We start from the raw sequence: 470,000 nt of genomic DNA, 5'->3' as shown, positions 1-470,000 counted from the left end.
TGTGCTCAGTGTGAACCTGCTTTCATCTGTGAAGAGCACAGGGCGCCAGTGGCGAATTTGCCAATCTTGGTGTTTTCTGGCAAATGCCAAACGTCCTGCACGGTGTTGGGCTGTAAGCACAACCCCCCACCTGTGGACGTCGGGCCCTCATATCACCCTCATGGAGTCTGTTTCTGACTGTTTGAACAGACACATGCACATTTGTGGCCTGCTGGAGGTCATTTTGCAGGGCTCTGGCAGTGCTCCTCCTGTTCCTCCTTGCACAAAGGCGGAGGTAGCGGTCCTGCTGCTGGGTTGTTGCCCTCCTACGGCCTCCTCCACATCTCCTGATGTACTGGCCTGTCTCCTGGTAGCGCCTCCATGCTCTGGACACTACGCTGACAGACACAGCAAACCTTCTTGCCACAGCTCGCATTGATGTGCCATCCTGGATAAGCTGCACTACCTGAGCCGCTTGTGTGGGTTGTAGACTCCGTCTCATGCTACCACTAGAGTGAAAGCACCGGCGGCATTCAAAAGTGACCAAAACATCAGCCAGGAAGCATAGGAACTGAGAAGTGGTCTGTGGTTACCACCTGCAGAATCACTCCTTTATTGGGGGTGTCTTGATAATTGCCTATAATTTCCACCTGTTGTCTATCCCATTTGCACAACAGCATGTGAAATTGATTGTCACTCAGTGTTGCTTCCTAAGTGGACAGTTTGATTTCACAGAAGTGTGATTGACTTGGAGTTACATTGTGTTGTTTAAGTGTTCCCTTTATTTTTTTTGAGCAGTGTATATATATATATATATATATATTCCAAAAAGAAAAATATATACGCATTTCACTGTTGCAGTTATTTATGGTGAAAGCATTTAGTGGCCTATTTCAATAAAAAAATGAAAAATATATATACGTACTTCACCAATAAATAAAAATTATTGTACTTTTAAAGTACAAAAATAAAAACATTCTCAGTTCACTTCTGCAGCTATATGTTGAAAGCGTTTAGTGGCCTATTTCAGTACAAAAAGAAAACTATATTCGTCGTTTTTAGGGGTGTTAAGGACGCATGACGTACCGGTACGGCATGTTTCCCGAGTCCTTAAGGACCCATGACGTACCGATACATCATGGGTTTAAAATGCGATTGCGGCGCCGCGGGGGTTAATCGGAACAGGATGCCGGCTGAAATCATTCAGCCAGCATACTGTCACAACGCCCCCCGTATCGGCCATTGCAGAAAACCGCAGGTCAATTCAGACCTGCGGTTTGCTGCGTTTCCGGTCTATTCGGGTCTCCGGTGACCCGATGAACCGGAAAAAGACTGTTATCGGTGGTATGATTACACACCACCAATCATAGTACGAACATTTGGAGAGGCGATGCTGGCCATGGTGCTGATGCCTGCTGTCCAGGGTGCTTATTGGTGCAGGGGAGAGAGGCGCGAGATTCAAACTTCCTGCGCTCCTCTCTCCCCTCCTTTTCCTGTTCAGCACCTGCACCCTGCACCACCGTCCTCACCAGGCTCCTGCGATCCCCCAATCGGCACCTATCGCCCTCCTGCACCCATCACCCTCCAGGTAGGTTAGGGTCAGTGAAGGAGAGGCACCGTTAGGCAGGGATAGAAGGGAAAAGTTAGTTAGGAAAAAAAAAAAACTTAAATCTAAACTATCCACGGTAACAGCACCACCCCCGTCTCTGTGCGAGGTACCGTGGCAACGGTCCTCAAGCCCGATTGTATCGTCAACTACAATCGGTATATGGGAGGAGTTGATCTCTCTGATCAAGTCCTCAAGCCATATAATGCCATGCGGAAAAACCCGGGCATGGTACAAAAAAGTTGCGGTCTACTTGGTACAGGTTGCCTTGTACAACTCTTTTGTACTATCCCGAAGTGCTGGCAGCATCGGGACATTCCTCCAATTCTATGAGGCAGTCCTCAAAGACCTGATTTTTTTCAGACCGGGAATGTGCAGGCCGGAGTACCTCGGGAATTGGAGGCGCCCGGATCGTCCCTGGCCAACATTTTCCAGGTGTGGTCCCCCATACTGGAAAGAAGGGACGAACCCAAAAAAGATGTAGAGTGTGTCACAAGAGGGGGATACGGAAGGACACCACCACTCAATGTGACACTTGCCCTGATCATCCGGGCCTCTGCGTTATCGATGGCTTCAGGGAGTATCACACTTCCATGGAGTACAAAATTTTTATAATCCCCAACATTCCCCTAGAGAACATAAAAAACTATGGCTCTCAGACTTTGGAGACACGGAAACAATTTTTCCCCCCCAAAAAATATTAGTTTTAGTGCAGGCATCCTCAAACTGCGGCCCTCCAGATGTTGTAAAACTATAACTCTCAGCATTCCCAGACAACCTACAGCCATCAGCAGGTCATGGTGGGAATTGTAGTTTTACAACATCTGGAGGGCCGCAGTTTGAGGATGCCTGCTTAGTGTCGCCAAAGTCTGAGAGCCATACATATTGGGCATCGCCGCGTCCGTAAAAATCTTCTCTATAAAAATTTAACCCAACCCCCCTGGATGAACAGCGTTTAAAAAAAAAAAAAAAGTGTAAAAAAAGCAATTTTTTGTCACCTAACATCACAAAAAGTGTAATAGTGAGCGATCAAAATGTCATATGCACCCCCAATTAGTGCCAATAAAACCGCCATCTCATCCCGCAAAAAATGAGCCCCTACATTAGATAGTCGCCCAACAAAAAAAACCAAAACTGTAGCTCCCAGGCTATGGAGATACTAAAATAATTTTTTTGGGTTCCTAAAATGATAATAGTGCAAAATCTAAATAAATTTTAAAATGTAGACATATTGGGTATCGCCGCATCCTTAAGAATCTACCCTATAAAAATAACATTTCACCAAACTCCTCGGATGAACAGCGTTAAAAATATAAAATAAAAACTGTGCCAAAACACCAATTTTTTGGCAAAATTTCCATTTGAATCCTTTTTTTTTCCGGTAATAAAGCAAGGGTTAACAGCCAAACAAAACTAAATATTTATTGCCCTGCCCTGATTCTGTAGTTTGCAGAAACACCCCATATGTGGTCGTAAATGGCTATATAGCCACACGGCAGGGCATAGAACGAAGGGAACGCCATATGGTTTCTGGAAGGCAGATTTTGATGGACTGTTTTTTTTTGACACCATGTCCCATTTGAAGCCCCCCCCTGATGTAGCCTAGACTAGAAACTCCAAAAAAGTGACCCCATCTAAGAAACTACACCCCTCAAGGTATTCAAAAGTAACTTTACAAACTTTGTTAACCCTTTAGGTGTTCCACAAAACTAAATAGTGAATGTAGAAACAATTTTAGAATTTAAATTTTTTGTTACCTTGCCTCAAAAAAGTGTAATATAGAGCAACCAAAAATCATATTTACCCCTAAAATAGTCCCAAAACAACAACCACCTTATCCCATAGTTTCCTAGATGGGGTCACTTTTATGGAGTTTCTACTCTAGGGGTGCATCAGGGGGCTTGAAACGGTACATGGTGTAAATACACCAGTCCAGCAAAATCTGCCTTCCAAAAACCATATTGCGTTCCCCTTCTTCTATCTCCTGCCGTTCAGCCAAATAGTAGTTTACAACCACATATGGGTAGTGATGTCGCGAACATAAAATTTTCCGTTCGCGAACGCCAAACGTGAATTTCTGCAAATGTTCGCGAACGGGCGAACCGCCATAGACGTCAATAGGCAGGCGAATTTTAAAACCCACAGGGACTCTTTCTAGCCACAGTAGTGATGGAAAAGTTGTTTCAAGGGGACTAACACCTGGACTGTGGCATGCCGGAGGGGGATCCATGGCAAAACTCCCATGGAAAATTATGTAGTTGACGCAGAGTTGGATTTTAATCCATAAAGGGCATAAATCACCTAACAATACAATTTTTTTTTTAACAATGTGGTAACATCCAGTGTGTGTATACGATCAGGTATGATGTTGTATCGATCAGGTAGTGTAAGGGTAACGCCCGCTTTACAGACATTGACAGACCAAACTCCCCTTTTAATGCACCGCAAACAACCGCAAACAGTCCATTTGCCCAACCGTAAACTCCCCATTTGTTCAAGGTTGGATACCAAGCTAGCCATGTCCCATTGATGTCATTGAAGGTTTCTTCCTCCACCCAGCCACGTACAACACCAAGGGTCCCGGAAAGGTGAATTGAATAGATTTTTCGAACGGGGAGATGGTTAAAAAAACGCTGGCTCCCTCCCCTTTGTTTGAATCCACGGTCACTGCGTCTGTGCAGTGCAATTTACTGCCCCACCCGATATGAGTGGTATTCTCATCAGTTTAATCCCGGTTACGTCCCCAATCTGGGGTCAAATTATTAAATAGATTTTTCGAACGGGGAGATGGTTAAAAAAATGCTGGCTCTCTCCCCTTTGTTTGAATCCACGCCACGGTCACTGCGTCTGCACCGTGCAATTTACTGCCCCACCGGATATGAGTGGTATTTTCTGTAGTATTATTCTCATCAGTTTAATCCCTGTTACGTCCCCAATCTGGGGTCAAATTATTAAATAGATTTTTCGAACGGGGAGATGGTTAAAAAAAATGCTGGCTCCCTGCCCTTTGTTTGAATCCACGCCACGGTCACTGCGTCTGCGCCGTGCAATTTACTGCCCCACCGGATATGAGTGGTATTTTCTGTAGTACTATTCTCATCGGTTTAATCCCTGTTACGTCCCCAATCTGGGGTCAAATTATTAAATAGATTTTTCGAACGGGGAGATGGTTAAAAAAATGCTGGCTCCCTCCCCTTTGTTTGAATCCACGCCACGGTCACTGCGTCTGCACCGTGCAATTTACTGCCCCACCGGATATGAGTGGTATTTTCTGAAGTACTATTCTCATCAGTTTAATCCCTGTTACGTCCCATATCAGGGTGGGATTGCCTTTTGTGAAAAAATTTTTTAGGCCGGGTACCTTCGACTGCCTTCACAGTGACAGACCAAACTCTGATACACCAAACTGAATTGATTTTAGGAACCGGGAGATGGAAAAAGCAGCTTGGTCGGTCCTCTTACTCAGTCCCAAGGTGGTGCACTGCGCGTGCACGGAGCAATGTGCTGTGACACCCTATATGAGTGGTGTCTTAACTAGTACTATTCCTATCAGTTTAATCCCTGTTACGTCCCCTATCCGGGGACATGTGTCGAATTGATTAACCATTGTCGAATTAACGAACCATTACGACATCCTGGAATAATTTAGTTCTGAGCTTTGTACTTGCTTTGTATTGGAATTGATGGGGATTTTTTAAATTGTCTGCATTATTTCTAATAAACTATTAAGAGACTTTATTATGATTTTTTTATTTTATGTATTAAAAACCCACCCATACAACTTAAAAAAATATATAAAAAAATTTATGTTTTTTTCTATGAAAAATTATCCAGCCGATCGCTTTTGGTCTGATCATAATGAAGCAACGGCCTTATCATCTGGGGTGTGGCAACATTGCCAACACACTCATAGAGGTGATGATCGCTTCATTGTGATATGCAAGCCCCTTCACCACAACAAGGTAACGATCACGAAGGGGAATTGACACTTGTATGTGCCTTTTTTTTTGTTTTGTTTTTGCAGCCACAGTGCAGCACCAGAGGCCAGAAAAATTAGGCATGTACACATGCCTGAAAAATAATGTTATAGTTGCAGCCGCTGTTGTAGCAGCGGCCGGAAAAATTGATGTTTTCAAGGCAGAAAGATGACTAAAACATTGCGGCTTGAACCCTAGTTGGTGGTGGAGAATTCACGAAATTCATCCGGTATGCAGACATTAAATACAGCAGCGTGGGGACCATTTTGAGGCCAAGGCATGTCATCAGGCCCTTTGTTAGTCAAACGTATCCCCCACTGTCAGTCCCTTCGGGATCCATGCCTCATTTATCTTAATGAAGGTGAGGTAATCAACACTTTTTTGACTGAGGCGACTTCTTTTGTCAGTGACAATGCCTCCTGCTGCACTGAAGGTCCTTTCTGACAGGACACTTGAAGCGGGGCAGGCCAGAATTTCTATCACAAACTGGGATAGCTCAGGCCACAGGTCAAGCCTGCACACCCAGTAGTCAAGGGGTTCATCGCTCCTCAGAGTGTCGATATCTGCAGTTAAGGCGAGGTAGTCTGCTACCTGTCGGTCGAGTCGTTCTCTAAGGCTGGATCCCGAAGGGCTGTGGCGATGTGTAGGACTGAAAAAGCTCTGCATGTCCTCCATCAACAACACATCTATAAAGCGTCCTGTCCTTGCCGCCGTGGTCGTGGTAGGAGGAGGATTACTTTCACCTCTTCCCCTGTTAGATTCCCGTTGTGCTGTGACATCCCCCTTATAAGCTGTGTAAAGCATATTTTTTAGTTTTGTTTTGAACTGCTGCATCCTTTCTGACTTTCGGTAAGTTGGTAACATTTCCGCCACTTTCTGCTTATAGCGGGGGTCTAGTAGCGTGGCTACCGAGTACAGGTCGTTCTCCTTCAGCCTTTTTATACGAGGGTCCCTCAACAGACATGACAGCATGAAAGACCCCATTTGCACAAGATTGGATGCCGAGCTACTCATTTCCCGTTCCTCGTCCTCACTGATGTCATTGACGGTCTGTTCTTCACCCCAGCCACGTATAACACCACGGGTCCCAGATAGGTGACAACAACGAGCACCCTGGGATGCCTGCTGTGGTTGGTCTTCCTCCTCCTCAAAGCCACATTCCTCCTCTGACTCCTCTTCCTCACACTCCTCTTCCAGCGTTGCCGCAGGTCCAGCAAGCGATGATGACAAGGCTGTTTCTGGTGGTGATGGTGACCACAACTCTTCCTCTTCACGCTCATCTACAGCCTGATCCAGCACTCTTCGCAGGGCACGCTCCAGGAAGAAAACAAATGGGATGAGGTCGCTGATGGTGCCTTCGGTGCGACTGACTAGGTTTGTCACCTCCTCAAAAGGACGCATGAGCCTACAGGCATTGCGCATGAGCGTCCAGTAACGTGGCCAAAAAATTCCCAGCTCCGCAGAGGCTGTCCTAGCACCCCGATCATACAAATACTCGTTGACGGCTTTTTCTTGTTGGAGCAAGCGGTCGAACATTAGGAGTGTTGAATTCCAACGTGTCGGGCTGTCGCAAATCAAGCGCCTCACTGGCATGTTGTTTCGGCACTGAATGCCTGAAAAGTGCACCATGGCCGTTTAGGAATGCCTGAAATGGCCACACACCTTCCTGGCCTGCTTGAGGACGTCCTGTAAGCCTGGGTACTTAGACAAAAAGCGTTCTACGATCAGATTCAACACGTGTGCCATGCACGGCACATGTGACAACTTACCCAAATTCAATGCTGCCAACAAATTGCTTCCATTGTCACACACCACTTTGCCGATCTCCAGTTGGTGCAGGGTCAGCCACTGATCCACCTGTACGTTCAGGGCGGACAGGAGTGCTGGTCCGGTGTGGCTCTCTGCTTTCAAGCAAGTCAACCCCAAGACAGCGTGACACTGTCGTATCCGGGATGTGGAATAGCCCCTGGGGAGCTGGGGGGATTCAGTTGATGTGCAGCCAGACGCCGCAGCAGAAGAGGACTCAGCCGAGGAGGTTATGGAAGAGGATGGAGTAGGAGGAGTAGAGGAGGTGGCAGTAGGCCTGCCTGCAAGTCGTGGCGGTGTCACCAACTCCGCTGCAGAGCCACGCATTCCATGCTTGTCAGCCATCAGCAAGTTGACCCAATGCGCAGTGTAGGTGATATACCTACCCTGACCATGCTTTGAAGACCAGGTATCAGTGGTCAGATGGACCCTTGCCCCAACACTGTATGCCAGAGATGCCATGACTTCCTTTTCAATCACTGAGTAGAGGTTTGGGATTGCCTTTTTTGAAAAAAAAATTTGTCCGGGTACCTTCCACTGTGGTGTCCCAATAGCGACAAATTTTTTGAAGGCCTCAGACTCCACCAGCTGGTATGGTAAAAGCTGGCGGGCTAAGAGTTCCGTCAAGCCAGCTGTCAGACGCCGGGCAAGGGGGTGACTCTGGGACATTGGCTTCCTACGCTCAAACATTTCCTTTACCGACACCTGACTGTGGGCAGATGAGATGGAACTAGTGAAGGTGAGAGGTGGATGGCGGGTGGTTGAGAGGGGGCAAGGAGGACAGCAGTGGTTGACGTGGCTGAAGATGCTGGACCAGGAGGAGGATGGTGGCTTTGAGGTTGTGTGCTGCTTCTACTCGTCATCATGTGTTGATCCCATAGGCGTTTGTGATGTGCGATCATGTGCCTTCGCAAAGCAGTTGTACCTAGGTGGGTGTTGGATTTCCCACGACTCAGTTTCTTTTGGCACAGGTTGCAAATGGCATCGCTGTTGTCAGAGGCAGACACACAAAAAAAATGACACACTGCTGAGCTTTGCAATGACGGCATTCTGGTGGTGGCAGCAGCATGTGTTGATTGGCGTGCTGTCTGGCTAACCCCGGGTGCCGATACATGCTGTCTGACTGTGCCACTAGCTCCTTGCGACGACCTCCCCCTGCTTCCAACTCGTCTCCTCCTTCTCTCTGTCTCCCCTTCTGAACTTTCCCCCTCTTCTTCTTCTCTTCGAGCAGGCACCCACGTGGCATCCACGGACACATCGTCATCATCAACCACTTCACTTGTATCTGACACCTCAGCAAAGGAAGCAGCAGCGGGTACAACATCATCATCATCATCATCATCATCATCATCACACTGTACGTCCATGTGTGTAATGCTGCCTGACTGAGACATATCCCTGTTATCTCCATCCTCTGGCAATAATGGTTGCGCATCACTAATTTCATCCAAATGATGTGTAAATAACTCCTCTGAGGGATCAAGTGAAGCGGCTGTGGTGGCTGTGGTGGTGGTGATGGCGGGCGGGAGAGTGGTAACTTGAGAGCAGGTGACCAAAGCTGAGCTGGAGGAGGATGGTGCGTCAAGGTTCTTAGCGGAAGCTGTTGAAGATTGGGTGTCCTGTGTAAGCCAGTCAACTATTTTCTCAGAATTTTTTGGGTTCAGGGTACGTGGCCTCTGAACACTGGGCATTATTCCAGGGCCAGTGGAAATCACAGCACCACGAACACGACGGCCCCTGCGGCATTTTTTATTAGATAAGTGTTACTATGCGTGCAAAGTACTGTGCCACCCTATATAAGTGGTGGGCAGTGGGCACAGTACAGTCTGTGTGGGCCTGACACACACTGTCTTGCAAATGGGATTAGATCACAGAAAAAAATGTAATAGAATTTATTTTTATCTGCGAGGTATTTGTGAGTAAATGACACCCTGTAACGGTATAAGTGGAGGTCTAGCCACTAGCCAGTGGCCACAATACAGTCTGTGTGGGCCTGACACACACGGGCTTGCAAATGGGTTTAGATCACAGAAAAATATTAAATCATTTTTTTTTTTATCTGCGAGGTATTTGTGAGTAAATGACACCCTGTAACGGTATAAGTGGAGGTCTAGCAACAAGCCAGCGGACACAATACAGTCTGTGTGGGCCTGACACACACGGGCTTGCAAATGGGATTAGATCGCAGAAAAAAATTAAATAGAATTTTTTTTTATCTGCAAGGTATTTGTGAGTGAGTGACACCCTGTAACAGTATAAGTGGAGGTCTAGCCACTAGCCAGTGGCCACAATACAGTCTCTGTGGGCCTGACACACGCTGGCTTGCAAATGGGATTAGATCACAGAAAAATATTAAATATAATTTTTTTTATCTGCAAGGTATTTTCTGTCACACCCTGTATGAATGGTGTGCACACAGTGCTGTCTGTGACTGAGCCTGCAGCCTCTCACACACGGGCAGGCAACTGCAATATATGTATATATAAAAAAAAAGCAGACTGATGTACCAGCCCTGAAAAGGGCTTTTTGGGGTGCTGTCAGGACGCTGTCCTTACAGCAGATGAGTCTGTGGACACAGAACACTGCCCTAGCTAACGCTTTCCCTATTGAATCAGCAGCAGCACTGTCCCTCCTCTCACACACGGGCAGGCAACTGCAATATATGTATATATAAAAAATATTAAAAAAAGCAGAGTGATGTACCAGCCATGAAAAGGGCTTTTTGGGATGCTGTCAGGATGCTGTCCTTACAGCAGATGAGTCTGTGGACACAGAACACTGCCCTAGCTAACGCTTTCCCTATTGAATCAGCAGCAGCAGCACTCTCCCTCCTCTCACTGAGAATGCAGATTCCGAATGAATCTAAAATGGATGCTGTCCGGGAGGTGGGAGGGTCTGGGAGGGAGGGTCTACTGCTTATTGGCTGGAATGTGTCTGCTGACTGTGAGGTACAGGGTCAAATTTACTCAATGATGATGTATAGGGGGCGGACCGAACATCGCATATGTTCGCCCGCCGCGGCGAACGCGAACAAACTATGTTCGCCGGGAACTATTCGCCGGCGAACTATTCGGGCCATCTCTACATATGGGATGTTTCTGCAAACTAAAGAATCAGGGCAACCCATATTGAGTTTTGTTTGGCTGTTAACCCATTTTTTCCAGTAATAAAGTAAGGGTTAAAATGGAAAATTTTCCAAAAAATAGAAATTCCAAAATTGTTTCTCCATCTGCCATTAACTCTTGTGGAACACCTAAAAGGTTAAAAAAAGTTTCTTAGATGGAGTCACTTTCTTAGATGGAGTCACTTTTTTGGAATTTCTATTCTAGAGGTGCAAGGGGGGGGGGGCTTGAAATGGGACATGGTATAAACAAAACCAGCAAAATCCATATGGCGTTCCCCTCCTTCCATGTCCTCCCGTTTGGCCAAACAGTAGTTTACGACCACATATGGGGTGTTTCTGCAAACTATAGAATCAGGGCAACCCATATTGAGTTTTGTTTGGCAGTTAACCCTTGCTTTTTTCCTGGAAAAAATTGATTATATTGGAAAATTTTCCCCAAAAATCGAAATTCTTACATTTTATGTCCATTTGCCATGAAGTCTTGTGGAAGACCTAAAGGGTTAACAAAGTTTGTAAAATCAGTTTTGAATACCTTGAGGGGTGTAGTTTCTAGAATGGGGTAATTTTTTTATGGTTTCTATTATGTAAGCCTTACAAAGTGACTTCAGACCTGAACTGGTCCATAAAAAGTGGGATTTGGAAAATTTCTGAGAAATTTTGAAATTTGCTTCTAAGCTATGTAACATCCCCAAAAAATAAAATATCATTCCCAAAATGATACAAACATGAAGTAGACATATGGGGAATGTAAAGTCATCACAATTTTTGGGGGTATTACTATGTATTACAGAAGTAGAGAAACTGAAACTTAGAAATTTGCTAATTTTTCCAAATGTTTGGTAAATTTGGTATATTTTTATGCAAAAAAATTTACTTTTTTGACCCAATTTTAGCAGTGTCATGAAGTACAATATGTGACGAAAAAACTATCTCAGAAAGGCCTGGGTAAATCAAAGCGTTTTAAAGTTATCACCACTTAAAGTGACACTGGTCAGATTTGCCTTAAGGTGAAATAGGGCTGAGTCCTTAAGGGGTTAATTTGATTTAAATTTATTTAGTTCAGCTAAAAGTATGTCAGACAGAGAAGTGCCAGGCCATGCGCAGAGGAGTGGCAGAAGCATAAATGTTTCTGGCGCAGGCAGGGGTCGCAGCAGAGCAAGGGGCGTGGCAGCAGGAGTCACAGCGAGAGGCCTGAACTCCCGGTGTCATCTAGTGGTGGTGTCTTGACCAGCAACCCAGCGATTCTTGATTGGTTAACTCTGTTATCTACTTCATCCCAAGCGACATCAGACACCCCCAGCCAACAGTCGGTGGGTTCGTCAGACACAATCCTTAGTTGGCATGGCCCGGGAGCAGGCCCTGTGCCCTCACCTGTCCTCAACATGCCTCTGTCCTTTCCTCCACTAGGCGGGCAAGTAGTGATGAGGAGAGTGGTGTGGGAGCTGGTGTTGCGAGCGGTCAGGCTCCTGACCCAGAGACGTTTGAGGAGGACATCAGTGACGTGCAGACAGTACTCGATCATGATGATGTAGTTAATAAAAACTAGTCAGCTCCAATCCGTTGTCTATGGTATGCCCCAGCGATTCCCAAAAGTGAAGTGGGCACAAGTCACAGTTCAGTACATGTGTTTTGTGGGACCGCGCGTTCCCTATCCAGAAGAATAAAACCTCTTTAAGCTTGACCCATCCAATTCTAGAGACATAAGCAATTTATCAGGTCCCACTATCACCAATCCAGGGTTCCTGTGGGATGTCAGAAAATACACCAATAGTGAAGTACTGTTTGTAACCAGCAATCGTATTCACGTAATTGTGCTCACAAGCGCAGCTTGATATACAGGCACATCACACAACCTCCGAGGCTTTCCTTCTTATCTTTAGTCTTCTTTTCAACAGCGCTAAAAAGACATTTAATCGCTCCAATAGCAAAGCACCGCTTGCAAGGTCAGCGTATAAAAGTTTTAATATACTCACAAACGTAAGGGTCGGGCAGGATTGTTGAGATTGCTCTGACTGTTTATCATCTTACGTTTGTGAGTATATTAAAACTTTTATACGCTGACCTTGCAAGCGGTGCTTTACTATTGGAGCGATTAAATGTTTTTTTAGCGCTGTTGAAAAGAAGACTAAAGATGGCTCGATGAGCAGCCGATACCGCACTTGCATCAATTTTGACATGATTCGTCTCCAGGTGGAGAGAAATTGTTTTTTGGAATGCTTTCTCCATCGCAACCATGTTCTCAAATAACCAGAAGACTGGCCGATTCTCTCCTGTCTTAGACAACACTTTATTGAGTAATCATGGAAAGTAAAAAATCTGTTGTCCACTGCCCACATAAAGGCCTTTCCGCAATGGGTCCGCAAAAAACGCGGACAGCCCACCGTGTGCTGTTTGCATCAGTATGTCCGTTCCATTGCTCCGCAAAAATAATAGTGCATGTCCTATTTTTTTTTCTAGTTTGCGGACAAAGATAGCATAATTACAATGAATCGGCAAAAAAAAACGGATCCGCAAAAAAAACAGATCCGTCATCCGTTTTTTTTGCGGATCCGCAATTTGTGGACCGCAAAACACATACGGTCGTGTGCATGTAGCCATAATGTGACCTGTAAACTGTACCACTCAATTGAAAAACAAACTGAAATCTTTTAGGTGGAGGGAAGAAAACAAAAAAAATATAATAATAATGTGGTTGCATAAGTGTGCACACCCTCTTATAACTGGTGATGTAGCTGTGTTCAGAATTAAGCAATCACATTCAAAACCATGTTAAATAGGAGTCAGCATACACCTGCCATCATTTAAAGTGCCTCTGATTAACCCCAAATAAAGTTCAGCTGCTCTAGTTGGTCTTTCCTGAAATTTTCTTAGTCGCATCCCAGAGCAAAAGCCATGGTCCACAGAGCTTCCAAAGCATCAGAGGGATCTCATTGTTAAAAGGTATCAGTCAGGAGAAGGGTACAAAAGAATTTTCAAGGCATTAGATATACCATGGAACACAGTGAAGACAGTCATCATCAAGTGGAGAAAATATGGCACAATCGCCTTCAGACCGTGTTCACACCATAGGTAGCGTAGTGGTAGGACCCTTTGCCATGCTGAGTGACCGTGACGTGGTGCAATGATGGGCTCCGATATTTTCCTGACAGGAATATATTGGCGAAAGTCTCAGCTTTTAATATCTGCATTTATGACTAGCCAGTATAGTCAGTGGCATATCCGTTTGGTGCATTTTTTCTGTGATTTATATGATTGTATTTACATCCGCACAATGCTCCGTTTTGTGTAGGATGCCCTTGTGGTGCATGTGGACCGCGCCGACATCCTCCACCGTATGCATTTTTTGCTGGGGATAGTCGTTTGCTGCGGTCCACATGCGGTGGGGCTGCTCCCCCAATGTAAAACACGCTACAGTGTTAGGGGTTGAGCCGCTCCTCCAGTATTGCCACTATATTTCTGTGTTTTTGTCTTGTTTTATATGTAGTGTATGTGCCGTTACCTGGCATTCAAACACTCTTTTGCACCTGGTGACCTCCATCACAGGGTCTGATATGGGCGTGGCTTGCAGTCTTGGCTTTGTTCACATTGCACTAGTTGTCCTGCTAGGCGTTTGTGTGGAAGCCTGGCTGCGAGCTGGATTACATCGCCTTCAGACCGTGTTCACACCATAGGTAGCGTAGTGGTAGGACCCTTTGCCATGCTGAGTGACCGTGACGTGGTGCAATGATGGGCTCCGATATTTTCCTGACAGGAATATATTGGCGAAAGTCTCAGCTTTTAATATCTGCATTTATGACTAGCCAGTATAGTCAGTGGCATATCCGTTTGGTGCATTTTTTCTGTGATTTATACAATCGTGACATTACCAAGAACTGGACGTCCCTCCAAAATTATTGAAAAGACGAAGAAAACTGGTCTGGGAGGCTACCAAGAGGACTACAGCAACATTAAAGGAGCTGCAGAAATATCTGGCAAGTACTGGCTGTCTGGTACATGTGACAACAATCTCCGTATTCTTCATATGTCTGGGCTATGGGGTAGAGTGGCAAGACAAAAGCCTTTTCTTACAAAGAAAAACATCCAAGCCAGGCTACATTTTGCAAAAACACATCTGAAGTCTCCCAAAAGCATGTGGGAAAAGGTGTTATGGTCTGATGAAACCATGGTTGAACATTTTGGCCATAATGCCAAAAGATATGTTTGGCCCAAAAACAGCACTGCACATCACCAAAATATCACCTACCCACAGTGAAGCATGGTGGTGGCAGTATCATGCTTTGGGGCTGTTTTTCTTCAGCTGGAACTGGGGCCTTAGTTAAGCTAGAGGGAATTATGAACAGTTCCAAATACTGGCACATAACCAATAAAGAAAGCTAGAAAGCTGAACATGAAGAGGAACTTCATCTTTCACCATGACAACGACCCAAAGCATACATCCAAATCAACAAAGGAATGGCTTCACCAGAAGAAGATTAAAGTTTTGGAATGGCCCAGCTAGAGCCCAGACCTGAATCTGATTGAAAATCTGTGGGGTGATCTGAAGAGGGCTGTGCACAGGAGATGCCCTCGCAATCTGACAGACTTGGAGTGTTTTTGCAAAGAGTGTTCAAATCTTGCCAAGTCAAAATGTGCCATGCTGATAGACTCATACCCAAAAAGACTGAGTGCTGTAATAAAATCAAAAGGTGCTTCAACAAAGTATTAGTTTAAGGGTGTGCACACTTATGCAACCATATTATTTTATTTTTATATTTTTTCTTCCCTCTACCTAAAAGATTTCAGTTTGTTTTTCAATTGAGATGTACAGTTTTATAGGTCACATTAAAGGTGGAAAAAGTTCTGAAATGATTTATCTTTGTCTCATTTTTTTTACAGCACAGAAACCTGACATTTTAACAGGGGTGTGTAGACTTTTTATATCCACTGTACAATCTGCCCTGGATGGCGTACCTGTCCTATCGTGATCCTCACACACCTCTGATGCCATATACTGTATTTTTCAATGTTGATTCTAAGCTTTTTCCATGATGACTGGGAACTTGTGATGTTTTCCCTGACGAAGAGAAGTGGTTATGGTTTGAATCTTGATAAACTTTGCGACTCTTCTGGGCTCCAAGCAATCTTGAAGCTTTGTCTTCTCATTGTCTGTAGCTACTAGAGGCCTATTCATGCCAGGCAGGTTCCCCCATCACAACCACTTCGTCGAATAACCAGAAGACTGGCCGATTCTCTTCTGTCTTAGGCAACACTTAATTTTTTTAAATTACATTTATTAAATATTTCATATTAAATGGAACCAAAACTTGATTAAAATTATAAGAAAGTAAACTTAAATTCGCCAATATATTATCCCAATCTTCAATGGAAATTCCCGTGCAATCAATTTGCCAAGCCTTTTGTGCCGGAGGACGTGTATTATTAAATCGTGCAGAGCCGAAGTTGACTCCTCATGCTGTTACCACCGCCACACTTCCTCATGCTGCTGCCACCTCCACAATCTCTCATCGTTGTGCTACTCTGTGGCCTCCTCATGCTGCTGCCACCTCCACACTCTGTCATTGTGCCACTCGGTGGCCTTCTCCTGATGCTGCCGCCACCTCCAGATTCTGTCAATGTGCCTCTTGGTAGCCTCCTCATACGGCTGCCACCTCCAGACTCTGTAATTGTGCCACTCGGTGGCCTCCTCATACTGCTTCCACCTCCAGACCCTGTCATTGGGCCACTCTGTGGTCTCCTCATGCTGCTTCCACCTCACCACTATGTCATAGGTCCACTCTGTGGATGTCTCATGCTGTTCCCACCCTCCCCACTTTATGACTGGCCCACTATTTTGGCTTTCAGCCTGGCTGACATCCTAATTTATTTGACCTTTCTTCTGATCTGTCAAAAGGAAAGCAAAATGAGACTCACAATGGATCCTGTCTGTGTAGCAGCTGTAAGACCTGTATGGTCCCATCAGAATTGGCTTATGATTTGGTAGCCAAAAGCAGGAGTGGGTACAAAACAAGGAAGACATGCAAATATTCCATTCACGTGCCATGTCGGTTTTAGATCCACTCCTCCTCTACAATGCTGACTGAGTGAAGGCATATGTTCCACAGACAGGATCAGTTTTTTTGTGGAAGGGCAAATTTATCAGTGACGTCAACACAAACTTACTGCTGACTCTCCACTCTGTCGGGGGGGCTCTACTTGTATAAGTGTTTAATAGAACTGGTTCTGTAGACATCTGTGTGGAATCAGCTAACGACGGTGTAAAAGGAGTGCGCTTCTTCTTGGCGCTAACATTGACCTGTAAGTCTGAGTTCATGTTTCAGTTATTTGTTCAGTTTTGGCCCCGTAACTGCCCAAATAAGTGGAGTGTGCAGTGATTTTAAGAGCGACGCCTGTCATCTGCATGTCATACGGACACACAGTATTATTTCACTACCACAGCAGACTCCCTATGCGTGTTACTACAGTGTTCTACACCACTATAAAAGCTCTCTGCAGCCAGGAAATAGCCTTTTTTTTTAAACGTAATTCGCATCAAATTTTTTGGAATCGAATTGAATTTTTCCCCAAAAATTGGGCGAACTGGCGACTTAAATTTTAGAAAAATTCGCTCATCTCTAGTTATTAACTTCAGCCAGGAAATCTGATTCAGGAAAATCTGTGCAGCAACGGTGAGGAAGTTTGACTCCGATCTAAGTAGAAGATATTGGGTCTGAAGTTAGCATACAGCGTGGTCTTGTGAGATTTGCTATGTTTTTGAGCATATGCTCCAGCAGGCCACACAAACGCTGTCAGTGTAGGTTGAACAGCATCAGCGCTAGGAAGAAACCTCCCTTTGCACCTTAGCAAAGTGGTTACTACCTCTGAGGCTATGTCACTGCCTTTGCTGTGTGCGCTGTGACACTTTTGCCACGCTTGCAGTTGCCCTGGGCCACGTGTTGCTGTTATGGCATGTGGTGGCAGTGTCTCGGCTTTTGCTGTGTGCTCCGTGACATGGTTGCCATGCATGCTGTTGCAATATTATGCAGGTGGCTTTTAAAGGGTTGTCTCATCTCAGATGTTGGTGGCATATAGCTAGAATATGCCACCAATGTCAGATAGGTGCAAGTCCCACCTCTTCAGAACAGGCCCCCACAAAGTGAAGAAGAATGAAGCGTGGCCATCCTCCATTCACTTCTATTGGAGTTCCGGAAATAGGCGGCTTGGCTATTTCTGGAAGTCCCATACAAGTGATTGGAGAGGTGGCCGCTCATGCGTTGTTCTCTTGTGCTCTCCATTCACTTCTATAGGAATTCCGAAAATAGCCAAGTGTGCTTGCTTGGCTATTATCGGAACTCCCATAGTAATGAATGGGAAGCACGCCTTGTATGCTCAGTGTGCTTTCCCTCGCTTTGGGGTTGCCGTTCTGGAGATAAGGTGGAGGGGGGGAAGGGGTCCCACATCTATCTGACATTGTCTGTCTGAGATGACACAACCCCTTTAAGATCATGACTGGTTGGTATGTACACAGTATGCACTGTGTGTATACACATGTACCAACATACATCCACAGGTTGGAGGATAGTACTTTATAGTATGGGAATACAAACCCTTAAACTAAAATGATGACCAGAATAAAGGTTATACACATTAGAGAGAAGTAAGGTGATAGTTGAACAAACGTTAAATAACAGGTTGTGTAGTGAATGATGACTCCACTGATGCATCACTACATATTTTAATCCATATTGACCTGTAGACTCCTTAAGATTGGTCATAAATGTTCATTGCCAGCAAGTGAAGAATGAACTATACTTACAGAAAGATCTCTGGTGAACTAGGGGTCTATTGGGCGAAATCTTCAACACCACCAACTTTTCTCCAGACAATGACTATCACTGGTCACTTAAACTATTGTTCGTGTAAAATTTCACCCGACGAGCCATTGTTTTGGTTGTTCTCATGGGGCTGGCCAACTTATGGCCATTTAGAGTCAGAGTTGCAGGAAACATCATCATAAAACTCATTCATATGATTGCCTGTTTGCAGACATTTTGTTCTGCAATTCTACGTTTTATAAATATTTTATATGAAACTTGTCTTCCCTCATGTAGTAAAACTAAACCCATTACGTGACCTTCCCCATACAAAAGGCAGCTAATGAGCCTAACATTTATGAATATAAATTTACTACATTTACAAGGGACATCTGTGCAAAATCGCTCAGTAACATTACAACATAATTCCAATTGTCTCCATTGTACAGGAGGTGCCTGTATTATTTACTAGATCTCTCCTTTTGTTGCACTATAAAGGATTCAGCATCTGGTTGCTGGGAGATAGGGGCCGTCTGGTAGAGCAGCAAGAGATTTATTATTGGACACAGGCAGTTTTTCTCCTGTTTTCACTCATGGTTGACTTACTGTAATGTACTCTATCCTGCTTGTATACAGTATGTCCATATGTAAGTAAATATGTGCATGTATATGCATCATTCTCCTACATAATTTATTTAGAATAATACTGGATTGCAAAGGTGTAGCAGATTTTCAAACCCTATGATACTATAAAAGTTAAAGGGTTTTTCTGAGACTACAGTCATGGCCAAAAGCTTTGAGACTTGCAGCAAATGTTGTGAAATCCAGAATTTGTGTATCAGTTTTTTGGGTGGCAATCTGCATTAACTCTAGATTGTTATGAACGGTAATCAGATGAATTGCAATTAATTGCAAAGTCATTCAGTGACCTTCTCATTGGCTCAGGAGAAAGTGTTAACAAGGACAAGACAGCTGAGATCACTCTGTCTTGCGGAATGAATTTCAAGAGCAGACTTGTTGCTTGAAATCATTGTCTTCTTCATCTGTTAACCATTACACCATTGCTTTGCATCAAAAGGGCTTCATAGGCCAGGACATTGCTGATTGGAGGATTGCACCTAAGTCAACCATTTATTGAATCATCAAGAACTTCAAGGTAAATAAGGCTTTAGGATGTCTAAGAAAGTCGGGCCAGTGCCTTAACCGTCTCTTAAAGAGGATTCAGCTATGGGATTGGGTCACCACTGGTGCAGAGTTTGCTTAGGAATGGCAGCAGGCAGGTGTGAGTTAATTTGCACACACGGTGAGGTAAAGGCTTTTCGAGGGTGGTCTGGTATCAGAAAAGGCAACAACGAAGCCACTTTTCTCCACGAAAAATATCGTGGACAGACTGATATTCTGCATGAAGTACCGGATTGGACTGCAGAGGACTGGAGTTATTTTCTCTGATGACACTCCCTTTGGATTGTTTGGGAAAATTATTGTCCGGAGAAGAGAAGGTGAGCACTACCATGAGACCATTCATGTGTGAGGTTGCTTCTCATCAAAGGAGTGGGCTTACTCACAATTTTGCCTAAGAACACTGCCATGAATAAAAATTGGTGTCAAAACATCCTCCAAGAGCAACTTCTCCCAAACATCTAGGAGAAATTTGATGATGATCAATGCTTTTTCCAGCATGATGGAGCACAGCACAAGACAAAAGTGATAATAAGTGGCTATGCAAATTTTGGCTTTACTGAAGAACCTATCGTCAATCCTTAAAAAGTGGGTGGACAAACAAAACCTCAGAAATTGTCATAAACTACTAGTGCAGTGACCAGGAACTGGTTCGCTGACGCCACTTATAGTGCAGTGGCCGGGTCAGGTGGATAATATATCCTGAATTTGTTTGTGACGCCAATTGCAGCATGCGCAGGGTACTATCCCAGGGCCCTACCAAGGTGTTACAATGCACGTCCCAGATTAGGAATGCCACAGTGGTGTAATGGCCTATAATGTCTTTATAGTGTTGTGGTAGTTATGTCACGGTGTCTCGTATCTGGGTATGGCCGGACTCCTGGCTTCTGGCTCACTTGCAATAAATTTGAGTGTAGTGAATGGGGCTTCAGTGAAAAACGCATTGCATCCGGAAGCAAGTGCGGATGCAATGTGTTTTTCACTGTTGGTTGCTAGGAGATGTTGTTTGTAAACCTTCAGTTATTATCAAGTGCGTGAAAAACGCATCAAAACGCATTGCACCTGCACGGAAAAACTGAACGCAATTGCAGACAAAACTGACTGAACTTGCTTGCAAAATGGTGTGAGTTTTACTGAACGCACCCTGAACGCATCCGGACCTAATCCGTCACACTCGTGTAAAAGAGGCCTAATATAGAGGCTAACATGCACATATACTACAGCAGACTGAAAGTGGCTGGTTACATTCTGAATGTCATTAATATAAAATAAAAAAATAAAAATCATTTTTTATAGGCACTATGAATTTTTTGCCACAATACATTCCTTGTTTCTGAACTGTAGCATAACTAAACAGGTTTTCCCTACAGAGGTCGGTGGCCATTTTTGCAGCAGAGAGCTGACTGAAAAAGTACACAAATGGAAATACCTGCAGTGTAAAATAAAACACTTTTACAGCAAAGTAGTAGGGTACAAGTGATATTATATGGACAAAGTACAGTGTTCTATATAAGAATGTATATTAGAATATAGAAACTTGAGTATATCGCATCCCTAAAGCCATTGAAAAAAGCCAACTTACATTTTCTTGCCATTATTTACTTGAAGGTCACCTTTTGAGAAGTTTATGTCAAAACCCGTCCTGGCCAGGTCTGCATAAGGGAAGCATACTTGCCTGCTTCCCACCGCTGGGTCCTGGGCTCCTTTGCCCCTCAGCGGCCTCAATTAGGTCCCCCACTGTGACACTGCTGCTCTCAATCACTGGCCGCAGTGGTGACCTGCTCCCCTTGCGTCATGTGGCCATCTGACCTGACGCAAGGGGAGCAGATCAAGACTGCAGCCAGTGGTTGTTGTAATGGAGTCCACGCGGATGTTGACAGTGGGAAATGGAGAGCGAAGAACGGGGACCCAGCAGTGTAGAGCAGGTAAGTATGGTCCCATTTGCAGGTCTGACCAGGAAGGGGGTTTAGCAAAATACTCCCAAAAAAGGTGGCCAACCTCTTTAATGCGTTGAGTCAATATGAGGATTGTTATATCTGTATATTTAGAAAACCAATATTTATATTCCCCATTTGTTCATTCCAAGTTAAAGGGGGTTTTCAGCCTTGTAGAGACTTCACAACATGAAAGAAGAGATACTCAACCTCACTGATCCCTCACTACTATTGTTCTGATGCTGATTCAGCTCCTACATCTCTCAACTTCCTATCCTGGCTTGACACGCCAGAAATACCTGGAAAGGCCCAGCCCACTGACCATAGTAGCTTCCCAACGTGGCCACTCTCTCTTCCAAACCAGAAAACCCCTTTAAGTTGCTAAATTTTGTCAATAATATATTACCTACCTACAGTTGCTGCCTGAATTCCTATTTTGCATAATATAAGTCCCTCCTTGAGAACACACTGGAATCTGGTAATCTACATAATTTTGGTCAATAGTAAGAGTAAAAGGCAGAGAACAAGGGCTGGATCATGTTTTTTTCAGGCCTCTTTGGCTAACATTGGTGCAGTCACTCTTCCTACAGAACATTACGCCTCTAAAGGTGGATACTCAATTTTGGAGAAGGAGATTGTGACCTTCTGGGCTAATTCATTACTTGTCAGCAACAACTACAAGGCAAAAAGTGCATGCCATGCAATACAACAGACACGAGGATTTACTATTGCAAATCCGTCAGTATAAGGGGCATGGCTAAGGGAAATTCTAAAATGTGCCTTATTAATGTTGTGTGCCACAAATTTGGCACAAAATACTGGACCAAGTAAGCCAAGTATAAGCATAAAGAGAAGAAAAGTTCTAATATGTCTATGTTGATGTGTGCATGTTCTGTCTCAGGGGCGTAGCTATAGGGGAAGCAGGGGCAGCATCTGCTCTGGGCTTGAACTCGGAAGGAGCCCGCCCAGGAGGACGACTAAAATATTTTATTGTCCGGGCCCTCTCAACAGTATTATACAATGACATTATATACAGGGACACTATAGGAAACGGACGGAGCAGCTGCTGGCCTCGTCTGAGACAGCAATCTTGACTAGCCTCAGGAGTAGGGGTTGCACAGGAGGAGGGGGTTGCAAAGCAGTTGCTGTGGGGCCCAGTCATTTCTATATATGCCACCAGGGGCGCAGCTAGAAATGACTGGGCCCCATAGCAAAAAATATTTATGGGGCCCCCCCTCCCGGATCTCCCACCCCCACATATCTCTCAGACCTCCCACCCATTCCAGAGCTCCCACCCAAACACCCCTCCAGGACCTCCCACCCCAACATCCCCCCACCCTTGCTAGACCTCCCACCCCCACACCCATCCTAAATCTCCCACCGCCAGTCCCCAGATATAATGGTCCAGACATCAATTGTCCTGCTCCCCCTCCTGCCTATATAATGGTCCAGACCTCCAGGTTCCTGCTTCCCCCTACTCCCCATATATAATAGTCCAGACCTCCAGGATCCTGCTTCCCCCTACTCCCAATAAATAATGGTCCAGACCTCCAGGGTCCTGCTCCCCCCTCCTCCCTAAATATAATGGTTCAGACCTCCAGTGTCCTGCTCCCCCCTCCTTCCTATATAATGGTGCAGACCTCCAGGGTCCTGCTTCCCCCTCCTCCCTAAATATAATGGTCCAGACCTCCAGGGTCCTGCTCCCCTAAATGGAATGGTCCAGACCTCCAATGTCCTGTTCCCCCCTATATAATGGTCCAGACCTCCAGGGTCCTGCTCCCCCCTTCTCCTTAAATATAATGGTCCAGACCTCCAGGGTCTTGCTCCCCCCCTCCTCCCCAGATATAATGGTCCAGACCTTGGGGATCCCACTCCCCTCTCCTCCCCAGATATAATGGTCCAGACCTCCAGTGTCTTGTTCCCCCCTATATAATGGTCCGGACCAGACCTCCAGGGTCCTGCTCCCCCCTTCTCCTTAAATGTACTGGTCCAGACCTCCAGGGTCCTGCTCCCCCCTTCTCCCCAGATATAATGCGCGTCCACACTCCAGCAGCGCTGACAGGCCCAGCAGCTTCGCTGTAAGCTCCACCTCCTCCACTTCCGGCCATTAGGACTTCCGCCCAGACTGGGAGCGGGACCACTCCCTCTCCTCACTGCAGGTATGCCTCTCTGCCTCCAGCCGCCCCCTATCGCACCGCCCACAGCCTGCAGGCCCTGCAGATAGCGCTTTCTCTGTCTGTCCTGGAGGGGCCTGCGACCCCTGTAGCTACGCCAAATGTTTTTTTTTTTTTTTTTTATAAATCCTCAGCCGGCAGCCCGTGCCCCCAGTCGCGTAGGGCCCCATAGCCATTGCTATGGCGATCCCTACGCCCATGTATGCCACTGTTCTATCTGCCTAGTTGAGTTTAGGATAGGTCATCAATAACAGATTGGTGGGAGTCTGGCTACCACTCATCAACTGTTTGAATGGGTGACTGCGCTCTGTGACAGCACAGCTCTGTACTCTGGATAGAGCCAGTGAATGGTACTGCATTGCATTCACCTAAGTTGAAGTAGCGCTGCAGTACCATTCACTTCCATTATGTTGTTTATAGAGCTGTGCTGGTTTGGAGAAAAAGGCCACCTTCATATGTCCATGTCTGTGATGACATCCATAACAAGATGGTCAGAGGTTCAACTGTCTGTCTGGTTTTCATGGAACCATAGACCATAATATGCGTGAGGGATCTGTATCATGGATAAAAATAGGGCATGCATCTGTGGCATCACCCTTGACCCACGGTCCATGGGAAAACCCCTGATGTGTGAATATAAACATTAAAGTTAATGGTTATGTGAGTGTTGTCTGTGGAGACCAGAGACAGTACATGTCCACGATTCATTGACGTGGAAAAGAGGCCTAACAGCCTGTTGAATCAGCTGATCAATGGGGCCCTTATCCAATCTGATACTGATGACCTATCCCAAGCATTCCGTGGGCCATTTGTGCCACAAAATTCTGAATGCACGCGGCCGGTATCTGTGTTTTAATGATCCGCAATTTGTTGACTGCAAAAACGTCAATGGCCGCGTGCATGAGCCCTTACAGTCCTGGAAAACTCCTTTAAGTTGTCTAAATGAATAGCAGAAGTAATAAGTCGTTCAAATTGTGCTGAAACTACGATGACTCTTAAATTGAGGTCTCTATACCATAAAGCATACCTGTATTTTGTATTAAGCAATGTTCATACTTGCTACTTTACAATCTGGTAGGGATTCAATAGGCAGTGCTACTCTTGCCATCAAAATGATGAAGGCCTTGAAATGATGGACTCCCGACAGATCTCATTACTCAGTGGAGTCTGTAGGGCGTTGTTTGGACCAGTGGCAATAAATGGAAGCCCTAATGCAAACATGAGCAGAGACTTGTATTAAATTGTCATGGCTTTGTTCATGTGTGGCTTCTGTTCTTCTATCATATGATGGATAATAATAGATTTCATTGCTGCAAGAATAGTACTGTACTGTAGCTTTGATTTGTTTTTCTCCAAGATCTTGTTCTTTGAAAGAAAAAGTAAGTAGTAAGGCTGAAATGCAGGTTATCCACCTGACCTTACTTAGTAGAAGACTGGACATTCCAGGAGAGCATTGTTCAGTTCTTCTAGAAGTATGTTTTCATTAACATTCCCTTAATTCTTTAATGTGTATTTTATTGTGAGGTTTTAGGATTTGCTCCTGGTTTTACATGTACAGTAACTTTTTTTTATATATATTTTCCCTAGTATGAGAGCACAAGGCTTTGTCTCTGCAGTTGTTGACCTCCTGGAGATTCTGTTCATCGTCTTGATGGTAAGTTGGGCATATGCAGCGTCCGGGCTGCAGGGCAACATGTGAGGTACAGTGGGCCGATTGGGGTAGTAGTTCCTTCCGGGCACCCTCTGTTGTCCAAGGATTCCCGCCAGATGGTGGTTGAGGTGCCCTTGGTGGAATAGGTTTTTAGGTGCCTTGGAGGCAGGGTCCCTGGTGTTCGTGACGCCAGCACCGTTAGGTGCAAAGGAAGGTGGTAGATAGGATGAGGACTTAATGGTTGTAAACAACGGAACTTTTACTTGATCAATTGTCTCAGGGTAGTCAGTACAGTTCATTTAGATAGCAAAAGTAATAATCCAAATTTTAGCTCGGCTGTAATCCTTGTAACAGGCTTGGCAATTGTAACTTGAGGAGTTCTCCTTCTCTCTCTATCTATCTAGACTTCGTCCACACTCTCTAGCAATCAGGTACTGGATATAATTATAATTAGCAATCCCCAGAGCGGTCTCCCTAAGGGCAGGCAAAAACCTCTGCTCCATTATTTGTAGAGGATGCTTTCCTAAACTCTGGTTAACAATGTCCATAGAGGAATGTGGTAATGGACAACTTTGCGCCTAGTCGTCCGGCTGTGTCCAGGTGCTTTTTAGGCTTCTCCCGGTCACAGGTGCTGTGGAGTCCATAAACTAATACTGCTCCTATCTCCACTAGACTTGCTTCATATCCATAAATTGACTCTCTGGTCTGTGCTAGATAGCTGTAAGAAATTTGTCCACGCTCCCTCAGCTTGATCAGGGCCAAGGGGCTAAAGTGGCAGCTACATATTGGACTTTTCCAGTTCACCTCCTCCATTAACTCCATCCCTTCTCCTCAGCTAACTTCCTTCCTTCTGTTCTCCTGTTCCTTCAACACTGCATTAGCACACCCTCAGCTATATACAGTGGATACAAAAAGTCTACACACCCCTGTTAAAATGTCAGGTTTCTGTGATAAATCATTTCAGAACTTTTTCCACCTAGTTGGTCTTTCCTGAAATTTTCTTAGTCGCATCCCACAGCAAAAGCCATGGTCCACAGAGAGCTTCCAAAGCATCAGAGGGATCTCATTGTTAAAAGGTATCAGTCAGGAGAAGGGTACAAAAGAATTTCCAAGGCATTAGATATACCATGGAACACAGTGAAGACAGTCATCATCAAGTGGAGAAAATATGGCACAACAGTGATATTACCAAGAACTGGACGTCCCTCCAAAATTGATGAAAAGACGAGAAGAAAACTGGTCTGGGAGGCTACCAAGAGGCCTACAGCAACATTAAAGGAGCTGTAGGACTATCTGGCAAGTACTGGCTGTGTGGTACAAATGGCAACAATCTCCCGTATTCTTCATATGTCTGGGCTATGGGGTAGAGTGGCAAGACGAAAGCCTTTTCTTACGAAGAAAAACATCCAAGCCAGGTTCCATTTTGCAAAAACACATCTGAAGTCTCCGAAAAGCATGTGAGAAAAGGTGTTATGGTCTGATAAAACCAAGGTTGAACTTTTTGGCCATAATTCCAAAAGATATGTTTGGCGCAAAAGCAACACTGCACAGGGGCGTAGCTATAGGGGGTGAAGAAGTAGCAGTCGCTACCGGGCCCAGGAGCCTGAGGGGGCCCAAAGACCCTTGTGGTGCATAGGAAGACACCAGTATTATAGAAAGTCCATGCTGGTCAAGTTACACCTCTGGCTCAAGGGAAGGGGGTTAAATCAAGAATTTGGCATGGGGGCAGGGGTGCCGTTTCAATTTTAGCCCCGGGCAGCACGAAGGCTATGCGCTTCCTGCCCTTGGCCACAAAGCACTGAGGGAAGAGGGCCCCAAGCTGAACTCTTGCACCAGGGCCCATGAGCCATTAGCTATGCCCCTGACACTGCACATCACCAAAAGAATACCATACCCACAGTGAAGCATGGTGGTGGTCAGCTGAGGCTGTTTTTTCTTCAGCTGGAACTGGGGCCTTAGTTAAAGGGGTTCTGCACTTTGTTTAAACTGATGATCTATCCTCTGGATAGATCATCAGTATCTGATCGGCGGGAGTCCGACACCCGGGACCCCCGCCGATCAGCTGTTTGAGAAGGCAGTGGCGCTCCAGTAGCACCGCGCCCTTATCACTGTTTACCGCTGGCCGAGTGACGTCACTACATGTATCAACTGGCCTGGGCGGGGCTAAGCTCCATTCAAGGGAACAGAGCTTAGCCGCGCCCAGGCCAGTGATACTAGTCGTGATGTCACTGGGCCTGCGATAAACAGTGAGAAGGCCGCGGCGCTGCTGGAACGCTGATGCCTTCTCAAACAGCTGATTGGCGGGGTTCCTAGGTGTCGGACCCCCGCCGATCACATGCTGATGATCTATCAGGAGGATAGATCATCAGTTTAAACAAAGTGCAGAACCCCTTTAAGCTAGAGGGGATTATGAACAGTTCTAAATACCAGTCAATATTGGCACAAAACCTTCAGGCTTTTGCTAGAAAGCTGAACATGAAGAGGAACTTCATCTTTCAGCATGACAACGACCCAAAGCATACATCCAAATCAACAAAGGAATGGCTTCACCAGAAGAATATTAACGTTTTGGAATGGCCCAGCCAGAGCCCAGACCTGAATCCGATCCGAGAGCTGTGCACAGGAGATGCCCTCGCAATCTGACAGATTTGGAGTGTTTTTGCAAAGAAGAGTGAGCAAATCTTGCCAAGTCAAAATGTGCCATGCTGCTAGACCCATACCCAAAAATATTGAGTGCTGTAATAAAATCAATAGGTGCGTCAACACAGTATTAGTTTAACCCCTTAAGGACGCAGGGCGTACCGGTACGCCCTATTTCCCGAGTCCTTAAGGACCAAGGGCGTACAGGTACGTCCTGACTTAAATTCGGAATTCCGGCGCCGCAGGGGTTAATCGGAACGGGACGCCGGCTGAAATCATTCAGCCGGCATCCCGTAACAACGCAGGGGGGGGTCATTTGACCCCCCCGTATCGGCGATCGCAGAAAACCGCAGGTCAATTCAGACCTGCGGTTTTCTGCGTTTCCGGTCCATTCGGGTGTCCTGTGACCCGATGAACCGGAAAAAGACTGCGATCGGTGGCGTAATTTTACACCACCTATCGCAGTCCGAGGATTTGGAGAGGCGGTGCTGGCCCTGGTGCTGAACGCCGCTGTCCAGGGTGCTGATTGGTGCAGGGGAGAGAGGCGCGAGATTCAAACTTCCTGCGCTCCTCTCTCCCCTCCTCTTCCTGTCCAGCACCCTGACCGTGCAGCACCGTCCAGAACGAGCTCCTGTGTCCCCCTAATCGCCATCCATCACCCTCCTGCACCCATCGCCACCCAGGTAGGTTAGGGTCAGTGAGGGAGAGGCACCGTTAGGCAGGGAAAGAAGGGAAAAGTTAGTTAGGAAAAAAAAAAAAAAAAAAACTTTTATTCCAAACTTCCATCTATCCATCTAACCCTAACCCAGACCCCCCCCCCCCCCCACCCCCCCCCCCACCCCCCCCCCCCCCACCCCCCACCAGCCCCCCTCCCCCACCCCACACCAGCCTCCCCCCTTCCTCACCACCACTTTTTTTTTTTTTTGCGTGCGCTGACTGGCCGGCACTTTTTTGCGTCCGTCCAGTGTTAGCGCATCGCCCGCCCCACCACCCCACCGACCGCTGATCAGCGTTGTACCACTGATCAGCAAGTTTTAACTTTTTTTTTTCCTAACACTTGCCCTTTTTTTTTTGCCTTTTTTAGTACGTGAACACCCGTTGCCCCCACACACACGCACATAGAATAAAGGTTTCCACACACGCACACCTACACGCACACACACCCATGGCCCGCCGGATGTTCTCGGCCGAGGAGGCATACGCCCAGATTGCCTCCGACTCTGAGAGCCCCAGTGAGGATGAGGATGACCCCACATTCCTTTTGTCATCCGCATCCTCCTCATCATCATCGGATGACGATGAGCCACCAAGGCGTCGGAGACGCCACCAGGCGGAGCCAGGGGCCCCACATGCTAGGGATCCTGTGGCCCACACTAGTACGAGCCGCCCTGGGGTTCGTACTGGTTTCCCGGCCCACCAAATAAGTCCACCGGAGCCCCCTGCCGATGAACTTAGCTGGTGTCCCCCAGTGGACTTTGAGCCTGAGATTCCGGATTTTGCTGGCAATCCTGGAATCCAGATTCCCACAGTGGGGTTTACTGAAATAGACTATTTTAGTTTTTTTTTCAGTAACCCACTGGTGAATTTGATGGTGGAGCAGACGAATCTGTACGCCCAACAGTTCGTCGCTCAAAACCCAGGCTCAGTTTTGGCTAGACCCGGTGGCTGGACGCCGGTCAGTGCAGCCGAGATGAGGACATTTTGGGGCCTCGTGCTGCATATGGGTCTAGTCCAAAAACCCAGTGTCAGGCAATACTGGAGTGGGGACGTCCTATACCAGACCCCACTGTACAGTATGGTCATGACACGTACACGGTTTGAGGCCATCCGGAAATGTCTGCATTATTCCGATAATGCAGCATGTCCACCCCGAGGTGATCCTGCCTATGACCGGCTGTACAAGATACGGCCGGTCATCGATCACTTTGGGGCCAAATTCATGGAGGCCTACGTACCTGGAAGGGAGGTCGCGGTTGATGAGTCTCTCGTTGCGTTCAAGGGGAGACTCAGTTTCCGCCAATACATTCCCACAAAGCGGGCGAGGTATGGCGTGAAGCTATACAAAATTTGTGAGAGTGCCTCAGGGTACACTTACAAATTTCGTGTGTACGAGGGGCGAGATTCCCGTATTCAACCCCCAGAATGTCCCCCCACTCTGGGTGTTAGCGGGAAACTCGTGTGGGACCTTATGTACCCACTGCTGGATAATGGTTACCACTTGTACGTGGATAACTTTTATACCAGCATTCCCTTGTTCAGGTCCCTTGCCGCCAGATCCACGTTCGCTTGTGGGACCGTGCGGAAAAATCAACGCGGCCTCCCTGCCTACCCCCTCCAGGTACCTATCCCCAGGGGTGAGACCCGTGCCCTTACCAGTGGAAACCTGTTGCTGGTCAGGTATAAGGACAAGAGGGATGTCCTTATGCTGTCCACAATCCACGGTAACGGCACCACCCCTGTCCCTGTGCGAGGTACCGCGGCAACGGTCCTCAAGCCCGATTGTATCGTCGACTACAATCGGTATATGGGAGGAGTTGATCTCTCTGATCAAGTCCTCACGCCATATAACGCCATGCGCAAAACCCGGGCATGGTACAAAAAAGTTGCGGTCTACTTGGTACAGGTTGCCATGTACAACTCTTTTGTACTATCCCGAAGCGCTGGCAGCACAGGGACATTCCTCCAGTTCTATGAGGCAGTCCTCAAAGACCTGATCTTTTCGGACCGGGAAAGAGCAGGCCGGAGTACCTCGGGAATTGGAGGCGCCCGGATCGTCCCTGGCCAACACTTTCCAGGTGTGGTCCCCCATACTGGAAAGAAGGGACGAACCCAAAAAAAGTGCAGAGTGTGTCGCAGGAGGGGGATACGGAAGGACACCACTACTCAATGTGACACTTGCCCCGATCATCCGGGCCTCTGCATTGACGGTTGCTTCAGGGAGTATCACACTTCCATGGAGTACTAAATTTTTATAATCCTCAACAGTCCACTAGAGAACATAAAACACTATGGCTCTCAGACTTTGGAGACACGGAAACAATTTTTCTTTCCCCAAAAAATATTAGTTTTAGAGCAGGCATCCTCAAACTGCGGCCCTCCAGATGTTGTAAAACTATAACTCCCAGCATGCCCAGACAACCTACAGCCATCAGCAGGGCATGGTGGGAATTGTAGTTTTACAATATCTGGAGGGCCGCAGTTTTAGGATGCCTGCTTAGTGTCTCCAAAGTCTGAGAGCCATACATATTGGGCATCGTCGCGTGCGTAAAAGTCGTCGCTATAAAAATAACTTTTGACCAAACGCCTCGGATGAACGGTGTTAAAAATATAAAATAAAAACTGTGCCAAAACACCAATTTTTGGGCAAAATTTCAATTTGAATCCATTTTGCCGGTAATAAAGCAAGGGTTAACAGCCAAACAAAACTAAATATTTATTGCCCCGATTCTGTAGTTTGCAGAAACACCCCATATGTGGTCGTAAATGGTTATATAGCCGCACGGCAGGGCATAGAACGAAGGGAACTCCATATGGTTTCTGGAAGGCATATTTTGATGGACAGTTTTTTTTTTGACACCATGTCCCATTAGAAGCCCCCCCTGATGTAGCCTAGACTAGAAACTCCAAAAAAGTGACCCCATCTAAGAAACTACACCCCTCAAGGTATTCAAAAGTTACTTTACAAACTATGTTAACCCTTTAGGTGTTCCACAAAACCAAATAGTGAATGTAGAAACAATTTTAGAATTACATTTTTTTGTTACATTGCCTCAAAAAAGAGTAATATAGAGCAACCAAAAATCAAATTTACCCCAAAAATAGTCCCAAAACAACAACCACCTTATCCCGTAGTTTCCTAGATGGGGTCACTTTTATGGAGTTTCTACTCTAGGGGTGCATCAGGGGGCTTGAAAGGGTACATGGTGTCAATAAACCAGTCCAGCAAAATCTGCCTTCCAAAAATGACGTTCCCCTTCTTCTATGTCCTGCCGTTTAGCCAAATAGTAGTTTACGACCACATATGGGGTGTTTTTGCAAACTACAGAATCAGGGCAACCCATTTTGAGTGTTGTTTGGCAGTTAACCCTTGTTTTACTCCTGGAAAAAATTGATTATATTGGAAAATTTTCCAAAAAATATAAATTTCAAAATTGTTTCTCCATCTGCCATTAACTCTTGTGGAACACCTAAAGGGTTAACAAAGTTTGTAAACCCAGTTTTGAATACCTTGAGGGGTGTACTTTCTTAGATGGAGTCACTTTTTTGAAATTTCTATTCTAGGGGTGCAACAGGGGGCTTCAAATGGGACATGGTATAAACAAAACCAGTCCTGCCAAATCTGCCTTCCAAAACCCATATGGTGTTCCCCTCCTTCTATGTGCTACCGTTCGGCCAAACAGTAGTTTACAACCACATATGGGGTGTTTATGAAAACTACAGAATCAGGGCAACCCATTTTGAGTGTTGTTTGGCAGTTAACCCTTGTTTTACTCCTGGAAAAAATTGATTATATTGGAAAATTTTCCAAAAAATATAAATTTCAAAATTGTTTCTCCATCTGCCATTAACTCTTGTGGAACACCTAAAGGGTTAACAAAGTTTGTAAACCCAGTTTTGAATACCTTGAGGGGTGTACTTTCTTAGATGGAGTCACTTTTTTGAAATTTCTATTCTAGGGGTGCAACAGGGGGCTTCAAATGGGACATGGTATAAACAAAACCAGTCCTACCAAATCTGCCTTCCAAAACCCATATGGTGTTCCCCTCCTTCTATGTGCTACCGTTCGGCCAAACAGTAGTTTACGACCACATATGGGGTGTTTTTGCAAACTACAGAATCAGGGCAACCCATTTTGAGTGTTGTTTGGCAGTTAACCCTTGTTTTACTCCTGGAAAAAATTGATTATATTGGAAAATTTTCCAAAAAATATAAATTTCAAAATTGTTTCTCCATCTGCCATTAACTCTTGTGGAACACCTAAAGGGTTAACAAAGTTTGTAAACCCAGTTTTGAATACCTTGAGGGGTGTACTTTCTTAGATGGAGTCACTTTTTTGAAATTTCTATTCTAGGGGTGCAACAGGGGGCTTCAAATGGGACATGGTATAAACAAAACCAGTCCTACCAAATCTGCCTTCCAAAACCCATATGGTGTTCCCCTCCTTCTATGTGCTACCGTTCGGCCAAACAGTAGTTTACGACCACATATGGGGTGTTTTTGCAAACTACAGAATCAGGGCAACCCATTTTGAGTGTTGTTTGGCAGTTAACCCTTGTTTTACTCCTGGAAAAAATTGATTATATTGGAAAGTTTTCCAAAAAATATAAATTTCAAAATTGTTTCTCCATCTGCCATTAACTCTTGTGGAACACCTAAAGGGTTAACAAAGTTTGTAAACCCAGTTTTGAATACCTTGAGGGGTGTACTTTCTTAGATGGAGTCACTTTTTTGAAATTTCTATTCTAGGGGTGCAACAGGGGGCTTCAAATGGGACATGGTATAAACAAAACCAGTCCTACCAAATCTGCCTTCCAAAACCCATATGGTGTTCCCCTCCTTCTATGTGCTACCGTTCGGCCAAACAGTAGTTTACGACCACATATGGGGTGTTTTTGCAAACTACAGAATCAGGGCAACCCATTTTGAGTGTTGTTTGGCAGTTAACCCTTGTTTTACTCCTGGAAAAAATTGATTATATTGGAAAGTTTTCCAAAAAATAGAAATTTCAAAATTGTTTCTCCATCTGCCATTAACTCTTGTGGAACACCTAAAGGGTTAACAAAGTTTGTAAACCCAGTTTTGAATACCTTGAGGGGTGTACTTTCTAAGATGGAGTCACTTTTTTGAAATTTCTATTCTAGGGGTGCAACAGGGGGCTTCAAATGGGACATGGTATAAACAAAACCAGTCCTGCCAAATCTGCCTTCCAAAACCCATATGGTGTTCCCCTCCTTCTATGTGCTACCGTTCGGCCAAACAGTAGTTTACGACCACATATGGGGTGTTTTTGCAAACTACAGAATCAGGGCAACCCATTTTGAGTGTTGTTTGGCAGTTAACCCTTGTTTTACTCCTGGAAAAAATTGATTATATTGGAAAATTTTCCAAAAAATATAAATTTCAAAATTGTTTCTCCATCTGCCATTAACTCTTGTGGAACACCTAAAGGGTTAACAAAGTTTGAAAAAACAGTTTTGAATACCTTGAGGGGTGTAGTTTCTAGAATGGGGTCATTTTTGGGAGGTTTCTATTATCTAAGCCTCACAATATGACTTCAAACCTGAACTGGTCCATAAAAAGTGGGATTTTGAAGATTTCTGAAAATTTCAAAATTTGCTTCTAAACTTCTAAGCCTTGTAACATCCCCAAAAAATAAAATATCATTCCCAAAACAATTCAAGCATGAAGTAGACATATGGGGAATGTAAAGTCATCACAATTTTTGGGGGTATTACTATGTATTACAGAGGTAGAGAAACTGAAAATTTGAAATTTGCAAATTTTTCAAAATTTACGGTAAAAATTGTATTTTTTTATGCAAAAAAATTAACTTTTTTGACCCAATTTTAGCAGTGTCATGAAGTACAATATGTGACGAAAAAACAATCTCAGAACGGCCTGGGTAAGTCAAAGTGTTTTAAAGTTATGAGCACTTAAAGTGACACTGGTCAGATTTGCAAAAAATGGCCTGGTCCTTAAGGTGAAAATGAGCCCGGTCCTTAAGGGGTTAAGGGTGTGCACACTTATGCAACCATATTATTTTATTCTTATATTTTTTTCTTCCCTCTACCTAAAAGATTTCAGTTTGTTTTTCAATTGAGGTGTACAGTTTATAGGTCACATTAAAGGTGGAAAAAGTTCTGAAATGATTTATCTTTGTCTCATTTTTTTTACATCACAGAAACCTGACATTTTAACAGGGGTGTGTACACTTTTTATATCCACTGTATATGTGGTACCAGCACCACCTAGGGGGGAATAGATGTAATGACCCACTCCTCTGAAACAGCCTGTTATAAGGAATTTACAGCTATATACAGAAATACATTAGGCATATACAGAAGTTTGAAGTGCCCACGACTATCACTGATTGGGACACTGCACCTACATTTATTCCAGTGGAATCAGGGGCATACAATGAAATCATTGGGCCCCATAGCAAGAATTTTAGTTGGGCCCCCATGCCCCATTTATAGCACATCTCAATACCCATTCCTGGCCTCTCCCTTTGCTCCATGAACTGTGCATGTTCCTGCATGTTATATTGCGTGCCATCAGTGCCAGACTGGGATTACAAAACAGGCCTGGCTGTTATAATAGATGCAGTGTGTACAGGTATATAGTATATACAGCAGTGTATTGATATGTGAGATATAAGGTATAATAGATGCAGTGTGTACAGGTATATAGTATATATAGCAGTGTATTGATATGTGAGGTATAATAGATGCAGTGTGTACATGTATATAGTATATATAGCAGTGTATTGATATGTAAGGTATGAGGTATAATCAGGGCTGGGACAAGGCCATTTGGTGCCCAGGGCGAAGATGGCAAACTGCGCCCCCCCCCCCCCCCCCCCCCCCCGTTTTTAAGAAAGAATCAATGTTGTTTCAAAACAAGAATATACTTAAAGCAATAGAACAAAGGACTGTGGGACTTTGAAAGTCACAGACACTATAAAGTTCCCCCCCATCATCATGTGCCAGTATAAAGTCCCCCCCATCATCATGTGCCAGTTTTGTAATAAGCCCCCCCCAATGTGCCAGTAACACTATTGTAAAAAAAAACAAAAAAAAAACACTTATACTTACCTAAGTGTCAGCGATGCGATGCAGCCTCTTCCTGTGTCCCACGCTGTAATGTAAGGCTCAGGCGGCACGATGACGTCATTGCGCCGGCCTCTGATAGGCTGCCGGCCTAGTGCCTGCAGCCAGGGGCGTACATAAAAATCACTGGGCCCCATAGCAGGAATCTAAATTGGGCCCCCATTCCCCTTTTATAGCCCCTCCCTTTGTTCCATGAACTATTCTTGCTGCTGCGTTTTATAATTTATGCCATCAGGGCCGGAATGGGATTACAAAACAGCCCTGGCACACAAAAGAGGTATAATAGATGCAGATGTATATTATATACAGCAGTGTACAGTTATGTGAGGTACGCGGTATAATAGATGCAGTGTGTACAGGTATATAGTATATTCCCTAGTGTTCTGATATGTGAGGTACAGGGTATAATAGATGCAGTGTGTACAGGTATATAGTATATACAGCAGTGTACTGATATGTGAGGTACGGGGTATAATATATGCAGTGTATACAGTATATACAGTAGTGTAATATGTGAGGTACGAGGTATAATAGATGCAGTGTGTACAGGTATATAGTAAATACAGCAGTGTATTGACACCTCGTACCTCACATATCAGTACACTGCTGTATATACTATATATCTGTACACACTGCATCTATTATACCTCGTACCTCACATATATAGTATATACAGAAGTGTACTGATATCTGTACACACAGCATCTATTATACCTCATACCTCACATATCAGTGCACTGCGGTATATACTATATATCTGTACATATTGCATGTATAATACTGTGTAATATATGCAGTGTGTGTGCATGTATGTGTGTGTGTATATATATATATATATATATATATACAGAGCAGTGTATTGATGTGACACATAGAAGGTATAATACTGTAGATGCAGTGTTTATAGAAATATGTGGTCAGTTATGCATTATAGTCACTGTGAGGTACATGAGGTAGTGGTAACTGTCTGAAGTAGTATACATGAGTGAGCAATGAGTAAAAACAGGGCATGGGGGGGGGGGGGGGTAAATGATGAAAAGTGGAGGACCTCCTCTTACCTCTCCATTCCAGTCTGTATGGATCAATACAGAGCTGCTTGTGAACTTTTAATACTTGCTGTTAGGGGTTGAAGGACCTGTGATGATGTCATCACAGGTCCTGGCAGATGTACCTTTGAAACCTAGGAACTACACCATTTTTGGTGCAGTTCCTTTGCTAGATTCTGCAGGACCTGTGATGTTGAAGATGATGTCATCACAGGTCCTGGCAGATGCACTGTTCTAACCTGGGAACTACACTTTACACTGTGCAGTTCCCTTACAGGACCTGTGATGACATCATCAAAGGTCCTTTAGCTTTAGAAAGGTAAACAGGAGTAATTAGGGGGCGGGGCCTCTCCTCTACTTCGGTGCCTGCCTGCAGCCTATCAGAGGAAAGGGAAGGGACACGCCTCTCCCTCCCCTGCACCTCCGCTGGCACAGACAGTTTACAATGGAGATGAGCGCAATGGAAGCGCTCATCTCCCTGTGCCCGGCGGCGGCTGCTCACTTGGGGGGGGGGTCATTTTAGTTGGGGGGGCACATGGGGGGGCACAGCATGATGTAGGGGGGGCCGTGGCCCCCTCTGGCCCCCCCCTGGCGACGCCACTGCTGCTGGCACTTCACCTGCGCCCCCCTCCTGTCCGCAAATGGTAGCGCCCAGGGCACCCGCTCCTTCGGCCCCTGCCTTGTACCGGCCCTGGGTATAATAGATGCAGTGTGTACAGGTATATAGTATATATAGCAGTGTATTGATATGTGAGGTATAAAAGATGCAGTGTGTACAGGTAATTTATCAAACTGGTGCAAAGTAGAACTGGCTTAGTTGCCCATAACAGCCAATCAGATTCCACCAATGCCTTTGGAAAATGAAAGGTGGAATCTGATTGGTTGCTATTGGCAACTAAGCCAGTTCTACGTTACACCAGTTTGATAAATGACCCCATATATATCTGTACAGACTGCATCCATTCTACCTTGTACCTAAAATACCAATACACTGCTTTATATACTATAGCTATATATACACTGCATCTATTATACCTCACATATCCATACACTGCTGTATATACTATATATCCGTACACACTACATCTATTCTACCTTGCGCCTCACATATCTGTACACCACTGTATATTATATATTTATGTACACACTGTGTACCTTGTACCTTGTAAAATTCAGATAAAAGTGGAGGACCTCCTCTTACCACTTCATTACAGTCTCTATGGATCATTGCAGAGCTCATTGTCAACTTCTGGTCCTTGCTTTTAGGGGTTGAAGGACCTGTGATGATGTCATCACAGGTCTTGGCAGATGCACCTTTGTAACCTGGGAATTTTATCATTCTTGGTGCAGTTCCTTTGCTAGATCCTGCAGGACCTGTGATGCTGAAGATGATTTTATCACAGGTCCTGCACTGTTCTAAACTGGGAACTATATTATATTATATACTATGTTACTATGTTACTATGTTACTCTGTGCAGTCCCCTTACAGGACCTGTGATGACATCATCAAAGGTCCTTTAGCTTTCTCCACTGACAATTGGAATTCCTGGCTGAAGCTGGACAGGAGCCAGTATTGAAGGCTATTAGGGGGCAGGGCAGGGCACTGACCCCTTCTCCAGGGGCCTCATAGCATCTGTGTGGTCTGCTGTATGGGAGGTAGGTACATCACTGTGTGGAACAGTAGACAGCATCTGCATCCAGTAAGCTATAATGACCCTTAGATATTACAACCTCTGTATAGGGTGGCCACTGGCTTCACCCCAGACCGCACTAACTACGCCCCGAACTGATAAACTACGCCCACCTCAGTGAAGCCACGCCCGCATAGCCAGCCAAGATAAAAATGGGGGGAGGAGAGGGAAGGTGAACTGGGGTCAGCCGGGGTGCTTTTCTCCCCCTCAGTCAGCCACAGGGAGCCATGTCTGCAGCTCTAGTGACTGACTGGGGGTGAGAGAAGCTTCCGTTAGTTGCTGCAGCTCACACTCAGACAGCGCAGTGCTGCTGTCTGAGCGTGAGCTACTGAAAGGGTGGACATCCCTGTGTCTGTCCAGGCCCTGCTATGGGCGGAGGACAGGAGCCAGAAAACAGGACGTCTGGCCACCCTACCTCTGTAGCAAGACTTTCCACTGTCACCTAAACATAAAGATCGTTTTCAAATGCACCCCCGATGTAGTGCTTTCATTTCCCCGATTTCCCTCGAAATAGTTGGCTGTATACTTATAGGCCTAGTTAAGAAAATAGCAGGTACAATCACACCTCCAAAACAACATGGAGGGAGAATAGCAGCGTCGTGTGCAGCACGCTGTGGCAAATTTTATAATACTAAGCCTCGCCTCTAACTCCGCCCAATGCACAAAGTTTTTCTTCCAGTTGATTCTTCGCATATTGGAAAATTTCAGCCGATTCCCATTATAGTTATTGGGGCCAGACAGTGACGTTCTAGCTTCCGGCAATACCGGCATGCAGAGACACTCAGCAGGCTTTTCCCCGCCGGAACAGCCTGCTGAATTACTCGCGCTAGTGTGAAAATAGCCTTAGGCTAGTTTCACACTAGCGGCAGGGGACTCCGGCAGGCTGTCCCGGCGGGTGAACAGCTTGTCAGATCCGTCCTGCTGCTAGTTCACGTATGCCCCCGGACTGCCGGTCCGTCCCCATTGACTATAATGGGGAGGGGGCGGAGTTGCGGCGGCAGCACAGCAGCGCACGCCTAGAGGCGGACGGACTTTAAGTCCAAATGGGTCCGCAAATCCGGAGATGTGGTGTGGAACAGAACGGAAGCACCGAATGGAACCCTACGGAAGCTTTACGGAGTGCTTCCATGGGCTTCTGTTCCGTGCTTCCGTTGCACAAAAAGATAGAACTGAAGTGAATGGGATCGCAATCGGACAGGGGGACACACATTCGTGTGAAAGAGGCCTAAGACAGCTCCTGTATTGACAGGTCGCATAGCATTATACTGATTTATAATGCTATGTAACCCTTAGAGGTCTGGAATGTATTGGATAACACTGATAGCATGATGTCAGTGTTATCCAATGCATTCCAAACATCTAAGGGCTCATGCACGCAAATGTATTTTCTTTCCTTGTCTGTTCTGGGGTTTTTTTGCGGACTGTATGCGGAACCATTCATTTCAATGGGTCCGCAAAAAAAAATGAAGGTACACCATGTGCATTCTGTTTCCGTATGTCCGTATTTCCGTTCCACAAAAAAATAGAACATGTCCTATTATTTGCCACATTATTAGGGACCAGCTGTTCCGTTCCGCAAAATACGGAATGCACAAGGAAGTCATCTATATTTTTTCCGGATCTTTTTTTGAAGACCGCATAATACATACGGTCATGTGCATGACCCCTTACATAACATCATAAATCAGTATAATGCTATGCGACCTGTTAGTACTGGGAGGTCAGGACGGGAGCTGTCTTATACTCACACAGCGAGTCAGGAGTGTGCAACTTGCTCGTCTGAAAGTGACCTTATACTTTCTCTCCATTTATGATTCTTATTCTGGCTTCAAAAACTGCATCAATATACCTGAATGTGAGAACCCAGCCTTTGGATATTTTATTCACTTCCATCCATCTCATCACAGGTGTGTGGTGTTTGCACGTGCTGGAATAAAGTTGAAGCAAACCAGACAAGTGTTGCAGGTAGGTTCTTGCTCCATTTTTCTTTCATATAGTATTAGTTTTGCATGAATTTCTCCCTGCACTCCTGGCATGCTGACTAATGAAGCAGCCGCCGGGAGCAATGCCTGTGTGAGCGGTAAGCGCTCACTACAGGCAGTGTAGGCAGTCAGGGTGAAGCTTTTATACAGTTTATAAGGACGTAACTGTCCTTAAATGTGGGTGTGGGTTTTAACAGTACGGCCACACCATTGTGTTTCTAAATGCAGTTTTGGAGGCCAAAATCAGGAATGGATCATTGCAACAGGCCCACTGGCCACGCCTGGGGTATCCCTTGCCCCTTGGGAGGTTTCTACGAAATATGTCCCTCTTATAGAGCAAGTAAACATGATGCCGGTTACAGTTAATCAATGAGGACATGGAGTCCCCTTTACAGATGGTAATGTTGGTACCCAGGGTAGGATTCCCAGAGTGGTGCAGGGATGGTCCACGGTCTATGTAGATGTTATATACCCGTGTCAGAGTGTTCCTACCTGGATATCCTTAGATCCCAGACGTGATGTGGTCCAAAGCAGTGCAAAAAGGGGTAGGTGAACTTGGATGATGAATAAGTACAATAAATGGAGTCCAGACTTGTAACGTTGAACAGTTGCTTTTACATGGCATAAATGGTGATCCAAACAGTTTCCAAAACGGCATCTTGGTCATCAGCAGGTATTGGCATAATCTGGCAGGCAATTACTTCTCTGCAACTATCTCAGCTTTGCTATGCTGCTGGAACTTAGTTTAGCTGTAGTCTGTCTCTTACTTGAATCCTAGGAACTTTTTGTCCTGGCTTTAGAGTACCTCAAGCTCACTTATGTTTAGGTGTGCACAACCTCCAGATAAGGCTGGCGTAGGACTAACAGAACCTATCCAGACAGGACTAGGCCTGCTGCCTTCCACTAGCAAAGGTTAAGTCAGACGAACTCCTCACACAACCTCTCCCCACGAGGGGGTAGGGTAGACTGACTTACTAACTAAACTCCTCCCTCTCTAGAGAGGGCTGGAATGAAACTAGAAGGTTCCTTTCCAGGGAAACTAACCTTGCCAATGTTGCCACCATCTGCTGGTAGACCAGGCAATTACATGAACATAACCAGTTTCATGAACATAAATATGCACATTATGAGAAGATGACATGAAGCACATTAGGTGATAAAAATTTGCACATAGGAGAAAGTAGCAAGGCGCCAAAAGGAATGGTAATGGCACTCTGGGACATTACATCATGAAAGAAGAAAATGTATAAAGGACTTCTCCTCTTTTTTTCATTCACTCTTGGTTTTGGGTTCCAAAACTACACCAGAAAACCTTACTATGTGGCCATAGGACTCTTTCACACGAGCAAGTTTTCTGTCAGGGTGCGACTCGTGAAGCAAACGCATCATGACCAATTCATTTCACACATCTTTTTTGCATTCAGGAAAAATCACAACATGTTCTATATTTTTATTTTACGCATACAGTTGCAAGAAAAAGTATGTGAACCCCTTGGAATGATATGGATTTCTGCACAAATTGGTCATAAAATGTGATCTGATCTTCATCGAAGTCACAACAATAGACAATCACAGTCTACTTAAACTAATAACACACAAATAATTAAATGTTACCATGTTTTTATTGAACACACCATGTAAACATTCACAGTGCAGGTGGAAAAAGTATGTGAACCCCTAGACTAATGACATCTCCAAGAGCTAATTGGAGTGAGGTGTCAGCCAACTGGAGTCCAATCAATGAGATGAGATTGGAGGTCTTGGTTACAGCTGCCCTGCCCTATAAAAAACACACACCAGTTCTGCGTTTGCTTTTCACAAGAATCATTGCCTGATGTGAATGATGCCTCGCACAAAAGAGCTCTCAGAAGACCTATGATTAAGAATTGTTGACTTGCATAAATCTGGAAAGGGTTATAAAAGTATCTCCAAAAGCCTTGCTGTTCATCAGTCCACGGTAAGACAAATTGTCTATAAATGGAGAAAGTTCAGCACTGCTGCTACTCTCCCTAGGAGTGGCCGTCCTGTAAAGATGACTGCAAAAGCACAGCACAGACTGCTCAATGAGGTGAAGAAGTATCCTAGAGTGTCAGCTAAAGACTTACAAAAGTCTCTGGCATATGCTAACATCCCTGTTAGCAAATCTACGATACATAAAACCCTAAATAAGAATGGATTTCATGGGAGGATACCACAGAGGAAGCCACTGCCGTCCAAAAAAACATTGCTGCACGTTTACAGTTTGCACAAGAGCACCTGGATGTTCCATAGCAGTACTGGCAAAATATTCAGTGGACAGATGAAATCAAAGTTGAGTTGTTTGGAAGAAACACACAACACTAGGTGTGGGGAAAAAGAGGCACAGCACACCAACATAAAAACCTCATCCCAACTGTGAAGTATGGTGGTGCGTGCATCATGGTTTGGGGCTGCTTTGCTGCATCAGGGCCTGGACGGATTGCTATCATCGAAGGAAAAATGAATTCCCAAGTTTATCAAGACATTTTGCAGGAGAACTTAAGGCCATCTGTCCACCAGCTGAAGCTCAACAGAAGATGGGTGTTGCAACAGGACAACGACCCAAAGCATAGAAGTAAATCAACAACAGAATGGCTTAAACACAAGAAAATACGCCTTCTGGAGTGGCCCAGTCAGAGTCCTGACCTCAACCCAATTGAGATGCTGTGGCATGACCTCAAGAAAGCGATTCACACCAGACATCCCAAGAATATTGCTGAACTGAAACAGTTCTGTAAAGAGGAATGGTCAAGAATTACTCCTGGCCGTTGTGCACGTCTGATCTGCAACTACAGGAAACGTTTGGTTGAAGTTATTGCTGCCAAAGGAGGTTCAACCAGTTATTAAATCCAAGGGTTCACATACTTTTTCCATCTGCACTGTGAATGTTTACATGGTGTGTTTAATAAAAACATGGTAACATTTAATTCTTTGTGTGTTATTAGTTTAAGCAGACTGTGATTGTCTATTGTTGTGACTTAGATGAAGATCAGATCACATTTTATGACCAATTTGTGCAGAAATCCATATCATTCCAAAGGGTTCACATACTTTTTCTTGCAACTGTATATATATATATATATATATATATATTCAGCATTTTTCATGCGGCTCTAGTTCCATAGAAGTGAATGGGGCTTCAGTGAAAAACAGATTGCGTGTGGATGAAATGTGTTTTTCACTGATGGTTGCTAGTAGAGGTGAGCGAATTTCATATTTTGAAATTTGTTCACGCTTCGTTTGCTGGTAAAAGCAGAATTGATTTATGGATACTGTTACCATGGACCATAACACAATTCTATGACGGAATGCCTTTAGATGCATTCCGTTATTAATTCTGTCATAATAGAAGTCTATGGCCTGCATAACGGATCCCCCCCATTTCCATTGTGCAGGAGAGGCCTCCCCTGCATAACGGAAATGGGACGGATCCGTTTTGCAGCCCATAGACTTCTATTATGATGGAATGAATAACAGAATGCCTCTAAAGGCATTCTCTTATGCATTCCGTCATAGAATTGCGTTATGGTCCGGGGTAACGGAATACATAAATCAATTCTGCTTTTACCACCAAACGAAGCGTGAACGAATTTCAAAATATGAAATTCGCTCATCTCTAGTTGCTAGGGTATGTAGATTGTTATTCTTCATTTTTTTTTCACAAGCGTGAGAAACGCATCAAAAAATTATTGCACCCATGCAGAAAAAACTGGAACACTGAACGCAATCATAGACAAAACTGACTGAACTTGTGTGCACAACCATCAGTTTTTTCCTGAACAGACCCTGAGAGAATCCATAATGCTTTTGTTAAAGAGGCCTAAAGGTGTTTTCTGGGACCCAATGGGGCACATTTTGGGAAGTAAAAAAAGACTGGTGTATTTAAAATGCCTGTCTTTAAATTGTCTCAAATTTATGATCCCTTAATAAATCAGTTTAATCGTATCTGGCTTAAGTCTGACCTTTAGTGGTTGTTTTCTTATAAGACAGGTTCATATTCACTAAGACTTGTCTCATTGGTTTGTGCATGAAAAAATTGCGCAAATGACTGGAAAAAAAGTTGCAGCTCCTATTTCAATGCAAACAAATTTAAAAAAAATCCCCCTCAAAACAGATGGGAAAAATAAGCCTGGTCAGGAGTGGAGTAGGGCTAATGCACACAAAGTATTTTCTTTTTCCGTGTCCGTTCCGGGGGGCGGGGGGTTGCAGAGTGTATGCAGAACCATTCATTTCAATGAGTCTGCCAAAAAAAACTGAAGTTACTCCATGTGCATTTTATTTCCGTGTGTCCGTATTTCCATTCTGCAAAAAAATAGAACATGTCCTATTATTGTCCTCATTACGGACAAGGATAGTATTGTTCTATTAGGGGCCAGCTGTTCCGCAAAATACAGAATGCACACAGACGTCATCTGTATTTTTTTGTGGATCCGTTTTTTGCAGACCCCAAAATATGGTCATGTGCAAGCCCTAATAAGGGAAGGGAAATAAGGCACAAAACAAAGACAACTCCAAAAATATTCTCAAGATAAAAATTAGACGAACAAGGCACAAATGCCTCCTAAACAGGTGCTAAATCAGTTGGTAAATTAGACTTTAAAAAAAAAGAAAATCTGAAACAGCTTTTTTACTCCTGAAAACAAACGCAGACACTATAGTAAATGTGCCCCAGTGGCAGGATCCTGGTAAACACCTGTTGAAGTAAGTTTGTAACATACTTAGTGGGGGTAATTTTTATGCCAGTTTTGGAAGTATTGAGGGTCTAGTGGGGCATGCCAGGGGCTAGTGTAAATGTTGGCAAAAACTGCTCCAGTCCGAATTATACGACAGCGCAGGGGGGAAATAAAGATCAGGGTAGAATGCTGGTCTCTGTAAATGACCCCAACTGTTCCAAAGTTGTGTGGATTGGCATCCTGGGAACCGTCTGAAAATTCAACTTCCACCAACATTGCGTCCTTTACCAGGCTTTTTACATGGGCTATGTACAGGACATCATTACTGCTATGGACAGGGTAAGAACTTCTCCTGAATCCACCTCATATGCGCATGCACCAGGGAGAGGTATAGTCCTAGCCCTCAACACAGCAGAAATGATGTCCTGTCCATAGCCCAGACCAGAAATGCAGTGGCCAGGAACGGGTTGTTTAAACTATTCAGTATTTGTTGTGACGCAAATTGCAGCATGCGCAGTGTACTATCACAGGGCCCTTTCAAGGTGTTTTAGCGCACGTCCCAGGTTAGGAATGCCAGAGTGGTGTGATTGCCTATAATGTCTCTGTATGGTGATGGTAAGGGTGTCAACGGTGTCTCCTATCTGGGTACGGCTGGACTCCTGGCTCATTTGCAATAAAAAGTGTAGTGATAGGAGAAGTAATAGAGGGATTTTGCAGCAGAAATTGAGATCCAGACCTTTGGTAAAGTTCAAACTTGTCTTTACTGAGAATAACTTTCATCCAAGCAAGGTACAGCTTTGGTCGTAGGTCACAGCAGGCTTTCAGCAATGGTTGGCAGGAATGAATCTTCTGCTCTATCAACCTGGAGCTTGCAGGAAAGGGTGTCTACTTCTTAGCTCTCTACTGTGGCAGGAATTTGGCTTCTGCACTACTTTATATCTTCTGCTGTATGGAGACTGACTAGCTGAGGAGGAATATGGTTTCTCCTAGGTCTCTGGACTTTGCTCACAGTTGTATTCACAGGGAATGCTTTCTTCCTGGAACTGGAGGTTGTCTGCTTGCTTCATCCAGCTGAGGCTGTAGAACTCAGGCTGGGGATTGTGATCAATGTCTCAGCACGAGACTTGGTCCTAGCTTTGTTCCCTATATCTTGGAGCTCCTAACACACACACCCTACCCCAAGCAGGGGGTGGGCTGCACTTCTCTCTAACTTCCTTCTCCACCCAGGGTGTAGGCTGTGGCAATAGTCCACATCTCCACAGAGGGGGAGCTAAGCTGGAATGAACTATTCCAGCTTAGATGTACTAAACTGTAGCTAACTCCTTAGCAACGCATTGCTGCCACCTGCTGGTGAACATGGGAAATTACAACAATAATTTACATTTAACATGGTTTACGCACATTTGTGAATGACATAATGTAAAATCATATCAGATGACAAGGTAAAGTCTCTTAACAGATTGTAGCGGTGTAGAAGAGTGTCGTAACACAACTCTGGGAAACCTGGCAAGGCTCCTTTCACATGGCTGTGTGTGGTCCGTGAAGCACAATCTATGTGATGGCCACATTTCCCAGACTGAACGTAGCTTGTGTAAGTCAAACTCACTGCATCATAGTGACCCATAATGGTGTGAGTCCCAGCCCATCCATGGATCTGTTATCCTGAACTTAAATGAGTATGGGACTGTAGACCCATGGTTTGACTGGAGCTCACAGCATCACAGATCACATGAGCCGTGGTTGTTCCAGGAAATGTGGTCATCATATGGACCGCATTTCACAGTCTGCACATGGCCATATGAATGAAGCCTCAAAAGGGTTTTCCAAGATTTTTATACTGATGGCCTATCCTCAGGACATCAGTATCTGATCAGTGGGAGTCCCGGATCAGCTGTTTTGAGAAGGCACCGGTGCTCCTGTGAGTGCTGTGGCCTTCTTGCAGCTTACCAAGCACAGGGTCATACATTGCATATGCTTGGTATCACGCTCAGCCCCTTTCACAGCTCCGGCGTCTTACTAACTTCTGATCGACAGGGGTCCCAGGTGTCAGACCCCTGCTGATATGATATTGATGACCTATCCAGAGGACAGGTCATCAATATTAATTACCGGATGACCCCTTTAAGGCTGGAGCTACACAGTGACCTTGGCCGCGAAAAGTGTCATGCGACCAAAGATGGCAGTGTAGCAGTGCAGCCTCACAAATTAACGGGGTCACAGTGCAACTCAGTACTTATAATTGTTCTTGTTATGTAATGTACCCTGTATAGTTTTGTATGGATCTGTTGAGGTTAATAATCCTGACTCAGCCCCTGCAGGAAGTTATGTGTGGGACTTAGGCTGCTCTCACATTAGCATTAGCAGGGTCATCCGTACTAACGCTAGCCCATGTGTGCCACCGGAAGTCCACTCTGGCCCCATTAACTATAATGGAGGGACGGGCGGGAGATGCAGCCGCAACACGGCAAACATGCCGAGAGGCGGCCGGACAAAAACTGCAGCATGCTCTTGAATCGGCAGAGCTAATTGCTAATCGGCAAGGGTACCAGGAGTCAGACCCCCTGCCAATCTGATATTGATGACCTATCCTGAGGGTAAGTCATCTATATGGGAAAACTGGACAACCTCTTTAAAGGGCATCTGTCTACAGATTTGTACCTATAAACTGGCTGACCTGTTGCATGTTCACTTGGCAGCTGAAGGCATTTATGTTGGTCCCATGTTCATATGTGCCTGCATTGCTGAGAAAAATAATGTTTTATGAGCCTCTAGCAGCAACAGGAGCATTGCCATTACACCTACAGGCTCTGTTCTCTCTGCAATTGCCGCTTCTGCATGTACAGGTGAAACTCCAAAAATTTGAATACCGTGCAAAGTTCATTTATTTCAGTAATGCAGCTTAAAAGGTGAAACTAACATACGAGATAGACTCATTACATGCAAAGCGAGATATTTCAGGCCTTTATTTGTTATAATTTGGATGATTATGGCTTACAGCTTATGAGACCCCAAAGTCACAATCTCAGGTCCCCTTTGCTCAGGGGGTATGGATTAATTAGCTGACTAGAGTGTGAGACTTTGAGCCTAGAATACTGAACCTTTTCACAAAATTCTAAGTTTAAGCTGCATTAATGCAATTCCTTTTAATTTGCATTACTGAAAGAAATGGTCTTTTGCACGATATTCTAATTTTTCGAGTTTCACCTGTATTTATAGAACCACATTATTGTTTAATCCCTAATATGTTACTTCATTGGGATGGGGAGAACTAAAAGGGGGTGTCCGAGGGTAGAAAAAAAGGTTGTAAGGTTCTTACGGCGTATTCACGCTTCAGTAAATCATGCATGTGTGCTGTGATGTGTTCTACATGGACAGCATATGGATCCATTCATTTTTACATGCGCATTTGGACACATGGGGTGCAGAGTTTTTCATCAAGTACAAGGCAAACTCTCTCAATGCTTTTCTTTCTAGGCTGGAAGACCCCTCAAAATTTCATTGAAACCCATCATGCGGTATATGAGTATGTCAGCAAACCACAGGTTTACGCACAAGCTGAAAAATACTGCGAGTATAAATTTGCGTCTCTGCTTTCCGAAACACAAGGGGTGCAGGACCTAAGTGGAAATTTGGTTCAGTTTCCTATTTGGCTGAAGAAAGAGAAAATTCCAGGTAAGATCTCTGCATGTGTCACATTATAGAACTATTGTTAGTATACATTGTAGAGCAAATCCTTCACATGAATGTATGGGCTCAGTTTTGCCAAAAAAACTGTCTAAGGCTACTTTCACATCTGCGTTTTCCTTTCCGGTATCGAGATCCGGCAGAGGGTCTCCAAACCGGAGGAAAACGCTTCAGTTTTGTCCCCATTCATTGTCAATGTAGACAAAACTGAACGGAACCAGAAAGCATTCCGTTCCGGTTTGTTGCATTCCCATACTGGACAGAAGACCGCTGCACGCAGCGTTTGTGTGCGGCATGGCAAACTGAACACCATGTAAGTCAACGGATCCGTTTTTTTCCCAGCATGTTCATTTTCGATATAATACAACCTGATCTGTTCTGAGTGGGTGCAGCTGGTTTATTATTTAAACAATGTGATTTGCTGTGGTTTTGAGATCCCATGCCAGGAGATTTATCGAAACTGGTGTAAAGGGAAACTGGTTTGGTAACCCATAGCAACCAATCAGATTCCACCTTTCATTTTTCAGAGATGCTTTGGAATCTGATTGGTTGCTATGGGCAACTAAGCCAGTTTTCCTTTACACTAGTTCTGATTTCCCTCGTCTGCTAGATCACATGCCTTATTCCTATAATCCTATAATCTAGTCCCTCCATTATCCAACAACTTCTTTACATTCTCTGTTAATCGTGATGTCTTTTCTGACCACATATTTAACAAGGCTTTCCCTACTTTACTGCAGTATCAAATTTGTCATTCTTGGTTTCATCATAAAAAAAATATAAAAGAAAAAAAGATTTGCAAAAATTCTAATCATAAAAAATACAAATATAAATTCAACCCAGCCACATATTTAGCAGGTCTTTCTTTACTGTTAGCGATATCAAATGTGTCATTCTTGGTTTCATGATGATAATAATAATAATAATAAAAAAATATAAATTATAAAAAGCTCTTTTTCATAGTCAGGGGGTTTTCCAAGACTTTTTAACTAATGACCTATCCTCTGGATAGGTTATCGGTATGTGGTGGAGGTCCAACAACCGGGATCCCCGCCTATCAGCTGTTTTGAGAAGGCACCGACACTCGCCGCTGCCTTCTTTGCTCATGAAGCACAACGCCGTACATTGTATAGTGGTCGTGCTTGGTATCGCAGCTCAGGCCCATTCACTTCTATGGGGCTGAGCTGCGCCTAGGCCAGGAAAAAGCTACGAGAAGGCCGCAACGCTATTGTGTGCCAGTGCCTTCTAAAACAGAGGATCATGGGGTGTCAGACCCCCACCGATCAGACACTGATTACCTATCCAGTGGATAGGTCCTCAATTAAAAATATAGGAAAACTCTTTTAAAAAAAAATTAGATAAAAAGGGGGTAGACTATGAAAAAGAGCCATTATTTTACTTTTTATTTTTAATTATGAAACCAAGAATGACACATTTGATATTGTTAGCAGTAAAGAATGCCCTCTTAAATATGTGGTTGATGGAGTTGAATTAATATTTTTGTTTTTTATACATTTAGAATTTTTGCAAATATTTTTAACGTTTTTTTTTTCTCTGTCTTGTTTGAAACTGCAATTGCTTGGTCTCTACAGTACAGTACAGTTTAATGTATATGTCAAGGTGTTCGAAGAGGTTTAATGGGTAATCAGAACCTGCCTAATGATGTATAATGGCAAATAAGCACCAAGTCCTCCTTTGTCAAAAGTTTAGAGGTGTGGGTTTACCAGCATCAGAAGGGGGCCCCATTTTCGTCCTCTATCAGTCTATGTCTTCTCTCATCGTGTCTCTTTTTCCTCATGGCTTCTTTCGATTGTCTTTCAGAGTTGCAGTCCCTCACAGTTCTAGTTTATGAGCACAGAACAGACACTAAATATGCCAAATTAATGGCAAAATTTCCATCCTTTCACGAAATTACAGTTTGTGCCCATATTCAGTGGGGCAACCCCAGTAAGGATTTTGAAACTGTCTTCTCATATGCAGCGAAGAACTTCACTAACGAGTTTCAACTCCGAGGAATGAGTGATGAGGATGGCTTTGTCCGGTTTGCCGGCATAATTCATGGCCATCATTCAAGGTATTCTTCTGTGTTCTCCAATGATGGGCAGTGGCATCACATCTGCATAACTTGGCAAAGAAGGAATGAAACCATGAGTCTGTATGCCGATGGTGAATGGAAAACCTCATCCAGGATCCCTGCCTCCGAGGATATCCTCATGGGGGGCATCTTTATCATTGGGCAAGATCAAGATTCTTATGGTGGCACATTCAAAGAAAAGGAATCATTTAGCGGTAATATCACCAGTCTTAACGTGTGGGCAAAAGTTCTCAGTCGAGACCAGATACAAAAGCTGTCACTGTGCAATAAAGTGGAACACGACATTGTATTTGTATGGAGCACCCACAAGCTGGAAATCGAGCCTACACTGAAGAAAATGGAGATGAACTCAGTCTGTTCAGGTATGAGGAGACCTAAAATTTATTTCTAGAAAACATAATAAATTCCCATGTATCTTAGATGAATTTTCCTGTTTTATCTCAATAAAATGTAATTAGTAGTTCAATAAAATTTTTATGATCTCAGCTTGCTCTCTCTGTATAGGAACTTTTTTTTTTTTTTTTTGTGGCACCTAAGAATATTTTTGCAAGTTGGATTTCTTGAGTGGATTTAGGTGGAACACCACTCTTAGATATCACACCACAAATTAACCTGGTGCATAATCTACCCATTAGTAACTTATGCACCATTTTTTTTTACACTTAGCCACAAAAATCCTGTCCTTGTCTTGACCAACAGAGATGTATGGTTCAAGCAGGGGCGGAATGGACATAGACCTGGGCTGATGCCCCAGGGGGCCACAGGTGGGCCAATGCCCCAGGGGGCCACCCAGCCCTTCTCTCTGTCGCTGACCAGGTACGTAATGAACTCCCAACAGTAATTAACGCTGTGAGAATCAGATACTTATGTACCCAGCCAGCTACCACACATGTCCTTTTGCATTCAACTGCTGTGGCCTGCACCTCACCTCCTAAGCCCCCAGCTCCATATCTTAATTAGAGAGAACTGGAGGAAGAGGGCAGAAAATGGTAGGCATTGATGGCCACCATAGGGGGCCAGCTTTTGGGGCAGTATATTGTGTTATTTGGTTTTTCTGAGATGGTATTTTGTACTATGGTATTGTTGACCCTACCTACTTGTGTTGCCCCACCTTCTGTTAATTTGGACCTGCCTATAAAATGGGGCCACCTTTTGTTTTTATTCCAGGGCAACTTTAAGTTCCCAGTCTGCCCTTGCGTTCAAGACAGAGATTTAGTATCCTCAGGATAGGTCATCAATATTAGATCGGCGGGGGTCCGACTCCCAGGAACTCAACCACTCAGCTGTTTGAAGAGAACACAGCACACTCTGTTCTCTTCACTGTTTAAAGGGGTTCTCCGGGAATAAAGAAAATGAAAATACTTAAATATTACTTTATTAGGCTACATGTGCGGCATGCCAGACCTTGCAGGGGAATTATGTGTGAGGTCACGGTGTGAGCAATAGGTGGGCCGAGGTAAATACAGTTCTGGTTACTCACGGTTACGTTGTCCCTGGGCAGGCTCGCATAAGTGAAAAGGAGAATGGCACAAGGATTCTCTGGGGCACACTCTGGTGTAAGGGACACTGGCCAGATGGTGGTTTGAGGTGCCCTTGATGGTCTGTATTAATGTGCCAGTGGCAATGTCCCTTGTAGTCGTGACGCCAGTACCTTTTGGATGGAGGTACAACCATTTACTATAGTGTTAATAGAGGAACTGAGTCTGAGGCAAACAGGGTGAAACTCCAAATGGCACGTTACTGATGATGACTCTTGATAACACTACATCCATAGGCATTAAACTCTCTTGATACAATCCGGCATTAAGCACAATCTCCCATACATATGGGGATAGGGAAATGCAAATCCTCAATGAAGTACAGGCTCTTGTAATACATAAGAAAAGACTGCTCAGACTAGGCTGGTAATAATGAAAGTATTAACACTGGTAACAGCTCCGGCCTGATTCTAGTCCTTGAATAAAAAGGTGCTTTTCTGAATCCTGAAACTTCTATTCCAATGCTGTTCTGACAGTTGGCCTGACTGTCCTCAGGATTTATACTGGGGATGTAGATGCTTAAAGCTATCTCCTACACCTACTACAAAGGTGCCTAATAAGTCCTCAGGTAATGACTATTCTGCTAATCCTTTGTCTGGCATAAACGTGATAATTCCTCAAATACTCGGCTGCATACAGTTTAGACATTGGTTATCCTGGAAGAGCGATCTATAGGAGTGGATTGCTCACCTCTAGGTAGAATACTTGCAGGCCTTAACCCTGGGCTATGGAACCGACAGGGACAGAGTAGAGAGGCTAGGAAGGGGCCTCCCTCCAGATATTCAGCTACATGATCTTGAATACAGATAAGAACTTTTGTTGAATCTCTCTCATTCAAAGAGTTTTCTTTATTTTCATGACTATGAAGGCATCAAAAGTATGAATTAACACATGTGGAATTATATACATAACAAACAAGTGTGAAACAACTGAAAATATGTCATATTCTAGGTTCTTCAAAGTAGCCACCTTTTTGCTTTGATTACTGCTGTCAGGGACAGGACTCATCTCAGGTTAATTTGCATATGTATCAAATAGGTTTTTTTACACAATAAAAGCACACAGAGCTATGGGGACTGGGTATTGTGGATGTGCTAGCGGCCATCTAGAAACCCATGTCCTCAGCTCTATACACAAAATCCAAGTGACAGGTTCCCTTTAGGCATTTTCATTTTTTTTATTCCTGGATAACCTCTTTAACTGTTTGCCTTCGACATTGCAGCGGCGAACAGTGTAATTACAGCTCCTCTGTCCCGTTCACTTGAAAGGGAAGGAGAAATTGTAGTAACACTCCTGAGGTTAAGTTATCAGTATCGGAAACCGGACAACCCCTTTAAAAGGGAATAGTCTAAAGTTATAGTAACACTCCTGAGGATAGATCATCAATATCGGAAATTGGACAACCCCTTTGAAGGGGATGAAGTGGATTTTATTTGGACTGGGAAGGTAGGTTTGATAGTGGGACCTCCACAGTCCACCGCCCATTCCAGGGCAGAATATCCCCTAGCCTGAGGGATCCCCAGGTGTAGCCAGCTGGGATCGTTAGGGGGAAATAAAAACACATCCCAGGCTGTCAGTCTGAGAGAATTATGCCTGGAAGAAGTCTAGGAAGCTGGTGGCCTTGCTGACTAGAGACGCCAGAGTCTCTGTGTGTGACCTGCGCTCAATAGGTGAGCTAGAAACTAATCTGTATTAGTTAGAGCCTAGACGGGCAGGAGTTTATTTTGTTTGGCTTTTTCTTTGTGGTGCTGGAACTTCACCGCACCTAGTGAACTAGAACTGGGTTTGGCTGTAAATTGCCGGAGTGTCATAAAATAAAGCATCAATTTGGACTTGAAACCTGTTGTCTGCAAACTAATCTGTCACTGCCGCCCTGCTTGAGAGAGAAACCCCTTACAATGTACAATATCACTATATCGAGCTACAAATGATAGCAGTCAGACATCACTAACCTGATCAATCACTGTTTTTGGTAGAAAATATATTTTTACATGGCAATTAATTTTTCTAGCATGTGTAGTAGAGTAATAGAAACCCAACAGACCCAACAGTCATGACATGCATGCTGCTGATTCTGTGTAATTCAATCACTAATTCAAAGGGGCAAGTTCAAAATAATAGCAGTATGGAGGTCATTCTTTTTTTTTTTAAACAGGTGGCATATATTGCCCTTATTTAAGGAAGGAAGGCAGCAAATGTTGTACATGCTGGTTACAGTGCATTTCTCTCTACAATTCAGAGGAAATTGGGTCGTTCCAGACATTGTTCAGAAGAACAGCGTACCTTGAGTAAAGTTGATTGGAGAGTGGAAAACATTTAAAGTGCTGAAAATGATAAGCTGCTCAGCTAAAATTATCGCAAATACTTTAAAATGGCAACCAAAACCTGAAAGACGTGGAAGAAAGCGAAAAACTACCATTCGAATGGATAGAAGAATAGCCAAAATGGCAAGGACTCAGCCAACAATCAGCTCCAGGAAGATCAAAGAAGGTCTAAAGTTACCTGTGAGTACTGTTACAATTAGAAGACGCCTATGTGATGTCAAGCTATCTGCAAGAAGCCCCCGCAAAGTCCCACTGTTGAAAAAATATGCTGAAGAGGGTAAAATTTGCCAAAGAGCACATTGACTGGCCTAAAGAGACATTTTGTGGACTGATGAAAGTAAGATTGTTCTTTTTGGGTCTAGTGGCCGGAGACCGTTTGTCAGACAACCCCCAAACACTGAATTCAAGCCACAGTACACTGTGAAGACAGTGAAGCATGGTGGCGCAAGCATCATGATATGGGGATGTTTCTCATACTACGCTGTTGGGCCTGTTCATCGCATACCAGGGATCATGGATCAGTTTGAATACATCAGAATACTTGAAGAGGTCATGCTGCCTTATGCTGAAGAGGAAATGCCCTTGAAATGGGTGTTCCAACAAGACAATGACCCCAAACACACCAGTAAACGTGCAACATCTTGGTTCCAGACCAACAAGATTGACGTTATGGAGTGGCCAGCCCAATCCCTGGATCTTAATCCAATAGAAAATTTGTGGGGTGACATCAAAAATGCAGTTTCTGAGGCAAAACCAAGAAATAGAGAACTGTGGAATGTAGTCCAATCATCCTGGGCTGGAGTACCTGTTCACAGGGGCCAGAAGTTGGTTGACTCCATGCAACACAGATGTACAGCAGTTCTCAGAAACAGTGGTTATACAACTAAATATTATAAAGTGATTCAAAGGAAAGCAAAATCTTCAAACATTTTTCAGTTTATATAGTGAATATTTGAGTTTGTAAAGAAGTATACAAACACTGCAAGGAACAACACAAATTTGATATATTTTTCTTCATGTTTTGATTTGGAATAGAATGTGTAGTGTTCCCAATGCATTTGTGTGTATGGAAATAAAAGCTATTAAAAGGATTTTGAGGTTTATTCACTTTTTTAAACACGCTGCTATTATTTTGAACACAACTGTAATTCACTTGTCAACTTTATGATATCTTCTGATTTTCCGGTTTCCATAAAAAATGTTGCCCGTCCATGATTTTTGGAATAGTTGTCCTGGAAAAAAAATCAGGTTTGCATAAATTGTTGTATACATTGTATTGATCTAATATAAATTTATATTATATATACATTATATTAGAACATGAGTGAGTGGGTATTTCATACACCCACCTTGATCATGTTGGTGTTAGAGTGAGATATGCCAAATTTATTAAAAGGCACATGCCTCCTAACCAGTTAAAAACCGCCCGCCATATTAATATATGAATGCCGCAGGGCCTTCCGAGACGATAGTCCTAGTTGCTGATTTACTACATGCCTATATTATTCTATATCTAGTATTCATTTTCTTCCAGGGTCCTTTTACGAACGGTTTTACGCAATGGAGCGCCTTGTGGTTTTCTTCTCATTATGGCTAGATTATGGCTGTGTACATTAGCTGTACATTTAGTGGCAGTGACTGGATTGGATCCCATCCTAAGAGATTAAGAAAGCTGAATTTACAGGGTTTGTCCCATGACAACAACTTATCCTTTATCCACAGGTTAGGGAATAATTAGTACTTGGTATAAAGAAAAAAGGTGGTTCCCCTCCTTGTTGAGAAGGATATGGTTCTCTTATCGTGACAATGCTCCTAGTCACTCTACCCAAATTATTTTATAAACTAGACACTCACCATCCAAAGTCTCCCAGAAATAGGCGTTTATTTACATATAATATAAAATAAAGATTAAGAATGGTTCACAATACTATTAAACAATAAAATAATTAAAAATAAACTATTAAAACTATCAGAGCAGTAACTGAGATCGCAGTATTCCCAGAGATTGAACAGTCTAAAAGGGCTCATTCAGGCCTCATGCACACGACCGTTGTTTTGGTCCGCTTCCGAGCCGCATTTTTTGCGGTTTGGATGCGGACCCATTCACTTCAATAGGGCCGCAAAAGATGCGGACAGCACTCCGTGTGCTGTCCGCATCCCTTGCTCCGTTCCGTGGTCCTCAAAAAAAATATAACCTGTCCTATTCTTGTCCGTTTTGCGGACAAGAATAGGCAGTTATATCAATGGCTGTCCGTGCGGAACACACACGGACGCCATCCGTGTTTTGCGGATCCGCAATTTGCAGACCGCAAAACACACAACGGTCGTGTGCATGAGGCCTCACACGAACGTTTTTTGCGTTCCGTATACGGTCCGTATACGGAACCATTAATTTCAATGGTTCTGCAAAAAAAAACGGAATGTACTCCGTATGCATTCCGTTTCCGTATTTCCGTTTTTCCGTTCCGTTCAAAGATAGAACATGTCCTATTATTTCCCCCAAATCACGTTCCGTGGCTCTATTCAGGTCAATGGGTCCTCAAAAAAAAGGGAACACATACTGAATGTACTCCGTATGTCTTCCTTATCCGTTCCGTTTTTGTGGAACCATCTATTGAAAATGTTATGCCCAGCCCAATTTTTTCTATGTAATTACTATATACTGTATATGCCATACAGAAAAAAACTGAACGGAAAAGCGGAACTGAACCGGAAATGCTACTGAAAAAAATTTTAGGGTGGGTTTTTTAATTGTTTATTTTTTTTATTTTTTATTGTTTAATAGTATTGTGAACCATTCTTAATCTTTTTTTATATTATATGTAAATAAACGCCTATTTCTGGGAGACTCTGGATGGTGAGTGTCTATCTAGTTTATAAAATAGGTTATGGAATAAGTAAGTGTCTGGTGGGCATAGATCTGATTGCTGGAAACCCCTACTGATCACCAGAACAGGGGACTGTGCTGCCTATTTATATGGAGTGGCAGACACGTGTGGATTTCTGCTGCTACATTCATTCTGTGGGACTTCTGGAGTACAAGCACTCAGCTACCTCTGGCAGCCCCATGTAGTTGAATTCAAATAGGAGAGCACGGACCCCCTTTCTCATGATGGACAGTGGCCCCAGAGGTTGGACCCCCACTGATCAGACACTTTATAGCATCTTTCTTTCTCTATTCTTTATTGGTCGACTAAATATAAGAGCTAAATAAATTTGTTTTATTCTCATTCCTTTTAAATGCAGTGGATTACTGTGCTTGGGAAATAGAACAACCTCCTCTGGTGCCAACCAAATGTATGTGCAGTGACCAGGTTTGGGGTGGCCCCAACGCTACACTGGGTCCCCCGGACACACTCTCTCTGTCTGTGTCTCTCTCTCTGTCGGTGTCTCTCTCTCTGTCTGTGTCTCTCTCTCTGTCGGTGTCTCTCTCTCTGTCTGTGTCTCTCTCTCTGTCTGTGTCTCTCTCTCTGTCTGTGTCTCTCTCTCTCGGGCATCCTCTATTATATGCAATTCTTGCTGGGGATTGCTGTTGGCAACAGATCACATGTGCAGGATTTGCTCCCCTGGTTAGTAATGCGATACAGCATATGGGGTTTTGAGCATTTTCTGCTTTTAAGACCTGCGTAGGATGTTTTTGTGGTCCGATGCCGACATCCTCCATTGTATGCATTTTTGCTGGGGATTGCTGTTAGCAACGGATCACATGGGGAGGATTTGCTCCCTCCGATAGAAATGCGCTACAGCATTAGGGGTTTTGTGCATCATTAGCTTTTTAGACCACTTTATTCTGTGATTTTGTCTGTATATTTATGCCTGGAGGTGGGGCAACCTCAGGTTTGAATGTGCATTAACCCTTTCAGCCCCGCAGTTTTTTTTGTTTGTTTGTTTTTTCGTTTTCGTTATGCGCTCCCTGCCTTCCCAGAGCCATAACATTTTTACTTTTCTGTTCACATAGCCATATGAGGTCTTGATTTCTGTGGAATAAGTAATACTTTCCAATGCCACCATTTAATATTGCATATGATATAGTGGGAAGTGGGTATAAAAATCCAAATCGGGTGAAATTGCAAAAAAAAAAGCAATTCCACCACAGTTTTAAGTTTTTTTTTATTTACGATGTTCGATGTACGATAAAACTGAATTTTACTTTTATTCTACAGGTCAGTGCGAATGCGGCGATACCTTATATGTATAGTTCTTGCGTTTTGATAGTGATACATTTTTTTTTTTAAAAGTGGGAAAAAATCAGTTTTATTTTCTTGTGGCCATATTTTGACCCTAATAACCTTTTTGTTATTATGTGTGCGGAGCTGTATGAGGGCAAATTTTTTGTGGGGTGATCGGAACTTTTTATTGATACAGTGGGGTGTGTATGACTTTTTGATCACTTTTTATTAAATTTTTTTGTAGAAAATTAAGCGATCAAAAATGTCGAATCGGCTATTTGGACGCTTTTTTTCGTTTTGCTGCTTGCTGTATGGGGAATATATTTTTATATTTTATATAGTGTTTTTGCACATCTCGACACCTATAATGTGCACTTTTTTTATTTCTTTTATTTTTATTTTGGGAAAAGGGGGGTGATTTGAATCGGAACAAGGTGCCTGCTCAAATCATTGATCAGACACCCGGGGACAATGTGCGGGGGGGTCAGACCTGCGGTTTGCGGCTTTTACATGTTGCGGTGGTGGGCGACGGTGCCATGGGGTCCCTGTGTGGCAGTAGGGGGGACCCGATGGCATGGAAGGCAGCGCAATGCCTTCCTTAGGCATCGGCGCTGCCTTCCTGTGACGAGCCTGTGAGATCCAGCCCCCCGGATCTCACAGGCCGGAAGCTGTATGAGTAATACACACTGTATTACTCATACAGCCAATGCATTCCAATACAGAAGTATTGGAATGCATTGTAAAGGGGATCAGACCCCAAAAGTTGAAGTCCCAAAGTGGGACAAAAAGAAAAAAGAAAAAAGAAAAAAGAAAGTTTTCCCCCAAAAAAATTAAAAGTTGACATATTAGGTATCGCCGCGTCCATATCGACCGACTCTATAAACATATCACATGACCTAACCCATCAGATGAACACAGTAAAAAATAACAAATAAAAACTGTGCTAAATAAACAATTTTTTTGTCACCTTACATCACAAAAAGTAAGCGATCAAAAAGGCATATGCCCACCAAAAGAGTACCAATCTAACCGTCACCTAATCTCTCAAAAAATGAGCCCCTACCTAAGACAATCGTCTAAAAAATAAAAAAACTATGGCTCAGAATATGGAGACACTAAAACATAATTTTTTTTGTTTTAAAAAATCTGTTATTGTGCAAAACTTAAGTAAAATTTAAAAAAAAGTATACATATTAGGTATTACCGTCATCTGATCCTGCAAAAAATTAGACCCTACCTAAGATAATCGCCCAAAAACTGAAAAAACTATGGCTCTCAGACTATGGAGACAATAAAACATGATTTTTTTAGTTTAAAAAATGAAATCATTGCGTAAAACTTACATAAATAAAAAAAGTATACATATTAGGTATTGCCGCGTCCGTAATAACATGCTCTATAAAAATACCACATGATCTAACCTGTCAGATGAATGTTGTAAATAACAAAAAAAAAAGTGCCAAAACAGCTATTTCCTGTTACCTTGCTTCACAAAAAGTGTAATATAGAGCAACCAAAAATCATATGTACCCTAAACTAGTACCAACAAAACTGCTACTCTATCCCGTAGTTTCTAAAATGGGGTCACTTTTTTGGAGTTTCTACTCTAGGGGTGCATCAGGGGGGCTTCAAATGGGACATGGTTTCAAAAAACCAGTCCAGCAAAATCTGCCTTCCAAAAACCGTATGGCATTCCTTTCCGTCTGCACCCTGCCGTGTGCCCGTACAGCAGTTTACGAACACATATGGGGTGTTTCTGTAAATGACTGAATCAGGGCCATAAATATTGAGTTTTGTTTGGCTGTTAACCCTTGCTTTGTAACTGAAAAAAAAATATTAATTGCTAAAAAAGTGACATTTTGAAATTGTATCTCTATTTTCCATTAATTCTTGTGGAACACCTAAAGGGATAACAAAGTTTGTAAAATAAGTTTTGAATACCTCGAGGGGTTTAGTTTCTAGAATTGGGTCATTTTTGGGTTGTTTCTATTATGTAAGCCTCACAAAGTGACTTCAGACCTGAACTGGTCCTTAAAAAGTGGGTTTTTAAAAATTTCAGAAAAATTTCAAGATTTGCTTCTAAACTTCTAAGCCTTGTAACATCCCAAAAAAATGAAATCTCATTCCCAAAATGATCCAAACATGAAGTAGACATATAGGGAATGTAAAGTAATAACTATTTTTGGAGGTATTACTATGTATTATAGAAGTAGAGAAATTGAAACTTGTAGAGAAAAATGAATTTCTTTGACTCCATTTTACCAGTGTTATGAAGTACAATATGTGACGAAAAAACAGTCTCAGAATGGCCTGGATAAGTCAAAGTGTTTTAAAGTTATCACCACATAAAGCGACACTGGTCAGATTTGCAAAAAAATGGCCTGGTCCTTAAGGTGAAAATGAGCCCGGTCCCTAAGGGGTTAAAAACTTTTTTTTTTTTTTTTTTTTATAGTTCCCATAGGGAATTATAACATACAATCATTCGATTGCTATTATCATAGACTCCAATGATTTTACTTCTTTCCTATAGAGCCCTATTACAGGCAAGGGCTCCATAGGAAATACAATGCAGCCGTCTCCTGTCATTCACAAAGACAGGGGCTGCTGCACACACGCTACGACTCCTCCTATGGCTGCACAGGGGAGCCGGAGCATAACCGGAAGTGCGTGCTTTCGGTTTTTAGCACTGTCAGATGCCGTGGTCAGGATTTACCACGGCATCTGAGGGGTTAAATGTCCACGATCGGCATTACTGCCGGTTGCGGACATGAGCCGCGGGTGTCTGCCATAAGAAGCAGGCGGCCACCTGCGGCTATGGCACACGCAGCATTCAGGAGCGGGTGCCAGCTTTAAAGACCCGGCCAGCGCCGTACATGTACATGCAGGTCGTTAAGGGGTTAATTTTATCTATGGGTAACATTCAGGTGCACCTGGGCAGCATGCATCACATGAGCCAGGTATAGGTGGGACTCACAGCCTCTTTCCTCCTCTTATTGTACGTGTGATTTCACACTGGAGGTAACTGGAAGCTGCTGGCTGTGTCTGAATTTATGCACCTATCATAAATTGTCCATACGGCATAGGTAGGTTAGCGTTAGGTCCCATGCCATTTTGAGAGACCTTGACGGGGTGCGAGGGCTCCGGTATGTTCTTGATATAAGAATATATTGGCAAAAGTCTTATTTTAATATCAGTATGAGGGTTTAGCCCAGTGCTTCTCAAATAGTGGGGCGCCAGGCTCCGTAAAGGGGGGCTCGTTCAGGGCCGGCCTTTGGGGTGTGCGAATTTCTTCTGTATAATGCCGGCAGGCAGGCCGGGCGGCCGGCGCGTCCCTCAGTGATGTCTCCTGCCTGCTCCGCCTGCTTTATGAATGAAGCAGGCGGCGCAGACAAGTGACGTCACTGAGGGACGCGCCGGCCGCCCGGCCCGACTGCCGGCATTATACAGAAGAAATTCGGATATACGGTACTATTAGGAGTGAGGGGGGCATGTTTAATAACTTTAAACAGCGGCGGCAGGCACACGGAATCTGTGGATGGCACAGTTAAGGGGTGGGGGTCTGTGGATGGCACTGTTATGGGCTGGGGGGGGCACTGTGGATGGCACTGTTATGGGGTGGGGATCTGTGGATGGCACATATATAACAGTGCCAGCCACAGATCCCCCTGTAACAGTGCCAGCCACAGATCCCCCCCATAAGTGTCCGTCATCCACAGATCCCCCCATAAGTGTCCGTCATCCACAGATCCCCCCATAAGTGTGTGTCCGATCCACATTTCTTTCTTTTTTATTCTCTTATACGTTAATAAGGATACAGTGTTTGCAGAGGTGTACTTATAACAATTTTATAGACAAATGATACTATTTACAGTCGCGCGGGGGGCGCGAAATGTTTTCTTCTTCCTAGGGGGGCATGACAGAAAATAATTGAGAAGCACTGGTTTAGCCATATATTGTCAATTACATTTACCATTGTAGTGCACCATTTTCAGTGATTTTCTGTTTCTTATACGCCTCATTCGCACATTTGTCTTACATGTGGTCCGTTGTGGGCATCCTCCATTGTATGCAATTTTTGCTGGGGATTGCTGTTGGCAATGGATCACATATGCATGATTTGCTTCCCCAGTTAGTAATGTGCTACAGCATATGGAGTTTTGAGCATTTTCTGCTTTTAAGACCTGCGTAGGATGTTTTTGTGGTCCATCTGGTCCGCTGCCAGCATCCTCCATTGTATGCATTTTTGCTGGGGATTGCTGTTAGCAGCGGATCACATGGGCAGGATTTGCTCCCCCGGGTAGAAATGCGCTACAGCATTAGCGATTTTGAGCATCTTTTGCCTTTTAGACCACTTTATTCTGTGATTTTGTCTCTCATAGACTTACATTAGAGCTTTAGTAATACTCAATGACAAAGCAGTTTTTCCAGACAAAAACAAGCCTTCAGACCTAATAACATAGCTACACCTGACTTTAAGAAGGTCAGCCAGTCTGGTTTTGGTGGTCAACAAGTCTGGCTTTTTCCCTCTCTTATGGTAACTGTCTCATTATTAGCTAGAAAGTCCCAAAAGTCTCTCAGTATTCATTAACCCTTTCCACAGTGCCATGCAAATAGAGTGAAAATGAACAGGATATATATGACAACAAACATAAAATGCAGTTATACAGTATTGAACAGTGTAAGTAAATGCAAGATAACCCTTAAAAGTGAAATAAAGTATAATGTTGATGCCTTTGCATAGGAAAAACAGGCAAATGTGCACAAATGTTCAGACTTCAAAGTACCCCTTCTCCAGGGAACTACATAGGAGCAACTAGGGCACAAGATGGAGTTTATGGGCATAATAGACCAGTTATAGGAACTGACCATTTGGAGCATAAATACTGTACTTCTGATGGCTGTCCTAAGGATACAGAAGTCCCACAGATTATTAGGGACCTTTATATAAATAAAATTTTCTTGACATCTGGATATATTTCTTAGGGCTCATTTACACGGCCGTAGGTGGGCCGTTCCGTGCATTGGGGACCGCACGGGCATCCTCCGTACGGTCGCCGGGATGAATCCAGATCCATTCAACTTGAATGGGTCTGCATTCGTCTATTCCGCAAAAAGATAGAACTAGTCTTTTTGCGGAACGGAAGTACGGAACAGAACCCCACGGAAGCACTCCGTAGTGTTCCGTTCCGTACAGTTCCGCATCTCCAGATTTGCGGACCCATTGAAGAGAATGGGTCCGCATCCGTGACGTGGAATGCACACGGAACGGTGCCCGTGTATTGCGGATCCGCAAATGCGGTCTGCATTAAAAGGCAGCACACGTTCATGTGCATGAGCCCTTAGTCAATGATGTGAAAACATAAAAGCTTTGTTATAGGGTTCAGTTCACACAGTGGAATTTTGGTGCAGTTGCAGATTGTTTTATTACAATTTTATGCCCAAAAAAGAGAAGCGTTCTAGAGTTTGGAATTTTGGCTGAAAGAATACAAGCAGCAGCTACACTGAAATGATTGTTTTTGACTTTCTTATTATTCATAGACCTTATCCCCCTTTTTATTTTATTTAATGCTGCATACAGGATATTCATCAAAATGTCGAATTCTGCAAAACGGTGGCGACACCAACTACACATCGTGTTCATCTGAACTACCATTTGTTTGCAACCACAATAAAGGTAAAATTCCAGATTCTGTCAATATCATTGTCTGTGCTGGCATTAATCTTGTCAGTTTGAGCTCCACAATGGAGTGAGTCACACACTGTTTAAGGACTGAGTCATATTGAATCAAATTCTATTTAACCACTTCACCGCCACTAATGTTTAGAAGAGCTCACTCACCGCACATTAAACATGAATAGGTTTCATTGATTTTTAAGTATATGTGTTCTGTATTGTTGGCATTGGATCTCCGTTTGGAGGGTTTGATTGTAAAATATTTGGGTACTCTACAGGGTACTCTACGGGGTAGGTATTGGGTCTGGACATTCATTATTATAATTTTTTTATTACAGACGTTTATAAGAAATTTCAAGCTACCAAAACAGTGAGTCGTGACCAAACCTTCGCCAACAAAGTGAATATGATTGCAAACCGCAGCGTGGTGAGTTGTGGCTTAGGCTAGTGACTATTATTCAGATTGCTCAGCATATAGCACCTAATGAGAGTTCACTGTACATACATGGAAGCTTTATACAGTACATTATGATATTGAATTATATGCACAGCGTATTTTTGCATTCAGGGGTACGGCCGCATATTTTGCTGCATTTTTATGGCAAAATACAAAGCAAATCTGCAGCAAAATCTGCATACAGTACAGACCAAAAGTTTGGACACACCTTCTCATTCAAAGAGTTTTCTTTATTTTCATGACTATGAAAATTGTAGATTCACACTGAAGGCATCAAAACTATGAATTAACACATGTGGAATTATATACATAACAAACAAGAGTGAAACAACTGAAAATATGTCATATTCTAGGTTCTTCAAAGTAGCCACCTTTTGCTTTGATTACTGCTTTGCACACTCTTGGCATTCTCTTGATGAGCTTCAAGAGGTAGTCCCCTGAAATGGTTTTTACTTCACAGGTGTGCCCTGTCAGGTTTAATAAGTGGGATTTCTTGCCTTATAAATGGGGTTTGGACCATCAGTGGCGTTGAGGAGAAGTCAGGTGGATACACAGCCGACAGTCCTACTGAATAGACTGTTAGAATTTGTATTATGGCAAGAAAAAAGCAGCTAAGTAAAGAAAAACGAGTGGCCATCATTACTTTAAGAAATGAAGGTCAGTCAGTCAGCCGAAAAATTGGGAAAACTTTGAAAGTAAGGGCTATTTGACCATGAAGGAGAGTGATGGGGTGCTGCGCCAGATGACCTGGCCTCCACAGTCACCGGACCTGAACCCAATCGAGATGGTTTGGGGTGAGCTGGACCGCAGAGTGAAGGCAAAAGGGCCAAAAAGTGCTGAGCATCTCTGGGAACTCCTTCAATACTGTTGGAAGACCATTTCAGGGGACTACCTCTTGAAGCTCATCAAGAGAATGCCAAGAGTGTGCAAAGCAGTAATCAAAGCAAAAGGTGGCTACTTTGAAGAACCTAGAATATGACATATTTTCAGTTGTTTCCCACTTGTTTGTTATGTATATAATTCCACATGTGTTAATTCGTAGTTTTGATGACTTCATAGTCATGAAAATAAAGAAAACTCTTTGAATGAGAAGGTGTGTCCAAACTTTTGGTCTGTACTGTATGTTACAGGTTTTGCTTAAAGGGGTTCTCCAGCACTTTTAACAACTAATGAACTGCTGACCTATCCAGAGTACTTGATAGGTGGGGGTCTGACACCCAGGACCCCCACCGATCAGCTGTTTGAGAAGGCACCGGCGCTCCTGTGAGCACTGCGGCCCTCTCACAGCTTACTAAGTACAGCGCCACACATTGTATAGCGCCTGCGTTTGGTATTGCAGCTCAGCCCCGTTCATTTGAATGGAAGGCCAAGGTGCTCGAAGGAGTGCCCAAACTTTCCAAAACAACTGATCAGTGAGGGTCCTGGGTGTCGGACCCCCACCAAACTGATACTGTTTACCTATCCAGAGGATGGGTCATCAGTTAAAAAGTCTCAGAAAACCCCTTTAGAAGGGTTGTCTTACTTCAGCAAATGGCATTTATTACAGGGAGTGCAGAATTATTAGGCAAATGAGTATTTTGACCACATCATCCTCTTTATGCATGTTGTCTTACTCCAAGCTGTATAGGCTCGAAAGCCTACTACCAATTAAGCATATTAGGTGATGTGCATCTCTGTAATGAGAAGGGGTGTGGTCTAATGACATCAACACCCTATATCAGGTGTGCATAATTATTAGGCAAAGCTTCTGAAGCGTGATCATCGAACAATCAACATTCAAAATAGTCAACAGGGTCGCAAGAAGCGTGTGGAAAAACCAAGGCGCAAAATAACTGCCCATGAACTGAGAAAAGTCAAGCGTGCAGCTGCCAAGATGCCACTTGCCACCAGTTTGGCCATATTTCAGAGCTGCAACATCACTGGAGTGCCCAAAAGCACAAGGTGTTCAATACTCAGAGACATGGCCAAGGTAAGAAAGGCTGAAAGACGACCACCACTGAACAAGACACACAAGCTGAAACGTCAAGACTGGGCCAAGAAATATCTCAAGACTGATTTTTCTAAGGTTTTATGGACTGATGAAATGAGTGAGTCTTGATGGGCCAGATGGATGGGCCCGTGGCTGGATTGGTAAAGGGCAGAGAGCTCCAGTCCGACTCAGACGCCAGCAAGGTGGAGGTGGAGTACTGGTTTGGGCTGGTATAATCAAAGATGAGCTTGTGGGGCCTTTTCGGGTTGAGGATGGAGTCAAGCTCAACTCCCAGTCCTACTGCAAGTTTCTGGAAGACACCTTCTTCAAGCAGATGTACAGGAAGAAGTCTGCATCCTTCAAGAAAAACATGATTTTCATGCAGGACAATGCTCCATCACAATCGTCCAAGTACTCCACAGCGTTGCTGGCAAGAAAGGGTATAAAAGAAGAAAATCTAATGACATGGCCTCCTTGTTCACCTGATCTGAACCCCATTGAGAACCTGTGGTCCATCATCAAATGTGAGATTTACAAGGAGGGAAAACAGTACACCTCTCTGAACAGTGTCTGGGAGGCTGTGGTTGCTGCTGCACGCAATGTTGATGGTGAACAGATCAAAACACTGACAGAATCCATGGATGGCAGGCTTTTGAGTGTCCTTGCAAAGAAAGGTGGCTATATTGGTCACTGATTTGTTTTTGTTTTGTTTTTGAATGTCAGAAATGTATATTTGTGAATGTTGAGATGTTATATTGGTTTCACTGGTAAAAATAAATAATTGAAATGGGTATATATTTGTTTTTTGTTAAGTTGCCTAATAATTATGCACAGTAATAGTCACCTGCACACACAGATATCCCCCTAAAATAGCTAAAACTAAAAACAAACTAAAAACTACTTCCAAAAATATTCAGCTTTGATATTAATGAGTTTTTTGGGTTCATTGAGAACATGGTTGTTGTTCAATAATAAAATTAATCCTCAAAAATACAACTTGCCTAATAATTCTGCACTCCCTGTATGTAGACAAAGTTAATACAAGGCACTTACTAATGTATTGTGAATATCCATATTGCTTCCTTTGCTGGCTGGATTCATTTTTGCATTGAAGTATACACTGCCCGTTTCCAGGGGTTACACACACACACTTACACATTTATAGGAAAAAGCACTGTAGGAGCGAGCATAGGTACGCATGCACAACAGCTCCCATCCCAGCCACCTCATATCTGTGCTTCAGTGTGGCCATAACCTCTGGATGCGAGCAGTGTATACTGTGATGGAGAAATGAATCCAGCCAGCAAAGGAAGCAATATGGACAATCACAATACATTAGTACGTGCTTTGTATTAACCTTCTCTACATGATAAATGCCATTTGCTGAAGTGACAAGCCCCTTTAAGACTTGCTGCAGATTCCACCCTGTGCATGGCAAGAGGTGAATTGCACAGCATAAACTGACATGCTGCTGATTTACAATCTGTACCTTAGGTCAATTTACTTAGAATTTTGCCCACATGCACTTCCTCTGTGGTGGATCTGCAGTGTTTCTGCCTCGTGTGCAGTTACACTAGAAATAGCTATTGTACGCTCAGAATGGGGCATTTTCTTGGGGGCTTGCACCACCTGGGGGGTTTGAGAAGACCTTTACTGTTTAAAAAGCACCCGAATAGTTACCGTTTTTTAAATAATAATGCTGCAGAAATATTGTATAGCATCCGTGCTGCGGATGTGGACCTTTTGACTTTAATGGGTCCGCGATCCGTAAAATTACAAAAGATAGGACATGTCTATGGAAGCGCTTCAGAGTGTTTCCGTGGGATTCCGATCTGTGGCTCCTTTTGCCGTATCTTGCGGATAGCAGACCCATTCAAGTCAATGAGTCCGCCTCTGCAGCACGGCGTGCACACGGCCAGTGCCCATATATTGCGGACCGCTTTTTGTGTAATTCACAGACTACCACCCTTAAATAATTAAAAAAAAAAAAAAAAAGCATGTGATAGATAATGATAGATAGGGCGAAATGTAGGCCCGGGTGTTGGCAAATTGATAATTGGAATACTATCCCTAAGTTTGGCCCTATACTTAGAACCCTGCCTACAGGATGGAATAGTCGCCCCAATAGGGGCGATCACGTTATTGGAACCTCCTGTACGCCCTTGGATGGCCCTGACAGCGGGATAGAAAGCCAACTATCGTCTGTTGGCAAACAGAATTATATAGTGCGCTAGCGTAAGTGCTGAAAATAATAAACAATCGTGCACAGAAAAAATAAAGGCGTATCAACTCCCAAAGTGAAATACCTATTACAGGATTGCCACATTAATGTTAGTACAGGATTATGTGATATTTCCTTCAATTGATGTCCCGGTGTCAACGCATTTCGCCCAATTTAGTATAAGGGCTCTTCAGGGGACATAAATGGCTTAGTAGAGCAGATAAGACCAAAAATATATATGAAGTAAACGACCGGCACTCGCAGTAAGGTATGATCTTCAATCTTTCTTTATTTCGCCATATAGAGGACTGAAAAAACAACGCGTTTCCACTCACAAGCACAATTTGTCAAGCACAATTTAAACAAAAAATATGGGATTTAAATAGTCCGCCACTGATGACGTCAATAACACGTGACAACAGGGTTGTCATGGAAACAAAATACAAACAATAAGCGGCAGACTATATATGCATGGAAAACAACATGCTGACAATATAAATGTGGATATATATATATATATATATATATATATATATACACACACACACACACACACACAGTGGACTAAGGATGTTAAATCACAAACATAAAGAAAAGAAACATAGACCTAATAAATTGTTAGTGTACATTGAATAAATGACCTGCAGTAGATTTTTCAAAAATTCAGGTTATCTGAAAAAAAAATAGAAAAAGTTATAAATACATGATAAAAATTCAAATAAACACATATATATTGGATATAAAATATCCTTGCAAAACGAATTATGTTTTATACAGTATTTGTATTTTACAAAAAGGCACTTAGTTCATATTCACGATTGAGTCCCTTTGGTTCCAGGGTCTGCAACCTGTGAATCCAAAAGGCCTCACGTTTTTTTTAGTAACTGTCCTCTATTTCCACCCCTGCGTGGTGGCAGTACCTGCTCAATCACCTGAAAGCGGAGCTGGGAGATGTTGTGGTCACATTGATCAAAATGAAAAGGAACAGGTAACAGCAAATCTTTCTTTCTGATAGTAGATTTATGTTTACCAAATCTGTCCTTCATCCTGGTCGAGGTCTCCCCAACATATACCGGCCCGCATGGACACTTCAAAAGGTATACAACAAAATTGCTGTTGTAAGTAAAAAAGCCTTTTATAGGGAATTTTGTCCTGTGTGCGGATGAGTAAAAAATTCTCCCTTTATGACGCTGGAACAATGAATATATGCTAAACAAGCTTTATTACTTGCAACAGCAATTTTGTTGTATACCTTTTTTTCCGAGCCTATGTAGTCTGCTTATTGTTTGTATTTTGTTTCCATGACAACCCTGTTGTCACGTGTTATTGACGTCATCAGTGGCGAACTATTTAAATCCCATATTTGTTGTTTAAATTGTGCTTGACAAAGACTCAGTTTGTGAGTCGAAACGCGTTGTTTTTTCAGTCCTCTATATTGCGAAATAAAGAAAGATTGAAGATCATACCTTACTGCGAGTGCCGGTCGTTTATTTCATATTGATTTATGGGACGCTGACCCTGGAAGCGAGCACCGCGAGGCTGATAATCAGAGTGCCAGCTGTTTCTGTTTCTATAAGACCAAAAATATGTCAGAACAGGCAAGGGACAAAAAATTTTTGGGGAGTTGAAGTGACTACATGATATAAGATAAGCAGAACCATGTGGTTCACAAGATGTAGATACATGTGTACACCTCAGATCAGTAGATAGGAAAAGGTTGCCCAAAAAAGGAGGTACAGGTGGATATGGGGTTCTGGTGGATGTGGCGTCCTTGATGGTGCGTCGCCACACCATCGCGGACCCTGTTCACTCTGTTCTAAAAATGAGTCGCAGCCTGTACTAGGCTTCCATTTTTTTTTCTCAATAAAATCAAAATTTTCACTGTTGGGAACACCCTGTGTATTTAGGTTTTGGTTAACCTCTATTTAAAAAAAGTTTCTGTAGGGATTTGATCTCACAACCTTCTTCATTATGGGCTAGAACCGTAACCACTGGGCTATAGAGCTCAATGCTAAGTCAGTGCTGAAAAACCTCATAGAAGTTTATCTTGTATTGTACAAGAGAAACTTCTATGAGGGTTTTTCAGCAGTAACTAAGCATTGAGCTTTATAGCGCAGTGGTTAAGGTTTTTACCTGTAATGTAGAAGGTTGTGAGTTCGAATCCCACAGAAACATTTTTAAAATACTGGTTACACAAGTTAAAAAGATTGGTGTAGGTTAACACGGGTGTTATTTGATAATATTTTACATTTTGCTCCATTTTTTTCTCAATACAATCAAATTTTTCACTGTTGGGAACACCCTGTGTATTTAAGTTTTATTTAGCCTCTATTTTTAAAAAGCTTCTATAGGGATTTGAACTCACAACCTTCTACATTAAGGCCAAGAATCTTAACCACTTAGCTATAGTGCTCAATGTTATGTCAGTGCTGAAAAACATCATAGAAGTTTCTCTTATGTTAAAAACAGCATAGAAGTTTATCTTGTATTATGCAAGAGAAACTTCTATGAGGTTTTTCAGCACTGACATGGCATTGAGCTCTATAGACCAGTGGTTAAGGTTCTTGCCCTTAATATAGAAGTCTGTGAGTTCAAATCCCCATGGAGATATTTTAAAAATAAAGGCTAAATTAGTGTTATATACACAGGGTGTCCATGTGTATAATGACCATGCTTGGGAATACCCCTTTCATGTTCATAACACTGACACCATATATGGAGTCAGAGCAGGGACTCCTAAGCTGGGAAATTCCCCACTCTGGAGTCCTAGAGGATGCCGGCACTGCCCTTAGGGATAGTATCCTAATTATCAATTTGCCAACACCCGGGCCTACATTTTGCCCTCTCTATCATCATCTATTACATGTTATTTTTGTAAAATTATTTTCTCTTTAGATTTTTTTGTTTTTTTAAACTTAACTATTAAAGGCTACGTTTTGAGGGTGGTAGTCTGTGAATTATGCTTTTGCATATATATACCACTTGTGTTTATTATACCTTCTGGCAGGTTATAGCCTTAGCTGTGACAAGAACCGCTTTTTGTAGTCAACAATATGGGCATGGAGCCCTTACATTCGCCCTAAGACATATAAACAGCACATCATCATACAATAACTGTAAGGATAAGGATAAATATACCTGGGACTGGAATTTGCTGCCATGGATAAATCTTCACCGTTATCCAGTACCAGCACTATGCACAGTCCTTAAAAATCCACCTGTCATGTGAATTTTACCACTGTGAATTACTTCCCGTATACGGCAGCCCATGCACACATACGATTTCAATCAATTGTTGAAAGAAAAGCAGAAAAGAAAAGCAGAGGACTTCAGCATTGCAAACATCATCTTCTTTTATTCTGCCATATATGCCAGTAACAATGTTCTGGCTTACAAGGAAGCCTTTGAACTGGATAATCAGGGATTCAGCTTAACCCCTTCTTGCCCTGTACATCACGGGATGTAATACTCATGAGCTGTGCATGCATTAACACTTGTGGGTGTTGGCTGTGTTAAAAAGCTGACATCTCACTTTCACTGCCAGGATCAAAGTTAGCTCTGATCTTGGCAAAGTAAAATGGTATTCTGGTAGTGAGAAGTTATCCCCTATCCACCAGCTAGGTGATAACTATTAGATTGGCGGGGTCCTACTGCTGGGACACCCCTTCGACCACAAGACCAGGGACCCCATACACCTTGGGTCAACCCTATAAACAATAGAGCGTCAGGTTGGGCACGCTCAGTGCCTTTCCATTTATCTATTTGGGAGTTCTGCATTTACAGTGACCCCCTGAGGAGCTGGTGTAGAGGATAGGAGTGGTTCTAATGAAGTGTTGTGTCATGAAGTACTGCCTCAAGCCATTTCTCCCTGGGGATCGGTGCATTGGAATTACGGAACTGATGAACGAGACCAGAGTTAAACGTAACAAAGTCTTTTTTTTACTAAGCTTAAATAGCTTAAAGTGCAATTCTTTTCTGACACCAGCAAGAATATGGAGGCAGGTTGGATGGCTGCAATTCTGCACTTAGGTGATACTGACCTCGTGGTTGTTTGGTGATTGGTGGCTTGACTGTAGTCCCACATCTATCAGCAATGTCTTCAGTGGTGATGGTAGCAGGTCATACTGCTGTGTGGAATCTAAAGCACTGCAGATTACTTCCTTTCCTCTCCTCTCTGACTCTGGACAGGAAGTCCCCCTCTTGGCAGTGAGCAGGACCATGCCATCCAGGCTGTGCTGGTAGCTATGGCCAGAAATAAACCAATAAAATAAAATCAGGGGAGCACCCAGGAATTTTGTCTAGGGGGGGTCCGAAAGGCAAAAAAATGTGGCATGTGTAGTGCGGGGGGGGGGGGGGGGGGTGGCTATAGTGTGTTGCGCTGATTCTTTTACTTGGCCATTTCTAAAAGCTCTGCAGGAATAATGCGGCGCGAACAGCCCCGCCCATTATTAAAAGCCCCTCCTACATATAATAGGCCACGCCCAACAAACACTGTACAGCTGAAATTCTATAGTTGAGGCCTGTCTCTACATATCATACGGAGAGAGGGGGAGGTCTGTCCTGGCTGCACTGCCTGCTTATACAACAAGCTACAACCAGGAAGCTCCTCCGCTCTCCTTCCTCCCCAGATCCTGCTCAAGGCCTGTGGTTCCCCCCACCATCTGTCATCCACCCGTGGCCTGCTGCCCCCTTTGGCCGTCCTCACCCAGCTCTGAATCCTCCTTCTGCAAATGGCAGGGAGAGGAGCCGCTGCATCTCCTCTCCTACATAGCGCCCCCTACCTCTTACATCCAGTGATGTCACCTTTGTTGTAGACGTTCTCTTTCTTTATCTTCTCCATTCAGACCACACCGCCATGATGATTTTTCAGCCATCTCCCGTCTCTGCAGAGATTGACAGACATTAGTTTCCCACATTTCCATCATCTTCTGAACACCCTTTCCTGCCACCCCCAATACTATACTGCAGAGAAAGTCCCCCTGGAAATACTACTACCACACAGATAGTGCCCCCTTCAACAATTATTGGCACACAGTGCTCTAAAAAATAACTGCGCCCAAACACTAATAGTATAAAGATAATGTCCCCCAAAAATTATTGTGCTAAGCTGATACTGTGGCAGGGTGCCCCCCAAAGTAACAGTGCTCCCCAAAATACCACCAATAGAAATAATTCTCTGCCAGAGCACACTTAGTAGTAATAATGCCCCTATAGTGCCCATACTAGTAATCATGTTCCTCATAGACCCCCAGTAGTAGTAAAGCTAATACCCCCTAGTAGTAATAATTCTCCCTATAATATGACAGTATATGAAATACCCCCGCTTAGTGCCCGCAGTTGAGCTAATGTCCCCATAATGTATGCCAGTATAAAATACCCCTATATAGTGCCCCAGTAAATGCCCTCATAGTGCTCCTCTCGCCCTTTCCCATAGTGTCCCCCATAATATGCCAGCAAAAAATGCCCCTTCTAAGTGCCACCATATGCCCCAATAGTGCTCCACTCCCCCATAGCGCCCCCAAATAATGCCCCATAGTGCCGCTCTCCCCTATAGTGCCAGTAAAAAATGCCCCCTTAGTGCCACCAGATGCCATAATGCCCCCCATAATGTGCCAGTAAGAAAAAAAGTCCCCTTTAGAACCCCCACTTCCCCCATAGTGCCCCCAAATAATGCCCCTATAGTGCCACCAGATGCCCCATAATGCCGTTTTCTCCTATAGTGCCTCCCATAATGTGTCAATAAAAAAAGGCCCTTTAGAGCCCCCAGATGCCCCCCATAGTGCTCCTCTCCCCCATGGTGCCCCCCCCATAATGTGCCAGTAAGAAATGCCCCCAGAGTGCCACCCCCAAAAATAATTGGGCTGTAAGAATTGTCAGATGCCCCCATAGTGCCAGCTCCCCCTAACCCCCCCCTCTCCAAAAGAAAAAAAAATAGAAAACACTGATACTTACCTCCATCAGCAGCGATGTGATGCAGGCTCTTCCGGCCTGTGTCCCTGCTGTGTGCTGCCCGGCTCAGGTGGCGCGATGATGACGTCATCGCGCCGCCTGAGCCGGCCTCTGATAGGCTGCAGGCATTAGTGCCTGCGGCCTATCAGAGGAACAGGGGAGGGACACACCTCTCCCTCCCCTGCCGCAGCACAGGATGGATATGGAGATGAGCGCTTCCACAATGGAAGCGCTCATCTCCTACTGCCCGCCCGGCCCCCCCACCGCTGCCGCAATTACATCCAGGGCCTGTGGTGATCGGCGGTGAGGCCCTGAGGGATAAAAAAAATGTCTGGTTGTTCTATGGGGGGTCCAGACCCGCTGGACCCCCCCTGTAGGTGCGCCTATAAAATACATTATGCAATACAATATAACAGTGCAAAAATTGTAGTACCCCCTGGTCTGGGGTACTACACATTCACCTGTCTCCAGAACTCCCGTAGAGATGAATGAAGCAGCAGGAGCGACAGTGTGCATGTCTGACCTGCTGCTCTGTTCGTTTCAGGACAGTTTGAGAGGTATGGGGTCCCCATGATCGTCTAAAGATTTGCCGAACAAGGGACATGGCTTATGAAATATAACAAATGGTATATAATAGCAACAAAGGCTACATTAGTGCCATATAGTCATCTTACATACACATTGGTCAGCAGGATCCAGAAAATTGCCAACTCCTTTAAGCTGCTGCTGATTGCAGCCTCTAAGTGGTTAGAGAGAAAGAGGGGGCTCCCTCTCACCCCACTGGCCCCTCTACGACACGATTGTAGGGTGTTTGTAGGGTTGCCCTGGTAACCAGGGGCCTAACAATAGCCCTTAGGCCTGCCATGTATGGATGCCTCTTAGGCTTGCTCTCAGTTTTACTGTAACTGGCATAATGCCTAGCAATACAGAAGTATTGCAGTGTATTACATATGAAGTCAGAGGATCACAGGTTCAAGCCTGCTACAGGGAATAAGAAAAAATGGAATTGAAAGAAAGTGGAAAAATAAAAAAAGCTATTTTTCTCTTTCAAACACCTTTATTTTCATAAAAATAAAAAAATAAAAATATAGACATAACTAGTATTCCTGCACCCATAACAACCTGTACAATAAAAAGAACACATTAGGCTACTTTCACACCTGCGTTCGGTGCTGATCCGTCTTGTATCTGCACAGACAGATCCGCACCGATAATGCAAACGATTGTATCCGTTCAGAACGGATCCGTTTGCATTATTCATTAAAAAAAAAGAAGTCTAAATCAAAACGGATCCGTCTTGACTTACATTGAAAGTCAGTAGGGGACGGATCCATTTACAATTGCACCATATTGTGTCAGTGAAAACGGATCCGTCCCCATTGACTTACATTGTAAGTCAGGACGGATCTGTTTGGCTCCGCATCGTCAGGTGGACATCAAAACGCTGCAAGCTGCGTTTTAGTGACCGTCTAAAAAACGCAACGGAGACCAAACACAGCCAAATTGATGCATTCTGAACGGATCCTTATCCATTCAGAATGCATTGGGGCTGAACTGATCCGTTTTGGGCCGCTTGTGAGATCCCTGAAACGGATCTCACAAGCGGACCCAGAAACGCCAGTGTGAAAGTAGCCTTATTTATCAATTACAGTGAACATTGAAAAAAAAATTAAAAATTTCAAAATAAGGGTCAAAACCTCATGTGTATGGGCAAGTAGCGTTGAGTGAATTGAAGTCCACGAATTGGAATTCGATCTGAATTTCAGGGAAAAATCTATTCTCTGCAAAGCCGAATTTCCTTGTGCTTCGTGGTTGGTAACGAATTGATTTTCCCTGAATGGCAGTAAAAAATGTAAAAAAATTATACTTACCTCATCCATTTCAGCACAAAGAACCGGCCCCCGCCATCTTGATTGAAGATCCAGCACAAAATCATTTGACTACGGGCCGTGGGAGATTTCGCGCTGGATCCTCAATCAAGATGGCGTCAGCTGGCTCTTCACGATCAAATGGATGAGGGTAAGTATGATTTTATTTTTTAATTTTTTATTTTACACTGTAATATTGATGTCAGATGCCGCGATCAGCTATGAGCGCGGCATCTAAAGGGGTACAATGACGGGGAGGGGCTCAATCACTGCTCCCTGTCATTGTACCCACTACTTACAAAGAAATGTGCTTCGTGACAAAGTAATTCGTCACAAATCAATTTTTTTTTACAATTCGGGAAAGCAGCCGAATAAAATTTTCCAATACTTCGCTCATCACTAATGGGCAGGTTAACTCATGCAGAAGTTTAAAGGGGTTGTGTGAGGAAGAAAACTCCTTAAAATATGTCTATATGGTTGTCATAGCTTGGCACAACTCCCCTTCCCTAGGTGACCAGAGCCACTAACCAGGAGCAGCTCCCACTCTGATGGATGTGGTACATGTGTCTATTACATGGATGGTCATACATATGAATGGTCACTGTGTATAATACATAACAAATTTATTGATGACTTCAACTGCCCCTGCCTATAACAGCTGATGGACGGATGCTTCAGAAGCTGGACCTGCAATGATGAGAAGACTCCCTTTAGGCTCAGTTCACACCTGAGCGTTTTACAGCGCGTTCCTACGCGCTGTAAAACGCTCAACAAGGAGAAACCAATGCTTCCCTATGGGAATGGTTCTCACCTGGGCGTTTTACAGCGCGTACGATCGCGCTGTAAAACGCCCGACGCTCACACAAGTACAGGAGCGTTTTTTTGGGCGCTTGTCGCGCGTTCCCGTACATAGACTTTCGGGAACGCGCGACACTGTGTGCACACTTGTCTCTGTATGCGCGCTTGTAAACGTCCGTACAATCGCGCATACAGAGCGCTCCTTTCAGAACGCTCAGGTGTGAACAGGCCTTAGGCTCAGTTCACACCTGAGCGTTCTGAAAGGAGCGCTCTGTATGCGCGATTGTACGGACGTTTACAAGCGCGCATACAGAGACAAGTGTGCACACAGTGTCGCGCGTTCCCGAAAGTCTATGTACGGGAACGCGCGACAAGCGCCCAAAAAAACGCTCCTGTACTTGTGTGAGCGTCGGGCGTTTTACAGCGCGATCGTACGAGCTGTAAAACGCCCAGGTGAGAACCATTCCCATAGGGAAGCATTGGTTTCTCCTTGTTGAGCGTTTTACAGCGCGTAGGAACGCGCTGTAAAACGCTCAGGTGTGAACTGAGCCTTAGGGTACAGCTACATAGAGACCCTGGTCACAGCCAGAATTGCAGAGTAGCAGCGATCATATAGAAATGTATAGGATTGCAGTATGAGTCTAAAAAAAAACAAAAAAAAAACAGCATAGCCATACCCATCATTTATAAGGGACCATTAAAACGGTCATGCTTTTTTACACTCAGTTATTAACAGAATAACGTTTCCATAGAATACTTTGCAGGTTTAACTATACGTTCTTCCTTAGATTTTTGAAAACCCTCTTACTAGCAACATTACCCAGATGAGCGCACCTGAGGCTTTGGCATGCCTTCAGGCCATCGAAAAAGGTCTGGAAATAGAAGAAAGTTCTCTGGACTCAGTGGATGTATTAGGCATCATCCAGTTTCTCAAGGAAGTCTCAGATGTGGATATGCACAGCAACAAAGAAACATTAGAAGAACTGAGTCAGCATTTTGTTCACGTCACCGGGGAGCTTCTTGAGCAAAGTGACTCAGAAATGTGGTCAGAAGTCACCCAGGTATTTTTTTAGTTTTATTTTTTTCACTGCAATCTACAGGGTGGGCCATTTATATGGATACACCTTAATAAAATGGGAATGGTTGGTGATATTAACTTCCTGTTTGTGGCACATTAGTATATGTGAGGGGGGAAACTTTTCAAGATGGGTGGTGACCATTACGGCCATTTTGAAGTCGGCCATTTTGAATCCAACTTTTGTTTTTTCAATAGGAAGAGGGTCATGTGACACATCAAACTTATTGGGAATTTCACACGAAAAACAATGGTGTGCTTGGTTTTAACATAACTTTATTCTTTCATGAGTTATTTACAAGTTTCTCTTTGTTTACAGCCATTGACATGTCGCCGAGGTTAACACATGAGGAGCGGATAGAAATTGTGTTGATGTCTGGTGAACGCAGTAACCGGGTCATTGCAGCAGATTTCAATGCAAGACACCCTACGAGACCACCCATCTCCCATGCTACAGTTAGCAAACTGCTTGCTAAGTTTCGTGAAACTGGTTCAGTGTTGGATTTGCCGAAATTTGGACGCATGAAATCTGTCTCTAATGAAGAAACATCAGTGGCTGTCCTAGCTTCATTCAGAAAGAGCCCACAGCGTAGCACTCGCCGCATGTCACTGGAGAGTGGCATTAGTCGAACATCCCTTTGGCGGATATTAGCTACTCACAAATGGCACCCTTACAAACTCCAGCTACTGCAGCATCTCAACGAGGATGACCCAGATCGGCGCACTGAATTTGCAGAATGGGCAAAACAAAAATTGTAACAGGACCCTCAGTTTACGCAGAAGATTGATCCCTCCAAGACTGTTGGAACAAAATAATTGATGGTATGGTGTGGTATATGGGGTACAAAGATAGTGGGGCCATTCTTCATCAATGGAAACCTCAAGGCCACTGGATATGCGAAATTGCTACATGATGATGTGTTTCCCTCTTTATGCACTGAAGCTGGCACGTTCCCTGAGTTTTTCCAGCAAGATGGTGCACCACCACATTATGGGTGTCAGGTCCGAGCATTCCTAGATGAACAGTTTTCTGGAAAGTGGATTGGTCGTCGTGGTCCAGTTTAATTGGCCCCCAAGGTCTCCCGATCTGACCCCCTTAGACTTTTATCTTTGGGGTCATCTGAAGGCAATTGTCTATGCTGTGAAGATACGAGATGTGCAGCACCTGAAACTACGCATTTCTCCTGCAGTGTTGCTATCAGTGTGTGAAGAGTGGGAGAAGAGGGTTGCATTGACAATCCAACACAATGGACAGCACATTGAACACATTTTATAAGTGGTCAGAAACTTGTAAATAACTCATGAAAGAATAAAGTTACGTTAAAACCAAGCACACCATTGTTTTTCTTATGAAATTCCCAATAAGTTTGATGTGTCACATGACCCTCTTCGTATTGAAAAAACAAAAGTTGGATTCAAAATGGCTGACTTCAAAATGGCCGCCATTGGTCACCACCCATCTTGAAAAGTTTCCCCCCTCACATATAATAATGTGCCACAAACAGGAAGTTAATATTACCAACCATTCCCATTTTATTAAGGTGTATCCATATAAATGGCCCACCCTGTAGATTGTGGATATTGTAAGAAAAAGTATGACCTTACTGGAAATATCTGTGGAAAACTTTTCATCGTAGGTTATCAAAGGACCTATGGAAATCATTCAGACAGTGGAGAAAATGGCCTGTAACTTTGTCCAACTTCTGTCTGTTGAGAAAAAAGAAGTCTTTATACATCACAAGAACATTGGTGAGTGGATCCGTTTAATATTTTATATGTATTGTACATTGAATCATTTATAGTTAATGTATTATGGACAACCTTTCCTTGTGGTGAGTAGCCATGATTAGATGCACCAGGCATATAGTTCCCTATGGCTCCAGGCCTCTGCACACCAAATAAGCTTTATGGGTATTAACTAGTGTTGATCGAGCACAAAGTGCTTGGGTGCTGTGGTGCTTGAGTAGAACACTTTGGGATGCTCGAGTGCTCTACAGAGCACAATGGAAGTCAGTGGGAGAACCCGAGCATTAAACCAGGCATCCCCTGCTCTGAAAAGGGGAGGTTCATAGTAAAAGTTCAGAAATTGATGGAAACACCACTGAAATGGTTCGGGAACAGCATGGGGAGGATGTCTGGATGCATCTTGGACTCCCAGGTCCCTGCTGGGAACGATGTTGTCCGAGTAGCACGCCACTTTTACAGACTGACAATAATACGCACTTAAAGGGAACCTGTCACCTGGATTTTGGGTATAGAGCTGAGGACATGGGCTGCTAGATCGTCGCTAGCACATCCGCAATATCCAGTCCCCATAGCTCTGTGTGCTTTTATTGTGTCAAAAAAATATTTTATAGATATGTAAATGAAGCAAGTAAAAGGCCCAAGGAGCTGCTACTAACGTTTCCAGAGCCCAACAATGCCCACTGTGAAGGAGCCCAGCACCACCCCGCATACCCCGAATCTCCTCCTTGCTCCCCGACATCACAAAGCTAGACCGCCATAATTTTGCAATGCACGAGCTAGCGCATGCGCAGTGTCGGCATAGTGTTCCTTCCCTGTGCTGGCATCAGCCTCAGGGAACGAACTGCGCATGCGCTAGCTCGCGCATCGTGAGATTATGGTGCTCTAGCTTGTGACATCCGGGAGTAAGGAGGAGATTCGGAGGATGCGGGGCGGTGCTGGGCTCAGAGTCAGAGAACGCTGGACTCATCTCTGAAGCATGGAGGAGACAGGACTCCTCTAAGGTTCATTTACATATCTATAAAATCGTTTTTGTTGACACAATAAAAGCACAGAGAGCTATGGGGACTGGGTATTGCGGATGTGCTAGCGGCGATCTAGCAACCCCTGCCCTCAGCTCTATACCTAAAATCTAGGTGACAGGTTCCCTTTAACCGAAGATAAAATTTATTTTAGAGGAAAAATTGATAGGAAACATTCTTTCCTGTATATTTACTTGTATATAAAGTGCAAGGGCTGCCAAAAATTACAAGGAAGAGGCACTCCGATACAACCTGTATATTACATAAAGGAATGCCTCATTCACATTGGGCTACAATTGTTCAGGTAGTGGGACTCCTACACTCATAAAGCCTATGCACTAAGTGAAAGGGCTGCAAAAAATTACAAGGAACCGGCACTACAATACACCACCCTTGAAAAATTATGATTGATGGCCTGCTGGTGACCCTCAAAAACATTAGGAGCAAGGGCCTACTGGTGACCCTCTAAAACATTAGGGGCGAAGGTCTGCTGCTGATCTGACCATCTAAAACATTAGGGGTCAGTGTCTGCTGCTAAGCTGACCCTCTAAAACATTATGGGCGAGGGCCTGCTGGTGACCCTCTAAAACATTAGGGGTGAGGGTCTGCTGCTGATCTGACCATCTAAAACATTATGGGCGAGGGCCTGCTGGTGACCCTCTAAAACATTAGGGATGAGGATCTGCTGCTGAGTTGACCCTCTAAAACATTAGGAGCGAGGACAGCCTAATAATCATGTTGATATGATGGAGGAGGAGGATAAGAAAAGGAAGATTGAACCATATAGCCTTTTTTGTGGTGGAAGGGGTGCATGGGAATACAGTGTATTCAATACACCATAAAAGCCACATTTAAAAAGTGACTTTATGTTCAGCTGCTTTCCTCTGGTGGAGTCGAGAAGTCATGGTCAATCCAGGCCTTGTTCATTTTGATAAGAGTCAACCTGTCAGCATTTTCAGTTGACAGACGGATGCACTTATCAGTTATTATGCCCCCAGCAGCACTAAATACCCGCTCTGACAAAACGCTGGCGGCAGGGCAGCCCAGCACCTCCAAGGCGTAGAGCGCCAGTTCGTGCCACATGTCCAGCTTGGACACCCAATAGTTGTAAAGCACACAGGGATCACTGAGGACGCTGACACGGTCTGCTACTTACTCCTTCACCATCTTCAAAAACTTTTCCCTCCTTGTGACACTAGGTCGTGCATCAGGGTGAGGGTGCTGGCGGGGTGTCGTTAAACTGTCCCAGGCCATGGAGAGTGCTGCCCTGCCTCTGTTGGAACTGCTGTGTGTTCTCCTCGTCTCCCCTCCTCGGTTCAGAAGGAACTACGTACTCTGTCGCCAGTGTTGTCAGCTGGAAATTTTTGGATCCATTTTTCCACAAGAACCTTCTGGTATTGCACCATTTTGCTAGTCCTCTCCACCACTGGAATAAGAGATGACAAGTTTGCTTTGTAGCCAGTAATCGGTGTTGGCCAAAATGCGTATAACGCGAGGGTCACGGGAAAGGCAGCATAACATAAAGTCAGCCATGTGTGCCAGAGTCCCAACAGACAAGACTTCGCTGTCCTCATCAGGAGGATGACTCTCAATCTCCTCATCCTCTTCCTCCTCTTCGGCCCATCCACGCTGAACAGATGGAATAAACCTGCTGTGGGTACTACCCTCTGTAGCAGAGGCAACCGTCTCCTGCTCCTCCTCCTGCGTTGCCAGACCGGCGGCAGCTGTAGAGGATTTTCGGAAATAGGCACACATGTGGCGCACCTTCACCAGTAGCTCAGGCAAATTGGGGTAGGTTTTGAGAAACCGCTGAACCACTAAGTTGAACACATGGGCTAGGCATGGGATTTGTGTGAGCTTGCCGAGCTCCAAAGCTGCCACCAAGTTACGGCCATTATCAGACACAACCATGCCTGGTTGTAGGTTGAGTGTCAAGAGCCACAGCTCAGTCTGGTCCCTTATCCCCTGCCACAGCTCTGCAGCGGTGTGCTGTTTGTCACGTAAGGCTACTTTCACACTAGCGGTAGGAGCGGGTCCGTCTGATGTTTCATCAGACGGATCCGCTCCTATAATGCAGACGTTTGCATCCGTTCAGAAATTTCTAAGTGTGAAAGTAGCCTGAATGGATCCGTCCAGACTTTACATTGAAAGTCAATGGGGGCGGATCCGTTTGAAGATTGAGCCATATAGTGTCATCTTCAAACGGATCCGTCCCCATTGACTTACATTGTAAGTCTGGACGGATCCGCTTGCAAGCAGCGTTCAGGTGTCCGCTCGCTGAGCGGAGCGGAGGCTGAATGCTGGCAGACTGATGCATTCTCAGCGGATCCGCCTCCACTGAGAATGCATTAGGGCTGGACGGCTGCGTTCGGGGCCGCTTGTGAGCCCCTTCAAGCGGAGCCCCGAACGCAGGTGTGAAAGTAGCCTAAGCAAATTAGTTTGCCGCTTCCCCACTGCAGTGCTACACTGCTTCCAGCTACCGACTGATGTCTGACTGGTGCTGCAATATGAGAATTCAGAGGTGGAAGTGGAGGAGGAGGTGAAGTAAGAGAGGTGAAGTAAGTTGCAGCCACTAATATAGGTGGTGGCAGAAATCCTGATGAAAGTAGGGCCCGCAATCCTTGGCGTCGGTAGCACCTGTGCCATCCCAGGGTACAACTTGCTCCCGGCCTCCACAATGTTTACCCAGTGTGCCGTCAGTGAAATGTAGTGTCCCTGGCCAAATGCACTTTTCCATGTGTCAGTCATTAAGTGGACCTTCCCAATAACTGTGTTGGTCAGGGCACGGGTGATGTTACGGGACACATGCTGGTGTAAGGTGGGGACGGCACACCAGGAAAAATAGTGGCGGCTGGGGACTGAGTAACGAGGTACAGCCGCCGCTGTAGAAAGCCTCAGTGTCCACAAGCCTAAATGGCAACATTTCCAGGGCCAGTAATTTGAAAAGGTGCGCATTTAGCGCTATGGTCTGTGGGTGAGTGGCTGGGTATTGGCGCTTTCCTTAAAAGCCCTGGGGTATGAACATTTGTACGCTGTTCTGGGACACAGAAGTGGATGTGCTAGCTGATGGTGCTTGCAAAGGTCCAGGTGCAGGGCGAGTGGCATCCGGGCCTGCGTCTTAGACAGGGGATTGGCCAGCACGTAACACAAGGGAAGAGGAGGCAGTGGTGTGACCTGCAGACACTAATTGTGAACCCAGGCGTTCAGCCCACCTATTAGGTTGCTTTGATGCCATGTGGTGGATCATGCTGGTGGTGGTGAGGTTGCTAGTGTTCACACCCCTACTCATTTTGGTACGGCACAGGTTGCAAATGACAACCTTCTCCCTTTTGCCACTCCACTGCCTCTTCCAGCCTGTTGCGGTGCTGTTGATCCCCCCCCCTCTCTGTACTGCTGTCCTTGCTCGGCTTGCCACCTTCCCAGGTTGGGTCAGTGATTTCATCATCCACCACCTTCTCTTCCACTTCCTCACTCTGGTCATCCTCCTGACTTGTTGACCTAACAAGAACCTCACTTATTGACAACTGTGTCTCATCCTCATCATCAACCTCTTGAGACACTAATTGCCTAGACTTATTGGCAACTGTGTCTTATCATCACCCACCTCGTGAAACACTAATTGCCGTTCCCCACTATCATCTTCTTCTGACTGTGAATGCTCAAGAGTTTGGCAATCGGTTCACAAGATCTCCTCATGTCCCTCTTCAAGTGGGCTCGGTGAGAAGCCCAAATCAAGGAATGTAATTGTGTATATATATAGGCGGGTGGCTCACACCTAATAACTACGGTGGGTGCTGCTAACTCAAAGTTGGGTGCCCGACCCCAAAGGTAGTGAAAGCTTGATTTAGAAAGGAGAGTGAGCACTCACAGCATCTATGTCATATGGAAATAATTTTACTTAGACCTAGGTTGGTCAAATATAACAATAATAACAATTATCCATTCACATAAAAATACAATAAACATAAAAATTATCTAAAATGATATGGTACCAATTTGATTTCCACAACTGTGTTCGGGGTAGAAAATTCGTGGCCGCACTCCGTGACACTTATGACAATTGTGAACACTGTCTGTAAGTATAATAGATAGAAGCGTCCTAAAAGTTCCTCATATGGGGCACTTTGACGGCTTGTCTCCAATGTGAGCAGACGCCGTATAGAGTGATTCCTCCGGGAAAGTTCACTCCAACCAGAGCGATAAAGGCAAAGTCCCAGACTTATAATTTTTCAGTTCCTACCTGATTCCTTGGTAATGTATCTCGCTGTGTGGCGTCTCCTCGAGGCGAGCGGTGCCGGCCGTTCGAGCGCCTTACGCCGCAAGTCTCAGGCGGGTGACGTCACAATATCGTGGGATCCGGCAGGTAGGGTTCTGATCAGCAATCTGCGCTGAAAGTTGTGTCTGTACTAACTTTGCTGAAGATTCATTCATGCATGGCCATGCAATCCATAGGAGGGTCCGGTATATTAGGTGGGCGCTTTGCTTTCTCTTTCACAGACGCGTTTCGGGGCGTCTACACCCCTTCCTCAGTGGTCATAGCGCCATCAATTATTCTCCACCTTTTATAGTCTCTATGGTAATCCACAAAAACAGGAATCCGGATCTTCTGGACATAATGACTACCAATGCGGTTTTAAGTGCGGTATTCGTGCGGTTTTTCAACATCCATTGCGTTTTTTATTACAAATGAATCTAACACACTATAGTATCCTGCCCGACACAGTATTTAAGATAAAATATAATAATTTAATACTTTAATATACATATTAAAATTGAAATAGGTTAAAAACAATAAATATACATACATACTAACCCTTTCTATACACACATTCATAAGCATCAGCTGATATACCTGGGGACATTATTATATAAATATATGAAATCATAAAATATAAATATATGAAGATATAAAATATATAGGGAAGGGTTTGTGGAAGAATTTCTGCCAATAAAATAAATGTAGAACCTCACTTTCTACATTTATTTTATTGGCAGAAATTCTTCCACAAACCCTTCCCTATATATTTTATATCTTCATATATTTATATTTTGCAAAAACGCAAAAACGTTATACAGGAGATGTAACGCAGGTAATGTCGCTGTCACCAGCGGCTAAGAAAATATTACACTGAATGTCACAGATATTTAGGATGTGCAAACGTTATACAGGAGATGTAACGCAGGTAATGTCGCTGTCACCAGCGGCTAAGAAAATATTACACTGAATGACACAGATATTTAGGATGTGCAAACGTTATACAGGAGATGTAGCGCAGGTAATATCGCTGTCACCACTGGCAAAAAATTACACTGAATGTCACAGATATTTAGGATGTGCAAATGTAACACAACAGATGTAGCAAAGGTTGTGTCACTGTCAGCAGCTGCCAAACAATTGCATGCAATTTAGCGCAGGTTCGCTAATAATATATATTGCAGCCAGATAAAACAATAGTCCTAAAAACCTTTCAACACTAAACCCTGCCTAAAGAAAAAAAAATATTCCTGTACCTACACTATCTGTCTACGGCATTACAGTGAGTGGCAGTACTTCCCCGCACGTTTATTGGCTGCGTAGCAGACAACAAACGTGCGGGGAGGAGACTTGAGCATCGCGCTCGAGCACACCCGGTGTTCGGCCGAACACCGCAATGTGCCGAGCATCTCGATGCTTGAGTCAAAATGGTGTTCAGCATGCTTGCCCAACACTAGTTTTAACTAGAAATGAGTGAAGTTTTTAAAATTTCAATTTGGCAACTTTGCTGAAGTTAGCCAAGAAATGTATTTGTCATGAATTGCTATAAATCAAGTTTACACCGGCCACTGTGCCTAAGGGTAAGGTCACATGGAGCGATGGGTTGCAGCCATGCTGCTGTGAAGAACTGCATGGCCAATTAGCCCCCATTTACCTTTCATTTAACAATGAAGATCGCACTGTATAGTCCTTCTTCATTGTTAATGGCTGCACTGCACCTTTAACCCATTTGCTACCAGCGATGTACATGTGCGACGCTGGAGCAAAGTGCAAACATGGCGCCCACTTGTCCCAGCAGCAGAGACCCGCGGCTAATGACCACGACTGGCAATAATGCCGATCGCAGTCATTAATGCCTTAAGATGCCATGATCAAGTGAGATCACGGCATTTAAAGGGTGAAAAACCCGGAAAATCGTGCTTCCTATCGGCATCCTCTGCGGCCAATGAGGATGCTGGTAATTTAATTCAATGCCCCGGGTCTCTCTGAAGAGACCCAAGGTATTGAAGCTGCAATTCTTATTTTGGCCAGCAGGTGACAGGCCAACATAACATAATGAGAAATTCTGTACAAATAAAAAAAAATATATGAATTTTGTAGACTCAAATACGAGCTTCAAAATCATAAAAAAAAATACATAAATAACAAAAAATATAAACATCATGGGCATCGCTACGTCCAAAAATGCCCGTACTATTAAAATATTAAAATATTTTTCCAATACGGCGTATGGTGTAATAGAAAAAAGGGTGAAAATTGCCAATTTGACATTTTTTCATCGCGTCTCTTACCCCAAAACTTTTTATAAAATGTGATCAAAAAGTCACACACACTCCAAAATGGTATCAATAAAAACTACAGATTGTCCCTCAAAAATGAGCCCCCATACTCTCAGTAGATATAACTATAAAAAAGCTATGGGGGTCAGAATATGGTGATGTAAAAATATTCTTTTTTTTCAAGTTTACATTTATTTTTACACCTAGACATGAAAAAACCTATACATATGTGGTATCGTTGTAATTGTAATGACCCAGAGAATGAAGGGCACAGGTCAGGTTTGCCACAATGGGAACACCGTAGGAACAAAACTCGTAAAACAGCGGAGGATTTGCGTTTCTTTTCCAATTCCACCCCATTTTGAATTTTTTCCCGCTTCCCACTACATTGTATGCCATATTAAATAGTGGAAAGAACAACTTGTCCCATAAAAAATAAGCCCTCATACAGCTATGTGAATGGAAAATTAAAAAAGGTATGACTCAAGGAATATAGGGAAGAAAAGTAAATACACAAAAACTAAAAAGCCTCCAGTACCCTAAGGGTTAAACAGAAGATGTTGCTGGTATGGGGTTTGGCTGGTTAGGTGGGGACACAATATGCAAATTATTGCTGTTCTGGCATGAAATCTCCTACAGGTTATTTGACACTAAACACAGAATATTAATCAGCTCTCATACCCACTTCTCCAACCCCATCGCTCTCCTGCCCTACAGGTGGGAGCCCTTCTTCTGCCATCTGCTTTGCCTCCTTTTCCACATCTTTTAATATTGATGAGAATATGTCATCAGGAACATCCAGCTCCTCCTCTCTCTGCATCTTGATGACTTTTCTAGGAGATTTGAAGGATGATTTGGAATAAGTAAAGGCAGCAAATGTTGAGGATGATCATCATTAAAGAAGACCTTTCATGCGATTTTATTAAGGGAGATATATACCTGTATTAAAAATAGAATGGGCACTCATATATCTAGTTCACAAGGTAGGCAAAGCGACTCAAGCGATATAGCAATAATATATTAATTTATTGATAACGATATATATATGCAAGTATATATTACTGCTGATTCTCCAGAGATATTTATATATTTATTTATATATTTATATATTCATATATTATATTTCACTATTTGTTTGCACACCATCTTTTATATCGATTTATTTATTTATTTAATAGATATTATATTATATTAGACACTATATGTCACTGTGTTATATCACGCAATATCACTGTTGAATTTTCACCTATTTATTCATTCATTTATTTATTTATTTATTTTCACATATTTTACCTCTGGAGATACAATTGCTGTTAGCCACTGTTGTAGACAATAGAAGACTATAACCACTGTGTTCCACCTATTAACGCTGGACCCGACCTCCGGTTTTTCATTAGCTATAACAGTGGACTGATATATGTCTATTTTATCATATATTTTTATGTGAGTTTTATCTATTTATATTTATTTAGGGGATACAGCTCTGCTTGGGTTTACAATATCTATTGCGTATTGTTGATATTTACTTGCATATATATATCGTTATCAATAAATTAATATATTATTGCTATATCGCTTGAGTCGCTTTGCCTACCTTGTGAACTAGATATATGAGTGCCCATTCTATTTTTAATACTATTGTTTTCTGGTGATTGGGTACAACATCTGTCTGGTGCACCTTGCCATCTTAAACCAGAGGTGAGCCGTCCTTTATCTCTTTTTTTACTTAGATATATACCTGTACTTGCAGGGTACCCCAGGGTACCCCCCCCCCCTCCCCCGCTGATGCTGCCACCCTGCTTGATTTTTTTTAAATATGCTCTTACACCCCACTGTGCCTCGCCGGATATCTCCCACTCAGTATGCTAATACTGAGCATCGGAACAGGGAGGAGGAGACGGCAGGGTTTCTCAATGGGCGTCTCCTTCTCCCTGGCTGTAGCGCTGTCCAATCACAAAAGAGAGAGTCACAGCCAGGGAGAAAAAACCTCCTGTAACGCTCTGCACTGCGATTGGACAGCGCTACAGCCACGGAGAAGGAGACGCCCATTTAGAAACCCTGGCGTCTCCTCCTCCCCGTTCCGATGCTCAGTATTAGCATACTGAGCGGGAGAAATCTGGCGAGCACAGCGGGGCATAGGAGGCATATTTTAAAAAAATCAAGCAGGGTGGCAGCATCTGGTACCCCCCAACTACGGGTATATAACTCCCTTAATAAAAATCGCATGAAAGGTCCTCTTTAAGACCTGGCTCCCCTAAGGGGGGCAGACTGGATGGTATTGGTTGGCAGACTGGCAGTGGAATAATAAAGGCTTCCATCTTATTGGTATTGAATTACATATCTTAGTTTATGGCTGATGTGGGAATAAATACGGTAAATGAAACTGTTGCAGAATAAGTCTCCCAGCACCCTCCCCCTGCATTCTCCCTGCACTCTCCCTGTCCAATATTCTTCTATTAATCATTTTCAGCCATACTGTCCCTAGCGCATGAGAACTTGCCACATCTCTCCCTATGATCAGCTCACAGGACAATGGGATGAGGGTTTTTTAGTGCTGTGACATATCTGCAGACTGGCTGGCTGCATGGCATTTTGGGTGATTTTGCATTTCTGGACTTCTTACTTTCATTTTGCAACACGTGCAGCTGCCACTTTAGGAAAAACGGGTTCCTTACCACGAATCACAGGGAAATTTGGGCTCGCTGCGAATCAAAGTTTTCCTGAACTTCAGACCAAATTCCGCTTCGAATGCTTCGCTCAACACTAGTATTAATGTTTTCACAGTGGGATTCTTTGGACCCACACTAAATCTATACAGAATGTGTCACATCCACTTCTACTTGCATGTAGGGCTGGAACAGTTACACAAATTAATCAATTAACTCGACACAAAAAAATCCTTGATGCAAATTATTTGCATCGATTAATCATTTGTGCCACGTGACCATAGTGTGAGTGAAGAGCTTGCTATTACTCACACTCCGTGGTCACCCGCCTACCCGCACAGTGCTGCACTGGATCCTGATGTACACACATCATCAGGACGTAGTGCACATAAGATCATCAGATCCCAGTGCAGCACGTGAAGAAGAGGATAGAAGATCTCTGGAGTGTCGGCAGCACACCTACAGTAAAGGTATTTTAGTTTACTGGTGCTGCAGCTGGGCACTAATGTCTAGGGGGGGGGGAGCTGGGGGCATAGGGGGAGGAGCTGGTGGCATTGGAGGGGGAACTGGTGGCACTGCTGGAGGAACTAAATGCATTGAAGGGGGAACGGGGGGGCAACTCATGACACTAGGGGGGGGGGAGCTGATGGCACTGGGAGGAACTAATGGTTCTGGAGGGGGAGCTGATGGCACAAGGGAGGAGGAGCGGATGGCACGGGGGGGGAGACAAATGGCGGGGGGGGGGGCTGATGAGTTTTTATAGACGTTCTTTTAATTAGTTTTTTCTTGTTAGAGTACTCGATAATCGTTGGATTAATCGGTAGAATACTTGATTACTAAAATAATCGATAGCTGCAGCTCTACTTGCATGTGATCACTGTTATCATTGTACACATAGGGCATATCATCAGTTAGGTCTAAAATAATATTTGTGAATAATTTCATAAAATATATAGTCCTTGGGCCTCAAGCACGCGACAGCACACTGAACCATTCATTTCTATGGGGCCATACAAACTTCCATGTTTTTTGCAGATCCATTTGGCTATTCAAGCTAATTATATTCTGGTTGTTCTATAGCCATGTGTATTGATGGGAGGGAGAAAAATGTGGAGTATACACGGAAGGTATCCATATTTTGTGGAAACGTGGTTTGTGGACCAAAATATGGGCATGATCCCACAAATAAAGCCTTAGTGTCAAGCCATAGCTTCAAGGTCACCTCCAAATGGTCTTTCTTTTGCTGGATTATTAGGGCCATTAATGCGTCAAGAGTTCTGGCCCACTGGGCCACTCCTGGTACCCTGGTGCAGCAGTCTGACCCTGGGTTTCAGTGAGGAAGGAGATGAAAATTGGCCCTCCATATGTCCTTAATGGTATTTTACTTAGCCACAGTTTTTTCCTTTGCCATGGGGTTTTAGTCTAATCAAGTCTATGAATATAGCTTTGAATCCCCAGACCCTATGTATTGGATCTACATTCCACAAATCTAGATAGTTTTCTTTTTTGTCATCTACTTTCTCCTTCCACATGACCTTACATAAATGCTATTGACTCTCACCTTGTATTAAGGCTAGTGTTAAAATGTTTGCCACTCTGAGGATAGCTTTAGCAGAGGATCAAATTTCCTCCTGTGAGATTTTTGCTGAGGCATCAATGGGCAATTTCTTAAAGGAGGACCTACATTCCTTATTGACCTTAAAACCATGTACCTGTAAATAGCTAGATTTGGCAACAGGGGTATAACTACTATAGCGGCAGACCATGTGACTGCTATGAGGCCCAGGGCAAGAGGGGGCCCAGTCTTAGTTGGAATTTTGCACCTCTTCTACTGGAGGTGCAAACTTAGTCAGGGCTAAGGAGTCTACCCTCTGAAGGAACAACTTTTAGCAAATAAGTCAGTGGAAAAATGGTTCAAGGGTCATTAAAAATGGTTTAGGTAGAAACCCTTCTGTCCTGTGTGGGGGACTGGTTGGATCCTTGCTATGGGACCCTTACTTCTCTATGTATGCCATTGTTTGGCACGTATTATTCTTATGATATTCATAAATGATTTGTCTTTTCTAGAAATTGCTGTGAGTCAGGTCGATCTAGGCATGGACAAACATATTTTCAAAGTACATACTACTGAAAGAGTGGATGAAATAGAAGTTGTAGGGGAGGACCTTAAGAAAATGATAGAAGGTAAGCTCCGTGTTGATCTGATTCTAAGCATAGTGGTTCCTTGTATGCAAAAGAAAATTACGTTCTGGGAAAATAAATGAAAATTAATAGTGTAGTACAGGGATGCCCAACCTGCGGCCCTCCAGCTGTTGCAAAAATACAACTCCCAGCATGCTGTGATAGATGTTGGATGTCCAGGCATGATGGAAGTTGTAGTTTTGCAGCAGTTGGAGGGCCGCATGTTGGGCATCCCTGGTGTAGTATAATGAATGAATAAACTCATTAAAGGAGTTCTCTGAGATTTAAAAAAATTACAGAAAATTCTTAAATATGACTTTATTATAAATATATTCCCAAATACCTTTCCTTAGTTATAATGGCTCATTTAATTTTGTCTAGGGAGCAATCATTAGGAGAAATAAAATGGCCACCGTCCTATTAATACACACAAAACCAGTCATAATCACACAGGAGAACAAGATACTTCAGAGCAGTGAGCTAAATTGCTGCCTCATTCTCCTCTCTGCTCTGCTTGTCAGGGATTATGATCCTGAATACAGCTGATAAGATCTTCAGATGAATCTCTGTAGGAACTGAGTTCATGAGGAGACTGCTAAAGAACAGAGAGGATAGACGAGACAGACTGTGGTCATGAGGGGCTGTGGTAATGGAGACTGCATACAAGAGCTGCTGCTCCCCCATCCTCCTCTCTCCACTTCATGTCTCCTCATGAACTCCATTCCTGCAGATATTCAGCTGAAGATCTTATAATCTGTATTCAGGATCATAATACAGGAGAAGAGGCTATGGCAGCTCTTAAAAGCTCAGTGTTGTCCTCTTGTGTGATTAGCACAGGTTTTGTGAATACTAATAGGATGGCGAAAGGTATTTGGGAATGTATTTATAAAAAGGTAATATTTAAATATTTTTAGTAATTGTATTTTATTAATTCCCAGAGAACCTCTTTAAGCAGCAGAAGCTAACATAGGACAGACAAGCCTGAAAGTGAATTTGGGTAATATGTGAAAAGATTTTTTTATATTTCTCTATAAATACCTTTTCATATCCTTAGTGTTTTCCCCATTGAACAACCCACTTTTGTATTCAAAAGTTATGTATTACATGTGGTACCCATGCTTAGATCTTAGCCACCTGGACAACAGGTGATATGCACATACATTAAAGTTGCACTCCCACAAACATTTTTATTTTCTGTCCTGTTAGAAAGATACATGATATAATTTGTAGTAAATGTAATCCTCTCAGTAGTGTGGTGAAGATTATTATTTTTTTTTTTTTTACCAGTGACTGTATTTGTGAGTTATAACCTCCCTTCTGATCCTCAGCTGTGTCATGTGTGCACTCTGATCTCCAACGGACATAGGACAGGAAGTCAGTTACTTCTTTATTCATTCCTATGAGATCGGCATCCTATAGGAATACACAGAACGTAACTGGCTTCCTGTCCATACATAAGATGCTGTGTTATTTGGAGAGTCAGAGAGCTGGTCACATGACACAGCTGAAGTTTAGAAGGGAGGGGATAACTCACAAATGCAGTCACCGTTTAAAAAAAAAAAACCTTCACTACACTTTACATCACATATCTTTCTAACAGGTGTAGGGATTTGCTCTGGTAGGCAGGGTAAGCGGACGCAACACAGAGGCAAGACCACGGTTGAAAAACAAAAGTTTCGTGTTTATTCACACCAAAACAAGCAGAAAAGGAAAAACAACACTTTACAGGGTCTTGGTGTTAATTCACACAGCAAGATTCCACAAATCACCTGGCAGTCCACAGCAGGCTGCTCTCATGCGGCTCTCAGCCTGGCAGCGTGGCGGGTCTCCTCAGCTCCCAAAACACAGAAATTCCACAGCTCCAGTATCACTTGGACAATCACACCACACCCAGCTGAGCCGCTGGCTGGGTTTTTAAACCCCAGCCCAAAACCTGGCCTGCTCTTTGGCTGCTCCCAATAAGAACTTAGTACAACAGTGTCAGCGAGCACTAGCTGCCGCTGACACACAAAATTACCGGTTCTTATCTCACCGAGGCCAGGAACCTCGGTGACACGTACCTTCCGTCAATGACGGACCCCTGCGCCTTCCTACACAGGTTATAGAATAAATATTTTGTGGGAGTGGTTCTTTAAAGTGTCCATCCAATTAAGGCTACTTTCACACTCGCATTTTGGGTGGATCCGTCATGGATCTGCAAAAGAGGATCCATTACAATAATAGAACCGCATACATCCGTCATGAACGGATCTGTTTGTTTTATTTGTAACATAGCCAAGACAGATCCGTCATGAACTCCATTGAAAGTCAATGGGATCCGTTTTCTATTGTGTCAGATTGTGTCAGTTTGGCTCAGTTTCGTCAAGTGGACAGCAAAACGGTGCAGGAGACTGATTGGAGGCAAACTGATGCATTCTGAGCGGATCCTTTTCCATTCAGAATGCATTAGGGCAAAACTGATCCGTTTTAGACCGCTCGTGAGATCCCATGACGGAGCCAAAATGGGAGTGTGAAAGTAGCCTTAGTTGGATCTCACATTGTACATGAAGAGACCTTGCCACATATTGGGTGTCTAGGCATCCTTGCAATGCTCAGAGAGTATCTTGGATTGGTTTTAATGTAATGAATGAGCAGTACTCTCCATGCAATCTGTAGATTAAGAATTGGTTGTGTTTCTTCATGTGATGTGCAGTCAGTCATGTCTTTTCCATTTTTCTATCACTTTAGGTCACACTGAGGTTGCTGTGGTAAATATGTGGTATAGTTTAAACCCCTTTCAACATTTATTTGGAGACCAGAGCTACAAATTCCTTCATGGAGATAAGTCTATTTCAGACGGAGGATACAAGTGAGTTTTTGGGTGATGGATGTTTTACATCTTTACCTTTCTTTAGCACAATATTTTCCTCTTATGCAACTCTTACAGCATTTTTAGGTCCAAATCCACCCAGAAATGCCTACAATGATATAGCTGTCTATGTGAGACGATTTTTCTGCCATGTATAGCAAACATAAAACCAAAAGCCTGTTATTTAATCTTTAGAACAATTTTGTGTTATTTTTTGGATTTTCTTGGATTAAAATGAGCAACGTTTAGCACATGCTTGTGAATAAATTTGGTGCATCTTTGGGTTGTTTTTAAGTCATAAAAATGAAATCTATGCTAAGAGCCAGGAGTAAATTTATGATGATTTTTGCTGCATTTTTTGACTTAAAGGAGTTTCCCAGGTTTTTAATTTTAATTACCTCTCTCCAGGATAGGCTATCAATATCAGATTTGACTGCAGTGCTGCGGCCTTCTTGCAGATTACCAAGTACAGTGCTGTCCATTGGATAGCGGCTGTGTTTGGTATTGCAGTTCCTAGGCCATGTGACCAATGAACATGACATCACTGGACTAGAAAGAGGCTGCGGCACTCTCCGAGTACCATTGTCTCTTCAAACAACTGATTGGTGGAGGTGCTGGGAGTTGGACCCCCACTGATCTGATATTGATGACCTTTCGTGAGGATAGGTCATCAATATCCAAGAATTTCTAGATATTGATGGCCTGTCCTTAAGTTAAGTCACCGATATCAGATCTGTGGGGTTCTGACTGGATGGAACAGATCTCTCAATGCAAATCTGCTCAAATCTGTCTGGCAGCTAGGCAGAGCAGGCAAAATGGCATCACTTCATTGCACCTGCCAGCTCCAAACCATCAATTGCAGGATGAATGGTGGAGAAATTTACTGATGTCTCCCTGTCCTGCTTGATCATTGAATTCAACTGCATCCACGTACTGATGCAGATACAGTTCAAAGTGGTGCCAGGGAGGCCCAGTGCACAAACACCATTCGCCTTATGGTTAAAGTGAACCTGTCACCTTCAAAATGGAGTGTAATCTGCAGGCAGCATGTTATAGAGCAGGAGCAGCTGAGCAGATTGATATATAGTTTTGTGGGAAAAGATTCAGTAAAACTTGTGTTTCATTCATTTAAATTCTTGCTAATTCTGGGCTTTGAAGCCCAGGAGGCGGTCCTATCAGTGATTGACAGCTGTCTCTGTATACACAATCATAGGAGGAAGGCTGTCAGTCACTGATAGGACCGTCTCCTTGACTTCAAACCATGAATGAACAGGAATTTAAATGAATAAATTACACATTTTACAGATTTTTTTCTCATAAAACTATAGATCAATCTGCTCATCTCCTCCCAGTGGCGGATCCAGGAGGGGGGGGGGGCGCTCATCTCCATAGTCATCTGTATCGCCGTCCTCAGGACAGCGATACAAATGGCTGTGCAGCAGGGCAGGGGAGGGAGAGGCGTGTCCCTTTCCCTTCCTCTGATAGGCTGCAGGCACTAGTGTTTTTTTTTATTTTTTATATATACACAATACTTTTACTGGCACATGGTGGGGGGGGGGGCGGCTGTTATTGCTGGCACATGGGGGGCTGTTATTGCTGGCACATGGGGGGCTGTTATTTCTGGCACATGGGGGGCTGTTATTGCTAGCACATGGGGGGCTGTTATTACTGGCACGAGGGAGCTGTTATTGCTGGCACAGGGGGGCTGTTATTGCTGGCACATGGGGGGCTGTTATTACTGGCACGGGGGGGCTGTTATTGCTGGAACATTACCCCATTTCGGAAAGTAGACACCCTAAGGTATTCGCTGATGGGCATAGTGAGTTCATAGAACTTTTTATTTTTTGTCACAAGTTAGTGGAAAATGATGATTTTTTTTTTTTCTTACAAAGTCTCATATTCCACTAACTTGTGACAAAAAATAAAAACTTCCATGCACTCACTATGCCCATCAGGAAATACCTTGGGGTGTCTTCTTTCCAAAATGGGGTCACTTGCGGGGTAGTTATAATGCCCTGGCATTTTAGGGGCCCTAATGCGTGAGAAGTAGTTTGAAATTCAAATGTGTAAAAAAGTCCTGTGAAATCCTAAAGGTGCTCTTTAGAATTTGGGCCCCTTTGCCCACCTAGGCTGCAAAAAAGTGTCACACATGTGGTATCGCTGTACTCAGGAGAAGTTGGGCAATGTGTTTTGGGGTGTCTTTTTACATATACTCATTCTGGGTGAGAGAAATATCTCTCTAAAAGACAACTTTTCCCATTTTTTTATACAAAGTTGTCATTTGACAGAGATATTTATCTCACCCAGCATGGGTATATGTAAAAAGACACCCCAAAACACATAGCCCTACTTCTCCTGAGTACGGCGATACCACATGTGTGACACTTTTTTGCAGCCTAGGTGGGCAAAGGGGCCCAAATAATTCTAAAGAGCACCTTTAGGATTTCACAGGGCATTTTTAACACATTTGGATTTCAAACTACTTCTCACGCATTAGGGCCCCTAAAATGCCAGGGCAGCATAAATACCCCACAAGTGACACCATTTTGGAAAGAAGACACCCCAAGGTATTCCGTGAAAGGCATGGCGAGTTCCTAGAATATATTTTTTTGGCACAAGTTAGCGGAAAATGATTATTTTTTTTTCTCTTACAAAGTCTCATATTCCACTAACTTGTGACAAAAAATAAAATTTTACATGAACTCACCATGCCCCTCAGCGAATACCTTGGGGTGTCTTCTTTCCGAAATGGGGTCACATGTGGGGTATTTATACTGCCCTGGCATTTTAGGGGCCCTAAAGCGTGAGAAGAAGTCTGTAATATAAATGTCTAAAAAATTTTACGCATTTGGATTCCATGAGGGGTATGGTGAGTTCATGTGAGATTTAATTTTTTGTCCCAAGTTAGTGGAATATGAGACTTTGTAAGAAAAAAAAAAATAAAAAAAATCAATTTCTGCTAACTTGTGAAAAAAATAAATAAATCTTCTATGAACTCGCCATGCCCATCAAAAGTGATCTTTTTATAGCGCCGCAGCGATTTTACGGTGTTTTTGCAGTGATCAGAAAAATAAAAATTTCTGTCACTGCGGTGGGGCGGACTGAACGCAAGTGTGCGCACAAGATCAGGCCTGATCGGGCGAACACTGCGTTTTTTGTAGAGCCTATAGAACATGTCCTATTCTTGTCCGCAATTGCGGACAAAAAAAGGCATTTTCTATATAGTTCTGGCAATGTGCGGATCCGCAAAATGTGGAAAGCACATTGCCGGTGTCCGTGTTTTGCGGATCCGCGGTGTCCGTGTTTTGCGGATCCGCAAAACACATACGGACGTCTGAAAGTAGCCTTACAGGGGGGTGATCAATGACAGGGGGGTGATCAGGGAGTCTATATGGGGTGATCACCCCCCTGTAAGGCTCCATTCAGACGTCCGTATGTGCTTTGCGGATCCGCAAAATACATACTGACGTCTGAATGGAGCCTTACAGGGGGGTGATCAATGACAGGGGGGTGATCACCCCCCTGTAAGGCTCCATTCAGACGCCCATATGTGCTTTGCGGATCCGCAAAACACATACTGACGTCTGAATGGAGCCTTACAGGGGGCTGATCAATGACAGGGGGGTGATCAGGGAGTCTATATGGGGTGATCACCCCCCTGTAAGGCTCCATTCAGACGTCCGTATGTGTTTTGCGGATCCGCACATCCGTGGGTCCGCGGATCCGCAAAACACATACTGACATCTGAATGGAGCCTTACAGGGGGGTGATCAATGACAGGGGGGTGATCAGGGAGTCTAATATGGGGTGATCACCCCCCTGTCATTGATCACCCCCTGTAAGACTCCATTCAGACGTCCGTATGTGTTTTGAATGGAGCCTTACAGGGGGGTGATCAATGACAGGGGGGTGATCAGGGAGTCTATATGGGGTGATCACCCCCCTGTAAGGCTCCATTCAGACGTCCGTATGTGCTTTGCGGATCCGCAAAATACATACTGACGTCTGAATGGAGCCTTACAGGGGGGTGATCAGGGAGTCTATATGGGGTGATCACCCCCCTGTAAGGCTCCATTCAGACGTCCGTATGTGTTTTGCGGATCCGTAAAACACATACTGACGTCTGAATGGAGCCTTACAGGGGGCTGATCAATGACAGTGGGGTGATCAGGGAGTCTATATGGGGTGATCACCCCCCTGTAAGGCTCCATTCAGACATCCGTATGTGTTTTGCCGATCCGCGCATCCGTGGGTCCGCGGATCCGCAAAACACATACTGACGTCTGAATGGAGCCTTACAGGGGGGTGATCAATGACAGGGGGGTGATCAGGGAGTCTAATATGGGGTGATCACCCCCCTGTCATTGATCACCCCCTGTAAGACTCCATTCAGACGTCCGTATGTGTTTTGCGGATCCGTGGGTCCGCGGATCCGCAAAACACATATTGACGTCTGAATGGAGCCTTACAGGGGGGTGATCAATGACAGGGGTGTGATCAGGGAGTCTATATGGGGTGATCAGGGGTTATTAAGGGGTTAATAAGTGACGGGGGGGTGTAGTGTAGTGGTGATTGGTGCTACTTACAGAGCTGCCTGTGTCCTCTGGTGGTATATCCAAGCAAAAGGGACCACCAGAGGACCAGGTAGCAGGTATATTAGACGCTGTTATCAAAACAGTGTCTAATATACCTTTAAGGGGTTAAAAAAATCGCATCTACAGCCTGCCATCGAACGATCGCCGCTGGCAGGCTGCAGATCCACTTGTTTACCTTCAGTTCCTGTGAACGCGCGCTCCTGTGTGCGCGCGTTCACAGGAAATCTCGCCTCTCGCGAGATGACGCACCGGCGCGTCCAGGTGGAATGAATCGACCGCCTCCGGAACGCAATCCTGCGTTAGGCGGTCCGGAGGCGGTTAAAAAAGGTTTCACATGTAAAAAAAAGAAAAAACCCAATTAAATAATTAAAAAAAGATGTTAAAAATAGAAACAAAAATAAATAAAATAGACATATTTGATATTGCCACATCTGTGACGGACAGCTCTATAAATATATCACATGATCCACCTCGTCCTATAAACACCATAAAAAATAAATAAAAAACTGTGTAAAAAAAATTCTATTTTTGTCACCTTACATCACAAAAAGTGCAACACCAAGTGATCAAAAAGGCATATGTCCCACAAAATGGCACCAATAAAACCATCACCTCATCCCGCAAAAAATGAGCCCGTAGTTAAGAAAATCGCTGAAAAAAAACCCCCAAACTATAGCTCGCAGAACATGAAGACATTAAAACATCATTTTTTGTTTACAAAATGCTATTTTTGTGTTAAAGTGAAATAAATAAAAAAAAGTATACATACGGATGGAGTAGAGTTAACACTGTTTTCTGAGATTTCTGAGTTGTGTTATCTAATCTAAGCAAACACCTTCAATTGCTTTTCAATGGCTTTTGTCTCAAAATAACGCGATGAGTTAAGAAATATGAGTTAAGAGCTGGAGTGCTAACCCTGCTACATCTGTATTAGGTATCGCCGTGTCCGTAACAACCATCTCTATAAAAATATCACATGACCTAACCCCTCCCGTGAACACCTTATTAAAAATCAAATAAAAACAGTGCCAAAAAAGCTAACATCACATAAAGTGCAACACCAAGCGATCAAAAAGGCGGATGCCCCCAAAATAGTCCCAATCAAACCATCACCTCATCCTGCAAAAAATTAGATCCTAACTAAGACAAAATAAAAAAGCTATGGCTCTCAGACTATGGAGACACTAAAACATCTTTTTTTTGTTAAAGAAAAATGCTATTGTTGTGTAAATCTTAAATACATAGGAAAAAGTATACATATTAGGTATTTCCACGTCCGTAACGATCTGCTCTATAAAAATGTCAAATGACTTAACCCCTCAGGAGAACTCTGTAAAAATAAATAAATAAAAACTATTCTGAAACAACCAATTTTTTTGTCACCTTGCCACATAAAGTGTAAAAATGAATAATCAAAAAATCATATGTACCCAAAAAAAGGTACCAGTAAAAACATCAACTCTTCCTGCAAAAAAGTAGCCCATGCACAAGACGATTGGCATAAAAATAAAAAAAATATAACGTTCAGAAAATGGAGACACAAAAACAATTTTTTTTGTAAAAAAATGCTTCATTATGTAAAACTCAAGCAAACAAAGAAAGTAGACATATTTGATATCATTGCGTCCATAACAACTTGCTCTATAAAAATAGCACATGATCTACCCTGTCAGATTAATGTTGTAAAAAATAAAAACAGTGCCAATACAGACATTTTTTGGTTTCCTTGTCTCACAAAAAACACAATATAGAGCAATTAAAAATAGTACGAATAAAACTGGAACCTTATCCCCTAGTTTGCAAAATGGTGTCAATTTTTAGGAGTTTCTACTGTAAGGGTGCATCAGGGGGGCTTCAAATGGGACATGGCATCTGAAAACCAGTTCAGCAAAATCTGCCTTCCAAAAACCATATGGCGCTCCTTTTCTTCTGCGCCCTGCCGTGTCCCCTTGCATCAGTTTATGACCACATGTGGGGTGTTTATGTAAACTGCAGAATCAGAGTAATAAATATTAAGTTTTGTTTGGCTGTTAACCCTCAATGTGTTAAAGAAAAAAAATGGATTAAAATGGAAAATCTGCCAAAATAGAGAAATTTTTAAATTTTATCTCCATTTTCTTTTAATTCTTGTAAAACACCTAAAGGGTTAACAAAGTTAGTAAAATCAGTTTTGAGTAACTTGAGGGGTGTAGTTTTTACAATGGGGTCATTTATGGGGGGTTTCCACTGTTAAAGCCCCACAAAGTGACTTCAGACCTGAACTGGTCCTTAAAAAGTGTGTTTTGAAAATGTTCTTAAAAATTTTCAGAATTGCTTCTAAAATTCTAAGCCTTCTAACGTCCTAAAAAAATTAAGTGATATTTAAAACATAAAGTAGACATATGTGGAATGTTAAGTGATAAATATTTTAAGAGGTATCATTTTTTGTTTTAAAAGCAGAGAGATTCAAATTTAGAAAACAGTGAGTTTTTTCAAATTGTCATTAACTTTTGGATTTTTTTTTATAAATAAAGGTAAAACATATTAACTCAAATTTACATGAAGTACAATGTGTCACGAGAAAACAGTCTTGGATAGGTAAAAGTGATCCAAATTTATTACCACATAAAGTGACACATGTCAGATTTGCTAAATTAGGCCTGGTCAGGAAGGGGGTAAATGGCCCAGTCTCGAAGAGGTTAAAGTGGGTTTTGGAAATTTTCTTAAAAATTTTAAAATGTGCTTTTAAACTTCTAAACCTTCTAAATTCCTAAAAAAATAAAATGACATTTACAAAATGATGCCAACATAAAGTAAACAGATGGGGAATGTAAAGTAATAACTATTTTATGAAGTAACACTATTCGTCTTAAAAAAAAAAGAAATTTTAATTTTGAAAATAGCGAATTTTACACTATTCATCTTAAAGCAAAGAAATTCAAATTTTGAAAATAGCAAATTTTTTCAAATTTTCTGAAAATGTTTTATTTTTTTATGCTTAAAGGTAAAATGTATCAACTCAAATGCACCACTATTATGAAGTACGATTTGTCACAAGAAAACAGTCTCAGAGTGGCTTGGATAAGTAAAAGTGTTCCAAAATTATTACCACTTAAAGTGACATATGTCAGATTTGAAAAATGAGGCTTCGGCATTTGGTCCAAACAGGCTGTCGCTTGAAGGGGTAAAAAAAAATATAATAATAATAATTAGTGTGTAATATGTACTCTGAACACTAGAGGGCAGTAGACCCCCACAATAAAACAGTAATAATATGATTTGCAGATGTAAGGCAATTTGATGGCTGCAAATGACAATCTTCTTTTCCATTTTTCTTTCTTATGATTCTGTGCTGTAATAAGAGCAACTGAACCATTTGCTGGATATAATGGGTATGGAGGAGGACACCGTTATGTTGACCATTTGTGTGTAGGAATGAATGATATTGTGTTTTATTGATCTGATGATCAATTCGGCACTTAAGGTGCCTTGGAGTTTCTATAGAATTGTAGCTAAAGTGTCTATCCCGGTCTTATGCTTTAAATCCTCTGCTATTGTCATCTAACATTACAGTAACAATAAGGAAAGTACATTCAGAAGTCAATGTCTGCATCTTCAGATCTGATATAGCACTTGCTCTGCTTCTTCAGGGCCTTCTGACTTTATTGAGCACACAGTCTAATTGAATTGTTCTGTCCTGCTTTAGCATTCACATTACGATTCAACACTACTAACATGGGTGGGTTTTTACCCCCTCTCCCCAGCTTCGTCTGAACTTTCTTGCCTGTCGTGATGTACCTTCATAGACATTTGCAGCACTTGGGTCTGACTTAAGTTCTAATTACCGTAATTAAAAATAGAGCAGCAGAATTAGTGAGGAGCGGTGGCATCCATCACCCCATGTATGGTGCAAGTGAACAGGTAACTGGAGCTTTCCCAGGACAAACTTATTGATGACCTATCCTTAGGTGGAGATCCAAACTCCCAGCACTCCTGCCGATCAACTGTCTTCACTAGCTGCGACACTGAAACTACACAGCTCCATACATTGTGTAGTGGCCGTGCCTGGCTACAGCAGGGCTGCTTCTATAACTAAGGAGGCATGGTGGATGAAGCTGTGTATTTCTGGTGCAAACAGCTGATTGGTGGGGGTGCCAGAAATTGGACCCCTGCTGATCCTAAGGGTATTAAGTAAGTTCTGAAAAATCCCTTTAACTTTATAGACAATAATCTCTTTCTTTACTGAAGTTGATGAATATAGATGGTTAGATGTAACTTGTATATACAGTAGTGGCCAAAAGTTTTGAGAATGACACAAATATTAGTTTTCACAAAGTTTGCTGCTAAACTGCTTTTAGATCTTTGTTTCAGTTGTTTCTGTGATGTAGTGAAATATAATTACACGCACTTCATACGTTTCAAAGGCTTTTATCGACAATTACATGACATTTATGCAGTCAGTATTTGCAGTGTTGGCCCTTCTTTTTCAGGACCTCTGCAATTCGACTGGGCATGCTCTCAATCAACTTCTGGGCCAATTCCTGACTGATAGCAACCCATTCTTTCATAATCACTTCTTGGAGTTTGTCAGAATTAGTGGGTTTTTGTTTGTCCATCCGCCTCTTGAGGATTGACCACAAGTTCTCAATGGGATTAAGATCTGGGGAGTTTCCAGGCCATGGACCCAAAATGTCAACGTTTTGGTCCCTGAGCCACTTAGTTATCACTTTTGCCTTATGGCACGGTGCTCCATCGTGCTGGAAAATGCATTGTTCTTCACCAAACTGTTGTTGGATTGTTGGAAGAAGTTGGTGTTGGAGGGTGTTTTGGTACCATTCTTTATTCATGGCTGTGTTTTTGGGCAAAATTGTGAGTGAGCCCACTCCCTTGGATGAGAAGCAACCCCACACATGAATGGTCTCAGGATGCTTTATTGTTGGCATGACACAGGACTGATGGTAGCGCTCACCTTTTCTTCTCCGGACAAGCCTTTTTCCAGATGCCCCGAACAATCGGAAAGAGGCTTCATCAGAGAATATGACTTTGCCCCAGTCCTCAGCAGTCCATTCACCATACTTTCTGCAGAAGATCAATCTGTCCCTGATGTTTTTTTTGGAGAGAAGTGGCATCTTTGCTGCCCTTCTTGACACCAGGCCATCTTCCAAAAGTCTTCGCCTCACTGTGCGTGCAGATGCGCTCACACCTGCCTGCTGCCATTCCTGAGCAAGCTCTGCACTGGTGGCACTCCGATCCCGCAGCTGAATCCTCTTTAGGAGACGATCCTGGCGCTTGCTGGACTTTCTTGGACACCCTGAAGCCTTCTTAACAAGAATTGAACCTCTTTCCTTGAAGTTCTTGATGATCCTATAAATTGTTGATTGAGGTGCAATCTTAGTAGCCACAATATCCTTCCTGTGAAGCCATTTTTATGCAACGCAATGATGGCTGCACGCGTTTCTTTGCAGGTTACCATGGTTAACAATGGAAGAACAATGATTTCAAGCATCACCCTCCTTTTACCATGTCAAGTCTGCCATTTTAACCCAATCAGCCTGACATAATGATCTCCAGCCTTGTGCTCGTCAACATTCTCACCTGAGTTAACAAGACGATTACTGAAATGATCTCAGCAGGTCCTTTAATGACAGCAATGAAATGCAGTGGAAAGGTTTTTTTGGGATTAAGTTAATTTTCATGGCAAAGAAGGACTATGCAATTCATCTGATCACTCTTCATAACATTCTGGAGTATATGCAAATTGCTATTATAAAAACTTAAGCAGCAACTTTTCCAATTTCCAATATTTATGTAATTCTCAAAACTTTTGGCCACGACTGTACACTTAGAACAGCTCTAACCCATTCCCAACCCCCTGAACGTTAAGTCCCATGTAAATAACATCTCTCCCTTCAGCCCTAACATACAGTCCCAGTTAAATAACCACAACTCCCATCATTGCTCTGCCTCTCTCTTCACTTACCTCTCTTCATGTAGCAGACATCACCAAAGCTTCTTCCCCATGACTTGTCCTCTTCACTGCACTCCTCTCCTGCACTAGTCACATGATGGTGACATCATCGCAGGTCCTCAACCACTGCCTGTTTTACTGGTCTCATGATCTGTCATGTCAAAGTGTTGCGTTTATATTTTTGTTCAGTGTATATATATTTTTGTTCAGTGTATAGATATATGTATATATATATATATATATATATATATATATATATATAGTTATATATTTTTATATAAAACGGCGTCCGTAAAAAAGGACAGGGGGGAGGGAGAGCAGCGGGAACGGACAGGGACGGAGGGCGGTTTAGGGATCTGGAACAGCTGCAAAACAGCTGAAGTTGATATATGTAAAGGGTGACAGGTTAGATGTAACTTGTATGTACATTTAGAACAGCCTTACAGATGTGTCACTTCTGCTAATGGCATTTATCATGAAAAGAAATTTAATACAAGGCACTTACTAATGTATTGTGATTGTCCATATTGCCTCCTTTGCTGGCTGGATTAATTTTTCCATCTCATTATATACTGCTTGTTTTCATGGTTACAACCACCCTACAATCCAGCACCGGTGGTTGTGCCTGCACACTATAGGCATATAGGCAGGAATAGGCGCTGGCATAACTCCAGGATACAAACTGTGTGTAATGCGAGGAAAAAAAATTAATCGGCCAAGATGGGGAAAGATCGGGGGGAATTGCAGCACCATGGCTGCTCTTACCGGCAGGCAGCCATGATGGGTAAGGGTAGCATGGTTCTACACCAACCCCCCTGCAGCTCCAAGCGCTGAGATTGGCCGATCAATGAAGACCGGCACATCGCAGCACAGGAAGCTGTCACAGGCATCGGGGCGGGTCAGGGGGAGGTGGCCGGTGCTGAACTGGTCAGCACCGGTCACCTCCAAGGTGAGGCAGGGGACACTCGTGTTTTGGGTCCCCTGCCAGCGCTGCGATTGGCTGGAACAACGCTCTAGCTAATGGCAGCGCTATAGCTGCACAGGAAAGGGCAGAACTTCCCTGCATGCAGCCATTCTAGCTGGTGACTGCATGCAGAGAGGTTCTGTGCCTTTCTGTGCTGCTTGTGGCTTGCTGGGACTTATGGTGCACACCACTGTGATTTTAACCCTTTGCTGCTGAAAGAAGAAAAGAAGAAGAACATCTGGAATTGCTGCACTGATTTTTTTTTTTTTCATTTGCAGCTGTCCCAGATCCCTAAACCACCCTCCGTCCCTGTCCCTTACCACCCCCCTCCCTCCCCCCGTCCTTTTTTTATGGACGCCATTTGGTCCGTGCGCTTTTTTCAACAAGCAGAAATTGTAGTTAGTTTTTTTTATATATATACACTACAGACCAAAAGTTTGGACACACCTTCTCATTCAAAGAGTTTTCTTTATTTTCATGACTATGAAAATTGTAGATTCACACTTAAGGCATCAAAACTATGAATTAACACATGTGGAATTATATACATAACAAACAAGTGTGAAACAACTGAAAATATGTCATATTCTAGGTTCTTCAAAGTAGCCACCTTTTGCTTTGATTACTGCTTTGCACACTCTTGGCATTATCTTGATGAGCTTCAAGAGGTAGTCCCCTGAAATGGTTTTCACTTCACAGGTGTGCCCTGTCAGGTTTAATAAGTGGGATTTCTTGCCTTATAAATGGAGTTGGGACCATCAGTTGCGTTGAGGAGAAGTCAGGTGGATACACAGCTGATAGTCCTACTGAATAGACTGTTAGAATTTGTATTATGGCAAGAAAAAAGCAGCTAAGTAAAGAAAAACGAGTGGCCATCATTACTTTAGGAAATGAAGGTCAGTCAGTCAGCCGAAAAATTGGGAAAACTTTAAAAGTAAGGGCTATTTGACCATGAAGGAGAGTGATGGGGTGCTGCGCCAGATGACCTGGCCTCCACAGTCACCGGACCTGAACCCAATCGAGATGGTTTGGGGTGAGCTGGACCGCAGAGTGAAGGCAAAAGGGCCAACAAGTGCTAAGCATCTCTGGGAACTCCTTCAAGACTGTTGGAAGACTATTTCAGGGGACTACCTCTTGAAGCTCATGAAGAGAATGCCAAGAGTGTGCAAAGCAGTAATCAAAGCAAAAGGTGGCTACTTTGAAGAACCTAGAATATGACATATTTTCAGTTGTTTCACACTTGTTTGTTATGTATATAATTCCACATGTGTTAATTCATAGTTTTGATGCCTTCATAGTCATGAAAATAAATAAAACTCTTTGAATGAGAAGGTGTGTCCAAACTTTTGGTCTGTACTGTGTATATATATATATATATATATATGTTTATTTATTTTATTGTAAACTAGCAGGCAGATACATATGGCAAATGCTTTGGTAGACTCCCAGTTGCCAGAGCAACCCGTCAGCACCCCAACCATAGGGTGACCACAGGAGCGCCTCTGCTCTCTAACGAGGTTTAAAGGGGTTGTGTCACTTCAGCAAGTGGCATTTATCATATAGAGAAAGTTAATAAAAGGCACTTACTAATGTATTGTGATTGTCCGTATTGCTTTCTTTTCTGCATAGATTCATTTTTCCATCACATTATATACTGCTTGTTTCCATGGTTATAGACCACCCTGAAATCCATCAGTGGTGGTTGTGCTTGCACATTATAGGAAAAAGCATCAGCCTCTCTGGTGGCTGGGTGTCACGGAGGGTGAGGGAAGGGAAGCAAACCAAACACAACAAAATTAAACAAAACAGCAGGCTAGGCCCCACAGCTAGGGAACAGGGAAAGGTCACCTCCTGAGAATCCCTGAGCCTTTCCCTGACTGCTACCAACGTGAACAAATCTCGATGGTAGAAGTGTTCATGCACTCGAACCTAAGCCCTGCTGTAACTGATACAAACCCTGAGCAAGGGAGCAGGCGAAAAGACAACTGGTTCCTTGCACAAGATGAAGGAACCCGCATCCACCTAAGGCCTAGCCAGTACAAACCACAGATGGGAAGGAAGGAGGACTTAACTGAAGACAAACTGGGAGCAGGAGATCCACAAAACACCAGCAGAGAACTCCTGGAGAAACTATAAATCGCAAGGGCTATAGTGAGAGGCAGGAAAAAATAGCATCACTAACAAACTAATGAGCAGAACCTGTGAGGGGGTGGGATCCTGCCCAAAGCCACAACAAAGCAATCTGTCAGATTCACGTGCAGCAAGTCTGACAGATCTTCTCAGATCACTCACAGGGCAGGGCGTGACAGTATCCCCCCCTCTACGGGTGACCTCTGGGCACCCAGGACCAACTTTATCCGGGTGTGCCCTGTCTAAGGCGTTCACAAGGCGGCTAGCATTGACATCGGTAGCCGGAAATTAAATTCTTTCCTCAGGACCGTATCCCCTCCAATGCACCAGGTACGGAAGGGAACCCAGAAGAACATGTGAGTTGAGTATTCTGGAGATGTGAAACTCCAGATTGCCATCTACCAAGACAAGAGGAGGAGGCAAAGTAGATGGTTCAGCAGGTTCAACATACTTTTTCAACAAGGACCTGTGAAACACATTATGGATTTTCCAGGCCTGCAGAAGTTCCAGACGAAACGCCACCGGATTAATAATAGTCGAGATTTTGTAAGGACCAATAAATATTGGGCCCAACTTCCAAGAGGGTACTTTCAACTTAGTGGACAACTACATCAAATCACCCACACACAGGTCTGGACCAGTCATACGTCTCTTGTCAGCCATCTGTTTATATCTTTCACCCATCTTTTTCAAATTACCCTGAATCTTATCAGATAGAAGACAAAGAAGATAATCTCTCCTCTTCAGGTATACCAGAAGATTCAGTCCCAGAAAAAGTATCAAACTGAGGGTGAAAACCATATGCGCCAAAAAATGGTGACTTATCAGTTGACTCCTGTCTATGGTTAGTCAAGGCAAACTCAGCCAAGGACAAAAACGAGGACCATTCTTCCTGATTCTCAGTGACAAAACACCTCAAATAAGTCTCCAGGTTCTAGTTAGTTAGCTCAGTTTGTCCATTCGACTGAGGATGGAAAGCCGAAGAGAAAGACAACTAAATACCCAGACGAGTACAAAACACCTTCCAAAACCTGGAAACAAATTGCGTCCCCCTATCAGACACCACATCAAAGGGGATGCCGTGTAATTTCACGATGTTATCAATAAACACCTGAGCAAGAGTTTTAGCATTGGGCAAACCTGATAATGGTACAAAGTGAGCCATCTTACTGAAGCGGTCCACCATCACCAAAATCAGTTTTCCCAGAGGAACTTGGTAAATCAGTGATGAAGTCCATGGACAAATGCTTCCAAGGACGAGATGGAATAGACAGCGGAAGAAGAGATCCTGATGGCCGAGTGTAAGCTACCTTAGCGCGTGCACAGGTCTCACAAGCTGCTACATAGCCCTCAACACATTTATGCAAACCTGGCCACCAGAATCTCCGGGAAATAAGATCCACCGTGGATCTACTCCCAGGGTGTCCCACAAGGACAATATCATGAGGTTCCTTGAACACCTTGTGTTGCAGTTCTGAAGGAACAAACAACTTCCCTGGAGGACAGGAATCAGGTGCCTCACCTTGAACCCCCAACACTTCCGCCTCCAGCTCGGGATAAAGAGCGGATACCACCACCCCATCAGCCAAAATCGGAGCAGGATCCTCTGAATCTCCCTCCCAGGAAAGCTACGTGACAAAGCATACACTTTGACATTTTTGATCCCAGGACGATAAGTGACCACAAAATTAAACCTGGCAAAGAACAATGACCATCTGGCCTGCCTAGGGTTCAGACGCTTTGCTAATTGCAGGTAAGCCAGATTCTTATAGTCAGTAATTACTGTAATCGGATGAATCGCTCCTTCTAGCCAATGACGCCATTCCTCAAAGGCCAATTTGATGGCCAACAACTCCCTATTCCCAACATCATAATTTTTTTGGGCAGCAGAGAGTTTCTTAGAGAAAAAAGCACATGGACACCATTTGCTAGGAGAGGGACCCTGCGACAAAACTGCTCCGACTCCCACTTCTGACGCGTCAACCTCCACAATAAAGGGTTGAGACACACCGAGTTGCATCAGAATGGGAGTGGAAGCAAAACATTCCTTAATTGCAGAAAAAGCCTGTAATGCCTCTTCCGTCCAGACAGAGAAGTCAGCGCCCTTCCTAGTCATATCGGTCAAAGGTTTGATAATAGTGTAATAATTCAGGATAAACTTCCTGTAGTAATTAGTAAATCCTAAAAACCGCATCAGCGCTTTCTGATTCTCCTGCCGGTCCCATTCTAGTACAGCACGGACCTTTTTGGGATCCATGCGAAAACCTGAAGCAGAAAGTAAGTAACCCAGAAACTGCAGTTCCTGAACATCAAACACGCATTTTTCCAACTTAGCATACAATTTATTCTCCCGAAGGACCAATAATACTTGTCTTGAATGATCCTGATGAGTCTCCATATCGGGGGAGTAAATCAGTATGTCATCGAGGTAAACAATGATAAACCTACCCACCAAATGATGAAAAATTTAATTGATAAAGTGCTGGAAGACTGCCGGGGCATTAGTTAAACCAAATGGCATAACCAGGTTTTCGAAGGGACCCTCAGGGGTATTGAAGGCCGTCTTTCATTCATCCCCTTCCCTGATTCTTATCAGATTATAAGCTCCTCTTAAATCCAACTTAGAAAACACCTTGGCACCAACAATCTAATCAAATAGATCCGGAATCAAGGGAATATGTGTCACGGGCGATAATGAGATTCAGTTCACGGAAATCTAGGCACGGTCTAAGGGACCTGTCTTTATTTTTACAAAAAAGAAGCCCACTGTCATAGGTGATTTAATTTTAGATGGTCTAATATGTCCTTTTGTTAAACCTTCTGCAATATACTCCCGCATAGCTACTCTTTCGGATTGGGAAAGATTATATAACCAAGATTTTGGCAATTTTGCTCCAGGAATAAGATTGATCGGACAATCATACTCTCGGTGGGGGGGCAACTCCTGATCTCCACCCTCCGAGAATACATCCGAAAAATCTAAAAGAAATGGAGGTAACACCTTAGTGGATACCCCAGAAATAGATGAGCCAAGACAGTTGTCCATACAAAAATCACTCCAATTACTGATTTGTCTAGTTTGCCAGTCAATGGTCGGATTATGTTTGGTCAACCATGGTAAACCCAGAACCAGCGGAGCAGGCAAACCTTTAAGAACAAAACAAGAAATGGATTCAACATGAGAATCACCCACCCTCAATTGAATATCCTGCACAATATGAGTTAGACTTTTTTGTGAGAGAGGAGTGGAATCTATAGCAAACACTGATATCTCTGCTAGTTCTAAGACCATGACTCTGAACAAATTGTTAATCAACAAGATTAACAAATACTTCTAATTCAATATTTTCAGAGTCTAGCACTACCATGGCAGGCAGGAGGAATCGGGTACTGCAGGTAGAATACAAATATACCTGTTCTGACTTTTCATTCACGCTACAAAGAGTAAGGGAACATATTTTTTTTTTTAAAAAGAACCCTCCTTTTTCTTTTTGTTACCACTTTGATGCTTAATAAAAGGACACACATTAACAAAATGTCCTTCTTTACCACAGAAATAACAGTCTTCTCTGTATTTTAGAGTTCCTATTACCAAGGCAAGAAGAGACCTGACCTAACTGCATAGGTTCCTCTCCAGTCCCAGGTTGAAGTGTCACTGTACACCGAGGGACAGATTCCCCAAATAACAGTGCCTCCTGCCTGAGGGGAACCTTGCACCTCTCCCTCAGATGTCTATCAATCCTTACGGCTAGAGCCATGACCGCCTCCAACGAATCGGGATTTCCATGAAACGCAAGGGCGTCTTTTAGTTTCTCAGACAGCCCCTGACAGAACTGACTAGGGAGTGCAGGGTCATTCCACTCGAGTCAGTCACCCATTTTCTAAATTCAGCATAATATGACTCAGCAGTATGTTCTCCCTGACACAAGCTACGCAGCTTAGATTCGGCCAGAGAGACCTGGTCCGGGTCATCATAAATCAGGCCCAGGGCTCTGAAAAACTCGTCCACCGATCGGAGGGACAGCAAACCGATCGGCAGAGAAAAAGCCCAGGACTGAGCATCACCTTTTAGCAGAGAAATGATAATCCCCACTTTTTGATTTTCGTCTCCAGATGAAATCGGATGTAGACGAAAATATAATTTACATGACTCTCTGAACCGAACAAAGTTATCACTTCCCCCGAAAACCTATCTGGGAGAGCGACCTTTGGTTCAAGGCTGACACAGTGCAACTGAATTACAGAGGTCTGCTACCTCCCAAGATAATTCCTGCATGCGATCAACCAGCTTCCATTTTGCACGGAGCAAGGGAAAAAAAAATTACGGTATGGGCGGTTTATAATGTCACGGAGCGTGAGAGAGGGGAAGTAAACCAAACACAACAAAATTAAACAAAACAGAAGGCTAGGCCCCACAGCTAGGGAACAGGGAAAGGTCACCTCCTGACAATCCCTGAGCCTTTCCCTGACTGCTACCAACATGAACAAATCTTGATGGTAGAAGTGTTCATGCACTCGAACCTAAGCCCTGCTGCAACTGATACAAACCCCCAGCTAGGGAGCAGGCGAAAAGACAACCGGTTCCTTGCACAAGATGAAGGAACCTGTGTCTACCTAAGGCCTAAGGAGGACTTAACTGAAGATGAACTGGGAGCAGGAGATCCACAAAACACCAGCAGAGAACTCCAGGAGAAACTATAAACCGCAAGGGCTATAGTGAGAGGCAGGAATAAATAGCATCACTAACAAACTAATAAGCAGAACCTGTGAGGGGGTGGGATCCTGCCCAAAGCCACAACAAATTAATCTGTCAGATAGATTCACGTGCAGCAAGTCTGACAGATCTTCTTAGATCACTCACAGGGCAGGGCGTGACACTGGGACTGTGGAAGCACACATAGACTGGTGTTTTTTCCTATAGTGTGCAAGCACAACCACCACTGATGGATTGCCGGGTGGTCGTAACCATGGCAACGAGCAGTGTATAATGTGATCAAAAAATGAATCAAGTCAGCAAAGGAAGCAATATGGATACTAACAATACATTTGTAAGTGCCTTGTATTAATTTTCTGTACATGATAAATGCCACTTGTTGAAGTTACACAACCCATTTAAGTGGCTGGGATCTCAGTTATTACCATTAATGGCTTTTTAGTTACAGCTGGCAGTTGCTGGTAATGATGCTCTTATTATCTCAAGAAGGTACTAAGAGGCATAGTACCTTATGGGGCAGGAAGGGGCTAAACAAGCAGTTGATGCAGAAAAATACACCTGGTGTGTCAAAGAAAAGCCAATTTTTAAATACTATATGTTATTAGGTAGGTATTTAACAGGAGGAATATCCTAGTACGATGTTATAGCTGCCATGTCGGTCATTTTGTTTTTTTTGCTCATGTGTAGGAACAGAGATAATGAATATTTTTATAATCTTAGTTTATTTAGAAAAATCTTACATTCATACTAGAAAATTTGTCCAGAAATGTTCCTTAGCATCGCTCTCTTAAATGAGCGTAACTGAGGCATGTCCGTCTTTCTAATACAGTACAGTGCAGTACTGACTAGGAAGACGCGCTGGGCCTGGAGCTGCTGCCCTCGCTGCTCCCTCACATAGTGTACAGTATATTAATAGGTATACCCTAAATATATATATTTATCTTCATTGCTATTTCTCACTGATGGCCAGTGCTGTCAGCAGTAAGTCCTTCTGCTGCATTCCCGGTGCGCTGAATAACTAACTAACCGCCGGGACATACATACGGATGGAGTAGAGTTAACACTCCTGTTTTCTGAGATTTCTGAGTTGTGTTATCTAATCTAAGCAAACACCTTCAATTGCTTTTCAATGGCTTTTGTCTCAAGATAACGCGATAAATTAAAAAATTTGAGTTAAGAACTGGAGTGCTAACCCTGCTCCATCTGTATCAGCGAGCAGTAAGTGCCCGCTATTGTCAATGCTATGAGGCAGGGGGATGCTGTTCTACAGTATATAAGGACAGTTGTATACTAAATAGTTACATGTCCATTGTCACCCCCATTCCTCCGCTATGTACCCACAAACTAGTACTGAAATACATCGAGAGGACTTCTGAGTGCACACTCAGGAGTCCTCTTTATTATATGTGCATGCTCAGAAGTCCTTACAATGTATTCCATCACCAGTTTTTGGGTGCGCAGTGGTTGAACAGGAGTGAGTATGGACATGTAACTTAGCATTCAGGACCTTCTTGATGGACAGGGTGATGTTCCTGCATAGCCAACTCGCCTGGTCCTGTCAATCAAGAAGGAGGGGCTGTCAGAGGAAACAGGAGGAGCAAGGGTGCACAGAGGGGCTTGGACCTGCCCTTGGTGCACTTATCTGCTCATTTAAATATGTATTAAATGTTCTATTACACATTATGTTATTACATTCAGCTGAACTAGGCCAACATGGCGTTGTGCCTAGTTTATCAGTGAGTTTCCTTCTGACAGATTTATTTTAAAGTCCCTGTAAGTACTGTTTAGCCAGTCATGTTACGTAGGTGACCTTACTTACATGACTACTAAATAGTTGCCCTCTGTCCTGCCTGGGACCATCTTAGATGACAGATCATTGTCAATGGCCAAGTTTAAAGAATTGTCCATCCTGTATGTATCTACAATTTTTATGATTTGTTCTCTTGTTTTGCTCTAGGCATGCGGGCACTTACCTTGGATCCTCTGTTATATCGTCAACAGTATTAGCCGGGGGCAAAGAAATAAGCACGTCTGTTCAGTACTATTTGTGGCACAATGAGATACTTGTGAGTATTAGAAGTCAAACACTTTCTGGCATACACATGTCTATAATAATGTACATACAGTGGTCCATGCACTAGATGACCCAAAGTATGTGGACACCTGACCATCACACGTGTATGGTGGAAATCCTATTACAAAATCATGCATGTTGATGTAGAGTTGTGCCCCTTTTTCGGCTATGACATTCTCTACTGTTATGAAAAAGTGTTCCACAACACTTTGCTGTGTGTCTGTGGACATTTGTGTTCAGTTTGTGGGGTCAGGTATGTATGTTAACTAAGAAGATCTGGCTCACAAAACAGAGTTCAATTTAATGAATTTGTGTAGGTAGCATTCTCTTTAAACCCAGATTCATCCATCAGACCATCAGAGAGTGAAACCTGGTTTATCATTCTAGAGGACACATTTTCACTAGTGTTGGGTGCGAATATTAGAATCGCAAATTTTAATCGTGAATATCTCCACTTCGAGAATTCGCAAAGATTTTGAATATGGTGCTATATATTCGTATTCGCGAATAAACTAGATATTTTTTCATCTGAACCCATGATCCCTCCCTGCTTCTTGCTTGTGGGCCAATGAGAAGGCTGCAATGTCTTTCAGCTTAGCAACATCCCTAGCAACCAATAGGAAAGCTGCCTACCCCTTACTATATAAGAACCTCCCCAGCAGCCATTTTCTGCAGTATTTTGCAGATCTGAGAGAGAGAGCAGTGTTATTGCTGTGCTCTCAGCTTTCCTGTGTCATTACATTAGATAGTTAGTTAGCGTATATATATAATACAGATAGTTAGTGGGGGATAGTCAGTGTAGGTTATATCCTGATATCGTGCAGCTGATAGGTTCTGCTGTCCATACATACATGCTACAGACATAGGCTCATGCACACGGCCGTTGTTCTGGTCCGCATCCGAGCCGCAGTTTTGGCGGCTCAGATGCGGACCCATTCACTTCAATGGGGCAGCAAAAGATGCGGACAGCACTCCGTGTGCTGTCCGCATCCGTTGCTCCTTTCCGTGGTCCGCCAAAAATATATAACCTGTCTTATTCTTGTTGCGTATAAGAATAGGCAGTTATATTAAAGGCTGTCTGTGCCATTCCACAAATTGCAGAACGCACACGGACGCCATCCCTGTTTTGCGGATCCGCGGTTTGCATATTACATTGCTGATTTTCGCAATCAAGAACATAATGGCAAATTCTCGAATTTATGACACATTTTCGCCCAAATATTCGCGAAATATCGCAATTTTGAATATTGCCCTTGCCGCTCATTACTAATTTTCACTACTCGAGAGTCCAGTGATGATGGGCTTTACACCATTCCAGCCATTGCTTGACATTCAGCACGGTGACCTTGTATGTGGGTACTCAACCATGGAAATCCATGTCATAAACTCCCAGGTGAAATATATATCTTGGTTCAAAGCAATTAAGTGACACATTTCTGTTGCTGTTTGGGGTGGCCTTAAAGGGTTTCTACCACCAGAAATACTGTTATGTAGCTGACTGATATAGCGATGCGCCAATGTCAGCACTACATAATAGTATGTTTCTAACATTAGTCCCTGCAGCCGTTTTTGTTAAAAAAGCACTTTTATAATATGCTAATGATCCTGTAGGTGCTATGTGGGCGTAAAATCAGCACCTAGAGGCTCCGTCCACTCACCCATTATCCCGCCCAGGTCCCCTGTTCTGCCCGCCCAGCTCCTCTTGATTGATGCCACTGTTCCCTGCATCGTTGGCGAAATCCCGCTCCTGCTCCGTTCACTTCTGTCTTTGGCACAGGTGCAGTGAGTGAAGGCCGCTCTCCTGATGCCGGCTTCCTCACTGTGACGTAGTCGGCACAGGCGCAGTGAGGAATCCGGCACCAGGATCGCATCATTCACTCACTGCGCCTGCACCGAAGACAGAAGTGAACGGCGCAGGCGCGGGATTTTGCCAACGATGCAGGGAACAATGGCATCAATCAAGAGGAGCGGGGCGGGCACAACACTGGACCTGGGCGGGATAAAGCGTGAGTAGGCGGAGCCTCTAGGTGCTGATTTTACGCCCTAATAACACCTACAGGCTCATTAGCATATTATAAAAGTGCTTTTTTTTTTTACAAAAACGGCTGCAGGGACTAATGTTAGAAACATACTGTTATGTAGTGCTGACATTGGCGCATCGCTGTATCAGTCAGCTAGATAACAGTATTTCTGGTGGTAGAAACCCTTTAAAGGGCTTTTCCAGGCACTACGGGGCTCTACACACACCTTTACTAATCATATCTTGCCTGTGGAACAAAGTTGTTAATATGCTTATGCTTACCATCTCAATGTTACGTGAGTCGGCCACTTGGGCACCTGGTTACATGACACTCCTCTTCTTAAAATCCTGTTTGTGTCTGATTGGAACTCAATAATAACACAGTATGCTTCAAAATGATAATGAATATTAAGACATTCATTACAGATCTAAATTGCCTGAGAAAAACGGAAGTATTTTTCCATGTTACCACCAGGGGTAGACACAGGTAGCAGAATGCCCCTGTGCAATTAATAGTATATTAACCTTTACTCTCTAATAGCTCATCGTAAATCAACCCTCATCGTTCTCAAAATCTATCAATAATTATGAGCCATGAAATTCATTAGTTCCATCTTTTATATGCCATCCAATACAGTAAGAAGTTGCCTTTAAGGCATTGGGCCTCTTCACCTACTGGGCCCCTGGTTGCCAAGATTTATGCAATGCATAGGCATATTGCTTCTCTATCTGTATAAATTGCATTTCCCATGACTTTTTTAAATTCAATGTTACATTGACTAATTATTGCCATGTTTAATAGGATGGAATAAAGAAGCTTGGCACCAGCCCTGTCTGTGTTTTTTGGGATTTCAGCCTTGGGTAAGTGTTTTAACTGTTACATGTTACTGCTACAATAAAAAGGGTTTATACTGTATGTGTGTGTTAATCATATTAAATTAAATAAGATTGCAAAGGTTGGTAACATTTCGTAATGCGGCCAGTAGATGGCAGAGTTTCCTCACTCCTCTTATGCTACTTTCATACTAGCGTTTTGCTGCATCTGGCAATGCTTCAGCAAAAACGCTTCCGTTACTGATAATACAACCATCTGCATCCGTTATGAACGGATCCGGTTGTATTATAATAACATAGTAACATAATAACATAGTATATAAGGCCAAAAAAAGACATTTGTCCATCCAGTTCTTGAGCCACTTATTAACCTCCCTAATCTCCCGCTGCCTTTCTTGTGTGGTTTGTGGTACCGGTAGTATTTTGGAAAACACTACCTTTTGAGGTCCTTTCCCTAAGCTTGTGACCTAAATCCCTAAAATCATTTTTAAGGACGCTCCACCTACCTCTAACTTTGTCATTGGTTCCGATATGGACCATGACCGCTGGATCTTCTCCAGCCCCTCCCAGTAATCTGTCAACCCGATCCGCGAACTTGAGCGCCAGGAAGACAACACACCGTTAGACGATCCCGGTCTTTGTGACAGATCGCCATATCTGTACCCCTAATAATTGAGTCTCCTACTACCAGCACCTGTCTGGCCTGCCCTAGTCTCCTGGTCCCCTGCTTACTGGAGCTGACATTCCCCTGACTCCCTGAATATCAAGTCACGTAATCTAAAGTCACACACTTAATACAAACACGCGAACACTCACACACTTGCATTATTTGTCTGCTTGTATAAATGCAGCTCTCAAACCAGACTGCTTTTTTTCCTCTGCCAAGACGGATCCGTCATGAACTCCATTAAAAGCAAATGGAGGACGGATAAGTTTTCTATTGTGGCAGATTGTGGCAGAGAAAACGGATCCGTCCCCATTGACAGGACGGAAAGCAAACTACAACATGTTGCGGTTTTCTCTCCGGTATGGGAACGCAACTAAACGGAACGGAATACATTTTGGTGCATTCCGTTCTGTTCAGTTCAGTTTTGTCCCCATTGACAATGAATGGGGACAAAACCGAAGCGTTTTTATCTGGTATTGATCCCCTATGACGGATCTCAATACCAGAAAACTAAAACGCTAGTGTGAAAGTAGCCTTAGTCCCCATCTACTGCACAAATAACTGCACAAATAACCAATCTGATGCTAAACAGCAATAGGTTATAGAACAGTACGCTATGTTACCAGCCTTCTTTTCAGTGTGTTTGTCAGTTTATAAATATGAGGCCTTTCAGTTTCATACACAAAACACATAGCACATAACTTTGTATAAAAGCATTAAAGTCTACATACAACTGCAGCAATCTGTCTATCTAACCACTGTACCTATCTATATTATCGATATGTGTATGTTTATGTGTTTCTGTGTACATAATAATATATTGCATAAAATATAATAGCAACAGGCACTAGGGGCAGACAGAATGGGAGATGAGCGAATTTCTATATATTTTTTTTTTTCAGAGCCAATTGTAATGAATTGGTCAGAAAGTTCGAATCTGAATGTAATCTACCCATGTTGAAAGTGATCCAATTACACTGTTATACAAGCTGTACACTGACTACTTTACATTGTATCAAAGTGTCATATCTGCAATGTTGTCCTCTGAAAAGATATAATAAAATATTTACAAAAATGTGAGAGGTGTACTAATTTTAGTGCACATGTTGGTTGGTAGGGTGGATTGGAAAGTATCAGACTACAGTATTGCTGATTCCAAAAGACACCCTGCCACTAGAACTCCTTTATATTTAGGAGTATATGATTGTAAATCCTCAATAGTTGTAAAAGGATCCTTATGACACCACACATCACAGGGCTGTAGACCCCTTGGACAATATAGTGTTAACTCCCACACGGGGATATTGGACCCCTAATCTGCTCACTATCAGAACAAACTCCTTTATATTTAGGAGCAATTAGTCAAGATGAACAAATAGTGCGGTAATCCAAAGAAATATCAATAGCACAATGCATGCAAGGCTGTAAACCCCGCAAACATGAGCTATAACGGATATCGCACTAGGAGGATTTATCTTATTAGGCTCAAGGTATAAAAGCCAAGATCAGTCAGCATATATATACACTGCGTGCAGAATTATTAGGCAAATGAGTATTTTGACCACATCATCCTCTTTATGCATGTTGTCTTACTCCAAGCTGTATAGGCTCGAAAGCCTACTACCAATTAAGCATATTAGGTGATGTGCATCTCTGTAATGAGAAGGGGTGTGGTCTAATGACATCAACACCCTATATCAGGTGTGCATAATTATTAGGCAACTTCCTTTGGCAAAATGGGTCAAAAGAAGGACTTGACAGGCTCAGAAAAGTCAAAAATAGTGAGATATCTTGCAGAGGGATGCAGCACTCTTAAAATTGCAAAGCTTCTGAAGCGTGATCATCGAACAATCAAGCGTTTCATTCAAAATAGTCAACAGGGTCGCAAGAAGCGTGTGGAAAAACCAAGGCGCAAAATAACTGCCCATGAACTGAGAAAAGTCAAGCGTGCAGCTGCCAAGATGCCACTTGCCACCAGTTTGGCCATATTTCAGAGCTGCAACATCACTGGAGTGCCCAAAAGCACAAGGTGTGCAATACTCAGAGACATGGCCAAGGTAAGAAAGGCTAAAAGACGACCACCACTGAACAAGACACACAAGCTGAAACGTCAAGACTGGGCCAAGAAATATCTCAAGACTGATTTTTCTAAGGTTTTATGGACTGATGAAATGAGAGTGAGTCTTGATGGGCCAGATGGATGGGCCCGTGGCTGGATTGGTAAAGGGCAGAGAGCTCCAGTCCGACTCAGACGCCAGCAAGGTGGAGGTGGAGTACTGGTTTGGGCTGGTATCATCAAAGATGAGCTTGTGGGGCCTTTTCGGGTTGAGGATAGAGTCAAGCTCAACTCCCAGTCCTACTGCCAGTTTCTGGAAGACACCTTCTTCAAGCAGTGGTACAGGAAGAAGTCTGCATCCTTCAAGAAAAACATGATTTTCATGCAGGACAATGCTCCATCACACGCGTCCAAGTACTCCACAGCGTGGCTGGCAAGAAAGGGTATAAAAGAAGAAAATCTAATGACATGGCCTCCTTGTTCACCTGATCTGAACCCCATTGAGAACCTGTGGTCCATCATCAAATGTGAGATTTACAAGGAGGGAAAACAGTACACCTCTCTGAACAGTGTCTGGGAGGCTGTGGTTGCTGCTGCACGCAATGTTGATGGTGAACAGATCAAAACACTGACAGAATCCATGGATGGCAGGCTTTTGAGTGTCCTTGCAAAGAAAGGTGGCTATATTGGTCACTGATTTGTTTTTGTTTTGTTTTTGAATGTCAGAAATGTATATTTGTGAATGTTGAGATGTTATATTGGTTTCACTGGTAAAAATAAATAATTGAAATGGGTATATATTTGTTTTTTGTTAAGTTGCCTAATAATTATGCACAGTAATAGTCACCTGCACACACAGATATCCCCCTAAAATAGCTAAAACTAAAAACAAACTAAAAACTACTTCCAAAAATATTCAGCTTTGATATTAATGAGTTTTTTGGGTTCATTGAGAACATGGTTGTTGTTCAATAATAAAATTAATCCTCAAAAATACAACTTGCCTAATAATTCTGCACTCCCTGTAATACGCTGCAGTGAATTGGGTTTGCTCGACGCGTTTCCCTAACCAACTGGATGTCGGTATATTCATCAGGAGCATTTGCCCAAGTCCTTCACTTGGGCAAATGCTCCTAATGAATATACCGACATCCAGTTGAATAGCCCAGACGAAAGTGATAAGTGTTGCTATTAAGAACCAAATAAAAATACAATAAAAATAGCGTACAAAAAGTGCTGGACTGTCCTGGATAAAAATCTATTGTGGTATTTTGTCCAATCAGATCTGATTGAGTATCAACTCTAAAGAAAGGAATCTTTTTTGTGTCAAGCAGCAAGAGTTTGATGTTGAAATAATAGGGACTAAGTTTTGTTCCCTTAAAGTATATAGTTGTTGTGGACTATTGTTCCATCAGAATGATCTTATAACAATTCATTTGAAAATCTTGGTAAGTGACATATTCTAATAAAGAATACTAAGGTGACATTGCAGGTATATAAGAATGCTCAATTCAATCGCTATTTAATAGTACGTTACCACTCTTCAGCAGTGGTTTGTTGTCTTGTACTAGCAATGTTTTGCAGTCCTGGCTCGGGTGGCGAATCGCGCTCCCCTCCGACATACCACGTGGCGTCCCACATGGTTCAGAGCGGAGTTGGTTATTGGTTGATGGTGTAGTACCAGTCTGTTCCTATGGAAATTGTAAATCAGATGAATTTTGGGAACAAGGAGAGTCTGGTAGTAGCAGGCAAGCTGTAGAAATAAGCAATGTTGGAATCTTTAGGCTACTTTCACACTACCGTTCAGAGCGGGTCCGTCTGATGTCTGCACAGACGGATCCGCTCCTATAATGCAGACTTGGGATCCGTTCAGAACGGATCCGTCTGCATTATAACTTAGAAAAATTTCTAAGTGTGAAAGTAGCCTGAGCGGATCCGTTCAGACTTTACATTGAAAGTCAATGGGGGACGGATCCGCTTGAAGATTGAGCCATACTGTGCCATACATTGTAAGTCTGGACGGATCCGCTCGCCTCCGCACGGCCAGGCGGACACCCGAACGCTGCAAGCAGCGTTCCGGTGTCCGCTTGCTGAGCGGAGCGGAGGCTGAACGCTGCCAGACTGATGCATTCTCAGCGGATCCGCGTCCACTCAGAATGCATTAGGGCTGGACGGTTGCGTTCGGGGCCGCTTGTGAGCCCCTTCAAACGGAGCTCACAGTGGACACCCGAACGCAGGTGTGAAAGTAGCCTTAGTTATATCTCGCCATATACGTCTTGTTGGCTATTGTATATCCCCAAACGTGTTTCCGAGCTCGTGCTCCTTCCTCAGTGGGTATCACAAGCCATTTAAGTCAGTGAATTTATATCTAGTCCTCAATTAGACAACCTGGGTGATGTTCAGTCCCGCCAAGTGTTGTCAAAAAGCCGGGCTGTATTATGGAAATGCTGGATTGTTCATAAAGCAATGTCACCAGTTGCTTAATATTATCTTGAGCATTGTTATAAGCTCTGATGTATGTTTATTTCAAAATAAGCAGAAATAAATAGAAAAATGGAGAAAAAAAGAATAAAATATATTGCTAAAAAACGCAAATGCGTTATCTATGCATTATGGTGCGTTTTATGTTAATACTGAATCTTCATATAATATATATATATCAACAAAGAGAACAGGTACCACAGAATACTATTATGTTTTTATGTCTAATAAATTTTTGATATTTTGGGTATTCTGTGGTACCTGTTCTCTTTGTTGATATATATTTAGGAGGTACACCCGTGCAAGCACCAGTGTGTGTCGATCCAGTTGATTGATATATATATATGGTTTTATATATAAATATATATATATATATTTTATAAATATAAACAGATATCATACATAAAATACTCTATCTAGTCTGATTTCCTAAATAAAGCCATGATAAAACCATAGAGAACAGTGAAAAACATAGATTGTCTACATTATATGTCACCTCTAATATATACATAATGTGTATTCTCTTATCCAGACTTGCTAAGGTAGTGGTCAGTGTGTATATTCAAAGATGGGGTGGGTGCCCTTTCGAGGATGGGACATCCACGTCCGGCTGTATACCAGCACCTCGATCTCCCCTCCTTGGAGGGCCCCCATCACTCCTTTCATCCTTTGAATATACACCCTGACCACTACCTTAGCAAGTCTGGATAAGAGAATACACATTATATATATATTAGAGGTGACATATAATGTAGACAATCTATGTTTTTCACTGTTCTCTATGGTTTTATCATGGCTTTATTTAGGAAATCAGACTAGATAGAGTATTTTATGTATGATATCTGTTTATATTTATAAAATATATATATATATATATATTTATATATAAAACCATATATATATATCAATCAACTGGATCGACACACACTGGTGCTTGCATCTAAAACATTATGGGCGAGGGCCAGCTGCCGCTTTGGTGACTCTAGATAACCTGGCATCCACAGATCCCCCATCCTATAACAGTGCCATCCACAGACCCCTCCCACCCCATAACAGTGCCATCCACAGACCCCCCCACCCCATAACAGTGCCATCCACAGACCCCCCCCACCCCATAACAGTGCCATCCACAGACCCCCCCCCACCCCATAACAGTGCCATCCACAGACCCCCCCCACCCCATAACAGTGCCATCCACAGACCCCTCCCCACCCCATAACAGTGCCATCCACAGACCCCCCCCCCACAACAGTGCCATCCACAGACCCCTCCCCACCCCATAACAGTCCCCTTCTCGGCGCGTGCGCACAGTGCAAGAAGAAGCCGATGCCAGCAGTCCGCAACGGCGCATCAGGCTGAGCCTGTGCGCACACGCAGGATCTCAAAGCGGGAGGAGGGGGAGGGAGGGAGAGGCGGCACTGATGAGTAGAAGGCGGCGCTGGGCACGAACGGCGATGCGTGCGGCCGGGCACCATGCATCCACAGACCTCCCCTGCTTGGGCACCTTAATTCAATGATTGACAGGTTAGTAAAACCTGTTTTTCCGCAGAATAAAGCCACAAATAGCTTTTATAAGGCCACCTTAGAAATCAGAATGCTGCCCTGGACATGAGCATATGTTTAGCTCACAGGGCTTATAGGTGGTGACAGAATCCCTTTAATCATATACATAAATATGACAATTTGGGGCAGGGTGATGAGCCCCGTCCTCCACACCATAGAGCAAAGTGTGCAGATACTGCATATGTTTGGAAAATGTCATAAAAAGTTTGTGAAAGAAAAAAAAAGAAACCTCCGTGAAATGAGAAGTGCATCTCCCTGAAATGAGTTTTTGCAGGTTGGGATGTCTGCTATTCACTGGCCTCAGTAGGATGTGTATGAAAATCCTTGTGAATTCATGCCACAATGTTGTCTGCTTGAGTGTGACAACACCACCTGCTGTACTAAATACCCTCTCTGACAACATACTAAAGGCTGGACAAAACTGTCCACCGATAGCAAACTAGGCCAGTTCTGTTTACTGTTCCAAGCTATCTTCCTTGAAGTCCATGGAGTCAGGGAAAATTGGCACAGTCAAAGTGCACAGTTCTGGTAGGACTGACCTTGTCCCATCTTATCAATCAAACTAAAATGGCTGGTGCTGCTGCAGCTTCTGCTATATTGTAGCAGAGAAGGCAGGAGGTCAGTGACTCAGCAGAGGGCAGAGATAGGCCTCTTGTTTAGATACGCGAATGGTAGGCATCTGCTCGGCGAATGCTATATATATATATATATATATATATATACAGTACAGACCAAAAGTTTGGACATACCTTCTCATTCAAAGAGTTTTCTTTATTTTCATGACTATGAAGGCATCAAAACTATGAATTAACACATGTGGAATTATATACATAACAAACAAGTGTGAAACAACTGAAAATATGTCATATTCTAGGTTCTTCAAAGTAGCCACCTTTTGCTTTGATTACTGCTTTGCACACTCTTGGCATTCTCTTGATGAGCTTCAAGAGGTAGTCCCCTGAAATGGTCTTCCAACAGTCTTGAAGGAGTTCCCAGAGATGCTTAGCACTTGTTGGGCCTTTTGCCTTCACTCTGCGGTCCAGCTCACCCCAAACCATCTCGATTGGGTTCAGGTCCGGTGACTGTGGAGGCCAGGTCATCTGGCGCAACACCCCATCACTCTCCTTCATGGTCAAATAGCCTTTACTTTCAAACTTTTCCCAATTTTTCGGCTGACTGACTGACCTTCATTTCTTAAAGTAATGATGGCCACTCATTTTTCTTTACTTAGCTGCTTTTTTCTTGCCATAATACAAATTCTAACAGTCTATTCAGTAGGACTATCAGCTGTGTATCCACCTGACTTCTCCTCAACGCAACTGATGGTCCCAACCCCATTTATAAGGCAAGAAATCCCACTTATTAAACCTGACAGGGCACACCTGTGAAGTGAAAACCATTTCAGGGGACTACCTCTTGAAGCTCATCAAGAGAATGCCAAGAGTGTGCAAAGCAGTAATCAAAGCAAAAGGTGGCTACTTTGAAGAACCTAGAATATGACATATTTTCAGTTGTTTCACACTTGTTTGTTATGTATATACCGGTAATTCCACATGTGTTAATTCATAGTTTTGATGCCTTCAGTGTGAATCTACAATTTTCATAGTCATGAAAATAAAGAAAACTCTTTGAATGAGAAGGTGTGTCCAAACTTTTGGTCTGTACTGTATATATATATTAAAAGAGAGAGAGAGATCTCAGTTAAACAATTCCCAGTACAATATGACAACAATATGACAGGTCAGGTGCACAACTCTGATAGATTTTTTTTTTAAAGACAATTTTCATAACTTGTCCAGTACAATCTACTTTGGGGGGGTCAGACACATGGCTCTAATATGATACATTAAGTTTTTGTAAGATAATTTACATTACAAAAAAAAAGTGGCATCGTCAGGATAGATCACCAATATCAGATCAGCGGGGGGGGGGGGGGGGGGGGGGGGGGGGTCTGACTCCCCTGGCGATCAGCTGTTTGAAGGTCACTGCCTCCTCCTTATTGTTTACCTGCTCGCAGTCAAACTGCAGCACTTCAATGGGTCGGCTCTGTAGTATTCACTTGAACTTCTACCATTCTGATATTGATGACCTATCCTGAGGATAGGTCATCAATATAAAAAAAAGCAGACAATCCCTTTAAAAAAAAAAACATATTACCATATACTGGACCAAACATATGTCAAAAGGAGAGTCTTGCCATCAGTTTGGGCAATAGTTTACGGGCATAGTGGAGACTAGTAAATAAATATTTCATATCATAAAAAGCTTATTGTTGGATCACTACAGTGTATTATAGTCTTCAATAAAGATTAGCATAATAGACATACATACATAAAATGGGGGTGGATTCTGATTCAGTGTCATAATTGATTCCATCACCAGCAGTGTCAAGGTCATCCTTCATAATAAGCCTCAATGGAATCAAGTGTAAAAATAGCATTTTCCAGCAGGTTTTCAGTCTGTTTGCATGCGTTATGAAGACTAGTTACTGCACTTATCTAGGCAGAACTTCCTTTGTCATTTATTTTTCCCTTTGGCGCTGAACACTTCTCTGTTTGAAGGTTTAAAAAAAAAGTAAAATCATACCTGGTCTATGGAATGTGAGTCTAAGGCCTCATGCACACGACCATTCCGTTTTTTGCGGTCTGCAAATTGCGGATCCGCAAAACACGGAAGCCGCCCGTGTGCCTTCCGCAATTTGCGAAATGGAACAGGTGGCCCATTGTAGAAATGCCTATTTTTGTCCACAAAACAGACAAGAATAGGACATGTTATATATTTTTTGCGTGGCCACGGAACGGAGCAACGGATGCGGACAGCACAGGGAGTGCTGTCTTTTGCGGCCCCATTGCAGTGAATGGGTTCGCCCCCGACCTGCAAAAACTGCTGTTCGGATGCGGACTAGAACAACGGTCGTGTGCATGAGGCCTTAGGTGAATATGAGAATTTCAAGCTACTGTATATCACAGGGGTATTTGCATTTGTTTGGTAATGTACTGTACTGTTATGTTTTACACTCCTATCTAATGTGACATACCCAGTATGCTTAAAGGGGTTGTCTCCCTTCAGCAAACTGCATTTATCATGTAGACAAAGTTAATACAAGCCACTTACTAATGTATTGTGATTGTCCATATCACCTCCTTGTTGGCTTGAATTATTTTTCCATCACATTATACACTGCTCATATCCAGAGGTTACGACCACCCTGCAATCCATCAGCGGGGTCGTGCTTGCACTCTATAGGAAAAGGCGTTGGACTTTTTGGTGGCCGGAACTGTGGTAGTTTGCATATGCTTGCGCTTTTTCCTATAGTGTGCAAGTACGGTCACTAGTACTTGATTGCAGGGTTGGCGTAACCACTAGATATGAACAGTGTGCAATGCAATGAAAAAATCAAGCCAGAAAAGAAGGCAATATGGACAATAACAATACACTAGTAAGTGCCTTATATTAACTTTGTCTACGGACGCAGTGCAGAAACAAAATTACCAGTTCTTAAATCAAAGTTCGTGTTTATTCACACATAAAGCAAAAACAAATTGTCAGTTTGCAGTCTTGGTGTTAGTTCACACACAATGGAAAGTCCACATAGCAAAAATCACCTTGTTGGCAGTTCTGCCTATAGCAGTCCATAGCAGGATTTTAGGGGGTCCGTTTCCCCTACAGACGGGTCTCAGCCCCCCAGCATGACACAAGCCTCAGATCCAAGCACATACACCTCCTGAACTCCACTGTCAGAAGGAGATAATCCTCCCCACCTGGCAGTACTGGCTGGTTTTTATGCCTAGCAAAACCCAGCCTGGAACACGGGGAGTAGTCACCCACCCAGCACTTTGACTACTCCCAGTAACAGCCGTCCCGGATCAGCTATACAGCCATACTAAGTATTAAGGTGTCAAACAGCAACTGCTGCTGACACATAAAAACGTCTCTTACTCCACCGAGGCCAGCAACCTCGGTGACACGTACCTACCATCCACAATAATTCCTTGTACCTTCTTACACTACATAATAAATACCATTTGCTGAAGTGAGACAACCACTTTAAGCATGAGACAAGCATGGAAAGAGTTAATAATCCTGGCCCAGCCCTCTCTGGAGCTTAGGGTGTGGGCTGGCCCCTTCCCCCTAGTTTGAGAATATTTTAGATGTGCATGGAGTAGGCTGTGTGATGAGGGGCTTTGAGGAGGATTTTCATCTTCAATGTTTCTGGAGACTAAGAGATCCCATTCCCCATGTGTTCTCCACTGCCATCAGAAAGAGAGAGAAGAATTGGAGAATTTCCATGGCTACAGCATAAGAGTCAGCAAGGTAACTAGTACAGAGCTTTTCAGGCTATGCTGCTGCATCGGGGAAACAAGTTAACACACCCTTTCCACTCTAGATTAGTGGATTAAAAGGCCACAACATTTTAATTAGCAAGGTGATCAGTGTCCAGCATTTCAGATGATGCTGCAGTGGAGGTATAGCGAGTTAAGACACCCTGCACACTTCAGGTACGATTTGGCCAGTCATAATATTGGAACCCCACACCATGCAAATTTTGGACATAGTGACAGATTATGATTGCTAGCCAGAGATCCCAGTACTAGAGACTGTAGCAAGAGAAAGAGTAATCTGAGTGTCATCGTTTCCAACTACTTGCATAGCTAACGCTTGCAGAGAATTTGCACTACGTTCAGATAGTTGCTGGATGTACTAACATCACGCGCTGACAATTGCATCATTTCCACCCCTTCCTTGCACCCATACAGACATTTACTATCAAGGTGACACCAAAATACGGCCGTCACAGCGCCGGATACGCTGTCACACATCATCGGTTGCTCTAATCTCAACACATGCACTGATTCTTATGATGAAACGCGTCGAGCCAAATTGTAAACGCTACATGTGGGAGTTCTAGCAAGTGGGGGCAGGTAGTTAGGTATTGGGTTTTGGCTTTCCCGGGTTGATCGCTAGCAACAGGTGAACATTAACCCTGGGAACACTAGTGTATTCCGTCAGTTCCCTTATAGCTGGATAAACCCCAGCTGAGGTTGTATATTGACCACCTACTTTTCCCATATCGTCTCTATACTACCTACCCAACTTTTTGTATATCCGCACAGACTAACAGATTTTTTGGTGACTGCAAACTAGTCACAATTTTGTTAGCAGGCAACACTGTATTTTTTGTGCAGTTCTTTTTACATACACTCTGGCCTCCTTAGTGACAGATGCTTTTCGGCCTGTAAGTGTTGGGTTATCTGTTTATATTGGTTGAGGATTTTTGATACAATTCCCCCGCTTTTAATCAATTATTAATAAAGTATATTAGTTTTAGCGCCTCCTTTCTATCCTTGATAGTAATAGTCAATTGAGACGTATACCTTTTCATATTGTTTTATCATCAGTGAATTTATTGACACCAAAACTACCATCAGCCAGGAGCCCTATCTATATGGAGTGCCCTAATGAAATATAGGGTGCTCCTCATTCTTTGCACCGACCTCAAGGATCGACAGTCTGAGGGATTACACCGTGACACATCATCAGGGCCACTACCACTCCTATCCTCTGCTCCGGCTCCTTAGTGGCGCACTGCAGAAGGATAGATGAAAGCTGAAGGAGTTTATCCAGGGAAGTAACAAGTCCCCTTACTCTGTCTCCATATATCCTGCATTTGAAACTTTATACGTAGTTATCCAACTGGGCAAACTGCTTATTTTTAATCTTCTGAAGTTTACTACCTTGGTACTTTTACTTAGATTGTTCAAGCAATCTTGTTTCTCACAGACAATTATAGAAGTTTCCACAAAGGAACAAGAGTACTCCCCACAGTGGGAGCCTATACTATTGCCCATCTTCTGCTCTTAGTTATCTTAATTGTACACTTGTTTTCACTGCTGAATATTTAAAAGGTTTGTCCAGCCAATTAAATGAAAACGACAACACTATAAAATAAGTCATACGTCACCACCCTCCGTGTCCACTCCTGTTCTAACTCTTAGTCATCCACCAGTATCTGCTTCCTGGTCTTGGTGGACATGCATGAAATGACTGCTCAGGCAATCACTGCCTGCAGCAGAGACCTGCCTCAGTCAGTGATTGGCCTTCTCTGATTAGACATTTCCCCAGCAGAAGCCATTACAAAAGAAGGTAGTATTACTCAATGGCCTTTCAAATGAATGGTTATCTACAGGGAGTGCAGAATTATTAGGCAAGTTGTATTTTTGAGGATTAATTTTATTATTGAACAACAACCATGTTCTCAATGAACCCAAAAAACTCATTAATATCAAAGCTGAATATTTTTGGAAGTAGTTTTTAGTTTGCTTTTAGTTTTAGCTATTTTAGGGGGATATCTGTGTGTGCAGGTGACTATTACTGTGCATAATTATTAGGCAACTTAACAAAAAACAAATATATACCCATTTCAATTATTTATTTTTACCAGTGAAACCAATATAACATCTCAACATTCACAAATATACATTTCTGACATTCAAAAACAAAACAGTGACCAATATAGCCACCTTTCTTTGCAAGGACACTCAAAAGCCTGCCATCCATGGATTCTGTCAGTGTTTTGATCTGTTCACCATCAACATTGCGTGCAGCAGCAACCACAGCCTCCCAGACACTGTTCAGAGAGGTGTACTGTTTTCCCTCCTTGTAAATCTCACATTTGATGATGGACCACAGGTTCTCAATGGGGTTCAGATCAGTTGAACAAGGAGGCCATGTCATTAGATTTTCTTCTTTTATACCCTTTCTTGCCAGCCACGCTGTGGAGTACTTGGACGCGTGTGATGGAGCATTGTCCTGCATGAAAATCATGTTTTTCTTGAAGGATGCAGACTTCTTCCTGTACCACTGCTTGAAGAAGGTGTCTTCCAGAAACTGGCAGTAGGACTGGGAGTTGAGCTTGACTCCATCCTCAACCCGAAAAAGGCCCCACAAGCTCATCTTTGATGATACCAGCCCAAACCAGTACTCCACCTCCACCTTGCTGGCGTCTGAGTCGGACTGGAGCTCTCTGCCCTTTACCAATCCAGCCACGGGCCCATCCATCTGGCCCATCAAGACTCACTCTCATTTCATCAGTCCATAAAACCTTAGAAAAATCAGTCTTGAGATATTTCTTGGCCCAGTCTTGACGTTTCAGCTTGTGTGTCTTGTTCAGTGGTGGTCATCTTTCAGCCTTTCTTACCTTGGCCATGTCTCTGAGTATTGCACACCTTGTGCTTTTGGGCACTCCAGTGATGTTGCAGCTCTGAAATATGGCCAAACTGGTGGCAAGTGGCATCTTGGCAGCTGCACGCTTGACTTTTCTCAGTTCATGGGCAGTTATTTTGCGCCTTGGTTTTTCCACACGCTTCTTGCGACCCTGTTGACTATTTTGAATGAAACGCTTGATTGTTCGATGATCACGCTTCAGAAGCTTTGCAAATTTAAGAGTGCTGCATCCCTCTGCAAGATATCTCCCTATTTTTGACTTTTCTGAGCCTGTCAAGTCCTTCTTTTGACCCATTTTGCCAAAAGAAAGGAATAATTATGCACACCTGATATAGGGTGTTGATGTCATTAGACCACACCCCTTCTCATTACAGAGATGCACATCACCTAATATGCTTAATTGGTAGTAGGCTTTCGAGCCTATACAGCTTGGAGTAAGACAACATGCATAAAGAGGATGATGTGGTCAAAATACTAATTTGCCTAATAATTCTGTACAGGGTGTACAGTATGTAATATATGGATGTTTAGAGTCTAACAGAGCTCCTCTTAAAGGGGTTGTCCGGGTTCAGAGCAATGCTTCTTGTGAAAATCAAACCCAGAACTGGTGTGTGTTTTTTATAGGGCAGGGCAGCTGTAACCAACACCTCCAATCTCATCTCATTGATTGGACTCCAGTTGGCTGACACCTCACTCCAATTAGCTCTTGGAGATGTCATTATTCTAGGGGTTCACATACTTTTTCCACCTGCACTGTGAATATTTACATGGTGTGTTCTTTGTGTGTTATTAGTTTAAGCAGACTGTGATTGTCTATTGTTATTCTACTGGAGGTGAAAACTTAATCAGGACTCTACTCTCTAAAGAAACAACTTTTAGCAAATGAGGTTTAGGCAGAAACCCTTCTGTCCTGTGTTGAGGGCCTGGTTTGATCTTTGCTATGCGGCCCTTACTTCTCTATGTACACCACTCTTTTTGAAGTACAAATATTGACCAAAATGTTCAAGGATGAAAGTGTCCATACTGATAGAGATTATTTGGAGGTGTTTGGCTAATGTTCCCCACCCATGTTCTCTTAATGCTTCTCTGTTTCAGGCCAGAAAATGAAGGTGGCTGGTCCACTGCTGGGTGTCATATCAAAAATACGTTCTCTGATGCAACCAGTTGTTTCTGTAATCATACCACCAACTTTGCTGTCTTGTTGCAAGTTTATGATGTTCAGGTAATGGGAATTGAAAATATCTAAGCTATCTTTGATGATCATGTTTGAATCTTTTATTATGTTCTTGCTAAGGCCTCTTTCACACTTGCGTTGTCCGGATCCGGCGTGTACTCCACTTGCCGGAATTACACGCCGGATCCGGAAAAACGCACGTGAACTGAAAGCAATTGAAGACGGATCCGTCTTCAAAATGCGTTCAGTGTTACTATGGCAGCCAGGACGCTATTAAAGTCCTGGTTGCCATAGTAGGAGCGGGGAGCGGGGGAGCGGTATACTTACAGTCCGTGCGGCTCCCGGGGCGCTCCAGAATGACGTCAGAGCGCCCCATGCGCATGGATGACGTGTCCATGTGATCATGTCATCCATGCGCCTGGGGCGCCCTGACGTCACTCTGAAGCGCCCCCGGGAGCCGCACGGACGGTAAGTATACTGCTCCCCCGCTCCCCACTACACTTTACCATGGCTGCCAGGACTTTAGCGTCCCAGCAGCCATGGTAACCATTCAGAAAAAGCTAAACGTCGGATCTGGCAATGCGCCGAAACGACGTTTAGCTTAAGGCCGGATCCGGATTAATGCCTTTTAATGGGCATTCATTCCGGATCCGGCCTTGCGGCAAGTGTTCAGGATTTTTGGCCGGAGCAAAAAGCGCAGCATGCTGCGGTATTTTCTCCGGCCAAAAAACGTTCCGGTCCGGAACTGAAGACATCCTGATGCATCCTGAACGGATTTCTCTCCATTCAGAATGCATTAGGATAAAACTGATCAGGATTCTTCCGGCATAGAGCCCCGACGACGGAACTCTATGCCGGAAGACAAGAACGCAGGTGTGAAAGAGCCCTAAGTAATCTGCTTCCAACGATTACTATCATGGGATGATGAAGTTCATGGTCTACAACTCACCTGTGCTCTCTTGTCAAGGTTTTATTTTGTTATATGTTAATACTGCTAGGTTGCTTACTAAAAGAATGTTGTCACTTCAATACTTTAGTGAATTAATGAAGGGCTGAGAGTTATATTTTTATCTAAGAACCTTTACATTTGCTTATCACTTAACAGAGAAGTGCAGAAGAGGAGTGGATTTTGAGAACACTGACATTTATTGGATGTGGAGTATCACTATGTGCGCTTGTAGTAACTTTCATTCTATTCCTTGTTGTTGGGTAAGCATCCACTTGATACTGCTACTGCTGTAATAAATAATGTCAGCTTCGTTTTTTACAAGTTTCAAGATATCATATTTGGATAATGTAACAAAAATATGTTTTATATCCTTTTGTACATACAACTGATACTTTCACAAACCAGCGGGTGTGAACCCACTGTGCCACGTGTCCTACCTCCTCTAAGGGCGTTGTCTAAGTGAACCCCTCAATCTTCACAGTACCCCTGATGGTGGGGATAGACTTTCCCGAGGGGAACACCAGGTTGCTACCTCTTGAGGAGGATAGGCACACAAGGCAGCTGGTCCAGGCGGACCAGGAGGTACCTGAGAAATGTACCAGAGGTACAGGCTTTGTCAGCAAGCTGAGTCGTAACCAGAAGAAACAGTGCAGGATCGAAGGATGAGGCAGAGGTGAAGTCAGACAGGCAATAGGTCAGGGCAGACGGCACAGGTTCAGGTCAGGCAATCTGCATCGGCAACAGGAGAGTCAATGCAAGCAGGCAGGGATCAAACAGGTAGCAGAGTCCAGGAATACAAGTACGAGTCAGGAACACCAGCGGATATCAGGAACCTTAGCAGGACTCAAGGACCTTGACACTGAGGCATCTGGGAAGGGGGATGAGCCATTATATATGTGCAGGAGGGCTAGGATTGGTTGGAGAGATCACATGATCCAACCCATAAAGCACAGGAAGTGACGCGCGCCGGCCCTTAAGGAAATGCTGCAGGAAACAAGCAGCAAGCATGCTGTGGCCAGGGCTAAAAGGAAATACTGACAGCAGATCACCGCTGAACATGGTGCCCGTGACCACAGCGGTAAGCAGGGGAACAGCGGAGCACAGCAGCCGCTGTTACAGATACATTGTTGAATATTTTGTTACAGTCGTAAGATTAACATATAAATAATTTTTGGTGTGTGTAAGGCCTCATGCACACGACCGTTGTGTGCATCCGTGGCCGTTGGGCCGTTTTCCGTTTTTTTTCGCGGACCCATTGACTTTCAATGGGTCCGTGGAAAAATCGGAAAATGTATCGTTTTGCAGCCGAGACCGTGATCCGTGTATCCTGTCCGTCAAAAAAAATGACCTGTCCTATTTTTTGGACGGACAGCGGTTCACGGACCCATTCAAGTCAATGTGTCCGTGAAAGAACACGGATGCACACAAGATTGGCATCCGTGTCCGTGATCCGTGGCCGTAGGTTACTTTCATACAGACGGATCCGTCTGCATAAAAGCTTTTTCAGAGCTGAGTTTTCACTTCCGTGAAAACTCAGATCCGACAGTATATTCTAACACAGAGGCGTTCCCATGGTGATAGGGATGCTTCAGGTTAGAATATACTAAAAGAACTGTGTATATGACTGCCCCCTGCTGCCTGCCCCCCCCTGTAGTTAACACATTGGTGGCCAGTGGACCCCCTCCCTCCCCTGTAGTTAACTCTTTGTTGTCCAGTGCGGCTGGCCCCCCTCCCTCCCCTGTAGTTAACTCGTTGGTGGCCAGTGGGCCCCCCTCCCTCCCCTATAGTTAACTCTTTGTTGTCCAGTGCGGCCGGCCCCCCCTCCCTCCCCTGTAGTTAACTCGTTGGTGGCCAGTGGGCCCCCCCTCCCTCCCCTATAGTTAACTCTTTGTTGTCCAGTGCGGCCGGCCCCCCCTCCCTCCCCTGTAGTTAACTTGTTGGTGGCCAGTGGGCCCTCCCCCCTCCCTCCCCCTCCTAATTAAAATCTCCCCCCCTATAATTGGTGGCAGCAGAGAGTACCGATCGGAGTCCCAGTTTAATCGCTGGGGCTCCGATCGGTAACCATGGCAACCAGGACGCTACTGCAGTCCCGGTTGCCATGGTTACTTAGCAATTTGTAGAAGCATTATACTTACCTGCGAGCTGCGATGTCTGCTTCCGGCCGGGAGCTCCTCCTACTGGTAAGTGACAGATCATTAAGCAATGCGCCGCACAGACCTGTCACTTACCAGTAGGAGGAGCTCCCGGCCGGAAGCAGACATCGCAGCTCGCAGGTAAGTATAATGCTTCTACAAATTGCTAAGTAACCATGGCAACCGGGACTGTAGTAGCATCCTGGTTGCCATGGTTACCGATCGGAGCCCCAGCGATTAAACTGTGACTCCGATTGGTACTCTCCGCTGCCACCAATGATAGGGGGGGAGATTTTAATTAGGAGGGGGAGGGAGGGGGGAGGGCCCACTGGCCACCAACGAGTTAACTACAGGGGAGGGAGGGGGGGCCGGCCGCACTGGACAACAAAGAGTTAACTACAGGGGGGGGAGGGGGGGCCGGCCGCACTGGACAACAAAGAGTTAACTACAGGGGAGGGAGGGGGGCTGGCCGCACTGGACAACAAAGAGTTAACTACAGGGGGGGAGGGGGGGCCGGCCGCACTGGACAACAAAGAGTTAACTACAGGGGAGGGAGGGGGGCTGGCCACACTGGACAACAAAGAGTTAACTACAGGGGGAAGGGGGGCCGGCCGCACTGGCCACCAATGAGCTAAAAACCGGGGGGAGGGGTCTGCCAGGCAGCAGGGGGCAGTCATGTACACAGTTCTTTTAGTATATTCTAACCTGAAGCGTCCCCATCACCATGGGAACGCCTCTGTGTTAGAATATACTGTCGGATTTGAGTTTTACGATGTAACTCATATCCGACAGTATATTCTAACATAGAGGCATTCCCATGGTGATGGGGACGCTTCAAGTTAAAATATACCATCGGATTGGAGAAAACTCCGATCCGATGGTATAAAAGGGACTCCTGACTTTACATTGAAAGTCAATGGGGGACGGATCCGTTTGCAATTGCACCATATTGTGTCAACGTCAAACGGATCCGTCCCCATTGACTTGCATTGTAATTCAGGACGGATCCGTTTGGCTCCGCACGGCCTGGCGGACACCAAAACGAAGGAAAATCAAGGAAGACCCACGGACGAAAAAACGGTCACGGATCACGGACCTACGGACCCCGTTTTTGCGGACCGTAAAAAAAAACGGTCGTGTGCATGAGGCCTTACTTGTAGACTGAACATGGCATTTTAAAGGGGTTGTCCCTCAAAAAAGTTCTACATTTTTCAAAACAGCACATGGACCTGAATATTTTTGTAATTGCTTGTATTAAAAATACAGTATAGCCACAGAAGTGTTCAATCAGATGTAGCTGTATAGCGCCACCTGCTGTTTGTTTGTTTCCTTATTTCTCTGTCCACCTTGATGAGATGGTTGTACGTGCTCAGTTCCATCATTCAACTGCCACAAGCTGGATCTACTGTTAGGATCTGTGACACTTACATCTAGCAGAGCAATTGGAGCAAAGAATGGGCAGGGAGGGAGCTAGAAGTACAGGGCTGGTTCTATGTTACTCTTGTTAGAGATCTTGTATTATGATGTTTGGTTTTTATTTTTTAAATGAATCAAGAGATAACCCCTTTAATATGGTTTTCTACAGAGTAAATTAATAACAAACAGGTCAGAAAGGGTTAAAAATAAACCATACTCCCCTTAACCAATCCCTTGCCAATGCCATTCTGGCATTAGTCTGATGCCTAATGGTCTCAATTTCCTGTCCTGGCCTGACACGCTAGTAGTGCCAGGAATGGCCTATTCTATCAATGACAGGTGTTAGTGGTGACCCACCTCAGCCAGGGATTGGTTGAGAGGACATTTTCATAATGTTGAGCCAAGACAGGCCCTAGAGACCAATGGAGAGAAGAACAGCATCGAACCAGTAGCAGCAGTGGATAGGTGGGATTAATTCTTGTGTGTTTATTTTTAACCCATTCTTAAGGCAAAGGTTTGACATGGAAATTAGAACAAGGCTTTACAAGTTGTAAGCACTGATGTGTAGTTTTAACCATGTCCTAAAGCATCAGTTTGGTTGTGTGTTTTGGACTTCTCCTATTACTACACTCTAACATTGTATTCTATCATATCAGTCTGGCTGTGTAGTCTGGACTGCCTACTATAACATATTTGAGGTGGTGTAGTCTGGCCTACCTCCTATAACCGTAATGTAACGGTGTAGTTTGGAGCACCTCCTATTAAATCAATCATTCTGTATATTCTGGACATCTGTTTCTACGTTCCTGACAGCCACCCATCAGAACTGTCTGACTGTATTCTGGACCATCTCCAATATAACCATTAAGTGCACGCTACAAGTAGATAGTTCACAGACCCAGACTTTACACCTTCGAGGTGGATTCACCTATTGAATAATCTGCACAGAAATTCCACAGCAGCGTACACTACAAATTAAATTGGCTGTTCAGTTTCAGAGGAAACTTGAGAACACTTGCATCATGCCTAAAAAATTAGACTATTACTTACTGTACCTAGAAAATCCTGTGCCGCCGCTCCACTTCTCCCTGTTGACCTGGCTGCAATGGTAACCTCACGTCAACAACATCTGACTACTGCAGCCAATCGGTGGCCTCAGAGATGCACTAGGGATGAGCGAACCAGGTTCTTTATGAACTTTGCAAAATTTCGGTTGGCAAACGAACCCGAACCTTTTCAGTTTCATTTTGGACGAATCCAGTAAAATGGAACCATCCAGTAAAATGTCTGTGGGAAAAAGCACAAGGGAGGAAGAAGGATGACGCTCACATGACCTTGAGATAAAGTTGGGGGGGCAGAGGGCTTGCCCTGACTGACTCACAGGATGACAGACAGCCTGGATGAGCAAATCAGTGCTGCAGCAGGCAGGGATGTGCCCTATGAATGAGGGTGGATGGGCCTGGCCGTGTCTGGCAGAAATACATTCTTGGGGACAGTCAAAAGTCACAATCAAGCTTCTGTTTTACTGCCAGAGACATTAAAAAGGAAAGGCTAGAATTAAAAAGAAAAATAACTGTGTAGAATAATGACAGGCAGGGAAAGCTGTCAGCCAGGGAGTGAGGAGCTGAGGCTGGGTGTGCCTGGCAGTATGTTCTAGCTGCAATTACAGGCCTATAGCACAGCAGCAGATGCAGAACATCAAATGCACTTGCAAGGACATTTCTTTTTCCCCCATTTTAACAGAAATAAAAAAAAATTTTGGGGGGGGGGGAGAGAGGGGGCAGGGGTGGAATAAGTACAAAACTGCAGAACACATGTTTTATCATCCAGACGATAGATGTAGCACTTGAAATCTCAGTGAAAATACCTTAAATACTAGTCCAAACTCCATGTCAGGGCATTTCCACATAGTTTATTATTTTTTTAAGTTTTGAAAACCAGCATATACTTGTCTTAGGGAACTTTCACACTAGCGGTAAGGAACTCCGGCAGGTGAACAGCCTGTCGGATCCGTGCTGCCGCTAGTGCACGCGTGCCCCTGGACTACCGCTCCGGCCCCATTGAATATAATGGGGGCGGGGCGGAGTTCCAGCAGCAGCACCGCAAACATACAGAGAGGCGGCCGGAATAAAACTACGACATGTCGTACTTTTATTTCGGCTGCCTCTCTGCATGTTTGCCGTGCTGCCGCCGGAACTCCTGCCTCCATTATAGTCAATGGGACCGGAGCGGTAGTCCGGGAGCACGCGTGCACTAGCGGCAGCACGGATCCGACAGGCTGCTCATCCGCCGAAACAGCCTGCCAGAGTTCTTTGCCGCTAGTGTGAAACTAGCCTTACAATACTCAGGGTGGTGGACAAAAATATCTGTGAGTGATAATGTGAAATATTAGGAATAAAGCCATGTTATTTCATCTTCACACAGGTTGAATGAAAATTTTTGGGGTTGAAGTTTTTAAAACCAGCATATACATGTCTTACAATATGCAGGGTAGTGGACAAAAATATCTGTTAGTGATAACGTGACATACTAGGTAGTGCTGATCGAGCACCAAAGTGCTCGTGTGTTCGGGTGCTCGCGGTCGAACACCTTCGGGATGCTCGGGTGCTCTACTGAGCACTCGAGCACAATGGAAGTCAATGGGAGAACCCGAGCATTAAACCAGGCACCCCCTGCTCTGAAGTGGAGAGGGTGTCTGGTTCATAGGAAAAGGTCAGAAATTGATTGAAACACCACCGAAATTGTTCGGGAACAGCATGGGGAGAATGTCTGGATGCATTTTGGACTCCCAGGTCGCTGCTGGGAACGATGTTGTCCGAGTAGTAAGCCACTTTTACAGACTGACAATAATACGCACAAAACTGAAGATAAAATCGATTTTGGAGGAAAAATTCTTAAGAAACATTCTTTCCTGTATATTTACTTTTATATAAAGTACAAGTGCTGCCAAAAATTACAAGGAAGAGGCACTCCGATACAACCTGTATATCACATAATGGAGGGCCTCTGTACCACATTGTAGTACAATTGTTCAGGTAGTTTGACTCCTACACTCATAAAGCCTATGCACTAAGTGAGAGGGCTTCCAATACCGCCACTCCAATAAACCCTTTATTACACATAAAGGAGGGCATCATACACCCTTGAAAAATGATGATTGATGGCCTGCTGGTGACCCTCAAAAACATTAGGAGCAAGGGCCTGCTGGTGACCCTCTAAAACTTTACTGGCGAGGGCCTGCTGCTGAGCTGACCATCTAAAACATTAGGGGTGAGGGTCTGCTGCAGAGCTGACTCTCTAAAACATTAGGGGCGAGTGCCTGCTGCTGATCTGAGCATCGAAAAAATTATGGGCGAGTGCCTGCTGCTTAGCTAACCATTGAAATTTTTTAAGGGGTGAGGGCCTGCTGTGAGCTGACCCTGTAAAACATTATGGTTAAGGGACTGCTGGTGAGCTGACCCTCAAAAACATTATATGCAAGGGCCTGCTGGTGAGCTGACCCTGTAAAACATTATGGTTGAGGGCCTGCTGGTGAGCTGACCCTCTAAAAGATTGTAGGTGAGGGCCTACTGGTGATCTGACCCTCTAAAACATTATATGCGAGGGCCTGCAGGTGAGATGACCCTCTAAAAGATTGTAGGTGAGGGCCTGCTGGTGAGCTGACCCTCTAAAACATTATATGCGAGGGCCTGCAGGTGAGCTGACCCTCTAAAAGATTGTAGAGCGCCAGTTTGTGTCACGTGTCCAGCTTGGACACCCAGTAGTTGTAAGGCACAGAAGTATCATTGAGGATGCTGACACGGTCTGCTACGTACTCCTTCACCGTCTTCCAAATATTTTCCCTACTTGTGACACTAGGCCACACATCAGGGTGAGGGTGCTGTCGGGGTGTTATGAAACTGTTCCAGGCTTTGGAGAGTGTTGCCCTGCCTCTGTTGGAACTGCTGTGTGTTACCCTTGTCTCCCTTTCTTGGTTGCCCAAGGAACTACGTACTCTGTCGCCAGCGTTGTCAGCTGGACATTTTTGGAACAATTTTTCGACAAGGACCTTCTGGTATTGCACCATTAGGCTAGTCCTTTAATAATGTACTTAGTTGGTTCAACAGAGAGTGGTCTGTTATCTGCCTGTGTCCTGTTTGCAAGTCATCCCGGAGGTCTGCCTAGGTCCTCCGGAACGTGACACTACTCCTCCTCTGCTCCATTGTCGGCCATCGATAACGGAATGCGTGGCCAGAAAACAACTTTACAAACCCAACAATCTGCTGGTGCACAAGCTTAATTCACCCCTGACCAAGTTGCTGGCAGTGCAGTCGCTGCTGTACCATTTAGTAAAGTCTGCTGTCTTTAGAGAGTGTGCTAAGCCTCTCTGAAAGATATCAAGCTGCTATTATTTCTCCAAAAAATCCATCCCTGCTTTGTATTCTCATGTGGCAAAGAACATGGGCCTCCCCTGATTCACGCCACGGTGGACACCTGGAGCAGCTTTTTTGGGCAGGGATAGTAGTTGTCTTTCATGGTCCACTAGGTCAATGTTTTTAGTGACAGCAGCAAAGTAGCACCCTCTTAATGAGGCCAGGTTCTTTTGACCCCCCCCCCCCCCCCACAATTATGTCAGCCTTGTTCCCACACCAGGCATTTATCTGACTCCTCCACCTCTTCCTCCATGGATACTGTGCCATTCACAACAGCAGCAGGGAACAGCCTCCTTCCTACCAGATGTGTCAAGTCAAGCGTTGCCACACAGTGTTGGAACTGATTGGAACTGGGGTGAGAGTAGCCCCACAGACAAGCAGTTGCTAAAGTACAGGTACATTAAGGAGCAAACATATGGCTGGCTGTCAACCTGTTTAATCCAACTGGGCATGGTGGTCAGGGTCAATGGGCTCAACATCAAGGCCACCGTGAACATGGGGGAAATAGCACATGCTCCCTGCATGGAACACGTTATCAACCTAGTCGTGCAATGTTTTTTTAAAAAAGTACACTGGCTTGCACAAGGTGCTGGCAATATCCATGAGACTGTCCTAACAATTCAGCCATTCTTACGTGGAGAAGAATACTGTCCTATACCTGCAGCGACGGATCGGCCTGCCTCACCACTTAATCTGCTGTGCTCCAACTTGCTGGAATTCAACTTTGCACATGCTCGACTGTGTGTACGAGCAGCGGAAATCCGTGAATGACTTTTTAATGCACCAGACTACTATTACTACTACTACCCATAGACAGCCAACCTACTGCCTATGCTGCTAATGCTGCCGCTAATATTGCAGCCACATGCCACTATATATGTACCCTTTACACATCCACACTGCACTGCTGCTGCTCCCAATTAAAAGGTAAAATTTTTATAGTTCACAATGAGCCACTTTTTCTTCTGACAATCAACACTTGTGCATGTTGTTTGGGCAGACATTCTGACCATGTCAAGGCATAATTTTTGGATGTTTGGTCCTCCAACAAGCCACTTATATATATTTTTTTTTTACCACATAACACAGTGTATGTTTAAACATGATCTGCCCCTGATAAGGGACAATTTTTAAAAGATTTAAAATATGAAAAAGCATAACACATGTGCCGGTGCAGTGTGGTTTTAAACATTCTGTTAACACCCTCAAATGTGTGTTTACCCTTAGCTATGTATGTCAGCGTCACTCAGATATGCACTATTGCACTGTTTCTGGCAACTAGAGACAAAATCCATTCCGGTCCGAACTAAACTTTATGAAAAATTCAGTGAACAAGAACTGAACTGAATCTTGACCAGTTTGCTCATCTCTAAGATGCACTTCTTCAGGTCAGTGACTGGCTGCAGTGGTCATTAGTGATGAGCAGCATGGGCAATATTCGTTTTCGCGATATTTCGTGAATTTCTGGCCTACAATTAGCAAATTCTAGAATTCGTGATTTTCAGTCATTATTTTCTTGATTGCGAAAATCGGCAATGTAATATGCGCGTATTGCGCGCGCAATAGAGACGTGGCTCACTTTTGCTACATTTTTCAAGCTGCTAGAAGTTTCCTGAGACTGGAGAAAATGCACAGTACAGTAATTCCTATCACACTACCTAACACCCTGCACTGGAATCTATCAGCTACACTATATCACTATCTAACCTAGACTGACTATCTCCCACTAACTATCTGTATTATATATATGAGATAACTAACTATCTAATGTAATTGCATAAGGATTTTCGCTGCAGTTCTCATTATCTGCAATGCATTTGTAAAATCTGAAATTTAAATTCCGCACTAAAACATATATATAGATTTCATTTAATTTTGGTATATTTTTTTGGGTCTGGACTTACAGCTTAATGATAGATTTGCAGTTTATAAATTAATAAAGATAATCTTCATCAACCTTTATATATACTTCCTTATGGCCTTAGCTGAACTGCGTACCAATTTCTTTTTTAGTCTATTTTCTGTATTGCACGCCCTGCAGTGTTTTCTTTCTATGATCTTATTTACTGAATTCCCTTCATTTTCAGAGTCCCTAAATCAGAAAGAACAACTGTTCACAAGAATCTGATATTTGCCCTGGCTGCTGCAGAAACTTTGCTTATGTTCAGCGAGATGGCCAAGAGTAATAAGGTCAGTATTGTAATATGGGTATTATAAAATTTTGTCAAAAACACTCCCTATAGTTCTGTACTAGGGGTGACTGTTGTGAATACTCCCAAGGAAACCTTGTAGTATATTTTACTAGAGAAAAAAATAATTTTTGCCTACTGATGAGCTACTTCTTCTCTTACACCCGTCAAAGCTAAAATCAATCTTGAGAGACAAGACTGATTATCAGCTTACTGTGGTATCGGGTCTATAGAGTTTGTGGAGAGGGGAAATGAAGGGGGGTATATTACAGGGAGCTATGGGGGAAGGGTTTTCTCTTCCGTGGTTATCTCCACCAACTAGCCCAGGAAAAGCTGACAATTAGAGCTTGCAGAGGGGAAAACTGGTAAAGTGCAAATTCAAGTCATAGTATATTCAAATATGGCATTTCTCTTTGTGCTTTTTGGCTTAGGCCTCATGCACACGACCGTTGTTGTGTTCCGTGTCCGTTGTTCTGTTTTCCGTGATTTTCTGCGGACCTATTGACTTTCAATGGGTCAGTTGAAAACTCGGATAATGCACCGTTTATCATCCGCGTCCGTTATCCGTGTTTCCAGTCTGTCAAAAAAATATGACCTGTCCTATTTTTTTCACGGACAACGGTTCGCGGACCCATTCAAGTCAATGGGTCCGTGAAAAAACACGGAGGCACACAAGATTGTCATCCGCGTCCGCGGATACTTCAAGGACTTTTTTTTACCCACGCTGATTGCCACCAAAATTGTGCCAATACACAGTTGGCAGCTTTGCACAATGCCAAGTCACTGTGGATGAAGAGTTGTCAAAAGAATGTCCTCACATTTTGAAATAGGTGTGGCAACAACAAGATGCAAATAAATGGCATTTTTTATAATATTAGAAAAACTGGTAGCACTTAGAGGTTTTTATGATACCCAAATAGATATTGTGTGTCTAGTCTTCTGACAGCAGATGTCAAGTTAAAATAGCATTGGCCATACTGAATATGAGTATAACAGATTCTTTGTTCCCATGGGACATATAAAGTTTTGCAGCAGCTTATTCCTATCTCCCCATTGTAATGCCTGCCTATGTATAGTGAGGAACAGAAGTATTTGAACACCCTGCAAATTTGCAAGTTCTCCCACTTAGAAATCATGATGGGGTCTGAAATTCACATTGTAGGTGCATTCCCACTCTAAAAGACAGAATAAATAAAAAAAATTCAGGAAGTCACATTGTATCATTTTTACACAATTTATTTGTCTTGCACTGCTGAACATACCGTAAGTATTTGAACACCTGAGAAAGACACAATTCTGGCTCTCAAAGACCTGTTACTGTGCCTTTAAAAAGTCCACCTCTACTCCACTCATTAATCTAACTTAGTAGCACCTGTCTGAGTTCTTTAAAGACACCTGTCCACCCCACAGTCAGTCAGATGCCAACTACTACCATGGGCAAGACCAAAGAGCTGTCAAAAGACACCAGAGACAGAATTGTGGACCTCCACAAGGCTGGAAAGGGATACGGGGCAATTGCCAAGTAGCTTGCTGAAAATAGATCAACTATTGGAGCAATTGTTAGAAAATGGAAGAGGCTAAAGGCGACTGTCAATCTCCCTCGGACTGGGGCTCCATGCAAGATCTCACATTGTGGGGTATCACTGATGATAATAAAGTTGATGAATCAGCCCAGAACTACGTACAAGGGAGGAGCTGGTCAATGACAAGAAGAGAGCTGGGACCACAGTTTCAAAGGTTACTATTGGTAGAACACTACGCCGTCATGGTTTCAAATCATGCATTGCACGGAAGCTTCCCCTGCTCAAGTCATCACATGTCCAGGCCCGTCTGAAGTTTTCCAATGATCATCTGGATGATACAGAGGAGGAATGTTAGAAAGTCATGTGGTCAGATGAGACCAAAGAAGAACTTTTTGGTCTAAAATTCACTCATCGTGTTTGGAAGAAAAAGAAGGATGAGTTGCATCCCAAGAACACCATCCCTACTGTGAAGCATGGGGTGGTAACATCATGTATTGGGGTGCTTTTCTGCGAAGGGGACAGGACGACTGCACTGTATTAATGAGAGGATGAATAGGGCCATTTATTGTGAGATTTTGAGCAACAACCTCCTTCCCTCAGTCAGAGCATTGAAGATGGGTCGTGGCTTGGTCTACCAACATGACAAAGACCCGAAGCACACAGCCAGGTAAGAAGCATATCAAGGTTCTGGAGTGACCTAGCCAGTCTCCAGACCTAAATCCAATAGAGCATCTTTGGAGGGAGCTGAAATTCTGTGTTGCTCAGCGACAGCCCCAAAACCTGACAGATCTAGAGGAGATCTGTGTGGAGGAGTGGGACAAAATCCCTATTGCTGTGTGTGCTAACCAGGTCAAGAACTACAGGAAACGTTTGACCTCTGTAATTGCAAACAAAGGCTTCTGTACCAAATATTGTGATTTCCTAATTTATTTATTTTAAATTCTGTCTCTTGCAAAATCGCAGGGTGTTCAAATATTTATGTTCCTCACTGTATATAGCTACTTTTATACAGTAGTACAAAATGATTACCTAATAATAATTTTTTTTAGATGCTGTATTATCTTCTTACTGTCCATGGATACCCCTTTTTTCTATGTGCTTTCTCTGCGGTTTCGTGGCATTCTCCAATAATTGTTTGTGTGTGGCACTCACTTCTCCTTCCACTGCTATAAGGAAGCTTCACAATGTCTGGATTCGGCAGAGGGATGTCTACTGGCTATCCACATTGTTAGACCCACTCTACTGGTCAAAAATAGGGACAAATGGGGAGTCGGTTGGTCACTGCCTATGAATACCATTGCCTGTCCTAAAGAAGTGAGAACCTCTGCGCTCACGCTCCACTGCCATGACTGGTGAGGGGGGCAGGAGCAGCACCAGTGGCATAAACAGTGAAAAGAGGCTCCCAATTACAGAGCAGGAAGGATGCAGCAGTAACAGTAACAATTGTGGCCCCATGATAGAGTGGAGAGGGTGTCAGCAGCAGTGGCAGTAAAAGTCACAGTAGTGGCACCATGACAGTGGGGAGGGTGACAGTAGCAGTGACACTAGTGGCCCCATGATAGAGGGGAGAGGGTGTCAGCAGCAGTGGCAGTAAAAATGACAGTAGTGGCCACATGACAGAGTAGGGGAAAAACAGCAGCAGTGACATACAGCACAAGCTGTTGGCAGATCATAGTACTAGCAGAACCCAACAACAGCAGTGTGATAGCGGGGGCCAGTAGTATGCATATCTTTGTAAAAATGTAACATGTACATATCAGTAGGCCAAGAAGCCCCATTGTAAGGAATGACATTAGAGGCATCAGGCAGCATCAGAATGGTGGTGTCACGGATGGTGTTGCAGAAAGCTGGAACTTATAAATAAACATCCGACTGGCTTGATCCCAAACTAAGGAGCATATGGGTGAGCCCTATAAAACCCCTAGAGCTCTCCCTGACTGCTATGCCCATGCAAAGATCTTTATGGTAGACGATTGCATGTCCACGTACCTTATACTATCTGACACCTGAAAACCGTATAATAGTGATGGGACACAACCACCGGCTCCCTGCACTTAATACGGACGGAGTCAGGGTCACCTACAATCAAGCCAGCAAGTAAACACAAATAAAGGAAACAGACTTATCTGAGGAATCAGGACAAGGAGCATCCAGAAGTGAACAACTCATCCAGGAAGAAGTATAAACCGCAAAGTGAGGCAGTATGGGAGGGAATATAAAGGGAGACAATCAGTGAAAATAGATGACAGCTGGGAGAAGGAAAGGAGATGACAAAGTGAAACCAAAACAAAGAACTTCATGCAAGAGGTAGCGAAGAACGTCTAACAGACCTTCTCACAGAGCTGGCAGTGACAGGTGGCAGCAGCATGTGGCCAGAAGTAATAGCCATAGACTTTACAGGGAAATTTCCTGGTGGGCCCATACCCATCAGGCCACCTGAGCCCTCCTCACGGCCGACCAATGGACATTTTTTGGGATGTATTTTGTGCTGTTGGTGGCAGTATTATGTAAAGGACTGTGGTATTTGGGTCTGTTGGGGTGGTATATTGTGCCACAATATGGTATTGCTGGCCCACCTACTTGTGTTGGCCCTGCCTTCTATCAATTTGGACCCGACTACAAAACAGGTCCACTTTTAGTATTTTTTCCAGGGCCACTTTAAGTTACCAGTCCGCCTCGGGTAATAGACCATTTTACACAATATTCCAGTGTGTCAGCACACTACAGGCACCGGTGTCTGGAAATCCTGGTTGATCCATGCCTAATTCATCATTATGAAGGTTAGTCTCTCAACATTTTGGGAGGAAAGGCGGGTTCTATTAGGGGTAACTATGCCTCCTGCCGCACTAAATACCTGATCTGATGCCGCACTAATGGTCAGGCAGGAAAACGTGCCCGTGGCAAATTCGGCCAGTTGTGGCCACCCTTCATGTTTGCATGCCCAGTAGTCCAGGGAATCTTGGATCTTGGGTGACAGGTGACAATGGTGCCATCACATGATGGTTGAGGCTCTGCCGAATGTCCTGCTGCTGCTGGGTGGTTTCTTCAGAAGGCGCGTGAAGAAAACTGGTCACCAGAGCCTCCAGACTTAAGTTGCTGCTTATGGAGCTGGTGCTGCTCCTGCCCCCCCAGTCATGGCAGTGGTGCGTGAGAACAAGGGGTTCCCCGAGTCAGGCCTTTATGAGGATAAGCGATGGTGCTCTTAGGCAGCGACCAACCAACTACACGGCATGTCTCTATAGTAGTCCATTTTTCCATCCCTCTCAGAAGGTCTAAAAAATGCCCCCATTTTTGACCGGTAGAGAGTGTCTAATAATGTGGATAGCCAATAGTGATCCCGCCAAATCCTGACAATGCAGCTGTCACTCCACAAACATGACAGCATGCATCTGGCCGTTTGTGCAAAGGATTCGGAGAGGGCCTCCCTGCCTCCATCTCCACTGCATACTGCCACGGTCTGTCAGGGTCATCTGCATCATCTTTGTCATCGCCCTCCAGCTCCTTATGCTTCTCCTGCTCCTCTCATGTTGCTTGGGCAGATAAAGCACCAAGTTGTGTATAAAATTCCTGGGTGTTTATGTCCTCGTCCTCCTTCTCCTCCTCTGCCAGTTCATCCTCCTCAGGGTTCAGGTAGCCATGAGATGTAGGCACCACATCTTCTGTGCCCTCACCAATCAGATTTCTCAGCATCCCCTCCATTCATCCCATAGTTCTGCCGACTCACAAATAAAGTGGCCTCCTCAAAGGGCCTGAGCAATGGCATGTGTCACACATGAGCCATCACTGGCTAACGTGGAAGTTAAACCGGGGGGGGGGGGGGGGGTTTACCTGTCCGTCTGCAGCATTAAGAAATCATTGACCGCCTTCCTCTGCTCTTACAGGTAGTCTAGCATATGGAGCGTTGAGTTCCAGGTGGAAATGTCGCATGTGGCGCGAAGTTGGGGCTTTTTGCCTTTGCAGCTCAAGGAGGGAGTGCTTAGCACAGTAAGAGTAGCTAAATTGCATGCAAAGTTTCCTGGACATTTTTAACAACTCTTGCAGTTCAGTGGAAGACTTGAGGAACCGGGTGACAACGAGATTGAAGAAATGCACCATGCAGGGTGCATGGGTCTGCCTTCCCTCAAGCAGCGCAGACAAAATGTTCTCCCCATTATCAGTAACCATAGTTCCTATCTCCAGTTGGCGAGGAGGCAGCCAGTGTTCGATTTCTTTATTGCTGACACTGAGCAGTTCCTCCCCAGTGTGGCTCCGTTCAGCCAGGCTGACGAGGTGCAGAACTTTATGACAACGCCTAGCTTTGCAAAGGTGATTTGCTGGAAGACCACTGTGAAATGTGCCTAGAGAAGAGGGTTGTGATGATGTGGCTGGAGGTACATTAGGTGGTCACTGGATAATTTTTTTTACTGTAGGCCAGTACAGGCCCCAAAAATTAGGCATTCCACCTGACAGAAAAGAACTTGTGATGATGTGGCTGGAGGTACAGTAGGCGGTCACTTGATAAAAATTTTACTGTAGGCCAGTACAGGCCCCAAAAATTAGCATTCGCCTGACAGAAAAGAACTTGTGATTATGTGACTGGAGGTACATTAGGTGGTCACTGGATAAAAATTTTACTGTAGGCCATGGGAGTACAGGCCCCAAAAATTAGGCATTCACCTGACAGAAAAGAACTTGTGATGATGTGGCTGGAGGTACATTAGGCGGTCCCTGGGTAAAAATTTTACTATAGGCCACTGGAGTACAGGTCCCAAAAATTAGGCATTCACCTGAAAGAAAAGAACTTGTGATTATCTATGTTTCTATTATGTGGCTGGAGGTACATTAGGCGGTCACTGGATAAAAAATTTACTGTAGGCCACTGGAGTACAAGTCCCAAAAATTAGGCGTTCACTTGACAGAAGAAAAAACTTGTAATTATGTGGCTGGAGGTACACTGGGCGGTCACTGGATTAAAACTTTACTGTAGGCCACTGGAGTACAGGCCCCAAAAATTTGGCATTCACCTGAAAGTAAAGGCCTTTTATGCTGCTGTATTTACATAAGACAAGGACCATTCTTTGTTCTGGGTGGTGGCGGATATGTGTGGGCTGGCATGAGGAAATTGAATTACACGTGGTCATCACAGGTGTTGAATTCCTCCGAGATCCATGCCTCATTCATTTTTAAAAATGTGAGGTAGTCCACACTGTCGTGAGCTAGGCAAGGGGTATCTCGCTTCTCAGAGCGTCCACATCGGCCGGCTTCCAGGCACAACAGCCGCAGCACAGCATGGCAACGTCTCGACTGGGATGTCGAATAGGTTCTGGGGAGCTTGGGGGGCGCAGCGGAGGAGGCGGTAGCAGTGGTAAAGGAGGAGTCAGCTGAGGAAGAGAAGGAGAAGGATAAGAAGAGGCAGGCCTGTATGCAATCCTTGGCGGTAACACCAAATCCACACGGGAGCCATGGGTTACAAGCTTGACGGCCATCAGAAGGTTCACCCAGTGGGCAGTAAAAGTTATGTACTTTCCCTGCCCGCGTTTGCTAGACCACGTGTCTGTGGTCAGATGTTTCTTGGCACCGACACTGTGTGCAAGATATATATTGACTCGCCGCTGAACGTGGCCATATAGCTCTGGGATGCCCTTCTGGGAGAAATATTTCCTTCCGGGGACCTTCCATTGCGTTGTGCCAATGGCGACAGATTTTCTAAAAGCCTCCGAGTCCACCAGTTTATATGGTAGTAGTTGGCGGGCTAACAGTTCCGACAAGCCAGCGGTCAGCGGTTGGGCAAGAGGGTATTCCAGCGTCATCAACTTTTTACGCTCGAACATTTGGGGTACAGAGGCCTGCCTTTTTCCAGATGAGCACAACGATGGCACGGTGGAAGGTGGAGTGGAGGACAAATGGGAGGAGAGAGGAGAAGGAGAAGAGGCAGGACGTTGAGCGCCGGGAGTGTGGCTTTGTAGGTTCTGACGGTGTTGCTCCAACTGGGCTCGGTGATGGGAGGCCAGGTGCCTTCTTAAGGCAGTCGTCCCTAGGTGAGTGTTGGGCTTACTTATGCGTTGACAGCACAGGCTGCAGATGGCAACAGTATTGTCAGCAGCTGACACGTTATAAAAAAAAGCCCACACTGACTGCGGAGCCATGTGCCGGCGTCCTGGGAGCACCAGAAGTGACTGTGCATGTGCATTTGCAGTCTGCTTTTTGCCTACTGTGCCCTGCCAGCTCTGCCTGCTACTCCTCCTTCTCCGCTGCTCCGTCTCTCTCTCTGAACTACCCTCCTATTTCTCTCTTGTGGGCACCCACGTGACGTCTATCGACACGTCATCATCGTCACCTTCACCACCACTGACATTTGAGATTTCGGAGTAGGCAGCAACAGCAGGAACTTCCCTCCTTGGGCTGATCTGGGTACTGTCGTCAGACCGCTGGGTGGCGGCCGTTGCTACCTCCTCTTCCTCATCCGATCTCAAGAATGGCTGCGCATTGGTAATGTTTGGGGAATGGATTGGCTATGGTGGTAGTGGTGGTGGTGGTGTATTTGTGGGTGCACACAGCAGAGAGTGAGGAAGGTGCGGATACAGGGGATGAGGAGGGTGCAGAAGCGGAAGGCTGAGTGAGCCACTCAACCAACTCTGGCGCGCCCTTTGAAGTAATTGCACGCGCGTTCTCCAACTTCCCACTTAGGCTCCGGCCTGGTGCACCTGCCGATCCCCTACCACCCCTGTGGAATGGACGGCCTCTTCCACTGCCTGTCATTTTCAAAATGACCCTGTGCCTAAGTCCCTAGAGAAGAACAGTATTTGTCGAAGCAGGTATATCGCAGGCCTCAATCAATATTTGGTGGAAGCAGGTATATCAAACCCCTTAATCAGTATTTTGTGGGAGCAGGTATATCACAGGCCTCAATCAATATTTGGTGGAAACGGGTATATCAAACCCCTTAATCAGTATTTTGTGAAAGCAGGTATATCGCACCCCTCAATCAATATTTGGTTGAAACAGGTATATCGAACCCCTTAATCAGTATTTTGTGGAAGCAGGTATATCACACCACCTTGTTTATTTGGTGCAACAGGTATATCGCAGCCCTCAATCATTTTTTTTCAATTAGTTGTTCCAATAGCGTTTGTCCCTCTATATAGCTGCGGCATCGCAGAAGAACCGCACACAACTGCTGCACAATACAAATGCACTATAATATACTTTCTATGTTAGAAAGTATATTATAAGTATATCACACCCCTCAGTATATCACACCTATTGATAGCACATTTTTGTGGCCCTATTAGCTAGCGGATGGTGTCCATAACAGTCTGTCCCTGCTCCACAAATCAACCTCTCCCTACACTGGCAAAACACAGAATGAAAAATTACTGCCAGATTGGGTTCTTTTATAGGGTGGGGATGTATCCATGTGCTGAAACATCTCAATTGGCTGTCCTGTCCCACCTGATGGATGTGTCATGGGTCAAAATTTGGCGCAGTGCAAAACAATATGGCACCGGCGGACATCGCCATATGTTCGCATGATCGGCGAATCGCAAACACGCAAAGTTTGCCGCGAAACGACTGCTGGGCGAACCACAAGGCCATCTCTAGTCACGAATGACATCTCTAGATCCTCAAGTCGTTACCACCTACATGCAACACCAAAATATCAGGTGGCCGATCAAGAAAAGCATATACGTGAAACTCCGGTAACACTCTACCCTATAAAATACCATGCAAACCAATACATCTGACTTGCAACACTTCGTGATGGAAACCTAATTGACGTCCGTTCCGTCGCACATCAGCTTGCAAGGCCCCCCAGTAAACATAGGAATGTCCAAAATTCTGTGCCAAACACAAAGTAGACCCCGAAAGAAAAAAATAAAGTTTTATATGTGTTTAAGCCTAAACCCGCTTAACCGTTAGAAAACCAGCGCACGACGCAGAAATGTGGGACAGAAATCCCAGCACAGTACAGGTACAGCGCACTGATCGGGCGGGCGCAGGAGCTGCGCCCACCTGATCAGAGGCAGGGGTCCGGCTGTCACTCATAGTCGGACCCCTGCTGGCTGTAAGCTACGGCATCAGTGAAAACACGTATAAATATGCAGTATCCTCACGGGTGCCGGTGTCCATGGGATCCCTGCGCTGCTGTGACGGGGACCCCATGGCAGGGAAAGCAGCCCGATGCCTTCTTAGGCATCGTGGCTGCCTTCCGGGAGAGCCTGTGAGATCCAGCCCCCTGGATCTCACAGGCAAGCAGGCTGTAAGCGTATTACAGTGGTAATACACTTACAGCCAATGCATTACAATACAGAAGTATTGTAATGCATTGTAAAGGGGATTAGACCCCCAAAAGTTGAAATCCCAGAGTGGGACAAAAAAAAGTGTAAAAAAAGTTTCAAGTAAAAAAAAAAATGCATCCTTTTTTTTTTAAATAGGGAAAAAAGAAAAGTAGACATATTAGGTATCGCCGCGTCCGTATCAACTGGCTCTTTAAAAATATCACCTAACCCCTCAGATGAACACCGTCAAAAAAATAAAATAAACACTGTGCTAAAAAAAACACTTTTTTTGCCACCTTACGCCAAGCGATCAAAACAGCTTATGCCCCCCAAAATAATACCAATCTAACCATCACCTCATCCCAAAAAATGAGCCCCTACCTAAGACAATCGCCCAAAATGTTTTAAAAACTATGGCTCTCAGACTATGGAGACACTAAAACATGATTTGTATTGTTACAAAAATGCAGATTAGGTATCGCTGCGTCCATAACAACATCCTATATAAAAATACTACATGACCTAACCCCTCGGGTGAACACCGTAAAAAAAAAAAAAAAAAGGTGTCAAGAAAGCCATTTTTTGTCACCTTACATCACAAAATGTGTAATACCAAGCGATCAAAAAGTCATATGCACCCCAAAATAGTGCCAATCAAACCGTCATCTCATCCGGCAAAAATTATAACCTACCTACAGTAAGACAATCGCCCAAAAACTGAAAAAACTATGGCTCTCAGTATATGGAGACACTAAAACATGATTTTTATATTTTTTTGTTTTGAAAATTAAATCATTGTGTAAAACTTACATGAATTAAAATATGCTCTATAAAAATATCACATGACCTAACCCCTCAGGTGAACCGTAAACATCGTTTAAAAAAATGCTTTATTATGTAAAACTGAAACAAACAACCCAAAAAATATTTGGTATTGTCGCGTCAGTAACAACCTGCTCTATAAAAATAGCACATGATCTAACCTGTCAGATGAACACTGTAAATTGCAAAAAATAAAAACGCTGCCAAAACAGCTATTTTTTTGTTACCTTGCAACCAAAAATCATATATACCCTAAAATAGTGCCAACAAAACTGCCACCTTATCCCGTAGTTTCCAAAATGATGTAATTTTTGGGGAGTTTCTACTCTAGGGGTGCAACAGGGGGTCTTTAAATGTTACATGGCAGCTTAAAATTATCCCAGTGAAATCTGCCCTACCTGTTTGGCTTTTAACCCTTGCTTTGTTAGTGGAAAAAAAGTATTAAAATGGAAATTCTGCCAAAAAAAGTCCATTTTCCATTAATTCTTGTGGAACACCTAAAGGGTTAAAAAAGTTTGTAAACTCAGTTTTTAATACCTTGAGGGGTGTAATTTCTTAAATTGGGGTCACTTTTTTGGAGTTTCTACTCTAGGGGTGCATCAGGGGGTCTTCAAATGTGACATGGCAGCTTAAAATTATCCCAGTGATATCTGCTTTCCGAAAACCAAATGGCGTTCCTATCCTTCTGCGCAATGCCATCTGCCTGTACAACAGTTTACTACTACATATGGGGTGTTTCTGTAAACTACAGAATCAGGACAATAAATATTAAGTTTTGTTTTGCTGTTAATCCTTGCTTTGTTAGTGGAATTTTTTTTATTAAAATGGAAAATCTGATAAAGTGAAATTCTGAAATTTTATCTCCATTTTCCATGAATTCTTGTGGAACACCTAAAGGGATAACAAAGTTTGTAAAATCAGTTTTGAATACCTTGAGGGGTGTAGTTTCTAAATTGGGGTCATTTTGGGTGGTTTCTGTTATGTAAGCCTCACAAAGTGACTTCAGACCTGAACTGGTCCTTAACCCCTTCCCGACTGCAATCCGTCTATATACGTGCTATTTGCACATACCCCGTTCAGATAGCACATGTATAGACGTCAGGCAGCTCTTGCAAAGCGCTTGGATTAAAGCTTCTGCCCCTGCCCTGCTGCTGTCACGGACAGCATACAGTTCAGTAATGCCGGCAAGTGGTCCCTTGCCGGCAATTGATCCGATTGGTTAGTCTGTGCAGACTAACCAATCGGATTGCGGCAGTGAAAAAGTGCCTGTTCCAGGCTCTAATCTGCGCTCTGCAGATCAGAGCCTGAAATCAGGTAATGTGTCCTGAAGCCCCCCGATCTGTGCCCCCTTCCTGTGCGCCTCCAACCCCCCCACCCCTCCTGTGAGCCCTGCCTCTGCCTGTCCCTGATGCGGTCCTGCCCCCCCATCCATGTATCGTGCTCCTGATGCGGTCCCCCCATGCATGCATCCTAACCCCATCTGTGCCCCCTCCATTCTGGCCGTGCCCCTCCTTTACAGCGCTGCCCCCATCTGTGCCCCCTGCGCCCGATGCAGTCCCCCTGCTTTATTTGATGTCGGCGGCTCCATTCCTGAGCCGCCGACATCAGCAGCGATCAGCAGCTGTAACCCCTTAGATGCCGCGGCAGTGGAATCCATGGGGTAATAGAGGGAGGGGGCTCCCTCTCTCAACCATAGGGGCTTCACAAATAGAGGAAAAAATGGACCCTTAGTTCGGCACTGCTACAGATGGACTCAGGACCAGATTGGTATAAGTAAAGAATATCTTTATTCTAAGTCTACGCGTTTCAGGGGCTAACAGCCCCCTTCATCAGGACATTAAAACATAAAAATATAGACCTCTATATTTTTATGTTTTAATGTCCTGATGAAGGGGGCTGTTCGCCCCTGAAACGCGTAGACTTAGAATAAAGATATTCTTTACTTATACCAATCTGGTCCTGAGCCCATCTGTAGCAGCGCCAAACTAAGGGTCCATTTTTTCCTCTATTCGTGAATTTCCTCATTCCTGAAAACCGTACCCCACGGTAAAGGGCAAAGACCCGGCAGCAGCAGACACCCCCGAACGCTGAACGGGATTATTCCAGCAAGGCGATATATAGGTGTTGTGACTCATCACAACTCTAAATGGTAAGCACGATCTGTGATAATTGTGTCAACTTTACAAATGGTACCACACATGGGGCGCTGCCTCCTTTCTTTTCTCTTTTTCTTTGTGATGTGATGGCATCAAAAGTGAAAATAATAAAAGTTAAAATAAATAAAAATGTAATTTAAAAAAATAAATTGCCTTTTCCTATAAAAAATGTAAAAGAAAAAAAACTACACACGTTGTAGCGCAGAAATAAAATTACGGCTGACAAACCCAGCACCCTCCGAAGTACAAGGAATCCTAAAATCATCCTTGAAATCAGCTAACAGCAAATTTGCCTCCTCTCTATTTGGGTACCTCTTTAAAAATAGCTCAATCTCGTCCACCCTCACCGGAGTCACCCCTCTTCTGCGAAGCCTCGTGTCCCTTCCCTTTTCCCCTCTTTAAACACTGTGACAAACTGTAGGCGCCACCGCAGCCAGAGCAGTCATGTTTGTATCGGAAATCCGAAAGGAACTTACAGTATCCTTCGTTGAATTGCCAACAACAGCCTTTCTTGCTCCCAATGCCAGATTCCGTTGCCGGGGGATCCCCGGCCGTCCTACGAAAGGGCTGCACACCCCCTCTTGGCACCGCCATTAAACGCATCGATAGGCCAATATCTTTATGGTCCCACCTAATACCAGGCCTAAACGCCTTCCTCTGCCGAAACTGCTCATCATATCTAAGCCAACCAACACCCCCATACACCCGATTAGCCTCCCCAATGCCGTCCATATAACAAAATAAAGCCGAACAATGCTCTGGCCCTTTCTCCCCTACCACACTAGCTAAAATAGCAAACGCCTGTAACCAATTCATGAACGTGCGCGTAATCAGCCAATACCGGCTCTTCTCCTCTTCCTCCTTTTTGCTCTCATCCTGCTTAACCCTATCCAAATTGAACTTATCTAACGGAAACAACGAAAATATCTTGACATATTTGTCCCTCCAAATCTTCTCCCTAACCTCAGGCTTCAAGTGAGCCCCTAACGGGCCCTCAAAGCAAACATACACTTCTCGCCTTGCCGCATCAGCAAGCCTAACCTCTTCTCCAGCTGACCCTTTACCGCCGCCACTAGCTGTCACCCCCCACTTCACTGACCGGCGCAGTCGACGCTCTTCCTGAACTAGGTAAATTAATCCGGTCCACAGCCCCTACGGACAGATTAGGGGTCCACACCGCTGCTGGTGACCCCGCTGAGCTGGATCCGAATCGCGACAGCAGTGTTAGCATCCGCATCCCCCACTTCACTGACCGGCGCAGTCGACGCTCTTCCTGAACTAGGTAAATTAACCCGGTTCACAGCCCCTACGGACAGATTAGGGGTCCACACCGCTGCTGGTGACCCCGCTGAGCTGGATCCGAATCGCGACAGCAGTGTTAGCATCCACGTTATCGATTCCTGTGCCAGGCCCTCCGCCCCATTACTACCTGTCTGCTCGCATGAAACCCCCCCCTAGAAACAACCGCCTGACTCGACGTCCTTTCACCTTGCTGTCTGTGGGAAGTACTCCCAGTAGCTGCCAACCGCCGCAAAGATCCTCCAGGCGACATCACAGCCGTTTGTTCTGTGGCTGAAGGACTGACTCCGGTCGCCTCTACATCTTCAGCCCTGTCTGTTGCACACCAAGACTCCGGGCTCAGCTCGCCTTCTTCCGCAGATCGGACCGCCAGCGACCGACCCCTAGGCTCCAAGAAGAAGCACTGGAGGTGATCTAGACGCCTGGCCATGGACTGATGGCCGCTGGTCACTGGATCCACTTCCTTTTCCAGCCAGGCTCCTCCCATGTCCTACAAACTCCCTGACCGCGCGGCCAGGAGCTGCATCGTCACCCTCCTCTGCTGAAGTTGACCGCACGGGGAGTGGTACTAAACCTGGCCCCCCTGTCGGACTCTCACTGCAAGGCTTCCGACCTCCACACAGAGGCCGCAGCGCTGATTCAAAATTCCCAGCACTATCGCCTCCGGCCACTAGAGGGGGCGCGTCTCTTTCGTGGCTCCCGACCCGGCCTGCTTCTTCAGACTTCCCTATTTTCCTTGAGCCATAACTTTTCGATATTTCCAGTCACAAAGCTGTATGAGGGCTTATTTTTTGCGGGACAAGTTGTACTTTCTAATCCCACCATTAATTATGGCATAAATTGTAGTGGGAAGCGGTAAAAAAAATCCAAATGGGGTGGAATTGGAAAAAAAAGCAATTCCTGCACTGTTTTACAGGTTTTGTTTGCGGCAAAACTAACCCATGCCCTTCATTCTCTGGGTCAGTACTATTACAACGATGAAAAAAAAATTGTGTAAAAATAAATTTAAACTTTGATACATTTTTTTATTTTTTTTTATATCACCATATTCTGACCCCATAACTTTTTTATGCTTATGTCTACTGAGCTGTTTAGGGGCTCATTTTTTGCAGGACAATCTGTAGTTTTTATTGTAGTTTTTTATTTTGGATTTTGCGTAATTTTTTAGTATGGGCGTTTTCGGTCACGATGATATCCATGATGTTTATATTTATTGTTATTTAGGCATTTATTTTTTAATTATACGAAAAGGGGGGTGATTTGAAGTTTTATATTTCTCTTATCTTTTATATATTTTTTAAAAAAAAATTGTGATGATTTTGAAGCTTATATATGAGCCTATAAATAATGTCTTTTAATTTTTTATTTTGTTCTATCAGGGATTTTTTAAATTAGATTTACGCTAGAAATTGCTCATTTCTTATCCTGACCTGCCATCTAGTGGGCAAAATAAGAATTGCAGCATGAACACTTAAAGCCTAGTCAGCGAGACTTACAGTGTTCAGCACAACTACCGATGCCCACATTGGCTGCACGGGGCATCCGTACCGAAAGCGCGAGTTTCCAGGTTTTTGCGCATTTAAATGCTGTGATCTCACTAGATCACGGAATCTAAAGCCTTTAATTAGCGCGATCGGCATTATTGCCGGTCACGGTAATTAGCCGCAGGTCTCCGCAGTTTGAAACAGCAGAGATTTGCCGGCCATGGCGCCCACTGTACGTGCGAGCGGGCGCTATGTTTACACATCGCTCCAGCGCCATACATGTACGGCGCTGGTAGCTAATGGGTTAAGGCACAGTGTAAGAGGACCTGGAATAAATAAATAGATGACATTATTGGTTAACCATTAGAGACAGTATCAGGGTGAAGGAATGGTAGTGCCTGCTTTGGGGTACTACACTGCCATGCTAACATCCCCCATGACTTAGTGAGAAATTCCCACACTGCCGAAAATTGCATTTTTCTTCCACCACTGTGTGATGCCTGCATGCTGCTGCTTTTAGAAACCCGTGCACTGCTAGTGTGTTCCTCACAGGTAGTCTCCCGAGTAGCAGATGGTGTACCCCTCCCACATTTGGCTGCAGATCTTCCAATTCTTCCTCCCTTCTTTCTCAGTCATGCTGCCACCCTCGCCCCCTGATGATGATGATGCATCCTCTTCGCCCGGCTCCCACGTGCGATCAGCAATCACTTATGTCACCCTCACCTGTCTTGCACGCCTAAAGGAGTCTGCAGCGAACCTCTCCTCCAAGTCTGGGCTGGCCTGTAACTGCTGACTGTCCTTACTAAGCTCATTGTCGCTAAAAAACGGAACAGAGCTTGATGGCTATCATTACTTGGCTAGCAGAAGGAGCAGCAAAAGCAAGGGGCAGGTTCAGGACAGGTGAGGGCATAGAAAACATTCCTGGGCCATTCCAAATAATCGTGGTGTCAAAGGAACCACTTCCTGGCTGTGTGTATCTGTTGTCAATTGAGATGATGTTGAAGTGCGAGTCAACCATTCCAGTACAACTGGATTTGTTGGTCAAAATACGACTGCTGGATGACAGTGGCAGCTCTAGCCTGTTGCTGGAGCTGCTACTCATCCCCCCCCCCCCTTCTTCTGCTGCTACTTGTGCCGGCTACAGCAACATTTTTGCCACTGCCTGTTCCTTTGGAGGGTCCAGACAACTGTCTGTTCACCATAGTGTATAACAACTGTATCGCTAACCAAAGGGATTTGCTATGATAAATTTCGCTCCACTGCACACTTATGTATAGGGCAATAAATTACACCTGTCTGTAATATGGACGCAATGTAATTCTACAGCTAACAGAGCAGTGGTGGCCATGTTTGCACACTGTAAAAACAAAACACCAGTCTATGTGCGTTCCCATGTTCCTGGCCGGTGCTTTTTCCTATAGTGTGCAAGCACAACTAACGCTGACGGATTGCACGGTGGTCATAGTGTATAATGTGATCGAATATTGAATACTGCCAGGAAAGGAGGCAATATGGACAATCACAATACATTAGTAAGTGGCTTGTATTAACTTTTTCTACATGATAAATGGCACTTGCTGAAGTGAGACAACCCCTTTAATTCTTCAGGCAATGCTCTGTGAGAAGAAATATGCAGATTACAATAGCTCATATCAGCCAAAACAAAAATACCCACCTGTAGACAGCAGAAGGGGTGGGGGTGGGGGGTGAATAAGTCGATGCAAGCCCCATATTTGTGAGATTTTTTACACTTCTCGCCAAACAGTGGGCAAGGTGCTATAACCTACACCAGAAGCTGCCGTAAATAATAGCGGAAAACTATGCCAGCAGATTTTTATTTCTGGTTTACAGATAACCAGAAGATTCTCCAGATGTAGTCTCCAGAGTCCTGTGCCTCTTTATATAAACCTACATTACATTATTGATGCACAGTCCCATTTTTATTGGTCATGTTTGGTGTCATGTCCCAAGAGCAGAGACCACTTCATTCCCCAAGTCACTTTGGTAGTTTGTTTGTTGTGTTTGGTGGGGGCATCAAGCTAGTCTGGGGTACATATGGTTAGGCTTGGCAGGAATGGGCTTTATAGCGAAGATATTGGGGGACAGTAATGTCTGTAGTGATCAACACCACCTCAGTAGGGACCTTGTCAAAGTGTTTTTGTGGGCTTTTCTATTCTGCAGGATATCAGGCTTAATAAATAAAAATGTTTTACTCTATCAATGTGTTGTTTTATTGTTGGGGAAGAATACAATCTGGCCAGACAAAGAAAGCTGATGGTTTAGTGTTTTTTAATTGGCATGAATAGGGATCAGCCACGACATTATTGGTGGTTTAGGCATAAATAGGAGTCAGCTAAGGGCATCATTGGTGGTTTTGTAGAGAAGAACCTTTTTACCTACGAAGAAAGGAAACCTTGCAACTAGGTCAGGTAATTGACAGAACATGTGAATGAAAATGTACGTCTCATTCTGTTCTCTTAGGTTTTTGTCTAAAATCATTTCTATAAAAATCTGGTATTGTACAGTGGATCGCTGGCATTTAAACCATAGCACCCTTTTGTTATACTACCTGAATGTCACGTATGTGTTAAATGCAAATGTTCCTAGTCTCTGGTCACAATAGGCAGCTCATTTCAAAATGTATTATCTGGAGTAGTCAATTATTTTACTCTTATTTTCTTTTCATTAACTGCAAAGTTCTCATCCTATACTGGTCATATTGTCAAGGTTCTTGTCATTTGTATTTACTTCATCAGTTGGGGGACGGAGGGGAGGGGTAAATTTAGCAAGTGTATTGTATGAAACCTGCTTACAGAAAGTAGCTACATATACCAGTTGGAAATTTTTGAGCAAAAAAAATAAATATAGAGTAGTAATTTCAGACCTCTTGCGCAATGCAAATTTTTACTTTTATTTTATTATATTCTTTTTCATCTCCAATGACAGGTTGCGTGTGTTACAGTTACAGCATGTCTTCATCTGTTTTTTATGGCTGCCTTTGCATGGATGTTGGTTGAAGGATTACTATTATGGAGTAAAGTTGTTGCTGTGAACATGAGTGAAGATAGAAGAATGAAATTTTACTACATTACTGGATGGGGTGAGATATTGTGTGTGTGTGTATATATATATATATATATATATATATATATATATCATTTTTTTTTTCAATTTCTTTTCAATATTACATAATTTTTATGGAGATTTAAAGAGGTTGAAGAGGTTGTCCATACGAAAATTGTAAAAACTAGAAATTGTACAGAGGTATCATGGACTGGGAGGGTAGGTAGGCTGTAGATATGCTTTATTTTATATGTATGTATACTCTCAAACCATATATATAGTACAAACTTATGTTGATGGCCACAAATTGATCAGTGACCTTTTAACACAAAGAAGTCACATAAAAGGATCTGTACTTTAATGAATAACTTCCAATCACACTACCTAAGGTACAGTCCCAACCATAGTCAGTTGCTGGGCAGAGCAAACAATGGGGGTAACATGGAAGTAGGTAAAATGAGGATTTATTTATTTTCCTTTTGATTTATAGTTTTACTGCTTACATGTTGTCACATGTATTAAAAAAGGTTTTCTGATTTGACTAAATCATTTATTCTTGACACTATACATGTTAAATGGTTAGTTGTCTACTCCAAGTGGATAAACATCTGTCCTAGTCATAAGATGGACACACATACTGCCTGGCCAAAAATAGAGAATTATTGCCCTACTCTGAGACCACCTGTGAACACCCCCAAATTGCCTCAGGACGCCCACTTTTGAGTGAGGTTTGCACAAACCACATCCTTTCTTCAGTCTGGTTCTCGGCAATGTTCCTTGGTACATACACTCACCTAAAGAATTATTAGGAACACCTGTTCTATTTCTCATTAATGCAATTATCTAGTCAACCAATCACATGGCAGTTGCTTCAATCCATTTAGGGGTGTGGTCCTGGTCAAGACAATCTCCTGAACTCCAAACTGAATGTCAGAATGGGAAAGAAAGGTGATTTAAGCAATTTTGAGCATGGCATGGTTGTTGGTGCCAGACGGCCGGTCTGAGTATTTCACAATCTGCTCAGTTACTGGGATTTTCACGCACAACCATTTCTAGGGTTTACAAAGAATGGTGTGAAAAGGGAAAAACATCCAGTATGCGGCAGTCCTGTGGGCAAAAATGCCTTGTTGATGCTAGAGGTCAGGGGAGAATGGGCCGACTGATTCAAGCTGATAGAAGAGCAACGTTGACTGAAATAACCACTTGTTACAACCGAGGTATGCAGCAAAGCATTTGTGAAGCCACAACACACACAACCTTGAGGCGGATGGGCTACAACAGCAGAAGACCCCACCGGGTACCACTCATCTCCACTACAAATAGGAAAAAGAGGCTACAATTTGCACAAGCTCACCAAAATTGGACTGTTGAAGACTGGAAAAATGTTGCCTGGTCTGATGAGTCTCGATTCCTGTTGAGACATTCAAATGGTAGAGTCCGAATTTGGCGTAAACAGAATGAGAACATTTACCCATCCTCTGATGGCTACTTCCAGCATTCAATCATTTCAAATTAGTTTCTTGAACATGACAATGAGTTCACTGTACTAAAATGGCCCCCACAGTCACCAGATCTCAACCCAATAGAGCATCTTTGGGATGTGGTGGAATGGGAGCTTCGTGCCCTGGATGTGCATCCCTCAAATCTCCATCAACTGCAAGATGCTATCCTATCAATATGGGCCAACATTTCTAAAGAATGCTATCAGCACCTTGTTGAATCAATGCCACGTAGAATTAAGGCAGTTCTGAAGGCAAAAGGGGGTCCAACACCGTATTAGTATGGTGTTCCTAATAATTCTTTAGGTGAGTGTATATGCACAGGTGCAGGACTGATTACAGTTACAACATATACATCAGAGCTGTAATGAACCATGAACCTGTAGCTATCATATGACCAAAATGCAGCTAATAGGAGGGGAGGCAAAGATGGGAGGAGTGGTATTGGCTATGATGGTGGAAGTTGTACTCACAGTTTATGGTGGCAGTCCTCACACTGGCTGTCCCCCTGGCATGTAGTGAAAGGAGAGAGCATTGATTATTCCATCAGGACACCCCGTTGGCCTCCTGAGCGTTGCTGTCTGTGATAGATGGGGTGCCCTTGATGGTGAAGAGTTGGCCCAGTGCAAGGCAGGAGGGATAGTGCAGGGGTGGCGAAAGGATGATGCAATGATCTGGCCCAGTTTAGTTGAAACAGACAACAGTCTCTTTACTGAGGATAATAGGTGTTGCAGTACAAGAGGTAGTTCAGTCACTCCAAATTACACACACAATCTTTCCAAGGCTGTACATGGGTAACCACTCTGTATGCTACCTCTCTGAATATACTTTGCAATCTTCCCAAATAATCACAGGCATGAAAATCAGGTCTCATAAACACTGCAATTCCCACCAGAAATTAGATCTGATGGGCAATCCTTCTCCAAAGTGTGTTCGGCGCTGAAGCAATATACCCTCTCCACAAGCAGCAAAGTCCAAAACCATAAACACGTGTTACCTTTATTAAGTGATTCTCGACAGTCTGCAAAATGTCTGCTCTCTTTCTTTCAGAAGCTTTAGATAGTTCTTAGCAGCTTCCAGGGATGGTGTGTCTCTTGGAGTAGGGTTCCCACTGGACGGACATGAGGCAGCATCCTTTCAGTTTGGCTGCTAACTCCAGACTCACTGGCTGATGTACTCAGAATACACAGCACTCTTGACTCAGAGGGTGCAGGGCCAACCTGCTCCTACTGAGTGAGGGCTCATGCACACGACTGTTGGTGTTTTGCAGTTCGGAAATCGCAGATCTGCAAAACACAGATACTAGCCATGTGTATTTCGTTTACTGAACATCCAGCCATTGGTAGAACTGTCCTTTCCTTGTCCGTAAAATGGACAAGAATAGGACATGTTCTATTTTTTGCTGGGACATATTTTGTGGCCCCATTGAAGTAAATGGGTCTGCATCCGACACGCAATAAGTATGGATTGGACAAAATGAGCCCTAAGGCACAATAATTAAGCCGTGTTCCTATACTCAGCTCTTAGGCCCCTTTTACACGGGCGAGTATTCCGCGCGGATGCGATGCGTGAGTTGAACGCATTGCACCCGCACTGAATCCTGACCCATTCATTTCTATGGGGCTGTGCACACGAGCTGTGATTTTCACGCATCACTTGTGCGTTGCGTGAAAATCGCAGCATGTTCTATATTCTGCGTTTTTCACGCAACGCAGGCCCCATAGAAGTGCGGATGCGGTGCGATTTTCATGCACGGTTGCTAGGTGACAATCGGGATGGGGACCCGATCATTATTATTTCCCCTTATAACATGGTTATAAGGGAAAATAATAGCATTCTGAATACAGAATGCTAAGTAAAATAGCGCTGGAGGGGTTAAAAAAATATAATAATAAATTAACTCACCTTAATCCACTTGTTCGCGCAGCTGGCATCTCTTCTGTCTTTAACTGTGAGCAATAGGACCTTTGATGACATCACTACGCTCATCACATGATCCATCACTATGGTGATGGATCATGTGATGGACCATGTGATGAACGCAGTGACATCATCAAAGGTCCTATTGCTCACAGTTAAAGACAGAAGAGATGCGGGCTGCACGAACAAGTGGATTAAGGTGAGTTAAAAAAAATTTCATATTTTTTTAACCCCTCCAGCCCTATTTTACTTAGCATTCTGTATTCAGAATGCTATTATTTTCCCTTATAACCATGTTATAAGGGAAAATAATACAATCTACAGAACACCGATCCCAAGCCCAAACTTCTGTGAAGAAGTTCGGGTTTGGGTACCAAACATGCGCGATTTTTCTCACGCGCCTTCAAAACTTCATTACAATGTTTTGCACTCGCGCAGAAAAATTGCGCATGTTCCCGCAACGCACCCGCATCTTTTCCCGCAACGCCCGTGTGAAACCAGCCTTAGAATCACATAAATGGCACAAAAAGTATAGTGACCCCAGATGGTAAAATTATAAGTGATCAAAACAACTGGATCTAATGGATCACTTCAAAGGCATGGACTTCATATATTAAAACAGACGTAAAGGCTATAGACAATTTTGCGGGCATTTTTTATTATTGCATACTTAGGCCTCATGCACACGACCATATGTATTTTGCGGTCCGCAAAAAATACGGATGACATCCACGTGCATTCCGTATTTAGCGGATCGGAACAGTTGGCCCCTAATAGAACAGTACTATACTTGTCCGTAATGCGGACAATAATAGGACATGTTCTATTTTTTTGCGGGAACGGAAATACGGACATACGGAAACAGAATGCACACAGAGTACCTTCCGTTTTTTTTGCAAACCCATTGAAATGAATGGTTCCGTACAGGGCTGTCTTTAATATTGATTGGACCGTGGGCAAGAATTTATTTGGGCCCCCTGGATACTGCCTTCGTACATCACAGATCACCGCAGCAATAAAATGCATAGAAAAGTGCAGTGTGTGAGTATCGCAAGCTCTACAGCAATATAAGTCACAGGAATGTACAGTGTGTAAGTATATCATTGCCAACCCACTGCTTTCCCATAGGGAAGCATTGAGAGGCTATTGCGCATGCGTGGCTTCATAGAGATGCTTTGAACCAATGCATTTCTATGAAGAGTGTTTAGAGTGAATGCTAGCGTTGCATGTTGTGCAATAGAGATGGCCTTGCGGTTTGCCCGGCGATCGTTTTGTGGCAAACTTTGCTCGTTCGCGATTCGCCGAACATATAAACACATGGCGATATTCGCACGCGCCATATTTTTTTGCATAGCGCTGAACTTTGACCCATGACACATCCATCAGGTGGGACAGGACAGCCAATTCGGACGTTTCAGCACATGGACATAGCCCCTACCTTATAAATAAACCCGATCTGGCTGCCATTTTACATTCAGTCTTTTGCCAGTGTAGGGAGAGGTTGCTGTGTGGGGCAGGGACAGACTGTTAGGGACACCAAACGCTAGCTAATAGGGCCACAAAAGTCCTTTTACTGCCCTGGTATAAGTGTGTTATTGATAGGTGTGACATACAGAGGGGTGTGATATACTTATAATATATTTTCTAACATAGAAAGTATATTATAGTGCATTTGTATTATGCAGCAGTTGTGTGCGGTTCTGCTGCAATACTGCAGCTATACAGAGTGACAAACACTATTGGAACAACTAAGTGCAACTGGTTTGATATACATAATCACTTGTCCTTTTCTGTATGTTGAATTAATAATTTTTGGGGCCTGTACTCCACTGGCCTGAAGTAAAATTGTTATCCAATGACCGTCTAATATACCTCTAGCTACATTATCACTTGATGTTTTCTGTACAGTGAATGCCTAATGTTTGGGGCCTGTACTCCAATGGCCTGCAGTAAAATTGATATTCAATTACCGTCTAATATACCTCCAGCCACATAAACACTTGTTCTTTTCTGTCCGGTGAATGCCTAATGTTTGGGGCCTGTACACCACTGGCCTGCAGTAAAGTTGTTATCCAATGACTGCCTAATATACCTCCAGCCACATAATCACTGGGCAGGATCCACATTTACCCAGTGGGCCGTAAAGGACATGTATTGTACTGTCCGGTGAATTAATAATTTTTGGGGCCTGTAGTCCACCGGCCTGCAGTAAAATTGATATTCAATGACCGTCTAATATACCTCCAGCCACATAAACACTTGTTCTTTTCTGTACGGTGAATGCCTAATGTTTGGGGCCTGTACACCACTGGCCTGCAGTAAAGTTGTTATCCAATGACTGCCTAATATACCTCCAGCCACATAATCACTGGGCAGGATCCACATTTACCCAGTGGGCCGTAAAGGACATGTATTGTACTGTCCGGTGAATTAATAATTTTTGGGGCCTGTAGTCCACCGGCCTGCAGTAAAATTGATATACATTGACCGTCTAATATACCTCCAGCCACATAATCACTTGATCTTTTCTGTACGGTGAATGCATAATTTTTGGGGCCTGTAATCTAACTGGCCAACAGTAAAATTGTTTTACAGCGACCGCCTAATGTACCTCCAGCCGCATTATCAATTGTTCTTTTGTGTACAGTGAATGAATAATTTTTGGGGCCTGTAGTCCACCGGCCTGCAGTGAAATTGATATCCATCGACTGTCTAATATACCTCCAGCCAAATAATCACTTGATCTTTTCTGTACGGTGAATGCATAATTTTTGGGGCCTGTAGTCCAATGGCCTGCAGTAAAATTGATATCCATCGACCGTCTAATATACCTCCAGCCACATAATAACTTGATGTTTTCTGTCTGGAGAATGCCTAATGTTTGGGGCCTGTACTCCACTGGCCTGCATTAAAATTGATATCCAATGACCGTCTAATATACCTCCAGTCACATAATCACTTGTTCGTTTCTGTATGGTGAATTAATAATTTTTGGGGCCTGTAGTCCACTGGCCTGCAATAAAATTGATATCCTATGACCGCCTAATGTACCTCCAGCTACATTATCAATTGTTCTTTTCTGTCCGGTGAATGCCTAATGTTTGGGGTCTGTACTCCCATGGTCTAAAATAAAAATAAAAATTTGCTAGGCTCCAGCAGGGCACATTTTTGACAGTTTCCCTTTAATACACATAAAAATTGCCATTGACCACCCTCTGGTATTTCACTGTCCATGTTGTGGGATGATTTGTGCACTTCTAGTAAGTATTAGGTGGCTGCAAATATGACCTGAAGGTTTTTCAGGTTCGCCTGCCATTAAGGTGAATGGGGCCTGCCGCAAACTTGCGGTTCACGAACATTTGATCGCGTTGGCGCGATCACGTTCGCGAATTGTCCTGGGCGATGTTCGTCCATTACTATTGTGCAACACTGAACTAGTAAGCACATCTAGTGGCCGTCTGATGAGTGGCCACTAGAGGTGTCCCTTGGCAGTAATGTAAATGCTGCCTTTTTTCTGAAAAGGCAGTGTTTACATTAAAAAGCTTGCAGAGACATGCTCTAGCCACCAGAACTACTTAGTTTAGCTGTTGTTCTGGTGACTATAGTGTCCCTTAATACACTGCGTGCAGAATTATTAGGCAAATGAGTATTTTGAACACATCATCCTCTTTATGCATGTTGTCTTACTCCAAGCTGTATAGGCTTGAAAGCCAACTACCAATTAAGCATATTAGGTGATGTGCATTTCTGTAATGAGAAGGGGTGTGGTCTAATGACATCAACACCCTATATTAGGTGTGCATAATTATTAGGCAACTTCCTTTCCTTTGGCAAAATGGGTCAAAAGAAGGACTTGACAGGCTCAGAAAAGTCAAAAATAGTGAGATATCTTGCAGAGGGATGCAGCACTCTTAAAATTGCAAAGCTTCTGAAGCGTGATCATCGAACAATCAAGCGTTTCATTCAAAATAGTCAACAGGGTCGCAAGAAGCGTGTGGAAAAACCAAGGCGCAAAATAACTGCCCATGAACTGAGAAAAGTCAAGCGTGCAGCTGCCAAGATGCCACTTGCCACCAGTTTGGCCATATTTCAGAGCTGCAACATCACTGGAGTGCTTAAAAGCACAAGGTGTGCAATACTCAGAGACATGGCCAAGGTAAGAAAGGCTGAAATACGACCACCACTGAACAAGACACACAAGCTGAAACGTCAAGACTGGGCCAAGAAATATCTCAAGACTGATTTTTCTAAGGTTTTATGGACTGATGAAATGAGAGTGAGTCTTGATGGGCCAGATGGATGGGCCCGTGGCTGGATTGGTAAAGGGCAGAGAGCTCCAGTCCGACTCAGACGCCAGCAAGGTGGAGGTGGAGTACTGGTTTGGGCTGGTATCATCAAAGATGAGCTTGTGGGGCCTTTTCGGGTTGAGGATGGAGTCAAGCTCAACTCCCAGTCCTACTGCCAGTTTCTGGAAGACACCTTCTTCAAGCAGTGGTACAGGAAGAAGCCTGCATCCTTCAAGAAAAACATGATTTTCATGCAGGACAATGCTCCATCACACGCGTCCAAGTACTCCACAGCGTGGCTGGCAAGAAAGGGTATAAAAGAAGAAAATCTAATGACCTGGCCTCCTTGTTCACCTGATCTGAACCCCATTGAGAACCTGTGGTCCATCATCAAATGTGAGATTTACAAGGAGGGAAAACAGTACACCTCTCTGAACAGTGTCTGGGAGGCTGTGGTTGCTGCTGCACGCAATATTGATGGTGAACAGATCAAAACACTGACAGAATCCATGGATGGCAGGCTTTTGAGTGTCCTTGCAAAGAAAGGTGGCTATATTGGTCACTGATTTGTTTTTGTTTTTGAATGTCAGAAATGTATATTTGTGAATGTTGAGATGTTATATTGGTTTCACTGGTAAAAATAAATAATTGAAATGGGTATATATTTCTTTTTTGTTAAGTTGCCTAATAATTATGCACAGTAATAGTCACCTGCACACACAGATATCCCCCTAAAATAGCTAAAACTAAAAACAAACTAAAAACTACTTCCAAAAATATTCAGCTTTGATATTAATGAGTTTTTTGGGTTCATTGAGAACATGGTTGTTGTTCAATAATAAAATTAATCCTCAAAAATACAACTTGCCTAATAATTCTGAACTCCCTGTATAGAGGGGAAAAAAGATTCAGCACAAAAGTATCAAATAAAATGGCTGTATCATTATTCTAAAAATTAAAAAACCACAACTTCTGACACAAATATATAGTATTTTGCAGATTACTTTTTTTTTTTTTTTACAATGTGCAGATAGTACAGTACTACTCCTTCCCCCTTCTCCATCCCCCCTTCTTCAACCACCCAGCACCCTTACTCACATAAAACAAGTAATATATATAATATACCGGTAGCTTTATAGCTTACAGTGAATTACTGTAAATACTTACAGTTCTGAAGACTCTAGCAGGCTTAGGATCAATGCTCTGGGCAGCTGGGCTCAGGGCTGGAAGTGGGCACCCCTCTGCAGTTCAGGAAGGAGATCGGGGCTCAGCTCAACCCAGCGCTGCAGTGCCTCAGCGTGAAGTAACAGCGCGGCGTACGTAAATGGCAGAGGAGGTTGGGAGGAGGAGCAAGCAAGTACCGTATTTTTCGCCCTATAAGACGCATCGGTCCATGAGACGCACCTAGGGGGACAATAAGAAAAAAATATTTTTCATGACACCACAGGTCAGTACACCAATCAGACCCCCAATGTTAATAAGACCCCAATAAGACCTCAGATCAGACCCCCAATCAGACCTCAGCTCAGACCCCAATGTGAATGACCTCCAATCAGACCTCAGATAAGAGCCCCATGCCTCATCAGCCCCCATATGCCTCATATCAGCCCCCATGTGCCTCATATCAGCCCCCATGTGCCTCATATCAGCCCCCATATGCCACATATCAGCCCCCATATGCCACATATCAGCCCCCATATGTCTCATATCAGCCCCCATATGCATCTCTTTAGCCCCTATATGTTTCATATCAGCCCCCATATGCCTCATATCAGCCCCCATATGCCTCATTTCAGCCCCCATATGTCTCCCTTCAGCCCCCAGTGCCTCCATCAGCCTCATAAGTAAAATAAATAAAAAAACACTTACCTTTCCTGCTCTGGACACTGCCGCTCCTCACCGCCCGCTCTCGGCCTTCCTCCTCTTCAGTCTGCTGTGCTGTGAACTGACGTGCACAGCGTGAGGTCACAGGGTGACCTCACATGTGCGCAGCCTTCACAGCCGAGAAGTATAGAGCTTCCACTGCTTCCCAGTCCTCCGGATCATAGATGTCTTTGAATTTGTGGGCTCAAGAGGCAGCTGCTTTGGGCCCCCCAGAAGCAACTGGGCCCGGGGCAGCTCCCCCTTTTGCCCCACGTTAAAGACGGCCCTGTTTCTGTATGCGGTCCACAAAAAACCCGGAACGGACACGGAATGAAAGTACATTCCTGTGCATGAGGCCTTATTGTGAGCTAAAATTCCATAATCCACACACTGACACGAAACTAGTAAAGTTCCTTGGTAAAACTACTAAACAAAAATACTGCCAGCAAGAGTTAAGGCTTGTTCTGTTTAACTAGTTTGTGATCTGGTCTGTGAAAATGGACACACTTTTATACAGACCACTCACAGGTGATGTCCGTGTCCTGTCTCTTTTTCTTGACTCACTTGCGTGAATGAATCTTGAGAGAAAATCAGAGCTGGATGGTTCACTTTGCATTGGTGGAGATGCCTTCGGACTTTTGTATTAGGTTTATATTTTCTGGCAGCTGTGTAAGGGCTCATGCAAACAAATGTATTTTTGTCCGTGTCTGTAAAAAAATTTTTTTGTTTTGCGGCCTGTATGTGGAACCATTCATTTCAATGGGGCCACAAAAAAACTGAAATTACACAGTGTATGTCCGCAAGTCCCTTCCGCAAGAAAATAGAACATGTCCTATTTGTGTCCGTTTGGTGGACAAGGACAGGCATTGTTACAATGGATCAAAAAAAAAAAAAAAAGGATGTAACACGGAAGTCATCAATTTTTTTGCGGATTCTAAGGGTGTATCTAGATAAGATGTTTTTAACCACATGGTTGCATAAAAAATTTTTTTTTCAAACCACACTTAGCTTCACCAGGTTTGCTGCTGTTTTGGGATTTCGCTATTTGCCATGCATTTTTTCCAGGTTAAAAATGTAGCATAAATGTTTTTCACTTTTATAAACTGCAATAACCACATCACAAAACCACAGCAATCACTGTAAAATCAAATGCATTACAACAATGTTTTTTACTGTATGGTCAAATTCATTTTAGGTAGCTACTGCATACCCTCAAGGCATACAGCATACGGCACAGGCGCAAGATTGTCAGTAGTCAGAAGTACAAAAAAAAACAAAAAACTGTGGTATACATTTTTACTGTATGCCTCTGCATGGCATAACATTGTCTACTATTCCGTATAGTGTCAAAAATATGATGCCAGTGGTGCCTCATGGATATGTTCGAATGTGCAATAGATGTTTTTCCATGGTAAAATGTAATGTTAACAAAGCCGCACGTAATTTCCTTTTTACTTTCTTTGCCTTTCTTATCTTCTTTCTTTTATTCTATATAATGTGTGGAATGCATTATTTGTACGGCATGCGGCAATACAAAGGCCAATAAAAGTAAGATTCTTCAACTGTAGAATGAAGTAGGCTTTTACTCACCGGCTAGATATGCTTTTAAAAAGAAAATATATATATATAAAAAAAATGGAAACATCTACTGTGCCAATCAAGTAGTGCAATAATACCTTAAAGCTACCCTCTGGAAGAAACAGAACATTTAGACGTTGTCCTCCTTTTCATGTGTTTTAGTTGCAGTTCTCGAGGTCATCTTCTATCATTCAAGATGGGTACACCAAATCTCAGACTATTTGATGACCACTAGTGTTGGTCGAGCACCAAAGTGCTCGAGTGCTCGAGTAGAACACCTCGGGATGCTCGGGTGCTCTACCGCACAATGGAAGTCAATGGGAGAACCAGAGCATTAAACCAGGCATCCCCTGCTCTGAAGAGGGGAGGGTGTCTGGTTCATAGGAAAAGGCCAGAAATTGATGGAAACGCCACTGAAATGGTTCGGGAACAGCATGGGGAGGATGTCTGGATGCATCTTGTACTCCCAGGTCGCTGCGGGGAACAATGTTGCCCGAGTAGTACGCCAATTTTACAGACTGATAATAATTTGCACAAAACAGAACATAAAATCGATTTTAGAGTTAAAATTGTTAGGAAACATTTTTTCCTGTATATTTACTTGTATATAAAAAAGCAAGTGCTGCCAAAAATTACAAGGAAGAGGCACTCTGATAAAACCTGTATATCACATAAAGGAGGGCCTCATTCACATTGTAGTACAATTGTTCAGGTAGTGGGACTCCTACACTCATAAAGCCTATGCACTAAGTGAAAGGGCTGCCAAAAAGTACAAGAAACCGGCACTACAATACACCCTTTATTACACATGAAGGAGGGCATCATACACACCCTTGAAAAATTATGATTGATGGCCTGCTGGTGACCCTCTAAAATATTAGGAGCAAGGGCCTGCTGATCTGACCATCTAAAATATTAGGGACGAGGGCCTGCTGCTGACCTGACCCTCTAAAACATTATGGGTGAGTGCCTGCTGCTGATCTGACCATCTAAAACATTAGGGGCAGTGGCGTAACTACCAGGGAAGCAGGGGAAGCGGCTGCCTTGGGGCCCGGGCTGACAAGGGGCCCGGCGTCCGGTAGCGTGTTAGTCAAGTTTCATCGTTTTTTTTTATATGCAAATTACCTTCCTAACGTGCCCAAGGGGCTGTCCCTCCGGCCGTTTGTGCCCAGCGGTGCCCATTATCGCCAAGCCCAGCGCCGTCCCGCTGTTAATTATTCACTGCTGTCCTCGTCTTTTTTTTCTAAGTGTGCCGTAGTCTTGCGCATGCACTGATGTTACTCAAGTCCGGGCCTGCGCGGTGTCCTGGCAACAGCCTCAAGTAGTGTAATCGCACATGCACTAGCTTTCTCCGCTTTCTGGTGCATGCGCAATTACATTACTTGAGGCTGCTGCCAGGACACAGGACGTGAGTAACATCGGCGCATGCGCGAGACTATGGCGCACTTAGAAAAAAAAAAAAGACGAGGACAGCAGTGAATAATTAACAGCGGATGGAGCTGGGCTTGGCGATAATGGGCGCGGCTGGGCACAAACGGCCGGAGGGACAGCCCCTTGGGCACGTTAGGAAGGTAATTTGCATACAAATAAAAACGATTTTTTTTTAATCAAAAATGAAAGGACAGGTGCTTTACAGGAGCTCAATATAGAAAATTGGGCAGGGGCCCCATACAAAAATTTGCTGTGGGGCCCAGTCACTTCTAGCTATGCCCCTGATTAGGGGCGAAGGCCTGCTGCTGATCTGACCTTCTAAAACATTAGGGGCGAGGGCCTGCTGCTAAGCTGACCCTCTAAAACATTATAGGCGAGTGCCTGCTGTGGATCTGACCATCTAAAACATTAGGGGTGAGGGCCTGCTGCTGATTTGAAACTTTAAAGCATTATAGGCGAGTGCCTGCTGCTGATCTGACCATCTAAAACATAAGGGGTAAGGGTCTCTTACTGAGCTGACCATCTAAAACATTAGGGGCGAGTGCCTGCTGCTGATCTGACCATGTAAAACATTAGTGGTGAGGTCCTGCTGCTGAGCTGACCCTCTAAAACATTAGGGGCTTGTGCCTGCTGCTGATCTGACCTTTTAAAACATTAGGGGCGAGGGCCTACTGCTGAGCTGACCCTCTAAAACATTAGGGGCAAGTCCCTGCTGCTGATGTGACCATCTAAAACATGAGGGGCGAGTGCCTGTTGCTGATCTGATCATCTATAACTTTAGGGGCGAGGGCCTGCTGCTGAGCTGACCCTCTAAAACATTAGGGGAGAGTGCCTGCTGCTGGTCTGAGCCTCTAAAACATTAGGGGCAAGGGCCTGCTGCTGAGATGACCCTTTAAAAAATTAGGGGCGAGTGCCTGCTGTTGATCTGACCCTCTAAAACATTAAGAACAAGGGCCTGCTGGTGACTCTCAAAAACATTATGGTTGAGGGCCTGCTGGTGGCCCTCAAAAACATTATGGGCGAGGGCCTGCTTGTGACCCTCTAAAACATTATGGTTGAGGGCCTGCTGGTGACCCTCAAAAACATTATTGGCGAGGGTCTGCTGGTGACCCTCTAAAACATTATGGGTGAGGACCTGCTGCTGAGCTGACCCTCTAAAACATTAGGAGCGAGGACAGGCTAATAAGCATGTTGATATGATGGAGGAGGAGGACGAGAAAAGGGAGATTGAACCATATAACCTTTTTAGTGGTGGAAGGGGTACATTGGAATACAGTGTATTCAATACACCATAAAAGCCACATTTAGAGTGCCTTTAGGTTCAGCCGCTTTCCTCTGGTGGAGTAGAGAAGTCAGGGGCAATCCAGGCCTTGTTCATTTTTATAAGAGTCAACTGCTCAACATTTTCAGTTGACAGGCGGATGTGCTTATCAGTTATTACACTGCGTGCAGAATTATTAGGCAAATGAGTATTTTGACCACATCATCCTCTTTATGCATGTTGTCTTACTACAAGCTGTATAGGCTCGAAAGCCTACTACCAATTAAGCATATTAGGTGATGTGCATCTCTGTAATGAGAAGAGGTGTGGTCTAATGACATCAACACCCTATATTAGGTGTGCATAATTATTAGGCAACTTCCTTTCCTTTGGCAAAATGGGTCAAAAGAAGGACTTGACAGGCTCAGAAAAGTCAAAAATAGTGAGATATCTTGCAGAGGGATGCAGCACTCTTAAAATTGCAAAGCTTCTGAAGCGTGATCATCGAACAATCAAGCGTTTCATTCAAAATAGTCAACAGGGTCGCAAGAAGCGTGTGGAAAAACCAAGGTGCAAAATAACTGCCCATGAACTGAGAAAAGTCAAGCGTGCAGCTGCCAAGATGCCACTTGCCACCAGTTTGGCCATATTTCAGAGCTGCAACATCACTGGAGTGCCCAAAAGCACAAGGTGTGCAATACTCAGAGACATGGCCAAGGTAAGAAAGGCTGAAAGACGACCACCACTGAACAAGACACACAAGCTGAAACGTCAAGACTGGGCCAAGAAATATCTCAAGACTGATTTTTCTAAGGTTTTATGGACTGATGAAATGAGAGTGAGTCTTGATGGGCCAGATGGATGGGCCCGTGGCTGGATTGGTAAAGGGCAGAGAGCTCCAGTCCGACTCAGACGCCAGCAAGGTGGAGGTGGAGTACTGGTTTGGGCTGGTATCATCAAAGATGAGCTTGTGGGGCCTTTTCGGGTTGAGGATGGAGTCAAGCTCAACTCCCAGTCCTACTGCCAGTTTCTGGAAGACACCTTCTTCAAGCAGTGGTACAGGAAGAAGTCTGCATCCTTCAAGAAAAGCATGATTTTCATGCAGGACAATGCTCCATCACACGCGTCCAAGTACTCCACAGCGTGGCTGGCAAGAAAGGGTATAAAAGAAGAAAATCTAATGACATGGCCTCCTTGTTCACCTGATCTGAACCCCATTGAGAACCTGTGGTCCATCATCAAATGTGAGATTTACAAGGAGGGAAAACAGTACACCTCTCTGAACAGTGTCTGGGAGGCTGTGGTTGCTGCTGCACGCAATGTTGATAGTGAACAGATCAAAACACTGACAGAATCCATGGATGGCAGGCTTTTGAGTGTCCTTGCAAAGAAAGGTGGCTATATTGGTCACTGATTTGTTTTTGTTTTGTTTTTGAATGTCAGAAATGTATATTTGTAAATGTTGAGATGTTATATTGGTTTCACTGGTAAAAATAAATAATTGAAATGGGTATATATTTGTTTTTTGTTAAGTTGCCTAATAATTATGCACAGTAATAGTCACCTGCACACACAGATATCCCCTTAAAATAGCTAAAACTAAAAACAAACTAAAAACTACTTCCAAAAATATTCAGCTTTGATATTAATGAGTTTTTTGGGTTCATTGAGAACATGGTTGTTGTTAAATAATAAAATTAATCCTCAAAAATACAACTTGCCTAATAATTCTGCACTCCCTGTATGCCCCCAGCAGCACTAAATACACGCTCTGACAAAATGCTGGCGGGGCAGACCAGCACCTCCAAGACGTAGAGCGCCAGTTCGTGCCACGTGTTCAGCTTGGACACCCAATAGTTGTTAGGCACAGAGGGATCACTGAGGATGCTGACACGGTCTGCTACGTACTCCTTCACCATCTTCCAAAACTTTTCTCTCCTTGTGACACTAGGCCGCGCATCAGGGTGAGTGAGGTTGCTGGCAGGGTGTCATGAAACTGTCCTAGACCTTGGAGAGTGTTGCCCTGCCTCTGTTGGAACTGCTGCGTTTTCCCCTCGTCTCCCCTCCTCGGTTGGCCAAGGAACTACGTACTCTGCAGCCAGCGTTGTCAGCTGAAAATTTTTGGGGCAATTGTTCCACAAGGACCTTCTGGTATTGCACCATTTTGCTAGTCCTCTCCACCACAGGAATGAGAGATGAGAAGTTCTCTTTGTAACAGCGGTCGAGAAGGGTGAACAACCAGCAATCGGTGTTGGCCAAAATGCGTACAACGCGGGGGCCACGGGAAAGGCAACCTAACATAAAGTCAGCCATGTGTGCCAGAGTCCCAACAGACAAGACTTCCCTGTGCTCATCAGGAGCATGACTCTCAATCTCATCATCCTCTTCCTCCTCTTGTAGCCATCCACGCTGAACAGATGGAATAAAACTTCCATGGGTACTACCCTCTGTAGCGGAGGAAACCGTCTCCTGCTCCTCCTCCTCATCATCATCATCCAATTTGCGCTGAGAAGACGAACTGAGGGTGGTCTGGCTATCACCCTGTGTACTGTCTTCCCCCATTTCCACCTCTTCCACATGCAAAGTGTCCGCCTTCATTGTGAGCAGCGAGCTTTTGATTAGACATAGAAGTGGGATGGCTACGCTGTTAATAGCGTTATCGCTGCTTACCATCAGTGTTAATTCCTCAGAGTTACGTAAAACCTCACAGAGGTCGGACATCAATGCCCACTCGTCGCTTGGGGTGAGTTTTGAGAAACCGCTGAACCACTAGGTTGAATACGTTGGCTAGGCATTGTATGTGTGTGAGGTTGCCGAGCTCCAAAGCCGCCACCAAGTTACGGCCATTATCAGACACAACCATGCCTGGTTGTAGGTTGAGTGGCGAGAGCCACATCTCAGTCTGGTCCCTTATCCCCTGCCACAGCTCTGCGGCGGTGTGCTGTTTGTCACCTAAGCAGATCAGTTTAAGCGCGGCCTATTGCCGCTTCCCCACTGCAGTGCTACTCTGCTTCCAGCTACTGACTGATGTCTGACTGGTGCTGCAAGATGATAATTCAGAGGTGGAAGTGGAGGAGGAGACGGAGAAGGAGAAGTGGGGTGTGGCAGGTGCAGCACTATGAAGTGCCTTTTGCGCTGTGGCATTAGAAGAATTCTGATATCTCTGACTTTTAGTCTAACCAGACTGTCTGTTACTCTGTAATTCATCTAGCGCCGTTCGATGGAAACAGTAGGTTTAAAGAGCACACCAAATGCTTGAAATAACTTCTTTATTAACTTCAACTTTTCTTCATATAACACTGCTGCCTCAGTGGAAGATAGTCCATGTACAAAACACGTGTTGAATAAAGTATCACAAAATGGCGGTATGCATAAGATGGTTGTTCAACTGTTCAATCTTGTCATTAAAAATGGGGGATATATTTCTCTCTTGAGCATCTGTACTCTCACTTTAAGTTATTTAAGCACTTTATGATCTCTCTGACAGGTATATCTGAGGTCTAACTAATATTTCACTTTCTGAATTTGGTCACAATTTGCGGTATGCAGTTAGCAGTAACTATTTGCAGATTGGTTAAGTATGATCTGGTATTATTGTATGCAATTTGGATTGCAATATGGAATTTTAATTTGGATTGTAAACTTTGTAGTTTGCAATTGGTGGAACTGTAAGTAAACACACATATAACTGGTTCAGTATACAATACTAATCACTATAGCAACAGTAGGAACATTGTATAACTGTTTTAAATACCTATTTTGGCCTCTCTGCTTCCATAAAACACAGCTTAGTGGAGTGAATGTCTGTTCAGCTTATCTCCTCTGGTGTAATGATTCTAGCAGCTTCTGCTAGGGAGATTTCCCACACAGGCTGTGTGTGATGCTGGCTGTGATTGATCAAAACTCCTGCTGTGTGTGAGGCTGGCTGTGATTGGTCAAGACTCCTGCCTAGCAACAACAGTTTAACTCTATGCTTTTTGTTGTTTCTGCTGTGTTATTGAGATTACCTTACATTATATAATGAATCTTAAAGGCATATTATCTTTTCTGCTTCTGTGAACACAGTATATATATAACTGTTATATGACATCCAAAACATGAAGTCACAGTCAATAACTCTGCTTTAGTCTTTAACACATAAACATAGGTACTGTATTAAGGTTATTGACAGGTCTAGCTGTATAAACATATAAGCCGTATTAGCAACCTAAGAGAGGTCTTAGCTGGCCAGCTACAGGGGGGTTGCAGCCACTAACGTAGGTGGTGGCAGATACCCTGATGGAAGTAGATCCCGCAATCCTTGGCGTCGGTAGCACCTGTGCCATCCCAGGGTTCAACTTGCTCCCGGCCTCCACAACGCTCACCCAGTGTGCCGTCAGGAAAATGTAGCGTCCCTGGCCAAAAGCACTTGTCCATGTGTCAGTCGTCAAGTGGACCTTTCCAATAACTGCTTTGGTCAGGGCACGGGTGATGTTACGGAACACATGCTGGTGTAAGGCTGCGACTGCACACCGTGAAAAATATTGGCGGCTGGGAACTGAGTAATGAGGGATGGCCGCCGACATCAGTCTGCGGAAAGCCTCAGTGTCCACCAGCCTAAATGGCAACATTTCCAGTGCCAGCAATTTGGAAAGGTGCGTATTTAGCGCTATGGTCTGTGGGTGGGCGGCTGGGTATTTGCGCTTTTGTTCAAAGGCCTGGGGTATAGACATCTGTACGCTGCGCTGGGACACAGAAGTGGATGTGCTAGCTGATGGTGCTTGCAAAGGTCCAGGTGCATGGCGGGAGGCATCCGGGTCTGTGTCTTGGACAGGGGATTGGCCAGCACATAACACAGGGGAAGAGGAGGCAGTGGTGTGACCCGCAGACACTGATTCTGGACCCAGGCATTCGGCCCACCTATTAGGGTGCTTTGATGCCATGTGGCAGATCATCCTGGTGGTGGTGAGGTTGCTAGTGTTCACACCTCTGCTCATTTTGGTACAGCACAGGTAGCAAATGACAATTCTTTTATCGTCCGCACTTTCCTCAAAAAAGTGCCAGACTGCGGAACACCTACCCCTTGGCAAGGGAGATTGCTAGAAGGGGGTGCTCCGGAGAACAGTTGCGGGCCTGTTTGGTGTAGCCCACCTTCTCCCTTTTGCCACTCCACTGCCTCTTTCAGCCTGTAGCGGTGATGCAACTCTGTACTGCTGTCCTCGCTCGGCTTGCCACCTTCCCAGGTTGGGTCAGTGACTTTATTGTCCAGCACCTCCTCTTCCACTTTCTCACTCTGGTCATCGTCCTGACTTGTTGACCTAACAACAACCTTAGTTATTGACAACTCAATCATGAACCTCTTGAGACACTAATTGTGGTTGACTTATTGGCAACTGTGTCTCATCATCATCATCCACCTCGTGAAGCACTAATTGCCGCCCCCCACCACCATCTTCTTCTGACTGTGGATGCTCCAGAGTTTGGGAATCAGGGCACAAGATCTCCTCATGTCCCTCTTCAAGCGGGCTTGGCGAGAGGCCCAAACTAAGGAATGGCAATGAAAACAGTTCCTCAGAATATCAGAGTGTGGGATCACTTGTTTGCCAAGAATGCTTCATGGTGGGTGGAAGGAGAATCAGGGTGAGGATTCTGTTGACCAGACTCCTGGCTACTGAGACTGGACTTTGTGGAAGACAGGGCGGTGCTTAACAGACTGGAAGCATTATCTGCTGCAATGCAACCGACCACCTGGTCGCACTGATCTGACTTCGAGAGTCAGATCAGTGGTGTCCTGCGCCGCCCTGCAAACTGGGACATGAAGCTAGGTATCGTGGATGAGTGTCTTTCTTGTGCTCTGGCAGCAGGCACAGTTTCAACGCGCCCAGGGCCACAGCCTCTGCGTGCATCATCAGCAGCACGGCTACCTCCCCATCCCTTACTGCTTGACTTGCGCATATTAAATGGTATATATGCTTGCAAGTATGTCACACGTACAGTAGCGCAGGTTTTGTAAGTGTATGCGCAAATAAAGTACACAGAATGTTACAGATATTTTTAGGATGTGCACACGTTAAACAGGAGGTTTACGCAAGTAATGTTGCTGTCACCACTGCTAATAATAAAAAATTACACTGAATAAATGCCACTGATATTTAGGATGCACAAATGTTATATAGGAGGTATAGCGCAAGTAATGTCACTGCCACCAGCGGCTAATAAAAAATTACACTGAATGTCACTGATATTTCGAATGCGCTAATGTGATACTGGAGATGTAGCGCAGGTAATGTCGCTGCCACCAGCAGCAAAAATATTTGACTGAATGTCACTGATATTTCGGATACGCAAACATTATACAGGAGATGTAGCGCAGGTAATGTAACTGTCCGCAGCGGACACCATCTACGGATAAAGTACACTGAATGTCACAGATATTTTTAGGCTGCGCACATGTTAGACAGGAGATGTAGCGCAGATAATGTCGCTGTCTGCAGCGGCCAAACAATTGCAAGCTATTTAGCGCAGGTTGCGCTAAAAATATATATTGGTGCCACACACAACAATAGTCCTTAAAAGGACTTTGGGTCTCTAACAAGTATAAAAACTAAAATATTGCTATTTCAATCCCTACACTATCTCTCCCTTCTGCTCTCCAGTCTCCAACTCTCCCTGACTAAAACTGAGCCAAACACTTGTCATCGGGTGCTATATAGCACCTGATGACGCGTTCCGGCCAGCCAATCACTGTAATGCCAGTAGCCAACATGGCTATGGCATTACAGTGAATGGCAGTACTTACCTGCACGTTTATTGGCTGCGTAGCAGCCAACAAACGTGCGGGGAGGAGATTCGAGCATCATGCTCGAACACACGCGGTATTCAGCCGAACACCGCGATGTGCTGAGCATCGCAATGCTCGAGTAAAATTAGTGTTCGGCCGAGCATGCTCACCCAACACTAATGCCTACTGTGCATGCTTAGTCAAAGACATTGTTCAGCCCAGTTCTTGGATTTACCAGTTCCGTCTAATCCAAAGGAAGCAGGAAGTATCTTGGGCTACCAAATGCGCAGTATGCATCAGATAGTCTGAGAAGAGAGGTAGTTATCTTGGATGGCAGAAGAGGAGCCCGAGAATTAGTAGATCTGCAGATGACAAGATGAAAAGAAAGGCACCATGTACTGTAAGTGTTCTGATTGTTCCCCAGTTAATGTGATTTTTTTTTTCTTGAAACAGGGGGTAGCTTTAACGCTTAGGATACCAGAGGTTTTTTTCATTTGTTCGTTTTCATTTTTCTTCCCTGTATTCCTGGAGCCATAATTTTTTTATTTTTCTGTTCACATATCCATATGAGAGTTTATTTTATGAGGGACAAGTTGTACTTTCTAATGCCAACATTTATTATGGCATACAATGTGGTGGAAAGGGGAAAAACAATTCCAAATGGGGTGGAATTGGGGGGGGGGGGGGGGGGAATGCAATTCCTCCACAGTTTTACTGGTTTTGTCCCTACGGCGTTCCCTTTGCAGCAAAACTGACCTGTGCTCTTCATTCAGTCAGTACGAATACAACGGTACCATATATGTATAGGTTTAATGTTTAAATACTGAAAAAATTAATTAAAACTTTGAAAAAATATAAAAAAATTTACATGACCATATTCTGACCCCCATAGCTTTTGTTTATAGCTGTCTACTGCTATATCATTTTGCAGTGTGTGTGACTTTTTAATCAAATTTTTATTACATTTTGTAGGTAAAAGAATTGACAACAAAATGGTGAATCGCACATGTTGATACTTTTTTCCTTTACATCATTCACTGCATTGGAAAAATATTTTTATATTTTAATTGTAAGGGCATTTTTGGACTCAGTGATGCCTATGATGTTTATATTTTTAATTTATGTATTTTTTTATTCTAAAGAAAGGGGGATTTAAATTTTTATATTTATTATATTTCTTTCCTTTTTTTAAAACTTTTTTTTCAAATTTTTGTAGCCCCTCTAGGAGGCTACAACGTCCACTACTTATTTAAAAAAATTATTAAATAGAATATTATAATACTCCCATAGGGAGTATAGTAATACATGGATTGCTGATGTTAGCCTGCCACCTGCTGGCCAACATAGAAACTGCAGCTCTAATATGCTGGGTCACTTCAGAGAGACCTAGCCTTCTGAGAATTAATAACTGACATCCCCGATCGCCACACGCCGGTCTTAACCTCAGAAGCACGTGCTTCTGTGTTTTTTTCACTCTTTTGATGCCGTGTTCACACTTGATCACGGCATCTAAAGGCTATAATGTCCGCGATTGGCATCATTGCTGGTTGCAGACATTAGCTGTTTAAAAAACGCATGTTAAAAGACTGTACCAGCGCCGTACATATATGGCGCTGGTAGCGATGACTGTCCTCTCTTGGATAATTAATCGAAGCTTCTAAATTTCTTAACTCCATTGCACTCCATGGGAAACATTTACAGCATAGGTATGTGGGTCTGAACATAAATTGTCTTGCATTTATGGCACGGTAATGGTGCGGGATCTGGAACTGAGGCGTTTCAGCAGCACATCTTTGAACAGCTATTAGGATGCCTGTCAGCATTAAGGTAACAGGCATAATACACTGCAAAAGTATTTTATTGCATTATATGAGTGATCAGAAGTCTGTATAGTCTAGTCCCCTAGTGGGACAAAAAATTGGTATTGCCACATCCATAATGATGGGTACTATAAAACTCATAAAAAACATTGGAGGTCAGTTACTATCCAGAATTACGGGTATATTAGGTGTATTTCTGGTGCAGATTGCAGAGAAAAGGTTATTTGCACTGCAATCTGTGACTTTTCCCTGCTCATGCCAAGTCTAAAGAAGTGGGTGTGAGGTGGGCAGGAAAGGGTACGGGCTTGCTGTGCATGCGCGATCGCTTCTTTTAGCTTCGGCATCTTTCCAGAGCACTAGTCATGTGCACCTTCACTCTAGTGCTCCTGCCTATCAGGACCATAAAAGATGGTGCTTTCCACTCCTTCAGTTCAGCGCTGGCATCCACATGATTGCATCCACTCACTAGGGTAAGCTCAACAAACCTTCGTTTCTCATTATCCTTTTTTTGCCTGGTACCTTATGGTTGCCGCTTTCCTCTGTTGCTCACTTTAGTCCTCTACCCTCCAGGTTTTCATTCTTTACATTGTCACTTTGATTCACCTGTAATTATGGATTTACTTACTTATTCAGCCAGTTTTCCTAGCTAGACATGTGGTTCTAGTACTTGGGGTACTTGCCAAGACCCCATACTGTTCTTTATAGTGCATATCGTGTATAGCTGCATTAATTGTGTCTATTACTAAATAATTCCGGATTATGTAAAGTCAAATTATGAATTTTTGATCATGTAGTTTTATTTTCTGTAAGAACCATGGATCATATATAATCATGTTGACCTGTAAAAATCATGGATCATATGTAATCATGTCTACCTGTAATTCATACAACCTTGATCTGTATCATAATTAAGTTTTCAATTAATTGCAAATTTTTGTTATATTTTTTTTCATAAGCCTGATGAAGGGCTACCTGTAGCTCGAAACGTTGCCTTAATGTATCGCACATCATCATGTCCGGCTGAATAAAAGTCACCGATTTTCACCTTTTATTTTGGAGAGCTGTCAATTTGTATATTTATGGATGAAAGTGTTCCTGAGGTAGAGATGGGAACAAATCTAGACGGGCACCCAGAGAAAGCCAGTTATTAGATGAGTGCTGTGATCATTCGGTTTGCATTATCAGGCCCGTCTCATTCATCATTTTCTATGCCTGTTTTAGGCGTAGAAAATTGTCTAAATGTAAGACAGCTCGGAAGCTCCAACTGCTAAACAGATATTAGGAAATTCATCAGAGCAGATTTTGCACTTAAAGTCTAAATAATGTAATAGATGGACAATCATCTAGATTCCTTTTGATACCATACATTTTTTTTTACTGAAGTTATATATCAACATACCAATCTCAATCTGTCTGGAGTCAATTTTGTATTGTCATCTATTACTCAGTAATAGTGCTTTGTCTTTTCAGCTTTTTTATTTTTATTTTTGCAAGTTTACAAACGTTGTCTTTTGTGAAAACTGGTCATATGGTTGATCGTTATTCCACAATTGTTCTGGAAATGACAGGTAGAGCAGAATAGAGACTGGTCAATGATGCTTTTTTGCAAAACAGAGAAGCTTTCATTATTCAAGGGGTTCTCCAGGAATGATTTAAGATGGCTGCCAGCAACCTGTCATAGCATGTGAGGAGGACTGGTTGCAACCACTTCCAAAATTGCCTAGGAGGGTGAGAGGGCAGGGCCTCACTGCACTGCTCTACAATAGAGGATAATAATGCAGTCCTGCTTATGATATGCCATCACGGCTGAGCAGCCCGACAGGAACCGTCACACATATGTAGTGCCAGAGCGTAGTGTGTAGTGAGTCCCTGCCCCGCACCCTCCTAGGCAGCTCTGTAAGTGGAGGCAACCAGTCCTGCTCAGATTTTAGGTTGCTGCCAGATATTTTAAAGGGAACCTGTCACATTGAACAAGGTGTCTAAGAAGAAGGTGGCATGTTATAGAGCAGATTGATATATAGTTTTATGGGAAAAGATTCAGTAACACTCATAGTTTATTCATTTATATCCGTGATTGCTTTGGGCTTTGAAGTCCAGGAGGCGGTCCTATCAGTGATAGACAGCTATACACAGTCACAGAGGGAAGGCTGTCAATCACTGATAGGACCGCCTCCTGGACTTCAAAGCCCAAAGCAATCACGGATATAAATGAATAAACTATGAGTGTTACTGAATCTTTTCCCATAAAACTATATATCAGTTTACTCAGCTCCTCCTGCTCTGAAGCATGCTGCCTGCAGATTATTTAACATTTTCGTGGTGGCAGGTTCCCTTTAAATAATTCCCAGAGAACTATTTTAACTGCCAGAGGCATAACTTTAAGCTGCTGCCCCAATGCAAAATCAGATCCCCCACCTACCATGTGCCATTTACGGGGAGGGGCAAGGGTGTCGTTCCCCTCGACAAAACTATACAGTAGGATACACAACAATGAATCTGCTGTACCTTCATTGCTGACAGATCAGCTTTAAATATCACTTCTACTGTAATTAATTATTGTTCCATTTAGCGTTGTGTTTATGGTTTTATAGGAAGAGCAAAAAAAAAAAAGATGATTCCAATTTTGAATGTTATTAATGGATCTCCCGTCTCTTTTCACAGGCTTGCCAGTCATTATTGTAAGTGTGACCTTGGCAACCTCCTTCAATAAGTATCTGGCAGATACTCACTGCTGGCTGAATGTTCATAGTGACATTATCTGGGCCTTTGTGGGACCCGTTCTCTTCATACTTACGGTATGTTTTGTGTATTCAATTAGTACACCATTTACAGTTTCAGTAATCATGTCAAAATGTACAGATTTGTAAAATAAATTACAGGAATGAACTGTGCAGAATAAAGCAAACCACTGTTCAGTATCTTCATTTATATTAATTGCTTGCTTTTATATAAAGTACCCAAATTAACGCTCATCAGAATTTACATTTGTTCTCTTTGTTCAAGCAGAACAATTTTTTTTTTTTACCTTTTTGCTAAAGAACATATGTGCTCTTGTCTTTTGTCTCATAAGATTAGAATGAAGCATTTATAATGAAAGCAGAAAGTCACTGGAAAAGTAAATATTTTTTAAAATAAGAAAGCATCTGCACGAACCATTTACCAATTCTGCGCATTTTTTGTTATTCTTTCTCTCTATTTTTCATTTTTTAATCACATATTTTGCATTCATTAAACTAACGTGAAGCTCCTGTTTCACCATCATTGGCAACAGATGCAGATAGGAGCAGGCACCACAGCAGAAGCAAAATAGGGCACCCTGCTGGCCGGGCAGTTTAAACACATTGAAGGGCCCAGTGAAGAGGTTTCATGGGTGGGCTATCATTTTCTTAAAAATTTAATTGTGTATGCTCATCTCAGCTATTCAAGTTTGAGATTGAAATATCTGCTGTAGAATACCTGGAGCCAACGAGCAGTGATGGCCAGTGCCGAACACATGCGGGCTGCCATCTTGACTCACAAGTCCGGCGAAGCACAGGTAAGCCCTTACCTGTGCCGCGAGCCGGTCTGAAACAAATGTGGTCACCGGGGGCAGGCAGTTCCGAGAATATGCCCAATGAAGGCCCCCGGCGGCTGTTCTCGGAACTGCCTGCCCCCGGTGACCGCATTTATTTCAGACCGGCTAGCGGCACAGGCACAGGTAAGGGCTTACCTGTGCTTCGCCGGACTTGTGAGTTAAGATGGCAGCCCGCATGTGTTCGCTGGCGAACACTGCGAACTGGCCCTCACTGCCAACAAGCAAAGTGAGCTGTGCTAAGGTGTTTCCATAACTCCAACCACCCCTCGCTGCTACATACAATTGGTATAAACCAGTAACCAGTAAGTCTATGGACACCTTTGGAGGCATTTTTTTGTTTTTGCATTCTACTCATTTTGGGCAAAAAAAATAAAAATTCAGCAGGTTTTTATTAAACATTTTCAACTGTTTTGTCTCTACAGCTTTCACTTTCATTGCATCTACATGCTGTTGCTTCCCCCTCTCAGTAAATGTGTTGGAATGCTACTCTAAGGGCGCGATCTGTACTCCTTATCTGTACTTTCCTGACATATCATAATCACTCGTTATAGCTAACTTCTCACTAGCTTAAATGAGTGTTTATGAGCTGTCAGCAGTTTAGAGATAAAGGCTGCAGATCCAGCCGTGAGAGCAGTTTTCTGACAGATTGTCTGAGAAGGGGAGGAAATTGTCTGCAGATTCACTGAAAGTGAAAGCTTTAAAACTGTTGAAAATGTTTAGTACAGACCACATGAAAAAAATATTTTAGCCAAATGAATTAGAATACAATAATAAAAAATGATTGCCCCAAAAGGTGTCCATAGCCTTCAACTACCCACTAAAAGTAATAGAGGTCAGCAAAATGCCACTCTGTTACTCAAATACTGCTTCTGCTTGTGAATGTTATTGCTCTGCAGATTGCTGTCTTCTTAGTCCACACTGTAGTTCATTCAGACTCCATTTTTTTCTTTTCCCGAAACAGCGAGTTAATTTTATGAATTCATAGTTGGATCTATCCTACATTCTATAGATGCATCTATGAGTTACTGTTAGGCCTCCTGCAAACGAACGTGTGTGCCCCGTGGCCGTACCGCGGACCTAATTTGCGGATCTGCAAAACACGGGCGCCGTTCCGTGGGCATTTCGCATCACGAATGCGGACCCATTCATTTTAATGGGTCCGCAAATCCGGAGATGCGGAATGGTGCTGAACGGAAGCACGGAACGGAAACCCACTGAAGCACTACAGAGTGCTTCCGTGGGGTTTTGTCCCGTACTTCTGTTCCGCAAAAAGATAGAACATGTCCTATCTTTTTGCGGAACGGGCAGATTGCGGACCCATTAAAGTGAATGGGTCAGCGATGCGCTGCGGCTGCCCCATGGTCGGTTTTCGTTCAATGCGGCCCGCAGAGGGCCTTAAGGTGAGTAATCATAGAAATATCACTTGTTATGGTCTCCAAAGTTTGACTAAGTAGCCAGTGCTCCTTAACCCTTTCATAACCGGGCCTTAAAAAAGGTCTGAATGTCCAGGCGATTTTTCCTGATTTTGTACACTTAGTGGTTTACTTTGAATACCAAAATAATTTTTGGGATGTTTTTTACTTGACTTTTTATTAGCATGATTTTTTTTTTTTAGATCCCACCCCCCCTTCCCTTTTTAGGTTTGATAATTCTTATTAAAAAGTATTTTTTTTAAATTATGGCTTTTTTTTCTTAAATATTAAAACTGACACAAATATTAATAATTGCAATGAGTTCCCTATTTTGTGACCATCATTTTGATATATAACATGAATAGGTTTGAATAAACAGGGCGACTATAGTGACTGTTTCCATTAGCAAAGGCATTTTTTTTATTTATTTTTTATTTTTTTTAACTTATATTTAAATTTATTTTTCGCACATAATACCTCTCCTGCTAGTTTGCACACTGTACAGCGCTGGGATTAAAGAGCTGCCTGGCCATTTATATACGTGCTATGTGCAGATAGGACGTATATAAACAGTGGGCAGTTGGGAAGGGGTTAAGCTTCTCTCATAGCCAAATATATCCAGGTGAGAAAAAAGGACTGGTGACAGGCTGCCAGAAGATAGTAGGGAGCGGTGCGGTGTAGAGATGAACAATCCTATTGTTTGGCAGAATTTTTTTTGTGAAAGTCGTGTTGAATCCGATTAGTTTAGAATCGATTCGCTCATCACTATTGCAGCGGTTTTGACCCAAGCTGTGAGTCTCCAGTCTATAGTCGGATGCAAACAGTGTATTCATCAGAAATGTTACTTGCTGTTTCAGAAAAAGTCAAGCAATGGCATCTGAATGAACTACAAGAAGAAAGTAGTGTGCAGAACAATAACATTTATAGGCACAAATCGGCTGGTAACTTGTGGAGCTTCACTAACCTCTGTTTTAGCCTCTTTTTTTTACCTCCTTTAATTGGCCAAAGCACTCTAACCTGGCATTTAGAGCTATAAATCTGCTGGCCGGGTCAGACGTCTACATACTGATGAAGCACTGTACACTCTCCAGAGATCCAACCAGACTTACCATGCCCAACATTCTGTAGCTTGCAGTTCAGGCTCTACCCCCCCCCCCCCCCCCGTACAAAGTACACTACTGTCCTGTAATGATGACACATTGGGACATACAGCAGACCCTTCACTGCTCCAAGTTTTTAACCAGAGGATGCAAACACCACTGAAAATTGTCTTGCCACCATGGGTCTGCTGCCTAGATTGCCCATTTGCCATGTGGTTGAAGCAGCCCTGCCTGCAGATGATTTGTCATTGTGCAACCCTTGTAGAGCTCATTGATGTTCCTACTTATCTGCTGCAGATGAAAAGAATGGGGCAACCTTGATATGGACTTCGTTTTTTAAATACGGTAATTCCATAAAAGCAGAACTTTTATCTGAATTATTGCTTCCATTCACAAAGGCAGCAGTTTTGATAATATTATATGATAAAATTGAAGGGAAGATGTCATCTTGGAGCAGGAGGAGCAGTTTGATATCTCATGTTATAAGAAAAGATTCAGGAGAACTATTCTGAGCTTAGGTGTCCAGTGGGTTGTCCTGCTTAGTATTTGACAGCTTGCCTTGTGCATCCCCAATCCCAAAATACTTGTGATGCTGTGTAAAATGTAAATAAGTTTAAAATCTCATAGACCGATATTTTATTGACAATATATTGTATAACACATAGCAGATGTTGAAAGTGAGACATTTTTCCATTCATGAAAAATTGTAACTCATTTAGAACTTGATGACAGCAATGCATCTAAAAGAAAGTTGGGACAGGGACCTGTCTATGCAGTGAGCCAGACCGTGGTACGGTTACACAGACGCCAAATTCCAAATTATGCAGTGGGTCAGGATATGGGTATAATAGTCTATGGTTTTGTTCATGACGCCAATTGCAGCGTGCGCAGGGTACTAACACAGGGCCCTTTAAGGTGTTATAACTCACGTACCAGGCTAGGAATGCCAGAGTGGTGTAATGTCTCTGTGTGGTAATGGCAATAGTATCAACGGTGTCTCCTACCTTGGTATGGCTGGACTCCTGGATCCTGGCTCACTTGCAATAAAATGAGTGTTGTGCTAGTAGGAGTAATTGAGGGATTTGGTAGCAGTAATTGAGATCCAGACCTTTGGTAAAGTTCAAACTTGTCTTTACTAGTTGCAGCTTTCATCCAAACAAGGTACAATAGTCTTTGGTCCCAGCAGGTATTGGCAATGTGTGGCAGGAATTTGGCTTCTGCGCTGACTATCTTCTGCTGTCTTGGGGACTGACTAGCCGAGGAGGAATATGGCTTCTCCTGGTCTCTGGACTTTGACTCACAGTTATTGTCTCAGGGTATGCTTCTTCCTGTCCCTGGAGGTGGCTGCTTGCTTTCTTCCAGCTGAGGCTGCAAGGCTCAGGCTGGGGATGATGATCAATTGTCTCAGCCAAGAGAAGATCCTGGCTTTGGATCCCTATATCTGGGAGCTCTTACACGCACAGCCTTCCCCATGCAGGGAGAGCTAGAACTGGATCTAACTGGTTTTCTCCTCCCTTGCTGCAGGATGTGGGAAACTCCACTTCCCTTAAGCGGGGGGAGGGGGGGCAGAACAGAACAGGAACGTTCTATTCTAAATGGCCATAACGTTAAAACTATTCCTAGACCTGAAACATTACAAGGAAAATATCACATTTAAAATGGTTTTATCTGCACAGTTGCGAATGACATGAGCGAAATCACATCAGATGACAATATTAATGGTCTTAGCAGATTGTAGCGGGGTAAAAGCGTTTAGTAACCCCACTCTGGGGTGTTACATCTACCATTATGTAAGATCCGCTCTTCTGTTAATGACAGTCTTGTCACAGTGCGGTTCACTGTGACAGTTGTGTCCAAGCAGGCTGGCCGCATGCTCTCTCGCATACTGGCTGCATGCTGACACCTGTGTATGCTGGTTGCTTGGGATGCGTGTTGGCTGCTGTGTCTTGTGTGAACTATGCCTGTGAATGTGTGTACTCCCCGTGTCTGTATCTCTGTGGTTCCTGTCACTAGTGCCGTGCAGGCTGGTGTTGCACATATGATAAAAGTATGGTCAATAATTCCAATTTGCGAAGGGAGCGGGCTGGGTGAAACCGGAAATGCTTTTATTGAAACATGTTCTGCAATGACAAGCATGACCTTTAGTCAGGTAGGCAGAAGAACAACTGCGTATTCTGTCCATACAGGTTAATACACCACTATCTATTTAATAATAACAGTCTCATATACAGGTATAACGTTCTTATATTAAATAATAAACAATTAACCATGTGCAGATCTATTATTACTTAATCTGCATCACATTAGGCAAATAGTGCAATATAATATCATATATTAACATAAGATCCTATAACAATCACATTCACCATACACTGGCACCATGTGACACGTAAGTGTACTCCACTAACATTTGTGCAGTGTGTTATTTACTCACACAGCATCACCAGCAGCCTTTGCTGATTACAGGGATGTGGATTAAATCACTTTTGCCCTGTTTATTGCCCTAAATATGTGTTCTCTTACCTGCAATGACAAGCATGACCTTCAGTCAGGTAGGATGAAGAGCAACTGCGTATTCTGTCCCCCCAGGAACAAAAGGTCTGTCGTTTAGTTCCCCCTGCATTTTGCAGTGCTATATGAAACTGTGCTCGTCATTCAGGCTTTAAACACTTTGCTGCCATCTACTGGTCATTTAATAGAAATGCCATGAGTTTGACTTTTCTATTACCACAGCTATACTCCTGGATTGCTGAAGCTGGGAATGTAATATGTATTAGTTAATTTTTTATGGGGTACCTGATTTTGCCATACCTTACACTGGCTGCATGCGCTCTGTGTACTGGCTGTGGGTGTTCCTATGTATGCTGGTTCTGCGATGCATGCTGGCTGTGGCCTTGTGTGTGAACTGTGGCCTGTGTTTGTGGCTTCCATGTCCATATCTCTGTGGTTCCTTTCACCGTTGCCGTGCAGGCTGGCTGCATGTAGCCTTGTGTGTGAACTGTGGCCATATCGTTTGTGCTTCTTGTTAATCCTTGTTAATCCTGGTTCTGATGCAGTTAACATTCCCTGGTCTGTTTCTGGGTGTGTCTTATCAGGTGCCCTCTTTATGCAGCTATATCTATCTGTGAGCTGCTCAGTTCTGTCTTGCTGGGTGTAGCCCCTTGCTGCTGACCCAGGGGGTTTGCCATCTGCCATTCTGTGTGGTGTCGCTTGGTAAAACTTTGATGACTGTGTTGTTGTTGTTCTACCCTTGTCCTTGCCTTGTCTGATCTTCTGTACTTGTTGTGTGTCTGTATCCTGTCAGTTCCATGTTTAGCTTGGCAGTGCTAAACTGCTTCTGATCCTGTCTGTTCTACCTCCTGCCTGGCAGTGCCTACTGTTTCTGTCTGTTTCATGTATAGCCTGGCAGTGCTGTACTGCTTCTGACTGTCTGTTTCATATATAGCCTGGCAGTGCTCTACTGCTTCTGATCCTGTCTATTATGTATAGCCTGGCAGTGATCTACTGCTTCTGATCCTGTCTGTTCTATCTTCTGCCTGGCAGTACCTACTGCTTCTGATCCTGTCTGTTTCCTGTCTTGCCTGCAGTGCCTTACTGCTGCTGTTCCTATTCTGTGTATATCCTGCCTTCGTGAGAGGGCTCCTGGGTTCTCCAGAGGGAGGATACCTAGTCTGTGTACAGATCTGCCTGAGACCGCCATGCTTCCGGTCCGTATGGGGTCCAGGCATCTGCTTGTGTGCTGGTTCCCGTTTGTCTTGTCTATTCCATGTCCTGAGTTTGTTTGAGTTCCAGTACTTTTGTTATCTGTTTCCGCTGGTACTTGCAGTTGGCGGCCAAGTATACCTGGACCATCCTGGAGTTGCGACCAGTGAGCCCTTGGCCCAGTTCATCCCCACCACCAGCGGCTCTGTGAAGAATGGGGCTTACTGGCTCTTCGCCCTCTGGGTTTTGCCTCTGGTCTGCTGGTGCACTGGGTTCTGTGGTAGTGCTACCACTCTCGCCTAACCTGCTTTTTCCTCTTACTGTCATGTTCTTTTATTACTTGTGTAATAAAGTATTCTATTGGTCTCTGGTCTGTTATCTGCCTGTGTCCTGTTTGCAAGACATCCTGGAGGTTTGCCTGGGCCTCCGGTACGTAACAAGTCTGTAATCATGTGGGAAATTAGGAGACCAGTTGATGGGGTTTTGGTAGAGGAATTTTGTCCCATTCTTCTCCAGTGTGTTGCACAGGTGAGTAATTAGGGGTGTGGTTGTCTAATTAGAGAAGACAAATAGCCAATCTTAAAGGGGTTGTCCCACAAAAAATATTATACATTTTTTTAAAACAACACCTTCATCTGAATACTTTTGTATTTGCATGTAATTTAGAATGTAGTATAGCCACTGAGTTATTCAATAAAATGTATCTGTATAGCACCAACTGCTGTTTTTTTTTGTTCTGATTTCTTTGATCTGCCGCACATGCTCAGTTTCATCCTTTAACTGCCTCCTGAGCTATGATAGAGAGAGTATGTGCAGTGGCTAGGTACGGGTGAATACTAACAGGTGAATAATATTCTGTATTTGTCGTGACGCCAATTGCAGCGTGCGCAGGTTACTATCCCAGGACCCTTCTAAGGTTTTATAACGCATGTCCCAGATTATGAATGCCAGAGTGGTGTAATGGCCTATAATGTCTCTGTAGTTTGGTGGTAGTTGTGTCACAGTGTCTCCTACCTGGGTACGGCCGGACTCCTGGCTCACTTGCAATAAATTTAAGTTTAGTGATAGTAGGAGTAATAGAGGAATTTTGTCAGAAGAAATGATGTCCAGACTTTTAGATGAACTTCAAACGTTTCTTTACTTGACATAACTTTCATCCAAGCAGTATACAGCTTTGGTCTCTTGGTCCCAGCAGGTTTTGGCAATGGTTGGCAGGAATGAGTACTTCTGCTTTAAATGTGGAGCTTGCAGGATAAAACGTCTGCTTAGTAGCTCTGTAACTATGGCAGGGTTAGCTTCTGCACTTATCTGGTAACTTCTGCATGGTGGGGACAGACTAGCTGAAGAGGAATTGGCTTCTCCTAGGACTCTGGACTTATCTCACAGATGGATTCTCTGGGGATGCTTTCTTCCTGAAACTCTGGAGGTTGTCTGTAGTTTCTGCTTTTCTTGATCCAGCTGGGCTGAAGGTGCTCAGACTGCTTATATGGCCAAGTCTCAGCTGAGACTAGGTCCTTGCTGTCTTCCCTATGCAGGGGGTAACTAAAATCTGTTCTAGGTTTTCCCTCCCTTGCTGCAGGAAGCCTTGGTGCAGAATAGAACAGGAATGTTTCACTCTGAACTGCCATAACATTAAGACTATGTCTGCCAATGATGCTGCCACCTGCTGGTATACCAGGGAAAAGACTTGAACAATTGCATTTAACATAGGTTTATGCAAATGTGTGGAGGACATGAGCAAAATCACATCTGATGACAGTATAAAGGCTCTTAGAAGATAGTAGAGGCGTGTAGTAACACAAGTCTGGGGTGTTACATATGGACACGCCCCCTGAGCTGCAGCAGAGGACACATCCCCTTGAGCTGTCAGCTTCATATAAATCTAGCATAGCAATGAATGGGGAGTTCTCTGGATCCATGTGAGCTACAGGGCTGGTTCTAGCTTTATTAGAAAGAGGTTGTCATGTACTTTTCTTGTGTAATCCCGATTAGCAAGTATGTTTTCCAATATTGACAAGGCAATCCAGTACACATCTTGTAAAATGTATGCAGTCCTGGAATAGCCATTTGAGGGTGGATATCTTTGTTCAAAATGTGAGCAAATTGCCCTTTTGGAATTGCACATCCTGTATCTAAACTAGCAAATTTCAACATTGAGATATCTTGGCAATATGGGAAAGTTTGCTGCTAACTGAGCATGTACTCAATGAGGTAGCTCCAGGGTAAGGTGGTAGCATGGAGGATCAGGAACGTGAAGTAGGTAGATGGATAACAGTTAGAAAGTGGAGTAGAGCCACACCAGATCTGTACCACGAGCCACACTAGAAAGGCAGCTGGAGATTAACAAGTGGATCAAGGACTGGTGTAGGAAGGAAGGGTTTGGGTTCCTGGAGAACTGGGCCGACTTCTCTATCGGCTACAGGCTCTATAGTATGGATGGGCTGCACCTCAATGGGGAATTTGTTTTGGGGGGATAAGATGACTAGACAGTTGGAGTGATGGGTGGGGGAATAACATTATAGGAGGGGAAGCTAGTGTATATAATGGGTAAGTTAATGAAAGTGGGGGTGGAATGGAGGGAAGGACTAAAACAGTTAATAAGGAAAGGTATAGGGTAAAAATATCCCAAAATCCCTTAATTGTATGTGTACTAATGCCAGAGGCCTGACTAATAAAACTGGGGAACTGGAATTAGTGATGTGTTAGGAGGACTATGACATAGTGGGAATAACTGAGACATGGCTGGATGATAACTATGACTGGGCGGTTAATGTTCAGGGTTACAATCTGTTTCGAAAGGATCGCAAAAACCGGAGAGGGGAAGGGGTCTGCCTTTATGTAAAGTCCTGTCTAAAGCCCACAGTCTGAGAAGATATAAGTGAGGGACATGAACATGTGGAGTCACTGTGGGTAGAGATACATGGAGGCAAAAGCAATAATAAAATAATGATAGGACTTTGTTATAAGCCTTCTAAAATATTAGAGTCCACAGAAAATCTGCTATGAAGGGAAATAGAGGTTGTTATTATAGGGGACTTTAACTACCCAGGTAGACTGGGAAACTGAAACTTGCAGACTTTATAAAGGAAACAGGTTCTTGGCAATAACCAAAGACGATTACCTTTCCCAACTGGTTCAGGATCCGACTAGACGGATGGCCATACTGAACTTAGTACTAACAAATAGACCTGACAGATGTGTAGGTTGGGGGACACCTGGGAAATGGTAAGCAATGAAATAATAACCTTCCAATTGTCATTCAAAAGAGCGTTTCTTCAGTGAAGCACAAAAATACCAAACTTCCAGAAAGCACAATTTGACCAGCTAAGAGAGGCCATTAGCCTCACTAACTGGGACAATGTCCTCAGGAATAAGAATGGAGCCACAAAATGGGATATTTTTAAAGGCAATCCTAAACTATAATTAGGAGAGGTACATACTGTATGGGAATGAAAGGGCGAGGAACAAGATAAATCCAACGTCAATTAATAGAATGGTAAAGGTAGCTAAGAATGACAAAAAGAGTGAATTTAAATTGCTAAAACAGGAAGATAGCGAGGAAGCATTAAAAAACTATGAGGAAAAAAAATAGAATACGCAAAAGACAGATAAAAAGACAGAGATTAATTGCAAAAGAGAGTAAAACCAACCCTAAAATGTTCTTCAGTTATATAAATGGTGAAAAGTTTAAACCAGAGTGTCGGCCCATTGCAGAGCGATGAGGGAGAAAGCAAAGCTCTGCACTGTACTCACTGAGGAAAATGAACTGGAGAGTGTGAAAATAAAATCCCCCTTCAAAGTGGCCTGTCTGACCCAGGAAGAAGTACAGCAGTTTAAGATAAAAATAGACAAATTGCCATAACCAGATGGCATACACCCCCGTATTCCAAGAGAATTAAGTTGAAATCCAAAAGCGAAAATCCAGCTCAGTCTCGCAGAGGTTCATGTCATGAGTAAGGGCTCCTATACCTGGTAACCCGAAACGCGTAGACGAAGACTCGTTGTACTGGATGTATTTTTAACCGCGCAAATAAAGTACCGTTGAACCTCTGCGAGACTGAGCTGGATTTTCGCTTTTTGTTTGGATTTCAAATTATCCGCATCCAGGTGCGGTATTTTCCGTGCTCACAGCAGAGAAGCGGCAGATGAGAGCTGTATTTTTACTTGTTATGTGAAGAGAATTAAGTTGTATAATAGACAGACCTTTATTTCTGGTATTTAAGGACTCTATATTGACAGGGAGTGTTCCACAGGATTGGCACCTAGGAAATGTGGTGTTAATATTAAAATTAGTTTAATCAGTTTCTATGAGGAGGTAAGTTCTAGACTTGACCGTGGCAAGTCAATGGATGTCATATATCTTGACTTCTCCAAAGCATTTCATACTGTGCCACATAAAAGGTTAGTTCATAAAATGAGAATGCTTGGACTGGGGAAAATGTCGGTATGTGGGTAAGTAGCTGGCTCAGTGATAGAAAACAGAGGGTGGTGTAGGGATCTGCTTCAATGGTAACCTTCAGATAAGAACACAGCAGCAGCCTTTTCGCGGTGAAAGCAAAGCAACGGTTGTCTTTTATTCTTGACCAAAACAATAAGGCAGTAATCAGCAGTCACCGCCTTGCTCCAGCCGGCGTTAAAGAAACAATAAAGTCCTGTATCTATAGCACAACACCGGTATGGTTTTGCACAGTACCGTAAACCCACAGGGTGTATGTGGACCTCAATCTTAAAGGCACTGCAACTCCAGCTCAGACTCTGATCCAACACAGCACTCCACAGAGCTCCCCTGTCAGAGAGAGATAATCACCCCCACCTGACCCTGCTGGCAGTTGTTTGTAGGCCAGTCAAAACCTGGCCTGGAACGCAGGGAGTAGTCACCCACGCAGCACTATAACTTCTCCCAGTAAGAGCCGTCCCAGATAAGCTATTTACAGCTATACTAAATAACAAAGTGTCAACTAGCTACTGCCGCTGACACATCTGAAATACTGGCTCTTACTTCACCGAGTGTAAGTACCTCGGTGACACGTATCTACCATCGATGGTCCCTTGTGCCTTCCTACAGTGGTTATTAACGGTACATACTCCAAATGGGTCACCATCACAAGTGGGGTACCTCAGGGGTCAGTATTGGGCCCTATTCACTTAAATGGGGCCGCAAAAAAACGGAAATGACTCAGTGTATGTTCCATGTCCGTATGTTTACATGTCCATTCTGCAAAAAAATAAAACATGTCCTAATATTGTCTGCATTACGGAAAAGGATAGGACAGTTCAATAGTGGGCCGGACGTTGCAGAACGCACATGGCTGGTATCCGTGTTTTGTGGATTCACAATTTGCACACCACAAAACAACAACTTGTGCATGAGCCCTTACTCTGCACCACAACGTTGTGGTCCATGTTGGTGCATCTTGAGCCACACCTTCTTTTCACCTGAGCCACACCCCTTGTTGATTGACATGGCCATGTTCCTGCATAGTCCTCTTGCCTGGCCCTGTTAAACAGAAGATGAGGGGCTGGAAGAGGAAGCAGGTGAAGCAAGCGGGCACAGAGTTGCTTGGGCCCCGCGCTCAGTGCTCATAGTTTCCTATTCACATATGGATTAAAAATCTTTTTCTTCAGAATGAAGCAATGGATGGTTAAGTGAAAGGTAATATAACATTCAGGTGAGCTAGCCCTACTAGGCATTGTGACTGGTTTATAGTCAGAGCATATCTCTAATAAGGCAAAGTGAGGCAGTGGCCTCAGGCGGCGCTGTGCTAGGACAGCCGAGGGCAGCAATTTAGCCTCCAGCCCTGCATTTCTGCACAGCCATGCAGACATCTATTTCTGAGGATTATTGTACATCGTGGTTTTAGAGGCAATTTGCGGCAAACATTGCAACAAAACCACAGCATACAATGATCCCTAGGCAAACAGCTGATCAGCGGGGATGCAGAGTGTTGGACCGCTGCCGATCAGATATTGATGACGGGTGGGGGAGTGCCATTTCAGTTTTCGCCTTAGTCAGCAGGAAGGCTAGGTGCAGCCCTGTTCATAGTGAATTTCCTGGTCACTGATTCTCTTAAAGGGGCAGGATGTTTGTATGGGTGTGTACGTAGTCTAATTACTATTGCTAATACTAGTAACTATTGCTATATCTTTTTAATTTTTAAAAAATGTTATTATTTTTTTCATTCTTTAAATGTATTTATTTATTTTTTATTTATTTATTTACTTTTTTTTTTAAGTGAATTAACCCCTTTCTGCCACAGTCAAGGCAGGAAGAGGTTCATTCCCAGCCTGCAGGCTGACATTTCATTTTAAAGCCAGCAGGTGGCACTCTTACATAAGAAAAAACGCTCCCTGACGGCTTTCAACTTCTTCAATGTAATACACGCTTGTAGCAGAGAGTGCTACAACCGTGTATTACAGCCAGATCACCCCAACTGACTTCCGTACTTCTCCCTGTGACCGCAGCTGTCTAATGACAGCACGGTCACAGTGATCTGCAGAGGCATGGGCCGCCGGCAGATCGAGATGTAACTCAACGCTTTTATATGTCGGGTTACAGATAAGAGCCTACTGCCGTAACGTAGAAAGTCGTGCCATTGTAGGAAAGTGGTTAATCTACCCCCTTCTTCAGTACTATAATTTATACTGCACTGAAGCCCAGGGAGTGACAGCCCGAGGTAGGAACGCGTGACACAACACTTCATCATGGCCACTACCATTCCCATCCTCTTCACCGGCTCCTTAGGGGGTGACTGCAGATGCATTTCTGGAGAGTAATAATGTTACAGCTACTAGAATTCTCACAAGGGTTGTTGATCCAGGGAGTTATTCTGATTGACTGGAGTCAGGAAGGAATTGTCCCCCTAAATTGACGAAAATTGGCTTCGAGCTCATGAGTTTTTTATGCCTTCCTTTGGATCAACTGAATGGCCGAATGTCCCTTTTCAGCCTTAAAAACTATGTTACTATGTTATAATTATTTATTTGAAATCACCATTAATTCCATGGTGCTGTACATCTAGAAGGGGTTACAAATACATAATATAAAAATGCAATAATCAAGAAACTATTAAAAGACTGGTACAGAGGAGTAGAGGACCATGCCTGCAACAGCTTACAATCTACAAATATTGTGCTACCATGTTGTAATCTAGTACTTTATTTATCTTGTATGATGAACGCCATAATGGAAAGAAAATAAAAATGGCCGATTTGCCATATTTTCTTTACTTTACCTCCCAAAAAAAACTTGCATAAAAAGTCACACACACTTCAAAATGGTATCAATAAAAATTACAGATCGCCCCGCAAAAAAATGAGTCCCCTGACAGCTCCATAGACATAACTATAAAAAAGTTATGGGAGTAATAATATGGCGAAAAACTATATTAAGGTGGTATCATTGTAATCGTACTTACCCAGAGAATGAAGGGAAGCAATCAGTTTTACTGCATAGGGAAAGCTGTAAAAAGAATACCCGTAAACTTTGGTGCATTTGCATTTTTCCCAATTTCACCTCATTTGGAATTTATTTCCAGCTTCTTTCTAGATTGTATTCAATTTTGAGTGGGCCAATAGAAAGTATACCTTGTCCCACAAAAAACAAGCCCTCATACCATTTATTGTGAATGTAAAAATAAAAAAAGTTATGGTTCTGGGAAGGCATGGACGGAAAAAAAAAAACTATGAAAAAAATGGAAAATCGCAGGGTGCTGAAGGTTAAATAGCTTTAATTTGCATATATTTTATGGGGAGATAAACTTAGGGTACTTTCACACTAGCGTTAAAGTTTTCCGGTATTGAGTTCCGTCATAGAGGCTCAATACCAGAAAAAAACTCTTCAGTTTTGTCCCCATTCATTGTCAATGGGGACAAAACTGAACTGAACAGAACGGAGTGCTCCAGAATGCATTCAGTTCTGTTTAGTTGCGTTCCCAAACCGCAACATGTTGTATTTTGCTTTCCGTCCTGGGATGCTGAGCAAGATGGATCCGGCATTACCCCCAATGCAAGTTAATGGGGACAGATCCGTTTTCTCTGACACAATCTGTAACCATAGAAAACTGATCCATCCTCCATTGACTTTCAATGGGGGTAATGTTGGATCCGTCTTGGCAATGTTCAAGATATGTTAAAGATAATACAACCGGATCTGTTCATAATGGATGCAGACGGTTGTATTATCAGTAACGGAAGCGTTTTTTTGCTGAACCCTGCCGGATCCATCAAAAACGCTAGTGTGAAAGTAGCCTTAAATATGCATGGATTACTTTCATACAATTTCTACATCTAACTAGAAAATATGTTTCAAAAATAGGTAGATTACCAACCGTACTGAAGATTAGATGATTTGGTTTTGGTATGTTGTGTACATACCTACCTACTCGTATTAGCAGTCATTCTTCAGCAATGTAGAAAGGTCTTTAGTTCAAATGTGTTTCAATGTATACTTCTCAACTAAGATCTCAATACTGTCATTGCTGTGGAGGATGCTGCAACATTTTGCTTTTAAATGCACAAAGAGGTGGTCCACCGCTGTCGTCCTTGACTCTTAAGGATTGCTTTTAGTTATAATAGCTTCTTGTAATTAACAAAGAGCTGGTTGGCAGACTTTGATATTGCTGCTGAACACAATGTATGCAAGGCTTGATCTGAAATGTTTCCAGGTCTTTCTAAGCACATACTGGATACTGTATATACATTTTCTCTCATATGTTTTTTTCCCCCAACTATAAAATAACTTTCATGGTAAAGAAGACCTCCTTTGTTAGTAAATGATTATATTCCATATAAAAATTACAATTCTTATGGCTCTGTTGTACCAGTCCTCTTTTTCCTGCTAGAAATTAAGAATAAAAAAGGACAATTCTATGTTACCCGTTGGGGGTGTGCCCCTATCCAGTCAGTGCTGCCAGTGTTGAACTATACAGGGACACACGCCCAACTGGTAACACCCACCCAGTTGGCAATTGATTTGTAAATTTCCAGTAACTGAAATATTAAGCGGGGATTGAGCTCAATTGTGTACAAACATGGAGGCATGGAATTGCTGAGGACGCAGAAATCTATATATGAATAGAGATGATTCCAGCTTACATAAAACAATGATGTCCTTATTAAATCCAATAGTGCAGACATGGATACAAAACTGACGCATTTCGGGCTGTTTGGTAGCCATTAGTCTAAGTTACAAATTTGCATCTGACCAACTTTCTTATATACTCAACCTGTTAATTGGACTAACTGGTCCCCAGGTAGAAACTGCCTGAGGGAGAACAACGCGACACAACACTTAGTCAGGACCACTCCCAACCTCTGCAACGCCTCCTCCGGGACTTGCCTATTAATGTCACAACAAAACTCTAATTTTTTCCATATCCTATAGTACAGAATATATACAAATATGCAATATAGTTAAAGGGATTTTTTAACAGTTTTTTTTCAGGATAGGTTATCAATATCAGATCGGCGGGGGTCCGAAAGCCAGAACTCCCGTCGATCAGCTTTGATAGTATATTTTGTACAGTTTTTAAACTTGTCTGTATAGTGTGTTAGTTAATGCCCCCAATCCTGGATCATGGTTCACCTTTTCTGGATTACAGATTCTGCTCCAGAACATGTGACTGGGGAGGCGTCTGTTAACAGGTTGGGTCATATGCACATTTGTAACCAGGGGCGTAGCTAAATGCTCGCGGGCCCTGGTGCAAGAGTTCATCTTGGGCCCCCCTTCCCTCAGTGCTTTGTGGTCAGGGGCAGGGACGCACATAGCCCTCCTGCTGCCTGAGGCAAAAATTTAAACAGCACCCCCCCCATGCCAAATTCTTGACCTAACCCCTTCCCTCCAGCCAGAGGTGTAACCTCACCAGCATGCACTTTCTATAATACTGGTGTCTTCTTATGTAGCACAATGGTCTTTGGGCCCCCTCAGGATCCTGGACCAGGTAGCGACTGCTACCTCTGCACCCCCTATAGCTATGCCCCTGTTTGTAACTATGACTAAGTGTTTAGTATACAGCCCGAAACATTTCAGTTTTGCATAGGTTTCTGCACTATTAGATTTACTGGATTTGATAAAAACATCATTGTTTTATGGAAGCTGGAATCTTCTCTATTCATATAAATTTCTAGTAGAAATAATACAAGGACAGCACAACACAGTCATAGGAAAAGATGCTTCAAAATAACTATCGAGGATGCAAGTAGTTACTAAAACAGACACATCGGGGGAGACGATGGGTCCTCTTTACTAAGCCATAGTTGATATTACATCATCAACAAAAGCTATATCTATGCACAACATAGCGCCTAATGGTGGCTGTTTTGAGCTGCACTCAACACTATTGATATGACTCTTTGAAACCACAGATCTTAAATGCTTAAAGGGAATGTATAGCCTATATCTTGTATCACTAATTAAAAACCGGATAGTGAAACGTTTTTCTTATTTATATTCTGATTTTATTTTCTGATTGTCAATGTGTTTTTGTTTTTTTTGTACATAATCTTGCCTGAGCTGAGCTTCTGATAAGAGCATTTACAGATATGCTTTGCAGCAACCACATGGTCTATAGACATAACAGACTGGAGAAGGGTCATTGTCTATGTTCTAGGCATGCTGTGTGACCTGAGCAGATGTCCCTGTACAGAGAGGGGGAGTAGATAAGCTGTGACCTTATCTATTGTGAATGGTGTGTTAACTACCTCTGAAGAACAATTAGTGTCAACCTATTATTAGTCCTCGTGGCCAGTGTGAAAACTGCAGGATTTTATGATTTTTTACAAATATAGATAGTGAGATGGAGAAAGAAAAATAACCTTATCTAATAAAAAGAAATTATAATTATCTGTACATGAAATAGGTTATGTAATCCAATTTCCAAAGATCAACAAGTTTCCAGAACCTAATGACTATGATAAAAATATTCCTATTAATTAGCTCAGTGGAAGACAATGTACAGACCGATAAAGCAGATTATGGTGGATATAACAGCTGAGGTTTTTTACTGGAGCATTGAGCCAGCTGTAGGCTGAATGAGTATGAAAAATCCCCATGAACATCCTGCTGCAGATTTAAAAAAAATTGTGGATTTGAAAGCATTTTTAGTTTTTGTCTCTTCTGGTGAGGATATTACTCTTGCTTTACAGAGGAAATTTATGCCAAAGTTCATGGAAATCCACATGCCACATTTGCATATTTGTCATGTAGTTGCTGACCTGTTCCACAGTAAACCTTATGTCTGTGAGGACCTAAACTAACAGGAGGTCCGTCTGGGAAAATGAACACTAGGAATACAACATTGTTGAGTTGTGCAATGGACTAATGGCAATGTGGAAAGCCTCACTTTAATTTTCTAGGTCTAAAACCAAGCCCTGGCTTTTTTCTGGTCCTCGGACAATCCAGACCAGTGGTCCCCAACCTTTCTTACCTGGAGAGCTACATGAGCTCTGAGAGATGGTTGCAAGCCACACAGAGATTGTAGATATAACCAATAGGAAAAAGATGGAAACTGTTCCAAATAAAAGTCATATAAATAACTCAGCTCCTCAGCCCCTCACTCCCCTCTCCCCCCCCCCCTTGATTATTAATGGTCACGCTCAGTCCAGTATCCTCTCCAATTACTGATGGCCACACTCAGTTCTGTAGCCCCACACTGTCCGCAATTACTGATGGCCACACTCAGCCAAGCAGTCTTTCACTGTCTCAATTACTGATGGCCATACTCAGCCCAGCAATCCCTCATTGTCCCCAATTACTGATGGCCACACTTGGTTCTTTAGCTCCTCCCAATCCCCAATTACTGATGGCCACACTCAGCCCAACAGCCTATCACGGTCCCCAATTACTGATGGCCACACTCAGCTCAGCAGTCCCTCACTGTCCCCAATTATTGATGGCCACACTCAGCCCAACAGCCTATCACGGTCCCCAATTATTGATGGCCACACTCAGCCCAGCAGTCCTTCACTGTCCTCAATTACTGATGGCAATACTCAGCCCAGCAATCACTTACAGTCCCCAATTACTGATGACCACAGTCAGCCCAACAAATCCTCAGTGTCCCCAATTACTGAAGGCCACACTCAGCCCAGCAGTCTTTTACTGTCCCCAATTACTGACGGGAATACTCAGCCCAGCAATTACTCCCAGTCCCCAATTACTGATGGCCACAGTCAGCCCAACAAATCCTCAGTGTCCACAATTACTGAAGGCAACACTCAGCCCAGCAGTCCCTCAGTGTCCCCAATTACTGAAGGCCACACATCTAGCAGGAAGCATCCACACACTGCCTCTCGCCCTACCCCACACAAACAACAAAAAAATAGCCACAGTGTTGGACTCCCCTCACATCCAGCTGTGACACGAAACAGTGTCTACTGCCAGTGTGGTCTACCTTACCAGCTCACACCAGCCAGAGGAATAGTGCAGGCCTGGCTGATTGCAGTGCTGGAGCATGAGTAACTTGGGAAGTGGAGCTAACTAGCTTACTAGCAAGCAGCTCCACCTACACAAAATGCTAGCGGCCAGCATCAGGTATGTAAAGAGGGGGGAATCATGCAGTTAGTCATAGGACAGGAGGGGGACGGGCCAGAGATTTACAGTAGGGGCTTGATTCCTTGATTTGCTTAGATCTTCCAAGCAAGCATAGGAGGATGCAAAAAGCCCACTACACAGCCTGCAAACCACAAATCAGGGAATTGTGAGCTACAGGTTGAAGATCACTGCTAAACATTTTCCAATTTTGTAATAAAATAGAAACTATGGTAAATTGCCTGTAGGTCAACAAGGTCAAATCCTGACCTGAACTTACTGTAGGTAAAATGCTTCTGCTTAAAATTTTTGTCACAATTTGCTTATAAAAATTGTGGATATACTTCTGGGAATGAACCTGGTGAAATTAAGGTATTTTTGGAAATGCATGTTTGCCAGTACTGATTAATATTTTTATGGTTTCTACCAAATGGTTATTTATTTATAGGACATTGACCGCATAGACATTTTTAACTGGCAGAGGATTACAGTGCTTTTTCAATCTTAAAAAAAAAGTGTAATTATGAATAATATCACTGCTCTCATCCTGTCCTTAGGAATCAAGTGGATGGTTCTACTCAGTGACTGACAGCTAACTATGCATTATAAAGCATAGAGCAATAGCTGTCAGTTACTGATAGGACCCCCCACACACACTGGACCCCCTTTTCACAGAAAACTATGCAAGAATTTGCTCAGCTCTTCCTGCTATATAGAGCTCATGAAATTTTACATATGTCATTTAATAAGATAATTTAAATTGATTTGGGTATATCTTTGTCCTTTTAGGTCAATACATTTGTCCTATTCAGAGTTGTGATGGTGACCATCTCAAGTGCTCGTAGGCGTGCCAAGATGTTGACCCCTAACTGTAGCTTAGAGAAGCAGATTGGCATCCAGGTCTGGTGAGTTGTCATAAAAATCGAAGTTAAGTTCTGAGTAACATAAATAAATACATTATTAGATTTTCTTTTTTAATCCAATAAAAAATCTATCCGCAAAGCTTCTTAGGTCACAAAGTACTCGGCGATCAAAGCACTTAAAACTGTATTCTTTTTATCAGCAATCCACAGAACTTATGTGATATTTGACCTTTCTGAAAAAAAAATATTTACGGAAAGGTGACATACCATAATCATCGGTAATCTGAAAAGAACTAATGCAAAATCCACTATTAATATTAATCATCATAATTCACAAGTTTAACCCCTTAGTGACCACCCATATGCCTTTTTATGGCGGTCACTAAGGGGCCTTACGCTGGGCCGCCGTTTTTTATGGCGGTCCAGTCTAAGCACTGCACGGTTCCCCTGTGCAGCGGGGGGTGGGGGCCCAACTCTCACATGAGAGCTGCGGCCCTGATCTAACAGCCCGGACCGGCAGGAGTGGCGATCTGGGCTGTTTAACACTTTACATGGCGCCTGCCACATATAAAAGTGATAACAAAGGGAGCGGACTCCCTCTATCTCCCATCGGCACCATCTAATGCAATAGCAGGGTGCCGATGTGTGTGAAGGCTGGCAGGGGTCTGATGTAGGCCCCAGACCAGCCTTGAGTAATTTGCAGCAGGCAAATTACAGATCCGCAAAACTCGGATACTGGCTGTGTACGTCACCCATTTTGCCGTCCTGCAGATTCCACCCTATGTTTGAAATGCCTATTCTTGTCCATGAAACAGACAAGAATAGGACATGTTCTATTTTTTTTTTGCGCGGCTGCAGAAAGGACATACGGATGCGGACGTGCTGCCCACAACTTTTGTGGTCCCAATAAAATGAATGGGTCTGCAGATTGTATGCGGACCAAAAATACGGTCATGTGAATAGGGCCTTATACATTTATCCTTTTTTTTATTCTCATAATACCATATTTTATTTTCACTTTAATAAAAATAACTATTTTATGCTTCCTTTTTACCCCACCCCTCCTTTTTCCATCCATCTGTCACATGGCATTGGCAAACTGCCAGCCCATAACTAGCCTGTCAGTCACTTATACTGTATACTAAGTATGGACTTGTGGGGTGCGCAGTGTGACATCGCAAGCCGCCTACCCTGCTGCACTGGCATTATGATAATGAGAGAGCGCAGCAGGGCCGACGGCTTGCGATTAGTGATGGACGAACATCGGCCGGGATGATTCGCGAACCGTGTGTTCGCGGCGGGGCCCATTCACTTTAATGGTAGGTGAACCTGAAAAACCTTCAGATCATATTTGCAGCCAGCAAACACTTAGTAGAAGTATACAAATAGTCCCACAACATGGACAGTGATATACCAGAGGGGGATCATTTGCAAAAATTCCCACAAAAAATATGTATTTTAATCAAGGGACATTTTTATGCATCTTAAAGGGAAACTCTCAAAAATGTGCCCTGCTGGAGCCTAGAAATTTTTTATTTCCTATCGGTTTGATGTATACAAATGTGCAGCGCTCCACGTTTTTGTATCCTGCAGAGTCCATTAAAAAAATGCATCCGTTAATGTAATTTTTTTTTCTACCATGGAACTGTATGGTGAACGGACGCCACTGTACGGCATCAGTCTGAGGTATCTATTAACGCATACATTTTTGGTATGCATTAAATGGATGGCAAAAATAGGATGTGAACCCAGCCCTAGTGTCAGAATAAGCACCAGTACACAGAGGATCAGCATTGCGGAGAGGGGAGGCCGCCATGTACTGACAGAGTGCTACCTGGTCCTGGTGGTCTGGGATGAGGACTGTGTTTCCCAAGGATCATTTTCTACTGGAAAATACAGGGCACAGTATAATACACTAGAATCTATATAATATACCTACCCCCGAATAATAATACAATTAGGTGGTCATTTATTATATAGAAATACATCTGTTAGGCGTATTTCTGACAAAGGTTCTTAGCACCGCAATCTGCATATTTTTCCAGCTCATGCCAGGTCGAAAAAAGGATGGCGTGGGCAGGGAAAGGGACACAGTTATGGCCATCAAGTTATTTGATACCACCGCCATACATTGACCGGATAAAAGGGTATAAGAGGGCACAGTACAGGGAATGACTAGGGGCACTGCACAGGGTGTGGTAAGAGGGCACAATGCAGGGTACAAGGGGGCACAGTACGGAGTGGGTGGCAAAGTCACATGACCCTGTGACATTAGAAGGTCCTTATGTTTAATGCAGTTCATACGCCACCATAATGAGAGGCAGAGGAGTGAGACAGGGGTATGATTATGTGGCTAGAGATAATAAATTTAACTGTCGGCCAGTACAGACCCCAAAAATTACGCAATAGGCATTCACCTGACAGCAAAGAACTTTGGATTCTGTGGCTGGAGGTACATAAGGCGGTCACAGGATAAAAATTTAACTGCTGGCCAGTACAGGCCCCAAAAATTTGCCAATAGGCATTCACCTGACAGCAAAAAACTTTGGATTCTGTGGCTGGAGGTAAATTAGGCGGTCACTGGATAAAAATTTTACTGCAGGCCAGTACAGACCCCAAAAATTAGGCATTCACCTGACATAAAAGAACTTGTGATTATGTGGCTGGAGGTACATTAGGCAGCCACTGGATAAATATGTAACTGTCGACCAGTACAGGCCCCAAAAATTAGCCAATAGGCATTCACCTGACAGCAAAGAACTTTGGATTCTGTGGCTGGAGGTACATTAGGCGGTCACAGGATAAAAATTTAACTTTCGGCTAGTACAGGCCCCAAAAATTAGGCAATAGGCATTCACCTGACAGCAAAGAACTTTGGATTCTGTGGCTGGAGGTACATTAGGCGGTCACAGGATAAATATGTAACTGTTGGCCAGTACAGGCCCCAAAAATTAGCCAATAGTCATTCACCTGACAGCAAAGAACTTTGGATTCTGTGGCTGGAGGTACATTAGGCGGTCACAGGATAAATATGTAACTGTTGGCCAGTACAGGCCCCAAAAATTAGGCAATAGGCATTCACCTGACAGCAAAGAACTTTGGATTCTGTGGCTGGAGGTACATTAGGCGGTCACAGGATAAATATTTAACTGTCGGCCAGTACAGGCCCCAAAAATTAGGCATTGACCTTACATAAATGGCCTTTTATGCCGCTGTATATACATAAGGCAAGGACCATTCTATGTTCTGGGTGGTGGCGGATATGTGTGGGCTGGAATGAGGAAATTTAATTACACGTGGTCATCACAGGTGTTGAATTCCTCCGAGATCCATGCCTCATTAATTTTTAAAAATGTGAGGTAGTCCACACTGTCGTGAGCTAGGCGAGTGAGCTTATCGGTCACGATCCCCCTGCTGCGCTGAACGTCCATTCAGACAGGACACTCGACGGGGGGCAAGCCAAGAGTTCCATGACAAATTGTGCCAGGTCTGGCCACAGGTCAAGCCTGCAAACCCAGTAGTCAAGGGGTTCCTCGCTTCTCAGAACGTCCACATCGGCCGTTAACCCGATGTAGTCGGACACCTGTCGGTCTAGGCGTTCCCTGAGGCTGGATCCGGAGGGTGGCTGTCGATGGGTTGGCTGCAAAAATGATCTCATATGCGAAGTGACCAACACATCTTCAAACCGCCTTCTTTTTGCAGGTGTGGTAGGATTGGTACCCGCACCTGTTTCGCTGTGGGTGAAAATTCCTCTGCCAGTGCCTGCAACGCAAGGCCTGGAAATGCTGCATTCTGACAGCCCTCTGTGATGCTGGTAACATGTCCGCCATTTTGTGTTTGTACCGGGGGTCTGAGTACGTTGCCACCCAGTACAGGTCCTTGACCTTTATGCTTTTTATATGGGGGTCCCTCTTCAAACACTGGAGCATGAAGGCCCCCATTTGCACTAAATTGGAAGCGGTGGAGCGCCCTGGCTCTGTCACGGATGATGTTGCAGATAGCTGAAACTTATGAATAAACGTCCGACTGGCTTGATCCCAAACTAAGGAGCATATAGGTGAGCCCTATAAAACCCTAAGAGCTCTCCCTGGCTGCTATGCCCATGCAAGGGTCTCAATGGTAGACGATTTCATGGCCACATACCTAAGACTGTGTGACACCTGAAAACCCTATAATAGTGAGGGGACACGACCACCGGCTCCCTGCACTTAATACGGTCGGAGTCAGGGTCACCTAGAATCAAGCCAGCAAGGAAACAAAATACATGAAAAGACTTATCTGAGTAAACAGCAGCAGCAGCCTCCAGCAGTGAACACTTCATCCAGGAAGTAGTATAAACCGCAAAGTGAGGCAGTATGGGAGGGAATATAAAGGGAGACGATTAGTCTAAATAGGTGACACCTGGGAGAAGGAAAGGAGATGACAAAGCGAAACCAAAACAAAGAACATCATGCAAGAGGTAGAGAAGGACGTCTGCCAGACCTTCTCAAGAACTGGCGGTGACAGGCTCCTGCTCATTGCCCAGGAGAATGTCATCTTCGGTCTCCTTCCCCCAGCTGGCGGACAACACCAGGGATCCCCAAAAAGTTTAAAGCCTGCTCTTCTTGCTCCTCCTCCTCCTTCTCCTCTGACTGACTCCTCCTGACTTCTGCTGACTTGTCTCAGATGGAGTAGCCCCCCCTAGGAATTCATTCAGCATTGCAACATCCTCATCTTCCAGTTCCTGCTCCTAGACGGCTTGATCAATGACATGACGCAATGCACTCTCCAGAAAGAAGGCGTAAGGTACAATGTCACTGATGGCGCCCTGGCTGCGACTGACCAGTTTCGTGGTCTCATCGAATGGCCGCAGAAGTCTGCATGCGTTGCGCATGAGCAACCACTGGCGCGGTGAAAATAAACCAAACTCCCCAGAACCTGTCCTGCCGCAGAGTTCGTACAGGTAGTCGTTAACGGCACGTTTCTGCTGGAGCAGCCTATCAAGCCTATATAAGGTGGAGTTCCAGCACTTCAGGCAGTCACAAATCAGACTTCTGACGAGCAAGTGGTGTCACCGCTGAATGTCAGCAAGGCGAGCCATGGCAGTGTAAGATCAAGATGTATGCCATGCACGGCACATGTGTCATTTTGCTCTGTTTCAGCATGGACAGCAGATTGGCACTGTTGTCGCACACCACTTTCCCAACTGTCAAATTGAGCTGGGTTAGCCACTGATCGGCCTGTGACCGCAGAACTGAAAGGAGGGCAGGACCGTTGTGGCTCTTGGCTTCCAGGCACAACAGCCGCAGCACAGCATGGCAACGTCTCACCTGGCACGTCGAATAGGTTCTGGGGAGCTTGGGGGGTGCAGCGGAAGAGGCGGTAGCAGTGGAAAAGAAGGAGTCAGCGGAGGAGGAGACAGAGGATGGAGTAGTAGGAGGAGAAGAAGAGGCAGGCCTGCATGAAATCCGTGGCAGTAACACGGAATCCACACGGGTGCCACGGGTTACATAATTGACAGCCGTCAAAAGGTTTACCCAGTGGGCATTAAAAGTTATGTACCTTCCCTGCCCGTGTTTGCTAGACCACGTGTCTATGGTCAGATGTATCTTGGCACCGACACTCTGTGCCAGAGATATATTAACTTGCCACTGAACGTGGTCATATAGTTGAGGGATGCCCTTCTTGGAGAAATATTTCCTTCCAGGGACCTTCCATTGCGGTGTGGCCAATGGCCACAAACTTTCTAAAGGCCTCCGAGTCCACAGATTTATATGGCAGTAGTTGGCGGGCTAGCAGTTCCGACAAGCCAGCGGTCAGCCGTTAGGCAAGAGGATTATCCAGTGTTAGCATTTTTTTTACTCTCGAACATTTGGGCCACGGAAGCCTGCCTTCTGCCAGATGAACGCAACAACGGCATGGTGGAAGGTGGAGTGGAGGACAAATGGGAGGAGAGAGGAGAAGGAGAAGAGGCAGGACATGGAGAGCCGGGAGTGTGTCTTTGTGGGTTCTGATGGCGTTGCTCCCACTGGGATCGGTGATTGGAGGCCAGGTGCCTTCTTAAAGCGGTCGTCCCTAGGTGAGTTTTGGGCTTACTGCGACTTATGCGTTGACAGCACAGGCTGCAGATGGCAACACTATTATCAGCAACTGACACGTTAAAAAGAGCCCACACTGCGGAGCCATGTGCCGGTGTCCTGGGAGCACAAGATGTTATCATGCATGGTGGATGGCTCGCTTTTAGCCTTCTGTGCACTGCGATTTCTCCCTGATTCTCCTCTTTCTCCTCCCTATTTTTTGCTCCATCTCTCCCTCTGAACTCCCCTCCTCTTCCTCTCTTGTGGGCACCCACGTGACGTCCATCGACACGTCATCATCGTCACCTTCACCACTACTGACATTACAGATCTCGGAGTAGGCAGCAACAGCGAGGACCACCCTCCTTGGGCTGAACTGGGTACTGTCATCAGATCAGTGGTGGAGGCCGTTGTTACCTCCTCTATCTCATCCGATGCCAAGACTGGCTGCGCATTGGTAAGGTCTGGGAATGGATGGGAAAATAATTCCTCTGACCATAGCCTCTTGAGTGGAGGGGCTATGGTGGTGATGGTGGTGTCTTTGGGGGTGCACACAGCAGAGAGTGAGGAGGGTGCAGATACAGAGGATAAGGAAGGTGCTGAAGCTGAAGGCTAAGTGAGCCACTCAACCAACTCTGGTGCGCTTTTTGAAGTTATCACATGCGCCTTCTCCAACTTCCCACTTAGGCTCCGGCCTGGTACACCTGCCCGACCCCTACCATCCCTGCGGAACGGTCTACCTCTTCCTCTGCCTGTCATTTTCTAAATGACCCTCTGCCTAAGTCCGTAGAGAAGAGCAGTATTTGTGAAAGAAGGTATATCGTAGCCCTCAATCAGTATTTGGTGGAAAAGGTATATAGCAATAGCACCCCTCAATCAGTATTTTGTGGAAGAAGGTATATGGCACCCCTCAATCAGTATTTGGCAGAAACAGGTATACAGCACCCCTTAATCAGTATTTGGTGGAAACAGGTATATGGCATCCCTCTATCAGTATTTTGTGGAAGCAGGTGTATCGCAGCTCTCAATTAGTATTTCTTGGAAGAAGGTATATAGCAATAGTACCCGTCAATCAGTATTTTGTGGAACAGGAATATAGCACCCCTCAATAAGTATTTGGCGGAACAGGTGTATGGCACTCTTTAATCAGTATTTTGTGGAAACAGGTGTATCGCAGCCCTCAATCAGTATTTAGTGGAAGAAGGTATATGGTAGGGTTGTCCCGATACCGATACTAGTATCGGTATCGGGACCGATTCCGAGTTTTCTCGGCGGTACTCAGCCGCCGATACCCCGCCCCGATACATAAATAGAATACTATGGGCGTAACTATGGGCGGGGCCCGGTGCAGTCACTGTACTCTTACACCGGGCCCCGCCGCTCACCGAAGTATTTATAAACGTGAATCCTTATCCTGTTGTTAAGTTGAACTAACGCTGCGCTCTCCCATGTCCCCCCTGTATCCCCACAGCACTTACTTAAGCTTCCATAGCAGGCAGAGCAGACGGCAGCAGTAACGTCACTCACTGACGTAGAGCGCCTGCTCCGCCCACTTTATGAGTGAAGCAGGCGGAGCAGGCGCGCGACGTCAGTGAGTGACGTTACTGGTGCCGTCCGCTCTGCCTGCTATGGAAGCTTAAGTAAGTGCTGTGGGGATACAGGGGGGACATGGGAGAGGGCAGCGTTAGTTCAACTTAACAACAGGATAAGGATTCACGTTTATAAATACTTCGGTGAGCGGCGGGGCCCGGTGTATTGGGGGACACTGTTATGAGGGGGATCTGTGGATGACATATAGCAGTGTCATCCACAGATCCTCCCCATAACAGTTCCATCCACAGATCCCCTATAACAACACCATCCACAGATCCCCCACCAAATAACAATGCCATCCTCAGATCCCCCCACCCCATAACAATGCCATCCACAGATATCCCACCCCATAGCAGTACCATCCACAGATCCCCATAACAGTGCCATCCACAGATCCCCCATAACAGTGCCATCCACAGATCCCCCATAACAGTGCCATCCACAGATCCCCATAACAGTGTCATCCACAGATCCCCCATAACAGTGCCATCCACAGATCCCCCATAACAGTGCCATCCACAGATCCCCATAACAGTGCCATCCACAGATCCCCCATAACAGTGCCATCCACAGGTCCCCCATAACAGTGCCATCCACAGATCCCCCACATGACAGTGCGTCATCCACAGATCCACAGATCCCCCAAAACGGTCACATGACATTTAAAAAAAGTATCGGTATTCGGTATCGGTGACTACTTGAAAAAAAGTATCGGTACTTGTACTCGGTCCTAAAAAAGTGGTATCGGGACAACCCTAGTATATGGCACTCCTCGATCAGTATTTGGCAGAAACTGGTATATAGCACCCCTCAATCAGTATTTGGCGGAAACAGGAATATAGCACCCCTCAATCAGAATTTTGTGGAAGAAGCTATATAGCACTCCTCAATCAGTATTTGGCGGAAACAGGTATATGGCACCAAAATAGTAACAAAAACAAGACAATAACAAAAAGTAAAAAATAGAGGCCATTTTCTAATAAGCACCTCCATATCGATGAGGTCTCATTCATCAAAATTGGCAGGTGACAGTGACAATAAATTGAACGATCTTACCAGATCCTTTAGCACACCTTTGTGATGTGTCCAATATTGAAAAGAGGAACCTTTTGGTTCTGTAGGGGTCCTGGTGTCTGTTCAATGGCGATATAGACAGGTATGGGGAGACTTCTATCCCTACTAACACTCTAAAATGGGGGAAGGGGACGCCTAAAATGCCCTACCTATCTATACAGAGCACCCGCCCCGAAAGGGGCGACCCGGTCTGGATACCTGTCCCTATATCTTGCAATAACCCTAGTATTAGGGACTACAAATATTCTAATTTATTTGTAATATTATGAATTTGTCATACTTAATTGATTGGTGCATATTGTACATTTGTGTATGTATTTATATGTGTGTGTGTGTGTATATATATATATATATATAGTGGAAAAATATATATATACACATAATATATTGATATATGTGTTTCATTTACTATTTCTACATTTCACTCCTTTGCAGGGCTACTGCAAAGCCGATTATTGTGCTCCTTCCTGTCTTGGGACTGACTTGGTTGTGTGGTGTTTTGGTACACATAAGTGTAATCTGGGCATACATTTTTATTTTCCTAAATGCTTTCCAGGTATGAGGTTTCTTATTTTATAAAGTGTTTTACAAATACCTATTGTATTTTTGACATTTTGTTTTCAAAAGATCTATATGATTTTTAAGATATATTGTTTTTTCTTTTGTTTTACTATATACCAGGACAAAAAAAGAATATCTTTCATAGTGCATACAATTTCACCCACCTGTGACAGATATACTTGTAAAATTCTGTTAATTTGCACTGGGTGTTTTCACAAGTCATATTGGTGGTCATGTTGTGGTTTTTATTGAGATTGCAAATAGAGATGAGCAAATGGATGCTAATTGAGTTTATCCTCAATTTCTCAAAATTCAAATTCCAGCTGAATCTGAACCTTTTGCGATTCGACTGAGAAATCTCTCAAATTGATGGCCACCATTTTATAGATCAAAAGACAGAGAAGGACTAAGTTTTAATTTAAAAATAAAACCCGATAGTGCAATGTGTTACTAAACAGGCGTTTTGTTACAACCTGCTCTATAAAATGCACCTAGGATTTAGAGGAAGAAAATAATAAAAAAAAAAAATTCATATCAAATCAGAATAAATCAGACCTCAGATCAGGCCCCCAAGGTCTTCATCAGACCTCAGATCATTCTCCTAATCTTCATCAGACCCCAAAATTAGATCCCCAATCCTCATCAGATCTTAGATCAGACTCCCAAACCAGACCCTCAAACATAAAATAGATCACACATAAAATAAATAAATAAAAGACCATACCTCTCGTGCTCTGGACAGCACCGTCACTTGCAAGATCCAGCACGCTCTTCCTGCACTCTCTGCTCCGTGGTCTTCTGCAGGTGCCATGCTGCACTTTGTCCTGACATCACACAGCGTCAGGTCATACTGACACTGATAGTGCCTGAAGCCTGTCTGAGGTAACCGCAGGACAGGGAGACATCGATCCCGTGCCCTGTTGCAGCATCCAACTGTATATATGTGATTGTTACTCTGACATTTCTAATGTGAATGGATTAGAGACAGTCCAAGGAGACATCAGAGTGTCAAACATGTTATTTTGTGGCAACCTTTTGATTAGGGTACAATTTATTCATACCTGAATAAAATCTGCTGACCTTTTCAAATTTCTGTGAATTTGCTAATCTATATTGCTAAGTCACAGTAACACATTGTGGGCTTTTAACTTTGTGAAATTCATGGTGAAAAACCCAATGATCAAAGCCTTTTCTGTTTGCCTATGGGAACGGGTCCGACACTCTAAACAATATCAACTGTTTTGCAGCCACATAAATTAACATTAGCAGCAAGCTAATTGTGAGCTGAGGCTAATTTCATACTAGCGTTAAAACTGTACAGCAGGGAAACAGCCTGCTGGAGTTCATCATATCCGGCATAGCTGGAAAGGGCCGAAAACCTCCAAACCGCATTGACTATAATGGAACATGGTGGGGATCTAGATTGTTTCCAGCACTCATGCCCAATGTACAGTTATGGCAACGTTTAGGGCTAAATGAAAGCACTTCATCAGGCCCAAATCAGACCACACATGAAGCGCCGGCGTTTCATGTGTGGCCTGATTTGGGCATGATGAAGGGCTTTCATTTAGCTTATAACATTGCCATAACTGTACATTGTGCATCATTATGTCCAGCTGAATAAATATCACTTATCATCACATCAATCAAACAGAGTGCTGTCTAATTATACAAATACTACGAGTGTGGTTCCTGAGGTGGAGCAAGGAACACAACAGTGACGCGTACCCCCAAATAAACCAGGTTATTGTTGAGTGCTGTGACTACTTGGAATTATACTCCAGCACTCATGCCGAGATTCGGGGGGACAAAAAACAACACTGGGTTTTGTCCGGCCAAATCCTGGTACTCATGCCGGAAACAGGCCGGATCCCCACTGGCTCCCATTATAGTCAATGGGCTACAGTGGGGAAAGGCAGTATCCAGCTATGACAGATATGATGAACAGCCTGCTGGATAGTTTTAAAGGCTATGTACACATTCAGGGGCATTTTTTTTATTATTGCATCTTACTCATTTGGGGCTAAAAATAATTTTTTCATTTTTTCAGTTGGTCTTTATTAAAAATATTAAGCCATTCTGTCAAATAGGGTTAACTATTTTCTAGCTGTGCCCATCTCACTTTCACTTTTTGCTGGTCATCTAATAACCCTTATCTCTAAATTACTAAGAGGTCATAAACACTTATTTAAGGCACTTTCTTATCAGTAAGATAAGGATTGAGCTTTGATGAGTGTTTATAAGGTCAGAGAGCAGACATAAGGAGCCGTCAGCTAGCTATCTGAAGGAGCAGAGAGAAAATTCAGTGCATCTCAGCTCTGTGCAGAGGAAAAGACTCCATATTATTAATAAAGACCAACTGAAAAAATTATTTTAGCTCATAATGAGCACAATTTACTAATAAAAAATAATTACCCCCAACTCTACTGTGAAACTAGCAGAAACTACAGATGCAAGATCTTAGGTAAATTCTAACCTCTTAATACCATGTTATGTGCTGATCAAAGCTGATATCCAGCCAGAATAGTAGTAATACTAACCCTTCCCTCACCACTCCCATTCTGATGTTTTCCAGATGTCCAGTAGGTCTCTAATTCCTAGTCCCTATCAACACAGGAAATGTGACCTCTCAGCTTACCCCTGACCAACCGTGATCGGTTAGGTGAGTCAGATTGTGCTGCTGTCCAGTTCCTGGTCTGAGGCTCAACACACATGAAATGGCTTGAACTGCCCACTCAGCCAGATAGTGGCTGCAGCAGTGACACAACTGAGCCAATGATTGGCTAAGAGGCAAATCCAAGCCATTTCCTGTGTGTTGAGCCCAGGGGTAGGAAGTGGAAAACAGCATGGAACAGCAGCATCAATGGATTATTGAGGGTCAGTGTTGATTATATTTTATTTTTAACTCTTTTAGACCGTGCTTAAATAAAATGATTCCCCTGTAAAAACCCTATAAGCCTTCTGTTCTGACCCTTTTTTCATTTACTGGCCAGATAACCCATTTAGTTTAGCACAGAAGAATTGGACCTATACAAAATATGTGTTTAATAGGTGTACATTCACTTTAACGTTAGACTTTAGGCTAGGTTCACATATATCAGTTGTGCCAGCCACGCGATTCACCTCCAAAAGCTGGAAACTCTGGCCAAACCCCCCCCCCAACTCCACTAGGCCATGCCCCGCTGCCAATATAGGAAAAAAAAAAACGTATGGAAGAACGTCGGGTGAGCTGCTGGGGGAGGGTCAGATTGTGCCTGAAGCTACTAAAAAGGAGGACATCCCTACATCTGTCCAGGCCCTGCACTGGATGGAGGAGAGGGAGTCAGAAAACCGGAATGTTCGGCCTAAAAACGGATGTCTGGCCAGAGCTGGACACATCTGATATATGTGCACAGCTCTTCAGTGCACAGATCTTGCGTCTGTACACTAACTACGAAAAATTGAGCATGCAGTGTTTTTCTGCCCGGCACTATTTGGCATCCGGCATCAGATGCCCAGGATGTATGTGCATGATCCCATAGAATACTGTTGACCCAGCTTTGGCCCAGTTGAAGGGGAACTGAGCTGGATGGCCGGACTCTTTCCAGCAAAAGATGTTTGACTTTCTTGTGAATTTCCTTGATAACAATATTCAACAGCTGTGATGCTCCAAAATAACCCTCTATATCCTACATGATGGAAAACTTGGCCGCTATTCCAAAACAGAGCAGTGTGGGGGTAGCCAATGTTTCCTTTGAAGACGAGGAGTTTATGACTGTTCTGAATCTTAGCCTATGTGTCTACTAGGAAGCTCACTATACAGTGTTGATGAGTTACATTATTTTCTGAGAGACAGATGATTTATTTAGCAGGGAAAGAGCATTGTAAGTCAGGAGAGAGAATAGACTGGCCCAGTATTGACCTAAATAGATCTATGTGTATATTCTCCTACTCACTCTGCTTTCCCTCCAGTTGAAAGAAATGAATAGACTGTTATTTCCTTTCATTTACAACTGATATCTTACAAAGAAGGCAATTTTTGCAAAAGTCAAAAGTTTGTTTCAATAATTCGTTTATGCAAAAGCACAGACCTTTAAAGGATTGTCCGGGAATACATTATTTATAACAGCTGCCAGCAGCTTGCCCTACTGCAAGGACCATACTTACGTGCTCCCCACTGCTCCGGTTCTCTGCTCTGGTTCCCTAGTCTCCTTCTTCCAGTCTGGAGTTTGTTTTCTTCCTCCCCTTAAGCCAGCAGTTGGCTGAAGAGGATCAGGTGACAATGTCCATGCCAGGAAAGAAGAAAATAAACCCCAGATTGGAAGATGGAGACGTGGTAGCCAGCTTGGAGGACTGGAGCTAACGGGAGCAGGTAAGTATGATCGTTTCAGTAGGGGAGGCAAGCACCCGGCACCTATTAGAAATTATGTATTCCTGGACAACCTTTTTCACACCCAATCTATAGAGCAAGAATTGGCAACCTTTGGCACGTCAGCTGTGCCATTCACTTTATCACTCAGTCTTGGTGAGAAAACCCCTTTACAGGGGTATTTGATTAAAGAACGTTATTTCCTATCCACAGTTCTGGCTGGATAGGGGATAACTTTCTTTAAGGGTGCATTCACATGACTGTATGTATTTTGTGGTCCGCAAAAACTCTGGATAAAAGTTCCTCAACTGCAGGCCTCCCGACCCACCTATCGTTCATGATTTGAGAATATCCAACAGAATGGATACCTGTGGTAAGTCCTCAGTAGTGTTGAAAAAAGCAAAGCGTTTGAAGCAGAATTTGGTCCTAAAATGGCTGCTGCACATGTTAGGACATGGAGCAAACAACTCTGGGAACGAGGGATCACCCACAATGCCATGCATGCAGCCAATCAGCAGCCATCCAGCCCCTGTGATGTCACAGCCCTATAAATAGCCTCAGCCATCTTGGATTCTGCCATTTTCCAGTGTACTGGGAGAGATGTCAGCAGGCGCTAGGGACAGTGCTAGGAAAGACTTTATTGTGCTGAAAAAATGATTTATAAGTACATTATTAATAGTGTAGGGAATGGATAGGGAGGCATTATCTACACTATAAAAGGGTCCAATAGGACGTATGTCCTATTAGCTGTTCTGCAGTGAATTTTAATTGTTATACTTTTTTGGGGGGGGTGTATTAATAGGAAAAAGAATACATCTTAATTGCTGTTCTGCGGTGAAGTTACATTGTACTACAGCATTTTTGGGGGTGTATTTTAATTTTAATTTAATTCTTTTATTATACAGTATGTCAGACAGACAAATGACAGACCATTCAAAGGGAACGGGCAGTGGCCAAAATGTTTCTGTCGCAGGCAGAAGTAGCAGCAGAAGGGGGGGGGGGGGGGGGGGTGGCAGCACGAGTGTCATCTAGTGGTCGTTTCTTGACCAGCAACCCAGCAGTGCTTGAATGGCTGACTTCATCGCAAGTGACATCAGACACCGCCAGCCAAGAGTCAGTGGGTTCCTGTGACACGACGCTCGGGAGCAGGCTATCACATCTGACATGGCATGTAACAGACATGTGGCGCAGAAGGGAGGGAAGAGGAGTACCCTTCCACTAGTGCCCTGACCCCTAGCTCACCTGGCACCTGGCTGCCCTGACGTCCCTAGATGGGTTGATAACCCATACGACAATCACATGCCTTGTCACTGGCTTACCCTGAAATAAGCCCTAGGTAGTGAATAGGGCAGTGGGAGCACTAGTCCTTACCACTGGCACCTAGGGTAACAAAAAGGAAAGGACAAACAATACAAACACAATCAACAGTCCCCGAAGGGAGACAACAACAGGAGTGAACTGGAGATCCAACAGCTCCAGTTCCAATGGTTCCACAGCAACAGTTGTCCACCTGAGGTCAGAATAGAAGATCTGGAAGGAAGGTCTATATCTGGCAACAAGGCTGAGAGTGGCTGACAGAGAACAGCTGAAAGGAAAAGCTACAGATTCCAAAATGGGACAAAAAGGATCGCAAACCTAAGAAGGAAAACCTGGACCAGAATCAATTCTCACTATTAGATCATGGAGCGATCCCTTGAGAAACCGAGCACATAGCCATCTGCTGCGACCTTCTGACGCAAGGCACAACAGGGTCAGCGATAGGTCATGACACCCTTGTGACAGTACCCCCCTTTCTACGATGGGCCACCAGGCACTCAGGACCAGGTCTTTCCGGATGAGAAATGTGGAAAGAACGAATTAACCTGCTGACGTTTACTTCTGATGCTTGCACCCACATTCTTTCTTCCGAACCATAACCCCTCCAATGCACCAGATATTTAAGGGAGAGATGGACGAAACGAGAATCAACAATTTTTGCCACCTGAAACTCCAAATTGCCATCGACAATAATTGAAGGGGGTTGATAACGGGGATAGCTCCGGAGGTACAACATACTTTTTGAGCAATGATTTATGAAATACATTATGAATTTTCAATATTTGAGACAGCTCCAGACGAAATGCCGTTTTCTATCAGCCATACGTTTATATCCAGCTCCCATATTTTTCAAATTGCTTTGAACCTTTTGCCATACAGAAGAAAGTGATGATGTAAACCGTTCTTCTACAGGGACCCAGAAGGCTCCCCCTCACTGAAAGTGCAAAATTGAGGATGAAAACCATACGCACCAAAAAATGGTGACTTACCAGTTGATTCTTGACGGTGATTGTTTATAGCAAACTCTGCTAAAGGTAAGTAAGATGACCATTTCTCCTGATTTTCAGACACAAAACACCTAAGGAAAGTCTCTAGGTTTTGGTTGGTGTGTTCCGTCTGGCCGTTCGACTGCGGATGGAAGGCTGAGGAGAAGGACAAATGTACCCCAAGACGAGAACAAAAAGCTCTTCAGAATTTAGAAATAAACTGGGTTCCCAGATCCGAAACATCGGAAGGGACCCCGTGAAGCTTCACAATTTCACTGATAAAAACCTGAGCCAGGGTTTTAGCATTTGGCAGCGCAGGTGAGGCAATGAAATGCACCATTTTACTGAACCTGTCTACTACAACCAGGATAACAGTTTTACCCACAGATACAGGTAGGTCAATAATAAAATCCATCGACAGGTGTGTAACACAGTCTGTTAGAAATCACCAGTGGCAACAGAGACCCCGTCGGACGAGTATGAGTGACTTTAGCGTGTGCACAAGTTGTACAGGTGGACACAAAATCAACTACATCCTGATGCAACCTCAGCCACCAAAAACGACGAGACAATAGCTCTGAGGTTGCCCTACTACCTGGGTGCCCAGCGATTGCAGAGTTATGATGTTCTTTTATTATTTCAAGGCGCTAATTCAAAGGCACAAACAACTTTCCTGGGGGACAGGAGACCTGGGCGTCCCTCCTGTACGGCAAATACACATATCTCCAATTTAGCCAGGGGCCTAACTATAGGGGAGGCGGCTGCTTTGGAGCCCTGATCCCGAAGGGGCCCATCCAGGAGGAGGAGGACTAAAAGATTTTTGTCAGGGCCCCCTCAACAGTATTACACAATGAAATTATATACAGCGACAGTATAGACAGTGTAAGAACAGCTGCCGGGCCTGGTCTGAAAGAGCGATCTTTACTAGACACAGGAATGGGGGCGGCATTAAAGGAAGGGGTTGCGAAAAAATTACTGGGGGAGGGGGATCCCATTCAAAAATATGCTGTGGGGCACAGTCATTTCTAGCTACGCCACTGAATTTAGCATATAACTTATTTTTCCGTAAAATCTGCAACACCTGCCTGACATGTGTCTTGTGCATCTCCAGATTGGGTGAATAGATCAAAATATCGTCAAGATATATTGCGACAAATCTGACGATAAGATGACAAAAGAAATCGTTGACAAAGTGTTAAAAGACAGCAGGAGCATTAGTCAGGCCAAATGACATGACCAGGTTTTCATAATGCCCCTCAGGAGTGTTAAACGCTGTCTTCCACTCATCCCTCTCTTTGATGCGAATCCGATTGTAGGCTCCCCTTAAATCCATTTTGGGAAACAATTTCGCACCCGCAATCTGATTAAAAAGGTCAGGAATGAGAGGAAGAGGATAGGGTTCTTAGATAGTTATCCGATTTTAGTTCACGAAAACCTAGGCAGGGACACAGGCCCCGATCTTTCTTCTTCACAAAGAAGAACCCTGCAGCCACGGGTGAAGAAGAGGGTCTGATATGTCCTTTAGCCATACTCTAGGATAGTCCTTCATGGATTCTATAACCTGGTTTTAGGTAACTTTTCTCTAAGGAGGAGGTTAACCGGGCATCATACGGACGATGGGGTGGTAACTCCTGACACCCCTTCTCAGAGAAAACATTTTCAAAGTCGGACACAAATGCTAGTAAGGTTGTAATGGAGGTGGCTGAGCAACTGCTACTTAGGCAATTGTCCCTACAATGTTCACTCCACTCCAATATCTCCCTGGCCTGCCAATCAACGACAGGATTATGTGTTACCAACCAGGGAAGACCTAATACCATAGGAGTGGGAAGACCATCAAGGACATAGCAAGAAATAAACTCATTATGGAGGACCCCCACCCGAAGATGTATATTATGTACAATGTGTGTTAGTTTCCCCTGAGTAAGAGGAGCAGAGTCGATGGCAAATGTGGAGATAGATCTAGATAAAGGACTAAAAGACAAACCCAGAGTCCGAACGAATTGGGGAGCCACCATATTAACCTGAGCACCACTGTTTAAAAAAACATAGATAATCTCTGTTTTATTACCTGAGACTACCATTGCTGGCAAAGCAAACTGAGATGTTTGTATGGAGGAGATGTATACACCCAGGGTGTCATCCTCCGCACAATCTGGGGTCAGTTGTTTTCTGGCGGTTGTTTCTTCTTAGGTACGGATGGAGGAACTCTAATAAAATGACCCCTCCAACTACAGAAAAAGCAAACCCTTGTCTTACGTGAACCCCAGGAGGACCAACCTTATGAGTGGCTCCCTCTAGTCTCATAGGTTCGTCTGAGTCAGAACAAACAGACTCTTGCCTGAGAAAAGTCTCTGGAGGACAAGAACTCCTCAGCCTATCACTAAGGCGTCTATCAATTCTTATAATGACATAGCAGCCTCAAGGAATATAGGAGTCTCATACAGCGCAAACGAATCTTTTACTTTCTCTGACAACCCCTGGCAAAACTGGCTCCTGAAAGCGGTTTCATTCCACAGAGTATCTGTGGCCCACCTTCGAAACTCAGAACAATAAACCTCCTCTGACCGATCTCCCTGCTGAAGCCGCCGTAATCTAGACTCAGCTAGAGAGACTCGGTCAGGGTCATCGTATATGAGCCAGAGTCTCAAAAAACTCATTTACCGACAGGAGGGCCTGGGTACCAGCTGGTAACGAAAAAGACTAGGATTGAGGATCCTCTTGGAGAAGGGAGATAACAATCCCCACCAAATGTTCCTCATTACCAGAGGAATTTAAGCGCAGCCTGAAATATAATTTTCAGGCTTCTCGGAACACCACAAATTTGTCTCTCCCTCCAGAAAATCTGTCTGGGAGAGCAACCTTAGGTTCCAGATTGACCTGGTTACCCATAGCAACCACTGGGCTAGAGGTCTGCTGCAGCTGCTGAAGAGCCGACGCCCTCAATTCTGCCACTTCAAGAGACAGACCTTGCAACTGCTTTGCCGAAGCAGCAATAGAATCCATAGTGGATTTTTTTCCCCTTAAAAAATTAAATAAAAAAACAAAATAAGGGCCAGATATAATATCACATCTGAGATGGCAGGTAACAGACGTGCGGTGCAGAGGGGAGGGAAGAGGAGTACCCTTCCACTAGGGAGAGGGAGGAGTGGTGACCCCCTAGCTCACCTGGCACTGGCACCTAGCTGCCTGGACGTCCCTAGACGGGCTGCTAACCTGTATGACAATCACGTGCCTTGTCCCTGGCTAACCCTGAAATAAACTCTAGGTAGTAAATAGGGCAGTGGGAGCACTAGCCCTTACCACTGACACCTAGGGTAACAACAGGGAAAGGACAAACAACACAAACACAATCAACAATCCCCGAAGGGAGACAACAACAACAGGAGAGAACCGGAGATCCAACAACTCCAGTTCCAACGGCTCCACATCAACTTTGTCCACCTGAGGTCGGAATAGAAGATCTGGAAAGAAGGTTCATATCTGGCAACAAGGGAAGCAGAAAGGGAGAATATATAGTAGCTGGGAGTGGCTGACAGAGAAGAGCTGAAAGGAAAAGCTACCGATTCCTAAATGGGACAAAAAGGATCGCAAACCTAAGCAGGAATACCTGGACCAGAATGTATTCTCACCATTAGGTCATGAAGCGATCCCTTGAGAAACCGAGCGCGTAGCCACGCTCTGCGACCTTCTGACGCAAGGCACAACAGGATCAGCGAAAGGTCATGACACCCTCGTGACACAGGCCCTGTGCCCAGAAACTGTCCTCAACCTGCCTCTGTCATTTTCTGTTCCCTCAGCGCGAGAAGTATTATATGCCGTAGGCTCGGCACCACTTTTCAGCGAGGACGAGCTACTAGAGGACAGTCAGCAACAGGGGAGGGCTGGCAGCCTTAGTCCTGGGGGGCAAATCCAGTCAAGTGGCCCATAGCACCACTTAATCAGCTCGCCGTCCATGCCCACCTTTTCCTTATTTTATAACGGATTTTTATGTTATGAAGCAAGACAAATATTTTTTTACAATGTGCATATAGGACTGTACCACTAACCCCTCCATCCCCCTTCTCCAACCACCCAGCATCCTTACTCACATAAAACAATATATATATATATATATATATATATATATTATAGCTTACAGTGAATGACTGTAAATACTTACAGTTCTGAAGACTCCAGCAGGCTCAGGATCAGTGCTCTGGGCAGCTGGGCTCAGGGATGGAAGTGGACACCGCTCTCCAGTTTAGGACGGAGACCGGGGCTCACCCTAGCGTTGCAGTGCCTCCTTGTGATGTCACGGCGCACGGTGTACGCAAAGGGCGGGGGAGATCGTGAGGAGGAGCAAGCAAGTACCGTATTTTTCGCCCTATAAGACGCTCTAGGTTTTAGAGGGGGACAATGAGAAAAACATATTTTTTAATATACCTCGGGTCAGACCACCAATCAGACCCCCAATGTTAACCATACCTCAGCTAACAGCCCCAATAAGATCCCCAATGTTAATAGGACCCCAATAAGACCTCAAATCAGACCCCCAATCAGACCTCAGCTCAGACCCAAATATGAATGACACCCAATCAGACCTCAGAGCCCCATGCCTCTCATCAGCCCCCAGCATCCTTTCATGAACATCAGCCCCTCATCTGCCCCCAGCAGCCACTCCATCTGCCCCTAATACCTCCCATCTCCCCCAGTGCCTCTCATCTGCCCCCAGCAGCCTCTCATCTGCCCCCAGCAGCCTCTCATCTGCCCCCAGTGCCTCTCATCTCCCCCAGTGCCTCTCATTTGCCCTCAGCAGCCTTTCATCTGCCCCAGTGCCTCTCATCAGCCCCCAGCAGCCTCTCATGATCATCAGCCTCTCATCTGCCCCCAGCAGCCTCCATCTGCCCCCAATGCCTCTCATCTCCCCCAGGGCCTCTATCTGCCCCAGCAGCCTCCATCTGCCCCCAATGCCTCTCATCTCCCCCCCCCAGTGTCTCTATCTGCCCCAGCAGCCTCCATATGCCCCCAATGCCTCTCATCTCCCCCAGTGCCTCCATCTGCCCCCAGCAGCCACTCAATCTGCCCCCCAGTGCCTCTTATGATCTCATCAGCCTCCCAGTCCCAGTGCGGCAGTGCCTCAGTCTCATCAGCCCCTGCCCCCCCCCTCACCAAAGCAACTTCTCCTCTCCACAGTCATCAATTCATCATCAGCCCCCCCCCCCAAGCAACCTCTCCTCTCCACAGTCATCAATTCATCAGCCCCCCCCAAGCAACCTCTCCTCTCCACAGTCATCAATTCATCAGCCCCCCCCCCAAGCAACCTCTCCTCTCCACAGTCATCAATTCATCAGCCCCCCCCCAAACCTCTCCTCTCCACAGTCATCGATCAATTCATCAGCCCCCCCCCCAAACCTCTCCTCTCCACAGTCATCAATTCTGCTTATCCCCCCCCCCCAAAGCAACCTCTCCTCTCCTGGCTCCAGTCTCCTGTAGTGATCAATTCATCAGCCAGCCAGCCCCCCCCCCCCCACCCCACCATTGAGTCTGTCTTCCCAACAAAACATCCTACAAAAACCCACTTTTCCTTCTGCAGAAGTTCTGCTCCTGGGCTGGAAGTTCTGGAACTGGGAAGAACGCTGCCTGGCCGGGCTCCGCCTCCTCCACTCTGTCTGTCTGCTCCTCGGTCCTCTCTCCAGCTATCTGCTGTCGGCGGCAAGGCTGCGCACAGCTGTGTGACGTCACTCACACAGAGCGCAGCTCTGCCCTGCACACACAGCCGAGGACCAGGAAGTGTCGGTGAGTAAACTTCAAAGCCTTCACCGCGGCTTCCTGGTCCCGGCCGGACCGGTGCCTGCGCTCTGTGCTGCTCAGATAGCGCAGCGGCAGCGGCCGTTTTAAGTGCGGCCGTCCGTCCCTGTCCGCCCCCTGATGTCTGTTGAAAAAAATAATAATAATTTGTTGAAGACGGCCCAGCGGCCGTTTTTATAGGGCAGCCTGCCGGCCTGGGGGGCAATTGCCTCTCTGCCCCCCGGCCCAGCCCGCCCCTGGTCAGCAGCTACTACGCAGCCAAGATCTGGAGGAGACATCTGCCATTTCCTCTGGTAGGCCGGCAAGTAGTGATAATGAGAGTGGCATGGGAGCAGGTGTTGCAAGCGGTCAGGCTCCTGGCCTTGAGACTGTTGAGGGGGACATCAGTGACGTGCAGACAGTAGTGGATGATGATAATGTAGCCGATCGCACTTGGGAGCTCGGTGAAGAAGGGGCTTCAACATTATAAGGAGAAGATGGTGGCAGTTTGCGCGTGAGGCAGTGGCTGAAACAGCAAGGTGGTAGTGTGGCAGCAGTGGGAGGTCTGGAGCCAAACGTGCCCGGGGTAGACCACCCATTTCGCAGGAACCTACTTGCCCGGAAAGTAGCGATGCAGGGGTTCACAGAGGCAGTCAGTGCGGAGTGTTGGGAGGAAAATGGCATACTCGGCGGTGTGGCAGTTTTTTGTTAAAGAGGACCTTTCATTACAATAAAAAATCTAAACTAAGTATGCTGACATGGAGAGCGGTGCCCAGGGATCTCCTTGCACTTACTATTATCCCTGGGCGCCGCTCCGTTCTCCCGGTATAGGCTCCGGTATCTTCAGATTTTTGGCTCAACTGGGAGGAGCCTGCTCTTGTTCTCCTGGGCGTCTCCTTCTCCCAGGCTGTAGCAAAGGCCAATCGCAGCGCTCAGCTCATAACCTGAGATGCCCAGGAGAACTAGAGCAGGCTCCTCCCAGTTGAGCTGAAAATCTGAAGATACCGGAGCCTATACTGGGAGAACGGAGCGGCGCCCAGGGATAATAGTAAGTGCAGGGAGATCCCTGGGCGCCGCTCTCCATGTCAGCATACTTAGTTTAGATGTTTTATTGTAATGAAAGGTCCTTTTTAAGCCGCCGTAGGAGGTGAACATGGCCATTTGCAGAATTTGTGGGCAGAAGATGAAGCATGTGGCACCACAGCCCTGTGTCAACACATGCAGCATCACCATAAAGTGGCCTGGGAGAACCGTGGCTTTGATTTGGTGGTCCAGCCTGCTGCAGCAACTGCTGCATCACCCAGTGGCACACACCCGTTTTTATGCAGTCAAGGCTCCACCACCACAACCAAAGGCAGCTCTCTGTCCTTCCCATCATCTGGTTCTGATGCTCCTGCTCCTCGTCCTCCTACTCCTCATCAGTCATTTCATCAGCAATCTATAACTGAAGCAATTGCCAAGAGACAACAGTATGCGTGAACTCATCCAATGGCGCAGAAGCTAAACTCCTGTGCTCCTGGCCAAGTTGCTGGTGCTGAAGTCCATCTCTTTCCAAATGGTGGACTCTGCACCTTTCAGAGAACTGATGGCTTGTGCGGAGCCGAGGTGGAGAATCCCAAGCTGTCATTTCTTAGCGAAAAAAGCAGTACCAGCCCTGCACACATATGTAGAACAGAACGTCGGCCAGTCCTTGAGCCGATCGGTGTCTGCCAAAGAGCACGGCAGCGCCGACATGTGGAGCTGTAACTATGGTCAAGGACAATACATGTCCTTTACGGCCCACTGGGTAAATGTGGATCCTGCCCAGTGATTATGTGGCTGGAGGTATATTAGGCAGTCATTGGATAACAACTTTACTGCAGGCCAGTGGTGTACAGGCCCCAAATATTAGGCATTAACTGGGCAGAAAAGAACAAGTGATTATGTGGCTGGAGGTATATTAGATGGTCAGTGGATAACAATTTTACTGTAGGCCAGTGGAGTACAGGCCCCAAAAATAATACATTCACCTGACAGAAAAGAACAAGTGATCATGAGGCTGGAGGTATATTAGACAGTCAGTGCATATCACTTTTACTGTAGGCCAGTGGAGTACAGGCCCCAAACATTAGGCATTCACCGGACAGAAAAGAATAAGTGATTATGTGGCTGGGGGTATATTAGGAGGTCAGTGAATAACAATTTTATTGCATGCCAGTGGAGTACAGGCCCCAAACATTAGGCATTCACCAGACAGAAAAGAACAAGTGATTATGTGGCTTGAGGTATATTAGATGGTCAGTGGATAACAATTTTACTGTAGGTCAGTGGCGTACAGGCCCCAAAAATTATGTATTCACTGGAGAGAAAAGAACAAGTGATTGATTATATGGCTGGAGGTATATTAGGCAGTCAGTGGATAACAATTTTACTGTAGGCCAGTGGAGTACAGGCCCCAAACATTAGGCATTCACCGGACAGAAAAGAACAAGCGAATATGTGGCTGGAGGTATATTAGATGGTCAGTGGATAACAATTTTACTGCAGGCCAGTGGAGTACAGGCCCCAAACATTAGGCATTCACCGGATAGAAAAGAACAAGTAATTATGTGGCTAGAGGTATATTAGGCGGTCAGTGGATAACAATTTTACTGTAGGCCAGTGGTGTACAGGCCCCAAACATTACCATTCACCCGACAGAAAATAACTAGTGATTATGTGTCTGAAGGTACATTAGGCGGTCACTGGATAAAAATTTTACTGTAGGACACTGGAGTAGAGCCCCCAAAAATTAGGCATTCACCTGACAGAAAATGCCTTTTATGCCGCTGTATATACATAAGACAAGGACCATTCTTAGTTCTGGATGGTGGCTGATATGTGTGGGCTGGCATGAGGATATTCAATTACATGTGGTTGTAACAGGTGTTGAATTCCTCCTAGATCCATGCCTCATTCATTTTTAGAAATGTGAGGTAGTCCAAACTGTCATGAGCTAGGCGAGTGCGCTTATCGGTCACGATCCCCCCTGCTGCGCTGAACGTCCTTTCGGACAGGACACTCGAAGAGGGGCAAGCCAAGAGTTCCATGGCAAATTGTGCCAGCTTTGGCCACACGTCAAACCTGCACTCCCAGTAGTCAAGGGGTTCCTCGCTTCTCAGAGCGTCCACATCGGCCGTTACCCAATGTAGTCGAACACCTGTCGGTCGTTCCCTGAGGCTGTATCCGGAGGGCGGCTGTCGATGGGTTGGCTAGAAGAATGATCTCATATCCGAAGTGACCAACACATCTACAAACCGCCCTCTTTTTGCAGGCGTGGTAGGATTGGTACACGCACCTGTTTTGCTGTGGGTGGAAATTCCTCTGCCAGTGCCCTCAACAGCAGAATGCAGCATTTCTCGCAGCAAGGCCTGGAAATGCTGCATTCTGAAAGCTCTCTGTGATGCTGGTAACATGTCCGCCATTTTGTGTTTGTAACGGGGGTCTAAGTACGTTGCCATCCAGTACAGGTCCTTGACCTTTATGCTTTTTATATGGGGGTCCCTCTTCAAACACTGGAGCATGAAGGCCCCCATTTGCACTAAATTGGAAGCGGTGGAGCACCCTGGCTCCTGCTCATCGCCCAGGAGAATGTTGTCCTCGGTCTCCTCCACCCAGCCACGGACAACACCATGGATCCCCGAAAAGTTTAAAGCCTGCTCTTCTTGCTCCTCCTCCCCACAGCCACCATCTGACTCGTCTTCAGACTCCTGCTGACTTGTTTCAGATGGAGTAGCCCCCTCCCCTAGTAAATTCATTCAGCATTGCGACTTCCTCATCTTCCAGCTCCTGCTCCTCGACGGCTTGATCCATTACACAACGCAATGCACGCTCCAGAAAGAAGGCGTAAGGTACAGTGTCACTAATGGTGTGCTACTCTATGGAATAAGCTAATTACACTGTTCTTTTTTTTCAGGGCCTGTATATTTTCTTGATTTATGGCATTTATAACAGTGAGGTAAGATCATTCATCACTAAAGTATTTATTGTTAAGGGGTTGTATGAAATTAACAAAATCATGGCAGTTTTTTTTTTTCATGATTTTGTCTCTTGCCCATGGTATCTGTTTAGTATTGCAACTAAGCCATATTGAAGTACTGTAAATGTGGGATATTTGTAACAATAACTAGAGATGAGCGAATTGAATCCCACAAAGTGAAATTCGATCCGAATTTCAGGATAAATTCAATTCGCCAGAAGCCGAATTTCCTCGTGCTTCGTGTCAGCGAATAGATTTAACCTGAAATAGTATAAAAAAATTAAAAAAATCTAACTTACTGTACCTCCTTTATTTGCTCGCGACGGGCCACTAACCTCTATCTTGCTTGAAGATCTCGGCCAAAATCCTGTGCGGTGCGAGATTACATCATCACGCCGGCTGGTGTGATGACATCATACGTCACCACGCCAGCCGGCATGATGACGTTATCTCGCACCGCACAGTATTTCGGCTGAGATCTTCAAGCAAGATGGCGTCGGCCCATCGCGAGCAAATGGAGGTGGTAAGTTTGATGAAAAAAATTTTTTATTGTTAATTTTACACTCAGATGCAGCTCCCTGTCATTGCACCTGCTACTTACAAAAAAAATGCGCTTCGTGACTAAGTAATTCTTCACGAAGCGATTTTTTGGGGGGGAAATTTGGCGAATCAGCCAAATCGAACTTTTAAGAAATTCGCTCATCTCTAATAATAACCCATTTAGGGTGGTTTCACACAATTCTTTTTTTTTTAATGCTGCAGTTTTTTGGGGGATATTTCTGAGCCAAAGTGGATTAAGAAGGAAAGTATAAAGGAATAACTTATATTTCCTTCTGCTGGATTCATAAATGATTTTAGCTCAAAAACTGCATAAAAGTGCAGTGAAATTTTTCCAAATATGTCATTGTGAACCTACCCTAAGTCTACCATTTTCTGTTGCATTTGTTTTATATTACAGAACCAAGGGACAGATTAGCCTCTTCAGAACCCCATGGGGCAAACATTATGGGGGTCATTTATGAACAGACATACGCCACTTTTTGGCATATATCTGTCAGATTGTGGCGCAATCTGCGACTTTTTCCCTTTTTCCACCACTCATGGCAGGTCTAAAAAAGTGGTCTTGACATGGGCAGTGAAGGGGGTGGGTCGGCAGGCCCATCTCATTTATCATTTTCTAAGCCTGTTCTAGGCATAGAAAATGGTCTAAATCTACGCCAGCAAGGGAGCTGGCATAGACATAGACAAGTGCAAAGTCTGCCTAAGTTATGTAGAGGCCAGCGCCTCTACATAACTTAGGCGGATAAACCGCAAGCACAGAAGGGATGAAGACGGGCGTCTAAATCGCCACCCTTCATAAATGTCCCCCTATGTCTGTTACTTTTTCCTTGCTTTGGAAGTAAGGGGGGGGGGGGGGTAAAAACCAAGCTACAGATAAAGGACAGCCATAAAAGTGTTTTCAAAATATACAAGTGCCATGCATTGAACATGTAACATCATAATGCCCTCACGATAAATTTATGTTATGCCTACATTTAAAAAAATACAATACAGTGTGGTAATACATACCACCTTACACTACATACTGTATGCAGATAACCATGCTCCTTTCCAAGCCTAGCATCGGAGACTGAGAAGGAAACTCACTGAGAATTAGGATGGTGGAAGCCCTGAGGAATTAGCATATTTTGGCCTCCTGTAATCTTGTCCCTCTAGTAACAGTATGAATACTATTAACTATCTTAGCTATCTGACGGCAGTATTATACTATGCAGTCCATGTCCAAAAATGGGTGTATATTAGAGATGAGCGAATCAGATTGTAATAATGAACCGAGTTCATTACAAACTACCCAAAAATTAGTCTGCAAGACAAACCCAAAGCTTGTCAGGTTTGCTTTGGATTAATCCAATAAAACTGTGCCTTTAGATTAATCCAATAAAGCAGCGCCATTTCACTTCACATGTTGGTGGGAGGAAGAAGAAGGATGCTCACATGACCCTGAAAGGAAGTGACCCGGAGGGCTTGCCCTGATTGGCTCACAGGCTGGCAGACAGCCTGGATGAGCCAATCGGTGGGGCTACAGGCAGGGAGGGGACCTAGCAGAATGAGCAGAACGTCATTCTGTGTTGGGCTGTGAAAGAGGGTGGATGGATGTAGCAGTCTGTGGCAGAAAACGATCTTGGGAACATTGTACAGTCACAATCAAGCTTCTATTCTGGAGTCAGGGACACTGAAGGGAAAGACTAGAAAGAAGAAGAATTGTGTAGAATAGGGAAGGGCAGGGAAAACTTGCAGTCAGGGAGTGAGAAGTGAGGAGCTGAGGCTGGGTGTGCTAGGCAGGGCCTTCTAGCTGCACTTACTGCCTCATTACACAGCAGCAGCTGCAGAACATCAAAAGCAGCTACCTGCAAGGACATTTCTTTTTTTCCATTTGACCAGAAATACAGCTGTATTTTTGTTCTCCAAACCTGAAGCTCCTCTAGGCTTATTGCCAGCTTTTTCACATCTGCTGCTGAGCATTTTTTTCCCAACTTCATATCTGTATTGTTTTTAAATGTGTTTGTGTAGCAAAAGCAATAATGACATTTTTCTACCAGCGAAATTGAACATGAATTACACTGTACACAGAAATCAAACCTCCTTCCCTGCATAGTTCAAGTGTTGGTGTGGGGGCAATAAGCTCAATACAATTGTATAACACATGTTTAACAATCAAGAGGCCAGAAATAGTTTACAGGGCATCTTCAGCCAGTTCAAGTGTTTTTGTTAAAATAGCAAGATAAGTGTACATTGCGTGTTTTACAATCCAGATGGTAGTTTTTTAAATCTCATTGAAAACACCTGAAATAGTAGTCCAAAGTCTGTGACAGGGCATCTCCACGCAGTTTAAGTGGTTAATTTTGTTGTGAAAATAGTAATACAAGTGTACAATGTATGATTTACAATAAAGAGGGTAGCATTTTAAATCTCCCTGTGTAATACCTTTGAGTGTGTTGACACTCAGTGCAGGATCGCGGCATGGATAGGGGCGGGTCTCTCACCCGCCCACCTCACGTGACTCCTCAGCTGCCGCTTGATCCTCCCAGTGATGGGAGAGGACTTCTCCCTATTTAAACTGCAGAGAGCGGCGGCCATATTACGGCCATCATAGCGCCGGAGCTGTCGCCTCACCACCAGAGGCGTATGGCACCTATGTTTTTGTTTGTCCTGTACTTGACCTAGCTCCTGATGAGCCCCTCTATGGTGAAACGTTGAGCTCCTATATTAGGTTTAGGGTACGGACATAGCGCATCCACATGTGATTTATTCAGGGAAGACAGCCGCCTGCTGGATTAGTTAGGACTTTTAGTGTTTGCTGCATGGAGGGGCATGTAGGGAGGATTGGTTCACCTGGTGTCCAATTAATGAGGGTCACCCATTCAAAGGTGGATATTTCCCTTCCCCCTGGCAGTATATAGTCTTCTACCTGGTAACCCCTTTTTCTGTGGATACAGCACATGTTAGCCTGTGGTCAGAGCACGCCACAGTAGTTTTTTCACAGGTGCTAGTATCACGTCTGGTTACCACAGAAGGGATGAAGACGGGCGTCTAAATCGCCACCCTTCATAAATGTCCCCCTATGTCTGTTACTTTTTCCTTGCTTTGGAAGTAAGGTGGGGGGGGGGGGGGGGGAAAAACCAAGCTACAGATAAAGGACAGCCATAAAAGTGTTTTCAAAATATACAAGTGCCATGCATTGAACATGTAACATCATAATGCCTACACGATAAATTTATGTTATGCCTACATAAAAAAAAATACAATACAGTATTTCCCTTCCCCCTGGCAGTATATAGTCCTCTACCTGGTAACCCCTTTTTCTGTGGATACAGCACATGTTAGCCTGTGATCAGAGCACGCCACAGTAGTTTTTTCACAGGTGCTAGTATCACGTCTGGTTACCACTTTCCAGCATTCATACGTATGTTGTGTCACTAGCTGATGCAGTAGTGGTTCCGCACCTCTCGTACAGCTACATGTACAGTCAGGTCCATAAATATTCGGACATCGACACAATTATACAATTTTTGGCTCTATACACCACCACAATGGATTTGAAATGAAACGAACAAGATGTGCTTTAACTGCAGACTGTCAGCTTTAATTTGAGGCTATTTATATCTAAATCAGGTGAACCGTGCAGGAATTACAACAGTTTGCATAAGTGCCTCCCACTTGTTAAGGAACCAGAAGTAATGGGACAGAATAATAATCATAAATCAAACTTACACTTTTTAATACTTGGTTGCAAATCCTTTGCAGTCATTTACAGCCTGAAGTCTGGAACGCATAGACATCACCAGACGCTGGGTTTCATCCCTGGTGATGCTCTGCCAGGCCTCTACTGCAACTGTCTTCAGTTCCTGCTTGTTCTTGGGGCATTTTCCCTTCTGTTTTGTCTTCAGCAAGTGAAATGCATGATCAATCGGATTCAGGTCAGGTGATTGACTTGGCCATTACATAACATTACACTTCTTTCCCTTAAAAAACTCTTTGGTTGCTTTTGCAGTATGCCTTGGGTCATTGTCCATCTGCACTGTGAAGCGCCGTCCAATGAGTTCTGAAGCATTTGGCTGAATATGAGCAGATAATATTGCCCGAAACACTTCAGAATTCACCCTGCTGCTTTTGTCAGCAGTCACATCATCAATAAATACAAGAGAACCAGTTCCATTGGCAGCCATGCATGCCCACGCCATGACACTACCACCACCATGCTTCATTGATGAGGTGGTATGCTTAGGATCATGACCAGTTCCTTTCCTTCTCCATACTCTTCTCTTCCTATCACTCTGGTACAAGTTGATCTTGGTCTCATCTGTCCATAGGATGTTGTTGCAGAACTGTTAAGGCTTTTTTAGATGTCATTTGGCAAACTCTAATCTGGCCTTCCTGTTTTTGAGGCTCACCAATGGTTTGCATCTTGTGGTGAACCCTCTGTATTCACTCTGGTGAAGTCTTCTCTTGATTGTTGACTTTGACACACATACACCTACCTCCTGGAGAGTGTTCTTGATCTGGCCAACTGTTGATAAGGGTGTTTTCTTCACCAGGGAAAGAATTATTCGGTCATCCACCACAGTTGTTTTCCTTGGTCTTCCGGGTCTTTTGGTGTTGCTGAGCTCACCGGTGCGTTCCTTCTTTTTAAGAATGTTCCAAACAGTTGTTTTGTCCACGCCTAATGTTTTTGCTATCTCTCTGATGGGTTTGTTTAGTTTTTTCAGCCTAATGATGGCTTGCTTCACTGATAGTGACAGCTCTTTGGATCTCATCTTGAGAGTTGACAGCAACAGATTCCAAATGCAAATAGCGCACTTGAAATGAACTCTGGACCTTGTATCTGCTCATTTTAATTGGGATAATGAGGGAATAACACACACCTGGCCATGGGACAGCTGAGAAGACAATTGTCCCATTACTTTTGGTTCCTTAACAAGTGGGAGGCACATATGCAAACTGTTGTAATTCCTACACCGTTCACCTGATTTGGATGAAAATACCCTCAAATTAAAGCTGACAGTCTGAAGTTAAAGCACATCATGTTTGTTTAATTTCAAATCCATTGTGGTGGTGTATAGAGCCAAAAATGTTACAATTGTGTCCATGTCCCAATATTTATGGACCTGACTGTACTAGTGGGATCTAAACACATCTCATAAACGTCTAGTGTCCACATATAGTACATCATTATTTGTGTTTGTTTGTTAATTTAGGGACGCACACACCTCTCCCTATTTTAGTGTACAGTGTATCTAATAAACTATTTAAGTTTTATCTTATTCACAACGTTTTTTCTAGCTGTGACTCCATTGACAATTGTGAAACGTAAATTTCATAGCATAGTTTTTCAGAAATATCTAACATTTTAAATCTCAGTGAAAACACTGGAAATAGTAATTTGAAATCTGGGACAGGGTAAAAATAGCAATACAAGTGTACAATGCGTGTTTTACAATCCAGAGGGTAGCATTTTAAATTTCTAATTGAAAACACCAGAAATTGTAGACCAAAATATTTTACAGGCATCTCTAAGCAATTCAAGTATTTGTTATTTTGTGAAAATAGCAATGTAAGTATACATTGCGTGTTTTACAATACAGAGGGTAGCACTTTAAATCTCTGAGTGAAAACACTTGAAATACTAGAGCATCTCCAGACAGTTCAAGTGTCGGTGTGGGGATAGGGGAAGAATAATCTCATGGTAGGTTGACAACTTGTGTTTTACACTAGAGAAAGTTTGTTTCTGAATCTGTGTATTTGAATGCACATAAGACATTAGGCTCAGATCTGTTAGTGGAGCTGATATTGCATTAATTCCAAAGTAAATTGTCAGTAATGGTGTGATTGTAGACATGGAAGAACATTTTACTGTGTCTCTATTTAAGCTCTAGAAAACAGACTTGCAAACCGTTCCATACCTTGTCTGACTGTGCATATTAGGCGAATGTCAGGAATACAGAAGGGTTTCAAACAAAAGATCCAGGGCAAGGCCTTGTCCTCCCAGAGCCAGAATGTGGTTCATAGCAGCACCAGCTATCTGACCAGAAGTACAGTAGTAGTAATAGGCCACAGTTCTCACTGGCTTCAGAAAGGCACAGCAATATCATTGAGGAGAAAGAGGATGAGATTGTGGATTGGATGGCTCACTCTTCCTCTCAGTTGCAGCAGGATGATCTGGAGGTGACTTTTGAGTCTGACACCATGACTTGGAGCCAGGGATCACAGCATTCCTTCTGCTCCTCCTTGCAGCCCCAGAGAAGCCTTTCAGTGCCATCCTTTCTGTCTTCCTTTCCCCTTTTTTCCACAGGAGAGGCAACAAAACCCCACCATGTCTCACGGCAGATAGTCAAAAGAGTCTACCTGTTGACGACTTGTGTGAGAGCAGTCAGCGTTTGGACTGCCCTAAGGAGGAGGTTCAGGAGGAGGTGGGGAACCCCATTCACCATGTTGGTGGAGGCAATAGTGGCACCCAATGCCATGGTGGGGCAGTGACAGTGGCAGTCGGAGTAAATACAGAGCAGGGAATTGGGATGGGGGCCAATGAGCCCACCATGATTTATTACAGCCTTATAAAAGTGGCAGGGAGGATGAAGACTTCGATGATAATTGTATGTTGGACAGAACCTGGGAGCTGGATCGGGGTGCTGAGGAGGAGGTAGCATCAGAGGAGGACGGTGGCAGCGGCAGCAATAAAGACCAGAACCCCCCAAACAACTGCCAGGGCCAGATATGCTTTGGGAACTGGTGATGCCGCTGACACTGTACATTAGGCCCAAAATGTGCCAGAGCTAAGCCAAGCTCAGCTGTCTCTAGCTATGTGTGAGTATCTACCATCTGGCAATTTTTCTCCATACTGCCGGAAGACAGAAGCATTGCCCAAGTTCTGCAATTGTAAAATAGGCTGTGGGCAGTCAAACACAAACATAGGCGCACCACAGCTCTTTTGAACCACATAAAGTAGCGTCACCTCATGCAGTGGGAAAACAGAGGTGGCAGCAAGCTACCGCAACAAGAATTTCCTCCTCCTCCCAGTCTCCCTTGCGGCAGCCAGGCCACATCCACGGGCAGTACGGTATATTTTACATTGTCATCATCACTTTCTTCTTCCATTCAGAAGACTCCTCCTCCACCTCCAGCTATTGATAATGGAAGGAATGCCAGGAAACAACTTTTAAAGCCAAGCAATCCGAATGTGCGCAAGCTTAATTCCCACTTGTCCAAGTTGCTGGCGATGCAGTCGCTGCCTTACCATTTAGTAGTCTGCTTCCTAGCTACCTAGCCGTCATTATTTCTCCCAAATAGCCATCTCTGCTTTGTACTCTCATGCGGCAGAGAACTAGGGCTGCTCCTTGCGATTGTTGCTGTGTGGCAAGGTGCACACCATGGTGGACACCTGGAAAAGCTTTTACTGGCAGGGACATTGCTTGTTTTTTGCAGCCCACTTGGTCAATGTTTTTTGAGGCAGCATCCAAGCAACAAGTCAATGTCCTTTTGATTCCCTATAATTGTGTTGGCCTGGCTTTACACCAGGCACTTATTCGCCTCCTCCACCTCATCCTCCATGGACACTCTCTTGTCCACAACAGCAGAAGGGCATAGGGTCGCTACCACTCCCCTTCCTTCCTGTCACAACTGTGTAAAGTCAAGCTTTACCTTGCATGTTAGAGCTGATCAGCCTGGAAGAGAGTAGCCACACAGGCGAGCAGTTGTTAAAGTACATCAAGCAGCAAACATCCCACTGACTGTCACCTTGACAACTCCAACTGGGCAAAGTGGTCAAAATATAGTGACTGCACAGGAACCTGGGGGAAATAACACATACAACCTGCATGGTGCACATGATTAACTAGTCATGCAATGCTTTTTTTTTTTAAAGTACACTGGCTTGCGCAAGTGCAACGTGCCAGTCCGCAGGGGTAGAACACGTGAGGTTCACGGTGGGCCAAAGTGTACAAACAGTTCATCGGTTACTCGTGATTTAGCAGATGCCTCCCTGGGCCAGCAGAGCAGTGAAGGGGAGAACAGCACTAGATTTTCCGGGGCACACTCTATTACAGGGGACACCTGGCAGGTGGTGATCGAGGTGCCCTTGTGGTGATTGGGTTTCTGAGTACTTGTGTGGCTGGGCCCCTGATTTAGGTATTGTCGTAACGCCAGCACCTTGTGGTGCAAAATGTTGAGAGTGGTGGTAGTAGTATGAAGTTAGAAGAATGAGGCAGGTTTAAATCCAACTGAGAACTTTACTATAACCAGGTTCTTGATAACAGTTTACTTCCAGTAATAAAACAGTATCTGGTACACATGCAAGTTGGATGTGATTAATCCCATTAACAGGCTGTGCTGGTAGTGATGTGTCAGGCGAGGGGAGTTAGTTATGTACTCACTGATATTCAGCTCTTTGCCTTACTTCAGTCTCAGTTGAGGTTATTCAAGTTCTAGTCTTCTACACACAAGTGACGCAACAGAAATCTTATCTGTCCTTAGAATGACAGTGAGGCTGCCAGAAGCCAATAAGTCCTTCACCTAGATACAAAGGCGCTTAGAGCCCAGAATAATGGCTTTGTCCTTCGTTTATCTTTGTCCACTGATAAACTTGACCGAGATTCACTTGCTACTCCCGAGAAGTGGATGGTAGAATAGAGACTTTTCCTCTGCCTGACTTCCTGACCTGGTACTGAGATCCAACGATGGCTCCTCTGGGCCGTGGAGCCCAAGAGAGAGCTGAGAGGAGAGGAGACCTCTCCTACCTCCTCCACACTCCTGTATTCAACCACTACATCTTCCCAACTCCCTAACTAGGCCTGAACTGTCTATATATATATATATATATATATATATACACACTGTGGTGCTACCCCATCTAGTGGTGAGATGTATGTGGTGCACCTGACAGCATGATATTACAGATGACAACAAGCTTTTGCAGTTCCCACATAAGCTAGTGGGACGCTGCACAAGGTGCTGACAATGTCCAGTAGACTAATGAAAGAAAACCGGCACTCCCAAAAATCTTTGCTGGTGATAGATTTATTGGTCACTCATATGATGCCCAGCGTTTCGGCACTCACAGGTGCCTTTTTCAAACAAGAAGTGAGCAGCAGTATGAGTGGAAGAACATGCAAACAAAACAGGTTTAAATAACCTTCCCCTGGTCATGTGATGATGACATCACGTTGCCGGGGAGACACATAAACAACAATGTGAGTGAACGCCTCCTGTTGAGTCTTCACAGAGGTCACACCCTGGAAAGTAAATTTCAGTTGCACTGTGAAGAGAAACATTGTTGCAAGTAAGTAACACAAATTGTGCATATAAACATATCATGGTAGCAACATTCACTAATTGTTATATATTACAAAATTGTGCAACCAACAATAAATTTCAGTTGCACTGTGAAGAGAAACATTGTTGCAAGTAAGTGACACAAATTGTGCATATGAACATATCCTAATAGCAACATTCATTAATTGCTATATATTGCAACAGTGTGCAACCAACAGAGAGAGAGAGGCAAAAAAGAGGACTAAGCGGTCTTATAAAAGATCTTATAAGAAGCTGTTAATTGCATAGTCCCGGTTTAACCCTTTAGGAGCCAGTGTCTGTAGCCGATGGATCCAAAAAGCCTCGCGTCTGAGTAACATTTCTATACGGTTCCCACCCCGTCTAGGTAAAGTGACTTCTTCAATGATCTGAAACCGGAGTTGTGAGGCATTGTGTCGCTGCTGGAGAAAGTGTTGAGGAATGGGGAGTAGTAAATTCTCATTGCGTATGGTAGATTTGTGTTTACCAAAGCGTTCCTTCATGCGCATGCTGGTCTCACCCACATAACACAGACCGCAGGGGCACTTCAGCAGATAGACAACAAAGGAGCTGTCACATGTGAAGTGTCCCCTCACTGGGATCTGCTACCACAAGGAAGAAGCTCAACGCATCGTCTCACAGATCGATTTTTCATCCGATTTTCTCAAAGTTCCATCAAGTGATTTTCGCAGCCGGGACCTTGAGAGAGAGTCTAAACATTTAATCTCCTTGGAGCTTCACGCAACCACTCTTGCGGAATATTACCGCACACAGCGTATACCACGCGGCCTACGCGTCAATCTCAGACCCACTTTATTCGGAGATAATCTGGAGTTTTGTACTCGCTTTGCGAACATTCTAAATAAATGCTCCCTGGATCTGATCACTCTAACGATTGAATACCTTTCTAAAGCCATCGCTGAATGTAAGCAGAATATCACAACCATCGAGACCCAACTACAGGATTGTTTGAAGTCTGAAGATCTCAACATACTAAAGGAGAAGATAGAGAAACACTGCGCAGATCTAAGGACCCAGATCCAAACCACAAAGAGGACCAAATACATCCGGGATTCTGAGGACTACTTATCTAATCGTGTCTACAGATGGCAGGACAAATCCGGTACAGCTACACAGACCATCCGCCGTCCTGGTCGCCGGGCAGGCCATACATCCTCTGGCTCTGGCAGCGACTCCACTACTGGCCAACAGATACCTTTTTTAGGAAGACGACGACGCCAAAAAAAGCCAACACCAGGAGAGCAGGCCGACGCCATCATAGGGGGAGCAGATGCACCACGACTGACCCGGTCCCAGGTACGGCTAGCACACCAGACACTTTAGTTCTCAATTTATCTTCTAAGAACTTAAATCCTCTACAGATGCAGGTGTTGCAGAAGGGACTGTCCTTCAGCCCCACTGCAACCTTGGACACTTTCGGCTTGGACATGGACCTGCAACGCTTCTTTCGCTCTTTGCGATTGAAGGCTCACTTCTCCAAACAAGGAGATACCGTATCATATGATCCGGATCCCCCTGGTGGATTTGAGGACATTTTAACACTAAAATCTTATGGCTTACGGGTAAAAAGTCAGTATATGCCACCTAAAACTGCACACCCTATAGAAATGTACATTGAGCTAGTCCAGAAAGGTATTAGTACCTTGCTTACACAGTTTAAGGGAGGACAATACTATTTACATTAAAATCTTACAGCATTTGAGAGACAGACTATCAATCACCTACTTGATGACAGATCACTCATTTTCAAACCCGCGGACAAAGGGGGCGCTCTTGTAGTACTAGACAAGGAGTATTACACACATGAAATTTTGCAACAATTGTCGGACACTAAAACATACGCGATCTTACCACGCGATCCAGTATATGACATCAAAAGAGAACTGCAAATTCTGATACAGAACAGTTTAGAACAGAAAATTATAGACCAGAAAATGGCAGAATTTCTAATAAAACAGCATCCCATTACACCAGTGTTTTATACCTTGCCTAAAGTGCACAAATCGATGGAACGTCCCCCAGGTAGACCTATAGTGGCAGCATCAGATTCCATACTCTCTCCCCCAGCCATGTTACTAGACAAGGTATTGACCCCTCTTACACAAAGAACCCCCTCGTACCTTAAGGACACACAGCATTTCTTAGAAGAGCTTAGCCAGGTACATGTAGGTGAAGAATGCCTACTGGTCACATATGATGTATCCAGTTTATACACATCTATAACCCATGCAAAGGGGATAGCGGCAGTTAAATCACTACTAGACAACAGTCATTATAATACCGACCAGAAAAATGTCTTCACCTCATTGCTTACCATTGTACTAGAAAAAAACGACTTCTTATTTCAGGACACATACTACCAACAATGCTGCGGGACCGCGATGGGATCTAACGCCGCACCGCCGTATGCAAATACGTATATGTCACAGTTGGAGAATGATTATATATATCCAAATCCCATTTTTCATCAAAATTGCAAATTTTGGAAAAGATTTATAGATGACATATTTTGCATATGGCGGGGCGGCGTAGAAACCTTACAGCAATTCACTGACTACATCAATAATATTTGGCCTGAACTAAAATTTACACTCCACTGGGATCCTCACAGAATATCCTTCTTGGACACTTGGGTTATAAAGGGGACTGACGGCAAGTGTATAACAGACCTCTACACCAAAGAGACTGACCGTAATAGTTTACTCAATTATGATAGTAACCATCCCCCTGCAGTAAAAAAATCTTTACCCTACTCCCAGTACAAAAGAGTCCACAGAATTGTCAGTGATCCCACAACTCGTGACACACGATTGAGTGAGATGACTGACAAATTCAAACAAAGAGGATATCCCAGTTCTGTTTTATTACAACAAAGGGCCAAAATCAACAGTACTGATGCAACACCAAAAAAATCCAACCCCAAAAGAATTCCATTTGTGGTCAAATATCATCCGTGGATTAATCGCATCAGATCTGTCATGTATAAACATTGCAATATAGTTAAATCCTCTTACCCCACTGTTGCAGAACTCCAGAACCCTCCCATGATCTGCTACAAAAGGGCAAGAAACATCAGGGACATGGTGATTAGGGCCGACATAGGCAGCAATAAACTAAACATTAGACAAAGGACACTTGCCACTGTCAGAAAGGGCACCTTCCCTTGTCTCAATTGCGTCCACTGCTCAAGTGTCATTAAAGGGGCATGTATCTCACATCCCCATACAGGTGAGCAGATCCCAGTGAGGGGACACTTCACATGTGACAGCTCCTTTGTTGTCTACCTGCTGAAGTGCCCCTGCGGTCTGTGTTATGTGGGTGAGACCAGCATGCGCATGAAGGAACGCTTTGGTAAACACAAATCTACCATACGCAATGAGAATTTACTACTCCCCATTCCTCAACACTTTCACCAGCAGCGACACAATGCCTCACAACTCCGGTTTCAGATCATTGAAGAAGTCACTTTACCTAGACGGGGTGGGAACCGTATAGAAATGTTACTCAGACGCGAGGCTTTTTGGATCCATCGGCTACAGATACTGGCTCCTAAAGGGTTAAACCGGGACTATGCAATTAACAGCTTCTTATAAGATCTTTTATAAAACCGCTTAGTCCTCTTTTTTGCCTCTCTCTCTCTGTTGGTTGCACACTGTTGCAATATATAGCAATTAATGAATGTTGCTATTAGGATATGTTCATATGCACAATTTGTGTCACTTACTTGCAACAATGTTTCTCTTCACAGTGCAACTGAAATTTATTGTTGGTTGCACAATTTTGTAATATATAACAATTAGTGAATGTTGCTACCATGATATGTTTATATGCACAATTTGTGTCACTTACTTGCAACAATGTTTCTCTTCACAGTGCAACTGAAATTTACTTTCCAGGGTGTGACCTCTGTGAAGACTCAACAGGAGGCGTTCACTCACATTGTTGTTTATGTGTCTCCCCGGCAACGTGATGTCATCATCACATGACCAGGGGAGGGTTATTTAAACCTGTTTTGTTTGCATGTTCTTCCACTCATACTGCTGCTCACTTCTTGTTTGAAAAAGGCACCTGTGAGTGCCGAAACGCTGCGCGTCATATGAGTGACCAATAAATCTATCACCAGCAAAGATTTTTGGGAGTGCCGGTTTTCTTTCATTCTTCTGATTTTGGGATTACCTCCACACAAACCAGTACGCTGTGCCGCCTGACTTCATTACACAATGTCCAGTAGACTGTCCTCACATGTCAGCCATTCTTAAATTGTGAGGATGAGGAATGCACTCCTGGACTTGCAGTGACAGAACGGTTTGCCAAACCACTTAATCCGCGACATTCCAACTTGCTGGAATTCAACATTGCACACGCCAGAGCATCTGATTTTGACCTGCACCCGACCGCCTCAGCAAGGATCATGTGTTGTTTCAAGTACAAGCAGTGGCAGCTCATCTGAGACACATGTGTGTGTCGTATGGGCAGACATTTTCTTATTATCCCATAGCGCCAAGTGTGTTTAAACTTATCTTCCCCCGATAAGGGTCGATTTTTAGAAGCTCTGGAATGTAGAAAAACCATAACAGATATGATGGTGTGGGGTGTTTTTAAACACTCTTTTCTTAACCATGCGTGTCACTCTGACATGATTGCTGTCCTTGCGTTCAAGAGCTTAGGGAAGGGGAAGAGAAAAAGCAAAAATTCATAAAAAATTCACTAAAAGAGAAAACATATTTTTCTAAAAATTCTACTAGCCTTACAAGACTAGAGGGTGTTATATACCAATTTCCAGGGCAATTGGAGCTACTTTGGTTCAGGTACAATTGGGGTCGGAACAGAATGTTTTCAAAAATTCGGTGAACAAGAACAAAACCAAATCTAAAAAGGTTTGCACATCTGTAGTGTATATCTTAAGACAAATAACTGAAATAAAGTGGCCTAAATGGTAGGAAATTCTCAAAAACCCCAAACACTGTGGCGTGTTTATAACCGGGGGAGCAATTCCTCCGCATGTGATCCGTAGCTAACGGCAATCCCCAGCAAAAATGCATACAATGGAGGATGTCGGCAGCGGACCACATGCACCACAATGGCATCCTACACAAGATGGGATAAAGTGTGGATGCGAATATAAAAATACACAAATCACTGCGAAAGGTGCACCTAAGTGATATGCAACAGCCTTATCATCTCTCCCACTACCTGAGTGATTTCACTATGGAGGTATGTAGGAGCTTGGCTGTAAGTTGTATCTTAGTCTAGTTGTAGTCTAGTGGTAGGAACCCATCCCACACTGAGATACCTTGACGGTGGTGCAAAAGGCCTCCGATGTGTTCCTGACAGGAATACATTGACTAAAGTCTCAGGTCTTAACATCATCTTGAGGGATTAGCCAGAGTTGTCAGTTGCATATCATTGTGGTGCACCTCTTGCAGTGATTTATATATCTTAAGACTCAATAATATCAAGTCTGTAGGTAAAAGAGGATCAGATGAAATAATGATTATCTAAGTATATCTTCTTGAATACTGTAATAGGACCAGCTTTTGTTGAAGTCTGTGTGCGTCATGTAAGCAGTGTAGATGTTATTGGGAAGATGTCACCTTGCGGAGCAGGCATTGTCACATTGGCTACATTGTTAAGCAACTGAATGCTATATATCTTTGACCTTGTCTCCATCTCTGCTTGGTATAATGGCTTTAAATTGAATTACTATTTTATTTAAAGAGGCTGTGAGCTACAGTATTTATGCCTGCACTCATGGCTTTGTCATTCACTCCTGTCCTAAGTGTCGGAAAGCACTTACAACCAATGTTATCCACCTTAACAAGTCAGGCTCTGTTACAATCACATTTTAGGTTTATGTACAGCTCCTATGCTCTTGGAGCACACGCCAGACATTTCTATGTGACCCCCAAAGGTAATAAAAACAGTGTTCTGTTGTCCTCCATCTAGGGTGGTAGGTGTCATCACACTGGGGGAGATTCAAAACTGGTGTAATGGAAAACTGGCTTTGTGCCCAATCAGATTCCACCTTTCTGACTGCTCCAAAGGAGCTCTGAAAAATGGGAAAACGAAAGGTGGAATCTGATTAGTTGCTTTGGACAACTAAGGCTGCTTTCACATTAGCGTTTACAATTCCTGCTATTGAGATCCGTCATAGGATGTCAATAGCGGAAGAAAACGCTTTCGTTTTGTCCCTATTCATTGTCAATGGGGAGAAAACTGAACTGAACGAAACGGAATGTACCAAAATGCATTCCGTTCCATTTGGTTGCGTCCCCATCGCGGACAGAAAATCGCTGCAAGAAGCATTTTTCTGTCCGCTATGTGGTGTGGAGCAAAACGGATCCGTCCTGACACACAATGTAAGTCAATGGGGACGGATACATTTTCTCTGACACAATCGAAAAAACTGATCCGTCCCTCAGAGAGAGAGAGAAACACACGGATGGAAGAATGGAATAATAAAGTATATTATAGTATATAACAGTGATGGCTAACCCTGGCACTCCAGCTGTGGTAAAACTACAACTCCCAAGATGCCCCCCTTGCTTGGCTGCTCTCAGAACTCTTTAGAAATAAATGGAGCATGCTGGGAGTTGTAGTTTCACCACAGCTGGAGTGCCAAGGTTAGCCATCACTGGTATATAACATGTTATATGTTATATACTATTATATACTTTATTATTCCATTCTTCCATCCGTGTGTTTCTCCCCCCGGGGTGGCGCTCTTTTTTGCTCTCCGCTCTCATCATCTTGTTTAACGGCATCACATGTATTAACTTTCTCCATTTTTGTTATTTTTAATCATGTTCTAATAAAATTTATATATTTTTGGTACTATGAGCTCTTTTTCTCTTTGTTTCTGCTGTTTCACTCGGGAGCTTGTACCAAGTTACACTTCTTGGTGTATCCCCTATGGTTGCATTGGGTGGGCACTGCTCCTTACCCGTCCCGGGGATACCCTGGGTCATTTTGCTTGTTTATCCGTATGTCTTCCGTATCTGTTCTGTTTTTGCGGAACCATCTATTGGAAATTTTATGCCTAGCCCAATTTTTTCTATGTAATTACTGTATACTGTATATGCCATACTTAAAAACGGAATGGAAAAACGGAAAGGAACCGGAAACACTACTGAAACAAAAAACGGAAAAACTGATTTGTTAAAAATGGTCCGCAAAATGCTGAAAAAGTCATACGGTCGTGTGCATGAGCCCTTATGTATAGGATTGCATAGGATCAGTTTTTTTTACAGGATCCAGTAAAAAAACAGATCCTGTTGCATCAGTTGTCATCCGTTTGAGCTATTTCCGTACAGAAAATGCAAATGGATTATTGTCACTATACAGATTTAACTAGCAGAAAAACGTTAAAGGTGCCTGCACACGGTGCAAATTTGTCAAATTTGTGTGCAGAAAATCTTCAACAAACCTGCACCAAAAACGCACATACATCTGGTCTATTTATTGCGGTTTTTATGCATTTTTATGCATTTTTGGTGCAGATTTTCATGCGGTTTTTCACTTTGTTGACAACCCTTTTTCATCTTTTTTTTCATCTTTTGCAGCCCTATTGATGTGAATGGGTTTACATCCGATCCGCAAAAAATGCAGATTGGATGCAAAAAAAATAGACGGTCATGTGCATGAGCTCATATGCTGCATTTTTCCGCACAAAATCCACCCATAAAAAACACATGTAATCCCCGCTGTGTGCAGGTACCCTAAAGGTGACATATTCCCTTTAAGTTAAAGGGTAGCTGCAGTTTCAATAAACTTCTGACAAGTTTTAATCAGTGGGGAGGGTCTGGATGCTGAGTCCCGACCAATTTTCTAGACTAAAGGGGCGCAAATGATCAGCTCAAATCCTGCAGGCAGGGCTTTTTTTCCCCGTCTAAAATAAAGGATCTGGCTAAAACGGATGCCAAATATATATAACTGAGCATAATGGATGCTTAAAATATAGGATCTGTTTATTTTGCTTATTTTTCTGTTCTTCTGACGGATCAGAAGAACGGAGAAATAAACGATGATGTGAACCCGACCTTAGAAGTTCCTGCTCCCACTCTGCCTGCCACTCTTCTCTCTGCCATGAAAAATACATGCGGGCAGCGACAAGCATGTTTGTAACCAGATGGGTTGGGGGAGTGAACTCAGAATGGCATAGTGGACCACGAAGGCCCCTCCCCGGGCCATGTATGTAGTCGTCAATGGCTGCTTAGATTTTCTGGTAAAATCAGTATTACTGGCAAACATCATCTGGCAAGATTAACAAACTATTTGAAAATGCCACCCACTGCCTGTCTACGTGGTTTCAGACCATGCTGCTGCTTCTACGTGGAACTTCGGCTTAATTCACAATGTGCCCGAGGTGCATTAATTGCATGACAAGCACAGGTTAAGCATGGGGCAGTTTTATCAAAAGTGGTGCAAACGAAAACTGGCTTGATTTTCAATAGAAACCAATCCGATTGATCCTTATATTTTCCAAAGGAGCTCTGAAAAATGTAAGGTGGAATCTGATTGGCTGTTATAGGCAACTAAGCAGTTTTTCTTTACACCAGTTTTGATAATTCTCCCACATGGTTTTTATTCGCTTCGATAATTTAAGAGATACTGGGGCTATTTGCAGTAAAATGCATGCATTTTTTGTTGCACGGTTCTTGGCTGTACAGACATAACCACTGCTCGGGTATGGGCACCCTCTATACTACCAAGATGATATGATGTACTCATGCCTGTAAAACATATTCATTAAGACATTTTTGTGTCCATCTAGGTAAGAAGTGCCATTCAAAGAATGAAGGAAAAGAAAAAGGCATTATCATTCACAGTGAGTCAGATCATATATTTTTTAATTATCTTTTGGCTTAATATGCTATTGACAGGTTATAGATAAGAAGCAGATGCTTGGGATCAACTGGGCTTGACGCTCTTGTGTTCACTATGAGACTACCATAGCAACCAATCAGCACAGCTTTCATTGTATATTCTGCTCTTGAAAAATGACAGCTGCCCTGTGATTGGATGCCATGGACAACTAAGACAGCTTTTCATTTTATTCATTCCTGGAGGACCACTTTAAAGGCTATGTACTCATTTTGAGCTAAAAGTCATTTTTCCAATTGGTCTTTATTATAAATATTGAACCACTGTCTTTGAGCAGTTGAGTTTCTCTAGTAGCAGAATCTGAATTTTCAATCTGTTCCATCAGGTACATAGCTGACAGCTTCTGATCTCTGACGTAAAAATGTTGAGCCTGTTTCTCTATACAGCTTTGAGATTCTCTAGAAGCATGCTCTGTGTATTTACTGTGTTCCATCAGCTCCTTATCGCTGATCTCTGACCTCATAAACACTCACTATAGCTCAGTTATCTTACTGATAAGAATGTGGCTTAAATAAGTGTTTATGACCTTTTAGTAATTTAGAGCTATGGTTTATTAGATGACCAGCACAAAGTGAAAATGAAAGTACCATTCCAACAGCTAGACAGTTAACTTTTTGTGAGAGAACAGCTGAATATTTTTTTTATAAAGACCAATTGAAAAAATCATTTTTATCCCAAAATGAGTAGAATGCAATCATAAAAAAAATGTCCCCCTAAGGTGTACATAGCCAAGCATGACAAGTATTGACTTCATTTATCAAGACCGTCTGTTTTCCTCATAGCAACCAATCAAGACTCAGCTTTCTTTTTTTCTGAAGCACTTTTAGAGATGAAAAGTGACCTCTGATGATTGCTAGGGGCTACATGGACTATCTTACTGTCAGGGCCTCATATATCAAAGCTGTCTATGTCTGCACTGGGTTGCCCTGAGTGGGAGACATAACATATGTCCATATGCAAGGAGCCCAGAAAGGGAAAAAGAGGTGAAAAGTTGTGGTAGTGCCGCTGCCTGGGGTAGTAGTACTCACTGTGGCAGTCTTCACTCTGACACTCCCTGTGGCAATGCAGTGACAGGAGGGCACACCATTTCTTTCCTCAGGGCACACCCTGGATTTGGGGGGTTTCCTGCCTGGTGGCAGATCGGAGTGTCCTTGATGTTTGTGGGTGTTATGCATGCAAGACAGAGTCCCATATTAAGGAGACAGGCAACCATGCAAGACTATGGCAGTGCAAGAGTTGGTGTGGGCAGTAATGAGACCAGAGTAAAAGTAAAACAGTTCTTTACTGGCAAGTAAAGTTCAAGCACCTCCGTTACAGTTTACAGCATGCAAGGACCAGCAGATCTTACACAGTTTTGCAATTTCCACAGTTAATACATTTTCACAGGCTGCAAAGGTGGTTAAAAGGGTTTTCTCATCTCAGACAATGGAGGCATATCGCTAGGATATGCTCCCATTGTCTTATAGGTGCAGGTCCCACTGCTGGTACCCACACATATATCGAGAACGGAGCCCCGAAAGTGAAGGAGCGCGCACTGCACATGCGCAGCCGCCCTCCATTCATTTCTATGGGGCCGCCGAAAATAGCCGAGTGCTGGCTCGGCTATTGCCATCTTCCCAATAGAAATGAATGGGAGCATGGGCCGCGCATGCGCGGCACGCTCCCATTCACTTCTATGGGAGAGGCGGGGATTAGAGCTTGGTGGTGGACGGACCCCGGGAAATCTGGGGTCCTTCAGCCACAGCGCTCCCCGCTCAGTTCTCGATATAGGTGCGGGTCCCAGCGGTGGGACCCGCACCTATCAGACAATGGGGACATATCCTAGCGATATGCCCCCATTGTCTAAGATGGGAATACCCCTTTAATTTGGTCTCTCTGAGTTAATCTTCCCAACACTGCATTTTTCTCTCAAGCGTAAGCACCCAGACATAGGCGTGCAACATCTTTCTTGCAGCATTCTGCCTGGTTCCTCACTTTAATTCTGTACTTAAAATGCGGTTCCCTATAGGGAAGGTGACACAGCCCCACCTAGCAACAGTTTCTATACGGCCTGTTTTGTAGCATGCACAAGATTTGCACACAAATACAGTTTAACCCTTGAGTACTGCGTAGCAGTGGGACTCTGCACATAAACAGCCCTGAATGTTACTCTGCACTACTCTTCTATGCAGGAGCCTTTATCATTATTGAAACAGTTGCTTGGGAAATAAATTATAAAGAGGATATGTCAGCTCTCCTGATATGTCTGTTTTAATAAATACTTATATTCCCCATGAAATACCAATGCCTAGGCTTCTTTTCTTTAAACTCTCTCTGGATTGTTCTTCATTTACTTCTCTTGGGTAAAATTCACCTCTGTTCACCTTGCCACTCTGTGTAGTTTCACATCCTATTGACCAGGAGGAATAGTGACATCAAGTAGTTAATTGATTTATACATTTTCAAAAGGGATAAAAGAGACACCGCACAATGCAGAGTTCTAAGAAGAACACATGACCTTATTATGGATCAGTGATACACAGATCAATAATAGCGCATCCATAGCCCATATTCAGGATCAACATTTCTTGCAAGGTTTGCTGGCCGGTACTCAACCCCTCCCTCACAGACCAGGCTGGTTTCCTACTTCAACTCTTTATCATTACCGTGCAGTCTGCCACTTGACACACTATACACTGCTGCTTCACAAGGACTTATCACAAAGAGGCACACATAGCTATGTATTTTTTTCTGCCCTCATGCAGTGCAATGCTCCAGGGTCCACACCTGTGGCCAGAGCCAGTGCAGCTTTGGTGCCCGCCTGCAATATCAAATATTTGATTGCCATAGATGAGCAGCGACTGAACTTATGTACAATATATGTAATCTTTAATTTCAGAACTGTTCTCAACCAACAAACTATTTATCCAGTCCAAGAAATACCACAACAGACATTGGAAAACCAAATATCACCCGTCCTAAGAGCAGCTTACCAGATGTACCTTCAAAAACCAACGGTAATAAGGGTAAGTGTACAGAATTATAGATGAGCTGTATGATAAATGGAGCTGCAAACTATAATGAGCAATCCTAACAATAAATGTCCATCATTCACTTCAACACATATGCTCGGCATGCATGTTAGAAAAAGATTGGCCAAGCCCACTGATTTGTATAAGACCTGCTGGTGATTTAAAGAGGACCTTTCACTGATCCTGACATTGTGAACTAAGTATACAGACCTGTAGAGCGGCGCCCGGGGATCTCACTGCACTTACTATTATCCCTGGGCGCACCTCCGTTCTCCTGCTATGCCCTCCGGTATCTTCGGTCACTAAGTTATGGTAGGCGGAGTCTGCCCTTGTTCTGCTGTAGCGCTGGCCAATCGCAGCGCAGAGCTCACAGCCTGGGAGAAAAGAACCTCCCAGGCTGTGAGCTCTGCACTGCGATTGGCCAGCGATACAGCAGAACAAGGGCAGACTCCGCCTACCATAACTTAGTGACCGAAGATACCGGAAGGCATAGCAGGAGAAGGGAGCGGCGCCCAGGGATAATAGTAAGTGCAGTGAGACCCCCGGGCGCCGCTCTCCATGTCTGTATACTTAGTTCACAATGTCAGGATCAGTGAAAGGTCCTCTTTAAGGTGCACAAAGGCCTCCCTACATAGCAGATGTTGGGGGAGAAAAAAAAAAAAAAGAGAGTTGGATTTCAACAGCTCAATTCCTTTATTCTGGAGGAGATAAGCCAATGCTGGAGATGTCTGACAACAACTTACTGCCCTCTCCTCATTTAGGACACATGCATGTTCAGGCAAGCCAAAAGAGCATGTGTATGGAGAAGTCAGGAGAGATAGCTGTTGGCTAAACGAGCATGTGTCGACACCCACTGTCGACACCCACTGGGTTCGATTGGAGATAAATTTGATCTCGGCTCTTTAACACCTTAGATGTCATGGTCAATAGCAACCATGGCATCTAAGTGGTTTGTTTTTGGCATTGGACGACATCTGTCCTCCAATCTGCTTCCCAAGTGGCTGGCATGGCAGCTGTACAGGATAAAAGGTTAATAATAAAATCATGATACATTGCAATACAATAGTATTGCAGTGTATTGTATATGTGATCACAGGTTCAATGCCGGAGTGGGACACACAACACACACAAAAAAAAAAAAAAGTAAAAAAAAAAAGTTGAATTACCTTTTTTTTTAAAATGTAAAAAAAAAAGCACATACATTTCCTATGTAATAGAAAAAGAAAAACAAAACAGCCTGCCGGAGTCCCTTGCCGCTAGTGTGAAACTAGCCTAAAATTGCGGGTTTTTGTACATCCCAAAAAACGCAATACAAACAGATTAGAAGGTTGTACCCCAGATTGGCAACAATGAAGGCTGCAACTCATCCCACAAAAATAGCCCAGAAACAGCCCCACTGAAAATTTTCTGGGTCTTTGAATGTAGTGACCAAAGGAAAAAAAAAGAGGTTTTTATTGTGCAAAAATATCAAATAATAAAAAATCCTATATTCTGCGGTTCAATACAATTATGCAGATACCAAATTTATAAAGTTATTATATCACTCACACCGCACAGTGTACAGTATTAAAACAAAACACGGCGGAATTGCTGTGTTTTTTCACATTAGATGCACCCTAAAAAATATACCATTAAAAAAACTTTTCCCCACATAAAACAAGCTCATATGGCTCAGTCAATGGAAAAAAGAAAAATAAGATGGGGAAAAAAAAATTAAAAAAATGACAGTGTCCTCAAGTTCCAAACTAGGTTGTGTTCTTAAAGGGATTCTGTCACCAGGATTTACCCCATAGAGATATTTATATGCGCCTATCAGTCTCCTTGTTTTGTATTAAATGATCCCACTATTACTGCTCTGTGTGTCTTTTATTCTTCCAAAAAGCGATTTTATAGATATGTAATTTACCTTGCTAAGGAGCCCAAGGGGTTGTCCCACGATCTGTTGAAGCCCAGCCGCTCCTACCAGCCATTGTTCTGGAGCCCAGCACCTCCTACCAGGCGCAGTGTACACAGTAGTCTACGCCCGTGCGGACTACTGGCACAGGCTTCGGCGATCCAACTGCGCATGCGCCAGCTTCCTGCGCCGAATCCTAAGGTCTTTTCCGGTGCCAGCGACGTGCCAGTGCCGGAACGATGGGTGTGGCTGGGCTCCAACAGATCGTGGGACAACCCCTTGGGCTCCTTAGCAAGGTAATTTACATATCTATAAAATCGCTTTTTGGAAGAATAAAAGACACACAGAGCAGTAATAGTGGGATCATTTAATACAAAACAAGGAGACTGATGGGCACATATAAATATCTCTATACGGTAAATCCTGGTGACAGAATTCCTTTAAGGGGTAAAATGTCATGCTATTTATCTCACATGGTGAATTCTGTAAAAAAAAAAAAATTATATGCCACAATTTTTTTTTTTACATTTTCCGGTGCATTAAGTGGTAGAACCAATGGTACCATTGCAGAATACAACTTATACCACACACAAAAAAAGTCGTCATACGATTGTCAATGGAAAAATAAAAAGTTCTTGGAAAATGGTTCTTGTAGAGCGAGGAGGAAAAAATGAAGACAATAAAACAAAAGCTCGATGCGATTGAAACGGGTTAAATGGTAGATTTGCAGCAACCTGCAGACACCACTAGGTGGGGGTCACTACATAAGTAAGTGGAGTCTGGAAAGCTCCCATTAAACTGCAGACAGACAGAATTTTATCATTCAGCTCTAGGATGAAAGCAGATGAAAGCTCTGTTTGAGAAAACGGCCATTGACTATAGTATATACTGTATGTACTGTATGGGTAATATCAGTGCCATTATTTGTTACTGCACTGAGATCTAGTACTTCCTGTGATGGCTCATCAGCTGACTCGCACATGGTTTTTATTCAATTATATACATTTTCATCATAAATCTTTGCAATTTTATACATTGCTTATGTTTTTCAGGACATGTGGTTTCCAAGCACCCAGTTAACATATATTCCATCTTGTCAACTGAAAACACAGTAAGTAGATATCACCGGGACTTTTTTTTTTATTGTTTTTTTGTCAGCATATGCAATACTTCTTGGTGGATAACTCAATTTGTGGCTTATGTAGTGGTTTAAAGTCCATTAAAGGGGCTATGCCATGATGTAAAAAATGAAAATCAGACATAATATGGTACATGACAATAACAAAGCTAGAACCAGCCCTGTACTGCACGTGGGTCCAGAGATCTCCACATTCATTGCCCTAATTGTTCTGCTAGTTTATCTTCAGCCTGGCAGCTCAGGGTGCGTGTCCATTCCACTGCAGCTCTCTCCTTGTAGCTGCCATAGCTTCTAGCAGAAGATATGGCTGGTGGCAGTTGAAGATTTAAACTGAGCATGTTCGACCAGCTCAGTGAGACGGACAACAAAAAAAAAAAGGAAAAGAACAAACAGCAGGTGGCGCTATTCAAATATTTTATTGAACAGCTCAGTGGCTATACAAAATGTATAATTACATACAATTACAAAAGTATTCAGGTCCAGGTGCTGTATTAAAAAATGTTACAATATGTTTCATGACACCACCACCTTAAGAAAACCCTTTTTCAAATAACCTGTTGGGTAATTCTGAGGTAATCGCGAGGCCCCAGGATCCAGATCCTCATCTTTTGGCCATAGTGGAGAGTGGGTAACCAGTGCCAAATATAATATGACCCCCATTTGTCGATTACCAGCTGCTACATTTTCGATACACCTCAGTGCATTTGTATGAGGCCACATCTCCACTAAAGTACATATAGAATTCAAAGATATGCCACCAATATCAGGCAGGTGCAGGTCCCACCTCTAGGACCCACTTCAGTGTCCAGAATGGGATCCCTGATGTGAAGGAGAGCAAACCACGCACATGCGGCATGCTTCCCTTTGACTGATATGGAAGGTTAATTGTTTCACTATATACTGTATACAAAATAAAAAAAATACAGTCACTAGATTCGGCTCCTGAGGTGCCTGCTTCCGCATACAGTGCTAAAAAAGTTCCTTTCCGTTCTGAGTGCATGAATACGTTGCAACTTTTTCTATCACCCAGTGCAGATAGACTAAGTGACTGCATACAGATGTGACCATGTGACTGCAGAGGAGACGAGCGTACAAGGCTGAAGCCTACCACACTAATTAGAAATAGTCTTTGGCATCCTTGGATATGAAAATGAAATTCCTATAGACCTAGTCCATCCAGAAAATATGAAGCATGGCACTCACCAATCGTCTTCACTAGGGTTGAGCGAACCCGAACTGTAAAGTTCGGGTTTGTACCGAACTTTAGGATTTTTGGACCCCGAACCCGAACTTTTCAGTAAAAGTTTGGGTTCGGTGTTCAGCGAGTTAATGGCGCTTTTTGAAAGGCTGCAGAGCAGCCAATCAACAAGCATTTAACTTGTGTGCCCTTAGAATCCATCAAAGCCATGCCTACTAATGGCATGATTGTGATTGGCCAGTACAGCATGTGAACCAGCCTCTATATAATCTGGAATCACGTAGTGCTGCATGTCACTCTGCTCTGATTAGTGTAGGGATAGGATGCTGCTGCTGTGAGGGAGAGATTAGGACAGAATCTTTAATCTGAAGTGCTTGTTAACTCCGCGATCTACCTAGATTTTGTTTTGTGGGTGCAGTGCACAATCTTTTCACCCTGCCCTGAGCCCAGTGACCCAGAAAAATAACTTTTATCCATCTGTTAGTTAGGTGGGCGGCTGCGGCCATTTTATGCAAGTTCTGTGCACACGCACAGCATATGTGCATTTGTGACAGTCAAATAGAAGCTTGAAATACTGCAATTATATTCTGGGTTTAAAAAAATCACCCATTTTTGGCAATACCCTATATCTGTGGCCTTTGCAGCATTTGTCTGTGTGCAATTTGAGCTTGAAATACTGCAATAATTATCTGGGTTTTAAAAAACACCTATTTTTGGCAATACCCTCCATCTGAGGCCTATGCCGCATTAGTCAGTGTGCTATTTAAGCTAGAAATACAGCAATAATTTTCTGGGTTTTACACCCTTTTTGGTCAAAATACTAAATTTTACAGCCCTTGTTGCATCTGTCAGTGTGAAATACAAGCGTTAGATACTGCTGTCATATTCCGTAATTAATAAAACACCCATTTTGGGCTAAATACTGAATTTTGCAGCCTTTTCTGCATCTACCAGTTTGAGATACAATCTTGAAATACAGCAATAATATTCAGGGTTTAAAAAAAAAAAAAAAACATTTTGGGCAAAGTACTTAATATTGCAGCCTTTGCTGCATCTGTCATTGTGAGATACACGCGTTAGATACTGGTATTCTATTCTGTTATTTAAGAAAACACCAATTTTGGGAAAAAAACTAAATTTGCAGCCTTTGCTACATCTGTCATTGTGAGATACACACGTTAAATACTGTTGTTCTATTCTGTTATTAAAAAAACACCCATTTTGGGCAAGATCCTAAATTTGAGAAATATGAGGAGAGCGTCAAATAAGGGACGTGGCCCTGGTCGTGGTGCTACTGGTGGAGCTCCTGTTGCACAGAGAGGACGTGGTCGATCTGTGCCAGCTACACGCACAAGTGAAACACCTTCCTCAGGTGCGAGTAGGCGACAGAACCTTCAGCGGTATTTGGTCGGGCCTAATGCGGCTCTACGAATGGTGAGGCCAGAACAAGTACAGGCGATAGTAGATTGGGTTGCTGACAGTGCCTCCAGTTCCTTTACATTGTCTCCCACCCAGTCTCCTGCTGAAAGATCAGAGTTGGCACCTGCAGCCGATGTCCATCAGTCTTTCACCTCACCCCCTTGCAAATCAGCCAAGCAGTCTGAACCCCAAGTCATGCAGCAGTCTCTTCTGCTTTTTGATGACCATGCTAGCAGGGTTTCCCAGGGTCAACCACCTAGCCCTGCCCCAGAAGTGGAAGAGATTGAGTGCACCGATGCCCAACCACTTATGTTTCAAGATGAGTACATGGGAGGACCACCGCAGCACGTCTCGGATGATGACGAAACACAGGTGCCAACTGCTGTGGCTTTCTGCAGTGTGCAGACCGACAAGGAGGGCAGGGGTGAAGACTGGGTGCAAGATGATGTGGAGGATGATGAGGTTCTTGACCCCACATGGAATCAAGGTAATGCGAGTGACCTGTGTAGTGCGGAGGAAGAGGCGGTGGTCGCACAGAGCCACCAGCACAGCAGAAGAGGGAGCAGGGTGCAAAAGCAGAGCGGCCGTCTCCTACACAGTACGCCTGCTGCTGCCCACCGCAGCAAGGGAAGGAGCACACCAACGCCAAGGAGTTCCCTGGCATGGCAGTTCTTCAAACAATGTGATGACGACAATACACGAGTGGTTTGCACACTGTGCAATCAGAGCCTGAAGCGAGGCATAAATGTTCTCAACCTGAGCACAACCTGCATGACCAGGCATCTAAGTGCAAAGCACGAGCTGCAGTTGAGTAGACACCTCAAAAACCAAGAAAGGTCTCTGGCTCCTCCTGCTTGCTCTTCTGCTGTAGTCTCTGCCTTTTTATCCACCTCTGGGTAAATGCAGTGGCGGCTGGGCCTGAGGCGGATATCAGTTTAGCGCATGTCCTTCCACCACCGAGGATTACAGGGCGCTTCTCTTTGCCTCCTGTTGCTTCCTCCTCCTACTCCGCTTCCTCATCCTCTACCAGCTCCTCATCCGGTCAGCGTAACACCTTCACCACCAAGTTCAGCACAGCCAGGGGTAAACGACAGCAGGCAGTTTTAAAATGTATCTGTTTAGGGGACAAACCACACACCGCGCAGGAGCTGTGGATAGGCCTTGAACAACAGACCGATGAGTGGTTGGTGCCAGTGAGCCTCAAGTCCGGCCTGGTGGTGTGCGATAATGGGCAAAATCTCGTAGTAGCTCTGGGACTAGCCGGTTTGACGCACATCCCTTGCCTGGCGCATGTGCTGAATTTGGTGGTGCAGAGGTTCCTTAAAAATTACCCCGATATGTCCGAGCTGCTGCATAAAGTGTGGTACGTCTGTGCGCGCTTTCGGCGTTCTCACCCTGCTGCTGCTTGCCTGTCAGAGCCGAAGCGTAACTTCGGCCTTCCCGCTCACCGCCTCATATGCGACGTGCCCACAAGGTGGAACTCCACCTTGCACATACTGGCCAGACTGAGAGCAGCAGCAGGCGATAGTGGAGTTTCAGCTGCAGCACGCACGGGTGAGTCGCTCTGCGGAACAGCACCACTTCACCACCAATGACTTGGCCTCCATGCGAGACCCATGTTCCTTGTTGCGATGTTTCGAGTACTCCACCAACATGGCCAGTGCCGATAACGCCGTTCTCAGTTACTATCCCACTTCTATGCCTCCTTGAAAAAACGCTGCTGACGATGATTGAAGAGGATGTGGCACAGAAGGAGGAGGAGGAAGAGGGATAATTTCATAGGGTTTCCGGCCATTCATTCACAAGTGTCTCCGATGGTGGGTTCCTGCACCCACAAACGCCAGGTACGCAATTGTCCAGCCAGGGCACAGTTCTGGTGGATGACAAGGTGGAGGATGAGGAGGAGGAACCATGTTCACAGCAGGGTGGCACCCAAACCAGCTCATGCCCATCACTTGTGCGTGGCTGGGGGGATACAGAGGAAACAGACGATACACCTCCCACAGAGGACAGCTTTTCGTTGCCTCTGGGCAGCCTGGTACACATGAGCGATTACATGCTGCAGTGTCTCCGCAACAACTGCCGAGTTGCCCACATTCTAACTTGTGCCGATTACTGGGTGGCCACACTGCTGGATCCCCGTTACAAGGACAACGTACCGTCTTTAATTACTCACTGGAGCGTGATCGTAAGATGCGCGAGTACAAGCGAGTGCTGGTGGCATTCCCACCTGACAGCGGGGGCACAGTGGAAGCACAAGGCAGAGGCAGAAGAGGAGGAAGAGGTCGCCAATGCAGCTGGGGCACCACCAGCATCTCAGAAGGCAGGGTTAGCATGGCCGAAATGTGGAAAAGCTTTGTCACCACGCCACAACAACCAGCACCGTCAGCTGATATGGAAAGTCTTACCAGGAGGCAGCATTTCAGCAACATGGTGGAGCAGTATGTGTTCACACGCCTACACGTACTGAATGATGGGTCTGCCCCCTTCAACTTCTGGGTCTCCAAATTGAGCACATGGCCTGAGCTTGCCCTTTACGCCTTGAAGGTGCTGGCCTGCCCTGCAGCCAGTGTATTATCTGAACGTGTGTTTAGCACGGCAGGGGGCGTCATCACAGACAAGCGCAGCCGCCTGTCCACAGCCAATGTGGACAAGCTCACGTTCATTAAAATGAACCAGGCATGGATTCCACAGGACTTGTCCGTACCTTGTGCAGAATAGACATGTATACCAGCCTTAACCAGCCATTGTTATACTACAGCGCAATTGCTCATTGTTGTATTTTGGATATTTCCCACTCTTTTGGAGTGTACCCTAATTTTAAAAAATAATAATAATATAAAAAAAAAAATTTAACTAAAAACCTGTGTTGGCTCACTCTTCCTTCTGCACCGCCGCTTCCACCTACACCGCTACGTCCACCGCCTCCTCAAACTCCAACTCCATATGGACCTCCACCTCATAAATCAAGTTTATTTTTTTTAATTTGTACGTATTTTATTTTGTCATTTCACACATTTGTCTGTTACATTTTCGGGTGAAATTCACCAATTTTTGAATGTGATATACCACTGCTATACCTAGTAGACAGGTAAAAACATTTCACTAATTTGTCTGTTACATTTTTGGGTGACATTTGACCCTTTTTGCCGTGATTAAACCCCTGCTCTGCATAGGTGATAGGGACATAAATTTCAAAAAGTCGTCTGTTACATTGTCAGGTGACATTTTACCAATTTTGCCGTATACAAACCCCTGCTCTGCATAGGTGACAGGGAATTAAATTTCAAAAATTCTTCTTTAATTGATGCGCGCCCCCTCCTTTCATTCACTTTTCCACTCGATCATATTTAATTTCAAACAATTGACCTCCCTTGGATGTGGTCTCTCTTTCTCACGCTCCCTCTCCGCCGTGGAACCCTTATTTGCCGCTAACCGTGATCAACATGGTAGGCGCAGAAAAGAACATTGAAAGTTGATAGAGCAGATATCCAATTGGATCGTGGATATCACGGGGACGTGCGACATGGTGGCACGTCCCCGTATCACGGGGACGTGCGACATGTGTGCACACGCCTACACATACTGAATGATGGTTCTGCCTCCTTCAACTTCTGGGTCTCCAAATTGGGCACATGGCCTGAGCTTGCCATTTACGCCTTGGAGGTGCTGGCCTGCCCTGCAGCCAGTGTATTGTCAGAATGTTTATTAGCACAGCTGGAGGGGGTTAACACAGGTTATATTTCCCAATGTTTTGGGGTGTACCCTAATAAAAAAAATATTAAAAACAAAAACCAGTGTAGGCTACATCCTCCTCCTCCACCGCCACCACTTCCACCTACATCGCCACATCCACTGCCTCCTCCTCCATATGGACTTCGTCCTCCTAGATCAATATATATATATATTTTTTTAAACGTATTTTATGTTATTTGAAGTCATTTCCCTATCCACACTTGTTTGCAGAGCACTTGCCATGCTCTTAACCACATTTTGCTGGCATTTGCAGCCCTCTAGCCCTTTCCATGACATTTTTAGAGCCATTTTAGTGCTCAAAAGTTCGGGTCCATTGACTTCAATGGGGTTCGGGTTCGGGGTCAAGTTCGGGTCCCGAACTCAAACTTTTTTGTGAAGTTCGCCGAACCCGAACATCCAAGTGTCTGCTCAACTCTAGTCTTCACTTTATTTGTACATCAGGAGGCGACAGGCGTTTCGTGCTGTCTGCACTTCATCTGGCTCTTAATTTACACGTACGGATGGAGTAGAGTTAACACCCCTGTTTTCTGAGATTTCTGAGTTGTGTTATCTAATCTAAGCAAACACCTTCAATTGCTTTTTAATGGCTTTTGTCTCAAGATTACGCGATGAGTTAAGAAATTGGAGTTAAGAGCTGGAGTGCTAACCTGCTACGTCTGTATGTAAGCCATTCCCTTTATAGCCACATCACATCCCACATAACATGATCAACTGAACAATCCACATACAAAACATATACAACATAGCATGAATATAAAAGGTTCAGCAATTCCACTTATAGAAGAAGAATTATAAATAGACACTTTAGGGTACTTTCACACTTGCGTTTTTTGATTCCGGCAGGCAGTTCCGTTGCCTAAACTGACTGCCTGATCAGGCAAACTGTATGCAAACGCATGTCATTTTTTCTGACAGAACAGGCATTTTTCAGACTGATCAGGATCCTGATCAGTCTGAAAAATGCCTGTTCAGTCAGAAAAATGCATTGCAATACCGGATCCGTTTTTCCGGTGTCATCAGGCAAAAACGGATCCGGTATTTATTTTTTCCTCATTTTTAAAGGTCTGCGCATGCGCAGACCGGAAGGACGGATCCGGCACTGATACATTCCTATGGAAAAAAATGCCAGATCCGGCATTCAGGCAAGTCTTCAGTTTTTTTGGCCGGAGATAAAACCGTAGCATGCTACGGTTTTCTCTTTTGCCTGATCAGTCAAAAAGACTGAACTGAAGACATCCTGAACGGATTACTCTCCATTCAGAATGCATGGGGATATACCTGATCAGTTCTTTTCCGGTATAGAGCCCCTGTGACAGAACTCTATGCCGGAAAATAAAAACGCTAATGTGAAAGTAGCCTTAGTTTAATGAAACACATTTTATTTCATATAATTTCTATCATTTAAGCCAAGATGCTCCAGTGCTTTTGTTTCCGCAATAATTCTCTATGCCTATCTCCTCCATATTTTAACGGCTGAACTTGTTTTAACTAGAGATGAGCGAAGTTTTCAAAAATGCAATTTTGATGCTTCACCAAATTTTTTAAGAAGAATTCATTCAATCCGAATTAATTTGTGACAAAGCATGTTAAAAATCAGCTTTTAGTGAATAGGGTTGTCACGAAACCAAAATTTTATTCGGTTTCGATACCATAAGAAAGTATTGCGATACTCGATACCATTCAATACCACGCAAAAAAAACCCACCAAAAAAGCCCTGTGCATTCTACATTTTATGGATCGTCCGGCCCATAAATGAACAGTCCTATGCTATTTTTGGGGGGCACAAGGTGACAAAAAAATGGCGAATCACGCAGTTTTTTTTTATTTTTCTGTTACGGTGATAAGAAGATATTTTTTAATATTTTAATAGTTTAGACTTTTCGGACATGGCCATATGTGATATGTTTGTTTATTTATTGTTAATATATTTTATATGTAAAAAATTGGGGAAAGGGGGATTTAAACTTAATATTTTGTTGTTTGTTTTTTTTTACTTCTTTTTTTATTTTTACTTACTAACTATTAGCCCCCTTTGGGGCTAGAACCCTTAGAGATCTATTGGGTGAATGGGACTTCACACTCTCCCTGCTGCCCTGTGCTTTGTGCACACTGCAGCAGGGAGCTTACCATGGCAGCCAGGGCTTCAGTAGCATCCTGCCTGCCTTGGTAACTAATCGGAGCCCCGCGATTACACTACTGGGGCTCTGATCGGAATTGCCACTGCCACCAATGAGGAGGAGGGGGGGGGACCCTGTGGCTACTGTCACCAATGACTTTAATACTGGGGGGGTTAGGGGGGCGCATTGCACCACCAATGTTTTTAATACTGGGGTTGGGGGGATGCACTGCGCCACCAATGTTTTTAATACTGGGGGATGGGCGCACTGAGCCACCAATGAAGGTAACTCACTCATTAATTAAAATACAGGAGGCGGGTGCCGGCTATATGATTCTATGACAAGGCGCTGTGATCAGCAGCAGTTAACCCCTCAGGTGCGACAAAAGGCAAATCCCAGTATCAAATCCATACCGGTGCAAAAGTATCGATTGGGTATCGCTCTTAGAATCATTTCACACTTCACTTATTTGGTCAGTTACGGGGCCAAATCTGACCAAAAAAACCGAAGTGCGAACTCAGCCTTACAGGTCAATGTTAACGTCAGGCATAAACGACTTAACTGTGCAGTGGCTCAAGATTGTACTATAGAATGAAAGAGCGCTATCCTTTTACTCCGTTAGCTGATTCCTCATAGATTGCCACAGAACCAGTTCATCCCAAAATAAGTAGTATCAGACCACTTTTTCACCCGAATTACAGAATCAAAGATGAATGGACTTAGTTATATATAAAAGAATATGAACACCCCAAAATCAATATTACAGAATCAAGAATTAACAGATTTATGTATAAAAGAATGTGAATGCCCCAAAATCAGTAGTATAAGGCACAATTTCACCCCAATTACAGAATCAAGGATTAATGGAATTGCTTATGTAAAATAACAATGTGAACACCCCAAAATCAGTAGTATCAGACCGCTATTTCACCCCAATTACAAAATCAAGAATTAACGGAATTACTAATGTATAAAAGAATATGAACAACCTAAAATCTGTAGTATCAAAAACACTTTTTTTTAACCCCAATTAAGTGCAGTAAAGTGTAGTAGAACAAATCACGGAAAAAAAATAATATAAAACATCCTGCACGATAAGATAATGAATGTTGCGGATGTACATGGCTACATTTATACAATCACAGAAAATAATGCACTATAATAATAGATGCAAGCATAACATATGGACTAAGCCCTCACTCTGATTTAGGCCTCATGCACACGACCGTTGTTGGGTTCAGTGTCCGTTGTTCCGTTTTCTGTGATTTTCTGCGGACCCATTGACTTTCAATGGGTCCGTTGAAAACTCGCAAAATGCACCGTTTGTCATCCGCGTCCGTGATCCGTGTTTCCAGTCCGTGAAAAAAATGACCTGTCCTATTTTTTTCACAGACAACGGTTCGCGGACCCATTCAAGTCAATGGGTCCGTGAAAAAACATGGAGGCACACAAGATTGTCATCCGCGTCCGTGATCCGTGTCCGTTTTTTTCCTATCATTTTCAAGGCAAACTTGACTTAGATTTATTTTTCACTTTTCTTGTCTGGTGATCCTCCAAAAATCAAGGAAGACACAAGGAAACAAAAACGGAAACGGATCACGGAACAGCGGAACCCCGTTTTGCGGACCGTGAAAAAATACTGTCGTGTGCATGAGGCCAAAATATGAGACACTTGGTCAATACATTTTGATCAAAACACATCTAAGCCCACCTACCAAGGTGGTCTCAGTTCAGGCGGGTCCTACGCTAAATCCGCCTATGCCGTTTGCATTCATGTTCAGGAGCGCAGACCCCGCACATATAGTGTGTTGCTCTTAGTTACCTCAGTGTGCAGCAGCAACCGGTGGGAGGAGGAGCACACACACAACTATATGTACCACCTTATCATATGTACCACCTTATTAGGCTACTTTCACACTAGTGGCAGGACGGATCCGACAGGCTGTTCACCCTGTCGGATCCGTCCTGCCGCTATTTTGCCGTGCCGCCGGACCGACAGTGCGTGGTGAAAGCCCGCCGGACTAAAACTACGACATGTCTGACTTTTTAGTCCGACGGCCTCTCGCCGTGCACCGCCATGCTGCGCCGGAGCTCCGCCCCCGTCCCCATTATAGTCAATGGGGACAGAGCGGCGGTCCGGCGGCACGGCGAAATAGCAGCAGGACGGATCCAACAGGGTGAACAACCTGTCGGATCCCTCCTGTCGCTAGTGTGAAAGTACCCTTAGGTGGGGCAAAAGTGCACATGAATACTACTCCCAAAATAGGAGCGTATTCACAAATGAAAGTGCCACTCCTTCAAGACAAGTTAAACAAATCACGAAAAAAAAACAAAAAAAAAACATCCTGCACGATATGATAATGAATGTTGCGGATGTACATGGCTACATTTATACATGTATATGTGCGGGGTCTGCGCTCCTGAACATAAATGCATAACGGCATAGGTAGGTTTAGCGTAGGACCCGCCTGAACTGAGACCACCTTGTCGCTTGGTAGGTGGGCTTAGATGTGTTTTGATCAAAATGTATTGACCAAGTGTCTCAGATTTTATCAATAGAGTGAGGGCTTAGTCCATATGTTATGCTTGCATCTATTATTATAGTGCATTCTTTTCTGTGATTGATTGTGGAAAAGTGTAGTAGAGTGGCATCTCTATTAGCCAAGCTTTACACTGTTCTGTTGTCCCCTGCGTTCTCACCGAAGTGTGGATAATGTCTCCCTATTATATCCCTACACTATCTCAGTGCTGTCCCTGAAAACGAATATTTTCCAAATAAAGTCTTTCCTAATCACTTTCCCTAGCACTTGTCACATCTGTCCCTATGCTCAGGTCACTGGAAAATGGCAGAGACCAGGCAGGAGGAGGCTTTTTATAGGGCTGTGACATCACAGGGGCTGACTATCTACTGACTGGCTGGCTTCACAGCGTTATGGGTGATCCCTCATTTCTGGGCTTCTTACTTTGACTTTGTAAAATGTGCAGCAGCCATTTTAGAAAGAATCTGATTCGTTACCACGAATCGGCAGGAAATTTGGATTTGCGACAAATCAATTTTTTTCCTGAAATTCGGATCAAATTCCACTTTGTCAACTTCGATTCGCTCAACGCTAGTTTTAACCCCATAAACTTCATGTATTTAGAATCGCTCTTTTCCTATATTAACTTGGAACTAATTGCCTCCTAGATTTACAAGTAGGTCACGTCTCAAATCGTTGCAGAACTGGTACTGTCTGCAGTGCTAATTCCCGCTTGGTAATATACTTCTCAGCCAGTTGCCCTCTGCTCCTACACGTAAATTTCTCATCTAATGACAAGAAAGGGGTTGTTGACGAGCTACCTCTGACAAAAGCGGATGCTCAGATACAATGTGCCAATTTTTGTGCACCGCTATTTCTATCACCTCCTCCTTATAGCCATTGGGCTATACTGAAAAGAAAATGTAAACCTAGTTCTCTCATGTTGTTGTCCATTTTTTACAAAAAGGGAAGACCACGACCGCGTTCTAGCCCTATATAGAGAGTCATCGCTCAGGGATTTAGGATAATCTCTTTTTTTGTTAATCGGTCTTTCAGATTTCTCACCTGTAATTTAAACTGTGGATCATTGTTATTTAATCTGTGCAAACGTAAACATTTCCCGTAGGGCAATGACTGTTCCGTGTGCATTGGGTGATAACTTCCAAAACGCTGGAGCAAGTTAGTCGCAGTTGACTTTCCGAATTCACTTGTGTGAACTACATGCTCATTAATTGGGATATTCACATCCAAAAATTGCAAGCAGCGGTCTCCAAACTGATTAGTAAATGACGTATTAACTGTATTATTCAAATAATTCACAAAACCGTCAAAAACTGTTGATGAACCTGACAAAACAATAAAAATGTCATCAATGAAGTGTCATAATAAATGCATGTATTTGATATATGAATTTTTAGATGTGTAAATCATATCATTCTCTAGTTCCGCCAGGAACAGGTTGGCGAAAGTAGGGGCCACAGGGGGCCACATTGCCATACGTCTGGCAGAACCATTCTCTGTTCAACTGAAAGTTCATTCAATGCAATTCCTCAGAAGAGTTGCAAGTTCTTGGGTCAAAAAAAAACTTGCATGTTTCATTTGGCTGAATGGGAGATAAAAACATTCACAAAAATTAGCACATTGTATCCGAAGATCCCCTTTTGTCAAAGGAAGCTCATCAACAACCCCTTAATTTGCGAGAAATTTACGTGATGTTCGTGTAAAGGGGCGATTCAGTGAGTCACAAGGAGCAGAGGGCAAATAGCTGAAAAATATATTAATAAGCAGGAATTATTACTGCAGCCACTACCAGTTCTGCAACAATTTGAGACGTGACCTACAAGTAAATCTAGGAGTTCATTAGTTCCAAGTTTGGGGGACAATTACTTGCAAAACCAAATGGGAAGTATACACAATCATATGTGATTGCGGTTTTCTACTACATAGGTAAAACAAAAAGGTCTATAGCCATCGCAACTCAGTTCCAGTTGTTTTACATAACAGACATCCGGGGCTCACATTTGACCACAATATGTGGTCACATCTGACATCATATATTGTGGTCAGATGTGACCTTGGCATCTGAGAGGCAGAAAACCCAGAAGCAGGAGCTTGCCAGGCAGGAATGCCTCTCCCAGGTGGAAATAGGGGAAGACATTCCATTGAAGTAATTAGCCAGAGGCTGTACATATTACATGTACATTACAATTCAGACCAGCAGGTAGCAGCACTGAATTGTAATATAGCCATCTTTGTATGGTAATGGATAAAATTCCATTACTTTATACAAATTGCAGTCTAATGATTGCATGCTGGGGTATACTTGGGGGCCTAAAGAAAGTAAAAAATCAAAAATACATCCTTCTCAAGATCACGGACCAGTACTTGATACAATAAAGAAAAAGAGGCAGCACTTCTACATGACGCACAAACATGGGTGAATAAAGACATCCACTTTTTGCATGTTATTATGAAGTGCTACCTCTTTTTCCATAATAAAGATGGCCAGGGATGCTCAACCTGCGGCCCTCCAGCATGCCCTAATAGCTGTAGGCTGTCCAGGCATGCTGGGAATTGTAGTTTAGCAACAGCTGGAGGGCCGCAGGTTAGGCATCCCTGGCCTAGGCTATAAGAAGGTTGCCAACACCCTGAAACTGAGCTGCAGCACGGTGGCCATGATCATACATCGGTTTCACACAGCTTGCACTCAGAACAGGCCTTGCCATGGTCAACCAATATATATATATATATATATATATATATATATACACACACAGTATATACCGTATTTATCGCCCTATAAGACGCACCGGCCCATAAGACGCACCTAGGTTTTTGGGGAGGAAAATAAGAAAAAAATATTTTTAACCAAAAGGTGTACTGTGTGTTTGGTGGGTTTGGAACTAATGGTGGTCTGTGGATGGCACTATTACTGGGGATCTGTGGATGACAGACACTGTTATGGGGGGATCTGTGGATGACGGACACGGTTATGGGGGATCTGTGGATGACGGACACTGTTATGGGGGATCTGTGGATGACGGACACTGTTATGGGGGATCTGTGGATGACGGACACTGTTATGGGGGGGGGATCTGTGACGGACACTGTTATGGGGGGGATCTGTGACGGACACTGTTATGGGGGGGGATCTGTGGCTTGCACTGTTACAGGGGGATCTGTGGCTAGCACTGTTACAGGGGGGGATCTGTGGATGGCACTGTTATGGGCTGGGGGGATCTGTGGATGGCACTGTTAGAGGGGGGATCTGTGGGTGGCACTGTTATATATGTGCCATCCACAGACCCAGGGGCGGGCTGGGCCGGGGGGCAGGGAGGCAATTGCCCCCCAGGCCGCCCTAAATAAGCCGTCTTAAAAAAAAAAAATTCTTCAGGGCCGCACCGCCGATCATCACCACAGGCGGCGCGGCCCTGAATGTCATTGCGGCCGTGCTTTGTGCTGTGGGGCAGGGGAGGGAGAGGCGTGTCCCTCCCCTGTTCTTCTGATAGGCCGCAGGCACTAATGCCTGCAGCCTATCAGAGGCCGGCTCAGGCAGAGCGATGACGTCATTATCATTGCGACGCCTGAGCCGGGCAGCACACAGCAGGGACACAGGCCAGAAGAGGCTGCATCGCTGCTGATGGAGATAAGTATTACTGTTGTTTTTTTCTTCTTCTTTGCGGGGGGGCTGGCACTATGGGGGGGGGATCTGGCACTATGAAGGGGGCTTGCACTATAGGCGGGGGCTTGCCCTATAGGGGATTTGGCACTATGGGGGGGGGTCTGGCACTTTGGGGGAGTTAGCACAATGGAGGGCACTATAGGGGGAGCTGGCACTATAGGGGGATCTGGCACTATGGGGGGGATCTGGCACTATGGGGGGGATCTGGCACTATGGGGGGGGGGATCTGGCAGTATGGGGGGATTTGGCACTATGGGGGGGGATCTGGCACTTTGGGGGAGCTAGCACTATGGGGGGGGGGCTGGAACTATGGGGGGGCTGGCACTATGGGGGAGCTGGCACTATGGGGGGGCTGGCACTATGGGGGGCTAGCACTATAGGGGGAGCTGGTACTATGGGGGGGCTGACACTGGGGGGGCTGACACTATGGGGGAGGAGCTGGCACTATGGGGGGGCTTGCACTATAGGGGGAGCTGGCACTATGGGGGGGATCTGGCACTATGGGGGGAATCTGGCACTTTGGGGGAGCTAGCACTATGGGGGGGCACTATAGGGGGAGCTGGCACTATGGGGGGGGGCTGGCACTATGGGGGGGCTGGCACTATGGGGGAGGAGCTGACACTATGGGGGGGCTTGCACTATAGGGGGAGCTGGCACTATAGGGGGAGCTAGCACTATGGGGGGGGGCTGGCACTATGGGGGAGCTGGCACTATGGGGGGGAGCTAGCACTATGGGGGGGGAGCTGGCACTATGGGGGGGGGGGGAGAGGGCACTATTGGAGGAGCTGGCACTATGGGGGCATTTCTTGCTGGCACATTATGGGGGGGGGGGCACCATGGGGGTGAGGAGCACTATGGGGGTATCTGGGGGCTCTAAAGGGGCTTTTTTTAATTATTGGCACATTCTGGGGGGCATTATAGGGGAGAGCAGCACTATGGGGCATCTGGTGTTACTATAGGGGCATTATTTGGGGGCACTATGGGGAAGTGGGGGCTCTAAAGGGGCCTTTTGTATTGGAACATTATGGAGGGCACTATGGCATTTGGTAGCACTAAGGGGGCATTTTTTACTGGCACATTATGGCAGGCACTATAGGGGAGAGTGGCACTAAGGGGCATTATTTGGGGGCACTATGGAGGAGTGGAGCACTATTGGGGCATATGGTGGCACTAAGAAGGGGAATTTTTTTACTGGCACATTGTGGGGGAGAGGAGCACTATAGGGGCATCTGCTGGGGGTACTAAGGGGCATTTTTTTTACTGGCATATTATGGGGGACACTATGGGGAAGGGGGGGAGGATCAGTATGAGTGCATTTACTAGGGCACTATATAGGGGTATTTTATACTGGCATACATTATGGGGACATTAGCTCAACTGCGGGCACTAAGCGGGGGTATTTCATGTACTATCATATTATAGGGAAAATTAGTACTACTAGGGGGTATTATGGGGAGCTTTACTACTACTGGGGGGCTATGAGAACCATGATTACTAGGGCACTATAGGGGCATTATTACTACTAAGTGTGCTCTGGCAGAGAATTATTTCTATTGGTGGGATTTTGGGGAGCACTGTTACTTTGGGGGCACCCTAGCACAGTATCAGCTTAGCACTATTATTTTTGGGGGACATTATCTTTATACTATTAGTGTCTGGGCGCAGTTATTTTTTAGAGCACTGTGTGCCAATAATTGTTTAAGGGGGCACTATCTGTGTGGTAGTAGTATTCCCAGGGGTACTGTTTCTGCAGTATAGTATTGGGGGTGGCAGGAAACTAATGTCTGTTTCTCAATCTCTGCAGAGACGGGAGATGGCAGAAGAATCATCATGGCGGTCTGGTCTGAATGGAGAAGATGAGGAAAGAGAACGTCTACAACAAAGGTGACATCACTGGATGTAAGAGGTAGGGGGCGCTATGTAGGAGAGGAGATGCTCCGGCTCCTCCCCCTGCCATTTGCAGAAGGAGGATTCAGAGCTGGGTGAGGACGGTCAAGGGGGGCAGCAGGCCACGGGCGGATGACAGATGGTGGGGGGAACCACAGGCTTTGAGCAGGATCGCGGGAGGGAGGAGAGCGGAGGAGCGTCCTGGCTGTAGCCGGCTGTCTATTGTATAATGTGAAGCAGGCAGTGCAGCCAGGACAGGCCCCCCCTCCGTATGATGTGTAGAGACAGGCCGCAACTATAGAATGTCAGCTGTACAGTGTGTGCTGGGAGTGGCCTATTATATGTAGGAGGGGCTTTTAATAATGGGCGGGGCTAAAAATGGGCCACTTGACTGGATTTGCCCCCCAGGACTAAGGCTGCCAGCCCTCCCCTGCACAGACCCCCCAGCCCATAACAGTGCCATCCACAGACCCCCCCCAGCCCATAACAGTGCTATCCACAGACCCCCCCAGCCCATAACAGTGCCATCCACAGACCCCCCCAGCCCATAACAGTGCCATCAACAGATCCCCCCCGCCCCCCACCGCCGCCGCTCCAGTATACAAATATAAGATGTCTTATTCAATTAATAGTTATTAAACATGCCCCCTCACTCCTAATAGTACCTTACATCCTAACCGCTTCAGTAGAACCCAGGCAGGCAGGCCGGGCAGCATTCTACTGAAGCTGTTAGGATGTAAGGTACTATTAGGAGTTGGGGGACATGTTTAATAATTCAATTAATTGAATAAGACCTCTTATATTAGTATACCGGAGCGGCGGGGCGGGGCTATAGTACACTGACTGCACCGCCCCGCCGCTATTGCCAGCTCCCAGCTCCTCCTCCCAGTCCCTCCCCGAGTCCTCGCTCGCTCCTACATCGCAGCTTGTGATGTAAAACTGCAAGCATTCGCCCCATAAGACGCAAGGGCATTTCTCCCCCATTTTGGGGGGAGAAAAAGTGCGTCTTATGGGGCAAAAAATACGGTATACACTCACCTAAAGAATTATTAGGAACACCATACTAATACGGTGTTGGACCCCCTTTTGCCTTCAGAACTGCCTTAATTATACGTGGCATTGATTCAACAAGGTGCTGATAGCATTCTTTAGAAATGTTGGCCCATATTGATAGGATAGCATCTTGCAGTTGATGGAGATTTGAGGGATGCACATCCAGGGCACGAAGCTCCCATTCCACCACATCCCAAAGATGCTCTATTGGGTTGAGATCTGGTGACTGTGGGGGCCATTTTAGTACAGTGAACTCATTGTCATGTTCAAGAAACCAATTTGAAATGATTCGAGCTTTGTGACATGGTGCATTATCCTGCTGGAAGTAGCAATCAGAGGATAGATACATGTTCTCATTCTGTTTACGCCAAATTCGGACTCTACCATTTGAATGTCTCAACAGAAATCGAGACTCATCAGACCAGGCAACATTTTTCCAGTCTTCAACAGTCCAATTTTGGTGAGCTCGTGCAAATTGTAGCCTTTTTTTCCTATTTGTAGTGGAGATGAGTGGTACCCGGTGGGGTCTTCTGCTGTTGTAGCCCATCCGCCTCAAGGTTGTGCTTGTTGTGGCTTCACAAATGCTTTGCAGCATACCTCGGTTGTAACGAGTGGTTATTTCAGTCAACGTTGCTCTTCTATCAGCTTGAATCAGTCGGCCCATTCTCCTCTGACCTCTAGCATCCACAAGGCATTTTTGCCCACAGGACTGCCGCATACTGGATGTTTTTCCCTTTTCACACCATTCTTTGTAAACCCTAGAAATGGTTGTGCTTGAAAATCCCAGTAACTGAGCAGATTGTGAAATACTCAGACCGGCCTGTCTGGCACCAACAACCATGCCACACTCAAAATTGCTTAAATCACCTTTCTTTCCCATTCTGACATTCAGTTTGGAGTTCAGGAGATTGTCTTGCCCAGGACCACACCCCTAAATGCATTGAAGCAACTGCCATGTGATTGGTTGACTAGATAATTGCATTAATGAGAAATAGAACAGGTGTTCCTAATAATTCTTTAGGTGAGTGTATATACATGAGTGGCGTAATGTATGGCTAATTCAAAAATTTTTCATCTCTTCACCTCCCTCAGAAAATGTAATAAAAAGCGATTAAAAATACTGTAAGCGGTAGATCTCTTTCACTGGAGTAGCAACCACACACTTCTTCACGGACACCAGGATTTAGGGGCCAAACTGTGCTTTATTGTGGAACACGGCACAAAGAAAAACATACAAATCCAAAATAAAACACCTTGCCCGTCTGGGCTCTACCTAAACACATAGATTTCCCTGACTCACCTCTAAGTACCGCTTAGGGTCAGGGTCTCAGGCTCTAAGATTTAGCAGGTGCCGCTCATCAAGCACCAGTCCACACAGGGGAGAGATCAGGCTTCGCATAGCTTTGTGGCCCCTCAGCCCTCCTGACTGAGACCACACACAGAGCCTCTGCTCCGGGTTCACAGGCACTCCCCCAGACTGACACACTGAGGGTGGATTTATGCTAGCCTAATTAGGGTAGCCTTCACCTGCGATCACCTTCCTGCTAGGGAAAAACCTGCCCCGGACTGAGAGGGGGGGGGGGGGGGTTGATTGGGAGGTCCCACTGCCAAAACGTACCATCCCAATCGAAGTAAAATCCAGCCCGGTAAAAATAAAGAAAATAGCTCCAGCAACTATATTTACTGAAGCCAGCGTCATTCTGGATTTCACCCACCTCAGCCAGTTTAGGAACCTGGGAGAGATATACCCCCCTTCCGGGACTTTCCCGTACATTTTACAGTTCACATCGCCACAAGACATACACAGCCCAAAATGGTATAAATAAAAACTGCAGATTATGACGCAAAAAAAATGAGTCCTCACTCAGCTCCATAGTTATAACTAAAAAAAAAGTTATGGGGGTCAGAATATGGCAATGAAATTTTTTTTTTCCCCAAAGTTAGTATTTTTTCTGTATTAAAACACAAGCAAAGTTATACAAATTATGTCACCATTATCTTACTGACCCAGGAAATGAAGGTCGCAAGTCAGTTTTACTGCATAGTGAATGTCCTAAAAAAAAAAAAAAACCTGTGGTGGAATTGCATTTTTTTTCCAAATCCGCCACATATGGATTTTTTCCCCAGATTTTTACTACATCCTATGTAATATTAAATGTTGCTATTAAAAATTGCAACTTGGAAAATGGGCAAAAAAATTATTTCTGTGGTGAAATTTCAAAAAATGCACAATTTTGCAATTTTTTTGGGTTTTGATATTTTGGTGTTCACTGTGCTAAAAATGACATGAAATATTCTGTGGGTCCATATGATTATTGCGATACCAGATTTGTATAGTTTTTATTTTGTTTTGCTACTTTGGTATCGCCATTTTCTGACAGCCATAATGTTTTTACATTTACACCCACAGAGCTGTATGAGGGCTTTTTTTTTTACAGAATCAACGGTATGTTCAACTTTTTGATCACTGATATCCAATTTTTTGAGTGGACAAGGTGACTAAAAAATGGCGAATCAAGTGTTTTTATTTTTTTTCTGTTTTAGATTTTAATTATTTTGGATACAGTGCTACCTGTTTATTTCTTATTGTTTATTTTTATATGTAAAAGTGGGTGATTAAATTTTTTTATATTTTTAAATCTATATATATTTGTTTTTACTTTTCTTTTTTACTTTTTACATACCGTATTTTTCGCCCTATAAGACCCATAAGACGCACCTAGGTTTTTGGGGAGGAGAATAAGAAAAAAAATATTTTTAACCAAAAGGTGTGCTTTTGGTGGGTTTGGAACTAATGATGGTCTGTGGATGGCACTATTACTGAGGATCTGTGGATGGCACTGTTATGGGGAGATCTGTGAAGGACACTGTTATGGGGGGATCTGTGGATGACGCACTGTTATGGGGGGATCTGTGGATGACGCACTGTTATGGGGGATCTGTGGATGACGCACTGTTATGGGGGGAATCTGTGGATGATGCACTGTTATGGGGGAATCTGTGGATGACGCACTGTTATGGGGGATCTGTGGATGACGCACTGTTATGGGGGGATCTGTGTATGACACACTGTTATGGGGGGATCTGTGGATGACGCACTGTTATGGGGGATCTGTGACGGACACTGTTACGGGGGGATGTGTGGCTGGCACTGTTACAGGGGGGATGTGTGGCTGGCACTGTTACAGGGGGGATCTGTGGCTGGCACTGTTACAGGGGGGATCTGTGGCTGGCACTGTTATGGGGGATCTGTGGCTGGCACTGTTATGGGGGATCTGTGGCTGGCACTGTTATATATGTGCCATCCACAGCCCTCCCACCCCATAACAGTGCCATCCACAGACCCCCACCCCTTAACTGTGCCATCCACAGATGTTCCCCATAAAACTGTCATCCACAGATCCCCCCCCCCCCGCTGCTCCAGTGCTGCACTATACAAATATAAAATGTCTTATTCAATTAAAAGTGATTAAACATGCCCCCTCACTTCAAATATTACCGTACATCCTAACAGCTTCTGTACAATGCAGGCAGGCAGGCCGGGCGGCCGGCGCGTCACTCACTGACGTCACTTGCCTGTGCTGCCTGTTTCATTCATAAAGTAGGCGGCGCAGGCACGTGACATCAGGGAGTTACGCTGCCGCCCGCCCGGCCTGCCTGCCTGCATTCTACAGAAGATGTACGGTAATATTAGGAGTGAGGGGGCATGTTTAATTACTTTTAATTAAATAAGACATTTTATATTTGTATAGTGCAGCACTGGAGCGGCGGGGCTATAGTATGGTGACTGCACCGCCCCGCCGCAATTGCCAGCCCCCAGCTCCTCCTCCCAGTCCCTCCCCGCTCTTGCATACATCGCAGCCTGCTATGTAAAACTGCCAGCATTCACCCCATAAGACGCAGGGGCATTTTGGAAAAATACGGTAATAACTTTTTTAGCTCCCTTAGGAGGCTAGAAACAGGGATCTTTTGATCGCTTGTCCCATACTCCATAATAGATAACTATTATGGTCTATAGGATTCTTAAGCTCTGCCTGCTGAGCTGTGCCTCGTGCATGCTTTACAGGCAGCTTACCATGACAGGCCTGGGAACTTTCAGTAGACCCAGGGCTGTCATAGTAACTGATTGTAGCACCACAATTTCACTTAATTCACGCAATTTCCCCTTCCCTGTGCCTAACTCCATAGATGCCACAATCACTACTGACTGCAGTGGCGTAGCATGGGTTGCCAGCACCTGGGGCAAGCCATGTATTGTGCCCCCCAACCTGTGGACACTCCCCTTTTTACAAATAATGTAGTAGTCACCAGCAGTCCTATGTAACACCACAGATAACTTAGTGATAACTTTCTGAGTACAGATAATGCAGTAGATGGGGCACAGAGGAGACAAAACCACTGTGTAGGGATGAGCGAATTTCATGTTATGAAATTTGTTTGCGCTTCGTTTGGTGGTAAAAGCAGAATTGCATTATGGATTCCGCTACCCCGGACCATAACGCAATTCCATGACAGAATGCATAGCGGAATGCCTTTAGAGGACTCCCCTGCATAACGGAAATGGGACAGATCCGTTAGGCAGGCCATATACTTCTATTATAACGGAATGAATAACGGAATGCCTCTAAAGGCATTCCATTATGCATTCCATCATAGAATTGCGTTATGTTCCGTGGTATCGGAATCCATCATCATCTCTACCACTGTGTGGAGGGGGCACAAAGGAGACAAAACCCACCGTCTGGAGGGGGTGCTAAGGAGACAAAACCCACATCTCTACCACTGTGTGGAGGGTGCACAGAGGAGGCAAAACCACCATGTGGAGGGGGCACGGATGAGGCAAAACCACCTTATGGAGTTAAAATATCTCATGTAAGGGGATGTACTGTATGGTGAGCAATGTAACTGTGGGTGACTTTATAAAAGCTTCTAGCAGCTCTCACACCCCTCATATACTCCACTACAAACTACATAAAAATACAGCCCCCAGACCCCTCACCAGAAATCACTGACCACAGCATAAGTGCCTGCACTCTCCCTGCTCTGGACACTGCTCTGCTTCTCCTTACAGGCCTTTTCCTGCATCTGGCATAGTCAATAAGGGGCGGGAGGAAGCAGTGACATGATCTCATGACGTCATGCCCTCAAAGAAGCCAATACATTCTAGGCTTTACCTAGCTTCAGGCCTGGCCTGAAACCTATGAGGCAGAATGGACGGGACGAGAGCCCATTGTCTTATAGGTGCGGGTCCCACATCTATATCTGGAACAGAGCCCCACAAAGTGGTGGCTGGAGGACTTTGTTCCGGCCACCACCAAGCACTCTCCCCATAGAAGTGAATGGGAGTGCATTGCGCATGACCAGCCACCGTTCCCATTCACTTCTATGGTCCCAACGGAAATAGCTGAGCCAACACTAGGCTATTTTTGGCTGGCCCATAGAAAATGCGCAGAGCGCCCTCCACCACTTTCAAGGCTCCGTTCTCGATATAGATGCCGGTCCCAGCGGTAGAAACCGCACCGATCAGACAATGGGGATATATTTTAGCGATATGCCCCTATTGTCTGAGATAAGACAACCCCTTTACCCCTTTAAGTCAGATCAACAATTGTATTCATCAAAACTACATTAAAATGCTATGATACATTATGAGATTTTACATATGAGGGCAATCTGTCCTTTAGAACTCAATACAAATGTCATTTACTTTGAAACAAAATTTCCAGTGAATTAATTACGATTAGGAAACACAAAGAACATTTCTAGATACAAAGCGATTAGAGGGATTTTAAGCAGAGCTCCTGTTCATGTTTAAATTAATCTCCTCAGATCCATTCCTGCCACCTACTGCTCAGTTACTCACACTGAACATATGAAAGTGACTTAAGAGCTTACAAAAGAGACCAATGTTTGATAGAGTTTGCAATCTCTCTGCCTTTTCAAATGCCAAGGACACCCTATCCGCTACCCCCCCCCCCCCAAGACAAAACTAAAAAAAACAACTGACTTGTAAAAGCTTACAATAATGATATTGAAAAATAATCAAAAGTAAATGGTGAAAGTACATGTACTTTGGTGTGCATTAGAAAGATAACTGAAGGCAATGCAATACTTTTTGCTTAAGATGTCATGCCAGATTGTCCATCATAGTTTTGCACTTCTAAGTATATACAAAGATCTTGACAAGATTGACAGTCAATGAATCGAACAATGTTTCATTTGCATAGAAACGTAAACATTTATAGGTACGTGTGCCATCTATTATAATGTAAAGATAGTTACAATTAAAACATGTTTTCTGACCAATTTGAACACAAAGCAGATTTCTTTATTTCCTTTTCCAATCTTTTGTGATATCTTGTCTGTGATTTCAATTAGGTTTCTTTGATTAAAAAGTTGTAATCTACTTATATAAGCATTATATGTCACGTAACTACTTTAAATTACAAGGTTTATAGATGAAAGCCTAAAGGGACACTGACAAGCCCAAAAAGCATATTTAGGTATATATATGACAGTACAGGTCTTATAAAGTGTATTAGAATCATCTAAGTATCCCCCCTGTCCACCTTATAAATACAGTAAACTGAAGTTTTATAACCTGTTTGAATCGTCTTCAATCTGCCCAAGGGGCGGCGTTTCATCTCAACTTGCGCCCAGCCAGCCTCGCCCCAACTGCCGTTTTGAAGCACCGCCCAGCTCATCAATATTCACTTCGCTGGGCGGCTACTAGTGACCCCGACGCAAGATCCAGCGCATGCCCAATATAATCCGGATCTTGAGTCGGGGACAGTAGCCGCCGCCCAGCAAAGTGAATATTGATGAGCTGGGCGGCGCTTCAAACGGCAGTTGGGGCGAGGCTGGCTGGGCGCAAGTTGAGATGAAACACCGCCCCTTGGGCAGATTGAAGACGATTCAAGCAGGTTATAAAACTTCATTTTACTGTATTTATAAGGTGGACAGGGGGGATACTTAGATGATTCTAATACACTTTATAAGACCTGTACTGTCATATATATACCTAAATATGCTTTTTGGGCCTGTCAGTGTCCCTTTAAAGTTCTCATTGCATTTATCTCTAGCAATCTTTAGCAATTATAATCAGCTTTTTATGTTATGTTTTATCAATGTGGTACAAAGGTGACTACAGAATAGTTGAAAGAATAGCTCCAGCGTCCAACTTTTCAAATCAAAGTCTGAAATGTTGCAGGGTGAGCCATTTTCTAAGACAACTATCATGCGACCAAGTGTAGCCTGCAGGGCTCCTATGCAGTTAAAGAGGTATTCTGGTTGCATGTGTGGTGATGTGTACAGTAAAAGTCCTGGAAGGGGTGTATATCTCACCCAAGTTCCTCAACTGGGTGAGATAAGTAAAATCCAGAAAGATGGCGCTGGCTTCAGCAAATATATTTGCTGAAGCTATTTTGTTTAAGTGCAAGGACTGGATTTTATTTGAACTGGGAAGGTAGGTTTGGTAGTGGGACCTTCCCAGTCCAGGGCATGTCTTTCCCCTAACCTGAGGTCATCGCAGGTGAGGCCTGCTGTAAGCAAGGAGGCATAAAATCAACCCTCTGTGTGTCAGTCTGGGGAGGAGAAAACTTTGAAGCAGAGGCCTACAGAGGCTCTGGGTGGTCTCAGCCAGGAGGGCTGAGGGGCCACGAGGCTACGTGTTACCGGATCTCCTGCCCGTATAGACTTGTGTTTGGTGAGCAGACCTGCTAAGGCTTGCAGCCTGAAACCCTGTCTATAAGCTGTGATTAGAGGGGAGTCAGGGAAAAATACTTTGTATTAGTTAGAGCCCAGACGGGCAGGTGTTTGTTTTGCTGTTTTGTGTTTGCTGGTGCCAAAATAAATGGCAATTTTGGACTTTAAATGTCCAAGATGTCTGTGATTGCGACCCCCTGATAGAGAGTGATCCCTTACAATTGGTGGAGGATGCAGGCAAACCAGCAAGTGTCCATGCTAAAAGGGCACCACGTTGTTGCTTGGGGCAACGGACAGTGAAAAGACAAATTGTTGCCAGGGGCAACAATCTGACAGAAAGAGTCGGTTCTGCTGAATGCTGCTTTGCTACGGTGGTGAAGTTAAACGGCTGGAAGCCTCTTTGTCCTGTGAAGCTGTTGCGGTTGCAAATCTGGACACTGTTTGGTGTGGTGATTTAAAGGGCCAGAAGCCCAAGTAAAAGAGACTGACCTGTGGAGAAATATATATATTTTTTTTTTGCTGAGTTGCAAGACAATTTGCTGAAATTTAAAGGCCCAGAAGCCCAAGTTGCAGAAACTTTTGTTGCTACAGGACTGTTACCATGGGTCTCATGGAGGAATATGCGAGGCGGTTATGGCGGATAAAGCAACAGGAAGACATGGCCACACTGATTGGTTACACCCAAAGGGAACTAATGCGGTTTAATGCAGAGCGGGAGGCTTTGGAGGTGCAACTGCAGTTGGTACTGAAGGGGGGGGGGGGTCTTCAACGCTGAGGGGACACTTTGTGAAGGTCCAGGGTGTCGGTGATGAGGCTGGAGAATCCGAGGAAAGGTTTTCAGAGTGTGTGACTGTCACTACCAGAGCTTTGGGACGTTCTCACAGCTCTGTTTCTCCACCCCTGTGATGATGTCACTACTAGAGCTGGGAGGAGTTTTCTGTTTCCTTCCTCCCAGCTGTTCCTCCTCCGTTTGATTCCCCTGCCTTTATATTCCCCCCTCCTCCTATTGTAGGTGTGGATTATATTTCTCATTTGGGTTGTAGCTCTTGCTTGAGTATCTTCCCTTGTATGCTATCCTTTCACTGGACCTGTGTTCTGCTGCAGCAAGTACTCCGGATATTGCCAGCCTGTCTTTGGATCCGTCTTCACTGCGGCTGCAGCCCTTCAGCTAAGTGTGCAGACATTGCTGTGTATCTGTGTGTTTTCTGACTGGATCCGAGGCGACCACGGTTCCCTCCATATACTGAGCAGGGCACCGGTGGCCGTGCCCCTTCCACTATTGTAGGGGTTACAGTGGTCATCAGTCTTAGGTACGCGGGCATGCCTCCTTCCACCATTTGGATCCGGGCATGGGCTTAGCAGCATAGGGAGAGCTTTTGAGGGTCTGACAGGGGTCACCCTTTATCCTCCCTAGTTTGGGTCCGGTCAGTAGCTCTATTTTCTGTGCATGCTCTTGTTGCTCACATACAGCCGTGACAGTGACTTACCGTCTAGGAAAAGACTGGATTCAAGGCCAAGGCGTTTTCCATGGCAACCACTTCATTGAGGAGTCTGTATGTGATTGTGGTGCCAGGAACCAAGGGCCGGAGGTTCCTAAGATCCAGGAGAAGGAAGGTGTACCTGGAGCTCCCTCATCTCCCAGGAGTGCTGAGCCTGTGACGTCAGTGGGTAAGAGCGTTCCTGTTATTGCTTGCGTAGCAAAGTGAGCAAAGCTCTAGAGGTTGGGCGTGGACCTGAACTGTGGTGGGTGCCGGCAGCAGTTGCTATATGCCAAATCCGGTAGGTGTTAAGACACCAGGACTAGAGACTGCTAAGAAAATGTGTGACATTGTGGTGGATGGCAGTCCAGTCCAAGCATTGTTGGACGCAAAGAGCCAGCTGAGCCTGGTACATGCCAGTTTGGTAGCTGGGGACTATGTGCTGGACAAAATGTTAAGTGTGCTGGACATTCATGGGGATAGCTAGGACTATCCTGTGGCTCTCACTGAGTGTGAGACTCCAGTGGGAACTGGGACTTATGAACTGGGAGTTGCAAATGCGCTCATGCATGGTGTATTGTTGGGCCGTGATTTCCTCTTGTTCTGGGAGTTGTGGGGAAAGGGAGACACTTCTGCAGCAAGTGATGAAACTTCTACAGAACTTGGGCCGATCCCTTTAAATGAAGGTGTGCAGGAGATGACCATTGAAAACAATGGTGCAGATAATGTGCAAAGTGAATTGTTAGTTACAAGAGGTAACTTTGGGATGGCTAAACTCAGGGATCCTATGCTAACACGTGTAAGAGGAAGCCGGATAGTGAAACCTGAGGTTGACAGAACTGTTGTAAAATCTGAAGTAGATTTAGTTACTGAGAAAAGGCCTAATGAAAATATGAAGTTATGTGAAATATGTAATTGTGATGATGATGACACCCCTTTTCCTTTACAGGCTGTGATCGGGGAAGAAGCTCCCCCTGCTGGTAAAAATGTATGCAATTGAACAATGCTGATTGATAATGTTGGTAGCACACAGCTGAGGGAACCCACTGTAATAAATGTGCAGGAAAGTGTGGTAGTGTTAGAGGGTATACCACACGTACCAGGTGCGAATAAGCGGTCTCCACAGTGTTCTATGGGTAGTGAGCTCATGTGCAGTGTTGATGAATATGTTGTAACGTACAATGTGAACCAGGCAAATGAAAGAAAGCCTGAGCGGGCACAGGACATGCACCCGATTAAGTGGGGAGAAGTCAGCATAGTGTCTGAGAACTATATCCAGGCAGTCAGTGGTGGATTATAATTGGGGCGTTTGGGTCTGTAGCCCCAGGCCCAGCATCGCTGGGGGTCCCAACGCCGATCCAAATGCCCACAAACTACGGCGGGACACGGGAGCGCATAGTTCCCTGCCCCCCGATCACCGCTATAGGCTTCAGGCCTAGCAGGCCTGAAGCCTATGCGGTAGTAAAATCCGGCGCAGGCGGATGACATCATCGCGCGCCTGTGCCAGGATGCAGCACACTGAGGTGTGTGAGCAGCGCACCTGCCTACCATCTATGAGTGAGTGATGACTGGGACACAGGTAAGTATTAGCTTTTTTTTTTTTTTGTTTGCCAACTTTTGAGGACAATACTGGGGGGCACAGGAGAATATTACTGAGGGGACAGTGGGGGGGCGGGGGGGGGGGCAAACTACTGCATGGGGAGCAAACTACTACATGGGGGCAAATTACTAGTGTGGGGGACAATAAATACTGTGGGGGCAGTGTGGTGGAAAATTACTTTATGGGGGTAGTATGGGGGATGTTGCTATTGAGTAGCAACTATAGGGGCATTTCTATTACAAGGACATATTAGGGTACATTATTTTTCAGGGACACTATACAGGCATTATTACCTGGAGCACAATATAGGATGTTATTATTACTGGGGGCACTCTAGGGGACATTATAATTGCTGTAGACACTATAGGTACATTTGGGGGTCATTTATCAAACTGGTGTAACGTAGAACTGGCTTAGTTGCCCATAGCAACCAGATTCCACTTTTAATTTTAGACAGCTTCTTTTGAAAATGAAAGGTGGAATCTGATTAGTTGCTATGGGCAACTAAGCCAGTTGTACTTTACACCAGTTTGATAAATTACCCCAATTATGAGAAATCTAACATGTCTGTGTAACTAACTCTGTAGGGACGAGATGCGGCTGAAAGAATTACTCATGGCGTTCTGGGGCAAACGGAGGAGAAGAGGAAAGAGAAGATCTACATGACAGGAGATGTCACTGGAAGTAAGAGGTATGTGGTGCTGTATTCTATTATATGTAGAGCTGGCTCACTACTACTACTACTACTGTGAGCTGCGTCTCATCTTCTCCTCCAAGTCTTTTTTTTATTATAATTTACCGTATTTTTCGCTTTATAAGACACACTTTTTCCCCACAAAATGGGGAAACGTGCCCAGAAATTTGGCCGTCACATTGCAGGCTGTTATCTAGAGATGCACCTCCAGTGTTAATAATGTGAGGCGGCGCCCTCTAGTAGGAAGTGTTGGGGCAGGCGGCGGTCATTGAAGCTAAATGCCGCCAGTACGCATGTTTAATAGGATGTGTGAGTGCTCAGTCTGCTGTTGCTTAGCAGCACTGACGCTGTGCTGTCCTCCGCACCACACCTCCCTCCCCTACTGTGATGTGCTCCGGCACTGCTGCCCTGTATGTTGAGCTTAAATGTGACTATAACCCCCCTCATTGATACTAATACACCCATGTGCAGCAGTGCATGGGTGAATTTGTATGGATGAGGGGGGTTATAGTCACATTTAATGTCCAGGAATTGTACCATAATTGACCTGTGTATATTAAATGTGATCATAACCCCCCCTCATCTATAGGAACACACCCATGTGCATTTCTATGGATGAGGGGGGGTTATAACACAGGTGAATTACGGTACACTGGACAGTGTTTATATTATACTGTATGACTATAACCCCCTTCATCCATAGGTATGCACCCATGTACTTCACATGTTTTAGCCCACCTTTTGATTGAAAATATATTTTTATTACTTTCCTTCTCTAAACCTGGGGTGCGTCTTACATTCAGGTGTGTCTTATAAAGCGAAAAATATGTTATGTATTTTAAATTTGGGAACTAAAAATTTAATTTGGCTCCTAAATTATTCAGTTTAGGAGCCAATGGCTCCTGGGTATTTTTGCAGTCCTATGTAACACTACAGATAGCATAAGGTAAAAGGGTTCTCTGGGATTTATATATTGATGGCTTATCCTCAGGATAGGTCATCAATATGAGATTGGTGGGGGTCCGACTCCTGGTACCCTAGCCAATAAGCTGTTTGAGGAGACCGCGATGTTCCAGTAAGCGCTGCAGCCTCTTTGCTCAGTGCTGTCATTTGATAGCACTGTGTTTGGTATTGCAGCTCGGCCCCAATCAGTCAGATGGAACTGAGCTGCACCTAGGGCATGTAACGATGAATGTGATGTCATATGGCCTAGGAAGCGACTGTGGCACTCACGAATCACCACAGCCTCTTCATATATATAAAAAAAAAAAAAATGGAGGGAGGAGCCCGATTTGGGTAGACAGCCCCGGGCCCATCATGCCTGGCATGTCAGGACAGCTGCAAGCGTGAGGAGCAGAGTGAAGACAAGAAGAAACAACTGAAGGGTCTGAAGATGGTGGCGCTGCGGTCTCGGCCAAGACACAGAAAAGGGAAGGAGTTTCTGCTGAACAAGTTGAAAGGGCTAATGCGGATGCGCATGCCAGGAGACTCATGGCAGTGAGTAACTGGGACCTGGTCATGAAAGACATCCCCTCCATCTTCAATGCCTTCCAGGAAGTCAGCTGCTCTGGGGATGAGATACAGTGAGATGGACGACCAATATGCTTGGGCTGTCTACTACTATGGAACGGATCTCCTGGAGCTTGGATGAATGGAGAACAATGTCCTAGGTGATCCTCTGGAAGGAATGCCAGAAGAGGAAGATGAAGAGTCTGATAAGGACCCCAATGTTCCCTGTACCTACAACTTTGATGAGAAAGAAAAGAAGGAATTAAAAGTGCGGGTATATGATGCAATAGCCGAGAAGAATGAGAAGGCTAACAAAGTGAAAGGAGACTCCAAAGAGACAAAGGCTGAAGAAGCTAAGACGGATGAGTTGGAGTGGGAGAAATCTTCAGATGCTGCAGAGCCCAAAGAAGATGCTGAAGGAGAGTCTGCCGAAGTGGAAAAAGCCACTGAAGAAGCAGAGGACTCTGAAACTGCCGCCAAATCTGAGTAAACCACTGCTGAAGAGTGGAATTGGAACTTCTGATCATTCTAGAACTAGCAAATCTGAAAGCAGAGATGCTGAAAGAACTGTCGTTTTGGATAAATTAAAAGTAAAGACTGTTGATGGTATCAAAAGCCAAGATCGAAATGCTGATGGAAAAAGAGAGATGCTAGCTGTTGATAAAGTAGAGAGACAAAGAGTGCGAGAGTGCAGCATCGTCGCTGGTGAAAGAGTAGAAAGAGAGTGTCGGGCCATTAGATAGGCACCGGAGTACTTTAGGTATTATGTACTAGGCAGAAAGTTGGTGTTTATGACACACCTAGCTCTGCTGGCCTGGGTGTGACATCTTCCAGAGGGCATGGTATGATGTGGAGAAATGACTAGACCTCCGGTCTGGAGAAGGGGGGGGGGGGGAATGTAGTGACATGTACAGTAAAAGTCCTGGAAGGGGTGTATATCTCACCCAGGTTCCTCAACTGGGTGAGATAAGTAAAACCCAGGAAGATGGCGCTGGCTTCAGCAAACATAGTTGCTGAAGCTATTTTGATTGTTATGTACAAGGGCTGGATTTTATTTGTGGACTGGGAAGGTCCCACTACCAAACCTACCTTCCCAGTCCATCCCCATTTCAGGGCATGTCTTTCCCCTAACCTTAGGGTCATCGCAGGTGAGGCCTGCTGTAATCAAGGAGGCATAAAATCAACCCTCTATGTGTCAGTCTGGGGAGGAGAAAACTTGGAAGCAGAGGCCTACAGAGGCTCTGGGTGGTCTCAGCCAGGAGGGCTGAGGGGCCACGAGGCTACGTGTAGCCGGATCTCCTGCACGTATGGACTTGTTATTGGTGAGCAGACCTGCTAAGGCTAGGAGCCTGAGACCCTGTCTATAAACTGTGATTAGAGGGCAGGTGTTTTATGTGTGTTGGTGAGAAAATAAATGACCATTTTGGACTTTAAATTTAAGTCTGATGAGACGTCTGTGATTGCGACCCCCTGAGAGAGAGCGATCCCTTACACATGATATTGATGAACTATCCTCAGGATAGCTCATCAATATCAGATTGGCAGGGGTCTGACTCTTGGCACCCCCACCAATCAGCTGAAGGGGCCATGGCACTTGTGTAAGTGCTGCATCATCTACACTTTAGTGGTGGTGCAATGTAATTAGAGCTTCTTCTCTCATTCACTTGAATGGGGCTAACTGTTGTCTCTAGGGATAAGTGAATCGAAGTTGACTAAGTGGAATTCGATCCGAATTTCAGGAAAAATTCGATTTGCACCGAATCCAAATTTCCTGATGCTTCGTGGGAACGAATCACATTTTTTCCTAAAATGGCTGCTGCACGTGTTAGGGCATGGAGAAAAAAACTCTGGGAACTAGGGATCACCCACAATGCCATGCATGCAGCCAATCAGCAGCCAGCCAGCTCTGTGATGTCACAGCCCTAAAAATAGCCTCAGCCATCTAGGATTCATCCATTTTCTAGTGTACTTAGTGCAGGGAGAGACGTCAGCAGGCGCTAAGGACAGTGCTAGGAAAGACTTGAAAACTTTTATTTTGCTGAATAGAAGTTCAGGGAAAGAGCATTAGAAGTGTAGGGAAAGAATAGGGAGGAATTATTCCACACTATAAAAGAAAAACAGGGTCTAATAGGGGAGTGTAGGAATCCTATTACACCTTGCTGCACTGACTGGGGATCAAAATTGCCATTATACTTTTTGAGGTGTATTAGTGGAAAAAAAGGGGCTTATTAGCCGTTGTGTGGTGAAGTGAGAAAATTACAGCCTTTTTTGGCGTGTATTAGTGGAAAAAAATTAAATCTTATTTACCGTTCAGCGGTGCAGTTATATGTTCTAAAGCCTTTTTTGGCAAGTAGAAGCGTAAAAAAAATAAGGGCTTATTTGCTGTTCAGAGGTGCAGTTATATGTTCTAAAGCCTTTTTTGGGGTGTATTATTGAAAAAAAAGGGCATATTAGCCGTGTGGTGAAGTGACAATTTTTTTTTGCCGTGTATTAGTGGAAAAAAGTAAGGGCTTATTTGCCATTCAGCGGTGCAGTTATATGTTCTAAAGCCGTTTTTGGGGTGTATTAGTGGGAAAATAAATTGGCTTATTAGCCATTGTGTGGTGAAGTGAGAAAATTACAGACTTTTTTGGGGTGTATTAATTTCCTTTTTATTTATTTATTTGATCTAACAGTATGTCAGACAGAGAAGTGACAGGCCCTGCACAGAGGAGGGGCAGAGGCCTTAATGTTTCTGGCGCAGACACATGTCACAGCAGAGTAAGGGGGCATGGCAGCAGTAGTCACTTCGAGAGGCCTGAGCTTCCGGTGTCATCTAGTGGTCGTGTCTTGGCCAGCAACCCAGCGGTTCTTAAATGGTTGACTCGGTCATCCACTTAGTCCCAAGTGACATCAGACACCCCCAGCCAAGAGTCGGTGGGTTCATCAGACACAACCCTTAATTGGCATGGCCCTGGAGCAGGCCCTGTGCCCTCACCTGTCCTCAACCTGCCTCTGTTTTTTTCTGTTCCCTCAGACAGAGAAGTATTATATGCTGTTGGGCTCAGCTCAACTATACAGCGAGGACGAGCTACTATAGGACAATCAGCAGCTACTGCCCAGCCAAGATCTGGAGGAGAAACCCGCCGCTTTCTCCGGTAGGCGGGCAAGTAGTGATGAGAGTGGCGTGGGAGCTGGTGTTGTGAGCGGTCAGGCTCCTGGCTTAGAGACCATTGAGGAGGACATCAGTGATGTGCAGACAGTACTCAATGATGATGTAGCTGATCGCAATTGGGAGTCGGTTGACGAAGGGGCTTCGTCATCATCCGGAGAAGAGGGTGGCAGCTTGCGCCTAAAGCAGCGGCAGAGCCAGCAAGACTGTAGTGTGGCCGGGAGTCAGCAGGGTGGCAGCAGTGGGAGGTCGGGAACCAAATGTGCCCAGAGTAGACCACCTGCTTCGCAGGAGCCTACCTGCCCGGGAAGTAGTGGTGCAGGGGTTCATGGAGGTATCGGCGGTAGCAGTCAGTCAGTGCGAAAAGTTGGGGGTAAAATCACATATACAGCGTCACCATAAAGTGGCCTGGGAGAACTGTGGCTCCAATGTGGTCGTCCAACCCTCCGCAGAAACCGCTGCATCACCCAGTGGCACGGACACGTTTTCAGTGAAGGCACCACCACCGAAGGGAGCTGTCTGTCCTTCTCATCATGCCGAGCTGAAGTGGAGAGTTCCAAGCCATCATTTCTTTGCCAAAAAGGCAGTACCAGCCCTGCTTAAATATGTAGAACAGAAGGTGGGCCAGTCCTTGAGCCTCTAGGTGTCTGCCAAATTGCACGGCAGTGCCGACGTTTTGAGCTATAACTTCAGTCAAGGACAATATATGTCCTTTACGGCCCACTGCCAGCAACTTGGCCAGTTAACGCCACTTCCGTCTTGACGCTCTCACACTGTTGGTCCTGCAACAATGTCTGTCTCTGCCTCCTCATCCACCACCGTGTCCTCAGCCTCCACTGCAGGGACAATTCACAGTGCTCCTCCAGCATACCACATGTGCTGGACTCGGCGGTGTCACGATGTTCTACACCTCATTTTCCTGGGAGAACAGAGTCACACAGAGGAGGAACTGCTCCGTGTCTTTCATCAAGAAATCGAATCCTGGCTTTCTCAGTGACAACTCAAAATTGGTGACCGACAATGGGAAGAACATGGTGTCGGCGCTGCGACAAGGAGGGCTGAGCCATGCGCCCTGCATGGCGCACATGTTTAATCTGGTTGTCAAGCGGTTCCTGAAGTCTTCCACCCATCTGCAAGACATCCTAAAAATGGGCAGGAAACTTTGCATGCACTTCAGCCACTCGTACACCGCCAAGCACACCCTCCTTGAGCTGCAGCGGCAGAACAGCACCCCCAACATGGGCTGATATGCGACGTTTCCACCCATTGGAATTTCACCCTCCATATGTTGAACCAACTATACAAACAAAGAAAGGCCATAAATGATTTCTTGATGATCCAAGTGGACAGGAGTACTCCCCTGTGTAACTTTGATGTCAGCCAGTGGCAGCTCATGCGTGACACCTGCCGTTTGCTCAGGTCCTTTGAGGATGCCACGTTATTTGTCAGTCATCAGGACTACGGGATGAACAACAGCTGGTAAATCTGGCTGGTCAGGGGACTGGAAACGTGGCGCCTACATCTCACGGCCACATGAGCCCTGTGGGGGCTGAACTGGAGGAGGAGGACATTGGAGCACAAGCAATCTGTAGCGAAAAGGGAGGACAAACTAAACTACTATAGAGACATCCTATGTAGTCAGTTGACCTCTCGCAGGTCTAACCGGTGGGGTCCTCTGCGTTCTAGTTCCACTGCCATGGCTCCTGTGGTGGGGTGGGGGGGGGGGGGGGGGGAGCAGTACCAGCTCCATCAGCAGCAGCTTGAGTCTAGAGTTGATGATGAGGTGGCATACATGGACAGCACCCTGCCACCCCACATTGAAGATACGCTGGACTACTTGGCATCCAAATTGGATTTGTGGCCGCAACTTGCCAGTAGTGTGGCATCAGAGCGGGTGTTTAGTGTGGCGGTGACCATAGTTACCCCAAGGTGAACTCGCCTGTCCATCCAAAATGTGGAGAGACTGATCTTTGTCAATATGAATCAGACGTGGATCAGCCAGGATTTCCACCCACCAATGCCTGATGCATCAGATTAGATCATCCATGCTGCCTTACCCAAACCTTGACAAAAGAGACTGGTTTCTTCTGGCTACCTGCCTCAGCTACTATTCTGATGCTGCCAGCCGCCTGATGCCACACATCTAATGCTAAGTGCTCCTTCTTATACCCACCATCGTCAGCGGATACTGTCATTGCCACCCACCTCCCCACTCTGTCCCCGGGTGACTCTGTGGCCTTCTCATGCTGCTGCCACCTCCATACTATGTCACCTTGCCACTCTGTGGCCTTCTCATGCTGCTGATAACTCAACACTATGTCACTTTGCCACTCTGTGCCTCCTCATGCTCTTGCTGCCACCTCCACACTCTGTCATTGTGCCACTCTGTTGCCTCCTCATGCTGCTTCTGCCACCTCCACACTATGTCACCTTGCCAGTCTGTGGCCTCCTCATGCTGCTGCTTCCAACTCCACACTCTGTAATTGTGCCACTCTGTGGTCTCCTCATGCTGCTGCCACCTCCACACTATGTCACCTTGCCACTCTGTGGTCTCCTCATGCGGCTGCCAACTCACAACTCTGTCTCTGGGCCACTCTGTGGTCTCCTCATGCTACTGCTGCCACCTCCACACTCTCATTGTGCCACTCTGTGGCCTCCCCATGCTGCTGCTGCTACCTCCACACTTTATCACCTTGCCAGTCTGTGGCCTCCTCATGCTGCTGCTAAATCAACAAACTGTCATGGGACCACTCTGTGGCCTCCTCATGCTGCTGCTGCCACCTCCACACTATGTCACCTTGCCAGTCTGTGGTCTCCTCATGCTGCTGCTAACTCAACACTATGTAAATGGGCCACTCTGTGGACTTCTCAAGCTGTTCTCCCACACTCCATGACTGGGCCACTATTTTAACTTTTTGGACTGGTTGACATCATAATTTATTTGACCCTTCTTCTGATCTGTCAGAAGGAAGGAAAAATGAGACGCACAACGGATCCAGTCTGTGTAGCAGCTGTAAGGCCTGTATGGTCCCATCAGAATTGACTTATGATTTGGTAGCCAAAAGCAGGGGTGAGTACAAAACTCAGAAGACATGCAAATATTCCATTCACGTGTCATCTCTGTTTTGGATCCACTCCTGTTTTTTTTGGGCTTTAGCAATACTGATGGATCAAATGCTGACCGAGTGAAGGCGGATGCTCAACAGACAGGATCTGTTTTTTGGAGGGTTATTGTTCTGACAGATCAGAGGAAGGGCAAAATAATCTGTGACGTCAACACAAACTTACTGCTGACATCATCTCCACTCTGTCAGAGGGGCTCTACTTGTATAAGCGTTTTATAGAACAGGTTCTGTAGACATTTATGTGAAATCAGCTGACAACGGTGTAAAAGGAGTGCGCTCTTTCACGCTACAGTAGGATCTTGGGCCTCTGCACGGTTCTTTATACCTGGCGCTAACATCAACCTGTAAGGCTGAGTTCACACTTGAGTTATTTGGTCAGTTTGTGGCCCCTTAACTGCCCAAATAAGCGAAGTGTGCAGTGATTCTAAAAGCGACGCCTGTCATGTGCGTGTCATACTGACTCACAGTATTGTTTCACTACCACAGCACTTTATCAAAATACAGCGAAGGAGATTTATCATCTCCCATGCACCAGAAAAGTGGCTTTAACACGCTAAGGACCCAGGACAAGATTGTTCGTGCTAAAAGGCCTTTACTTTGTGCCCCAAGATGAGCATTCTTGTCCTGCAATCCTTCTCCTGCCCCACACAAGTTGCCCTGATCATTGGCAAGGGCTCAGCTATTACTGACAGCCGGACCCCTGCTGCATCCACCAGCATCAGTAACAACACTGATGCCGATGGATTAACCCCTCATATGAAGCAGACAGCTCTGACCACAGCATATTGGAGGTTTGCTCTCCCTCTTCTGATCCATTGGGTCCCCAAGCTGCGGTGACAATGACTCGATGGTTGCCATGACAGCCCAAGCCTCTGGCAGCTACAGACACCTATATGGCCCAGCTGGGTCTCATAGGAAAACTATCAGTGTATTACACTGTGCAATACACTGATATGTAGGAGAATAAAGAAGGGGGGGGGGGGGGGCAAATAAGACCCCCGCCGGAAAAAAAAGAGTGTTAATCACAGACTTTCAAAGGAAGAGTCTTTGAAAAACTACCAGGCGCCAACAAAGGGAGCTGTATTAGGACAGAATGGGGACTAGGGTAGTGAGTGGCTGCCTGAGAGTGGCTGGAACTGCAGTGGAAGCCACTGCTAGTAGAAATAGCATATACTTGGAAAAAGAGAAAAAAAGTAGGCTCAGCCAGACTCGAGGGCGCCAACCCTGTAATGTAGTGTATGAATAAAAATAATAATAATAATAAATAGGAGAATATAGTAACGTCTAATAAGAATCCAAATGCATAGTGGGTATCAGATAACAACTTAAAACATATCAAAAGATAAAAACAAGGTAAAACCAAGACAGTCTGTGTTATGACTAACTTCACGAGGGAATGTAAGCCATGTACCGGGGTGGGCTCCCCAGGATACAGCAAAGTCACAGACAAGGAAAGCGACACTGACACCAGCTTTATATGCAGGAACAGAAACTTTACTTTAACAATAGTAATAACACAACAATATAAGTATACACAGACCAAGTTATATCCCAGGCCCCCAGTCACTATCCCTGCAAGCGGGACAGGCCTAGCCCGGTGGTGCACACAGCAGAGGCTGCAAGTCATGCTGTGCCGCTGAAGAAGACACACCTAGTGGCAGACGCAGCAGAGCCTGCAAGTCAAATACTGCACCGCAGAACAGTTCTGTAAGGCATAGCAAAACATATAACCCTAACTAGCTAACTACTTTAGGCCTAGGCTTAGTCTCTGTTAATTCAGGCGCCACTCAATATAAGTCAATGAATAACCAGGTGTACTGACCTGCGTCCGTTTTGAGCCCGAGGGTGCCACTTACTCGGGATGGCCACCAACCTCTCAGCAACCATGTGGCCTTGCTTGGTAGTCAGACTTCTGCCCACACGCTGTAAATGGTCTTCCTGGAACAATCTCCCTTTCAAAGTGCCGGATCCAAGTAAGGGACAACAACTAGTCTCCTTCCTCTGCATGCCCATTCACTCCTGGACACCTGGAAGCCAAGATGGAATCAGATTCAGTGTCTCACAGAACATTGCTTCCACCATGTCAGAGCATCTCACACTTCCTGGTTTACTCAGAAGCAGCCTGCATGAGTCATCACCTGCTTTACATATGCAAATCCCAGAATGTGCTGGTTGTAGCTGCAAAACAGTGGCCTCTAATGCCCGGAATGCCAAATGACAGTTTCAATACAATTTAGGCACAAACATTATACAGAAAGAGCTGTTTCACAATCTCCCAGATGGTCTATGGCAGTGATGGCTAACCTTGGCACTCCAGCTGTGGTAAAACTACAACTCCCAAGATGCCCCCCTTGCTTGGCTGCTCTCAGAACTGTATAGAAATAAATGGAGCATGCTGGGAGTCGCGGTTTCACCACGGCTGGAGTGCCAAGGTTAGCCATCACTGGTCTATGGGATAAGCTCAAGACACCCATAGGCTTAACTCCCCCTCCAGGATCGCATGTAGAATCACAGGAAGAGGCCGCAGTCACCAAGCGGGTACGTCAGGAAACTTCCCTTTTATTGGAATCGAGGGTCAGCGCGTTTGAGGGGCTATACAGTGCACCCCCTTCTTCAGGAGCATCAACATAGGACAAACATAAAGGGTATACATACATGTAGGTATTTATAGTAGTCCATGGTTTGAGTCTTGCACATGGTGGGGAGGAAGTGAATGGTGAATGGTGATGTCACTTCCTGTGAGTGTTCACCAAACATGTCCAAAGATGATCAAAATATGGAGGGATATCATTATAAACAATGTATATTAAATACAGGTTGAGGTTATGGTGAATAATATGGAAATAAAGTTTCTATGATCTTCAAAATAAACATGTTGCCGTCCACTCTTAAACACAAAATGAATTGTGAATCCAGGAATGTCATATATCTCCTACATTGTCCATGTGACCTGCAATATGTGGGTAGAACCACCCAATCCCTCCGAGAACATCTAAATGAACACCGATCAAATATTAAACATAAGATCCTTACCCACAGCGTTTCCAAACATTTTTCCATCTACCATAATGGTCACTCATCTTTACTTAGGGTGACCCCCCCTTGAATGTGTCCAAAACGCCTATCAATCTCTTTGCAGAAAGGAGATGTTTTGGATTTACCGTCTCAATTCCCTATCTCCTTTTGGGCTAAATTAATGTTTAGATTATACTAACTATTAAGGCCAATATCTCCTTTACATTTTTATTTATTTTTGGTATATATTTTCATTTAAAGTTTAATATAATCAACATATATTTTATTTAATTACTTACCCCTATCCAACCCTTGTCTAGACATATATATTACATATTGTGTTATGTGTATTGATGTATGAGAAAGGCTTCATGTTGGAGCCGAAACGTCGCGTCACCAATGGGGGAATAAAAACATCACTTTTTTAGGCTAGTTTCACACTTGCGGCAGGACGGATCCGACATGCTGTTCACCATGTCGGATCCGTCCTGCGGCTATTTCGCCATGCCCCCGGGCCGCCGCTCCGTCCCCATTGACTATAATGGGGACGGGGGCGGAGCTCCGGCGCAGCACGGCGGTGCACGGCGAAAGCCGCCGGACTAAAAAACCTGACATGCAGTAATTTTAGTCCGGCGGCTTTCGCCAAGCACCGCCGTGCTGCGCCGGAGCTCCGCCCCCGTCCCCATTATAGTCAATGGGGACGGAGCGGCGGCCCGGGGGCACGGCGAAATAGCCGCAGGACGGATCCGACATGGTGAACAGCATGTCGGATCCGTCCTGCCGCAAGTGTGAAAGTACCCTTACCTCAATTTTGGAGTGCTGCTCTATTTTTCTATTGTACATTTTGGGTAAGCTTTTCCCTTTGAGCTAGCACCCACTTCCCTTTTTTTGGGTGCTGACATAGCTTTACTTTCATATATATATATATATATATATATATATATATATATTTATTTTTTTATTTTTACTCCCTCCTCTATCCATAGAATCAGATTCCTCCATCCAGCTTCATTTAGATTTATTTGTTATATATATATATTTATATATATATTTTTATATATTTATTGTATGTATATTTTTTTATTATATATTTTTTCTCGATAAAAAAAACTTTTTTTTTCCCATACTATATGTACCATTGCCCTACATAACTATACTAATAGATACCCACCCGATTGATACCACTTTGGTCTCTCCCAATATTTATAACCCACCATTCTTTTTTAGTATATGAAAAAAATATATATATTTAATTTTTCTTGGTATACTCTGTCCATAATAACATTATATTAAATTATATACTTCTATCCAGCCCAAGTCTAGACAGCCCTAATACATAAGTTTTCTTTATATGTTTTTATTGCTTGTGAGATATATGTAACATTTTATATGTGTATACATTTAAGTCTTTTATACATCCACAATTCCTGTCCTTCATTTATTATTTCTCGGATTTGGTTTTAGTAAAAAAAAATTAAGTTTCAAGTAAAATAAAAACTAAAATTGCCCCTTTCCCATAAAAACATATACAAAAACATATACAATTGTAAAAAAAAATTCACCCCATCAGGTAAGCACCGTAAATAAAATTTAAATAAAAACTGTGCCAAAAAAGCAATTTTTTGTTACCTTACATCACAAAAAGTGTAATACCAAGTGATCAAAAAGTTTTACCCCAAAATAGTATCAATCAAACCATCACCTCATTCCACAAAAATTGAGCCCCTAAATAAGACAATCACCTGAAAAATATAATAATTTGCCTTTCAGAAAATGAAGACTCAACAACATGATTTAGTTTTTTTCAAAAATGCTTTTATTGTGTAAAACCAAAACAACTGGCTCTATAAAAATATAACATGATCCAACCCATCAGATGAACAATGTAAATAAAAATAAAATAAAAACTGCGCCAAAAAAAGACTTATTTTTTTAATCTTATATCACAAAAAAGTGTAATACCAAGCGGTCAAAAAGTTGTATGTACCCCAGAATAGTACTAATCAACCATCACCTCATGCCACAAAAAATGACCCCCTACATAAGAAAATCACCCCAAAAAAAAAAAATGGCTTTCAGAAAGTGGAGACACAAAAACATGATTTTTTATAAAATGCTTTTATTGTGTAAAACCAAAATAAATATAAATAAATAGGCAAATTAGGTATTGCCACATCTGTAACAACCTGCTCTATAAAAAAATAAATAAATGTGCTAACACAACCATCTTTTGGTCACCTTGCTCGAAAATGTATAATATTGACTGATCCAAAAATCATATGTACCAAAAATTGTACCAATAAAAATGGCAACTCTTTCTGCAAAAAAAGAGTCTCTACACAGGATGATTGTATGGCTTTCAGAAAATGGAGATACAAAAACATGATTTTTTTCAAAAATGCTTTATTATGTAAAACTGAAACAAAATAAAAATAAAAGTAGACATATTTGAAATTGTTGCGTCTGTAACAACCTGCTCTATAAAAATAGCACATGATCTAACCTGTTAGATGAACGCCCTAAAAATCTAAAAATGAAAACTGTGCCAGAACAGTCATTTTTTGTTACCTTGCCTCACAAAAAGTGTAATATAGAGCCATCAAAAATCATATGTACCCAAAATAATACCAACGAAACTCTTACCTTATCCTGTCATTTCCAAAATGGGGTCACTTTTTTAGAGTTTGTACTCTACTTTTGCATCAAGGGTTTTTTACATTTTATATGGCAACTTAAAATTATCCCAGTGAAATCTGTTCTCCAAAAACCATATAGCGTTACTTTCCTTCTGCTCCCTACAGTGTATCCATAAAGCAGTATATGACCACATATGGGGTGTTTCTGTAAACTGCAGAATCAGGGTAATAAATATTGAGTTTCCTTTATCTCTTTCTTCCTCTAATTCTTGTGGAACACCTAAAACGTTAACACAGTTTGTAAAATCAGTTTTGAATAACTTGAGTGGTCTAGTTTCTAAAGTGGGGTAATTTATGGGTGGTTTCCATAACTGAACTGGTCCTTAAAAAAGTGGGTTTCGGAAATTTAAGTCATATAACATCCTAAAAATTACAAAATTATGCAAACATGAAAGTGGACATATGGCAAATGATGTATCATTACCTGCCTTAAAGGCAAAGAAATTCTAATTTTAATTTTCAAAATTGCAAATTTTTCCAAATTTTCTGTAAATTTTTAAATAAAAAAAGGTAAATTATTTTTATTCAAATTTCCCACTATCATGAAGTACAATGTATCACGAGAAATCAGTCTCAGAATGGTTTGGATAAATAAAAGCATTACCACATAAAGTGACACATATTAAATTTCCCAAAAATGGCAAGGTCCTTAAGGTGAAAAATGGCAAGGTCCTTAAGGGGTTAAAAAAAAGTTGCTAAAAAGCTGCCTCTTTTCACGCTGCCCTCGCCACGTTTCCAAAAAGGGACGTAGCAATAGAAGAAAGGATCGGTCTTAAAAAAACCTCCCAATGCTTGTTTTTAAAAGGCCATGGACACCTTTGAATCCACCTCACATGTATCCAGAGATTTCCCCATTCATTGCTCTGCTAGATTTATATCAAGCTGACAGCTCAAGGGGGCGTGTCCATGCTCTCCCTATCACAGCTCAGGAGGCAGTTGTAGGATGAATCTGAGCATGTGCGGCCATCTCAGTGAGCAGGTCAAAGAAATAAGAAAAAAACAAACGGCAGGTGGCACTATACAGATAGATTTTATTGAAAAACTCAGTGGCTAGGCAGAATTTTTTATTAGATGTGCAGCACGCCAGACCTGCAGGGTATAGCGAAGTGAGGTCACGGTTATGGGCAATCGAGGGTTGCTCACTGTATTGGAGAACCCTGGGCAGGCATGCGGCAGTGAAGGAGAGGTAGACACAGTTCCTCTGGGGCACACTCGGTATGTAGGGACCAGGCCTGATGGTGGATGAGGTGCCCTGGATGTTACTGGTATTTTGTGTGCCTGGGGCAAGGTCCCTTTTGGATGCGTGACGCCAGTGCCTGTAACGGTGGCACACCGATTTATAGTTGGAATAAGTGAGGTACACAGGTGGTATAGTGAACCAAACGTTGCTTTACTTAAACAGTCCAACTTTGTACATCAAGATGGTAATGCAGTTCTTTATATCACAAGCTTCACAAGCAGGCTTATTTCACAAGATGGCAGGTATTGATCATGCAACATACTCAGAGGGAAAATCCACAACACACTCAGAATCAGGTTGTACCTTTCCTCAGAAATAGTGTACACTGTTCTTTTTAGAACTCCTGTCTGGTTTCTTATCCCAAGGCCCGGATGCCTAAATGGTGGCTTAAATCCTTGGTAAAATATATATCTTCCTCCCGTATTAATCCTTGCTTTGCTTTATAGTTCCTCTGCCTATTGGTTTACTTATCTTGGCTGGAAATATCCTTACTTGGCTTGAGGATGACTGCAGGTTTCTCCCAGGAGGTCCTGTCCTGCTACTGGGGCATCTCAACTGAGCTAATCCTAGCCTCAGGAGCTTCAGGCAGACGAAGTAACTCCTCTAGTCCCCTGGAATGAACTACTACTCCCCTGTCTGGGCCTACCTATATATAACCAGGGCTCTCTGGCTCCCTCTAACGCCCGGGAGGCTAAACTGCACCCTGACAGGCCTGACACCCAGTTAACACAGGGAAATTGCATAAACATGACATTAAATGCAATTAAGACACATTAACCCCTTTTGTGTAGTGCCCACCTTTACCTAGTGGGACACTACATACCACCACGCTATAACGTTGCCCGTCCTCGGCGCAACATGGAGGGGCCCTGCCCGGCTGGATACTGCAGCCTGAAAGACAAAATAGAGAACCGGCATACATGGCAATTATCACAGCAACAATATAAAGATTAACAAACAGTGTAACTGACAGGAATGGTGAAAAGGGGCGTCGTTCTCTTCTCTCAGGATAATGTAAGGGAACAGGGGCGCTGACCTGGTGCAGCGTATCAATAAACCAGGATAGTCCATAAAAATGCAAACAAACATAAGTCCTTGGAGGCTCAAAGGATCACATGAGTCCGTACCCAGGCTTGCAAAAGGGTTAAACAGGGGTTTCCCGTGAGGGGCTACCTGGGCCTATGATGTAGTCCTCAAACCTCACAGGTGGGTGTCCCCTGGTAAAACGAGTGGACCTCCTTAGTGGCAGAGATTCTTCCTGCCTGGACTCAGGAAGGTCAGGGGAGCTCACCGCCTCTGGAACTTCTTCAGGAGCTCTCTGGGGTAAAATGTCCTCAGACGGAGGACTAACAGGAACGGGAGCAGGAACCAGTAAATTTAACCAAGGCGTGAGGGCCCAGTGGAGCGGCTCTTTATCATGGATCAAGTTCTCCACAGCCTGCATAGGGTCCATAGGTGGAGCCGGCAACTCTTCCTCAGAAGGCTCAGGCTCCATCTCCTCTGCCGCTGGTTTTCCTTCTATACAGGGCTTGAGGCGGTTCCTGTGAACAACTTGGGGACCTTTTCCTTCTCTGGAGACCTGGTAAATGTGGGCTGCAGCATTAGGTATGGCAGTAATAATGTAGGGAATCCTTTCCCATTTGCTGTCCAACTTGCTGGTCCGGTGGTTGTTTTTCAACCATACCTTGTCTCCAAGAGCCAGGGGTCCCGCATGGGCAGTCTGGTCATAGTCTTTTTGCTGGCGTTCCCGGACATTTTCCATGCGTTCTTGCACAATCTCCTTGGCATTAAGAAAACGCCTTTGGTGCTCCACTACCCAATCAGTCCTGGGCAGTGGGTTGATCACATCCGGCACTTGTACCCCCAGGGAGTGATCCGCAGGTAATCTCCCTTGCCACCCAAACATCAGATAGAACAGGGTGTAACCGGTGGAACAATAGATGGTGTTGTTATAAGTGTACATAAGTTGTGGCAACAAAGTAGGCCAATCACCCCTCGTCTCAGGGGGTACTGCTCTCAGCATTTCAATGAGAGTCTTATTCATTTTTTCACAGAGTCCGTTACCTTGCGGATGATAGGCGGTGGTCCGGACTTTCTGACAGTTGTGCAGAAGGCACATCTCATGGAACAGCTGTGACTCAAACTCAGACCCTTGGTCGGTGAGGATCCTTTCTGGGCAGCCGTAGGGCAACAGGAAATGCTTCCAGAACGCCTCCGCTGTGGTCTTGGCTGTCAGGTCTTTCACAGGCACTGCTACGACAAACTTGGTGAAGTGATCAATTATAGTCATGGCATACGTATACCCAGAGCGACTCGGCTCCAACTTCACGTGATCAATAGCAACAAGTTCTAAAGGAGCTGTACTTACAATAGGATGGAGAGGCGCCCTCTGGTCATGGCATTCAGTCCGCCCCACAGCACAGGCAGTGCATTCTCGGCACCATTTCTCGATATCTTCTCTCTTCCCAATCCAATAGAATCTTCTCCGTATGGTGGCCTCAGTCTTTTGCACACCGAAGTGTCCGGACTGGTTGTGGTACATGTCCAGTACCAGGCTGGCATCCCGACTTGGCAGGAGAATTTGGTAAACTCTATCACAGGACACTGGATCCAGACTCCTTCTGAGCAACAGGCCTCTTTGAAGGAATAGTTGGTGGCGATGTCTCCACAGTTTCACTAGTTCTGGGTCTGCACTCTTCCTGCGGATTCTCTCAGGGATTTTCCCACTGGTAAGGAAGTCGAGCAGTTCACCGAGGACTCTACTTTCGGACTGGAGCTTAATCCATCTTTCTTGATCGCCTCTGGACTCAGGATCATCTGATGAGGGAGGATCAGCAGCAGGGAGATTTTCAGTACGGATATTATCCTGCTGGGCAAATTTATTGTAGAACGCGGGCATCTCCACTTCTTCCCAGGCATCTTTCGGTTCATCTGGGGCCTCTGTAGTGGGAAGCCGCGACAGAGCATCAGCGTTATCGTTGGAGCGGCCTGCCCGGTACTTCACAGTAAAGTCATAGTTGGCAAGGCGGGAGGCCCATCTTTGCTCCAGTGCCCCTAATTTGGCTGTATTCAGATGCGCTAGGGGATTATTGTCCGTGAAGGCAACAAATGGTGTGGCAGCGAGGATAGTCTTTGAACTTTTCAGTCACAGCCCACACTAAGGCAAGAAACTCCAGCTTGAAGGAACTGTAATTCTGGTCATTCTTTTCAGCTCCCTTCAGGGATCTGCTGGCGTAGGCAATTACCCCTTCTTTGTTATCTTGCACTTGAGCCAACACGGCCCCCAGGCCTCTTTTACTGGCATCCGTGTAGAGGTGGAATGGCTTCTGATAATCTGGGTAACCCAGAACAGGGGGTTCAGTCAACTTCTTCTTTAGGAGTTGAAAGGCAATTTCTCGTTCTTGGTTCCATTCAACAGGAATAGGAGTTTTCGGGCTCTTCTTTGGATGCCCCCTCAGGAGTTCCTGGATGGGATCTGCAATTTGTGCGAAATGCGGGATGAAACGCCTGTAGTACCCTGCAAAACTGAGAAAGCTTCTCACCTCTTTCACGGTCGTAGGAGTAGGCCAGTTGCGGACAGCAGCAAGTTTATCAGGATCAGGCTGTACTCCTTCGGCACTGACAACTAGTGTTGATCACGAATATTCGAATTTCGAATTTTTATTGCGAATAGAGGTACTTTGAAAATTCGCGAAAATGTAGAATATAGTTATATATATTCGAAATTTCGAATATTCAAATTTTTTCCTTTTTTTTTTTTTTCGATTTTTTTTAATTTTTTTTTATCAGTACACATGATCCCTCACTGCTTCTAGCTTGTGGGCCAATAAGAAGGCTGCAATATACTTGACTTTAGGAGTAGTAGTGTTTGCGAATTTTGCTCTATATTAGTTTTTTTTGAATATTCGCTATATTGCTATATATTCTTGTTTTAGAATATTACGAATATTCGAAAAAACAAAGTTATAGCAATATAGAGAATATTCGAAAAAAATCGAATAGAGCAATTTAGCTAATATAGTGATATAATCTTCTTTGTCTAATAGTTGTAAGTTGAAAAATTCGCAATAAAAAATTCGAATCCGAAAATTCGAATTCTGAAAATTCGCATATTACACAATCATTACCTTTCCGATTTTTTGAGTAAAAAAAAAATCGAGAATTTTCGAATTTGCGAATTTTCGACGAATATTCTACAAAATATTCGCGAAATATTGTGAATTCGAATATGACCCCTGCCGCTCATCACTACTGACAACGTGCCCAAGGTATTTGACCGCTGGTTTCAGCAGGTGGCACTTGGATGGCTTGATTTTGAGGCCATATTTAGCAAGAACTTGAAACACCTCACCCAGGTGCTTTAAATGGTCCTCATACGTCCTGGAGTATACAATGACGTCATCCAGATATAAGAGTACAGTCTCAAAATTCCTATGGCCTAAACAACGTTCCATCAGCCTCTGGAACGTTCCTGGAGCGTTACACAGTCCAAACGGCATATAATTGAATTCAAACAGGCCCATAAGTGTAGTGAAAGCAGTCTTTTCTCGATCTTCTGGGGCCATGGGTACTTGCCAGTACCCACTGGTTAAGTCCAAGGTGGAGAAATAGGCTGATGACCCCAGGGCAGTCAAGGACTCTTCAATGCGTGGCAATGGATATGCATCTTTGTGGGTGATTTTAATTAATTTTTCTGTAATCCACGCAGAACCTTATGCTGCCATCTTTTTTTCGGACAAGTACTAGGGGCGCAGCCCAGGGACTATGACTGTCCCGGATTATGTTAGAGTCTTTCATCTCTTGTATCATCTCTTTCACAGACTGAGGTAGTAGGTGGTATGGGTCTGTGCCTCTCCTTAATAGGAGGATGAGAGCCGGTGGGTATGGTGTGATTGATTACACTGACCTCTCCGTAGTCCGTGGAGTGCTTGCTGAAAGCCTGGTGGTGCTCCTTCACCAGCTTCAGGACTCCCTCTATCTGCTCCTTTGGGGTGGAATCGTCCCCCACATGTAGTTCTTCCCACCAGGAGGTGGAAGGGGTGCTGCTGCTCTGTGTGGTCTGGAACGCCTCCGTGGCAGGCAGACGGATCACATCCTGGAAAGACACCTGGAAAAGCTGAGCAACGGGGCAGTGTTTAAGGAGAGTAACAGGATGATCACCAAAGTTAATTAAGTGGACAGGCACTTTACCTTGAGACACGGTCACCAGGCTCTTGGCTGTCCGTACGAAGGGATGATTTTCAAAGGGAATAGGTTCCACTAGGGCTTGATAGTCCTGGCCCTGGATCCCTAACACCGCACGGCACCACAGGATGATCTGGGAATTTGGAGGCAGAGTTACCGGCCGGTTATCCCGGATCCGGACAGTACAGATTTCTCCTTTCTTGTTGGCGAACCTTTGTTGAGCACACAGCACACTAATAGTCTTTTGAATAACTCTTCTGGAAGCAGGTGAGGCTGAAGATATAGTTTGATTTAGTGCGTCAAGCACTTCAGAGTAACAATTTTTTAGAACGTTAGTCCCTAATATCACAGGGTGTCCTCCTTTATCTCCTGCTTGTACCACAATCACGCCTTGCTGTGGCAGGGTGGCTTCTCCCACCTGAAGGGTCGGTTCCCAATACCCATGCACTTTCACTGGCTTACCGTTGCTGGCAATGATATCTAGCCAGGACTCTGGTGGCTGGGTGAGGAGACTTGGATCCCAGAACTTGTCAAAGGCAGGCCGTTGAATGGTGGTGACCTGTGACCCAGTGTCCAACAGGGCTTCAAAGGGTATCCCGTTGATACATATATTGACTTTTGGACGGGATCCTACATACTTAGGCATCTAGCTTGGATCCTTTGGACCTACTGTTCTACCTCCCGAGGGGCGGTCCTCTGCCTCAGGGGTTGCCCGTTTAACTGCCAGCACATTGATTCAGTATGTCCATATTTCTTGCAGTGGTGGCAGACAGGCTGTTTTCTACTTCTGGGCTGGTACCTTGGTCGCCCATCAGGCTCTTTTGGGTATACGTCTCCATATGCAGGTTTGAGCCTTGGAGGAAAAGGACCTTCATCTTCTAGTAACAATGGTCTCTCCCACTCCTCTATTTTCTTGCACACCTTCTCTAGACTTAGAGTAAGATGGTTCACTTGCTCCATGAGGGCTGCCACTACATCTGTGACTGGAGCTTGGGTGGCCTGACTGACCCCGGCAGACCCCACATTCACAGTCTTTGGCTGACAAGCCTGGGGTTCATATGAGGCTGCTGGCCCGGGAGCAGGGTTCTGGCCTAATATACTGATGGCCAATTCTTTAAAGTCCAGAAATGTACAGTGGGGGTGTTGGGCTGACAACATGCGTAGCTGGCCCTTTAAGTGCTCAGTACCTATGCCCGCAATAAATTGCTCCCTAAGAGTCCGGTCCTGGTCCTCAGCTTCTTTGGGATCCACTTGGACTACAGCTCTCAGTGTCTCTTGTAAGGACAGGGCAAAATCGCGGAGCGACTCTCCAGGCTGCTGCTTTCTGCTGAAGAAACGCATTTTAACTTCTGACACCGTTCTGGCCTCAAATGTGGTGCCCAAGCGATCAAAGATCTGTTCCAGGCTACTTTTCTCAGAGCGGGGCCACGACATGACTTCCCTGCGGGCGGCCCCTTCTAACTGAGCTAGGAGGATCTCCATTTGCTGTTCGGCAGTTATGGGATAAAGCCGGAACAAGGCCAGTATCTGTTCCCTAAAGTCCTTTAACTTGTGGGCTTCCCCTGAATATCGTGGGAACCAGGGGGCCCCAAAATAGTACGGCATAGTTAGCGGCATCAGGCTTGGCGGTGCCGCGGCGGCAGGAGCCCTAGGGTCGGCTGTGGATACTTCAGAAGGCACGACTGGGGCAACCTGTCCAATTTCCTCAGGTGTGGACATGGCGTTGCTAGGTGGGTATGGCCCTTTAAATGTAGCAGAGCGGACCGGAGCGGCAATGGTAATAACTTTTTTTTTTTTCACAGGAAAGTCTTTTGTCCCTCCGGTGCCCTGGCAGGGGTCGGGAAGATTCCGGTAAGGTGATCGGGGGAGCCGGCAAAAGTTTTAAGTCTGTACTTACTCCGGTGGTGCTCGCTCCAGGTCTCGCGAGATGCGTGGCTACGGGCGTTGAGCCTCCTGCGTACAGCGTCAGCAGGTGGGCGCGGCCTCTCGTAGCTCCGGGACTCAGGTAGGCGGCGTTCTTCCTCCTTGCTGGCCAGGCGATGACTCCGCCTGGTTCTTTTTGCGCCAAAGTCCTCTTTTTCGCGCCAAACGGTTCACCAGGCGCACTTGCGGTGGCTCAAATAAGCAGCAAACAGTCCAGAAAATATTATCTTCACACCGCTAATTTTTCAGTTCTTTGGCCCAGCAATTTTTAATAAAACGATTAGGGCTTAGTCACTTTAAGGCAATTTTTAGCACACAGTTTTCTATCCGCAATGGCGCAGGAATGTTCGTAATCCTGTTCGTGACGCCAATTTATGCAGCACGCCAGACCTGCAGGGTATAGCAAAGTGAGGTCACGGTTATGGGCAATCGAGGGTTGCTCACTGTATTGGAGAACCCTGGGCAGGCATGCGGCAGTGAAGGAGAGGTAGACACAGTTCTGGGGCACACAGTACATTCTGCGATCTCCTCCGCAGTATGAAGAATCACTATTGCGATCGCTCGTCTTCATGCAGCTGTATTGTTTCTAAGCAGCAGAGGGCGTTCATTTTGGATAATCTGCCCGATTTATCTCCCTATGTAAATCGATCTTTACAGATTACGCCTTAGCAGATCTCGATCGTTACAGTGATGAAGTAAGAACAGTCTGCACGATATGTGAAAAGGTTCTTGGTGCAGTTTAACATTTTCACGAAAGACTAATTGGAAAAATGTTTGAGACTAAAATAAGTACTATGCCATCCTTTAAAAATGCTTTCTAAAGTGTCCATAGCCTTTAAACCTGAATAAGGACCCAGTCTGTGTCCAAAGCGCAAAGGGTATTTTAAATGACCTGTAGTAGATTTAGAAAGTGGAGCTCAACCGAGTTATCATTTTGCAGACAATTATTTCTCAGTGAAACACATTTTTACACAGTTTCTAATCCTTTTAAAAGCTCAAGGCTTTACGGATTTCCAATCACTGTGAAACAGTTGACCTCTTATTGATAGTACTACTACTAGCATTAAAAAAGTAATGATCTGACCCATCAAAACAATAAATGGTGGAACTTTAACCAAAAAGCATATTGATATGCTCTTCATCAACTCCACAATTCACTTGTTCAGGTTGTCCCAGTCAGGAAACAATTGACATGAACTGAAATATAGCTTGGTTGTTAAGTGAGATAACGCAATCTCATGCTCATGTCAACTGTTCTCTCCTCTCAAATGGATTTCTCATACATGCGGACAGAGAGGATGAGCACATTGTAGCTATTAGCCATTAATTAATGACCTCTTGCAATGTTTCCTTTCACTTCAGTCAGAGCAATATGGTGAAGGACCTATTGCTTTCCACCTGCTATACTCGATCTCTTCATAATTATTATTCCACGGTCGATTAATATTTTTTGTCTAATAATGCTGAATAAGTATACAAGCCAGGAAGTAAAAATCCTTGAAAATATCAATAGAAGTTGTGTGAGACCTTGTTCACAGGCATTGACTAACGCGTTCATGAACGCGCTTACATCAGCGGCCCGAGGAAACGCATTTTTCCGTGAAATGGCCGTCGCCGCTATGCATGGAAGATTCGCTGTCCACCCCTGCCGCTATGCATGGAAGATTCGCTGTCCGCCCCTGCCGCTATGCATGGAAGATTCGCTGTCCGCCCCTGTTAATTCTGCTGGTTATTGTTACTCACATCCCGGACCAATAAAGGATAATTTTATGAATTACTGCTGGGTAAGTGCCGCCTCATTATCCTTTTCTACTATTGGAATTCAAACCGTCATCTTATCCTGCAAAAATGATACCCTAAGACAATCGCCCAAAAAAAACTATGGCTCTCAGACTATGGAGACACTAAAACATGATTTTTTTTTTGTTTCAAAAATGATATTATTGTGTAAAACTTAAATAAATAAAAAAAAGTATACATATTAGGTATTGCCACATCTGTAATAACCTGCTGTATAAAAAATATCACATGATCTAACCCCTCAGGTGAATACCGTAAAAAAATAAAAAATAAAAAGTGTGTCAAAAAAGCCATTTTTGGTCACCTTACATCACAAAAAGTGATATACCAAGTGGTCAAAAAGTCATATGCACCCTAAAATAGTACCAATCAAACCGTCATCTTATGCTGAAAAAAAATGAGCCCCTACATTGGACAGTCGCCCAAAAAAAGACAAAAAAAACAAACTATGGCTTTCAGAATATGGAGACACAAAAAAACTTTTTTTTTTAAAATGCTTTATTATGTAAAACTGAAACAAACAACAGTCATATTTGATATTGTCACGTCCGTAACAACCTGCTCTATAAAAATACCATATTATTTAACCTGTCAGATGAACATTGTAAATAACAAAAAATAAAAACGGTGCCAAAACAGCTAATCTTTGTTACCTTGCCTCACAAAAGTGTAATATAGAGCAACCAAAAATCATATGTACCCTAAAATAGTACCAACAAAACTGCCACCTTATCCCATAGTTTCCAAAATGGGGTCTTTTTTGGAGTTTCTACTGTAGGGGTGCATCTGGAGGTCTTCAAATGTGAATTGCAACTTAAAATTATCCCAGTTAAATCTGCCTTCCAAAAACCATATGGCGTTCTTTTCCTTCATCGCCCGTACAGTAGTTTACGACCATATATGGGGTGTTTCTGGAAACTACAGAATCAAGGCAATAAATATTGTTTGGCCGCTAACCCTTGCTTTGTTACTGGAAAAAATGGATTAAAATGGAAAATCTGCCAAAAAAGTAAAATCAGTTTTGAATATCTTGAAGAGTGTAGTTTCTAAAATGGGGCCATTTATGGGTGGTTTCTATTGTGTAAGCCTCGCAAAGTGACTTCAGACCTGAACTGGTCCTTAAAAAGTGGGTTTTGAAAATTTTCTGAAAAATTTCCAGATTTGCTTCTAAACTTCTACGGCCTCTTTCACACGGGAGAATGCGTGAGTTGAACACATTGCACCCGCACTGAATCTGGACCCATTCATTTCTATGGGGCTGTGCACATGAGCGGTGATTTTCACGCATCACTTGTGCGTTGAAAATCGCAGCATGCTCTATATTGTGTGTTTTTCACGCAACACAGGCCCTATAGAAGTGAATGGGGCTGTGTGAAGATCGCAAGCATCCGCAAGCAAGTGCGGATGCGGTGCGATTTTCACGCATGATTGCTAGGAGATGATCGGGATGGGGACCCGATCATTATTATTTTCCGTTATAACCTGGTTATGAGGGAAAATAATAGCATTCTTGATACAGAATGCTTAGTAAAATTGGGATGGAGGGGTTAAAAAAAATAAAAAATTATTAAACTCACCTCATCCACTTGAGCGCAACCCGGCTTTTCTTCTTTCTTCTTCTTTGATGACCTGGGAGGAAAAGGACCTTTGGTGATGGCTCTGCGCTCATCACATGGTCCATCACATGATCCATCACCATGGTGATGGACCATGTGATGGATCATGTGATGAGCACAGTGACGTCATCAAAAGTCCTTTTGCCAGGTCCTGAAGAAAGAAGAGGAGATCCGCTACGCGACCAAGTGGATGGGGTGAGTTAAATTTATTATTTTTAACCCCTCAATGGACATTTTACTAAGCATTCTGTATTAAGAATGCTATTATTTTCCCTTATAACCATGTTATAAGGGAAAATAATAAAATCTACAGAACACCTAACCCAAACCCGAACTTCTGTGAAGAAGTCCGGGTTCGGGTCTGGGTACCAAACATGCCATATCGCGCATTTTCCCGCGACGCAACCGCTTCCTATCCGGCCCTCACACGCGACACCCATGTGAAAGAGGCCTAAGCCTTCTAACGTCTCAAGAAAAGAAAATGGAATTTACAAAATGATCCAAACACTATCACTATCTGTTTTAAAAGCAGAGAAATCGAAATTTTTTAAATTGCGAATTTTTCTAGCTTGGTATTTTTTTATAAATAAAAATGAAATATTTTGAATCAAATTTACCACTGTCATGAAGTAAAATATGTGACGAGAAAACAATCTCAAAATGGCTTGGATAAGTAAAAGCGTTTTAAAGTTATTACCACATAAAGTGACACATGTCAGATTTGCAAAATTAGGCTGGGTCCTGAAGGGGTTAAGGACACGATTTTTAGTTTTTAGGCTACTTTCACACTTGCGTTCAGAGCGGGTCCGTCTGGTGTCTGCACAGACGGATCCGCTCCTATAATGCAGACGTTTGGATACGTTCAGAACGGATCCGTCTGCATTATAGTTTAGAAAAAATTCTAAGTGTGAAAGTAGTTTCAGACGGATCCGTCCAGACTTTACATTGAAAGTCAATGGGGGACGGATCCGTTTGAAAATTGAGCCATATTGTGTCAACTTCAAACGGATCCGTCCCCATTGACTTACATTGTAAGTCTGGACTGATCCGTTTGCCTCCGCACGGCCAGGCGGACACCCGAACGCTGCAAGCAGCGTTCAGGTGTCCGCTTGCTGAGCGGAATGGAGCGGAGGCTGAACGCTGCCAGACTGATGCATTCTGAGCGGATCCGCATCCACTCAGAATGCATTAGGGCTGGACGGATGTGTTCGGGGCCGCTTGTGAGAGCCTTCAAACGGAGCTCACAAGCGGAGCCCTGAACGCTAGTGTGAAAGTAGCCTTACTCCTGGCCTTCCTGGAACCATAACTTATATTTCTTGCAAATAAGTTGTATTTTCTAATGTTACTACTTTATATTGCATACAATGTGGTGGGAGGCTTGAAATTCCAAATTGGTGGAATATGGAAAATAAAAATTCAATTCAGCCATAGTTTTATGGGTTTTGTTTTTACAGCATTTCTTATGCAGTCAAACGGACTTCATTCTCTGGGTCAGTATGATTACTATACTAAATTTTTATAGTTTTCTTGGGCCTTAAGGGCTGTTTCACACGAGCGAGTCCATTGCGGGAATCACGCTCCGTGTGTGAGTGTGATCCTCCGCTCTGGACTTGCAGGAGCGCACGGCGTTATCATGATTTATAATGCTGTGTGTCTCTGCATGGCCTTTTTTCCACAGAATCCTAGTGACATAAAGCTGTCAGTGTGATTCTGTAGAAATAAGGCCATGCAGAGACACACAGCATTATAAATCATGATAACGCCGTGCGCTCCTGCAAGTCCAGAGCGGAGGATCACACTCACACACGGAGTGTGATTCCCGCAATGGACTCGCTTGTGTGAAACAGCCCTAATACTTTAAAAAATAATAAACACATTGTTTATTTGCATTGCTTTATTCTGACCCCCATAACTTTTTTTTTTATATTTATATCTATAGAAGTGCGTGAGTGCTCATTTTTTGTGGAGTTGTAGTTTTTACTGATGCCATTTTGGAGTGTATGACTTTTTGATCACTCGTTATTGAAGCAGCCAATATATATGGTGAAACCGCCATTTAGAATTTTTTTTCCCATTACTCCGTTCACCCTATGGAATAAATATTTTTTAATTGTAATAACTTGGGCATTTTGGGATGTGACAAAACTAATGATCTTCATTTCTTATTACTTTTAATATGGGGAAGGGGGTAGTTTAACTTTTTATATCTTTTTTATAATTTAAAAAGTTTTTTGTACTTATAGTCCTCCTAGGGGAATTAAAGGGAACCTGTCACCGGGAATTTGTGTATAGAGCTGAGGACATGGGTTGCTAGATGGCTGCTAGCACATCCGCAATACCCAGTCCCCATAGCTCTGTGTGCTTTAATTGTGTAAAAAAAACGATTTGATACATATGCAAATTAACCTGAGATGAGTCAGAGCTTGAAAATATGACTCTTCTCTGGTCACACAAGTAAGATATGACTCTTTTATGTTAATTTTCATAAAAGGCGGGAAGTACAAAAATGCATAATACTTATTGAATTTGTCTGCAAATGAAATTAAAAGTGTAATTTATATGTTTAGGGTAACACAATGAACGTTTAGAAACGCTCAGTGAGGGTAGCATAGTAGAGGTGACAGGTTCCCTTTAACAAGTGGTTATTTTGAAGTCCTCACATAGCCAGCAATTATCTAACCACTTTACGTCCGCCCATAGGATATAAACATCCTATGGGTGGATCTCTATTTCTGAAAGCACGTTTTAAAACGTCCTGTCAGAAATAGCAGCTGCACGCTAATCGTGCAGCTGCTGATCGGGTTGCCCGCTGTCAGTGACAGCAGGGCAACCCAGAGAGGAGGCAGGGACAGTGCCCAGGTGTCCCTGCCTTCACGATCGCTGCAGACACAGCGCTCACCGAGCGCTGTGTATGCAGAGCAGGAAGCGCTATGCGCTTCCTGTTCCGGCCCGGCGGTCATGTGACCGCCGTGACCGGAGTGTGCAGGAGCTGTGTGAGGTCTTTCACAGACCTCGATCAGCCCTGCTCTGAGGCTGTACAGCGCAGGATTGCTGCTGTACAGCCTCTATAGGGGTGCATTTGTCCTGTAACTGGGGCTACTATGTCAGCCCCAGTTACAGGAGAAATCAACAGTGAAAAAAAAAAAGAAAAAGTGAAGTAAATGTCCCCCAGAGGTCTTGTATGACCTTATGGGGGACGAAAAGTGTAAAAAAAAAAAAAAAAAAAAAAGTTTCACATGTAAAAAAAAAAAGTCCCCAAGTAAGGAATGAAAAAAAAAATGTTAAAAATAGAAAAAATAAAATAAAATAGACATATTTGGTATTTCCGCGTCCGTAAAAACCAGCTCTATAAAAATATCACATGAGCTAACCCCTCAGGTGAACACCGTAAAAAAAAAAAAAAAAAACTGTGTCAAAACAAGCAATTTTTGTCACCTTGCAGCACAAAAGGTGCAACACCAAGTGATCAAAAATGCGTATGTCCCACAAAATGGTAACAATAAAACCGTCACCGACGTTTTTTTGATAGATTTTCTTATGTAGGGGCTCATTTTTTGCAGGATGACCGCAAAAAATGAGCCCCTACATAAGAAAATCTCTCAAAAAATAAAAAAACTATAGCTCTTAGAACATGGAGACACTAAAACATCATTTTTTTGGGTTTCAAAAATGCTATTATTGTGTTAAAGTGAAACAAATAAAAAAAAGTATACATATTAGGTATTGCCGCGTCCGTAAAAACCAGCTCTATAAAAATATCACATGAGCTAATCCCTCAGGTGAACACCATAAAAAAAAAAAAAAATAATGTGTCAAAACAAGCAATTTTTGTCACCTTGCATCACAAAAGGTGCAACACCAAGTGATCAAAAATGCGTATGTCCCACAAAATAGTACAAATAAAACCGTCACCTCATCCCGCAAAAAATGAGCCCCTACATAAGAAAATCTCTCAAAAAATAAAAAAACTATAGCTCTCAGAACATGGACACATTAAAACATAATTTTTTTGTTTCAAAAATGCTATTATTGTGTAAAACTTTGATAAATGAGAAAAAGTATACATATTAGGTATCGCCACGTCCGTAACAATCTGCTCTATGAAAATGTCACTTGACTGAACCCCTCAGGTGAACGCTGTAAAAATAAATAAATAGAAACTGTGCTAAAACAACCAATTTTTTGGTCACCTTGCCCCATAAAGTGTTATAATGAATGATCAAAAAATCATATGTACCCAAAAATAGTACTAATAAAACTGGCACCTTATCCCCTAGTTTCCAAAATGGGGTCACTTTCTGGGAGTTTCTACTGTAAGGGTGCATCAGGGGGCTTTAAATGGGACATGGCATCTAAAAACCATGTGGAGTTCCTTTTCTTCTGCGCCCTGCCGTGTGCCCATACAGCAGTTTATGACCACATGTGGGGTGTTTCTGTAAACCGCAGAATCTGGGTAATAAATATTGAGTTTTGTTTGGCTGTTAACCATCGATGTGTTAAAAAAAAAATTGATTAAAATGGAAAATCTGCCAAAAAAGTGAAATTTAAAAATTTGATCTCCATTTTCCTTTAATTCTTGTGGAACGCCTAAAGGGTTAACAAAGTTTGTAAAATCGGTTTTGAATACCTTGAGGGGTGTAGTTTCTACAATGGGGTCATTTATGGGGGTATCCACTATTTAGGCCCCACAAAGTGACTTCAGACCTGAACTGGTCCTTAAAAAGTGGGTTTTGGCAATTTTCTTAAAAATTTGAAGAATTGCTTCTAAACTTCTAAGCCTTCTAACGTCCTAAAAAAATAAAATGACATTTCCAAAATGATGCCAACATAAAGTAGACATATGGGGAATGTTAAGTAATAAATATTTTATGAGGTATCACTTTCTGTTTTAAAAGCAGAGAAATTGAAATTTAGAAAATTGCAAATTTTTCAAATTTTTGGGTAAATTTGGGATTTTTTCATAAATAAAGGTGAAATATTTTGACTCAAATTTTATGACTATCATGAAGTACAATGTGTCATGAGAAAACAATCTCTGAATGGCTTGGATAAATAAAGGCGTTCCAAAGTTATTACCACATAAAGTGAGATATGTCAGTTTTGCAAAATTTGGCCTGGTCAAGAAGGGGGCAAATGGCCCAGATGGCAGGTGGTTAACATTGCAGCCTATGGGAGATTCCATGCATTTCTATCAAGCCCTGCCAAGGACTGGTAGGATCTTCACTTTGACAGGCCTTGGAGCCTTCAGAAGGCCTGAGGATGTCATAGCAACTGAACGCTTCCTTGATCTTGACAAGGGAGAGCCGTTCAGTCCCCAGGAGTGTAGCACTCCTAAGAAAAGACCCCTCAGGTGCCATGATCAGTACTGCTGTATAATGTCTTCCATTACTGCTGCTGCTTCTGAGGGTGTGCTACGGAGAGTTAGGGAAAAACTCGGGTATCTGAGAATCACATTTAGAAATTGCAAAGGGGAACACTGCCAAGTGCCAGATACAAGTCATATAATGGCCAGACATAGTGGTACACATGTTGCAGCTTATTTTGAAAGAATGACCTGGAACAACTGGGACACTTGGTCATCAATAAGTAAGTCCTGAAAGACCCCTAAAGGGGTTTGTCCCACAAAAAATATTCTACAGAACTTGGATCTGAATAATTTTGTAACTGCATGTAATTAAAATTTTTGCATAGCCACGGAGTTATTCAATGAAATGTATCTGTATAGCGCCACCTGCTGTTTTCTTTCTTAATTGTCCTGCTCACTGAGATGGCCGCACATGCTCAGTTTCATCCTTCAACTGCCTCCTGATCTGTGAGAGAGAGCGCCAGCAGAATGGACACACATGGATGCAGCAGAAAAGACACTCCCCTCGAGCTGCCAGTATGATATAAATCTGGCAGATAAATGGGTAGGTCTCTGGATCCATGTGAGGTACAGGGCTGGTTCTAGCTTTGCCAGGAAAAGATTGTCATGTACTATACGATCACTGCTTTTCATTTTTTTTTATATAAGTTATGGGATAACCCCTTTAACTTGTAAGAGTTGAAGTTGATTTTATATATATATATATATATATATATATATATCTTACAGCACACAAAAAAGATTTCTTGCTTTCTTTTGCAGGTTGTAGAACTGACATCTTTCAAAGCATCAGGTTAGTAGTATAGGTGAAATATTCTAAACCATTAAAGGGCATCTGTCAGCAGATTTGTACCTATGAGACTGGCTGACCTGTTACATGTGCACTTGGCAGCTGACTGCATCTGTGTCCGCTTTCAGGGCCGGTGTCAGCACCCTGCATACCAGGGCAAGTACAGGGGCTCACTATTCCTTTAAAAGGCCCCAGGTCTGCACTGCCAATTAGGCGGAGCAGCTCTGGAGATAAGTGGGGGAGGGGGGAAGAGGCAGTGGCAGCAAGGCCGTGGCAAATGAGCTCTTCCATTGTGAAAGTGCTTATCTCTTTACATTCATCTGTATCGCTGTCCTCAGGACAGCAATACAGATTAATGCTGCTGCATGGCAGGGAAGAGGCGTCTCCCTTCCCCGTTCCTCTGATATGTTGCAGGCACTAGGCCTGAAGCCTAGCCGAGTCCAGCGCAGAGGGCGCGATGATGTCATCATCGTAATGCCACCTGAGCCGGGCAGCATACAGCGTGGGACACAGGCCGGAAGAGGCCTGCATCGCATAGCTGCCAGAAGCATGGAGGTAAATCCGCTAACAGATGCCCTTTAAGGCTTATTTTAATGATCCTTTTTTTATTTTGCAACTTTTTTGCTGTGATTTTCTTAAGTGCTGCAAGACTGTGACGAATACCGCACCTTGCAGCCCTGCCTGACATTTCTGGTTTCATCACTGGTTACCAAGGCATGATGATACACTCTCCCTGGAAGTACGAAAGGTCAGCTTGGCACCGTTTACACAGACACCTCCTGTCCACGCAGGCACAGGGAGACACAGGGAGGGAGAAAGGGTGGTCTACACTACCTCCGGCGGGACTCCACACTCGCTCACAACCCTGACAAGCTGAGAGAGCCTTTTCACTGCCCCAGTGAAACAGCACCCTGTCAGCTCAGTAGACAGTTCCTTGTTAGATATAAGCCCGGTCCGCTAGTGGGATTATATATCGGGGCAGGAACCACCCCAGGTAGCTATGACTATGCTGAAATACGGACGTGGGGATTCAAGATCAAGATACAAGAACAGCGCAAGATTAAATTATATATTTGATTGCCTTAAGGGTGCGCTAGACATAACTCTATATACATACAGAAGATATACAATGGTTGGATGTGCAAATGCAGATGACGTGGTACAAACTGGGTTAAGCAGAGCAAAAGTCAGTTACCAGGTGGATGAGTAGTCCTTGGTGTTACGATGATGAGTTTTTGGTTGCTGTAATCCTTAGCTGTAGTCACTTGGGGGTAGTGATGTCAGCAAATCCAGGTCTCACCAAACACATTGCTCGATGTGGCCCCCTTCAGAGAAAAGACACTGGCCTCTGGCCTGCATGAGCCTTTTCACCTATAGTCGGCCACTCCCCCCCCTCCCCCTGGGAAGATATCATTTTTATTTTGTCCAGTGAGGCAGCTCAGAATCCAAAAGCCCATCATGGATCATAGCTCCTCACCGAAAGATCACAGGGGGATGGTTCTGATAGCAATTTGGAGACCAAACATGGCACTGTCATTGGGTTCCTACTGGGAGATCTCTGTATCTCCCCTTTCTGGCACCCGACCCGAAAAACAATGACCGGGGGCACCTCCGCCTTGGTCCCAGGATCGCAAATATGTAACCGGTTTATTTCTGGGATAGACAGGCAATGATGTCTGTTGGGTTCTTTTGTTCTGATGACCAACTCAGCCCCCCCACCGGCATTCATCCTGCCAGAGAAGTTGAGTTGCTGGCTGAGTGGGGTGTGAACTGTAAACATGTGGTTTGTTTTGAAGTCTGCTTCCTCTGCTAGCTGACAGCAAATGGCTGGAATTAGATCATAACTCCACATTCCTCACAAAGACTTTGTTGTGATTGTGATAAGTGATTTATTGTCTAATTTCATAAATCAGGGCAAAAATAAATCATGCAACAAAACTTCAGCTTAAAATACCCTTATACTCCAGCCAGTGATTTAAAAACATAACATGGCTTAATTTGCGTGTTTGCATCTGATCATAGATGATATTGCAGAGAAACAAATGAATAAAGCTTACCTGCTGGCAATTTTTTTTCCCAGCATCCAATTCCAGTAAAAATTGCAGCTTTATTTTATCTAACATAAAATCCAGTACAGGTACACATACACCGCTTACCCTTACTCATAGCTTTACCTGTACTGGATTTTATACTGGACTCAATAAAGCTGCATTTTTTTGTTGCAGGAATTTTCCTCTTTTATTGTAGACCAGTAGGGAAATTTTAAAAATCTATAGCAATTTGCTTAAAATGTCTGCTTTAGGATACATTCACACAACCATATCTATTTTGCGGTCCTCAAACCCTGGCTCCTTAAAATGCAGATACCAGCCGTGTGCATCCCACACTTTTTTACTGGTTCCATTGTCAAAATGCCATTAATTTGTCCGCAAAATGGACGAGAATATGATAGGTTCTATCATTTGCAGCATAGACAGAACAAGGATGACATCCATGTCCCGTCTCCATTTTTCTTTGGCCCCATAGAAATAAATGGGTCTGCATGTGATCCGCCAAAAATACAGATCAGATGCACACCGAAAATACATTTGTGTGAATGACGCCATAGTGAATACTTAAAAAAAATGACAATGCTGCAGCAACTTTTTATAGAGCTCTGAATTTTGCTGTTGCTCTGTTATTCCCCAGGGAAATATTAAAATGTTCCTTATTAATGAGGTTTATCCATTTACACTTAGACAATGTCATCACAAATTGCAGTGTATGTAGTAAGTGTAAGAATATGTAGCATCAGGCCCCTCTGGCAAGGGGAATGGTAGCCACCAATTGTCATTTTAGTCATATTTCCAGAAAGATTAATAGAGGAATGGCAAAATGCCCTTGAGTTGTTATTTTATGGGATGATTGACCATGTAAGACTTGTACAAGAACCATACTGGGTATAAATGTCATTAAATGACATAAAAACTACACAACTACATGGTGCTACATGCAACAGCATGAGGAGTCATCATAGTGGCCCAGTCACAGAGTGGAGAGGGTGGCAATAGCAAGAAGAGTCAATACAGTGGCCCAAAGACAGGATCAGCTGTGGTTTTCATTTTTCAGTTCTTCTGACGGATCAGGAGAATGACAAAATAAATTGTGATGTCAACAAGGCCAAACAGGAAAAATAGTGGCCCCTTCACAGAGTGATGAGGGTGGCAATAGCATAAGGGGTCATCATAGTGGCCCATTCACAGAGTGGTGAGGGTGGCAACAGCACGAGGAGAGGTGGTGGGGGGCAACAGTAGTGGCAGTAACAGCACATGATGGTTGCAGTAGGAGAAGATGGCAGCAGGTGTGTGGCATCAGATTGGTGGCAGCATCAATGAAGCACATGGCCAGGAGTAACAGGATATTTTTCACAATGTTTTGGTGTGGCAGCACACTGCACTCAGAACATTAGTGCCAGAATGATCTAGTCTGATGCAATAGGCACCAGTTTGTGGAAATTCTGGCTGATCCATGCATCCAAGGTTAGTCTTTAAACATTTTGTGTTGAAAGGTGAGTTCTCTTTGGGGTAACTATTCCAACAGCCACAGTAAACACTCGCTCTGATGCCACAGTACTGGCCGGGCAGGAGAGCAAACTCTGCCAGTTGCGGCCACAATTCAAGCTTGGCTGCCCAGAAGTCATGGGGATCTTGGATCTGGGGTGACAGGGTACAGTCCAAGTATGCCACCACCTGCTGGTCGAGGTTCTGCTCCATGTCCTGCTGCTGCTGGCTGGTTTCTTCAGTAGGTGGGTGAAGAAACATGCTCATCAGAGACTGGAGACTCAATTTATGCTAACGGAGCTGGTGCTGCTCCTGCCCCGCCTCACCCCAGCAGTCAAGATGGCAGTGGAACGTGAGCACAGAGGGCCAGACCTTCGTGAGGATGGGAGATGGCGCACATAGGCAGAGACCAACTGACTACATAGGATGTCTTGATAGTAGTTGAGTTTATCCTCCCTCTCAACAGGTGTAAAAAAGGCCCCGATTTTGGCCCTCTAGTGAGGGTCTAACATGGTGGAGAAACAGTAGTCATCCCTCTGCCGAATGGTGATAATGCGGCTGTCACTACGCAAGCAACTCAGCATGCATCTGGCCATTTGCACAAGGGAATCAGAGGGACTCCTACCTCCGTCTCCACTGCACACTGCCACGGTCTGTTGGGGTCATCTGCCTGGTCTTCCTCATCGCCCTCCAGAGCTTTATACTCCTCCTACTCCTTTCCTGTCACTTGTGCAGATAAACCACCTATTTCTGTATACATTGCTTGTGCGTGAATGTCCTCTTCCTCATCCTCCTCCACAGGGCTCAGGTGGCCAAGAGATGTAGGCGCCACGTCTACTGTCCCCTGGCCAGCCAGATTTATCAGCATCTGCCCCAGGATGTGAAGAAGTGGAATGACATAATTCATCCTGTAGTCCTGACAAATAAAGTGGCCTCCTTAAAGGGCCTGAGCAAATGGCAGGCGTCATGCATGAGCTGGCACAGGGGAGTGCTCCTGTCCACCTGCATCATCAAGAAATCGTTCACGGCCTTCCTCTGCTCATATAGTTGGTCCAACATGTGGAGGGTGGAGTTCCAACACGTGGAAATGTTGCATATGAGGCAGCTCAAGGAGGTACTGATTTGCAGGGTAAGAGTGGCTTAAGTGCATGCACAGTTTCCTGGCAAGAGAAAAGATATCTTGCAATTGGGTGGAAGACTTCAGGAACCGCCTTACCACTAGATTAAAGACGTGTGCCATGGAGGGCGCATGGGTCAGCCCTTCTTTATGCAGCACTGACACAATGTTCTTCCCGCTATCGGTGACCATGGTTCTGAACTTCAGTTGGCAAGGAGATAGCCAGGATTCAATTTCTTGTTGAAGGACACAGAGCAGTTCCTCCTCGTTATGACTCAGTTCACCCAGGCAGGCCAGGTGCAGAACAGCGTGACACTGCCAGGCTCTGCATAGGTTGGTATGTTGGAGGACCACTGAGAACTGTGCCTACAGTGGAGGCTGAGGACAAGGTTGAGAATGAGGAGGCAGAGGAGGACTGTGGCGCAGGAATCACAGCTTGATAACTCAGAGGCGGCATTGCCGTCACCTGGCCAAGTTGTTGGTGTGCCTGGGCAGGAACCACCAGATATTGGACAGATATTGTCCTTGACCATAATTACAGCTCCACATGTCGGCGCTGACGTGAACTTTAGCAGACACCGACAGGCTCAAGAACTGGCCCACCTTCTGGTCAACATATGTGTGCAGGGCTGGTGCAGCCTTTTTGGAGAAGTAATGACGGCTTGGGACTCTCCACCTCGGCACAAGCCATCAGTTCTCTGAAAGGTGCAGAGTCAACCACTTGAAAATGGAGGGACTGTAGTACCAGCAACTTGGCCAGGAGCACATTCAGCTTCTGCGACATTGGGTTAGTGCACGCATACTGTTGTCTTTTTGCAGTCGCCTCAGTGGTCGATTTCTGGCGAAATGAGTTAAGAGGAGTAGGAAGAGGAGGAGCATGAGGACCAGTAGATGATAGGAAGGAAACACAGCTCCCTTCCGCTGAGGTGGTGGAGCCTAGACTGCTGTAAAAGGGGTGCGGGCCACTAGGAGAAGCCTCAGGCTGTACCACAACATTATCGCCACAGTTTTCCCAGGCCACTTTATGGTGACACTGCATGTGTTGATGGCGGAACGTCTACCCTGGGCACGTTTGGCTCCAGACCTCACACTGCTTCCACCCTGCTGGCTGATCTGCACGCTGGCACCCTGCCGCTGTCTCACAGGCAAGCTGCCATCCTCATCGCCTGATGATGAAGCCTCCTCTTCACCCGGCTCCCACATGCGATTGGCTTACATCATCATCCACTACTGTCTGCACGTCACTGATGTCACTCTCGCCAGTCTCATAGCTGCGTCCCTGACCACTCACAAAACACTTGCTCCCACGGGACTCTCATCATCGCTACTTGCCTGCCTACAGGAGGAAGCAGAGGATCTCTTCTGCAAATCTGGGCTGGGCAGTAGCTGCTGACTGTCCACAATAAGCTTGTCCTCGCTGAAAATCGGAGAAGAGCTGACAGTATACAGTACAATACTTCCCGAGCAGAAGGAACAGAAAAAGAAATAGGCAGGTTCAGGACCAGAGCCGTCTTTAATATTGATTGGACCCTGGGCAAGAATTTACTTGGGCCCCCTGGATCCCGCCTTCCCACACCCTAGCATGCAATCATGCCCTCCACCACAACACACACAAAAAAATAAAAAATCCACACACCTCGTACAGTAGTAAACTTTAATAATGATGAGTGGCCACTAGAGGTCTTCCTTGGCAGTAATGTAAATACTGCCTTTTTTTCTGAAAAGGCAGTGTTTACATTAAAAAGCTTGCAGAGACATGCTATAGACACCAAAACTACTACGTTTAGCTGTTGTGGTTCTGGTGACTATAGTGTCCCTTAATATAGAGAGAAAAAAAAAGAATCAGCACAAAAGTATCAAATAAAATTGCTGTATCATTATTCTAAAAATTTAAAAAGTACAACATCTGACACAAATATATAGTATTTTGCAGATTACTTTTTTTTTTACAATGTGCAGATAGTACTGTATACTAACCCCTCCATCCACCCCTCCATACAGGGTAATACAGCGCCACATACCTTTTACATCCAGTGACGTCTCTTTGATGTAGCTGTTCTCTTTCCCCATCTTCTCCATTCAGACCTTCAGACCAGACCAGCATTTTTCAGCCATTTCTCGTCTCAGCAGTTTGAGAAACAAAATCTTAGTTTACTACTTTTCCATCATCCTCCCATCTTCTGGACAAATCACCCTACCACCCCCAATACTGTGCCCGCTGTGCTCCCCAATTCTACACTGCAGAAACAGATAAACCCCCTGATAATAGTAATACCATGCATATAATGCCCTTCAATAATTATTGTCACACAGTGCCCTAAAATAACTGCGTCCAGCAAATAGTTCCCCTGACACTAATAGTGCAAACATAGCATCCCCCAAAAATAATTGAGGTAAGTTGATACTGTGCCAAGGTGCCCCCACAGTAATAGTTCTCCCAAAAGCCCCACCAATAGGAATAATTCTCTGCTAGAGCACAAAAGGTAGTAATAGTGCTCCTACAGTGCCCCCAACATGTCCCCACTGTGCCCTAGAAGTAATAATGCCCCCATAGTGCCCATACTAGTAATCATGTTCCCCATAGACCCCCAGTAGTAATAAAGCACATCATAATGCCTGCCAGTGGTAATAATTCTCCTTATAATGTGCCAGTGCAAAAAATACCCCCTTTTAATGCCCCCAGTTGAGCTAATATCCCCATAGTGCCCCTATAATGTGCCATTATAAAATACCCCTATATAGTGCCCCCAGTAAATGCCCCCATAGTTCTCCTCTCCCCTTCTTCCTAGTGCCCCCATAATGTACCAGTATAAAATGCCCCATATATAGTGCCCCAGTAGATGCCCTCAGTGTCCCCCATAAATTGCAAGTATAAAATACCCCTTATTAGTGCCCCCATAGATGAGCCCATAGTACTCCTCTCTCCCCTTCCCCATAGTAGCCACCATAATGTGCCCCAGTATAAAATGCCCCTATACAGAGCCCCCATATAAAATACCCCTTCTTTGTGGCCTCCGTAGAAGCCCCCATAGTGGTCCTCTCCCCCCTTCCCCCATATGAAATACCCCTTGTTTGTGGGCTCAGTAGATGCCCCCAATAATGTGCCAGTAAGAAGTTCCCCCATAGTGCCACCAATAATGTGCCAGTAAGAAGTGCCCCATAGATGCCCCCACAGTGCCCCCCAATAATGTGCCAGCAAGATGTGCCCCCATAGATGCCCCCAATCATGTGCCAGTAACAAGTGCCCCCATAGATGCCCCCAATCATGTGCCAGTAACATGTACCCCCATAGATGCCCCCCAATCATGTGCCAGTAACAAGTACCCCCATAGATGCCCCCCAATCATGTGCCAGTAACAAGTACCCCCATAGATGCCCCCCTATCATGTGCCAGTAACAAGTTCCCCTTGTAGATGCCCTCCAATCATGTGCCAGTAACAAGTACCCCCATAGATGCCCCCCAATCATGTGCCAATAACAAGTGCCCCCATATATGCCCCCCAATCATGTGCCAGTAACCAGTGCCTCCGTAGATGCCCCCCAATCATGTGCCAGTAACAAGTGCCCCCATAGATGCCCCCCAATCATGTGCCAATAACAAGTGCCCCCATAGATGCCCCCCAATCATGTGCCAGTAACCAGTGCCCCCATAGATGCCCCCCAATCATGTGCCAGTAACAAGTGCCCCATAGATGCCCCCCAATCATATGATAGTAACAGGAGCTGCCATAGATGCCCCCAACCATGTACCAGTAACAGGTGCCCCCATAGATGCCCCCCAATCATGTGCCAGTAACAAGTGCCCCCATAGATGCCCCCCAATCATGTGCCAGTAAGTAGCACCATAAAAAAAAAAACACTTATACTTACCTCCATCAGGAGGCCTCTCCCTCCCCTGCCCCGCTGCAGTACATCTATCTGTATCGCTGCCCTGAGGACGGCGATATAGATTACTATGGAGATGAGCGCTTCCACAATGGAATCGCTCATCTCCCTGTGCCCTGCTGCCGCCCCCCACTTGTCACCAGGGCAGCGCCGCCTGGGGCCATCACCTTACTTTGCCTAATTGGCGGTGCGGCCCGGGGCAGCTGCCCCTTTTGCCCCGCTTTAAAGACGGCATTGTTCAGGACAGGTGGGGGCACAGAACTTGTTTCTGGGCCATGCCCACTAAGCGTGGTGTCAGAAGAACCCACTGACTCCTAGCTGTGGGTGTCTGATGGCAGTTGAGATGGTGTTGAAGACTGAGTCACCATTCAAGGAGAGCTGGGTTGCTCGTCAAAACACGACCGCTGGATGACACTGGAAGCTCTGGCCTGTTGCTGTGACTGCTGCTACCACCCCTCCTTCTTATGCTGCTACTTCTGTCAGCTCCAGAAACATTTTTGCCACTGCCCATTCCCATGGAAGGCCTTGGCTTTCTATCGGACATACTGTACAGTAACTGTAAGTGTAAAATAGCAGTAGTATTAGATCGATTTGTCTCCCCAATTACAGAATCAAGGCATTATAGAATTACTTATGTATAAAACAATGTTGCCACCCCAAAAACAGTAGTATAAGGGTGCATTCACACGACCGTATAAATGGATCCGCATCCATCCGCATCCGCAACTGCGGACAAGCTTAGGCATTCTCTATATAGCGCTGGCCATGTGCGGTCCACAAATTGCGGAACGCACATGGCAGGTATCCGTGTTTTGCAGATCTGCAATTTGCGGACCGCAAAACACTTACGGTCGTGTGAATGCACCCTTAGACTGCTTTTCACCCCAATTTTAGAATCAAGGTGTTTTCTATAAAACAATGTGGGCACCCCAAAAGCAGTAGTATTAGACCACTTTTTCACCCAATTAGAGATTCAAGGCGTTATAGAAATTATCTATAACACAATGTGGACACCCCAATAGCAGTAGTATTAGACAGCTTTTTAACCCCAATTAAAGAATCAAGGCGACAGATTTTTCATCCCAATTACTGAATCAAGGTGTAAGGCCTCTTGCACACGAACGTTTTTTTCCCTGTTTACGTTCCTTTTTTTGCGTTCCGTATACGGAACCACTCATTTCAATGGATCTGCAAAAAAAACGGAAGGTACTCCGTATGCCTTCCGTTTACGTTTTTCCGTTCCGTTCAAAGATAGAACATGTCCTATTATTGTCCGCATAATGGACATGGATAGTAGTATTCTATTTGGGGCCAGCTGTTCCGTAAAAAATGGAATGCACACGGACGTCATCCATATTTTTTGCGGACCGCAAAATACTGAAAAAGCCATACGGTCGTGTGCAAGAGGCCTAATAGAATTGCTTATCTATTAACCAAGAGGGACACTGTTCATTTAATCCCCGCACTCTCACTATGCTCTCCCTATACTGTGTAAAAAGTCTCCCTGCGCTGGCCCTGAACTCTTCCTATCCAATCCAAGCTGCTGATTGGATGTCTGCATGGCATTATGGGTGATCTCGCGTTCCCAGACTTCGCACTTTGTAACACGTGTAGCTAATTGATTTGTTACCACAAAGTAGCAGGAAATTTGGCTTTGCTGCAAATCCAATTTTTCCAAAACTTCAGATCGATTCCACTTTGTCAACTTTGATTCTCTCAACACTAATTAAGGTGAATGGGTGCTTGTGCCGTCCGTGGAGAACACGTACGTGAAACTCTGTCGTGTGAATGAGACTTTACACTGCGGTTCCTTTTTTAATGAAGAAATGAAATGACATGATTGTAATGTGTAAACCTTATAGATGTGTGCATTTGCAACTTTAACATTTATATTTCATTTTAATTATACATCTACATCTCTTTGTATTACTCTGGTTAAACTGAATTGGTTTCATACTATTATGGTACAAAAAGCATAATGACTTCATGCAAATCCCAGAAATATCACAGTAAAATGATAATTTAAAGGCTGATTCAGAAAAATGAAAGCTTCTCTCTTTTTTTTTTTTTTTATAAATCCTTTTAAAAGCTGAAATGACTTTCCCTTTCAAGTACTGAGGTTGCAACAAAAGAAGCACAAGATCTTACAAACCAAACTACATTTTTCTGCAACTCCTGAAATCATTTTATGTGCGAACTGATATCTGAATAGATGACTCCTAAATGAATGTGAATTGTATTATTGTATCAGAAAAATTTTGAGTATACAGTAAAAAAAATAAAAAATGGGGTGCCAAAAGTTGCTGACCCCTGCAGTAGCTGATGGAGAATCCCTCTCCCATTTCAATATTGTCAAAAATACTTAGATCCTCCCTGATGATTTTTAATTCTTGATTCTCACATTGTTGCTACTAATTAAATCCAACCAATGGCCTTTTCTGTATGGAATTGTTGGCATATTCTCCCCATGTTTGGGTTGATTACTGTACCTCCCATTTTGCAAAGGGTTCACCTCCCATTTTGCAAAAACATACTAGTAGAGCAGTAAGATTATGAGATCCATTGGTGGTGGCAACTGATACAGTTGTGTATATTACAGTATGTCGGCACTGTATAACGACCCAAAGTATATAAGATAATAGATGTGAATACATGACTAAATTACTCAGCCCACTGCCCATTAGATGGAACTGTGTATTTCTAACACAGACTACTAGCACTGGAGCTATTTCAGAACAGCTGGTTGTTGGGGGGTGAGGAGTATCAGGACCCTGCTGATCAGATTTGCATGATCTATCCTGAGGACAGGCCATCAATAGTAAAATACTGTAGACTCTTTAAAGGAATATACATAAACTATGTGAAATTTCACTGCTTAGGAGGAGAAAATTGGGGGCTGTATATACTGTCTACAGTATATAGTCGCGTCACATCGGCAGCACGTAGCTCATTAAGCAAGTCACATGTGCTTAGCTGGCTTGGTGAGTATATAAGGCGTGCGAAAGGCTGTCTGCACACATATCCGCAAATTGTTGTCATGGGTAAAAGGGTTGATTTATCAGAGTTGCAAAAAGGGATGATTATTGGCTTTTGGGCCAAGGGTGGCGGTATTTATGAAACTGTACAGTTTGTGAAGTGTATCATGAGTAGACTAATGGCACCATTGTGAATAATCGACATGGAAACTGCAGAGCACAACATGCTATTGATGAGAGAGGTGAACATTGGTTACAAAGGACCACGAGGGCAGACTGACACTACAGTCGAGAAGCTGACCATCAAAATGAGCCAGGGGACTACCAGCAGTGTGTCTAAACAGTATGGGGCTCTGAAGCAAATTGATGCGAACTGCACCTCTAATAATGAAGTTGCAGTGGCAGATAAGGATTCAAGCAGTATCAGAAGTGAACCTCCATTGATTGATAAATGGTTGCCTTCTTAGTTGAGTCATGTTTTCTGCTTCATCAAACAGATGGACAGTGGTATGTCTTGCACAACTTTTAAGACTCCTTCAGTTTGTTCCTCAGGGGTAGAGGTATGCCCCACGTTTAGTTCTTTCCACCATAATGTATCTGAAGGATGTTTTTGTGGATTTAGCTTCTGAGCAGATTGTTCAGTGGTAGTTGCAGGTACGCTGATAACATCTTGGAAAGTGACTTGTAGCAGTTGAGCCACAGAGCAGTGCTTGTTCTAAGTTATACTATGATCACTTAAATTCAGAAGACGAATAGGCACTTTACCTTGAGATACAGTCACTAGGCTTCTTGCAGCTCGGACTAAAGGATGGTCTTCTAGCGTGACGGCTTCTACCAGGGCCTGGTAGTCTTGGCCTTGGATCCCAAGAGCAGCTCGGCACCACAGGAGTATTTCGGTATTTGGTTTAAGGATTACTGGGTGGTAACCTCGGATGTGGGCACAGCAAATCTTTCCTTTCTCATTGGCAAATTTCTGTTGCGCACTTAACACACGGATAGTCTGTTGTATCGCCTTTTTAGATGCAGGTGCGGCGGTAGGCATAGATTTGTGCAAAGCTTCAAGCATTTCAGCATAACAGTTCCTAAGGACGTTTATCCCTAGGACTTACGGAAGGTTGTTATCTTCCCTGACCTGCACAACAATGATACCTTGCTGGGGTAGTAAAGTTCCTCCTACTTGAGAGTTGGCTCCCAGTAACCATGCATTGGCACGGGTTTGCCGTTGCTGGCTATAAGACTCAGCCAGGATTCTGGTGGTTGTGTTAACTGGTTCTTATCCCAGTATTTTTCAAATGCCGACTGTTGAATAGTTGTGACTTGAAACCCGGTATCCAAAAGCAACAAAAGGAACCCCATTTATTTGGGGAACCACTTCTGGACGGGATCCTACATATCTGGGCATCCAGCGGGGATCTTCTGGACCTACTGGTTCACCTCTCAAGTGGCGGTCCTTGACCTCGAGGGTTGTCCTTTTAACTGCCAGCACATCATTTCTGTATGGCCTGGCTTGTGACAGTACGTGCAAGTGGATCATCTCTGAGCGCTGAAGCGCTCAGGAGGCCGTCCACCAGAATTTCTGGGATATGTCTCTTTATAATCCGGAGGAAAAAGTCTCCTTGGTAACGGTGTCTCATCCTCCAGCACCAAGGGTTTTTCCCACTGTTCTAGTTTTTTGCATACTTTCTCCTGACTTTTGGTCAGAAAGTTGACTTGCTCTGTCAAGGTGGCAACTGCATCAGGAACCGAGGCTGGAGTTGCTTGACTGACCATAGAATAACATTTTGGAGATGCAACTGGCTTATCCATAGACATTTCAGCAGGCCTAGTGGCTCTGATGGTGTATTTGTCCCCATAATACTGATGGCTAACTCTTTGAAGTCTAGGAAAGTGTAACTTGGATGCTGAGCTGCTAACATCCTTAACTGACTTTTTAAGGCTTCTGTACTAACACCTTCAATGAATTGCTCCTTAAGCATCTTATCTTCATTTTCCGCTTCATAGGGGTCTACCTGTACCACAACTCTGAGGGCCTCCTGTAATGACAATGCAAAGTCTCTGAGTGATTCACCAGATTGCTGTTTCTTGCTGAAGAACCTCATCTTGACCTCCAACACAGTCTTGGGTTTAAAGGTGGTGTAGAGCTGTTCAAATATCTGCTCCAGCGTTTTCCTCTCTGAGCTTGGCCAAGACTTCACTTCCCTGAGGGCAGCTCCTTCCAATTGCCCGAGCAGAATTTCCATTTGTTGCTCTACTGTCCCAGGGTACAACCTGAGAATAGCAAGAATCTTCTCTTTAAAAAGTCTCTTAAAGTGTGAGCTTCCCCAGAGTATCGTGGGAACCAGGGTGCCCCGAAGTAGTAAGGCATCGTTAGAGGCATCATGCTTGGTGCTGCAGCGGCTGGTGCTGCGTTATGACCGGCTGTGGCTACTTCATTGGACCTGTTGAGGTCAGGCTGCACATTATCTTCCTGCACCGACATAGTAACGGCAGATGCTTAATAAAACGTATATTACACACAGATTTACGCACTTGTTAGCTTGCTTTACGATGGGTCACCTTTATTTTGTGGGTGAATGGCCCTTTAAGAATCGTGGTGCCGGCCAAATAAGGTACTTAGTAGGGCAGCTTGTGTATAAGATCAGTCCCGGCAAGAGTCTTTCTCTAACACAGTTATATATAGATTCTGTGGAGGATGGCTGGTATTCGCCTTCCCTTTCGTCCCGTTTGCTTACACGCCAAGTCTCGCATCTTTTTCGGGCGTGCATACGCACGTCACGCTCCCCTCTTGCGTGCGGCTCCTCCCTCGAGTGTGTCTGACAGACAGAAGAGGCGGTGCGATGTTTTGCATGCAAGGCCGGCCTTCCCTAATCACTACAATGAAGGTATAAGGGGCCGTCCAAGTAATTTTGCATATAGGGGTGGCACTACGCAACAGTGATTTATATAAGAAGGCCTACGGCGGCCATTTTAGGCCATTTTAGGTTCAAGGTCAAAGTCAATTCAGTCACAGCAAGCAGTTTTAGTGAAACAAAAATCTGCGATTTTTGCAGTTTTAACAGTGCGATTTTAAAGTAGTCAATTGGCACAGTACATTCATGCAGCTTTTGAGTCGTTTATACAGTTCTTTAGCCCAATAAAACAATCAAACAAATGGGGCTCATTCACATAAGGCACAGAGGATATTGATCCTGTTCGTGACACCAACTTTATATGCAACGTGCCAGTCCACATGGGTAGAACACATGAGGTTCATGGTGGGCCAAAGTGTACAAGCAGTTCATCGGTTACTCACGGTTTAGCAGATGCCTCCCTGGGCCAGCAGTGCAGTGAAGCGGAGAACAGCACTGGATTCTCCGGGGCAAACCGGCCAGGTGGTGATTGAGGTGCCCTCAATGGTGATTAGATTTCTGTGTGCTTGTGCGGCTGGGCCCCTAACTTAGGTAGTGTCGTGACGCCAGCACCTTGATGGTGCAAGATGTTGAAAGTGGTAGTAGTATGAAGTTAGAAGAATGAGGCAGGTTTAAATCCAACTGAGAACTTTACTATAACCAGGATCTTGATAACAGTTTACATCCACTAATAAAGCAGTCTCTGATACACATGCAGGTTGGATGTGATGAATCCCAGTAACAGGCTGTACATGTAGTGACGTGTCAGGCTAGGGTAGTTAGTTATGTACTCACTGATATTCAGCTCCTAATCTGGTTCTGTATCTCCAGCCTATTATTGGGGAGGCTGCCGGAAGCTAATAGATCCTTCACCTTGAATCCAAAGGTCCTTAAAGCCTGGAAAAATGGCTGTTGTCCACTCTTTCTCACTTGAACTGTCTTTCACTAAACACAGCTAGCAGCTGCACTGTCATTCCTTCAACAAGTACTCATTCTCTCTACTGACTAACTAGGCCTGAACTGAGGTATATATATCCTAGTGCTATCCCCATCTAGTGGTGGAATGTATGTAGTGCACCTGACAGCCTGGTAACAGGTATTTCACATAAGGATGAAATAAAGCATGATATAACATGTGACACAATAAGCTTTTGCAGTGCCCACGTACTCTAGTAATACGCTGCACATGCAATGGTTGCAAAGGGCCTGCAATGATGTCACCGTCATGTGACCAGTGCAGGAGAGGATGGCAGTGAAGAGGAGAAGTCCTGGGGAAGAAATTATGGTGATGTCAGCTACATGAGGAGAGGTAAGTGAAGGAAGAGGCAGAGGAATGCTGAGAGTTGTGGTTATTTAACTGGGACTATATGTTCGGGCTGAAGGGAGGGAAGTTATTTACATGGAACTGTGTGTTGGAGGTGGCTGGGGAGGGAGTCATGTCATTTACATGGGACTGTATGTTAATTTGTGGCTGTAGGAGGAAGTGATGTTATTTACATGGGACTGAAAGTCGGAGGGGCTGGGGGAGGCAGTGATGTTATTTATATGGGACTGTATGTTGATGGCGGCTGTCGGAGGGGGCTGGGGGAGGCAGTGATGTTATTTACATGGGAATGAATGTTGAGGGGGTGATGTTTACATGGGATTGCATGTTGGAGGTGGCTGGGTATGGAGTGATATTATTTACTTGGGACTGTACGTTGAAGGGAGTTTGTGGGAACTCAGTGTTTTTTTTTGCTTTTAGCACTTTGAACATGCGTTTCTGGCAATTTTCATTTCATCAATATTCTAAGCTGATTTTAAAAACTGCAGGAAAAAAATGCTATATCTAGAGCATGTTATATATATATATATATAAAAAAAATGCTCAAAACACTAAAAATGCTCAATGCAAGGCAAAAACACCCCAAAACACTTTGTGGGTAGTACATTTTATAATGCACTTTAGAGTTATTTTGGTTATGAAACGTTTTCTATTATCCACAGGATAGGGGATAAGTATTAGATCAGTGGGGTTCCTGCTGCTGGGACCTCCACCAATCCCGAGAACAGGACCCCGTACCCTTTGGTCCTCCTGAAGAGTGGCAGGTCGAGCATGTGCACTGCTGTTCCTGTCGCTTCATTCATCTCTACATGAGTACAGGAGACAACTGAGTACAGGTCTTGGCCATTTCCAGAACTCCCAAAAAGATGAATGTAGTGGACATACGCATGTCTGACCTTCTGCTCCATTCATTTGGGGGGGATCTCCAGGGGGTTATGGGGTCGCTATTGTGGTGATCAGTGGAGGTGCCAGCAGTAGGAACCCTGGCAATCTAATAGTTAGGGAATAACTTCTCACAACTAGAAAAACCCTAGCTGCATAAAAAAACTGAAAAAAGCTGCAGAAAAACTGCAGAACATTCCAATTGTATCTATTAGGATGACTTATTCTTGACAGCAAGAATGCTTCTGCAGACTTTTGCTATAAAAAATACAGTACCATAATGACCGACACAGACACCAACAGAGGCTCCTTTAATATTTGGGTCATACTCACTTACCATGAATGACACTTAAAAAGGACAATGAGCGACTTTTATCAGTAATAGCATAATTTCTGCCTCATATATCAAAAGGTGCATGACACTTTTAAAATGTGAGTTTTTAAAAAATATAAACTTGATTATCTGCCTATTTCTTTTGATTCGTGACATTTTAATGCCAATAGCGCTAAAATGGCGACTTTCTAAAACTGAAATGCTCCATTTCAGCCAACCCTGTCAGGCCATACTTGTGACTTTTGAAGCATATTTGCAACATTTCCACTGGTAAATTGTGACTTTTGCCTCAGACTCGGGATGTTTTTATCATTGTTTTGTTTTTGCTGAATGTCAATTTACTGACAAAACCCTGTTGTTTAGATCATTTGTATTAGATAAATGCCTCCTGTTTTAATACTTACCTATCACTTGTTCCCACGACAAGTTGTTTTTTCTTTTTATAAAAGCAACTTTTTTTTTTATCAAAAAGTCACATCTTTATACCATAAAGGCAACTTTTTACACAAAACACCACCACATAAGCTGGCTTAATTGCCCGCAACAATTTGAGCCATTTTTGCCATTAAGAGGATGATAAACGAGGCGAAATTTGCACCAATTTGAAAGCCCCGCCCCACTTTGACATTTAAAACTAATTTATTGCATGATGCATTCTTTAGGATGAAAATTCTGGAGAAAACTGTTGATATATTTGGCCCATATCAAATTATTTTCGGTGAATTTTAAGCCATAATTCTGGCGCAACATGCTTAGTAAATGTCCTCAATGTGTCTTCTGTATGAACCAGTTATATCTATTAAATTATTATTATTTTTTTTTACTAACGCACTCTATATAATGACTGTTCCACCGAGAAAGGTCACTCATTGTCTATTAGAGATAAATATTTCTCCTCCATAACAAATTTAATTGCAACAATACAGTTCTTTTTGAAAAGAAAACTGTAAATAACTGCCCTCTTGTAACACACATGGGGCGACAAACACTTCCCCGAGTTCCATCAACATACAGGTAATTGTATTTCTCCCACAAAGGGCCCACTTCCCCACCTGCTCCCAGCTCCCACTCATTCACAGCCTGGCTTCCGCAACATGTTGCCTGTGAAAAACAAAAGCAAGCCAGCCTAAGAAACCATTGTATCCGCAAATCACAGGCCTTATACGTTTGGTCTTTTCTTTATTCTGGCAAAATGCTCATCACAATATGCTCTGTTTTCTTCCTTCTGTCACAGTTTGTATGTTTCATCAAATAAATGGGATGACCCAAACAAACCTTTTGACATTGATGGCCCATCAAAGAGGGTATAAGATCAGCAGTTGCTTCAGGCAATTCAGTAATGGGAAAATGGTTTTTATTTGTCATTTTGCTTTATGCTGCTGGTGAATTACTTTTTATTTTTATTAGGGTTGAGCGAATCGAACATGACGAAGTGCATGCAAAGTCGAATGTCCCCGTGCTTCGTGGTAGCGAATTGATTTTCCCTGAATAGCGTTAAAAAAAATTAAAAAAAATAAATCATGCCTACCTCATCTGTTTTGAGTACGAAGAGCCGGCCACCCTTTTGATTGAATATCTCGCATGAAATCCCATGCACGTGACAAATGACATCACTACGCCGCCCGACATGATGGGCTGTGCGAGATTTCGCGCTAGATCTTCAATCGAAATGGTGGCGGCTGGCTCTTCACTATCAAATAGATGAGGGTAAATATAATTTAATTACGGTAATTTTTTTTTTTTATTACACTTTACTATTGATGCGCAATCACTGCTCCCTGTCATTGTACCCACTACTTACAAAGAAATGCCCTTCATGACAAAATAATTTGTCACAAAGCAATTATTTTTTTATTCGGCGAAGCAGTTATCCTCATCATGTAACCCCCTCAGATGCTGTGTTCCATAGCGACTGCAGCATCTGAGCAGTTAGTCATAGTGGGGGGGCTCCCTCTGACCACCAGTTGCCTAACCCATTGTGAATCTGTGGTTTTTAGATCAATTGTTTTGGCAGCCTAGGCTCCGAAGGGTTTAAAGGGCATCTGTCAGCAGATTTGTACCTATGAAACTGTCTGACCTGTTGTATGTGCGCTTGGCAGCTGAAGGTATCTATGTTGGATCCATGTTCATATGTGCCCGCATTGCTGAGAAGAATGATATTTTAATATATGCAAATGAGCTTCTAGGAACAACAGGGACTTTGCCATGAATCTAAAGGCTCCGATTTCTCTGCAGCTGCCGCGCCCAGGCATGGGATTCAGCCGGTTCGCTCCGGTTCTACAGATCCGGTGCGGCGGGAGATGAGCGTTTGCATTGTGGAAGCGCTCATCTCCCTCATCTCTCCTCAGGACGGCGATGCAAATGAACACTGCAGCAGGGCAAGGGAGAGGCGTCTCCCTTCCCTGTTCCTCTGATAGGCTGCTGGCATAAGGCCAGCAGCCTATCAGAGGCCAGTGCAGGCGGCGCGATGATGTAATCGTGCCGCCTGAGCCGTACAGCGCGGGACACAGGCCGGAAGAGGCCTACATCGCATTGCTGACAGGGTGGAGGTAAGTGTTTTTTGTTTTTTTTTGCTTTTCTGTGGCGAAACTGGGGGCAGTGTTTGCACATATGCAACACTATGGGGGTATCTACTGGCTGCATGGCTAACACATGGGGGACACTATGGGGGTCTCTACTGGGGGCATTGCTGGCATATGGGGGACACTATGGGAGCATCTACTGGGGGCATGGCTGGCACAAAGAGGACACTTTGGGGGCATCTACTGGGGGCATTGCTGGCACCTGGGGTCACTATGGGGGGCTTCTACTGGGGACACTGCTGGCACATGGGGACACTATGGGAGCATCCACTGGCACATCATTGGGGACACTATGGGGGGCATCTACTGGGGACATTGCTGGCACATGTGGACACTATGGGGGCATCTACTGGGGACATTGCTGGCACATGTGGACCCTATGGGGGCATCTATTGGGGGCATTGCTGGCACATGGGGGGCATCTACTGGGGGCACTGCTAGCACATAGGGAACACTATGGGGACATCTTATACTGGCACATTATAGGGACACTATGGTGTTGGAGGAGAGGAAGAACACTATGGGGGCCTATTATATAGGCACACTATGGGGGCACTAAGAAGGGGCATTTATACTAGCACATTCTGGGGGACACTATAGGGGAATCTTATACTGGCACATTATGGGGGCACTATGGGGAATAGGAGAGGAGCACTATGTGAGCATTTACCAGGGGCATTTAATAGGGGTGTTTTATACTTGCACACATTATGGGGGCACTATGGGGACATTAGCTCAACTAGGGGCACTGAGGGAATTTTTTGTACTGGCACACAGAACGGGAGCATTTTTGAACTAGTGCACATTATTATTATTATTGAAGGTGGCAGGTGAGGTGTTAAGAAGGTAGGAGGATGATGGAAAAGTAGGAACCTAAGATGTCTTTTGTCAAACTGCAAAGACAAGAGATAGGTGAAAAATCATCATGGCGGTCTGCTCTCAAAGGAGAAGTAACTTGATATAAGAGGTATGTGGTGCAGTATTCTGGATAGCACAGAATATAATATGTGTGCAAATATGTCTTTAGTGCTAGGTACAAATGTGTATAAAATGTATATGGAGTAGGCAAATCTACTGTAAGTGTAGCCTAGGGGTCATTTATATACTGTATGGTGTATATTCTATATGTGATTATATGAGTGTAGTGTCTATATAGTCTGTTTATGTATGCATACCTCCCAACCATCCCAGATCTGGCATAACTACTGTGTGGGGGAAACAATGGAGACTAAGCAGGGTTGGGACATGTACATATAGACACTGGGAGGAGTTAGAGGTGTGGGCCAGCGCTGTAAAAAAATAATTCACGCAACACTGATAGTTTCGCTCCTTAGGCTTTTTAAAAGTTTTGTGTGTGTGGTATGTGTGTGTAGTGTATACATGGTGTATTTATGTATGTATACCATGTATATGGTGTATTTATGTGTATGTGTGTTGCATATATATGGTGTATGTATATGTAAACATATGTCGTGACGCCGCGTATTTGCCGTTGAGTAGGGAACCTGTTCTTAAAAATTTGAATCCCACCTCTGGCCGCGCCCTCTGCATCTTGATTGACTTTAGGAGAAGTAAGGGCTAGGAGTGCAAAGTGGTGAGTGGGACGGCAGATGCAGAGAGAGCTGAGTCTGCAGCTCACTCCCTGTAACTGCCACAGAACATATTGCTGGTGGCAGTTAAAAATTTTAACTGAGCACGCTCGATCAACTGAGTGAGATGGACAAAAAAAATAAGGAAAAGAACAAACAGCCGGTGGCGCTATACAGATACATTTTATTGAATAGCTTACTGGCTAAACATTTTTAATTACATGTGATTCCAAAAGTATTCAGATCCAGGTGGTGGTTGGCAAGCCGTCCTAGCCCAGATGCAGCACAATAGGACCAAACCATGATACTACCACCACCGTGTTTGACTGATGGGATGAGTTTTTTATGCTGCAATGAAGTGTTTTCCTTTCTCCAAACATAACTGCTACAAAACAATAGTTGGAGAGCCACTGCTAACTAACTGGATTGGCGTAGAGCTAGTGTTCTCCACAGATGGGGCAGGATAGTCTTAGTATAGTTGGCTGCTGACATGCACGAGTCAGAGGTAGGAATGAGCAAACCCTAACTTTACAGTTTCGGGTTCGGGTGGTAAGGGAATTCCGTTATGGATTCGGTTATAATGGAATATAACGGAATTAGTAGACGGAATGGAAAACTAAAGCCCTTAAGAGGCATTCTATTTTGATCTGTCATAAATAGAAGTATATGGCCAAGCATAACAGGTGGTTCTGGTTTTCGTTATGCAGGACGCATTCGTTAAGCTTGGCCATAGACTTCTATTATGATGGATCAAAATTGAATGCATATTAAAGGCTTCTGTTTTGCATTCCGTCTACGAATTCAATTATATTCCGTTATAACAGAATCCATAATGGAATTCCCTCATCACCCGAACACTGAACCTGTAAAGTTCGGGTTCGCTCATCCCTAGCCAGAGACACTAGTGCAAAACCAGAGGCACAGGCAAGGCACTCTATGCGATCTTACAGATCCAGACAGAGCACAAGTGAATCCAAGGCAAACACGAATTATAGGCAGGAGCCAAAACATGGAGCATTGGCAGACGGAGAGACTTCGGAAACCCAGACATACGGAATTCATTAACAGACTTTGGACTTCTGTACCAGACTTCAGGGACCCAGATATACGGACTGCCTCACGGCTGCTGGAAAAAAACATTGACCCAGTGAGCCGTGAAAGACAAGTACTGTCCCTGCCCTTAAGAGCTTATCCAGGTGTCCACCATGGTATGAACCTTGCTGCACAGCGAGAATCGCAGGGAGGGGGCCACGTTGTCTGCCACGTGAGAGTACAAGGCAGGAATGGCTTTTTGGGAGAAATAATGTTTGCCAGGAATCTTCCAGAAAGGCTGTGCGCTTGCCATTAGCTCCGTAAAGGCAGCAGACTCGACTAAATGGTACAGCAGCAATTGCACTGCCAGCAACTTGGCCAGATGCGAATTATGCATAGAGTTGTTTTCCTGGCCACGAATTCCCTTATTGATGGCTGATGATGGAGAGGAGGAGAAGGAGTCTGAGTGGGAGATGCGGAAAGCTGTGGTGCGTACGTTTGTGTTTGCCAGCCCACGTTTTAATTTGCACAGCTTGCAAAATTGCTTTTGTCTTCTGGCAGCGTGGAGAAAAATTGAGAGATGGGAGATACTTGCACAGGGGTAGAGGCAGCCGAGCTAGGCTTAGCTCTGGCACCTTTTGGGCCTAACCCAATCACTGCATCAGTGGTATCACTAGATCCCGAAGCAAACATGGCCCTGACTGTTCTTTGGGAGGTAAGTGGCATCTGCTCTTTATTGCTGCTGCCATCACCCTCCTCCTTTGATGTTGCCTCTTCCTCAGCACCCCAATCTAGCTCCCAGGTCCTGTCCAACACACAATTGTCATTGGCGTCCTCACCCTCCCTTTCGCTTCTATCAGACTGTGGGATAACATAGTGGTTTCTTTGACCCCCCCTCCCGTGCTTTTTCCCTGATAGCCACTATCGCTGCCACCTACTCCAATAGCGCAGCTACGGGGTCCACTACTACTACCTCCATTAACAGGGCTATGCCTGGGGTCTGCAGCCTCCTCCTCAGCGCAGTACAAACACTGACTGCTCTCACACAAGTCATCAACAGGGAGACTCTCTTAACTTTCTGCTGTAGAGTGTGCTGGGATTTTCTTGCCACTTCTTAGGAAAAAGGAAGGCACCACTCTGGGAAGGGACAGTAAAGACTGGGAGGACTCCCCTGAAAGCCTTCTTTGGGGCTACAAGGAGGAAAAGCAGGAGCAGCTCTGTGATTCCTGGCTTCACGACATGGTGTCAGAATCTGAAGTCACCTCCATGCTATCCTACTGCGACTGAGAGGAGAAGTGAGCCATCCAATCCACAAACTCATCCTCTTTCTCCTCAACTATAATGTTGGGCCTTTCCGAAGCCAGCAGGGACTAGTACCACTACTTCTGGATGGATAGATTGTGCTGCTACTATTCACATTCTGGTTCTGGGTCTTTCGTTTGGAACCCTTCCGTAGACCGGACATTTTTGGGCCTCCCAGATAATGTTGTGCACTACCCTGTATCATATATATACACTGCCTGTCAAAAAAGTCGCCACCAAAAACCTTTAGCTTGATTACGGCACGCATTCGCTGTGACATTGTTTCGATAAGCTTCTGCAATGTCACAAGATTTATTTCTATCCAGTGTTGCATTAATTTTTCACCAAGATCTTGCATTGATGATGGTAGAGTCTGACTGCTGCGCAAAGCCTTCTCCAGCACATCCCAAAGATTCTCAATGGGGTTAAGGTCTGGACTCGGTGCGGGCCAATCCATGTGTGAAAATTATGTCTCATGCTCCCTGAACCACTCTTTCACAATTTGAGCCAGAAGACTATGAAACCAATAGATGGCGCTATTGTCATGGCGGGGAGTCGGGGAAACCCCACACCGTGCGGTGTCAAAGGGTAAAAGGGGATCAGTCTGGCCAAAAGGAGCAATAAGGGAGCAGGTCACTGCCTACCGCGTCCCTAATCCTCTCCCTGACACCTCACCATTTGAGCGGACCCCGATGGTAGGACCACTCATACACAGGATTCCTAGAGACCCTAAGTCGCCCTGGTAATCCCTCACCAAGGAGCAGGGAAGAGACGACCTGTTCATCCCAGTCATGGAGGAACAGGAGTCTCTATCTGAGGCCAGGCTGCAAGGAGAGGGGAACACATACAGCTATTGAGATGGCAGGTAAGCGAAACCCATAACACACTTACCTGCCACAGAGACACTGAATGGAACCCGTGCACAAATGCTGGTGTCCACACCAATATTAGGGGACACAGCACAAACCACACAGGGACCCAGGACACCCATAGCTGCAATAAAAATAAGACAGGGGAATATCTAGCAAACATGACACCAAACACCACCAGACATGTAACACCAAACGAGACATACAAACACCCTGATCTTAACCCACTCCATACAAATAGGGACAGGAAGGGAAGGAGACATCAGGAAAACATTGATGGCCACAAGGGTGGCCCTCACTGGACAGATTGAACACTCTGGACTGGAGCAGAGCTCAAGCACCAACAACAGCTGAAGTACCACTGACTCCAGCCAGGAAACCACAGGTGATATAAGCCAAGTGACCACACCCAGTCAGGGAGTTAACCCTTACAACACCAGACAGAGGGAGGCTACAACTAAAAGGGGAAGTGCACACACAAGCATACCAAACACGTAACCACCGGCAACAGCGTGTGTGGAAACCATGTCACGGCAATCACCCAGAAGTCCGAGACTGCAAGTGTGGGAACAGTGTCACAGCGTACACTATAGGCCGTGACATCTATTGAGTTATGAACAATGCCATCTATTGGTTTCATAGTCTTCTGACAAAACTATTAGTCTGTTGTCATAAGACTGTGAAACCAATAGATGGCGCTGTTCATAACTCAATAGCGCCATCTATTGGTTTTCATAGTCTTTTGACAGTTGAAAAACAAGGCAGATTCTGCTCATTTGCATGTCTTTCCTATAAGTCCATGTTTATGCAAATGAGTTTTTACATGACAAAACTGTATAGAAAGGTTATTGAATATTATGTTAGGACAATCAGAAAACTTTTTGTCGCCCTTATGATATTGATCTTGGTGTGCAGGTCCACCCAAGCCATCCAACAGATGCAAAATAACTTTGAGGTTTACTGGTTCTCAATCAGATAAGAGCTGGTTTGAAACATCTCATAGTGCACAAGGCTGCCATTGCTGGCTGTTGGATCTGTCTCATCAATAGATTGACGGCTTGCACATACCTGGCTTTTGGCATATAGTCTTTGTGTGGTTGTCTATTGTATGTCGTACATAATAGGAATCAAAGACGTATCCAGCTATCCTCTTATTGCTGTTTTCCAAACCATTTTGATGGGGTTTCCATCAATTTTGAACCTTTTTTTATGAACCAGACAGCCTCTTCTCTTCCGAGCAGGGGGTGCCTGGGGTTCTCCCATTGACTTCCATTGTGCTCGGTAGAACACACGAGCATACCGATGTGTTTGGCCAGAGCACACGAGCACTTTGGTGCTCGCTCAACACTATTATATACCAATAATATACAGTACTTTCTATATAGTTCATTCCGGAAGTGCAGCATTTGTTTGCAGTTTTGCTTCGTTACCTCAGCTACAGATAGTGACAAGCGCTATTGGAGCAAATAATTTCTACTGGTGTGATATACCAGTTGTCCCCCCAAAAAACGGATTCAAGCAGGGGTGTTATATACCAATTATATACTTTCTACATAGTGCATTTAGGTAGTGCAGCATTTGTTTGCGGTTTTGCTGCATTACCGCAGCTACACAGAGTGACAAACTCCATTAGAACAAATACCGTATTTTTCACTTTATAAGACACACTTTTTTCCCCCCAAAAGTGGGGGAAAAATGGCCGTGTGTCTTATAAAGCGGATACTTCGCTGGCCGCTATGCTGCACAGCGCGGCCAGCGAAGTATCAGTGTGGAGGGAGGAGGCAGGGATACTCATGGCGGGGCCGGTGCAGTGACTCTACTCTAATACACCGGGCCCCGCAACTGTTAAATACATTCATTCCGATCTATATCTAAATGTATACCGCACTGTTCGGTACTTACTGTAGTACCGTAAGTATAGCATTAAGACGGCGCAGACCGGCAGCTCCCTCGGTCATGCGCCGCCTGCCGCAGCTCCCTCTTCATGCGCTGTCTATTGTGGCATGCACGTAAATTTTGCTGGTCAGTGCAAATTACAGAGATACCAAGTTTGTATATATTTTTTTTTTACCCTTTTTACCATATTTAACCACCTCAGCTCCCCTAGCTTAAACACCCTTAATGACCAGACCACTTTTTACAATTCAGCACTACACTACTTTCACGGTTTATTGCTCGGTCATACAACATACCACCCAAATGAATTTTACCTCCTTTTCTTCTCACTAATAGAGCTTTCATTTGGTGGTATTTCATTGCTGCTGACATTTTTACTTTTTTTGTTATTAATCGAAATTTAACAATTTTTTTTAAAAAAATGAAATTTTTCACTTTCAGTTGTAAATTTAAAAAAATAAATAAAAAATTTCTATATAAAATTCTCTAAATTTATTGTTCTACATGTCTTTGATAAAAAAAAATGTTTGGGTAAAAGTTATAGCGTTTATAAACTATGGTACAAAAATGTGAATTTCCGCATTTTGAAGCAACTCTGACTTTCTGAGCACCTTTATTATATAGGAAAGGGTCGGCACTGCTGGAATGGACGCGGTGCACGAGTCAGTGGGGAGACGTCCCAATACTTGCAATAAAGAAGGAAAGACCGGCACTCGCGATGATGATGAATGTTGCGTTTATTCAGTCACATATTAAGGACATATAGTGACGCGTTTCAGCACAACACGTGCTTTCTTCAGACTATACATAAATAAACTCCTATCACACCTCTTTTATACACAGAGAGAGGGAGGAGTAACAAAACAAAAGGGAAATGACATCATACTATGCAGCTCCACCCACCTCAGGGCTGACACAGGTGAAGTAATGAAAGATGCAATAAACCCAAAAAATCTATGTGAATACATTGATGAAACAATGGAACAGTTGATAACAATTCAGGAATCAAGTCCGCTGAAAGAGACAAATGAAATATATATTATTATATTCTAAATTTTTATAATAAGAATAATATAGTCAAGAACTAAGTGAAACTGGAAATATTGTACTCGCGATTGAGCCCCCTTGGATCCACAGTTTGTAACCGGTGGATCCAATAAGCCTCACGCTTTAAAAGCAAACTATTCCTGTCGCCGCCACGGCGAGGTAAAGATACACTCTCAATCACTTGAAACCGCAACTGCGATATCGCATGACGCTTCTCATGGAAATGATGTGGAAGGGGTAACAACAGGTTCTCAGTGCGGATAGTGGACTTATGCTTACTTAATCTATCTTTAATCCGCATTGAGGTTTCCCCTACATAGACCAAACCGCAGGGACATTTCAAAATATAAATGACATTTTTACTGTTGCATGTGAACATGCCTTTAATAGGAATTTGTTCTCCAGAATGAGGGTGGGTCAAAGTTGAACCTCTAATGACACTTGAACAGTTGTTACAATTTAAATACGGAAATGTGCCCTGACGCGGAGTAGTCAGTGTGGTTTGTCTGACTATAGGTTTATTAGTGCCTATATCTGCTCTAATAATTTTGTCACGAATATTATCCGCTCTTTTGAAACACATCATTGGAGAATTTTGAAATATCTCCATATGAGGATATGATCTAGACATGATGTGCCAATGCTTATTGATTATGCCCCTTATTCTCTGTGTCCAAGGATGGTACTTCACTATTAAACCACCACGTATCCCATTAATAGTGAAGTACCATCCTTGGACACAGAGAATAAGGGGCATAATCAATAAGCATTGGCACATCATGTCTAGATCATATCCTCATATGGAGATATTTCAAAATTCTCCAATGATGTGTTTCAAAAGAGCGGATAATATTCGTGACAAAATTATTAGAGCAGATATAGGCACTAATAAACCTATAGTCAGACAAACCACACTGACTACTCCGCGTCAGGGCACATTTCCGTATTTAAATTGTAACAACTGTTCAAGTGTCATTAGAGGTTCAACTTTGACCCACCCTCATTCTGGAGAACAAATTCCTATTAAAGGCATGTTCACATGCGATAGTAAAAATGTCATTTATATTTTGAAATGTCCCTGCGGTTTGGTCTATGTAGGGGAAACCTCAATGCGGATTAAAGATAGATTAAATAAGCATAAGTCCACTATCCGCACTGAGAACCTGTTGTTACCCCTTCCACATCATTTCCATGAGAAGCGTCATGCGATATCGCAGTTGCGGTTTCAAGTAATTGAGAGTGTATCTTTACCTCGCCGTGGCGGCGACAGGAATAGTTTGCTTTTAAAGCGTGAGGTTTATTGGATCGACCGGTTAGAAACTGTGGATCCAAAGGGGCTCAATCGCGAGTACAATATTTCCAGTTTCACTTAGTTCTTGACTATATTATTCTTATTATAAAAATTTAGATTATAATAATATATATTTCATTTGTCTCTTTCAGCGGACTTGATTCCTGAATTGTTATCAACTGTTCCATTGTTTCATCAATGTATTCACATTGATTTTTTTGGTTTATTGCATCTTTCATTACTTCACCTGTGTCAGCCCTGAGGTGGGTGGAGCTACATAGTATGATGTCATTTCCCTTTTGTTTTGTTACTCCTCCCTCTCTCTGTGTATAAAAGATGTGTGATAGGAGTTTATTGTATAGTCTGAAGAAAGCACGTGTTGTGCTGAAACGCGTCACTATATGTCCTTAAAATGTGACTGAATAAACGCAACATTCATCATCATTGCGAGTGCCGGTCTTTCCTTCTTTATTTCTGAGCACCTGTCATGTTTCCTGAGGTTCTACAATACCCAGACAGTACAAACACCCCACAAATGACCCCATTTCGGAAAGTAGACACCCTAAGGTATTCACTGATGGGCATAGTGAGTTCATAGAACTTTTTATTTTTTGTCACAAGTTAGCGGAAAATGATTATTTTTTTTTTTTTTTTTATTACAAAGTCTTATATTTCACTAACTTGTGACAAAAAATAAAAACTTCCATGAACTCACTATGCCGATCACGAAATACTTTGGGGTGTCTTCTTTCCAAAATGGGGTCACTTGTGGGGTAGTTAAACCGCCCTGGCATTTTAGGGGCCCTAATGCGTGAGAAGAAGTCTGGAATCCAAATGTGTAAAAAATGCCCTGTAAAATCCTAAAAGTACTCATTGGAATTTGGGCCCCTTTGCCCACCTAGGCTGCAAAAAAGTGTCACACATGTGGTATCGCCGTACTCAGGAGAAGTAGGGCAATGTGTTTTGGGGTGTATTTTTACATATACCCATGCTGGGTGAGAGAAATATCTCTCTAAAAGTCAACTTTTCCCATTTTTTTATACAAAGTTGTCATTATAGAGAGATATTTCTCTCACCCAGCATGGGTATATGTAAAAAGACACCCCAAAACACATTGCCCAACTTCTCCTGAGTGCAGCAATACCACATGTGTGACACTTTTTTGCAGCCTAGGTGCGCAAAGGGGCCCAAATTCCAATGAGTATTTTTTAGGAGGGCATTTGGATTCCAGACTTCTTCTCACGCTTTAGGGCCCCTAAAATGCCAGGGCAGTATAAATACCCCACATGTGACCCCATTTTGGAAAGAAGACACCCCAAGGTATTCCCTGAGGGGCATGGCGAGTTCATAGAACTTTTTATTTTTTTGTCACAAGTTAGCGGAAAATGATGATTGTCTTTTTTCTTTTTTTTTTCTTACAAAGTCTAATATTCCACTAACTTGTGACAAAAAATAAAAACTTCCATGAACTCACTATGCCAATCACGAAATACTTTGGGGTGTCTTCTTTCCAAAATGGGGTCACTTGTGGAGTAGTTAAACTGCCCTGGCATTTTAGGGGCCCTAATGCGTGAGAAGAAGTCTGGAATCCAAATGTGTAAAAAATGCCCTGTAAAATCCTAAAAGTACTCATTGGAATTTGGGCCCCTTTGCCCGCCTAGGCTGCAAAAAAGTGTCACATGTGGTATCGCCGTACTCAGGAGAAGTAGGGCAATGTGTTTTGGGGTGTATTTTTACATATACCCATGCTGGGTGAGAGAAATATCTCTCTAAAAGTCAACTTTTCCCATTTTTTCATACAAGTTGTCATTATAGAGAGATATTTCTTTCACCCAGCATGGGTATATGTAAAAAGACACCCCAAAACACATTGCCCAACTTCTCCTGAGTACAGCGATACCACATGTGTGACACTTTTTTGCAGCCTAGGTGCGCAAAGGGGCCCAAATTCCAATGAGTATCTTTTAGGAGGGCATTTGGATTCCAGACTTCTTCTCACGCTTTAGGGCCCCTAAAATGACAGGGCAGTATAAATACCCCACATGTGACCCCATTTTGGAAAGAAGACACCCCAAAGTATTCCGTGAGGGGCATGGCTAATTTATTGAAGTTTTTTTTTTTTTGGCACAAGTTAGCGGAAATTGTTATTTTTTATTTTTTTCTCACAAAGTCTCCCTTTCCGCTAACTTGTGACAAAAAATAAAATTTTACATGAACTCGCCATGCCCCTCACAAAATACCTTGAGGTGTCTTCTTTCCAAAATGTGGTCACATGTGGGGTATTTATACTGCCCTGGCATTGTAGGGGCCCTAAAGCGTGAGAGGAAGTCTGGAATATAAATGTCTAAAAAATTTTACACATTTGGATCCCGTGAGGGGTATGGTGAGTTCATGTGAGATTTTATTTTTTTGTCACAAGTTAGTGGAATATGAGACTTTGTAAGAAAAAACAACAAAAAAAAAAATATATCAATTTCCGCTAACTTGTGCCCAAAAAATGTCTGAATGGAGCCTTACAGGGGGGTTATCAATGACAGGGGGGTGATCAGGGAGTCTATATGGGGTGATCACCACCCTGTCATTTATCACCCCCCTGTAAGGCTCCATTCAGAGGTTCGTATGAGTTTTGCGGATCCACGGATCCATGGATCGGACCCGCAAAACACATACGGACGTCTGAATGGAGCCTTATAGGGGGGTGATCAATGACAGGGGAGTGATCAGGGAGTCTATATGGGGTGATCATCCCCCTGTAAGGCTCCATTCAGAGGTCCGTATGTGTTTTGCGGATCCATGGATCCATGGATCGGATCCGCAAAACACATACGGACGTCTCAATGGAGCCTTACAGGGGGGTGATCAATGACAGGGGGTGATCAGGGAGTCTATATGGGGTGATCACCCCCCTGTCATTGATCACCCCCTGTAAGGCTCCATTCAGACGTCCGTATGTGTTTTGCGGATCCGATCCGTGGATCCGCAAAACACATACGGACCTCTGAATTGAGCCTTACAGGGGGGTGATCAATGACAGGGGGGTGATCAGGGAGTCTATGTGGGGTTATGACCCCCCTGTAAGGCTCCATTCAGAGGTCCGTATGTGTTTTGCGGATCCACGGATCCATGGATCGAATTCGCAAAACACATACAGACATCTGAATGGAGCCTTACAGGGGGGTGATCAATGACAGTGGGGTGATCACCCCATATTAGACTCCCTGATCACCCCCCTGTCATTGATCACCCCCCTGTAAGGCTCCATTCAGACGTCCGTATGTGTTTTGCGGATTCGATCCATGGATCCGTGGATCCGCAAAACACATACGGACCTCTGAATGGAGCCAGCCTTACAAGGGGGTGATCAATGACAGGGGGTGATCAGTGAGTCTATATGGGGTCATCACCCCCCTGTAAGGCTCCATTCAGACGTTCGTATGTGTTTTGCGGATCCGATCCATGGATCCGTGGATCCGCAAAACACATACGGACCTCTGAATGGAGCCAGCCTTACAGGGGGTGATCAATGACAGGGGGGTGATCAGGGAGTCTATATGGGCTATATGTCATTGATCAGGGGTGATCAGGGGTTAATAAGGGGTTAATAAGTGACAGCGGGGGTGTAGTGGTGTTTGGTGCTACTTATTACAGAGCTGCCTGTGTCCTCTGGTGGTCGATCCAAGCAAAAGGGACCACCAGAGGACCAGGTAGCAGGTATATTAGACGCTGTTATCAAAACAGCATCTAATATACCTTTTAGGGGTTAAAAAAATCGCATCTACAGCCTGCCAGCGAACGATCGCCGCTGGCAGGCTGTAGATAAGCTAGTTTACCTCCGGTTCCTGTGAACGCGCGCGCCTGTGTGCGCGTTCACAGGAAATCTCGCGTCTCGCGAGAGGACGCGCCGGCGCGTCCACCCAGAATGACAGGGCCGCCGCAAAGACGCAATCCTGCGTACGGCAATCCTGTAGTGGTTAATCAAAGCGTTTATTGAAAAAAAAAAACATGTTTTTGAGTCCTCATTTTCTGAAAGGCAGATGTTTTTTCTGGTGATTGTCTTGTGTGGGGGCTGAATTTTTGCGAGAGGAGATACCATTTTGAGATAAATATGACTTTTTGATCACTTAATATTTTGATTTTTTGGGATCAATAAATGGCTGTTCAGGAATAGCAGTTATATTTTTTATGGCTTTTTCCTGTTGGGGTAGATCATGTGAAAATTTCATACAGCAGGTCGTTATGGACATTGTGATACCAAATATGTCTACTTTTTATTTTTTGTTCAGCTTTGCACAATAAAAGCATTCTTGAAAAGAAAAAATATCATGTTTTTGCATCTCCATTGTCTGAAAGCCACTTTTTTCTTGTTATGTTTTATTACTTTGTCATTGGTAAGGCTACTTTCACACTAGCATTTTGGCTTTCCGTTTCTGAGATCCGACATGGGCTCTCAAAAGCGGTCCAACACGGATCAGTTTTGCCCTAATGCATTCTGAATGGAAAAGGATCTGTTCAGAATGCATCAGTTTGCCTCTGTTCAGTCACCATTCCGATCCGGAGGCGGAAGTGTTTTTCTGTCGGAGCAAGACAGATCCGTCCTGACACACAATGTAAATCAATGGGGACGGATTCGTTTTCTCTGACACAATAGAAAACGGATCCATCCCCCATTGACTTTCAACTGGATCCGTTCATGACGGATGCATGCGGTTGTATTATTGTAACGGAAGCGTTTTTGCAGATCCATGACGGATCCGCAAAAACGCTAGTGTGAAAGAAGCCTAACATTTAAGGGTCCATACTACTTTTTAGTTTCAATAGATTTTTATTGTCAGAGTAAATGCTCATGCCATAAAAGTACATTTTAGGCCTCATGCACACGACCGTTGTGTGCATCCGTGGCCGTTGTGCCGTTTTGCGTATTTTTTTCGCTGACCCATTGACTTTCAATGGGTCCGTGGAAAAATCGGAAGATGCATCGTTTTGCAGCCGCATCTGTGATCCGTGTTTCCTGTCCGTCAAAAAAATATGACCTGTCCTATTTTTTTGACGGACAACGGTTCATGGACCCATTCAAGTCAATGGGTCCGTGAAAGAACACGGATGCACGCAAGATTGGCATCCGTGATCCGTGGCCGTAGGTTACTTTCATACAGACGGATCCGAAGATCCGTCTGCATAAAAGCTTTTTCATAGCTGAGTTTTCACTTCGTGAAAACTCATATCCGACAGTATATTCTAACACAGAGGCGTTCCCATAGTGATGGGGACGCTTCTAGTTAGAATATACTACGAACTGTGTACATGACTGCCCCCTGCTGCCTGGCAGCACCCGATCTCTTACAGGGGGCTGTGATCCGCACAATTAACCCCTCAGGTGCTGCACCTGAGGGGTTAATTGTGCATATCATAGCCCCCTATAAGAGATCAGGGGCTGCCAGGCAGCAGGGGGCAGACCCCGCTCCCTCCCCAGTTTTAATTTCATTGGTGGCCAGTGCGGCCCCCCCCGGCCCCCCTCCCTCTATTGTAATATCATTGGTGGCCAGTGTGCGGCCCCCCCTCCCTCCCTTTATTGTATTATCATTGGTGGCCAGTGTGCGGCCTCCCCCGGCCCCCCCTCCCTCCCTCTATTGTATTATCATTGGTGGCCAGTGTGCCGCCCCCCCCCGGCCCCCCTCTATTGTATTAATATCATTGGTGGCCAGTGTGCGGCCTCCCCTCCCCCCCCCCCCGATCATTGGTGGCAGCGGAGAGTTCCGATCGGAGTCCCAGTTTAATCGCTCTGGGGCTCCGATCGGTAACCATGGCAACCAGGACGCTACTGCAGGCCTGGTTGCCATGGTTACGTAGCAATATTACAATATTAGATGCATCATACTTGCCTGCTGCGCTGTCTGTGACCGGCCGGAAGCTCCTCCTACTGGTAAGTGACAGATCATTAAGCAATGCGCCGCACAGACCTGTCACTTACCAGTAGGAGGAGCTCCCGGTCGGTCACAGACAGCGCAGCAGGTAAGTATGATGCTTCGAATATTGTAATACTGCTAAGTAACCATGGCAACCAGGCCTGCAGTAGCGTCCTGGTTGCCATGGTTACCGATCGGAGCCCCAGCGATTAAACTGGGACTCCGATCGGAACTCTCCGCTGCCACCAATGATCGGGGGGGGGGGAGAGGGGAGGCCGCACACTGGCCACCAATGATAATACAATAAAGGGAGGGAGGGCCGGGAGAGGCCGCACACTGGCCACCAATGATATTACAATAGAGGGAGGGAGGGGGGGCCGGGTGGGCGGCACACTGGCCACCAATGATAATACAATAAAGGGGGGGCCGGGGGAGGCCGTACACTGGCCACCAATGATATTACAATAGAGGGAGGGAGGGGGGGCCGGGGGAGGCCGCACACTGGCCACCAATGATAATACAATAGAGAGAGGGGGGGCGGGGGTGGGGGCCGCACTGGCCACCAATGATATTCAAACTGGGGAGGGAGGGGGGTCTGCCCCCTGCTGCCTGGCAGCCCCTGATCTCTTACAGGGGGCTATGATATGCACAATTAACCAGCACCTAAGGGGTTAATTGTGCGGATCACAGCGCCCTGTAAGAGATCGGGTGCTGCCAGGCAGCAGGGGGCAGTCATGTACACAGTTCGTAGTATATTCTAACTAGAAGCGTCCCCATCACTATGGGAACGCCTCTGTGTTAGAATATACTGTTGGATATGAGTTTCACGATCTAACTCATATCCGACAGTATATTCTAACATAGAGGCGTTCCCATGGTGATGGGGACGCTTCAAGTTAAAATATACCATCGGATTGGAGAAAACTCCGATCCGATGGTATAATAGGGACTCCTGACTTTACATTGAAAGTCAATGGGGGACGGATCCGTTTGCAATTGCACCATATTGTGTCAACGTCAAACGGATCCGTCCCCATTGACTTGCATTGTAATTCAGGACGGATCCGTTTGGCTCCGCACGGCAAGGCGGACACCAAAACGACTTTTTTTTCATGTCCGTGGATCCTCCAAAAATCAAGGAAGACCCACGGACGAAAAAACGGTCACGGATCACGGACCAACGGAACCCCGTTTTGCGGACCGTGAAAAAATACAGTCGTGTGCATGAGGCCTTACAGACAGCAAGGTGTTTTATTGAGCATGAAACTCCAATTTCTTTCTTTAAAGTGCATAGACAAAGTATACTTTGCGTACAGATTATCGTAATAAAATCATAACGTACAAACAGAGCAAAACAAAGCAAAACAAAAGTCTGGGCCGTGTCTTCTTGTCACCATTAAAATACATCTAAATCAATAGAGACAATCGAGGTTATGCATGTACAATCCAATCTGACCCCACACCCCACCTTCCCCAATGTAGCTATTTACCCCAACCCTACCCTCTCCGGAACTGCTGGACTCCGACCTCCCCAGGATTCCCATAACCAAACATGTCGGCTTACTTGGAAAGTTTGATGGGCCATCAGATACTCGTAGGATTTTGTTGTATTTACCATTCTGATAATCTCTTGTAGATCGGAGATATTGGTGCTTTTCCAATTCCTCGTGATTGCTAGCTTGGTGGCAAGCAATAAGTGCAAAATGATAATCCTAGATTTTTTAAGTGGAATTTAATCCAGATCTATCAATAGCAGGGCAAGGGCTGGGTCCGGAGAAATCTGATATCCAGCAATCCCAGATATTTTAGTGAATACTCGCACCCAAAGAGAATATATCCCTGGGCAAGCCCAAAGTATGTGAAACAATGTCCCATTGCAACCGCAACCTCTCCAACACTTCACACTTGTGTTCGGGAAGAACGCATGTAGCCTGACCGGGGTATAGTACCATCTAAGTGTAGTTTTACTGTAAGCTTCTAGGTGCGAGGAGCATTTGAGAGTGGAAATAGCGAGCTTGTTTGCAGCTGACCATTGCGCAGGAGTAAATGTTTGTTTTAGATCTGCCTCCCACGCTAGAAGTGGAACTGTTTTAAGAAACCGGTCTTTATCTCCTAAGTACATGTATAAGGATTTGATGTCACGGCTGTATGTGAGCAACAAGAGCATACACAGTAGATAGAGCTACTGACCGGACCCAAACTAGGGAGGATAAAGGGTGACCCCTGTCAGACCCTCAAAGCTCTCCCTATGCTGCTAAGCACATGCCCGGATCCAAATGGTGGATCGAGGCATGCCCGCGTACCTAAGACTGATGACCACTGTAACCCCTACAATAGTGGAAGGGGCACGGCCACCGGTACCCTGCTCAGTATATGGACGGAACCGGGGTCGTCTCGGATCCAGTCAACAAACAAACAGAAACACACAATGTCTGCACACTTAACTGAAGGAGCTGCATGCAGCAGAGAAGACAGGTCCAAAGACAGCTGGCAATATCCGGAGTACTTGCTGCAGCAGAACACAGGTCCAGTGAAATGATAGCACACAAGTGAAGATGCTCAAGCGAGAGATACAACTCAAATGAGAAATATAATCCGCACCCTAGAAAGGAGGAGGGGTGATTTAAAGGCAGAGAAATCAAACACAGAAGGAACAGCTGGGAGGAAGGAAACAGAAAGTAAAGACCTCATCACAGGGGCGGAGAAACAGAGCAGAGAGAACTCCTCCAAGCTCTAGTAGTGACATCATCACAGGGGTGGAGAAACAGAGCTGTTAGAACGTCTCAAAGCTCTGGTAGTGACAGTACCCCCCCTTCTACGGGTGGACTCCGGACACCCAGGACCCACCTTCTCAGGATGAGCCCTATGAAATGACCTGATGAGGCGAGTGGCTTTAATGTCCGACACCGGAACCCACATCCTCTCCTCAGGACCATAATCCTTCCAATGAACGAGGTACTGAAGAGAACCACGGACAATGCGAGAGTCCACAATTCTGGAAACCTCAAACTCCAGATTGCCATCAACCAAAATCGGAGGAGGAGGCAAAGAGGAGGGTACCGTGGGCTGGACATATGGTTTTAAGAGAGATCTGTGAAATACATTATGTATCTTCCAAACCCGTGGAAGATCAAGACAGAAAGCAACAGGATTGACGACTGACAAGATTTTATAAGGCCCAATAAACTTGGGACCCAATTTCCAGGAGGGAACCTTCAGTTTAATATTTCTTGTAGACAACCACACCAGATCACCCACATTCAGGTCCGGACCAGGCACACGTCTCTTATCAGCCACACGCTTATACTTCTCACTCATCTTTCTAAGATTACTCTGAATCTTTTGCCAAATGGTAGACAAAGACAAGGAAAATCTCTCCTCCTCAGGCAAACCAGAAGGAGCCCCCCCCCCCCCGAGAATGTCCCAAACTGCGGATGGAACCCATATGCACCAAAGAATGGTGACTTATCAGAAGATTCCTGACGACGGTTGTCCAGAGCAAACTCAGCAAGAGGGAGAAAAGAACACCAATCCTCACAAAACAGCGCAAATATGTCTCCAGATTCTGATTAAGGCGCTCAGTCTGACCATTCGACTGCGGGTGAAAAGCAGAAGAGAAGGACAGCCGAACCCCCAGGCGAGAACAGAAAGCCTTCCAGAACCTGGACACAAACTGAGTGCCTCTATCGGAAACAATATCAGAGGGAATGCCATGCAATTTAACAATATGGTCGACAAAAGCTTGCGCCAATGTTTTAGCATTGGGTAAACCAGGGAAAGGTACGAAATGAGCCATCTTGCTAAAACGGTCCACCACCACCAGGATCACCGACTTCCCTGAGGAACGAGGAAGATCCGTGATAAAGTCCATGGACAGGTGTGTCCAAGGACGGGAAGGTATGGGTAACGGGAGAAGGGAACCTGAAGGACGTGAACGAGGGACCTTAGCGCGAGCGCACGTCTCACAAGCAGCCACAAAACCCTCCACCGACTTACGAAGAGCCGGCCACCAAAATCTCCGAACAATGAGATCTACCGTGGCTCTACTCCCGGGGTGACCAGCAAGAACAGTATCATGATGCTCCTTGAAGAGTTTGTGATGTAGCTCAGGAGGCACAAACAACTTCCCAGAAGGACAACGGGCAGGTGCCTCAGTCTGGGCAGCCTGGACCTCGGCCTCCAAATCAGAATACAGAGCAGAAACAACTACCCCCTCCGCCAAAATGGGACCCGGGTGCTCGGAGTTTCCTCCTCCCGGAAAACAGAGAGAGAGAGCATCAGCCTTCACATTTTTGATCCCATGGCGGAATGTAACGACAAAATTGAATCTGGAGAAGAACAGAGACCATCTGGCCTGTCTCGGATTCATACGCCTGGCCGACTCCAAGTATGCCAGATTCTTATGGTCGGTAAAAACGGTGATAGGGTGCCTGGCCCCCTCCAACCAATGGCGCCATTCCTTGAAAGCCAACTTGATGGCCAACAACTCCCTATCTCCCACATCATAGTTTCTCTCTGCCGGGGAGAGTTTTTTAGAGAAAAAGGCACAGGGTCGCCATTTGGCAGGAGAAGGGCCCTGGGACAAAACCGCACCCACACCCACCTCTGAAGCATCCACCTCAACAATAAAAGGTAAGGAAACATCGGGATGCACCAAGACGGGAGCAGACGCAAAACTCTCTTTAATCTTAGAAAAAGCTGCAAGCGCCTCCTCCGACCAAGAGGAAAAATCCGCCCCCTTTTTTGTCATGTCAGTGAGGGGTTTGACAACAGAGGAATAATTCAAAATGAACTTTCTGTAATAGTTCGCAAAACCCAGAAAGCGCATCAATGCCTTCTGATTCTCAGGAAGCTCCCACTCAAGTACAGCATGGACCTTCTCCGGATCCATGCGAAAACCAGAAGCAGAGAGGAGAAAACCCAGAAATTGAATCTCTGATACCATAAAAACACATTTCTCCAGCTTGGCGTACAATTTATTTTCCCGCAGAATCCGCAGAACCTGAAAAAGATGATCCTGATGGGTCTGAACATCAGGGGAAAAAATCAAAATATCATCAATATACACCAATACAAATTTCCCCATTAAATGGTAGAAAATACTGTTAACAAAATGCTGAAAGACGGCCGGAGCATTCATCAGGCCGAAAGGCATAACGAGATTCTCGAAATGCCCGTTAGGGGTATTAAAGGCCGTTTTCCATTCACCCCCCTCTCTGACCCTGACCAGGTTGTACGCGCCTCTCAAATCCAATTTGGAAAAAACCTTGGCCCCAACAATTTGGTTGAAGAGGTCCGGGATCAGATGAAGGGGATAGGGATCGCGAATCGTGATACGGTTCAGCTCCCTAAAATCTAGGCAAGGTCTCAGAGAGCCATCTTTTTTTTTAACAAAAAAAAAAAACAGCGGCAACAGGTGATTTTGAGGGACAAATATGCCCCTTATCAAGACTCTCGGAGATATAGGTTCGCATTGCGATTCTTTCTGGTTGTGAGAGATTGTAGAGGAGTGCTTTTGGCAGCTTGGCGCCGGGAATGAGGTTAATGGGACAGTCAAACTCCCGGTGAGGAGGTAGCTCCTGAACACCGCTCTCGGAAAACACGTCCGAGAAGTCAGAGAGAAATGATGGCACAGTTTTAGAAGACACCTCTGCAAAAGTCGCTGTGAGACAATTCTCTCTACAAAAGTCACTCCACTCATTTATTTGCATTCCTTGCCAATCAATAGTGGGGTTATGTCTAGTGAGCCAGGGTAACCCCAAAACTAAAGGAGAAGGCAATCCGTTAAGGACGAAACAAGATATATCCTCCACATGAGTGTCACCTACAGCTAACCGGATATTGTGAACAATGCCCTTCAGAGATCTCTGTGAGAGTGAAGCAGAGTCAATAGCAAAAACAGTTATATCCTTTTCTAATGTGCAAACCTGAAAACCATGCATGGCTACAAATTGAGTGTCAATAAGATTGACGGCCGCTCCACTATCGACAAAAATCTCACAAGAAATTACTTTGCTCTCTAGCGCCACCCTGGCAGACAGGAGAAAACGGGAACTGCAGGTCAGAGGAAAAGCATCAATTCCTACATCAACTTTGCCCAAAGTAGCAGATGAAGCAGAGTTTGATGATTTACCTTTTGAGGTTTTTCTCTTATTATCACTCTTAGTATAGTTCAAGAATCTCCTAGACGGACAAACATTTGCCAAATGACCTATGCCCCCACAACAAAAACACACCATACTCTAAGGACTAAATCCTCTTTTATCAGGGGCAAGTCGACCTAGCTGCATGGGCTCCTCCTCAGAGGGGACCGAGACAGGATGAGGCCCCTGCACACTGAATGAGTCCGCACCACTGCCCCTAGACTGACAATTGCTGGACAGAGAGGTCTCGTTTCTTTCGCTTAGACGCCTGTCAAGGCGTACAGCCAATGACATGGCAGACTCTAAGGACGTTGGTCTCTCATGGAAAGCAAACGCATCCTTCATGACAGAACTGACTCCGGAGTGCAGCATCATTCCAACCTGAATCAGCTGCCCATCTCCGAAATTCAGAACAATAAAGCTCTGCAGACAGTTTGTTCTGGCATAAAAAACGTAAGTTAGATTCGGCCAGAGCAACACGATCCGGGTCATCATATATCTGCCCCAGGGCCAAAAAAAAATCTTTCCACGGATCGAAGGGAGGGATCCCCCGATGGCAGCGAAAAAGCCCAAGTCTGAGCATTACCCCTGAGCAGGGAGATGACAATCCTCACCCTCTGCTCCTCATTACCAGAGGAATGGGGACACAAGCAAAAATGGAGTTTGCATGCCTCTCTGAAGCGAACAAAATTCTCACTGCCCCCGGAGAACGTTTCCGGAAGTGAGACCTTTGGCTCGCAACAGACTCCATGGGCCGGAGCATAGCCCAATGCATGAAGCTGAGTCATAGATTGACGTAGATCCGCTACCTCCAAAGAAAGACCCTGCATGCGGTCAACCAGGCCAGAAAGCGGATCCATGTCAAAAAGGACGGTTTTTGGCGGATTATAATGTCACGGCTGTATGTGAGCAACAAGAGCATACAGTAGATAGAGCTACTGACCGGACCCAAACTAGGGAGGATAAAGGGTGACCCCTGTCAGACCCTCAAAGCTCTCCCTATGCTGCTAAGCACATGCCCGGATCCAAATGGTGGATCGAGGCATGCCCGCGTACCTAAGACTGATGACCACTGTAACCCCTACAATAGTGGAAGGGGCACGGCCACCGGTGCCCTGCTCAGTATATGGACGGAACCGGGGTCGTCTCGGATCCAGTCAACAAACAAACAGAAACACACAATGTCTGCACACTTAACTGAAGGAGCTGCATGCAGCAGAGAAGACAGATCCAAAGACAGCTGGCAATATCTGGAGTACTTGCTGCAGCAGAACACAGGTCCAGTGAAATGATAGCACACAAGTGAAGATGCTCAAGCGAGAGATACAACTCAAATGAGAAATATAATCCGCATAGAAAGGAGGAGGGGTGATTAAAAGGCAGAGAAATCAAACACAGAAGGAACAGCTGGGAGGAAGGAAACAGAAAGTAAAGACCTCATCACAGCGGCGGAGAAACAGAGCAGAGAGAACTCCTCCAAGCTCTAGTAGTGACATCATCACAGGGGTGGAGAAACAGAGCTGTGAGAACGTCTCATAGCTCTGGTAGTGACATTTGATTCCTGTGTACACAGAGCTTGTGGCGGACCACCGGATTAACAACTGAATGTGACCTTGAAGAGTGAAAGAGGGATTATTCCCCAGCGTGTGTCTTATTTTAAGATAAGAGAAAGCTTCTCTTTGGGGGATATTAAAGGCTCGCATGACAGTATCAAAGGATTTCAAATCTGAGCCTGACATTAGGTCAGCTACTGTCGTAATTCCTCTGTTTCTCCACAACCTCAGATTTAGATCCGGGGTCAGATATTGGAGAGATTCGATTGGGGTTAGATGCGCCAATGATATAGGGGTATCTCGTCCTTTCTCATGGTACGTTTTCCACAAAGCTAGTGATGTGGAGACATAATATGCGGGTTGAAGGCCTGTATAGCAATCATGCAACGCGGCCATGAGTAGGGCACGTAAATTGCTGCCTGGGATTTGCGATTGCTCAATATGCACCCAATATTTCCCCGTTTCTCCTTTCCACCACTCCTTTAGCTGATTGATTCTGGAATCTAGGTAGTAATCATAAAGATTGGGCAAACCTAAGCCCCCACTTCTCTTATGTCTATACATAATACTTCTAGCAACTCTCGGTCTGGCCTTGTTCCATATGAAGGCGCTTAACATTTTATTGGCTAAGTTAAAAAAGGACACCAGGACTAAAATGGGGATAGTACGGAATAGATATAATAACTTTGGGAGTGTGTGCTGTTGAAAAGCTGCAATGCGTCCCAACCAGGATAGTTCTGATTTGGCCATACTATTGAGCTCTGGTTGGAGCGAATGCAAGAGGGGTGGGAAGTTGGCTTTGAATAATTCTTGAGGAGTGGCTGTCACTTTAAAACCCAGGTATTGAACCATGGATTTCTGCCAATCTAATGAGAATTCCTCTTTCATCTGGGACAAGATTTTTTCTGGGATCCCCAGTGGGAGGGCTTGGGATTTGCTTTCATTGATCTTGTAATATGAAAGAGCCCCGTAAGAACGAATGATGTCCATCACTACCTTCAAGGACACCCGGGGGTTTGTTAAGGACAAAATTATGTCGTCTGTGTACATAGATATGCAATGTTGTCTGTCTCCAATTTGTACTCCTGCGACACCGATCGCCTGACGGATTGCTTGCGCCAGTGGTTCTAGGGATAGGATAAATATTAGCGGCGACAGGGGGCATCCCTGTCTCGTGCTAATAGACAATGCAAACGGATCAGACAATACCCCATTTGCTAACACTCGAGCCGAAGGGTCTGAGTAAAGAACCCGTATGGCTTGTAATATGGACTCTGGAAGACCCATCCTTTGGAGTACAGAGAAGACAAATGACCAGTTGACTCGGTCGAAAGCCTTCTCGGCATCCAGGGTGACCAACACCGCCGGTATTCTGGCTCGATTAACAAAGTCGATCAAATTCAGTACTCTCCTTAAGTTATCCGTGATTTGGTGCCCCTTCACAAACCCCACTTGATCTGGGGCCACTAGGGTGGGGATAATATCAGCTAATCGGGTTGCTAAAATCTTTGCGTAGATCTTAAGGTCTGTGTTAAGTAAGGAGATGGGGCGGAAGTTTTGTGGAGTTGAAGGATCTTTCCCAGGTTTGGGCAGAGTCACAATAACCGCCTCTAGCATTTCCTTAGGCATTTTTCCCGTTGTCATGGCACGAGACAGGGCTGCATGAAGATGCGGGAGCAGACAATCGGAGAAGATTTTGTAGTAGGAGTTTGGAAGCCCATCTGGGCCGGGACTTTTATAATGTGGCAAGCCAGTTCAGTTATTTCTCTAGAGATTTCATCCTGAGAGATGGGAGCACAGAGGGATTCGCTTTGGGCTTTCTCCAAGGAGGGAATTGTTAATGATCTCAGAAAGTTATCTATATCACCAGGGGAAGCGGGGATAAAACCTGATTCTTCCTTTAAATTGTACAGTTGGGAGTAGTAAGACATGAATCTGTTGGCTATAGCCTTCGGATCGTACAATTTGTAGGATTTAGAGGGGTCCCAAAGGAATGCTATCCTTGATTTCAAGGCCCTTGCTTTTACCCGGCTTGCTAGCAACCTCCCTGCCTTGTTGGCTTGTGAATAGTATATGGCTTTAGTCTTTTTAAGAGAGAGCTCATATGTGTGCAGGAAACTTTCTCTAAGTTGAAATCTAAGGAGTCTGAGCTTTTCAGAGAGCTCCAACGACGGGGAAAACTTGTTTTGTGCTTCTGCAGTTTGAATTTGTGTTATAAGGTCGGTCTGGTGTTTCTCCCTCAATTTTTTGTGCCTATGACTCAACTTTAATAGGATGCCCCTAATATACGCCTTATGAGCTGTCCATACCACGGTGGAATCCGGCACAGAAGCAGCGTTGAATTTAAAGTATTCCATTAAGGCAGCAGACACCTCAGATTGATAATTGGTATTAGCCAGTATGAATTCGTTAGCCCTCCATATCGGATTTGGAGGGGTGACAAATTCGTCTGCCAATTCTACAGACACTGGAGCATGATCCGACCAAGTAATTGTCCCAATAGAGGAACGTACGGAGGCAGCCAGGGAGAACCTGTCTACTAGAATCAAATCAATACGGGAGTAGGATTGATGTGCAGGTGAGTAATATGAGAAATCCCTTTCGGATGCATGGTGAATGCGCCATACATCAAACAGGGAGTTAGCTAATAATGATGAAGCAAGAGAAGTAGAACAAGTTCTCGCGACAGAGGAGGAGTCTTGATATGGGTTAGGGACTAGATTAAAATCCCCACAGATGATAACTCTGCCTTCCCTCAGGGACTGTACTCTTTTAAAGAACTTGTTTAGAAACCGCATAGGCCGGATATTCGGGGCATATACTCCCACTACTGTGTAAATGACATTATTTATAGAGCATACATGTATAACATAACGTCCCCCTGCATCTACAACTGTAGTCTTCTCTGTGTGTGCCACTGAATTCCGAATCGCTAAAAGCACTCCACACTTTTTGTCTAAACCGTGGGAATGAATCAAGGTCGGGAAAGCTGGGTGTTTTAACCTCCCTACATCTGCCTCCACTATGTGTGTCTCTTGTGCACAAAAAATATCACATTTGATCGAAAGAGCTTCCCTCCACATCATCCTTCTCTTGAATGAACTGTTTAAGCCCCTGACATTTAAGGATCCTACTTTCAAAACCATCTTGGTGGGTGTATAGTTGCCAATGAGAAATCGCTCAGATGATGTAGAGGGAACCGCACATCAACACATTGCAGTACAATCGAATGTATGGTGAAATAGGGACACGGCTCAAAGAAAAAGTACAGATAAATAATTATGAACATTAACATTATGAACCAGAACTGGCTGCCCAAGTATTGGGGCAGTAATGAAATAGCACAAGGGTTAAAACTCAAAACCCCTTTCGATCTTTGTGGGGGGAAAACAGTCATGCCTACCACAAGGAAGATCCAAGAAGGTAGAACAAATCCCCGCTCTTGCTGGATGCAGGATATGTAAAAGAACCCCTCAGCGGTGTTTCTTCTGACGGCGACTTTCTACTCTGTGCCACTCTCCATCTTCTGGTAGATGTTGGTGTTGTTTTGCAGAAGGGACCTCAGCCGCTGTGATATTCCAGGTGGCTAGTACAGTTTTTCCCTCTTCTACCTAGCGTATAACCACTACAGCTCCATTTTTTTGGACTAGAAATTTTACATGGTAACCCCAACGGTATGGGATGGAGTGTGACCTCATGCTAGGGTAATGGGAGCTAGCGTACGACGTAGTTGTAAGGTAGCCATGGATAGGTCCGCAAAAAGCTTCACTTGTTGATACGGATCCGGTAAGGCATCCATTTTCCTTGCCGCCGCCAGGGTGTCTTCTTTGGCATGGTAGAAATGCAAACGGGCCAAAACATCCCGTGGTGTGTCATCAGGTAGATGCTTTGGTTTAGCAATTCTGTGAGCCTGATCGAGAAAGAGATCTTCCTCGGTGCAGTCAGGCAGAAGAAGTTTGATCAGCCTTTTAATGTAGGCCTGGATATCCGTAGCCTGCACAGTCTCCGGCACTCCACGCAGTTTCAAATTGTTTCTGCGGGATCGGTCCTCTAAATCCGCCACTTTCGCTCGGAAGTATGAGATTCCCTCCGATTAGACATTGTGTGAGTCTATCAGGCTGTTATGTGACTCAGCGAATTCACCCATCTTTTGTTCGACATGCTGAACTCTATTTCCCAGGTCAGTGACAGATGTTTGGATAGGCACGATTAGCTGTGATAAATGAGTAGTGACCGAGTGGTTAAAGGCCAAAAACATGTCCTTTAGTAGAATGCTGGAGGTTTGTCGTCCGTAGGGAAATTGCGAAGCACCTTTTAGGCCTTGACTTCCACCGGCTTCATGTTCTGCTGCCGCGGGATCTTGTAGCCTAGGTCTCTGCTTCGCCAGACTTGTAGTAGGGGACCGCTGCGCCGCAGGGTTGCCCAGAGATGCTCTATTGTGCCCCGTCTTGTCCCCTTTAGTGTTAATCATGCTCTCACCCTTCCCGGTATGTTGCGGGGAACCTCGAGGGCTCTGTTGTTGCGAGCTTCCATTGTCTGAGGCTCGAGGAGAGCAAACACTTGCAGAAGATGTCGGGCTGGAGGTAGGCTCTGCATGCAGGTTTCATGTGCCGGCGCCATCTTTGTCCCGATCTTTGCCAAAGAAAAATTCCAGCTTCCCCTGCTTCTTCATGCTTCGTTTTCCCCTGGTCATCATCAGGGATGGTTCCGGTACCGACCGGCACCGAGAGGCAAGGTTAGAGAGCGGATGAAGGGTTCTGTTAGACTAGAACGCTTTGCTGGAGCGGGAGCTCTGAATTCAAGCGGCCATACTGCTCGGCTTCGCGGCCACGCCCCCATACTACTTTTTGATCACTCAATATCGTACCTGCTGTTTCTGGCACAGTTTTTATTTTATTTTTACGGAGTTCACCTGACGGGCTAAATATTTTTATATTACAGCTTATTATGATCGCAGCAAGACCTAATATGTCTATTTCTTGCTTTTGTTTTGCACAATAAATGCATTTGTGAAAAAAATCCTGTTTTTGCGTCGCAAAGACTCAGAGAGCCATATTTTTTTATTATTCTGGCTATGGTCTTGTGTGAGAATTTTTTTTTCCCGGCATGAGGTGACCTTTTAATTGGTACCCTTTTATTTACATATGACTCTGGTTGTTCAATATTACTCTTTCTGTGAGGTGACCAAAATATGGCTATTCTTTTATGTTGTTTACCTGACCGTGTGGATCATGTGATATTTTTAGAGTCGGTTGTTACGGATGTGGCGATACCTAATATTTCTATTTATAAAAAAAAAATTCTGGGTCATGTAGGTTTGCATGCATGGCGTGCCTGGAGGTCTTTGTAAGGTTTTTAGGTGCCATGGCAACCATGGGCACCCTGCGAAGCTATCGCGGGGAACTGATGGCGCAAGAGAGGGAGCTCCCTCCTTCTGTGTACCTCTTAATACTGTGGTCAGCATTGACCTTTGCATATAAGGGGTTAATCTGATAGCATTGTTGTTTTCATTGATACCAGCGGATACAGCAGGGGCCTGACTGACAGTAACAGTCCAGGCCCTTGTACTGACAGAGCGAGCACAACTCCAGGGGCCCACTCGATCAGTGCACCGTACTGGCAAATTGCGGGAACTGACTTTCTGCTGCTCCACACATGTACGCGCATGTCAGGAAGGGGCTAGAAAAAGAAAATCAGACATGTTTTCTTAAATGCTGTGATAGAGATTCTGTTTAGTATCCAGCTATGTTCTCACATTATACTCTACGTAGGTCTCATGCACACAACTATATTTTTTGAAGATCCACGTGGCCATTCCACAAATTATAGAACATATCCTATTCTTGTCTATATTGCTGATGAGAATAGTCATTTCTATTGCTGACCGTGAAAAGAAATGCAGAATGCACAGAAGGTGACCATATTTTGCGGATCCATGGTTTGTGGACTAAAATACGGACACGGCCATGTGCATGAGGCCTTAGGCATATCTATACTAATAAAAGCCCTGTGTGCGTGCTCAGGGCTTGTGTCCGTGCGTATGTGCCGATTATTGAAGTGCACATGGGCGACGCGCATGCTAATCAACACACGGCGCACCACATGCCTCCCGCACTGCCCACACCAGTGCGCCAGTGTCAGTGACATGGCTATCGGTAACTTCAGTGAGATTTGCACACAGCCTTCATCAGTGGCAGTAACCCCGTAAAAAAAGTGCCACCGACCGCCACTCATACAAATCCATCCAGCACAGCTGATCCCAGCAAACTGACCGTGCAGCGCCCCCCAAACAAGTGCCAGACGGCGGCTCAAGAGGGACAATCCACATACTGACATTCTAAGGGCTACGCAAAGATGGTGGACGGAGCCTCACAGATTAGGTCAGTTTCCTCAAGTGGGTGTGACTTCGTGACAGCTATTGAATGTTTCTTAGGTTAAAGTGGCCAATTTGAAGTCTCCTCCATTTTGGATTTTGGAAGAATGTAAAAAGCGAACAGCCAGTATTTACGATACCAGAGCCAACACTCAGTGCCAGCAGTCTCAGCCACAAGCCAACAGTCTCGGTCACCAGCCACAGCCACCAGTCTCAGCCACCAGTCAGTGCCAGCAGTCACAGCTACCAGTCACATTGCCAGTAGTCTCAGCCAGCAGTCAGTGCCAGCCGTCTCAGTCATCAGTCAGTTCCACCAGCCACAGCCTCCAGTCACAGTGCCAGCAGTCTCAGCCACCAGTCAGTGCCAGCCGTCTCAGCCATCACTCAGTGCCACCAGCCACAGCCACCAGTCACAGTGCCAGCAGTCTCAGCCACAGCCACCAATCAGTGCCAGCAATCTCAGCCACAGCCAGCACTCAGTGCCAGCAGTCTCAGCCACAAGCCACAGCCAGCAGTCTCAGCCACAGCCACCAGTCAGTGCCAGCAGTCTCAGCCACCAGCTGCAGCCAGCAGTCTCATCCCCAGCCAGCAGTCAGTGCCACCAGCCACACGCACCAGTCAGAGCCACAGCCATCAGTCAGTGCCAGCAGTCTCAGCCACCAGCTGCAGGCAGCACCATCAGCCACAGTCAGCAGTCAGTGCCAGCAGTCTCATCCACAGTGCCAGCAGTCTCAGCCAGCAGTCAGTTGCGGCAGTCAGTGCCAGCCGTCTCAGCCATCATTCAGTTCCACCAGCCACAGCCACTAGTCACAGTGCCAGCAGACTCTCATACAATGTGGTCAAGTTCCCTTGCCATTTAATATAGACTGTTCCTACTAATGTTCATGCACTACTGTTCTAGCGGCCGTTACTGTAACGGGCTTAATGTCTAGTGCTCTGATAAAGCATCATATCCATAGGCCCCATTCACCCAGGATATACAAAGGGAGTGTCTTTTTGGCATTTGCTCTACTAGTATATTTCAGCATATCATTTTTTTTCCTTAAATATTGTAATAGACTATGCTACTCTATGTGGAGTCCTACAGTAAAAAAGTATACCATGCATTATACACTCACCTAAAGAATTATTAGGAACACCTGTTCTATTTCTCATTAATGCAATTATCTAGTCAACCAATCACATGGCAGTTGCTTCAATGCATTTAGGGGTGTGGTCCTGGTCAAGACAATCTCCTGAACTCCAAACTGAATGTCAGAATGGGAAAGAAAGGTGATTTAAGCAATTTTGAGCGTGGCATGGTTGTTGGTGCCAGACGGGCCGGTCTGAGTATTTCACAATCTGCTCAGTTACTGGGATTTTCACGCACAACCATTTCTAGGGTTTACAAAGAATGGTGTGAAAAGGGAAAAACATCCAGTATGCGGCAGTCCTGTGGGCAAAAATGCCTTGTGGATGCTAGAGGTCAGAGGAGAATGGGCCGACTGATTCAAGCTGATAGAAGAGCAACGTTGACTGAAATAACCACTCGTTACAACCGAGGTATGCAGCAAAGCATTTGTGAAGCCACAACACGCACAACCTTGAGGCGGATGGGCTACAACAGCAGAAGACCCCACCGGGTACCACTCATCTCCACTACAAATAGGAAAAAGAGGCTACAATTTGCACGAGCTCACCAAAATTGGACTGTTGAAGACTGGAAAAATGTTGCCTGGTCTGTTGAGTCTCGAGTTCTGTTGAGACATTCAAATGGTAGAGTCCGAATTTGGCGTAAACAGAATGAGAACATGTATCCATCATGCCTTGTTACCACTGTGCAGGCTGGTGGTGGTGGTGTAATGGTGTGGGGGATGTTTTCTGGGCACACTTTAGGCCCCTTAGTGCCAATTGGGCATCGTTAAAATGCCACTGGCTACCTGAGCATTGTTTCTGACCATGTCCATCCCTTCATGACCACCATGTACCCATCTTCTGATGGCTACTTCCAGCAGGATAATGCACCATGTCACAAAGCTCGAATCATTTCAAATTGGTTTCTTGAACATGACAATGAGTTCACTGTACTAAAATGGCCCCCACAGTCACCAGATATCAACTCAATAGAGCATCTTTGGGATGTGGTGGAACGGGAGCTTCGTGCCCTGGATGTGCATCCCTCAAATCTCCATCAACGGCAAGATGCTATACTATCAATATGGGCCAACATTTCTAAAGAATGCTATCATCACCATTTTAAATCAATGCCACGTAGAATTAAGGCAGCTCTGAAGGCAAAAGGGGGTCCAACACTGTATTAGTATGGTTTTCCTAATAATTCTTTAGGTGAGTGTACATCTTCTTTTTAATATGGAGTCCTATGGATGGCATATGTATCACAATATAATATATTTAATTTGGAGTCCTGTGCAGACTAGGAACTTAAAGTGGCCCTGGAAAAATACTAAAAGTGGCCCCGTTTTGTAGTTACCACACACTACTCTCCAGCATTTGCATACAGTACACACTGGAGAGTGTTCCTGTCAGGCTGCTCATCCATGATGGCATAGTGTAGGCAGGATTGCATCATTACTAGTGTTGAGTGTGAATATTCGTATTATGAATTTTTATCGTGAATATTTAGAATATAGTGCTATATATTCATAATGACAAATATTCTTTATTTTTTTTTAACACACTACACATCAGGTGATCATCCCTCCCTTATTCTAGCTTGTGGGCGAATAAGAAGGCTTTGTCACAGCTTAGCAACATACCTAGCAACCAATAGAAAAGTTGCCTACCCCTTAATATATAAGAACCTCCCCAGCAGCTATTTTCTAAAGTTTATTGCAGTTATGAAAGAGATAGCAGTGTCATTGCTGTGCTCTGTGCTTTGTTGTATTACATTAGACAGTTAACTTATATACGGTATATAATTCAGATAGTTAGTGGGAGATAGTCAGTGTAGGTTAGATTGATCTATAGTGTAGCTGATAGGTTCCAGTGCAGGGTGTTAGGCAGTGTAATAGGTTCATAATTAATTGCTGAAAAAGCGCAAATATATTGGAGCACTCTATCTGCATATAAAGCTATTCTAATGTTCTGCCGTGCCAACCATTTTCTTCAGTCTCAGGAAACTTATACCAGCTTGAAAAATGTAGCACAAGTGACCCACGCCAGTATTTTGCGCGCATTACGCGAATATTACATTGCTGGTTTTCGCAATCAAGAATATAATCTCGAATTCGTGAATATATGACAAATATTCTACAAAATATTTGCGAAATATTGCGAATTTGAATATTGCCCCTGCCGTTCATCACTAATCATTACTATCTATTCTACAGCAGTGTAGTGAGGCCCCATCCCCTCAACCCCCTAGGCTACTCTGCAAGTGGGGATCAGTCCTGCGCACATTCTAGGACAAGTTGTTTGCAGCGATTTTAAATCATTCCTGGAGAACTCAGTTTTTTACTGGATTTTCCTAGTACAACTGCCTAGCAACAACTTCCAACATGTGGAGATTGATGGCTCAGATTACTTACTCCAGACTCTGCTTTTACATTTGGAAATACTTTGCTTAACCTCTTGCTTAACCTCATCGGTACGGCATGTTGTCCTGGTACTAAGGACACATGATGTACCGGTACGTCATGTATAGTTCCGATCACCGGCGGGCGATGATCGGAACCCGGTGCCTGCTCAGCCCCCGATGGGAGAGGGAGGGGGCCCCCCTCCCTCCCCATCACCCACTGCTCTGCTGTGGCAGCGAGTGATGGTTACCATGGCAACCGGACGCCTTCACAGGCGTCCGGCTGTCCATGGTGCTGATTAGCCTTCTGCTAAAGGCAGAAGTCTAATCAGACTTTGTAAAGTGAAAATACAGTACAGTACACTATATAGTGTACTGTACTGTATTATACAGACATCAGACCCACTTGATCTTCAAGAACCATGTGGGCCTGGGTAAAAAAAAAAAAAAAAAAACTGTGGGGGAAAAAGTAAAAATCAAAAAACACATTTATCACTGATTAAAAATGAAAAAAATAAAATTCCCTACACATGTTTGATATCATCGCGTCCGTAAAGACCTAATCTATAAAACGGTCATGTTACTTTACCCAAACGGTGAACGCCATAAAAATAAAAAAATTAAAAACTATGATGAAATAGAAATTTTGCCCACCTTACTTCCCAAAAAAGGTAATAAAAGTGATCAAAAATGTCGTATGTACGCCAAAATAGTACCAATCAAATCGTCACCTCATCCCGCAAAAAGTGAGACCCTACCTAAGATAATCGCCCAAAAACTGAAAAAACTATGGCTCTCAGAATATGGAGACATTAAAACATGATTTTTTTTGTTTTTGTTTCAAAAATGAAATAATTGTGTAAAACTTAAATAAATAAGACAAAAGTATACATATTAGGTATCGCCACGTCCGTAATAACCTGCTCTATTAAAATATCACATGATCTAACCCCTCAGGTGAATACCGTAAAAAAAAACAAAAAAAAAAAACAACGGTGTAAAAAATTCCTTTTTTTGTCACCTTACATCACAAAAAGTGTAATAGCAAGTGATCAAAAAGTCATATGCACCCCAAAATAGTGCCAATCAAACCGTCATCTCATCCCGCAAAAATCTTACCCTACCTAAGATATTTGCCCAAAAACTGAAAAAACTATGGCTCTCAGACTATGGAGACACTAAAACATGATTTTTTTTGTTTCAAAAATGAAATCATTGTGTAAAACTTACATAAATAAAAAAAATAGTATACATATTAGGTATCGCCGCGTCCGTGACAACCTGCTCTATAAAAATATTACATGATGTAACCTGTCAGATGAATGTTGAAAATAACAAAAAATAAAAACGGTGCCAAAACAGCAATTTCTTGTTACCTTGCCTCACAAAAAGTGTAATATAGAGCAACCAAAAATCATATGTACCCTAAACTAGTACCAACAATACTTCCACCCTATCTAAAATGGGGTCACTTTTTGGAGTTTCTACTCTAGGGGTGCATCTGCCTTCCAAAACCGTATGGCATTCCTCTCCTTCTGCACCCTGCCGTGTGCCCGTACAGCGGTTTACGACCACATATGGGGTGTTTCTGTAAACTACAGAATCAGAGCCATAAATATTGAGTTATGTTTGGCTGTTAACCCTTGCTTTGTAACTGGAAAAAATTTATAAAAATGGAAAATCGGCCAAAAAAGTGAAATTTTGAAATTGTATCTCTATTTTCCATTAAATCTTGTGGAACACCTGAAGGGTTAACAAAGTTAGTAAAATCAGTTTTGAATACCTTGAGGGGTGTAATTTCTTAGATGGGGTCACTTTTATGGAGTTTCTACTCTAGGGGTGCATCAGGGAGGCTTCAAATGGGACATAGTGTCAAAAAAAACAGTCCAGCAAAATCTGCCTTCCAAAAACCATACTACGCACCTTTCCCTCTATGCCCTACTGAGTGCCCGTACAGTAGTTTACGGCCACATATGGGGTGTTTCTGCAAACTACAGAATCGGGGCAATAAATATAGCATTTTGTTTGGCTGTTAACCCATGCTTTGTTACTGGAAAAAAAATTGATTAAAATGGAAAATTTGCCAAAAAATCTAAATTCTTAAATTTTATCACCATTTGCCATTAACTCTTGTGGAACACCTAAAGGGTTAACGACGTTTGTAAAATCAGTTTTGAATACCTTGAGGGGTGTAGTTTCTAGAATGTGGTCATTTTTGGGTGGTTTCTATTATGTAAGCCTCACAAAGTGACTTCAGACCTGAACTGGTCCCTAAAAAGTGGGGTTTTGAAAATATCTGAAAATATCATTCCCAAATTGATCCAAACATGAAGTAGACATATGGGGAATGTAAAGTAATAACTATTTTTGTAGGTATTACTATGTATTATAGAAGCCGAGAAATTGAAACTTGGAAATTTGCAATTTTTAAAAAATTTAGGGTAAATTTGGCATTTTTTTTATAAATAAAATTTTTTTTTTTTTTTTTTTACTTCATTTTACCAGTGTCATGAAGTACAATATGTGACGAAAAAACAATCTCAGAATGGGCTGGATAAGTCAAAGTGTTTTAAAGTTATCACCACTTAAAGTGACACTGGTCAGATTTGCAAAAAATGGCCTGGTCCTTAAGGTGAATATGGCTGTGTCCTAAAGGAGTTACTGTCTCTCACATCTTGGGCATTGACACTCCTGTAGCTCTGACCACTCCCATGTCAATGGCTAACTCAGCACATACAGTACCTGACATGTCTTGCTTGCACCGAGCACCAACAGGAAGAACAGGGCCCTTATATCAACTTTCCAGTCCTTCTTTGGTCAGGAACATAGCCTAATTCCACGTGCATCCCAACGCTGGCGAGCTAATGTGCATCTTAGCCCACCTAACACAACCTTGTGCAGCTCTTAAAATGGTTGGTCAATTTACAATGGCATTTCTCGAAATGCCATGAACACTGATGTATGCTCCATACAAGCATAGTTGACTTTGTACTAACCCATGACTGCCTCGGTATTGGCGGAGTAAACATACACACCGGATCCTTCACGTCCATGGGCTATAAGATGATTAAGGCACATGAATGCCTTATTGGGTTGTTCCTGGCTAACAATACTTTAGACCAGATGCTGAATGGCAATTGAACTCATCAGGCACATGTACAGATTTAAGACAAAAACACAGAAATATAGTGGCAATACTGGAGGAGCTGCTCAACCCCTAACACTGTAGCGTGTTTTTCATTGGGGGAGCAGCCCCACCGCATGTAGACCGCAGCAAACGACTATCCCCAGCAAAAAATGCATACGATGGAGGATGTCGGCGCGGTCCACACGCACCACAAGGGCATCCTACACAAAACGGAGCATTGTGCGGATGTAAATACAATCATATAAATCACAGAAACAATGCACCAAACGGATATGCCACTGACTATACTGGCTAGTCATAAATGCAGATATTAAAAGCTGAGACTTTCGCCAATATATCCCTGTCAGGAAAATATCGGAACCCTTCATGCACCACGTCACGGTCACTCAGCATGGCAAATGGTCCTACCACTACGCTAACTATGGTGTGAACAAGGTCTGAAGGTGATGTAATCCAGCTCACAGCCAGGCTTCCACACAAACGCCTAGCAGGACAACTAGTGCAATGTGAACAAAGCCAGACTGCAAGTCACACCCATATCAGACCGTGTGATGGAGGTCACCAGGTGCAAAAGAGTGTTTGAATGCCAGGTAAAGGCACATACACTACATATAAAACAAGACAAAAACACAGAAATATAGTGGCAATACTGGAGGAGCTGCTCAACCCCTAACACTGTAGCGTGTTTTTCATTGGGGGAGCAGCCCCACCGCATGTGGACCGCAGCAAACGACTATCCCCAGCAAAAAATGCATACGGTGGAGGATGTCGGCGCGGTCCACATGCACCACAAGGGCATCCTACACAAAACGGAGCATTGTGCGGATGTAAATACAATCATATAAATCACAGAAAAAATGCACCAAACGGATATGCCACTGACTATACTGGCTAGTCATAAATGCAGATATTAAAAGCTGAGACTTTCGCCAATATATCCCTGTCAGGAAAATATCGGAACCCTTCATGCACCACGTCACGGTCACTCAGCATGGCAAATGGTCCTACCACTACGCTAACTATGGTGTGAACAAGGTCTGAAGGTGATGTAATCCAGCTCACAGCCAGGCTTCCACACAAACGCCTAGCAGGACAACTAGTGCAATGTGAACAAAGCCAGACTGCAAGCCACACCCATATCAGACCGTGTGATGGAGGTCACCAGGTGCAAAAGAGTGTTTGAATGCCAGGTAAAGGCACATACACTACATATAAAACAAGACAAAAACACAGAAATATAGTGGCAATACTGGAGGAGCTGCTCAACCCCTAACACTGTAGCGTGTTTTTCATTGGGGGAGCAGCCCCACCGCATGTGGACCGCAGCAAACGACTATCCCCAGCAAAAAATGCATACGGTGGAGGATGTCGGCGCGGTCCACATGCACCACAAGGGCATCCTACACAAAACGGAGCATTGTGCGGATGTAAATACAATCATATAAATCACAGAAAAAATGCACCAAACGGATATGCCACTGACTATACTGGCTAGTCATAAATGCAGATATTAAAAGCTGAGACTTTCGCCAATATATTCCTGTCAGGAAAATATCGGAGCCCTTCATGCACCACGTCACGGTCACTCAGCATGGCAAGGGGTCCTACCACTACGCTAACTATGGTGTGAACAAGGTCTGAAGGTGATGTAATCCAGCTCACAGCCAGGCTTCCACACAAACGCCTAGCAGGACAACTAGTGCAATGTGAACAAAGCCAGACTGCAAGCCACACCCATATCAGACCCTGTGATGGAGGTCACCAGGTGCAAAAGAGTGTTTGAATGCCAGGTAAAGGCACATACACTACATATAAAACAAGACAAAAACACAGAAATATAGTGGCAATACTGGAGGGCTCCGATATTTTCCTGACAGGAATATATTGGCGAAAGTCTCAGCTTTTAATATCTGCATTTATGACTAGCCAGTATAGTCAGTGGCATATCCGTTTGGTGCATTTTTTCTGTGATTCACATGTACAGATTTAAGCAACAGAATTCCCTGTAGCTGTGCTTGCAACTGTCACGATCAGTGTGGGGGAAAAACTCCACACTAAACACAGAAGGGAAGGGGAACAGTAACTGGGCCTGGAAACTAGGGAAGGAACAGGTCACCTCCTAAACAACCCTAATCTGGGCCCTAACTACCTATCAATATGAATAGACCTTGAAGGTAGGAATATTCATATGCTGTATACCTAGGCCCTTATATCCCTATAAGGCCCTGGAAGGAGGTTAGGACCAGAGACAACCCATTCCTCCCCAGATGGATGAATGGAAGTCACTGTCTCAGGCCCAGATACAAACAACAGGGAATATAACAAACACAAAACAATAAAAAAAAAACAAGACTTATCTGAAAGTAGAAAACTGGCAACTCCAAAGGCACCACAGAGTACAACCGACCAGCTAGTTAGAAGGCAGGAAGAAAATCGATAATCCACGCCTCCAAGAGTGAGAAACGGCTACTTATGGGAAAAGTAATTTGCCAACAAGCAACACCTGAAGCAAGAAGTGTGGAATTTACCAAAACACAGACACAATAAGATCCTCAATGAACTTGTCAATTTAACCCACGAGTCGCTAGTTTCTCCGATCTCCTGGTACCCTCCACAGGAACGTCCGTGACAGCAACATATGCATCTATTTGGTGTTCAGTGCCTGTGTAATGGAACTTATAGCCAGGAACAGCCCAGGGAATCAGTCACATGAACAAGTCACATAACTGTCACCACCTTGCAGTCCATGGACTTGAAAATATGCTCGGTAAGTATGCGTACTCTGTTGATACCGGTGCAGCAGGGGACCTTCACTATGACAGCCGGGAGACAGTACAACATATGCTTGTATGGAAGATACATGGCTTGATGGCATTTTGAGAAATGCCATTGTAAGTTGGTCAACCTCTTTAACATATCAATACAGTGGAGTTACTTTATTTCTTTTTAATCAATATTTTTATATACTGTACATTGATCTAATCCATTTTGTCCCAGTGTGAACCAGTATATTATTACAAAATAAGAGGACAGAGTCAGGATACCTAAATGCTTGGCTCTGTCATTGTATTTTCTCATTCATTAATTCATTTTTTTATGATTTCTTTAGATGTATCATTGGTGCATTGTCTATAATTTGCTTAAGCATACCTTTAAAGTATCAAAACAGCAAAGCAATGAATAGCCAGCAAGATAGAGCGGTTACAAACAAAAATGGCAAGAAAAAATATTGTACAAATGAGGGGTGGGGGGTGCGTTACTTTTAATTCTTTTAAATTGTAGCTATAGGGTCCTTTTTAAATTCTGTTAAATGGATGTCTGCTTTGAGCTCATGAAATTGTAGAATGTACAAAGTGCATTTACATGAGCCATGTGCATATATATTTACATCTGTATGCATGCTACACAATGGGCTGTTCTTTTTTATTTATTCTTGGTTGGCATTATGAAATGTTACAAAAGAATAATGTGTAGAGTGAATAGGTGGTTTACATTAGCATAGACTATAAAATGTTGAAGCTGCACTGTGAAAGGAAGCAATGAGGGTTTTTAATTCTAACATATAGCTGTATAAATACAGTATATATATATATATTGTAGGCAGACAGCAGGAATTGTATTGGACGGAGTGTATATCTCGCCCAGAAAGTTAAGCTAGGCGAGATATTAAAAGCCGGATAATGCTGTTTTGTTCAGCAGTAGGGATGAGCGAACCCGAACTGTATAGTTCGGGTTCGTACCGAATTTTGGGGTGTCCGTGACACGCACCCGAACCCGAACATTTTCGTAAAAGTCCGTGTTCGGGTTCGGTGTTCGGTGTCATACTACTTGCCCCAAGAGACCGTCACAGCTTTGCCTACTATTGGCATGGCTGTGATTGGCCAGTGCAGCATGTGACCCAGCCTCTATATAAGCTTGGGTCACGTTGCGCTGCACGTCACTCTGCTGATTGAAGCATAGGGAGAGGTTGCAGCTGCGACGTTAGGGCGAGATTAGGCAGTGATTAACTCCTCCAAAAGACTTCATTCTGTGATCGATCTGCAGCTGTGGATCATTGAAGTGCTAGTATTGACTTGCTCACTTTTTTGAGGCTGCCCAGAGCGTTTTTAGATCACTTTTTTTCTGGGGTGATCGGCGGCCATTTTGTGACTTGTGGTGCGCCAGCACAAGCTATCACCAAGTGTATTTAACCATCAATAGTGTGGTTATTTTGTGCTATATCCTACATCAGCTGCAGGCTGAGCCTGTGTCACCGAAGTGCATTTAACCATCAACAGTCTGATTATTCTTTGCCCATATACTACATCTAGTGCAGGCTGAGCCTGTGTCACCCAAGTGCATTTAACCATCAACAGTGTGGTTATTTTTTGGCCATATACTACATCAGGGGCAAGTTGAGCCTGTCACCCAGCGCCTAAAAAATAGACCTGACATTTCTATTCAACCAAATCTGTACTGTTTTAGCTGGTCAAGTTATTTGTAGTGACCGTAAAAGCACACTTTTTGTTCTGGGTTGAAAAACTATTCCCAAATTTGCCATTCTCAAAATAACTAGTTTCTGGTATATGAGGCCTACTTGAAATCTATCCCAAAAAGGATATCTTACATTGAAGGTACTGATAGTGTCATTCAGAAAAACCTAAGACACACGCTACCGTGCAGATAGAAGTCTGATTCTGTGATTAAACCTTAACCTGTCACACAGTGCAAAAAAAAAAACAGGTCTCACATTTCTATTCAAGCAAATCTGTACTGTTTTAGCTGGTCAAGTTATTTGTAGCGACCGTAAAAGCACATTTTTTTTTCTGGGTTGAAAAACTATTCCCAAATTTGCCATTCTCAAAATAACTAGTTTCTGGTATTTGAGGCCTACTTGAAATCTATCCCAAAAAGGATATCTTACATTGAAGGTACTGATAGTGTCATTCAGAAAAACCTAAGACACACGCTACCGTGCAGATAGAAGTCTGATTCTGAGATTAAACCTTAACCTGTCACACAGTGCAAAAAAAAACAGGTCTCACATTTCTATTCAAGCAAATCTGTACTGTTTTAGCTGGTCAAGTTATTTGTAGTGACCGTAAAGGCACATTTTTTTTTCTGGGTTGAAAAACTATTCCCAAATTTGCCATTCTCAAAATAACTAGTTTCTGGTAGTTGAGGCCTACTTGAAATCTATCCCAAAAAGGATATCTTACATTGAAGGTACTGATAGTGTCATTCAGAAAAACCTAAGACACACGCTACCGTGCAGATAGAAGTCTGATTCTGAGATTAAACCTTAACCTGTCACACAGTGCAAAAAAAAAACAGGTCTCACATTTCTATTCAAGCAAATCTGTACTGTTTTAGCTGGTCAAGTTATTTGTAGTGACCGTAAAAGCACACTTTTTTTTCTGGGTTGAAAAACTATTCCCAAATTTGCCATTCTCAAAATAACTAGTTTCTGGTATTTGAGGCCTACTTGAAATCTATCCCAAAAAGGATATCTTACATTGAAGGTACTGATAGTGTCATTCAGAAAAACCTAAGACACACGCTACCGTGCAGATAGAAGTCTGATTCTGTGATTAAACCTTAACCTGTCACACAGTGCAAAAAAAAACAGGTCTCACATTTCTATTCAAGCAAATCTGTACTGTTTTAGCTGGTCAAGTTATTTGTAGCGACCGTAAAAGCAAATTTTTTTTTCTGGGTTGAAAAACTATTCCCAAATTTGCCATTCTCAAAATTGTGGTGAACGGGAACAATGAGGAAAACATCTAATAAGGGACGCGGACGCGGACGTGGACATGATCGTGGTGGTGTTAGTGGACCCTCTGGTGCTGGGAGAGGACGTGGCCGTTCTGCCACAGCCACACGTCCTAGTGTACCAACTACCTCAGGTCCCAGTAGCCGCCAGAATTTACAGCGATATTTGGTGGGGCCCAATGCCGTTCTAAGGATGGTAAGGCCTGAGCAGGTACAGGCATTAGTCAATTGGGTGGCCGACAGTGCATCCAGCACGTTCACATTATCTCCCACCCAGTCTTCTGCAGAAAGCGCACAGATGGCGCATGAAAACCAAGCCCATCAGTCTGTCACATCACCCCCATGCATATCAGGGAAACTGTCTGAGCCTCAAGTTATGCAGCAGTCTCTTATGCTGTTTGAAGACTCTGCTGCCAGGGTTTCCCAAGGGCATCCACCTAGCTCTTCACCAGGGGTGGAAGAGATAGAATGCACTAAAGCACAACCACTTATGTTTCCTGATGATGAGGACATGGGAATACCACCTCAGCACGTCTCTGATGATGACGAAACACAGGTGCCAACTGCTGCGTCTTTCTGCAGTGTGCAGACTGAACAGGAGGTCAGGGATCAAGACTGGGTGGAAGATGATGCAGGGGACGATGAGGTCCTAGACCCCACATGGAATGAAGGTCGTGCCACTGACTTTCACAGTTCAGAGGAAGAGGCAGTGGTGAGACCGAGCCAACAGCGTAGCAAAAGAGGGAGCAGTGGGCAAAATCAGAACACCCGCCGCCAAGAGACTCCGCCTGCTACTGACCGCCGCCATCTGGGACCGAGCACCCCAAAGGCAGCTTCAAGGAGTTCCCTGGCATGGCACTTCTTCAAACAATGTGCTGACGACAAGACCCGAGTGGTTTGCACGCTGTGCCATCAGAGCCTGAAGCGAGGCATTAACGTTCTGAACCTTAGCACAACCTGCATGACCAGGCACCTGCATGCAAAGCATGAACTGCAGTGGAGTAAACACCTTAAAAACAAGGAAGTCACTCAGGCTCCCCCTGCTGCCTCTTCTGCTGCTGCCGCCTCGGCCTCTTCTGCTGCTGCCGCCGCCTCAGCCTCTTCTGCTGCTGCTGCCGCCGCCTCGGCCTCTTCCTCTGCCTCTGGAGGAACGTTGGCACCTGCCGCCCAGCAAACATGGGATGTACCACCAACACCACCACCTGCGTCACCAAGCATCTCAACCATGTCACACGGCAGCGTTCAGCTCTCCATCTCACAAACATTTGAGAGAAAGCGTAAATTCCCACCTAGCCACCCTCGATCCCTGGCCCTGAATGCCAGCATTTCTAAACTACTGGCCTATGAAATGCTGTCATTTAGGCTGGTGGACACACACAGCTTCAAACAGCTCATGTCACTTGCTGTCCCACAGTATGTTGTTCCCAGCCGCCACTACTTCTCCAAGAGAGCCGTGCCTTCCCTGCACAAACAAATGTCCGATAAAATCAAGTGTGCACTGCGCAACGCCATCTGTGGCAAGGTCCACCTAACCACAGATACGTGGACCAGTAAGCACGGCCAGGGACGCTATATCTCCCTAACTGCACACTGGGTAAATGTAGTGGCGGCTGGGCCCCAGGCGGAGAGCTGTTTGGCGCACGTCCTTCCGCCGCCAAGGATCGCAGGGCAACATTCTTTGCCTCCTGTCTCCTCCTCCTCCTACTCAGCTTCCTCCTCCTCTTCTTCCACCTGCTCATCCAGTCAGCCACACACCTTCACCACCAACTTCAGCACAGCACGGGGTAAACGTCAGCAGGCCATTCTGAAACTCATATGTTTGGGGGACAGGCCCCACACCGCACAGGAGTTGTGGCGGGGTATAGAACAACAGACCGACGAGTTGTTGCTGCCGGTGAGCCTCAAGCCCGGCATGGTGGTGTGCGATAATGGGCGAAATCTCGTTGCAGCTCTGGGACTAGCCGGTTTGACGCACATCTCTTGCCTGGCGCATGTGCTGAATTTGGTGGTGCAGAAGTTCATTCGCAACTACCCCGACATGTCAGAGCTGCTGCATAAAGTGCGGGCCGTCTGTTCGCGCTTCCGGCGTTCACACCCTGCCGTTGCTCGCCTGTCTGCGCTACAGCATAACTTCGGCCTTCTCGCTCACCGCCTCATATGCGACGTACCCACCAGGTGGAACTCCACCTTGCATATGTTGGACAGACTGTGCGAGCAGCAGCAGGCCATAGTGGAGTTTCAGCTGCAGCACGCACGGGTCAGTCGCACTGTGGATCAGACACACTTCACCACCAATGACTGGGCCTCCATGCGAGACCTGTGTGCCCTGTTGCGCTGTTTCGAGTACTCCACCAACATGGCCAGTGGCGATGACGCCGTTATCAGCGTTACAATACCACTTCTATGTCTCCTTGAGAAAACAATTAGGGCGATGATGGAAGAGGAGGTGGCCCAGGAGGAAGAGGAGGAAGAGGGGTCATTTTTAGCACTTTCAGGCCAGTCTCTTCGAAGTGACTCAGAGGGAGGTTTTTTGCAACACCAGAGGCCAGGTACAAATGTGGCCAGACAGGGCCCACTACTGGAGGACGAGGAGGACGAGGATGAGGAGGTGGTGGAGGAGGATGAGGATGAAGCATGTTCACAGCGGGGTGGCACCCAAAGCAGCTCGGGCCCATCACTGGTGCGTGGCTGGGGGGAAACACAGGACGATGACGATACGCCTCCCACAGAGGACAGCTTGTCCTGACCTCTGGGCAGCCTGGCACACATGAGCGACTACATGCTGCAGTGCCTGCGCAACGACAGCAGAGTTGCCCACATTTTAACGTGTGCAGAGTACTGGGTTGCCACCCTGCTGGATCCCCGGTACAAAGACAATGTGCCCACCTTACTTCCTACACTGGAGCGTGATAGGAAGATGCGCGAGTACAAGCGCACGTTGGTAGACGCGCTACTGAGAGCATTCCCAAATGTCACAGGGGAACCAGTGGAAGCCCAAGGCGAAGGCAGAGGAGGAGCAAGAGGTCGCCAACGCAGCTGTGTCACGCCCAGCTCCTCTGAGGGCAGGGTTAGCATGGCAGAGATGTGGAAAAGTTTTGTCAACACGCCACAGCTAAGTGCACCACCACCTGATACGGAACGTGTTAGCAGGAGGCAACATTTCACTAACATGGTGGACCAGTACCTGTGCACACCCCTCCACGTACTGACTGATGGTTAGGCCCCATTCAACTTCTGGGTCTCCAAATTGTCCACGTGGCCAGAGCTAGCCTTTTATGCCTTGGAGGTGCTGGCCTGCCCGGCGGCCAGCGTTTTGTCTGAACGTGTATTCAGCACGGCAGGGGGCGTCATTACAGGCAAACGCAGCCGCCTGTCTACAGCCAATGTGGACAAGCTGACGTTCATAAAAATGAACCAGGCATGGATCCCACAGGACCTGTCCATCCCTTGTGCAGATTAGATATTAACTACCTCCCCTTAACAATATATTATTCTACTCCAGGGCACTTCCTCATTCAATACTATTTTTAATTTCATTTTACCATTATATTGCGGGGCAACCCAAAGTTGAATGAACCTCTCCTCTGTCTGGTGCCGGGGCCTAAATGTGTGACAGTGGCCTGTTCCAGTGGTGGGTGACGTGATGCCTGATTCTCTGCTATGACATGAAGACTGATTCTGCACTGACATAAGGCCAGATTCTCTGTTACGGGACCTCTCTCCTCTGTCTGGGTGCCTGGGCCTAAATGTGTGACAGTGGCCTGTTCCAGTGGTGGGTGACGTGAAGCCTGATTCTCTGCTATGACATGAAGACTGATTCTGCACTGACATAAGGCCAGATTCTCTGTTACGGGACCTCTCTCCTCTGTCTGGGTGCCTGGGCCTAAATGTGTGACAGTGGCCTGTTCCAGTGGTGGGTGACGTGAAGCCTGATTCTCTGCTATGACATAAAGACTGATTCTGCGCTGACATAAGGCCAGATTCTCTGTTACGGGACCGCTCTCCTCTGTCTGGGTGCCGGGGCCTAAATGTGTGACAGTGGCCTGTTCCAGTGGTGGGTGACGTGAAGCCTGATTCTCTGCTATGACATGAAGACTGATTCTGTGCTGACATGAAGCCAGATTCTCTGCTATGGCATGAAGAGACTGATTCTGTGCTGACATGAAGCCAGATTCTTAGCTATGGCATGAAGAGACTGATTCTCTGCTGATGTGAAGCCAGATTCTCTGCTATGGGACCTCTGTCCAATTGATATTGGGTCATTTTTATTTTTTTAATTTTTATTTTAATTCATTTCCCTATCCACATTTGTTTGCAGGGGATTTACCTACATGTTGCTGCCTTTTGCAGCCCTCTAGCTCTTTCCTGGGCTGTTTTACAGCCTTTTTAGTGCCCAAAAGTTTGGGTCCCCATTGACTTCAATGGGGTTCGGGTTCGGGACGAAGTTCGGGTCGGGTTCGGATCCCGAACCCGAACATTTCCGTGAAGTTCGGCCGAACTTCTCGAACCCGAACATCCAGGTGTTCGCTCAACTCTATTCAGCAGCCTAGTTGCTGAACTATAGGTAAATGGTAAAATGATGGCCGGCTTGGTTGGAGTCGGGAATAGGTGGTGGTGGGATTCACCACTCCCACTCCATTACAGAGAGTGGGGAAGACTTAGCCCGTTTAGCTGAGGAAAGAGTCCCTCATTAAAGGTGCATAAAAGTCTGAGGGAAACAGCAGTGTCTCTCTGCAAACAACCCAGCTGAGAGACACCAGCAGTCTACAGGCTGGTAACAGAGCCGCATGTTACCATACCCTGGGAGAGTGAGGCAGGCGCCTCAGTCATTATACCAGCTGAGTCAGGTGAATGCGTTTTGCTGTTACTTCTATTTAGCCGAATCAGGCGAATGTGTTTTTGGTTTGTTTATTTCTGTTATCTTGCTGAACCTTGTGGAGTTGAAATAAATCTCTACATTACTGCATTGGGACTGTTGCGTCTGTGTCAGCTACCCCGCTTCAGAACATTACAATTAGAGGTGAGCGGACACCTGGATGTTTGGGTTCGACGAGTTCGGCCGAACTTGAAAAAAAGTTCAGGTTCAGGATCCGAACTTGACCCGAACCCCATTGAAGTCAATGGGGACCCGAACTTTTGGGCACTAAAATGGCTCTAAAATAGTCCTGGAAAGGGCTAGAGGGCTGCAAAAGGCATCAAAATGTGCTTAAGAGCATGGCAACTGTTCTGCAAACAAATGTGGATAGGGAAATGAGTTAAAATAACATAAAATACAGAAAAATGTAAAATAACAATCTGGATCTAGGAGTAGGAGGTTGAGGAGGCGGTGGATGTGGCGGTGTAGGTTGACGTAGCGGTGTAGGTGGAAGCAGCGGTGAAGGAGGAATAGGTAGCCAACACTGATTTGTGTTGTTTTTATTTTTAAATTGGGGTATCCCCCAAAATATTGGGACATATAAAAAAATAAAACAAAGAATAAGTGCAATTGAGTACAAGAATGGATGGTTGAGGCTGGTATAAATGTCTATTCTGCACAAGGTACGGACAAGTCCTGTGGGATCCATGCCCGGTTCATTTTAATAAACTTGTCCACATTGGCTGTGGCCTACTGGCCTGTGATAATGCTCTCTGCCGTGCTAAACACACGTTCACACTATACACTGGCTGCAGGGCAGGTCAGCACCTCCAAGGCTGACAAAGCTTTTCCACATTTTGGCCATGCTAACCCTGCCTTCTCAGGTGCTGGTGGTGCCCCAGCTGCTTGGCGACCTCTTCCTCCTCCTCTGCCTTCACCTTGTGCTTCCTTTGTGCCCCCGCTGTCAGGTGGGAATGCCATCATCAGCGCGCGCTTGTAGTCGCGCATCTTCCGATCAGTAACAGATGTTTTCACTAAATTTAGTTCCCTGTCAGCAATGCAGAGCAGGGGTTCATTCACGGCAAAAGGGGGTTCATGTCACCCAGCAATAGAACAGAGGATTTTGAGAGATTTAGGCCCCTGTCACCCAGGCACAGCAGGGGTTCATTCACAGCAAAAGGGGGATCATGTCACCCAGCAATAGAACAGAGGATTTTGAGAGATTTAGGCCCCTGTCACCCAGGCACAGCAGGGGTTCATTCACGGCAAAAGGGGGTTCTTGTCACCCAGCAATAGAACAGAGGATTTTGAGAGATTTAGGCCCCTGTCACCCAGGCACAGCAGGGGTTCATTCACAGCAAAAGGGGGATCATGTCACCCAGCAATAGAACAGAGGATTTTGAGAGATTTAGGCCCCTGTCACCCAGGCACAGCAGGGGTTCATTCACGGCAAAAGGGTGTTCATGTCACCCAGCAATAGAACAGAGGATTTTGAGAGATTTAGGCCCCTGTCACCCAGGCACAGCAGGGGTTCATTCACGGCAAAAGGGGCTTCATGTCACCCAGCAATAGAACAGAGGATTTTGAGAGATTTAGGCCCCTGTCACCCAGGCACAGCAGGGGTTTGTATACGCCAAAAATGGTAAAATGGCACCCGACAATTGAAAATAAGAATTTTTTCAATTTAGGGCACTAAAATTGGCACTTTTTTGCATTAAAATGGCTCTAAAATAGTCCTTGAAAAGGCTAGAAGGGTGTAAAAGGCAGTAAAATGTGCTTAAGAGCATGACAACTGCTCTGCAAACAAATGTGGATAGGAAAATAACTTAAAATGAAATAAAATAACAAAAAATTACAAATTATTAACCTGCAACTCAGAGAAGGAGGTGGATATGGAGTCGGAGGTTGAGGAGGCGGTGAATGTTGTAGGTGGAGGCAGCAATGGAGGAGGAGGAGGTAGCCAACAATGTTTATTATTTTTTTTTTATTGGGGTAGGTAGCCTCCAAAATATTGGGACAAATAAAAAAAAAGAAAACAAAGAATCATTGCACTTGACTTGAGTACAAGAATGTATGTTTGATGGTGGTATAAATGTCTATTCTGCACAAGGTACAAACAAGTCTTGTGGGATCCAAGCCTGGTTAATTTTAATGAACGTGAGCTTGTCCACGTTGGCTGTGGACAGGCGGCTGCGTCTGTCTGTAATGACGCCTCCTGCCGTGCTAAATACACGTTCAGAGAGTACACTGGTTGCAGGGCAGGCCAGCACCTCCAAGGCATACAGGGCAAGCTCTGGCCATGTGGACAATTTGGAGACCCAGAAGTTGAATGGGGCAGAACCATCAGTCAGTATGTGTAGGCGTGTGCACCATGTTGTTCAAATGCTGCCTCCTTATAACACGCTCCATATCAGCAGTTGGGGCCGGTTGTTGCGGCGAGGTGACAAAGCTTTTCCACATGTCGGCCATGCTAACCCTGCCTTCTGAGGTGCTGGCGCTGACACAGCTGCGTTGGCGACCTCTTCCTCCTCCCCTGCCTTTGCCTTGTGCTTCCACTTGTCCCCCGGCATCAGTCGGGAATGCTCTCAGGAGCGCGTCTACCAGCGTGCGCCTGTAGTCGCGCATCTTCCGATCACGCTCCAGTGAGGGAATTAAGGATGGCACATTGTCTTTGTAACTGGGATCCAGCAGGGTGGCCACCCAGTAGTGAGCACACGTTAAAATGTGGGCAACTCTGCAGTCGTTGCGCAGGCACTGCAGCATGTAGTCACTCATGTGTGCCAGGCTGCCCAGAGGTAAGGACAAGCTGTCCTCTGTGGGAGGCGTATCGCTTGCGTCCTCCGTATCCCCCCAGCCACGCACCAGTGATGGGCCCGAGCTGCGTTGGATGCCACCCCGCTGTGAACATGCTTCATCCCCAACCTCCTCCTCATCCTCATCCTCGTCCTCCAGTAGTGGGCCCTGGCTGGCCTAATTTGTACCTGGCCTCTGCTGTTGCAAAAATCCTCTTTCTGAGCCACTTCTAAAAGACTGGCCTGAAAGTGTTAGAGATGACCCCTCTTTCTCGTCCTGGGCCACATCCTTTTCCATCATCGCTCTAAATGTTTTCTCAAGGAGACATAGAGGTGGTATTGTAACGCTGATAACGGCGTCATCGCCACTGGCCATGTTGGTGGAGTACTCGAAACAGCGCAACAGGGCACACAGGTCTCGCATGGAGGCCCAGTCATTGGTGGTGAAGTGGTGCTGTTCCGCAGTGCGACTCACCTGTGCGTGCTGCAGCTGAAACTCCACTATGGCCTGCTGCTGCTCGCACAGTCTCTCCAGCATGTGCAAGGTGGAGTTCCACCTGGTGGGCACATCACATATGAGGCGGTGAGCGGGAAGGCCGAAGTTACGCTGTAGAGCAGACAGCTGAGCGGTGGCAGGATGAGAACGCCGGTGGGAATTTTACGCTTTCTCTCAAAGGTTTCTGAGATGGAGAGCTGAACACTTCCGTGTGACATGGTGGAGATGCTTGGTGACGGAGGTGGTGTTGTTGGTGGCACATCCTCTGTTTGCTGGGCGGCAGGTGCCAACGTTCCTCCAGAGGCGGAGGAAGAGGCCGAGGCAGCAGCAGAAGAGGGAGCAAATGGGGCCTGAGCCCTTTCTTGGTTTTGAAGGTGCTTACTCCACTGCAGCCCGTTTCTCGCATGTAGATGCCTGGTCATGCAGGTTGTGCTAAGGTTCAGAACGTTAATGCCTCGCTTCAGGCTCTGATGGCACAGCGTGCAAACCACTCGGGTCTTGTCGTCAGCACATTGTGTGAAGAAGTGCCATGCCAGGGAACTCCTTGAAGCTGCCTTTGGTATGCTCGGTCCCTGGTGACGGTGGCCAGTGGCAGGCAAACAGTTTTGGCGAAGGCTGCTCTGCTTTTGCACCCTGCTCCCGCTTTTGCTATGCTGTTGGCTCGGTCTCACCACTGCCTCTTCCTCCGAACTCTGAAAGTCAGTGGCACGACCTTCATTCCATGTGGGGTCTAGGACCTCATCGTCCCCTGCATCGTCTTCCACCCAGTCTTCCTCCATGACCTCCTTTTCGGTCTGCACACTGCAGAAAGACGCAGCTGTGCTGAGGTGGTATTCCCATGCCCTTATCAGGAAACATAAGTGGTTGTGCGTCAGTGCATTCTATGTCTTCCACCCCTGGGGAAGGGCTAGGTGGATGCCCTTGGGAAATCTGCCAGCAGAGTCTTCAAACAGCATAAGAGACTGCTGCATGACTTGAGGCTCAGACAGGTTCCCCGATTTGCACGGGGGTGATGTGACAGACTGATGGGCATGGGTTTCAGGTGCCACCTGTGCGCTTTCTGCAGAAGACTGGGTGGGAGATAATGTTAATGTGCTGGATCCACTGTCAGCCACCCAATTGACTAGCGCCTGTACTTGCTCAGGCCTTACCATCCTTAGAACGGCATTAGGCCCGACCAAATATCGCCGTAGATTCTGGCGGCTACTGGGACCTGAGGTAGTAGGTTCAGTAGGACGTGTAGCTGTGGCAGAACGGCCATGTCCTCTCCCTGCACCAGAGGCTCCACCAACACCACCACCACGACCATGACCACGTCCCTTATTCAATGTTTGCCTCATAGTTAGCGTTTACAAAGCAAAGTAAAAAGTGGTTAAGTCTGTTAAAAATAATTAACAGCCAATAAAAACCCTGATGTATGGTCTTGCACTCAATTATTATTTTTTTTTAACTCTATATGACAGCGGTATTTGTGGCCTAAATGTGACACTCACTTATGCACGTCTTATCCCAGATGTTCAGTATATCAGAGGTTTTTTTTCACCCCAGTAACCAAAAAGCCGTATTTCTGGCCTAAATGTGACAGTCACTTATGCTTGTCTAATCCCAGATGTGCAGTATATTAGAGGGTTTTTTCACCCCAGTAACCAAAAAGCCGTATTTCTGGCCTAAATGTGACACTCACTTATGCACGTCTTATCCCAGATGTGCAGTATATTAGAGGGTTTTTTCACCCCAGTAACCAAAAAGCCATATTTCTGGCGAAAATGTGACAGTCATCTATGCACGTGTAATCCCAGATGTGCAATATATTAGAGACTTTTTTCACCACAGTATGCCAAAGCTGTATTTCTGGCCTAAATCTGACAATCACTTATGCACGTGTAATCCCAGATGTGCAGTATATTAGAGGGTTTTTTCACCCCAGTAACCAAAAAGCCGTATTTCTGGCCTAAATGTGACAGTCACTTATGCTTGTCTAATCCTAGATGTGCAGTATATTAGAAGTTTTTTTCACCCCAGTTACCAAAAAGCCGTATTTCTGGCCTAAATGTGACACTCACTTATGCACGTGTAATCCCAGATGTGCAGTATATTAGAGGGTTTTTTCACCCCAGTAAACAAAAAGCAGTATTTCTGGCCTAAATGTGACAGTCACTTATGCACGTGTAATCCCAGATGTGTAATATATTAGAGGCTTTTTTCACCACAGTATGCCAAAGCCGTATTTCTGGCCTAAATGTGACAATCACTTATGCACGTGTAATCCCAGATGTGCAGTATATTAGAGGCTTTTTTCACCCTAGTATGCCAAAGCCGCATTTCTGCCTAAATGTGACAATCACTTATGCACGTGTAATCCCAGATGTGCACTATATTTAACAGATATATTTTTTAACCCCAGTAAGCAAAAAGCTGTATTTCTGGACATGCAGACATGCAGATAGCCTGTGCTGGTGCACTATCGCTGCATAAAATGGCTGCCGATTATGTATTAATATTGACTAACTGAAGAAAAAAAAGTTCGTTTTCAGTAGTAGTTGGCTCAGTGCAGGCTTAAAAAAATTGTGCACTGCACCCACAAAACACATTTGCTGTAGATCGCTAAGTACAAAAAACTGTTCTTGATAAGATTTATCCTTGATCTCTCCCTCACAGCAGCTGCAGCCTCTCCCTACACTTATCCGAGCAGAGTGACAGGCGGCGCTACGTGACTCCAGCTTAAATAGAGGCTGGGTCACATGCTGCAGTTGGCCAATCACAGCCATGCCAATAGTAGGGAGCAAGTGTGTTAAATTTGATATAATCACTCATACTGGTCACTGGAAGTTCAGCAAGGCACCTCATGGCAAAGAACTCTCGGAGGAGCTGAAAAAAGAATTGTTACTCTACATAGAGATGGCCTAGGCTATAAGAAAATTGTCAACACCCTGAAACTGAGCTGCACCACGGTGGCCAAGACCATACAGCAGTTTAACAAGACAGATTCCAGTCAGAAGATGCCTCGCTATGGTCAACCAAAGAAGTTAAGGGCATGTGCTCAGTTTCATATCCAGGGATTGTCTTTTCAAAATAGATATATGAGTGCTGCCAGCATTGCTGCAGAGGTTAAAGGGGTGGGGGGTCAGCCTGTCAGTTCTCAGACCATACGCCACACACTGCAGCAAATTCATCTGCATGGCTGTCGTCCCAGAAGGAAGTCTCTTCTAAAGATGATGCACAAGAAAGCCCGCAAACTAAGGACTAAGGACTTGGATTACTGAAACCATGTCCTGTGGTCTGATGACACCAAGATAAACCTATTTGGTTCAGATGGTGTCAAGTATGTGTGGCAACAACCAGATGAGGAGTACAAAGACAAGTGTTTATTGCCTACAGTCAAGCATAGTGTCCTGTTTTGGGCTGCATGAGGACTGCCGGATATGGGGAGCTACAGTTCATTGAGGGAACCCTGAATACCAACATGTACTGTGACATACTGAAGCAGAGCATGATCCCCTCCCTTCAGAAACTAGGCCACAGGTCACTATTCCAACATGATAACGACCCAAAACACACCTCCAAGACGACCACTGCCTTGCTAAAGAAACTGAGGGTAAAGGTACTGGAATGGCCAAGCATGTCTCCAGGCCTAAACCCTATTGAGCATCTGTGGGATATCCTCAAACCAAAGTTGGAGGAGCGCAAGGTCTCTAACATCCCCCAGCTTCATGATGTCATCATGGAGGAGTGGAAGAGGATTCCAGTGGCAACCTGTGAAGCTCTAGTGAACTCCGTGCCCAAGAGAGTTAAGGTAGTGCTGGAAAAAATTGGTGACCACACAAAATATTGACACTTTGGGCCCAATTTGGCCATTTTCACTTAGCGGTGTACGCACTTTTGTTGCCAGTGGTTTAGACATTAATGGCTGTGTGTTGAGTTGCTTTAAGGTCACACCAAATTTACACTGTTATACAAGCTGTACACTGACTACTTTACATTGTATCAAAGTAACATATCTTCAGTGTTGTCCCATGAAAAGATATAATATATTTACAAAAATGTGAGGGATGTACTCACTTTTGTAAGATACTGTGTATATATACAGTACAGACCAAAAGTTTGGACACACCTTCTCATTCAAAGAGTTTTCTTTATTTTCATGACTACGAAAATTGTAGATTCACACTGAAGGCATCAAAACTATGAATTAACACATGTGGAATTATATTCATAACAAACAAGTGTGAAACAACTGAAAATATGTCATATTCTAGGTTCTTCAAAGTAGCCACCTTTTGCTTTGATTACTGCTTTGCACACTCTTGGCATTCTCTTGATGAGCTTCAAGAGGTAGTCCCCTGAAATGGTTTTCACTTCACAGGTGTGCCCTGTCAGGTTTAATAAGTGGGATTTCTTGCCTTATAAATGGGGTTGGGACCATCAGTGGCGTTGAGGAGAAGTCAGGTGGATACACAGCTGATAGTCCTACTGAATAGACTGTTAGAATTTGTATTATGGCAAGAAAAAAGCAGCTAAGTAAAGAAAAACGAGTGGCCATCATTACTTTAAGAAATGAAGGTCAGTCAGTCAGCCGAAAAATTGGGAAAACTTTGAAAGTAAGGGCTATTTGACCATGAAGGAGAGTGATGGGGTGCTGCGCCAGATGACCTGGCCTCCACAGTCACTGTACCTAAACCCAATCGAGATGGTTTGGGGTGAGCTGGACCGCAGAGTGAAGGCAAAAGAGCCAACAAGTGCTAAGCATCTCTGGGAACTCCTTCAAGACTGTTGGAAGACCATTTTAGGGGACTACCTCTTGAAGCTCATCAAGAGAATGCCAAGAGTGTGCAAAGCAGTAATCAAAGCAAAAGGTGGCTACTTTGAAGAACCTAGAATATGACATATTGTGTTAATTCATAGTTTTGATGCCTTCATAGTCATGAAAATAAAGAAAACTCTTTGAATGAGAAGGTGTGTCCAAACTTTTGGTCTGTACTGTATATATATATATATATAGAGAGAGAGAGAGAGAGAGGGGGGGAGAGAGAGAGAGAGAGTTAATAAAAATCTATGTCTCTCTGTCTGTCCTCTATAAGCATCCAAACACCTGAACCATTGAACATCAAATTTGGCACATAGGTACATCGGGTGCCTGTGAAGGTTTTCATGTAGGTCTCGGCTCTCTAGGACACACCGTTTCTGAGAAGTTCCCAGGTGGGACTCTGCGGAGACCACTGTTAAGGGGGCAGGGAACTGTGGAGCTCACTGTTAAGAGGTGGGGTGCTGTGAAGGTCATTGTTAACGGGGTGTAGTGCTGTGGAGGTCACTGTTAAGGGGATGGGGCCTTGTGGAGGTCACAGTTATGGGGACAAGGTGCTGTAGAGGTCACAGTGTAAGGGATGGGATGCTGTGGAGGTGTCACGGTCATATTGTTGTTTGACGGTGACGCGGTTGCCGTGTAGACTGGTTGCCGGTTTGCACGTGCATTTCCCCTTTAAGGTGTGTCTCCCTGCGGTTTGGTATGCGAGGGGTTAATCCTCTAGCTAGTGGAGATTTGGGTGTGTCCTAGGTGTGGCCACTAGCTTGACTTTATCTGTGGCTTCCTGGCTGGGGGCAGTTCTACTCCAGCCTTGTTTGGTGTTGGAGCTCTGCTCCTTTCCTGAGTGATTCTGCCCAGTCCTTGAGGACCACCTTGTTGGACATACTATCACAGTGGGGAGTGGGGGAAACCTCCCACCGTACAATGTAAAAGGATAAGAGATAGCTGCTAGGCCAAGAAGCCAGGAAAAGGGAAGCAGGTCACCTAATCCTCTTCCTAACTCCTCACCATATGAGCGGACCCCGATGATAAACTGGAAACCTGGGACCCTGAGTCGCCCTGAAAATCCCTCAGATAGGAACAGGGGGGAGACGTCCTGTTCATCTAAGACACGGAAGAACAAGAGTCTCTAAAGACCTAATACGGAAAAGCAGAGACCATACACAGCAAGAGGATTGGCAGGTAAGAACACAAGACAACATACTTACCTGCCGAAGTCTCCACGACTGGAATCCGTGCATACGTACAGGAGCCCTAACACCAAACAGGACGCCGTACCAGCAACTCACACAGGTATCCAGCACACCAGACTCTGCCAGGACCCCCATGCCGCAAGATGCATGGCAGCCCCAGGCAGCGCTGCATACAGGCTAGTGGTTCACCCCTCCGGGAAACCAACCCCCTTCCGGAGGACACAACACGCCGGGAAAATGTCTTACATACATGCAGAGACAAACACCAACAACAGCCCAGACATATAACAACAATCAAGACGTACAACACACCCTGAACATAAACCCACATACAACAAGTGAGGTAGGGTAAAAGGAGCATACAAAAGGAAGACAATTTATGTCCAACAAGGTGGCCCCTTAAGGACTATGCAGAATCACCCAGGAAAGGAGCAGAGCTCCATCAGCAAACAAGGCTGGAGTACAACTGCCCACAGCCAGGAAGCCACAGATAAAGTCAAGCTAGTGGCCACACCCAGGGCACACCTAAATGCCCACTACCTAGAGGATTAAACCACACCTTAAAGGGGAAATGCACGTGCAAACCAACAACAACACTTTGCCACCGGCAACCAGTCTGCACAGCAACCGTGTCACGGTCAAACAACAATATGACCATGACAGGAGGTCACTGTAAAGGGAGGGAGGTCACTGTTAAAGGGGCTGGGTGCTGTGGATCACTGTTAAGTGGCTGGGTGCTGTGGAGGTCGCTGTTAAGGGGCTGGGGCCCTGTGGAGGTTACTGTTAAGGGAGTGGAATGCTGTGGAGGTCAAGGGGATGGTGTGCTGTGGAGGTCATTGTTAAGGGGGACAGTGTGCTGTGGAGGTCACAATTAACAGGGTTGGGTTCTGTGGAGGTCACTGTTAAGGGGCTAGGTGCTGTGGAAGTCGCAGTTAAAGGGACAAGGCGTTGTGGAGGTAACTGTTAAGGGGACTGGGTACTGTGGAGATCACAGTTAAGGGGTCGAGTGCTGTGGAGGTCACTGTTAGGGGGTGGGGTCCTGTGGAGGTCATTGTTAAGGGGGCGGGGTTCTGTGGAGGTCACAGGTAAAGGCACCATTTAATGTTGCATATGATGTATTGGGAAGCTAGAAAAAACTGGTGTGGAATTGGAAAAAAAAGCAATTATGCCATAGTTATTGGTTTTGTTTTAATGGCTTTCTCTATAAGGTCAAACTAATTTGTGCCCTTCATTTAATTACAGCGACGCCATATTTGTATAGTTTTATTTCGTTTTAATACTTAAGGAAAATGTGTCACCAAAATTTTTATCTGCCAGTTAAAACCAGATATCAACACATATCCCTTTTTTTCTAATCTGTTTTTATTTTCTGATTGCAGATCTATTTACTCTATTTGAATATTATCATGGGGGCTGCCATCTTGCCTGAGGGGTTCTTAACACCATTTACAAAGCATTAAAAAATTGCTTTGCAGCAGCCCCATGGGCCATAGACACAATGGTCAGGAGGGGACCCTATTGACTTCTATGGGAGAGTTTTCTAGGCATACTCTGGTTGTGAATGTTAGATCCTGTATTATCTATACACAGAGGTGATATCATTACAGGCAGGATTAGAATGAGTTAACTGCAGTAAAGTACAGGTGAAACTTGAAAAATCGTGCAAAGTTCATTTATTTCAGTAATGCAATTTAAAAGGTGAAACTAACACATGAGATAGACTCATTACATGCAAAGGGAGATATTTCAAGCCTTTATTTGTTATAATTTGGATGATTATGTCTTACAGCTTATGAAACCCCAAAGTCACAATTTTGAGGTCCCCTTTGCTCAGGGGATATGGATTAATTAGCTGACTAGAGTGTGACACTTTGAGCCTAGAATATTAAACCTTTTCACAAAATTCTAATTTTAAGCTGCATTAATGCAATTCATTTTAATTTGCATTACTGAAATAAATGGACTTTGCACGATATTCTAATTTTTCGAGTTTCATCTGTAATCTGTACAGACCAAGAAGTGGCTCCAATTATTAGACATAGTGGCCAGTATTGCATTATTTTATGTTTTTTGTTTAAATATATTGTAGCAATGTGAACATTGAGGTGTTGTTTCCCCAGGTTCCAGTCCGGGACTTGAGGCATGCTCATGTCCAGGGATCCTATTGAATCCTGCTACTGGATCCTGGGTGTGTCTCACTCTGGAGTGTCTTGTGAAGCAGAGTCCTGGTGAGGCTCTGTGTGAGTGGTCTCAGCCGGGTGGGCTGAGGGACCACGAGGCAAGGCGATAGCCTGAACTTTGAGGGACCCTGTGACGCCTGTGAAACAAGGATCACGAGGCCAGAGTCGGGAGGACTACTGGGCCACAATCCCCCAAAAGGTATTGAAGTGTTACAGCCTGGAGGTTGCTGGACTGTATGGCTGAGGAAAGCAGCATTTGTGTTCCATGTGTGAACAGGGCTCTCTAGTTGAGTCAGGGATACGCTTATGTGTTTAGTTAGAGCCTAGCCGGGCAAGGGTTTGTTATTTTGTGTGGATGTCACACGTGATAAGTTGAAGCTGCGACTTCCTAACCTGTGCTTTGCTTTAGTGTCTGAAATAAAGCAAGAGTTTGGACATTATAATCGTGTCTGCGAAGAGATCTGTGAGAATGACCCCCGAAAGAGAGCTGATCCCCTACAATTGGTGTCGGATGCGGGCAAGTTGTCCAGGAGAGAAGGGCAATGGTCGGTTACTAGGGGCAACGCTGAGACTGCAGGTGCTGCTAAAAGCAGTTTTTTTGCCGTGTGTGGAGTTAAAGGGCCGGAAGATTTTTTATTTTTTTTGTCCAGTGGAGCAGGTGCTGCTCATAAGAGTCTGGACTATTTTGCTGTGGTGCAAGTAAAACTGCAGTGAATTAAAGGGCCAGTAGCCCAGAAAAAGTGGACTTGTGGCTGAAAGTTTTTCCTGCTACCATGGGTCTCGGGGAAGAGTACGCCCGGCAGCGCTGGCACATCCAGCAGGCAGAAGAAATGGCCATAGCAATTGGCTACACTAAAAATGAATTGGTGAAATTTGATGCAGAGCGAGAGGCTTTGGAGGCACAGTTGCAGCTGGCCTTGAGAAAAGGGTTCTCAACATTGTATGGACCCTGTACAAAGTTCCAAGAGGTTGGTGGTGTTCCGGGACTATCGGGGGAAAAGCAAAGATATGCCGTTGCCAAGGGCAACCGTCGGGAATATAAAGAGGGTGAGAGTGGTTCAGCTCTCAGGAAGTCGAGTGTTCCCTACCAGTGGAGACAGAGTCCTAGAGAGGATGTGCTGAGGATCTGCGAGGCTGTTGCTAAGGGCAACCAACCACAACAGCGTGCGGCTGTCCAGCAGTTATGGAGCGGAGCAAGTGGCTCATATTCTGTGGCTGGAGATCCCAAGGACATGTTTCCCGAGAGTGTGACTCCATATCTGGAAGGAGGATGGAGTCACGGCGTTTCTCGTAGCAACCACTGCAGTCAGGAGGCTGCAGGTGATTTTGTAATGGAGGATCCTGGAATATCCTTGGATTCTGGGACTGCCGAATCCGTGACATCGCTGGGTAAGATCGCTCCTGTTATTAATTATGTGACAGACCCAGTGACAGTGAGCCGACGGCAGGGGATACCTGGTGGGACGGTGGGTGATAAATCACCGAGGCGAGAAACTGTCTCGGAAGTGTGTGACATTGGAGGAAACGCAGGGTCTGAACAGGCGGGTAAGCCTGTTGCGGTTGTTCCCTTGCAGGACTTTGCGGGGGAGAAGGTTGTTGTGTTCCCCAAAATGCCCGTGACCAAGGCTAGGCATGGGGTGGAGAAAATTAGAGACCCTATGATGGCCCGGGTAAGAGGTAGCACAATATGGAAACCTGAGATAAATAAAGTGATAAATATGCTGGACAGACATGCGGTTAATGAGGACTGTCAGGTAGCTCTCACTGAGTGTAAGGCTTTAGTGACAGCTGGGACTGATGGACTTGCTGCCGTAAATTCGCCCGTACATGAGAGAAGGTTGTTCCGTGATTTGTGGGGTAGAAACACTTCTGCGGTCGGTCACGTAACTCCCGCAGAACTGGTACCTAACCCATTAAATGAAGTGACCATTAGAAACAGTGAAGCTGATAAGGCGCAAAGTGATGGTACCATGTTTGCCGAAATGCATAATGAAAACAGTGATGTAGTTGAAGTAAAAAATGAAAATGTGAGGTCATGTGAAGTATATGATGATGACATGCTTTTTCCCTTTCAGGATGTGATCAGGAGAGAAGTGCCCCCTCCTGGTAAAAATATATGTGATACAAAAATTCTGGTTAATGTTGTGAGCCCAGAGGGTGTACCACACATACCAGAGGTGGATATGTAGTACCCACAGGGTTTTTTGGTTGCTGGGGAAGTGTCCAATGTGGGGACTAGCGCATCAGTGCCCCTAGAGGTCAGAACTGATAATGATGACACAAGTAATATAAGTGACGCATGTGCCGTGGCCGATAGCAACTCAGAGAGAGAGGCTGCCATGTCGAGTTCTTGCCAAATTGACGTAGTTACGGGTAGCAACCAGACGATAGTTGTACCTGACGTGACTAGAGTAGCGTGGGGAGACGCCAGCCTAGTGTCTGAGACCCATAATTAGGCAGCAGTAGATGACCTGACCTGTCAGTACAGCTGCAATCCTGAAGATGATTTCTCTCTCTCCACATGGTCCCTAGATATGATAGAGAAGGGACTAGTTGTCATCATAAAGACATTGAAGAAGGCTGGAGAAGGGTCAAAAGAAAAGACCCCGGAAAAGATGAGTGAACTGAAGGATCTACTGCCTGGTGTCCCGGAGAAGAGGAAAGACTCCAGAAAGACACGGAAGTCTGTAGTCGACATCGACAATGGGCTTGAAGAGTCCCTGGGTGGAAATCCCACAAAGTGTCTAAAGGAGAAGGGTGGTGCTCCTTCGACTGATGAGGCAGCAAAACAGAGTAAAGAGCCGCTGGAACAGGAGGCCCAAGATTGGGGCGCTTCCAACAAGCTAGTGCGAAAAACTAAGAAGGAACAGAAGTTTGGCCTGCTCATGGCTGCAGAGAAATACATATCGGCTCAGTATGCCGAAGAACGTGACCGAGCGAAGGCTCGGGAGAAAGAGTCCAAGGCCCTCTCTTTGGCTAGAGCCCTTGAAGAAGTGCTTGAGGATAGAAATGAATTAGAGAGGCTGAACAAGCAACTCAGAGCAGAGATGGAAGTTCTCATGAGCTCAAAAGATGCCATCTATGAGTTGGAGAAGCCTAAGCGTGCTCCTGCACAGCAGGTGGAAGAAAATGAGAAACCGGAAGATCCTCTGGAAGGTGCCAAGAAGTCAGAGCCTGTTAAGAATGGGACTAGAGATGGTGACGCCGTGGTGCCGGTCGTGGCAGAGAAGAAGATAGAAGATGTATCTGCTGAACCAGTTGATGGGGCTGATGTGGAAGAAGCAGAAGACTCTGATACTGAAGCCAAACCTGAGGTAACCCCTGTGGGGACAAAAAAAAAAAAAGAGAAGTGCTATCTGGTGATAGAATAATGAAACAAAGTGAGTGGGAACACCAAGTGACATTAGAGCAGCTGAAGGGTGGTTTAAAACTGACCAACCGGATCTCCAACAAAAGGAGGAGGCGGGAGCTCCCCATGGAAAACGCGTCTGTAAAGGTTGCGGAAGTTAAAGGTTGTGGGCCTAAGAAGAAATCTAGAAAAGAAGCAAGCCAGAAAGCTAAGTTCTCCAGCGAAGAGGAGACGGAGGAGGCCCTTAGACACTGTAGGAAGGCAGTGTTTATGACAAACCAAGCTCTGATGGCCTGGGTCTGGCAAAATAAAGGGAAGCATGTGACGCTGGCCATCTCTTCCAGGGGGAACGTTGAGCCGGAAGATGGCAGTATAATGCGGATGCCCTGTCACGAGCATCCAGTTGGTACATGTGTTCACCCCCACAGGTTTGAACAGAGGGGGGGATATGTGGCAATGTGAACATTGAGGTGTTGTTTCCCCAGGTTCCAGTCCGGGAATTGAGGCATGCTCATGTCCAGGGATCCTATTTAATCCTGCTACTGGATCTTGGGTGTGGCTCACTCTGGAGTGTCTTGTGAAGCAGAGTCCTGGTGATACTCTGTGTGAGTGGTCTCAGCCGGGTGGGCTGAGGGGCCACGAGGCTAGGCAATAGCCTGAACTTTGGGGGACGAGGTGACACCTGTGAAACAAGGATCACGAGGCCAGAATCTGGAGGACTACTGGGCCACAATCCCCCAAAAGGTATTAAAGTGTCACAGCCTGGAGGTTGCTGGACTGAATGGCTGAGAAAAGCCGCATTTGTGTTCCATGTGTGAACAGGGCTCTCTAGGTGAGTCAGGGATACACTTGTGTTTGGTTAGAGCCTAGCCGGGCAAGCGTTTGTTATTTTGTGAGGATGTCGCACGTGATAAGTTGAAGCTGCGACTTCCTAACCTGTGCTTTGCTAAAGTGTCTGAAATAAAGCAAGAGTTTGGACATTATAATCGTGTCTGCGAAGAGATCTGTGAGAATGACCCCCGAAAGAGAGCTGATCCCCCTACAATATGTAATACATGGAAAATTAAAAACAACATAAGCAAACAAATCTTTAAAAATATGTTAAATATTAAACAGTGATTTAAACAGCAGGCCATTTCCTGATGACACGTTTCTTTTAAAAAAAAAAATAATAATTTTTTTGGAGGAAGTGAAATGACAAAAGTGGCAAATCCTGCCATTTTAATTTTTTTTGTTACCACATTAACCATATGGAATAAATACTTTTATATTTTAATAGTTTTGAATTTTGAGATGTGAAAGTGTAAATTAATTTATTTTTTTATAGTTTAAAAAAAATATATCTTTTCACTTAGGGGATTTAAACATGTGATCTTTAGATCGCTACTCCAATATCCTACTGTGATTTAATAGAGTAATGTATGGGAAATTCAATATATTATTATGCAACACTGCTTCCTTGAAGGCGTCTATAAGCATACACCTGTGATAGACCTGGTAGCCTCCAGCTAGCTCCAGCCTATCATCACAAATGAATGGTTTTCCTGATCTCAGTGTAAGGAAGCCATTCTGATCAAGGGTGTGCCGCTCTCCCAGGGAAAGCCGCTTCATGCCTTGGTTGCAATATACCACGCCATCTATAGGATTAAATGTCTATGATCGGCATTATCGCCAATTGTAGACACTAGCGCCTGGTGTCTACTTTGCAAAAAAATAAACGTATATTCACCTCACTGATCCCTCGCCACTGCCGTTCTGATAGTGCCGTGGTCCCCATTGCATTCCACTTTCTGCTTCTGTTCTCAACTTTGCAGGAAATGGCTGGGAATGCCATTGAATGCCAGTGACTGGCTAAGTTGTGTTCCCAGCCATTTCCTGTCAAGTTTAGAACCGGAGACAGGTATGAAGCTCCTATGCTGACACACAGCACCGGAGAGTCTGCTGTGCCCTGTCCTGAGTGTGATCAGCAAAAGGGCCCATCCTGGTTAGCATCTCTGTGCTAACTAGCCCTCCAGGGAGCAGTTTGCGGTTTTCACAGGTATGAGGCAGACATCTTGGCACTATATGCAGCCTCCAACCAATTCATCAATGGCTGCTGGCCTGGCAATAGAAATACATAAATACATACTGTATATGAATGTTAATCACACTGGACTATGTTATACTATGACATATACCCATAAAACACATATCACAGCAATCATAATAACTAGGAATAAGGCGGTCCTTATTCCTGACAGCAGCCGTTTTGTTGTAAAAAGTGTGGACTTCTCTTTCTGTATTTAATATTAGGCCTCATGAACACAACTATCTGCTGTCAGCATTTTTTGGAGGACCCAGCAGCATTCCATGTGGCAGCAGCATTCCATCCATGGTGCCTTAGGCTACTTTCACACTAGCGTTCAGAGCGGGTCCGTCTGGTGTCTTCACAGACGGATTCGCTCCTATAATGCAGACGTTTGGATCCGTTCAGAACAGATCCGTCTGCATTATAGTTTAGAAAAAATTCTAAGTGTGAAAGTTGTTCAGACGGATCCGTCCAGACTTTACATTGAAAGTCAATGGGGGACGGATCCGTTTGAAGTTGACACAATATGGCTCAATTTTCAAACGGATCCGTCCCCATTGACTTACATTGTAAGTCTGGACGGATCCGTTTGCCTCTGCACGGCCAGGCGGACACCTGAACGCTGCAAGCAGCGTTCGGGTGTCTGCTTGCTGAGCGGAGCGGAGGCTGAACGCTGCCAGACTGATGCATTCTCAGAGGATCCGCATCCACTCAGAATGCATTGGGGCAGTACAGATGCGTTCGGGGCCGCTTGTGGGAGCCTTCAAACGGAGCTCACAAACGGAGCCCCGACGCTAGTGTGAAAGTAGCCTTAACCCGTTAACCCATAATGCTATAGTACAGCATTATGTGCCTGCAATTGTATGGAGCGGGATGCTGCATACAATTGACTCTGATAATGTTACAGTGTTATCTCGTGACAAAAGCCATTGAAAAAGTAAATTAACATTTTCTTGCCATTGTTTTCTTAATGCGTTAACCATCAAGTTTAGCTCGGCTATATCTGTAAGTGAATGGTTGATTTTAATAACCTATATGTCCCCCTTTCCTGACAATCGCCTCCACCGGATGTTTCCTGTAGCTGTAAATAAGATTTACACAAGGTTGAGTAGGAATGTTAGCTCATTCTTCCCTGCAAATGTTTTTTCTGTTCATTACAATTTCTAAAATGCCTCGTGTGCACAGCCCTTTTCAGGTCATGCCACAACATCTCCATAGAGTTAAGTCAGACTCTGACTTGACTAATCCAAAGCACAACTTTTTTTCAACCATTCTTTAGTTGATTTAGTTGTGTGTTTTCAGTTATTGGATTGCTACATCACCCAATGTCAGTCAAGCTTGAGGTCCCTGGAACCTGCCCTTACATACTCCTGTAAGATGTTTTGATAAATGTCAGGATTACGAACTTAGATTCAGGATAGGAGCTTGCAGCGTGACGCTGGACCTCCCTCTGTCAGCTTTTCATCATCCGAAGCTAATCAATTTTAGCTGCAACCACTCATCATATCAAGCTAATGAGACACATAGCATTAAGTAACGCCCAAGTACACTCTACAACAGAGCATTCACAGGTTAATAAATCAATGTACTGTAGGTAACACTTCTACTAAGGTCATAGAATCATTAGAACACAAGAAGGCTCTTACTAAATTGAAGTTTTAATATTAAAAAAGGACAGTGCGTACAAACAATGGGGTTATTATACAAAACACAACATAAATTACACAGACATATACATATAATGCAAAATAACAGCTTGGAAAATAAAAGGGTTAAAAGCAGAACTTAATACGTTATGCAACAGTAAAGTCTGGTTGCCCAGGGAAGCAGAAATATCGGTCAGCCCATCAAGCTAGTGATTAGGGATGAGCAAACTTCATATTTTGAAGTTCGAGTTTGAGTTGGGGTATATGCTGAATTGCATTACCATGGACCATAACGCAATTCCATGACGGAATTGTCACGGTCATATTGTTTGACCGTGACGCGGTTGCCATGCAGACTGGTTGCCGGTGGCAACGTGGTGTTGTCGGTTTGCACGTGCATTTCCCCTTTAAGGTGTGGTTTAATCCTCTAGCTAGTGGGGGTTTAGGTGTGTCCTGGGTGTGGCCACTAGCTTGACTTTATCTGTGGCTTCCTGGCTGTGGGCAGTTGTACTCCAGCCTTGTTTGGTGTTGGAGCTCTGCTCCTTTCCTGGGTGATTCTGCCCAGTCATTGAGGGCCAACTTGTTGGACATAAATTGTCTTCCTTTTGTATGCTCCTTTTACCTTACCTCACTTGTTGTTTGTTAGGTGTGGGTTTATGTTCAGGGTGTGTTGTACATCTTGATTGTTGATACATGTCTGGGCTGTTGTTGGTGTTTGTCCCTGCATGTATGTAAGACGTTTTCCCTGTGTGTTGCGTCCCCTGGAAGGGGGTTGGTGTCCCGGAGGGGGGAACCACTAGCCTGTATGCAGCGCTGCCTGGGGCTGCCATGCACCTTGCGGCATGGGGGTTCTGGCGGAGTCTGGTATGCTGGATACCTGTGTGAGTTGCTGGTACGGCGTCCTGTTTGGTGTTAGGGCTCCTGTACGTATGCACGGGTTCCAGTCGTGGAGACTTCGGCAGGAAGTTGTGTTGTCTTGTGTTCTTACCTGCTTATCCTCTTGCTGTGTATGGTCTCTCTTTTTCCCTGCTATTAGGTCTTTAGAGACTCTTGTTCTTCTGTGTCTTGGATGAACAGGACGCCTCCCCCCTGCTCCTATGTTAGGGATTTTCAGGGCGACTCAGGGTCCCAGGTTTCAAGGGTATGAGCCGTCCTACCATCGGGGTCTGCTCATACGGTGAGGAGTTAGGGAGAGGATTAGGGACGCTATCGGAGGTGACCTGCTTCCCTTTTCCTGGCTTCTTGGCCCAGCAGCTATCTCTTATCCTTTTACATTGTACGGTGGGGGGTTTCCCCCACTCTCCACCATGACAGAAATGCATAATGGAATGGCTTTAGAGGCTTTCCGTTATTCATTCAGTCATAATAGAAGTCTATGAATCCATAATGCAATTCAGCATATACCCCAACCCGAACTTCAAAATATGAAGTTTGCTCATCCCTGCTAGTGATCCCTAAAGAAATTATCACTAGTATCCCTAAATAAATGATCAGTGCTATCCTCCATACATGTATTAAAAAGGATCTGTTCCCCCACAAACTCCCCCCACCCCCCCAGCCTGTGCTGTAAGAGGATGCCAGTGAGTATGGTAATGACCTTTTATTACCAGTGTTTACAACCTCTTACTGTAAACTAGATCTGTCTCAAAATGTCTGTATTAAAATATCTCTTTGGGCATTCATCCAAGCAACTTCATATTAACTCCATCCACCCTGTCCTGCACACATGTGTACCCAACATGGCGGAAGTAATGGCAGGATGGCTTGAGTTATCTAATTGTACTCTGTTACTGAGTTGGGATCAATTTGATTTTGATACTGTAGATGCATATACATGCATATACATGGCCTGAGTTCTCAGGACGAAGAACGTTGCCCAAAAGTTGGCTGGATAGGACACTAGCCTTTTGCTGACCCCTCTAATGGTTCTGGTCTGTGAAAGGTTTGTGTATGACCCTGACGCTATCTTTTGGTTTTATGATAGGGGCCTCTATCACCAATATAAACCTTTAGAATTCTTGGTTCCCTCAATGATTGCATAGTATCCAGGCCCTGAAGTAGCAAAGCAACCCAAAACAAGATGGTCCCTCCACATAGATGAGGTTTTGGTGTTCAGTGTTCTGTTCCATCTAAACATAGAGTCATGGAAGTACCCCATGAAACTACTATTATCTGGGGGGGAAAAACATGAAGAGTAGACCCATCTCAGGTTTGCCCAAGGCCACCTGGATGTTTCACAATGATTCTGAGAGAACGGTCTATGGATAGAAGAGATGAAGGTAGATTTTTCTTTTAGCACAAATACAAAAAAACATACTGAATACGTTGTGCTGAATTATTTTCAGGAATTGTACAGCTAAATAACCTACAAGGTTTACATTATAGGCCAACATTATACCAGAAAAACATTTTATTATTATTCATAAAGATTAGGGACCTACTGACACATCTGTCATTTCTTCTAAGAATATAATTTCATTTCTCAATAGCCTTTACCTTACTTTTTTATCTGTGTCCTTCTATCATAAAACACAGGGGCATGAACTTAATGCTCCCTTAAAAGAAAAAGAAAAGAAAAAAGAAATTGAATTATTCCTGCCATTATGTACCGTACATCTTTAGACCAACTGTATATATTTATCAAGAGAATCACTCAAGTTAGGTCAAGTTATCTGAAGACCTTGTATTAATGGTATCTAGCGTTAACAATACTGCATGAATCACATGATTCTTCTTACTTGAGATTACAGTTAATGCAGCCCAGGCACTTTGATTTGTTAAATGAATAGATATACAATCTTTAAGTGGATTGGTGACATTTTGAGAAATGTTTCTGTACAGCGTAAATATACATTTTGTGTTGGTTGCTATGGCAGATGAAGAGAACCTATGTGAAGCATATATGCGTCCACCTGGCAATATTTCATTATTACGTTCAATACATTCAATAAAGGAGGAAATATTTATGGAATTTAGCAATGTCAATGGAGGCCGTGCATGAATCTTTGGATGCTAGTTCTGGATTCGGTGGAGATGGTCAGTAACAAAGTGTTGCATCTGGCCTAATTCATAGATGTAAATTGAAACCTTGAATTCTACAGAATTGAGATTCCAGAACAAACAAACCTTTGTGGAGAGACGAGTTTTCATTCCATACAAAGACTCATACAGTAAACCAGGTTGTATTTGCATATAATGGGTATAATTCTATAAACCTTCCACAGTACCCCCATTGACTCCACAATGACTGGATGGCCATCCGCAGTGCCCCCCAGTAACATACACAGCATAGCGAACAGCTTCTGTGGCTGATCACTATGCTGTGACTCATACTCAGCACTTACATTGCACTGCGTATGAGTGAGTACAGGCTTCACACAGAAGCATGTGCACACAGAAGGCGACTGGGTCCTGGTGCATGAGCAGTAGTGTGCAGGCGTCAGGACCACGGAAGGCAGGAGGCAGTGACGTCAGTGATGACCCACCGTCTCCTGCTTCAAAGAGAAATACAGGAATACAAGGTGCTGGTTCTGAAGACCAGAAAACTTCAATGGAGTGGTCATGTGACTGTGAAGAGGATCCTGGGAACATTGCAGCTACTGGGGGTAAGTATGGCTGTCCTAATCTTCTCTCCACAGGTTGGATTCCAGTGTAATTTTTTTTAGGTGGGTCCGGAGAACCCTTTTATTAAAAAAGCTTATATTTTTACTTTTTTCTCCAAGCTCAGTTTTTCAGTACTCCCTAGACCAGGATAAAAATACAGAAAAAGATTTTGTAATCTACTTACTTTCTAAATTCCTCACCAGTGCCCCTCACCCTGGAGCTACAATCTGGTCACAGCGAGGTCATATCTACATTAATTGGCCACATACATACTGTATTTCTGCCATTGAACAATCCAGCTATACATCAGATAACATCCTGTGAATAGTGTTGAGCGAATATCGGTTTGCATTCTGCTTGATAAAAAAATGTGAAAAATGTGTACATCATAGATCAAGTGTCTGTTGAGGAGTGGACTTTAATTCAGTGACTATGCAAAAGGAAGCAGGGGATTTGAACTATAAAATCTCCATGAACCTGCAAAAATTTTGTATACAAATGAAAGGGTGCATTTTATTTCTAAATTCTTCACCAGGCTCCCCATCTTCATTTTTTAAGGCTACTATAAAACAGTGATGTTTCTTTCACAGGTAGGGTTGAGCGAACTTTGTGTTTCAATTTCGGTGTACAGGGTTCAGGGTATCTAAGAATTTCATTATGGATTCCGCTACCACGGACCATAAGTTATGGTCCATGGCAGCGGAATCCATAATGGAATTCTTAGATAAGCTGAAAAAAAAAAAAAATTAGGCATTCACCTGACAAAAAAGAACATGTGATTATGTGGCTGAAGGAATATTAGGCAGTCACTGGATAACAATTTTACTGCAGGTCAATGGAGTACAGGCCCCAAAAATTAGGCATTCACAGGACAGAAAAGAACAAGTGATTATGTGGCTGGAGGTATATTAGGCGGTCAGTGGATAATAATTTTACTGTAGGCCAGTAGAGTACAGGCCCCAAAAAATTCTGCATTAATTGTACAGAAAAGAACAAGTGATTATGTGGCTGGAGATACATTAGAAGGTCAGTGGATAAACAATTTTACTATGTGCCAGTGGAGTACAGGCCCCAAACATTAGGCATTCATTGGACAGAAAAGAACAAGTGATTATGTGGCTGGGGGTACATTAGGCGGTCACTGGCTAAAAATGTTTACTGTACGCCAGTACAGGCCTCAAAAATGAAGCATTCACCTGACAGAAAAGAACTTGTGATGATGGGGCTGGACGTACAATAGACGGTCACCGGCTAAAATTTTTACTGTAGTCCTGTACAGGCCCCAAAAATTAGGCATTCACCTGATAGAAAAGGCCTTTTATGCCGCTGTATATACAAAAGACAAGGACTATTCTTTGTTCTGGGTGGTGGCGGATATGTGTGGACGGGCATGAGGAAATTCAATTACACATGGTTGTCACAGGTGTTGAATTCCTCTGAGATCCATGCCTTATTCATTTTTAGAAATGTGAGATAGTCCACACTGTCGTGAGCTAGGCGAGTGCGCTTACAGGTCACGATTAGAGTTGAACGGACACCAGGATGTTCGGGTTCGACGAGTTCGGCCGAACTTGAAAAAAAAGTTCAAGTTCGGGACCCGAACTTGACCCCGAACCACATTGAAGTCAATGAGGACCCGAACTTTTGGGCACTAAAATGGCTCTAGAATAGTCCTGGAAAGGGCTAGAGGGCTGCAAAAGGCATCAAAATGTGCTTAAGAGCATGGCAACTGTTCTGCAAACAAATGTGGATAGGGAAATGACTTAAAATAACATAAATACAGAAAGATTAAAAATAACAATCTGGATCTAGGAGTAGGGGGTTGAGGAGGCGGTGGATGGGTGAATGTGGCGGTGTAGGTGGAAGCGGCGGTGAAGGAGGAATAGGTAGCCAACACTGATTTGTGTTATTTTTATTTTTAAATTGGGGTATCCCCCAAAATATTGGGACATATAACAAAATTAAACAAAGAATAAGTGCAATTGAGTACAAGAATGGATGGTTGAGGCTGGTATAAATGTCTATTCTGCACAAGGTACGGACAAGTCCTGTGGGATCCATGCCTGGTTAATTTTAATAAACGTAAGCTTGTCCACATTGGCTGCGGCCTGTGATAATGCTCTCTGCCATGCTAAACACACGTTCACACTATACACTGGCTGCAGGGCAGGTCAGCACCTCCTTTTCCACATTTGGGCCATGCTAACCCTGCCTTCTCAGGTGCTGGCGGTGCCCCAGCTGCGTTGGCGACCTCTTCCTCCTCCTCTGCCTTCGCCTTGTGCTTCCTTTGTGCCCCCGCTGTCAGGTGGGAATGCCATCATCAGCGTGCGCTTGTAGTCGCGCATCTTCCGATCAGTAACAGATGTTTTCACTAAATTTAGTTCCCTGTCAGCAATGCAGAGCAGGGGTTCATTCACGGAAAAAGGGGGTTCATGTCACCCAGCAATAGAACAGAGGATTTTGAGAGATTTAGGCCCCTGTCACCCAGGCACAGCAGGGGTTCATTCACGGCAAAAGGGGGATCATGTCACCCAGCAATAGAACAGAGGATTTTGAGAGATTTAGGCCCCTGTCACCCAGGCACAGCAGGGGTTCATTCACGCCAAATGGTGGTTCATGTCACCCAGCAATAGAACAGAGGATTTTGAGAGATTTAGGCCCCTGTCACCCAGGCACAGCAGGGGTTCATTCACGGCAAAAGGTGGTTCATGTCACCCAGCAATAGAACAGAGGATTTTGAGATATTTAGGCCCCTGTCACCCAGGCACAGTAGGGGTTCATTCACAGCAAAAGGGGGTTCTTGTCACCCAGCAATAGAACAGAGGATTTTGAGAGATTTAGGCCCCTCTCACCCAGGCACAGCAGGGGTTTGTATACACCAAAAATGGTTAAATTTCACCCGACAATTAAAAATAAGATTTTTTTCAATTTAGGGCATTAAAATGGCTCTAAAATAGTCCTTGAAAAGGCTAGAGGGATGCAAAAGGCAGTAAAATGTGCTTAAGAGCATGGCAACTGCTCTGCAAACAAATGTGGATAGGGAAAGAACTTAAAATAAAATAACAAAAAATTACAAATTATTAACCTGCAACTCAGAGAAGGAGGTGGATATGGAGTCGGAGGTTGAGGAGGCGGTGAATGTGGTGTTGTAGGTGGAGGCAGCAATGGAGGAGGAGGAGGTAGGCAACAATGTGTGTTTTTTTTAATTTATTTTTTTTGGGGTAGGTAGCCCCCAAAATATTGGGACAAATAAAACAAAGAATCATTGCACTTAACTTGAGTACAAGAATGTATGTTTGATGGTGGTATAAATGTCTATTCTGCACAAGGTACGGACAAGTCTTGTGGGATCCAAGCCTGGTTCATTTTAATGAACGTGAGCTTGTCCACGTTGGCTGCGCTTGTCTGTGATGACGCCCCCTGCCGTGCTAAACACACGTTCAGATAATACATTGGCTGCAGGGCAGGCCAGCACCTCCAAGGTGTAAAGGGCAAGCTCAGGCCATGTGCCCAATTTGGAGACCCACAAGTTGAAGGGGGCAGACCCGTCATTCAGTACGTGTAGGCGTGTGCACACATACTGCTCCACCATGTTGGTGAAATGCTGCCTCCTCCTAAGATGTTCCATATCAGCTGGTGGTGCTGGTTGTTGTGGCGTGCTGACAAAGCTTTTCCACATTTCGGCCATGCTTACCCTGTCTTCTGAGGTGCTGGCGGTGCCCCAGCTGCGTTGGCGACCTCTTCCTCGTCCTCTGCCTTCTCCTTGTGCTTCCACTGTTCCCCCGCTGTCAGGTGGGAATGCCACCAGCAGCGCGTCTACCAGCTTGTACTCGCGCATCTTACGATCACGCTCCAGTGACGGAATTAAGGAAGGTACGTTGTCCTTGTAACGGGGAACCAGCAGCGTGGCCAACCAGTAATCAGCACAAGTTTAGAATGTGGGCAACTCGACGGTCGTTGCGGAGACACTGCAGTATGTAATCGGTCATGTGTGCCAGGCTGCCCATTGGCAACGAAAAGCTGTCCTCTGTGGGAGGTGTATCGTCTGTGTCCTCTGTATCCCCCCCATCCAAGCACCAGTGATGACCATAAGCTGGTCTAGGTACCACCCTGCTGTAAACATGGTGCCTCATCCTGCATCTCCTCCTCCTCATCCTCCACCTCCTCATCCTCCAGAACTGTGCCACGGCTGGACAATTGTGTACCTTGGGTTTGTGGGTGCAGGAACCCACCCTCGGAGCCACTTGGGAATGACTGGCCGGAAACCCTACAAAATGATCCCTCCTCCTCCTCGTCCTGTGCCACATCCTCTTCCATTATCGCCAGGAGCGTTTTTTCAAGGAGGCATAGAAGTGGGATAGTAACGCTGAGAACGGCGTTATCGGCACTGGCCATGTTGGTGAAGTACTCAAAACAGCGCAACAAGGAACACAGGTCTCGCATGGCGGCCCAGTCATTGGTGCTGAAGTGGTGCTGTTCCGCCGAGCGACTCACCCGTGCGTGCTGCAGCTGAAACTCCACTATCGCCTGCTGCTGCTCGCAAAGTCTGGCCAGCATGTGCAAGGTGGAGTTCCACCTTGTGGGCACGTCGCATATGAGGCAGTGAGCGGGAAGGCCGAAGTTACGCTGTAGAGCAGACAGCTGAGCTGTGGCAGGATGAGAACGCCGGAAACGCGCACAGACGGCCCGCACTTTATGCTGCAGCTCAGACATGTCGGGGTAGTTGTGAAGGAATTTCTGCACCACCAAATTCAGCACATGCGCCAGGCAAGGGATGTGCGTTAAACCGGCTAGTCCCAGAGCTGCTACGAGATTTCGCCCATTATCGCACACCACCAGGCCGGGCTTGAGGCTGACTGGCACAAACCACTCATCGGTCTGTTGTTCAAGGCCCGTCCGCAGCTCCTGAGCGTGTGGGGTTTGTCCCCCAAACAGATACGTTTTAAAACTGCCTGCTGTCTTTTACCCCTGGCTGTGCTGAAGTTGGTGGTGAAGGTGTTACGCTGATCTGATGAGGAGCTGGTAGAGGATGAGGAAGCGGAGTAGGAGGAGGAAGCAACAGGAGGCAAACTGAAGCGCCCTGCAATCCTCGGTGGTGGAAGGACATGCGCCAAACTGCTATCCGCCTCAGGCCCAGCCGCCACTGCATTTACCCAGTGAGCTGTTATGGAGATATAACGGCCCTGACCGTGCTTACTGGTCCACGTATCCGTAGTCAGGTGCACCTTGCCACAGATGGCATTGCGCAGTGCACACCTGATTTTGTCCCCTACTTGGTTGTGAAGGGAAGGGATGGCTCGCCTTGAAAAGTAGTGGCGGCTGGGCACGACGTACTGTGGGACAGCCACCGCCATAAGGCCTTTAAAACTATCCGTCTCCACCAGACGGAATGACAGCATTTCAAAGGCAAGTAATTTAGAAATGCTGGCATTCAGGGGTGGGTAGGGGGGTACTTCCTCCTTCTCTCCAGCGTTTGGGATATGGAGAGCTGAACGCTTCCGTGGGACATTGTGGAGATGCTTGGTGACCCAGGTGTTGGTGTTGCTGGCAGATCTTCTGTTTGCGGGGTGCCAGGTGGCACTGTCACTCCAGAAGTGGATGAAGAAGCCGCGACTGCAGCAGAAGAGGAAGCAGGAGGAGCCAGAGACCTTTCTTGGTTTTTGAGGTGTCTACTCCACTGCAGCTCGTGCTTTGCACTTAAATGCCTGGTCATGCAGGTTGTGCTCAGGTTGAGAACATTTATGCCTCGCTTCAGGATCTGATTGCACAGCGTGCAAACCACTCGTGTCTTGTCGTAAGCACATTGTCTGAAGAACTGCCACGCCAGGGAACTCCTTGGAGTTGGCTTCGGTGTGCTCGGTACCTTGCTGCGGTGGGCAGTAAGAGGCGTACTGTCTAGAGGACGGCCGCTCCACTTTTGCACCCTGCTCCCTCTTTTGCTGTGCTGGTGGCTCTGTGCGACCACCGCCTCATCCTTTGAACTACATTGGTCACTCGCATAACCTTGATTCTATGTGGGGTCGAGGACCTCATCGTCCTCCACATCATCTTCCACCCAGTCTTCACCCCTGACTTCCTTGTCGGTCTGCACACTTTCGAAAGCCCCAGCAGTTGGCACCTGTGTTTCGTCATCATCCGAGACGTGCTGCGATGGTCCTCCCATGTACTCATCTTGAAAAATAAGTGGTTGGGCATCGGTGCACTCAATCTCTTTCACTTCTGGGGCAGGGCTAGGTGGATGGCCCTGGGAAACCCTGATAACAGAGTCATCAAAAAGCAGAAGAGACTGCTGCATGACTTGGGGCTCAGACTGCTTGGCTGATTTGCAAGGGGGTGAGGTGAAAGACTGATGGACATCGGCTGCAGGTGCCAACTGTGGTCTTTCAGCATGAGACTGGGTGGGAGACAATGTGAAAGAACTGGATCCACTGTCAGCAACCCAATCTACTATTGCCTTTACTTGTTCAGGCCTCACCATTCGTAGAGCAGCATTAGGCCCGACCAGATACCGCTGCAGGTTTTGTCGCCTACTCGCACCTGAGGAAGAGGTTTCACTTGTGCGTGTAGCTGGCTCAGATCGACCACGTCCTCTCCCTGCAACAGGAGCTCCACCAGCAGCACCACGACCTGGGCCACGTCCCTTATTTGACGCTCTCCTCATATTTTTTTAATTTAGGATCTTGCCCTAAATGGGTGTTTAATTAATAGTAGAATAGAACGACAGTATGTAAAGGGTGTATCTCACAAGGCCTGAACCAGACTAGGCCTTAATAAAAGATTTTTTTTGCCCAAAATGGCTGTATTTCAAATACCTAATTCAAACCCCTGTATGTAGAGGTAGTATCTCAGAGGGCCTGACCTCTGTAGGCCTGAGGTAAATATATCTTTGCACAAAAAGGCTGAATTTCAAATGGCTGTATTTCAAATGCCTGATTCAAACCCCTGTATGTGTAGGGGAGATCACACACGCCGTGAATCAGTGTAGGCCTGAAGTAAATATATCTTTGCACAAAATGGCTGTATTTCAAATGGCTGTATTTCAAATGCCTTATTCAAACCCCTGTATGTAGAGGGGTTATCTCGCATGGCCTGAACCAGTGTAGGCCTGAATTCAATATTGGTGCACCAAATAGCGGTATTTAAAATCTCTGAATGTAACCCAAATGTATTAAGGGTGTATCTCACAATGACATCTGCATCAAAGGCTGACAACTAATTTTTTTGTGCCCAAATGAGTGTTTGTTTAAAAACTGAATTTGACAGCAGTATATAAGCCTGTAACTTCACACGTGCTGATGCTGCAAGGCCTGAAAATAGTGTTTTTTGTCAAGAGTGAGTTTTTCAAACCCCAGAAAATGATGGGTGTATTTCTACCTTAAATTGCACACTGACTAATACAGATGTTGTAGTTTGCCCCCAAAAATGGTGATTTGCAATGTCCCAAAAGCTTAGATGCAGTGCTGGTCTCAGATGGAGTAGCCCCCCTGGGAATTCATTCAGCATTGCGACTTCTTCATCTTCAAGCTCCTGCTCCTCGACGGCTTGATCAATGACATGACGCAATGCACGCTCCAGAAAGAAGGTGTAAGGTACAATGTCACTGATGGTGCCCTGGCTGCGACTGAACAGTTTGGTGATCTCATCAAATGGTCGCAGAAGTCTGCATGCGTCCTGCTGCACAGTTCATACAGGTAGTAATTAATGGCACGTTGCTGCTGGAGCAGCCTATCAAGCAAGCAGTGCAGGATCGGTTTGGCTCTTGGCTTCCATGCACAACAGCTGCAGCACAGCACGGCAACGTCTCGCCTGGCACGTCGAATAGGTTCTGGCGAGCTTGGAAGATGCAGTGGAAGAGGCGGTAGCAGTGGATAAGGAGGAGTCAGCTAAGGAGGAGTCAGCTGAGGAGGAGACGGAGGATGGAGTAGGAGAAGAAGAGGCAGGCCTGCATGCTATCTGTGGCGGTAACACCAAATCCACATGGGTGCCACGGGTTACATGCTTGACGGCCATCAGAAGGTTCACCCAGTAGGCAGTAAAAGTTATGTACCTTCCCTGCCCGTGTTTGCTAGACCACGTGTCTGTGGTCAGATGTTTCTTGGCACCGACACTGTGTTCCAGAGATATATTCAGTTGCCGCTGAACGTGGCCATATAGCTTTGGGATGCCCTTCTGGGAGAAATATTTCCTGCCGGGGACCTTCCATTGCGGTGTGCCAATGGCCACAAATTTTCAAAAGGCCTCTGAGTCGACCAGTTTATATGTCAGTAGTTGGAGGGCTAGCAGTTCCGACAAGCCAGCGGTCAGCCGTTGGGCAAGTGGGTTATCCGGCGTCATTAACTTTTTACGGTCGAACATTTGGGCCACGGAAGCCTGCCTTCTGCCAGATGAATGTGACGACGGCATGGTGGAAGGTGGAGTGGAGGACAAATGGCAGGAGAGAGGAGAAGGAGAAGAGTCAGGACATGGCATGTCGGGAGTGTGGCTTTGTGGGTTCTGATGGCGTTGCTCCCACTGGGCTCGGTGATAGGAGGCCAGGTGCCTTCTTAAGGCGGTTGTCCCTAGGTGAGTGTTGGGCTTACCGTGACTGATGCGTTGACATCACAGGCTGCATATGGCAACACTATTGTCAGCAGCTGACACGTTAAAAAAAGCCCACACTGCGGAGCCATGTGCCAGCGTCCTAGGAGCGCACGATGTGACTGTGCATGGTGGATGGCTTGCTCCAGATACATTTGCAGTCTGCTTTTTGCCTCCTGTGCACTGTGAGTTCTGCCAGCTTCTCCTCCTTCTCCTCCCTATATGCTGCTCCATCTCTCCCTCTGAACTCCCCTCCTCTTCCTCTCTTGTGGGCACCCACGTGACATCCATCGACACGTCATCATTGTCATCTTCACCACCACTGACATTAGAGATCTCAGAGTAGGCAGCAACAGCGGGGACCACCCTCCTTGCGTTGATCTGGGTACTGTCGTCAGACCGCTGGGTGGCGGCCATTGCTACCTCCTCTTCCTCATCCAATGCCAAGAACGGTTGCGCATCAGTAAGGTCTGGGAATGGATGGGAAAATAATTCCTCTGACTCGAGTGGAGGGGCTATGGTGGTGGTGGTGGTGTCTTTTGGGATGCACACAGCAGAGAGTGAGGAGAGTGCAGATACAGAGGATGAGGAAGGTGCAGAAGCGGAAGGCTGAGTGAGCCACTCAACCAACTCTGGTGCGTCTTTTGACGTAATCGCACGCAACTTCTCCAACTTCCCACTTAGGCTCCGGCCTGGTGCACCTGCCCGACGCCTACCACCCCTGCGGAACGGCCTGCTTCTTCCTCTGCCTGTCATTTTTAAAATGACCCTGTGCCAAAGTCCTTAGAGAAGAGCAGTATGTGTGGAAGCAGGTATATTGCAGACCTCAATCACTATTTGGTGGAAGCGGGTATATCGCACCCCTCAATCAGTATTTTGTGGAAACAGGTATATTGAACACCTGTATCAATATTTGGTGGAAGTAGGTATATCGCACCCCTCAATCAGTATTTGTGGAAGCAGGTATATCAAACCCCTCAATCAGTATTTTTGTGGAAACAGGTATATAGAACCCCTGAATCAATATTTGGTGGATGCAGGCATATCACACCCCTCAATCAGAATTTTGTGGTAGCAGGTATATAGAACCCCTTAATCAGTATTTTGTAGAAGCAGGTATATTGCACTCCTCAATCAGTAGTTTGTGGAAACAGGTATATAGAACCCCTGAATCAATATTTGGTAGATGCAGGTATATCACACCCCTCAATAAGTTTTTTGGGGGTCAACAGGTATATCACACCCATTGCAAATAGTTGTTCCAATAACGCTTGTCCCTCTATATAGCCACGGTATCGCAGCAGAACCGCACACAATTGCTGCACAATACAAATGCATTATAATATACTTTCTATGTTAGAAAGTATATTATAAGTATATCACACCTATCGATAGCACACCTATACCAGTCCTTAAAAGGACTTTTGTGGCCCTATTAGCTAGCATTTGGTGTCCCTAAGGCCTCTTTCACACGGGCGTTGCGGGAAAATGTGCGGGTGCGTTACGGGAACACTCACGATTTTTCCGCGCGAGTGCAAAATATTGTAATGCGTTTTGCACTCCCGTGAGAAAAATCTCGCATGTTTGGTACCCAAACCCGAACTTCTTCACAGAAGTTTGGGCTTGGGTTAGGTGTTCTGTAGATTGTATTATTTCCCCTTATAACATAGTTATAAGGGAAAATAATAGCATTCTGAATACAGAATGCATAGTAAAATAGCGCTGGAGGGGTTAAAAAAATAAATAATAATTTAACCCACCTTAGTCCACTTGATCCCGATGCCCGGCATCTCCTTCTGTCTCCTTTACTGAACAGGACCTGTGGTGAGCATTCATTACAGGTCAAGGACCTGTGGTGACGTCACTCCGGTCATCACATGATCCATCACCATGGTAAAAGATCATGTGATGACCGGAGTGACGTCACCACAGGTCCTTGACCTGTAATGAATGCTCACCACAGGTCCTGTTCAGTAAAGGAGACAGAAGGAGATGCCGGGCATCGCGATCAAGTGGACTAAGGTGAGTTAAAATATTTTTTTATTTTTTTTAACCCCTCCAGCGCTATTTTACTATGCATTCTGCATTTAAAATGCTAATATTTTCCCTTATAACCATGTTATAAGAGAAAATAATAATGATCGGGTCTCCATCCCGATCGTCTCCTAGCAACCGTGCGTGAAAATCGCACCGCATCCGCACTTCTATGGGGCCTGCGTCGCATGAAAAATGCAGAATATAGAACATGCTGCGATTTTCACGCAACGCACAAGTGATGAGTAAAAATCACCGCTAATGTGAACAGCCCCATAGAAATTAATGGGTCGGTATTCAGTGCAGGTGCAATGCGTTCAATACTCGCCCGTGTGAAAGAGGCCTAACAGTCTGTCCCTGCTCCACAAAGCAACCTCTTCCTACACTGGCAAAACACAGAATGTAAAATTGCTGCCAGATCGGGTTATGTTAAAAAGCAATTCCACCACAGTTTTACAGGTTTTTTATTTACGACGTTCAATGTACAATAAACCTGACCGGTTACTTTTATTCTACAGGTCAGTACGAATCTGGCAAAACCTTATATGTATAGTTTTTCTTGTGTTTTGATAGTGATAAAAAAATAAAAAAGTGGGGAAAAATCTATTTTATTTTTTTGTCACCATATTTTGACTTCTATAACTTTTTTGTAATTATGTGTACGGAGCTGTATGCGTGCTCATTTTTTGCGGGGTGATATGAACTTTTCATTGATACCATTCACTTTTTAATTTTTTTGTAGAATTTTAATTTTAAACTTTTTTTGTAGAATATGATGGGACCAAAAACATTGAATCGGCCATTTGGACGCTTTTTTCAGTGTTGCTGTTTGCCGCATGGGGAATATATTTTTATATTTTTGTACTATGGTCGTTTGCGCACATCGACCTCCATGATGTGTATTTTTTTTTTTTTCATTGTTTTTATTTTTATTTTGGGAAAAGGGTGATTTGAACTTTTTAGGTTTTTTTTAAACTTTTTTTATTTTTACACTTTTTTTATACTTCCCATAGGGGACTACAACATGCAATCATTAGATTGCTATTATCAAAGACTTCAATGCGCTTGCATTGGAATCTATGATGATTTTACTACTTTCCTTTGGAGCTCTATTACAGGCAAGGGCTCCATAGGAAATACTATGCAGCAGCCTCCTGTCATTCACAAAGACAGGGGCTGCTGCACACATGCTCCGGCTCCTCTGAACGCCGCATGGGGGAGCCGGAGAATAACCGGAAGCGCACGTGTAACGGATCCGCTTCCGTTAATGGACGCTTCCCAGCTTGCGCCGAGGACCACAAGCACCGCACTGGACACCACACCAACCGCAGACTCCACAACCGCCGTAGCTTAACTGGAGCCGCGCCGTCTTCCTTCCACCCTGAATGAACCTCCAGTATTCAGGACCGTGTGGGAAAGATCTCTCCTCCAGGGAATATGCAGAGCATAGCAATCCCCAGCGTGACCCAGCAATTCCCTCCAATAACGAGACAAGGCTGCGTTTTGAAGGGTTAGAAAAACATGAACTGAGCTGAACTGAACTCTTTATTGAGGGCTACCCGCCCGTATTTATGCAGGTCCCCACAATGCATCATGGTTTCCTCCTCTCTGCCCTGGAGACACCCGAAGTGCAATTCAATTATCTCCCAGGACAAAGTGAGATCACCAATACACATGTGGGAACAATAGGAGAGGAATCCCCACCCGAATACACAAAATCCTCCCTTCTGTCTGGGATATAATTATGGATTAACATAACTATCACAAACAGTAAAAATACAGTTTTTAAACATACACTGTAACTTTAAAACCATACATTCCATCTCCATAAAAATTACATATTTAAACTCAGCATACATCAAACATAAACACTTCCAAAAATCACACAAATCCCTCCAGCGGATCAAAAGTTTAGTGGAAGTCCTTTATGACCGACCGCAAGCACAATTTCCTGCCCAAAACAGTTCCATAGATTTGGGCTGTGCGGTCCGTCAATTTCATGCAGAAAACGACTAAGTCCCATCTACGAACGGGACTTAGTCTCTGGAGCTGAAAGTTCAGTATGGAAGAAGGTAATATGTCCCGGGGGCCATAGTCGTAGGGCAGGAGGCTAGCCATAAGTCCTCTACAATGCCCAGTGGCAAATGGCAGTTTGTCACAGCACGCTTTCTGTTTTCAGCGCGCTCAGATGCCGAGGGGTTAAATGTCTGCGATCGGCATTACTGCCGGTTGCGGACATGAGCCTCGGGTGTCTGCTATAAGAAGCAGGCAGCCACCCATGGCTATGGCGCCCGCAGTGCTCAGGAGCAGGCGCCATCTTTAAAGACCCGGCCAGCTGGTCGTTAAGGGGTTAAACACATTGGCTGTATGTTTGGGGTTGTTGTCCTGGTACAGAATTAATTTGAAGCCAATCAAACCTTCCTGATGATATTGCAAGATTGATATCTGTATTTTGTAGCATTGAGGACACCATTACTCCTGACCAAATCCCCATCTCCATTTGCTGAAATGCAGCCCCAAACTTGAAAGGAACCATGCTTCACTGTTGCCTGCAGACACTCATTATTGTACCATTCTCCTGCCTTTCAGCAAACATATTGCCTTTTTTGTGTATAATTGAGTTGCTTGGCCTTGTTTCTACTAAAAGGATAGGAAGCAGAATTTGACTCCCTAACCGCATTGTAGCCATTTTGGTTATATAACTTCAATACAAGTTGGCATAGAGAATATTGACCAGGAGACCATAGCAATAATATATAGGGCCCCATAGCAAAGTTGGAAATGGGTCTCCACCTTCCTAAAAGTAGAACAGAACTGTAGTAATGTAGTCAGCAGGATATGTATTGTTGCTTCAGCGGAAACCAAACAATGAAAAGTAGCATCATCCTACAGTATCTTTGCACAAATGAGAATAGAGCTAGAGAGTGTTGTAGAAATATTAATAGTTGTAATCCGCTCGCATCAAAGTTTGTGTAAGGAAAGGTAAATGCCTATTCCCTCAACCGCAGTCAGAGTCAGACACAGGTGTTACCATCTTGAATTCTTCTGAGCCACTCCCTTCCCCCTGCCCAGTCTGTTTCTTTTATTTACTCACAAAAGGTGTAAAAGGGGCTGGCCCAAGACAAGGATACAGGAAGTGATGACATACAGGAAGTGATGACATAGGAAGATGAGAACATAGCCAGCTAACAAACACATGTATACAATAACCACTGGAGTGATCTTTATCCAGCCTTGCTCAGTGATCAATGCCAGATAAAGTTACTATGATCCTCATGCATGTTTATTTACAGGACAACGTCATTATCTCCAGCGGCTGATCAGGCGCACTAGAGACAACAAACGCACGTTCCTTTCATATATTGTTCTCTTAACAAATGCATCCAAGCCAAACCAATAAATCCGCATCTTGCGCGGGGGCCCTAGCCGGTGTCCAAACATCAGCCAACAAAACACTGCTCTGCTGAACACATCAGTCTCCCTCGGCCCACAGCCCAGTGCTTAGCACATGGACCATTCGCCGACAGAGGCCTCTGCGCCCAGCAGCTGTGACAGGACATACACAGGAAGATATCCACTCCAATGGTTTACCCTGACACTGAGAGACATGATGACAATACACAATATAATAAATACACATCCTAATAAAATTTCCACAACAAGAGCAAAAAAGTCACCACCATGTCTTTTTCCTCCAAGAAAAAGGGGGAAAAAAATTCTCACTTGAGTGTGTGCCTTGAGCATCTGGGATCTATGAGTATTAAAGGGGTTATTTCAAAAGTAATTTAAAAAATGTAAATTATCATATAGCACATGACAACCTCTTTCTAGCAAAGCTAGAACCAGCCCTGTACCTCACATGGATCCAGAGATCTCCCCATTCATTTCTCTACTAGATTTATAACGAGCTGTCAGCTCTTTAACCCCTTAAGGATATAGGACGTACCGGTACGCCCTATTTCCCGAGTCCTTAAGGACCAAGGACGTACCGGTACGTCCTAACTTTAAATAGGCATTCCGGCGCCCCAGGGGTTAATCTGAACAGGATGCCGGCTGAAATCATTCAGCCGGCATCCTGTCACAACGCCAGGGGGGGTCATGTGACCCCCCCGTGTCGGCGATCGCAGCAAACCGCAGGTCAATTCAGACCTGCGGTTTGCTGCGCTTTTTGCAGTTTCTGATCCCCGCGGTCCCTGACCGCGGGGATCAGAAACTTTAGAGTGCCTAATATCAATATTTTTCACCCCCCCCTGCACCCCTGAATGATATTATGTGGGCGGGTGATGCGGGGGGGGTGTCGCAGGCGGTGGGGGCGTTGCGGGAGGCGGGCGGTGCGGCAGGCGGGATCGCGATCCCCCGCCCGTCTCCCCTTGAATGATCGTTGGCTTCTAGTGGGCATACCAGGGTGCCAGCACATTGCTGGTACCCTGGTATAAACGGCTGACATCTGTGCAGATGTCAGCCGTTTAACCCTTTCCATACCGCGGTCCGTACGGACCGCTGTATGGAAAAAGTTAACTGTCATCGGTCAGGGAGCTCCCTCCCTATCCATCGGGGGGCTGCTGTGCCTTTGCAGCCCCCCGATGGAGAGGGAGAGAGCCCCCCGACAGCCCCCCTCAGCCCTGTGCTTACCCTTCCCCGTCTGTGAAGTTGTGGCAGACGGGGAAGGTTCCCATGGCAACAGGACGCCTGCTCAGGCGTCCTGCTGTCCATGGTGCTGAACAGATCTATGCTAAAAGCATAGATCTGTTCAGTGTAAGTAAAATACAGTGCAGTACAATATATATTGTACTGTACTGTATTATACAGACATCAGACCCACTGGATCTTCAAGAACCAAGTGGGTCTGGGTCAAAAAAAATAAAAAAAAAGTGAAAAAAGTTAAGATAAAAAAAAAAAAACATTTATCACTGAATAAAAATTGAAAAAATAAAATAAACTACACATATTAGGTATCGTCGCGTCCGTAACGACCTGATCTATAAAACGGTCATGTTACTTTCCCCGCATGGTGAACGCCATAAAAATAAAAACTATGAGAAAATTGAAATTTTGCCCACCTTACTTCCCAAAAAAGGTAATAAAAGTGATCAAAAAAGTCGCATGTACGCCAAAATAGTACCAATCAAACCGTCATCTCATCCCACAAAAAATGAGACCCTACTCAAGATAATCGCCCAAAAACTGAAAAAACTATGGCTCTTAGACTATGGAAACACTAAAACATGATTTTTTTTTTGTTTCAAAAATGAAATCATTGTGTAAAACTTACATAAATAAAAATAAAGTATACATATTAGGTATTGCCGCGTCCGTATCGACCGGCTCTATAAAAATATCACATGACTTAACCCCTCAGGTGACCACCGCAAAAAAAAAAAAAAAACGCTGTAAAAAAAGCAATTTTTTGCCTTCTTACATCACAAAAAATGTAATAGCAAGCGATCAAACTGTATTATACAGACATCAGAGCCACTTGATCTTCAAGAACCAAGTGGGCCTAGGTAAAAAAAAAAGTAAAAAACTGTGGGGGAAAAAGTAAAAATCAAAAAACACATTTATCACTGATTAAAAATGAAAAAAATAAAATTCCCTACACATGTTTGATATCATCGCGTCCGTAAAGACCTAATCTATAAAACGGTCATGTTACTTTACCCAAACGGTGAACGCCATAAAAATAAAAAAATAAAAAACTATGATGAAATAGAAATTTTGCCCACCTTACTTCCCAAAAAAGGTAATAAAAGTGATCAAAAATGTCGTATGTACGCCAAAATAGTACCAATCAAATCGTCACCTCATCCCGCAAAAAGTGAGACCCTACCTAAGATAATCGCCCAAAAACTGAAAAAACTATGGCTCTCAGAATATGGAGACATAAAAACATGATTTTTTTTGTTTTTGTTTCAAAAATGAAATAATTGTGTAAAACTTAAATAAATAAGACAAAAGTATACATATTAGGTATCGCCACGTCCGTAATAACCTGCTCTATTAAAATATCACATGATCTAACCCCTCAGGTGAATACCGTAAAAAAAAAAAAAAACAACGGTGTAAAAAATTCCTTTTTTTGTCACCTTACATCACAAAAAGTGTAATAGCAAGCGATCAAAAAGTCATATGCACCCCAAAATAGTGCCAATCAAACCGTCATCTCATCCCGCAAAAAATGAGACCCTACTCAAGATAATCGCCCAAAAACTGAAAAAAACTATGGCTCTTAGACTATGGAGACACAAAAAATTTTTGGGGTTTTAAAAATGAAGTTATTGTATAAAACTTACATAAATAAAAAAAATTGTATACATATTAGGTATCGCCGCATCCGTGACAACCTGCTCTATAAAATTACCACATGATCTAACCTGTCAGATGAATGTTGTAAATAACAAAAAAAAAAAACGTGCCAAAAAAGCTATTTCTTGTTACCTTGCCGCACAAAAAGTGTAATATAGAGCAACCAAAAATCATATGTAAATATAACAAAACAATAACAAACACAGGTGCACTCTGCAGTATTACTAAATCCTCAAACAGTTTTTAAAATTGAGAGATTAGTCAACATGTCCTACGGTGTAGAACATGTCTAAGCCCGGACACCGCGACAAGGTTTCTCAAGTAGCCCGGGACCCTACACTCTCCTACCTGAGCCATATGGGCGATACCAGGAGCCAGTGGGCAAATTACAGGAGCATAAGGCCGACTCACAAACAACTCACCAGTTACCTCCAGCATGTGGCCATGCTTGCAATGGGAGGAGGGAGGAGTCTGTGAGTCCCACTCAAGACTTGCTGATATGTCCCAGGCCTCACAGGTGCACCTAAATGTGACCTGTAGATGGAAAACAGGCACATTTAAATAGGAGTTTATACACCTCCAGAAATCTATATATACAAACTAAGAAGACAGGTTGGCATTAGCAGGAGGTGCTTCAAACCCACATGCAGTTGTGCATATATATAGGGGAGCAGATCCTGCACTTGTGGCCCGTTGCTAATGGCAATCCCCAGCAAAATGCATACAATGGAGGATGCCTGCAGCGAACCACAAGTACCACAATAGACATCCTACACAAGGTAACAAGTGCGGATGTAATAATTAATATAACAATATAACAAAACAATAACAAACACAGGTGCACTCTGCAGTATTACTAAATCCTCAAACAGTTTTTAAAATTGAGAGATTAGTCAACATGTCCTACGGTGTAGAACATGTCTAAGCCCGGACACCGCGACAAGGTTTCTCAAGTAGCCCGGGATTTTGAGAAACCTTGTCGCGGTGTCCGGGCTTAGACATGTTCTACACCGTAGGACATGTTGACTAATCTCTCAATTTTAAAAACTGTTTGAGGATTTAGTAATACTGCAGAGTGCACCTGTGTTTGTTATTGTTTTGTTATATTAATTATTACATCCGCACTTGTTACCTTGTGTAGGATGTCTATTGTGGTACTTGTGGTTCGCTGCGGGCATCCTCCATTGTATGCATTTTGCTGGAGATTGCCATTAGCAACGGGCCACAAGTGCAGGATCTGCTCCCCTATATATATGCACAACTGCATGTGGGTTTGAAGCACCTCCTGCTAATGCCAACCTGTCTTCTTAGTTTGCAAAAATCATATGTACCCTAAACTAGTACCAACAAAACTGCCACCCTATCCCTTAGTTTCTAAAATGGGGTCACTTTTTTGGAGTTTCTACTCTAGGGGTGCATCAGGGGGCTTCAAATGGGACATGGTGTAAAAAACAACAGTCCAGCAAAACCTGCCTTCCAAAAACCGTATGGCATTCCTTTCCTTCTGCGCCCTGCCGTGTGCCCGTACAGCGGTTTACGACCACATATGCGGTGTTTCTGTAAACTACAGAATCAGGGCCATAAATAATGAGTTTTGTTTGGCTGTTAACCCTTGCTTTGTAACTGGAAAAAAAATATTAAAATGGAAAATCTGCCAAAAATGTGAAATTTTGTAATTGTGTCTCTATTTTCCATTAAATTTTGTGCAACACCTAAAGGGTTAACAAAGTTTGTAAAATCAGTTTTGAATACCTTGAGGGGTGTAGTTTCTTAGATGGGGTCACTTTTATGGAGTTTCTACTCTAGGGGTGCATCAGGGGGGCTTCAAATGGGACATGGTGTAAAAAAAACAGTCCAGCAAAATTAGCCCTCCAAAAACCAAACGGCGCACCTTTCACTCTACGCCCCGCTGTGTGGCCATACAGTAGTTTACGGCCACATATGGGGTGTTTCTGTGAACAGCAGAGTCAGGGCAATAAAGATACAGTCTTGTTTGGCTGTTAACCCTTGCTTTGTTAGTGGAAAAAATGGGTTAAAATTGAAAATTAGGCAAAAAAATGAAATTCTCAAATTTTATCTCCATTTGCCAATAACTCTTGTGCAACACCTAAAGGGTTAACGACGTATGTAAAATCAGTTTTGAATACCTTGAGGGGTGTAGTTTCTTAGATGGGATCACTTTTAGGGAGTTTCTACTCTAGGGGTGCATCAGGGGGCTTTAAATGGGACATGGTGTAAATAAACCAGTCCATAAAAATCAGCCTTCCAAAAACCAAACGGCGCACCTTTCACTCTACGCCCCGCTGTGTGGCCGTACAGTAGTTTACGGCCACATATTGGGTGTTTCTGTAAACGGAAGAGTCAGGGCAATAAAGATACAGTCTTGTTTGGCTGTTAACCCTTGCTTTGTTAGTGGAAAAAATGGGTTAAAATGAAAAATTAGACAAAAAAATGAAATTCTCAAATTTCCTCCCCATTTGCCAATAACTCTTGTGCAACACCTAACGAGTTAACAATGTATGAAAAATCAGTTTTGAATACCTTGAGGGGTGTAGTTTCTTAGATAGGGTCATTTTTGGGTGGTTTCTATTATGTAAGCCTCGCAAAGTGACTTCAGACCTGAACTGGTCCCTAAAAATTGAGTTTTTGTAAATTTCGGAAAAATTTCAAGATTTGCTTCTAAACTTCTAAGCCTTATAACATCCCCAAAAAATAAAATATCATTCCCAAAATAATTCAAGCATGAAGTAGACATATGGGGAATGTAAAGTCATCACAATTTTTTGGGGTATTACTATGTATTACAGAAGTAGAGAAACTGAAACTTTGAAATTTGCAAATTTTTTTAAAATCTTTGGTAAATTAGGTATTTTTTTGTGCAAAAAAAAAATAATTTTTTGACTTCATTTTACCAGTGTCATGAAGTACAATATGTGACGAAAAAACTATCTCAGAATGGCCTGGATAAGTCAAAGTTATTAGCACTTAAAGTGACACTGGTCAGATTTCCAAAAAATGGCCTGGTCCTTAAGGTGAAAATGAGCCCGGTCCTTAAGGGGTTAAGGAATGTGTCCATTCTGCTGCATTTCTCTCCCAATCACCGCTCAGGAGGCAGTTGAAGGATGAAACTGAGCATGTGCGGCCATTTCAGTGAGTAGGACAAAGAAATAAGAAAAAACAAACAGCAGGTGGCGCAATACAGATAGATTTTTATAGAATAACTCAATTGGGTATACAAAATTTTAATTACATGCAATTACAAAAGTATCCAGATCCAGGTGCTGTTTTGAAAACTGTAGAATATTTTTTTGGGGTGGGGCAACCCCTTTAAGTAAATTTTAAAATAAAATAAGGACTTGCTGCTGTGTCCAGAAAAAAAAAAAAAATGAAAAAAAAAATTGATGATTCAGCTGAGAGGCTCTCAAATATATAGTACTCATCTGTTACCTGACTGTGGTCAGCTTTAAACTTTCTAGAAACTGAGAAAGAATAAAGTACGGATTACCAATCAAGTGGTGTAATCGAAAAGAGGTCAACTGTAAATCTAACCTGTTTGTCTCTTTGCTTATTTTATCTTTTCAGGTTGCTGACTGAATGATAAGAACAAATATTAATGCCCATTAAAAACCATGGACATGACGGAAAGCCATTGTACAACGGAGGTTAAAACGGCATGTATGAACTCCTGATAACTACTGCTTCATTCAAGAAGAGAAAGTGATGGCATCATCTGTCTAATACTCTTCAAGTATAGAGACCAGAAACCAGAAGTTTACACAATGCTGCATCATAGGACTTGACCTCCATGACCTCCATGTCAGTATTCTATAATATATTCATCTTTGTGATTGAAGGCCTTATGAGGAAACTAAGGACATATTATCTATTATCGCGTTTGCTGGAATAAACGATTCTTCATCTGAATTAGAGAATGTACTACAGAACTGAATGCACAATTTTTAAGGGGTTTGTCCTTTTGGATAATCTTATATAATTAGAACGGACCCTGGATAGTAAGATGATCACAGGCTTCCCATTGCTGATTCAGTGAGCAATCAGCTGTAATATGTTGAAGAACGTGACTGCAAGTGTTCAATTCTCCTACAGTGCCACCATAGAGGGAAACAAGCAATTACACAAGTTCTGTTGAAATCAATGATTTGTCTGTGTAATATATGGTCCATCTGGTCCTCCAGAGCTAGTCTTTGTGGCTGATAGAAAAAAGTCCTTAAAGGGCTTCTGTCACCCCACTAAACAATTTTTTTTTTTTTGTGTACTTATAATCCCTATCCTGCCATATTGCCATACATTATGTTATTAATAATTTTCGTTCAGTAGATTTAGCAAAAAACATACTTTTATGATATACTTGCTGGTAGCAGACGCAGGAAAACCGCCCCCTCCTTCTGTTGATTGACAGGGCCAGCCGCGATCTCCTCCTCCGGCCAGCCCTGTCAGCATTCCAAAAATCTCGTGCGCTTGTGTTGATTCGGCGCAGTCGCTCTGAGATAAGGAGGCTCGCCTCCTCAGCACTCCCTCAGTGCGCCTGCGCCGATGACGTCACCGAAAGAGAAGACATCATCGGCGCAGGCGCACTGAGGGAGTGCTGAGGAGGCGAGCCTCCTTATCTCAGAGCGCCTGCGCCGAATCAACACAGGCGCGCGAGTTTAGTGGGGTGACAGAAGCCCTTTAAAGCGGTGATCCCATGATTAATGTGACAAATGAAAATCAGACATCATACAGTACACAACAACCTCTTTCTAAGGGCTCATTCAGATGACCGCATGTTTGTGTCCGCAACCGTTCTGCAATTCATTCATTTCAATGGCGCCAGCACACAGTGGCCCTGCAAAAAAGATAGAACATGTCCTATTCTTGTCCACAATTGTGGACAAAAATAGGTATTTCTATCATAGGGCTGGCCGTTTACATTCCACAAAATGCAGAACGCACAAGGCGGATATTCGTGTTTTGCGGATCCATAATTTGTGGACCGCAAAAACGGATACGGTCATCTGAATGAGCCCTAACAAAGCTAAAACCAGCCCTGTACTTCACATAGATCCAAAGCTCTTCTACGTCCATTGTTTCAATTGCTCACCTGGATTTTTTTGAATCTGGCAGCTCAGGAGGTCTGTCCTTTCACAGGGGTCGCTTTCTTTCTGCTGCAAATGAGGGATTGTGTCCTTTCTGCTGCAGCTCTCTCTGTCACAACTTCTAATAGTAGAACAGTGGTGGCAGTTTAAAAGGCTTGTCCATTGCCCCCTCAGTCCCCCAATTGTGTTTGACTAAATACAAGAATCATACTCTGGTCTCCGCCATAGTGGCTGCTTTTGACTTTCTCTGTATCTGGGCTTGTTTTACTTACAGCTGGGCTGCAGATGAGGGCACGGCCACAGTTTCAGTCAATGACTGGCCTAGGTGTTGACATGTCCACAAGTGGTACGTGATCCAGCAGTGATTAGGGAACACATCATCACTGTAACCAGTGATTGGCTGCAGGGGTCCACTGGACCCTGGCCAGAAGAAAACAAGCCCAGGACCAGAAGATTACCAGACGTAGCCAGGATGCAGAACCAAAGCAGAGGGGACAAGTCTAGTATGATTCTTGTATTAGACCAAACAAACTAGGGGGCTAACTAAAAACTGAGGGGATTCTGGATATCCGATATCATGAAAATCTTTTTTCTAACAAAGCTAGAACAGCCCTGTACCTAACATGGATCTAGAGATCTCGCCATTCATTTCTCCATTTGCTCTGCTAGACTTATTTTAAGCTGCCAGCTCAGGGGGCATGTCCTTTTTGCTGCAGCTGGTGGCAGCTAAAGGATGGAACTAAGCACGTGTGTCCATCTCAGTGTGTTGGATAGAGAAATTAGAAAAAGATCAAACAACAGGTGGCGCTATACAGATAGATTTCATTGAATAAATCAGTTGCTGTAGTAAATTTGTAATTACATGCAATTACAAAAGTATTCAGATCCAGCTGCGGATTTAAAAACTGTAGAGTATTTTTCATGGGACAATCCCTTTTTAAGGATGGAACTGAGCATGTGCATCTACTTTGGTGGCAACAGAAGTGGACAGATAAATATGGACTAGTAGAAACAGCGGGTGACGCTGTACCTATAGCTCAGAATTCCCATATTTTCCCTGTAGTAATACATGGCATCTATTCACGTGAATGGACAGCCATATAGATTTTGTTAGCCACTTTTTGGCTTGTCTTATAAAGTGGATTTTCGTGACTTTTTAACACTTGATATTGAACTTGTTACTCACCGGGCACTTATTACGGTGTTATTAAATGTTCACTCTAACATGTGAAATGTACCGGACTTAGCAAGATTCAAGTTCATACCAACTGTCTACAGCGGCTATCCTGGATCTAGTATACAATACTGCAAGGATAAATGAGTATTGGAGGACCAAAAAAAAACACAACAAACTGGACTTTCAGATGAACCAGAAGTATATGTAACAGATTTCTTTCTTTTAGACTGGTTAAGGACTGGATGAACGGCTTTGGGGTATATATTAGTATACAAACTAAAGAACAATAACTGCCTGCAGAAATATGATTAGCTTTTTTACTTAACCTTTGATGTAAATATTAAGATTAAAGATGTGCTTTAGTTGTTATGTTATAGGCTTCTATATTGTTTCTAATATCGAACTATCCACTGCCATCTGTATAACATAATGTTTTCTCTTGTCAAGACTTGTTAAAAAGTTGGACTTTTACTCATAGAGGTCCCCTTCCAAAAGGTGGCACTAACAAGACCGTTTTCTTCCTCTGGGACATACAGGGGTGGATTGGCCATAGACCTTACAGAAAAATTTCCCGGTGGGCCGATGCCCCAGGGGGCCACCCAAGTCCTGCTCTCTGCCAAGAATTCAGTGTAACTTATATTTGATTAATTTAAACTCCTTCTCTTTCTGGGCTTAGGAGTCCAGTGGGTGGTCCTATCCATGACTGGACTGCCCACTGGACTCCTAAGCATAGAAAGTGCAGGGAATTAAATGAGCAAACTGCAAGTTTGAGAATCTGTTCCCTGCGACACTGTGTGTATCAATCTGCGCATCTCTTGCTCTATAAGTGTCATGGTCTTACCTGCTTGCTGCTCTCCTTCGTTTGACATGTGCTGGCGGCCATCTTGGGTCCTGGGTTTCTTGTAGCCTTCCACCCTGCGGCTCCTCCTTCCCCTGGGAGGAGCTGGATGCCTAGCTCATATATATAGGAGGTCTGTGGCTTCAGTTCCTTGCTTGGTCCTCTTGTGTTCACATGCTTCTAAGACTGCTGCTGCTTCTGGTTCCTGATCCTGGCTTCGTCTGACTACCCTGCTGGTTCCTGATCCTGGCTTCGTCTGACTACCCTGCTGGTTCCTGATCCTGGCTTCGTCTGACTACCCTGCTGGTTCCTGATCCTGGCTTCGTCTGACTACCCTTCTGGTTCCTGACCTCTGGCTTCGCAAAGACTCTGCTCGGTTTCACCATCCGTTTGGACTTTTGCTTTACAGCTTTATTTTCAATAAAGCCTTCTTATTTTCACTTATCTCTTGTTGTACGTCTGGTTCATGGTTCCGTGACAATAAGATGCTCCTTGCAGATCAGATACCATTTTCAACGTGACACAATATTTTACTTCTAGGGGAGAATGTGGTGAGCATGCAGTAATCAATGTCCAGAGAGGGGGATGAGGGTCTGTTCCATCACTTTTTGCCAATGGTGCTAAGCCATGATTTTAGTACTATAAATAAAGCATTGCCTTTTATTGTAATCCTGTCTTCTGATGACAATGAGATGACTGCTGGCCCTGCCCTCAAGTACAGATAATAAACAGTCTGACTATTGTTAGTGGTCAGTGATCATTGTCAGACACCAAAATGTTTCAGATATGTAAAATTACAAAGCGCCAACACCAATTTTATATTGAAAAATGTTTTCTAATGATAGATTGATTCCTTAAACGTAATATATACACCTGCCTTTTTATATTGGTAGGGGATTAGTAATGTGTTAAAGGGGTTTTGTAGTTATTGATTTCTTACGCTCAGGACAGGTTATCAGATCCGTGAGGGTCTGACACCCGGCATCCTCAATAATAAGCTGTTTTGGGCAGTGGCTGGCAATGGAAATAGATAGTGGTGAGGGTGCTGGGTGTCAGACCCCAGAGATCTTGTACTGATGATCTGTCTTGAGGATAGGCCATCCAATTCATCCAAGTATTGGAAAACCCCTTTAACCAATAGCATTACTTTATACAGTCAACCATTGCTCCATTACACAAGCATGCAGGTAAGCATATTGCAGCAAATGAGTGACAGTCTAGGACAGTGATGGCGAACCTTTTAGAGACCGAGTGCCCAAACTGCAACCCGAAACCCACTTATTTATCGCAAAGTGTCAACATGGCGATTTACCCTGAATACTAATATAGTATATCTTCCATGTACTTTATCATTTAGCTATAATAGCCTGCCTGTGCCGTTCATAGTGCGCCCTGTGCTGATGAAGGGCAGGAAAAGTCTAAGGCAAATTGGTACACCATAGACTTTTTCTAGGGCGTAGGCGCCCACTGAGAGGGCTTTGGGTGCCACCTCTGGCACCCGTGCCATAGGTTCGCCACCACTGGTCTAGGATATCTGTACACCAGGTTGTATTGTGGTGGTTTTTTGTTATACACTCACAAAAGACTGTCATTCGATTGTTCTGTAATCCTATTCCGTACCCTTAATGTACCTGCTCAACTTGCCTATATGTTTAATATGGCTGCAGAACCAGGTATATACTAACCTAAACAGTACAGTATTAGATGATTTGTCTTTTATGCTTTAACCACCTTAGCCCCCAGTGCTTAAACACCCTGAAAGACCAGGCCACTTTTTACACTTCTGACCTACACTACTTTCACCGTTTATTGCTCGGTCATGCAACTTACCACCCAAATGAATTTTACCTCCTTTTCTTCTCACTAATAGAGCTTTCATTTGGTGGTATTTCATTGCTGCTGACATTTTTACTTTTTTTGTTATTAATCGAAATTTAACGTTTTTTTTGCAAAAAAATGACATTTTTCACTTTCAGTTGTAAAATTTTGCAAAAAAAACGAGATCCATATATAAATTTTGCTCTAAATTTATTGTTCTACATGTCTTTGATAAAAAAAAAAATGTTTGGGTAAAAAAAAATGGTTTGGGTAAAAGTTATAGCGTTTACAAACTATGGTACAAAAATGTGAATTTCCGCTTTTTGCAGCAGCTCTGACTTTCTGAGCACCTGTCATGTTTCCTGAGGTTCTACAATGCCCAGACAGTACAAACACCCCACAAATGACCCCATTTCGGAAAGTAGACACCCTAAGGTATTCGCTGATGGGCATAGTGAGTTCATAGAACTTTTTATTTTTTGTCACAAGTTAGCGGAAAATGATGATTTTTTTTTTTTTTTCTTACAAAGTCTCATATTACACTAACTTGTGACAAAAAATAAAAAATTCTAGGAACTCGCCATGCCCCTCACGGAATACCTTGGGGTGTCTTCTTTCCAAAATGGTGTCACTTGTGGGGTAGTTATACTGCCCTGGCATTCTAGGTGCCCAAATGTGTGGTAAGGAGTTTGAAATCAAATTCTGTAAAAAATGACCAGTGAAATCCGAAAGGTGCTCTTTGGAATATGGGCCCCTTTGCCCACCTAGGCTGCAAAAAAGTGTCACACATGTTGTATCACCGTATTCAGGAGAAGTTGGGGAATGTGTTTTGGGGTGTCATTTTACATATACCCATGCTGGGTGAGAGAAATATCTTGGCAAAAGACAACTTTTCCCATTTTTTTATACAAAGTTGGCATTTGACCAAGATATTTCTCTCACCCAGCATGGGTATATGTAAAATGACACCCCAAAACACATTCCCCAACTTCTCCTGAATACGGCGATACCAGATGTGTGACACTTTTTTGCAGCCTAGATGCGCAAAGGTGCCCAAATTCCTTTTAGGAGGGCATTTTTAGACATTTGGATACCAGACTTCTTCTCACGCTTTGGGGCCCCTAGAATGCCAGGGCAGTATAAATACCCCACATGTGACCCCATTTTGGAAAGAAGACACCCCAAGGTATTCAATGAAGGGCATGGCGAGTTCATAGAAATTTTTTTTTTTTGGCACAAGTTAGCGGAAATTGATATTTTTTATTTTTTTCTCACAAAGTCTCCCTTTCCGCTAACTTGGGACAAAAATTTCAATCTTTCATGGACTCAGTATGCCGCTCACGGAATACCTGGGGGTGTCTTCTTTCCGAAATGGGGTCACATGTGGGGTATTTATACTGCCCTGGCATTCTAGGGGCCCTAAAGCGTGAGAAGAAGTCTGGAATATAAATGTCTAAAAATTTTTTACGCATTTGGATTCCGTGAGGGGTATGGTGAGTTCATGTGAGATTTTATTTTTTGACACAAGTTAGTGGAATATGAGACTTTGTAAGAAAAAAAAAAAAAAATTCCGCTAACTTGGGCCAAAAAAATGTCTGGATGAAACCTTACAGAGGGGTGATCAATGACAGGGGGGGTGATCAATGACAGGGGGGTGATCAGAGAGTCTATATGGGGTGATCACCCCCCTGTAAGGCTCCATTCAGATGTCCGTATGTGTTTTGCGGATCCGATCCATGTATCCGTGGATCCGTAAAAATCATACAGACATCTGAATGCAGCCTGACAGGGAGTCTATATGGGGTGATCACCCCCCCTGGAAGGCTCCAGGGAGACGCCTGTATGTGTTTTGCGGATCCGATCCATCTATCAGTGGATCCGTAAAAATCATGCGGACATCTGAATGGAGCTTTACAGGGGGTTGATCAATGACAGGGGGGTAATCAATGACAGGGGGGTGATCAGGGAGTCTATATGGGGTGATCACCACAGTCATTGATCACGCCCCTGTAAGGCTCCATTCAGACGTCCGTATGCGTTTTGCGGATCCGATCCATCTATCAGTGGATCCGTAAAAATCATGCGGACATCTGAATGGAGCTTTACAGGGGGGTGATCAATGACAGGGGGGTGATCAGGGAGTCTATATGGGGTGATCACCACAGTCATTGATCACGCCCCTGTAAGGCTCCATTCAGACGTCCGTATGCGTTTTGCGGATCCGATCCATCTATCAGTGGATCCGTAAAATTCATACGGACCTCTGAATGGAGCCTTACAGGGGGTTATCAATGACAGGGGGGTGATCAGGGAGTCTATATGGGGTGATCACCTCCGTCATTGATCACTCCTCTGTAAGGCTGCATTCAGACGTCCGTATGTGTTTTGCGGATCCGATCGATCTATCAGTGGATCCGTAAAATTCATACGGACCTCTGAATGCAGCCTTACAGGGGGTTTTCAATGACAGGGGGGTGATCAATGACAGGGGGGTGATCAGGGAGTCTATATGGGGTGATCAGGGGTGATCAAGGGTGAATAAGGGGTTAATAAGTGACGGGGGGGGGTGTAGTGTAGTGGTGCTTGGTGCAACATATTACTGAGCTACCTGTGTCCTCTGGTGGTCGATACAAACAAAGGGGACCACCAGAGGACCAGGTAGCAGGTATATTAGACGCTGTTATCAAAACAGCGTCTAATATACCTGTTAGGGGTTAAAAAAAACACATCTCCAGCCTGCCAGCGAACGATCGCCGCTGGCAGGCTGGAGATCAACTCTCTTACCTTCCGTTCCTGTGAGCGCGCGCGCCTGTGTGCGCGCGTTCACAGGAAATCTCGCGTCTCGCGAGATGACGCGTATATGCGTGATTGTGCGCAGCGCTGCCACCTCCGGAACGCGAATCTGCGTTAGGCGGTCTGGAGGTGGTTAATGGGCTAACTAACAATTACAGTGTTATAATTAGTCCTATTAGTTTTCTTGAGTATACAGTATATAAATTCTGTTCATCTCCAGAAATGTGTACTGTTAGCTTTTACCCTCCATTAATTTCTACAAAAAAAATGAAGTGTAATATTAATAAAGCTGACTAGTAACATACAGTCAGTGATCATGTTTTTTTTTTGTTTTATGTTTTCAGTATTTTTATATCTCCACATATATCTAGATCAGGCTCTTTCGGCACTCCAGGTGTGGTGAAACTAAAACTACGACTCCCAGGCACACTCACTAGCTTGGCTGTTCTCAGAACTCTGTTAGAAGTTAATGGAGCATGCTGGGATTTGTAGTTTCACACTAGCTGGAGTGCCGGTGGTTGCTGACCCCTGATCTAGATAAGCATTGACGCCATCAAAAATCATATAGACGCTTTGAGATACTAACAGGAGATCTTTGAAGGAGTTTGTCCAGTATTTGGATATTGATGGCTTATCTCTAGGGTTGAGCGAACCCGAACTGTAAAGTTTGGGTTCGTACCAAACTTTAGGATTTTTGGACCCCGAACCCGAACATTTTAGTAAAAGTTCGGGTTCGGCGCTTTCTTGGCGCTTTTTGAAAGGCTGCAGAGCAGCCAATCAACAAGCGTTTAACTGTCTGACCTTAGAAGCCATCACAGCCATGCCTACTAATGGCATGGCTGTGATTGGCCAGTGCAGCATGTGACCCAGCGTCTATATAATCTGTATAATCGCTGCACGTTACTCTGCTGTTACTAGTGTAGGGAGAGGATGCTGCTGGTGATTTCAGGGAGAGAATAAGAGAGAATCTTTGTTTAGAACTTGAATCTAACTCAGCGATCTACATACATTTAGTTTTGTAGGTGCAGGGCACAATCTTTTTATCCTGCCCTGAGCCCAGTGAAAAAAATTACTTTTATCCGTCTGTTAGTTAGGTGGGTGGTGGCGGCGACCCACTCAGATACAGCATCTGAGCTTTTGTGACATTTAAATACAGTGTGCAACTTAAGCTAGAAATACAGCCATAATTTTCTGGGTTTTTAAAAACACCCTTTTTTTGCGCAAAATCCACTATTTTACAGATCTGCACATGTGAAATTCAAGTTTAATATATACAGCTTTCATATTCTGTTACTAAAAAAACACACTTTTTTGGCAATATACAGCATCTGGATTAGTCAGTGTGCAATTTAAGCTAGAAATACAGCCATCATTTTCTGGGGTTTTAAAAACACACTTTTTTTTTGCAAAATCCACTATTTTACAGCCCTTGCAGCATCAACACGTGTGAAATTCAAGGGTTATATACAGATTTCATATTTGGTTAGTAAAAAAACACATTTTTTTTGCCAATATCCAACATCTGGATTAGTCAGTGTGCAATTTAAGCTAGAAATACAGCCATAATTTTCTGGGTTTTTAAAAACACACTTTTTTGCCAAAATACCCAATTTTACAGCCCTTGCTGTATCTGTTAGTGTGAAATTCAAGAGTTATATACTGCTGTCATATTCTGTTATTATACAAACTTTAATTGTGGCCTAGTCTGGATCAGTACGTGTAAGATACAGTCTTTACATACTGTGGTTCTATTCAGTTATTAAACAAAACACCTATTTTGGGCACAAATCTTTAATTGTGGCCTAGTGTGGATCAGGGCATGTGAGATACACCCTTTATATACTGTGGTTATATTCTTCTATTAATAAAACACCCTTTTTTGGGCAAAATACACGATTTTTCTGGCCTTGCACCATCAGCACGTGTGAAATTCAAGTGTTATATACTACTGTCATATTCAGTTATTAAACAAACACCCATTCTGGCCACAAATCTTTAATTGCGGCCTAGTCTGGATAAGGACGTGTGAGATACAGCCTTTACATACTGTGGTTCTATTCAGTTATTTGAAATACAGCCATTTTGGGCACAAATCTTTAATTGCAGCCTAGTGTGGGTCAGGGCGTGTGAGATACACCCTTTATATAATGTTGTTACTGTATTTTTCGCCCCATAAGACGCACTTTTTCCCCCCAAAAGTGGGGGGGGGGGGAATGCCCCTGCGTCTTATAGGGCGAATGCTGCCATTTTACATCGCAGTCTGCGATGCTGCAGCATCCCAGACTGCGATGTATCAGCTGGAGGGGGGAGGGAGGAGGGGCCGTGTCATGCAATTGCGGCGGTGCCGGTGCCGTCACTGTACTCCGGCCCCGCCGCTCACTCACTGCTTTATTGCTTAAACCTTTTATAATAATAACTTTAATTGAAGTTCCGATCCCCAGCCCCATCTGTACTACTTACTAAATGTCCTGTAGCAGGCAGAGCAGGGCGGCCGGCCGTAACTCACTGACGTCACGTGCCTGCGGCGCCTACTTCATTCATAAAGTAGCCGGCGCAGGCATGTGACGTCAGTGAGTTACGGCCGACCGCCCGCCCTGCTCTGCCTGCTACAGGACATTTAGTAAGTAGTACAGATGGGGCTGGGGATCAGAATGTCAATTAAAGTTGTTATTATAAAAGGTTTAAGCAATAAAGCAGTGAGTGAGCGGCGATGCCGGAGTACTGTGACCCCACCGGCCCCGCCTCATTTGCATGACACCGGCCCCTCCTCCCTCCCCCCCTCCTACAGGTTTAGCTATGGTATATTAGGGCATCTGTGGATGCCACTATTATGGGGTAGGGGATATGTGAATGGCACTGTTATGGGGTGGGGGATCAGTGGGTGACACATATATAGCAGTGCCATCCATAGATCCACTCCACATAACAGTGCCATCCATAGATCCACTCCCTATAACAGTGCCATCCATAGATCCACTCCCCATAACAGTGCCATCCACAGATCCCCCTCCATAACAGTGCCATCCACAGATCACCCCCCCATAACAGTGCCATCCACAGATCACCCCCCCATAACAGTGCCATCCACAGATCCCCCCCATAACAGTGTCATCCACAGATCCCCCCATAACAGTGCCATCCACAGATCCCCCCATAACAGTGCCATCCACAGATCCCCTCCATAACAGTGCATCATCCACAGATCCCTCATAATAGTGTCATGCACAGACCACCATTAGTTCAAAAATGCACCAAAAGCACACCTTTTCCTCCTCAAAAACCTAGGTGCGTCTTATGGGCCAGTGCCTCTTATAGGGCGAAAAATACAGTATATTCTTCTATTAATAAAACACCCTTTTTGGGGCAAAATACTGAATTTTTCTGGCCTTGCACCATCAGCACGTGTGAAATTCAAGGGTTATATACTGCTGTCATATTCAGTTATTAAACAAACACCCATTTTGGGCACAAATCTTTAATTGCGGCCTAGTCTGGATAAGGGCGTGTGGATACACCCTTTACATACTGTGGTTCTATTCTGCTATTATTAAAACACCCATTTAGGGCAAGATCCTAAACTTGAGAAATATGAGGAGAGCGTCAAATAAGGGACGTGGCCCAGGTCGTAGTGCTGCTGGGAGCAGGGAGAGGACGCGGTCGATCTGTGCCAGCTACACGCACAAGTGAAACCCCTTCCTCAGGTGCGAGTAGGCAACAGAACCTGCAGTGGTATTTGGTCGGGCCTAATGCGGCTCTACGAATGGTGAGGCCTAAACAAGTACAGGCAATAGTAGTTTGGGTTGCTGACAGTGCCTCCAGTTCCTTCACATGGTCTCCCACCCAGTCTCCTGCTGAAAGATCAGAGTTGGCCCCTGCAGCCGATGTCTATCAGTCTTTCACCTCATCCCCTTGCACATCAGCCAAGCAGTCTGAGCCCTAAGTCATGCAGCAGTCTCTTCTGCTTTTTGATGACTCTGTTAGCAGGGTTTCCAAGGGCCATCCACCTATCCCTGCCCCAGAAGTGGAAGAGATTGAATGCACCGATGCCCAACCACTTATGTTTCAAGATGAGTACATGGGAGGACCATCGCAGCACATCTCGGATGATGATGAAACACATGTGCCAAATGCTGGGGCTTTCGAAAGTGTGCAGACCGACAAGGAAGTCAGGGGTGAAGACTGGGTGGAATAAGATGTGGAGGACGTTGAGGTCCTCGACCCCACATGGTATCAAGGTCATGCGCGTGACCTATGTAGTTTGGAGGAAGAGGCGGTGGTCGCACAGAGCCAGCAGCACAGCAGAAGAGGGAGCAGGATGCAAAAGCGGAGAAGCCGTCCTCTAGATAGCACGCTTGCTATTGCCCACCGCAGCAAGGGACTGAGCACACCAAAGCCAGCTCCAAGGAGTTCCCTGGCGTGGCAGTTCTTCAGACAATGTGCTGACGACAAGACACGAGTGGTTTGCACGCTGTGCAATCAGAGCCTGAAGCGGGGCATAAACGTTTTCAACCTGAGAACAACCTGCATGACCAGGCATTTAAGTGCTAAGCACGAGCTGCAGTGGAGTAGACACCTCAAAAACCAAGAAAAGTCTCTGGCTCCTCCTGCTTCCACTTCTGCTGCAGTCTCGGCCTCTTCATCCACCTCTAGAGTGACAGTGCCACCTGGCACCCCGCAAACAGAGGATCTGCCAGCAACACCACCACCTAGGTTACCAAGCATCTCCACAATGGAGAGGAAGAGGAAGTACCCCCCTACCCACCCACGATCCCTAGCCCTGAATGCCAGCATTTCTAAAATTACTGGCCTTTGAAATGCTGTCATTCCGTCTGGTGGAGACGGACAGTTTTAAAGGCCTTATGGCGGTGGCTGTCCCACAGCACGTTGTGCCCAGCCGCCACTACTTTTCCAGGCGAGCCTTCCCTGCACAACCAAGTAGGGGACAAAATCAATTGTGCCTGCACAACGCCATCTGTGGCAAGGTGCACCTCACTACGGATACGTGGACCAGTAAGCACGGTCAGGGACGTTATATCTCCATAACAGCACACTGGGTAAATGCAGTGGCGGCTGGGCCTGAGGCGGATAGCAGTTTGGTGCATGTCCTTCCACCACCGAGGATTGCAGGGCGTTTACCTTAGCCTCCTGTTGCTTCCTCCTCCTACTCTGCTTCCTCATCCTCTACTGGCTCCTTATCCGGTCAGCGTAACACCTTCACCACCAACTTCAGCACAGCCAGGGGTAAACGACAGCAGGCAGTTTTAAAACTTATCTGTTTGGGGGACAAACCCCACACCGCGCAGGAGCTGTGGATGGGCCTTGAACAACAGACCGATGAGTGGTTTATGACAGTGAGCCTCAAGCTGGTGGTGTGCGATAATGGGCGAAATCTTGTAGCAGCTCTGGGACTAGCCGGTTTGACGCACATCCCTTGCCTGGCGCATGTGCTGAATTTGGTGGTGCAGAGATTCCTTAAAAATTACCCCGATATGTCAGAGCTGCCGCATAAACTACGGGCCGTCTGTGTGCGCTTTCGGCGTTCTCACCCTGCTGCTGCTCGTCTGTCAGCACTGCAGCGTAACTTCGGCCTTCCCGCTCACCGCCTCATATGCGACGTGCTCACAAGGTGGAACTCCACCTTGCACATGCTGGCCAGACTGTGTGAGCAGCAGCAGGCGATAGTGGAGTTTCAGCTGCAGCACACACAGGTGAGTCGCTCTGCGGAACAGCACCACTTCACCACCAATGACTGGGCCTCCATGCGAGACCTGTGTTCCTTGTTGCGCTGTTTTGAGTACTCCACCAACATGGCCCAGTGCCATTAACACAGTTCTCAGCATTACTATCCCACTTCTATGCGTAACTGGGGGGATACAGAGGACACAGATGATACACCTCCCACAGAGGACAGCTTTTCGTTGCCTCTGGTCAGCCTGGCACACATGAGCGATTACATGCTGCAGTGTCTCCGCAACGAGCGCCGAGTTGCCCACATTTGGCGGTTGATTACTGGGTGGCCACGCTGCTGGATGCCCGTTACAAGGACAACGTACCGTCCTTAATTCCCTCACTGGAGCGTGATCGGAAGATGCGCGAGTACAAGTGCACGCTGGTAGACGCGATGCTGGTGGCATTCCCACCTGACAGCGGGGGCACAGTGGAAGCACAAGGCGAAGGCAGAAGACGAGGAAGAGGTCGCCAACGCAGCTGGGACACCGCCAGCACCTCAGAAGGCAGTGCTAGCATGGCCGAAATGTGGAAAAGCTTTGTCAGCACGCCACAACAACCAGCACCAACAGCTGATATGGAACGTCTTAGCAGGAGGCAGCATTTCACCAACATGGTGGAGCAGTATGTATGCACACTCCTACACGTACTGAATGACGGGTCTGCCCCCTTCAACTTCTGAGTCTCCAAATTGAACACACATGGCCTGAGCTTGCCCTTTACGCCTTGGAGGTACGGGCCAGCCCTGCAGCCAGTGTATTATCTGAACGTGTGTTTAGCACGGCAGGGGGCGTCATCACAGACAAGCGCAGCTGCCTGTCCACAGCCAATATGGACAAGCTCACGTTCATTAAAATGAACCAGGCATGGATCCCACAGGACTTGTCCGTACTTTGTTCAGAATAGACATGTATACCAGCCTTAACCAGCCATTGTTATACTACAGCGCAATTGCTCATTCTTGTATTTTGGATATTTAACAATCTTTTGGAGTGCACCCTACTTTAAAAAAAAAATTAAAATTAAAACCAAAAACCAGTGTTGGCTACCTTGTCCTCCTCCAACGCTGCTTCCACCTACACCGCCTCCTCAAACTCTTACTCCATATGGACCTCCACCTCATAAATCAAATTTTATTATTTTATTTGTAGCAAGGCCGAGTATTGGCCTGCATTTGTGGAAGGGGCGCCCTGGCCTTTATCAGCTGCTCACCCCCCGTCATCAGGGCACGAACAGCAGCAGTGTTCAGCAGCAGCAGTGTTCGTGTCCCTGCTTCAAGCGCTCCGAATCTTCAGCCGACAGATCGACGTCAGCGGAAGCTTCCAGCGGTCTTCCGGTCAGCTGACTCCGCGTCACAGAAGCAGCAGTGGCGGGTCGCACGTCTCGAGTCCCAGGTAAGGGAGGCTGTCATGTCACAGCAGCGCTTCTCCAGTCCGGTCGGTGGGGTCGGTCCCTTCAAGGTGAGGAAGGGACATCCCCACACCGGAACGGCAGTCTGGCAGCACGCCCCGCTCCCACGTGACTTGCACGCAGGAGTCAGCGAGACTCCATCCGGCTAATTTCGGCATCATATCTCGTGGCATGGGGCAGTTTAGGGGCTGGTTTTACAGGGGATAAAAAGGGGAGGCAGCGGCTTGCTGAACGGAAGCATGGTAAGGCTACTTTCACACCTGCGTTCAGGTGTCCGCTCGTGAGCTCCGTTTGAAGGGGCTCACGAGCGGTCCTGAATGCAGCCGTCCGGCCCCAATGCATTCTCAGTGGAGGCGGATCCACTGAGAATGCATCCGTCTGCCAGCGTTCAGCCTCCGCTCCGCTCAGTGAGCGGACACCTGAACGCTGCTTGCAGCGTTCGGGTGTCCGCCTGGCCGTGCGGAGGCGAGCGGATCCGTCCAGACTTATAATGGAAGTCAATGGGGACGGATGCGCTTGAAGATGACACCATATGGCTCAATCTTCAAGCGGATCCGTTCCCCATTGACTTTCAATGTAAAGTCTGAACGGATCCGCTCAGGCTACTTTCAGACTTAGAAAATTTTCTAAGTAATAATGCAGACGGATCCGTTCTGAACGGATGCGAACGTCTGCATTATCGGAGCGGATCCGTCTGATGAAACATCAGACGGATCCGCTCCGAACGCTAGTGTGAAAGTAGCCTAAGCTGCTTTATTACAAAATGTCTGCAGCTATTGTATAATGCATGGGATGTAAAGATTGTGGCCATGTGTGGGGGGGGGGGGGGGGGGGGGGGAGTTCTGGCACGGGCCGCCGTGCTGCTAGTTAGGTAGGGGGGGAGGATGCCTCTTAGTAGCTTTTCTGCAGGATGTTTTAGAAAAGGCTTCGGTTGATTTCACTTTCTAGATATCAGGGGCAATAGCTGTGTCTGGTTGTTAGAGTGGTAGCATTCATTACCCGCCGTTTGTCATGGGCCCCTTTGTCAGGCGCCTCATATCAGTTACTTCCCCATATCATGCTCAGCGGCCCAGTGGTTACCATTGCGTGGGGACGGAGGAGCCCAGGCTCAAAGGTGCAAAACGAGCATGGACAGAAGTCAATGGCAGAGGCTATCTCTGTGGCAGTTGGAGTGGCTTTAAATGAAAATAAAAAAATAAAAATAAAAAAAAAAATTTTTTTTTTTATTCTTCAGGTGCTCTGGTTCCACTACGATTGTAACCGGTTTTGTCCTACTCACCCCGAGTACCGTTCATTTGTAGTAAGGTCCGCCAGTTAGACTTTACACGTTTTCCACTTCCCACTATGCTGCAGCTGGTTGGGTCCACCGGAATCGGTGTCTTTTTCTTTGCATGTTGGTTTCTGCAGTGTCGGTGGTGGTTTCTGTGTTCCACGGGGTTAGTCAGCAGCTCTCTAGATTGTGATAGTGACGTTCCATAAAATTTGCTTGTTTTAACAGTCTGATCATGTCACACGTCTCGGATGTCGTGGATCCATCTGGGAAAGATTTTGGTTCAAGAGCATCCGATTCTGGGAGTATTCCTTCTCTGCGCAATTGGACTGTGCCTAAACTCATGTCTGAGCTAACTAAGAAAGGCATTCCCTTCCCAGCTGCAGCCCACAAGGCCGAGTTGTATCGGTTACTGGTGTCCACCCCCGCAGAACCAAGTCACCAAGAAGTTTCTATGTCCACGGTGCAGACCTCCTTGACGCAGCTTCATGTCATGCTCAATAGTCTCACGTCCTCCATGTCTAGCGTACAATCTAGATTGGAGTCAGTGGAGTCAAGGGTCTGTGGTTTGGCTTCACCTGCTGCACTGTTACCGGTTGTGACTACCCCAGTGGCTATTACTGCAGGTAACTTTGTTTCAGTACCAAATGTCACGCCAGCCCATTTTATCCCGGCCAACATTAAAAAGGACATTCTCGATGGGAGGGATGTGAACTTAGCTTCTCTGCTGATCGCCACTCGTGACCTGTCGGACAATAGGGTCATCGCTTGCGGCAATGTCTCTGTTGTCCTGAAGGGTTGCGACCTCAGGCTTAGTAGGAAACTAACCATACCAGAATTTGTACTTGCTTTTAGTTTGTACCGAGACATCATTTGTTCTGTTCGACCGGATAGGGGGGAAGAATTGGACCTTTACTTGTTCAAGGTCACGGAGCTTGGATACAAATATGGGGGCTTTGGCTTCTACGACTACCATTGCTCCTTTTCCGCGAAGGCTGCAGCGGCCCTCAGCCAATTCCAGTTCACCACTAACTGGTCCAACATCGACACAGAGATCTTTTGCAGGCATTTTGCTGGACTGAAAGCTCCGGCATGTTCTTCCTGCCAGTCCATATACCACACTAGCGAATAGTGTCACAATGCAGCTAGTACACCAAGGTCCAATCCTTCTGCTCCTATTCCAGGTCCATCGGTTGGTGCTCAGCAGCAGGCAACTGTGGACAAACTTGGCCGTCCCATTAAGTACCCGGGCAGGTCACAAATATGCAACAATTACAATTTTTCTGCATGCAATTATAGTCAATGCCGCCTGTTGCACATTTGTGTTAACTGTTTCCGGGCTCACCCAAAGGTCACTTGCTCATTAAAATCTGACAAACATTACTTGAGCGTTGTGAATGTGGATCTCCTGAAGTTCTACCTGCAGGGGCACGAGGATACTTTCTTTTGTGATTTCCTAGTGTCTGGGTTTACCACGGGGTTTCACACAGGCCTAGTGGCATTACCTGAAGATACTCACGAGTGTAGAAACTTGCAATCCGCTTCACTGAACCCTGCTTCCATAGATAGGCTCTTACAGTTGGAATTAGTGAAGGGGTACATCATCGGGCCCTTTACAACATCCCCTTTCGAGCGGTGGAGGGTCAGCCCCATAGGGGTCGTAACAGGTAAGTTCAACAACAAAGAGAGACTGATATTCGATTTGTCGGCTCCTCATGGCGCACACGCGTCTAGTCTTAATTCTCTTATACCGGCAGAGGAGGTCAGTATGGTGTACGCCTCCATTGATCAGGCTATCGCACTGATCTTAGCGACAGGTCACGGGGCCATTTTATCTAAAGCAGACATATCAGATGCGTTTAAGTTAATCCCGATCAGGCCAGAGCTTTGGCAATGGCATGGGATCAAGTGGAATTCGTATTATTATTTTGCCACAAAATTGACTTTTGGGTCCCGTAGCAGCTCTTGGATTTTCGATCAACTGGCAAAAGCCCTACATTGGATCCTCGAAAATAGGTTTGAGTGCTGATTGAGTCTCCTCAGGGCCCGCGAGGCAATCTCCAAAGTCTCCTAGCATGCTTCGCGCAATTAGGGATTCCCGTTTCTCCGAAAAAGGTTGATGGTCCTGCCACTGTCATTACCTTTTTGGGCATTGTCTTGGATACAGGAAGCATGTCCGCCAGGTTACCTGTAGACAAGTTGGTCAGGGTCCTGGATATTATTCACACTTTCACTGTGGGCAGGGTCACTACGAAAGCACATCTTCAATCATTATTGGGCATGCTTAATTTTGCCATGCGCGTTATCCCTCAAGGTAGGTCTTTTGTAGCAAGGTTACTACCTCTCCTGTCAGAGGCCCCCTGTCAGGACAGTCCGGTGTTTCTGGACAATCAGGCGCTAGCAGATTTAGTGATGTGGGATCATTTTTTAACTCACTGGAATGGAGTGTCCATGTTTATTCCAGCAGTCTCAGATAACTCCCCCATCTTATTTTCCAGTGGGGCGGTGAACACAGGTTACGCTGCAATTTTTGGCCCCCATTGGCTAAACGGGACCTGGCCAAGGGAGTTGCTCGAGGCCACGGGAGTTCGTCAATCAGCGGAGGTGGGGCACTTGTATCCCATGGTGGCAGCGGCTTACGTTTGGGGTAGCCTTTGGACAGGCCGTACCGTGGTCTTTACTTCTGGCAGTTCCTCCGTCATTTCCATCCTTCAGAGTGGCAAAACTAAGTCACACCCGGCCATGGCCTTCCTTAGGCGTCTGGTGCAGTTGTCCCTCCAGCACCATTTCTTGGTCCACGGCTCCCTCATACATGATGATCAGACGGTAGCAGTCGACTCCCTAGCTAAGCATGATTACTCTCTGTTTTCCCAGGTCTGTCCCGAAGCCGACTCATCAAGGACCCCGTCTCCTCATCCCGCCTCGCTAATTCTCCACTAAACAAGTACCTAGCCGTTGCCCATGGGCTGTTTTCCAGGTCTCTTGCGGCCAATACCACCAAAGCGTACAACACCGGCTGGCGGCTGTACTGTACCTTCCTACAAGAACACGCGCCAGGCGCTTTCAGTCATATCGACCGCATACTGTCCTTTATCGGTTACTGTCATGTGCACAGGCACCTATCGTATGGCACCGTGAGGACTTACCTGTCAGGGGTGCAACATCATTTATCCCTTTCCCATCCTAATTTAACATCTTTATTTTCCAGTCATGTGGTCAAGGCCACGTTGAAAGGTCTACAGAATAGTACCCCCAGTGTTAACTCCCGTAGATAGCCCATTTCCGGCCAGATATTCAGAGACATGTCTGATTTACTAGATTTAAGGCCCTTCGGGGCCCTACAAAGCCTGGTGATCAAAGCGGCCATCTATTTGGCCTTTTACGGTTTCATGAGGCCAGGAGAGTTCTCCTCGTCATCACCCTGTAGGCCATTTCTAGCTCGATGGCAGTTGGCCCCCAGCTCAGAGGGATTCATCCTCTCCCTACCCGTGACCAAGACTTCCCAGTCAGGCCCCCCTACCTGCATTAAATTCTTCCCTACAGCGCACAAATGTTGTCCAGTCCACGTACTTCAGCAGTTGTCTGGGGCTTTGGGCGCTCTCGGCCCTAAAACTCCCCTGCTGCCCTGCGGGACAGTAGCATTGTCCACCTCGCAGTTCGTCTCACATGTACGTATGCTGGCAGGTAATTTAGGCTTGGACCCACTCTCCGTGTCAGGTCATTCCTTTAGGATTGGGGCAGCATCTGCCGCGTCCAAGAATCAAGTGCCGGCTCACATCATTCGCAAATTGGGCCGGTGGCGCTCCTCCTGTTTTAATCGATATGTTCCCAACCCCACGGGGGAGATTTCATGTGCCTTTCAGACATTGGTGTTGTAATGTTTAATAAAGTGTCTTGCATTCCTTGCTGGGTTTTTGGCCTCTTTCAGGTATACTCCCGACGGTAACGGTTATGGCACAACTCAGACCGTTGACATCTTTTATGAGTTAGGTAAGTTAGGTTCTGTCACATATAGCCCCGATCACAAGTAGCAAGGCCGAGTATTGGCCTGCATTTGTGGGAGGGGCGCCCTGGCCTTTATCAGCTGCTCACCCCCCGTCATCAGGGCACGAACAGCAGCAGCAGTGTTCCCCTCCCAGCCCGCCCTTTTTCTTTACTCTTCCACAGGGTATGCCCTCTTTCAGGTATACTCCCGACGGTAACGGTTATGGCACAACTCAGACCGTTGACATCTTTTATGAGTTAGGTAAGTTAGGTTCTGTCACATATAGCCCCGATCACAAGTACATATTTTATTTTGTTTTATGTAATTTCACTACTTTGTCTATTACATTTTCGGGTGAAATTCACCAATGTTTGTGTGTGATGTATCACTGCTCTACCTAGTAGACAGGTTAAAAAAATTCACAAATTTGTCTGTTAGGTGACAGGGAATAAAATTTAAGAAATTCTTCTTTAATTGATGCGCGCCACCTCCTTTCATTCAATGCTTAAATTTTAACAAGTTGTCCCACATTTGCGCTTTAATAATTTGTCCCACATTTGCGCTTTAATAATTTGTCCCACATTTGCGCTTCAATAATTTGCCCCACATTAGCGCTTTAATAATTTGACCCACATTTGCGCTTCAATAACTTTTCCCATATTTCCGCTCGATTAAAAAAAAAAATTCATCCATTTATCTCCCTTGGATGTGGTCTCTCTTTCTCACGCTCCGTCTCCGGCGTGGAACCCTGATTCGCCGATAACCGTGATCAACATGGTAGGCTCAGAAAAGAACATCGAATGTTGATAGAGAAGATATCCAAATAGATGGTGGACGTCATGGAGGCACCTCTGCATAGGTGACAGTAATATAAATAAATAAAAAATCGTCTGTTACATTGTCAGGTGACATTTTTCTAATTTTGCTGGATAGAAACCCCTGCTCTGCATAGGTGACAGGGAATAAAATTTCTGAAATTCTTCTTTAATTCATGCGCGCCACCTCCTTTCATTCAATTCTTTAACAAGTTGTCCCACATTTGCGCTTTAATACTTTGTCCCATATTTCCACTCTATCATATTTAATTTGAAACAATTAAACTCCCTTGGATGTGGTCTCTCTTTCCCACACTCCCTCTCCGGCGTGGAACCCTGATTCGCCGATAACCGTGATCAACATGGTAGGCTCAGAAAAGAACATCGAAAGTTGATAGAGAAGATATCCAAATGGATGGTGGACGTCACAGGGACGTGCGATCAGGCAGAAGTTATCTAGAGTCAACAAAGCGGAAGCAGGGCCTCTCCTGGCTAACGTTTCCAAATCCAAAATTATTAATCATTCCAATAAAAGGGCATCTTAAGAGTCCTGTATTGTTATTTATCGTTACTACCTCCCCAAGTCGGGAGTGGGTAATTGCCGCGCGCCCCCTCCTTAACTTGGAAGCTTATGCTTCAATACTTTGTCCCACATTTCTGCTTGATTGCATTTAATTTCATCCATTGACCTCCCTTGGATGTGGTATCCCTTTCTCAGGCTCCCTCTCCGGCCTGGAACCCTGAATCCCCGCCACCAGTGATCACCATGGTAGGCGCATAAAAGAACATTGAAAGTTGATAGAGAAGATACCCAATTGGATTGTGGACATCACGGGGACGTGCGACATGGTGGAGAAGTATGTGTACGCCTACACATACTGAATGATGGGCCTGCCCCCTTCAACTTCTGGGTCTCCAAATTGTGCACACGGCCTGAGCTTGCCCTTTACGCCTTGGAGGTGCTGGCCAGGCCTGCAGCCAGTGTATTGTCTGAACGACTGGAGGGGGTTATCACCGGTTATATTTCCCAATGTTTTGGGGTGTACCCTAATTTAAAAAAATAAAAATAAATTTAAAACCAAAAAACTGTGTAGGCTACCTCCTCCTCCTCCACTGCCGCTTCCACCTACACTGCCACATCCACCACTGCCAACCTCCCACCACCTCCATATGGACCTCGTCCTCCTAGACCACGATTATTATTTTTTATTTTTATGTATTTTATGTTATTTAAAGTCATTTCCCTATCCACATTTGTTTGCAGAGCACTTGCCATGCTCTTAACCACATTTTGCTGGCATTTGCAGCCTTCTAGCCCTTTCCATTACATTTTTACAGCCATTTTAGTGCTCAAAAGTTCGGGTCCCCACTGACTTCAATGGGGTTCGGGTTCGGGGTCCAGTTCGGGTCCAGAACTCGAACTTTTTTGTGAAGTTCGGCCGAACCCGTCGAACCCGAACATCCAGGTGTCTGCTCAACTCTAACCATCACCACCATTTCTTTATAGCAGAATGGATTGTTTTGGCATTTTGATCACAAAACAGAACCACAAGTAGTATAAGAGATATGGACTAATATTTACATGCCTAAATTTTAGAGCGATTCACCTGGAAATGTTAGAAGATATCTCAACTGACTTCTTAAGATGTTTCATATCAATTAGAGGTACTGTCAGAGACCAAGGATCTGACCAAGGATCTAATTTTGTCGGAGCAAAAAATAAATTGAAGAAAGCTCTAAAGGAGATTGATGACGAAAAGGTAACCGAGTATTTGTTAGAGAAACAGTGTGATTTTCACATGAATGCTTCAAATGCAAACCATACAGGAGTTTTGGAAAGACAATTCATAACTGTAAGAAATGTGTTAATTTCAGTGTTGAAAAAGAACACCGGAAGAATGGATTAAGCTTCACTTAGGACCCTATTCTATAAAGTAATGTCTATTGTTACAGTCTTCCACTTACAGTTGATAACATCAACGACCCGACAAGTTTGTACCCTTTAACTCCCAACCATCTACTTCACCTTAAGTCTGATTATATACAGCCACCACCTGGCAAGTTCATCAAAGAGGATTTATATGCTAAAAGGAGATGGCGAAAAGTTCAATATCTATCAGAACAGTTTTGGAATAGATGGAGGAAAGAGTACTTAGCCAATCTGATGCTACGAAGTAAATGGCAAACACACAGAATAAATGTTCAAGTTGGTGACAGTGTTAGTAAAAGAAGATTTACCTAGAAGTCAATGGAAATTGGCCAAAGTTCTAGAAGTTCAAAAGGATGAAGACAGACTAGTAAGAAGAGTGTTATTACAAATAGGAGACCCAAAGCTTGACAAAAAAGGAAAACGTCTAACTACTCCACTCAAGTTGGAACGTCCTATACAGAAGGTAGTTGATCTGCTTGAGAGTGATAAAAGACACTTCGAAAGTTGAGAACCTGATGGAAAATTCCCCAAATTCATGTTTAAGTCCTACCGAGAACATAGAATTGGAGGTAATTTTGGTGGGAGTGTAGCTGGCCAGCTAAGACCTGTCCTAGGTTGCTAATATGACTTAAATGTTTATATAGCTAGACTTGTCAATAAATTTAATACAGTTCCTATGTTTATATATTACAGACATGAGTTGGTTTAAAATGGTGCCCGTTTTGTATTTTTTTCTTATTTGAAATTTTATACCACAGAGGAAGGTACACACGTGTACCGAAACGCATCTAGTAGTGGCTGTGAAGGTGCAGTGTGTATGAGAACATATTGTAAACAAGGCAAACACAAACATCATTACCAAATTGAAGTCGGTGTCCTGGGAACCTCAGAGCGCATGCGCTGGGAAAGATACAGCTGAGAGAGATACAGTGGAGACTCGCCCTGAGAGAAGAACCAAAGCAGTGAGTAATCCATAGGAGGCTGTGAGTGATACAGCGGACACTTGCGCTGAGAGACCGGAGTGAAAGTCGGCTGATAAGCTGCAGGAGGTCATGAGTAACACACAACATTGTTAAATATGAATGTGAATATCAACGGCCATATACTATATATATAGTATCTGCAAAATTGGATTATTTCAATTATCTGAAAAGCAGATTGTGACCAACAGCACAATCTTAACATATGAATGTGCACCAACAGCGATAAATCGCATTGATGTGAATAGACCGCAATAAGATATATGGCTGTCCACATTACTTGAACTATTTGAAAGCAAACCATCAAATCTTGAACCACACGCACATCCGCACGTCTTGATTAATTTTTTATTTTAAACTTTTATGCTTGAGCTCCGCACTATAAAGCGACCAGTTTTATTAATTTATTGCGAAAATATTTTAATTGGGGATTTATGAATTATTGGTATATTGTGTGATTAAATGTTTTTAATTATATAGATGAGTAAAAATACTTGCAGAATATTGTGAGCCAGCCATTTTGTTGACATTTGGTAATTTTTGAGAACTGGGGGTGGCCAGTGGGCCAGGCTCCAATAAGACAGTGAGCATCCTCAATATATACATACAGAAAGAGAGTTATTTACAGTGACTTCATGTTTCTGGATGTCATATAACATTATATATTGTGTTCACAGAAGCAGAAAAGATAATATACCTTTAAGATTCAGTAAATGAATGTAATGACACAGCAGCATTAACAACCGAAAGCATAGAGTTAAACTGTTGTTACTGTCCAGGAATCTTAACCAATCACAGCCAGCCTCATACTGAGCGTGTGTGTGAAATCCCCTAGTAGAATTATCGGGAGTCAATATAGACCAAAGAGAGAGGCTGGACCGACAGGGCTGTGTTTTATGGGAACAAGAGGCCAAATAGGTATTTAGAACGGTTATATAATGTTCATATTGTTAATACTGTGATCAGAACTATATATTGAGACCAGTTTGTTTACAGTTCCACCAAACTGTGACCAAACTACACGTAAACCGCACAAACTGTACAAATCATATTGAAAACCAAACCAAACTGCGCTCAGAGCGATTATAAAGTGCTTAAAAAATGCCTTAGCGGAAAAGACACTTCCTAGTGCTGCGCCTGTCACAGTTGGTGTAGTAAAAAACTGCATTGATGTTTCTTACATACCTCCAATTTGAACACAATCCAGCTTTCTCGTACTTTTATTCTTTTGCATCACAACCTTGTTTTTGTTATTGATTACAATGTCTATTGAGATTTTCAGAACACTATGAAAAGTGACCGTAGATCCATCTGTATTTGAATGGAACTCAAGAGTGGAATAATCCTTTATAATGTTTTTTGTATCGGTGGAAGCGAGGGACACTGAAGTACTGTATGTAAATGCTGTTTTTTTCTCTACCATCAATGTAGAAAAAGAGAGGAAATTTGGGTAGATAAAAATAAAAGACTGATTAAGACCTTGACAGAAAACACATTGCAATAAAGAACCATTGTAGAGTCATTGTATGTAGAGTAAATGATTCAGCTGGATTTATGACACTCATGATTAAGAAACAATGAGCAATTCAAGCCATCAAAAGAGTTTCAGAACTGTGCCTTTTGCTGTTTTACCATTAATCTATTGGTTTTATGATGGCAAGGTTTTTGTTTATCCAGAATAACTACTTATACTGTGAACTGTCACTGCTATTTCCATATGACCCACAGGAAATACATATGTCCTCAGTGTAGTGCGAGGGAGAGACAACACCAATTACGGTTTTACTTTTAGGCCCCTTTCACACGGGCGAGAATTCCACGTGGGTGCAATGCTTGAGGTGAACTCATTGTACCCGCACTGAATCCGGACCCATTCACTTCAATGGGGCTGTGCATCTCTTGTGCATCGCGTGAAAATCGCAGCATGTTCTATATTCTGTGTTTTTCACGCAACGCAGGCCCCATAGAAATGAATGGGGCTGCGTGAAAATTGCAAGCATCCGCAAACAAGTGCGGTGCGATTTTCATGCATGGTTGCTGTGAGATGATAGGGATGAGCAACCTCGGACCTCATTAAAGGGAACCTGTCATCAACTTTATGCTGACCTCACTGAGGGCCGCATAAAATAGTGACAGAAATGCTGATGTCAGCGGTGTGTCACTCATGAGCTAAAAGTAAGTGGTTGCTGAGAACCAGCAGCATAATCATTACAGCTCAGGCCTCGAAAAGAGTCAAATCTACCAGAGAAGAGTCCTGGTTATTCATAATCTGCACTTCCCGCCTATCTGCTGATGATTGGCAGTTCTCTCCTAGAGAGAAAGAGAGAAAACTAGGTAGAAGACTGTCAGTCATCAGCAGGTGGCCATGGAGAGCAGGAATTTATGAATAACCAGGACTCTTCTCAGGTGGCCATGACTCTTTTCCAGGCCCAGTCTGCAATGATTGTGATGTTGGTTCTCGGCAACCACTTACTTTTAAATGATAGACTGCTGAAATCAACTCACCTGTCTCTACTTTATTCTGCTGATAGTATGGGCAGCATAAAATTGATGACAGGTTCCCTTTAAAGTCTATTCACTGTATTATTTTCCCTTATAACATTGTTATAAGGGAAAATAATAGCATTCTTAATACAGAATGCTTAGTAAAATGTGCCTTGAGGGGTTAAAAAAATAAATAAATCACCTCAACCACTTGATCGCGCTGACGACACCGTCTTCTTTCTTCTTCTTTCAGAACCTGCAAAAGGACCTTTGATGACGTAATCACGTGGTGAGCGCGGTGACGTCAGCGCAGGTCCTTCTGAATGAAGATAGAAGATCCTTCTATCTTCATTCAGCAGGACCTTCGCGGACGTCACCACGGTCACCACGTGATTACGTCATCAAAGGTCCTTTTGCAGATCCTGAAAGAAGAAGAAAGAAGACGATGCCGGGTGCGCGATCAAGTGGATGAGGTGAGTTATGTTTTTATTATGTTTTAACCCTCAATTGACATTATATTTAGCATTCTGTATTTAAGAATGCTATTATTTTCCATTATAACCATGTTATAATGGAAAATAATAAAAACTACAGAATACCAAACCCAAACCCGAACTTCAGTGAAGAAGTCCGGGTTCGGGTCTGGGTACCACCTTCAGTTTTTTTCTCACGCGCGTGCAAAACGCATTGCATTCGCACGGAAAAAAATGAACATCGGAACGCAATCGCAGACAAAACTGACTGAAATTGCGTGCCTACTCGCGCGGGTTTCCTGCAATGTAACCTGAACGAATCCGGCCCTCACCCGCGATGCAGTGTTGAACTCTAGCCTGAAGATGAAGAGAAAACCACGGCATTCAATGTCTTCACAATATATGCAGAGTTTTATTCACCAACCGTGCAACATTTCGACTCCTAAGAGTCTAAGTGGCTTGAGAAAGACTTTTTGGTTGCACATGGTAATGCTCTTTGTTATGTGTGTACTGTATCTAGAACATACATGGCAACATAGAAGTAGGTGCAAAGACATAATGATAGAGACACACCTATATAAAAAGAATCATTCCTTGTCATTAGACGCATTTACTCCCACACAAAATAGGGGAGGGGAGACATCCCCATTCCCAAACCTTCTCTTATTCTCATGGTGGATTAATTCTCAGTCTGATGGAAGGCAAAATGAATTTGGACCTACTATTGGCTGAGGTATCGTATTGATTAGTATCCAGGAAAGGGTGTAAGTTGCCTTAACTTTCGTGATGATTACACGGAAAAAAAAATATATAGCAAATGAGCTCCTGCCTCTCTTTTTTCTTACATTTTTTTTTATTATAAATGTTTTATTTTTATTAATTCCTTTCATAACACAAAATTAAAATGAAATTTGACAATACAAAAATCTGAGTTCATCAATACAAAAATCTAATTCATCAATACACAATCTGCCAAGGCAGTCACAAATGTTATATCATAACTCACTATAAACAAGAACAATACAAAAAATGATAAATAATCTGTTCTAGTTTGGGGAATACCAAGTTCCCCACCAGATTCCACATTGCCTTTACTCAGACCTCCCATTGTCAATTCAAATTATCTTATTCCCCATCTTGCCACCCGTCAGCAACCAATTGAGCTACTCACTGCGTAGTCCTCAAACTTCTCAGTCTTTACAAGTAGATTTTCCCGCTCAATAATATTGGGTGCTGTTTTAGAGCCCCAATCTCTTGCGATAATAACTCTTGCCACCATAAGACCTCTTATCCAGACCCTTTTTTTCTTTTTTTCCCTAATTAATACTGGGATGCTACCCAAGACAGCCACTTCCAGTTTTAATGGAAGGGATATCAAAGACTCTGCACTTAGGAGGCCAAAGACCTCTCTCCAATAGGATTGCACCTTTAGACAACTCCATATTATATGCATATAATCAGCAGCCTCTTCTCCACATTTCCAGCAGTTTGATTTTCGTTCATTATAAATCCTACTTAGTAGTACTGGCGTCATATATATTCTATGAATAATGTTAAAATAGATTATCCTGAAATTACTAGAGATCGTTGCCCTTTTTACATTTTTATATATATTCCCCCAATCTAATGTGTTTAGTCTTATATCCTTTGCCCATTTATCCTCACTATTAAACTTTATTATTTTGTCTAACCCCGTTGGTGACAAAAATCTATAAATTCGTGTTTTATTATAATAAAATATTCCCTATTTTCTGCAGCTTCAAACGTGTGTTTTAATTGATGGTACCTAAACCGATTCATTACATCTAAATTTATTCCAGGACATAATTATTTTAGTGCTCTTATCTCCCCATTCTTAACTAACTGTGATACATAAATGATACCATAATTTTCCCAATATTTATATTCTGCAATTAATTAGAATTCTCTCATATTGCTATTACACCACAAAGGTGAAAAATTTGAAGTGTTCAAAATTCCTAATATTTTTTTTATTTTTCTCCAAGCCAAATCAACCATTCAGCATATTGGGCACTTTTTCCCTTTATTTTTGATAAATCCCGTCTCCAGAATACAAAATATATTATATTTTGGGCCGTTAAAGCCCCTTTCTAGGTATTCTTTTATATTATTTCCTCCAGATTTTAACCACTGGACTTGAGAAGCTAAATAATATCCCTGAAAAAAGGGGACCGATAACCCTCCATCCTCTTCCGCTAACCAAAGATATTTCTGTTTTCATTTTACCCTTTTTCTTCCCCGGATTAAATCTTTCAGCAGCCGTTCCAGATGGGTAAAAAAAGCAATCCTCTATCCAAACTGGACAGGCCGCCAAAATATACAAAATCTGGGGAAGCAACACCATTTTTATTAATGCAATTCTATCCGCCTGTCCTATCGATAGCTTCTGCCATACACTTATTTTACTTTTGCATCTAGTCAGCAAGGGAGAAATATTTAATTTAGTAAAATCTAGGATACTTGCACTCAGCTTGATCCCCAGATATTCAAAAGATTCCTTGGGTTTTAATACCCTAATTCCTACTAAGTTCGGTAGCGTTCCCTGATCAAGCGGTAACAATACTGATTTGGCCCAGTTGATTTTATATCCCAAAATATCACTAAAATCATTTATTAATTCCATAAGATAAGATAGCTGAGATGCTGGGTTCTCCAGAAAGATCAATATGTCATCTGCGTACATACTTATCTTGTCGAAGGTCCCTTTCATACCAAAGCCCTTGATCCCTTCGTCTGATCTAATTCTAGCTGCCAACGGTTCTATAAATAGAGCAAACCATAAAGGGGAAAGGGGGCATCCCTGTCTTGTTCCTCTATACAACTCTATTTGCTCAGACCATACTTTATTGATGTTTATTCTAACTTTGGGATGATTACATTTAGGGTACATTCACATGACCTATTTATGAGTCTGCATCCGTATCACAATTTTGCGGAATGGATGCGGACCCATTTATTTCAATGATGTTGCAAAAGATGCGGACAGCAAATTGTGTGCAGTCCGCATCCCTGCTTCCGTTCCGTGGCACTGCAAAAAAGATAGAGCATGTCCTATTATTTTGCAGATGAAAATGGCCATTTCTATTATAGGACTGGCTGTGTGGCCGGTATCCGTGTTTTGCGGATCAGCAATTTGCAGACCGCAAAACACATACGGTCATGTAATGTAGAATTGTCTTGCTCCCATGCACACTGTATTTTAGAAATACACTCCACTAGAAATATTGCACCTGGAAAATTGTGGTATTGCATGGTGCCATTCAAATGAATGGATGACTATATACTACATGATCATTCATGCAGAGCAGGAGGCAGCCTTGGGCCAACAGTCCCGAGTATGCAATCCCTTCTTTGATGTCTATGACTCCTAATAGGTTATAGAGACAAGGTTGTCCTAAAGGAATTTGAAGCAATGAATCTGTAAAGGATACTGAACTTGGGTCCTGTATATTCCTACGGGTGCCTTATTATGTGTCCATACAGATAGGAGGGTGAACAGAGCCATAAAGCATCTCTGAGTACTTATGCATTACTTTATGTGGCATAGCAGGAGGGTTTACTCATAGAATTAAAGGTGTTTTCCAGAGCAACAAAAATTGATGACAGTGGTCTCAGAAGACCTATACTCATTGATCCCCCACCAATTCCATTCCATTTCTGCTCTGGTCCTCGCTACACTCCACCTCTTGTCTCAACAAGTCATAAAGTACAGGAAAGCCCCACTTCGGCTAATCATTTGCCTTAGTGGTGATCCGCCTCAGACAGTGATTGGCTGGGTTGACTGCTTTCCTGGCATTTCCAGCATGTCAAGCCAGGGCAGGAAATGGTAAGCAGCTGGGACCAGAGCAGCGTTGTAAACAGGGTTGGACTGGCGCACCAGAGGATCCTCATGGGCCCAAGCTCTGACAAGAATAGACCCCCTAGAAAAACAGGGTCCTCTAAGGTGTAGCAGAAGATAATTTGCAGCTGACCTTGGAACCAATACCCAGATAATATATAATAAAATATCCGAGTAAAACCTTCCTTAAAAGTCTTGCATGTACAAAGATAATTACTTAATAGTGCATATGTGCATATGGTGGCATTAAAGGCTCAACTTTATTTTCTTTTTGGAAAGAGAGTTACTTTGCATATGTTTTTTTTCCCCTGATTGAGCTTTGCCTGGCCTATAAGACTCCTTATGCCTACTAATCTCTCCATATGGAGAAATAGTACCCCCCCCCCCAAATCAACACCAAGGCCTCAAACCAAGTTACATAGTAACATAGTATATTAGGCCGAAAAAAGACATGTGTCCATCCAGTTCGGCCTGTTATCCTGCAAGTTGATCCAGAAGAAGGCAAAAAAAAAAACTAAGGTAGAAACCAATTTTCCCCACTTAAGGGGAAAAAAAATTCCTTTCCGACTCCAATCAGAATAACTCCCTGGATCAACGACCCCTCTCTAGTAGCTATAGCCTGTAATATTATTACACTCCAGAAATACATCCAGGCCCCTCTTGAATTCCTTTATTGTACTCACAATAACCACCTCCTCAGGCAGAGAGTTCCATAGTCTCACTGCTCTTACCGTAAAGAATCCTCTTCTATGTTTGTATACAAACCTTCTTTCCTCCAGACGCAGAGGATGTCCCCTCATCACAGTCACAGTCCTGGGGATAAATAGATGATGGGATAGATCTCTGTACTGACCCCTGATATATTTATACATACAGTAGTAATTAGATCTGCCCTCAGTCGTCTTTTTTCGAAAGTGAATAACCCTAATGTTGATAATCTTTCAAGGTACTGTAGTTGCCCCATTCCAGTTGTTACTTTAGTTGCCCTCCTCTGGACCCTCTACAGCTCTGCTATGTCTGCCTTGTTCACAGGAGCCCAGAACTGTACACAGTACTCCTTGTGTGGTCTGACTAGTGATTTGTAAAGTGATTTGTTCTCATCACTGGCATGGTTCTCATCACTGCCCCTTTTGATGCAACCCATTATCTTATTGGCCTTGGCAGCAGTTGCCTGACACTGGTTTCAACAGCTTAGTTTGCTGTTCACTAAAATTCCTAGGTCCTTTTCCATGTCAGTGTTTTACCCCAGTGTTTTACCATTTAGTATGTACAGTCGTGGCCAAAAGTTTTGAGAATGACACAAATATTAGTTTTCACAAAGTTTGCTTCTAAACTACTTTTAGATCTTTGTTTCAGTTGTTTCTGTGATGTAGTGAAATATAATTACACGCACTTCATACGTTTCAAAGACTTTTATCGACAATTACATGACATGTATGCAAAGAGTCAGTATTTGCAGTGTTGGCCCTTCTTTTTCAGGACCTCTGCAATTCGACTGGGCATGCTCTCAATCAACTTCTGGGCCAATTCCTGACTGATAGCAACCCATTCTTTCATAATCACTTCTTGGAGTTTCTCAGAATTAGTGGGTTTTTGTTTGTCCACCCGCCTCTTGAGGATTGACCACAAGTTCTCAATGGGATGAAGATCTGGGGAGTTTCCAGGCCATGGACCCAAAATGTCAACATTTTGGTCTCCGAGCCACTTAGTTATCACTTTTGCCTTATGGCACGGTGCTCCATCGTGCTGGAAAATGCATTGTTCTTCACCAAACTGTTGGATTGTTGGAAGAAGTTGCTGTTGGAGGGTGTTTTGGTACCATTCTTTATTCATGGCTGTGTTTTTGGGCACTCCCTTGGATGAGAAGCAACCCCACACATGAATGGTCTCAGGATGCTTTACTGTTGGCATGACACAGGACTGATGGTAGCGCTCACCTTTTCTTCTCCGGACAAGTCTTTTTCCAGATGCCCCAAACAATCGGAAAGAGGCTTCATCGGAGAATATGACTTTGCCCCAGTCCTCAGCAGTCCATTCACCATACTTTCTGCAGAAGATCTGTCCCTGATGGGTTTTTTTTCTGAGAGAAGTAGCTTCTTTGCTGCCCTTCTTGACACCAGGCCATCTTCCAAAAGTCTTCGCCTCACTTTGCATGCAGATGCGCTCACACCTGCCTGCTGCCATTCCTGAGCAAGCTCTGCACTGGTGGCACTCCGATCCCGCATCTGAATCCTCTTTAGGAAACGATCCTGGCGCTTGCTGGACTTTCTTGGATGCCCTGAAGCCTTCTTAACAAGAATTGAACCTCTTTCCTTGAAGTTCTTGATGATCCTATAAATTATTGATTGAGGTGCAATCTTAGTAGCCACAATATCCTTGCCTGTGAAGCCATTTTTATGCAACGCAATGATGGCTGCACGCGTTTCTTTGCAGGTCACCATGGTTAACAATGGAGGAACAATGATTTCAAGCATCACCCTTCTTTTAACATGTCAAGTCTGCCATTTTAACCCAATCAGCCTGACATAATGATCTCCAGCCTTGTGCTCGTCAACATTCTCACCTGAGTTAACAAGACGATTACTGAAATGATCTCAGCAGGTCCTTTAATCACAGCAATGAAATGCAGTGGAAAGTTTTTTGGGGATTAAGTTAATTTTCATGGCAAAGAAGGACTATGCAATTCATCTGATCACTCTTCATAACATTCTGGAGTATATGCAAATTGCTATTATAAAAACTTAAGCAGCAACTTTTCCAATTTCCAATATTTATGTAATTCTCAAAACTTTTGGCCACGACTGTACAGGTGACTTACATTATTCCTTCTCATGTGCATAACCTTACATTTGTCAGTGTTAAACCTCATCTACCACTTATCTGCCCAAGCCTCTAATCTATCCAGATCCATCTGTAGCTGTATACTGTCCTCTTCCGTGTCAATTACTTTACACAGTTTAGTGTCATCTGCAAAAATTGATATTTTACTATGCAAGCCTTCTACAAGATCATTAATAAATATTTTGAAGAGGATAGGGCCCAATACTGACCCCTGAGGTACCCCACAAGTGACCGTGACCCAATCTGAGTGTGTACCATTAATAACCACCCTCTATTTTCTATCACTGAGACAGTTACCCACATACACTGCGTGCAGAATTATTAGGCAAATGAGTATTTTGACCACATCATCCTCTTTATGCATGTTGTCTTACTCCAAGCTGTATAGGCTCGAAAGCCTACTACCAATTAAGCATATTAGGTGATGTGCATCTCTGTAATGAGAAGGGGTGTGGTCTAATGACATCAACACCCTATATTAGGTGTGCATAATTATTAGGCAACTTCCTTTCCTTTGGCAAAATGGGTCAAAAGAAGGACTTGACAGGCTCAGAAAAGTCAAAAATAGTGAGATATCTTGCAGAGGGATGCAGCACTCTTAAAATTGCAAAGCTTCTGAAGCGTGATCATCAAACAATCAAGCGTTTCATTCAAAATAGTCAACAGGGTCGCAAGAAGCGTGTGGAAAAACCAAGGCGCAAAATAACTGCGCATGAACTGAGAAAAGTCAAGCGTGCAGCTGCCAAGATGCCACTTGCCACCAGTTTGGCCATATTTCAGAGCTGCAACATCACTGGAGTGCCCAAAAGCACAAGGTGTGCAATACTCAGAGACATGGCCAAGGTAAGAAAGGCTGAAAGACGACCACCACTGAACAAGACACACAAGCTGAAACGTCAAGACTGATTTTTCTAAGGTTTTATGGACTGATGAAATGAGAGTGAGTCTTGATGGGCCAGATGGATGGGCCCGTGGCTGGATTGGTAAAGGGCAGAGAGCTCCAGTCCGACTCAGACGCCAGCAAGGTGGAGGTGGAGTACTGGTTTGGGCTGGTATCATCAAAGATGAGCTTGTGGGGCCTTTTCGGGTTGAGGATGGAGTCAAGCTCAACTCCCAGTCCTTCTGCCAGTTTCTGGAAGACACCTTCTTCAAGCAGTGGTACAGGAAGAAGTCTGCATCCTTCAAGAAAAACATGATTTTCATGCAGGACAATGCTCCATCACACGCGTCCAAGTACTCCACAGAGTGGCTGGCAAGAAAGGGTATAAAAGAAGAAAATCTAATGACATGGCCTCCTTGTTCACCTGATCTGAACCCCATTGAGAACCTGTGGTCCATCATCAAATGTGAGATTTACAAGGAGGGAAAACAGTACACCTCTCTGAACAGTGTCTGGGAGGCTGTGGTTGCTGCTGCACGCAATGTTGATGGTGAACAGATCAAAACACTGACAGAATCCATGGATGGCAGGCTTTTGAGTGTCCTTGCAAAGAAAGGTGGCTATATTGGTCACTGATTTGTTTTTGTTTTGTTTTTGAATGTCAGAAATGTATATTTGTGAATGTTGAGATGTTATATTGGTTTCACTGGTAAAAATAAATAATTGAAATGGGTATATATTTGTTTTTTGTTAAGTTTCCTAATAATTATGCACAGTAATAGTCACCTGCACACACAGATATCCCCTAAAATAGCTAAAACTAAAAACAAACTAAAAACTACTTCCAAAAATATTCAGCTTTGCTATTAATGAGTTTTTTGGGTTCATTGAGAACATGGTTGTTGTTCAATAATAAAATTAATCCTCAAAAATACAACTTGCCTAATAATTCTGCACTCCCTGTACAGACGTTTTCTCCCAGTCCAAGCATTCCTATTTTATATACTAACCTTTTATGTGGTACAGTGTCAAATGCTTTGGAGAAGTCCAGATATACGACATCCATTTCTTTCTGCAATGCAGTGGTGAAAGGCAGTCATCCTAAAACAGCTGTATGCAAAAGAGGTACTGGCTTGAGTTATCCAAGTTATGACTCAAGGCCAGTTTAAAATATCAAGCATTAACTTATAAGAAAACTACCTTAAATTTGGTAGCATCAAAGCCTTAGTTTCCTTCCTCTTTAAGACTCCTTAAGCCTAGTAGGTGCTCTCCATAATACTAACCCTCTGAGTACTTAAAAGTGGTTGTCCATGTTATACCAAGAGGGTGGGCCCTCATGATCATTTTCTCTGGTGGGCCCAATAAGTCTCAGGCCGAGACTATTGTAGGAGCAGTGTCGAGGGATCAGTGAGGGTGCGTATTTGTTGTATTATGTTTTAAGTCCCTTTGAGACAACTGCTGCCACTTTTTATTATACCGGAAAACCTCTTTAAACATGCTGTGGTAAAATATGGTCCCCTAGAAACAAAATGCACATCTCGTGTAAATCCACCAATACATATTACATGAATCATGTTTTATTTACTAGACCGACAATATATAAAAAGTACCTCTGACTTAACTTTAACATCTTGCTATTATAAAAATATTTCTCCACCAAGTTCAAATTTTTTCTAAGTTACCTTGAAGTTCTAAAACCTCAGAAATGCACAAATCCATTAACCAAGAATTGTGTTGTCTGTGGTGGTTACAATAAGTAGTACAGTATGAAGGGTTATTCTTTAAAATCCATTAGTTGCAACAATGGTCCAAATACTTCAGAGGTGATATCACTAATCAGAAATTATATACCCAATACCACTTGTCTATTATACCTGGGAGATCTTCATTCATCACAATATCAACTTTGTTCATCTGGTATTAAATACATTTTCCAAGCACTTGAACATTTAGTTTATAATAGAATACAAAGCGAATCACACGACAGATGTGAATGAATGAAGGTAAAGGAATTGTATAGGAATCATTTTTCTATAGATAAAATGGTATTCTTTAATCCAAATAAAATCTGCACAAACACATATAAAGACCACAATATGCTGCGTGATGTCTCATATGTTAAAGTGGGTGCACGTGTTTGCATTATTTTAGCATTTCTCCATTGATTCTAAGTAAAGAAAAATTAAACAGCTTTAGGCCTCATGCACACGGCCGTGTTCCGCGGCCGAGAGCGGTCCGTGGTAACCCGGCCGGGATTCCTTCTGACAGCAGGCCGGGTTACCACGGACCGCTCTCGGCCGCGGAACACGGCCGTGTGCATGAGGCCTTACATATAGTTAAAAACATTCTACCTTTTTTGTGTACAGCAGGGCCCAAGCAATGCATATGGCCCTAGTCTAAGCCACCCATCCGCACTAGCACTAAAGATATTTTACTTGATTTACTCGCCGCAAAGACACTATCAAACAAAGAACTACACAGCAGCTCATACCTCTCACATCGAGAGCCTCCCAGGTGACGTCTGCTCTGATGTAGATCTTCTCTGTCATCATCTTCTCCATTCGGCCCAGACAACTTCTTTCAGCCACATTTTATCTCTGAAGTGTGACACACAAACAGAGGCAGTCCATTGCGAGCAATGAAGTAAGGTGCTGACCACATGGCTAATAATATAAATGCATAAGTTGTACCATAAGTGCATAATAAACATATTGTGGTACCTGTAAAAGAATGCATACAATAGGCACATTTCTTTAACTTTGCTGAAAAGGTAAAACGTTAGTGCAAATATATGAATCACATTTTCAATAATGCAAATAGTGCAAAAAGTTGCAATAAATGAATAGTGCAAATAATCACATTAGAGTCTCTTTCTTCTGTTCTTGAAGACAAAGCGCATTACACTGTCACTTTAAGTGCAATAAAAGTTCTAGGTAATCCAAGGGAAATAATTGTAATCCATGGGAACAATGTCATTAGTTGTAATCCACAAGGTTTATAGTAATTTGCAATCCACATTCGGCAATAGTGTAGCAGCACAGGTCATGAGAACCATTAGCTACCGCAGGCATGGCCAACCTGTGGCTCTCCAGCTGTTGTAAAACTACAACTCCCACCATGCCCTGCTGTAGGCTGATAGCTATAGGCAGTCTGGGCATGTTGAGAGTTGTAGTTTTGCAACAGCTGGAGAGCCTCAGGTTGGCCATCCCTGAGCTACAGGCTCCCAAATAACCTGAAAAGGGGGGAAAAAGAAAAGGAAAGATGGCACTATCCAGTTTTGGTAGTTGGTGGGGAGTCCTTAATAAGTATGACCTGCAGGCAAGGGCAAAAAAGAGGCAACCTGAAAAAACAATAAAAACATGCCAACAGGCCCTTACCCGGCAGGGTCAGTCCACACCGTGGCTCCCAAGATCAATGTTCTTTATGGTAAATTGGTCAAGCTCCTACAGACAGTTCTGGGCTCCATTGGGAGCATCACTCGGTTCTTGCGGAGGTGGGTGCTGGTCCATCGGAAGGTCTCCAGATGATCCGGCTGGGCTCGGCATGACCTGGTCAAAAAGGACCTCCTCAGGTATTGGAGGTGCAGTCTGCGGCCAATAAGAATAATAGCGCGACATGTGCTCCTGGTGGGCTTCCCAGACGAGTCTATCATCCTCCTTGTACATCCAAGGGGTCAGGGCCAGACTTCCCGGTCGCACTTGGGCGCTGCGAACCGGGCCCTCTTCCTCTTTCTGGTGCACTTTCGGCTCTTCAGCCAGGGCTTCAGGTACCAGGGGTCTTGGCTGGGTCAATCGGGTAGTCGAGCCCCACGGGACGAGCATCGAAGTGTTGGTGACTCTGATTGGGTGCGTATCGTCGACCGAGGATCCACAGGGTGAAAAATGATCTTATTCCTCCTCCTGGGCGGCGGAGTGGAAGTTCTGGCCGCCTCCTCTGCACTGCCAGGTGCAGAGTTGGCCTGCGGTTCCTTTCTCTGTTATCGCTTGTGCTGCGGCTTAGGTGCCAGCGTAGCATTCTCTGTTTCTCTGGTCAGCACTGGAGACGATGGACTCTTGCTTCAGGGAGCTTATTCTCCTTGCTTGGGTAAGGTGTCGCCATATTGCCTTCGCTGGTGCAGACAGGAAATGAAGGAGGGGCTTCAAGGGAGTAGCTTCCCTTCTCCCTCGTCACACAATAATCTTGCTCCCTGTAGGCTGGGCTAAGTTTTCTCGCTTCAGCAAGGGGCGTTTCTTCAGTTTCACGCCTCTGGGCATGAAGAAGATGCTGCGCCACAGGTATTAAAGATGACGAGTTAACTCTTTGGGTGTCGGCGCACAGCGTTTTGCGCTGGTCTCTCCACAACAAAGTCATTAAAGGGGTTGTCCCATCTCAGACAATGGGGGCATATCGCTAGGATATGCCCCCATTGTCTGATAGGTGCGGGTCCTCCAGCCACAGCTCTCCTCATTCCGTTCTCGTTGTAGGTGCAGGTCCCAGCGGTGGGACCCACACCTATCAGACAATGGGGGCATATCCTAGCGATATTCTCCCATTGTCTGAGATGGGAATACCCCTTTAAAGTCACTTTTCAATGCAGTTTGTGTAAATCCAATAGGCAAATAAAGTTGGTAAAAAGCTCACAGTACAGACTGTAACCCGTCAGAGGGTAATATAGTTAGTGATGGTCTATTAAGGTTAAGTATAATCACAGATGACCATCCTATAAAACTTAGCCTTTATTAGTGTAAAAAATAAAAAGCACATAGAGTGCCCCTAGTAGACCAATACATAAAAAAAAGAAAACATAGAGACAAAACAAGAAATAAAAGAAAAATACTCTTGTAGAAGAGACAATCCTCACACTGGTGGGCAAAGAGAGGGCAGGGATTCGTGTTACAAACGATTTTGGGGGGACTGTCCCTATAGATGACCCTATCTACGTTCAGCCCTGCCTAGAACGGAATGGCCGCCCTGATAGGGGCGATCCCGTATCAGGAACCTCCTGGACGCAATCGGATGGCCCTGATCGGGGAATATAGAGCAAACTACAATTAGTTAGTGAAGGTTTATTCGGTAAGTATGGAAAATCCCTGCCTTCAGGATTGAGAGATTTCGATGCTTTCCGAAAATTCACTGTTGTTTCTATTTTGAATCCACTTCAGATACACTGAAAGGAATAGTATCTATCTTTAGGCAAGATAGAATAGTGGCCAAGTTTAAAAGATAAATTCTTTTGGTAAGAATTTAATAGCGCAATCCTTTCGGTAAGGATTAATCTATCTTTTGGCAAGGTAGACTTTTATATAGACTAGTAATGGCAGATAGAGCAATCCTTTTGGGAAGGATTTAGAAAACAGGAATTATTTTGGCAAGAATTCAAATATTGTTTGCACCCTGGTCTCTCTTGTCACCCCATGTCTACAGCTTATCTGTCGCTTTCTTGTGCTCTCTGTTATGTTATGATGTTATGAAACATTAAGTCATTTTATTTTATGCTGAAGGTAAGCAGCCAATGATATTGTAAAAAATGTACTAACTTTATTGTGTGTGTCCTGGAGAACCGTAAGACGCCCCACCACTCTGGCGAGGGGAAACCCGCTAACCAAGAAACTGGTGAAAGCAAGTGACGGTTTAAGGGATAATACTAATAGGCAGTTGAGAAGGAAGTTGAGCGCAGACATAAGTCCTCTACCCAGTTGACAGGACTTGTCAGAGCCTTCACGGTTCAATACAGCAGGTCCTGGAAAGAGTTGTGCACTGCTTCCGTCTCAATTAAATTATAAAAAATGGGTGCAAAGCAAGGAAAAGTCTCTCCACCCCCTCCACATGTGGGAGAAACATGCAAGGATTATGTAGCCCGGGTCTGTGGGACTAATCATTATTTAGTTACTCCCTGGGTGGATAATATGGCAGGATGGACAGAGGGGATGAAGAGTATAAATCTATTCCCTTGGGAAGGGGCTAATGACACCTTCCATATGGACATGGTAAAAGGGTTATGTTTGGGTGACATTGAAGCTTACCCATATTATGGTCCAGACCCTCAGTGGGACATGCAGTATATGAAGTTGGGAGGGGAAAATTGGCTTACTTATACACCATATTGGTATGATCAAATAAAAAGGTTAAGAAACAGAAGGAA

The 470,000-nt window shown here is 44.4% G+C and overlaps 1 protein-coding gene across 1 annotated transcript; it reads left to right on the top strand.

The window, feature by feature from the left end:
* Positions 1-40,237: 40,237 nt before the first annotated feature.
* On the top strand, positions 40,238-429,173 carry ADGRD2 (adhesion G protein-coupled receptor D2). The gene is made up of 26 exons (XM_040406278.1): positions 40,238-40,282; positions 40,335-40,392; positions 48,575-48,772; positions 50,606-51,241; positions 64,489-64,584; positions 64,923-65,011; positions 78,635-78,907; positions 80,559-80,670; positions 92,954-93,070; positions 95,795-95,915; positions 116,223-116,335; positions 116,407-116,420; positions 119,177-119,220; positions 134,280-134,406; positions 135,464-135,567; positions 145,355-145,457; positions 163,945-164,098; positions 189,141-189,274; positions 209,583-209,698; positions 218,815-218,935; positions 235,295-235,336; positions 253,995-254,048; positions 256,983-257,109; positions 260,062-260,120; positions 320,642-320,672; positions 429,086-429,173. Exons 1-26 carry the CDS (start codon positions 40,238-40,240, stop codon positions 429,091-429,093), a joined length of 3,096 nt encoding a protein of 1,031 aa, XP_040262212.1. The 3' UTR covers positions 429,094-429,173.
* The last annotated feature ends 40,827 nt before the right edge of the window (positions 429,174-470,000 follow it).

The sequence above is a fragment of the Bufo bufo genome, chromosome 8 (assembly GCF_905171765.1).
Source record: "Bufo bufo chromosome 8, aBufBuf1.1, whole genome shotgun sequence".
Classification (NCBI taxonomy): domain Eukaryota; kingdom Metazoa; phylum Chordata; class Amphibia; order Anura; family Bufonidae; genus Bufo; species Bufo bufo.
Note: the sequence above shows the minus strand (reverse complement) of the source record. Positions and strands in the feature narration are given on the sequence as shown.

Bases quoted from the DNA above. Each gene is read 5' to 3' on its own strand.
- ADGRD2 (XM_040406278.1), top strand. From the start codon at position 40,238: ATGATTCTTATTCTGGCTTCAAAAACTGCATCAATATACCTGAAT. The intron at 65,012-78,634 runs GTGAGTTGTGGC...GTTCTTCCTTAG, and splicing joins TGATTGCAAACCGCAGCGTG to ATTTTTGAAAACCCTCTTAC. The intron at 260,121-320,641 runs GTAAGTAGATAT...TTTCTTTTGCAG, and splicing joins TCTTGTCAACTGAAAACACA to GTTGTAGAACTGACATCTTT.